This window comes from Chlorocebus sabaeus, chromosome 1, assembly GCF_047675955.1.
Source record: "Chlorocebus sabaeus isolate Y175 chromosome 1, mChlSab1.0.hap1, whole genome shotgun sequence".
Classification (NCBI taxonomy): domain Eukaryota; kingdom Metazoa; phylum Chordata; class Mammalia; order Primates; family Cercopithecidae; genus Chlorocebus; species Chlorocebus sabaeus.
The window spans coordinates 20,703,832-21,280,547 of NC_132904.1; the positions used below are offsets into that span (position 1 = coordinate 20,703,832).

The following is a 576,716-nucleotide window of genomic DNA, read 5'->3' on the forward strand; positions in this document are numbered from 1 at the left end:
ACACCAAGGCCAAATCCTTGGCTGGCGTCTCAGAGTTCCAGGGACCAGGTGACACCACGTCTGCTCTACAAGCACACACGGTTTAGAAAGAAAAAAAACCCCACAAACTTTCAACACTGTTGCCTTTTTCCTTCTCCACTTCTGGGTCTTTGAGATGCTATTTCTCCTGCCTGGGAGGTGCCCAGCACCCCTGCACCACCAATTATATACATCCCAAACTGAGATGCATATGGTCTTCAGTTTTAAAGGCCCAGCTCAAATTCCATGAGCCCAGGAGTAAGAATAACGACATCCAATATGTGCTTCATGTCAGGGTTTACAAAGTGCTTTCTTCCCCTGCTTTATTTTCTTGCATATGTCCATTCAACAAATCCACAGTGGCTGGGTGCAGTGGCTCACGCCTGTAATCCTAGCACTTTGGGAGGCCAAGGTGGGCGGATTACCTGAGGTGAAGAGTTCAAGACCAGCCTGGCCAAGGTGGCAAAACTCCATCTCTACTAAAAATACAAAAATTAGCCAGGCGTGGTGGCGCACACCTGCTACTTGGGAGGCTGAGGCAGGAGAATCACTTGAACTCGGGAGGTGGAGGTTGCAATGAGCTGAGATCGCACCATTGCCCTCCAGCCTGGGTGACAAGAGCAAAACTCCATCTCAAACAACAAACAAACAAAAAAATAAATCCACAGCAAGTCCCCAGTCTTCCCTGTGTTCTAGGCCCTGGCGTGGTGGAGCTCATCCCCTGGGGAGATGTTCAAGACCCACAGGGTCCAAAGCAGCAGCATTTCCATTTCACAGATCAACAGCTGGAGGCAGGGGAGTCAGAAAAATTTCTGTCTTCCTGACTCCCTCCCTGATCCCAGCTAATTTATCTAGTCCTTTATCCTGTGACAATAAGAAAGATTGAACTGGGAAGAAAAAGAGAGCCGCTGCGGAGGTGCCCAGCTCTATGGGACTCTGAGGGTGCCAGGTGAGTGTCCAGAGAGGGTCTTCGGGCAGCTTGCTGTGAGTGTGTGATCTAAGTCTCTCCACCAGCTCAAGAGCTCTTTAGCAGAGACCAACATTACTGCTTAAGATTTGGTGGCATCAACTCAGAGTTTCTTTGCCAGTTTCCTTTTAGATATATCCCAACCCTCCCTCCCAGCCTCTCATGGGAAGGACTTGACATCCTGGTTGCTCCCTGGAGGTGGCAGCCCTGACCTATCATTGCAACCTGTGGAAGCCCAGCCTGAGCTCAGCACATTTAGGAACTCTAAAACATGAATGTAAAAAGTAAATGAGCATCCTCTGCCTCCATACAAAAGCATCCTGGGCTGCCTCTGTCAGATGGAGGGCTCCTGGAGTCTCCTCCTAGGGTCTACAAGGCCTCAGGGCTGGCTGTGAATTTGCATGGGAAAGAGGACGTTTGCTATCGTGCTCCCATTGTAAAGGGAGCACAGAGCTCTGCCCTAGGGTAAACCTCCCCTCTCAGATGGTCCTGTCCCTCCCGGGAACTGCAGGGGGAAGGGCCTTCCAGTTTCTGTAACACCCATCAGTGGGCTTAGCCCATGTAGAAAGGACTGACCTCTTCCACCACCGGAAGGCATAAAAGGAAACTGAGGCCCAGAGAAGGAATGCCACTTAACATGCACGGCCTCTCTCTCTGAGCCAAGCACTTCTTTATGATGTTTAATCTGAACAACGTCCCTCAAAGGTGGGCTTTATCGTCACCCTCTGTTTCACACGTATGCTGACTTGCCCAAGGCCCTCCAGGTAAGAGATGGCAGAGCCAGGGCGCAAATCTGAGTTGGCCCTCCCAATTCCTACACCACGTCACTTCCCCTGAAATGGGAATGCTAACCCCTATCATTCCTATCCTGCCATGGGCTCACCAGGAAGATTCAACTAAGACGGTACAGGAAGCCTTTTAACTTGGGCCTGGCATGAGAGCGTTCCGTAAGGAGCCCTTCCTTCAAAGGGAGGCAGCATCAAGGAGTCCTCCTTAGTTTCAAATCAATGTCCAGATCCTTACGACCACTGAGTGCTTTGCTTTTCAAAAGTTTGAGTGAGATGCAACATACATAAAGTCTACACGTCTTAAGTATGCGGTGCAATGAATTTTCATGTATGAATACCTTATATATGTACTGTTTAGATTAAGAAATAGAACATTTTCTGCACCCCAGAAGGTTCTGTTCTGCTTCTTCCAATCAATCCTCTCCCAAAAGCAACCACCAACTGAGAAGCTTTTAAAATATATATAATTATATACATTCATTCCCATTTTTCAGCTTAAAAAACTGAGGCTCTCTGGAACTGATGACTATGAAGGTACCAGTTGCTGCTGTAACAGGAGGTCCTGGGACTTGTTGCCAGTCGGTGGGTGTTGCACAGGGAGCCACCCAGACTCTTCTGCCTGGGTGAACATGCTCCAGACACCTCCTTTGGGTCAGGGCAGTGACCAGTGTGGACAGAACCCAACCCTTGGCCCACACAGGCTATCCTCTGAGCTCCCTCCTGAGGCCACAGTCCCCGGCAGTGGTTTGAGGCAGGGCTACTCTGCCCGGACGACCTTAGCCACACGCAGCTCCCCGATCCCTGGCTCTGAAGGGTCTCACCTTCCCTGTTTCCCATCAGCCCTTCAGCGTCCATGAAATATTAGGAAAATAGGCTGAGTATTAGGTAATGACTGTCCAATTTATTCTGACAGCAAGAACCAGAGGGAGGAAATTGACATTGGTGATTTTACTTAGGACCTGACAACTTTAATTAATCTTCACTCCTTTTCCAGGGAGCGGGGGGCCTCTGACAGCTGTGCAGAGCTCAGGTGGAGGCCTCGCGTGTGCTGGCCGCTCCTCAGCTGTGTGGACCAGGCAGGCAAGCGTGATCACATCCGGGGTCCTCTGGCACCTCTCTGGAGGGTGCACCATCATTTCCCCTGTTCTGGGAAGAAGCAGTCGAGGTTCCGTGAGGGTAAGTGAGTTTGCCAAGGCCACTGTTAAATGGCAGAACTGGAATTCAAGGCCAGTTTTATCTGTGTCCTCAGCTGACCATTCCACCACGTGGCCCTAGGGAAGTGCCCTGGCTTGCTCTGACAGTCCCACTAGATACAATCTAGTCCCATGCCTTGGTTTGTTCATCCCTGCTCTGACAAACAGAATCCTGGGGATCCCACGGCAGGTGACACAAAGTCAGCCACACTGTCAAGCCCCCTGCTGCCTGGACAAGCAGGTAGCCCCGTCTCTAACTCCAGGAGGCTGGCCAGAAGCCCCTGTGCACCTGCATAATTAGGAACGTCCTCCAGGGTGTGTGACTCATCCTCCAGCTATGTGGGGTGCATACAGGGAGGGTGAGGGGCAGAACCCTCCTGCCAGGTCCACGCTAATTTCAGGTGCTCTCCAAAGCCTCTTATAATTCCCAGGCTTGGGACAGATCCAGGGGACGACAAACTAATTGGATGCATGCTGCACATGTCCCCTTCCTGTTGGGCCCCTTCACTGGTCTTATGAGCCTCAGTGTCCCCCCATGAAATGTGGACATTTGCATCCACCACATAAGGATGTCTTATGACTCTAATGACAAGGAGGATGCTTCATCCTGTGCACTCCATATATGCATGATCAGCTCTACTAACAAAACGCAGACTTCCTTCCTTCCTTCCTTCCTTCCTTCCTTCCTTCCTCCCTCCCTCCTTCCCGCCCTCCTTTTCTCCCTCCCTCCCTCCCCTTCCTACCTTCCTTCTTCCCTCCCTCACTCCCTCCCCTCCCTCCCTCCATCCTCTTCCTTCCTTCCTTTCTTCCTTTCTTCCTTCCTTCCTTCCTCCCTCCCTCCCTTCTTTTCTTTCTTTCTCTTTCTTCTGTCTTTCTCTCTTCTCTCTTTCTTTCTTTCTCTTTCTCGCTCTCTCTTTCTTCCTTCTCCCTCCCTCCCTTCTTTTCTTTTCTTTGCTTTTTCTTTCTCTCTTTCTCTCTTTCTTTCCTTCTTTTTCCCTTCCCTTTCCTTCCCTTCTCCTTCCTTCCTTCCTTCCTTTTTTTTTTTTTTGAGACAGGCTATTACTGTGTCACCCAGGCTGCAGTGCAGTGGTGTGATCACAGCTCACTGCAGCCTTGACCTCCCGGGCTCAAGCAATCCTCCCACATCAGTGTCTTGAGTGGCTGGGACTACAGGTGCACTCCACCATGCCTGGCTAATTTTTTTTTTTTTTCTTTTTGTAGAGACAAGGTTCCATTATGTTGCCCAGGCTGGTTTCAAACTCCTGGGCTCAAGTGATCCTGCCGCCTCAGCCTCCCTAGCCCTGGGATTACAGGCATGAGCCACCATGCCTGTAATAAACAATATTTCTATTAATAACGTTAAATAGAGAGGTTTCTCCATGGAAGGAAAATAACATAGGCTTTGGAGGCCAGTAACACTGTTTTGCATTCAAGCCATGCCCCTCACTGTCTGGGAGTTTCTTAGGCTCTAGCCTCAGTTTCCTCATCTGTAAAATGGGCTTAATAATCTCTCCCTTGCAGGATTGTTCTGATTCAATGAATTAATAAAATATACGTAACATACATGTAAAAATACATATAAATATATGTATAAAATACATGTAAAATATATGTAATATTTTTAAACAGAATAATATATTCTAATGAAATAGCATCTGTAAGGTACCTTGGAACATCGCCTCGGTCAGTAACTAGCACTACCTTTTCTCACCATTTGTTTCAAAGATGAAGAGATGGAAGTTCAGAAGTTTCAATGGGTTGTCCCAGGTCACACAGCTGGTGAACAACAGAGCCAGGATTAGAACCCAGGGCCCCAGGCTTCCCTGCCTCAGGTGAGGAAGATGCTAGAGGACTGGAGGCAACTAGCTGGAGGCCCTCCTCCATGGAAGTAGAAAGAAGCTGAGGCCATCACTTTTTCCTTGGGGCCTGGGCCTGCAGCCTCCTGGCTGTGACTCTGGGGTCTCTTCCCATTCCACCTCTGCTTCTCCACCTAGGCAGAGCCCCAGCATCCTGTGAAGGGGGCCAGCATCAGCCCTGGTGCCACACTACTCTGGGAAATGGCTTCACACTCAGAGACACCCTTCCCACAGAAATGTGTCAGAAAGTCAGTTTAATCCTCTCTGCTCTGCATTTCCGTAGCTGGTGGCTACCTCCTGCCTCGTGGGCTGCAGTCTGCGGCCTCCCAGTGGCTCGGAAGGCGGAGCACCATTCCAGGATTTTCCATGGGCTCATTTCCAGCAATCAGAGGCCTCACTTCCCCGCCTCCCTGCCTCCCACGGCTGCCTCTGAGGCACCCGTGGCACAGGGGAAGTGACGGGGAGCCTCCACTGTCCTCGGCTTTCACATGGGCCTATGGGAGCAGCCAGTCAGAATCCGTTGGGAATGGATTGGGAACCGTGACTGTGCCTCGCTCCTGAGTCCCACACCATCCACACCATCGTCTCCTTCAACTGCAGCTGCTCCCTAATGGAATCCTGCTGCTTAAGACGCCCTCTACAGCTAATATCGCCAGGTGTTAAGGACTACCAGCACACAACAGAGACTTTCTTCCAAATACAATCGGACACATTGGCAGAGCAAAGCTTCAGAGAGTCAGCCACCACCCAGAAGATACACGGGAAGCTTTTTCATTCTTTAATACCTCAAGAGCAATGCTCCAAAGTCAAGTCGTGCTGGGCAGACACCAGTGAGATCTCAGGGCTTTTACACAAGGTAAATGTCCCAAGAGTACCCAGAGAGGGAAAGAAGCAGAAATAATAGCAACATTTGCCATTTATCGAGTGCTTACTCTGTTCAGCTCTTGATATTCGTCACCTTGTTTAATCAGCTCCACAACAATTTGACAGATGAGGAAACTGAACTTTGGCTGCTCAAGCCCAGTGGATGTTACTCCCATAGCACACCCTGTTTCTGGAGTTCCATTTACAAGAAATTCAATATGGGTGGAGACCGCTGCAGTTGTACAATTAAATGGTAGTGTTAGGATTTATTTATTATGTATTTATTTTATTTTATTATTTTATATATTTTTAAATTATACTTTAAATTCTGGGATACATATGCAGAATGTGCAGATTTGTTACATAGGTATACACGTGCCATGGTTGTTTGCTGCACCCATCAACCCGTAATCTACATTAGATATTTCTCCTTATGCTATCCTTCCCCCAGCCCTCCACCCCCTGACAGGCCACAGTGTGTGATATTCACCTCCCTGTGTCCATGTGTTCTCATTGTTCAACTCCCACTTATGAGTGAGCACATGTAGTGTTTGGTTTTCTCATCTTGTGTTAGTTTGCTGAGAATGATGGTTTCCAGCTTCATCCATGTTCCTACAAAGGACATGAACTCATCCTTTTTTATGGCTGCATAGTATTCCATAGTGTATATGTGCCACATTTTCTTTATCCAGCCTATTTTTGATGGGCATTTGTGTTGGTTCCAAGTCTTTGTTATTGTGAACAGTGCTGCAATAAACATACATGTGCATGTGTCTTTATAGTAGAATGACTTATAATCCTTTAGGTACATACCCAGTAATGCTGGGTCAAATAGTATTTCTAGTTCTAGATCCTTGAGGAATTGCCACACTCTCTTCCACAATTGTTGAACTAATTTACACTCCCACTAACAATGTAAAAGCATACCTGTTTCTCCACATCCTCTGCAGCATCTGCTGTTTCCTGACTTTTTAATGATCGATATTCTGACTGTTGTCGATATGCTGCCTGTTCCTTCCTCTGGAAGCTTCGTCCCAGAGGGACACCCACCAGATGCCAGCTGGAGCTCTCCCGTATGAGGTGTCTGTTGACCCCTGCTGGGAGATGTCTCCCAGTTAGGAGGCACAGGGGTCAGGGACCCACTTAGGAGGCAGTCTGTCCCTTAGCAGAGCTTGAGCACTGTGGTAGGAGATCTACTACTCTCTTCAGAGTCAGCAGGCAGGCACATTTAAGTCTGCTGAATCTCTATTTTATTTTATTTTTGAGACAGAGTCTTACTCTGTCACCCAGGCTGGAGTGCAGTGTTGCAGTCTCAGCTCACTGAAGCCTCCGCTGCCCAGATTCAAGCAATTCTCATGCCTCAGCCTCCGAAGTAGCTGGGATCACAGGTGCACACCACCATGCCCAGCCAATTTTTGTGTTTTCAGTTGAGATGGGATTTTACCACATTCATCAGGCTAGTCTTGAACTCCTGGCCTCAAGTGATCCGCCTGCCGCAGCCTCCCAAAGTGCTGGGATTACAGGCATGAGCCACTATGCCGGGCCATAGTGTTAGGATTTAAACTCAGATGCCAAGCTCAGACCCAGAAACTAACCACCCTCCCCTGCTACCAGGCAGTTGGTCCACTGTGAAGTGGAAACCACTTCTTGCTGCGGGCTAGGAGCTATTTTCAAGTCCTTATTATGTGGTTCCCACTTCTCCTACCCACACCCAGAGCAGGGAACATTAACAATGGCAGGAAGGAAACCATCTCCATTCAGGAGGTGGGGAGACCCTGCTGGATTCTGATGGCTGCTGGACATTAGCAACCTGGCCACAGTCACTTCTCCTGAAATGTTCGATTGTTTTCAGAAATGGCAAGGTCTTGGCAGCTGAGCACACAGAGGAGGTGGGGCCAGGTGTCTTGCAATTCCAGGGCCAGAATCTCCTCATTGACTCCTTCTCCAGTAGGGGCAGAGGTGGACTGTCTGGGGAGAAGCCCTTAGCGAAGGAGCTGCAGTGTGTCATGAAACCTTCTAGCAATGGGGAGTGATTAGCATCTTCATTTTGAAGAGACCAGTGCTCAGAGAGGTCTTGTTTGTTGCTTAAAAATCACAGTAATTAAATGGGAGAGTTGGGACTTGTACTGGACTGCATTTGACTAAAATTGATGGTCTTTCCAAGTACTCACAGGACCTTCCAAGGGGCAGGGGATGAAACTGGGGTCTCCTGCTACCATGGCCGTTCTCAAGGTCATCCCTTGTACAGGAAAACACCCCTGGATAATGAGGCACCCCATGAGATGTGAAATCTTCAGAGAGAGAGAGTACCTTGATAGCACTATTTGTAATAATATTAAAATAACAGCATTGGTACCCATCATTTATTGAGTGCTCACCATGTACTAGGCACTATTCTAAGCACTTTACACTTATGAACTAATGTACTCCTCAAACAGCCTTATGAGCAAGGTGCTATTATTATCCCCATGTTAGAGATGAAGCAATGGAGGTTCGGAGAGTTTAAGCAACTTGCCCAAGGTCACGAGTGGAATTTAAGGAAGAATTAGGCAATTTGTATATTTATTTTCTCAATCATCTTGATGAGGGCTTTCTCTGGACTCTGTTTCCAAAGCCGTTATTTCACTCATGCATTCATTTCCCCAACATTCATGGGAGGCTACTATGTGACACCGGGGTTTAACAGGGGACCAAGAGGTAACCCAGGCTTCAAGGGCAGTTCTGGTGCTGGTGGCAGACCATGAGTTGTCCCCTCTTCTCCGTTTCTCCCTTTTCCTCTAGGGATACAGTTGTAACTAGACACATGACTACATTGTTCCCAGTCTCCTTTCAACTAAACCAGACCACACGACAAAGTTCTGGCCAACAGGACGCAAGCAAAGGTGAAAAGTTCCCTTCTGAGTCTTCCCTTTCAAAGGGCTGGGACTGTGTGTCCCCACTCTCTGCCTTCCCTCCACCACTGTATCTGGGAGGTGGCTAGAATCAGAACAGCCACCACAGGGCCACTACTGGGAGTCACGTGTTGAGGATGCCAAAACTGTCTCACCAGCCCTGGACTGTTAACATGAGAGAGTAATGAAGTGCCAGGTTATTTAAGCCACTGTATCTGGGGGTCTCTTTGTTACAGCAACTAGACTGTACTCTCAGTATGCCACCACTGAGAGGAGAACAAGAACCCTGGCTCACAAAATATGTAAGAAAGAAGAGGCCAGGTGAGGTGGTTCACACCTGTAATCCCATCACATTTGGAGGCCGAGGTGAGTGGATCGCTTGAGATTAGAAGTTCGAGACCAGCCTGGCCAACATGGTAAAACCCCATCTCTCCCAAAAAATACAAAAATTAGGCAGGCACGGTGGTACACACTTGTAGTCCCAGCTACTGGAGAGGCTGAGGCTGGAGAATTCATTAAACCCGGGAAGTAGAGGTTGCAGTGAGCTGAGATCATGCCACTGTACTCCAGCCTGGGTAACAGAGTGAGACCATCTCAAAATAAAAAAGAAGACAGGAGTATACAAATTCAGGTTTACAGTCTTGACCTTCAGATGTCCCTAGCAGAAGTATGAAGGGGAGTACACTGGCAGTCAACACAAAGAAGAAGATACTGGCCTGGTGCAGTGGCTCACGCCTGTAATCCCAGCACTTTGGGAGGCTGAGGCCGGTGGATCACGAGGTCAGGAGATTGAGAGCATCCAGGCCAACATGGTGAAACCCTGTCTCTATTAAAAATACAAAAAATTAGCCAGGCATGGTGGTGCACGCCTGTAGTCCCAGCTACTCAGGAAGCTGAGGCAGGGGAATCACTTGAACCTGGGAGGCGGAGATTGCAGTGAGCCGAGATCGTGCCACTGCACTCCAGCCTGAAGATAGAGCGACACTCTGTCTCAAAAAAGTAAAAATTAAAAAAAAGAATACTCTGAAAGAACAGATATACATACATACTGAGCACTTGTTTTGTGCCGGGCACTGCACAAAACATCGTACACATTGCTTCCCATTTAATCTCAGCAGCCCCATGAATGGGCACCATGATTATCCCACCTGACAGATGACGAGGAGCTGGTCCTCATCGTGGCTTTACCCCTACCTCCAGGAGATGTTGTGGATCTGGCTGCTGTCCAGCAGTACAAATAGCCACCTGCCTTTAGAACACCTGTTTACTTGGGCAGGATCCATCTGTCCTTTCATAAAGAACTCTGTAGGATCATTCACAACCAATGACTTGAACAAGAGAAACCAACCTCTGTGCTTATTGACTCACTCATTCGTTCGCCAATTATTCCCAAGTGCATACTTTGTTTCCGCTACTGTATTAGGCATTGAGAATTTAATGGTGACGGCAAACAGATGTGGTCCTTGCCTTCTGAAACTCATAGTCTAATGGAAGAGACAGAAGTTAATGAACTAATCGCACACACACACATGTAGAATGACTCTTGTGATAACTGCTTCAAAAAACAGAAATTTAATGTCAGGGGGAGAATAAAGAAAACATTTGGCTTAGTTCCAGACGTCTTTGCTGGGGAAGCAAAGACCTCGCTGAGAACTGAAGAAGGATGGGTGTCATTTAGGCCCTAAAAAGAAGGAGTGATGGAGCGCAACAGCTCAGCATATGCACAAGCAGTGAGACTGTGTTGGGGAGTAGTGGAACGTATGCCAGAATGGAAAGACCTGGATGGGTAGAGGGAGGTGAGTGTGTTCAGGAAGCAGCTGGAGAGGTGGGAGAGGCCAGGCCATGCAGGGACTCCCAAGCCATACAATGATTGCAGGTCTTATCATTAGGGCAACAAGGAGTCTCTGAGTGGTTTAAACACAGTGGGTGGTATGATCCAATTTGTGTTTCCAGAATAACCTTCTGGCATCCAGGCAGTGAATGAATCTAGGATACAAGACTACATAAAGGGAGGCCCTTGCAGAAAGGGAATTGTCAGTAGCTGCTGCCTTCCTGAACACAGAGCTCAAGAACATCTGAGAAATCAGGGAAAGTAGACAGTGGGGAGCAAGATTAGAACCTAGGTCTCCTGTATCCAGTCCAGGGCTTTCTCCTCTCTTCTGGGTGAATAATGATCCATACAAAATGACCCTTGCAACAGAACAGAATTTCGTCACCATTCCCACTTTACCTGTGGCTAATCCCCACACTCTGTAGCCAAGGAGGTATTCAAGTAGGAGATGGAGAAAATGCAAAGAGGTGACAGAATTTGGTAGAATGTTATGATCCCTTTGCTGGGCTGAAACCAAGTTGAATTTTTCCCCTTGTTTTCCAAATTAATTCAACATTCCAAATAAATCTGGGGAGATTTAATTGCGGGACCTTCATGTGGATTGAAACTCATAAATTGCAATTTGCTGAGTTGCAGGAAGGCAGAGAATTGCATCCCATCTCCTCCCACTTGGCACCACCCTGAAGGGTCTGGAAGGAGAGAAAATTCTTGGGGCTGCTCCCAAGTGAGTTTTGGGCTTCATGCATCAAACTCAGTAAAGACTAGAGGGAGGATAAACAGAATATGAAAGCGGAGAAAATGGCCAGAGGTAGCCACAGCTAATGTCATGGGGGAGAAAGCAAAACCCCAAGATGACAGAATTGAGGTGTAAAGGAGTCTTTGGGCTCAAGGAGCTAAGAATAGCGGGAGGACCACCCCCAACATGCTTCATTGGTGAGCTCTCTGAGAATGGAGCTTGGAAAAGAGGAATATTCTTGGAAAACATTGAAAAAAAAAAGACTTTGTATAAGGATCTGAGGAGTTTTTATCTATGGAGGTGAACCCATTGTTGCCAAGAAGGTGTGAACAGAGTGTTCAAATAACCATTTGAAGATATTGGTCCCTATAGCTTCCATATTGCTATAGTTATAAGTTGTCTTTACTAGACACATCTGTGCAAGTTGGCTTGGGGGTGATATATGGCACAGATCCTACATTAATGCATCACTTCTTCAGGAGACACCTCGGGAATAACTGGGAGTTTCATTGTTGTATCTATTTCTGAATCTAGAATAATATGGAAGAATCTTCATTCAGAGACAGGAGGGGTTTGTAAAACTTTGGGGTTGCTAGTGCGCTGAACACACCATTTGGAGAATGGATGAGAAAGTCTTCCCCGGTGTGATCGGTATAAACAGTCCCACTGAGTGCATGGGGCAGAAGGGTGCTAGACAAGAACTTACACACCCTCTAAGTCACTCCTTAGTTCTCCTGATTTCTTCCCATACCCAGGTGTTATGAACTGAATTATGTTCTCCCAAAATTCTTATGTTGAAGCCCTCATCTCCAATGTGACTGCATTTGGAAATAGGATATTTAGAGAGGTCATCAGGATTAAATGAGGCCATAAGGGTGAATTCCTACTACAACAGAACAAGTGTCCTTACAAGAAGAGGATGGGTGCACACATGCAGAGAAAAAGCCACATGAGGACACAGAGAGAAGGTAGCCATCTGCAAGCCTGGGAGAAAGGTCTCAAAGGAAACCAACCCTGCTAATACCTTGATCTTGGACTACCAGCCTCCAGAAGTGTGGGAAAATAAATGTCTTGTAATTTAAGCCACCCAGTCTACAGTGTTTTGTTATGTCAGCTCAGACTAATGTATAGAGGTTGACTCTTCAAGTGTGAACCTCTCCTATTCCTATAGAGAGTAACAGCCTTTGCTCATTCTCAAATACTTAGACTGACTCTAGGCTTTCCACAGTATTTCTCTCTCCAAGCAAGCAGTCAAGGAAGACCAAAATCCCTAAGTCAGTCCAGTGAATTGAAAATGGTGTTTCCGAACAGAGGTAATATCCCAAATGTTCATAATGAGTCTGCATGAAAAATTGTCTTGGGGAGATTTTTTTTTTTGTAGCTTTAAACAAACCATTGTTTAAAAATTTGCAGTAATTATCGATAGACGTTTAAACTATTGTATAAAAGTTTGAGGATTAATAGGATATTGCCATAGTCTCAAAGTATCTCCCCATAATTACTTACCAATTACAAAAGGAATAACAGTAACTTTACATTGGAGAAACCTGGCAGACATCCCCTTACTCAAGAGAATAAAATTAACATCCTCAATGATGGTACACACAGGCACTGGGTGCCTCCTGATATGGTGTATTAAGGATACCCCAGCAGTTTGCTGATACTACTGTCAAACATAAATAACCCAAAACAGTACAGGAAGAAACATCAGGCACACCTAAATTGAGGGACATTCTACAAATAAGTGGTCAACTCCAGAAGAAAAGCAAAGGCGAAGAAACTGTTAGAAGAAGCCAAAGAGACGTTACAACGAAATGTAATGAGTGAGCCTTGTCAGGGAATGATGTCTGCAACTTACTCTTGAACGGTCTGGAAAACTAATAACCATACATGTATAGAGAGACCGAGAGAGTGAATCAGCAAATGTCAACAAGGTGTGAAACTGTGTGGAGGGCAGATGGGAGTTCTTTGTTCTAGTCTTACAATGATTCTATAACTTTGAAATTATTTCGAAATGAAAGGTTTTAGAAAAGCCCTGCACTCCACAGTATTCCTTATACAATGATCCATGAACACCTTGAATTTTCTTGGGAAGTACTCAATGTCAACATGCTTCCTTTTGACAGATAATGACAAGTGTGTAACTCTTTGCTTTCCAATTTTGCTTTGACTTTTAAGAAGCCATTCTATGATACAAAGATGTATCATCAACCTGGACAAATCACTTCACCACTCTAAATATCAGTTTTCGTCATTTGGTAAGTGGGTAAAATAAAGATCCCTCCTGCAGAAAGTGGTTATAAAATATAAAGTGCCCAGCACAGTAGATGGTGTATAGTAAGAACCCCATTTTATTTTTTATTTTTATTTCTTTCTGAGACAGGGTCTCACTGCATTGCCCAGGCTGGAGTGCAGTGGCATGATCGCAGCTCACTGCAACCTCAGCCTCCTGAGCTCAAGTGATCCTCCCACCTCAGCTTTCCCAGTAGCTGGGACTACAGGCATGTGCCACCATGCCCCACTAATTTTTTGTATTTTTAGTAAAGATGAGGTTCCGCCATGTTGTCCAGTTGGCCTCCAACTCTTGAGCTCAAGCAATCCACCTGCCTCGGCCTCCCAAAGTGCTGGGATTACAGGTGTGAGCCACCGTGCCTGCCAGCACCCCGTTTTAGTTGTCTTCTTTTATTCTTGTTGTTATTATTGTTGTTGTTATTCTATTACCTATTACTCATTCAACCCTCTTCACTAAAATGACCTTGGGACAGACTCACCTGAAATCAGGAAAACTTAGAAACTTGCAGGGGAGGAGTTTTTTTCATATGTAAATTATCAACACATCAAACATTCTGAATTTTCCCCATAGCACATTCCAAGTGCCTTCAAAACACAGTCCCTGGTACTATGCGAATAGTAGGAACAGCAATGGCTTTAGAGCCAGAAAGAGGTTCAAATTCCAGCCCTGCCAACTCACTCACTTTGTAGCTGTTTAATTCAGGAAGGTCTGGGTTATGTCGCAATAACAAACCTCCCCAAGACTCAGGAGCTGAAAAAAGGTCCAACTCCTGCTCATGCTACATGTTCATTGCAAGCTGGTGGGGAAGGCTCTGCTCCAGGATACCCTCCTTCCAGAATCAAGGCTGATGGAGTCTCCTACCATTGGAAATGCCTGGGCAGTAGAAGGGGATGAGATATTCACATGTTATTGACTAAAGCAGTACCTGGTCATAGTTCATCCCCAAGGAAGTACAATCACACCCTTTGCTATGAAGTTAAAACAAAAATATTTGGTGAACCACACTAATGACTAACACAATCCCTTTGCACCAGTCTTTATCCTCTCTAAGAATCAGTTTCCTCTCTGTAGAAGGAGGAGGAATAATACTTTATATTTCAACACAGCCGTAATGATTTAATGAGATAAACTGGAAGAAGCACCAAGTAATCTGGGTCAGAAACGTAATAACTGCTCACTATAGTAAATTATACTCTTTGTCCTCAACCTTTGGGTATCCCAAAGAAGCAACACCAGCCTCCTAGTGGAACTAGACAGATAGACAGGTACGTAGAAGACTGATCTTTCGTAGATAGCCAGTAATTACTTTTTAGGAAAAGTCAAAAAGACTATGATAAGAAACAGAGACAATTTGTCTCAGAGATAGGGGGTAAAGACTCTTCAAGTTTTGGGTTTTTGTTTTGGTTTGTTTTGTTTCTGTAGATCCCACTGGGTTTCCGGACCTATTGTTGCAAGGCTGCAAAATGTTTACTTATTTGGTACCTAATGTGTGCCAAGCTCTATGCAAAACACTGCATGGATCAGACCCCCTGAGAGCTATGGGGTTTTGGGAAAGGAAGTTAGACATGTAAATAAACTCCAGCAAAACATCTGACCAAGGAATGGCGGCTGCTGCGCTAAGTGGGAGCTGAAGTAGGAAGCTTGCACCAGTCTCTGGGGTAGGCCTTGAACACCTGGTTGGGAGGTGGGAGTAATAGGATTACAAACCCATCACCTGCGGTGCCAGATCTGGCATCCCCTTGCCACTGGCCAGGTGTCATAGAGCCAAAAGTCTCAGTGTCAGCTGCAATGGCTTTGACCTTCAGTTGAAGTCAGCCAGAGGCGGGATTCTGGGTGTGCTTGCAAGGACACCGGGGAAGTGCCATCTTGGGGTCCAAATTTAGCTTGGGATCCACACCCTGCAAAGCTAACATTGCCAGCTATACACAGCACCTCCCTGTAGGCTGGAGGACGACTTTAATTTTTCTTGATTTTCTCGATTGTCCAATTTTTCTCCAGTTCATATGGCATGACTATTAATAACTTTTTGAAGTTTTTTATAAAACACCTCTGTATGTCATGGATTCTTTTATATCAGTGTTTCACAAACTTCCAGCATCTCTATACCACATTTGGAACTTTTATTGAGAATTATTATTTAATTAGTATTTGCTTTAAGATTTCATCCCCTGCTAACTCTCTGATTTTTTAAAAACTCAAATACCTCTTTAGTTTCATGTTATGCAATAAGGTCTATAAAATGACTTTAGGTCATAGGTTCACTGTGCTCATTATATTTTTTATACTACCCATTAAAGCAAGTACATAAGGATTAAAATTTTAAAAATCAACCCCCCCGACGATAAGAGTACCGAGCCACTGTTGTGGCCATGTGTAAGAAACAGGCTGCTCTGGGAGAAACCAGCAGCTGGAGGTCTATAAAAAGCAGGTGTGAGGGCCAGGCGCAATGGCTCACACCTGTAATCCCAGCACTTTGGGAGGCCGAGGCGGACGGATCACCTGAGGTCAGTAGTTCAAGACCAGCCTGACCAACATGGAGAAACTCCGTCTCTACTAAAAATACAAAATTAGCTGGGCGTGGTGGCGCATGCCTGTAATCCCAGCTACTTGGGAGGCTGAGGCAGGAGAATCACTTGAACTTGGGAGGCAGAGGTTGTGGTGAGCCGAGATCATGACATTGCACTCCAGCCTGGGCAACAAGAGTGAAACTCCGTCTCAAAAAACAAAAACAAAAACAAAAAAAAACAAAAAGACATCAGTTTTGCAACCTTGGGAAAATTGTGGAATCTCTCTGGATTTGGTTTCCTCATCTGCAAAGTGATTAAACAGAGTCCACACCTTTTAAGGTTGCGTGACAATACACATAAAGCACCTATCACACAGCCTAGTTCCTGTTATATGTCTCTCGCTTATTCGTTCCATAAACAGCAGTTGAGCCCTATGCTCATTGCTATGGAGGATTTACAAGTGAATAAGACATAATCAACCCCATGCTAGTAGTTTGCAACCCAGTGTTTCTGTACAAACCTACCTAAAACACAGGGCAGGAAAGTTTTACGTGTCTCATGAGCAGTCCAGACAAAATGCAATGAGAATTTGAAGGAGGGAAAAGCAACTCCCAGCTGGGAGATCAGGGGAGGCTTCCTGGAGGAGGCACCATTTCAGCTGAGCAGTGAAAGACAGGCAGGGTCTGAGTGTGCAGAGCTCTGGCGAGGCACAGCATTCCAGGAAGAAAGAAAAGCTTCACCAGAAGCACAGAGGTAGGGAAAGGCAGAGCGCCCTCGTCCTCTGGACCTCCGTCCCAACTGGAAACAGAAAGCTTTCTTCTCTGCCATCGCCATACTGGGGAAGGGCTTCCACTAGGTTTCCCAGTCTGTGCCATCGACATTCTTGTTGATCTGTAAACTACCAGTGGGTCCATTCCTGCTTCCCATTGTCACTCTACCCCCATTGACTTGTCATTTTTCTCTTTCCATCATTCTTGACCCCCTGGGGGTCTTGAGTGCAGCAATCAAACGGGAGGTGACAGGGAAATTTAGGCTGGAAAAGGAGGGTTGAAGGAAACGTAGTCCCCGTATTTCCATACCTGTCTTGGGGAGCAGAGATTAGACTCTTGTGTGAGGCCATTGGAGGGCAGAAGGAGGAAGAGTGAGGTGGGATTAGGAAGAGGCAGAGCTGCCTCACGGTGCTCTATGCTGTCCCCTAGGGAAGGGTCCTCTCCAGGGCAAGGTGAAAAGAGCATTTGGGCTCCAAGTTTTTTAAGAACTTAGTGCACTGGAAAGGTATTGGGACAGCTGAATACTGGGAGTCTTTTTACCTCAAAGATTTTATTTGGTATAAAAAAGAAATCACCAAAAAAGCAACAGAAAATCTACCGCTGCTACTGGTTTTCCCATTAGTCCTCGGCTAAATCGGCTCGGATGTCTTTTCTTGAACCTTCGTTGGCTGTTTTCAGTAAATCAAAGCCAGAAAGCCCTTCCAAGACCACTTTCTCCAAGTTCCTGCAGGTCCAGGGAACAGTTTGGTTATTTCTGTCCACAGGCCCCAGCATGGAGTCAGACACCTGGTGAACAGTAAGTCCACATCCAAAAGCTGAACCATAGTCTACAGGCAAGCAGGACCCAGCCAGGGGCAGTGACCTGCCATTGTTAAACAGACAGAGAGCTCAGCCTGAGGATGAAGCCCAGGCTCCAGCCCCCGACCACTGCCCTATCCCCAGCCTTGTGTTCTGCTCTCTTCCAGGCAACAACCCATCCACAGATTTCACATGTGTGAAATCTGCAAAGAATAAACGTGAAGCTCAGAAAGGGAACAAGGCCTTATTGGAGACAGACTCTCTTTCTGGGTTCAAGCGAAAGCTGCCCAAAGCCAGGCTGGACAGACAGAGGGGGCAGCCATCGTGTCTCCAGTAGGAAACTTATATGGGTCCCAAGCATCAGATGGGAGGCAGAAGAAAGAAGCCTCAAACAAAGAACACATATCCGATGCCACACACACGTGTTCTGAGGAGACAAAATTTTTGCTATTTCATTAGCCAGGCTGGGAACTGAGAACGAAATTTTCAGTCACTGCGTCTTCTGGGGGTCACAATGTCTCTCTTTTCTTTTTTGATCTAAAAAAGAAAAAAAAAAAGAAAGAAAGGAAAAAAGGAGGGGAGAGGAGAAGGGGAGGAAAAGAGGAGTAAGCCCCCTCACCATAATTGAATTACTGAGCTGCCCTCTGGGGCTGAGTCTGGAATCCAAGAGGCCTTTGTGTAACAGCGAGAGGAACCGGGACAGAGGCAGGGATTTCAAAAGGGAAGAGGAAGAGCCAGGGCAGTCAGGAAGTGAATAGGGATGGAAAGGGATGAGGAAGGGAAGGGGGAGCTGCAGAGATTGAAAGCTGGAGACCCGTCTTGCTCCAGGCCCTGCCCTGACCGAGGATGGCTGCCCTCTCCCCAGAGCCCCATGTGGATGGGAGTGCGAGGCAGGCTGCACAAACAGAAAGGTCTCAGCAGGGGCCAAGCGGGCAAGGATGGAAGGAATTCACATGGCTCCCCAGCACCTACTGTGTTCCAGGCTCCGAGCTAGGATCTGGGATCACAATGGAGGGATCATTTATCCATGGGGTGTTAGTGGTGACAAACAGCATGTGCTGAGTGCTTGCTTTATGCCAGGCACTGGCTGGGTCTTTCAGGTGCATTGTCTCGGTGGATTCTCACTGAGACAGGTACCACGATATCCCCCTCTTTACAAATGAGGACATCCAGGATGTTAGGTGATTTGTCTAAAGTCACAGTGAGTGAGTGGCAGAACCAGGACTCACATGCAGATCACTCTATCATGGCCAGGATCTTTACCACCACTCTCACTCTGTCTTTTTTAAAGACAGTATTCCTCTGTTGCCCAGGCTGGAGTGCAGTAGAGCGATCATAACTCACTGCAGCCTCAAACTCCTGGGCTGTAGGCATCCTCCTGCCTCAGCCTCCTGAAGTGCTGGGATTACAGGCGTAAGCCATCATTCCTGGCCTTAACCACTACTCTCTTCACCAACTTATTTCACTTTTAAAACAGTCTTGCCAAGTAGGGATGGTTCCCGGGTGGGGAAATTGAAGCAAAGACAGATTCAATAATTTGCCAATGTTCTCACAGAGTGTAATGAGCTGAGCTGGGATTTGAACCTGTGTGTCTGGTTCTAGAGCCCAAGAACCCTCCATCTCATCTGCTGGGGTGGGGTGGAGTATCTGCCCCATAGCCCATGTCCTGACCACGTGAGTGTCCCTATCTGGCTCCTGCTCAGCCAGACAGCGAGCAGTTCAAAGAGAGTGAGCCAAAGCTACCTGTTGGCAGGAGAAGGAGTTAAATGGGGCCCTGGGGTGCATCATAGGGTGTCATTGCTGACTTGAATGCCCTTAAATTCTCACCCACCCACCAAGCCCCACCCACCAAGCCAGCACCTTGGTGTCCAGGTGGGGTTGAGGTCTGTATTTTTCTTTAACTTTTTAATATAATTTACCATTTTTATCATGTTTAGTGTATGGTTCAATGGTAATATATTTTCATATTTTTCCCTTCATGTCCTCTGACCCCAAGGCCTATATTGTTAGAACAAAAAGGTAGAAATGTGTCTTACAAAGAAGAACTCTTGTCACTATTATGTTCTCTGAAAATAACAACTTTTAAGCTTTCTTACATCATGCTAACAGAATCGGACGGCCTGGGGCAGGGTTTCTCAACCTCCGCTCTGCTGACATTTTGGGCTGGATGTTGCTTTGTTGTGGGCGCCTTCTTGGGCATTCCAGGATGTTCAGTCGCCTCTCTTGCCCTCTACCTACTAGATGCCAGTAGTACTGTGCCCTTCTCTTCCATCCCAGATATGAAAATCAAAAATGTCTCCAGCCATGGCCAAATGTGCCCAGGATAGGTAAGGAAAGGGCAGATTGTCCTGGCTTGAGAATCACTGGCCTAGAGGATGAAACCCAAACTCTGGCCGCTGTTCTCTCTCCTGCCTCCTCTCCCGGCAACTCACTCAACATGCCCTAAGTTCCAACCAAACCAAATACTTTCTGTGCCCAAACACACCTTGCTCTGGGGTGCCTCAGGGCCTTTGCACATGCTGTACACACACCTGGAATGCCCTTTCAACTCCTATGCATCTGTAAAGACCCAAGTCTGATTTGCCTGCTCCTGTGAAGCCCTCCCAGCCTTCACTTTATCCACGCTCCAAACCCCATACTGGGTTGTGATCCCTTCCACTATCATCCTGTAACACCTAGAACATTCCCCCAGTGCAGTACTTTTCCAAATTTGTCTCTCTATGTCAGTCTTGATCCCTGGGCTCCAGCCCCCTGAGGGCAGGGAGTAAGAATTCCACGTACCTGATATGTAGTAGGTGCCCAACAAATGTTTGTTGAATGAATACACGTATTATGTTCCTTTCAAACAACCTTACCTAGTAACAAAAGCAGACACCTACCTGGTGAACAAGACAGACTCTACCCTTCCCATCATAGAGTTCAGAATCTAGTGCAGGCAGCCGTTATACAATTGATGAACTGACTGATTAACTCACAGCACAGTCGATGAACTGACTGACTGCAGGTATTTCTGATGAAGGCTATGACCATATCTTAGAAGACATGGTGGCTGTGTCTAACAGAGAGGCCCTAAAGTACTTGAGGGTGGTCAGAGATGCCCTCTCCAAGAAAGTTACATTTAAGAAGAAGACTAAAAGGTGAGTAGATATCGACCAGATGGAGAGAAGGAAGGGTGTCCCAGGCAGACGGAACTGAACACACAAAGGCCATGAGGTAAGAACGAGCAAGACCGAGCGATGAACCGGAAGTCTGGCATGGCAGAAGCATGGTGAGTGGGGCGGGGGAGGGGTGGGTGACCTTGCTGGAAAGGCATTTGGACATGATTCTAGTGCAGGCAGGAAAGCCACGAGGAGCTGCTGCACGTTCTGTTTCTGTTTCCCCAGCTGCTAGATGTGCTGTTGGCGGGTTCTCCCAGCAGCTGCATCCCCATTTCCCCAGGCAGGGACTCCCCTGAACTCTCCCCACTCCACCCCCACACACAGAGCTGATCCTCTAAGATTTGGCCTGCCTTGGGAAAAGGGAGGATTTGTAAAGGCATGAGGACACTGAGCAGGTGAGAGAGTAGGGGTGGGTGTTCAGTCAGCACAGGACTTGCTTCTTGCTTAAACTTTGCCTGAAGTGACCACGATGGTGCTGGTCACTCAGGGTCTGGAAGGTGGACAGAGGATGCCATGCCCGCGGGGACCAGGGGATTCAGAGCCCAGTGGCCCAAGCAAATAGGAGGGGAAGGACGGGCCTGAGAGACAGGCAGGGCCACCGTCCTCACTCAGAGATAGGGAAACAATTGATATGACCAGTGTGGAGCTGACATCCTGTCAGGTGCTGAGACTTTCCCTGTGTTGTGTCATGAATGACAAGATTTATAGTCCCCATTGTGTGGATGAGGAAACAGATCAGAGAAGGTAAGTATTTTGCCCAAGATCATACAGTTGAAAGTGGCAGGCATGGGAAATGAACTCAGGCTAGTGAGAGTTCACAGCCTGCCTGTGCCTCCTGGTGTGAAACTGAGTCTCAGAGAAGGAGAGGGACACACCCGAGGTTCCAAGGACATGCCCAACCAAAAATTGCAGTGATTGACGTTTACTGAGTATCCACTACGTACCTCTGTGTCTTATCTTTTGCTGTTCACAACACCTCAGTGAAACACACATCCTACCAACATGCCCCTTTTTCAGATGAGAAAACTGAGATTAGAAAACTAGGAAGCAGAGCCTGGCATAATGGTTCACACCTGTAATCCCAACACTTTGGGAAGCTAAGGCAGAAAGGTCACTTGAGCCCAGGAATTCAAGGCCAACCTGGGCAACATAGCAAGATCCAGTCTCTACAAACAAAAAACTAGAAATTAGCCAAGTGTGGTGGTATGTGCCTACAGCCCCAGCTACTTAGGAGATTGAGGCAGGAAGATCCAGGAGGTCAAGGCTACAGTGAGCCTCAATCACACCACTGCACTCCAGCCTGGGCAACAGAGCAAGACCTTGTCTCACAAAAGAAGAAAAAAGAAAGAGAGAAAGCTAGGGACCAGGCACAGTGGCTCATGCCTGTAATCCTAGCACTTTGGGAGGCCAAGATGGGTGAATCGCTTGAGCCCAGGAGTTTGAGACCAGTCTGGGCAACATGGTGAAATCCTGTCTCTACAAAAGGGACAAAAAAATTAGCTGGGTGTGGTGACACACACCTGTGGCCCCAGATACTCAGGAGGCTGAGGCAGGAGGATCACCTGAGCCTGAGGAGGCCAAGGCTGCAGTAAACCAAGATCATGTTACCACACTCCAGCATGGGCAACTGTCTCAAAAAAGAAAAGACGGAGGGGAGAGAGAAAGCTAGTAAACAGCAGAGCCAGGATTTGAACCCAAACAAACTGACTCCAAACCTGTGATCTCCACCATTACATACCAAACTCCCTTCAGGGAGAGCTGGGACTAAACCCTCCTCCTCCCTTTTTGACATCCAAGATCAATTCACAAAGACAGCAAAGCCTGTCCTCTCATGATAAGAGTGGAGACTTAGAGACAACCTAGAGAGGCGAGACACTTCCTGAAATTCATACTGCAGCGTCAGTGACTACTCTGGGATCCTTTTCTCAGAAGATGTTTCTCAGGGTATTGTGGGCAGGGGAGGAGGGAAGCATGGCTATGCCTGCAGAAGAATTTGTGGAAAAAACAAAACTAAGTTGGTTAGAAGCAGGTCTCGGTCATCTGGAAGGCAGGTCCATGGGGTGGCAGCAATACAGGTGCCCTCCTGAGAATCCCAGTGGCACTTTTGGAAGATGGTGCCCCATCTCATCCATCCTTCCATTCAGCTCCTACTACATCTGAGCACTGGGAATACAGCAGTGAGCAGAACACTAATATTCTAGTGGGAAAAACAGATTAAAAGTAAACACTTGGGGAAGAAGTGCTAGAGAATGCAATAAACCAGGGACCGGGTAGGAGCTGACAGGTCCCCTCAACCAGTGAGTGGCAGTCCATTTAGGCTTGTGGTGCCTCTCTGATGTCTCAGGCTCTGTGCCAATCATGGGGACACACAGACAAGCCCTACTTGTCCCTGCCTTCACGGAGCTCCCAGTTGCTCACAATCCAGCGAGGAGACAAATGTGTATCTATTACAAGCCCAGCTCAGCTCCCTGTAGAAACAAACAAAATGGCCTCAGATGTGTCATTAAAGCTCCCTGCCGGTGGCTATTTTAAGTCCCCATAATCACTCGAAGTGACTAACACTAATTAAAGTTTTATGAGAAATGAGAAAATTCCTCCGTAGCCCCTCCACAGTGGCTCCAAACCACCTCAGAGTCACTTTATTGACTCCCCTAGTCTGGAAGCAAGCATGTCTGGCATGGTGGGGGTTTATTTTTCCACTGGGTTGCAGCCCCATGCTGGCTGCACTCTAATAGCCAGGCCGCTGGCTTCGTTGTCACACATGAGCCCCTCCCTGGGAGCCAGCTGCTCAGGCCATTCCCCAAGCTAGAAGGGCTGTGACCTTCTCAGCTCTGAGGGATGAGGGGCACCTGGCTCTCTAGGCAGGCGCATCTATGTGCGCTTGTCATGTACACACACTGGATCATCCAAGTGATGCCACTAGCTCCCCTCCACACACCCATCCATATCTCTGCCTCCTTTCCTTCCCCAATCCCTCACACATCCGTGTCTCATGCACAAGCTCACTGATCTCCCCTCAAGATGGATTTGAGCGCCCACTGTGTCCTTTACAAAACGCTGAGGATACAGCGAGGAATCAGGCCCAGGCCAGCCATAGGGCCTTAGACCCAATCATGATGTTACAAGGTAAAACAACTTTACTGGTAAAGAAATGCATGAGTAATGCATGCATTTAATTGACACCAGGCGTGGGTAGTTTGTAGAGTGCTTTCACGTCTCATCTCCTACTTCGTCACCAGAAAAGCTCTCTAAGGGAGAGGAGGGAGTAATTTAGTTCAATGAAGAAATCACAGAAGACTCTGGGGAGGAGGTGGTTTGAGCTGAGGATACAAGATGTGGAACTGTTTCACTGGCAAATGGTGATGGTTGACATTTATTAAGCACTTATCACGAGCCAGGTATGGTGCTAAGCACTGTAATGCATCCTTTCATTTCCTTCTTGTAATGATCCTAAGAGCAACATGAGATCCCTCTCCCCATTTTAGAGAAGGGAAAACTGAGGCAAGGAGCGTTTAAGTAGCTTGCCTGAAGTCACACCGCTGTAAGCAGGAAACCAGGAGTGCAGCACTCTTAACTTGGACACTGTACTGCCTCCGCTGGAGTAAGGGAAAGGGCTCACAAGGACAAATCCTTTGAGTTTCTTCCCACCCAGCTTTGCGTTCAATGATGTCATGTTAGTAGACTGAAATTGGCCCACACCACAGAAACTGCCATATGCTACAACTCAGGGATTCTTTAGTTTTTATTATTTCTGGATTACCAGTTTACCAGCACACAAGTTGCAGAGAAAACAGAGTTGAAAGAAGGCCTGGGGGCCTGAGAACCCATGGTCATAAACTGGAACACTGAGTTCTGGGAAGAATGCAGTGGAAGGTGAAACTGAAGACACCATGGGACAAGGCAAAGAAGCTTGACTTTTTCCCAAAGGCACTGGAGAGTCATAGACAGTTGTTGAGCAGGGGAGGGATATGATCAGATTTGTTTTTCACAAGGGCCATTCTGAGGATGGATAGAGGGGGAAAGCTGTTGAGAGAAAAGTCTGATTAGAAGGCATATCTAAAGAGCAGCTTCTACCTTTTGTAAGGCATTGGGGATTCTGTAAGAAGTCCAACTCCTCTCCCAGAGTGAAAAGGTTGTCAACTCATGAGAAAAACCCATGGCATCACATCAAATTCAGAAGGTTCTTAGGCATCTATCTCCCCATGGCCATTGGAAGCAGGTTCCTGCCTTTCCAATTCTAGTTGTTCCTGGAAAGACTGCGCCTCAGGTGGAGCATCCCAAGCCCATCCTCATAGCATCACCATCACAGTGGCTGCCAACCCTTTCTTCATGCTTACCCCTCTATCCATGCAGCCTGATAGATCACAGGAACCAGGGTCTGCAGGGCAGTGCCCACCCCTCATCCATCCTCATAACCCCTAGCACACAGTAATGACTCCAAGGATGGATGGATGAATGGATGGATGGATGGATGGATGGATGGATGGACAGACAAATGGATGGATGGATGCAAGAAGGAAGAAAGAAATGAGCAAGTGGATTGGCTTCCTGTCCCTATGAAATCCCTAGGAAGGGCAGGAAGGATAGTAAGGAAGGATGGTAAGTGGTCATGGAGGAACCTCAGAAGCTTGGCAGAGCCAAGTTGATTAATATCTGGGGGACTCGTGGAGAAAAACATTAGAGAAGAGAGACTCTGATGAACACAGCCTTCCAGGGGACCATAAGGAGCAGGTTTATAAGCCTGTGTCTCATTGTGTCAGCTCATAATCCCACTTAGTTTCTTCTCTGTCTTGAAGTTGGCATAACCCGTGGAGAGGAATGCCCTTGTCATACTGTGGGGACATGCGGCCTCCTTTTCTGGCAGGCAAGTGGGTTGGCCCCAGGATGTGCTTGGCATGGCCTGGTTAACCACTGGGTTGACCTTTCCTGTGTCTCCGTGTCAGAGCTGTCTACCCTCCCTCATGCGCCTCTCCCTCAACGCACACAAAGCGTAAAAAGATGAGGTCTTCCTGGGCTCTTCGACTAGGACAGCAAACCATCCGGACATCCCAGAACTTAGTAAATTCCTCAGCAGCTTTTCTGGGACTCAGCTTCTCAGCTGTGAAATTGACGGGATGATAGATTCCCCCTCCTCTCTCTTAGAGGATTTCACCACCCTCTTCCCCACGGCGCCCAGCTTATAAACATTCTAGTCCTCGCAACACAGCAACAAGGGCAATAAGTCAATAATAGAAACTAACACAGGCTTGCCCTGCTCTCAGGCTCAGGCAGTTTCCCTAAACCACTTGGTAAGGGCTGTGGTGATAAGCAGACTTTGACCTTGAGGCTTCCTTGTTCACCACCCCCCAGATGGGGAATCCAATAGAGGTCACAGCCTGCACTGATGGAGCACTTTCTATGTGCCAGGCACCATGCTTTACAAATCTGTCTCATAGAAACACTCCTTCTTTCCTTGACTTTGAAGACCTGATTTTTTTTCTTGTTGAGTCTTGGCTTAAATAGCCCCTTCTCAGAGATGCCCTGGCCACTCTTTTTCCAGCCACAGTGCCTCTTGCTTTTCTGCAGATGCACCAAGCACACTTCTGCCTTGGGGTTCCTCGCTCTGGAATGCTTGCCCCAGAGACCCATAGAGCTCTAATCAGCTGCTATTTTACCGAAGGCCTCCCAGGCTGCCTGTATAATGCAGCAACCTTGTTCTTGAAACCCTTATCTTGTGTTATTTTCTTCATTGCACTTCTCACTACTTGACATTTTTTATACACTTATTTTTTCATATTAGTTCATGTGTCTCTTGCTCCAAGCTCCAAGGACACATGGACTTTGTCCCCTTTTTCATTTTGTTCACAGTATTTGTATGCCTGTACTTAGCCTGTGCCTGGCTCATCCGAAGCTTAGTAAATGGGCACTGAATGAATCAATAAATGAATGAGCAGACTCAGGAACAAGCAACCACACAAGACGAGGCTGGTGGATGATGCAGGAAAATGCTAAGAGGAGGGGCTGTGCCACTGTGCAGAGCCAGAGGGCAGGGCTACAGAAGCAGGTGGGACCCAGAGAAAGAGCATGCTGCAGAATTGCAGCCTGCACGTCAGAATCTGCCCGATCCTTCTAGGCCTTCCTCCTCCCCTGCTTGGCTGTTGCCTGATGATATGGTTTATATCCGTGTCCCCACCCAAATCTCATGTCAAATTGTTATCCCCAGGGTTGGAGGTGGGGCCTGGTGGGACCTGACTGGATCAGGGGTGGTTTCTCATGAATAGTTTTGCACCATCCCCTCTTGGTACTATCCTTGTGATAGCGAGTTCTCATGAGATCTCATTGTTTAAAAGTGTGTGGCACCTCTCCCCACTCTCTCAGTACTGCCCCTACCATGTAAGACACCGGCTCCTCCTTGGCCTCCCACTATGAGTAAAAGCTCCCTGAGGCCTCCCCAGAAGCAGATGCTGCCATGCTTCCTGCACAGCCTGCAGAATCATGAGCCAATGAAACCTCTTTTCTCACAAATTACCCAGTCTCAGGTATTTCTTTATATATTTCTATATATATATATATGCAAGAACAGACTAATACACCTGATGAGCAGCTCCTTGTTGAGAAGGTTTGGGGGGAACTTAAAAAGCCAGAGATGCAGGAAAACCACTGGGACATCCAGTTATGAGGAATGTCCAGGCTTCAGGGCTCCCCACTCAGGCCTAGACATTTGTCATCATTCTCTTAGTCCCAACCAGTCTCTAGAACTACAAGAGAAGGTCTCCCAGCAGGAGCAGAAAATGCCAGCCAGTCAGTGATTTGCAAACTGGGCTCAGTATCAAGGAATTCAACCAGAGAGCTGTAGTTCCTTATTCACATGGTCATTCTCAACCCAGAGCACCAAAATGCTGAGTGGCATGCCAGTTGGACCGTTGACATGCATGAGTGCTGTATTAGTCAGCACTCTTCAGCTCTTCAAAGATGCAGGTGTTCCCCTCACAAATCTATTTCACAAGGCATTGGTCAACACTATATATTCTGGACCCTCCCAGCTGGGATGAGCAGGTCTAAAGTGACTAATCCACTCCACCATTCCCATCTCCCCAAGCCTTTGGATCCCCTCCTCTACCTTAAGCCAAGCCAGATCAGGCATTTCCAGCTCACTCACAGTGGGCTGTCTTTTAATCCATAGTTCAGCTAACCAAGCAAATAGACTATTAGAGCTTTTTTGAACTTCCCAAGCTGCAACATTAAATGCAGAGTCCCTACCTAGTGGGCCTGAATCAATAAATTCAGCCTGATCCAACTCTATGTTCCTTCCATCATTATCCCATACCGTTAATATCCACTCCCATGGATGTTCTCCAGATTGCTGTTTATATAAATTAGAGAACACAAACAGTTCTTTCTGAGTGTAGTACACTTCCTCATGGGTCACACTCTCAATCTCACCTCTAGGGGCCCGCCAGGACTTTAGTCTAGTTACAGGTCTAGAAGCAAACAGAGGTGTTGGGGGTGGCTTCTGAGGAGAATCAACATTATCTTGCCTGGCAACTGCCTCAGGGGAGGCCATCACTGTTGCCTCGGGCAATGCAGGGTTTACCTTCTCAGACAAAAGTAAAAAGGCTGATGAGAGCACGGGTCAGGGAGGGGATGTTGCCACTACTGGGAATGGGGAAGCTGTTCTTTCTGGAAAAAATGTATTCATCAGAGTTTACAAACTCAGTGTCCCCAGCTTCATCAGGTTCCTCCCACCTGTCCCCATTCCAAGTTGCAGGGTCCCATTCTTTTCCAATCAATGCCCTCACTTTAATGGTAGACATCTGGTGAGGCTGTGCATACATCTTCCCTTGCAGCTCAGCCACTTGCATGATAAGAGCTTGAGTCTGTTTTTTCACAATTTCAGCTCTTTCTCTACAGGAGATAAGACTCTCAGGGCAATCTTAGCAACCTGAGGAGCAGGTGCTCAAACCAACACACACACACACACACACACACACACACACAAACTATCTCCCAGTTTCTGCGGCTCAGTAGTCTGAGCACGGTCTAGCTAAATCCTCTGCTTGGACTTCAATCCAGAAGTTGCTGGAGCTGTAGTCTCATCCGAAGCTCAGCTGAGGAAAGATCCATTCCAAACTCACTGAGGTTATCAGCAGAATTTATCTTCTTATGGCTGTAGGACAGATGTCTCCATTTCTTGCAAGCTGACAGCTGTCTCAGCTGCTGTCAGCTTCTAGAGGCCACCCCAGTTCTTTGCCATATGCATCCCCACCACAACAACATGGCACTTTATTTCTTCAAAGCCTACAAGGGAGTCTCCTTCTCTAATCTGCTATGATGGAGTCTCTTATAATGAAACATAATCATTGAAGTGACATCGCCTTTCCTTTGCAACATCTTATTGGTTGGAAGAAAGTCACATCACAGGTGTTTCCCTCACTGAAGGGGAAGGAATTTTAAAAGGGCATGGCTCATGGGTGGCGGGCAGGGGTCACTTTGGGAATGTGTGCCACAGGATCTTTCCTCAGATGCTTCTTGGTGGAGTTTTGGCTAAGGGTAAAAGGGTGGCTTTGATGAACTTCAAGGCACGTGTGATGGTTAATACTGAGGGTCAATTTGATTGGATTGAAGGATACATAGTATTAATCCTGGGTGTATCTGTGTAGGTGTTGTCAAAAGAGATTAACATTTGAGTCAATAGGCTGGGGAAGGCAGACTCACCCTTAATCTGATGGGCACAATCTAATCAGTTTCCAGCAAACTTAAAGGAGGCAGAAAAACATGAAAAGGAGAGATGGCCTAGCATCCCAGTCTACATCTTTCTCCCATGCTGGATGCTTCCTGTCCTTGAACATCAGACTTCAGTTTGGGGACTCAAACTGGCTCTCCTTGCTCCTCAGGTTGCAGACAGCCTATTGTGGGATCATGTAAGTTAATACTTAATAATACTTAATAAACTCTTCTTTATATGTATATATACACACACACATATATACTCATATAGTGTAAGTTAATAATAAAGTCCCTATAATGTAAGTTAATACTTAATAAACTCCCATATATATGTATATATACACATATATGTATATAAGTTTATTGAGTATTATATATATATTTTATATATATAAGTATTATATATAATATATATACACATGTATATGGAAGTTTATTAAGTATTATATATATACATATGGGAGTTTATTATGTATTAACTGTGTGTGTGTATATATGTGTGTGTGTGTATATATGTATATATATGTCCTATTAGTTCTGTCCCTCTAAGAGAACCCTGACAAATACAGATTTGGGTACCAGGAGTGGTTCTAGAGGAACAGAATATTAAGGATGGAGTTCTTTCGTTGGTTTTGGGGTTTCTGGAATCAGCTGCTTAATATGATCAGACCCAAAAATGCTAACGACTCTAACACTATGGAGAACACTGCTTGTCCTTGGAGTGAACTGCTTAGAGAGTTATTTGAAATAAATGCATTTGACACTCCTGATTCACCGCTCATGAGAGACAAGGAGTTTAGTGACTCTATACATAATATCTTTGACCATATGTGGAGAACCAAGGAACATAATGAAGCTGGTTGGTTGCTCCTAGGTTCAGTGGACAAAGTGATGAAAGAAAATGATGAGCCCAGGGATTCTGTCTCCCAGCTTCAGAAGCAGACACCCTTTTACCCTTAGCCAAAACTCCACCAAGAAGCATCTGAGGAAAGATCCTGTGGCACACATTCCCAAAGTGACCCCTGCCCGCCACCCATGAGCCATGCCCTTTTAAAATTCCTTCCCCTTCAGTGAGGGAAACACCTGTGACGTGACTTTCTTCCAACCAATAAGATGTTGCAAAGGAAAGGCGATGTCACTTCAATGATTATGTTTCATTGTAAGAGACTCCATCATAGCAGATTAGAGAAGGAGACTCCCTTGTAGGCTTTGAAGAAATAAAGTGCCATGTTGTTGTGGTGGGGATGCATATGGCAAAGAACTGGGGTGGCCTCTAGAAGCTGACAGCAGCTGAGACAGCTGTCAGCTTGCAAGAAATGGAGACATCTGTCCTACATAAGAAGATAAATTCTGCTGATAACCTCAGTGAGTTTGGAATGGATCTTTCCTCAGCCGAGCTTCGGATGAGACTACAGCTCCAGCAACTTCTGGATTGAAGTCCAAGCAGAGGATTTAGCTAGACCGTGCTCAGACTACTGAGCCACAGAAACTGGGAGATAGTTTTGTGTGTGTGTTTGTGTGTTGGTTTGAGCCACTATGTTTGTGGCAACTTGTTCTACAGCAATAGAAAACCAAGGCAATCCTACTTTAAAAGATCTCTAAGAAAGGTAACCCCACCCAGTATCTTTTCATCCCCATACCTTCATAATATTCCACTCTGTACACAATTCTGCCAGTATTCATTTCTACTGTGAAGCAAGATACCACTGGATTTTTATCTATAACTATCCATGAAAATAAAAAATTCAGGTTTTACACTGAAGCAACTTTAGTTTAAGAAAATAGGTATTGATTGAAGTTACGCAAGTACAGAACCTAAAAAATATACACATACAGTGATTCTGGATCTGTAGGGGATTGGTTCCAGATCCCTGCAGATGCCAAAATCCAGAGATGTTCATGCCCTTTACATAAAATGGCATAGTATTTGCATCTACCTTAGGCACATCCTCCTGTCTATTTTAAATCATCTCTAGATTACTTTTAATACCTAATACAATGTAAATGCTATGTAAATAGTTGTTACACTGTATTGTTTTTTATTGGTACTATTTTTATTGTATTTTTCTTGCCTTTTTCCCCTAATATTTTCCATCCACTGTTAGTTGAATCTGCAGATGCAGAACCTGTGGATACAGAGGGCCAACCGTATGCATGTACCCCTACGTATAACTTACATATACACACATAATTCACATAAGCATTTTAAGTGTTGGGGAAAAAAGATAGTTCTTGAAATAATGAACACTTGAAGAAAGGTTTCTACGTGACTGTTGCATACACGTTTCTCTTAAACCTCTCTGTGCCTTACTTTATTCATTGCTAAAATGGCATCATCTTTCTTTGCTAAAATGGTCTGGGAGGGCTATTGTAAGAATTAAATAAGATAATAAATGTAGACAGACACTTAGTGACATTCTTTAAGTGTTGGCTTTATTATTATCTTTTGTAACATGGACTGGGCTGGACTCTGAAACTGTCCCGGTCACCGAGATTGGGATAACCGATATCCCATTCTGCCCCAAGAAGACATACACTGGGGCCCTTATCTAGCCTGTGGCGATCAGTCTGTGGTTCCTAGGCTTGGATTTGGTTGACTGTAGATTCAAGCCTCTGGCCAAGTCCCTTTTCCAGGCATCAGAAGTGCTGGGAAGGGTTCAAAATGCCCGTTTCTGTCCCATGACCCACCGGGAGCAAGAAGATACCTGTCCTTAGAATGCCGGAAACTATCAATGAGCCTGGAAACAATCAGAAGACTTTGATTGTAAATAATTAAAATCCAGTTTGAATTCATTTAAGCAAAATTCAGGAAGTCCAAAGCAGTTCTCAGTAATGAGGCGTCAGGAATTCAAATGTGTTCATTCTCCCCCTGCCCCGCCTATCTCTCTTCATCCTTTGGTCTGCTCTACTCTGCATTGACCTCCTTTTCTCCTACTGAAGACAAGCTCCCTCCACTCAGCAGGAGAAAGGAAAGGGCCACAGCCACAGAGAATCCCAAGCTTATATTAGCTCAGCCCTTCGACTTGAGAAGACGTAGAGCATCTCTTTTGAGCATCCTTATGTAAAATCCCAGAGAGGACTTTAATAGGCCCTGCTTCCACCATATGGTTACTCTTTGGACCAACCCTTGTAGACATGATTGGCTGTGTCTTTATGAGGCAAACACCCTTTGTTATCTACCAAGTATCCATTTCTGCTCTTCTTTACCCATCTCCTATTTTGAAGGCTGAAAAAGTCAGAAACTCAACTTTCCCAGCTTTGCTTATAGTTGAGGGTAGCCAGACGGCTCCATTCTGGTCAGTGAGCTGTAAGGGAAAGCATGCTGGTACACTCTGGGAAAGTCTTTCTCTGGTAAGAACCAGGTTAGCAAGAAAAAAGATGCTTCCATCCCTGCTTTTGAACATATTCATGATGCAAAAGCCACTGCAGCCCTCTTGCCACCATAAGCCAACAAACCTAAAGACAAAAATCCAACACAATAATACCAGTAGAATAATAAAAATCTGAGTCTTTGGTGATATTATTCAGCTGTTTCACCAAATTTCAGAGATTTCTGCTTCCAGATTTTGTTCTTATGGGAGATAATTACATGTCTTTATTGTTTAAGTTAGCTGTGCATTCCATTACTCAGAAGTGAAAGCGTTCTAACAGAGACATAACATCATATGTGAGCCATGGTACAAGGACAGGGGAAGGCTCTGGGATGGATATCTCTGCCAGAATCACATGGAATAAATAGGGTGATGTCCTTCAGGGGAAAGGGAAAGCATGTCACCAGTGAAAGGGAAAATAAAGAGATTATAGGCCAACAAATCAATAGCTGTCCCACTCCTGACACCAGTTCTCAACCTCCAAGGCAACACCTGACTATTTCACCTTCTCTTTCCCAAAGAAGCTTCTTGGGGTACAGGTGACCTACAGTAGAAGAGGGTAGCTGGAAAGAAGGGCACAGCTTCATTCTCAGAATATAGTATAGAAAGAAGACAGCATCCCTCCAGCTGGCACCTTTTCCCTTACCTCCAACCCATAAGGACCACTGTGACCACAGCTGGGGACTTCCCTGTTGGAAGCACCTGCAGTATCCACCATGATCACCTGAACAACAATGACTGGAAAAGTGGGAGGCCTGGGATTCAAGTCTTGGCTTTGCTGTTTCCTAGCTGTGATCCTGGGCAAGTCAGGAGGGTTCAATTTTTCCGTCTATAAAATGGGGCCACCCCCATTAAATGACAGGTTAAGTAATAGTAAATAAGTAGGTTAAATAATAGGACCTACCCCATAGGGTCATTTTGAGGATTAAATTGAATCTTTATAAAGCACTAGATAGGTCTGGCCACTAATCAATGCTCTGTAAAGGACAGCTGCTCTTATTATTCATTTGCAAGAGTTTGTCTGGTTCTGACCATCAATGATCTTGAGATTTTAAGTGGAGACCTGACTGAGCTCCATGGCCATCTTGGGGCTCCCCTTTATAAAGGAGCAGAAGGGCTCTCTCTACCATCTTGAACTGAGGGTCCCAACTTATGTAGCTGGGTGATGCTTTCGTCCATGATGTATTTTTCCACCTGCGAGAGTCACTCTGCTTAATAGCTCCCATCCAGCCATCCAGCCTTCCTCTATGATTGAACTTGAGAGAGTGTGTGTTTGCTTAACACCCACAATGTTCCAGCTCCCATAGAACACAGAAAGAGCATGAGGACTTCCCTGGGAGATCTTGCTCATTCCTGAAACTGAGCTGGACAATCACAATTTTGGTTTTACCAAAAGAACCACAGGTTTCTCTCTCTCCATCCAGCCAACACCTTTGGAGGCCTCACATTTATAAACGGACTTCCAGGCCCTGCTCCAGGGCAGCTGGGTTTAGCTTCTTGGCTACTCTCTTTGGGCAGTCAGAGCTGCAGTTACAGAACATAGCCCAATCCCAGAGAGAGGTTCCCTGGGCAGCCTCCACTCCTTTCCTCTTTTTCTCCATCCCTCTGGCTCTTCCTCTCCTTTCCTCTCTTATTCTGCCTCTGCCTGTCCCTCATCTCTCTCTCTCTCCTTTTCTCTAAGTTGATTGATCACTGTCTCTCACTGTCTCAGTGTCTCTTTGCTTGCCTTTCTCTGGCTACTTTTGTCTCTTGGCCTGATTTTCTGTTGTTTCATTTCTCTCTGTCTGTCTCTCTCTCTGACTCTGTTTTCCTTTCTACCTCCTTGACTACTTCACTACCTCTCTGTATGGCTACCTATATCCATCCTTCTCTTTCTATCTCTCCAGGGCTCTCTCATATGTCTCTGTCTCCCTCCTTTACTCTCTCCCAAGCCTGGGTCCACAGTGTCCGGCTTGCACATGAGCTCTATCTTCCTTTGGGAGGCTGCACTCCACTGCCTTTGCAGGCACACTCTTCCCCATAGCCACGTTCAACTGATGATGAGTAAGGACTATAACTCACCCTCAAGCGGCTGTGCTATCATCCTCTGTTCTCACCTGCAGTGGAGAGGCACCTCCTGAAGAACTCACTTCAATGTGTTTTCCTTGAAGCCCAAGGGCTGTGCTACCACACAATGATGCTGAGTCCATCTACCAGGTCCTCTCTGCCATAATTAGAGAAAACCTACATCAAGGTTCATGTGCCTCGCACCAAAAACTAGATACAATGAGTTCAACCTTTCCATTTTACAGATGAGGAAACAGAATTCAGAGAGGTGGCCCGTCATGACCCAGGTCACACAGTGAAGTGGTGTCAGCCGTGTGACTTAGAGAAGTGACGGTCTCGTAGAACCTCTATTTCCTCATCTGTAAAAAGGGAATTGCTATTGAGAAGATGAAGTGAAACATGCCCTTGCCCAGCACAGACCGTGGTGCAGAGAAAGCACTCGGTAAGTATGAGCTATCATTATCATTGTGATTATGATTTTACATATGTTAGGGATAGTGGAGCAAAAAAGATTCTGGTCCTTTCCAAGGCAGGCTTTTTGCAGACCAGAGCCCCCTTCTTCACCTGATGTGGCAGAGAACTTTCCAGTGAGTCCTCATCACCACCCTCTGCTTTCAACTCACACCCCCAGACACCTCAGATCTCCCCCACCCTGTCCCCGTGTGTCTGCTGCCTCTCATGGACCAGAGGCCAGTTCAAAGGGTTTCCCCATCCTTCCCACCATGGGCACAATAGTCCACTCCCCCTGGACCCTGAGCCAACAGAAGAAAGCACAGGCAGGAGATCAAACATGGGCTGAATGGAAGACAGAGGAGACAGAGAATGGGGGGCGAGATGGGGCAGCAAAAATAATGACTTCCATCCAAGGCTCTTCCCAAAAACCCACAGCTCTTTGAAGCCGGCTTTCCTTTTATAAAATGCACAATCATTTATTAATGACCCAAGTGGATGCTTTCTGGGCAGGACAATACCCAACTCCCTCGTGGGCTCTGTGGGACCTCGTGCATGGGAAAGCATCCAGTGGCCAGCGGATGTCTCCAACACGCCAAGTGCCTATGGGCACCATAAAGGGGTTTGGGAGCGGAGGCATGTCCACATGAAGACCCATGGGTACCCTGAGTATTTGGGGCTGCTACTGTCCTCTCAGGCCAAGGCTGGGGCCAGCAGGGTCTGTGCTGCTGCAGTCCAGCCAATTCGTTTATTTAACAAATATTTCTTGAGCACCTACTATGTGCCAGGCTGTGCATGGGTCTAAAGGGCAAATCAGGCACGATTTCTGTCCTTGTGAAGCTCGCAGTCAGAATAGAAAAGATCCTTTATCAGAGGGCAAGAACCAAGGCTTTGATGGTATGAAGTCCCAAGTTCTAGACATTTATCTTACACTTTGCAGTCCCCCAGGAAGCTCCACAACTTTTCCCAGCCACCTCACTGTGACTGCACTCTTCTTCACTTACCTCCTTTGAGCTGCAGTTCAAAATCAAGGTCACCAGGTTACTTGTTGTGACTAAGGCAGACCTTTGGCCACATTCCCTTTGCCCACTCCTTCCCACCCCCAACTAAAGAAGTGGTTAAATCACTGCCTCTCTGCCATCTCTTCAGCCGGCTGATCTGGAGAAATGACTCCTTCACATGGTCAAAGAATGTCGTTTTGGAAAAGAAATAACTTCATGAGTTCTAAACCCGGAAGGGAGTTTTGAACTAGCACTCATTCAACATAACAAATCAGAAGACAGAAGCCCAAAATTACACAGATCCCAACTGCGGAAACTTTTCTGGTGTCATGGAGGTGCTCAGCACCAAGGGCACAGACACAGTGTCACGTGGAATGCCTGCCTCCCTCCAACGTCTGCCTATGCTGTGGGGAAGGGATAGGTGTGAGGAAGTGGCAGGTGCCATCGGGTGGGGAGCTCGACAGTCACGCTTGCTCAGTTCGAACGAAGACCCAGGGCATGAGGATTGTTTATGCCCATTTATAGATGAGAAAATGGGTATTCAGAGAACTCAGGTATCTTGACAAGATCTCACAGCTGATTAATGGCAGACCTGGGATATAGCTGTGCAGGGCCCAGAGCTCTGGAGGGAGGAGGATGAGAAAGGCCTGGCTATCTCTTCCTGAGAATGTGGGCAGGTCCCTGGACCTCTCTCGGTATCCATTTCTTCATCTATAAAATAAGGGCATTAAGCAATCTGGGGTCTATGGAAAGACTCCAGGGGTTTGGGGTCCCTCCAAATCACAGCAAAAGCTCTGAGTGTGTGTTGGTAAGAGTGAGTTTCTGGAAAAAATGACTAAACATTTATCAGATTCTCCTAAAAGTGCCTGCCCAAGAGAGGTTAAAAGCATGGAACTGATGGTCTCCATGTGCCCCTCCCACTCTGGTGTTCCATGATCCTGAGCCCAAGGGTCTTTTCATTCATTCATTTACTCATTCACTCAAACATTTATCAACCCGCTACTTTGTATCAGGCCCATAGGGGCCCTTCTAGTTCCCAAATTCCCAGGATGCACCTAGGAATAGAAGAACAGGAAGGTGAGGCCCTGTAGGTTTCTTCTGGTGAGGGACTTCCCCATCATGAGGCCCACACTAAGTCCCATGTCAATCACTTCTTCCAGGGCCTTCTCCTAAAGATATGTCTCTTCAGGGAAAGCCTCTCGTCAGCCCCCTGCTGCTCTGCCCCCTCGTTCCTGCTCCTGCAATGCGCTTTCTGCAGGAGAGCCACAGGGCAGAGAGAAAGGAGTTGGTGTCTGTCCCTGACCTGCCTGATCACAAGCTGTCTTTGGAAATAATTAGTAATAGGCCGGAGATCCCTGTTCCCATGAGGAACCCATCCCAGGGTGGGCTAGAACTGGGAGACGGGGGAAGGGGACTGTGGGGACAAAACAAAGAGATGAAATAAAAAGGCAGAGGATGGAGCAATGAGGCCCCAGAATGCCCTGACCAAGCCCTTGATGTCCTAGGGGAGGGTTGGGACTACAAGCTGTGGTCAAGGGACAGATGCCAGCCTGGTTCAGCCAGCTCCGGTGAGAGCCAGCAGCTGCCAGCTAACTTTCCATGACATCAGAGCCCAGCCTGGGCCAAGCCTGCAGGACAGGGAGATAGCTTGGCACCCCCACCTTCCCCAGTCGAGTGGGGACCCCTGTGCTATGGTGGGATGGTCCAGGGGCCCTGTCCTCGTGGAAAGTTGCCAGGAGCACAAAGAGCAGCCACTGACTGCCCCCCAAGTGGGGCAAACAAGCCAAACCTCCAGTGACGGAAGGAGGGCGTGGTAAAGGATGCTACATTCATCCATCCAGTGGAGCACTGTGAGACGAGGCCATTTACAGTGATGTACACAAGCCCTTTTTAGAGAAGCTATGTTCCAGTGCTAAGTAAAAGAAGAGCAGAGCCAAGGGGTAGACATGTGTGATCGCATTTGAGACACATTTGCCTACAATAAATACTCAGTTTGCGTGTGAATTGTATTTTTTAAAATCCTCAAGGAAACTGACAAGGCCCTGCCTTCACTGCTGGGTCAGCCGTCCAGCCCCACCTCGCACTGCTGGTCTCCTTACTCAGCTCCATCCAGCCCCCAAGGCTGGCTGTCGGCACCTTGAACATACCCAAACCTCGTTCTCGCCCAGTCGCCCTTCTTCTGTGCTGAACTGCAGCTTTCTCAGAATGCCCTGTTCTTTTTGTTCATAACAAAACACAGCTCATGATTATAAATTCATTAGCATAGTATTTGGACAGTGTTTGCCTCACCCCTACCCTCACGCCAAAAGTCTGTAAGCTCTTCAGGGGCGGTAACATGCTTGTTTTGTTCACCTTTACATACCCAGTTCCTCAACCACCGCTTGGCACACAGTAAGTACTCTATAAGTGTTTGTTGAATGATTTAATGAGTTGGGTATTGCCGTAACTGACATTTATTCAGTGCTGAACGCTTTACATGCATAAACTCATGACATCCTCAAGATCATTCTAAGAGGCGGGCACTACTCATGGGCTAGTGCTCCATTTTACAGATTGGAAAACATTTACAGACTGGAAAACAGAGGAGTTAAACTCACATTAGGTCAGGCAGCTAGCAAGAGGCAGACTCAGGACATGAACTCACAGTAGTCAGGCTATAAAGCCCATATTCTTAACCTCTGTATTCTCCAACCTCTCCTAAATGAACAAGGGAAGAGGAAAAATCGGAAGGAAATACTGTGGCATGGAACCAGTAGAATCTGGGTGATGGGAGGAGGCTTACTGATTATATCGATTTCTTTAGCTTTTCCAGTTTTTTCTACCATGCACGTGTAGAAAATTAACAATCAGAGAAAACAGTACAATGGTAAGTATTTTTTGTAAAAGGTCAGCACACAGCCCTGATGGAGCCCCACAAATTCTCCCAGAAACCCCACCAGTCCCCCAGTCATGAGAAGCCAGTGGCCAAACTCACCCCATCAGCAGGGCTGCCCAAGAGACAACTCATTATCAGCGATGTTCCCACTGGAAAGGAGGGATCTGTGGACCACCTGCAGGGCATACAGGCTACCCTCTGATTATCCCACTCCTCATGTTTCTCAAACGGAGAGAGAGGAGGTAGGCAAGGAGACAACTGCTCTTCCGGCTCACCTCCTGTCTCTCACTAGCTCCTCCTCCAGCCTTGTCTCATGACTTTGTGGCCTCCCAGACTTGGGACAAACAGCGCAGTCCACCCCAAAGAGCTTGCACATGATTCCATTTTGCTTTATGCATCCCAAATGGTGTGCATTTCGCTGGCAGGGTTTGCAGCAAATTATTGCTGGTGAAAACAGGAGGCTGGAGTTTTGGAAACCAGATGAAGCTTTTACTTTTACTGGCTGTGGGGTCAGGGTGATTCCCAATAAGAAGCATCCTATACAGACTGGCCCCAGCAACTCATTCATTCATTTAACAGACATGTGTTGAACATTTACTGGGTCCCAAGAATCGTGCCCAGCTTGGAAATGGGGATGGGCAAGAGTGATGTGGTCACAGCCCTCACGGAGCTGACACTGTGGCCAGAGGGAAAAGACAAGGCGCTAGACAGAATTTGGGGAGAGGGTGGTGGAGGAAGTCTTCCCTGGGATCCAAGAGCAGAAGGAGATGGCTGAGTGGGGAACTGCAAGGGAGCAGTATGCCCTCTGGCAGACAGCTTTGTCCAAGGTCCCGAGGGAGAAAAGACACCGGTGTACTCAAAGGACAGGGAGAAATGAAGCCCACTTGGACCTTTCCATTGACAAGCATTCAGAAGTCTGACCATACCGAATAGGGGATAGGGGAGAGGACATAGACTCTCTCGTTCTACCAGTAGACTTGTAAATTGGTAGAATTGCTCTAAAAGAGTTTGGCATTATCTCCTAAAGTTGAACCTTTAAACCTATGACCTAGAATATTCAAATCCTGGATATATCCCAAAGACAAGCCCTTGAAACAGTAGGACAGAGCCCATGGATGAGTGGTTTTATAGCAGCATTGGTCATGAGAGCAGAAACCCACAAACAACTGAAATGCTCATCAATGGATGAATCCACATGGTAAATTAAGAGTAGGATATTACATAGTTGTCAAACTAAGTGAACCACAACGACACGCGGCAATGTGGATGTTCTTAACAATATAATAGTAAGTGAAAAACTTAAGTTCCCAAAGATTGCACTGGAGTATTCTAATCATGTTTTATAAAGATTGAAACTACGTAGGGCTAATTCTGTGATAACAAAACTGTGTGAACAGGGGCATGGCCCACAGTTTCTCAGCTGGGAAATGGAGATAATTGTTCCAGCTCTGCCTTGCTGTGAAGTAACCAACACATTAGATTTTCCTTAAAAGAGCTGCATTCGCCCAGTCCATGGGATGAGCCAGTGTTCTCTCTGCTCCTGCAAAACATCGGGTGACATGGGTGGCACACTGGAGGTGAACAGCTGTGACTAACTCGCCCGTGAACTTCTGCCCCATTGTTGAGTTACAGCCTTACCAGGAGGCACTGGGATGGTTACCACACCTGTTTATATCCATTATACTTTGTAATTGTGAACTTGAACTCGGTATTAAGAAGATCGGAAATGCAAGGATGAAATGAAAGAAAGTTAATGTTTCCATGAATGCTCAATTGAATGTTTTGGAAAGACTTTAAAACAAGGATGGGGGTAGGGTTGCTAAAAACCCAGGATCCTGCCCTCAGATTCCTTTTAAGTGTCTGTAAATTCTCCTTGCACTTTAAAGAAATGGAAACACTGCACCATGGGAATGCTTTATGCAAGAAAGATGAAGAGGACGCCAATAAACAAGCCTGAATGCCAAGAAAAGCTCTTGCCCCACATCCACGTGGGCACCCCTTTATGTTTTTAGTTAAGATAAAATGTGTATGCTTTTAGGATTCCCCCCTTTGACCAGCTGCTTTGGTTTCCTAAGAGATTCTAGACAGATGGTATTGGGTGAGGCTTCTTTCTAGAAAGACTCCTATATACTAAGCCCCTTCTGTGTGTCAGACAATAGCTCTTTTATATTCGGTGTTTACAATTCTTCCACTTAGTTACTATTCATCCCATTTTGTAGATGAAGGAATCGAGGCTTAGAATTTATGGCGAACGTCCTGATGTGGATGACGGTGGTGGTGACATGTTGTCTCTATATCCCCAAGTATAATGGACAGAGCTCAGCCCTAGGGAACAAGACACCTGTATTATAGTTCTTACTGTGCTCCTCAATTGCTGTGTGACCTTAGGCAGCTTACTTCCTGTCTCTGGCCTTGGTTGTTTTCTGTGAAAATGGAGGGTTTGTACTTGCATCTATATACTGCTCTGTAACAAGTTACCCCAGAACATATCAGCTTGAGACAGCCACACTTATCTCACAGATTCTGTGGATCAGGAATCTGGTCATGGCTTAGATGAGTTTTCACAGGCTGTGGTCAAGGTGCCATCTAAGGCTGCGGCCATCTCAGGGCTTGACTGCAGATAGCTCTACGTCCCAGGTGGCTATATACAGGATTCAGTTTCCTCCCTGGTTGGTCTGTTGGGAATACCACACCCTTGGTCTGGCTGGTCTATTTGCCAGAGACCACACTATAGACATGGACTTTTCCACAGGGCAGCTTCCAATATGACAGCTGGCTTCCTTACCACAAGCAGAGGAGAGAGAACAAGAGAGCACCTGAAAGACAGAAGTCCCAGTCTTTGGTAACCTCATCTTGGAAGTGACATCCCATCACTTGTGCCTATTCCATTCATTAGAAGTTAAGTCACTAGGCCAAGTTCATACTCAAGGAGAGAGATTTACATGTGGGTGTGAATATCAGGAGTGGAGATGGCTGGGAGCCATTGTAGGAACTGCCCACCACAGTACTTGATCTCTAAGGTACCTCCCAAAATCTTGGATTCTTTGAAAGTCCCCAAAAGATCTGGTGAGACTGACTGAGGGTTCATGGACAGATCTGGAAGGAAATGAGGGGAGATGTGCATCCCAGGAATGCCTCTTCTCTGACTCTGTCCTCTTCTGGGAGCCCCTTGCCTCTCTGCTGCTTCCCCCACCCCCAGCCCTCACCATCGTTCCTGTCTCTCTGTACTGGAGGACACCATAGTAGATGGGGATGGGGAGGCGGCTGCTGCTGTCCTGTAAGTGTCAGAAAAGAGAAAGTCTCTTTAGGGAATTATTCTGCAGGAGGAAAGAAAAAAAAAAAAACACAAGACAGTTCAATCAAAGGTCAAAGATGAGAAAGCAAAAAAAGAAGAAGAAAGAAGCCACCTAAAAACTTGGCAGCAAAGATGGCCCAGTCAAGACACTGCAGAGGGCCGGGCGCCTTGGCTCATGTCTGTAATCACAGCACTTTGGGAGGCCTAGGCAGGCAGATCACCTGAGGTCAGGAGGCAGGCAGATCACCTGAGGTCAGGAGTTCCAGACCAGCCTGGCCAACATGGCGAAACCACGTCTCTACTAAAAATACAAAATTTAGCCGGGTGTGGGGGCATGTGCCTGTAATCCCAGCTACTCAGGAGGCTGAGGCAGGAGAATCCCTTGAACCCGGGAGGCAGAGGTTGCAGTGAGCCAAGATCACACCATTGCACTCCAGCCTGGGCGACAGAATAAGACTCTGCCAAAAAAAAAAAAAAAAAAGAGAGAATGCAGAGAAAGGCAGGCCCCCAAAAGCAATCCCTTAGTAGCTCAGTCACCCATCACCTGTGGCCCCTTCGTTCTAGCCCCATGCAGTGCACACCCACTACAACCTGCAGAGGGATGGCTAATTCATGGGGGACAGATGGGGCCTCAGGAACTGGCTGGCTGCTACTTTCTCTGAGTGACTCTCAGCTCTTCTGGGAGCCATGTCGATATGCCCATTTAAAGGAAAGAGCAAGTTGAGGTCTGACACTATTAAGGTAAACTTGCAGATATTCACTGGCCTGGACCAGTGAAAATGTTCTGCAGCAAGCAAGGATGTATATATGTTTCAATGTCTTTTTGTAAGGGAGAAAATGAGTCAAAATCCATTGAAAGTTAATATTTCTATTTATTTATAAGGCCTGCAATTCACCAAAAGTTTTAAGGTGACTGTTTTCTGGGAAGTCCTTGGTTCTGGTAAGGCAGAGTAGTGAGTACCAGAACTTGAACCTTGTAAGTACTAAGCGAGACCCACCCAATCTTGCCTGCACCCCCGATCCCTCCACTACTTCCGGCCCTGCTGTGTCACTAGCACATTTCAGAGCTACCCAGCTGGCCTGGGCCAATCACAGCACTCCCAGCATAAGTCCAGACTGGTGGAAGTAACCCGTGCAGGGCAGTTCTGGGCCCTTTTTCGCTGTATGGCTTGGTCAAGTGGGATCAACAACATTCCTGGGAAATCCCACATTGCACCAAGAAGGCACACACAAGGTAATGAGGGCCTGAAGAAGGCTTGGCTATGTGCATCCTTAGGGCCCAGGTTCAGGTTCAGCCCTTTAAACTTGGCCTAAAACTGTTTCCCAATCTATCCACTAATGTAAGGGTGTTCATAAGAGTGACGGGAGCACGACAGCTCCTGAGCGCCAGAACTTTGCCTGTCTTCTTCACCCTTGTATCCTGGCACATAGCAGGCTCTAATAAATGTTTGTTGAATGACTGAAATAAGGGTTTCATAGTCCAGAAAGTTTGGGAAATGTGACAAAGCAAGATAAACAAGTTCCTTGGCTGGCCGCGGTGGCTCATGCCTGTAATCCCAGCACTTTGGGAGGCCGAGGCAGGTGGATCACTTGAGGTCAGGAGTTCGAGACCAGCCTGACCAATATGGAGAAACCTTGTCTCTACTAAAAAAAAAAAAAAAAAAAAAAAATTAGCCAGGTGTGGTGGCACATGCCTGTAATCCCAGCTACTTGGGAGGCTGAGGCAGGAGAATCGCTTGAATCCAGGAGGCAGAGGTTATGGTGAGCTGAGATCACGTCATTGCACTCCAGCCTGGGCAACAAGAGTGAAACTCCGTCTCAAAAAAAAAAAAGAAAAAAAAAAAAAATACAGGTTTCTTTTGTTCAGGCCTTCTGAGAACCTTGACTATGCCAATGTGTACTCTGACACTCCAAGAGGAGAGCAGGGCATTCGGGGTTTTCCAGATTCATTGGACTATGGACTCCTTTCTATAGAGAATCTTGTAGAATGTGGGTCTAGAGTCATGATTGTCAAACCTATCCATGTTTCCCTTTTTATCTTCATCTGAGTCCCTCTTGAGAGAAAGAAAGAAGCAAGCCACATGGATCAATTGCTTCAGTTTCTCCCCAAGTGATCTCCAAGATTTTGACCATTCTCTTTGGGCTTACATTCTATCAAGTTAGTAATCTCAGAGGAAAGAGGACTGGATCAATCCTGCAAAAGTCCCAGCCAAAGCTCTTATTGGCCCAGCTTGAATCACATGACCATTCCTGAGCCAATCACCTGACTACAGACTGTCATGTTCTGATTGGGCAAGCCTGATCACATGCCCTGTCTTGAAACCCAGACAAAGTCTGGTCCATCTGAACTTCAAGGGTCAATGGAGCCCTAAAGAAAAATCTCAATTCTGTTACTGGAAAGAAAGCAGGGGACAGAAGTCATACAAGGGACAGAAGTCATGCATGACAGCAAACAAGGAAGATACCTAAACTTCTATATTGGGTGCTGGCTATACAACTTAGGTCCAGTTGGCCTGGGTTAAAGTTCTGGGGTGACAACGAAAGTCTCCCAGCCCTAATCCTCCCTCCTCCCCCAAAGAAGGACCATGTATGGAGAATGAGGATGACAATTAGGCTTCATCTGGAGGAAAGATGAAGGAAGAATGAAAGTGACACATCACCTCATTTAACGCTCATGTCAGCCATGAGAATTGAGTACTGCTATTCCCATTTTACAGATGAGGAAGCTGAAGTTAAGAGAGATGAAGTCACTTGCTCAAGATGACAAAACTAGCAAGGAGCATAAAAGGACGGGTGGCATGTGTGTTTTGCAGCAAGTAAGTTTTCTTTTAGAGACTGCACCATGGGATCTGCAGCTTCTGAAACCCAAAGCCCTTACTGAACTGTCCCAAGAGCTACGCCAGGCAGAAGCGAGGCAGGTTAAGAGAGGCTGGACATGAGCCAAAGGACTGCCCTGGATTTCGAGAGACCCCAATTGACTCCACAGTGTCACTGCAATGGTTTGTAACTCAAGCAGCCACCAGCAGAACAAAGAAGTGGGACCTCTGCCTCTTTCTCATCAAGAAATCCTTCCTTGCACTGCATGGGATGCAGTGCAACAGAGACAAGAAGGACCTGGGACTCTTCAGGGCACATGACCAAGGATAGGCAGGACAGGGGAGGTGAGTGCTGACCATGCAGATGGCCCTGGGTTCGAGTCCCAACTCTGCACTTACAGCGTGGCCTCCAGAATCTTCCTCAGCATCTCCATTCCTCAGTTTCCTCATTTCTAAGATGAGAAGAATAATAGTACGTATTTCACAGAGTCCTTGAAGGATTAAGTATAATCCTGAAAGTAATGTGCTTCATACATTAAAAAAATAACTTTTTTTATTTGGAGAGATGGTGTCTCGCTCTGTCTCCCAGGCTGGAGTACAGTGGCACAATCCAAGCTCACAAGTGCCTCAAATTCCTGGGCTTAAAAGATCCAACTATAGACATGTGCCACCACACCCAGCTACTTTTTAATTTAATTTAATTTAATTTTTTTAAAGAGAGAGACAGAGTCTTGCTCTGTTGTCCAGACTGGTCTCAAAGTCCTGGGCTCAAGTCACCCTCCTGCCTCGGCCTCCCAAAGCTCTGGGATTACAGGCATGACCCAGGACACCTGGTTCATATTTTCATTTTCCCCCTGAAACACCTGAAAATAAATGGAGCATCTTTCAGAAAGTCTAGAACCTTCCATGGTCCTCTGCCAGGAAAACTGCTTTGGGACAGCTTCCTCAGTGGGTCTCATGACCCAAAAGCCTCCTGCCCTGTGGGCCAGGTGGGCAGAAAGGATGGACCCTCCCGATTCTGTGGCTTCACATATGAATTCCCAGAGGTTTACAATCAGGCCCTTGTCATGGGCCTTGCCTCAGTGTCCTGCTAGTCAATATTGGCCAAGAAGGTAAGGAGGGAAGGGGTCAGCAGGGATGCCCAGCCCCACAAGGGCTCTCCCCACACTGCTTGCTTTCTGCCCCTGTCCTGCCCCAGTTCCCCCAGGCAGTGAGAGGGCAGCTAGCCTGGAAAGCTGAGTCAGGGCACACCCTGTTTCAGTGGCTGGCTCTGCAGAGATGTTCTGGGGAGACACCCTCTGTTACTTTTTAGCAGCTCAGAGCAGAGCCTTCCTGCAGGGCTCTGCTTTCCTGCCGCTCAACCTAACACCCAGGAAGCTTCTGGCAAAGCTGGGTGGGTGGGTGCAGAAAAGGGTCCCTGAGGTGTCACCACAGCCCCCCACTGGGGCCAGGTACCACAGAAAGACAGCAGATCCTCCTCCTGCTCTTTCTGCAGAGGAGGGAGCCCAGTTCCTCCCTGATGCTCCTGGCCAGCTTGCCTGCGTGTGGTAAACGCTTGAGCAACTTGGCAAGGCAGTCCCAGCCAGTGAGGTTCCCATGGTGGGACAGAGGAACCCCTGCCAAGAAGTGTGTTTCACAGCAACAAGCTCAAGAGCAGGAGGTCGGTTGGGGAGGGGCCAGTCCAATCCAGGGAGCGCTTCCACTCTGGGTTGTGAGCCCCCTGCACAGAGGGGAGAGGGCTTCCAGCCAGTCAAGGCCCAGTGGTCCCGCTGCTGGATGGGATTTCAAAGCAGAGACGCAGGAGGGGCATGTGAGGGTGGGGACCATGCCTTCCATCAGGATTGCCTCATTAGTGGTTTTGCATTGTTGGAAGTCTCTTCATTGGAGGCCAGGATTGCAGCAATATGGGGCTTTAATCCAGGGCGGGCATGGGGACTTGCGGCCAGGAGCCCCAGGAGATCAATCAATGTCGCCAAAGCTCACTGTCCTTGCAGGCTTCGGTTTCCCCTCAAGCACCCTAAAGAAGGTCTCCTGTGTCCCTGTCATGTTCCAAGAGGCTCGCTGCCTGTCTCTCTCTGCTATCTAAGCCCTCCAGTCTGGCATTTTGTTATGGCAGCCTGTGCCAACTCAGATATCTGCCAAAAGAGCTTCAGTGGTGCTGGCTAATTCACCCTCAACTCTCCCCCTCACATTCTTGGCCCCAGCTCTGCCAGATATTAATATATACACTTTAGTCAAACATAGCAGTGCCACAGCCCAGGTGTGGTGGATGCTTCTAAAATGACTCTCCACCAGGGGCCGTGGCTCACACCTGTAATCCCAGCACTTTGGGAGACCTAGGTCAGCGGATTGCCTGAGCTCAGGAGTTCAAGACCAGCCTGGGCAATGTGACAAAACCCCATCTCTACCAAAAAACAACAAAATTAGCCAGGCATGATGGTGTGTGCCTGTAGTCCCAGCTACTAGGGAGCCTGAGGTATGAAAATCCCTTGAATTTGGGAGGCAGAGGCTGCAGCGAGCTGAGATCGCACCACTGCACTCCAACTTGGGTGACAGAGCAAGACCCTGTCTCCACAAAATAATAGAATAGAATAGAATAGAATAGAAAAATAATAAAACAAATAAAATAAAATAGGTCTCTACCAGAGCTGTGGCTCACGCCTGTAATCCCAACATTTTTGGAGGTCAAGGTGGGAGGACTGCTTGAGGCCAGGAGTTGGAGACAAGCCTGAGCAACATAGAAAGACCTCCATCTCTCCAAAAAATTTTGAAAATTGGTGTCAATTGGAGGTTCCAAGATGGCCAAATAGGAACAGCTCCAGTCTACAGCTCCCAGTGTGAGCGACACAGAAGACAGGTGATGTCTACATTTCCAACTGAGGTACCGGGTCATCTCACTGGGGCTTGTCAGACAGTGGGTGCAGCCCACAGAGTGTGAGTCGAAGCAGGATGGGGCATCACCTCACCTGGGAAGTGCAAGGGGTTGGGGATTCCCTTTCCTAGTCAAGGGAAGCTGTGACAGACAGTACCTGGACAATTGGGACACTCCCACCCTAATACTGCATTTTTCCAATGGTCTTAGAAAATGGCACACCAGGAGATTATATCCCATGCCTGGCTTGGAGGGTCCCACACCCACAGAGCCTCGCTCACTGCCAGCACAGCAGTCTGAGATCGAACTGCAAGGCAGCAGCGAGGCTGGGGGAGGGGCGTCTGCCATTGCTGAGGCTTGAGTAGGCAAACAAAGTGGCCAGGAAGCTCGAACTGAGTGGAGCCCACCACAGCTCAAGGAGGCCTGCCTGCCTTCCTCTGTAGACTCCACCTCTGGGGACAGGACATAGCTGAACAAAAGGCAACAGAAACTTCTGCAGACTTAAACATCCCTGTCTGACAGCTTTGAAGAGAATAGTGGTTCTCCCAGCACAGAGTTTGAGATCTGAGAACAGACAGACTGCCTCCTCAAGTTGGTCCCTTGTAGGGCTACCCCCGAGTAGCCTAACTGGGAGACACCTCCCTGTAGGGGCTGACTGACACCTCATACAACCGGGTGCCCCTCTGAGACGAAGCTTCCAGAGGAAGGATCAGACAGCAACATTTGCCATTCTGCAATATTTGCTGTTCTGCAGCCACTGCTGGTAATACCCAGGCAAACAGGGTCTGGAGTGGACTTCCAGCAAACACCAACAGACCTGCAGCTGAGGATCCTGACTGTTAGAAGGAAAACTAACAAACAGAAAGGACATCCACACCAAAACCCCATCTATACATCACCATCATCAAAGACCAAAAGTAGATAAAACCACAAAGATGGGGAGAAATCAGAGCAGAAAAGCTGAAAATTCTGAAAATCAGAGTGCCTCTTCTCCTTCAAAGAAATGCAGCTCCTCGCCAGCAGCAGAACAAAGCTGGATGGAGAATGACTTTGACAAGTTGAGAGAAGAAGGCTTCAGAGGAACAGTAATAACAAACTTCTCCGAGCTAAAGGAGGATGTTCGAACCCATCGCAAAGAAGCTAAAAATCTTGAAAAAAGATTAGACAAATGGCTAACTAGAATAAGCAGCACAGAGGAGATGACCTAATGGAGCTGAAAATCATGGCACAAGAACTACGTGACACATGCACAAGCTTCAGTAGCCAATTTGATCAACTGGAAGGAAGGGTATCAGTGATAGAAGATCAAATGAATGAAATAAAGCAAGAAGAGAAGTTTAGAGAAAAAAGGGTAAAAAGAAATGAACAAAGCCTCCGAGAAATATGGGACTACGTGAAAAGACCAAATCTACGTCTGATTGGTATACCTGAAAGTGACGGGGAGAATGGAACCTAGTTGGAAAACACTCTTCAGGATATTATCCAGGAGAACTTCCCCAACCTAGCAAGGTAGGCCAACATTCAATTTCAGGAGATACAGAGAATGCCACAAAGATATTCCTCGAGAAGAGCAACTCCAAGACACATAATTGTCAGATTCACCAAAGTTGAAATGAAGGAAAAAATGTTAAGGGCAGCCAGAGAGAAAGGTCGGGTTACCCACAATGGGAAGCCCATCAGACTAACAGTGGATCTCTCAGCAGAAACTCTACAAGCCAGAAGAGAGTGGCGGCCAATATTCAACATACTTAAAGAAAAGAATTTTGAATCCAGAATTTCATATCCAACCAAACTAAGCTTCATAAGTGAAGGAGAAATAAAATCTTTTACAGACAAGCAAATGCTAAGAGATTTTTTCACCACCAGGCCTGCCTTACAAGAGCTCCTGAAGAAAGTACTAAACATGGAAAGGAACAACCAGTACCAGCCACTGCAAAAACATACCAAATTGTAAAGACCATCAACACTAGGAAGAAACTGCATCAACTAATGAGCAAAATAACCAGTTAACATCATAATGACATGATCAAATTCACATGTAACAATATTAATCTTAAATGTAAATGGGCTAAATTCTCTAATTAAAAGACACAGGCTGGCAAATTGGATAAAGGGTCAAGATCCATCAGTGTACTGTATTCAGGAGACCCATCTCACATGTAGAGACACACGTAGGCTCAAAATAAAAGGATGGAGGAAGATCTACCAAGCAAATGGAAAACAAAAAGAAGCAGAGTTTGCAATCCTAGTCTCTTATAAAACAGACTTTAAACCATCAAAGATCAGAAGAGACAAAGAAGGCCATTACGTAATGGTAAAGGGATCAATTCAACAAGAAGAGCTAACGATTCTAAATATATATGCACCCAATACAGGAGCACCCAGATTCATAAAGTAAGTCCTTAGAGACCTGCAAAGAGACCTAGACTCCCACACAATAATAATAGAAGACTTTAACACCCCACTGTCAACATTCGACAGATCAACGACACAGAAAGTTAACAAGGATATCCAGGAATTGAACTTAGCTCTGCATCAAGCAGACCTAATATATATCTACAGAATTCTCCACCCCACATCAACAGAATATACATTCTTCTCAGCACCACATTGTACTTACTCCAAAATTGACCACATAGTTGGAATTAAAGCACTCCTCAGCAAATGCAAAAGAACAGAAATTATAACAAACTCTCTCTCAGACCACAGGGCAATCAAACTAGAACTCAGGATTAAGAAACTCACTCAAAACCGTTCAACTATATGGAAACTGAACAATCTGCTCCTGAATGATTACTGGGTACATAACGAAAAGAAGGCAGAAATAAAGATGTTCTTTGAAACCAATGAGAACAAAGACACAACATACCAGAATCTCTGGGACACATTTAAAGCAGTGTGTAGAGGGAAATTTATAGCACTAAATGCCCACAAGAGAAAGCAGGAAAGATCTAAAATTGACACCCTAGCATCACAATTAAAAGAACTAGCGAAGAAACAGCAAACACATTCAAAAGCTAGCAGAAGGCAAGAAATAACTAAGATCAGAGCAGAACTGAAGGAGATAGAAACACAAAAAACCCTTCAAAAAATCAATGAATACAGGAGCTGGTTTTTTGAAAAGATCAACAAAATTGATAGACCACTAGCAAGACTAATAAAGAAGAAAAGAGAGAAGAATCAAATAGATGCAATAAAAAATGATAAAGGGATATCACCACCGATCCCACAGAAATGCAAACTACCATCAGAGAATACTATAAACACCTCTATGCAAATAAACTAGAAAATCTAGAAGAAATGGATAAATTCCTTGTGACATACACCCTCCCAAGACTAAACCAGGAAGGAGTTGAATCCCTGAATAGACCAATAACAGGCTCTGAAATTGAGGCAATAATTAATAGCCTACCAACCAAAAAAGTCCAGGACCAGACATACTCACAGCCGAATTCTACCAAAGGTACAAAGAGGAGCTAGTACCATTCCTTCTGAAACTATTTCAATCAATAGAAAAAGAGGGAATCCTCCCTAACTCATTTTATGAGGCCAGCATCATCCTGATACCAAAGCCTGGCAGAGACACAACAACAAAAAAAAGAGAATTTTAGACCAATATCCCTGATGAGCATCGATGCAAAAATCCTCAATACAATACTGGCAAACCAAATCCAGCAGCACATCAAAAAGGTTACCCACCACGATCAAGTTGGGGCCATCCCTGGGATGCAAGGCTGATTCAACATATGCAAATCAATAAACATAATCCATCATATAAACAGAACCAAAGACAAAAACCACATGATTATCTCAATAGATGCAGAAAAGGCCTTTGACAAAATTCAACAGCCCTTCGTGCTAAAAACTCTCAATAAACTAGGTATTGATGGAAAGTATCTCAAAATAATAAGAGCTATTTATGACAAACCCACAGTCAATATCATACTGAATGGTCAAAAACCAGAAGCATTCTCTTTGAAAACTGGCATAAGACAGGAATGCCCTCTCTCACCACTCCTATTGAACATAGTGTTGGAAGTTCTGGCCAGGGCAATCAGGCAGGAGAAAGAAACAACGGGTATTCAATAGGAAAAGAGAAAGTCAAATTGTCCCTGTTTGCAGATGACATGATTGTATATTTAGAAAACCCCATCACCTCAGCCCAAAATCTCCTTAGGCTGATAAACAACTTCAGCAAAATCTCAGGATACAAAATCAATGTGCAAAAATCACAAGCATTCCTATACACCAATAATAGACAAATAGAGAGCCAAATCATGAGTCAACTCCCATTCACAATTGCTTCGAAGAGAATAAAATATCTTGGAATCCATCTTACAAAGAATGTGAAGGACCTCTTCAAGAACTGCAAACCACTGCTCAACAAAATAACAGAGGACACAAACAAATGGAAGAACATTCCATGCTCACGGATAGGAAGAATCAATATTGTGAAAATGGCCATACTGCCCAATGCAATTTATAAATTCAATGCCATCCCCATCAAGCTACCAATGAGTTTCTTCAAAAAATTGGAAAAAACTACTTTAAAGTTCATATGGAACCAAGAAAGAGCCTGCATTGCCGAGACAATCCTAATCCAAAAGAACAAATCTGGAAGCGTCATGCTACCTGACTTCAAACTATACTATAAGGCTACAGTAACCAAACCAGCATGGTACTCTTACCAAAACAGAGATATAGACCAATGGAACAGAACAGAGCCCTCCGAAATGATACCACACATCTACAACAATCTGATCTTTGACAAACCTGACAAAAACAAGAAATGGGGAAAGGATTCCCTATTTAATAAATGGTGCTGGGAAAACTGGCTAGCCATACATAGAAAGCTGAAACTGGATCCATTCCTTACACCTCATACAAAAATTAATTTAAGATGGATTAAAGACTTAAATGTTAGACCTAAAACCATAAAAACCCTAGAAGAAAACCTAGGCAATACCATTAAGGACATGGGCATGGGCAAAGACTTCATGACTAAAACACCAAAAACAATGGCAACGAAAGCCAAAATTGACAAATGGGATCTAATTAAACTAAAGAGCTTCTGCACAGCAAAAGAAACTACCATCAGAGTGAACAGGCAACCTACAGAATGGGAGAAAATTTTTACAATCTTCCCATCTGACAAAGGGCTAATATCTACAAATAACTTAAATTTACAAGAAAAAAATCAACCCCATCAAAAAGTGGGTGAAAGATATAAACAGACACTTCTCAAAAGAAGACATTTATACAGCCAACAGACACATGAAAAAATGCTCATCATCACTAGCCATCAGAGAAATGCAAATCAAAACCACAATGATACCATCTCACACCAGTTAGAATGGCGATCATTAAAAAGTCAGAAAACAACTGGGGCTGGAGAGGATGTGGAGAAATAGCAACACTTTTACACTGTTGGTGGGACTGTAAACTAGTTCAACCAGTAGAAGAAGTGTTCCACACTGTGGAAGACAGTGTGGTGATTCCTCAAGGGTCTAGAACTAGAAATACTATTTGACCAACCCATCCCATTACTGGGTATATACCCAAAAGAATATAAATCATGCTGCTATAGAGACACGTGCACACGTATGTTTATTGCGGCACTATTCACAATAGCAAAGACTTGGAACCAACCCAAATGTCCATCAATGATAGACTGGATTAAGAAAATGTGGCACATATACATCATGGAATACTATGCAGCCATAAAAAAGGATGAGTTCATGTCCTTTTTAGGGACATGGATGAAGCTGGAAATCATCATTCTGAGCAAACTATCGCAAGGACAGAAAACCAAACACCACATGTTCTCACTCATAGGTGGGAATTGAACAATAAGATCACTTGGACACAGGGTGGAGAAAATCACACACTGGGGCCTCTCATGGGGTGGGGGGAGGGAGGAAGGATAGCATTAGGAGATATACCTAATGTAAATGACAAGTTAACGGGTGCAGCACACCAACATGGCACATGTATACATATGTAACAAACCTGCACGTTGTGCACATGTACCCTAGAACTTAAAGTATAATAAAAAAAAATTAAAAATTAGCTGGGCATGGTGGTGGGTGCTTGTAGTCCCAGCTACTCAGGATGCTAAGGTGGGAGGATTGCTTGAACCCAGGAGTTCAAGGCTATGGTGAGCCATAATTGCACCACTGTACTGCAGCCTGGGTGACAGAGTGAGACCCTGTCTCAAAACATAAAATATAAATAAATAAATAGAATGCCTCTCAGTGATCACTGCCTCCTGATGCTCATGCCCTTGTGAAATCCCCTCCCTTTGAGTGTGGGCTTGACCTGGTGACTCCCTTCTAACCACTTCTAAGCAGCAAAGTGATGGGATGAAGCTACACATGTGACCTTCTGAGATGGGACTACAGAAAACTGTGACTTCTGTCCTGCTCACACTCTTGCTCTCTCACCTCTAGCTCTGATGCAGCAAACTGTTGTGCTGTAAGCCACTCTGTGGATGGGTCTACATGGCAAGGAACCAGCTGAACCAACAGCTTGGGAGGAAGTAAGACTTTCGGTCCAACAGCCTGGGAGGAACCAAATTCTGCAAATGTCTAACTGAGTGAGTTTGGAAACAGATTCACCCGTGGTTGAACCTTAAAATGACTTTGGCTCTGGCTGACACCTTAATGGTCAAATGACCCAGCAAAACCATGTCAATTCCTGATCCACAGAAACTGTGAGATCATAAATGTTGCTGATTTGCCACTAATTTTGAAATAATTTGTTAAGCACCTGTAGCTAACTGATACACCAGGTTTTGCACCTGCTGTCCTCTCTGCCCAGGACACTTCACTGTTTAGCCAGGCTTCTCCTCAACAGTATGGCTTAATCTCCACTGACCATCCAAATGGTCTTAACTCTCACTTCTTCAGCCCCCTAGACCAGAATATCTGTTTTTTTCCTAAGTGCTTACCCCACCTGACTGTAACAATTCATCCTTTAGACTGCAGACTCCATGATGACAGTGGTTATATGTATGTCTTGTCCATTGCTGTCTCTCCAGGGTTTTTGCACACTGCCAACATATAGTAGAGACTCAGTAAAGATGAGGTATACAAATGAGTGGGTAGAGTTGATGAAAGAGATGCTGCTTCAAGTGGGAGTTGGTAAGGGGGCCTCCTCTTGCCCACTGCACCTCCTGAACCCCCCACATGGCCCCAGGTGCCCTCTCCTGGGCCAACTTTTATCTAAGATTTGCCCAGCCCCTTTAGATGATGATAAAGCCACAAACAAGACTGACAAGCTCCCTGCCCGCTTGGTGCCCAGCAGGGAGGCAGACAAGAGCAGAATAAAGAGAACTTCCACTTGGATACATGAGTTCATCTCCACTCTTTCCTAAAATTCCCTTCAAAAGACAACAGCAATGACGAAGGAGAAGGGGAGGATGCCAGGGGATGGGGTCAAAGAACTCTTGAAAGATGGAAAGTGAAAGAGAACTGACTGCAGACGGGAAAAGTTGAAACCCAACGGCCAGAGAGGGGAGTGCCCAAAAGAAAGAAGCCAATCTGAGCCACAAAATTCAGGAAAAGCTGGGAGTTTAATGCACTAGTGATGCCTAGAGGTGGGGGTGACATTCAGGAAAAACTGCAGCGGACAGACCCTGAATTTGGGAAGCAAGCAGAAAAGTGAAATGGAAGGAACTTCTACTCCCCTCTCCCCACATGAATCGCAGAACCCAGGAAGCCCGACTTTTATCCCCAACCCCGTCTCCAACCAGGTAAAAGAGGTAAAAGATTGCGGATCCACCTCTGTAGAAATCCTCATCCCAAAGAAAGAGACGGAGAGATATGGAGTTGGGGAACTCCTAACTAAAGGTCTGGGTCCATCTCCAATAATCCCACACAAACTGCCTACTTTCACAGACTTCTAGCCAGCTTTACAGAGCATTCCTCCAATGCAAACAGCCAAGGATCACCAAGGATCCAAGGAATCCTCTGACATGAAAAGCAGAAAACAGGGGTGCAGGGAAGAAGAGATTGGGGAAACACAGATAAATTCAGGAAGCAAAAGAAAAAGTCAAAGAAAATTATAATTTATATCCGTGTAACATATGGGAAGATACTTCATCCACGAAACTACAGGCAGTTATAAAAAGGAACAGATTTAGAAATAGCTCTTCAAAATTAAATGTAAGAGCTAAAATAAAATATTCAATAGAAGACAGAGAGAAGGAAATAACTCAGAAAAAAAGACCAAAAAAAAAAAAGATAAAGAAAAAAATAAGAGAAAAAAATTTAAAGTAGTGAATTCAACCAAGAATTTCAGTAACTAACTCGTATTAATTCTAGAAAAAAAAGAGTAGAGAAATGGAGTGGATGGGGAGCATTTAATATTGAAGAAATAATACAAGAAAGTTTCTCCAAACTGAAGGCTGTGGATTATTAGGCTGAGATGTTTTTTAGGAGCCATTATTTGCCCAGAAAATGGATGAAAACCAAAATCATCAGGGATATCATCAGGAAATTTCAAAAATCCGCAGGATAAAGAGATCCTAAAGACTTTTAGAAAGAAAACACTAAATCATATGCCAATAATCAGAATAGTATCAAACTTCTCAGCAGAAACACAAATCTCTAGAAAACAACAGAGGAATGGCCTAAAAATTCTGAAGAAATGTGACTTCCAGCCTCAGATTAAATATCCGGCCAAACTGTCAATCAAACACAAAGGTGGAATGATGACATTTTTTGGCACGCAAATTTTTTTTAAAACTATCTCTGAGACACCCTTTCTCAAGAAGCTACTGAAGGATGTGCTCTATAAAAATGAGGGTGTAAGCCAGGGGATGGCAAACTATAACCTGCTGGCCAAATGCACCCCATCACTTGTTTTTGTAAATAAAATATTATTGGAATGCAGCCATGCTCAGTCATTTGTGCTTGACTGCTCTCACACAACAATGGCAGAGTCTAATTGTGAGACTATGTGGCCAGCAAACTGGAGAATACTTACTATTTGACCCCTTGCAACAATGTGTGCTAATCCAAGAGCAGTGTAAACCAAGAAAATGGGATCTAGGATCCAACAAGATGGAAATTTCAAGAACTACAGCTGTGCCCCCGAATCAAACAACCCTCATTGGAATATGACATGGTGGAGTTCCCAGAGCTTTGTCTCCAAGAAATTAAAACGTGGCATTTTTGGCCTGACTCGTGTGCTAGTTCATATTAAAAGGCATTTTAAAGTGTTGTCAGAGAGTTTAGGGAAGAATTAATGATGGGCACATGAAAAGCTAAGAAAATGAACACAAGAAGCCTTTGTAGGGACATGGATGCAGCTGGAAACCATCATTCTTAGCAAACTATCACAAGAACAGAAAACCAAACACTGCATGTTCTCACTCATAGGTGGGAACTGAACAATGAGATCACTTGGACTCGGGAAGGGGAACATCACACACCGGGGCCTATCATGGGGAGGGGGGAGGGGGGAGGGATTGCATTGGGAGTTATACCTAATGTAAATGACGAGTTGGTGGGTGCAGCACACCAACATGGCACAAGTATACATATGTAACAAACCTGCACGTTATGCACATGTACCCTACAACTTAAAGTATAATAATAATAAATAAATTAAAAAAAAAAAAGCAATTTGATAATTGCTAAATCACTGCAAGAAAAAAACACAAAAATTATGCAAGAAAGAAAACATTTCCATTATTTCACATGGCTTTTCCTCAAACAGTATTTTCATAGTCATGATTATAAAGAGCTGAATAATGACTTTTGTTAAAAATTGCGATAAATTATTCAGAGAGTATGGAGGGTGACTATGGTCCTGTGTGTGTACACACATGCGTGTATGTGTGTGTAAAAGTTAAACCTTCAGTAGAACAACTGTGGGTGATGTATAAAATAGAGATGTCAAGAACTTCTAATGTAAGAAATGTTTAGAAATCTAGAGGCAACCCAGCACTTTGGGAGGCCAAGGTGGGCAGATCATGAGGTCAAAAGATCGAAACCATCCTGGCCAACATGGTGAAACCCCAACTCTATTAAAAATACAAAAATTAGCTGGGCGTAGTGGCACATGCCTGTATTCCCAGCTACTTGGGAGGCTGAGGCAGGAGAATCGCTTGAACCTGGGAGGCGGAGGTTGTGGTGAGCCAAGATCGTGCTACTGCACTCCAGCCTGGCAACAGAGTGAGACTCTGTCTCCAAAAAAAAAAAAAAAAAAATCTAGAGGCAAATATTAATAGCCAAATAGAACTAAAAATGCTTGCCAAAATAGCAGCCAAAAGAACTAAAAATGCTTGCTTTTGAAAAGCAAATAGAAGGCAGGCAGGAGGCTGCTATTTTCTGATATAAGCGTTATTATATTATTTCACTTTTAAAGCCAAATACATATATTACTTTAATAAAATAGACATTACATCTCAAAACAGTAAATAAATAATTTCCTGTTTTCAAACACCATAAAGAGAAGAAAGCAATGTTACAGCTGTTTCTCGGATGGGGTGGCCACTGAAGGCCTTTTTGAGGAGGAGATCTTTAAACTTAGCCCTACATGAAAAAGCCTTGTAAGGTTCTAGGGAAAAAGTGTTCCAGACAGCGGGCACAGCAGGGGCAAAGGCTTGGAGGTGAGACCAAGTTTGGTATGTTTAAGAGACAGAAAGGCCAGTGTGGGCTGTGTGGGGAGAGATCAAGGACAGGGTGCAAGTTAAACCTGGAGAGAAGCAGGGAGACCGTATGGGGTGATGTTGAGTGGTCCAGGATGGAGATGGAGGCCAGAGGGGCCACCCTAGCTGGACAGGCCACCTGGGAAACTCAGGCTTATAGACACCTGTGAAAATCTCTGGGGCTAGAAGAGATCTGAGCAATCAAGAAGACCTTGCTTTCAAGAGTCCCTGTAGGAAGTGAAAAGAAGAAATTCAGGCAACCTACCTAAGTGCCAGAGTGATGTGCCAACAGCCCCTAATGAAGATTTCATACATCACTTTCTCCTGCAAGCCTACCCCACTTTCAAAGCGACTTCCCACCTACTCTCAATACCTCATTTCATTCACTCACCTTAGAAACACAACTCCATTGCTAATTGTCAAACCTGACCAGGGGCCCCTAGTAGCTTATTTCCCGGTGCCCACAGGCTCAGCCTCCTCCATCCAGCTCTACTTCTTGATCTCTTGACCCTCCCTTGATTTTACTAATTCTCTGTCTAGAACTTTTTCCTTCTTCTGCCTCTTTGGTGGACCAGACACTCAGATCCCAGTTGCCTCTTGCTGCAACTCCAACTTGCTCCCTCCAGGGGCTCAGATCCTGGTTTCCTTTACTTTATATGCCCTTCTGCCAAAATCCCCTACCCAACACCTGAGCACCCAGCCCTGTTTGAGATCTGCACACCACTCCCTCAGGAGAGCATATCAGCCACTTTGACAGAGAGAAGTGGGTAGAAAGCATAGGCAGGGTGCTGGGTATTAATTCTGCTCCCTTACTCCCTGGCTGGGGGACCCAGCCTCCTTGTAGATCTCTCTCCTTCCTCCACATATTTAAAGGTATACCATGACCCTGCAGGGCCTATTCCAGAGGGCAAGCTGGTGCAGCTCCTAGCACAATGTGGATCAACATGTTGTCCTGAATGAATGAATCAGAAAGCTTTGCTTTCCTCCTGCAATTAGAGATGGGCTACTACATCAATTTTATACGATGGTGTAAATGACTGATATGTTGAAGACTTTTCTTGGGTTGTGTGTATTATCCTTCAAGGTCTAGCTCTGGGCCTGCTTCCTCTAAGAATTCTCCCTTATCCACCAGCCCCATGGAAATTCCTCCTTTCTCTGAATTCAGATATCCTGAGTGAGACAATGTCTATAATACTCTTTACAAATTAATTTATTCATGAATACACATACCCCAAAAAATGACAATAAAAGGTAAAATGGAATCAGCCTCTTTTTCTCAATGGAACAAACACTCTTCAAAGGTAGGGACCAGGTCTTTTGCTCTATAATACCGTCTAGTTAAAATCAAGAAACTTAGGCTCAAAGCACAGCTTTGCCGCTTGCTAACTGTGTGACCTCAAGCAAGCTGTTTATCCTCTCTGTGCCTCAGTTTCCTCACTGAGGGAGGGCAGAAGCACTGTTAACTTCATGGGCTCTTCTTAGGAATGACTACTTAACTACTTTGTAAACTGTGAAATACTGAACAGATGTTAATTTGCTAATTGTGATTAAGCTGAGATTCTGGCTGTTGATCATTTTAAATCTTTAAATCAAGAGTCTCCAGCCACCTTACGGCTGAGATTTTGCCATGAAGCCTGCCCTGGCCTCCCACTCACTCACACCACCCAAGGAGGGTGGCCCAGAAGGAAGGAAGAGTTGGGGAAACTGAGGCCCCCAGAGACTACACTGATGTTGACCAGGGGGCAGAGCTGGGAGTGGTACCCAGACATCCCACTCTGCCCAGGCGGTTGCCTAGCAGGCTCCTCTGATGTGGCTTGGAGTATTGTTCAGTCTTGGTTTTTGTTGTTTGCTGTTTTGTATTTTTGCTGCTGTCATTCTTTTTCTAATCCCAATAAGAGAGGCAAAAGGAGGCCAGAGCAGTAGGAAGGCATGATTTAGACTGTTTGGGAAACTCTGAAACTCCACCCACCCCACCCCATAGCTGCCAGATCACTCGGACTTCTCCATGATGAAGACAAGGTTGAAGTAAGGGACAGATTTTGGCCGAAAGCCTCATGCAGAGTAGCCAGTCTTCTTGCCCACCCAGGAGAGCCCAGCCTGGATGCCGACTGCCTCATGGGATTCTCCAGTTATCAATGTATATGGAAAGCACCGGTACTGGCTTCTAGTCTAACATTTTTCAAAATGGCTTCTTCAATAGACAATTCTGCTGGATATTAATACATGTTATAGGGAGAGAACTTCCCAGAGTCAGATGCTTTTGAGAAATATTTTGTCAAGTACATTCTTGCTAAAGGCAGGACTTCTCAGAGCCTTAAGTTTGCTCATTAATACTGTTCAAGAAAGGGTGATGTGGTGTTACTGAGCCAACATTTTATTTTAGTTTTGCTAATATTATTTGTGAGGGTGAGGATCATCCAGTAGCATTACTGTCTTAGGCGGCTCAGGGTTGCCAAGTGATACGGTTTGGATCTGTGTCTCCATCCAGATCTCATGTTCAATTGTAATCTCCAGTGTTGGAGGTGGGACCTGATGGGAGGTGATTGCGATTGGATCCTGAGGGTCAATCCTTCTATGGATAGCGTTATCTCGTCATAGAATTATCTATGTGCTCTGGCGCCAGTCTCATCACAGAATTATGACAAGATCTGATAGTTCTAAAGTGTGTAGCATCTTCTCTCTCTCTCTCGGTCCTGCTCCTGCCACATAAGATGGCTGCTCCCGCTTTGCCCTCCGCCAAGAGTAAAATCTCCCTGAGGCCTCCCCAGAAGCAGATGCTTCCGTGCTTCCTATACAGTCTGCAGAACCGTGAGCCAATTAAACGTCTTTTCTTTATAAATTACCCAATCTCAGATATTTTTCTTTTCTTTTCTTTTCTTTTCTTTTCTTTTCTTTTTTTTTTTTTTTTTGGAGACGGAGTCTCGCTCTGTCGCCCAGGCTGGAGTGCAGTGGCCGGATCTCAGCTCACTGCAAGCTCCGCCTCCCGGGTTCCCGCCATTCTCCTGCCCCAGCCTCCAGAGTAGCTGGGACTACAGGCGCCCGCCACTACGCTCAGCTAATTTTTTTTTTAATATTTTTAGTAAAGACGGGGTTTCACTCTGTTAACCAGGATGGTCTCAATTTCCTGACCTCGTGATCCGCCTGCCTCGGCCTCCCACAGTGTTGGGATTACAGGCGTGAGCCACCGCGCCTGGTCTATATTTTTCTATAGTAGTACAAGGACAGACTAATACACCAAGAATACATTGCCTTTAAAATTGCCCTTAGGAACCTGCATCCAATGGGTAGAAGGAACATAGGAAGGAAAGGAAGAAGGGAGAGAGAAAGAGAAGCTGAGTTTTCTTCTGTCTGGTTCAAAACTCCTTCCAATCCAGCATTTGGAACACTTGGCATTAAATCTTTGACTTCATTTGCCCTTCGGTTCCCCAGCATTCCCTATTCCTCTTAAGGAGGAGAGGCTTATGCAATCTCATAGCACAAAGGGTGTAAGCAGTGGCCTAAAGCCAGGCCCTTTGTGGGTGGGCTTCCTGGCACCCACTGAGTTCCTGGAGTGCCCCTGATGGCCATTGTTGGCCTTTACAGCCAATGACCTTGTGTTCAGGGCATCATTTAACATTCTCCTTAAATCAGCCCACAGTTTATTAACATATTTATATTTCTTTATCTCTTTGGACTTTGCACTAAGCAATAATATCTACCAAATTGCAGGTTTGGTGAATGAGTTATTTTCTCCCAAGACCCATTTAAATAGAGGCACCACAATTTTCCTACATTCACCTGTGTGCCACCCAAAATCATCTACCAAATCGCTGGTGATTCATCCCCAACACTCCCATCAGCACTGGTCTGGACCAGACCCGGCATTCTGGAGACACCAGTCAAATAGAAGTGGACCTTCCAGTTCTTTCCACGAGGTCTGCTTCTGCATGGGCACTCGCACCAAATAACTACTCATTTGACTCCAGAACTCTGGGGTGGCCGGTCAACCTTAACTGAAGCTTCCTCCAGGGGACTTGGTGGAGGGGATAACATTGTACAACACATAGCCAAGAGTATTTTAAAATCCTCCTCCTCCGCCTCTGCCTCCCACTAGTCCCACATCCTAGCAGGTGTCAAATCTCTTCCCCAAGTTCATTCCCACACCACCCTCAAATAAGCCTTAGCTTTTAAAATCAGAGTTTCTGAAATCTCTCAACCACACAGCTGCCCCGGAAAGCTTCACAGCTTCCCTGGGCAGCGCATTTCTACCCAGTTATCCATTCGCCCACCTCTGTCAGCCCCCCACATGCTGGGGAGCCCACAGAGAGGGTACCCTGCTTGGAAGGTAAGAGAAGGAGGAAAGACATCAAAACTCTTCCTTTTAATTTTCAAATCCTTGTCCTGCAAGAGACAGAGACCCAGAGGAGGTCCAGGGATGGCCCCCAGGTCGCCTGTGAATTGATGGTACAACTGGGAGTGGAGCTCTGGTGGCCACACTCCAAGTCCAGGACCTTTCCTGCCCCCTCCATTTTCCCTGGTGGGGACAGTGAGCCCCATCCCAGGCGTCACAGTGGAGGAGAGCCTGGCTTTCCTCTCCAGGAAATGAAATGACCTCTTTTCTTTCCCCCACCCTAGTCTCTTCCTGAGCCCTGCTCTAAGCCCCCCACCATAAGAAACAGGATTTACAAGCCAGCTGCTGTAATCCCTTTAAAATGAGGTTTGGGGACTATAGGGACTCGCTGGGCGTTTCATTTTTTCAAAACAATATTCTTGGCTCAAAAGCTAAGATTTCACCATTCTCAGGGGAAGTCAAGACAAAGGCTGGCCAGGGAGGCCCAGGGGCCCAGAGTCTCCCTCAGGGGGAGAAGACACCCCCTGAGTGTCCTGCAGAGCTCCTGGGGCCGTCTTTGCAAGAATAGGTGTTACTGCTCAGCATCGGTCCAGACATCTCTTTCTTGAGCCTGCGACCTCATTGCATAAATATCACCCCTCCTAAAAAAAAGTTAGTTATTTCTTCCACTCTCAAGAAGGAAGTTTCAAATACAAAGACCCCCAGGAAAAGCAATACACTTGCTGAAATTAATTCGAAGGTGTTAATAACTGGTAAGTCATCCTCTCCTGAGAGCCAGGCTTGATAGGGGCAAGGGAAGCGTGAGACTCAAAAATGATGGAAGTCTGCATAACAGAGATGGGGAGACCTGCTGGGGTGGGGGTACATCAGAGGAGGGAGGGTCAGGATCCCCCAGGGAAATACTGTGTAGTGCTCCCTCTCCAGGGTAGGGAGGGCCTGGAGCAATGCTTCAACTGAGCAGAGCTCTGGCCAGGCCATCCCACTGGACGTTATTTGAAGGAGCCACATCAGGGTGACCAACTCATCCCAGTTTGATCAGGACTTTTCCCTTAGTCCCAAGCAAACAGGGATGGGTGTTCACCCTAAGCCACATCCATCTCTATGCTGGCCTTACCCTCCTGTCCCCAGTGGCTTGATGAGGCCTCCTGGCTCACCCACATGCACTGCAAAGCTGGTTCAGCAGGCTTGGAGTAAGCCTCAGGGGTCTGTGTTTCTATCAAACACTCCCTCCCTCCACACCCCTCCACCACAAATGGACACATGGGGATTCTTATAACCAGGCACCTGCAGAATCACTGATTTAGACTGGGCACGGTGGCTTATGCATGTAATCCCAGCACTTTGGGAGGCTGAGGCAGGAGGATCACCTGAGTCCAGGAGTTTGAGACCAGGCTGGGCAATATGGCAAGACCCTGTCTTAAAACAAAAAACAAAAAATAAAAAACAAAATCAATTTAAGGGCGCCTCAAGGAAAATGTTGAATAAACCCTGTCATTTACTGATCACAGGCCGGGTGCTGGGTTGAGTGTTATAAGTCTCTGTGCAACCCTGTGAGGCAGGTGCAGTTATCTCTATTTTATAGAGGGTAAAACCGAGGCTCAGAGAGGTTAAGTGACCTGCCCAAGTTCACACAGCTAGGAAGTAGTGTTCGATCCCAGGTCTTTCTCATTCTGGAGCCCATGTTCTCAACTTTCGGAATATAAAGGAAAGCAGGAATCGGCAAACATTTTCTGTAAAAGGCCAGAGCGTAAAGAGATTCGGCTTTGTAATTCCTCGGATCTCAGTGGCAACTACTCCACTCTACAGCAGGAAAGCAGCCATAGGCAATATATAATTGAGTGGACCTGGCTGCGCTCCAGTAAAGCTTTATTTACAGGAATGGACAATGGGTGGGAGCTGCTGGCCCCTGGAGTAAAGCACACTCACATGCTTGTTCACACGCTATTATCTCCGCCTATACCACCAAGACCAAGATCAAGGACACAGATAACTCTAGGTTGTCTGGCAGACCTGCCCAACATGCCCACAGCTGCTGGCTCCCATCCCTCACCCTCTCTAGCCCCTGTCCACAGCACTGAAGATGCCCCTCTCCCTTTACATTGCACGGGTATGTGGGTATGTGGGTCTCTACAGTGCTCAGACCCAGCCCCTGGGGCAGACCACAGATCTGCCTGTCTTTCTGCTGGGTCCCCTTCACCAGAAGAGCCAGGCTGTCCTCAGGCCACAGATAGGTCTCTCAGCCTCCTGGGAGTAACCCCACGCTCTGTCCCCAGCACATCCCAAACCCGGAGGGCCCAAATTCTGGGACAAGTCAACCCAAAGAGGCAGAAAGAAACCCAAGAAAACAGTAAACCCCTCCAAAGCCTTAGTCACTGCCTGTGTAGCAGGACAAGCCGCAGACAAGACTCCTCAGACACCGAGTTATAGAAGGAAGGGATTTATTCGGCTGGGAACATCGGCAAGATTCCTGTCTCAAGTGCCAAGCTCCCCGAGTGGGCAATTCCTGTCCCTTTTAAGAGCTCACAACTCTAAGGGGGTGCGTGTGAGAGGGTCGTGACTAATTGAGCCAGCAGGGGGTACGTGACTGGGGGCTTCATGCATTGGTAATTAGATTGGAACAAAACAAGATAAGGATTTTCACAGTGCATTTCTATACGATGTCTGTAATCTATAGATAACAGAACCGATTAGATCAGGGGTCGATCTTTAACTACCAGACCCAGGGTGTGGCGCCAGCCTGTCTGCCTGCCTGTGGATTTCATTTCTGCCTTTTAGTTTTTACTTCTTCTTTCTTTGGAGGCAGAAATTGGGCATAAGACAATATGAGGGACGGTCTCCTCCCTTACCTGCAGGAGAGTCTGTGGCGGCTTGCTGGGTCATCACCATCTCAGAGGTAGAAGGCTGAGCTGCGGAACCTGGCTGCCTCCCTGATCTGTGCCCTGGGTGGCACCTGCTGGGGGCTGATGGCCAAGAAGCTGCAGCATAGCCCGTGTGCTTTGGGAAGCCTGGAGCCTTTCACCATCACAGTCACTTGAAACCAAGCACCAGGTAGGGGGTGGTTGGGTCCGGGGAGCACCAATGAGCCTGCTTTGTTTGGGGCTTATGCCTCCCTCCCAGAGGGCAGAGCAGGCATGGGAGCTGGCAGCCAGGGCACTCGGCCTTCAGGTGCTGAATCTCACACTGGGGAGGACCACAGCTCCCCCCACCTTGTATCAACAGAGCACCCTGTAACCTGCCCATTGGCACTAATGCCAACCCAGTTCTGCTGTTTTCCAGACCCCGTCAGCACAGGAGCCAGACGGAAACGCCTGTCCCACCCGCCAGCCTCCCTCCGTCACGCCTCTCCTCACCCTTTTGAAGAACCCTTGCCAAAAGGGCACAGAGCGGACATGGTGTGGGCAGAGGTTGGGAGTTGAAGTGGCCAGTACCGCTGGGCCCCAGCGGGTAGACTCCAACCTGTTTGTGTGGGAGTGAAGTGTGTGTGTCCTGCCCATCTGTGTGTACAAGTGTGTGTGAGCACATGTGCCTGTGCGTGGGGTGTATACACCAGCACATTGTGTGTGGACATCAGCTGGGCGTGTCAACTGCCTTCTGTCTGTGTGAGGACGTGTGTCACATACAGGGTAGATGGGGGTGATGCCCAGCATCTGTGTGTTGTGGGCTGCATGTGGGGAAAGGTGCCCAGCATCTGTGTGTTGTGAGGTACACATGGGGAGGGGTGCATGGCGCATTGTGCACATGTCCCTGTGTGTGTCTGGATACAGAGGGACACATGGTTGTCCCTGTGTGCGTCTGGGTACGCAGGGACACCTGGCTGTGCTTGTGTGCGTCTGGGTACGCAGGGACACCTGGCTGTGCTTGTGTGTGTCTGGGTGTGCGGGGACACCTCACTGTGCCCGTGTGTGTCTGGATATGAGGAACACCCATCAGTACCTGTGTGTGTCTGGGTGTGTAGGGACACCTCACTGTGCCTGTGTGTGTCTGGGTATTCAGGGACACCTCACTGTGCCTGTGTGTGTCTGGGTGTGTAGGGACACCTCACTGTGCCTGTGTGTGTCTGGGTATGAGGAACACCCACCTGTGCCTGTGTGTGTCTGGATGTGTAGGGACACCTCGCTGTGCCTGTGTGTGTCTGGGTGTGTAGGGACACTTCACTGTGCCTGTGTGTGTCTGGGTGTGTAGGGACACTTCACTGTGCCTGTGTGTGTCTGGGTATGAGGAACACCCACCTGTGCCTGTGTGTGTCTGTGTCTGTGTGATGTCCACCCCTGTGTTCGCCCTGTCGAGGGAAAGTTTGAGCAAGTGGAAGCTATGGCTTTAAAATGATCGGATTCTGACTCATGACCCATGAGTCCGTCATAACCTGAGGACTTCCCGACTCATTTGTAAAGACCACAGGGGATACCCATTCAACCACTGGGAGAAAAGGGACAGCAGGATCCCACTATCCTGCTAGGAGGAAAAGGAGTCCCACCTTAATGAGTACTCACTCCATGTCAGGCACAGTGACGAATAAGCAGCACACAAATTCACAGGTCGTCCAGCACTTGAGAACCTCATTTCGTCTGCCAAATGCCCTGTAAGGAGAGTGATGGTATCAGGGCTTCAATCCATGGCCTCTCTGAATCTACTTCCTTTAAAATATGACTTTGCGGTGACTCCCATGCAGAGATGGCATGTCTTTCACCTCCCCTTGAATCTGGGCTTGGCTGTGACTCTAGGTTTGGCCAATAGAATGTAGCAGAAGTGATGTAGTGTCCATTTGAAGCCTAGACCTCCAGTGGCCTTGTAGCTCCCACTTGCTGCCTTGAACCTCACTACCCCATGAAGGAGCCCAGACCAGCCTGCTGGAGAAAGAGCCCTTACTGTGCCTGTATAGTGTGCCTGGGGGAATGAACAGCACCTTGTATGTCTGTGCCTGCAGCCCCAGCTGAGGCCCAGCAGACCAGCTCATTGTCCGCTGACCACCATATTTGTGAGAGGTCCCCGCCCAGATCAGCTGAGCTCCTACCCAACCCACAGTTGACTACAGATACCCGCAGCTGAGACAGAACCACAGGCTGAAGTGTAGACTCATGCCTAAAAATAACTGCTTATCTTTCTCAGCCGCTGAGTTGTGGGTGGGTTGTTACATCAGCAACAGCTTACTGATAAAGGCCAGTGCCATTATTCTCCCCATTTTACAGATGAGGAAATTGAGAATAAGTAAAAACTTCTCCAAGATCCTACGGCTTATGTGTAAACAGAAGTGGGATTCAAACCCACATAGTCTGGTTCCAGGGTTCAGGAATATCTTCGTCAGCTTGGGCTGCCAGAATAAAATACCACAGACTTGGTGACTTAAAGAACAGGCATTTATTCTCACAGTTCTGGAGGCCAGAAGTCTAAGATTGAGGTCCCATCAGGGTTGATTCCCAGTGAGGCCTCTCTTCCTGGCTTGTGGACAGCTGCCTTCTTGCTGTGCCCTCATATGACCTTTCCTTGGTGCATGCAAGAAGAAAGAGAGAGTTCACTGGTGTCTCTTCTTCTTATAAGGACACCAATACTGTTGGATTAGAGCCCCATCCACAAAACTTTATTTAACCTGAAGGCCTCATCTCCAATTATTGGAGGCTAAGACTTCAACATATGAATTGGGGAGATAGAGCAAAATTTAGTCTATAAAAATGAGTTAACTTCCATGCCAAGCCACCTTTACAGCCATAGCAGGGGTTTCAAGTAGCAATGACTGCCTCCATTTGAGTCTCAGGCTTAGAAAATTGATCTCTGGGCCCGTGTGGCTGTAAGGAAGGAGCACAGCGAGGTTGGCCCCCAGCCCTGTGCACTCCCAGTGGCCATGCCAGCCACCTGGGCAGAACTTCCTTTCCCCTTTCTTATCAGCTGTCTCTCAGCTTCTATTTCTCCACGTGCAGCAAAGTTCTTGAGGACGAGGGCTGCAACCTCTTCATCTTTGTAGTCTCTGTGCTTGATAGGCCTGGCCCAGAGTAGAGGAAGGGGGATGGAGGGAGGTTAAGCTTTAACCCCAGAGCCTGGGCTCTTCCTTAGGGTTTGTTCTACACTGTCTCCCAGAGTTTCCCAGAAGAGTTAGGCCCCAGTTGCCCACGATGGTAACCTATTCAATAATTTCACCATCCCTGTCTCATTTCCCCTGCTCCCATACTAGGTTTCCCGAGATCGACTCCCAGATAAAGGACTTACACTAGACTCCTCCTCTCTGGATCTGATCCTGGGGAAACCCATACTGCAATGGAACTCCTCCGACCTCTCTGGAAATAACACCTTTTCTCTCCTGATGGCCTGGCAGGAGCTGGTCCAGACCCTGATCTCCAGGCTGTTTCAGCAGAATCCCAGGGAAGGGGGCCACAGGCACAGCATCTGGAAGCCTCCAGAGAAATTTACTTCTGCTCATCCACTTGGCCAAGACTGTAGACCCACAGGCTAGGGACAGCTTCATCTTGAGCCTGGGTTGTTCCTGAGGTTGGGCCATCCCCCAAGTGGTCACGCTGGTGGCCAGAGCATGGCCAGGGACAAGCAGGACCCAGCTGATGGGGCCAGAGGTCTTGCTTCCTAAGATTTTGCTTTGCGTGTCGAGCCACACTTTCAGAGGATCATAAACAAGACCACATCCAGGGGAGCACCTCTCTTGACTCACTGGCTTCTGCTAGACTACAGAGCCCACAGTTTCTCTCCTTGAGGGCAAAAGGAGAGTCCCAAGGCTTACTTGCTCTTCTCTCCCCTTGGGCTCCCCCAGGGCCTCTCCAACCATCACCCAACAAACAAGGACCTTCTTACTGACAGGAAAACCCTCCAGGTCAGCAAACTGCTCAAATGTGCTGACCCCGGTCCCCCTAAGGCCCACTAAGTCTGCGACTGGGGACATCTCCTCCTTGCAGTGGCTGGATTTCCCAGCCCTGCCAGACACAGCTCTTGGGTTTCTCGTAACTCAATTTCTCAGCCCATGTCCCTTTTTAACATCATAAATTTTAAAATGCTCTTTTATTACAAAGAGTGGGGGAGGGAAGGAATAAGAGGAGGAAAAAAAACCGAGCAACTATAAACAAAACATAAAAGATGTTTAATGGATGGCATAATGAGGCCACGAGGAAACAGCCTGGCATTGATTTTCCCTGACATTTCACCTATTAAATTATGAGCTTCGTAAGGAAGAGCTGGATTTTTTTCTTCTTCTTCAGTCAATTAAGATCCTTTAATAAAGAACAAAGCAGCTATTGTCTGGGCCCCACGTGGGCCCAAGTTCCTTGACAGCCAAATAGTGGTGCTTGATCCTGGAGGTACAAGATACCTCCTGATTTAGGGGACCTGATGGTGAGATCCAGGCCAAGACCTAACCCCATAAGTCCCTCCTTAGGGGTCTGATGGGCTGCCTGGCCCTGTCCCTAAAGTCAGGGCTGCGGCCCAGGAACGATGGGGGAATCCCTGGGATGGGGCTGCCATGAAAACAGAAAGATCTAGAGTGACTTAACTGTTTTTGGGGAAATTTCGACTGGTCAGCCAAAGTGTGGGGTCTTAAACGTAATCCATAAGTTCTGGTACTGACCCCATTAGGTAGGCAGGAAGATCTCCATTTAACAGATGAGGACATTGAGGTACTGAGAGGTGAAGTCACTTGCTTGGGGCCACTCACTGGCAAAGTCAAGATTCTCGCCAGGTTCTGGTTTCCAAAGCCTGACTTCTTCCATCACACTCACTGCCTCCATCATCAGGGTCCCAGGCAACAGGGAGCTGGGCAGTGTGAGTGGCTCTCTGGGGGCAGAGCTAGGATGGAAGAGGCAGCCACGGCCTCCCTGTCCCAACAACTGTCCCTTCCGGTAGGGCCTGAACCCACCCCTTTCCATACCCAAGGCCCCCTTCTCTCGCTCTCTCATTTCCCTTATAAATCTTGTTCTTAGCTCCTTCACTACCAGAGAGGTGTTAATAGTTATTAACCACTTAAAGTCAAACCCATTTCAGAGGTATTTATATCTTGAAAAGGATGAAACTCTAAAAGTGAGGGTATAGAGCCATGATAAGGCGTTTCCAGCATATTGGTAAAGTTGAAAAAAGAAAACCACCACCATAGATCTCCTATATAGGTCAGTCCAGGAGTGTGAGCCAAGAACGGTTGAAGATCCCAAAGAGAGCAGCCTAAATTACATCTCCTGAACTGTTCTGGTCCATGTACCTCTTGGCATGACTTAGACATGTGACTGAGCATTGGGACAGGGCAGTGCTGCCCAGGCTCAAGACCTCTGAGAGATCTGCTTACCCCATCCCTAATAAATCACCTTAACGGTGGGTATCTTGTACCTCCAGGCTTCCCCACCCTTCAAGCACCACTATTTGCCTGTCAAGGAACTTGGGCCCATATAGCACCCAGAAAATAGCAGTTTTGTTCTTCATTAAAGAATCTTAATTGTCTAAAGAATTGCCCGGTGGGCCAGGACCGTTCAAACGTTTCACCCACCCAAAGACGGTACCCTCCTACATATAATCCAAGAACCAAAGTTTTGCCACTTCTCCATTACAAGGACCTCACTTGGAATGATGGCATCCAGAAAGATAAGAGCTTCTAGGCATTTGGTGCCTGCTACATGTCAACCTCAGAGTCAGGCATTCTACTATGCTGTTGCTGTTTATTCTCAACTTACACATGAGAAAATTGAGCCATGAAGAGGTAGAATAACTGGCCCAAAGTCACAGGGGAAGAGCTAGGATTCATTCTAGTCCTGTATGGTTCCAGAGCCCACACTATTACCCCCAGAGCATATGACCTCATCTCTCCAAGGGTAGTGAGAGCTCAGATGTTCACTTCTTCGGATGCCATGGGGGCTTAGCCAACTCTGCCCCTTGCCACAAGGGACTGGTTGGGATGATGTGAATCCCTGTTGTGGGCACCTGCTATTTCAACAGCCCCCCTTCTTTTCCCCTTGTGGTGATAGCACTCCAATTTTCAGTCCAGGTGAAGTAAGCAGAACAGATAATCATTCTTCAGAACAGATAATCATTCCCGTGGTGTGGGCACATGACCCAGGCCTGGCCAGTCAGAAGACTTCACCTTCTGGAACACAATGATTGGTTCAGGAAAGGGCATATGACCCAATTTGGGCGAATGAAAGTCTGGCCTGAAAAAGGCATGCTCTTCCCGTTGGGTTTGCTAAGCTGATAGGAAGGAGACCTTGGTGCTACTGGTGGCCACTGTTGTACTATTTGGGAAGGAAGCAAAGCAGAAAAATGCAGAGCCAAGAGACAGAGAGATAAATTCCTGGTGGTATAATTAGAGCCTCTGGATCCAACTTGCCTGAAGTGAGTTTACTGCTTTTTGCTACATAAACTCCTAAAACATAAATTCCTTTACTTTCTTCCTTTATTTTGTCCTTTCCTGATTTGGGTTAAGTTTATGTCACTTGCAACTAAAGAGTCCTGAGTAATACATGCGTTCAGTGGGTCACTCAGGTTGCCCATCTTGTCTGTGGTCAGCCAGTCCATGAAGTGCTCCAGGGGTATGTCCCTCACCACGACCCTTTTACTTCCAAACAAGCTCTCCTGAAATGGCCCAGCCCGCAGCTTTCCATCCAGGAAGCAGTGATTTAGGACACAGGCAGCTACTCAGAGACCACAGAACAAGGTACTAAGTATTTCCCATCTCAGCCCTCAAGCGACTGACTGCCAGTGTCTCAGCTCCCAATCTACCCTTTCCATTACACCAGGTTGGATCAAGGACTGTTTCCTCTTTGCCTCCGCAGATTCTTGCATAAGGTTTGGCATTTAATCCTTGCTCAGTAAACATCAATTCAGCGAACTAAAGTGCCGAGTGAGAAAACTGCTGACATCTGTGGCGGGGACTGCCAGAGTCTCTTAAAATCCATTCTCTCTCTCTTCTATAATATTAGAACTGTTGATTTTTAGCTAAGTAGCCACCCAAAAAGAGAGACTACATTTCCCAGCCTCCTTTGCACCTGGCTTTGGCTATGTGACTATAATGTGGCCAATAGGAGGTGAGTAGAGATGATTTAGGTACATCACTCAGGCCATGCCTTTAATGAAAAGGAGCACACACACCCCCTCTACTTCCCTCTTCCCACTAGCTGGAATGTGGACATGGTGGTGAGCCCCTCTAAACCACGTGAATGAGGCCAGCTCCCAAGCAGGTGGAGCAACAAGATGGAAGGGGTCTGGTGCCCCTCAGATCTCCCACTGCAGTCCTGGTTTCTTGTATCCCAACTCTTCTGCTGGAGTTACTAGTGACAAAATCTACACCATCACTAATATATCCCACAAGTGTGTGTTCCTGGAGAGAAAAAAAAGGAGAGGATGTTCTGGGAGGGAACAGGGTGCACTCCTCCAAGGAGCATCTTAACTCCTGTCATTGTTTCGTTCTTATGATGGGTAAGGGACTTTCATCTACCATGTCTCCCTATAAGGGGGGAAGGTCAAGTTGGATTAGCCCCATTTTTCCAGGTGGGGAAACTGAAGCTCAGAGAGGTGGAGCTGCAGCTAGGAAGGGGCAGAGCTGGGGCTCTCACTTCAGGCCTATGTTCTCACCACACCCCAAGCTGAGCTGGGCTGGAAGGAAGCGCTGATGTGAGCTGAGGGAGACTACTGGCCTGCCTTCTACAAATCCTTCAAAGCTTCAGGTCTACAGAGAGAAGAGCTTTGGGCTGGCCAGGGCCCATCCCAGGAGGCAAGGCCTGTGGTTCAGACAGCTAGATCATCTTTCTTCCAAAGCACCAAAGCCCCTTAACTCTGGGGACCCTCTTCCTGTTCATCTCTGCAGGAAGGAAAGAGATGAGTGCATCTCAGAGGTGAGGGAGGCTGAGGTCTGGGCACAGGACTCCAGTTGATTTTAGAAGTCAGAGACTCAGTAAGGATGGAGATTAATCTTTGAGCTATCATCTAATCTTCCCCAAGACCTTTCCTCTCCAACACAACTATAATTCCTGTTCTGGTCACCTGGCCTATCCCAAGCCTAGTAGGTCCAGAAAGTGCAGGGACACTAAACCCTGTGGTCTTCAGGGCCCTAAGGTGCTGAGGCCATGGCTCTTCTCCCCTTTGGTACCCACTCACCTTTCTTCTCGAGGTCTCCTGCTGTTGAACATCCTCAAAGAAACATCTGACCAAAGAAACAAGTTTCCAGTATGTCCTTTGGCCTATAACAGCCCTGAAAAAGTCTCCTGGAACACCAGCGTCGGGCTAGTCCTTAAACATATTTTTAGAAGAGCAAGCTAACCTCTGAGGAGCTTGGGAGGTTTGGAGGGGGCCAGGAGACTGGTAGGCACCTTTTGGATCGGGGTCATCAGCCTGAACCAGTTGGACCCCCTATGCTCCTTCCCCTGACCTGGTGTTGCCAGATAAAGTACCAGAAGTTTGAATTACAGCTGAATAATAAGTAAGTTTTTACTATAAGCATGTCCCACATATTGTGTGAGACATAGTTATCCAGTACTGAAAAATTATTATCTGAAATTCAAATTTAACTGGGCATCCTGTATTTTTATTTGCTAAATCTCACAACCCTACCCTGACCCCCATAGGTAACAGTCAAGTCTGAGAGGCCCCGCACAGACTATCTCCTGCCAACACCACTCCAGAGGCCAGGGAATATCCCTGCCCTCTGTCCCTGGGGCAGCCCTCCATGGGCAAAGCTCCTGGAGCTCATCTCCCTTCCCCCTTTGTCTCTCCATGCAAGGATTATCAATAATTCACTCAGTCCCGGGACCTGGGTACTTATCATTCCCCTTGTGTTAGTCTGTTTTCGTGCTGCTATTAGAAATACCCAAGACTGAGTAATATATAAAGAAAGGAGGTTTAATTGACTCACAGCTCCACATGGCTGGGGAGGCCTCCGGAAACTTACAGTCATGGCAGAAGGCACCTCTTCACAGGGAAGCAGGAGAGAGAATGAGTGCTGAGCGAAGGGGGAAGCCCCTTACAAAACCATGAGATCTTGTGAGAACTCACTAAGTATTACGAGAACAGCCTGGGGAGACCGCCCCCATGATGTAATCACCTCCCACTGGGTCCCTCCCCGAACATGTGGGAATTACAATTCAGATTACAACTCAATTAGATTTGGGTGGGGACACAGAGCCAGGCCATATCACCCCTTTTATAGATGAGAAAATTGAGGGCCTACAAAGTTAACTAAGTTGCCCCAATTACGAAGTAAAAGGCAGAGTCAGAATCCTCTCAGTGACACTAAGCCCAGATCTGCCCATTACATCACGGCTGCCTGAGATCACAGCTAAGACCTTGGCCACACGCCACCTAACCCCATCATAATCATCATAGACACTTCAGCCCCAACAAGAGGCTCCCAGTGTCCTCTGCAGGCCTGTGACATGATGGGAGGCACACTGGACCATGGGTAACGACACTGGGCTGAATCAGACTTTGCCTCTTAGCACTAGGGTGATGCTGAACCAGTCACTTCCTAATGTGGGCAGCTGTGGTTCGTCTGCAGGATCCATGTCTATTAAGGCATCCACCACTCCATCCCACAGCTCCTAGGGAACAATCTCAGTGCCCTGCTTGTCCCCTGATGGCAGAGGTAGGCACACAATCCATGCCTACAAATTGTGGAACCCCACCCCACCCCCATCCACAGTAAATGGACTACGAACTGGAGATGCAACCCAGGCAGGGAAAGTCAGTGTACCTTCATGGCATTTGCTATATGAATGCTGGAAGAGATACAGTGTCTCCTCCGTAAGATCCCAAGATGGCAGCACCACGTATATCTTAGGCTTCTTTCCCACTGTGGAGAAAGAAAGCTTGCCTGAAAGAAAGTCACACAGAGAAAAGCAGAGTCAGAGGTAGAGAGAGACAAAGACACAGAACCCCTGGATCCAGCCATGCCTGAAGCCATTGACACTTGGAATTCTCAATTACAGGATCCAATATATTTTCCCTTTTGCTTAAGCCAGTTTTCATTAGGTTTTTGACACTTGCAACCAAGAGGGAATACCTCCCCTTTCTCAGGCAAAAAAGGTGTCTGGACTCTGGTATGGCCCAAGTTCTCTCCTTCCTAGCAGCTGCCACCTCCCCATCCCCTGCAGAAGAATCTCGAATGATTGACAGCCTACTGCCTCCAGTCCTCCAGGCTCCCTTCCAGCTCAGACCTCAGACTACAGAGCTCTTCAGAGTCCCAGCCTCCCAGATTTCTAGACTCCTTCCCAAGCACCTCCTGGCCATGGCGATGATGGGGCAAGGTAAACAGGGCAATGGCTGTGTGGGCTTCCGTCAAGCCCAGGCCTTAGAAAATCTAAACCAGGGGCAAGATGTTTCTCCAACTGCTTTAAGGGACATTTTCTTTTAAATCGACTTGTGAAATCTTCATTTTCCAAATACCAGCATGTCATTTCATTTTTCACTTCTCCAAATGTGAATATTGTCAAAAGATGGGCTTTTTAGCTCATTGTTTTAGTTCAGCTGCTTCTTTTCCCCAGCGTGGAGTTATTCTGAAAGCCTGGTATGGAGGTAGATTGGGAGATGGGGGATGAAGGCGAAGAAGAGAGGTGCTCCAGGAAGAAAGGGGGAGCAGGCCACAGGCCCACTTGACACAGCCATCAGAGCCTAGCCACATGGAAACGCTTTCATCAGCTAGAACTCAGCTCTTGCCTTGGCAGACACAGTGGTTGCCCACCTGGCAGCCTTTTCCCCTCCTCCTTCCTGGCAGGGCCCCATTGTATTGGGGGGAATATCTACCTTCTCTCTCCTACAACTCAAAGGATGGTCCCATTGCCAGCTCCAAGGGTGTTTCCCTTACTAAGCCAACCACCATGGGTCCCATTCCCCTGTCTGAGACTGGTTTAGACACGGGTCTGTGATATAATTCTGACCAAGAAGATTGAAGAGAAAGCTGCTGGGTCTCTCAGGAAGAGTTTCTTCATTGGTTTACAAAAGGATTTACAGGGAAGAGAGCCCCCTCCCATTCACTGGCCAGCGTCATTTCTGCCTAAGGTGCCTGGAATTGCTCTGGCCACTTGGCCACCATGAGGGGGACTCATCTGCAGGAGAACCTGACCCTCAGAGCATGCACAACTCACATAGTCCACTGCAAGCACCACCCTACCCCAGGGCCTTTGCACCTGCAGATTCCTCTGCCAAGAACACTTTCCCTCGGCTCTCTCCTGGCTCAGCCCTTCACTTCATTAAGGTCTCTGCTCAAATATCAGCTCTTCAGATAGACGTCTCTGACTTCTCTCCCCTCTGCCATTCTATTCTCTTGCTTTGTTATTCATAGCGTTTAATTGACATTATGTTACATATTTAAATTACATACATATGCATCGTGTATAATATACACATTCACTGTGTCTATATAATATATAATAAGCACTTATATATGAGTACATATTAAACAGGCTGAGTATCACCTATCTGAAATAGTTGAGACCAGAGGTGTTTCAGATTTCAGGGTTTTGGAATATTCACTTTACATAATGAGATATCTGAAGGATGGGACCGAAGTCTAAAGACAAAATTCATTTATGATTTATGTGCACCTCATGTACACAGCCTGAATGTAATTTCATTTTTCCTTTGGGGACCCAGAATAAACCATGTTCTGCACCTGCATTTTCACTGTGACCCATCAAGGGAGGCTGTGTGTAAAATTGACCATTTGTGGCATCATGTTGGTACTCAAAAAGTTTCAGAATTTGAAGCATTTTGGATTTTCATATTAGGCATTCTCGACCTATATATCATGTATATACGTAATACATCATGTATATATACACAGTGTATGTGTGTGCATCTGTTTATCATCTTTCACACAATAATGTAAGCGCCACCAGGGCAAGGACTTGTTTTATTCCCACTGTAACCCCAGGGCCTAAGAGCATGCTTGGTACAGAGAAAGGTGCCCAGCAATATCTGACGGAAGGGAGGCAGAAAGGCAGGAGGCCTATGTACTTGAGGACACCATGGAGCCCCTAAATTAGGCAGTCCTCAGGACTTCTTGTTTCTGGCGATAATACATATTCCTTATTAAATAAGTTTAAACAGGTCAGTGTGGGGTTTTTGGTCTCTGGTTACCGAAAGCTCCCTATTTTGTATACCTGTGCCATTCCCTGTGTCTTGGATGCCCTTTCCTGACAAGTCTCCCTGCTGTTCCCCTCCCCATCCAAGCTTGGCTGCAATTCCACTCCCTCTCCAGGGTGCTTGAGAACCAAGGTTTTGCATCAGCAAAATCAGGGTCAAATCCCAGTTCTGCCCCTCGCCAGGTGACAGGGACCTCTGGCAAGTTCCTTAGTTCCTCTGAGCTTTAGTCCCCTAGACTGTAAGATGGGAATTGCAGTGAAAGTGTTCACCTTGTGAGACGCATTCAGCAAGATAATAGAAGGGTTTCCGAGTCAGGAGGATTTGGGTAACAGGCCCGGCTTGGTCACTTTCAGACAATCTGTCTGCGTCCAAGCTCCTCCCCTGTCATATGAAGACAACAATTGGTGCTGACTTAAATGAATTAATGAGATGACGTGTATGAATTGCTCAGCACAGTGCTGAATAAGATATTACATGTGTGGTCCTGATGCAGTGGCTCATGCCTGTAATCCCAACACTCTTGGAGGCTGAAGCAGGCAGATCACTTGAGCCCAGGAGTTTGGGACCAGCCTGGGCAATATAGGGTAACCTCCATCTCTACAAAAAAATTTTAAAAATGAGCCAGGCATGGTGGCATGCACCTGTAGCCCCAGCTACCAGAGAGCTGAGGTGGGAGGATTACCTGAGCCTGGGAATTTGAGGCTACGCGCCACTGCACTCCCTCCTGGGCAACAGAGAAACTCTGTCTCAAAAAAAAAAAAGAATTAGGTGTGTGTAAGTACACCCACAAACATTCCCTTTCAAGAATGCAGAGGTCTCAAGACCCAGTCTCTGACCTCAAGAGGCCACAGTGGATAGGGCTAAAGAGACAGGGAGGACCCAGTTTCTGTGGGACAGGCAAAGGTGTTTGGGTGTGCTCGAACGGGTTGACTTCTGACCCTCCACAGGCAGATTCAGCCTCTTCCACCCCTGGAAGCAGTTTGCACTGGGCCAGCATCTTACCTAGGTGGGAGGCCCACAAGCCCCGTGGCACTGACCTTGTGAATTTCAGTCCTAGGTCAGTTCCCTCCACTGCTCACCGGAAGCAGCAGAGGCCACTCACTCGGTTTTTAACTGAAGGCATTAGGCTTGCTAATCGCCTGTAATCACCTTGTTTGAATTAGCATGGCAAGTGCTTCCGACTAAACGGTCTGTTATTCCAAATAACCCTCGTTGGTTTTAATTACATACCCTGGAATGCGTGGCCTCCCAGCTCTCTGCTTTATTAGGGAGGGGTCCTGTAAACTGCAGGATGAGGAGTGATTCCTGACCTCCCCTCTACAGACCCCATAATCAAGAGAAGCAGGAGAAGGTCTTTTGCCCGTCCAGACCCTCCCTTAGGTCTATTTTTAAATGGAACACAGGATGGAAGAGATGACCCCAGTGCCCCTCCGCTGCTCCCATTCTTGGGTTCCATCTGCTTCCAGCAACCAACAGAGCTGTGGCCCAGAGACGGGCAGAAAGCCCCCAGTCCCTTTCTGTTTGGCTTTGGAATATGCCATCCCATTCTTCTGATCCAGACTGGATTTCCTGATTCTGTTTGGCTTATCTGGTTATTATTTTTAACATCACCCCAATTTACAGTTGAAGAAACAGACGTAGAGAAGTTGTGGCTAGCTCCAGGACATGCCAGAGAGTAGAGCTTCTTGAACTCAATGTGCACACCAAGCCTGGGGATCCTGGCAAAATGCAGATTTAGATTCACTGGGACTGGGGTGGAGCCTGGGAGTCCTCATTTCTAACCAGCTGCCAGGTCTGAGGACTGACCACACTTTGAGTAACAGGTTGCTGTGGCACTGACTGCAGGAAAGGAGGCTAACGTGATTACCTCTCCTGGCCAGGCACCATGCTAGGCTCTTTACAATTCTTATTCCCATTTCATACCTGGACAACACCACACACCGTCCTGGAAGGAGGAATATTTATCCCCACTCCCTTACCTGAGAGGTGCAGTGAGAGGTTTTCAGACTCAGCCAGTGACAGGGGAAGGTCAGGAGCTCATGGCTCACCCAGCAACCCCTGAGGTTGGGAGTGTGGGTATGGGTGGGCTAGGGGACAAAGGAGAAAGAACTAATCCCCATTTCCTAAGAGACGCAGGCAGCTGGCAGCAGACCTGAACCCAGAATCCAGAGCTTTCCTGGCCTCCTGACCCTATGTCCTGTGCCCCGTCGACACTGTCTGAATTCTTGGCCGAGGTCCCTGTTTTATCCAGGGCTCAGCCCTGAAGAAGCAGATATGGGAGGAAGAAAGCATTTATTTATTCAACAGATATGTCTTCAGCCCAGGCCCTGGCACATAGGAGGCCTTCAGTGAATGCTTGTTGATTAAAGAAAGGAGTAAGGAAGCTCCTCTTACGTCCAGCATCCGTGGAAGATGCTAGAAATGCAATGGTGAGCGGAGCAGACATTGTGTCTACCCCTGTGGGGTCTATAGTCTGGGAAAAGTTGAGCAGAGTACAGGGGCTTGAACTGAGGGCAGACTCTGTCCAGGCTCTGGGCCCTTGCCTTATAGGCCTTATCCCATTAAATCCTCATAACCACCACGTAAAGTGGATGTTGGTCCTTATAATGAAAAATACTGAGAGTCAGAGATGGTGAGTCACTTGCTCAAGATCACACAGGTGCTGGTTAAATGACAGAGCCAGAGTTTGCAGCTGGGTTCCGAATCCACAGCCTACCCCTCAATGCAGCCATCAGAACCAGGCTGGGGATGGGGGAAAGGATTCCAAAGTCTTCCTGGTGGAGCCGCCACAAAGGAATGGTTTTATTTAATGGCATGGGAGTGGGAAGCAGGAGGCGTTTTCCGTGTCCCCACCCTGACACCACGGTGAACCTTGAACTGCTAAATTGAGTGAGATGGGGCAGGGCAAAAGGTGAAGGGAGCCTGCTTGCAGCCCACGGGGCTGGGGAAATGAGCTAATTAGGACCTTTCAGCGGTGCCGGCCCACAGCTGGGCAGCCCAGCTGGTTCTGGGTGGACAGAGTCCTCCCTGGCCCTGAGTTCAGAGGGTCAGCCCTGCCTTAGAAGCAGGATGGTCTCATCCCTGCCTGTGCGCTCCCCTAAGCCCTCAGGTGCCGCAGCCAGGAAAAGGAGCCAGACCCCTACACCCCTGTGGAGACACAGCTCATTGTCATCCCTTTCTCAAGAGATGAGTGGTTACCTTGGGGATGGTGGCTTCCAGACAGTGTCTGGCAGGGAGGCTTATGCCTTCCAACTCCCTGGTTTTATTTTGGCCTTGACCTTGTGGTGTCTACGAATTCACTGGCCTGGACTGTGAGTGCCAGGACTCAGGAATGAGTAACCCCAGTTCACCACTGACTCCCCAGTACTCAGCACCCAGCACCCAGTGTGGGGCCTACTACCATACTGATACTTCATAAATATTTTTTGAATGAATTAAGAAAGAAATCAGCTGTGTAAATTACAAAGGTGTATACTGGCCTTTCCTGGCCAGTGCAGGAAATCTGGGCTTGATTTGATTTTGCTTTGACAGGATTCATTCAAGTCACACTTGCTGATCACCAATTCTATACTGGGCACTGGGAATCCAGAGCTTCAGTGAGCTCCCAGGGAGATGAGTCCAATGAGCAAGATTCATAATTATTTCTAGATATCTAAGTCTATGATATAGCCTGTGCTCACGATTATTTTTAAATATCTAAGCCTGTAATAGTAAAAAAAAAAAAAAAATGTTTCTTAGAGGAGGTGGCATTGGAGCACATCCTAAAAGAAGGAGTGAGGGTGACTGGGTGGGGAAGAGGGGTTGGCCTCCAAATGCCAAGTCATCTGCAGGAGAGAGAACACAGGATTCTGTACATTGCAGTCACGAGAAGCCATCCCTGCATGGCTCAAACATTCATAAATTGAGCATAAAATCCCAACAGAGGCCATTGGGCCTCTGTTGCTAGTCCTAGATACAGGGCTCTCAGGGAGGCAAGGAGAGCTCTAATTTAATTCAGAAGAGGGAGCCAGGGAAAATGGAAGCTAATGCTTCTTGAGTGCCTAGGTAGGCCCTGGATAAGTAGTGGAAGTGAAAACAGACAAGACCTTGGCTCTCTGAGAGTTTCTAATGGGGAAGAATGAAGTCAACCACTCACACAAGACACAATAGACATCAACAGGGTGGGAACTGTGAAGACAAGACACCAACTCTATCACAGTGGAGTGGATCCAATCGGCAAAGTGGGTGTAAAGGGCAGGAAAGATTTGTAGATAGCTGATGTCTAAGCTTTTCACATTTACTTCCTTGTCAAGCACTCAGCATAGTGCCTAGCCTAGTAAAGCTCAATGAATGTTAGCAAATACAGTATTACTATGAATTCACTTCATCTAAAACACCACACCGCAAGGAAGGTATCAGGAGGATCCCCATTTTACAGATGAGCAAACTAAAGACCAGAGGTGCAAAGTCACTTGCCCAGGGTTTCACTGTGGCTGTGGGAAGAAGCTGGGATTTGAACCCAGGCAGGTCTGGCCAGCTCTTCACAACCCACACTGCCTCCTGTTTCCCTGAACCTAATTTGGGAAGATAGAGGTGGGGGTCTTCAGTCTCCCTTATGGAAAACTGAATCCATTTATCAACAAATCCCTCAATTCTTTACACAAAGTAATGCATGAGAAAGCATCCGGCACAGGCCAAGCTCATGGTGCCCAACAAATTCCACTGTCAAAACTCTCAGGACCACAGCGGCCTTAAAGAGAAAGTGACTCAATAAAGATTTATCTGGTCATCTCTTGAAACACTTTTTGTTTTTCTAAGCGAGCTTCTATTAAAGAGACAGGAACACAGGCTAAAGTCAAAAAATGTATTCATAGTCATTTTAATCATTACTGCTATTGTGTGCAAACCTTGTGTAAGTATCTATGTGATAAAGACCTGGGGACACAGACACGGAGAAGAGTCAGGTTCTCATGGAAGTCACACCCTCGGCTAAGGAGACAAAACAGAAACGTCTGGATGGCTGGAAAGTTAAGTAATAATATCAAGCAAGAAGGGACAATGTGATCAAAAGACATCACTCCCTTAATTGTAAAGGGACTGATTCAGGCTGGAGAATTTGAGGTTGTAGCCATCACGGTGGGGCAGAGGGTAGAGAAAGGTTTCCCATGGAAGGAGGAACACTGCTAGGTCTTGAAACATGGGGAAAATCTGATTAGACAGGGACGGGGGCTGGGTTGAAGCAACCATCCTGTTGGTTTCTATCATTCTTGAAATAAATATCTTTGGCATGTAGAGCAGCCCACATCGGCTCTCTGAAGAGCAAGACAGTGTTTTATTAGGGAAAAAATAATCCAATTTGGGATCAGTGGACAGAAGAGAAGAGAAGGGTAGGAAGAGAACACACTTTGCTATCCCCAGTGAAGGCTGAAAATGCTTGCCCACGCAGAAAATGACATGTCCGGACACTGGAGAAAGTGGCCCCACCAGCAGGAAGCATGAGTGGCCCCTTGCCTGACCATGGGAAGATTTTTCCATTTTCCTAATGTTCTCCAGGAGGCCTGGTCTTACAGAGAAAAAAATGCCAAAACCGGCCAAGAAAATAGAAAGTAGGAGTTTTCTGCTTAGAACAGCTCAAAAAACCTATAAATGGAGGAGTGGTGCGGCTCCTCGTGGGACATGTTGATCACACTCTGTCCTGTAGGAATGGCTCAGAGTGTGGCTCTGATCATGGCGGGAGCCTCCTGCCCTCTGTGGCCCACTCCATCCCCCAACCCCCAGGTCCAGGTCACCAGGTCCCCCACTTCAAGGTCATTAGCTCAAGCTCTTGTCTCAACCTCCCGCATCAGGTGAGAAGCTAGCCAGGTTGAAAGAGCTCTGCCTGGCGGGCTCCCCTGCCACTCTGAGACCGACCGCGGACGTGGGACAGGGAGCTGAGAGCTGGCTGTCTGCCCTGCCTGTCCCATCTCTGTAGCAATCAGCCCCAACAAGGCAGCGAGCCGGCCGACAGGGCGGCATTGAAGTCAAACTCTCGCATATCAGTTTTGATTTCCACTGGAATCGCCTCCCTCGGCTGGATTTCAAAAGACAGCGTTACTAATGAGAAACACACAAGTTCTTGAAATGAAGTTAACGTCTTTTAAAAAAGAAGGAGGGGGTGCTTTTCTTTGCTTTGGCTCTGTTGATATATATTAGAACCACATTGTCCAAGGGCAAAAAAAAAAAAAAAAAAAAAAACACACACAGACGTTGTGCTTCTGAACAGAAGTACGGGAGTCCTTGTACTTTGGAAGATGCAAAGAGGCTGGTGTCTTGGCCTGTCATATCTCTCAACTTGGAGAGAATTTTTGTTTGTGTTTTTGTTTTTTTAGGGTGCTGGGAATTTGCAACTTCAATTTAAAACAGGAAAAAGGAGAGGAGGATACAGAGTATCTAAAGTGGGCAAAAAGGAATGCCAATGAACAATTAGGATTTTTTTTTAAGAGCTTGTTTGTTTTGGAGAGAAGTGGGACATGGAGACTCAAGGACAGGCTTAGGTTTATAGTCTGCTCCATCTCCATCCCCTTCCATTTCCCAGCTCTATGTGCCTGATCAAGTCGCTTCGCCCTACGTGACTCTGTCGCCTCTGTTTTTCTGTGGAGGAAACCACGAAATATCTCCCTGCTATAGGGCCGCTGGGAGGACTGGAGGTTCCCATGAAGATGTGCCCAGTGTGCGTGACACTCAGTCCCTGCTCAGAAAATGGCACTTGGATTGGGGCATCCTTGCCATCTGGGAGCTGTTAGATCCAGAGAGCTGTTTAGGGCCTGGTTCTTTCAGGACACTTCTGTCTGGTGTTCCCTGAAGCCCACTGGGGATGTGATCGCTCCTATGAGAACGTTCTCATTTCAGAGCTGACAGAGGAAGAAAGGAGAGGGGCGCTTCATGCTCAGTTCCATCATAACCAGAACTGGACAAGATTTGAGAGAGAGAGGGATCTCTTGCCTCTTGAGAAGCCTGAAGCAGGGAGGCTATCCCTGAATATTCCAGAGGTGGTTCCTCCCAGGGCCTCTGCATGTGCTGACCCCTCCCCGTCCATCCACTAACTGCCGCATCTTCAGGTTTCCTCCAGAAAGGACCATGGACCACTGGAACGCTCTCCAGGTCTTGCTTGGGCAGTGCCTGTTCTCTCCAGGCTTTGGTTTACCCATCTGTGCCAAAAGGGGATGGTATAAGGTCACTCCCAAAGCTTCCTTTCAGAGCTGCTGATTCACCAGTCTGTGAAGGGCTGAGACTCCCTCTGGCCTGGGAAAGGCTTTCAAATGCCCAAGATGGGGATTTGCCGAGGCTGGGCATCCCTATTCAAGGCCCTGCAGCCTTTAGCATCTTCAGCAACTCTCCAAACTCCTAGAAGCACTGATGTAGACAGGAGTTAGGTGACTTGGTCCCCATCCTGGTGGGGATGAAAGATGCACTTGCCTGCATAGCCAACCATCGCTTCACTCCTGAGGAAAACCAAGCTTCCCGAGGGATGATGTATGTTCCACGTGTCCCAAAACACACGGCAGGCGCCCCTTTCCCCTTTGGAGGGATGAAAGTCAATCATGATGGAATTTGGCTTAGGAGAAGAAACAGGGGTCCCAGCATGATCAGGGCCTGTTCTTGGATCCACGTGGCTTTGATCATTCCCTTAGCTTCCCTGCGGCCTTAGTTCTAAGAAAGAAGACCTTTGCCTTTTGCAAAAGCATCCTGAGGACAAATCACCATTGCGCTTCATCTCTGTCCTCTGCCTCTCCATGCTCCAGGGCTCTCTCGAGAGGTATCTGGGCCTTTTGGGGTTTTCCTGGCATCTAGAAGGAAGTAGGGAGGGACATCAAAAATTACATAGGATTTCTTCCCCTAAGAGCAGAAATCTGGTTTCAACCCTGATTCTTTCTCAGTCAAGTAGCTTCAAGCCTTAACCTTTCTGAGTCTCAGTTTCCCCAGCTGTGAAGTGGGGATGCCTACCTGACAGGGCTGTGGTGGGGACAGGCTCTGTGTTTGGCTTTCTCTGATTGGAAGGGGCCCTTATTCTGATGCCTGTCAGATACTGCGCACTCTTTGCAAGTCTAGAAATTGTCTGGTGGCAAAGTCAGGAGGCGCGTGAGGAGTTGGCCCAGAAACCCATCCGAGCCTTCCCACCTTGGCAGTTCCTCCATTTCAGAAGCTAGGCGCAGCATGTGCCATCTCTGAGTCAAGCTGGAATCCTCCAGCAGGCCCCCCTGTGTCCCCCTGTGCAGCCTGGAGGAAGCAGGAGGGAGGGGGCGAGATCTCTGCAAAGCACGGACAGGGCAGCCCAGCCCGTCAGGAGTTTCTGGCCCCAGGACCTCACAGTTGCCCCATCCCAGGTGTCTCTTCAGAGCTGGGGAGTTTCTGGGGTTCAGCAGTCCCAAAGAGAGTGAAGTCAGCTGGGGCCGCACAAAGCGCCTTCTCAGCAGTGGCCCCAAGCCTGGGCCCCTCTGCATCTGGGTGACTTGTTTTCAGTCAAAGCCAGACCCTGACCCAGCAAGCCCCGAACCCTTTCAGTCACCTTGAACGAGGAATGTTTTTTTCATTAACATCCTACTCCTCTGCTCCCCTTCTCAGCCCCCCAAAGAGGCCCCCAAGCTTGAGCTTCCTCTCCCTGTCTCTGCAACCTCGTAGTATCCCCAGGCAGCTGGAAGGCGAAGGCAGTGATCTCAGCCGACAGCCATGTGCGCAGCCCCCACCGCCCACCCCGACCCCTCAGCTAGCAAGCTGTTTTCCTTCCCTTTGCCCACGGTGGAAACAGCTCCGCGCCCAGGACTTCTCTCCTGTGAGGCCTCTGGGAGCTTCCACCCCAGAGACAAGCCCCTACTCAAAAAACCACTAACCAATAACCACTCTTTTATTTACCGTATGTGCTCTTGGACACTGTCTCATTTAATCATCCTTGTCCCTATTTGACAGATGAGAAAACTGAGGGGTCTTGTTCGGACTCTTCTCCCTGAATGCAGCCCTTTCCCAGGGGAGGCGGGGCTGGCAGTGTGCTTTCTGAGCACGCCCGTGGCTACTCCTACGGGGTCCAGGTGCCTTCGCTGCGCTGCACGCAGGCTCCTCTCCCCAGCTCTTCCGAAGCTGTGCTGATCCAGCACTTCACCCGCCTCTGCTCACCACCTCTGTCTTCCCCATTCTTTCCTTTAAAAACGCTGACTGTAGTTGACAAGAGAAACTTTACTCTAGAGGAAACTGACAGGCCTGTGGCCTAAGGAGTAGCACAATTTACATTAAAAAGAAAAAAGAAAGCTGGAGATACTTTGGCTTTGGAGTCATATACACCTTGGTTCAAATTCCAGCTCTACCACTCACCGGCTGTGCAACCCTCAATAAGTCACCCCTCTGAATGCTGATTTCCTCTTCTGTGAAGCAGGAATATTAGAAAAAGTATCTACGTCCAAGATTTGGGGGAGAGTTAACGGAGAGTCATAAATGCTCAGGATTGTCAGCTATGATGATGAAGGAGAAGGAAAAGGATAGAGAAGAGGAGGAGGAATTTTTTAAGGCTCTTGATACTTGTTGCAATTTGCAATCAACTACACTAAGTCACCCCAAATTGCCTTCCCACCAATAGGAATGAGAGAAGTAGCAAGGCATGGTGGCTAGAGCTGCACCATCCATACAGTAGCCCCTACCCACACAGAGCTATTTACATTACAATTAAATACAATTGTAAATTCAGTTTCTCAGTTGCACTAGCCACATCTCAGGTGCTCACCAGTCACATGCGGCTGGTGGCTCCACTGTTGGACAGCACCGCTAAGCCCTAAAGCTCCGGACAAGAGCCTGGGCCCAGAGACAGGCTGCCTGCATTCAGATCTTGGCTTTGCCACTTTCTGGCCATGTGACTCTGGGCAAGTTAGTTTCCATCCGTCCCAGTTTCTCCATCTGCAAAATGGGGATAATAGTATGAATACATTCCTCCTAGAGTCGTTATAAAGATTAAATGAACTAATATTTGTAAAGCACTCAGACAGCACTTGGCATATCATAAGAACTATTAAATAAATGAAAACGGCTCATCAATTATGAAAGTTGGCATTCTGTGTCCCTGTGTATAAATGTCAGGAAAGGTCCCCCCTCCCCACACCACACCTCAGTACCTATCATATTCCAGATTCCACACCAAGTGAGTCACCAAGTGTAATAGCTTTAATTTTAATGCTTGCACATCTTTTAAATGAAAAATTGACTCAAGGAAAAGAACAGAGAAACGTATCAGAATCCAGAGACCTGAAAAATACAGCACCTGAACATTAGATCTTACCCGGAGTTTCCTGGTGGCTAAGGTAAAAAAAGGAAAACAAAGCAGATGGCTTTATTCTTGTCTGATGATCAAATGAGCTCCTCTGCTTTCTCTTACCCACAATCTGATCAAAAAAGGAAATCTTGAGATATAGGTACATTGATGTAGATTTTTTTAGTCTATGATTAGCCCTGTATTCAGGCAAATTCCTAAGTTTCTAAACTCCAAAACACTTGTTGCAAATTGCAATCAACTACACGAAGTTGCCCCAAATTGCCTTCTCACCATTAGGAATGGAGAGAAAAGTAGCCGAGCATGGTGATTAGAGCTACACCACCCAAGAAAGTAGCCAGTCCTGGGCCTAGCCACTCCCTGCAGGCTCTCTTTAACTGAAAGATGCAAATCTCACTGGCATGAGGTTCTGTGCCCCCATATCCTCTGCCCTAAAGGGTGTTGGTCTGTTCTAATGCCTCAAAGTGTCCCAGTCACTTCTGAAGTATTTCCACCTAACCCCGACCCTAACCTCCCAAGCAACTCTCACCCTTTATTTTTTTAAGACATAGTCTCGCTCTATCGCTCAGAGTTGGAGTGCAATGGTGTGATCTCCACTCACTGCAACCTCCATCTCCCAGGTTCAAGCAATTCTTTTGCCTCAGCCTCCTGAGTAGCTGGGACTACAGGCACATGCCAGCATGCCTGGCTAATTTTTTTTTTTTTAAAGTAGAGACAGGAGTTTCACCATGTTGGCCAGCCTAGTTTCGAACTCCCGACCTCAGGTGATCCGGCCACCTTGCCCTCCCAAAGTGGTAGGATTACAGGAATGAGCCACCACACCCGGCCCCAAGCCTCTCTTTGATGAAAGAAGTGCTGTGTACCTCAGCCACATCATAACCAGGCGCACATCTGTCCCTAGCACAAAAATCACCATAGAGGCTCATAGAATTTCTTTGTCTTGGGATCCCACAGTATGGCCCACTTCGTAGCCAGAAAAAAAGGGTTGCCGATGCTCCAGTGTCTTACCTCAGCACAGAGCAAGTCAGTTGTTGGGCCAGTGGCAGAAGGCAGGAATGCTCAGGGCAGCGTCTCTGAGGTCCAGAGATAGGAGCCAACCCTGGGCCTTGCTCATTCTTAGTCTGCCTTCTGCCTGGGAATGGGCGTCAGGCTGAGGGCAAGGTGGGGGAACAGAGCCTTGGTAGACACAGGATGTGGCTGCTAAGGAGATTAGCCTCCAGCTAATGCCATCCCACTCGGCTCCACGGGGACGTCTGCCAGTCTGCCCGTCTCACCAAAACAGCGTCTTCTCCCCGATGGTCCACCCTCCCCAGGCTGGCAGCCCTAATGGGCTGGGAACAAGAATGGCATCTGGGTGCATGTGACATGGCAAAGTCAGGGTTGAAGAGACCCTGAGGGAGGGGCTGGGCACAGGAGCAGCCAAGATGCCATTATAACACAGGAGGCGTGCAGAGCACCCTGCCCTGGCCAGACATCCGCACTGGCCAGTGAGCTTCCCTCCTGGCCCCAGCTTTCCTCCCTGGGGCCCATCCCAATCGCTACAGCTGATCTCTGCTGTTACTTAGAGCCAGCAGGGGGAGGCACTATCCAAGAGACAGGCCCATTTGAAAAGGGAACTCTTGAAGTTCAAAGACCCTTCAAGGCCCAAAGCAAGGAAATAATAATGATGGCCAAGGTAGTTGATTTGGTTCAATGACCCTATTATAAGGCTGAATTGTATCTCCCCTAGTCCCCCTCCCACGACTCACATGTTTAAGTCCTGATACCCATTTCACAGAATGTGACTGTATGTGGCGATAGGTCTTTAAAGAGGTAATTAAGGGAAAGAGAGGTTATATGGGTGGGACCTAAACCAATGTGACCGCTGTCCTTCCAAGGAGAGATTGGGAGCCAGAGAAGGCCACACGATGACACAATGAGAAGGTGGCATCTACAAGGGGAGAGGTCTCAGAAGAAACCAACCCTGCTGACACCCTGAGCTCAGATGTCCAGGCTCCCGAAATGTGAGAAGATAAATCTGTGTCATTTCAGCCCACAGTCTGGGGGACTTTGCTGTGGCAACCCAATTAGTAATCTGGGCCCTGATTAGTCTCCCAATAAATTGAACAACACACCCCAAACAAGGCTACCAAGTAAATCTCATCACTCATGTAGAAGAGAAAGAGAATGAGTGAGTGCCGAAGGCCTACTCTGTGCCAGGCACATGTATGTTACCTTGCTAGCCGTGTGCGGTGGTTCTTGCCTGTAATCCCAGCACTTTGGGATGCCGAGGCAGGCAGATGGCTTGAGCCCAGGAGTTTGAGACCAGCCTAGGCAATGTAGAGAGACCTCATCTCTACCAAAAAAAAAAAAAAAAAAAAAGAAAATTAGTTGGGAATGGTAGTATATGCCTGTAGTCCCAGCTACCCAGGAGGCTGAGGTGGGGGGATCACCTGAACCCAAGGAGGTTGAAGCTGCAGTGAGCTGAGATCATGCCACTGCACTCCAGCCTGAGTGACAGAGTGAGACCCTGTCTTTAAAATAAATAAATAACCTCACTGAATCCTCCCAGCGCTACCAGGAACAGCATGGGTCACACTGTTCAACTGAGCTAACCGAGAGCCTCTCAGAAGATGAGCTCCTCCAAGCTGTGTTTGAACTCAGGTGTCAGATTTTAAAGCCTGGACCCATTTCACCAGTTACACAGGTTCAGGGCTTGCTTAGCCAGAAGATCACAAATAGAGACTGCGTGGCCACCAAGCCACAGGGTGGCGGAGGGGATTCCGGGGCATCTATCCACAGACATCCATGAGCTCTGAGCACCATGCCTGAGGCAGCCACCCACTGTCTCCCAGAAAACGGCCCAGGGTGTTCCGTTTCTTGCAAAGGAGAGAGGCCCTGAGAAGAAAGAAAAAAAAAGGAGAGGATATCATACAAAAGGGATTAAAGATGAGGACACGGGGATGGGTCCAAGAACCAGAAGAGTGCTCTGTCCACAGTGAAGAATGTTCCCTAAAACTTCTCCTTCACTCCCAAAGCCTGACAGTCCCCCCACCCTACGGTGCAGACCCGCACAAAGTTCTTACTGCATAGCAGGCACCCTGCTCAATGCCTAGCAGGCCCTGGCTCATTGAATCCGCTCTTCTCCCGAACACAGAGGCAGAAGTGAGGCACTGAAAGGTAAAAATTTGCCCAGGGACCCACAATTGGTCAACAGAGAGGCAGGACTTCAGTCTGAGGTCTGAAGCTGGAGCTCCACTCTCAACCATTCCCCTGCACTTAGGAAGAGACCATTTTAGAAGTTTCCTTGTTTTCACTATCAAGAAAAAATAATGTGTGTCCCACCGCAGAAAAAGGAATACTGCAGGCTCCCAGTCATTAACGACCAAGCATGAGTAAGAATATATTCTGTTTTGTAGGGCGTATTTTGACAGGCGCAGAGTAAGAGAGAGCTGAAAGCCTAATTGAGGAGGTGAGGGCTCCCAGAGCAGAGAAACGGGCCCAGAGCTCTGAGGCTGAGCCAGTTTGCACAACAAGGTCTGAGGTCCTCAACCACACAAACGTCAATCGTCTGCAGGCCACTGGTCACTCAAGGGAGCTGGCCCCCAGCATGCTTCCGGAGTGCCCCTTCCTGCAGAGAGCACTGAGGAGACACAGCTCGTTTGCCTGATTAAAGCATGCTTCCAAAATTAATCTATGCCATAAAGCCGTGGATATCGAACAAATGCCCAGGATTTATGCAGCAAAAAAGTTTTACATAAGAGGGTGCATTGTAACGCCCACAACATGTTAAAACCGTATCTGTATGGCACATGTATGCATATATGAACATTCACTCTTAGTCACAGTATCTTATTTTTTTCTCTGGAAATACTTCTTCCTCACTTTTGGGCCAGGTGCTTTTTATTATTTATTATTGTTATTGTTTTGAGTCAGAATCTTACTCTATGGCCCAGGCTGGAGTGCGGTAGTGAGATCATTGCTCACAGCAGCCTTGAAATCCTGGGCTCAAGCAATCCTCCCACCTTAGCCTCCCAAGTAGCTGGGACTACAGGAACAGGCTACCATATCCAGCTAAGTTTTTCTATTTTGTTTCTTTGTAGGGACAGGGTCTCCCTATGTTGCCCAGGTTGATCTCCAAGTTCTGGGCTCAAGCAGTCCTCCTGCCTTAGCCTCCCAAAGTGCTGGGATTACAGGTGTGATACACCGCACCTGGCCTCAGGTGCTTTTTTAAAATCTTGGTTTCTTTGTTTGTTTTTAGACGGAGTCTCACTCTGTCACCCAGGCTGCAGTGCAGTGGTGTGATCTTGGCTCACTGTAACCTCCACCTCCCAGTTTCAAGTGATTCTCCTGCCTCCAAGTAGCTGGGACTGCAGGCACCTGCCACCACGCCCAGCTAATTTCTATATTTTTAGTGGAGATGGGGTTTTGCCATATTGGCCAGGCTGGTCTCGAACTCCTGACCTCAGGTGATGTGCCCGCCTTGCCTCCCAAAGTGATGGGATTACAGGTATTAGTCACAGCTCCTGGCCTAAATCTTGGTTTCTATTGCATACGGCGAAATCAGTACATTGTTACATACACATCTGCCTGCATAGCCAGCCCCAGATCACAATATGAAACATTTCCAATCCTCCCAAACCCCCAGGTCCCCTCCTAGTTAATTCTGCCCCCACTCCCATAACAGAGTTGACCACTATTCTGACTTTTACCACTTAGATTTACTTTTTATCAGGCTATGTGCTTCTGGTCCACTGGAGTTGATTTCATGCCTCATTCGCGAGCATGTGACTTGCTCCTGGCCAATCAGAGCACCACATCCCCCTAACCTCAGGGCCGGGTTCAAGGGGTAACATGTGACCGAATTGGGCCGAAACTGGCCTGCTGGCAGTGACAAGCACTCTTCTCCACTGTGATAGGGATAGAAAGATGAGATGGCGTCTTTACCCCTGGAGCTGTGGGAGCCCCCATGTGGAGCCAGGAAATAGAGTCAGCAGACCCGATGCCAAGGCTGAGAGATGGAGAGAAACTGAGTCCTGGGGACAGTGTTGGAGCCCTTCGATCAAGCTGCAGCCACATGAGCCTATAAAAATCTCTTTTGCTTAGGCCATTCTGCTAAAGAATGAATTGAGATAGATAGATAGATAGATAGATAGATAGATAGATAGATAGATAGATGGATGCACCAAAAAAAAAGAAAACCCAGAAAGAATAGGTATCAAGTAAACATTTAATCATAACCCACTCCCTTATTTACAACAGCTTATGGTTTCCTTTGCTTTTAACATCAGTCTTGCCATAGTCTTCGCAGCCCTACCCCCGCTGCCTCCTGCAGCCTCACTGTGAACCAGCTCCTCCTGCCACGCCTGTCTGGTCCCTTCCGCCACAGGGCCGTTACATATGCTGTCTCTTCTTTCCTGAACACTCTTCCCTCCATTTTCACATACTTAACAGATCCCAACTCCAGCTTCACTCCCTCCACAAAGCTCTCCCAGACCTCCCTGTCAAGGCCTTTTTCTCTAGTTTCATGTCTTTATATCTCTCCTTTTTAAGGTAAATGTTGTTGAATTCTTATAATTAAGTGATTTTTTATCTCTTCCCTTTTCAACTATGCACTCCATGAAGGCATACACATCTGTGTTTGCTCACTATCGCCCCCGAGTGTCTAGAACAGAACCTGGCACTCATTCGGTAGGTTTGAAAAAAAAGTACTATCAACCGTGGTTGTGGGGTTGGGGGGGGAACAATATGGAAACACTTTCACTTTCTAAGTCATGTATATTTCTGTAATGTGCCACTTTTTTCCGGAAATACCTGTTTCTTTTGTAATCAAAAAACAAATTAAAGATTTATTTTTAAAACCATGAAAAATAATGCTTTTTCTTCCCCCATGGAGATCCCTTTGGCCAGAGGTATTTGTTCCACCATCAAAATATATGAGAAATGATCCCATTTAAGTTTTGCTCCCACAAATTTTCCTAAAACCTTTGGTGCCTTTTACTGTATCTCTTCTAAGGAGCACTTCCAGACAATTGTATAAATGAACAAGTAGCCAAAGAATAAGAACAGAAAGACTCAGAAGAGAGTTAGTCTTCCGTATTGGGATTTCCCCCCTTCAATGCAATACTCCACGTTGTGATTTTTACTGTGTGCATCCAGGAAGTCATGTCTTCTGCTAGGAAAATGATTCCTGATTCACATGATGGGATTAAAGTGCCAGTGATCCCTGGAGCTTCTCTGTGAGCTCCGGGACATCCAGGTGCTCAGCCACCTGGTCACAGCTGAGAACAATGGTGTTCTGCCAAAGCCAGGCAGAGGGGGCTGGGTGTCCACTGTGTCCCAGTGTGCATGCCCAGCCCTGTGGCCCACTCCCTCTATGATCTTAGGCAGGTACCTCTGCTCTCTGGGCCTCAGTTTCCCCATCCATAAAACAGGGAGGAGGGATTTGGTCAGTTTCCAAATTTCATTTTGGCCGGAAGTCTTATTTCTCTTCAAACAAAATCAGAAGCAGACGTTCAGTATAGAAACAGATAAAGCAGAACTACTGTGTTTGAAGTGGAAATGGGGAACTGAGATGTTTTCATTTGCCATCTCTTTTACCTGCCTGACGCCCCCCCCCACAACACTTGCATGCATGTGCACACATATGTATATACACACATGCACACACACACGTGCACACATGCGGCAGCAGATATGGGGACACCTCCACGGAGGCACGAGGGAGCAGAGCGCATTCTGCAAGTTGCAGACTAGAGCATCTCTAAACCTTCTCCCAGCTCTGACATGCCATGAATTCTGTGATTTTGTTTATTTGGATAATATTTGTGCCTGATTGCTGTCTTGCCTCGAGTGTGTTTTATTTCACTCATTTCCTCAGTGGATATTTACTGGTCAGTGAAAAGGCCTAAGTGCCGGGGATTATGCTGGGGTTATCACAGCACCCCAGCTGAGCACAGCCTACCCTCATGGAGCTTTTACGGTCCTTAGGAGGAAATGAATTACCAAACCACCAGTGGCGGAGACTGTGCATGATAGTGAGAGCAAGTGCTGTAAAGAGAGACTCCGAGGTCCTGGAGAGCACATAACACCAGGGCTGGGCTGAGCCCAGGCAAGCAGGTGACATTCCAGTAGAGATCTAAGGAATGAGGAGGGGAAGAGGAAGGGTAGAACATCCAGAGAAAAGAAACAGCATGTGCCAAGGACCTGAGTCCAGAGCTTAGCATATCTGGGAGCAGAAAGAGGGCAAGGTGGTGGATCCCAGTGTACAAAACAATAGGGAAGCTGAAGAGTGGGGGGTTAAGGAGGCTGAAAGGGAAACCCTTGAAAGAAGTGTGAGCCTGGGATTGACATACATTCAGCAGCATTTATTGAACTCTTACTGTGTACAGTCACTGTTCTGGACCCTGGGGATAAAACAGTTTAAAAAAGGCTAGGTATGGCGGCTCATGCCTATAATCCCAGCACTTTGGAAGGCCGAGGTGCATGCATCACCTGAGGTCAGGAGTTTGAGACCAGCCTGGCCAACATGGTGAAACCCCGTCTCTACTAAAAATACAAAAATTAGCCAGGTGTGGTGGCGTGCTTCTGTAGTTCCAGCTACTTGGGAAGCTGAGGCAGGAGGATCTTGAACCCAGGAGGTGGAGGCTGCAGTGAGCCAAGATCATGCCACCGCACTCCAGCCTGGACGACAGAGCGAGACTCCATCTCAAAAAAAAGACAAAAACTTCTGCCCTCGTGGAGTTTACATTTTAATGGTAGAGGGAGAGACACAATAAACAAAATAAAAACAGATGAGTTGTCAGAGGCAGAGGCAGGCACATCCAGGCTTTCCCAGAGTCTGAAGCAATCTCATATAATGGCGGGGTAAGGAACTCTCTAAGATTAAAAAAGAATAAAAAATTGTAAATATCAGTTTAGGTACAGAGCCTTGGAAGGTACCAGTGAGGCGTCCTGAAGCTTAGGAATCATTAGCTTGCTGGAGACTCCACCTCTGGTCAGAAGGTGAGCAATGAGATGAAGAAAAATCAAGCACTGGTGGCAGGCAGCCTTGGGAGAATTGGCGGAGGAGGAGCAAATTGAAATGGGGTAGACAGACGAGGCTTCTTCATTGAGAAGTTGACCTCAGGAAAACCTAGAGGAGGTGAGGGAGCCACATAGATATTTGGGAGAAAAGCATTCCAGGCAGAGATGTTGAGCTGGAAGCCGCCTGGAGGAGGCCAGAATGGTGAGGGAGAGAGGGGAGGAGACAGCCCAAGAGGTGGCCTGGGCCAGTGGGATCAGCTAACATTCTTGCTTGCAAGGTCGCCCTGACTTCCGTAAGGATCCCAGGGCAGCAGAAGTGGAAGCCCAGAGACCAGGTATCAGCCAGGCTTATTTCAGGGAGGGATGCTGATCCCGAAACCCTGCAGAGGCCACAGAAACAGAGAGATAAGGCAGCTTTCCAGAGCTACTAGAGGGTGCATTCGGGGGTACTTCTCAGCAGAGCTAAGGGGTGGCTGGCACAAAATAGGAAAGAGGGAAATGGGAGAAAAAATCTCAGTGCATGCAAGTCTCCTGCATCATTTTACTCTCACCCAAAGGAAAACAAATTGCCAAAGGAAATAAAAATGCTTCTGGACAAGTTAAGTGGTGGTCTTCTGTGTGCAAACGTGACTCTCCTCAAAGGCTGTTTGTCATCCTCAAAGATGGCAGGGCCTTGGGGGAACAGCCACACAGAGGCCATCTGTGCTCCCAATTCAGTGAACCCGCAGGCCTGTAAAGCCTCCATGGGGATGGCACAGAGGAGGGAAGGCAGATCCTTTCTGAAGAGAGCAAAGTAACCCCGAGGCTGGTGATGCCAGGAACACTGGGGCATTGACCGACTTGGGGCCTGGATTTCTTCTCTGCCAGGGAAGGAGGAACGCAAGGGATGGATAGGAGGGGGCCTGTGGCTGTCATCCCGAGGCTCGTGGTTTGGGTGGCAGAACAGACCTAGGGATTGAGCAGAGCCATGGCAAGTGAAGCAGCAGTTTTAGGCAGGCGCCTCTGACACAGCCCCAGGCGGTTCTGCTCCCAACAGTTCACCTTTCATGGCCAGTTGCACCTTCTGAACAGTTCGTGACAGCCAGCCTGGTGAAGCAGCCAGCCATTGGTGTCTTCCAAGGCTGGGACGGGTTCCTGGCTGGGAAGTTCTTCACCCTCCCTGTTCCAGATGGGGAACAGCTCCCAAGAGATTCAATGTCACTGAACAAGTTAGAGGCGGAGGGCTGAGGGGTCTTGGGGACACCACGTGCCCTTCTTTTCAATCAGCGCACCATATTTGGAAGCAGAATCAATGGTGTACCACGGGCCAGAGACCTGGCTTTGTGTTCCAGCTCTGCCACTCCATGCTCTGTGAACTGGGCATGTTACTTAACCTTCTGAGCCTCAGCTTCCTCATCTGTAAAGTGGGCATTGTGCTAACACTGCCACCACCCAGGGCAGCTGTGAGGGTTAACTAAGTGCCTAGAAAAGACAAGAGCTCAGTTTATGGTCAAATAAAATAACAGTATTATTTGCAGACTAAATTTCAAGGATCCTAGGCTGCCACTCAACAGGGACAATGGCACTGAGGGTTTGAAACCATAGCTGGAAATCTGAGACATATGGGCAGTCCAAAGGGCCTCGAGCTCCAACACGCTGATCCAAAAATTAAAAACCCAAAGACTGTGGGAATTCTTTGTGGCTGGAGAAGTCAGGCTCCTCCAGCCCTGGGAAGATGGAAATGAATCCAGTCAGTTTAGAGCAAGACGGCGACCAGCCTTGGCAGGCCCAGGAACAACCCTGGGAGGTGACCAAAGGCTGGTGATCGTTGCAGGAAAAGTGCTGTGTCCAGAGAGAAAAGCTTCTTCCAGAGCAAGGTATGGCAGTTCAGGACTCCAACTGAGACCTCCAATGGGGCAAAAGAGACTGGACACTAAAACTGACATGAATAACCAGGGGGCCAATCCCATGTGGCATTCGAGAAGATTTCCTTGAATGGGAACTGGGGCCAAGCATTGTGCGAACTTGGGAAGAACATGATTAATGAGGCATAGGCCTGTCTTTGTAGAGCTCAGGAAAACTAATATATTCTGACCTCCTCTGTGAGTTTCCACAAATGCTCTCCCCTCTCATCCTCAGAACGGCCTTAGGAAGAGGCAAGAGGAAGCCGGAGCTCAGAGAAGTTAAGGAACTGCTGAAATCACCCAGCAGGTGCGAGGTGGGTGCAGGTCCCAAGCAGAGACCTGGCTGCTCACTCCACCCCAGTGTCTGGAGCCATCCATCTTCCAGCCCTGGCTGACTCACCCTGCTCTCCCCCAAAATCACCTCCCTGGCTGTCCATGAAAATTACATCCAGGCATGCTCTGTGATAAGCAATTTGAGAGCAGAGCAAATTCCCCATCTCTAGCCTCGTGCCCCTGGCTTGGATGCTTGCCCAAGGGCTTGGCCCAGGACCAGCCCCACCCAGAGGTGCACACCCGGGTGCCTCTCACTCAGACCCCCCGGGGCCGAGCAGAGGCCTAGCTCAGAGCCACCCAGCCGCCACTGCCATCAAGCACACAAATCAAACCCAGCCATGACCCCAAACCACAATGATTTTCTGAACCTTGAAATGAACACAACCCTTCCCGATTTACGGAACCTCAAACCCAGTCAGAGGCTCACACCTCCTGAAGGCAAAGCCAGCCAACAAACAAAAACATCCAGATGGATCCAAGCATTTGCTCCCAGAACAGTGTCAGGCCAAACCTAACGCCCCCAAACTTCTAGTCATGGTTTCGAGCCTTTGAATATGAAAAGGAGAGCAAGCCCTGAGGGGTCTGACCGAATGGGGACAGGGGATGGGGATAGAGGGAGGGAAGCACTGATGTGTAAAGGTGCCAGGTACTTGCAGCTACAAGGACAGCTCCAGGAATCCTGTGACAGAAATCCCCCAGGTGGAAACAGGTAAAGGTGGTTCCTCCCCCAAGGAGGCTGCCAGTTACCACTGGAGCCCCTGGGAGGGAAGAAAGACAGCAGAGGAGGGGGCTGCAACTGAGGATCTTCCTGGCCAGGCATGGAGTCACCTTCCCCAGAAGCTCAGTGCGCAGGGCAGGGTGGGGCAGCACAGGACAGGGTCCGGGCCACCATCTTGCAACCCCTGTTCCATGTCTTCCCATACAGCAAAGTGTTCTCCCCTGGGAGTGGAGGTAGAGGCGCAGGGGCTGGGAGCTTGGTCCCAGGTAGCATGGAGGCCCCAGCCTCAAGGACTCCTGGCACATCTGGTCTAACTTTGACACCAGGTGAAATAGACATCTGGGAACCAGAAGAAATTATGGACTCAGGAAACGGGGAGGATGGCCAGTTGGTACTACCAGCGCCCCTGCCATCTTGTGATGGTGAATTTAAACCAAGACCACTCAGCTTGGTGGGGTGTGTGTTTTCCAGCCATGTTCAGCCATGCAGAGGCAGGTGCAGAGAGTGGACAAGAGACCGGAGCAGGGAGGCCAGCAATTGAAGAAAGTGGAGATTGGCCCTCGCATCTCAAAGTCCAGGAGGCGGGGAGATGAGGCCTGGGGCACACAGAAGTTGCCAGGTGCATTAGTCACCAAGCCTTTCCCAAAAATGAAGTGCCTGCCTGATTCAGCCAGCACCCTGGGTTCGTGGCTAAAAGCTGTGGGCACCTCTGACCTGGGCAGGGTGTCTTCCCAGGGCTGGCCTCTCCCACAGGGGACCAGGCAGCTTCCCTGCTGGGACCTGGTGGGAGGCTGGAGCTGGGTGAGAGGAACAGGCACTAAGGCTCATTGGGTGATGGAGTGGGAGTAGGGGCAAAACCCACTTTACAGGCTCCCACGGTGGCAAGAGGGTAAAGTGTGGGAGGTGGAGAGGTGATTAAATCCACAAGGTTCCAGAAATGGATGGAGTTGGCAGTCTCTACAACCAAATACTATGCCAACGACAGTTACTTCAGTCCAGGATCAGCCCTCTCCCTGGAACAATGAGCCATTCTCTTGCTGAGAAAACCTTCCAGAAATTTCCTGACATGAAGTAGGTGGTGTAGGGCAAGCCATGGGGCTCCAGAGAGGGCTAAGTGTAAGTCCTTGCTTTTCTCCTGGGTGACTTTGGCATGTCATTGAAACCCTCAGTTCCTCAGTGAAGTGGGAAGAGTCACACGTATACTCTGTAGCCCCGGTGCAAGGACTATGTGAGATAGCAAGGATAAGATGCCAGGCATGCAGTAGACGCCCGAAGTAGTTCAGGTCATGCTGGACACTTGGTTGCCCCCACATTGCCTAGAGGTGCTTGGCATCCTGAAATGCTCAACCCCTCCCCACACCACCAATGAGCACAGTCGGCCTCTGCTGGTGCAGGCTCCAAGCCCTGAAGCCCTCAGCCTTGCCCAGTGCCCACGTTGGCGGTAAGAGGACGTTCACCCAGTCACCAGCTTATGCCTGCTGAGCTCCTCCATGGAAAAACTTGGATGGGCTGGAAAATCCCAACTACAGTTACGTTTTCAAACCTTCTCGCAATCCAAATGTCAACACCAATCGAAACAATATGTTTATTTTCAGACCTCCTGCCAGACTGGGTTAATTTCTACAGGCTCAAAGCCCATTTTGGAACTGTAATGTCTCAATTTTACAGATGAGAGGAGGGAGAGGAAAAAAAATGCCAAACCCTTCTTTGCCTTCTTGATTTGGGAAGCTGAGGGGGAAGGATAGCACCAGAGCAGGTTTTGTGGCTGGCCTTGTGACCCAGGAGGCCCTATCACCCAGAAATAGCATCTGGGGTCCCCATCTCTTCCGCAACCCTCCTCTGCAAGCGCAGCTCTTCTCTTCCCTTCACCTCACAGCCTCCTTCTACTTAGCTCTTACAGGTCACCAATTTCTCTGCCTGATGGGGGTCTCCAGGGGCAACAGGTGGGGAGGTGGGCATTCGGCCAGGGTTGGGAAGACGAAAGCCAAGTAAAGGGATGAAATTCCTCTGTGGCCCCAGGGTTCACGTGGGACCCAGATGGGCTAGGACCTGGCTGTGTGGCTTATAATAAGGAGTACGATGTCTTGAGTCCAGACACTGGGCCCCGCTGCCAGAGGACCCAGTTCTGCCTCAGACAACCTGGCATACGCTAGGCATTCAGTGAGTGCTTTGCACCATCTGCAATCCTCACAGCAGCTTGGTAAGGTGGGCATTGCTATGATACCCATTTTCCTGATGAGGAAACTGAGGCTTGCCCAAGATCCCCAGCATGCATGTGGCAGAGTCCAAGTTGGAGGCTGGTTTACCCAAGGATCTTGTCCTTTCCAGCCCTGGGCACCCCAGCAGTAGAAAAGTGGAAAGGGAGGTATCTCTAGGGAAACTTTCCTTGAGTTGACCTTCAAGATCTGCCTACTCAAAGCTGAAGGGGCAGCTAGTTACCCCCAGATGAGAGCAGAAGGAGCAGGACAGACTGGACTCTGAGATTCATCGAGTACTGCCTGGCATATTCCCCTCTACTTATTATCCAACCCAATCTGGCTAAAAAGCAAATTCAACCTAACCTCCCCTCAGCCAAAATCAAATTATATGACTATTGTGAGAAACATGTGAAGTCATATATATGGAAGGGCTGTGAAAACTCCTAAGCTCCTTCCCAACTGCAAGCCCCAAGGTACCAGAGCTCCTATCCATCCTTCAAGGTGCAACTATAATGCCACCTCCTCTGAGAAGCCTTCCCTGCTTTCCCTGTGTTTTCACCACTGGGAAACACTTCCTTTTCTCTACCTGATGTCCTACAAGAGGTTTATATGTCAGGAGGTCCAGTAAAGAGCTTCGCACACAGGAGGTGCCCAGATAAATCTGTATTGAAGGAAGGAATTGAGAATGAAGATAACATTAGCACCTCCTGGTTGCCTCATTTTATAAATGAAGAAATTGAAGCTTAGAAAGACGAATTGGCCTGCCCCAGTCCCATGGTAGAACCTGCTTCGTAGCCCAGGTCTATCTGACTTCAGATAATCATCAGGAATCAGGAGCAGTCAGCTGTGCCCACTCGGGACCCTCATCCAGGACCCCTGCTGCCCCGGCTGCTGCAGGAAGCAGACTGAGCTTTAAGAAAAGCCGGCCAGGAAGCTGGAGAGCCAGGGCTGGCCTGCCACCTCTCATCTCTAAGCACACCCAGAGCGGACCGCCTGACAGCTCCAAAGGACCCAGGACATGGAACGTGGGGGTCTCAGGACAGACACATAAGTGGATTTGCTTCAAACAGGTCTCACTCTTATCCCCTGATGGGGAGATCAGTCCCAGCCAGGCAGGCCCTCCAGGTCTGGGCAGGTAGAGGAAGTAGGGGTCTCTTTCCCACTACAGCCTCAACAAACAACAGCGAAAGTCATGTCCTGGCCAGGTGTGGTGGCTCATGCCCGTAACCCCAGCACTTTGGGAGGCTGAGGCGGGCACATCACTTGAGGTCAAGAATTCAAGACCAGCCTGGCCAGCAGGGTGAAACCCCATCTCTACTAAGAATACAAAAACTAGCTGGGTGTGGTGGCACACACACCTGTAGTCCCAGCTACTCAAGAGGCTGAGGCACAAGAATTGCTTGAACCTGGGAGGCAGAGATTGCAGTGAGCCGAGATCGCGCCACTGCACTCCAGCCTGGGTGACAGAGCGAGACTCTATCTCACACACACACACACAGAAAGCTTAAAAAAAAAAAAAAAAAAGGTCGTGTCCTGAGCAAAGTATGTAAGACAGTCCTGGGAAGTGTATCCTAGTGTTGGTCATCAGTCCTTGGGCCCAAGGGGAGTCCTGGAGCCACTGGGGAAGTCAGATGCAGACCAGCATTTGGTGCCACAGCAGAGTGGCAGGTCCCAGGGAGCCCACAGGAGATGGTCCAGGCACACGCCACAAGGGGAGCCCTGGGCCTCCAGCTGGGATGTTAGCCCTCTTAGAACACATTCATCTGAGAAGACCTGGGTCCATGTATTCCCCTATCCATTCATTTATCTATACTCACTTCTCCTTCATTAGTTTTAGAATTATAAAAAGAATGAGCAAAAGGAGACAAGAAGAAAATAAAAAATCCACCCCAGATCCCACTTTTTAGAGATAATCCCTGTTACTACTTTGATACACATGATTCTGGATTATCTTCTATAAGTATTTTTTTGTTTGTTTTAAAAGTGGAATCAAGACCAAGCATGATGGCTCATGCCTACAATCCCAGTACTTTGGGAGGCCAAGGCAGGTGGATCACTTGAGCTCAGGAGTTCGAGACCAGCATGGGCAACATAAGGAGACCCTATCTCTGAAAAAATTAACAGAGTTAGCCAGGCATGATGAAATGCACCTGTGGTCCCAGCTACTTGGGAGGCTGAGGTGGGAGGATCACATGAGCCCAGGACGTCGAAGCTGCAGTGAGCCAACATGATCACACCACTACACTCCAGCCTGGGCAACAGAGCAAGACACCAACTCAACAAATAAATAAATAAATAAACAAATAAATAAATAAATAAGCAAGCAAACAAACACAAATAGGATCATATTCTTTGAAATTGTTTTGTAACCTACTCTTTTCACTTTACAGTGTGAAATTATTGTGCGCCAACACACACTTACCTAAGCTCATAAAATCGCTGGAAGAATATGCAAGAAATTATTGATGCAGTTGCTCTTGAAAGGAAGACTGCAGGTCTAATGTGGGAGAAAAACCTACTTCTCATTTCACATATTTTTATTTAAAAAACACTTCTAGGCCGGGCACGGTGGCTCACGCCTGTAATCCCAGCACTTTGGGAGGCGGAGGCAGGCGGATCACGAGGTCAGGAGATCGAGACCATTACGGCTAACATGGTGAAACCCCGTATCTACTGAAAAATACAAAAAATTAGCCGGGCGTGGTGGCGCGCGCCTGTAGTCCCAGCTACTCAGGAGGCTGAGGCAGGAGAATGGCATGAACCCGGGAGGCGGAGCTTGCAGTGAGCTGAGATTGTGCGACTGCACTCCAGTCTGGGCGACAGAGTGAGACTCCGTCTCAAAAACAAACAAACAAACAAACAAAAACACTTCTAGAGTGCTTATTATGTGCCAGGCCCTATTGTTCTAAGCATTCTACAAATATTAACTCATTTCATTTACTTTAGAAGTACTTCTGTAGAGTTTTACTTTCTTACCAGGTGTATGTGTTACTTTTATAATTAAAAATGAGTTTAAATTCACACATGGAGGAGCCAGGCCCAGTGGCTCACGCCTGTAATCCCAGCACTTTGGGAGGCTGAGGCACGCGGATCACTTAAGGTCAGGAGTTCGAGACCAGCCTGGCCAACATGGCAAAACCCCTTCTCTACTAAAAACACAAAAATTAGCCAAACATGGTGGTGCATGTCTATAATTTCAGCTACTTGGGAGGCTAAGGCAAGAGAATTGCTTGAACCCAGGAGGCGGAGGTTGCAGTGAGCTGCGATCGCACCACTGCACTCCAGCCTGGGTGACAAAGCAAGACTCCATCTTTAAATAAATAAATAAATAAATAAATAAATAAATAAATAAATAAATTCACACATGGAGGGAAAGTCTCTCCATGTCAAATAATATCTGTTTACGTGTCACTTTTACTAGCCGCCTGGAGTTTTCCATTGTTCAGCATCCTGGTCCAGGCCTATTTAAAGGACCGGTCCAGGATGTATGAGGGCGGACTCCTCCGCTCCCTTGAAAAGGGGCAGAAGTAGAGAGACATGACACCTCCACATGCCGGCAGCCATGTCTGTGCCTGTTTTATAGGTGGAAACTCTTCTCTGTCCTAGAACCAAACCAGGTCACAGACAAAAAGTCAGACAAGCCACGTCAACTTGTTGAACCTCATGCCAAAATGACCCAAATCCTAATTTCAAAAAACCGAAAATATCAACAGAACCAAAGCAATTTCCCTAAAACCCCTAGTGCGCCTGCTCAAAGCAGGACTGGTCCTCCGTACTTTTGTAAGCAGTTCCATTAGACCACCCCTCAAATCTTTGTCTGAGACGGCCTGTTCCAGTATCTTGAGGCCCTGCATTTTAATCAGCACAAGGGCTTTCTGGAGCATCATTCACAGAGGTGGGGTTCAAGGTTCAGAATCCGAAAAGCTTGGGTTCTTGGTGGCCTTGAACAGAGTATAAACTGAGTTTATAGTCTGAGTCCCAGAGTCCCACTTCCCAGGGCTGCTGTGGGGTTAAGCAGCCCTAAGAAGCAGGTTCAGAAAGCTGTGGCCACGGAGTGGACTCCAGTGTTTTGGTGAAGTCCCAGGTCATTGGGAGGGTAAGTCACAGACCCTCTAAAGTAGCTGAAGGTCTCAGACAAGAGCATTCCCAAAGCCTTGTCTCCCAGGCCTCTTCCAAGCCGTTCAGAAGCCTGGACTCAGAGCCTGGCTGTTACTGCATTGTTCCAGGCCCTGACGGTCATAACGGTGGGGGTCAGTAGTGATGTCCCCACTGCTCACTCCTCTGAGGCCACACCTGCCTCTAGATGCCCATTCCAGATTCCAGGCTCAGCCTAGCTGGCAGCAGTACAAGGGTCACTGCCCCACTGGGAAAGAGGGCCCAAGGGAAGAAAAACAGAGCCTGAGCCTTGGCCTGGAGGGTATTCATGACAGCCCCCCACTCCTATCACACACCCACGCATTCCCCCATCCATGTGTAGAGGGCTGCCTCCTGCCACTGAATTTAACCGCTGGCTGCTGCCTCCAGGCTCAGCGCTGTGGCCGCCTGCAAATAGCGGCTTCTGAGCCAACAGTTGCACCATCCCTCTTCCCCAACCAGGAGAAGAAGGTCAGGAAGAGGGGCTGAGGCCGTGTGCAATGGCTCTTGCCTATAATCCCAGCGCTTTGGGAGGCCAAGGCAGAAGAATTACTCAGGAGTTTGAGACCAGCCTGGACAACATGGCAAAACCTGGTCTTTACAAAAAAATACAAAAACTAGCTGGGCATGGTGGTGTGTGCCTGTGATCACAGCTACTCGGGAGGCTGAGGCAGGAGGACCACTTGAGCCCGGGAGGTCAAGTCTGCAGTGAGCTGTGATTGTGCCACTGCACTCCATCCTGGACAACAGAACGAGACCCTGTCTCAAAAAAAAGAGGGATGGGGCTGAAAATCTGAGCTTTTGTGCCCCCGAACCCCACCAAGGGAAAGCAACCCAGACCTTCCAAGAAGGAACAGAGGCTCCAAGGGAGAAGAGTTCCCAAAATGTGCCCAGGAACCCACACAGGAGACCCCAGCACCCCAACACCAAGCTCACAGAGCAGCCCAGGACTTTCAGTCTCCTGGAGCCTCCCAAACCACAGACTAAGGCGGGCTGTGAGCAGCATCTTCTAAAAAGGTGTTTATTTTTAGCAGGCTTCACGCATATCGTAATCCAGGCCCAGCTATCTGCTTGCAAGGAACAAAATCGTGCCACAAAATAAACCAGCACCGTAGCCTCTCCTCACTCCTCGGGACTAACCTCTTCTGGCATTGCTGAAAATTAGACATCAAAATGTGAGCTGACCCCAGGTCAGATCTGTCTCCCCAGCCTAACTGTGAGAGAGGAGTCAGGCCCGGGGCCCTCCTGTCTCAGGCACCAGGCCCCGTCTCCTGGAACTGTTGTGATAGCTCAGCAAAGGGTTTTTACCTGAAACATGGTCCCGTCCTCAGGAAAGACTTTGATCACTGGCAACGCCCAATGAAAACCCTCTTTATACACCCAGGAGATTTCATGTCCCCATCAGCTGACAGAGACAGGCTCTCCAAGGAAGGTTCCGGAACTCAGATGCTCCCACAGAGCCCCAATTGGCAAATGAGCTCACAGTTCCAAAGCAAAGCGTCCTGCAGTAACACCGTCATGGCCCCCACCCCCTTCCATCCAAGCTCAGCCTGCAAATACTTTGCATTCTTCCAAATTAGAATGGCCAGTCCCTATTTCACCCAAAATGCAACTGCAGACTAAAATCCCCCCAGTCAAAAGAAGGCATCCATCCCCACCCCCGGCCTCTGGGAAGCCGGGGCTGAGCTCTCCGCTAGCTTTGTTTGGCCTCTCTTGCACCAGCTTCAGTTAGCTGGGGGTGCTTGTGTTGGCACGTAAGTGTTCACGATAAGTATCCGGAAAAACGAATGTTACCTGAACATTGCTTACCAACGTGTCATTTACAGTTGTTGATTTCTGGGCTAGACAAACACAAAGAATGTCGCTTTGGCCTTGCCATTCATCTTCACAGCAGACGTGAATTGTGTTGCTGAACCTGAACGCAAAAAAGTACTTTTCTCTCGAGCCGGGGCTCAGGTCTACTCTAAAATGCATACACAATTCATAATGATGCATTTGATTAATGGTGAATGAGCATGGAATTCTGAGAGCCAACGCATGTGACGGCCACATTAGCACCAGATGAAACTGTCATGTGGGGAGATGTGACAGAAAAACCAAGAGCAAGTGACTGTATTCGTGGAACCCTGGCCACATGGGAGACGAAAACCAATTTTTCTATAATTTCTTTTTTTTTTTTTTCCTTGCAAGGGAGGAAGGCAGAAGAATAATCCACAGATGAAGATAAAGGGGGAAAAATGAATCCGATTTTGCCTTTCAAAACAGAAATATGATATTCCACTGTAAACGATCAATTTCTTTTTCTCTCCTATCCACAGCTCAACTTACAAATCCAAAGCCATCATACTGGGAAAATGGTCTTTTGTGGCTCTCTGATAAGCTCAGCTGTTACTGATGGTCAGGAAAACCATTTAAAAAAGGACGGCGTTCTTAAAACCAGTCGGGCAATTCAAATAGTGCTGGAAATGGAGGCACGGTGACCATGGAGCGACGAGCAGCTCCCTGACCTGTGGCTGTCAGGCCCAGGGCTGGCAGCACCACAGCCAGAGGGTCGGTGTCTGTTTTAAACGCCTGCACTTTGCTGGGTGTGGAATGTCTCGAACCTCAACCCCTGCAAGTCTTATTGAAAACATTATCTTTTCCATCAATAATACCTCGAAGTTCTTTATTAGCAAACTCCCTGGCAAAAGCTGACATATTTACAGCACGCAGTAAACTTTACGTATCTGAGACAATATTAAAGGAGAGCAGCAGAAAGCCCCCACTCAGTGACCACAACAAATCATTCCATCTTAAAATGATCAAGTAGGGGGCTAATTGTCCTGAAGAGAGGGGCTCCTGACAGCTCCCATCCCGTCCACCGGCCAGAAGGAGCATTAACAACGATGAGAAAAGTATGTTTCAGGATTGGAAACATAAGAATACATATTTAAGAAAAAAAAAAGAAAAAGAAAAGAAAATCCAACTGATACCACCGTAGGCCGAAGGAGAAACCTGATCTTGAGACGGAATGGTTAACATTTGGGGTTGTTTGGAGAGAATTGCTCCAAGCTGTTTTTGTTCAGAACATATAGATTTAAGGTAAGAAGCACTGTGTAGCCTGTACAGGTCACAACCACTTTCGAAGCAAGTTCCTCATTACTTTTCAACTGACTAAGGTAGGGATGAATTTTGTTTTTCCTCTAACTGGGTAGCTCCGTGGATTTTCGCTTGGAAACACACTAGAAAAATCTTTACTTGCCTTGTTCTTTTTATCACTCTGCCAGCGTTTTCTCCTTTCGGATTACATCTTTCTGGAAGCTCCTTTCTCTCACTTCCCTCTTGCCTTCAGGCCAATAAAGTGCTGACCCAGAGCCCCAAGTCTCTCCTAACCCATTGCTCTCCTAAAGAAAGAACTTAGGGTTTGTGGGAATCCCCCTGTTGTCCTCTTCATGGAAAGGACAATTTTATACACATATATTATATACCTATTGAAATCTGCAGGTTCCCAGTGGCGAGCACTTAAGACGTGAGGGACCCCAGTCTCCAAAACTTCTAGCCACTGACAAAATTGCTTGTTTGGATAAAAGTGGAAATAGCTGCCTACGTATCTGGGAGGAATTGTATCCATTATCTTATGGGAAGTATTTGATTTTTAGTAATTATTTGGCAAATCCAAAGAGGGAATTGGGTATCCATTTGAAACTTCTGTTTTCTATCCATTTTGTTGAATGGGTTTCTCTTCCCCTTAAACTCCACATTAAACTGTTTCCCTCAAGGGAAAAAGAAAAAGAAGAAGGAAAAAAACAGTATTTTCAACTCTAAAAAGCATAAATACTTCTTTAGAAGAAAATATCAAAAGTATCTCAGGGGAAAATGAAAATAAATGTGTTATAGAAGGACAGTTTTAAACACGTTTGGGGGCTCTGCATTTGAACAGAAAGACTTTGGAAACTTGTATTAATAACCAGCTTCCCTGGGTCTGTTCATTTGCAGGGATCGGTTCCTCCAGTCAGCGTTTTCAAATCCTTCTTCAAAATATCTGTATTTGTTTCCAGCTTCACAAATGGATTGCCACGTGCCTTCACCATTTACCAAAAGTAAAAAAGAAAGAAAAATTTAAAAGGAGAATGGGGTGTATTTAAACCAGAAATTTTACTTTTAGGTGAAAACTTTGAGGAAAGGAATCTATATTAAGAGTTCTGTTTTTAAAGGCAGTGGTCAGGGCAGATTAAAACAGGAATTGGTGACAATAAAATGTCATCAGATTCTTATACTTTTGCCCTATAGAACATCATCAAAGTCGCCCCATATGTTAACATGCTTTTTATATATCTTTTGTATGTGGCATCAATTTAATTTTTATCAGAAATGACAGTCCCAATCTCCAAATATTTGTGTCAGGGGCAGGAAAGGGATACACACCCCAAAAATACCCTCAAAATTATATACTGATGTCAACACCACTCTTTAGAGTTGTTATGTTTTTGTGGTTTTTCTTTTGTAAAAACATCTTTTCCACAGGCTTTTTGTCCATACCGTATCTGAATGATTTTTTTTTCTCAAAGTAATGGGGACCACAGTTTTTGGCTACACCATCAGCAATATCGTTTAATTTATTCTTTCTACCTCGGTGAAGCCATGCGCTTTCTTTCTCGGTTGATCTGTGCTGGAAATGAATTCCACAATTTGCAGTCCCAGGCATCCTTACCCCATAACAATACAAGATGTGGAAAATGTGCTTAAGATTGAAAATCACATTTTGGAAATCCAAGCGTTTCTCCTTCTAGACTTTCGTTAAGCCGCTTATTGTACAAATCCAGGTATTGCTTAACTATCTCTAGGGGTAGAAAAAAAAATAACAATAATAATGATAAAATAAAATAAAGCATGATGTACTATTTATTATATTTCATTAGATAAACCTCAAAAAAGTAAACATTGTCTTCCCGCGATTCACCCACTGCCTGTTTCAGATTTTAATGCAATGGTATGTTTTTTCAGGATCTTGAATATGTATGTTTCAAAACTTAAATATCTTTATTTAAACCATACAGCCTCAATCTCCAAAACCCCGGATTTTTAATATTTTGGCGACTGAAATCTGGCATGTTTAAAGGTTTGCCTCTCTGCAGAAGTCTCTTGTTATCCAAAGTAGAAAAAACAAACTAGGGACAGATTACGAACTGCCCAACGCTGGCTGCCAGCACAGCGAAAACACTGCCTCCGACCCCCTTAACGCCCTGCCCTGGGGATAACTACTTTCTTAATAATAAATAGGGAAGATGTAAAATGTTTTCTTTAAATTAAAAATCGAAACGAATTGTTTTAATGAATATCTCTGGTTATGAGGGTAAAGCCTGCCTTCGTGTGTACACTTTCTGAAGAAAAATTTCCTGTGTGGTTTTCCCTGTGAGATCAAAAGGAACTAATTAACTTTTCTATAAGGTAAACAAAACTTTAACTTGAAATATCCCCATGAAGTATGTGGGAAGTGAGCTTTTGTGTGAGTGAAAGCGGGAGGGAGAGGGAGAGGGAGGAAGGGAGAAAAGGGAGGAGGGAGTTGGGTTTAATTTTATATTCAAAATCGTCTCATGCTCAGAAGGTATTGGAAACTCCTTACCAAGCGTCAGCCTTCTTTTTCCTTCCCCATTACCAAAATGATATTTAAATCAAAGGCTGAAATGTTGCCAAGTTCAAATCCCTCTAAGATTAATAGGGCATTGTTCTGTTCATAGTAAATGCGTTCTTCTTAGAGCCCCTTTAAGAAGAACTGGGTGTGTGAAGGACCATTCGGGAAAGAGTGTGGGAAAGGGAAAAATCTGGAAAAGCGGCCCTGGATGGGGGGGTGGAAGGGAGAGAGAATCTTCCAGAGGATGGACAACCACTGCCCCACCTCCAGCCAGAAGGAATTGGGGTCAGGGAACCAGGCCCCCAGCTGGAGCCCCATTTCTCCAGGACCTGGCTCATTTTCTCAGGTTTCTGGGACAAAGGAATGAGGAACAGGAGGAACAGTTCTGAGGAGTCCCTGAAGGTCTTTGGGGTCATGCCCCTCTGGGTGCTGACCCCAAGCTGTGTGGTGAGACTGTGGGGAGCTCTTGCCTGCCCCTCCCAGGAGGAGCAGCTGCAACCGGGAGCTGGTCCCCCTCCCGGGACAGTGAGTCCTTGGCCTGTTTCGGGTGAGCTGCCTGGGTCCAGGGGGCCCCTGGCTGGGCCTCTCTGCCCTTGCCAGGGTAGAGACAGGCAGCCAGCCCAAAGGACAGAGGCTGGAGGAAGCAGAGTGTGTGTGCGGGAGAAGAAGGCTCCGCTGCAGGGCCCGGCAAGGCAGACACTGGGCCGATAGCTCCCCTGGGTCTGGTATTTCCAGAGCAGAGGCATAGGTGGCACACACCACTCAGACACACTGCTCCCCGCACCTCCGTCACCCCGGAAAGGCTGCCCTGTTAAAGATGGCAATTGTTGCTCTACCAGCTGACATTTATTTCATGCTTCCCAAGCCAGGCTCTGCACTCAGTGCTTCATAGGCTTTGTCTAAAGCATCACCGCAACTATATTAGGGACTGCAACTACCAACAGAAGAGGAAACTGAGGCAGAGAGGGCCAACGTATCTTGCCCAGGGATACCCAGCTACTTACACGCAAGGTCGCTAAGCTACTAAGAAGCAGGATAGCTGCATAGAGCCCTGGTCACTAAGCTAGGATGGGGGGACCAGGGAGACACATCAGTGGGAACTCCCTGGGGGCAGCCCCGCCCCACCGCAGGGGCACAGGCTCAGTCCACCTATACGTTCTGAGCTATTCTGAGCTGTGTGTCAATTATGTTATTAGTGATGAGAGACCTACCTTAAGCTTGTTAATTCATGTATCTAGCACGTAAGTTTGCAAATAATTTGCTTTCATACCAACTGAAGCAAAATATTTCAAGCCAACTGAAGTCACCCCTACAAACCATCCCTCTCACTCACAACGGCATCCAGGGAGCTCTCTTTGAGACGACAAGGAAGAGTGGGTGCCTGTGGTTGGGTGGCAGGGGTCAGGGGGCGCACATCGCCCGAAGCCCCTGTTGTCTCTGATGTGGCCCTTACAAGCGTTCAGAACACACGCCATCCTTCCTAAATGGCGTGCCGACAGTAGGGGAGTGGGAGATACATTTTTGAATGCCCCCAACTTATCCTTTTTGCTTTGGAGAAGAACTAAATTCTTACAGAAAAAATAAATAAAATAAAATAAAAAGGAGAGAGGAAACAATAACTATTACACCAGTTTCAGTAGCAAGACCTACAGCAATTTTTCCTAAGGTCACAGATAAGAGTTGAGTCACACCAGCATTGCCTCATCCTGGCTGTGTAACCTTGAGCAGATTGCTTTACCGCTGTGAACTTCGGTTTCCTCGTCTGTTAAGCAGAGATAATTCCAGCTATCTAAAACGGGATAAAGTGTGTCCAGGGCCTAGTGATCAGTCTTCATAGAGGCTTAAAGAAAAATTGTTCCGATGAGAACACATGGACACAGGGAGAGGAACAACACATACTGGGGCCTGTTGGGGAGGGTTGGGGCGGAGAGCATTAGGAAAAATAGGTAATGCATGCTGGGCTTAATACCTAGGTGATGGGTTGATAGGTGCAGCAAACCACCATGGCGCACGTTTGCCTATGTAACAAACCTGCACATCCTACACATGGACTCCAAAATTTAAAAAATAATATTAAAAAAAAAAGAAAAAGTGTTCCCTTTCCTTTTCATCCCCGACCCTTAACAGCCCTTCCATACGTAAAATCAATTGCTGTGTTTAGGTTTTCATTCTTTTAAAAATGTGTGGTTATGATCAGGGGTGTCTTTCTTTGTCACAGCCAAATCCCACTCATTTTTAGTTTACCAACCACAGCTGACTCTTGCTGATTTCGGACCCTCCTTCTCCCTGGAGACCCCACTTTGGTTCTGGTGCCTTAGCGGGAGGATTCTCCATTTCCCAGGGCAAAAATCCTGTTGCTCTGAGCCCCTGCAGTCCCGACGCCCAGAGCTCTGTACTCAGGCCCCTAAGTCATTAGCATCAAACACTGGCTGACTTAGCAACAATTTAGCAGCAAACACTGGCTGAGTGCCTACTGTGTGCGGTTACTGCACTGATTGATGGGAATCCAGGTGTGGAACTGAGAGACGGGGTAGACTCTGGAGCTCATGTTCTGGTGGGCACATGGGGTGTAAGGCGATGGGAGCTGCTTTATTTCTTCAGTAGTGAGTCTGCTCTGAATGGGGGTGTGCACACACAAACCCCACTCCACCGCCCGGCTAACCTTGGACAAGTCCTTTCACCTGTCTAAGCCTCTGTATTCCAATAGTCTATTAAAAGCGTCCTAAGGGGCAGGCTCTGTGCTGGGTTCCGGGGCTAGAATGGCCAACAGACCCAACAGCCCCCATTTGGAGTCTAGCATGAAAGTCAGGGAATGTATACATTACTTTAGTTGTCAGGGGAAGAATAAAGTCCAGCCCCTCCAGGGTGCCCTGACTGCTTTAGTTAGCCCGGCCTGGCCCCATCCTGACTAGAAGAGCCATGAAGGAGGTGGTGGGAACAGAAGGAATAGTGGGAGGCCTCAAGGCATTCGGTCTACCTGTCCAGGAGGTGCTTAGGTGCTTCTGAGTGTGGGAAGCAGGGACAGGTGGCAGAGGAGCCCAGATGCTGCTCTTCGTGAGAGCCATTTCATTTGATGTCCCTACAAAGATGGAGACAGTGACGGTCTGGGTACAACTGACCCGAAGAGATGGTAGCCCCAAGCCTCACCTGATTCCCATGGTAAAGGCCTGAGGCCAGCCAGGCGTGGTGGCTCACGCCTGTAATCCCAGTACTTTGGGAGGCCGAGGCAAGTGGATTGATTGAGCTCATGAGTTCAAGACCAGCCTGGGCAACTCTACAAAACCCCAACTCTACAAAAAATACAAAAATTAGTAACCGGGTATGGTGGTGCATGCCTGGAGTCCCAGCTACTTGGGAGGCTGAGGTGAGAGGATGGCTTGAGCCTGGGAGGCCAAGGTTGCAGTGAGCACTCTAGCCTGGGTGACAGAGCGAGATCTTGTCTCAAAAAAGAAAAGAAAAAAAGAAGAGAAAGTCCCAAAGCCTTCCTCCTGTGCCCCCAAATCTGCCCCATGCTGCCTCATCTCTCATTTGGGAGCTGTGCTAATTTCCAAGCCTTGGCCCACTTCCCAACAAGGACATGTGGAGCATACTGTTTTCCAACAGCAATGCTCACATCCCTACCTCTAGACTTTGGTTGGCTTCTGGTGTAATCAGCTACGTGCATATATTATTTATGGACAAACTCATAATCCTCTGTATCTGTACACACACGTGTACACACACATGCCCCAGATGGAGTGAACGCTGAATAAATATTTTCTGGATGGAACTGCTGAAGAGATATATATATATGCATCTCTTGTGAATATATCAGGATCCAATGTGCACGCGGAGACACATATGGTTTTATATACAAGGTTAGAGATCAGTTTATATGAGTGTATACAGATATATAACTTTATTCCCAGTTGGCATCAGGCAGTCAGCTGGCATCTGGTATAAACTAACTGTTCATTCAGTTGGTACAAGCATGTAATCTGTGCACAGAGTGAAATATGTGACTGGGATTTTCTTCCTTTTCGTGAAAGTGCTGAATACAAAACTTGTGATACTTTTAATAAAGTATCACATAGATTACATAATTATGATCAACTTTTAACCTAACCACAGACTTAGAATTTCCAAAATCAACCATCAAAGAATAATAGGGGAGCTGTCAGTCTCTCCGTAAGCAACAGTGAGCCCATCTCTGAAGAATGACTATAGTTAAACAGTGGAGTCAAATTCCACTGCCATTTACTGAACCGCTTCATGTTTGTATACATCGTTTCATTTAATCCTCACAATACCCTATGAACCAGGTTTTATCATCCTCCCTGTAAGACAACAAACCGAGGCTTGGAGAGGCTAGCAACCTACCAAGGCAAACCAGCACATAGGGAAGGGAGACTGTTTACCCATTGCCCAGGTCTGCCATAGCAACGCACTCAACTGGGTGGTTTGAAACAACAGAACTTGTTCTCCCACAGTTCTGGAGGCCGGGAGTCCAAATCAAGGCATCAACTTTCTCTCTCCAAAGACTCGAGGGGAAGAATCCTTCTCTGCTCCTTCTAGCTTCTGGTGTTTGCCAGCAGTCCTTGACATGCCTCAGCTTGTTGGTCTACCACCCCAGACTCTCATCTCCCCTGCATGTCTGTGTCCACATTCTCCCCTTCTTTTAAGGAGGCCAGTCATTGGATTACAGCCCACTCTAATCCAGCAGGACCTCGTCTTAACGAGTTACATCTGCAGCAAAGACTCTATTTCCAAATAAGGCCACCTTCGAAAGTTCCAGGTAGACATGAGTTTGGGGGAACACTATTCAACCCCGTACAGCTGGGAGCTGAACTCACATAATAATATAATATAATCCCACACTCCTAGGCTTCCCAGTGGGTCCTGGGCCCAAGTCCTCCGTTTCAAGGTCAGGGGCAGCAGCGGTGCCCTCTACCTGTCCCTCCCTCTAGGTCAGGGTTATGCACAGTCATGAGGAGCACAAGCCACAGGCTCTTTCCTTGGAGCTGTGTTGCAGCTGCACAGGGAAATATTTACATGCACCAAAGCTCTGGTAGCGCGGCAGAGAGGAGGCATAGGACCCTTGGTGGTAGCTGACCTGGAGGCATCCTTTGAGACTTCTGCCACTGCACCAGCCTCAGCCTGTGGTCCCTGCAGTTCCCCTGAAGCCAGCTCCCTCTTCACACACACCTGCTCCCCTCTCCCCAGGGCCACACCAGAAAGCTGCAGGGAAGGCCTCACAGGTCTAGGAGCTGGAGTCACAGCTGGGGCTTCACCTGATGCCCCAAGTGGGCTTGGGCTCACCTAGGGAAAGCTTGCAGCTCTGGCTACTGTCGCCGCCTAGGGAAAGCTGAGGGGGGAAAGCCAGGTGGGCCTCTTCCCCTGGGTAGCCCACAAAGGACTTTCCTGGGGGTCCCCCACAGGGCCACACAGCCCTTGGCCCCTGGAGGTGCCTGTTCCACTCCTGTTGCTCTAATTGCCCACGGTCTCGTCGAATTTGTTATCAGTGTCACTACCCCAGCAATGAAGGGTGGGTGTCCAGAGCTGACAGCTGGTGCCTGCCTCCTGAGCCTGGTACTTACTAGCTTGGGTGACTTTGACTTCTCTTAGCCTCAGTTTCCTCTTTTGTTAAATGGGCACAACAACAGTACCGGCCTTATGCGGTGGTGAGAATTTGGCAGGTTTCTGCACGTATAATGCCTGGCACCTAACGGGTGCGTGGTAACATCGCTCACATGTGAGCCTTCATCGTCATCGCCATCACCATCCTACAACTGCGGTTATTACGGTGAACTGAACTGCAGCCTGCCTGGGGAATGAGACGCACATTCTGGTTCACAGAGTTACCGTGGTTGCCGTATGTGGAATTGTTTTTGCGGAATTAGATTTTTAAAGTTAGGATACAATTAAGCCACTAACCCTCCACACCACAGGCTCCCAGTTCTGGCCCTTAGGAACTGTGTGACTTAGGCCTCCGTTTTCTCATCTGTACAGTGGTCCCTCCCTTTCTTCCCAGATTGTAGCCAGGAAGAAAGGAGAAGGTAGCTATTATCACCATCTGCCCGGGAGTCTCAACCATGTCTGATCACTCAGCTGGGCCTTCGTTTCTGCGTCGGTGAGATGGGTGATGTAATTTGAGGCACTGAGCATCTGTGTGCCTGGCACAATAAATGGTGTCAGATATTGCTGGGTTTTTAAATGATTTATTTAACTTTTAATTTCAGTTCAGGGGTACATGTCCAGGTTTGTTATACAGGTAAACTTATGTCATGGGTGTTTGTTGTACAGATATGTGGCCACCCAGGTATTAAGCCTAGTGCCCATTGGTTATTTTGATATTACTGTTCAGGATCAGTTTACCTGTGGAGGTAAATGCACAGAAGCTCCAGGTAATGGCCTCTGGAGAGGGGAATATTGGCTAACTGAGTTAAGAGGTGACTTAACTCTAACCCTGCCCCTCCCCTAAAGCCCCTCTGCCTTCTAGTTGGTGTCTATAACAGGGGGTCCCACGCAGAGTGCCAAACGGGGAGTCTCTGGCTGGGGCCAGGCACTGCCAAGAGCACGGGCTTGATCTCTGCAAGCCCAGGAGAGTGAGAGGAGGACGCAAAAGCACACCCCTAAGGAGTAAGTGCTCATAAATTCATTGGCAAGTAATTTATGGCGGCCAAGTATAACACCTAATGCCTGCCAGTGTGAGAGGTTAATAGGGAAGGTTAAGGAGCACCAGCCGGCTGATTTATGGGCCTGGCCAGGCTTTCATCCTGGCCAAGACTCTGGCTCTGGGCCTGGGAGAGAGGAGGGGAAGGGGCCAGGCCAGGGTGAAGGGGCAGAGAGGGAAAGTGGGGGAGAAGGAGGGTCCAGAGGAGACATGCAATAAGAGAGTGGGGAGGGAACGGTGTAGAAAAAAAGACAGGAGGGAGCAAGGGAGGCAATAGCAGTAACATCCTCCACACCCCTGCGAGGAGGCGGTGATGGGAATCGTCTGCTCGGAGGCCCAGGGGCTTGTCTTGTCTGTGACCCTCACAGGGTCAGAAGGGTTTGCATCCATCAGCATCACCAGAAAAATGAAATTGAACAAGTACATTCAGTGATGTGAACTGGGGCACGACTTATGTTTGCAAAGAGTGAGACGAGTGACCAAGAATTTCCTCATCAACATAGGATTATGATCTGGGGCCAGGACCATACAGGAGACAGAAGGCATTGAGTCTAGCCTCCTGGCGGCAGCATTACTGCCGAGTGCCCTCATCTGTAGGTGGCGATGGATGCCTGCCTCCAGGCGTGGTTTCGTGCATTCAGTGAGATTCCATGGGTGAGGACGCTGGCCACGGTGTCTGGCCTGGAGAGGATGAGATGCAAGAGAGTTGGGTCTGACGTTACTGCTACTGCCTTCCTTGCTCCTTCCTATCTCTTTTTTTCTATGCCATTCTCTCCCCCACTCTCTTATTGCACTTTTCTGGACACCAAGGGCAGGCTTTTAAAACTGACATCAAAAAGAGCAACTAGCAGCTGGCATAGCGTTCAGTCACTCCCTGGCTCTGGAGGAGCCGTCACAGTGTGTCTGGACACACATCCAGGCTGGACATTTGGGCTGACACCCAGACTGGCCTCCTAAAAGAGTTAAACTGACTTTGTCAAAACCAGAAAGTTTAAATACAAGGAATGTTGTGAGGATGTTTTAGATGATCTTACAAGTATATATTCACACATATATTCACACATAACTGGCCACCCCATTGTCCTGAACACCAGACCCAGAATTCCCTGAGATCCCAGGGCAGGATCATAGGGATGATGGTTACAGCAAGAAACCCAGGCCCCCACACACCCAGCACTTTGGTATTGACGCAGCACTTTCCCACCCACTAGCCCACCCTGTCCTCCTGGCTTCCCAAGGGGCGGTGTCACTATGAGGAAGCTGGGCTCAGAGGGGCCAAGCGACTTGCCCAAGGTCACACAGCCAGTGGGTGTGTGCAGAGCCAGAAGGCGACAGCAGTTTCTTGGCCGCAGGCTCAGGGCTTTCCCCACGTGCATTGCTGTATTTTCCCAGAGGTCCTCAGCAACACACATTCCAGGGAGCTGGGGAGAGAGGCAGGGACAGCCCCACTGGACACATTTCCAGGGTGCTCCCACCCTCACCCCAAGAACTAGCCAAGAACTAGCACCCCCGGCCTGGCTCCTTCCCACTCTGTTCTCTGTGTCTCTCCCTCACCACTTTGCATTTTCTGCCCCTGGGTGTGTCACCCCACATCCTGTTCTGCCCATACAAACACCTATTCCCCAAAAGTGGAGGTCGGGGGAGTTTTCCCTGATTCACACCTCCTGGATCCTCTCTGAGATCATCGCACTCACCTCCTGAGGGAGGAGCCATGTTCACAGTCTTGGGCTGGGTTGTGGGTATTCACACACACACACACACACACACACACACACACAGACACACACGTCTTAGAGGATCTCTCCCAGCTTGCCAATCCCTGGCTCTCAAGGCAATCACACCCTGTGTTCAGTCTGAGCCCTCATCTCTTCCTTCTGCCCACCAGGCTTCCAGGCTGCCATGCCGCTTTGTGGGGAAGAAAACTGGATGTGGCATCCCAAGTCCTGGCCCAGTTTCTGCTTTACCACTTCCTGGCCATGTGAGTGAAGAGCGGTCCCTTAGACACCCTGGAAAGTCAGACCTGCATGAGCTTTCCAGCCAGATCTGGACTTGAATGCCAGTTCTGCTACGTTTTTGCTGTGTGACTTTAGGCAAGTGCTCAACCTCTCTGAGCTTTGATTTCTTCATTATTAAATGGTATATATGACAATGACCTGACTGGTTGCTGTAAAAATTAAAGAAAATAAGATATTGTAGGATCATGAATACAAATATTCGGGAGACATTTCTTCAAACACAAGAAGGGCAGCAAGTTTTCATTGTTGAAGGGGCCTTCTGTTTCCAACAAGATATTTAGCACAAGGGAAGTCAGATGAGTGAGATGAGGTAGTTGTGGAACAGAAGAACATCATAGATTTTACTCAAATGTTCAGGGTTAGAGTCCCAGCTCTGCCCTTCCTGTGTGCCTTTCGTCAAGGCTCCTGGCCTCTTCTCAGCCTCAGTAGCCTTTTCTGCAAGATGGGGATGATCGTAGTACCCTCTTATAAGACAACTCTGAAGATTTCCATTCATTCAGGCAAACAATTTCATATTCACTGAACTTTTGTTCTGTGCTAAGCTCTTCTCCAGGCTCTGGAGACAGAGCAGAGCAAACACATGATTCCTCACATTGTGGGAACAGATGAGTAAACAAATAAATAAACCAGGTAACTACAGCTGGTGCTGAATGCTCTGAAGGATTAAAGCAAGGTGGGGAGGGAGCTCGCTTGGATTGGGTGGCCCAGAAGAGGGAATCTACGGAACAAGCCCAGAATTGGGTCTGGCTCCTAATGGGTACTACGTAAATGCTACTGACTGCTGATTAATTATTACTAAGGGTCAGACACGCAGCTTGATCTGCAAGGGCTTCTGGGAGTGAGCAGGAGTTTGCCTGATGGCACAGGTCTTGCTGCCCTCAGCTTGAGAAGAGAGAGCTGTCTGAGCGATGGCGCCGCCTGGTAAAGGCCTGGCTTGCTTCAGCCACCATGCTGTTTCTGGATGTTCCCGCGCCTCCTCCTCCTCCAGCCTCCATCGGGCTTTCATTTCCTCAGGCGGAGGCTGAGCGCCAGCCCCTGCTGCCAGCCTGGACTGAACATCAGAGGCCAGAACCATTTGCCGCGGGTTTCACGGGGTGTAAAGTGCTCAGCACCCATTAAAGCTAGAGGGGCAGCAGGGTGGGGGCTGAGATCCTGCCTAAAAGGTTCAGAAACACTTCTTTAGAAAGAGCCAAGATCAGCCCTGATCCCTGGCTTTGCCCTGGAACTGTTTATCTCAGCTTTAAAATGCCATGGGCCAGGCTGAGAGCTTGTAAAAGGGGAAAATGCATATTGTCCTCACAGAGGAGGAGTGAGGTGGTCTCCCTGAGAGCTCCCCAGTACAGGCAATATAGCTTTCTGCCAGTCCATCCACTTAGAGCAGCTATTAGGCACCATCTGTGTGTAGACCCTAAGAGGCACTGCAGCATCAGATAGGGTATCTGCTTGTTGGATACTTGGGGAAAGAAGGATAAGGAAAAACAATTTGACGTGCCTACTGTGTGCCAGGCTTTCTCATCATCTCCTTCAATCCTCATAACAATGCATCAAGGCAACCATTATCATCCTCATTTATCCAATAAAAGAAAACAGAAGCCCAGAGAGGTTAAGTAACTCACCTGAGGAGCACAGCTAATAAGTGCAGAGGGAGAATTTGAACCCTTGATGGAAGAACAGTTCTCATCCACAGAGAAAGTGAAGGAAGGGCAAGGAGTGGAGGTAAGGGGAGGAAGGACACCCCTGCCCAGCCAGCTGACTATGTCCTGGGATCAAAGAGTGGCAGGTGTACAGCCAGGTACTCTCCTATCCTGGAATGTGACAGTGGAGTGCTAACCTGAGCCAAGCATTTCCCATGACCTTTCTCAAATAACCCCTCCCCCGACCCAATTACTGAAGTCCCCAGTGTACCAATGAGAACACTGAGGCCCTGTGCCAATAAGCGGCAGAGCCCAAATCATTCTGATTCCGGTGTCTGACCCACTCACTACCCATGTGACTCACAACCATTGTGTTAAGTGTCACCCTCCATGTCTGAGGCACTTGGCCGTTTACAAGCTAATCATATTTTTTCCATTCATCATCTCCACTTATGATTTGAGCAAGCCTTGGGCAAAGAAGAGGGCATCACCCAGAGCTCAGGCTCTCCTCAGTGGCCCCATGAAAAGGCAAGCAGGAAGGACTGGGAGTTGGTAAGAAGGAGGGGTTGATGGTGGGAGGACACTGGGGAAGCTCCACAGCCAAGGGACAGGAAGTTTAGCCGTAAGCAGCCATGAGGCTTTGAGACCCTCAGCCTCAACCTTCCAGAAAGCAACCCTCACATCTTTGGCAGTTTGGAGCCGCTTTCCACCATTCCTTTGACCTGGTGCCAAAGAACGGACTACATGACCTGAACAACCTCTCCTCTGGCCTGTGTGCTTGGTATAAGAAATCTGGAATACAGCACCTGTGAATGAGATGAGGCTTGTGAACTGATTTCCATCTGATTTTAAACCATTCAGATCCTGTTTTAAAGGGGAAAATAATGAACCATTCCCACAATAGCTGCCTTCATGGCAGTAACTCAGATATAATGAAAGGGAATTCTTCAACCAGTTCTGCTTAATTCATTTGTTCCTTCCTTCCTTCATTCATTCTACATTCCTTGCCCTGATTCTGTTCCAGCCAATGTCTACATCACAGGTGATAGGTGGAGAGAATGAACACTGTTTAGGGGAGGGGCATATCACTCCAGTAGAGAAGATTAAGAGGAAACTTCCAGAAGATGAGGCTTGAGCTATGCCTCCAAAGCTGCTGGGGAGAAAGGAGAAGGGCATTTTAGGCAGAACATTCCAGAAACCCTCTGGGGACCCATCTTGGCAGGACCCAGCTGGGGCCTAACCCCAGCTACTTCCTAGAGCTGAGGCCACTAGCCCTTCCTGATAAGGTGTCATGATTTCCTTCCTTCCTTTCCAAGTGTTGGCTCCCCAATTTGTAGGGACTTTATTAAAAACACACAGTTAATGGTTAGGAAAGAGGAGGCATTTTTGCTTCTCTCTGCCCACCCCTCCCCACCCTGAGCCCCTACTCTGGCTGGAATGTAGCCATCAAAATAAACATTAAATGCAAAATGCCAGAGCTGAGTTATTACTTGTGAGGGTGCTGGGAGAAAAATTTATAGCAACATTACAGTGTTTTGTTAAAAATCTCTTAATGCACCAAAATGGGAAGGTGTGTGTGTTTTTTATTAAAATGTTACACTCTATAAATTCGATCTGCAGGAAGGACACAGGTGGCGACCCAGGGACTCAGCTGAGGAAGCTGTCATTTCTATCTTTGGAGCCCGTCCTCATCCTTGGCTCTTTAGCCTCTCCCCAGCCCCAATCCCTCTCCTCCTCCACACCATCTCCCCTTCTTTGAGAAAAAGCTTACTCCTCCCTTACCACCAGGGGAGGAGAAGCCACGAAAGGGTGTGACGATCTTTGTGCAACTTCCCGATACCCTCGGGGTCTGGCAAAAAGTTGCAATTTTCTTAAAAAGCCTCTCTGAGCAACAGAGTCCCCCACAGCGCCCTTATGAAGTTTGTCTGACGTGGGGTGAAATTTCCTGTTGGTCCATTTTCACAAATTTAGATTCTGGCTGATGCTGCATTTTCCAAGGGCTTCTTTATAAAAAGGCAACCAGTGTCTGTCCCTAGCCTTCTGCTCTGGAATGTCCTTCCTCAAAACGGTAGATGATATCACTGGAGCAGACTGGCGGTTTTCTTTTCTCCTTTTAACTATATGTAGGTGTGTCCTCCCTTAAATGAAGAGAACTATAGGAATTTGCATTTACAGAACGAGGTTCGTTGTTTTTCTCTCCATCTTTCAAATAGTAATATCAAAGGATTCCTTAGAGACATTAAAACAGAGACTCCTAGATTGGACAGGGGCTTGAAGACCCCCTAAATTGTACGTGAAATTGGGAGTATGCAACTGTAATGGGTTGAATGGTAGTCCCTAAAAGATATGCCCAAGTCCCAACCCCCACTACCTTAGAATGTGAAGAGACCTTATTTGGGAAAAGGGTATTTGCAGCTTAAATAAATTAAGGCTGTCAAAATGAGATCATTCCAGATTATACAGGTGAACCCTATATCCAATGACAAGTATTTATCAGAGACTGAAGAGAAGGAGACACAGAGAAGAAGGCCTTGGGAAGACGGAAGCCAGGATTGGAGTAATGAAGCCACAAGGAAAGCCTGGGGACCCGGAAGCCGGGAGAAGGAAGGGAAGATTCTTTCTTAGAGCCTTTGGAGGAACATGACCCTGCAGGAACTTCGATCTTCCACTTCCTGCTTCCAGAGCTGGGAGGGAAGAAATTTTGGTCCACCACGTTTGCCTCAATTTGTTAAGAAAGCTCTCAGAAACTAATACAGCATCTATCTGCATCTTTCCAGAGAGAAGGTCCTCAACTTTCATCAGATCATTAAAGAAACGTCTCCCCTAGAAAGCTGAAGAGGCATGGATGTAAAATGTTTGTGTGAATGGTGTGTATTTGTAGAGTCACTGCTCCCGCAGGATGAAAACTGTACCTGTAATTTGGGAGGCAGGATCAGCAAACACCCTCAACCCGGGCCTGGAGATGGAGGTGTCTGTCCCATAATCCTTCTCACTCCCTTCCCTACTCTCGCACACTGGTTCTGTAGGTTCTGGGTAAGCATCCGACTCCACCTCCCCAGTTCCCAAGTCTTCTGACATCAACTTTGCAGCTGAGAACTTTCCCTGAGATCATCTGGGAAGCAGCTCTTTCTAAAAGCATTGAAAAGCCCTGGTGTCCACCTTGTCTACCTGCAGAGCATCTCAGCTACAAGGGCAAGCAATCCTTAAAGAAGGAAAATAGGTCCTTTGGTGGTGGTGCAAATGTTTTGGAACCTCTCTAGACCGATGGTTGTTGCACCACACTGAGAATATGCCAAACGCCACAGAATTGTTCACTTTAAAAGGTTAATTTTATGTTATGTGAATTCACCTTTAAAAAATGGGGAGTGGAGGGGAGGGAAATCAGCATCGATTGCTTCCCTAGGTGCAATAATTAGCAAAGCTCATTTTGCACCCCACTCCTCTTCTCTAAGAAATTGAAACCGTGCTAGTTAACTTGACAAGAGAAAGGGCAAGAGCAGTGATTTAAACAGGCACATCCTGAAAGGGCTGGATTGGCCACACTTGGGAGCGGAGGGACCATCAGAAGGCAGGTCATGTGGCCCCGGGCCCGAATGGAAGAGGATCTGGGGAAATCTCTCCACTACTTAATTTGAATTCGACTAGACAGGTCAGGGTGGCTTCTAGAATTGCATCTTCCTCCAAGCTCTCCAAAACCTGCAACTATCCCAAGTGAGAATAAGAACTGAAGGAAGCACCTACCCACGTGATCTCTGATCCTCACAACTTTCCTAGGAGATAGAAATAATCACGTCCATTTCACAGGTGAAGAAACGGAGGCACAGAGAGAAGTGACTTGCCCAGGATGGCACAACCACAGATCACGGATTAGCAACCAGCTCTGCCTGGCTTTACTAGAGCCCGCGCACGCGTTTTCTACCACCCTTTGAAAAACCTGACCGGGACCTGTAAACGAATTCAATTTAGAGAAAGCAGCGAGGAGTTTCCGCGCTCCTGAGCATGGCAGAGCACCTGAGGGAAATTGCGGTTTGAGAGAGAGGAAGCTCGGGGTCCAGGCCCCGAAGCGCGTCACTGCGCAGACACAGCCAGGACCCAGGACCAGGCTCTCCAGCCAAAGCTCGTTCCACAGTCAACCCCTGAGGACAGGTATTTTCCTGGGTGTTTCCGGCGGCCGGCTCCTCCCCGGGGCGCGGCCCAGCCTCCTTCAGGCCCCAAGACCCTGAGTGAGGGCCGAGAGACAGCGCGTTGCGAGGGTTGGCTGAGATGCGCGGGAAGGTGGGGGGTTGGGGTGCGGGGTGGGAGACCAGCGGCGCTCAAGAAGTTCCACGAAGACGCCACCTCCGACGGACCTCCTGAGACTGCCTCCTCCGGGCCTCGCCTCTTTGCCCCAGGAGTGGCCCGAGCGGGACACGAGGCTTTGGGTGTTTCTTTTTATCCCATCAGCTGCCTTTGTGGTTTTGCAAGTCGGTTCGCTCCGGTCTTAGTCGACCTGGGAGCGCGCGCCGCCCTCTGTTTCCCCAAGGGCTGGGGGTGGAGAAACAAAGCCGCTGCGCTGCGCTTCCGCCCGTAGATCGGCAATCAAGGCCCTTGGACTCAGCTCTGGACCGAGGGGTCGATGCCAGGAGAGGTGTCAGTTCGCCCGCAGCTGCGCGCTCTGGGCCTGCTCTGGGTGTGCGGGGGAGGGGGGAGTACGGAGAGGCCAGCTGTGCGCCCACAGGTCCTGGGGAAGGAAGGACCTCAGGCGGGGTGGGAGAGAGGGTCGAGGTCGGGCCACTAGAGTCCTCAGATACTGCCGGCCGGATCGGGGGAGTTGCACAGGCTGGACCGCAGCTAATGAGTAGCAGGAGGCAATCGAAATATAATCACCACCACCACTTACTAAGCACCTACTGTGTGTCGCGCACTGTGCCGAGCAGCGCCGTGTTTGTCCCCCTCCTGTCTCTTTCTGTGGCTAAGGTTACCCTAGTACTTCTCCGGTGCATTCCCCTCGGCTCTGCCCTCCCCAATGTCTGCCTCGCTCTCTCAGCCCCCGTCCTCTCAGCCCCCCTCCCTGCCAGTCACAAGCCTAGGGATTATGCGATCAGAATGTGCGCTCCGGCTGCCTCCTATGACAGGTGTTAGGGCAGGGACCCCTCCCTCCCGAGGCAGGCGGCAGGAGGGCAGGGTCGGGGAGGTTGCAGACAGGGGGTGCTAAGGCCACATGCCGCCCCCGTCTGTGAGGCCCCAGCGCACTGTGGCCGCCGGCATAAAGACAGCAGGCCTGGGAGCCGGGAGCCCTGAGCTGGAGGGTCAACCTGACCTCTTGCTGGCCCAGTGACTTCGAGAAAGGGGCAATGCCTGTCTGGGCTCCCCTTTCCCTAACAGTAAAACAGGGACATAGACCCTTCTCCACAAGGTAGTAGCAAACTCACAAAGTGAATCAAGGAAGGTGAAGAAGGTGCTACTTAAAGTGCCAGGTGGGGCAGAGCCAGGAGCTGGAGGGCAGCGGAGACCCTACCCCTAAAACCTTCTCCCACTCAACACACACCCTCCACCTCCCTGCACACCAACTGACAGGAAGGGCAGGACCATGGGAGCTATGGATTCCTTTGGCTTTTTCACTCCTGGTGCTTTGAAAGGACCCTGACCCAGGGCAGAGCTGTGGGTAGAAGAGGTGGGTGAATATAACCCATTTTCCCAGCTGTTGAAGGTCAGAAACCCCAAATCATCACTTCAGGGGCTTTCAGCCTGGGCTAGGGTGTCTAAAACAGCAGTCTCCAATATGGAGAGGGTGGGAAAATCTGAAGTCAGCATAATCTCATTTAATCCATGCAGCCATCCTATGAAGCAGATACTGTGCTATTATTATCTCCATTTCACAGAAGGAGAAACTGAGTTCCGTGAAGGCAGTCACTTAGCAGGCATTACACAGCCAGTAAGCAGCACAGCTGGGATTCAAAGTTGGGCTCCTCACCACTAATGCAGCTGCTGTCAGAGCATTTTGCTGCCTCCTTCCTTCCCGCTTTTACCACCCCACAAGCCTCCCGCTGTCACAGAGGCCTCCCTCCAGCTCTATCCTGGAGAGAATCCAGAAGCCCCCTCCCAATCCAGAGACCATACTGAGGGCGGAGGGAGGGTTGGAATTGGAGTCAACACAGCTGCCACTGACTGCCCACCAACTCTTGGGGTGGGGGGACGGGGCAGGTGGACAGACAAATGAAACCTCAGAGAAGAAGGACCCTTGGAGGCACAGAGCCATGGTTGTGGGGAGGAGACAAGGAATTGTGGGCCACGCTCCCTCCTGTGAGTGAAGCCATGGCACAAGGTTGAACAATGGGCTCTGGCCACTGGAGGAGAGGAGGAGTGGGGAAAGGAGGGAAGGAGGTGTGGACGCAGAGCCAAGCTCAAGTATCAGCCAGAGAGAATCAGGAAGCCAGCCCTCTCCCATCCCCATGGAAGCCTGCCCATTTGACTCTCTCCAGCTTCAACTTGGTTTTCTAAACGGTGGGATGAAAGGACCATCCCTTCCTTACCAGACAGAGGTGCCACCCACCCCAGAAGAGCCCCCTTCCCCAAACCCACAGGCTGTCAGTTGGGCAGTCCCAGGCTGGGCGTGTAGACCTTTGCATTGCAGAATGAAAGGCAGGAGGGGGGAGTGAGGTCCAGGTCTGAGGGAACCAAGAGAACTCTGAGGAGAGGCATGCTTTGTCCCAAGGGCCAGCTCTGCCCAGGACAGCGGAGCTTAACCTTCGGGGGGCCAGAAACTCCTTGGAGATTCTACTGAAAGGGTCGAGCCCTCCCCCACTCTCCAGAGCCAGGCACTAGCAGACACAGTTTGAAGGGTCTTCAGATCCCCCTGGCCATCACACTCCTTTGCCTCCACCTCCCCAGCTGAGAAATGGGTAAAACATTCCTACTGGCTTCCCTGGAACTAAGACTGAACAAAGGCAGATCCACTCCTCCTGCCAAGCACCTCAAGTAACTGAGGCCTCGTGTCTGCCCTGGAGGTGCCTGAGGACCCTGGGTGACCCTGGATAGGCGTTGCCTTTGGCCCCTCTCTTCCACCACCAATCTTTTGCAGCCACATTTTGAAACCTTAGAGGACCAAGTTCCAGGAGAGAAGGGATGGGGAGAAGACAAGTAGGCACACGGGGCTTCCCTGCAAACACCTGGCTTGGGGTTTGGCTAATGACATGTGGGAATTATGTGTAGACTTAAAATATCTGTGCTCTCTTCGGCTGTAACCCATCTGCAAAGGGTGGATGGGCTCAGATCCCAGAGGCCAACTTCCGGTTCCAACAACTTCCTCTCGGTTCAATGAGAATTCAGGTGGCCACCGGGCAGGGTGGAGAGCTCGTCTCCAGGGCTTTAGAGCCAGGTTTTCCGCGTGTCCCCGGAGCTCCCCTCCCCGCCCTGTGCTCTTGGCCTTGCCTTGCCAGAGAGGGCAGGGCACTAGGCTCCATCGCGCACCTGAACCCCAGCCCCGCGCGGAAAAGCGTGTGGCCGGCTCCCCAAGAGCAGGGATGCAGATCCTGGAAGCGAATATAGGGAGCAAATGTGTGCGTCTCCCCCAGGCGGGCACGGGCGGCGGGGTTGGTCAGTTTGTAAAACCCCCAGTCCGCTCCTGCTTTGAGCTGCATAGACGCGGGGGACCAAACAGCGTGTGTGTGGCTGGAACGCCTCGTTTATCCCGCACCTCGGGGATCCGCGCTGTTCCCAGATAAATGAAGGTGTGCCCTTGAATGCGGGCTTCCTTTACGATCCCCTCACTCCCCTGCCCCATTCAACACAATATGCGGGGCAGGAGAGAGACAGCTGCGAAGGCCTCTCCCAGTGCCTCGTTCCCCAGCGTCCGCTAGCCCGAGTTCCGGAAATGGCTAAGCCCCTAAACTCGGGGCGCAAGTTCCAGCGTGAAGGGGGCGAGGAGGAAGGGCGGGCGACGCTGCGGCGCTGCTGGGGCCCTGCTGAACCCGCACAGATCCGGTCCGCGCCTGCTCCCCCGAGGTCCGCCCGCAGTCTCAAAGCCCCTAAGCGACTCCCGCCTAGAGAGCACTCCTCGGGGGCAGTGCCTCCCTCCCTGCCTCTATGCGACTGGAGGCTTGGGTTGGCACGGCGGCATCCGCATTCCGGGAAGACTGGGGCAGGGGCTGCGGCGGCTGGGGGCCGGTGGCCAGCGGCGATGCTGACCTCCTCCCGGGGGAGGACGTGGTGAGTCACGTGGTCTTCCGGGGCTGGCAAGCGCGCCGAGGACCCGCGCCGACTCGCTGCTCTCGTGCCCGCCCCGACGGCTCTGGAGAAGTGGCAGCTTTTCTGCGAGCCCTGGAGGTCCAAAGGGGTTAGGAACCTTTCGGTCTGTCGGTCCCCCGTCGTGTTTGGCTCAACGGATTTCTGATAACGCGTGCAATGGTTAAGATCTTAGGTTCTGACATTGGATCGCCTGAGTTCGAATCCCAAGTCCTCGGCTTTGCTGTGTGGCCCCGAGCTATTACTTCACTTCTCTGTGTTTCGATTTTGTAACCATTATAGAATGAGAATAATAGTTACACCATAAGGCTATTGTTAGGATTGCAAAGATGTCAGTGTGCAAGAGCTGACTTGTAACAGTTGCCCATAGGCTGTGGCTATTAGGTTGTTATTTCTAGAGTGTGAGATATGTGCACAGGGGTCTCCAGTATGGGAGGGTTCCCACGCAAGACTTAGAAGCTTCTGGGCTTCATATCTTGATTCTTCCCATCTTTTCTGCCGGTATCCAAAGTGTTCTTTCAACCACCCTAAATTTCAGAGCAGTTATTGTAGCCTTCTGCCATTTGCAGAGCTGGCAACTTCCAGCCAAGTGCTGCACAGGACTCAGGACTCGCTGATGTGGGCATAGTCCCCATTTGACTCACATAGAAGTTAAGGCTTGGGTCAGTCAGACAAGGTTACATAGAAGGTAAGTGCCTGCCAGGCTGTGAAGCGGGGGTGCCTCTCCTCTCAGCTCCACAGTGCTCAGCCAGGGTAAGGGTGCAGTAGATAATTGGGGAGTAGAGGGCAGCTCAGACTGAAGGTGGTGGCTCTGCTGGGTGCGGTGACTCACATCTGTAATCCCAGCACTTTGGGAGGCCAAGATGGGCGGATCACGAGGTCAGGAGATCAAGACCACCCTGGCTAACACAGTGAAACCCCGTGTCTACTAAAAATACAAAAAATTAACCGGGCATGGTGGCACACACCTGTAGTCCTAGCTACTTGGGAGGCTAAGGCAGGAGAATCACTTGAACCTGGGAGGTGGAGGTTGCAGTGAGCCAAGATGGTGCCACTGCACTCCAAGCTGGGTGACAGAATGAGATTCCGTCGAGAGAGAGAGAGAGAGAGAGAGAGAGAGAGAGAGAGAGAGAGAGAGAGAGAAAGAAAGAAAGAAAGAAGGAAGGAAGGAAGGAAGGAAGGAAGGAAGGAAGGAAGGAAGGAAGGAAGGAAGGAAAGAAAGAAAGAAAGAAAGAAAGAAAGAAAGAAAGAAAGAAAGAAAGAAAGAAAGAAAGAAAGAAAGAAAGAAAGGGAGGGAGGGAGGAAGGAAAGAAAAGAGAGAGAAGGAAGGTAAGAAGGAAGAAGGAAAAGAGAGAGAAGGAAGGAAGGAAGGAAGGAAAAGAGAGAGAGAAGGAAGAAAGGGTGGAAGGAAGGAAGGAGAGAGAGGGAGGGAAGGAAGGAAAAAAGAAAGAGAAAGGAAAGAAGAGAAAGAAAGAAAAAGAAAGAAAGAAAGAAAAGAAAGAAAGAAAGAAAGAAAGAAAGAAAGAAAGAAAGAAAGAAAGAAAAGAAAGAAAGAAAAGAAAGAAAAGAAAGAAAAGAAAGAAAGAAAGAAAGAAAGAAAGAAAGAAAGAAAGAAAGACTGCTGTGCTGTCTCCCCACTGGGCACCCTCTAACCAACTCAATCCCCCATCCTTGGGCTCTGCCGGAGCCACGGGGACTGGACAGCTACCCTCCAGCCAGGGGCAGTCCTCTGGGCTATTCATTGAATCATCCATTCAACATATTTTCTGAGCAGCGCTATGTGCCAAGTACTGCACTCAGCACTGGGGAGACAGTGGCCAGGGACTTCCATTCTAGGAATAACACAGACAACAAACCAAGTACGTTAACAAGTGTGGGAGATAATGTCAGATCACGGTAGATGCTATGGAGGAAAAGGAAGATGTGACAAGGGTAGCCAGGGTGGTGAAGGAAGGCTTCAGCGAGGAGGTGACACCCAGCACTAGGTTTGAGGAAGAAAGGCTTTTCTTTGCCATGTCCCCACACCCTTCCCAAGTGTGGAGCCTGGAGCCTGAGGCCACAGAATGGGGAAGCTGCTTCCTGGAGGGCTGACTGGGAGAGAAGCAGAAGGGAGGCAGAAAGGGGCAGCCAGCGGTGCATTTGCCAGGGGTGGGGGTGCAGGACTTGAAGCAGTTATCATAGCCTTCCACCATTTGCAGAGCTGGCAACTTCCAGCCAAGTGGTACACATGACTCGCTGAGGTGGGTGTAGTCGCCTGGGTCTCCCAGTACACGCAGAAGTAACCGGGCATGCAGAAACTGCCTGGTGTGCGAAGGAATCAGGCAGCAAGCCAGGGAAAGCCTCAGCTGCGGGAGAAATAACCCACCTGGAGAGCAGCGGTCAGGTCCAGACTCAAGCTCCAGCACTCTCCCTGTGGCCAGAAAGCTGGAAGGATGCCCTACATCCTTGCTCAAGAACCAGGTGGGAGTGGCTCCACTTTCAAGTATGGAAGGACCAATAAAGGAACACATGATTGAACACGAACAGAAATAACTAGCTCCTCTTATTAGCACGGTCCCTGGAATGTTTTGGAAGGGACCTAGGAGAGGGAATCAGTGGAGGTTTGCATGAGGGCTTCAGGTCACACACTCAAACGACTTGACCAGAACGTTGTCCCCAAGGTACTTTCTCACTCGTTGGCATGCGCTCATTCTTCCTGGATCCATCTATAAGATAAAATGCGGAGGACTAAAGGCCCTTGTTCCAAGGACACAGGGTCTCAGGTGAGACAGGAGAGATTCTGGCTTAGGGCATGAAATCCTTGGGTTTAAATATCCAGGTGGTCAGGGAAAGGTTGAATAGCGAGGCAGTAATTAAACAGGTACTACAAGCTCAGAGTAGTTAGGTGGTAAGAGGTGAGGTGATGTTCAAAAAATGCTTCATGAAACAGCAAAGTTTTGCATTGGGTGCACCTGGTTCAGAGGTTCTAGGAATAGCGTATAATTGCAATTGTTCCTGTCCTCGGGTTGTCATCCCCACCCCAACCCTCTCCACCACAGTTTGCCTCTCATAGTCCTTCCCTTATATTTTAGGCAGGAATGGGGGTGGAGAAAGTATGGGGGTATTGCCACCACCTTCTGGGTGCCTTCAGGCAGCTGCTGGGCACAGGAGACTGGAGTAGGTTGCTGACTTGGAACTCCTTGACAAAAAAAGGCATCTCTAAGCCCCTGGGAACCATAGGACACTTTCATTCATTCACTCAACAAGCATTTTATGAGTGCCAAGCCCTACAGTGAACAAGACAGACCTGGTCCCTGCTGTGAGAAAACTCACTGCTCTCAAGGCACAGGCGCAGTAAGGGCCAGCACACTGTTAATTCCGCTACTTGATTCTTGAAGAGGGGGTGGGTGGGTAACCAGCTGTCCTTGACTAAGGGAAACCAAAGAAAGAGTCTCAGAACTTGGTGCTGCACTGAGCAGTTGGAATAAATTGAGGGGATAGAGTCCTACAGCCCCAGGTTTAATCTTTTTTTTTTTTTTTTTGAGATGGAGTCTCGCCCTGTCACCCAGGCTGTAGTGCAGTGGCCCGATCTCCGCTCACTGCAAGCTCCACCTCCCGTGTTCACACCATTCTCCTGCCTCAGCCTCCCCAGTAGATGGGACTACAGGCGCCCGCCACCACATCTGGCTTATTTTTAGTAGAGACGGGGTTGCACCATGTTAGCCAGGATGGTCTCGATTTCCTGACCTCATGATCCACCCTCCTTGGCCTCCCAAAGTGCTGGGATTACAGGCATGAGCCACCGCGCCGGGCCCGGGTTTAATCTTTTATTCCACAAATATTTGTGGGGTGCCAGGCGCGTAGGAGGCTGCCCTGAGGCAACTAGTGGGGATGAGATACACACATAGCCAGGCAACCAGACAACCACGAGACCTGGGACAGAGATGAGGCAAACGGAAGCATCAACTTAAACTAGAAGAGATGGGAAGATTTCCTAGAGGAAGATGCACTAGGCTGAACTCTGAATCATTAGCCAGACAAAAGTGCAGGAGTGAGGTTAGGGAATTCCAGGTAGAGGAAACCACCTATGCTACAGTGCACAGGCTAGAGAACTTGGCAGGTTCTAGAAACTTGAAGAAACTGCTGGACAGGAGTATTTAGGATGATGGCAGGAGCACTCGGCTTTTTGCTATCTAACTTTGGAAAATTATTTTGGTTGAGTCTCAGTCTACCCATTTGCAAAATGGGTATGATAAACTTTGTATTGCAGATCATTGGCACAACAGGAGCTCAATAAGTAAAGGACTCTCAAGTGGCTTAGGTCTGCCGGCCAGTGAGGCACGGTTCCCATTGGGCATGGAGTGGGGGGCGGCTGGAGCCTGCGCGCTCCTGGCTTGGTTTGCGGAATATCTTTATTAACGAGCACTTCAAGGTAAGCCGGCGATGGAAACCAGATGTGGGATCGCGCGGTCGGCAGGATAGCGGAGCAAGGACCAGAGATACTAAGGGGGTAGGGTGGGGGTAAGAATTAGCCCAGATGAAGTTGGGAGCAGAAGCGCGACCCCCCAGATATTTTTTTTTTCTTTGGGAGACCTTAGATGCAGAAAGTTGACATCTGACCCACATTTCTGGGTTCAGGGTGCTCAGGCCCTCTTTAATTTTACCTTGCACTTTTACCTCTCACCCCACTCCCAGACTCCCTCGAGGTAAGTTCTCCCTTCACGATTTTCTCAGCGATTTAAGGAGGGCTGCTCTCGCTGGTCTCCTTCAACTTGAAGCATTCACAGCCGGGGACCAGTTTCCTCTCTGCGTCTTCGCTGTCCGCACGGCCTTCCAGATCAGTGAAGGGACTAGCCTGAGCAGAGGTTCCAGGGCGCGGCGGCTGTTTCCCAGCTGTGTGACCTCGGCCAGGTGGCCGCCCCTCTCTTAGCCTCCGTTAACTCCTCAAAAAATTGGGGGCCCCAATCTCTAGCAAGGTTGTCATGAAGCGAAATCGAGGGGCTCCACGCGCAAAGTTCTTTTCTCTTGTTGTGGCTGTACCAGGGGCCTTGAGGCTCGCGTTGGTGGGAAAACCACAACCTATCAAAACCAAGCAGTTCGTTTTACAGTCGGGGGCAGTGAGGCCAGAAAGAGAAGAGACAGCCTCACCCCCTCCCCCACCCCTGACCCCAAGGAGTGAACAGGTGACAGCGCGACTATCGGGCAAGGTCAGGGGGTCTCCAGACTCTGTACCTGTACCTTGCCTGGCAGGAAATCCCCCCGCCTGGGCGCAGACGTGAGGCGTGCGCTGTGCGGCCTCTGGAAGGGAGCGCAGAGGGCAGCGCTCTAAAGCTTCTGAAGTCCGGCCCAGCCCAGGGCTTCCCCAGGGCTTGAACGAGCACAGATCCCGCTGCCTCCCAGCCCAGCGCCCTTGCAGCGGAAGGAAATAGTTAACACTACGTGCCAGTGACCGTGCACTGGACGACGAAGGCTTGTGTGTGTGTTAATCTCCCGGAGGAACGGGAATGGGGAGGAAGGTTGGAAACCTAGGAAAAGGTGCCAGCGGGAAGGCCCGTAGCGGCGCCCGTGAGCTCGCGCGCAGGAGTCCAAAGGACTCGCTTGCATCCGCAGGCCCCTGGTCCCCCTGGCTTCGACTGTCAAAACCTGTTAGGTTTATTTTGGGGGGCTTTTTTTAAACCTGTCATTAAAATTTGCATTTCCCTTTGCCCTAGGACAAAGCTCCTACACTCCGTCAATTCGCAGCCTAGCCTCGGGAGCTCTGGGGATCTTGGCACCTCCCCAGCCCCGCCTAGAATCGGAAAGCCCTCGGGCACCTCCGGGTTGAATCCCCGCTAGCGAGTTAGTAGCATCTCCTTAAGAGTAGAGAGGAGGGGGCAGGGACCAGTGGAAGGAGAGAGAAGGAGGGGACGAGAGAGGGGGAAAGGAAGAAGCAAGTCAGGGAAAAAAATTACTTTTTTTTTTTTTTCCGCTGCAAAACCTTAAGAGGGTTTGGGAGAGCTGGTCAACTTTCCGAAACATCTGAATCTTTTTACTGCCCTCCGTTCTTTCCCTCGGCTAGCTGTGGGGAGGGAGGAAAAAGAGAGAGGGAGAGAGAGAGGAAGAGAGAAGGGGGGAGGGAGGGGAAGAGAGAGAGGAGGGAGAGAGAGGAGAGAGAGAGAAAGAAGAAGGGAGAGAGAGAGGCAGGCGTGGAGGGGAGGAGGGAGAGCGAGCAGGCCGGGCGCGGAGTGCACAGCCACAGCCTCCTCGCCTACCCAAACTCCCAGCCAAGGCGCGTGGTGGCGTCCTCGCGCCCTCGCTCGCGCCCCCGCCCGCCGCCCGCGCAAGCCAGGCATGAATGCTGAGACTTGCGTCTCTTACTGCGAGTCGCCGGCTGCTGCCATGGACGCCTACTACAGCCCGGTGTCGCAGAGTCGGGAGGGCTCGTCGCCTTTTAGGGCATTTCCCGGAGGCGACAAGTTCGGCACAACTTTCCTGTCGGCCGCCGCCAAAGTACAGGGATTCGGGGACGCCAAGAACCGGGCCCGTTACAGCGCTGGGCAGCAGGACCTAGCGACACCCCTGGAGAGTGGCGCCGGGGCGCGGGGCTCCTTTAACAAGTTCCAGCCCCAGCCGTCGACCCCGCAGCCCCAGCCGCCGCCGCAGCCCCAACAGCAGCAACCGCAGCCCCAACCGCCCGCGCAACCGCATCTTTACTTGCAGCGAGGCGCCTGCAAGACGCCCCCGGACGGCAGCCTCAAACTCCAGGAAGGCAGCAGTGGCCACAACGCGGCCTTGCAGATTCCCTGCTACGGTGAGTGCACGTGCGGGTCACCTGGGGCTGGGGACCACGGTGTGCTTGGCTTCCGCATCCCTTGAAACTGGTGGCTTGCGGGAGGTATGAGTTGGCGGGCTGGGGGTGGGCTGGGGGCAGCCGCGGGTGACTCCGGTCAGTAAACGGGATCGATCGCCGCGAGGAAGCCAAGGGATCTGTTCTGTCTCCTTCATGTCCGCCGGCCTAGGCACGGAACGTTTCGGCTGTTAAACTCGACCTGGAGTTTGTTTTTCCCGGTCCCTTCAGCATTTCTCCAAACTGCTCTCTTTGCGCTGCCTGCTGGGCGGGATTTGAAGCGGATGCTTCTTACCGGCCCTGGGTGTGCGGCGAAAAGGAGTCTCCGCGCGGCGCAAAGAAGTCTCCGCGCAGCGCTCTGGCGCGGGGTCGCGGGGCTGCGGGACTGCGGGACTGCGGGACTGCGGGACTGCAGAGGCCTCGCTCCTCGCGGGCTGGGAGGCTCCTTGGGCAGCGCCGCCGCAGGTGAGAGCGTCGCAGGTGTGGAGCCCGGCAGGAAGCCCGGAGCGTGGTTGGCCGAAAGCTCATGGGAAATCCAGGAGCACTGGCGCGACACAGTGCGGAGTCAGAGACCGTGGGGTCCCAGGAGAAACTGGGGTCTGGCCAGACCCGAGTCCTGGGACCCTGAGCGCTACTGGCCGTGGGGATGCGGGCAGGCCAGTTCCCCGGGAGCTTCTCCCTCGGCGTTTCTTGGAGGCAGCAGGCCTCAGAACAATGGTTTAGGACGGAGTAGCAGGGGAGACAGGAAGTCCCGAGTCCCGGGTGGCCCATGGCTGTAGCAAAAGACAAGGGTCTGGGTCCTGATTTGAGCCCACGGGGAACCCGAGGGAGCTGGCCTAAATGACCTCCAAGCCCCCTTGAACGCAGCCACAGGAGGCAGGCCTGGGCCCCCAGAGCACGGCCACCATTGCCGGTGACAGAGACACTCAAGGACAGTCTCTAGCCAGAGCCGGTGTCTAGCCAGAGCAGCTCGGTAGCCCAGGCCTTCTCTTCTTCCACAGAATCGGGTTTCCTGAACCCCAACGCGGAAGGGGGAGCAACGACGCAGAAAGAAAAACCTTCTCTGGGCCGGGAGCCCTGAGCACACACTCTCCCCGGAGGCCTTGGCCTTCAGGCCGGCCCTGGTGAGATGAGTTGGGGGCAGGGAATTTGCCCTGATCCAGGCTGATGGAGAGGCACTAGGCCTGGGGACAGAGGCTGGGACACGGCAGAGGCCTTGGTGGCTGGAATAACCTTGAGAAAACAGCCGATGGCAGATGTTTTCTCCTATTCAGGTTCCTTCTTTCACAGGCGCAGAACTAGTTGGTAGATGGCTGCTGACAAACAGTCATACCCTTGTCTACAGATGCGCGCGCGCACACACACAGGGCATCTTCTTCAGGAGCCGATGTGGTCATACCCCAAGAACACATGCCCATGTGGCCTTGAATGAGCCACATACTCCCAAACCCAAAGGACAGAACTGAGAGATTTAGAAAGCTTCAGTGGCCCTTCCCCACTTCCTCCACCTTCCTCTTCACCTCCATTTGGAATGAGATCAGGCATTCAGACCACAGACCCCCAAAGCTCCACACACAGACACCCACAGCTCCACACACAGACACCCACAGCTCCACACACAGACCCCCAAAGCTCCACACGCAGACACCCACAGCTCCACACACAGACACCCACAGCTCCACACACAGACACCCACAGCTCCACACACAGACACCCACAGCTCCACACACACACACAACTCCACACGCACACACAGCTCCACAGGCAGACACACACAACTCCACACATACACACAGCTCCACACATGTATACACACAGCTTCACACACGTACACACACAGCTTCACACACGGACACACACAACTCCACATGCAGACACACACGCCTCTCATGCAAGTGCTCCTTCACCATGCTAGGCTGGCAGAGAATCTCAGCCCTGTCCATACCGGCCGGCCTTCCCAGCCCAGGGACGCAGGCCCCAGCTCATCCTTGTCATGCAGGACTATTAGGTGAGAGCAGGTTGCAGACTGGGGGACCCATGGAGGTTCATCCTGCATAGCCAGGGGGCTCATGTTTTCTCTCCACTGCATTGACATGTCATATTTTAACGAAAATTACCAGTGAGACCTCTGAAGAGGCTGAGATACTAGGCAAGAAGAGAGCCTAAGGAGCTCCCCACCTCTTGGTTAAATGCCTTCAAGTCCAGAGGGACGGCAGAGAGGGCTGGCCTCCCCTGAGCCTTCTCTCTGTGCCCTGCTGGGCCCCCACAGCCAGCCTGGCCCTTCCTTTACTTGCACTAGCCTTGGGAGCTGAGGGAAAGAGCCAGCCACTTGACCCAGTACTGCCCCTAACCCGTGGCAGTGTGACCTGACAGCAAACACCTTCCCAAACCCTGGTTTCCTCATCTGCATCCTGGGGTGATAACAGAAAGGCCTTACTGGGTCATAAATGTGCCTCTGCAGAGAGAGCAAGAGGCAAGAGCCAAGAGCTCACCCCCCCATCCCCCCAACCCCCCGCCCACATTTCCATCCCTGTCTATCTCCCTGCTGCTGGGAACTTGAGAGCACCCAATTCTGAGGATAGGGCAAGCCCCTGCCACTGCTCTGGTCATAAACTGCAGACTGAGTCCAAAGGCAGCCTCTAACCACCCGCAGGACCCCACTCCATGCTGCCTAAGATGGAGGCACTGCTCGGGGCAAAGCCACAAACAATAAACAGCAAGTCACTGTTTGTTTTTTTCCCTCTCTCAGCAGCTGAGTCTCCCCTACCAGGAGATGTCTGGTCCTTCTAGGAAAGGGATTAGGCGCGTTAGGTCTAAGATGGAGAAACTGAGGCTCCAAAAGGTGAGGCTCTGCCCTTTACAGAGGTAGCCAGGAGGAGGGCCTCTGGAGTGGGATCTCTACCCTGTCAGCAAGCAGGGAAACTGAGGCATGCACTCACAATTCTCTCCCACAATTGTGAGAGCGTATATACTCAAAAGGGGAGAGATGGAGTTCAAGGAAAAATCCTTAGACATTCCCAGGAGCATGGGGAAAGTCGGAGGTAGGAGCTGCCTTGGTACCAGTACTGGGGCTGGCTAATTCCCGTCTTCAGGCAGGCAGCTGAGACCTGGCAACCATTCCCAGCCCTGGGGGTTGGGACAAAAGCTGGTCGTTCACATGTGTAACTACACCTAACAAAACGATAAAGCTCGGAGGCCTCCCTCTGGGCCTCAGCTTCGGGGCCCACTCCTGGCAGAGTCAAACTACCCCTTGTCAAAGAAGGTGCCCCGGGCAGCTGCTCCAGGGCCAAGCCGAGGGAATGCGGGGCGGAGAAGCCGCCTCTAGTCTCTGCTGGCCGGATCTGGTCTGGGTTGCGGAAAGAGTTGGTGAGAGAAACCCTTCGGGGCTGCAGGCGTCCCTACCCCAACTTGGGCCTTCCTTTCCCCAAATGTGTAAAAGAAGGATGATTAAGGCGGCTCCGCCGTGTCCTTTGGGTGCGGAGACCGCGGTTTTACGAAAGAGCCCCCACCCAGCCCTCTTCTGCTGCAACCCAAGACCTCACCAGTCTACCCCCAGACTCTGGGTCCCCTCTTTGGCCTCCTGATTTCCTTGCCCGAGCCCAGGGTGGGCCGCCTGGGCCCCAGGAGACATGTCAGGTTGGAGACCCGACGTTTCTCAGCGACGAAAGAGCCTCCTTGTACTCAGGGCAGGGACTGCAGCGCCTCGCCCCCAAATTCCGGATCCGACCCCCGGAGCCGCAGCCGGCGCGTGCCGGTCCTAGTCTAACGGTCCCGAGACGCGGGGCCGCTGCGGGAAGCTGCCCCGTTTCCCCCTTCCCTTTCGCTTTCGATTCGTTGCAGACAGGTTTCTGTTGAAAGTAGATTGCTGCCTCTCCATCCACCCACCCTCAAAAAGCAGCGCTCTCAGCGCCAAGGTCTGGGGAGGCGCGGGCCAGGCTGAAGCCCCTGGGGTGCCGCCTAGGGGTCCAGTCCCGATTTTTTGAATTAGACGCAGTGGTTAAATACCAGCGGGTATTTATTTCCTCTGCACAGACACAATCCATGCACCACGAAATGTGTAAATTCTGCCAGGGTCGTATTTGAATGTAGTTCGAGAACTGGGGTGTGTTTTGTATAGGAGAGACGACCCGAAGAAGGCAGAAACGAAAACCCGACAGAAGCAGCAACAGCCAGTGGTGACTGTGGGGTGATCGCGGGAAAACTCGAGCCTGGGACTGAAGCCTGCTCGAGAAGGGGCGACTGTTGTTTAATTCTGGAGGGAGGGATGGTGAAGGAAGATGCTTTTAATTTGTTACTTTGTTAATTTCCATAGCCGGCAGCCTGCTTCACCAGTCTGGTCCAAACACATACGTTCTTAAATAGAAAAACAGAGGGCCTGGATTAAAACTCAATATTTTAAGTCAATCGACTTGCACAATCTTGCACAATCTTTTCTTTATTATACTTTACGTACAATGAAGTGCTTAGCTCTGAGGAGGAAAGTTGGAAGAATTGTTATGTATGTGTACACTGTTAGGACGACCATCTGGGTAAAGAAACAGACCATTTAAGTGTTTCGTTAAACCTTGTAAAACGTTAAAGCAAAAACATTTTTTGTAAGTTGTTTTAAGAAAATTTCAGAAGATACTTCGGAGCACCGGGGACCCCAGTTTGTTCCTGACAGCAGTGTTTCTTGAGTAGGGTGACACTTTCGCCCGGACATTTGCAGTCCCGATTCTAATGCGAAGTTCCAAGCGGCTGCGCCAGGAACCTCGCCGCGAAAACTGGGCTAAGCCGGAGTCACCAAGCCCTGAACCGCACGCACTGCGATGCCGCCCGCATAGGAAAACAGATTAAAACGCCCTACAGAAAATCTCGGCGAAGTCCCGGAGGCCCCCGAGGACTCTGGTTTCTAAGATCAGCTGGGCGCACTTTCTCCGGGACGTCCCTTCTTCTCCGTCTCAGCCCCTTCCTACCCGCAGCCACGCGCAGCTTTGTTTTGGTGGCAACCTGAAATAAGAAATGGAAATATATTGGCCTTTGCTGCTGCCAGGGATGAGAGGTGGTTGACGTCTGGCGCGTTTGTCCGGGCTTCGGGCTTCTCTGCAGACCCCTAGACTGGGATGCCAGAGGTCAGGAGAGGAGGGGGATAGTTGCCCGGAGTTCCCGCGGCTCCGAGGCCTTGGGATGACTCATGGAGGGTGCGCTGCCTCGGTGCGCCTCTGGCCCGGAGGGTAGGCGAGGTGGGTGGTATGGGAGTGTATGCTGGAGAGAAAAGAGAACGCTTGACCAGAGAGAACTTCCTGCCCCCGGAGCCTCAGTGTCCTTAGCCCCCCAAACCCCTGCTCAGGAAGCCGAAGGACCTAGGCCCAGGCAACGGTTTGGGGTGGGGCGGTAAGAGCACTGTCCTGTACCCAGACGTCCCCTGCCAGGCGCCACCTGGCCATGTGCGCCCGCAGCGCAGGGTTCTCCAGCCGTCGGCACACATCCTCACCGAGGTGACAGTCATCGGATTGGGAAACCAGCACTGCGAGGACCCGGCTATGTGATGATACAGTCCGGGGGATTTCGAGTGGAAGCCGACCGTCCTACGGTGCCACTAGACAAGTGAGAAGCAGCTCTTCCAAACAGGGCCCTTTGCTGGAAGGAGGAGGCACCTCTCTCCAGCCTGTGAGCCCTCCCAGCTGCAGCCGGGGTCTTCTCTAACATCAGTTACCCGCGGCCTCCAGGGAGCTGCCTCCAGAGGTGCAGCCCGGCACACCTCTCCTCTGCAGATGTATAAACCAGCGACACCCCCATCTCCATTCAAGATGCTCCTTTTTCACCCAGTACAGGGGTGCGGAATAAACCTGGGGCAACAACTTGCGTGCTGCCTGGAAGCAGGTCCTTCAGAAAGGATGACAAAAATTTAGTGATGCGGCAGAAGCTTCCACTGTGTCCAGGAAGGGACAGCGGCCTCCCACCAGTTGCACCGGCCCTGGGCAGGCCCTCACCCCCAGCACATTTTGTCACCTTAGCTACGGCCAGCCAGCTTCTCCACCTGACCCCAACCCGCACCAGCCAGCGCCAAGGAGAGGGAGGAATGGAAGGGTGTTGTGGCTCAGCAGTGAGGAAGAGCCACGCAGAGGCAAGGCTCCGAGGAGCCAAGGCTGGGGTGTGTAGGGTGGCACGCTGGGCTGCGGGCCGGTTCAGATTTGAACTCCAGAGGCAGTTGGAAGTGTCACCCTGGTGCTTGGCGGCTCCTAGGGTGCTCTTTTGGCAAGGAGGGGGTCACTGGGAGATACCGGCAAGGTAAGAGGCGCCATCGACTGCCAAGTACCTGTCTTTCCGGGTGAAGGCACCACTTGTACTGAGGACCCCTTGGTCATGGCTGCTGAGCACTGGCGCGGGTGCACATTGGGGGCAGAGAGGGAGCCAGTGCTCGCTTCGTCGGATTCGTAAAGCGGATTCTTTAAGAGTGGATTTTCATTCTGAACTGGAGGTCCCCGAGCATGGACGTTGGCCCTACGCACCTCCTAGAGGGACAGGACCTGGTGACCCAGGTCAGAGCACAACAACTGGCTCTCCAGGGCTCTGAAGGGCACAACCGAGGCTGGGAAGCTGTGGGAGGTTTGGACCATGACACTGATGTCTAGCGTGGCACACGTGGGGACCGGGGCCCACAGTCCGGGTGTAGATCACCCCAGCCTCCACCTTTGCATTCTCTACTCCTGCATGGCCTTAGAGAAGTCCATTCTGCTCTGGGTTCTGAATTTTAGTTGCACGAAATGCAGGAGTGTTGACAATTTCCAAAGACCCTCTCAGAGTTTCTGTGCTGGTAGCAGTCTGGACCCACCTTCACCCCCTTTGTCTTCCCTCCTCACCCCCACACGCATTTTTGTCCGGGAGAAATTGGGGTAAGGTAGGTGGGAGAGGCTTCCCTGGAGGCTGACACAGGTCCCGAGTGGGGAGCCATCCCAGGACACAAAGCCAGCTGGAGGTCCCGCAGGGCTGTGGTGGAGTGCAGGTTCTGGGCTCAGGACTGAGATGTAAATAGGGAGGGAGTAAGCAACTGTCTTTGTGTCCACACGTGACCAGGCTCAAGCTAAGGCCCTGGGCTCATGGTCCCTGTGTCCACTCATCTTCCCTAGCCCAGTAATTATGGAGCAGCTTCCCTGGACGGACCTTCTCCCGGGAGATAGAACATGCCAAGCCCCTGCCTCCTGGGTTACAGCTTATGTCCTTCCAAGTGTGTTGTACAGTTGGGCTTAGCAAATGTTCGCTGGCTGGAAGAATGAATGAAGAACTGGTGTCTCCTGCAGTGTTGCGCCTGCATGGTTAAGGGCACCCAGGAGCACCTTTGGCTGTGTGAGGGCCGGCTTAGGTATTTGTGTGAGTGTGTGCATGGCATGAATGTGAGCCGCGTGTGCCGTGCCCATTCTCTCTGGGTCCACATCCTGCTGTCTGAGTGTTTCAGGGCGAGGCCGAGGGTTTGTGTGTAGTCCAGTGAAAGGCATGCCTGTCCTCCGGTACTTGTGTCTATGTACCCCAGTGTGTGAGCCTCAGGTGTGCAAGGGTGAGTACCCATGTGCATGGCTCTGGAGCTTCTCTGAGTCTGTGGGTGGCGTGGCCTCTGCCTCTAGAGGTGCCCCTAGGGAGACAGTGACTAAGTGCCCTTGTATCATGGCCTGTGGCCTTCCTGCCCCTGGTCATGGCTCCCAGGAGCAGCTGACTCAGTGAGTGGCAGGCAGAATCTCCCTGTGGCAAGTCCCTGGGTGGGGTCCAACCACCCCCAGCGACATCCTAAGGCCCTCGAACATGGTCCATCCAACCCACCTACACTGCGGCAAGGCCTTCTGACACGCCACTAACTCTGGAATGTGCCCTCTGTCCCATGTGGCTCACTGCGGAAGAGACGCGACCTTGGCACTGTCTTTACGCACACTGCTGACCCCATTTAGCACATGAGCAAACTGAGGCCCAAGGGGAAATGGACCCCCACAGCCAGGTTAGTAGGAGGGCGGGAACTCACTGAGTTCTCCTCCTTCCACTACGATGGGTGGAAAGGCAGAAAGTATTGGGGAATCAGATCCACTCACCTGCTCTCTTGTTGGTTGCGGCTCCTGCAGTAAGTCCAGTAAGTTGCACTCTCTCTGTGCATCAAATAGGGCAGATGCTTGCAGTTCTGCCTCAGTCAGAAGTAAAGCAAACCCCACCATGAGCTCCTGGGCATTAGAGGACAGCAGGAGAGCACTCATGGAATCCCTGGTGGGACTGCAGGGACCTGACTCTAATGCAGCCATACCAGGCTGGGACTCCTGCTCTCTGCCCAGCTCCCCAAGCTGAGTTTTCTTTTCCTAAGTTCGTGAAAACCACAAGCCAGGGTCAGCTGAGGCCAGATGACCAACTCCTCCCACTGTGCAGGACCGTCCACCAGGCTCTGAGGGCCTTTGGTTACATCCAGGAACCTGGTACCTCCCCTGACTCTGCGGCACACACACACAATGGGTCATGGTGACATGGTGGGGGGCCCACCCAAGGTTGGAAGAGATGGCAGTCATCGCCTGGCCCACATGTCTTATTTTGCAGACAAGGGGACTGAGAGGCCTGATTCCATTTACGCATGGCTCACCAAACTTTGCCTGTCGCTATGCCAGGCCTTGTAGGGGATTCCAGGAAGCTCTGGATGCAGCCTCTGCCTTCAGGTCCAGAGGAAGAGACAGACAAGTGACCTTGAAATTCCAGTTCAGTGGGATGGGTGCTGAGATGGGGAAAGCCCTGACTCAGGCTCTGAGGAGGTCAGCCTGGCTTGCCCTGGGGTGTGCAGGCGCCACCAGGGTTTGGGAGCTTACTGGAAGCCACTTAAGGGGAGGGTTCAGGAAAGTTGAGGGAAGCTGGGATTTGTCCAGGCCAATGAGTCTTCTCTAGTGGCTGGAAATCCTGAGGCTTCTTCTCTCTTGACTTTCTGCTTTTCTGTCTCCGTGCTTTCTCTGTAGATCAATAGGTCTTGGTTTTTCTATGGAAACAGCCGTGTATAACAGCCCCCTTACCTCTCTAGTGCCGCTCCATTTCTCCATGTGTTGAATGGCACTTTGGCCCTGTCCCACCTGTGAGGGGAGTGTGAGGAGGATGTGATGATGGAGAGAGGTAATGCGCCTGCTCCGTACATCCTGCACCGCCAGGTTCTCCGCCCCACCCCTCACACTATACCCTTTGAGGGTGCTAGGATATTGCAAATGATAGTGGTGGGGTTCTGATCAGGTTTCAGAGTAGGGATGTAGAGTTTGGGGTCCTCCTGGATGTGTCAGCCTTCCCAATGTCTCTACGTGGCTACAAGGATTTATTCACACCTGGTTCACATCCCAGCATGGAGCTGGGACAACCCCAGCTCCATGGCCTCTGACTTCAAGGAGGGAGCTCGCTTTCAAATGGGGAAGACAAACATGCAGATAACTCTTCTGCACGGCTCCCCTATTGTGGCCTCAACCTCCCCATCTCTGAACCTTCTTCATGGGACTTGGTGGTTTCAGAGGCCTTGGGGTTCTGTGATACTCACCAAGAGAGACGGATGGGCCCTCCAGAATCCTCCAGATGCCTCAGGACCCCACACTCTTCCCCATTCATTGTGCTAGGAAAGGGGGAAAGCTGGTCCAGTCTGCCAAAGGGTAAGAGTCTGGGATACCAGGCCCGGCTCCTGGTCTGAGTCTTCCCATCTGCAGGACACAGACAATAATGGGTTTTGAGGCAAAGAAGACTTAGAGTTGGCTGCTGCCGCAGAACCACATGACAGCCCAGAACAACTGAGCGTCCCTTCCCGTGCGCCAGGCAGTACGCCAGTGCTGCTTATGTATCATTTCACTTAACTGCCATCACAATCCTATGAGATTGGTACTATTATCATCCCCATTTCATGGATGAAAACTGAGGTTCGTGAAGATGAGTAACTCATCCACAGTGAGACAGCCAGGAAGGAAGAGTCAAGTCTTGCTGGCCGAGGGCTCCAAGAAACCTGAAAGGCATCCTGTTCTAGAATGAACCTGATTAGACTTGAGATCACCCTAATTCTGTCCCAGATGATGTGGAGATGAAAGACAGGGTCTTACAAACATCGCCCCCAGGGCCGGGCACGGTGGCTTAAGCCTGTAATCCCAGCACTTTGGGAGGCCGAGACGGGCGGATCACGAGGTCAGGAGATCGAGACCATCCTGGCCAACACAGTGAAACCCCGTCTCTACTAAAAATACAAAACATCAGCTGGGCATGGTGGCGGACGCCTGTAGTCCCAGCTACTCGGGAGGCTGAGGCAGGAGAATGGCGTGAACCCAGAAGGCGGAGCTCACAGTGAGCTGAGATCGCGCCACTGCACTCCAGCCTGGGCGACAGAGCAAGAGTCCATCTCAAAATAAATAAAGAAAGAAAAGAAAAGAAAACCCTTAACCCCCAAAGCGTTCTTCTCAGCTTCACATCCAGGGATGCAGAAGACAAGTGGTGTCAAGAGTAAGTTTCAGCACCTGCCAGGTTGAAGTTCTACACGGACTCTGTGACCTTGGGCACAGCTTCCTCACCCGTACCAGGTGAAAACAGGGTCCCAGGCATGGCATAGGGCCTCATAGCTGGTATGAGGAATGACTGCATGAGTTTCCAGAGGTTTCAGGAATGTGACAGAACCTCTGATTTAGGTAGGGTGGAGCTGAGAAGCATCTGTGGGAACAGTGGGGAAATAACACCTGCCCTCTAGGAAACATGAGAGACCGCAGGAGACTTTGTCTGTCTTGTTTCAAACTTTCCCCAGAACCTGGAGCTTGTCTATATAGTAGATGCTCAATAAATGTCTGTTGCTGAGTGAATGAATGAATGGATCTTATGGGAGGGGAACATGCTAGGAACTCTATAAATCTTTCCACTCTCTCTTCGTTCATCCTTCCTTTGAATTGAGGCCTGGGGTGAGAGCCTGCTTTGTCGTTCTCTTGCATTCTGGTAGAAAATGATTGATTTTTTATTTTCTTTTGCAGGGTTTCCTGTGGGGTGTAGGAGCAGGGAGGCTCTGGGTAGCTCTGTTTAGCACAAGCCTTGGTCCTCTCCGACTCTAGCAGTTGGAGGAGCACCCCTTTTCCTCACTGCTCCTGTTTTGGGTCTCACCCCACAGGTCACAGGCCTGCAGTCTGATGGCCACATCCCCCGGGGTTGGCTCTAGTCAAGTGGTTTTCTCCCTTCATCCCCAAATCTCCTCCTCAGGTCTCCCCCATTCCCTACGGTGAGTTCTGTGTCCTTCCCACTGGCACCCCCATTCCTGCCACCTGCCCAGCAGCCTGCCTGAGAGCTGCTAAAGCTCCTCCCTTAGTCCCCCATTCACTCATCCTCCATCCTGGGATTCTGAGACTCACCTGCAAGGGATGCAGCCCTCTGTTCTGGCCAGGAAGCCATCTGACCTCACCTGGGTTCCCAGCAGGGCATCCGGCTCCAAGGCCTGGGCTCTTCCCAGCACACCCGTGATTCCTTCCATACGCCCCAACCCAGCATTTGCAGTCTGAGGGCACTTGAACATCCATGATCCCCTGAGTCTCACCAAAGGCCTATGTGGAGGAATTGAATCTCCATTTTACAGATGGAAGTCAAAGCTCAAAGAGGTAGAACAGCTCAGAAGGAACGCACGGAGGAGTGTGCGCCTGGAAAAAGCTCCTCCTCGCGTCCAACAGATCCTTCAGCCTGGCACTTCTGTGTCAGGCAGGGACCAGAGTGTTTGGCAGTGAAGGAACTGGCTCCTAACCTCAGAGAGCCCATAGCCTGGTTAGAATGTGCTCCATGCCATGGGAATCCTCAGGAAAGGTGAATGGACTGGGGCTTCCTGAGCATGGACATTTGAAGTGGACCTTGAAGGTTGAATAGGAGCTCACCAGCTGAAGGAGCTGAAAGAGGCCCTCTAGACTCAGGAAACAGCATGAACTAAGCCTTTGGGTAAGGGAAGAACAGGAAGCGAGTGTGTGGAGTGCAGGGGCATGATGGATGCCGGTGAGGTGGGCTGAGGAATGGCAGGGGCACAGCCGAAGACAACCTTTTATTTTATTTTATATTTTATTTTTTGAGACAGAGTCTCACTCGGTCCCCCAGGCTGGAGTGCCATGGTGCAATCTCAGCTCACTGCAACCTCTGCTTCCCAGGCTTAAGTGATTCTCCTGCCTCAGCCTCCCAAGTAGCTGGGATTACAGGCACCCACCACCACGCCCGGCTACTTTTTGTGTTTTTGGTAGAGATGGGGTTTTGCCATGTTGGCCAGGCTGGTCTTGAACTCCTGACCTCAGGTGATTCACCCGCCTCAGCCTCCCAAAGTGCTGGGATTACCGGTGTGAGCCATCGCGCCCGGCCGTAGGTACCTCTTATAAGTGGAATCATACAATTTCTCCTTTGGTGTCTGGCCATTTGTGTATCTTCTTTGAAGTGTATTCAAGTACTTTGCCTATTGTTGAATGGGGTTGTTTGTTTCCTTGTTCTTGAGTCATAGGAATTCTGGATATTAATTCCTTTTCAGATATATGATTTGCAAATATTTATTCTCGTTCTATGGGTTGTCCTTTCACTCCCTGGATACTGTCCTTTGATGCACAAAAGTTTTACATTTTGATGAAGAAGCACAATTTTTCAACTTCTTTTGTTGTTTGTGCTTTTGGTGTCATATCCAAGAAATCATCAATAACTCCAGTGTCATGAAGATTTTCCCCTAAGTCTTCTAAGAGCTTTGTAGTTTAGCTCTTAGGTTTAGGTCTTTGATGCACTTTAATTTTGAATATGACATAACATAAGGCTCCAATGTCATTCTTCCTCATGGGGATATCCACTTTTCCCAGCACCATTTGTAGAAAAGATGGCCCTTTTCTCACCGACTAGTCTCAGGACCTTTGTTGAAAATCAGTGGAGCATATATTTGAGAGTTTACGTCTGGTCTCTATTCTGTTGCATTTGTCTGTCTGTCTGGCCCCTGAATGACCTTCTGATGTGAAGTCCAGGATCGCAGAATGTACAAGGACCCTCGTAGGCCATCCGTTCATCTCCTTGCCTGCAGGCCAGTGACTGATAGGTCACAGAAATTGAGCTCAGGGACAAATTTGTTTTCCAGGACCTAGAGCTGGTGAGAAGGGGTGGAGGGCAGAGCCACAGGCGAGGACTCTGGAGCCACAGTTTCGGCCCTGGCTAGGCCCCTGGCTATTTGGGGGCCCCTCTGCCCCTTCAGTTGACCATCCCATGAGGACGTGTGGCCTTTGGGGAAATTCTCATGTGCTCTGAGGGTCTATACACCCACCTCCTGAGATGCTCAAATCTGGGACCACTTCCTTTATTAAGATAATTCCAGAATGCTTCCAGTGGAGCTGGGAGGAGCTCCAAGAGGGAAGCAGCCAGTGGCTCCACGCTGCTGGCCCTATGCATATTTTGAAGAATTTCTGTTTGATTCCCAAAAGAGGCACTCACAACTCCCCGTCCCCCACCCCAGGCCATCCAGTGAGCGGCACAACCAGGGGCTGGGGCTCCAGGGACTGGACAGCAGGCTCCAAGGGGAGCACAGCTGCAAAGAAGCAGCTGTCCCCTGCTCCCCCTCCTGGGAACTTCCCCGGCCTAGGTGACTAAACAGAGGCCTGCTTGAGCCTGGTCTTCCAGCCATGTGCCCTAAGGCATAATTTCTAGAGTTCTTGGAAAATCATAGAAACTATGTTCATTCCACAATTGGGCTACACAGGCTGCCTGATGCTTCAGATGCCTTTGGTTTGGAGAAGCCAGTAGAGCTCAGGACCTGGAAACAGATTTCAGCCCAAACAGTTGAGTGACCTCGGGCAAATTAGTTGCCCTCTTTGCCTCAGTTTCTTTACCTGTCAAGTGGGGATAAGAATCATGTCTACCCGTTAGTGATAGGGTGAGGCTTAAATAAGGTAAAACGGGTAAGAATCGAGCCGGGTGTGGTTGCTCACGCCTGTAATCCCAGCATTTTGGGAGGCTGAGGCAGGTGGATCACCTGAATTCAGGAGTTTGAGACCAGCCTGGCCAACATAGTGAAACTCTGTCTCTACTAAAAATACAAAAAATTAGCTGGGCGTGGTGGTGGGCGCCTGTAATCCCATCTACTAGGGAGGCTGAGGCAGGAGAATCACTTGAACCTGGGAGGCGGAGGTTGCAGTGAACCGAGATCACGCCATTGCACTCTAGCCTGGGCAACAAGAGCGAAACTCTGTCTCTAAATAAATAAATAAATAAATAGGTAAGGATCTTAGAACAGTTCCTGGAGCATGGTAAGTGCTCAGTCAATGTTAGCTGTTATGATTGGTAAGATTTTGCTGGAAGCTTGACTCTGTCAGATTGGCCAGAAACGTTGATAGGCAATTAAAGTTGACTGGGATGCATAGAGTTGGACAATGAACAAATTATTACCAAATCCACGATTACTGTGTGGTTGACATTGTCTTTTAAAACATGGATGAGTGATGGGAGGTGTGGGGGCCGCCATCTCTACCTAATGCAGTGGCAGGAGGCTTCAAGGAGGGACAAAGGCCACCCAGGCCCCTCGGGCCCCTCCTCCCCATAGGCTGCTGCACCTCGTACCCATGCGTCGTGAGCTGGGGAATAACTCTCTCGCTGCTGAATGTGTTTTCTGTGTTTATTGGACCCAGAGCTTCAGTCTGTCCCCAGGGCAGTGGTTGTGTTGTGTTCCTCTCTGATCAGCACAGGGCTGGGCACAGAGAATCGGGCTCAGGGAATGTTAGGCAGCCTCTGCACCCTCCCTGGGCCCCAGCTTGCCCACCTGCAATTAAGAAAGCACCCGGTGGGCATTGCCCTGGGCCGGACCTGGACTGAGACTTTTCACGGAAACCCATTGGGCGATACTAGTATCCTCAGTTTGCAGGTGAGGAAGGTGAGGTGTCCCGCTGTGGACTGAACCCAGATTTCCTGAAGCCAAAGAGCCTTTTTCCTCTTCACTCCCTTGCCTGGACGCCCTCATGCCTATGTGCCCATCAGACTCAACCAGCATGTGAGAGCTCTGTGAACTGTGGAGGGGCGCACTGGGAGGGGTTTTCGGCACACCACATGCTGTACGTGTACCACACCGTCTTCACTCATCTACCGAAATGATGACCACGTCCCCCGACCCCCCAGACCCCACTCCCTCCTTCCTCCAGAGCCATCCTGAGAACAAGGCCAGCCCAGCCCAGGACCCGCACGTGATGTGTGGGAGCAGCTCCTGTGGGTGAAGAAGGAGGAGACAAACCCTTCTAAACAGAACGAGCAATAGCCTCTCACTTGCCCAGCTTTGGCAAGGCCAGGGACAGGCCAGTTTGGAAACATCGCTCGTGCCATGTGGCAGGTGGACAGTGAGGGCCAGGCCTCCTCAGGGAACACATGTGCCCAACCCCTGCTGTACTAACACGTCCCCCAGGATTTAGCCCCATGAGAGAATATTCCACAGAGCCCAGTTTTGTGCTACACAAAGTGTATTCTCAGGAGATCTATCCTGTTGCAGGGGATCCATCCTCCCGAGAAGTAGTAACAGGTCGAAAAGAGATGTATTTGTCTCACGTTCACTGTGGATTAAGGTTTTCTTGGCAGAAGGGACACACCATGTATTTTATTTTATTTTTTTTCTTTTTTTAAGATGGGCTTTTGCCATGTTGGCCAGGTTGGTCTCGAACTCCTGACCTCAGGTGATCCACCCACCTCAGCCTCCCATAGTGCTGGGATTACAAGTGTGAGCCACTGTACCCGGCCACACCATGGATTTTAAAGCAGAGACTTATTTGAATTTTTTGTTTTGTTCAGATGAGCAGAAATCAATGAAAAAACCATTTCCTTCCTTCCTTCCTTCCTTCCTTCCTTCCTTCCTTCCTTCCTTCCTTCCTTCCTTCCTTCCTTCCTTCCTTCCTTCCTTCCTTCCCTCCTTCCTTCCTTCCCTCCCTCCCTCCCTCCCTCAGACAGGGAGTCACTATCACCCAGGATGGAATGCAATGGCTAAATCATGGCCCACTGCAGCCACAATCTCCTGGGCTCAAGCCGTTCTCCTGCCTCAGCCTCCTGAGTAACTGGGACTACAGGCTTGTGCCAGTGCGCCCAGCTAATTTTTACTTTTTTTTGTAGAGATGGGGGTCTTACTTTGTTGCCCAGGCAGGTCTCAAACTCCTGAGCTCAAGCAGTCTGCCCATCTTGGCTTCCCAAAATGCTGGGATTACAGGCACGAGCTACCCTGCAGGGCCAAAAGAACCATTTTTAACTAACATGTTAATTGTGAATGCTGAAACATTGATTATTTATATTTTATCCTTATTATATGTGATAGGCAAAATCCTTGGAACCCATCTACTCCATATCCCAGCCATTTATACAAAAACACCAACCAAAACTTAGATATAATTATCCTTTAGATATTTTGAATTGTTAACTATTTTATAGTTGTAAATGTGGGATTTTTTAAAAAGCAAATATTGAAAAATCTTTTCCATTCTTATCAGCTTTAAGGAAGTTGATGACTTTCTTAAAATACAAACTAGGACTGGGCGTGGTGGCTCATGCCTGTATTCCAGCACTTTGGGAGGCTGAGGTGGAAGAATTGCTTGAATCCAGTAGTCTGAGACCAGCCTGGGCAACATAGTGACACCTCGTCTCTACAAAAAACAAAACAAAACAAAATTAAATTAGCTGGGTGTGGTGTTGTGTGCCCTTAGTACCAGCTACTCAGGAGGCTGAGGAGGGAGGATTGCTTGAGCCCAGGAGGTTGAGGCTGCAGTGAGCTGTGATTATACCACTGTGCGCCAGCCTAGGCAACAGGAAAAAAAAAAAAAAAAAAAGCAATCCTATAATTAATTGAGCCATTACTTTCCCCTTCTCATCCATGGGGAGAAATGCCTTGTTGCTTTTTCAGTTTGTAAGTGATTCTCTAAATTAGAATGAGTACATTTGGGCCAGGTGAGGTGGCTCACACCTGTAATCCCAGCACTTTGGGAGACAGAGGTGGGTGGATCTCGAGGTCAGGAGTTCAAGACTAGCCTGGCCAAGATGGTGAAACCCTGTCTCTACTAAAAGTACAAAAATTAGCCAGGTGCAGTGGCAGGTGCCTGTAACCCCAGCTACTCGGGAGGCTGAGGCAGGAGAATGGCTTGAACCTGGGGGGCAGAGGTTACAGTAAACCGAGATGGCATCAATGCACTCCAGCCTGGGTGACAGAGCGAGACTCCATCTCAATAAATAAATACATAAATAAAAATAAAAGAATGAGCATATTTGAGAAAGAAAAGATTTGATGTTGGCGAAAGCAGCACATTCTTTCTGGGATCATATGCTGCTTCTGCAGGCTAAGAAATTCAACTGTTTGGCCAGGCGCAGTGACTCATGCCTGTAATCCTAGCACTCGGGAGGCTGAGGCAGGCAGATTGCCTGAGCTCAGGAGTTCGAGACCAGCCTGGGCAACAACGGTGAAACCCTGTCTCTACTAAAATACAAAAAATTAGCCGGGCATGGCTGCGTGTGCCTGTAGTCTCAGCTACTCGGGAGGCTGAGGCAGGAGAATCGCTTGAACCCAGAAGTACAGTGAGCCGAGATCACACCACTGCACTTCAGCCTGGGCAGCAGAGCAAGACTCCATCTCCAAAAAAGAAAGAAAGAAAGAAATTCAGTTGTTTAAGATGAGTTCAATTCAGCACATGCTTGTTGGGTTCCAAACACCGACACCAGGCAGGGCAAGGGATAACGAACGCTGCCTCGTAACACGCCTCCCCTGCCCTTGGCGAGGGCACAGTCTAAAGGCAGAGGCTGCCACGATTCCACTCTTTAAAAGTTTTTTAAGTATAACCAGATAAATGTACATTTAACATTTGATTTTTACAGCAGTTGCCGATGTTTCACCCCATTTATAGTCTCTGTTATATGTATGTGAAATGGGCCCTTCATTGAAAGGGACCCTGGGAGCTACTTTTGACAGAGGTTTATGGTTCATAAATGTCATTCTGGGAGCTGCCACTCAGGAAACCTGAACTGGAGAGGATGCACCTGGGGAAGGAAGCAAGTGGGGATGACACAGTTGCAGGCTGAGTGACATTGCCCTGGCTGTCAGCTGCCACGGCCAAATTCATCCCCAGATCATAACTGTATTCATATATCGTGGCGGCATCCCATTGATAGAGTGGGTGCCGTGTGTGGGGCAGGGGATATGCCGTCTTGCACTCTACTTCAGTCAGACCTCAGTCATTCTGGGCTGTGAATGTTCTCAGCCTCATCTTACAGATGAGGAAACTGAGGCACACAAAGGTCAAGTCACTTTTCCAAGGATACCCTTCTGTGGCAGAACCACAGGGTGACTTGGGAGCCTCCTTAATAATCTCCTTTAGTCTCTGCCCCCATTTCTTTCATGGGGGAAACTGGCATTCCCTAGTCATATGTGACACGTTAGCTAAACACAGCTTTAACAGACCTCTCCAACCACATCGCTGCCCCAAAACTCCTCCTCTACAGAGACCTGGATTCGCCCCAAGGCTGGGCTAGGTGCCCCTGCCCTGGTCACCACCCTGCACTGTAATCATGGCCTCTGTCACCAAGGCAAGCCATTTGAAGGGAGGGACTGTGTTTTACTGGGCTCTGTATTTTCACCACCCGGACTGTGCCCAGCGCATAGCTGATGCTCCAGGAATGCTGTTGAATGAATGAATGTAGCAAATAAGTGGCAGAACCAAGGGCCAAGCCAAGGCCTGTCCTACCCCAAAGACTTCTCATTCATTTTATTTCGCCTCGTGCAGGATCTGAGCCTCTCCGTTTCGCCTGCCTCCGGACGAAAGCGATATTACAGTGTCTTGGTGAAGGTGGTGGAGCTGCAGGATTCTTTCTGCTACAGAAGGGAAACAGAGGCTTGGGGGAATTAAGTGAGAGATGTCTCGGGACACGCCCAGGGCCACATGATTTAGGGTTGTTGAGAGGGACAATGGGCAGACAGACCACAGGGCTGGACGTGGGAGGTGCAGGGTTCCAGTCCTGGCCCTTCCATTATCAGGCAGTATGACCTTGCTCTGGGCCTCCGCATCTTGGCTGTGAAGGGAGGGTCTGGTCCCGTGGGGTCTCCGAGCCCTGGAGATGTATTGCTGGGATAGGGGAGAGCATAGGAGACTCTGCTTCTCTGGCAGTGGGTCCTGCAGGGGACAGGGTCTCATCCAGCCACCCACGCCATGGGATGGAGCTTGGGGATGGGACAAAGAGCTGGGAAACTTCTAACCTCCTTGAGGAGAGAAGCTGACAGGGGCACTTAGAGCCCGGACTAAAGCCAGAACACCTGTCCCACCCCAGAAGGCATCAGAAAGTGATCTCCAAGCATTAGATCACACGTGGGCTTCTCACGGAGACCCTGAAGCTTGGTTTATCCCAGTCCTTTGAGATAGAAATGACCCTGGTAGCTCAGCGGTGCCCCCTTAGGACAAGATGAAGCCTGCCTGACCCCTCCAGGAGTCCTCCATGTTAGAAAGATGACTCGTCACCACCTTGAGAGGCAGTGGGCTTGGCATGGGACCATCCGGTCTGCCCCTCTTAGCTACGTGATCTGGAGCAAGTCATTCATCTTCACTGGACCTCAGTTTTCTCATCTGTGAAATGGAGATACCAACACTGACCTCATGGGATAGAGGGTCAGAGGAGACAGTGGGTGGGTCGCAACACGAATACAAGGCATTACATTATTGCTGTCATGGTTGTCATCGGCGCTGGTTGGAGAGCTCCTGTCTAAGGCTTCTCCCTTGGTAATTTGGGATTTGCCCTATTTGGGGTGGGGGGATGGTATCTTGGTATCTTGTTTTACCATAAAATGCAACATGCCTTGCTGAGTCCTTCTTGGCTGGCAAGACCCAATTCAAGAGCCACTCCATCACGGAAGCCTTCTCCGACCTTTTCAATGGAAACCGACTGCTCCTTTCTGTGGGCCCTGCCATGTCTGGGAAACTAGACTCTTGCCCTGCAGACCCTGGAACACTTGACCATGCTTGTCCCTCGTCCATCTCTTCCCCTAGGCCATGATTCCTAAGGGAAGCTCTGACGAGGTGCCCAATGAATGAATCAGTGAAGCAAGACACGGTGGGGGAGAGAACAGGAAAGACAAATTCCAGAGACAAGCTGGGGGGTGGAGAGGACCCAGGCCTTGGCAGAGGGGCCATGGGGGCTGAGGGCTGGACAGAGGTCCTAAGGATAGTTCTTTCTTTCCACCATTTTTTTTTTTTTTTAATACAAGGAAACTTTACTCATTTGGACTAACTGTAGGACAGTTGAAATTACAGTAGACTCCAAAATTAAAGTACTTTTTAAACTTTTAAGTTCCAACAGTAGCTTGACCTTGGCCTCCTACAGCTCTCAGAAGAGCTGCTCAAAGGAGCCCTGTGTTCTCATTGGGTCACAATGGCTTCCATGGAAGTGAGGGCTTCAAGAGGGCTGGCGAGCAAGGTGTGCTCCCAGAGTTGGCATTTGTCTTGGGATTTTTATTGCAACATAAAAGGCCCCTTGTAGAACTGTGAACGGTGGTGGTGATGAGGGGAAGGCGGGGAGGTGGCTAGGTAAACTTGTCCAGGTCCTGTTCAAATGATTACAAATGCCAGCTTCACAAGAGGAGTTCCTAGGGAAGGTGCCTTCTTTCCATTAGTCCACATACCTTTGCTTTTAAAAAACTTTCTATTTTGATATAATATTACACTTAGAGAAAAGTTACAAATGGACTACAAAGAATTCCCAGATGCCTTTTATGCTGACTCCCCAAATGGTGATGTTTTGCCATATTTGCATTGTCATTTTCGGTCTCTCTGGGTCTGTCTTAGGGTCTCTCTCTGTGTATATGCTCTGTTTATGTATGGATGGATGTACATGCATACCATATACAGCTGAATCATTTAACAGTAAGTTGCAGGCTGGGCACAGTGGCTCATGCCTGTAATTCCAGCACTTTGGGAGGCTGAGGCAGGTGGATCACCTGAGGTCAGGAGTTCGAGACCAGCCTGGCCAACATAGTAAAACCCCGACTCTACTAAAAATACAAAAATTAGCCAGGCGTGGTGGTGTGCACCTGTAATCCCAACTACTCGGGAGGCTGAAACAGGATAATCACTTCAACCCGGGACGGGGAGTTTGCAGTTAGCCAAGATTGTGCCACTGCACTCCAGCCTGGGCAACACAGCAAGTCTTCATCTCAAAAAAAAAAAAAAAAAAAAAAAAAGAAAGAAAGAAAGAAAGAAAAGAATAAGTTGCAGACATATGCCTCTTTGCCTCTAAGTACTTCAGTGTGTGTAGGCCCTGAAACAAGGCACTGGTCCACATCTGAGGTCCCAGATGGTCAATGAAGTTGATCTTCAGCAGGGCAGTTTGATCAGAGGCAGCCCTGAAGGTGGTTGCGAGGGGGCCAATCTCTCAAGGCAGCTGAGAGCAGCCATTCTCCTGTGACTTCTCCATCTTCCTGCCTTCCTCCTTGACCCTGTCTCCTGTTTGCCTGTCCCAGTCCCACCCACAGCATCCATCCCAGGAGGGCCCAGCGGGCATGCCCCAGGCCTGGAGTCCAAGTTTCAGCTCTGCCTCTTACCAGTTTTCTTTTTCTTTTCTTTTTTTTTTTTTGAGACAGGTCTCCCTCTGTCACCCAGGCTAGATGGAACTCTGGGCTCAAGTGACCCTCCCACCTTGGCCTCCCAACATTTTGGGATTACAGGGATGATCTACCACCCCTGGACCTTCCTAACAGTTATTAATTCTCAGCAAGGCATTTACCCCTCTGGCCTCAGTTTCTGGGGCTGCAAAATGGAAACCTGATGGTTGTAAAGAGGCTGGAACTCTACTGATGGCATAATAGATGCCCTAGTACTTTGTAAAGTACAAAGCCCAGTTCCTGGTTTTGTTTTTTGGGGTTTTGTGTATGTGTGTGTGTGTGTGTGTGCGCGCGCCCAGCATTAATCCCTTTTCCTTCCTGGACTCTGGGAAGCCCACTCCATCTCTGGACTAAGAGAAAGACAGTCCCCCCCCGTCCCCCACAACCCCTGCCATTGAGGGAAGAACCGAGAGAGCTTCTGTGTGAGGGTGGAGCAATGGAGGAGGGGGCTGCAGACCCTGCCTTGGCAGATGCCTGCCTCAGGAAGAACCCACAGGGAAGCTGGTAACAAATCTGCCAGCCACATGGAGAGCCACTGGGCCAAACTACAGGGGTGTCCTGGGGAGCTTTTGCAAGGCAAAGGCTTTTGCAAGTTAGTCAGTTTCCCGAGCACCCACTGGGCGCCATCCTCCCTGGAGGGCCAAGGAATCCCCGTGGGTCTCCAAAGGGAGGCCACTTAGGGAATGGAAAAGAGCCCAGGTCTCAGCCTGTCTGTCACTCAGTCGCTGGTGATACTCGCGGGTCCCTCCTCTCGGCGCCTCACTTTGCCCATCTATCCAATGAGGATGCCGGGGCCCACCGTGTGGGAATTCGGAGGGGACTGGAATGGGCAGGAATGTGAAAATACCCAGAACTAGGGAGGGAAGACCACTGCAAGGAAGGCCAGCAACTGGCCCCATCCATCTCTTTGTCCCTTGTAGTGCTGGGACGGTGGCAGACGCATAGTAGGGATGAATTACTGCTTGAGTGGCAAATCCTCCCAGCTAGGACCTGGGTCTTCAAACAAACTTCTAGAAACCTCATCAGGCAGTGGGGCCCCAGGATCACCACCTTCCGTCCAGTGACTTTATTGGAACTGCAGTGCCTCCTGGTGGCCAGAATACGCAACTGCAGTCTTGATCTTGGCCTGCTGGGAGTTGGGCCCCGGAACCTGAATGCTTAGCCTTCTGGGTAAGCAGCCAGGGCCGGGGACTCCTCTTCAGTCTTGGCTTCCCGCGGGGCTGTGCCCCTCTATTTTCTCATACTCCTCCCTGGCAGGAATTCATGCAATGTTGTTGAACTGAGGAAACAGAAGCCAAGAGGTTTGTCCAGGGTCAGGGAGCTGCCAGGGTCACCTTTGGTCCTTCCTGCCCTGCACTGTGACTGGTTTCCTTGACCCCCCTCATCCTGCAAGGTCCCTTCGTCCAACTCCATGCAGCAGCCTCCTGACACAAGCAGTGTGTGTAGTGGACCAAGGCCCTCCTGCGTCTGGAGCCCAGCTGCGGGGCCTGGGGCCCTTTCCTGCAGACACACTGGCCACCCTGCAGAGCTGCCCCAGCCATACCAGAGGCAGAGGGAGCCCAGAGGAGCCTCCCCCAACCCAGGCACACACGGGCATTTGCATTAATTGCAGCGGTGTGTCCTGAGCCCTTACTCACACCAGGCGGAGGCCCCAGCTGCAGATCCCAGCAGTACATCTGGAAGGCCCACTCTGATCAGCTCACAGTCTAGGGAGGGAGAAGGCCCATGAGCTGGTGCTGTAAAGCGGGGGATTCAGTGTTTAAGAGGCAAGGGTGGTCAGGGAGGAAGAAAGGTGACCCTTGGCTGAGCCTCAAAAGCCTAGGAGAGGGATTCACAGCAGAAGAAATACAAAAAATAAAAGGTTCCATAGTTTAAAAAAAAAAAGAAAAAAAAAAAAAAGGAAAGGCAAGATCTCACTTTCATCCATCATGCTGGCAAAGACTTTAAAATGACCAAAATGACACTCTAATGACCATTATTGGCTGTGAAGTGGGAGGGGACACTGTGGCAGCTGAGGACATTACATGTTTCTGGAAGACAGCTTGGCCATGTTTCCCAGAGCCCCTCAGATGTGTGGAAAATTGAACCCCGTATTTCTAGGTCTTGGAGCTTCTTCTAAGGGAATCGCCATGCATGTATCGAAAGATTTAAATCAGAGACCTGCTATGATTTCAAACAAGTAGAAACCTGTGAGCCCAACAGAAGAGGATGGATTAAATAAAACAGCCATTGTTTTCACTAAGGCAGATCACCTGAGGTCAAGAGTTCAAGACCAGCCTGACCAACATGGCAAAACCCCGTCTCTACTAAAAGTACAAAAATTAGCCAGGTGTGGTGGCTGGCGCCTGTAATCCCAGCTACTCGGGAGGCTGAGGCAGGAGAATAGCTTGAACCCAGGAGGTGGAGGTTGCACTGAGCCAAGATGGCAGCACTGCACCCCAACCTGGGAGACAAAAGTGAGACTCTATCTGGAAAAAAAAAAAAGTTTACAAAGTAATGTGTTCTCTGTGTGTGTGTGTGTGTGTGTGTGTGTGTGTGTGTGTGTGAGATTTTCTTTTGGTCTGTCTTGATTTTTTAAAAATCTTCCATACAGAACATAGATTACTATTTGTAAGGGGAAAGAAAAGTCACAAAAGTTACAGAGAAAGCTATCTGGGTGAAAGTAGTAGTTAGCCACAGACAGGAGAGGCAGAGAGACGTGGTAGGTAGAAGGAAGGGTGCCCGCAGGAGTGCGGAAGCCTGAAGTCGCTCGTGCAGTGCGCTCGCTGCAAAGTGGAAGCAGGTCTATGAGCCTCAAGCTAGATGGAAGGCTGGGGTGTAAGTCCATGAGTCAGGTGGGACCAGCCCTGCCTTCGGGACCCTGAATGCCACATAAGCCTGATGTACAGGGTTGGCAGATTTAGCAAAAAGCAAGCAAGCAAACAACAAAACCAGGTTGCTCAGTCAAATCTGCATTTGAAATAATAATTTGTAGGATAAGTATTTCTTGTGCCATATTTGGGATATACTTATATTGTTTAAAGTATTAACAGTTTAGCTAAAATTCTAGTTTAACCGAGTCTCCTGTATTATTTCTGGCCATTCTAAGGAGGGATCTGGAAGCCAGTGAAAGGCTACAGAGAAGGCCATGTATGTTTTAGACACTCTCTGGTTGTATTTGAGGGTGGTGAGCCTGAAGGTGGAGAAACCCCTCAGGAGGTCGGGACTGAGCGTCACCCTGAGCGTCACCGGGATCCATCATGGTCCAGAGGTCTGAGTTGCAGGGGCCCAGTTTGTGACGACGGTGGCCAATCCCCACGGCGAGAAAAGGGCCTTTCTCGGAAGCTTCCCTAACCTTCCTCCAGCCCATTCCAAGTGGTGCTTGTCTCTTGCTTCCCATAATCCCACAGCACAGAGCCCAGCCTGCTTTCAGAGCATGCACCGTCCCGGATTCTAATCACTGCTTTCAGGTAACGTTTCAACCTGTTCCCGGGAGAACAAATAGAAAATTAATTCGGACCAGCCCCTCACCCCGACTAAATAAATAAATAAATAAATAAATAAATAAGTAAAAAGAAACAAAATTAACCCATAAATCCATATTGCCACTTCTGGAAACTCGTAGTGTTTTCTGAGGACAAATGCTCCACTCCCTTCCTCTTTTTTGGTCAAAATGAGATTTATTTGATATAAATTGAACATCTTTGCATGTGTTAAAACGCTATGCTTTCTTAGCGTCAATTTCATTCATTTGTTCATCAAATGTTTACTGAGTATCTACTGCACGCCAGCTATGCTACTAGGTGTCACATAGCAGGGTAAACAAAGCACACATGCTCAGATATATTCCCTGCTCCATGGGAGGGAGAGAGAGAGACAATAAACAAAGGGAAAACAGAAGAACAAATAAATACATAATATTGGCGCGGTGGTCCATGCCTGTAATCCCAGCACTTTGGGAGGCCGAGACGGGTGGATCATTTGAGGCCAGGAGTTCAAGACCAGCCTGGGCAACATGAGGAAACCCCATCTCTACTAAAAATACAAAAATTAGCGGGGTGTAGTGGCCCATGCCTGTAGTCCCAGCTACTCAGGAGACTGAGGCCTGAGAATCACTTGAACCTAGGAAATGAGGTTGCAGTGAGCTGAGATCGAACCACTGCACTCCAGCTTTGGTGGCAAAGCGGGACTCTGTCTCAAAAAAAAAGAAATAGCCTACAGAATAAAGACTATCGGGAAGGATCTTCCGTTTATGGAAATAACATCCTTTATTTAACCAATCCCCTATTGATGAATATTTTGATTACTGTCAGTTTTCCTGCATATTAAACAATGACATGATGAACTTTCTCTCTAGTGAATTCTTACCATTATAATTTAGAACAATTTTTTTTTGAGACGGAGTTTCATTCTTGTTGCCCAGGCTAAAGTGCAGTGGCACGATCTCAGCTCAGTGCAACCTGCGCCTCCCATGTTCAAGCAATTCTCCTGCTTTACCCTCCCAAGTAGCTGAGATTATTGGCAGCTGCCACCATGCCCAGTGAATTTTTGTATTTTTAGTAGAGACAGGGTTTCACCATGTTGGCCAGGCTGGTCTCAAACTCCTGACCTCAGGTGATCCGCCACCCGCCTCTGCCTCTGAAAGTGCTAGGATTACAGGCGCAAGCCACTGTGCCCAGCTGTAAAACATTTTTTGGTGTACACTTTTATGAGTTTTAACACACTCATGTATAGATTCATGTATTCACTGCCACAGTCATGATACAGAATAGTTCCATCACAGCAGTGCAAGCCCTTTGTGGACAAACCTTCTCCTTCCTGTTGTGCCTGGCAACCAGCGATCTGTTGCCTAGAGTCCCCGTAGTTTTGCCTTTCCCAGAATTCATGTGCTAGCTGAGTGAAGTTGCCCTTTATGTAAATTTGAGACTGGCTTCATTTACAGACCCTAAGGCCACCCTTGAGATTCATCCATGTTATTGTTTGTCAACAGTTCTTTCTTTTCACTGTGGAGCTGATCCGTGGCCAACCACAGCTTGCATTTCCATTCCCCTGTCAAAAGACACTTGGGGTGTTTCCATTTCGGGGTGATTCTGAATAGAGCTGCTGCAGACATTTGCCTATGGGTTTGGGTTCCTCTCCTCTTAAAATAAGTCATTATTTCTGTAGGGTAAATACCTAGGAGTGGGATTGCTGGGTCATGAGGTCAGTGTTAGTTTAACTAGATAAGACACCGCCCAAGTGTTTCCACCGTGACAGATGGGAGTTCCGGGTGCTCCACACATCGCCGTAATTTGGCATCATCAGGTCTTCTTATTCCCACATAGGCACATAGTGGTATCTCATTGTGCTTTTAATTTGCATTTCCATAGCGGGTAATGAGGTTGAGCATCTTTCATGCTTATCTTCTCCCTGCATATCATCTTGGGTGAAGTGTCTGCTAGAATATTTTGCCCACTTTTTGTTAAATATTACTATTAACTACACTCCACACTTCATTCAGATTTCACTGGCTTCCCCCTATGTCCTTTTACTGTTCCAGCATTCCACCCGGAACACATTGATGACACTTACTCCTCCTGCCTCCTTGGCCTCCTCTAGTCTGGGGCAGTTTCTCAGACTTTCCTTATGTCGAGAGCATTTCAGGTCTTGGGTTGGTGGCTGTGGGTGAGCAGGATGGCCTGTGCCACTGGCTAGCCTGAGGACTGCCATTTCCACCCCACCCTCTGCTGAAGACTGGCAGCCCCTTGAGGGCCGGGACACTGTTTGTCTCTGCAAACAGCTGTGCCCTGTGCATATGTGCTGAAATCTAAGCCCAGTCACTACTACCCCTTTGGCATTATTTATTGGGACTGGAGCTAAATTAGGGACATCCAAGTTGAGCTCTGGACAGACCCCAGTGGCGGATGAGGTGGGGTGGGGACGTGATCAATGGCTAACCTTTAACCTCCGCCCTCACCCCCACAGGCCTGTTTGGACAGCAGTGGGTTTAGTCAGTGCCCTTTCAATAGCATGAAAGGGCCTCATGCTGGCCTGTTTTTTTTAAGGAGATTACATCGTTGTGTGCACTCCGTCACAGGGTGTGTGGGGCCAGCTCACCCGAGCACAGAGTGAGTGGCATGTCCCCCACAAAGCAGATGTTTGGAGGAAAAATAGATGTAATCAAAACCATGGAGGATAAAATGACTGAGACCCCGTATGCCATATGCATGGGCCTGTGCACAGCTCCACGCAGGTCCACACCACCCATGTCCACCCCCACCCATGCGGATCTGCACCCACACACAACCACCCACATCCCACTCGTGTGCCTGCACTTGACCACACAAGCATGCGCACTCCACAAACCTATCTACAAGCAAATACACATATGCTCCCCATATCCACTCACAACTGCAGACTTGTGCTACATGCCCCCGGGTTGACATCTGTGCACACAGATGCTGCCAGCACCCTCTCCCTAAAATGACTCTAGAAGGTCATTCTTTAAATCACGGCCAAAAAAAAAAAAAAAAAAGAAAAAAGAAAAAAGAAAAATCAGTCACCTTTGGAAATCTCTCAAGGGTTTTCCTGTTTTAAAAAGGTGAAACAGGCCAGAGTGATGCCATTGGGTTGAACCAGGACAGGTGGGTAGAGGTTAAGGGAATGAAGCAAGGCTTTCCACTTCATTCATTTCTCCAGCTGAAATCCAAAGCCAGGGGTTCCCAGTGCTAGAATAGGCAGCTTCCAGAGGTATGGGGGTCCTCCCAGGGGGAGTTCCAGTAGAGGTTGAAAGGCTCAGTGGCTCCTGATTGAGAATATAACCTTGAACTGAATGCTTCCTGCTTCATCAAAAGCAGTCTATGGCAATAATGCTGACCCAGGATTGTTTGAAGAGCATTGGATACCATGATGGCCACACTGCATGCACAACACCCCCCATGGGGCAGGCGTTGCTCTTGGTGATGTAGGTTCACTACTTGATTGATGGCTCTGAGTAGTCAGGGTTTACTTCCAGATCAAGACTGGGAAGCTGCAGATTGGGACTACATTGTCTTGGACCCCATAGTCTCAGCCCTGGGACAAACCCATCACAGGAGGGGTGTCAGCATAGAGCCTTTCCAAGTCCACAAGGAGCTGCTCCAGGGAGGCTGTGAGAAGTCCAACCCCTGGCGGGTGGCCTGGGCCCAGGCCGGGCGCTGTTGCTGCTCAACCTCATGCCAGCACAAGGTGCCCCAAGGCTCTGAAGAAGGCTTGCCCAGCATTTCAGGCAAACTGAGAGCCCCCTGGTGGTCTTCCTACCCCAGTGTGGCTGCAGGGTGGGTGTGGAGCCAGTTCCTGGCAGATCCTGGACTGGGTTTCCATACCTTGGTTTCACTTCTGGAGCCACCCCCATGAAGCCCGTCTCTGCTTCTCCTTCTGTCCCCTGCTCGCTGCATGGAGACATCACTCAAGGTCTGTCTGGGTCTTTCTTCTCCCCTCTCTCCCTCAGTGACCTGCTGTTTGTGCAGTCAGCCTTGAATGGTGGCATTTGTCATTGCATGCCCCTTTTCAATGTATCCCACCCAACTTTCTCCCCAGTGGGTAGGAGGATGAGGCGGTTGGTTCATTTACTCAACAGACATTTTCTGCACATGCTCTGTAGAACATCGGCTCACCAAAGGTGCACACAGATACCTGGACAGAGTGAGAGCTCAGTGATGTTTGTTTGTTAGAAATTGTTCATTTATTCCTCAGCAACCTCTTACTGCATCTCTGCCACCTGACCTATCCTATGCTGAGCCTCAGGCTGAGAAGGGACAAACGGCAGGAAGCCCCAGCCCTTGGGGAACTGACATTCTATAGGAGGAACTGGACATTCAGGACTGGATGAGATACGAGTCACCTAACACAGGCATTCAGTAGAGAGGGTGAGCAGAGGACAGAAAACAGTCACAATCTGGGAGGGCTTCCTGGAGGAGCTGGTGCTTCACTGGATCTTGGAGGTCAGTTGGAAGGAGGGACATTCCAGGCAGGGGCCCGAGATGGGGACTTGGAGGACCAAGGTCTGTGGTTTCCTTTGGTCAGGAACAATTAGCCTGAGCTGTGGGACCTCTGTTTTCAGCATCCATCTTGTTGAGGAGGGCATCTCGCAGGGAGTCCGATCTGACCAGCACCCAGGCCTTCGGTCACCACCCTGACTCTCCAGCTAGCCCGGGGTCATCTCCCTGGAGAACAATCTGCTGGCTTTGCTCAGGGTCCGGCCCCACTCCCTGCCGCCCTCTGTTTCACACTGGCCGGAGAAACTCAGGGCTACCTGAGGAACAGCAGTGGGAACTGCAGAAGGAAGGGAGACTCAGAGGGGTGGCAGTATACTCCCAATGTCCACAGGGACAGGGCTGTCATGGGGAAGGGCGCTGGGAGGTTAGAACTGGAACCAATGAGCCAGACCTACAGGAGACAGACATGGGCTGGGTCTAAGGACGAATGGTCCAGCTGTCCGGGGGGCAGTGAGCTCCCTGCTACGCTAGACTGGAACCAGCGCCGGGTGGGGATGCTACAGGGTGGCGAGAAGTGGACATAGAGGCCTGAGCTTGGGGTCTTAAGACTGAGACTCTGAGAGGGCTGTGCTTGTCATTCTGACCAGTTGAGTGGAGCCGCAGAACTTCGGGGAATTTTTCTTTGTTGTCTAAATGAGGAATCCGGCCTCAGAATTTAAAGCAAGCTGACTCGAGACAGGTTAGAAGGCTTGCTGCCTTCTTCCTTGAGGAACCAGGAGCAGCACTTCCCTGAATTCCTTCCATCTCCAACACAGGCACACCCTCCCCCTCTCCTCCCCTCGCCAGGTCCTCAGGGACAGTCCCGGCTGCTGGTGAGCAAGGGAGGAAGGACCCTCAGCCACCCCGCTGTCCCTATTTGTAGGTGAGACTCCAGAGGTGAAATAGGTCATCTGAAGTCCCGGGCAGTGCAGGAGCCGAGGCCAGGGCTTCCAACTCTTGGGCTGGTGGTCTTCGCACACCCTGTACCACCTGTATCTCTCTGCCTGCTCACTTGGTCTCAGTGGGCAGCTGGAGGTTGACAAAACTGGACCCTTACTTGTCACCACGAAGACTGGACCTTCCACCACTTCCCCTGAGAGGCCAAGAGCTGTCTCAGTGCTGAGAGGCTGCCCCCAGGCCACATCCTCACTCCCTCATCCTCAGGGGCTGGTCTTGCTCCCCACAAGATGGGCAGAGCAGGACACCTTGGTCATGTGAGGCCCCTGGGTTCCTTCTGCCCCTACCTCTCTCCCTGGGAATAGGGCCTAAGACCCCAGGGGAGGGAGTAGAGGGCAGGCCAGGAGCTGAGAGGCTGTGCTCTGTCCGGAATTGGGGCATGTTCCCTTCTCTCTCTGGCCTCAGTTTCTCCCCAGTTAAAACTAGGAGTTCAGGCTGGTCCGTACCAACTCTAGGTTCCTGTAACATGGAGCTCCCATTGCTGTGCAGGCTGGTCCCCATCCCCAGCAAGGGTCCGTGGGGCTGTGAGATGGGGCCTGGGGACCGGGGCTCAGGGCTCAGTGCTCACCTCCCTCAGCCCCTCATCTGGCTTCCAGGACGTTGCAAAACAGGGATGGTTATTTTTGGTGAGGCTGGGTGGGGTTTCTTTAAGAAAAAAAAAACACAAAACCTAAAACATAAAATGTATTTGTCTGCCAGGAAGATAAATATCTTTGCTGAAAGCTCTTGGCCCAGCTGCCAGCTGTAGTTTGCAGAATACTGTCACTGAGGCTGTGGCTGTCTGCGTGTGCCTGGGCTCACACAGTGTCATGCATGACGCCGCTGGGCCGGTCGTGCACCCCCATGGCGTCTGCACTGCCAGTGGCCCTCAGGAGCAGCCTCCTGAAGCTGCTTCCAGGCCTGCTCTGGGCACTCACCTCTATGCCCTTTCCTTGATGCCTTGGAGAGGGAGGTGAGAACGCCACAGGCCAAACGTTCCTCTCAGCTTCCCCAGTGTGCACAGAAAGCCAGGGATGAGACTGAGTCTGAAGCCTCAGCCCTCAGGATCTGGATGGAGTCAGAAGACCTGGACCACAGGCATCATTCTGATGCTTAATGCCCATCCCCTGGACCTATTTCCAGAAGAAGAAACCGAGGGTCAGCGTGGTTGGTGCTCACGTCTACCACACGTGCTTGTTGTGATGATCAAAACTTGTGCATGCGAAAGGTCGTGTCAAATGCTCCCTACACATCTTATGAAGTGTGTTCATTCTTTCACTCAAGAAGTTCCTTTTCCCCAAGTTCCAGACAAGGAATGCGGCTCTCGAGTTGCTCACACCCACATCTGCAGACATCCAGTTGGCTGCCCTTCCCTAGGCATCTGTGCACGCCCTGCACATGCGCCCAAGGGCCTGCATGCTTGGAGGACTTCTCCAGGGTCAGAGTCCTCTAATGTTCTCCGGGTCTGTGGGTTTGCAAGTCCGGACTAGAAAGGTGAATATCAATAATGGCAAAACTACCTAGCTAGCACTCTAGCCTCTTTATTTCCCACAGCTACCCTATGAGGAAGATCCTATAAGGATCTTCATCCCCATTTTATACAGGGGGAAACTGAGGCACACAGAGGGTAAGTAAGCTCTCCTGAGCACAGAACTGAGGAGTCACAGCCATAGGATTCATAGCAAGGCTAAAGAGTCCATGCCCTAAACGAGGGTCCTTAGCCTGCAGGCTGTGGACCAGTACCGGGCCATGGCCTGTTAGTAACTGGGCCGCACACAGGAGGTGAGCAGCAGGTGAGTGAGCATTACTGCAAATTCTGGCACCTTTCAGGTCACTGGTGCCATTAGATTATCACAGGAGCATGAATCCTACTGTGAACCATGCATGCGAGGGATCTAGGTTGCATGTTCCTTACAAGAATCTGATGCCTGATGATTTGAGGTGAAACAGTTTCATCCCCAAGCCATTCCCCACCACCACCCCCTCCATCCATGGAAAAAATTATCTTCCACAAAACCAGTTCCTGGTGCCAAAAAGGTAGGGACTGCTGTCTAAACCCTCTGCCAGGAGGTGAGTGTGTCTGCCCAGGAAGCTCACCAGGGTGTGTGGTGGTAAAGTGGTTTCCCGCCTCACTCTCCCACCCCAGCCTCCACCTCTTCTTCCTTGACCTGTATGGGTTGATTGGTCCTTGCAGTCCTGAGCTCCTAGGAATGTGCCAGGGGGATTCCATCTGCCAGACACAGTGGCTGGGAGCCGTGCTCATGTACACCCACCCAGGCCCGGGGTCAGCGTGCTGGGGATGAAGGTGCCTGGGCAGCCTCAGTAAGCAATGTGCAGGCACTGCTTGTAACAGGAGATGTGGCCCATGCCTCAATCCCATGCACCCCCAAGGAAGAAAGACCCTTCTCTTGAACAATAGGTGAGACCAGTGTGCAGGGTTGAGGGGCGGGCAAGGAGGTGTTGACCCCTCAGCACTGGACTCTTGGGGCAGAGTCTCCAGCTCCTGCTGAACTCCTGGTGGGACTAGGCCAGGAAAGGAGGGGCACTCCTGTCTGCCTCAGTGCTGGGTCCTCCTCACCCCAAGCCCTACTGGGCCAGACATGGCTGCTGAATGAGTTTCCCTTCCACCCAGGGAGGCCATGGCACTAGGGTCAGAATGATCGGGACCCAGAAAAGTCCTGATGAAGGGAATCCCTCTAGAGAGAAGAGCTCAGGGTCAGTGAGGTGGGGACTAAAGGTCGCAGAAGTCAGATTGACTGACTTGGGTTCACATAACATTGGTGCTGAAAGGGACCTAGTCTAAGATGATGGCAAAGAGGCTCAGAGAGGGGAAGAGATTTGCCCAAGGTCACACAGCATGTTAATGGCAAGCCAGAATTAGAAGCCAAGTCTCCTGACCTTGTATCCAATGAGCTTTAGGAGGAAAAAGCCAGGGGGTGGCTACCCAAGTGCCCCTTCACCGATGTCCCCCTTCTTTTGCTTCGTTCAGCCATTGGTTTCTGACTTTGTTTCCTCCCCCCTCAGCTAAAGAAAGCTCCCTGGGTGAGCCAGAGTTACCCCCCGACTCTGACACTGTGGGGATGGACAGCAGCTACCTGAGTGTCAAGGAGGCTGGGGTGAAGGGGCCCCAGGACCGGGCCAGCTCAGACCTCCCCAGCCCACTGGAGAAGGCCGACTCGGAGAGCAACAAGGGCAAGAAGCGGCGGAACCGGACCACCTTCACCAGCTACCAGCTGGAGGAGCTGGAGAAGGTCTTCCAGAAGACCCACTACCCAGACGTGTATGCACGAGAACAGCTGGCCATGAGGACAGACCTCACCGAGGCCCGCGTGCAGGTCAGTGAGGGCCACCTGGGAGTGAGGCTGGTAAAGCAGAGCCTGCCCCTGGGCTCTTGGCTGCAGCTGGGGTCTCCTGACTGCCCACCAACCACACCATGGCTTTCCTTACCTCAGTTCATCGTGAGCCTGAGAGTAGGGGCTCCTAGCCTGCCCCTCATGCCCCTGTCCCAACTAGAGCAACTCTGCTTTTATCCTCTTTAATATTGGGCTTCTGTACTGTGGGAGGGGGCAAAGGAAGGAGGGCCCCCAGAAGAGGGGCAGGAAGGCTGCTGCTGGCTGTTTCTGGGCTTTACACTGTGTGAGAGTCCTGGCTTTTTCACAGAGAAGGGTTACTGGTCCCTGCTCTGGAAGGCCTATATCTTAGACAGGAAACAGGACAAACATGAAGATAATGTCTACAGCATCACAATGGGCAGAAACAGAGAACAGTTTAGCTCTTCCTCCTGCCTAGATGGCTGCCTCCCCCTCCATTTTTCAGGTCCCAACTCATACCTCCTCTGACAAGTCTTCCTGACCACCATGGCTAAAGCAGCAGCCCCCCTACTACCAGTCAACAACCAAAACACCCACCCAGTACAATACAGTGGAACCCAACACACTCAACCCAATTCACTGCAACCCAACGGAACACAACCCAATAGAACTCAACTCAACACACCACAGTGAAACTCAACCCAACACAATACAACCCAATAGAACTCAACTCAACCCAGCACAACACAATGGAACTCAACACACTCAACCCAACTCAACCCATTCCAACACAACACAGCCCAATATAACACACTCCAGTGGAACTCAACCTAACACAATGGAACCTGACACACTCAACCCAACTCAGTGCAATCCAATAGAACTCAACCCAGCCCAACCCAACACAACCCGATAGAACTCAACTCAACCCGACACAACACAATGGAACTCAACATACTAAACCTAACACAACCCATTCCAACACAACCCAATATAACACATTCCAATGGAACTCAACCTAACACAACACAACACAATAGAGCCTGACACACTCAACCCAACCCAACATAACACAACCAAACCAGATCACTTTTTGCTACACTGTCCTATTTTATCTTCTGAAAACTTTTTTAAATTTTTTTTTTTTTTTTTCTTTTCAGAGACAGGGTCTCATTCTGTCACCCACGCTGGAGTGCAATAAGACAATTATAGCTCACTGCAGCCTCAAACTCCTAGGCTAAAGTGATCCTCCTACCTCAGCCTCCCAAAGTACTAGAATTATAGGCATAAGTCACCACGCCTGGGCCCATTTTATCTTCTGGGTATTTTAGTTCATTTTTTTAAAGAGACTGGGTCTCTCTCTGTCACCCAGCGTGGAGTGCAGTGGTGTGATCATGGCTCGCTGTAGCCTTAACTTCATGGGCTCAAGGGATCCTCCCACCTCAGCTTCCTGAGTAGCTGGGACCACAGGCATACACCACCATGCCTGGGATAAGTTTTTTTTATTTTTTGTAGAGATGGGGTCTTGCTAGGTTGCCCACGTTGGTCTCAAACTCCTGGCCTCAAGTAATCCCTCACCTCAGCCTCCCATAGTGCTGGGATTATAGGTATGAGACACTGTGCCCAACTCCTATTTTGTCTTCTTTCTAGGATTTTTGACTGGCTTAAGTTATTTTACTTGTTTGTCCCCTTCCACTAAACTGTGATTTCCTTGAGATCAAGCACTGATTGTTCATCACTGTATTCCCACCAATTAGAGAAAGCCAAATGCAGAGCATCAAGGCTAAAAAATAAGTATCCATGGATCAATCAACCCCTGTTCAGAGAGCTGTGTCTCCCCCACCAGCATGAATTCACAGCAAAGAAAGGATCAGAAAGAAAAGACCCATGAGTAGCCAAAATACAGGTGACAAAATTCACACACTCAAGTTTAAGTTTCAATTTAACACAAAATAAATGTCATAATCAGTCTGCTTTTCCAACCCAAAGCATGTTGGAAATAGCAAATAAAGTGTTGCCATATAGCAGTTTTTCCCTCTCCAGTGGGCCAGAAAAATTAACAGCTTTAGAACAAAGAGGAATTTTTTTTTTTTTTTTAATCAGCAAAGCGCCATACAGCTCAGTGGGCTGGGCCCTTCCATGTAAGGAGAGAGATGCCCCAACCCTGCCATCCTCAGCAGGCCCCAGGGACTCTTGCATTAATTCACGAAATCATCTTCAGCAGCCTTGTTCTAAGGCGTCAGTAAAAGGTTCATCCGTTACAACCATGTTCTGTTTAAGAAGGCAGAGGCATCTCTAAGAGAGTCTACAAACTTTTTTTCCAAAATGGCTAATGTGGAAAAGGACTGGTGGTGATCAGTAAATATGTAGCTGTTCAGAAACTGCAGCTACCAGAAGTGATGCTGAAGAGTTGTATGGTTGAGTTGCTGTAAGTTCCCTGAGGGCAGGTTGCCTTTTTTTTTTTTTTTTTTTTGAGACAGGGTCTCACTGTGTCACTCAGGTTGGAGTGCAGTGGTGTGATCTTGGCTCACTGCAGCCTCCGCCTCCTGGGTTCCAGTGATTCTCATGCCTCAGCCTCCGTAGTAGCTGTGACTACAGGCATATGCCACCACACCCAGTTAATTTTTTGTATTTTTTGGTAGAGATGGAGGTTTCGCCATATTGGTCAAGCTGGTCTTGAACTCACGACCTCAAGTGATCCACCCGCTTTGGTCTTCCAAAGTGTGCTGGGATTACAGGCGTGAGCCACCATGCCCGGCCCAGGTTGCCTTTTTTTTTTTTTGACAGAGTCTTTTTCTGTCACCCAGGCTGGAATGCAGTGGTGCAATCTTGGCTCACTGCAACCTCTGCCTCCCGGGTTCAAGCGATTATCCTGCCTCAGCCTCCCGAGTAGCCAGGATTACAGGTGCACACACCACACCCGGCTAATTTTTGTATGTTTAGTAGAGATGGGGTTTCACCATATTGGCCAGGCTGGTCTTGAACTCCTGACCTCAGGCCCAACTCAGCCTCCCAAAGTGCTGGGATTACAGGCATGAGCCACTGCACCTGGCAAGGCTGCCATTTTATCCCCCTCCAGTGCCTAATGAATGTTTGAGGAAGGACAACAGGGCAGCTTGGATTTCCTGTGAATCCGGAAGCCCTCACACACCCAGATCTCATTTGAATTTGGACCAGCCACTCACATGACCTTACGTGCCTGAGTTTTGACAGGAATCCTAGCATCTAGCCTGATCTCCAGCAAATGGACTGGGGAGGACCCACCGGTATAGGTAGAGAAAGGGGCATGGCTGGTTATTGGACAGCCCGGTAGGTGCTGTGTTGGTGTAGGATAAACCAGTTCATTTTCTGTGCAGTATGTGTGTATATTTGTGTTTGCATATGTGGGTTGCATGTGTGCTTCCTACCAACATATGGGAGTGCCCGGGAGTAGAATTCACTAAGTTCTGAAAGAAGAATGACACTTCGAGTACAAAACATGAAAACAAAGGCACACAGAGCATTTTTCAGTTACCATCATACAACTAAAACAGTGTTCTCTGCAGACACACATGCACACACACATGCACGCATGCACACACACTTATGCCTACTTCCAAAATGGAGTTGAGATAGCTTACAATGAAAGATTTATTTATTCAATCTAAAAACAAGAACAATGGCATGAAATGCGGAGGTAATGTGGTTAAAAAAAATTTAGGCTAAGGTTCATGGTTGCCTGCCTTTGAGCACAAACTTCAACTTGGAGCTTCCTGGCAGCCAAGGCAGAAAGGGAAACTCTGATGTACTGCATATCTTATCATCCAGTAGGAGGACCATAGAATTATAGAACAGTAGTGCTGGAAATGATCGCCCCATCTTCCCATCTGATAGACGAGGAAGAAGAGGCCCATAGGTGGGAAGTCATAACCTGAAGTTAACAGCAGCCACTCAGTAGCGGCGCCGTGACTGAAATCCAGGACTCCTGAGTCCCAGCCTAGTGCTTCTTTGACTTTAGTTTGCTGTACAAGGACACACGCCAGATGGTTCAGAGGCTTTTCTTTGTATAAAGGCAGCAGGGTGGGTGGGATCTTCATGTGCGTCAGACTTGAAGGGTTGAGCCCTGAGCCTGGCAGTGCCTTACCCCCCTGGGGGGGTAAGGGGGTGGTGATGGAACCCCCTTCCTGCCTCTGCTGTTTGTTCAGGGCCCATACTCAGCTGGTGGCAAGCCAGGTGCCTGGAGTAGAGTGGTGGTAGGGACAGGGACGGGGCATTGGGGGCCCCAAGATGGACTTTTCCTGGGAAGAAGCCTGGGGTTTGGCCCTGCTCCAGGGGGCTGCAGGGGCCTCTCTCTGCTGTCTGGGATTCCAGTCTCTGCAGCTGGTGTCTGAAGACAATAAGACAGAGGCCTCCCCGCCCTGGGCCACCCCGCCCTGGCCCCAGATGGGCTGCGGTTAGCAAGGCCTCCGCCAAGACAGTTGGTTCCTTGCACAGCCCGGTCCTTGGGAGAGGCCTGTGCTGAGTAGGCCCAGGCCGGGGTGGTCCTGAGGTGTGACATTCAGACTGGGAGAACAGTGGGGACCTCATGGTTGGCCATCCTCCTGGGGCTGCACAGTGGAGACAGGCCTGCGGTGCAGAGCTTGGAGGCACAGGAGCAGGCCTGGGGGTTGGTGTGGCATCTGGAAGGGAGCTCTCCGAGCCCCTAGGGTCAGAAATGGAAGGACACTCCAAGCCTCAGGACCTGCAGACGTGAGCATAGAAGGGGTCGTGGGGATACCCTTGCTGCCTCCAATTTACTGGGGAGGATATTGAGGACCGGCCAGGCTCACCTAGCTCATGTCTGGATCTGGGCAGAAGAGCCAGAGCTGGGTGCACAGGGTAAGGCCCCAGGACAAAGGAACAGGAGAAGGAGGGAGGAGGTGGGCAGCCCTGCTCCCAGCAGCCACTCACCCGCCTCTCACCATTTCCATCTTCAGCCCTCAAATAAATCCCTCAGCCTGACCTCCTTCCACTCCTGTTCCAAAGACGGCGCTAGCTCTGCCGGCCTCTCCCCCGCCTGGTCATCTGTCTTCCCCAGATAACCCGCATCTCCTCCTCCCTCACACTCAGCTCCAGCGAGCCCGCGCCCCACATTCCACTCCCCCACACGGCTCCTCCCTCCACTCTAGACCCCTTTGCCAGGCGCTGGCCACCTCCTTCCCTCTTCGGGGTCCCTCCCCGCCCATCCCTGGATCTTCTGTTCCAGAGCCTGCAGGGACATCTTCCACTTCCACAGTCCCACCATGGGGACCTGGAACCCACAGAGACACAAGGGGAACCCCAACAGTTACAGTGACAAAAAGAAAAAGAGAAGCCATCTCTCTGCGTGCCTCCAGTGGCTTCTCCCCTCCCCCCAGCTCCCCCCACAGAAAACCCTGGGAGGCTGAGGAAGGAGCGGAAAGACGGAGCTAAGCCTGCAGGAAATTAAACATGAAATGAAAACAAGCTCCTCTGATTCATTCTCTCATCCTGGCCCCAGTCTCCCATCCCAGGCCACTGATAAAGAGGGATCCCATTTCAGCAGCGCAGAGAGAAGACCCCATCTGCCCTTGGCTCCCAGTGGGCGGCCAGGGCCTGGACCCTAGGAATCCCTGGAGGAAAAGGGGTCCTGGGAGGCCAGGGCAGGGGCTGAGACCCCAAGCTTGGGAGAGGGTCCGTTTCTAGGGAAGAGACTTGTCCTCCCCCAGTCAATGTGTGCACACACACGCACATGCGTGCAGCCACACTAGTGGGTACACTCATGCACACACATGCTTAGGATTAGGAAGGGGAAAGTGAGTTGGTATAGGAGTGGAGAAACACACTAATGCGCACCCCTGCACCCCTGCTCACCCCCACCCTCCTCACAGTAACATGAGATACATTCCCATCTTCTTTGACTTCTCTTTCCTCTAGCAAAAGACAGTGAGAAAGGTCAGGAGCTGTAAAGAAACAAATGGGAAGTACTCTAAACATTTTTGGACTGCATTTCCCATCTATTTCCCCAGCTGCGGCTATGAGGCACCATTCGCCACACAGAAACTGAGGCCGCTGGCAATGCCAGTGCTTCTATGAGCCCGTCTGTTGGCCAGCTACACTGGATGCCCGAAGAGGCCAGGCAGCGTCTGTGGGGAGCATGTCCACACCTCCTCCCCTCCTTGTAGTGGTTCCTAGGAAGCTCAAAGGCTCTGAGGCAGAGGAATTTTGAGAGCTGACTCCTATGTTTAGTTCAGCAGCTGCATTGATCGTGATGGATGGAGAAGTGTTTCCACCTGGAGAGCAGGGACTGGCCCTCAGGAAAGTTGGCTTTCTTGATGCCTGGGCCTGGAAGAGCCTGGCAAGGCTGCTTGTGGCTCTACAGCTGAGGCTGTTGTCATGGCTCTGTTCTCCCGGTCTGCAGCGTGCTGTCTGAGGTGTGCTCACTTGCATCTGAGTCTGCAAAGCCAGCAGGCAGGTGCACATCGAGATGGCAGAAGCCTCCCTCTGAGGAGCACCACAGTCCATTTCTGAATCAGCCTAAAGCCATTCCCGGCCTGGAAGCTGATCCCTCCTCATTCTCCCTCTCTCACCCACCCCGTCCCCATCGCCTCTTCTCCAGATCCTAAGTCATGGGCCAGGGGTAGGGCAGCTCTTGCTCCTGAGCCTTGGGAAAGTTCTCAGCCTTCCAGAAATGCTTGTGCAAAGGAAAAGGACCCAACACTCCCCATCACCAAAGACCCCAGTGCTCACAGCTGTCTCAGAGACCTCCCCTCCCCTCCCAATCAGGCCAACACCCCGTCCACCCATGCTCAGTGACAGGTGGGCCTCCGCTTCCTCTCAGCATCAGGCCACTCTTCTACACAAGATGCTGAAGCGACTGCTTCTACGGACAACACCAAGGGCAAACCACTTTACTTGGCATTCAAGGCCCCCTGCGATCTGCCTCTGTCTCTCTCTTTCCCACTACTTCCTTCAAATTGACCTCTTTAGGCTTTTGGAGCATGCCTCGCTGTTTCTAAACCCAGGCCTTGGCTTTCCTCCTTCCAGTCAACCATTCAAGGCCCAGCTCCTGTCCCTCCTCCAGGAAGTCTTCCCTGACTGCCTCTGTTGCCCAGCAGAGCCCCCGTTCTCCCACAGGGTCTCATTCCCTTTAACACAGGGGAGTTTTGAGCTGGGAGACTGTTTCCAACAAGAAGGTTGCAGACAGGATGCAGGGAGGAAGGCATTCTGAATCTGGACCAATAGGCCTTAGACAGCCATGAACCTTTTGGAACACTGTGGCAAAACTGTGTGTGACGGTCTAGGAGAACATATCTGGAGGAGCGTTTGTAGCTTTTATCAGCTTCTCCACAGGAGTTTGTGACCCACAGTGGGTTAGATGACTGCTAAGATGACCAGTGACTGATTTCATAGGTGGTGACACTTGACTGCTCTAGATTCTGAAGCTTAGGAAAATAAAGTTCTGGCTCAGGATCACGCCCATGGCTAGTGGGGGTAAGATACCTTCCCAGCTCAGAGTGGATGATTCTAGATTGTCAGCTTTTGAGGACAAAGACCAAGGTTGATATTTATGTGTGGCCCCACTGCTTCCCAAACACACTGCAACTGATGGGGGGCTCAAGGGAACAGTTTGCACTGCCTGAAAGTGAGGCCTCCAGGCTGGCATCTCACCCTGGTGACATCGGCTTCATCTTGTAGGTCTGGTTCCAGAACCGAAGGGCCAAGTGGAGGAAGCGGGAGCGTTTTGGGCAGATGCAGCAGGTTCGAACCCACTTCTCCACTGCATATGAGCTACCCCTCCTCACCCGAGCTGAGAACTACGCCCAGGTAAGTCCCGCCCTAAGCTGCCGCCACCGATCCCCAGCCCCTGGTGCTCTGAGAATGAGCCCCTTGGAGGAGAGCCCAGGTCCCCCGAGATGACTTATGGCTGCAGGCTGCCCTTCCGTCTCATTCCAGGGGTGTGCCTGTTTATACCAGAATGTGGGAGGCCCAGGGTTACTCTATCCAACTAATCATTGAACCAGGCTTGGCTGAACTGTAGGGAAGGGAAGGTTAGGGCAGTGAGAACGGCTCTTTCCTCCACTAGCTTTGGCCACTTTTGCTGTGGGCATCGGAACCAAGGCAGGCAGAAGGCCACCAGGCCCTCGGATACTGCTCGGAGGGTCTCTTCCAAAAGCGAGCTCTGAACTCTCCAGGACTCGTGGCCAAGTTGGAATGAGCTTGGGATTCCGAGTCCGGGGACTTAGGCTGTCTTTCCAGCTCCAGGTCTTTCTCACTTCAGGCAAGTCTCAAGTCTCTGAGCCTCCGTTTCTTCATATGTACCTTGGACATGGTAAAAGCATCTGCTCAGCTCCGTTGTCAGGCAGTTGTAAGGTCTAAATTCAATCGTGCAAAAGTATTTTGTGAATTTACAGTTTCAGAAAGCTTGTGTGCCTGCGCACAGCTTCTGGGGCCATGTCCTCCCCTCCCCCCACAGCATTTTCCCTGGGTGTCTGTCAGCCAGTCCCCTGTTCCAGTGTGAGATGCAAGGGACGAGCAGTGTTGAGTCACATCAGGCACTTGGGAGGCCTGGAGAGATGTGTTTTTGGCCAAGTCCAAGTCCACTCCTGACCCCCCTCAGCCTGCCCAGCAGAGGTGGCTGCTCCCTCCCTGCTCAGGCCTCATTCTGGCATGACCTCCGCCTCAGCTCCAAGCCCAGGCCTGCCCAGCAGCCAGCCAGTAGCACGGGCGCCCCTGCCTCCTTTACTTCTCCCTGACCAGGTTCTGTGCTAGCAAATGGTCTCTGGGCTCTCCACCCAGACCAGCCCTCCATTCACTCTCCTACAACCCAGGATTCATGGGGCAGGGGGGCAGGGGGGCAGGGCACATGCCTGCAGGTGAGGCTGAGGAATATGGGATGTCTCACACAGGCGCCATCGGCATCAGCTCGCACTGTGTTCTTCCATTCTCTTTCTCCCCTCTCCCTCCCTAAACTCAGCTTCCCTCTGTCCTCCCAGGATGGAACTCTAGCTCGCTCCTTGGCTTTGAGCTCTGCCGCCTGAGCGCACAGCTGGAGGGAGAAACCAACACAGGGCCCTGTTCACCCCCTCCTACCCCCACCTCACCTACAGCACCACACAGTGCGTGCCCAGACCTCTTCTGAGACGGGGTGATGGAGGCCAACTGGTCCCCCTTCCCCTGCACCGCGGAGAGAAATGCGGTTCCCTCTGGGACTGGGGCTGAGCTCCTTCTCCCTGCTTTAAAATGCCTCCTTTGAGTGTGCTCCAGACACATGCAGGAGGGCAGGCCAGCAGCAGCCCACATGAGGTTACCAGGAACCCTGTGTGCATAAGCTGAGAGGTTCCCGGATCTCCCCCACACCCTAATTCTACCTCCTTATACGTGCCTAGAGGGCAGAGGAGGATGGGAGCCCCAGGTGAACGTTGGGGAGGGAAGGGAAGCCCAGTGGCACCGATGGAAGATACGACGGCCAGCTCACCCCTGCTCATGCCCTCGCCCCCTCCTCGCATGAGGAGGTCCGGCCTCGGCTCTGGCTGTCCACTCCTGAGGCAGCCCCTTCCATCCTGAGTTAGTTCCGAAGCCTCCTAGTTCAGGCCCTGGAACCTCAGCCACTACCTGTGGTTTCTGAGAGGTTTAGGCCCCTGCCGCCCACCTTACCCAACCCCTCCACCTTCCCTTCTACTGGTGGGGGTGCAAGGGAATCTGTGATGCCAAAGTTCTCCGAGTGGAGGTCCACTCACCTTGCTCAGGTGCCTGTGGATGTGAGGGCCCTGGGGAGGAGCTGGAGGTGAATGAGATACAGCTGCCATCCGCAGATGGAGGCCAAGTCTACAGCTGAGTCTAAAATTAGGAAGCCAGCTGGGGGTCGCTGGGGTGTCACCCTTCCACTGGACCCTTGATGGAGCCTGAGGTCACTCCTTAGAACTGAGTTTCCCTCTGCTGCTAGCCTGGCCCTGGGAACAGAGGTGCCAAGGTGTAAAAGCCACCCCCACAGGGGTATCTGGATGTCCATGAAGGCTAAATGCTCAAGAGGGGCTTCATGGGAAGGATGGACAGTGACCGGACAGGTGCTCTAGGGGAAGGGGCGAGCCCCTTCCAGACCACGCCTGCCCACCAGCCGGTGACATCTCTCCCTTCCTCTCACAGATTCAGAACCCGTCCTGGCTTGGCAACAATGGGGCTGCCTCACCAGTGCCGGCCTGCGTGGTCCCCTGCGACCCGGTGCCTGCCTGCATGTCCCCTCATGCCCACCCCCCTGGCTCTGGGGCCAGCAGCGTCACCGACTTCCTGAGTGTGTCTGGGGCTGGCAGTCACGTGGGCCAGACGCACATGGGCAGCCTGTTTGGAGCAGCCAGCCTCAGCCCAGGCCTCAATGGCTACGAGCTCAATGGCGAGCCGGACCGCAAGACCTCAAGCATCGCGGCCCTCCGCATGAAGGCCAAGGAGCACAGTGCGGCCATCTCCTGGGCCACATGACAGGGCACCCCTGCCCCGTCCCCACCTCGGGACACCATGGGCCACGCCCATGTTTTCCAGGCCCCCAGCCTCCCACTCGACTTTCCTCTTAGGAACCTGGCCTGGGCCAGGGGCCTGACCCTCAGCACTTTCAGCCGCCCCAAGTCTGAGGCCCCGTGGACTGCTGGGAGGGAGGGGGCAGCAGGCCCCTGGCCCCGTCCTGGCACTGAGGCCCTGACCCCTGCTCCCAGCCACAGGCAGTGGAGAAAGCCAAGCGGCCACGTTTTTCGGCTTCGCATCCATGATAAGCTGAAGGCGCTTTCTCCCTCCTGCCACCTCCTCTGCCCTGCCTAGTTGACCATGAGTCAAAGTTAGATTTCCATACAGACCCAGCAGCCTCACCAGCCCAGTCTTGTGCATCCTGCCCCCTCCTAGTGGGGTCCCCTGGTCACCAGGCTTGTGGCTGTGTGTCTGAAGCACAGGCTGCCCTGCAGAACCGGCCTCCTACCCTCCCATCTTTCTCTCCCTGAAAGCACATGGAATCCGACCAGCTGGGGCCAAGGCAACGGCCTCCACCTTCCCCCGAACAGCGACGAGTCTGACAGAGCCTGGCTGACTGCATCCTGGCTGTGCCCTGGGCTGGATACACCTGGAGGGAGTGGGCAGAGGACGACAGGAACTGGAGCCGAGGACCCCTGCTGCCATCTAGCAATGCCAGTCCCCAGGGGAGACATGGGCCAGCCCCTCACTGGACACTATAGGGGAGGAGCCAGACCTGAGGGAGGCTGAGAACACGGATGCCACAAGGGCTCCCACGGTGCTAGAAGAAGGAAAGGTCCTGGGAGAGGGGGAGGCATCCGGGTGGGGCAGGAGCCCGGGCAGTCCTTCCGCTCTCCCGCCTGCCTGGCATCCGGTACAGAGGGGAGGTCTAGGCAGCTTTGTTCTCCATCCGGAGCCCAGGCAGGGTCCCTCAGGAGGATGCTGAGGGGCTCGTCCCTTCCCCACCATACCCTAGCCCCTCCCTGGGGCTACTCGGCAGTGTCCCGGCGTGGAAGGACTCACAACTCGGAACACATAAGCTAGGGCTTGGGGTTCCGGCAGCAGAGGGTCAAGAGCCACGTGCAGGCTTTGCTAGAGGACATGTGGCCGTGCTCGGCCTCCAGGCTCTGCCATGGCCTCAGACTGACTGTTCTCCCTGCCATATCTGTCACAGTGTCATCACTGCCCAGAGCCTTCCACGGCAGACGGGGGCTCTTTGTCCCTCCAGGCACTGGGGAGGGTGCTGCTCTTCTCCACACAGCTTTCCACACTCCGTCCTTACACTTCTTCCACAGGGACCGGGACTCTGCCCTCTCTCCAGCCTGTGGAAGGGCTCCTGGCCTGGGGTCCTCGGCGTGGCTTTGCTATTGCAGGCAGGGGTGGCAGGATACCCTCCTGAAACCAGGCTTCCCGCTCCAGGAAGCGGAGCTCCGTGCCTGCCTGCCTGACCCCTGCGGCTTGGGTCTGGCCCTGAGCCCCAGCCCTCACCTCAGCTGGGAGTACACAGTAACCAGTCCAGAGGCAGGCCTGTCAGACCCAGAGGGGTCCCTCCAGCAGGCAGCCCCCTGCATTGAAGCGCTTACCTTTTCTACCTTCTCCCTTGATTCCTGTCATGGAGTAGGGCTCAGGGTCGCCGACACAGAAAGGCCTGCTGGGTTGGGCTGAGGGTAAACTTGGTGTTGTTGAATGAGGGTCTCTGGGGTTGGGAGTGACAGTCTCCTGCCTGCCTGGTGTTCTCATCTGCTCTAGAAACCGGGCTGAGGAAGGGTCTGGCTGTGGCCTCCCTTAATAAGAGTCAGACCTCTTTGTGGATCGTAGCTCTAAAATTGAGCTTGTAGAGGTGAAAGGGTCTTGGACATTGAATTAAATGTTCTTGGAGGCTTGGCTTTAAGTGTTTCAAATATTTGAGGATCTTGGAGTGACTTTTGGGAAGTTTTTTCTAGTTCCGAGGTTTGCTGAAATGAGCTAGACTCCCCCAAAATCTAGCCAGGGAAAGGAAGAACTTAAGGCTGGGAACAGTTCCCCCATTTCTCCCCCATTTCTTTCTGAAATGTTCATGGCTGAAGAAGGATGGGGGAGGAAGGAACTTTCAGCCCGAGTCTTTCTCACCCATGAGAGAATCAGGACAAAGAGGAGGAGAGTCAGGTAGCTCCAGAGTGGGCCAGGAGGGAGAGCGAGGGAATCAGGACAAAGAGGAGGACAGACAGGTAGCTCCAGAGCAGGCAGGGAGGGAGAGCAAGAGCTTTAAGGGGGCTTTTCCGGAGGGGCCCCCGGCACTCATTTCCTCCATGGGTCCGCTCTGTGGCTAGGCTAGACCCAAGTCAGGCAAATTTCAACCCAAAAGCTTGAGAAGAAAAGGCGTCTATTAGAAGGCCCTGTGGCTATGGCTGCCTGTCCCAACACACCCAGGGAGTGGCTAGGATTAAACACGCCAATGTGAAACGTTCCTGTTCATCTCGTCAAAGGCAGCCACATACCCCAGGCGTGTCCTCCACGGCTTGGCCCAGCCCCTGGGGTCCACCTAACCACACTAAGTATGATAGGACCACTGAGTTGGTAGGAAGCTTAGAAACCCTCTGGTTAGTCCAGTCCCTTCACAACAGAGAAGACCCTGGCCCGGAGTGGGAAGTGACTGCCCTGACCTGCATTTGCCCTGAGACTAAGCTGAGAGAGGAGCCTGGGATGTGCCACCCAGGGTGTGAGGGCCCCGGCGTCGGTGGCACCGGGAGTGGCCGGTGCTGCATGGAGCTCCCTGGTGCCTCATGAGCATTCACTCAGCAGCTCAGTTCTGCAGAAGAGAACCTTGGGGCCCAGTCCCTTCCCAGACAGGTGGCTAGGCCCGGCATTCTGCACTGCAGAGCAGGGGGCCACTGCTGTGTCAGCTCCTAGGATGACTGCGCAAGTCAGGGCAGCTGCCCAAGGCCGTCTGGAGCTAGAGCTCATGAAGGCAGGTGGAGAGAAGCAGCTATCTGCCACGTGGTTCACTGCTATGCAAATAAGCTAAGAGAGGTGAGGATTTCCTTTGGATATCTGCCTAAGATCTCAACAGAAATGGCAACCTAAAAATGAAGTCGTGGGTAGCCAGCAGATGGACGGGCAGCCTCCCCACATTGACAGCCTCCAGTCCCTGCTGGGCACAGGTCTCAGCATGGCAAGGCTCGACACTAAGCTGCTGCTACTGCCCTCCAGATGCCAGCACTACTCCTGGGGCATGGGAGTGAGGGCTCTGGGGGGCACACAGAGAGGCTTGTCTCCAAGGCTGAAATAGCACTTGGAGGACATGGGCTTTTAGAACTTTCCTTGAATTCTTTTAACTATACTTGATTCTCAGCGCTCAGTACTGTGCCTCCAGCTTCGGGAAGCACTGTGGCCAGGTTAGCTCAAAGACACTGCGATGGGGTGGGTGCAGCAAGTATGAGGTGGGTTCCCAGCACACACGGCTGTGATCACACTGGACCCAGCTCCGTGTCCCATCTCCCATCATTTCGGCTGGGCAGACAAGAGGGACGTTTCCATGAAACGTACGCTTCTATGTACCCTGCTTATGCAGTCATTCCCTCCCTGGGCTAGACAGTGGGGGGCCATCTTTGAGAACCCGAAAGACACGTGGGTGTTCCTGGTCTGTTTCATGGCCCTGACTGTCAGGTGCAAAGGCAAACAGACCTAGCTGGGGGAGGATGGTTGGTAAATGGGCCCCCAGGATAATACTCTGTGACTATCCAGTTAAAAAATAAGAAGGTGACAAAGACCCATCAACCCCACTTCACTTCTTTCAGGATGCTGTAGGGAGGAAAGGTGCTTCCATGACCTCACCTCAGCCTCTCCTTTCTTCCCTCTTCACTCACACACATAGAGCTAGGCCTTTATACTACTGATTTTGAAGGACAGTTTTCAATGTCTAATCATCTGTTTGGGTGTGCAGTGGTTGAAAAAAGAGAGCTGAGTGCTAGAAGGAACATGAACCTCAACCGATACTTATTGTTCTCATTGTAAGATATTTTAACCCTGTATAAATGCAACTTTTCCTTTAGCTTAATGGCCTGGGGTGGAATATTAAAAATATATATTAAAAATACAGTAAAAATCCAGAAAAATGTAAAAAAAAAAAAAAAAAAAAGAGGTCGGTTCCATAAAGTTTTACTGCCTATACCACCATGTAACTACATTATAGCAAAATATTAAAAGAAACGTTCTTGCCTTTTAAAGTAAGTTATTGCACTTACATCTTTTTTGGGAGAGGAGGAACACGGATGGGAAGGAGACGGTAGGGGCCCAGGCACGGGGCAAAATGGAGTGCAGAGGCAGCTGGGCGCTCCCAGAACACCCTTTGCTGGCCCAGCCCAAACTGTTTGGTTGTTGTTATTTGCAATAAACTCCTTCTCCTTCCTCCTCTCAACTGGAATCTGTCTGTTTTGTTCCTGACTTGTGACAGATGAAATGTGATCAGAGGGGCCTCTGAAATCTCACGTTAATTGAAGTCGGCAAAAAATACTAACAGTGCCCTTTTGAACTGCTGACACAGTACAGAAGGGATTACCAGGGCTAGATGAACAACAGGTGGCCGGCTGATGCTCCTGCACAAAGAAGGGGTGCGTGGCCGGCGAAGGTCTGGGACATACCCAGCCCCCTTGTCCCAGAGGACCTGTCTGCACTGCAGGGAAGCTAGAAGGGGGCAGGGGGGTACCAGAGCCCACTTCTCAGGCAGCCCAAAGGGTCGCAGCAGCAGCTCTCTGCCTCCCCTGCATCTGGGGTGTGCTTGGCACAGACTGTGCAGTGAGGTCTTCACAACCAGCACTGCCAGCCCCTCGGTGCCACTGAGTACCGTTCTGTTCCCAGGGGTTGTTCTGAAAGCAGGAGAGGGCCAGAGCGTGGAGGTCCAGGCTACTTGGCACCAGGAGCACAGGGCGGGGGACCTCCAGGAGAGGCGGGTCCCAGTTCTGGCTCTGCTACTGAGTGGCCAGGGGAACTGTCCTTCCGGGAGGTATGGCCAGACAACTTTTAAAGCAAACCTCTGAAGACAAACTATGAACCAGAAGGAACCCAGATTCTACCGTGGAATAGGTGTTTCCTTGCTTTCCAGCACAAAGGTGACTCAGGAAGAGGCAGTCAGCCTCCAGGGGATCACTGTGTGGAGAGGGAGTCATTTCTGTGGACCAAACCAGCTGACTCTCAGTTCTCACATCTGAAGGATAGAAATAAGCCCTGTCCCTGCTTAGCTTACCAATGTGTGGGGAAGATTAAATAGACAATGTCCACGCATGGGCTTTGTAAGCCGACGTGGCATAGTGACATAAGGGACAATGATTACTCCCAGAGAATGACATCTCCCTCCAGCTCCCAGCGGTGAGTCTGATAAAACAACAACAACAAGCTCCTTTTCATCCTCTCTTTCCAACTATTTGAACATTATTCTCTTGGAACCACATCTCAGATTTCATACCTGTGCCAGTGCATTCACATTCAGTTAGAGAACCAACTGGGTTTTAGGTTGACCTGGACTGGGACCTTGTTTTTTTAGAAAATGACACCTGTCCTATATTAGGGCTCAGGGTCATGGCAGCACTTGGACGCTCCACACCAAATCACTGCCAAGTCACAGGGCAGGAATTGAAGCAGAGAGGGAGAAAAGCCATGTGCAAACCACATGTGAAGCCACGGGGTACTGTCTCTACCTCACGCCCCTGCTTCTTCCTGTGGGAGCTGAGCACTCCCCAAATCCCGCAGAGTCCAGATGAGCGCCGCTGCTGCAGAGGAAGACTGGCCTGATGGGTGACTTAGGCATCACGGGGGACGCAGGTTGCCCACCCCTGGGACCTGTGCCTCAGTGGTCTCTGGGGAGGACAAGGACAAGGTCAGGGCCAGCAGGGCCTCCTCTGGCTGTGGACTATGGCTCAGCCCTTCACTGTCTGACCACCCAGCACAGGTCATTGTTCCCCAAGCCATCTAGGCCCTTTCACCTGGCCACACCACTGGACTTGCTATCTCTTCTTAGAATGCCTCTATCTTCTCCCTAGATCCCCTCCAATGCACCAGCCGCTCTGCAGTGTCTCCTCCAAATGATAGCACCCTCTGTGAAGCTCTTTCTTAAGCCCATGCCCTCACCTCAACTTCCACCCCTAGGTCAACATCTGCCCTCTGTGCCTCTACAAAACTGTGTCATAATACCATGACGGCACATAATACGTATAAGTGATCCATTTATCCACCTGACTTCCTCACATCCCTGAAAGGCTCTTCAAAGAGAAGACAGGCTGCGTTCACATCTGAATGCCTGAGAGAATAAGAACGTCAGGTAACTGAGTGAATGAATGGGAAGGTGAGAATAATGAGATGCTCTGTTTTGATTAAGGGTGGGAGGACGGAGGTCAGAGGACACTCAGGGATTCGTTTTAGAGACAGCTGGAAGCCGACTCAGCCCACTAGAGATCTTCCGGGAGTGTCAGAGCCTCTGCTTGACCATGAACCCCATCCACCCCACTCCTCCGGGGTTCACGTGCATTCATGATGAGCTGTGGCCACGGCAGTAAACCTGGCCTCTTTATTTAGTGTTGCCGGGGTTGGGCCAGCACCGGGTCAGCACCGGGTCAGCACCAGGCCAGCTCCCCAAAATGGTGCAAGAGGTCCTGTGTCCAACAGTGTGCATCTGGATAAGATGCACTTGTCCCTGGGCTCCAGCATCCCCGGATAATCCTCATGCCCTTAAGCCCTCTACTCTCAACTCCAGCTTCAGCGGCCGGCTGAAGACAGCTCCGTTCCTGCCTTGGTGCCAACCCCAGCAAAAACCACTCTTGCCTTCAGCTCATCACCAATCCCATTGTCCCAGGTCTTGCTGCAGGCAACAGAGCCAACCTCAGGGCTCCACAAGCCGGCTGGGCCATGTGACAGCAGAATCCTCAGTCTGGCGAGCAGGGTGTGGAGTGGTGGTGGTACCTCTCCTTCCACAGGTCTAGACTTGCATGCTCAGCAGCTAAGGAACAATAGGCTCTCCACAAATAGCCAGTTCCCCAAAATGGACTGACTGCAAACTGTCTATGTGCACAAGTGAGAAGATGCAAGTTAGTGCCAGAAGACAATGGGGTGTGAGAGTTGAAATTTTCCCAGGAATTCTGTGTGATTCCAAACAGATTTTTTTTTTTTTTTGTAAGCTCAACACAGACCAACAGGCTTGAGGAAGGGCAAACCTCCACAGGGAGCTTCAGTTTATGAGCATGTGTACACCATGTGTTAAGGTGTTGCCTTAACTAGTTGGGAGAAAACCCACTGTAGGGCCTGCATGAGATCTGCCTGGAACCCCAGTCAGGATGTGGTTCTTAGATGTGCAGAGGACACAGTGTTCTTGCCCTGCCTCCTGGGATTTCTCCTTTGGTTGCATCACAAGCCCCCTCTCCATCCCTTCTCTGTCCTCTACCCACAGTGTACCTCTGTAATTTCCAGGCTCTTCGGGAAAGGAAGGGGCTCCCTGTGGCTATGATAGTAGGGCCAAGCTACATCATGGGAAAGAATGAAAATAAATGAGTGTGCATGTGTGTGTGTGTGTTGAGAGGACAGGGGAAGGGGATAAAAGCCTAAGGAAGGATGACACACAAGGCAAACCATAGCTCTTCTGCAAGATAGGTATGGACAGAAAGCACTGTCCAGATGAAAGCATGGGAGAGCACTGGCCAGGAACCCACATGGTGAAGCGAGAGACAGGAGACATGAGTTTAAGAACTGACTTTGCAACTTGCCTCTGTTACCTTTGGCAAGCCACAAAAATGCTTTCATGTTCAATTTTTTCATCTGTAAAATGGGGATAACCAACTGTTTCCTGCTTATCTCATCAGGGGGTTACAAAGTCCAAAAGTTAAAATATTTGAAAACAGTGGAGAGTTGTACAGTGGGGGAATCATGCACACTGGAGGCTGGGAAGGCCAAAGGGGTTGACTTCCATCCAAGTGGCTAAGGGCAGGGCGCCAAACATCAGATAACTGCTTCACAAAAGTGACATCATACTATGGAGCACTGGGAACGTCCGATATTATGTCTATCAGGTATCAGATTGGCGGGGGTGGGGAGGCAGTGAGGGACCTGGGGGAGAGTAGTGTATTCATCTGCTTGGGCTGCCATAACAAAATACCACACAGTGGGTGGCTAACAGACATTTATTTTCTCCTAGTTCTGGAGGCCAGAAGTCCGTGATCAAGGTGCTGGCAAATCTGGTGTCTGGCCTCTTTCTGGCTTATGTTAATAGAAGACCACCTTCTCTCTGTGTCCTCACATAGCCCTTCCTCTGTGCACACACGGAGACAGGTCTGGTGCCCCTTCCTCTTTTAAGAACACCAGTCTTATTGAGTAGGGTTCCACACTTATGACCTCACTTAACCTTTATTACCTCTTTAAAGGCACTACCTGCAAATGCAGTTGCATTGGGGGTTAGGGCTTCAGTATACGAAGGGAGGGCACACAACAAGCAGCGTGGCTGGTACGTGTTATCGGGGTGAGGGGAAGGCACAGAAATGGACAGGGGGCTCCTTTTTCCATCCCCATATCCAAAAGGGTCTCAGCATTGCCAGCAGCCATTCTGGTTCAGCGCCCTTTCACTTTCTACCCAGGCTACTGTTAAGTGGCTACATCTCATTCCCGGTCTCTCCCTGGTCCACTCCATCAACAATAGGGATGCCAAAACCCAGCTCTGATCCATTCTTTATCAGCACATTAACCTGAAAACCTTCACACAGCCTACAGACTGGAGTTCCGGCTCTTTCATGTAGCCCTCAAATCCTGTTCAGCCTTGTTGTTTCTAATTCCCCAGTCTGGGCTCTGTGCTCCTGAAAACCTAGGACATCCTTTATATTTTCCCATCTTCTTGTTTCCTTTCACTTCCCTCAGGTCGAATGCCTGTCCCAACGTGCCTCTTTATTTGTTAAGGATTTTGCAATTATGTTCAGGAGGGTTATTGGTCAACACACCCCTGTCCACCTAATGCCCATCTTCATGCATTAACTCTTCACAGCCCCTTCAAGTGGTACCTCCTTGACCAAGTCGATAGTAATCCTACTCTCCTTCCATAGTGGAGAATGTGTGCAAATTGCCCTTTGTCATTCACTGCCTTATACAGCAGATAGGACTACACTGATTAATCTCTTGTGTTTATCAATTCAATGAGTTCCTTGAAGGCGGAAATGATGTCTCCTTTGCCTGTTTATCTGAAGAACCTGGCATGGCATCCCTCACATGGCCAGCATTTAATAAATGTCAGCCGCCTAGTTGGCAAATCTGCATTCCATACCAAGAACGCACCAGACTGAGGCAATGGGACTGGAGGCATCCTAGATCCTGAGGCCCTAAGCAAATCCCAGGTTAAGGAAGGGAAGATATACCAGTCCAGGATAAACCAAGGAACTGAAAAAGATGATACTTTTTAACCATCAGCTTTTTTTTTTTTTTAAATGAACACTTCATACATATCGTATGTACTCTTGTGTCTGGCTTTTTTTTTTTGCTCACCTATTTTGGAAACTCATCTATGTTGTGTCACTCAGTAGTTCAGTATTTGTATTGCTGAGTTGTATTTCATTGTATGAATATACCAGAATTTGTCTATCCATTCATCTGCTCTTGAACATTTGACTTATTTCCAGCTTTTGGCTATTCTGAATAAAGTTGGCTATGAATATTTGTGTGCAAGTTTTTGTGTGGATATGTTTTTTTTTTTTTTTTGAGATGGAGTCTCGCTCTGTTGCCCAGGCTGGAGTGCAGTGGCACGATCTCCACTCACTGCAAGCTCTGACCCCCAGGTTCATGTCATTCTCCTGCCTCAGCCTCCCGAGTAGCTGGGACTACAGGTGCCCGCCACCACGCCCGGCTAATTTTTTTGTATTTTTAGTAGAGATGGGGTTTCATCGTGTTTGCCAGGATGGTCGCGATCTCCTGACCTCATGATCCGCCCGCCTTGGCCCCGAAAAGTGCTGGGATTACAGGCATGAGCCATCTGTTTTTTTAAAAACAATTCCGGTGAGGAATTTTGTCAAATGCTTTTTCTATATCTAGTGAGACAATCACACAAATATTCTCTTTTACTCTATTGTGAATTACGTTGATTTTCCAACATTCGACCAACTTTGAATTCTTTAATCTTGTATCAATCTGCCAATCTTTTGTTAAGGATTTTGCATTTGAAGGCTATTGGTCTGCAGTTTTCTTCTTGTAAGGTTTTTATCTGGCTTTGGTATCAGCGTAGTAATGGCCACTTAAAATTAATTGAAACATACTTCCTCCCCTTCTATTTTCTGAAAAGGGTTTGAATAGATTGGTATTATTTCTTCCTTAATTGTTTGATAGAATTAGCCAGTAAAACTATGTGGACCTAGGTATTTCTTTGCAAAACATTTTAAATTACAGATTTCTTTAACAGATACAAGGGTATTCAGATTTTCTATTTCTTCTTCCAGCAGTTTTGTCAATTTGTGTCTTTCATGGATTGTGCTCATTTCATTAAGTTACAGAAATTATTGTTATAAAGTTCATATTTCTTCGTCTGTTTGGGCTGCTACAGCAAAATATCTTAGACTGGTAATTTATAAACAATAGAAACTTATTGCTCACAGTTCTGGAGGCTAGAAAATCCAAGATCTAGGTTTTGGCAGATTTGGTGTCTGGGTAGGGCCCATTCCGTATAGATGGCACCTTCTAAGTGTCCTCACATAGTAGAAGGCACAAATGTGCTCTCTCTCAGGTCTCTTTTATAATGACGCTAATCACATTCATGAGAGCTCTGCTCATGAGCTAATTACCTGCCAGATGCTGCACCTGCCAACACCAGTGCACTGGGGATTAAGTTTCAACACATACATTTGGAGGGGAGTGGGGTTGGGTGCGGGGAGGCACACAAAAATTCAGATCATAGCAATGTATTATCCTTCTAATATGTTTAGAATCTGTTCCAGTGTTCCCCTCTGATTCTTGATACTGTTAATTTGTATCTTAGTTCTTTTTTTTCCCTTTAGCAGTCTTGAGCAGTTATTAATCTTCTTCAAATAACCAGTTCTTGATTTTTTCCATTGTTTTCATTTTCTACTCCATTGATTTCTGTTCTTATCTTTATTCTTTCTACTTACTTTGAGTTTATTTTGCTCTTTTTCCTAGTTTCTTAATGCAGACTTTTCTTTTTCTCTAATTTAAACTTCAAGCTATAAATCTCTAAGTACCCTACACATTTTGATACACTATTTTCATTTTTACTCAAAATATTTTCTAATTTCCTTTGTGTCTTTATTAATCCACACATTATTTAGAAATGTTATTTAATTCCCAACTACTGGGGATAGTCTCAGATATCTGTTATTGATTTAGAATTTAACTTCACTGTGGTCAGATAACTTTTTAATGTTTTCAATTACTCTAAAATTACTGAGACTTATTTTTGTGTAACGCATTTGAGGTAAATGTTGCATGTGCACTTAAGAAGAATGTGTATTCAGCTACAGCAGATGAAGTGTTCTGTAACTGTCAATTAAGCCAAGGTTGTTGACAGTGTTATTCAGGTCATCTACATTTTTCTATCAACTTGTTATATCAGTTACTAAGAGAGGAGCGTTGAAACATCTATATATAATTGTGGGTTTTCTATTTCTCTTTCAGTGTTAGTTTTTGCTTTATATATTTTGAGGCATTGTTATTTAATGCACACACATTTTAGGATTATCTTGTTCTGTCTTCTTGATGACGGGGCCTCTTTATGAAATGTTCCTCTTGCTCCCTGATGATACAATCACTCTCACTTTCTCATGACTATTATTTGTATAGTATATCTTTTCTAGCCTTTTACTTTTTAAACTTAACTTTTATAGGGGTTTTCCTTGTAGACAGCATGTAATTGCACTTGCTGCTTAATTCAGCCTGATAATCTCCACCCTTTAATTATAGTGTTTAGATCATTTACATTTAATGTAATTGGTGACATGTTTGGGTTTAACCCTATCTTGCTCTTTGTTTCCATTTGTCCCTTTTGTCCTTTACTTTTCTTTTCCTGCTTTTTGATTGAGTATACTTTTGATATTCCATCTCTAGTATTGCCTTATTAGCCTTGCCTCTTTTAAAAGTGATTTTTAGTGGTTGCTCTAGAGTTTACAGCATGCACTTTTAATTTATCACAGGTATCTTACAGACACCTTCCTGGTTTTCTTCCTAATTCACTGGCAACTACTTCGTCTCCTTTGCTGGTTCTTCCTTTTATTCTCTACCTGTAAATGTTAGAGTGGGCCTAGTACTTGGGCCCCTATCCTTGTCACCTCTCTAACTACACTAATTCTCTGGGTAATCTTATTGAGTCCTAGGGTTTTAAATCCCATCTTTATTTGCAGTCATAACTTTTCCTCTGAGCTCTAGATAACTAACTGTTTAAATGACACTATACCTTAGATGTCCAATAGACATCTTAAACTTAACATGTTCAAAGTAGAGCTCTTGATTTTTCTCTCTCAACATTTCCTTGCCTTCACCCTGCTCAGTCTGACATATTTCAGCTCATGGTATCATACAGTTACTCAGGATAAAAACCTTGGAGTTACCTGTAAATCTTCTTTTGTTTTCATCTCTTATATTCAATTCATCAGTACATCCAATAAACTCTACTTCCAATATAACTTCTCACCACCTCTGCTGCTACCATCCTAGTTTAGGTCACCATTTCTTACTTGGGGTCCCTAAAATAGTGTCCTAGCTGAATTCCTTTCTTCTACTCTTGCTCCTTACAGCCTATTGTCCACTCAGTAGCAGGGATAACCTTTTTAAAAATGCCATTCAGATATGTCACTCTCTTGCTTAAAACTATCCAGTGTCTTTCCATCCTTACTCATAGTAAGACTCTAGAATCCTTTTGGCCCATATGATCCTAACACAATTTGGCACTGGTCTTCCTTTCTGGCATCATCATCTATCATGCTCTCCATACTCAATACGCTTCAGATATTATTCTTACTGTTCTTAAAATAAGCTGAGCTTGTTCCTGCCTGAGGGCCTTTATACCAGCTCTTCCCTCTGCCTGGTGTGCTCATGGTTCACTCCTCAACATTTAAATTTGTGCTTAAATATCACCTCTGATCAACCTACCTAAAATGTCTCCAAGTCATTATCCACATGTAATACTCTGCTTTATTTTCTTCACAGCATTTATTGACATTTGAAATTATATTCAGTTATTTGTTTTGGTTATCTTCCTCATTAGAATGTAAGCTTGATGAAAGTAGGTACATTGTTTCGTTCCGTGCCATATCCTCACACCAAAAACAGTATCTGGCACACAATAACTGCTCAATAAGTATTTGTTGACTGAAGGAAACCATCACATTAGGTTTTTTACTTTTTAAGGGAAAATAATCTTTTTAAGACAATAGACTTAAAAACATGAGTGAAATTTTACTTTCTCTTGGTCCTTTCTCTGAAAGTAAAGTAAATTTTGGTGTCAGATGCAATTCTCTTCAGTAATAGCCTTCAGGTTCAGATTGTGGGCATGAAAGGATTTCTTTACTGAGTGATTTAACCAAAGTAATCTGTACTGAGAAGTAGATAATAGTCACAGCCCAAGGTGAGAAACAATGTTGTGTCCTGCTCATAGTCTCACAGGATACTTTTGGTGTGTTGTTAAGGCCTAAAGGAACCAAAAATCATTCCTTAGGAAGTTCTCCCTCCAAATATTTCCTAAACCCCAGACTTCCACACAGCATATAATACACTGCAGTGGACTTCCAAATGTTTCTTTTCTATCCCAACCTCGTCCAAAGTCATCTTCTCCACTGAGATGGTACAGATGACATGAGAGTTGAAAGAGCATCAATCTCTTATTAAAGAATATTCATCATTATGACTTCCAAAGAAGGGCCAGGGTACAACTGGCAACTGAAAGGTGCTATGAGACAGAGAGAAAAAAAAATACTTGAATCCTCCATGCTTTGGACAAGACGGAGTTAATGGAACCCTCATTTGGCCAGGTTGTAAGATATCAAACCAACTGGTGACAAAAAGGCTGTTAGGAAAAAAATTATTGGAACTATATCCGGAAAACAGAACAAGGTATTTTGGTGCAGCGTAGACAGAAGACAGGAGATCAAGGTGAGCCCCCAAGGATCTACTAGAGAAAGACTATTGGAAATCCTATAGGAGCTGCTGCCACCAATGTACAATTTTCGTTAATTACCTCAATTGTGGCTGTTATCCCCTTAATGAGAAACATAACTTTACTTCTAAGCAGGCAGTGATGCTGGCAGAAAGTTGAAACCTGAAAATCAGCAGATACGGGGTTGCATACAGCCCTTTCTATTGAAATTAAGCCACACAGAAAACACAGGGAGAGGACTCCAAATAGCTTCAGACAGCAGCCAGCCATGCAGGGTCCTCACCAGGCACCGGATGGACGCTCTCCGGACTCCTCAAAAGAGGCCCAAATCACAAGTGCTCATTTCAATAACGTAAGAAAATAAACATGGGGTTTATTTACAGCACAGGAAAGGGACTGGGGCAAAAGAACTGCTCATTTGGTAATCCACCCTGACGGGGCCAGATAGGATCCAGACCCCCAGGCTCTCTGGTAACAGGGTAAGCAGAAATAGGGGCCGGAAGAGGGCTGGCTGGCAGCATCACCAGGTACAATCTGGTAAACGATCCGGTTAATAAAAGGGGAAGAGATCTGATACATCGTTCCATCTCACCAACTCAGGCATAAGTGCTCTTGCTATCTCCAGTTTCTGGCTGAGGAAACTAAGGCATGGTCAAGGGAAGAGACTGTGAGAAAAGGACATTTTAAAGCTTCTTGCATCCTCCATACATTGGAGAAGATGGGGTTAATGGAATCCTCATTTATAGCTGGGACTAAAACATACATGCTTAGAGTCCTGGGCCACTGATGGACTCATACCATCTTACCAAGCTCAAGAACTCCCACTAGAACTGGAGCTCAAGAACAGGGTAGGGACACTGTCTTAGTCAGCTCTAATTCCTGTATCTCCTGGACCTACCACACTGCCTGGCAAAGACTACATTTTCTTTTTCTTTTTCTTTTTTTTTGAGATGGAGTCTTGCTCTGTTGCCCAAGCTGGAGTGCAGTGGTGCGATCTTGGTTCACTGTAAGCTCTGCCTCCCAGGTTCACGCCATTCTCCTGCCTCAGCCTCCCGAGTAGCTGGGACTACAGGCGCTTGCCACTATGCCCGGCTAATTTTTTGTAAATTATAGTAGAGACGGGGTTTCACAGTGTTAGCCAGGAGGGTCTCAATCTCCTGACCTCATGATCCGCCCACCTCGGGATTACAGGCGTGAGCCACCATGCCTGGCCAAAGACTACATTTTCGTGAGAAAATGAATAGTAGGAATAACAGAATGACTGAATAAATGTTCTCTTCCCTCAACTGGATTAGTAACTAGTTGGTTGTTCTTCAGCTGTGCTCACCAGAAAACCAAATGTTCCTTGAGTTGATGCTTGGGTATAGTACCAATGGTATGTTTGCAGCTATAAGTAAAAGTCCAAATAAATATATTTTAAAGGGAAGGTTCTATATGGTGGCAAGGCCTGACTGGTGGCTTTGGTCTAAGACATATGGATCCCTGCTTTGTCAGCCGCTCCCACCCCACCTGCAGTTCCTGAGAGGTTGTAGACAAGATGGGGCTTTGCTGAGGAAGCCTCTAGCAGACATAGCTGCCTGGTAACTCTTCAGAACTACCTTGTCTTCTGTCTGATAGTTCTGTGCCTTTCAGGGAGAGTGGGAAGAGATGCAGCCAGTGGTCCAACCAATGGAGAGCAGAAGAAAGGAAAAAGCGCTATCCTGGGCCAGGCATGGTGGTTCACACCTGTAATCCCAACACTTTGGGATGCTGAGGCAGGAGAATCGCTTGAGCCCAGGAGTTAGAGACCAGCCTAAGCAACATAGTGAGGTCCTGTCTCTACAAAAAAAATAAGCCAGGTATGGTGGTGCATGCTTTTAGTTTCAGATACTTGGAAGGCTGAGATGGGACAATTGTTTGAGCCCAGGAGTTTGAGGCTGCAGCAAGCCACGATCACAGCTCTGCACTCCAGCCGATGGGACAGAGTGAGACTCTGTTTTTTAAAAAAAAAAGCTCTACCCTAAAATGGTTGCAAATGTGAAGAAACAAAATGCCAGATACAGATGCTGGTGACTCAACTATTTCTTGAAAAGGAAAGAGGCCTGGAAACTTAGGAGAGGGGGCCAAACTTTCTCTGATTATCTTCCCACTGTTGCCAGCAGTGGTGAGCCAGAAATTGAAAGAATGACACGAGGTTGCCTGTACAGACCCACACACCCTCCCAGGAAATGTGAGGAAGCTGGGGATCCCTAACAGTCCACTGAATGGAGGTTGGAAGAGAGGCTGTGGCTTGAGCTTACAATGCCCTCACCCAGTTTTCAAATGAACTCACAGTTCCCACCCTAAAATGAGGGGGAAACATTACAATTTAGAGCGGGTCTTGCCTGCCTGACTTTCCTCTGCCAAGATAAGCTCAAAAAGGCCTGTTCACAGACGATGCATGGCTGGCACAAAGGGACCAAATGCTGCCCTTGATTCTACTCAGAAGCAGAAAGTGGGTGAATACCAAACACACACCGAGGACAGGAGCTCCAGGGCTTGGACAGAGCTCAGGGGTGAGGTGAGTAGGGGCAGGCCCCACAGGTTTCATATGCCTCCAGGCCCTGCAGTGGAAAGCTCAAGTTGCTTTCAAAGTCTCTCTGGATGGAAGCTGCTGCCAATATGGTTAACACTCCTGCCAGAACTGCTCCTCAGGAAGCGGCTGGAAGAGGTATGGGGCCAGTTTAGCATTCTCTACTCTGCCTCTCCGTGCCAGGGCTGCTTGGGGAACAGCCCATTGTGGCTTCTCTTGCTGCAGTGGAAGAGTACCTGAGCCAAGAGAAATGGAAAAAGCAGCATACCCCCAAAGGAGCTACAAAGCAAAGGAAACACAGCAGGCTCAGGATGGGTGGCTGATGGGAAGTCTCCAATACCCAAAGCCTTTACCCTATCAGCTGGGTCCTCACAGGCTCTAACTGCAGAGCTACGAAGAGCCTTCCCAGAACCCAACCACTTCCCAAACCCAGTCTCTGCTTCATCTACTTTCTGATTACTATCTTGGCTGAAAACCATCAAAGGTTCTTGGATTTTAACCCCAAATCAACATCAGAACCTGTGGCTAGAAACGTGCTGTCTTTCAGTGATAAAAATGCTCTGGTTTCCTCCTGGCATGGTGCCTGTCAGAGGCTATCATCCTAGAAGGAAGCTGGGATCACAGGGTTATTAGCTACACCTGCGGCCAATGAGTGCCAAGAGAGAGTTTGTCTCTTCCAGCTCCCAGTCTGCGTCAGCACAGACCAGCATGATGGTCACTTTTTTCCAAAGGCAGCAGAGAAACCAGCACTTAAAAACCATGAGTTCAAAGCCCAGCTGGAAGTAGATGGGGCTGTGGCAGAGAAACCAGGGTGGTCAGAACTTTGAACTCGATGACACTGAGTAAAGAAAGGATACAGCAGTTGAGCATGGGGGTTCACGCCTGTAATCCCAGCACTTCGGGAGGCCAAGGTGTGTGGAGCACCTGAGGTCAGGAGTTTGAGACCAGCCTGGCCAACACGGTGAAACCCTGCCTCTACTAAAAACACAAACAGATTAGCCGTACGTGGTGGCAGGCGCCTGTAGTCCCAGCTACTTGGGAGGCTGAGGCAGGAGAATCGTTTGAACCTGGGAGGTGGAGGATGCAGTGAGCCGGAATCATGCTATCGCACTCCAGCCTGGGAGACAAGAGCAAGACTCTGTCTCAAAAAAAAAAAAAAAAAAAAAAAAAAAAAACAGCAGAGCATCACTGGCAGGAAAGAACACAAGATTCTGACAACTAAAGTTGCTGTTTTCCTCTTTAATTCTTCCAGAAAAAGAGGTTTATACCTAAATGTGTGAGGGTTGGTAAAATACATGAGACAAACATTTTAACAACTATGTAATGTTAATCAGCAAAATAAAAAAGTATTTCCAGCCCTGGCATTCCAAGCAGGCCCAGCCCAGTTAGGTCCCTGGGGGCAAAGCCAGTGGCTCCGTGTGCACTTGGGCCAGGGCCAGTTCAAGTTCGTCTTCTCTATAGGCCAGTAAGATGTGATTTCTTTAAAAAGATTTCTTAATCTAAAACCAGCTGTTGTCTGCTGTAGGCCAGAACATGACATTTTAATTAGCATGATTGTTCCGCTTCTGAAACCAGGCTCTATGGCATCCCAAGGGCAGACGATCCTGACCTAAGCTTATGGGTAAGGTTTGCTGGTTAGCAGCTCAGAAATACACTGACAAGGAAGTGGAGTCCCTAGCCCACTCTGAATCCATGAATCGCCATCACCTGCTATATCCCTGGCCTGAATTTCTACGGTGACTATACCCCCTGTCTGTTCAGAGGGGATCCTCACCTTTGAGGTTGTTTCAGGTGCCTGGGGTAGAATGCTCCTTCTTTAACATAAACTGTTCTATGCTATGTTGCAAGATCTAACACCCAGTATTCCTGGGAGTAATGAGGTACTTTAAATGGAGTTGTAATTCCTTTAAAGTCCAATGACTCCTATGACGATGACAAAGTCACACAGCTCTCTAGGGCTCACAATGAACTCAGGTGAAAAAGTTCCTCTTCCAAAATCAAAGGACTATTAAGATTTTAGAAAAGAAAAATTTAAAAATGTACCCTTTGGGAGAGAAGCTGCATTAGAAACCAGTCACTAAGGTAGTGTATTCAGTGATGAGCAAAAGGGCAGAAATATCTGAAGAAGCCAGGGCAATATGACACATACACAATGCCAGCAGAGTCCACAGCTTTCAGCTGAGATTTCAATGTAAGGCCCTCCCCTATACCTGCCCTACATCTTGGAAAACTAGAAAATCCCTAGAAAGGTTAGAGGTCCTCACTGTGCTTGTCAGCCTCTGGTACCTGGGTGACAACAGAAATCTTTTCCTTGCTTTCTATCATATCGTCCCCAATATTGTGAATATGAGACCAAAATGCTTTCCTATGTCTCCTACTGACCTGTACATATTACCGAAATCAAAAGTATTTGTTAAGTACCTGTGTTTGCTGTTGCCAGACACTGAAAAAAATCACAGCTTCAGTTTCTGCATTTACAAAATGAACAAACTGGATGAGATGACTGTTTGCCCCCTTTGGCAATAATAGTCCAGGATTCAATCACTCATTCAAACGAAAGAAGACAAAACTCTTATGATTTCCACTTCCAACTTTGCTACTTCTGAAATTTTCTTTGACCTCTCAAAGTCTGGGGAACACATCTGAAGTGACTCTTGATGAAACTACAGCATAATAACTGTCCACCTTCATGTCACTCAACAGAACAATGGATGGTGTATGAGTGACGTCGACTGGCGTAACAACTAGGTTTCTGTAATCATATCCATATTCTAAGCAAATTGTTATGTATTTTGTGTTTTGGGGACATATGTTATGGCTAAAGACCAAACTGTGGCTAATCTTAATATTAGAGCCAGATAAATCTGTTTCGAATCCATAACATTTAACATTTGCCTGGGTAGATTTGTTCATCAACTGGGCTTAAAGAGGTATAATTCACACATGTGCAGTATTAGTAAATGCTGAAATTTAATGATTTAAATATACCAGCAACTGTTGCAAAGCAGTTGTATAGCAGCATTTAACGTTAGCCAGAACCTCCCTGGCTAATGTTAAGTTTATTGAGAGAAATTTTGGAATCCCCTTCGGATGGGGGTCACAATTCCCACAACTTTTACAGGTACCAGCTAGCGCGACTCCTTATATGGCTAGTACAGACCCTCTGCTTTTCTCTGACAATACCTGTAAAACATTGACTGGATCTAATCAGGAAGCAAACAGATTGCTCTGGAGGTTTCTGAGTCATCTGCTCTTAAAATGGTTACCCTTTGGGACCTTCTGATGCTGGATGCACAGGGCACCAGACATTCCTCCTGGCGTGTGCTCCCAGACACGGGCAGAAGACTGTTGTCGGGCCAAAGATGGAGATAAATATACCAAGAGAGAAAGGTGGTTCCTTGGACTATCAGGAATTGGTGTTGAAGACACAGTAGAAAAAGGAATAAAAAATAATTTTAATCATATCAAAAAGTCAAACCAAAGAGGAATAGTTCATAGAACTGACAGGGTCCTGACTCAGCGGCTGGTGCTCTTCCTGTGCACAAGCCCAGCACTCCAGGTCCCAAGGCATTTATCAAATCCCACCAAGATGTTTGGGTTTTGCACCAAATTCTGGGTTTGGCTGTTCCTTGAAAGAACTCACTGATGTAAATGACTAAAAGTGAGGTCTGGGTACCCCTTACATGATTCCCCAGACCTAAAATGGGCTGACAGGCTTCTCTTCTCCAGCAGTCTTACTGTCCGTGAAGTTTCCTTCCAGATTGTTACACGGAACTGAAAACAAAGGGAACCTCAGCTGGATTTAACTCTGGAGCATGCCACAAAGGCTTCCACTTGGCATTTTTGAAAAGAACCCATCAGAGATCATAAGAAATACAAGAACAGAGGTTGCATAGCTCGAGGTGCTTGGATATTCATTCTAGGTTCTTGTTCTTGAGAGGGTTAGGTGGGTACATGCCAAGATCCAAGTAGGTCAACCTTCCACCCTTAACCCACTTCTCTGACATCGGAGTGCTGGGAGGCCTTGTTCTCTCCCTCTGTCCCGGTCTCACATTCAGACCTCCACCAATGGCACGTTTCATAAGCTGCCAATGTTGGGGAAGCTCTTCAGTTTCTCAGGAAAGTCGTCTTTGTACAGGACAGGGTCAGCTCGGTGTTCCACCACCTTGAGAGGCATGGTCCCGAAGACTGAAGCAAACTTGTTGATGCACTCTGACCTGTGGGGTTTGGGGAGGAGGTGGGGAGGAGGGGTTTGAGCAGAATGAGAAGGATGGGGGCAGGGAGAAAAGATAATATGTTCAAGAGGCTGAGAGATAACAGCAAAATACATAATGTTCAATATCAACAAAAAAAGCTCAAGTAGCCACAGTCTGCTCCCAGGTTCTTAAAAAGGTTGACAGGTGTGGAAAAAAGAGGTGAACTGGGGGTACTTGGACTATTAGTTCGGTGGGAGAACATGAACAGGAGATGGTGCTTGGCGGCCACGGGCCTGCAAAGGTCAGAATATCTTTTCCCCTCCCCCTCAAATTCCAGTCATTCCTCCAGCTCAGTGTGAGAGGGCCTCAAACCAAGGTGGATTAGCTGCCAACAGTTCTTAACCCCATCTCTGCCAGCGAAGAGAAGGCAAAGGATGGAAAGAAAAAAAAAAACTACTTGCATCTGAGCTTCAGTTTACTGAAGTTTAAAAGGAGAGGAGAGCTCTTGCTCACAAAGTGATGAAAGGCAAAAAAAAAAAAAAAAAAAAAAAAAAGTGACAGGTCCAAATTTCAAACAATAAATACTTCCTTCATTCAACCAACATTGACGGAGGGCTTGTAAGTGGCAATCTCTGGGTATGATGTCAATCTGCACAATCTTCTGTGAAAGTTGAAGTTCACATAGGGCAGCCTTCATAATTCTCATCATTTTTGTCACTTCCATGTCAGAACTGTTAGCAACAACTGCTTCACTGCCAGTGCAGTACAGTGCAGCACCACCGGAGGAGGGGAGAGGCCGTCTCCCTATCTCCACCTCACCCCCAAAGCCAGTCTTCTCAGAGGTGAGCAGGTCAGGCATGTGTTCGGGAATGGCTCTGGTCAGTCAGGCCAACTGAGTGTGACAGCTGGGTAATGAGGATGCTTCAGCACTAGGTCGCGGGAAAACAAGCCTGGAAAAGCTGCTTTTGAAGTCAAGGGGACCTCAAGGATGGATTTCAGAAAGGTCAACACTCTCGCCTCAGTCGGGCCCAGGATATCTGAGAGCGCTACAAAAAGAACAGACTCTAACTGGAGGCAGAACTTTCACCAAGCAGGAGCTGAATGTCAAGACACAGACCAGAGAGGTCTCTTCTGTCCTCAGAGATACTGCAAGCATTGTTTCAAATTCTTTTAACCAACAAGTTTTTGTTCAAGTGCTTTGAGCTTTAGCAAGAAAGCTGTTAATTAAGAAGACTGCTATTATCAATTCTTCTCTCTTGGTCATTATGATTCTAAAAAAATTTGTTATTATTTCCTTTTGAGCCTTTAACTCATAACATTATCATGCCCACCAATACCACAAAGCAACAACTACAATTTACTGTATGTTCCAAGCTGTGTTAAAATTACTTTCTACTCATTAATAATGCACTTAATCCTCACAACAACCCTATGGGGTAGGACTATTATTCCCATTTTATAATGGAAGACTGAGATACAGAGAGGATAAATAACATGTTCAAAGGTCAAATAACTAGAAAAGGCTAGAGTCAAAGCAGGCATTCTGGCTTCTAAGGCTAAAGTCTTAATTAGATGATACAAATGTACTTACTAACACAATTCTAGGGTCCAATGAGGGGGACTGGAAATTAACAACTGCTGAGCACCTATTTATTATGTGCCAGATAATCTACATACATATCTCATGGATTCCTTAAAGTAATCCTCCCCCATACTCATCACCTGCCTTGCCCAACTATTGGGTTTATAGTAGCCTCATGTTATGGGTTAAGAAATTAAGGTTCAGAGAGGTTAAGCAACTTGCCCAAGGACCCAGGGGTAGAACGACCCGGGGGTAGAACGTGGTGGAACTGGGTTTTAAACTCATGTTTGAGCTGGCAATAGAGCCTGCTCTTTGGATCACACTCTACCATTACACACCAGTGACTGAGTTTCCCTCCTGCTGGAAGTCTTTTGAGACTCAGGAGGTGGTATTCCTAGTTCCAAATTGAAGGGAGACTGGGAAAAGACAGATGAACTTTAACAAAGTGAGGTGGACCAAGCATGGGACAACAGCTTCCCTCTCTTCAGATTATGGGGTCAAAGCAATGGCAGATAAAATCAAATCTCTCCAAGGTTTACTTTTGACTGTTGTTCTGCCTGTAACATGTCCAGATTCTTCTCATTTCTAGTTATGCATACAGACTCTGGCCAGCAAAGCCCAGCTGTGCCCAGCGTAGGTACTAGCAAGTATGTATTAAAGAAGAATCCTGGTTCTTGGCAGAGGATAGTGGTTCCATGGCCCTGTAGAGAGTATTGAGGACAATGTCTCCTCTGTAACTAGATCTGCCAACAGGAATGGGTCACAGGCAAGAAGCCACTGGGGCTCAGGCCAGCTTGATTTGTTGACAGCTGCCCCTGGCTAACCCAGGTCTAGTGAGTACTTCTTTCTCCTTCACACAGACTCACAATGGAGAAGCGGCAGGCCTCCACTGAACGGTCAAGGTCCTTAACTCTCCTGCCAGGTAATAACAGTGCTTCCTACTTTCTTTTCACACAGGGGGTCTGGGTTGGAGAGCAGGTTAGGGGAGACAGGATTTTGGCTGTTTGCTGGTGGCCCACATGAGCTGTTGTCAGGGGTCCAGCTACCATGTCAGTAACCATTCTCCTGTGTTGGTTTTCCAATCAAGTACAAACACACCAAGAACTGCCACTGACTATCTCTGAAGTGATGAAGGTGTCTGGGGAAGAAAGAACTAATGGTTTTCTATATTCCTTTCAAACACATACCATTACTTAAAGTAACCAGGAGTCTTTAGGACTAACGCTGGGGAAACTGGGAAGGAAACTAACATTCCCAGGCCCTGTGCTGCAGGCTTTCATGTATCACTACTTTATTTATCCCCACACATAACAGCTTGGGTACAAAGATGCTCAATAAATATTTGTTGAACCTATAAATGGACATTGTAATTTGACAGATATTAATATCCCTATGTTAGGAGATGAACAGATTGAAGTTCGGATAAGGTAAAGTCAATTTCCTTAGGTCAGACAGCTAATAAGTGTGGCAAACTCATCATCTGAATAAAGATTAGCTTAATTCAAAATACTATGTTCTTTTTCTTAAATCAATACTGTCTGCCTGTCATACTGCCCTAACCTTGGTGAAGACGCTTGTCAAAATGAAGAGCGACTCATGCTTCTGACTCTTAAAGAACTAACAGCGGATCCTGGAAACAGAAGCTGGGCAGTAATGGAAGCTACTCTCCTACACAACTGAGATTTCTGATCCCAGACCCCCAAATATAGGAATAAATGAGCTACTGAACCACAAAACCCAACACAAGGTCACACACACTTGTACAGTGGCTAACTGCTTTCATTGTTTTGCATAAAATGTGTATTCTGCAAAGATTATTATTAAAAATAAAACAGCTGGGCATGGTGGCTCATACTTATAATCCCAGCTACTCATGTGGCTGAGGCAGGAGGCCTGTTTGAGGCCAGGAGACCAGCCAAAGATGGGGGAGGGAAAAGGAAGGAAGGATGGATTCTACAGTTGTAACATCATCTCTTTATCTACCCAAGATGGCTTAACTCACGTCTCCTTTCCTCCCTATCTAAATGCCTTATTTAATAATTCAGTGACTCAATTTTTAATATAAATAGTTTTGTTCCCAGTTGCTAATTTATTTCCAGATTTGTTTCCTTCTATTCTCTGTTAAATTTCTCAAAAGAGTAGTTTACATTCACTAACTCTACTTCCTCACCATCGACTCATACTCTAAAACCTTTTGGCTTCATACTCTATGACATTATTACTATTTTTTACAGATGGGGATTTTGCTATGTTGCCCAGGCAGGAGTGCAGTGGCTATTCACACAGGTGCAATTGTGGAGTGGTACTGCCTTGAACTCCTAAACTCAAGGGATCCCCCGTCTCAGCGTCCCGAGTAGCTGGGACTACAGGTGCCCACCACCACACCTGGCTATTATTTTTGTAAGATACCAACAACCATGGAATTCAAAGACCTTCTCCAGCCTGCCTGTTCCTTGCTCCTTCCATGCTTCTGAGCACTGTATGTCCTGTTTCTCTCCTGGCCTTTCCAGTGGTTGCCTCTCTGTTTTCAGTTACTCTTTGTGTCTCCTAAATGTCAGAATTTCCCAAGATTCTGCCTTTGCTTTTCTTTAGTCAACTGCTGTCTCTGGACAGACGACTGCCAAATACAGTTAGCCATCCATATCCAAGGGTTCTGTGTTTGTAGATTCAACCAACCTTGGATGAAAGATATCTGGAAAAAAACTGTATCTATACTAAACATGGACGGACTTTTTTTTCATGTCATTTTCCCCTAAACAATGCCATGTAACAACTATTTACATAGCGTTTATGTTGTATTAGGGATTGTAAGTAATCTAGAGATGATTTAAACTATAAAGAAGGATATGCAAAGGTTATATGCAAATCCTAGGCCTTTATATAAGGGACTTGCGCATGCATGAAGTTTGGTATCCTCTAGTGGTCCTGGGACAAACCTCCTATGGATACTGAGGTATGACTGGGCTCAACTCTTTTTTTAAACTTCTTTCTGAAATTCTAGTTCCACATATCTATATCTTGATATACATATATAAAAGTACATACAGAGACTGATTTGAGTAATAATAAAACTCCGGTCTTCCAAAAAAAAAATTTAAAAAAAGCCTAGGCAGGGTGGCTCATGCCTGTAATCCCAGCACTTTGGGAGGCCGAAGTGGGCAGATCACAAGGTCAGGAGATTAAGACCATCCTGGCCAACATGGTGAAACCTCATCTCTACTAAAATACAAAAAACTATTGTCGAGAGTCTCTGCTTCTGGCCCAGGGTTTTACTGGTTAGGATCCTAGTGATTTTTGAGGGATCACTTCAAGTGTCACCTCTTTTAGAAAGTTATTCTTAATAATGAACCTAGCAAAAAGTTACTTCTCTTTCACCTGATCAATTATAGCCCTTTGAGCCTCTCTCAGGGCACTCATCACAAATAGCATTGTTACATATACATGTAACACTGTTAAGGTCCTTGATGCTGTTAAAGTCCAACAGTTCGCTCCAATCATTCCATCAGCATCTCCTCCTAGCTACATATCCTACATATCATAACATATCCTATCGTGCCTATAATCTCAGCACTTTGGGAGCCCTAGGCAAGAGGATACCTTGAGGCCAGGAGTTCAAGACTAGGCTGAGTAACATGGTGAGACCCTGTCCCCACAAAAAATTTAAGAACTAGTTAGCATGGTGGTACTAGGATGCACCTGTAGTCCCAGCTACTCAGGTGGCTCAGATGAGAGGATCACTTGAGCCTAGGAGTTTAAGGTTGCAGTGAGCCATGATTGTATCACTGCACAACAGAGCAAGATCCTTTCTCTTAAAACAAAAAACAAAAAAAACTTCCAAAGAGGAAGCCTCCGTATCCCCCTTAGTTACTCCAGTGTTTAATAACAATTATATCTAAATTAAATCCCCCTACTGCACTTTTTTTTTTTTTAGATGGAGTTTCATTCTTGTTGCCCAGGCTGGAGTGTGACGGCACGATCTCAGCTCACTGAAACCTCCACCTCCCGGGTTCAAGTAATTCTCCTGTCTCAGCCTCCCAAATAGCTGGGATTACAGGCACACGCCAACACGCTCAGCTAATTTTGTATTTTTTTTTTTTTTTTTTTTTTTTTAGTAGAGACAGGGTTTCACCATGTTGGTCAGGCTGGTCTTGAACTCCTGAGCTCAGATGATCCACTGGCCTTGGCAACCCAAAGTGCTGGGATTACAGGCGTGAGCCATCACACCCGGCTCTCGCTGCATTTTAAACCTCTTTACATCTGTTAAGATCTCAGTAGTGCTAGAGGAGTTGTTTAGCCTCAGCATGAACTTCAAGGCTATCATCAGGTCAACGTTTCTCCCATTTTCTTGGACCATGTATCCCCACCATTTTAACTCAGCCCAACGAATGACTACTTAGTTCACTGTTACGAATTTTCCCCAAACTGTTATTTAGGTTTAAATAACAATTTCATGCACTCCAATAGAAGTCCAATTGGGGTCTCTTCCAAAGGAGCTCTGACAGTGTATGTCACTACCCTTAACTGTGAAATACTTATGATACCAGTGACAGTATATTATTTCACATCAACAGCTGGTGAAGGTCATGTCATTTGGATAATGTTTATATACGAAAAAGATAAAGAGATTATTTAGAGAGTAAAACAGAGTAAAACATTACAGAATCCAGGCCAACTGAAACAACTTTCTGCACACACACGCAAAAATTCTCTAGGCTTGAAGAATTTTCATATAGCTGACAGATTTCAGAAATGAATTCTGCAAGCAGAGGCATATGAGATCTGTGAAATCTGAACTAGATATTTCATTCTAAAAGGCTACTATGTCGTTATCTGAGTGCATTTTGTCCCCTGACAAGCGCTACTGGGATGTCAGAGTTTGCTGTCTTGTATAAAGAACTGTCTTCTGAAAGTATTAGGTTTGATTCAGGCACTTCAAAGCTTGGGGACTTTTAGAGTGCAGGTGAGAACTACTAGGTCTAGTACAGTCTTAACGGAAGGCATACATCTCCCGCGCCTTTAATACTTACCTACAAGGCCTAGGATTACATTCCACACAAAGGTGTGCTTGTTGAGTGACTGACTTGAATCGAAATAAAGAGAGTGTTTTAGAGTTGTCTTGCCCCTCTGTCTGTAACGTGAGGGCTTTGCTTTCGATCCTGTTCTTGGCAGGCATTTCCACAGTGTCAGCAAAGGTAATTTGTCTCTGGTGGGTTTGGTTTAATTCTTCTAATCAAGCTTTTACTATAATGTGGAGCTATTACCCTGAAAAATAATCCAGTATTTCCTTGGAATTAACTGGCTTCCACTCAAATGACTGTAGATGGTTAACTGCTTAGTCCACATGGAGAATTTGGCTTCTGGAGCTTAAGGCCAGCTATATTTTTAAGACCCTTCCAGCCATTACAAATTGAGTGAGTAGCATTCCGAATTAATTCTTTGGGTGACCTGGGCTTGAACTAACCCAATTCCCACAGTGCACATGGAGGTGACTATGGCTACCAGCTGCTGTCCTTATATCTCCAACAAAGTCCCATAAACAGGCCTAAGGCAGGAAATAGAGATCAGAGGCTAAGGCGCACTTTTGGTTGGAGGCTCACTTACCTCTCCACCATGTGTGTTTGGTCTAGCGAAAGCCCATCTATGGCTGTGCACTCAGGACACTTGAATTTCTTTCGTGGGGTTACCTGCCAGAGGAGGATAAAAACATACCTGGCTGTCAGTGTCAAGGACAATAAAATCATGCTTGTGACACCACACTGCATTCTTTTGTGTTGTAAGCTGAGATGTTGCATGCGCGTGCACACACACACAGACACACACCTCGCCATTCCTCCATTCAACTCTGTCTGGCTCAGCCAACAGCAGAACTCACAAGGGCCCAATAAAAAAGGCTTGGAGGGCTTTTGCCTTCTGTAACTGGAAAGAAGTGGTGATGACAAGCTCCTTAATTCCTGTTTAATGACTGTTTTCTCACTGCCAAGGTCCTTGTATAAACACCATTTGTTCTTGTAGCCATAAGGGCGATGAAATACAGCTTCCCATAACTTTCACCGTAACCTTAGTTCCAACAGGCGCTCTTTCTCCTCTTTCCAGCTAATGGCAAATGCTATGAGCAGCACCATGCTCTTGAAGATGCCAAGCTATTCTGCAATTCCCTTGAGTCAAGAAAAAAATTGAATGGTCCCTCATACCCTGACTCCCCACTACCCTCTCAAACCTTAACTAGTGATCTTCCTAGCAAACTCAGGGGAAGCTGCTATCCCAACCTAGTGAAGATAAATAAACAGTGAAGAGATGGAAGGGAAAGAAAGCTAGATAAGTCAGTCCAGGCTAAGAAGCATAGAGACACTGGGCATTAATGTTCAGAGTCAGCAGCCACAGCTGAAAACATGTTGAAGCATGTTAAAAAGCAAATTTGGGGCCAGGCACAGTGCTCACACCTGTAATCTTAGCACTTTGGGAAGCCGAGGTGGGTGGACTGCCTGAGGTCAGGAGTTCAAGATCAGCCTAGCCAACATGGTGAAATGCCGTCTCTACTAAAATACAAAAAAAAAATAAAAAATAGCTGAATCTGGCTGAGTATGCCTGTAGAACCAGTTACTCGGGAAGCTGAGGCAGCAGAATTGCTTGAACACAGGAGGCGGAGGTTGCAGTGAGCCGAGACTGTGCCACTGCACTCTAGCCTGGTGACAGAGAGAGATTCAGTCTCAAAAAAAAGAAAGAAAAAAGAAAAAAAAAAAAAAAGCAAATTTGGGGATGGGAGGGGTCCCTTTAAAATAACTCTCACAATTTGCATTATTTTTTTTGTGTGGTCAGCTGTTCACTGAGTTATTTAGAGAGCTGGGGGACAGGGTGTGGACTGGGGCAAGTTTGGTGAGCACGGACAGTGATGTTTCCTCCTTCCCTCCTCACTTCGGTTTAATCTGGCTTCTCTCATCAGTTAATAGCATGAGGAATCAGTGGATAATGCCACACCATGCTTCCAGCATAAGCTCACCTAGGAATTGGCTTTCTAGGCAGATTGTTAGGGAACCTGGCATTGCCCATTTTCACACAAGAAATTCTAATCTAGAAGGAAAAAAGACCAAGATAATTCTACTCATATAAAGAAGGGTACCTTCTGTACCTACCTAGGGATCTTACTTGAGCAATGTCTAAATTTCAGGAATAAACAGGCATCTTTTACAGATACAAAGGCCTCTCATAGGATCTTTGTGTATTCTCAGCTTTTAATATGTTATGGGAAATGTACTTTTAAAAACTGGTAATTGATATTTAAAAACAATTAATTTAATTGTGTTTAGGACAACTACAGTTACATAACTGGATGAGGTGTACTATTTTCTCAACATCTAATAAAAACAAAACCAGCTACCTTAAGAAAAATTTAAACTACATCCTTTAACTAAAAGAACTAGATCCCATATCAGCTTTGAGAATATAATTAAGTTTTTGATTTACAGATTGATCATCATAGCCTTTGTCTCTGATACTGAAGGTTAAAAATTGCAACTAAAGAAACTGTATTAAAAAAAAAAAAGTTTAAATTGTCAAAGCCTAGCTTCAGTTTCCCAATGTGACCGCATCAATCATAGAAGCTTAAACTAAAATGGAGCTTAAAGTTTATCTAGTCCTATACTTAATTTATAGTTACAAGAACTTCTTAGGCTCAGATAATAGATATTTGCCCAAGGTCTCAAAACAAGTGAGTGACAGAGCCTCCTACCTTGATAACTGCTTTTCCCGTGACGTTGGCCACTAGGAAGTTCATGGCAATATCTTCACAGTTCATATGAGCATCTACCCAGTTCTTGATATCCCCAGGCATTTTGTAGGTATACAGGTAATTAAAATACTGTCAAGTGAGACAGAAAGAAGAAATATTCAAAAATAGCAGTTCCCTTTGGCTGATAAATAAGGGGCAGCATAGCCAAGTCATGGGGACAAGCTTTCTCTCATAAGATTAATCACAAGGCTGTATTATTAGGAAAGGTACAAGGAGGTATTAGAATGCTTTTGGTCAAGTGACCAAGCATGTTCTATATGGTCATTCTTCTACCAAAGTGTGTGCTTTTTAAAGCAGAAGAAAAATGAGTCAATTCTAAAACTACCATGTACATGAAATAGTATAGAAATGCGTCAAAAAAAATAAAGCATACATAGTCTACTACCATAAATCTCGTTCATTATAAACCTTAGTTTTTGTTTTTTTGTTTGCTTGCTGCAAAATACAAAAACCCATTTCTGGATCTAGAGACCTGAAAAATATGAGGGCAGTAGTGCTGAGCTAACAACAAACAATCGATATGAATGTAGCTAAATTAAATTAACTGTGTTGAGCTGAATAGACCTTTCTCCTGACATCAGTTCTTTGCTGACAACAGACAAATTATTATTGTTTAATTAAACCATACACTCCCAGGGAGCATTCTACCACTGAACTGAATATTCTAAAATCAAATGCAAATTCCCCAATCTCTCCCTAATAAAAAAAGAGTCAAAAAGACGAAGTGATGATTCCCAGAAGAGAGGAAATACAAAAGGCTAATAAATACACAAAAGGAATTGCAATCTTACTAGTAATCAAATCAAAGTTAAGACAATAAAAATCACTTTTACTTATAAAAATACTAACTTCTTTTCTATTAAACATTTCATGCAAGAAAAGGCATGGTAAAACAGTTTTATATTTTGCTGGTGGGAGTGTAAATTCACACAAACAATACTGAAACCAACAGACACATACACACATATATGTACATACACAACATATATATGTTTAAAATATTCACAACATATATATGTATATGTTGTATATGTGTATATATACGTGTATGTACATACATCTTAAAAAACCCAAAATATTCATTCTCTTTAATATAATAATTCTATTTCTAGGACTCTATCATAATGGTCATGAGTACAAACAGTTATGAAAATGGACATCAATCACTAACATTAGATATTAAGCATTATCTAAAATAGCAAAAATTTAGAAAGAAATATCCAAGATAGCAAAATAGTTATACATGACTTCTAAAGCATTAAGATAATGGTATCTTAATTATGCTAAGAAGTAACTGTTTATGAAGATATGTCAATGACATGAGAAAAGGCTCACAATACAATACATGAAAAAAGCAAGCTAATGAGAATATTTACAACTGTCTGTGTATACATACAAGTAAATAAATAAACAGCAAGCTAGAAATAGCACCTGAAAGATAAAATGCTTATCTCTAAGTGACAGGATTATAAGTAACTTTTCTTCATTCTATTTTACGTATTTTCCTATTTTCTACCATGAGCGTGTATTACTTGTATAATTAAAAGATAGCTTTATTTGTAAAATACTGTCACATAATATGGCTTTTGTAAGCCCTCTCTGCAGGTATGGAAAATTAAATTGGGTCAGATAAAATGTGTATCATTCTCTCAGTTTTGTCGACTTGCCCCAGGACTGTGCCCCCTTACCTTGTGATAAAAAGCTGCCCCGGTGAGCACCATGGACACTTCATTCGTCCACTCAGACTCGTACTTCCACTTATTCATCTCATGGTCCCAGAGATGCAGACGACCCGGGTAACCCACCAACCGGTCAGGAAATTCTCGCCAGACCTAAGGACAGACAAATAATAACAATCAAGTCTCAATTCAGACAGCAACCATTCAGTGCTGAGTTATCCAAACAGGTATCAACAGACTTGCTAGGTTTAAACCGTTATAACCTAAGAAGGTAAGAAGGTCATAATGGGATTCTGGAGATGTTCCATCAGACAGGTGCTAGTTATTCTGCCAATACTCAAAGACAGATGCTGATTCTGACTTCCTCCCAATCTTCTTGTATGTGCTTGGGAATTTCAAGTAATGTGGGGGTAATAGCTTACTGAGTTGGGCCAAGGTAGGCAATCTCTTAACATGATTAATGAAATAGGTTCCATTCTTAATGAATTCACAAAATGAAGGATAAATGGAACCTTGCAACTCAACTGCCCTGATTTGTATTAAATTGGTGATTATGAAAACTTATAATAAAGTCTCCATTTCTTAAAAAAAAAAAAAAAAAAGCATCTATTTCTCTTGAGCGTACACCCATTCTTATGACCTATTGGAAGCCTAAAGGATAGAAGGGCTGCCTCATTCTGTAATCTGTAACACAATAAAAACAAATATTTGATTTCCATATCTGGAAAGGTCCTTACATAGAGTTTTGTTGGATTAAGCAGAATTGGGTATACTGGGGATGAGGAATTTCCAATACCTTCTCCCATGTATTTCTGTATAATTTAGTTTAACCTTGAAAAGATCCATACCATGAATGAGTATGATAATTTGCTGGTTGGTCTTCGTGCCTCTTACCAGTCTCTGTTGCTAGCTCCTCAACCATCACCAGACTTCTAAATAATGGAGTTCCTGAGAATTCAGTCCTAGGCCCTATTCTCTTCTTCAAACTCTCTTTAAGTAATCTCATCTAGTTTCAATCACTTTAAATATCATCAATAATCTGGTGACCTCTAAATTTATGTTTAGCCCTGAATGTTTCCAAGATAGCCAACCATTTAGTTAATATCTCCACCTGAATAAACAAACCTAACACGTCCAAAACATAACTCTTGATTCCATATCCCCAGACCAGTCATTCTCTCAATCTTCTCCATCTCAATAAATCAGCCAGCCAGTTGCTCAAACCCAAAAGCTAAGACTCAGTCTTTAATCCTTCCTTTCCTCATGTTCAATCCATTAGCAAGTCCTGCTAGATCTTCTTCTATCTCTTACCACCTCTAGTGCCATTCCCTCTAGCCCAAACCACCACGGTCCATCACCAAGATTACTGTGCTAGCTTTCTAATTTGTCTCCTTCCCGCCATTCTTGCCCTTCCAAAGCATCATTTGCACAGCATCCCTAAAAGGACCATTCCTAAAAGAATATTAGGGTATTCTGCACAGGGTAATTCAACTAGTGCATTCTATCCTATTTTATATCTATTTTAATAGAGTTATTTTCATCATCAATTTCCCTAAATATATATAAAAGTCATATGATCATATGCCAGAGCAACTAGAGGCTTCCCCAACACACAAGTGTTGCCGAGTCCAGAAAGGACACTTCATGCCACTCCCTAGGGCAGAGCCAGTGTGTTTGGGCCCTATGCCCTTTTAAGTTTCCTATGGTTGCTGTTAACAAAGAACCACAAACTGGGGGGTTTAGATCAGAAACTAGTCTTAAGTTCTAGAGGTTAGAAATCTGAAAGCAAGGTGTTATTAGGGCCATGCTCCCACTGAAACATGTCGGGAAATGTTTCCTTGCCTCTTCCTAGCTTCTGGCGGCTGGCTATCAATCTCTGGCATTACTTGGCTTATAGATGCCTCACTCCAACCCTCCATCTTCACAAGGCCATCTTCCCTCTGTGCAAGCCTATCTCTATGTCTAAATTTTCCTTTTCGATAAGGATATCAGTCTGTGAATTAGGGGTCACCCTGACAACATTTTAACTTGATTAACCTCTGAAAATACCCCATTTCCAAATAAATAATACCCCATTTCCAAATAAAGTCACATTTTGAGGTACTGAAGATCAGGACTTCAACAATTCAACCCATAGTATCGCTCCCAAAACATTCAAAGAAAGGTCCCGCCCTCAAAACAAAACAAAATGGCTTCCCACTGCACTGAGAATAATATTCGAACTCCTTCACATGTCACAGAGGGCCTGCCTACTCTTCACCTCTTCTCTCACCATATCCCCTCACTCTCCAGTGGCCCTTCTGTTCTTCAGCCACCACTAGACCTCAAGCCCTCTGCACTTGCTATTTCTTCTGGCTGGAGTGTTCTTCCAGCTCTTCCAAAGGCTTGGGTCCTTCTCATCTGTCAGGTCCCTGTTTAAATGTCAACTACTTTGAGAGGGCTTCTCGAACCTTCCTTGCTGAGGCAAACAGCACCCCCAACCAGCCACTCATCACCACACCCCCCCAACCCCATCCTTTTCTTTACCAAACTTTCACTTGCACCATTATCTTGGTTATTTATTGTTTACTATGTATTTTCCTCTTGCAGAATTTAAACTCAAAGAGGACAGAGACTGTTTTATACACTGTGGTATCCCAAGCACAAAGAACAGTGTCTGGCACTCTAGAACATTCCACACGCAGTTGTCTAACGCACGATTGGGCAGAATCTCAGCGAGTAAAAAGCCAAGAATGAAAGGAATCAAAAATCCTCCTCTTTTCTTCAGAGAAAATATATACCAGAGCCAGTACACTCCTTAATTCAGGAAGGAAGCCTGCAGCAGTACTGACCAGCAGTTACCATTAATTATAACGTGATATCCATTGTGTGTGAAGACCACAGTCCTATTTCCCCACTAAAGCACATGTTGTGATTTCTTTTTCCACAAGCGGGTAGAAGGGGCATTTTTAGTGAGGCACTGCATTGTCTTGTCCAGTCCTCACTGTGACCATCTCCGTGCTTTTATGGAATGTCTGACCTAGGTCTTGGGCATGGTCTGGGATCATGAAAAGAGCTTTCATTTGTGTGAAACCAGCTCACCTAAAAGGGCTCTCAAACCCACAACCTTGGCTTCATTAACACCATGTTGTAACCAACAGAGCTAATCGACCACAGGCATCGTCATAATAGCTGCAGACAAATGAATCCATGTCAAACATTTTCTCAGATATGTAATGCTGCTGCTGTGTTCTCTCTACTCTGGGGTTTGTATTTCAGCAGATTAAAATAATATGATACTATTACAGTTTTATAGAGCCCAGAGCAGCAACACAGTATGTGAGCCATAACTTCTGTTTGTTTTGCGGGCCTGGGCAGATGCCATGAAATGCGCTGCCAGCTTCCTTTTCTCAGCACCAAGCACCTGCCTGTTCAAGTCACGCCAATGCCATGATCACTGATTCATGGGGTTAAAGAGATTTCCGAAGGGCTCCAAGCACACATAACTAAACACCAGGGATGCCAAAGTGAAAGAAAAGGAGTAAGGCGTGGGGAGGGGGCATCCAATTCAGTTGGCACTTCTGCTGAAGATGGAAGTTGCTTTTCTCCCCCTGTTTACTTTGAGTCAACACAGCTCTCTACTTCATGCTAAGAAAAGCTCAAATTGCTTTCCCTAGGGATTCTTCTTTACAAGCCCCTCTTTTGCGGCCATAATAATAACATTATTATTATTGGCTCAGTTGTCGAGTCCAATGCTGTTAAGATTTCGGTCCTCTTACTGTTGGCTGAAGTCACTTATCAGACTTCTCTCAGGGACTTAATTTGGTGACAACGGGTCAGATGTTAAATTCCGCTGCTCTAAAAGGCATCGGAGGTGTCCTGAATTTCCGGTTGCTTTGGAGCCTTTATAGTGAGCGCTGTTCCTCATGCGGGGCCTCTCAGCCCTTGACTGATTCCAAGCAGCTGGATACAATCAAGATACCATCCTTGTCACTTCATCTATAACTCTGCAGCTGACTACAGGATCAAAACGGAGTGAAACAGAATGGGATGGGCCCTCTCTAATTGAGCCCTAGTGTAGTACGCAGTCGATTATGTATACAGTAAAGCATTTTCCCAGCCAGACGAGCAAGAGCTCAAACTCTACCCTGTCTCTTCATGGCTACCCACCCCTACTCTAATTCAACTTTTTTCTTTTTACCTTGGGGAAATGCTCTGGGTCAGTCTTTTGTCATTACTACCAAATGCCTTTATATATTGTGGTGTGGGCATTTGAAACTTCACAGAATATCCCTGGAGTTCCAGAAACAGTGCTTCCACAGTTATATTCAAATCACAAAGTCAATATTAAATTGTCTGTACCGTTGAATTCCTCCATATATAAAGCGCCCTCATCTATTTTAAATTGCACACATTTTGGGGGACAGAAGCCTATCTCTGTTATAATAAACTCTATGTCTAAGTTAGGGACTTACCAATAATTTGGATAGTCCTTCCATTTGTGGCTATCCCACACTACTAGTCAAATGGGGATTGTAACGATGTAAAAACATCCTCTAACTGTTTCTTTCCATTCTAATTTTTATAATCTTGGTCCTCAACACCTCTTACCTGATTATGGAAATGTTCTGCTCTCTGGATTCTCAGCTATGCCTACTCGGCCATTTTCCAAGTTCTTCTTTCTTGATCCTCCTGAGGTCTTTTGTCGTGTCCCGTTACTATAGATAGGATTAAACAAATATCTTCTACCTTTGTGTAAATGCCCACAGGAGGCAGCCTAGACTGAGTCTCACACCCTCTAGAAAGTGGACCAGACGCACGTGGTTAAAGCAGATCCAGGAGGCTCTGCCACTGGTGCATTGTGCAACTGACCTATTCAAGGTATCTTGCTTCCATTTTGCATCTATAAAATAAGGGGTTGGATTAAGTGACTTCTAATGTCCTTTAACAGCTAAAATCTTTTATCTTCCTCCTCACTGACCTGTTCCTAGGGAACTAACCCAATTGTGATCTGTTTCAAGTTGTAAGTTTCTAAACAGCATGGGCTGCATTATCTAACTTTGTTTAAAATGCCATGCACATATAAGTACCCAATAAATGGTCCTAAAAAGAGGATAATGCACTACCTTCTAAGCCAGCTTAGAGAGTGCATTTTAAACTCAGGGTGCGTGCTAACCGCAGTCAGATTCAGGAAACAGACTGGGGGGAGAAGGGGGAAGGTGTAACAACAGGTGGTGCCCATCTGGGATGTTCAATTATGAAATCACGGGTCAGCACTAGGAGAAAAGCCACTCTCTGAAGTGGCTTCTACAGTCATCACACTGTCAAAGGCACAGTTCCACAGGGATATTGCTACTGGGTGAGCAATGTATCAGGACTCATGAACCAAGAGACAGACTAAGCAGTAGTGAGGGAAATGGAGTGGGGGTGCAGTCTATGGATCCAAGGCACATCAAACTGGGCAATGGCTTCATTTTCTTCCTTGCACACACTGCCTGAGTTTGGTCAATCCTTAACCATCAAAGTGCAACACAGCTCTAAGAACCAGCACAAACCTTGCTGTCACATGCCTAGGTCAGCCAAGACAGAGCACAAGGAATCCAATATGCAAAAGCATCTTTGAATTAGTGGCCCTTCTTCCCTTCAGGCTTCATCTTGCATGCTGCCCAGATGGGAAGGGGGCAGCTGGCTGGCTTCCAATTCTGAGCTGGTTTCCACAGAGAAGCCAGTTATAGGATTCACTCTCAGCCCTCTGGGAACAAAGCTCACCTTTTATTTTTGGAATTTCCTGCAATGAAGTGGAATGGAGGGACTGATTGGCTTCATTTTCAGCTTATGCTTTTAACTACATTGGTAGTTGGCAGTTTTTATCAAGGAGGTGCTTTGAAAAAAGCCAAAGAGCCTTCATTCACTCCTGGGCCACAATTCAATGCCGATACTAGCCATCTAGAGCCAGGGAGCCCAGGAGTTGTCACATAGAGTTCCCTAATGCTGACTAGTTTTGACAAACACATGGACAAACTGCATTATGGATTAAGATTTACCTGCGAGATCACTTTAGTCTGCCTGAGAGACCTTCCCAACCCCAGGCAGGAGTTCGCTTAAAATAAGCCAAGCAGGAAAACCAATCATATGGGCAGGCTTCTGGGGTTTGGGCAGCATTCCCATTTGCTTCAGTCTGGGTAGAGGTTGGTACCTTGGTGCTGGGGCACATGGTCTTTATTCTTTGCAAGTTATCTTTTAAGGTCGGGGCCATGAAGATGGCAAAGAGACAGACTGGGGTTGGTCATAGTTGATAGAAAAATTTGTGCCATTAAATCTTTCAATAATTACCCCTCCTAGGAAGATACTGCCAAAGAAAGTGTCTTTAAACATGTACCTCATGTTTGTATCTGTACCAGCTCACTGGACAGCACAACCATGAGCCTTCTGTGGATAATAATAAGACTCACACTTTGGGAGTTGGAGCTGATGACCACTGTCCAAGCCATCTCAGAGATCTGCAACCTCAGAGATCATGTAGAAGGCAGAGGGCACTTGGTCCAGTTCCCTCATTGCACAGATGAGAACACTGAGACCTGGAGAGACGTGGTTCTCCCAAGGTTACAGTGCTGGGTCAAATCTAAATTGGTCCAAACTCCCAGTCCAATCCTCTATTCATGAAGTCATCTGACTTGCTACTATGCTAATTCTAAAAAGCACCTTATTGTCCCCAAGCTCAGTCCCTCACCTGAAAACAAAAAAGTCAGATTATGGTGTCAAAAACGACATTCAGGGTCAATGTTCTTCAGCTCTGTGGTGCCAGTGGCAGATACGAAGAGGGTCACAGGTGCCTGCTGAATGACCAGGTTCAGAACAGAACCAGGTAGGGAGAGGAGGTAGGGAACATGACAAAACCTTTGGCTCCCATCAGTCCTCATTTCTAAAAACTACTGGCTCTTTGTGAATGTGGTTTTCATTTAGCAAAGAAAGCCATATGCTCACACCACTAAAAGAAAGAACTCCCGTCAGCTGTGCAGCAAACTAGTGAGACTCCACATCTGACATCTGAGGGCCTACTGGAACCTCGTAATCTGTGAGGCTCCAGAGCAGAGAAGGAAACGCAAGCAAAAAGCAGCTAAATGAAAGATTAACCCCAACTACTATTTTTCATGAGGCAATGAATCTCTTGGGAGATAATAAGAAGGGAAGGAAAGATGTGAGTTCGAGGGGATGAGAGGAGGAGGAAGACATGGGTCAGGATCAGGTCGTGGGTTTTCTAATTTTGTGCTCCCTAAGACCCAGTAAAGATGAAATCACTTTTATTTCCATAACCTCAGCTCCAGTGTGGGTCATACTATTTCTAAGTCTAATCTCAGGAGATTGCTTAATGAAGTTAAAAGGAGAATAGTCATCATAAGCCAAATGATGATTCTCTTTAAATCCTGCACAACCAGTGGAAACAGAGACTTCAGTTTCTTATAAATAACCATTATCGAGCCTTCAAAACTTCCAGCTGATTTTGGTGAGGCTTAATTTAAATGACCAGGGATCAAATATATTAGCTCTGTCCACCAAGGAGGAAATAAACTCTCCTTACTTCAAGTAGCCGCCCTGGTGACTTCCATCACTTGCACTCAGGGACACTACAACGTAACTGGCCAATCCCCTTTGTTTTCTTATTACTGTGCAAAGGTAGGAAATGACAGTGACCACAAACTCAGTAATCCTGGCTGGCTTCAAAGCATAAATCTGCTTCCCAAATCATTATTTAACGCATTAATTCATCCTAGTGCCCTATATGTGTGCTTAAATCCCATAATCTCTTGGTGGAGAATCATGCAGCAGAGGGACTTTTCCAGATTACTTATTTATTTATATCTCATCTATTCCAAAAAATGATTTGGGGTCACTTAAAATAAAAGGCAAAACTAAAGTCCAAAGTATCATAACAGATGACATCCTCAACATTATTAAATATATATATATAAACACATATATCTAATATAAATACACATATATCTAATAAATATAGATAGATAGATATAGATAGATAGATATATCTCCAGATATACTCCATCTAGCTTTAAAATCTTAATTCTGATATTAAGTTCTAGAAAGGCAATCCAACAGCAAGCTAAAGTCATACAAGCTTAGGGATAGAGAGATTTGAGTGTTCTTATTTTATTAATTCATTATGCATCTGACTCACAGATACTAAGCTCCCAATATTTTTTAAATTAAACATTTCAGTTTGAGATAATTATAGATTCACATACAGTTGTAAGAAAGAATGCAGACAGCCTGTATACGCTTTACCCAGTTTCCCCCAACATCCTGCAAAACTGTAGTATGACATCACAACATGATATTGACATTGAAAGAATCAAGGCACCAAGCATTTCCACAGCCACAAGGGTCCCTCCTGTTGAACTTTTAAGACACAACTGTCTCCCTCCCTATCCCTCACTCCTGGCAAGTACCCATCTGGCCTCTATTTCTATAATTTTGTCATTTCGAGGAGGTTATATAAATAGAATCATACAGTACGTAATCTTTTTGGATTGGCTTTTTTCACTCGGCATAACTCCCTGGAGAATCATCCAAGCTGTTGTGTGTATCAGTAGTTTGCTCCTTTTCATTGCTGAATAGTATTCCATGGTGTGCACCTGCCATAGTCTGCTTAACCATTTATCCACTGAAGGATGCCTGAGCTGATTTCAGGTTTTGGCAATTACAAATAAAGCTGCTACAAACATTCACATATAGGTTTTCATGTGAGCATAAATTATCATTCCTCTGGGATAAATGCCCAAATGTGTAATTGCTGAGTCCTATGGTAGTCGCATGCTTAATTTTATAAGAAACTACCAAACTATTTTTCAGAGTGGCTGTACCATTTTACATTTCCAAAAACAATGTGTGAGCAATTCAGTTTTTCTGTATTCTCACTGGCATTTGCTGTTTGTATTTTTTTTTTGTTAACTTTAGCCATTCTTATAGGTGTGTGATGGTATCTCATTGCAGTTTTATTTTGCATTTCCATAATGGTTAATGATGCTGAACATCTTAGTTCCCACCTGTATATCCTCTTCAGTGCAAAGTCTGTTCATGGCCTTTGCCCATTTTCTAACTGGATTATTTGGTTTTTACTGTTGAGTTTTGAGAGTTTTAAAAAACATATTCTAGATGTTTAGCCCTTTGTTGGCTATGTGGTTTGCAAATACTATCTCCCAGTCTATAGCTTGTCTTTTTGTCCTCTTCACAAGGTCTTGACAGAGCAAAAGTTTTACATTTTGATTAGGTCTAATTGGTCAATTTTTTTTTTTTTTAAATGGATCATGCTTTTGGTGTCAGATCTAAGAACTCTTTGCCTAGCACTAGAGTCTGAAGACTTTCTCCTTTTTTTCCTAAAAGTTTTATGGTTTCATGTTTTACATTTAAATCTGATTCACTTTCAGTTAATTTTTGCATAAAGTGTGAGGTCCAGGCCAAGGTTAAATTTTTGCCCATGGATGTCCAATCTTTCAGCACCATTTGTTGAAAAAGTCAGCAAGGAAAAGACTAGGACTTTTCCACTGAATATGGAATATGGAATCATTATACTTTGAACAACTCCTCACAATTCTACTGACAGGAAGTATACATAAATTCAATGTCCAAATACATCTAATTCAATAAATATTTACTGAGCATCTACTATGTGTCAAGCATTTAGGTATATAGTGGTAAACAAGGCAGATACAATTCTTGCATGAATGGACCACACTGGAGAAGAGGCTTTCAATCAAGCCCAGATCTCTGCTGTGGATGTATTTAGTGGCCCTGGTTGTGAGAAGTCAGTTTCTTCCTTCCCTCTCCAAGCACAGTGTCAACATGTGGTCATGACCTCCACCCAACCCCTCAAATCTTCAGCCCAAAGGCTGATTGGAAACCTAGAAATATTACTAGTAATGGTTGCCAACTCTTGATCTAAACCAGCCAACAGACAGTAGCAAATATATTTCAATCATGATTAATGTCAACCCTAAGCACCAATTTTCATGCACCAAGAAATAAATACGATCTGAGAGATGAGCTGTAAATATCACACTGATTAGTTCACCTTGCTTTCTAGAGACTTGTTTCACAGTTGTGACATTTCTAAGGTCTGGGACTACTCTGATCCTTCAAGTTTTCTTTCTCTTTATTCTCCCCAAATATAGAATCACTATGTCTAATGCAATAGCAATCACCAACCACTGCCTGAAACTCACGATTTTGCAGGCAGTTGTACAATTTTGCAATGAATGGGTGCAGCTTCATATTCAGGAGAAATGATAGAGCTTTCCTCTGAATGCTACATACACTGCCCTCTTGAGTGAACTGGGGAGTTCAGGCCTGGGGCTGCTCTGGCTTCCCCTGGCCCTGGGCCCAGTTCTGCCCACACATCTCCTTGGAGTATCTCTATCACAATTAAGACAGATAAGCAGCCCATGAAGACAAATTCCCCACATCCCCAAACCATAAGCCAAATTCTGAAGCTCTGAATTCCTGAAGCAGCCAAAGCTCCCCAGTAATCAATCCCAATGAGACAGCAGGCAGCTTTTGGAACAATAACCCTCAAACATATGGATCCTTTCAGGGTTGGAATATCATTGCAGATATCTCCTTTTGAACAGGGGGAGGGAAAGTACATATTCTTTAAACCATCAAATGTACCAACACCTCTTTAAAATAACGATCCCATATTATGAGCACTGGTTTTGAGGCAGAGATACAAAACCAGGAGGCCTCCATGGTGCTGCAGACAGGAAAGATCCTGGGGTGAGGTGAGGGTGCGGAACACAAAGCGCTGGCTATGGAAAGGTCTGCAGGGCTCTTTCCTCACTAGGGCTGCTTGGTACAAAACGGAAAACATACTAAAACCAATGGAATGGACTTATCTGGAATGGGGGTCTTCGAGGAGGAGAGACCCTCAGACAGGCAGATGTGCCAGCAGGTAGTATGTGCCCTTCTCTGTGGGGCAGGGAGGCTGCTAGTCCTACATTGGATGTTTCATTAATGGCTATATAAACAAATTCTGAACTTGCTGTTTTAATTTGCTCAGTGGGGAAGAAAAAAGTGCCCCTCTCTTGTAATTCCCAACTAGGTGCTTTTTTTCAATGATCAGATGTTATTTCAATGTTCAGCAAACATATTTGATTTCCTTCCCTTAACATTTGTTTGACTTGTTCTCCAACGGGGACTGGGTGCTTTGGAAAAGCTCCGAGAGGTCAGGCTTTACTGCGGCTTCCCTCAGCACCTCCCTGGGCTTCTGGCCCACTACTTGGGATCTTCTTTCAGCAGCACTTGCTGTAGCCGTGGCACACATGAACTATTTTCCCTCCAGGTCCCTGTGAGTCTTGGGGGTGTAAATCAATGCAAGCTGGAGATAGGACAGACCTAACCGATTATTTAGTTCTCCTACAGTCTGAAAAACAGGGAGCCTGAAGCAATGTGAAAAATACTCCAGGGAGATGATCCTCTAAGAAAGAATGACTCACCTCTGACCATAGTTTTCCATTTGTCTCTTTTGGGAAGCTCTAACTGTACCTGACAGATGGGAACATTCACAGAAATGAGCTGTTTGTGGCCTATTCTCTTCTAAAGACAATAGTCTCTATAATGGCAACCCTTCAGGTACTTCCAAAAAGTGAAAAATGGAGGTAACAGACAGGGATATGTTCTTTTCGACACTGTACTGACATTATGGCCAGGCTAAGGAAAGGTACTCGGGGGAACTGTTGCTTACTCAGATATATATACAAGGCTCAAAGAGAGCTCACACCCATCAACTTAAAGAACAGGGCTAAAAAAATTACAGTTCTCTAAAAGCTCAACTTTGGCAAAGTGGTCCTAGCTACACTGTAAAGCTTTAGTGTCAGACCTAACACAAAAGCTGATCCAGTGCAGCTCTGGCAAGGTTTGACCTTGTGCTCGCCAAAAACAGGCCTGGCTCAGTGTGAATTCCAGTGCCAGCAGCACACCAGCAGCCATGCAAGCTAACTCCCAGACTGGATCCACAGTGCACTCTGGGTACAGGCCACCATCCAGATACAAGAAAGAAAGACTTTAATTCCTTAACCTTCCCAGTCATCACTAGGTCAGACTTAGGTTCAACGATCTGAGTCACACAAGAGGTCAAGGAATGAAAATCTGAGGTGCTGGTTCCCACCGAAAGCTGAAATACTTTCAGTAAGTATATTTATTGGAAGTGGATGCACTGCAGGTATGTACTTTGTTTTATGGTTCCTCTGTTAGGGATGGCCCCTTTTTATCAGCCTCAGCTATGTAAGTAAGAACCGAGTTTCTCTGTGCCCAAGATGAACTCAAAGGGTGAGCCTTTCCTAGAGCCCACCCATGGCAAGATGAGATAGGAGGTTCCATGTGCTGTAAAGAAAAACCCTTCTGCAGAGACCCTCCTGGATTCCCAACAGACCGAGGCACATTTTCACATTTAGGATTCTGGGGTATAAATCTAGGCAGGTAAGCAGTTAATTTCTTATCAGAAGGATCATAAGCACAAGCCTGTGAGAAGCATGTCCAAGACTTGCTTTGCATTTTAATTTTTATTTATTTGTTGTTTTGAGACAGCGTCTCACTTTGTTGCCCAGGCTGGAGTGCAGTGGCGCGATCCTAGACTCAAGTAATTCTCTCACCTCAGCCTCCTGAGTAGCTGGGACTACAGGTGAGTGCCACCACACTTGGTTAATTTTTTTTTTTTTTTAAATTTTTAATAGAGATGAGGTCTCACTATGTTGTTCATGCTGGTCTTGAACTCCTGGCCTCAAACCATCCTCTCACCTTGGGTTCCTAAGGTGTAGGAATTACAGGAATGGATCACTGCACCCAGTCATCTACTAATTTTTAAAGAAGTTATGAAGTCTAATTCTAGGATATATCATTTCTATTTTTCAGTTGTAGTGAGAAGAGAAAAAGTGGGATCATTTATTAAGAATTGCAGATTCTAGGCCAGGTGCGGTGGCTCACATCTGTAGTCTCAGCACTTTGGGAGGCCGAGGTGGGCGGGTCACCTGAGGTCAGGAGTTTGAGACCAGCCTGGCCAACATGGTGAAACCCCATCTCTAGTAAAAATACAAAAAATTAGCCGGGTGTGGTGGCAGGTGCCTGTAATCCCAGCTACTCGGGAGGCTGGGGCAAGAGAATCGCTTGAACCCGGGAGGCGGAGGTTGCAGTGAGCCAAGACTGTGCCACTGCATTCCAGCCTGGACAACAGAGTGGAAAAAAAAAAAAAAAGGAATTGCAGATTCTATAATCTCTTCTACTCTCCTTGGATACACATATAGAGAGCCATACGTTTTACTAATTCTGTTTAAAACATAAATGTTATACAGCATCTCAGCTCTGGAATTCTCCAATTAGCGAAGCCCCCTCATCACTAATTAAATCTGAGCTATGGAGTAAGCTGGTCTTTTCTTTCTCCTTGGTTCTTCAATCCATTCAAACACTAAGTCTATAGATTTTCCACTAGCACAATCTCCAGTCTCTGCAACCTCTAAGTCATCCTGTGATTTGACGGCTTTTACCATATACTTGTCTACAAACCTACAACACCTCTTTTCTGCCTGTCACTTTAAACTTTTCAGTTGACCTCTTAGCCTGTGCCTCCGCTGGCCCTCTATTAACCTAAGCAGCCTAGCTTCCACTGCTCACCAAAACAAAATTCCCACTCTGCCTCATCGATATGCTGATGGCTTCCCTGTGCTACCAACACACCAAGCCCATTCTCCTTTGGTGTCTTTCTACTCGGTGCTTCCTGTAGCAAGAAACCCCACTCAAAGATGGTTTTATGTTCTCATGAAAAAACTGGGGCATTCCACGCTATTTTGTGGTCTTCCATGGTTCTTTGAGAGTATTTACTTGTTATTACCTTGGGAAGTTGTGAACAAAGTAATACAAATAAATTCTCACAATGTATTAACACCCAGGAGGTATTACCAACGCTACCACCTATAGGATACCCAGGTTGTAAAAGGGAGAGCATCAGTATTTTGTGTGCCTAACGACACACAGTTGCTCTTGGTGAATTCCTATTCTCACATGAACAGGAATTCATTCACTGACTTTATAATGGATATTCTTAGCCAAGAGCATTTCACATCTCTCAGGTGAAAATGTTCAACACTTAAGTGTTACTAGTAATTTTTATGGTTGGAAATGAGGATCAAAGAATGAAAGGAAAAATAAATTCACAGATTCATACATTCAGCCAAGTCTCCATGGCTCATTCTCTGCCACATGTTTTAAGCTGTCTCTCTCAAAGGTGGAGGAGGGGCGGAGGAATAAGTTGCTTTTTATTTCCCAGCTCTCAGATCTGAAATAAAAGCAGACAGCCTTGGAAAAAAAAAAATCAAACATTCAAGTAACACTATACGCTGCTACTGTTCCCCTAGGAGTCCCTCGCAAATGAGTATCAAGAACTCAATAGATACTTTCCTAGTAAAATACATAAACAGATAAATAAATTATCCCAGGCTGAAAAGAATTTCCACATCTGGTAGCTCACTAGAGCTTGTCAAACAAGTCAGAGACACGCAGGGCCAGAGAGCGCTCCTGATTTCAGGGCTGGAGAGAGAATGGAACATTTCCCAAAGCCCTTTGCCTTCCAACAGGAAATACGACCCATATAAACACACAAATAACCCCTCTGTTGTCTTCCAATTAAATAAATAATGATACCCGGTATTCGGTCCAAATGTCTGTGTGCTCAAGTCACAGACGCTGGAAGAAAACAGGCTTTCCTACACGGTCTAGCCTTTCATTCCCAAGAACTTGCTATGGTGTGCCTTTAAGGGTTATATTCAATGTACATTTAACACCCCAAAGAAGTAACTTAACCCCTGTGCCCTTCAGTTTTCTCAGCAATAAAGCCTGAAGTGACAGGATGATCCTAAGATCTTCACATTCTGACACTGTGTTTCTTTTAAACAGAGCTTTCTGACTAGGGTGCTATGAATGGGTAATGAGCATGTAAAGATCTAATCCTCACCCATCAGCAGTGAGGCCTCGGGTGGTTCACATCTAGTGTGCCACAGCCTCGTCTGTGTATCCCAATATGGCGTATTGGCATCATCTATTTGTGCAATGACTTGACAAAGGATGGAGAAAGGACTATTGTGGCTCTAATAACTTTCTCCTGGAGAGTGATTCTAGAGTTCACTATCAATTTGCAAGCTAATATCCAGGTAGATCTCCCCTCATCATTTATCTTACATCTCTTCCCTCTTACACTAGGCCCAAGTTTCTCTCATAGCTCTTGGAAGTGTGCAATCTGTGAACTGGCCTTTAATTACTGCTTTATGTTCCTTTAGCAAGACCTGGAGCCAGTTGCTTTAAAATGGTCTCTGTAAATCAATTCTTCCAACTCTTTAACATAAGCACTGCCTTAGGATGCCTTCGCACTTGTGAAAAACATTCTGGAAGTCTAGGACTTGAATCTACATGTTATTCCTCAAGACAGGCATCGTTAGAATCCTGAACGAAGTAAGATCTGGTTCACCATATTTGGCTCTGTCTCCTCCATTAAAATAACTTCTTGATTTCTTTCTTCAATTTCAATATGCTGTTGGCTATCACCTGCAAATACACCCTTATCTTAACACACACAGTCTCTCTGTGTTCCACAAGAAAGTGAAGGAATCTGACATTTTTTATGCATTGAAGTTTGGTACTTTTCCACACAGAATCACACCTTACAGATCTGGCTGTACTTCTGATGGCTTAGAATCATTACACCCAAAGGGATCTCAGGAAATCACTTGGTCTATTCTTCTGTGTCCAAGCAGAACTAGGAAAACCACTCTAAATGCTGGGGGATTGCGGGCTTCCTTTTCTTAAAAATTCCCAAATGGGAGACTGCTGTCTCTCCAGGCCTCTTAAAATTTCTTTGGGGCAACAGCTAAAAAGGTCTGCTGCATGATTTCTCTTTGATTCTCTTATAGTAAATACTGTATTTAAACCATTTTTAATTTTAAGTAGGATAATGAATTTAACTATTACAGAAATGATAAAGGCTACAGAAAAAAGAAGAAATAGAGATGCTTATTTCAGAGAACAAGCAAGGGCAAGGGGATATTTCGATTATGCTAAAGGTGCTGAGGTAGCTAGACTTACCTAACTGGCCTAGTAAGAACATTAAATCCACAGAGGCAGATGTGCCCTCTTTTTAATCACACATCGAACATTTACCAAAACAGACCTTTCATGGGGCCACACAGTCTCAACAAATTCCAAAATAATAAAATCGTAGGGTATATTTTCTGACCACAGTAGAATCAAGCCGAAAATCCGTAAGAAAACTATTAACTTAAACATTTGACAAAAATAAGCTATGTACTTTTATATAACTATGGGTCAAAGAAGATAATACAATGGAAATCAGAAAATATTTTGAGCTTAAAGACAATAGAAATATGACACATCTAAATTTGGAAATGCACCTAAGGCAGCAATTGAAGAGTAATTTACAGCTTTATATGCATATATTAGAAAAACAAATATTGAACTCAATGAGCTGATCTATCAAGTCAAAAGGCTAGAAAACAACAGCAACGTAAATTCATCAAAGAAGAGAAAAAAAGTAATCAAGAAAGGAGTAGTAATTAAATACAAAAAAAAGCACAAGAGAAAAATCAACAAAAATTAAAAGTTGAGGCCAGGTGGAGTGGCTCATGCCTGTAACCCCAGTGCTTTGGGAGGCTGAGGCAGGAGGATTGCTTGAAACCAGGAGTTCAAGACCAGGCCACAACAACATAGCCAGACCCCGTCTACCAAAAAAAAAAAAAAAAAAAAAATTAGTATAGTGGGACAATTCTGTAGTCCTAGCAACTGGGGAGACTGAGGCGGGAGAATCACTTGCGCCTAGGAGTTTGAAGTTACAGTTAGCTACAATTGCACCACTGCACACCAGCCTGGGTGATGAAGTGAGACCCTCTGTCTTTAAAAAAAAAAAAAATCAATTCTTTGAAAAGATTATAGATAAATCTGCAACAAGATTCATCAAGAAAGAGATAAAACAAAAATTGCCAGTATCAAGAATGAAAAAGAGTATATCATTCCAAATCTTACAGGCTTTAAACAATAAGAGAATATTATGAGTGACTTTATACCAGTACATTTTGTAATTTAGAAAAAATGAACAATTCCTTGGAAAATACGATTTATCAAAACCAATACAAGAAGAAAATCTGAATAGTATTAGAGACATTAAAGAAATTGAGTCTGTAGTAAACATGCAAGGGTGCTGGTTGGGAAGGAAGGGAACATGGAATGGATAGAAGAAAGTTACAAATATTAACTATGGTCTGGAGATCAAGCAACAGAAGCAAAGAATGTGGTACCTATGTATATTTTCTCCTTTCCTTATGTATATATACTTGGATATATAAACCAGTTTATTTTTCTTCTTTTCTAATTACTATTTGAAATAAGAAGTATTGTTACAATTTATTCAGGTTATACAATTTATGCTATTTATTCTTTGCGTGTTTATAGTTGGTTCAGCTTCTTGAGTCTGTACATTTATGTCTCTTGCTAATTTGGGACGTTTTTAGCCATTATTTCTTCAAATGTTTCTTCAGTCCCACAATCTTTCTCTTCTGAAATTCTAATGACACAATATTATATCTTTTGTGATTGTCCCACAAGTCCCTGAAGCTCTGTTCATTTTTTGCCAATCTATTTCTTCTCTGTTGTTTACACTGGAGAATTCCTATTGATTTATCTTCAAGTTCTCCAGTTTTTTCTCGTTATCTCCATTCTCCTACTGAGCCCATCCAGTGAGTTTTCAATTTTAGGTATTGTAATCAGTTTTGAAATTTCCATTTAGTTCTTCTTTATATCTTCTTTTTACTGAAATTTTGTTTTCCATTTGTTTTAACAGTACTCATAATTGCTTATTAGAGCCTTTTTTTGTGATAACCTTTTAAAAATCTTTATCAGATAATTCCAACATCTGTGTCGTCTTGTTGGCATCTGTTAATTATCTTTTCTCATTGAAGTTGCAATTTTCCTGGTTCCTGGTATGATGAGTAATTTTGGAACACTCTGATTATTGCTATAAGATGCTGGATCTGTAAATTTTCTCTGTTGGTGTTTCACTAATTTAGCATTTACCTTGCTTCCTTCCTTCTACTTGCTTTGAGTTTAATTTACTCTTCTTTTTCTAGGTTCTTAAAATGGAATGAACTTTTGGTCACTGTTTTAGACTTCACTTCTTTTTATAAGCATTTAATGCTATAATTTTCCCATAAGCACTGCTTTAGCTGCATCCCACAAATTTTTTTCCAGTTTTGAAAGAGTTTACTTACAATAAAAACTATCAATTTTAAAGATATAATTCATTGAGTGTTGACAAGTGTATACAATTATTATAACCACCACCATATCATAATATAAAACATTTCCATCACCTGAAAAGCTTCTTGCTTTTTTGTGGTCGATCCCATCCCCTAGCCCTGGCAATTTAGTTTTTTCTACTCTAGAATTTCATATACATAGAGTCATACAGTCAGTAGCCTCCAACCTCTGACTTTGTTCACTTAGCATAACACTTCTGAGATTTATCCATGTTGCTGCATGTATCCATTTCTTTCTTTTTATTGCTGTGTAGTACTCCCCTGTATAGATATTCCACATTCTGTTTATCCATTACCAGCTGATGTTTCTTGTTTAGGGATCTTATAAGGATAAGTCTTTATGTAGACATATGTCTGCACATATTTATTTCTTTTGGAAGCTGGGTCATATAAAAAATGTTTTATATGCCAAACTGTTTTCTAAATTGGTTGTACCAGTTCACATTTTTCACCAGTAATGTATGAGTTCAAGTTGCTCCACAGCCTCATCAATACTCAGTATTGTCATTCTTTTTAATTTTACTTATAGCCATTCTAGTGGAGATACAGTGGTAAATTCACTGTGCTTTTATTTTAAAATTGCTGTAATGACTATGATGTTGAGGACTTTTTTGTGTGTTATCTTATATCTCTATATCATCCTTTATTTACTTATTTATTTATTTATATTTTTATTTTATTTTTTTGTTTGAGATGGAGTCTCATACTGTCATCCAGGCTGGAGTGCAATGGTGCGATCTTGGCTCATGGCAACCTCTGCCTCTCAGATTCATGTGATTCTCCTGCCTCAGCCTCCTGAGTAGCTGGTATTACAGGCTCGCACCACCACACCCAGCTAATTTTTTGTATTTTAAGTGGAGATGGGGTTTCATCACATTGGCCAGACTGGTCTCAAACTCCTGACCTCATGATTCACCTGCCTCAGCCTCCCAAAATGCTGGGATTGCAGGTGTGAGCCACCGTGCCCAGCCTATATCATCTTTTAAAAAATGCTTCAAGCAGTAATTTTTGCTCAACCCACCCTTTCCCCCTCTGCTTAATCCTATTCAGCTTTTTTAAAAAAGTTATTCTTATTGACAAGTAATAATTGTATATATTTATGGGGTACAATGTGATAGCTCCATACACATACACATTGTAGATAAGCAAATCAGACTAATCCATCACCTTGTATATTTATTTCTTTGTGGTGGAAAAATTTAAAATCCATTCTTTTAGCAATATTGAAATATAATATATATCATTACTAACTATAGTCACCTTACTGTGAATAGATCATCAGAACTATTCCTCCTCTCTAACTGAAACTTTATAACTTTTGACCAATATTTCCCCTTTACCCGCCTTTTTCTCCAACGTCTGGTAACCACCATTCTACTCTCTATTTCAGTGAGGTCGGACTTTTAGATTCTACATTTAGTGAGATAATACAATATTTGTCTTTTTGTGCCTGCCCTCTAGATAGCATAATGTCCTCTAGATTCATTCATGTTGTCACAAATGATAAACTTTCATTCTTTTTTCAAGCTGAATAGTATTCCATTGTGCATATGTATCACATTTTCTTTATCCACTCATCTGTTTATGGATACTTAGGTTGATTCCATATCTTCGCTATTGTGAACAACGCTGCAATGAATATGAGAGTGCAGATATCTCTTCAATATACTGATTTCAATTCCTTTGGATGTATACCCAGAAGTGGGGTTGCTGGATCATATGGTAGTTCTATTTTTAGTTTTTTAAGGAACATCTATACTGTTTTCCAAAACAGTTGTATCAATTTACATTCCCACCAAGTGTACATGTGTGGTCCATTTCTAAACTCTTTATTCTGTTTCATTGTCCTATATATCTAAATTTATCCCAATACTATCATGTCTTGATTACTGTAGCTTTATAGCAAGTTTGAAAATAGGGAGTGTAAGTCCTGCAACTTTGTTATTTTTTTTTTAATTGCTTTGACTTTTTCGGGTCTGATGCATTTCCATTTAAATTTTAGCTTGTCAATTTCAATAACAAAAAGCCTTCTGGGATTTTGATTGGATTTCTTTGGATCTATACAATTTGGGGAGAATTTACATGGTAATAATACTGAGTCTTTGGATCCACAAGCATGCTATATCTTTCCAATTATGAAGTTGTTCTTCAATTTCTCTTGACAACATTTGTTAGGTTTCACTAAACATATCTGGCACACATTTTGTTGAATTTTTCAAGTATTTCAGTTTTTATGCTACTGCTAGAGTATAAGTAACTTTTCTTTTAGCTTTTTGGAAATATAGCTGATATACAATAAGTAGTTATTTAAAGTATATAATTTGACATGTTTTGGCATCTGTATACACCAGTAAAACCATTACCTCAATTAAAATAATGAACATATCCACTTCCCCTAAAAGTTTTTTGTACCCCTCTGTTATTCGTCCCTCCTGCCCTTTACAGGCTGACCCTTCCCACTTACCTTCCAGGCAACCACTGATCTTTCTATCTCTAGGGTTAGTTTGCACTTTCTAGAATTTCATATATATGGAATCATAAAGTATGTTCTCTTTTTCATCCTGCTTCATTAACTTAGCATAATTATTTTGAAAAATGTCCATGCTGTTGCATGTATCAATAGTTACTTCTTACTTATTACTGAGCCATATTCTACTCTATGGGTGTATCACAATGTTTATCTAGTCAACTGTTGATAGACATTGTTTTATTTTCTCCAGTTTTTGCCTATTACAAATAAAAGCTGCTTTCAACGTTAGCGTACAAGTATTTGTACAGACATATGTTGTCATTTCTCTAGGGTAAATACCCATGGGAAGAATGGCTGGTCATAAGGTAGATGTATGTTTAACATTTTAAACTCCAAACTGTTTTCCAAAATGGATGTAACCAGATTATGGATCATGGTAAAGTGGAAGGGCATACAGGCCAGAATAATCTTTTCTATATCTTTCATATGTGTGTTGGTAAGGGAGATTTATTCACTAATCAAATGTTACTGAATTAACTACTGAATGCAATCAACTGGGTTAGGCACAGAGGACACAGCAATGAATAAGAGAGCCATGGTTCCTGCCGTTTGCTGCTTACATTCTAGAAGGAAAAACAGACACTATAACAACATAGTTCACAATTATTTGCTCACAAAGACATACAGAGTGCTCTGAACCCAACCTGACTGGGGACTCTCTGAAAGCTTCTTTGAGATAGCAACAGCCGAGCTGAGTGTTGAAGGATGAGTAGAGATTAACAAGACAGATATAATCCCAAGGGACTGTGATAACACCACAAAATAGTAGTTCTGGGATCCAATATAACTCCCCTAGGATGTAAATATTTACTTATTTATTCCCTTAATCAGTCAAGCCTGCTCCCAATTCCTGCATGAAAATCAATCCTAGGCTTCAGCATAAAAAGCAGGATTTAGGAGCATCATGATCTTTTGTCTCTTGATTCAACACTAAACTGAGTCCCTTCTTCAAGATAGAAATGTCCCTTCTGAATAATGAAAACAACAATCTCTTTCATGAATCATAGTAGAATCATGAATGGAATAATGAAAATAGCAGTAGTCATAATGATAACAGCAGCAGCAGCTAACATGGCATCTGTAAAGTGTACAGTCTACTGTCCATCACACAGGAGGTGTACTTACTGCCCTTTGGTGATTACATTCCAAAAGGAAAAAAAGACACTAAACAACATAGTTCACCATTATTTGCTCACAAAGAGGTACAGAGTGCTCTGAATCCAACTTAGACTGGGGAATCTCACTTTCCATGTGGGAGGCACTATGTAATTTCATCCAATGCAAATAATAACCTCATGAAGTAGATACTGTCATTACCATTTTATATAAGAATGAACTATGTTCCAGAGAGATTAAATAACCTGTTCATCATCATAAATCGGTCAGTGATAGAGCAGGAATTTAGGCACAGAGGCCCTAAAGCACCAATGGTAGGGGTACCTAAAAAATGTATTTGTTTGCCTTAGAGTCAGAATAATTTTGTGACAGGCAAATGATATGCTGATGACTGTAAGTACTACTTCTGAGGACCACTGATCTCAGGCAAATGTCACTCACAGTAAAATCCTCAGGGAAGACAGCACAGTGTCAGAAAAATTTGGATTTAAATCCCAATTCTTCCACTTATTAGCTGTGTGACTATAGGCAAGTTATCTAACCTTACTTAGTCTCAGTACAGAATGAGAAAAACATACCTGCTTTGCAGGCCTGGGCCAAGATGTATGGATAAATAATGTATGGAAACACTCAGGACGTTGACAGGAACATAGTAAGTTGTATATACAAGGTTGTTATCAAAGTTGTTCCTTCCATAGCGTCTGGAGATTCTGACTAACAGAGATAAGAAAGCTTCCTGGTTTCACTCTTCTAATAATTACTTCTTTAGAGGTAATATGGAATCAAACACAAGTAATCAGAGGAAAGAGGTAAAGATTCGAGTTCAGTCCCTTTAAGTGCTGCAAAACTTCCTCTCATTAACATATTCTTAGTTGCCTGAAACAAACTCAGGGTTGAAAGAAATCAAAGGAATACATTTAGCCCACCCTTCTTTTAGTAGTCTTCCTTTAGACCAACTGAAAATACTAAAGAGACAGCACTCTGTCCATCTTGGCCATGCTGTTTTGAACATTCCTTTTTTCCACCTCTCTTTTGCCACAAAAATAAACAGATGAGTAGCATTTGAAGCCATTATATGCAATGAAGAGAGAAATCACTAGCAAAAAAAAAAAAAAATTAGTCTTTTTTCCATGACTTGATTAGAAAAACAAGTAGGCAATTTGTTTTTAAAATGGGAATAATAGTATATGAAATATCATCCAACACCCTAGACACTATGCTGTAAAAGTCATCTCCTACGAATAAAAATAAATCCAAAAAGATGAATGTATGTTTTATTAGCTACTCTCATGCCTTTCATTGGTCAGTAACTACATCACCCAGGGCATTACATATCAATCTATTTCATAACAATTTCTTTTACACTCAAATGAAGCTACATTTTTAAAAAAACCTGGGAAAACTTGAGCTTTTAATTTTTGGTGGTGGTGATAGTGTCGGGGGGAGTGGATTCCTTTTCCTTTCCCTTAAAATCCACCTTCGATTTAAGTGTTTAAAAATACATTTCTATAATAAATACATGTACTAAATATAGCTTCATTAAAAAAATGTATGATTTAAGAACCCCAAATTCAACAAATTCTCAGTTAACTAAAGAAAATGGTTACCTCACTCCCCTTTCCCCTGAGCCAGCTATAGCGAAATGACTTGAGCACTCTGCGTGCTTCAGTCTGATACCACCTCTACCCCCAGCCGCAGGCCTCCGCCTGTCGTCATCATGCATCTCACGTACACCCTGACAGGGCCCATCAATTCCTATTGCTTTTCACCAGGCCTCGACTCTGGCACTTTCCCCTGGGGAGACCTTTACTGGTCTCCATACTTAACCCTTGAACCCAGCCTAATCCATCAGCCTCATTGAATAAACGGTGATAGGGAATGTTTCTCCCTAAAGACAGGCAGCCAGCCTCTCCACTTAAAACTCAGAAAGAAAGCCATCAACAGGGTCTGCTTTGTTTGTCAGCGTCGCCAGCTTCTTCACTTATTGATGTTTTTATTGTTGCAGTGCCCAGCTGCTTGAGTCAAGGGAAGTGGTATTCAAGGAGACATCAATTAAGTGCTTGTTAAATGCTATAGATGCTCTTTTGAAATTGTCCCCTGGGACTCTCCTTGGGAGTTCCCAAAACCAGTGGAGGGCACAGTTGCCATTTTGGAATAGGGTTTCTCCAGTGCTTCACAGAACAGCTTCATAACCCACACTCTTATGCACACCTTTTGGACTCTACTGGCAGATTTTAGGAATTCTGACTTTTAAGAAGGAAATATAATACTCTTTTTTAGAAAAGACAAGCAGTCATATAAACTAATATTAAACATATAAACATACTGTGTAAAACCTCCTTACCTCATAACCAAATTGCAGCTCGTCAGAGGTCAGCATAATGATATCATCATCAATGGCCAGAACAGCTTCCGTCTCGATTTCATCATAAGGGAAGAAACGGTTACTTAACTTGTTTTCAGCAGTCCTCACAACTTTTAATGGAACCCGGATTTTGGGCCAGAGAGAATCTGGAAAACGGGAAAAGGTATTTACTATTCTCTTAATTTTGTGAGGAGATAAAGTAGGAAAAGCATGACATCACAAATGAGATAGAAGAATCAACTTCTATCCATGGCTCTCATCAAATCCAAAGGTACAACTGTGCCAGGGGAGATTCTCACAGATGCATCTTTATTATGATAAAAACTATATATACTGTACATACACACACACATACAACACATATACACACATACAATATACATACATATTTATCCTCTCTAAATCCTTGTAACATTACTAATTCTCAACACTGTCCTAACTAGAATGAACAAATTGGCTTCAACTCACAATTGAGAGGCAGAGAAGCCAAATGACTCGACCAAGGTCACAATGACAGGAAGAAAAATAAAGTCTGCATTACCTCATTCTCAGGATCAAGACTTTAATATCAGAACTCTACCCACCTGTGGTAAATACTCTGTAAAATACTTCCAGGTAAGTCTATCCTAGCTGAAAACTTGCCTGCAGCTGTTCTAGGAAATACAGTGTATGTGCTGAAGATGTCTGCCCCGACGCGCCCGCCTCCGTCATGCAATCAAACAGCTTTCAGTGCCCCTAAAATCCACCCCTCATCAAAGTATGTTTCATTGAATGAGTGTAGCTTCCTTAACTCAGCACTGTATCCCCTCCCCCTGACGCACTAGGTTTGGTTTCTCATCATGACCAATTTACAAAGTAAATATCAAATTTCTAGGTCCAATTATGTGGGATTTTCTAGTATACTAAAGAAGCACCAACCCATGACTTGCCTTATATTTTTTTCCCATTCTACTCTATGAAATGACTGGAGTAATTGAACCACAGGTTCTTTGTTTTAAAACGTTGCATTTAGCAGAGCATGAAATTCAAACTTCTTTGGTACAGTACCCATGTCCATAGATCTTAGAGGGCAGTTTGTTACACATTTATCAAACGAGAATAGGAAGGCTAGGTATCATACTGCTTTCAAAAAGTCCATCATGTCATTGTAGAAAAATCTCATTTTTGTGGGTCTTGAAGTCCCAAAGCTCTCATGGCCACTCCAAAGTCACCATAATAAAGGAGAAGTATGATAGAGGGAAAGTCAGTAGGGAAAAGCTGTCTTAACTTACTGCATATAAAATATTTTACTTCTGCATAGTTGTAATATAACTGGTTGTAGAACACACTGTTGCGGCACTCCCAGGGTGTCGGAAGGGGCCTGTGCAAGTGAGAGGCCTTGTAGTCAAGGAAGAGATTCATGGTCTTAAACCTGTGGCACAGAGCCTAAAACAGAGTGATCAGCTCCAAAAAGTGTGTTTGGGAAAGGGCTGAATCCATGACCAAAGAAATAACCCTAAGGGCCACTACCTTTTCATCAATATCAACAGTTAATTATAGTTAATTCTTGGCACATAATCTATAAATATCTTTGGAATAATGTATGAACACATGACTGAAAGACTGGAGGCCTGAATTCTGCATTATCTATGGGATGTTAAGCAAGTCCATTCTTCTCAGGACAAGAATAAGCAGAGGGAAAGGGAGAAGTGGACTTTGTTAAGCAACTAATATATGCCAGATGCTTTACAGATGCACTGTCATTCAATCCTCCTGACAACCTTATGAGGCAGGAATTATTTACAAAGTAGTATTTTCATGGCTCAGAGAGGTTAATTAACTCGCCCAGTGATACACAGAAAATAATAAGGCTAGTATTTTAACTTAAGTCTGTTTAGCATTAAAAGACCAAAAAGGACCTGCAGCTTCAGAATCCCATGTTTCTCTGGATCTGGAACAAAACTAGTAAGGTTCAATCATTTTCTCCAGCAATCATTCTTATTCTTGCTCGATCCCTACTTCCTATATCAGATAAATAAAATCCCTGTCATACAACTACAGTTTCCAAATCCTTATAAAACATGAATACATTGTAACAGTGGTCCTCAACCTTTTTGGCACCAGGGACCAGTTCTGAGGAAGAAAATTTTTCCATGAATGGGGGGGAAGGTGGGGCAGGGATGGTTTTAGGATGAAACTACTCCACCTCAGATCATTTGGCATTAGATTCTCATAAGGGGCGCACAACCTAGATCCCTGCACGAGCAGTTCACAATAGGGTTCTCGCTCTAGTGAGAATCTGATGCTGCCGCTGATCCTACAGGAAGCAGAGTTCAGGCGGTACCCAACGCTTCTCCTGCTGTGCAGCTCAGTTCCTAATAGGCCACAGATGCTACGGGTTCATGGCCCGGGTTTGGGGACCCCTGTACCGTAACATCTGAAATGAAGGAGGTTATAGCCCTACCTACCAGACCAGTGGTTTTCAAAACTTTTGGTCTCAGAATCCCTTTATGCTCTTAAAAATTACTGAAAATCTCAGAGATTTTGTTTATATAGGATACACACACACGCATGCATGCACACGCGCACAAACACACACATAAACACACTACTTACTATATTAGTAATTAAAACTGAGGAAATTTTAAAACATGAAATACATGAAAATATAAAAGCACACATTCCATTAGGTGTGGGAAATGATGTCACTCATGACATGTAGATTCTGGAGAACTCTACTGTACATTTGTGAGAGAATAAAAGAAGTGAAAAGATAAATAATGACTAAGTGTGATTACGAAAATAATTTCCATGTCCTGGATCTCCTGAAAGGATCTCAGGGATGTTCAGGGTACCCGGATTACACTCAGAAATCAGAGTTAGACTCTGTTCAGATTTGGGTGCCACAACGTTAAGAGAAGTACCAACAAGCCCAGAAAATAGTTTAGAAGAAATAACAAAGACAGTGCAGGCATCTGTATCCAGGCTTTCTACAGAATGCTTAAAGAAATGAAGTGTGCCACTTATCACTTTATTGCCTCTCAGTTTCAACTGTAGTTATCATTGCCCTGTTAGTGACAGCCGAACTGGACCCTGCAATCATCTCTCCTTTGCCAGCTGGCATGGCGTCACACTGTGTCAGCACAGGGCACTGAAGGGCCAGTGCAGCGCGTGGGGGTGGCTTTCGTCCTGGTTCTGGCATGCCTTTTATACTTCTTGCTCCAGTAGTGCCTGGCCAGCAGGCAGGCAGGCAGGCAGGCAGGCAGGGGCACTTGTCTCTAGCAAGTGTAAGTAGCACCTCTTCCCTGGGGCGGCTTCCCAGCAGGTTCTAGCACACCTCAACAGGCTTCCCAGTGAATTGAACAGCACCCCTCCAGGCAGCTTCCCAGCAAGTTCTGTGGATGCCCACCAGCAACTCAGCCAAAATTCTCCCTATAGGTAGCTCCAGGTGAGCTCCACTAAAGCCCTAGCCAGTTTCCCAGCAAGTTCACAGATTCCTGTTGAATTCTATGTGTAGATGAGGGCATGATTGGGTTTCCTGCTTGTCAACTTTGGCCTGTGGCACTTCCGTAAACTTTATTAATTCAGTGGGTATGATTAGTAAGGTGTGAATCTCAGATCTAGCTGGGGAAGGGGCTCTCCCAAGTTTATTTTCTATAATCTTTAGAGTTCTCTTTACCCTTTAGTAGGTGAATCCTGTTACTAGTTAATAATTCTTCAGATTAAATTTTTCCTGTTCAAATTACCATGCGGTTTCTGTCTCCTAAACGAACCTTGACTAATATTCTTGGGATATCAGAAAGAGTATCGAATGAAAAGGGAATTGTTCTCTCCGGCCTCTAGAGTTAGAAGCACGACAAATGGAAGGGTAGAAGTTACAGGGAAACTGATTCAGACTTAAAATAGATAAGAACTTCCTGATGGTATAAACTGTTCTAAGATGTGTTGCGTTCAGCAGCACAATGTGCCCTTTTACTTCAAATGCACTCACTTAGGTCAGATTTCTACTTGATATCAGGTGGAAACTAAACAAGATGCCTCTATGGCCTTAGGATTCCACGAGGCAGCAAACATCACAGAAAGAACAGTCTTTGGAAACAGCTTCAGATCCCAGGTCTACCACTTACTTGTCATGTGACCTTGAACAAGTCAAACACCCTGAGACTGCTTCTTCAACTACGAAGAAGGAATAACGACGCCACCATCTTGACATGATTGACTGTGAGGATGAATGGGAAAGTATTCAGCAACACAGTGCCCAGCACACCGGCGGTAGTCAGTAAATGTCAGCCATGCTGTCTCTGGAAAGTCTGCGTCTACCTAAAGAACCAGGGCATTTTTTTGAACCCTAGGTAGCAGTGTCAAAGTGGTACATTTGAGATCTGGTACAATCCAGTGGTATACCCCTGGCTCAGGCCTTCCATATCCACTTTGAGAGAAGCAAGATCCCTGCCATGAATCCTCTAAACTCTCACACGCTAATAAAGCAAAAGAACATGGAACTTTGGTCATGTTAATTCCACAAGGCAACAAACAGCTCCTCTTTCCACTATGTAGAGAAACTAGGCTAGCTACTTTGATTAAGGATGAACGTACCTCTACACTGGATGGAATCTGGACTTACAATTGGGGAATGTGTACAGCATATTCAACCCATAGACAGCTTTCCACACTGTTCATCTATATATGTCCAAAGAATTACCTGAGACCATGTCCACAAAGAACTAACTTGCCTCTGTGAAGTCTTTGAAGGGGAGCTTTTAGAGAGCAATGAAGACCCAGGAGGATGATATGGGGTGCAGGTAGAAATATATACTGAATCATGGCTTTTTAAGATATATGGTTACTTTTCCCTGTTGCAAGTTAGGTCTGAGTAGCTAAAAGTCGTCTTTGGCAAAAGGCGTCTCCATTTTACTGATCAGCTATCTGTGGACCATCATTACCACCAGACAGGACTCTAAATAGAATTCTCAGTTTCATGTTTTCCCTTTGTCAAATTAAATGGCCTCCATGAAAGAGAAGTAGCATTCCCACAGGCTTCTGACAGCATCCCTTTCATGGAGGCCAGAAATGAGAGGGCAGCAATCAAAGAATAAGCATTAAAATTATATCCTGCCTTTAGATAATCCTGATATGGAATTTTGATTCTGGAAAGGTAACCTTTAAAAAAATCAGGACTGGAGCAGTAGAAGGAGAAGGGAGCATGAGGTAGGAAAGAAAAATATATGTGAAAAAGAAAAGAGGTTTTTTCCTTCCCATTAGTCTTTTCAAAAAAATAGATTTACTCTTCTGTCTCTCTGAGTCCCTGACAAGGATCTAGTTCTTATATATGATCCCAAATCAAAGAACTGACAACACATGATTTTCCTACAACTAAACGGTAATCTAAATAGACATAGGGGGGCTTAGTGCAAAGGGCGTGAGCTTTAGATCTAGAAAGATCTGTGTTGATTTCTGACAAATTACTAATCTGAGTTTCATTTTTCTTATTTTTGTAAAATGGGGATAATAATAGCTTCTTTGCAGGCTTGTCCTAAGGTCTAGAGATAATAAGCATATAGCACAGTTCCTATTCCTAGGATTTAAAAAGTATATAATATGGTTACATCATTATCATCTTCACAAATGGATTCTTGTGAAGTCCCATGAACTTCACTTCTCTACTGATAACATGAAGAGGTCTAGACAAAGCATATGGGGTGACCCCTAGAATGCAGACAGAAACTGTGTCATAGCTATAAATCTTCAGGTCTAACTTCTATTGCTTAGCCTAAATGAGGTCTTTTTTCCTTACTCCTTTAAATTCTAAATGAAACAGCATGCCGTTGTATCTTATGTCTCATCCTGTGAACCTATAACAGACAAAATAGAAATGTCACCTTCCATTCATACAAAGTAGCCTGAAAAATATGATTTTTCAAATGCATTGCAGAATTTATGAAAAACAAACAGCTGAGCCAGGTGACCTGATAACTTCACAGTATGAGCTTTAGTCCAGCTCAAAGGAGAAAAAGAACTCCTTGTGTTATGGATTTCTTTTTTTAAGTATATTGATTAACGGTTTTCTCCATGTTGGATGCCAAGAGAAATGTGAGCAAAGACATTTTTCTCCAACTTGGCAAAGGTACTACAAAATGGTCAGGTTAACTGAAGATGACCCCAAGTCCATCCTGCCAATCACTATCATAAATACAACCACAGATTCACAAAATAAATTATCAGATTATCTCCATACGAACCTTAAGCCTACTTCAGAATTGCCTGAGTTGCTGGTGTACAGCTGGTCTCATGAACCAACTCCCCACAGTCCTAGAACTTGGCTCACAAGGAAGGCGGTTGCTGCTTTTACTCCCCTGTTCACCATCCTGGGTTGCTGACATGCTCAGCCAACCCCACCCTGCCTGCTAAGGACTATGCAAATCACAATCTGCAGCTGGGGGGCTCCTGATATTAATGCAAATTTAAAACTAAAGTCAGTTAAAAGAAGAAAGGCAGTAGCCTGCCTTTTCTTCTGACAAAGCTCAAAATCAATGTGATGAAAGCTCACTGGAAATTTCAATTGCCTAGTCTAAGTATTTACTTAAACTTAAAACCCAGAAATTTGGACTTAAGTGTAACCAAAAGAAAAAAGTATTTAGTTGGGTTGGAGAATGAAAAAAAAAAAAGTAGGAAGGCGGGTAGATTTCTGCCTACACAAATCCTCCCAGCAGCAGACATGGTAACCACAGTATTTATTTTAGTAAATGTAGAGAAAGCGAAAAACATCACTTTTGCCTCTAATATTTCAAAGACTTGGACTTGCTTTTTTTATATATATATATATATATATAATATATATGTTACTAATGCTGTATGTGAAAAATCAGATGCCTTTGCTGGCATGCGGACCAGAGCTGACAGCCTCATTTACCAACTGAACAAACACCCCACAGAAGATTAAACATGGTTCATGTTCTCCCCAAACAACCACATAGCCAGAGCCAGAGCCCTGACCTAAAAACCGCTGTTAGAAAAAAGCCAGTCCAGTCACTACACGTGTCAAAATTAGGGCCTCATCAGTTAAGGGCTCTTTTTCCTCCCTAGAGTCAAAGTCTTTTAAAAATAAAGTCCTGGTCATAAAATTAACCACTACATTTTAGCAGGGTCTTACCAAAAATTAAAACTGCACACCCAACTCCAAAATCTGGGCTCCTGCCACACTGCCTTTAGTTGTGCCAGTGTAGAGGCTTAGATCAAGAAGGGAAAAAAAGTTATCCTTTCTCACAGTTTGCAACGATACCTTCCCAAAAGAAGTGACACAAATTCACAAGAAATAACTCACCTTATGCCTAAGTGGCTCACCAGGAGTTATAAGGAGAAGCCTCTTTTGCATTTAGCACTATAATTTGCAACTCTGCCTTTCAGGCAGGACTGCAGGAGCAGGCTGAGAGTCTCTCTGAAAGCTGGTGGCCTTTGCATGCAGGAGCAAATACAGGCCTGTGACTACCATAAGACACAATAGGCCACTCCAGACCCAGTGACAGGCCCCAGACTTCCTTCTACAAACATAACTCATCCTTTATAAATGAAGGGACTAATTAGCAATGCAATACCATCCAATTCACTTCACTCTGGAGAAAGGCAATTGGTATGAATAAATCCAAGTCAACAATTTCCTTCTTCACATAGTTCCTTATAATTGTCTCTCTTTTCCTTCCTTTCTGTATTCTCACCCTCCCTTCTTAAATGATGCCCACATCTTCCTTTTTCTTTTACCCCTTTCCTTCTCCCTCATTAAGTACCAAACAAAACAAAAATCCAGAAAACTGACCATGCTATAGTGTTGAGAAAGAGAAAACAAATCTTGGCATAGAAAATTAATTTTTAAAAATCAGGGAATAATATAAGACCTTCATTTAAAATAGCTGTTTTATTTACTCAAACTGTGGCTCCCTAAATCTAAAAAGAAAGCATATGATTCTCTCAGAGAATAAACATCTCATGAAGTGAAGGAAAATCTAAAGAATTTTCTCAAGGCAAATTCTGATTTGCCTAATAGAGCCAGAAATATGGTCTTCTTCCAGCCTGGACTATAGATCTACTACTGGCCATTTTCAGGGTTGACTCTCCCGACTTCAGTATATCCATAAAAGAGACTAGCCATAAAAAGTGTAGATACTGCTGTCAGGCAATAAACTAGACCTTATCGGTGACAGTGGTGCACATTACTAACTTCAAACTCATTCATTCCTTGCTCTAATCCATCAGAAACTTCCTGGCTTTAATAGGCTATAAATGGCAGGAGCTTTGAAGTCCCTGGGATTAGGATCAGTAATACACAGACTGAATGAGAAACTAAATGCAGGTGGAACATACTCTGTGCGTCCCGAATTAAAAACAAATCCAATGAATCAAATAGTCCTCAACCCTAGCTGCCAGCCAGCAGATTACAGGGGTGGCCAAGGCAAGGAACAAAGTGATTAAGGGAGAACCAATGGGAACTTCTAGTGATTGCTCTCTTTAAGGACCTGACTTGAAGTCTGGACAGGGTATGCTTTGCTGCTGACTTTTCCAATCAGACGTGAGGCCATCCTTTCTTATTTTATTATTATTATTTTTTTTTTGGAGGAAAGCACAGCATCAGAGCAGAGATAAGAAATGCCTTTTAAACTGAGTTTTCATGTAAACAAATCAGCTGAGATGGCTGAGGGAAGCTGAGATCTGTTTTCCCAAGGCTGATAGCCTTTGATCCTATTGATTCCTAAGCCCTCAAACACTTGTGGCTACAGAGTATGCCAGGGCTTGGAGTTAAATGGGCCACCCTAGAACAAGAATGAGAGGACTGAGAAAAATGAAGGCATGCTGTCTCAGAAATGGCATTGCTATTGACAAAGCAGGAAAATTTATTTAAAACAAAGGATGTGAATAATTTGGCCATCCAAAATCAATCCAGCTGAGAGATGTACTAAGGCTTCTTACCTTCTGGGGGGTTTTTATTCTGATTATTCCAGACGACAAGCAGTTTGGATAGACTGGGCACCTTGGACACTTCAGTGATGACCCGGAAGAGGCTCTCTACTCGGTCATAGGTGAGGACTATGGCGGTGAACCCTTGAGACTGTGGTGGGATCAGCGGGAGGAAGAGTGGATTGCTCACACTGCCCCACTTCTACAAGAGGACAGATTAACACAGGTCAGAAAAGCAGCTGTAACAATATGGCTCACCCAATATCGTCAGCAAACCCAAACATGGCAGGCTTGGCGGCTTTTACCAGGACCGATCCCAGAGCTAAGCAACTGCTCAAAGTCTTCCCCTCCTCAAAATTTGCATGGACTAATTAAGTTTGGCCCTGATATCACTGAAAAAGGGGCTGAGAATTTTTGCAGCTGAGAAAAGAACTCTAGTTAAACACGACAGATTAAAGCATGCGTTTATCTCCACTCTCTCCCCAAACCCAATAAAAAGGCAGTTGATGAATATAAAAGAATATAAATCTACAAGGACAAAGAGATGGGAGAAGAGACAACAGCTGATGGGCCTATTACGATATTTCTGAAAGACGGAAAGGGCTAGAGAAGGGGTAGCAGAGCAGGAGTGAGAGTGGAGACCTGGGCACCTACCAGGAGGGGAGGCAGCAATGGCAAGCAAGCCAACCTGGGAATTCACAGGGCTCAGGAATGAAACTCACCAGATACCTCGTGAGGTAAGAGGAGCGGTAAGGTTGAAAACAGGAAGACTGTTAAAAATCTGTGTAAGGAGCAGTTAGAGGCCCAGATTCACAAACCCTCCCTTGATCCTACTCAGCCAGAAAACGACTCGTCCCTTATCCCAGCTAGAGAAGGGAGGTTTCCTCTCTGAGGAAACTGAAGCTCTAGACAGGGAAATACAGGCACAGAGGAGAGGAAAATACAGGCTAAAAATCTACATTCTGAATGATGGGCCCTACAGCCTTCTTTCCCCTTCAGTTCCCAAAGCGTTGGCAGCCATGTGGCTAGCTCGGCACCCCAACACCTTACAGTGAAGTCCTCCAGGCAATAAGCTGGCCTTCACACAGAGAACTTCCGAACAGCTTTTCAGTGCTTCTGTCTCAATCATGAGCAGATTCTAGAATCACAGACATTTCAAGAGCATCTTCAGCATGAATGACAGAAACCAAATGAATAAAGAAGAAAAGGAACTTAGAAGTAACAGGAACAATAGAAGTAGCAGAAGGAAATTAAAACAGCATCAACAACAAATTGTATCCACTGGGAGATAAGATTCTTCATCCATGAAACAAGAATAAATTCCTATTTTTATTTTAAAAGCTCTATCAAAGAACAGAAACAACTCTTTGACATTAAAAATATAATAGTTTAAAAATTTTTTTAAGGGCAGGATTGCTACTTGGTTGGTCCTGCCAGTCGGGGGAAAAAAGGTCAGGATTGCAAGATAAAGATGACAAAATATTCCAGACTGGTGAACAAAAAGGCAGAGATGAAAAATAACGACAGAAAAAATGAGAAAATCTACGAGGTCCAACATCCATTTAATAGGAGATTCCAGAAAAGAAAACACAGACTATGGGAGAAATAAATCTATCAAAGAAATTAAAGAAGTTCTCAGTACGTAAGATATGAGAGGTATGAATTTTCAGATTGCAAACGATTAACAGAAGTAGCACAGTGAATTTTTTAAAAAGACAAAAATAAAAAAAAAACCACTGCCATATTACAGTGCATATTTCTGAACACAGAGAATAAAGAGAAAATGCTCACAATGTGTGAAAATAGGTGAGGAACATATGACTTCAATGTACAATTCTCAAAACTTATCTGTTAAGTGTGAAATGTTTTTAAAACAAAGTTTAAAAAGTAATGAAAGAAATTCAATCTCTTTGCTATCATTAAAATATTAAGTACTTTTAATACAGCAATGTAAGCAAAACTATTTTTGTACTGATAATTAAGATTATTTAAATGTTCTTATATTTTTTACCAGCTTTATTAGGATATGATTCATATACCATACAATCTACCCACTTAAAGTATATAAAGGTTTTGGTATATTACATTGTTCACTTTTTAAAACTGTAGTAAAATAGATACAATATTAAATTTGCCATTTTAACCATTGTTAAATGTATAATTCAGTGGCATTAATTACACTCATATTCCTATGTTATCATGCAAAAAGCCCAGGACTGAATTCCATCTTTGCCAGAAGGTGGCTGAGTATGAAATGTCCTATCTGCTATTACGCCTGCTACATACTTCCCTAGCCTTTTATACCCTGGGATTGCCAAGGTCCCCTATCAATCTCATCCATATCACTGATGGACACCCATCACCACCTTTGTGACAATGGCTGTCTGCCAGATGTAAGAGTGTGGGATGAGAAATGCACACAAACACACGGAATGAATACACATGGGATGGAAACTCAAAGAAGCTGAATGCGATTCGTGGGGTCCTAATGTAATCAGGATATTAAAGCCAAAGTGTCCACAACATGCTATAATTAGATTTCACAACCAAGACACAATAGGAAAGGCCATCTTTTCTTTTTCTTTTTTTTTCTTTGAGACAGAGTTTCACCCTCGTTGCCTAGGCTGGAGTGCAATGGCACAATCTTGGCTCACCTCAACCTCCATCTCCCGGGTTCAAGAGATTCTCCAGTCTCAGCCTCCCAAGTAGCTGGGATTACAGGCATGCGCCACCACACTCGGCTAATTTTGTATTTTTAGTAGAGACGGGGTTTCTCCATGTTGGTCAGGCTGGTCTCGAACTCCCGACCTCAGGTGATCCACCCGCCTCAACCTCCCACAGTGCTGGAATTACAGGTGTGAGCCACCACGCCCGGCCAGGAAAGGCCATCTTTTCAATGTTGACCTTCTGTTTCCATGACGTCACCCTTTAATATTAAACTATAGTCTTGGGAAGGTGCCTGGATTTTCGTATTTGACCTTAGCAACTCATTGTATTTCTAGAAACCTTTTTGAGTTTTCTACCCCAAATTTTATTCTTTATCTCTTCCTCACCTTTATGGAAACTGAAGTCAGAAAGTAGCCCTATATTTAAGTCATAATTAATCCCCAGGGACGGTTCATGTTCTGTGTGTCATCACTATCTCCAACCCAGTCACCTAACCCTCTTGACACAATACTCACTAATGCCTGCTTGAAAAACATCATTTTAAGTGGAAAAGAAACAAAAAGATTCTTTTAAAAAAGTGTATAAAATGATTTAATGTGTGATATTGAAACAGTCAAGATTTACTGAGTATTTACTAAGTGCAAAGTACTGTGCTTTACATGTATTACGTCATTAGATATTCACAACAACCCCCAGGATAGATATGGTTATTGTTCTCACTTTACAGATGAGGAAACTGCAGAACTAGAAATAGCAAATGATATTCAAGGCTATATAACCTGTAAGTGATGGAAGTGAGATACAACTCAAGCAATCTGATTCCAGAACACCAGACGGTAATGGTTCACAGCCCTTCCCTATGCCCTCCTACATACATACCCAGACCGGGTATGCATCACCATTTTATAGACTTTGGAAAATGCAAGTGTGGGGAACTCCAGAGTTTGCTGCTTCTAGCTCTTTTCTCAGACAAAAATCCTAAAAGTTCTTGATCCTTGTTAATAAAATCTGGGCCAATAAGCAAGAACCCACCCCAAACACTATGATTTCAGAAAGTCTATGGAATAAAAACACACCAAATATATAACACTGACACAAAGTGTGCACATAAATTTAAAAAGGTAAATACACCACTAAAACAGAAGGAAAAACTATTAAAACTGTAACAGAATGAGGTCTGTTCTTTGGGAGAAGGGGGGAGAACGCCAACACACTTAAATGTCTTTATGACATTAAGAGGAGAGGAAAATTCCCTAAGAGATGCAAAGCTTAGACTCACAAAACGAGTGCCTTGGCATTTAAACTAAGGCACCCCTGAAAGGCATCGCAGCTCTGATTTCAAGGAGCTGCCAGGGACATGGAGCCAGAGTCGCTGGCAAGACAACAGATCGGGTCTCATCCCACAGGCCAGTTCCACTTGGGAAGTGAATTGGTAGGAGAGGAGGGAGAACAGGAAGGAATGGCTGGCTGGGAAGTGGACAGTAACTTTTCTTGATGTTCAGTTTTTCCATACTTGCATCCCAAACAGGGCTTGACTACTGGAGAAGCAGGGAAGGCAGCATGGGGGGTATGGACAGCATGGAAAGGAGCATAAGGAGGACTGGATCTTGCCGATACCTTCCCTTAAAATCCAGAAGTGGAGATGAACACAGGAGGCAGTATGTAAGCTTCTAAGCATGCATTTACTCAAATACAGGCTCAATTATTTACTGTAGAACACACCACCAGAGTTAATGCAAATGGCTTCAAAATTGAGTTAGCATGTTTGAAGTCAGTTTTGGAATCACAAGTCCTTAATCGGAATCCAGGTTCTTTCACTTGCCAGCTGCATAGCCTGGGCAAAGTACTTAACTTCTCTTGTACCTCAGTTTCTCTATCTATAAAAATCATCATACAACTACTACCATCTTTCTAGGTAGTATTACTTGGCCTAAATGAGGTAATATATGTAAGGTACTGTCATGTAGAAGCATTCAATAAATGATAGCCAACGGTTGATCTTGTGTGAGTTGTAATTTATTCGGGCTTTACTTTGTGTGTGTCTCAAAAGGGGGTAGGAGGCAGCCTAAGCAGTCTTGAGATCTCTTGCAGCACAATAATTTTGAACGAATTGCAGTACAAGAATCCCAAATGAAATCCTTCTTTCTCCCTCTCTTTATCTTATTATGTTTCAAGGTCCTGGTTTAAGCGGATTCTCTACCGCTACTTCTTCCTGTCCAAATACACTGTTTTTAATATCCATGATTTTCTCTTTTCCTTTCTATTCATCATGTTTTGGCTAGCCTGAAAACTCCATGAAGGCAGGAGCCAGAACACCTACTATTTAGAACAATGCCTAATTTTTCAATCAAAACTTGTTTTTTAAAGAAGTGAGTAAGTTAAAGCCAAATGACTCAGGCCTGTTTTATCTGTCTCCCTTATGTATAGATATGAATAGCTGATGTACATTCAAATGACTAAAATTATGAGTTTTGAAATGACTCCCAACCTAGTTAACTTGTTTTATACATACTTACCAAGAATCTTACTGTGCTGTGTTCTGAAGAAGTGTAGGATTTTATAGGGATATTTAACAGAGGGCTTTAATCTGGGCCTTGCCATGTACTAGTCTTGTGACATGTACAGTTCTTTGAGTATCAGTTTCCTCATCTGTAAAACAGGGATCATGATAGTAACTACCTCCTAGGGTAATGATTAAACGAGATTATGTACATAAACATTTAGCAGAGGGCTCAACACAGGACCCTATGAATTAGAGTTTAAAGCAAACAAAATATTTCCACTCTTCTCAATTTGTATTCCTGCCTACTGAAACACTGGTATTGGTGATTCAGCAATCATTCCCACTAGTATTATTTCTGGTACTCATTCATTCAGCCAACATTTCCTGAACATACACTATAAGCCTGGAATAGTGTTAAAGCTGCAAAGATGAACACTTTCCTTCCTCTCAAAACACACATAACCTAGTGGGGAAGACAGCACGGTAAAAACACAAATTACAATGTAAACTAACAAGCAGTAAACAAAGAATGAAAGGTACTCCATAGGTGGAAACGTGGAGATCTACACAATCACCTCTCCCTACCTGGAGATGAGGAGGTCTGAGCAGTGCCTTTAAGAAGCAGCAGGAGAGGGCTGGCCAAAGAAGCCTAGGGGCAAGCTGGGCAGCATGTGCAAAGATTTGCCGACAAGACAGTAAACCACCCAACAGGGCACCTCACAGCTTGCTGGGAGGAGAAAGGTCAGACAGCAGAAATGAGAGGAACTCAGGTAATGGCAGGTTAGAGCTTTATCGTGAAAAGCCTTAAATAACAAGTTTTTTTTTAAAGTTACACAGCTAGTCTTTTTGTTTCTTTTGAAACTTTCTTTTCCTGATCATTGTTTTAGTGACAAATTGACATGGCTACCATTGTGCTCTATTTCAAAGAGTCATAAATAGGAAATGCTGATCTGCAACTAAGCTTCTGTGTCAATTGCTTTTCCCTTCCTCAAGCATAATCCTATTTGCCTTCGGAGCTCAGTGACAGTGTGGAGAAAGGCAGCTTTAATTGGGGTGTATACCTTCACACAGACACTCCACCCCACTAGGGTAAGGTCAGCAAACTAATCTCCAGAGAAAAAAAGCTTACTGGGGAGGAACATTTCAAAAACGGCATTTAGTCACCTCTGAAATACCTTTAAGAACTGACCCCCTGCTGGCTGACCAAAGAGAGTGTCTACAGTCTGGGACCTCTTGACCCCACTTTCTGCAGGAAATCAAGCAAATTTAAACCTCCATAATTTACTCAAGACTGGTTTCTGCCAGGGAAAAGGCAAACAATGCTGGCAATTAACTCTGCTACCTGATTAAATCTCCATGATGGTAAGACAGGGCATAAAACCAGGCATCCAGCAACAGAGAGCTGGGGAAGAGGCAAAGCCCATCTATCGCAGCTATGCCTTCAAAACCTTGGCTATCAATGCAATTTTCAAATGCACTCGATGAACCTGTTCACTCAAAGGTAGGAGGAGATACCAAAAGAATAAGTGTGTATTATTCTGACAACGTGCTGGCCTTTGGCCAAAATGCCTTGCTCACCTCTTGCCCATCCTCCCACTGTTTACTTCTCACTCGTCCAACGAATATTCACTATAGAAGTGCCAATAAGAAATCTCACATTGTTAAACTGCAATTGCATAAAAGTAATCCCTAACAGCCACGAGAACTGTCAGGTCACAATGCCAGCTGTAGAAAAGTTCTTTTATTCTGGAAAGCCCTGGTGTAAGAACTAGTAGTGTGCAGACACTAGTGAGAGGGATGTGTGGGCTCAGGTTTCAGGATGCCTTGAGGGAAAGGCCTTGGGAGACTAAGCTTAAAGTCAACTACCAGTTCAAAGGGGTTTCCCCTTCAGGAAAGAGATTCAAACTCAAGCAACTAGTGGTGCCTTTGGCAATCCCAAACAAAGGAAGTTGCCTGGGCCCTTCCTGCAATCCTGATTTGCTTTCTTGTAGTTGAAAGGTCATGGTAGCTATATACGAGCCTAACCACAACCATTCTAGGGTTACCATACGGAAAGCAGAGAAAGGTGGTAAACAGTAGCCTTTGCTAGCCATTCTGAAATGTTCTTGCTGATGCTACTCAGATTGTGAAATCAAGAGCAAGGAAAACCACATTTCATTACCAGCTAAAAGATTCTTTCAGCCTAAACCAAACCAAACTGTAGCACTGAAGAAATCAAGCTGCAATACAGGATGATCCAAATTTTAATTACTATTCCTTATCATATCAGATATTTTTTGTCACTATGTATAACTTCATGTGAAAATAAGAGAATTCAGCAGATATTTGAGTCAACCTATATCTGATTTAAATGAACATATTTTGCCTAGACAGAAAAATGAGAAGACAGAGAAGAAAGTAAAAAAAGAGGACAGGCCTGTTATACAGAAGCTTTTGAGCCCCTAGTAATAAGAAAGAAGCCTTACCTATTCTTACCTTGATAGAAAGGGCAGTTTTCTTAGTTGTTTTGAAGTTATCAACCCTTACCTCAATGTGGTTTCAATTATGAATTACCAGACTAAAAGGGGAAAAAAGCTTTGATTTATTCTTTTTTGCTCCAATTATGCATGATGTGTTTCCACTGAAGACTTTGAAAAGTATTTCATCATGCCCCTCATCCAGAAGTGGTCAAAGGGCAAAACCAAAAGGAGTTAACCCCTTCATTTCTCCTTTAGGTTCAAAGAGACTCCCTATCAATGAATATAGGAAGAGGCCTTTGAAGCAGGGCAATGAAAGAGTTAAGCATTAGCATCATATTACTAACGTGCATAAGGGTGGTGTCCCTTGTCCAAAATGGTGAGATGATATTTATGTTAATGGTTACTGGGAGGTTTGAAAGGGGCAATCAGTAATGTGGTCCACGTTGCCTTAACCATTAAACCTCTACAGCCCCAAATACCCACAGCACAGCACTCTATCAGCCAGGCACATGCTGACTTGCAAAACTAGAGAATTACTGAGACCTAACAATGTCTTCAAGTAGCATCTCTTAGCTCAAGAGAGAAAAGTTTTGGGGACAAGTCTGAAGCTTACCTGATGCATTGTGTCTTCTTCATTTCACTCTCAAATAATAACTGATATGGTTTGGATTTGTGTTCCTATTCAAATCTCACATTGAATTGTAATCCCCAATGTTGGAGTAGAGGCCTGGTGGGATGTAAATGAATGATGGGGGTGGGTTTCCCCCTTGCTGTTCTCAAGACAGTGAGTGAATTCTCCCAAGATCTGGTTGTTTAAAAGTGTGTAGTACCTCTCCCTTCTCTATTCCTCCTGCTTCAGCTATGTAAGACTTGCCAACTTCCCTTTTGCCTTCCACCATGATTGTAAGTTTCCTGTGGCTTCCCCAGAAGCAGAAGCCTGCACAGCCTGCAGAACCAAGAGCCAATTAAACCTCTTTTCTTTCCAAATTATCCAGTCTCAGGTACTTCTCTACAGTGATGTGAGAACAGACTAATACAATAACTGACTGTTCTGAAAAACAAGAATAACACTGAAGGCCAAATCTCACTGACCAAACATTAAACAGACACGTGAAAAATGGAGAAAAGCAAAGGCTAGAAATTCTCTTAAGGCTTCAACTAAATAAGATAGTTAATTATTAACTTAAAGCTCCTGAAACCTATTTACAGCAATTTGCTCATAAGTGAGTTTTCTAAATGGTGGCATCACATTTGGGGGCACTGAACTAACAAGTACCATGACTGATATCTGAAGAAACTGAGCCAGAGACTAACTCAGGGTCACAAGAGCAGGCCAAATATGTCTACAGATATTCTCTTTTTCCTACAGCTGCTTTTAAGATCTTCGCTTTTTCTTTGGTTTACTGCAGTCTCATTACGATTACCAGGCTGTAAATGTACTTCTACTTATCCTGCTTGTGGTCTGTTAGTCTTCCTGGATCTGTGGCCTGTGTCATTCAACAACTGTGGAAAATTCTCAGCTCTGATCCTTTCAGTAGGGCTTCTTTCCATTCCCCACCTCTTCTTCTGGAATTCAGCTTAGCGTATGTTGGACCTTCTCTCTCTGTTCTCTGTATTACTTCACTTATTCCTTCATATTTTCCATCTCTTTGTCTCTTTGGACTGCATTCTGAACAATTTCATTGACTCTAATAATCTAATCTAATAATTGCAAGCCCTTGCATGTCTGTTTCTGGTAGTTCTCACAATATTGTCTATAGTTTTATGGTTGTGAGCTGCTAATTGTCCTCAGACACTTAATTTGTAAGAATTATTTGAGACCTGGACTCAAAATACAGTCCTTATGACAGGGTTTGTGTCTGCTTCTGCTGGTTCCTATCAATACAAAGCCACTTTCAACTAAATTCCCTTCTTAAGGCTTATTTGGATGATAACTGCAGTAAGAATCCATCTGGGGGTGGCTTGTGATTGTAGTTCTCAATCACAAGGGTCAATACAGATAGGTTTACTCCTTCCTTACTCTTTCACTGAAGACATAATCTTTTAGATCCCTAGCTTCATCCAGGAAGTCCTTGTGAGAGTTGGATGGGCCACAGGATTTAAATCCTAATCTGTGTCCCTTACTTCACAGAGTTACCAGGTCAAAGCTCCAGATCATCAAGGTCTACAAAAGTCTCCATTGCAAAAGCTGACTTTGGCTCCCATTCACCTCCCAGGATACTGAGTTTCACTTTGATTTGGGGATTAGCAAATACCTTACTTTCTTGCCAGCTCAGTAATAGGTTAAATTGCTTTGTAATACTTCAATATTTTAGTTTTTCACTTAAGAAGGTCACTTAGCATATCTAACCTATCAGAAAGCCAGGGACAGAAGTCTTTTTTATATTTACACTGCCACTGTACTTATGTGTCATTGTGTTCCCTGTTTAGCTTGGGGGCCAAATTTGGGTGCAAGATGAAAACAATTATATGAAAAGAAAGCAATATAATAGGTGGAATGATGGGCAGGGAATCTCTGCATTAGATGAATCAACATACTTCTTTGGACCTCCATTTCCTCATTTAAAAAAAGAGGTGATCAGTGGATGGGTCTTGAAATAAATATGTCTCACTTCCTTCATCTGTAAGAATAGTGCTAAAGGAATGCCACTCTTGGTTGTAAGGAATAAACAAGAGAAAAAATATAATAAGACCTATCTGGGCACAAAAAATACCCTCCTGTATTTTTAATTTTCCTCTCCAGAGTCCAGCCAATTCTAAAATTTATGTTTCCATGTGATAAAACATTATACTATCAATCTTATAATCAACACTTCACTTCTCATAGCCCCACACCACTTACAAAATGCTTCCATGTATATCATTAATTTCTTAAAGTAGTTCTCTCAAATAAGTATTCTCATTTTACAGATAAGAATAATGAAATTCAAAGAGATAAGAAACTTGCTGGGGTGGGAGGATTGCTCGAGGCCAGGAGTTCAAGATCAGCCTGGGCAACATAGCAAGACCCTGTCACTATCAAAAAAAAATTACCTGTATATAGTGGTACAAGCCTATGGTCCTAGCTACTCAGGAGGCGAAGCAGGAGGACTGGTGGAGCCAAGGAGTTTGGGGCTGCAGTGAGCTATGATCATGCCATTGCACTCTACAAAAATAAGATTTTTTAAAAGTAGCTCGGCATGTGGTGCACACCTATAATCCCAGCTACTCAGGAGGCCGAGGTGGGAGGATCACTTGAGCCCAGGAGGTCAAGGCTGTAGTGAGCTATGATTGTGCCACTGCAGAAGGGAGGGAGGGAGGAGGGAAGGAGGGAAGAAGGGAAGGAGGGAAGGAGGGAAGGAGGGAAGGAGGGAAGGAAGGAAGGAAATTTTGTACAAGGTCAAGCTAATAAATGGTTTTGAACTCAGGTTTGATTCCAAATGTCCTTTGCAATGGTCTTAATTACAATCAGACATAATCAGATAATCATATAATCAGATAATAATCAGTTGCTAATTGTTACACTATTCTTCTGAAGCTATCATTATCCCTAATCTCCATCCTACAGATGGGCAAACTGTTGCAAAGAGAGATTTGGTAAGTAACCTCAAGTCACTCAGATCATCCCCCAAAAAAAGGGATTGAAACGTGCAGTTCACGAATTTCTGGGCTACAGTTAGTTTACTGGAAGGCTCACAGGTTAAACCCATCTGAATGCCTCTTGAAAATTCCTGTTATTATCTGAGTTTTAGCTACTTCAATTTTTTCTTTATATAGCACTGAAATTCACATTTGGCTAAATGCCCACCCTTCTTCCATAAAGCCAAACTACTGTCAAGGAGAGCAAGAGAGGTTGCCACTGATTGCTTTTCAGGTAGTAGAGGAAAAAGTTGACATTTCATCCTCCTCTTGCTTGGAAAGAAAGCCAATCATTTATAAGAACCCTCATCTGGCTGCAGCTTCCATCAGTGGGATGGAGAGAAACCATTTAAATGGTTCAACATAAGCCATATTAAAAGAATTTGGAATGAGGGAAGAGAGGGCTCCATATGCTGATACTTTTAATAATTCATGAGTTATAGCAGTCTGCAAGTAATAAATTTCACTAAATATATCTATAGTATGATTGCTTAAGATACTGGCAAAGATAACACACTATTGATTTTACTGGTTTATAACTTGATATGTTAAAAATAACAGTTCAGCTGTTTCACAGTACAAAAGATTTAGATTATTTAGAACAAGGTCTTCAGTCATCATCCTTGGACCTGCTACTTCATAAGTATACTGAAAATACTTAAATGCTTCAGTGAAAAAACTAGTGACTTATTTGATTCAAACAAAGAAAGCCAATCTATAAACCAAAGACAAAGTGTCCAACAATGTTCATGATGGCTTATACTACTATGTCTTATGAGAGGTAAGACAAATTTACAGCTTCATCTGATTCTCCCACACTTGAAATACTCTGGCAGTTTGAAAGAGTAGCTCATTCTCTGGTCTGGGCATAAAAATGCTTGTTGGTAGCCCATGACCATATCAGAGAGGTCATCTATGGTATAGGGGAAGACTTCATTGGCTTGGTAAATAAGAACTCTGGGGAGTGATTAAATTACAGCTTATGGCATCCAAGCTCAAAACACCAACACAGTTATAACCAAGAAAACCAAAGTTTCTGTATAGTTTGAGCCGTTAGGAGCCTAACACCAAAATGAAAGTTGATACAGAGTGGAAAGAAGAGCCTCCACAATAAAGTGATTTCTTAAATATTAATTTCTCTGGAATTCCAATAAAGCATATGTTTTGTCTACCGTGTTCCATCTCTGCTTCTTCCTGAAAAAAAGGCATGAACCCACAAGGGCAAAAAAAAAATCTTTTATTGGAAACAAGAATGGACCAAAGTTCAACAAATTTTTGGAAGGTAAAACAGATGAAGCCTTCCTTTTTCAAAATCCTCTTGCTATAAAATGTAGAAATGTAGTATAAAATAAAACAAAAATTATTTTAAATATACAGCTGAAGTCACTGGAAACGATAAGAAAATGAAAGCTGAATGCCCAGGAGCTAGTTGGCACTGTGGCACCACGGAGGGCCAAGCTTGTTGCAGGGGTTGGCAATGTAGTTGGTTTTAATGCTCATGCTGGAAGAGGAGACTTAGTTTTGGGCACAGGAAGTTAGGAAGTTGGAACTGAGACTTGTACATTAAACCAGATCCCTTGAAGGCCTATACAATCAGTGAAAGAGTGGGCTAGAAAAAGTCTCTCACTAGTACACAGAAGCAACAAAAGTCACTTTTGTTTCTCAACCTGAGATTGGGGTGGTGATGTGGGTGAGGAGGAATCTTCCTGGGGAACTTTTTCTTTCAATTTATGTTTGCTTATTGTTTTGTAACATTTTGTTTTGAACATCAAGCACTGTACCAAAATAGGAGCCATTCATCTTAAGACAACTGTATTTACCATAACGAAGAGTACTACACTAGTGTTTACAAGTAGTTGCTGACAACTTAAAAAACTTATTAGTGGCATTGCTGTCTAATAATCAAATGCTTCATCACAGGCTGAATGTAATTATTAAATGAGAAAAGTTCCTCCTCCCTTTCTTACCTTCCAACCAACCAACCAAACAAACAAAAAAATTAGTTTTCACCTGGAAAGAGCACTTACTTTAAGAAAAAATGTAATTTTTAGCTAGTTTTATTAAACCTAGAATGCTTTAAAACATGGGAAAACAAGGCTTCCCAGAGTAAATATGATGATACATGAAAAAACAAAATTCCCTGGAACAGCATGTTTTCACCAACTTGCAAAAAGAGAGTTTACTGCTTTGTAACCAAGTCAGCTTTCCTTCCCTTGGGAGCTTTTAACAGAGGCTAGGGCTCATGCAGGTTTGGGGTTTTAAATGAATTATCTGAGTGGTACAGAAATCTCCAGTGAGACATTAATGTTGAAGAAGCAAAATAAACAAAAACAAATAAATTCTCTGGAAAATACCTCCTTATCCCAGGATGGAAGAATTTCCACAGAAAACCTCACATGTGAGATGAACTCACATTCCAAAATTATAAAACATCTAAGGAAACAATGCAACAAGAGCAGTGGACAGTAGACAAATGACAAGATCAGACCTTACAGAAATTCAGAAAATTGGATGCAGAATATAAAGTAAGTGTCTCAAATGATTAAAGATATAAAAGAAGGAATTAAAAATGTAAGAAAAAAAGATGCTATGAAAAAGGCCAGGCAGACAGATTTGAAAAATAATCAAATAGAACTTCTACAAATAACCACTGAAATTTAAATCACAATGGATGGGTAAAAAACACATTAGTCAAAGATGAAGAAAACAGGAAAATAGATGTGAAAAAGTTATCTAGCATGCAGCACGGAGACAGAAAAATGTGGAAAACCCAATGAAGGAAACAAAACAAAGCTGAGAGACATAAGGTAAGGACAGAATAAAAGGTCTAACAAAGATTTAATAGGATTCTAGAATGAAAGATTAGTGAGAACTGCAGATGTGTAATATTCAAAGAGAAAATGAAAACTTTCCAAAAACGGATTAAAGAAGAACCTTTAAACTCAACAATCTTCAGGTTTAAAAAGAAAAATCACCCTCAAAAAAACTAGTAATTTATTTGAGAAGATAGAGAATAAGGACTGGAAAATCACCATTTGGCAACCACTATAACAACTGATTCAGGCAAGAATCACCAATGGATGCTAAAACTCTAGTGGGTGAAAGTTTGAGGAGTAACAGGATATTCACATAGTCTCAAAGTAGTTCCCCACAAGACACATAATAAAAGGAAAAGTAGTAACTTGACATGACATTGGAGAAACTCCCAGAAACCTGTGATCCAAGTTATCATCACCAGTAACAGGACAAATTGACATCATGTGTTCTCCAACATGATACACTGAGAACACATTACTTTTATGATACTCCTGTCAAAATGCATAATTTGAATCTCATCATGCAGAAGCATCAGACAAACCCAAATCAAAGGATGTCTTACAAAATAACTGACATGTGCTCTTCAAAAATGTCAATTTCAGGTAAGAAAAAGAAAGACTGAGAAATTGTTCTAGACTGTAAAAGGAGGCTAAAGTGACATGAATGCAATGCATGGTCTTGGATTTTCTTTTGTTCTGATGGACATTATTGAGATAACTGCTGAAATCGAAATAAGATCTATAGATTAAATAACAATATTGCACCAATGTTTATGTCCTGATGATTTCCATCGCTGTATTGTGATTCTGTATAAGAAGTATTTAGAGATAATGGTGCATCATATCTGCAACTTCCAAAAAAATCGGGAAAAAATACACACACACGTACCCAGAGAAAAAGGAATAAAGCAACTATGATAAAATATAAACAGCTGAAGAATCTGGGTGATGGGTATACAGAAACATTTGAGAAATCTGGGTAAAGAATGTACTATTTTTAGAAATTTAATTCTGAAATATGTCAAAGTAAAAAGTTAAAATTAAAAAAAAATAGAGTTTTTAGATCAATTTAAATAAACAAAATGTAGGTAGGTGGACAATAACCTACACGGCAAAGAAAAAAAAAAAGCTAAACCTTCCAAGGATAAAACTCAGAAACTGGAGATACTTGATATCCTGGAAGAAGGGGCTCTGAAAACAGAAATAAGGAACAGTTGGTCTCAAGATCCCTTTAACTCAGCACTCACAGGCCAACCATCTCCCTGTTACCCCCACCCCTCAACCTTGGCAGGAGAAGGGAGGTTTATTCTGGGAAAAAAAAAAAAAATGATTGAGGGAGATTCCGGACTCAGAGATCCCAGGCACAGAAAGCAGGGTGAGGCACCATACTAAATATAACAGATTAAATAATAATCTGTAAGATGAAGGATGAGAACCCAACTCCTTCCTCTATTCAGCTCCCAAAATACCTGCAGCCCAGATTGATTATTCATCTTTTCCCAACCACAAAAACAGAAAGATGATTCTCTAATCAATGAACCAGTCCAAGACAAATAACCCATGCATGCCAACACTTAGGCAGTCAGGTCCCTATCCTCTTAACCTAAGTTAAGCCCATTGCTTGACAAGCCTTATGCATGTATATAGAGCTTCCAATCAGCTTTCAGTGCCTCACTCTCAAATAAGAGCAGACTGCCAATAATATCAGATATTTGAAGAAAGCATCCAATATGAAAAATAACAAATAAAAACTGAAAAAGGAATTCAAAGAAACCAAACAATAAAAGGAGCTGAAGAAAACTAAAAACTAAAAACCACAAACAATATCTTCAGAGAGAAAATACTCCACCTTTAAAACAAAATTAGGAAGCTATAAGATTAACTAGAAGTTAAGGAAAAAACTCTCAGATTTTAAAAGTAAACAAAATATTAAAAATCAAAAGAATGGTCAGAATACAAAACTGAGAAAATACCCAAAAAATCAGAAGAAGACAAACAGATGGTAAGATACGAAAAACAGGGATCAGTCTAGCACGTTCGTCGTCTGTGTAACAGACGTCCCATAAAGAAAGAAAAGAGAAAACAGAAAAATAAAATAATCAAAGAAATAAAATACAAAAATTTCTCACAACTGAAGCACATGGATTTCCAGTTTAAAAGGGTCCAAATCAGTATCCAGCTAGCAGAAAACACCCACATCAGGGCGTATCATCATAAGATTTTAGAACACAGAATTTGCCAGGAAGGAAAAAAAGGTCACACAAAAGGACCAGGAATTAGAATGACATCTCACTTTTTGAGATTAAAATGAAAAGTTTAGAAGATAATGGAGCAATTCTTTCAAAATTCATAAGAAAACCCACCTCAATCAGAATTCTCCACTAGCCCAATTATTAATCACATGTGTAACAGAATAAATAACTTTTTTTTTTTTTTTTTGAGACGGAGTCTCACTCTGACGCCCAGGCTAGAGTGCAATGGCACGATCTCCGCTCACTGCAACCTCCGCCTCCTGGTTTCAAGTAATTCTCCTGCCTCAGCCTCCCAAGTAACTGGGATTACAGGCACACACCATCATGCCCAGCTAATTTTTGTATTTTTGTAGAGATGGGGTTTTGCCATGTTGGCCAGGCTGGTCTTGAACACCTGACCTCAGGTGATCCGCCCACCTTGGCCTCCCAAAATGCTGGGATTACAGGCGTGAGCCACCACGCCCAGCCAGAATAAATAACTTTAGGACATGTAAGGTGACAGAAATGTATCTCCCTTCCTCCATTTCTTAAGAAGCTTTTGGAAAAAAATACACCAAAACAGAGAAAGATGTTACAATATGGAAATAAAAAATCTGACAGAGCAGAGACAAAAAGGGAATTCTCAGTGTCACAGTGAACTGAGCATCAGGATGATGGCTGCCCAGGAGACCTGGAGAGCAATCACTGCCAACTGGAACTGAAGAGAGGGGCTACAGGAGAGATGACTCCAGAAAGAAAGAAAAATCCTGGACTTCACTTGTGCTTGAACATTTTATTATTTTGTTTGGGAATCCAGCAAAATTAAATTAGTGATAGGAACATGGAAAACCGAGGGAAAAAAAAAAACCCCAGGCATTTATTAGCTCTCTGGAAAATAGAAAGCTATACAAGAAAGGAAACAAAATCCTTGTTTACAACTTTGTTCAGTTGAAAACAACATTTATACGGCTCTAATAATGCATATAATAAATACCACTTTAATGAAAAATGATGACAAAGTCATAATGGTAAGATGGAACAGGAGGAGTGTATAAGGGAAGTAGAAACAACAGGAGAAAAAGTGTTAACTTGAAGTAAAAAGAAGTTCCTGAGTAAGAAATTTAAAAACAGCATTAATGGGGAAATAGGAAGAAAGTATCAGAGAAAAGTTAAAGAGTTAAAAGCAGTTACCCCTTGAAAACAGGCCCTAATTTTCATTCTATGGTTTCTTTTACTTGAATTTTTAAGTCACACATATGTGTTAAGCCGCACTATTTTCTAAAACACAAAACTAAGAAATATAGCTGAGGGGAAAAAAAAAAAAAAAAAGGAGAGAGCCAAAAGTCAAGAATCAGCCTCTGGTTGAAGCAATGTGTAAAGTTTTCTAATCTGCAGCTGTAATGACCCATTTATTAGAAAATTACACTCAAAAAAAAAAAAAGAAAAAAATTACACTCAAATATTAATCAATTGGGAGATACATAAAAACAAAGACTATTAGAAATGGAAACAAAATTCATTATGATGAGGTTATAATACTTAACTACCACATTTCCCTGGTAACTTCTATTGTTGAATCATTTAAGCAGATCTCAAGGGAGAATTACAATGGCCCCTGAAAAAAGGGGAAAGGGAATTTGATGTGCTAATCTAAGTGATAGTTGGTACATGAAGGATTACTTTGCCAAAACATTCAGTATGTTCTTAATTAATCTGCTGCCAGATCAAGCTCCCACGGACTCTGAAAAACTATTCTACTCACTGCCCTCCCACAAGCTGTGTGATGTAAGGAAGCAGTCAGGTTTTGATTCATGAAAGCTAGAGCCATAAAAGTGAACTCTAAGTAAGCAACGAAGGCAGGACTGCATCCAAGGAAACAATGTGTGTACATTCATTCATCCAGCACCACCACTAGGGCTGCCATGCAGATGTGTGTTACACAGGCACATTCATTTCTCTCTGCTATAAAAGCTCTAGCATGCTCTTCTGATTGACAAGATCATCTTAGTCATATCCCCGAGTCTGTCTTTTCATGTTCTTTATCTATATTCCCCATCTGGATCGGGCTTGTGATTTTCATTTTCTTTACCATTTTCCATCTGACCATCAGAATTGGCCAAGTTCTTTGCTCGGGGCCCCAGATCAAGCTCTCTGTATCTTTCTGCATCTCTCCATCTGCAGACCCAGCTCAGCTTTCCTTATTCCCTGGCTGCTGACATTCTGAGACTTTCTAGCTCGCTTCCAAAGAAGTAAAAGGTACTACTCAAGGAAGGTCTGGAATTTAGGGTAGCATACTGGATCACTCATGCAAATATGATCCTATAAATGTGATACCTATAAAAACAATAGACTTCAAAAAGCTTAAACGTACCTTAAATTTAAGCTAAAATTTCTAAATTCCATACTTTTTTTTAAAAATCATATCTAGGCAGTAGGAGGAAGACGGAGAGAATAAGCCAAGAAGGCCTCCTGTGGGGCAGGGTAGGCTTTCAAATTCCAGAGAAACATTCCACAACTTACAGGGTGCTGAGTTGAGTTACACAGACTGTTAACCTGGTATCTTTTCAACTTAGAGTTCTGCTTCATACATCTGAGCTAGCGCTTCTTCAGCTTGCAGAGTGATTTATTGCTTGTTAGTGTTTATAGCTGAGTGATATTTTCAGCTGCTTGTACAACCACAACCTTTGTGAGTGAGGGCCACCGTCTGGACATCTAAGTATAGGCAGCCCTGAGTTTTTCATGTAGCTGAGACAGATTCAGCCTAAACCCAGCCTCTGGATGCCTCTAATCCAAGCCCTGCAGGGTTAAGAGGAGGAAATGGATGAGAAAGGAAGAGCCTTCTCCAGGGAGTGAGTTAGGACACACACAGTGAATGAAATGCCACATCGAAATATGGTCCCTGGACCAGCAGCATCAACACCCAAGACTTGGGAACTTGCTAGAAATGCGAATTCTAGGTTCCTAAACCAGACCTACCCAATGTGAATCTCAGGGCGGGGTGGCAGCACTCTGTATTCTGATGCATATGAAAGATTGGGAACCACTGCCTCATGGCACACTCTACCACATTTTGCCCACAGTTGTGATTTCTGATCCCCCTGGGTGATTCTTGCCAATCAAGTGCTCTTATGCAATACTCTCATCTAGCTGATCCCTTGCCCTTTCTATCTTCAAAAATTAGAATTAGACTGAGGCTTAGAGGAGGTCCAGGGAAGTATCTAATCCTCATCTGAGACTTTGATTGCAGCGAAGTTGCCACTCTGGCTAGATTTCATAGAAAAAGCTCTTGTTATTCAACCTCATTCTTATTCTGGGTATAATAATTCATTTTAAGATGCTTCCCCATTTTTCTCATCAATTTTTATCAATGGCTATAAGAACCCCTACTCTCTTCTCTTTCTGTTTTAAATCTGGTAAGGTAAATGCAGAAAGGAAAAAAATCTGGGGTATCTTTATTAGTGTTACCTATGATAGCAAACTTGAAAAAAAAACTGCCTATCAAAAATGTAAATAAAATTATAACATTGATAAGATGGAGTATAATCTTTCAAATCACATCATAGAAAAATAACATGGGAAAACACTCCACTCTACATCATTTTCAGACTATATTACATTTAGTTTTTAAAAAGTTGTCACTGAGAGGATATAGCTTTGGTGACACATGAATTCATAGTTTAAAGCTCATTTGTCTCAGTCTCTGTCCTCCTGCATATGTTCACATCTGGCAGAGAAGCAGAAGTAAAATGAGGTGGGTGTCCAAGCAGAACCCTAGCTGTAGAGGCTAGCCTCAGATGTGAGGATGAAGGTCTGCCAAGAGGCAAGACCAGAAATGGCACCAAAGTTAGAAGTAATATAGGGTATTTAGGGAGATGATAAAGCTTTGCTGATATTTGCAAAAAGGAGAGAAAAATAAAAGCATGAAGGGACAGAAAAGGCATAAAAATATAGGCAGTCTTAACATGAACAGTTAAGAAAATTAATATAAAAACATGCATGCTTCCCCTCATAAAGAACCTTAACTTGGTGATAAATTCTTTTCAAAAAGAATTCCTTAAAAAACAAAGGGTCAATTTCTCTAATTTAGGTAGGTCTATTACTTTAACATTATGTCCAGGTTTTACTGTGTCAAACTTTTTCAGGTTCTGAGGGTGTGGTGCAACGTGGATAATGTCATCACCCTAGTTTTACAGATAAGAGTGACAAAGCATCTAGTGACATGAATACTCTGAAAGGCCACCTCTCGCTATCATAATCATTGACACACATAGGCCCCCCTCTTTTTTTTACATTAAACTAAGGCAGCTGCATCTAGCCAAAATATGATTCTGAACTCTCATATCTCCTTCTCCAGTCTGAGCAAGCTCTGTGCATGGCTGGAGACCCTAAGAGTGTATCTCTGAAAACCCCAGACCACCCTTTGATTTACTGACCAAGATCCACGCCTACTCCCACCTCGGAGTGTCAGACATCATAAATTTGATGGAATCTAGAGAAGAGACTCCCCTGCAGGTTGGGCTCATAGTAATCTCATCTAGAGTAGGTTAAATATTTCTAAGGGAAGGGGAGAAGTTAACTATAAATAAACCATCGCTATTCAGGCCTCCCATCAGTTGTTTTCACTGAAGATGCAGAAATGTATAACCTACTGCTTTAAATCAGGGCTCTCGTCACCTGAGCTAGAAATGTGATAAATACCAAAGTATCCTAAAAAGGATTATTTAAGAAGAGTTAAAAATATATAGAGAATATATTTCCCAGTTATATACCTTGATTTATGCTTTTTATGCTTATTTCTCAAATTGTTAAGAGTTTAGCACTTTGACCATTCTGTCCTGAATTAAAACATATCTATTTCAAAACTGCAAAATTTCATATTCTATTTTTCCTAGCCTATCTATATTCTTATAAAAAAGAACTAAAGTCCAACTCTTTATTTTTATTAAACATCTCTTAGAGCTTTAGATAAAAGTATAGGATAAAGTCCCACTATTTCTGCACTTTCTGTCCGGGTCATGACCAGACAGAATTCTCTATGAATTCTCCTGCACTGGTATGAATTCTCCTGCAGAGGAACAGATGAAATATTTTTCATCTCAAGCTTGTACCATTTGCTTGCAACAGCAGTAACGTTTTAGCCTAGAGGAGGCTCAAGCGCTCCCCTATAATTCCATGGCAATTCAAGATAACCTGCAAGGTAGAAGACCTGGGTTCTCAGTGGTTCACACAACTTGCCATTACATGATCTTAGATAAGTCATTGGGTTACTGTCATTACAACCACTTAACAGATGAGAAACAATCTACCACTTACTCTACCTTCCCAGCAGGATGTGTCTTAGATGGCTCAAGTCCTAGGATGCCAATCTTCCTCCCTCCTTCCTTTTTTCCCTCTCTCCATCCCTCTTTCTTTCCTTTATATATCAAGATCTTCCTGTCTGAATTAAGTTGTCCTAGGTATTATGAGAAACACCAAGGTCAGAAATGACCTTAAGGTGCTTAAAACTTTACAGGAAATTCCACTTCTACACATGGTAAGTGATGGAAAAGAAACACAGATACCATGCTCTAAGAGTTACTTCCTACTGAAGGGGTTGGGAAGACCTCCTGGAGAAAGGAGTTTACCAGCCAGCCACTGAAGCCTATATAAATCTGCAGATGATGGGGGAAGAAAGGTGTGCCAAGGAAAAGGCTAGCAGCCACAAAGGCACAGAGAAGGAAAAACGGGCACACAGAGGAAGGATTGAGTTGTGCTGCCAGAAATCTAGAACTCTCTGAAACAGAACAGGAAAAAAAAAAAAGAAAGAAAGAAAGAAAGAAAAGAAAAAAAGAAAGAAAGGTAGATTGTGGAGGGCCCTGCCCTTAGACTGAGTTTGGACGCCAATACCATCCTCACCCATGACTCCTCATGCAACCAAATTCCCTATCTGGATAAACTATACAGTATACCTCAGTCTTCTGAACTTCTCCCTCACTTACAGTTAGAATAGTCCATTTTTCCAGACACCACTCAAATATGTCCTCTATTAATTTTCATCTGGATTTCTCAAACAGTCTGCTGCCTCCAGTCTGGTCCCACTGCCATGCATCATCCATCCTCCACACTAAGATGAGACTGACCCAAAATGCAATCTTACCACATTAGCCCCTTGTTTAAAAGGCTTCAGGGATTATTTGTTTCTCACAGATAACACTCCAATGCCTTATGTAAGATACATGGTGTTTTGTGATCTGGACCCTCTCCAGACTTCATCCTCTGCCTCTTCTTCCCAAGCCTCCTTCACTGTTGCCACACTGAACTCTCTGACGTTCCTTAAACTACCAAGTTCCCCTGTCCCTCTGTATCTTTGAATTTGTTGTTCCTTCTGGATGGAGTCTAACTTTCTTCCTTTCTACTGACTAGATAATACCTACCGTTTTCTTTTAACATTCAAATCACCATTTAACATTGTTCTGGAAGTACTAGCCAATGCAATTAGATAAAATAAAAAATAAAGGTTTCAAATACTGGAAAAATGAAGCAAAATTAGCATTTGTAGATACAATTGTATATCTAAAAAATATAAGAGAATCAACTAAAAAATGTAAACAACTATAGAATTCAGTAACAGAATAGTTGCAAAATTAATATACAAAAGTCAAAATGTGTCTGTATACAAATGGTAACCAGTTGAGAACTATAAGGTCAGAAAGTATTCTTTCATTAGAGCATAAGAAAAAATTTTAAATCTAAGAAATACTTACCAAGACTTGTAAAGGAGATATATAGACATACAAATACACACACACACACACACACACACACAATATATATCATACAAATTCTACCAGAAAGACAAATCTTTCTTCTAGATAGAAAGATCCATTGTAATGTAAGTTTCCCAAAGGCAAGGCTCCTCCTCTGCCTTGTTCATTCAAAGTACCAGCACCCTGCCTGGAACAAGGCAGCCATTCAGTAAATAACTACTGAACAAATAAATGTCTAAAACAATCTAAAAGTACAATGTGATAACAATAAAAATACAAATACAATTATCTGAGAAAACGCAACAAAGATATCAATCTTTGCTTTGAAAAATACACATGAAGACCATTTCTCAATTATGAGATGAGCAAAAATTCAAGTACCCAGCATTACTGAAGGCATGGAGAACTAGAACACCCAAATGTTATTTGTGAAACTATACATTAATATAGTCTTTTGAAAGAGAAATTTGTTAATATCTATCAACATTTAAAATGTGTATTTTCTGTTTTTGAGACGGAGTCTCGCTCTGTCGCCCAGGCTGGAGTGCAGTGGCGCGATCTCAGCTCGCTGCAAGCTCCGCCTCCCGGGTTCACGCCATTCTCCTGCCTCAGCCTCCCAAGTAGCTGGGACTACAGGCGCCCTCCGCCACACCCGGCTAATTTTTTGCATTTTTAGTAGAGACGGGGTTTCACCGTGTTAGCCAGGATGGTCTCCATCTCCTGACCGCGTGATCCGCCCGCCTTGGCCTCCCAAAGTGCTGGGATTACAGGCGTGAGCCACCACGCCCGGCCAACGTGTATTTTCTTTAAGCAGTTTTTTAGCTGGAATTAATTCTGTAGATATATTCACATATTTATGTGTAAACATATGAAAGTATGCCCTTGTATTACTGTTAGAAAGAAGGAAAAAAAAAAAAAGAAGAAAGCAGTGTAAATACCTATCAATAATAGATCTATTACATACGATATACCCAAACAATTGAATACTAATACAGCCATCCTAAAAAACTGAAGTAGACCTATATAGAATAAAACAAAAATAAGTCTACAATCTAGCACTGAAATAAAAAAACGCATAAAAATAAGTATAGTATAATCCCATATATGTTTTAAAACTGCAAAATTATGCTTATATATGAATGGTAACATTCTGAGATGTTGCCTTTGGTAATGGAGTCAAGGAGGAGATAGAAGGAAACTTCACCTCAAGCAAAGCATAAAGATGCTTGCTGTTGTTTTTACCATATGCACATACTGACTTCCTCTCGGGCACTCCCTCTTCAGGAAGTGTCCCAGCAAGAAGAGATGCCTGTCTGTCCCCTGTGCACCCACAGCACTCAGTACACCACTCCTCTACAGGACCTCTATGTTCACGGCATTACTTGCTAGCTTCCCAAATTAGTGGAGAGCTTCTTTGAGGGCAGGAACTGTTTTCTTTTTTCTGTATTCTCAGCGCCTAAATACCTAAAACCCAGTAACCATTTCAAAAAGGCTGGATGAAAGTAGGAAGAAGGGAAGCAGGAAAGGAAAGAGAAAAGGATGGTCCTATATGAAGATTAACCAGGTGGCCATATACAGCACTATTTAGAAAAGGTAGAATCGGAGCCTGGCGCAATGGCTCATGCCTGTAATCTCAGCACTTCAGGAGGCCAAGGCGGGTGGATCACCTGAAGTCAGGAGTTCGAGACCAGCCTGTCCAACCCTGTCTCTATTGAAAATAAAAAATCAGCTGGGTGTGGTGGCGGGCACCTGTAATCCCAGCTACTAGGGAGGCTGAGACAGGCGAATCACTTGAACCCAGGAGGCAGAGGTTACAGTGAGCTGAGATCGCGCCACTGCACTTAAGCCTGGGCAACAAGAGTAAAACTCAGTCTCAAAAAAAAAAAAAAAAAAGAAAGAAAGAAAAGGTAGAATCAACGATAGCAATAATGTCCATCAATGATAGACTGGATTAAGAAAATGTGGCACATATACACCATGGAATACTATGTAGCCATAAAAAAAGATGAGTTCATGTCCTTTGTAGGGACATGGATGAAGCTGGAAACCATCATTCTGAGCAAATTATCGCAAGAACAGAAAACCAAACACTGCATGTTTTCACTCATAGGTCAGAGTTGAACAATGAGAATACCTCGACACAGGATGGGGAACACCACACACCGGGGTCTGCTGTGGGGAGCGGGGAGTGGGGAAGGATAGCATTAGGAGATATACCTAATGTAAATGACGAGTTAACGGGTGCAGCACACTAACATGGCACATGTATACATATGTAACAAACCTGCATGTTGTGTACATGTACCCTAGAACTTAAAGTATAATAATAATTTTTTTAAAAAAAACAGAAAATAAAAGGTAGAATCGGGAGACAAGGAGGGCTGGTCAGAAAGAGAGAGACGATTAGAACGAAGAATGGAAAAGAGTCTAGTTCTCTTACAGGAATGCCTTGAGGTCTGTGAGCTGGACAGCCAGGTCCACTTCAGAGCAGCTAGGAAGTAGTAATTTCCAGCTCCAGAACTTCAGGCATTTTCAGTGAGAAAGAAGGTGTGTCTAGAAGCCACTGCCACAGTCTCTACAATGACACATGTGCCTTATGATTCCTTCACACAAGGAAGAAAGCCCAAGAACAGCTTCTGACCGCTCCATCTCTTTGCTGGAAATAGCTAGAGGCCTCTGCCACAATTGTGAGCAAATGACTATAGCAATCCATAGTGCCTCTAGGTCACTTCTGCTTATTATTTTCCTCACAGTGTGTTGGAAATATTGATTGAAGTAATACACGTCAAGCACTTAGCACAGTCCCTGGCAGAGAGTAAGCACTCAAAATACAAGCTATTATTATTAAGTTGCTTACAGAACTTTTTCAAAAGCTCTAAGCATTACAATTGCAAAAGTCACCAGGATGTCTTTGATTTCCAACAAGACCCATGCCTCCTTACTTATCTCTGCAAAAAAATAAACAGACGGTCTTTCTAAGCACATTTAAAACACACTGGAAGAAGCTGCTGCTTCCATATTTTTCACTTTTGTCAGTGTTTCAAAATTACGCTGCCCTTTTCAGCCCCCAAGTATCAAAAGCACACTCTCATCTTAGAAAGCTATAATTTAAATAACCTTTACAATTGTAGTACATTTTCCTTCCACCCACCCTGACAGCTGGACCATGCCTCACGTGGCTAGCACTGGAATTCACTTACCACAGCAGGAGGGTCATTCCATTCTTCATAGGAGATGGCAGCATATGGATAGATCCGGTCATTGATAATCTGCAGGGTGGCCAGGGCAATGGCTTTAATTGACTGGAAGTACGCTTCCCAGAACCACCGGGCCTATAAAGAAAACAATGCTGTTTTAAGTGAGCAAGCAAGTGAGACAGAGTGGGAAAACTAGATGCTCTATCACAGTCAACTCTGGGTTTAGCTAATTCCTTTATTCCCAAAGTTGTAGGGGTGGGGGTACCTAGGGCAAATGCTCCCTGCTGTTCAAGCCAGCTACCATCAGAAGTTTGCATTTATCAAATGCAGTCAAAATAAAATGTTAGCAAGTGAAATGCACATTGGATTCAATTAAGATAGAAGATAAATTATGTAATGATGAGACTATTCATGTGTTATAGCAGAGTGTATAATATTTTGTCTTATATAACATACACACAGTAAAGTGCACAAATCTTGTGTACAGCTCAATGGATTTATACATATGTACATACTCTTATATTTAGTATCCAGATAAAGATATAGAACATTCCAGCATTCCAAAAGATTCCCTCATGCTATTTCCCAGTCAGTATCTCACCCCTCTAAGAGTAACCATTATGCTGATTACGATTGTGGTGTCTGCTCTTGAATTTCATATTAATGGAATCAAACAGTATTTACTCTTTTGTGTCTGACTTGTTTTGCTCAACACTTGCAATATCTAAGTCAGGTTATGGTATCAAGGTTATGCTGGCCTTATAAAATGAGGTGGAAACTATTCTGTCTTTTTCTGTTCTTTGAGAACTTTTATGCAAGGTTGGCATTATTTCTTCCCTGAAAGGTTTTAGAGGAATTCCTCACAGAAGCCATCTGGGCAAGGGGGTGTGTGTGTGAACATTTTAAATTATGGATTAATTTTCTTTCATAGCCATAGGATTATGCATGTTTTTCTGTGTGTATGTCAGTTTCATAAGTAGTGCTTTTCAAGGGATATGTTCATTCCATCTAAATTGTTAAATTTATTGAAATAAAGCTGTGCATTCACATCCATTTAACACCTGTAGAATCTATTGTAATACATCTCTTTTCATTCCTGATACTGTTGTGTTTTCTCTTTGTACTTGATCAGTCTTAGTAGAGCTTTATCAATTTTGTTAATCTTTTTGTAAAAATCGACTTTTGATTTTGTTGATTTTCCACATCATACTTTTTTAAATTTTGCTAGTTTTTGTTCTTATTATTTCCTTCTATTTTGGAGGAATTTAATTAATCTTGCTTTTCACTTCCTAAAATTAAAGTTTAGATTATTGATTTCAACCTTTCTTCATTTCTAATATATGCATTTAAAGTTATAAATTTCCTGCTATGTCCTATTTAAGTGCTCCCTGCACATTTTACATATCATTTTCATTACCATTTAGACAAAAAAGTTCTAATTTCCTTTGAATATTGTTTAATTTCTAAATATTTTTATTTTTTCTATTTATCTTTCTGTTACTGATTTCTACTTTGATTGCACTTTGACTCTGCTGTGGTCAGAGAACACATGTGATTTCAATACTTTACAATTTATTCAAACTTGATTTATGGCCCAGCATTGTTTATTTTTATAAATAATGTATGTACACTTAAAAATACATATATTCTGCAATTGATGGGTATAATTTTGTTTAAATATTCTATATCCTTATTGATTTTTGTCTGCCTGCATGTGTGGCTATGGATTGTGTAGGGTGTGCATGTATATTTATATACACATATATGTTAAGTATTTCAAGTTTATAAATACATATTTCAAATTTTTACCCTCAAAGCTTGTCCCAAGCTTATCTGTTGCAAAAAGCATATACAGGTTGAGCATCCTAAATCCAAAAAACTCAAATCTAAAATGCTCCAAAATCCAAAACTTTTTGAGTGCTGACGTGATGCTCCCTAAAATCTAAAGAGAATCTGAAATCTGAAATACTTCTGCTCCCAAGCATTTTGGATAAGGGACAATCAATCTGTTACTGGGTTTTAATATATTATCTCATCCAAAAATATTTGGCTCCTAATTACAAATATAGTCAATTTATATTTAATTTACATTACTGATATGGCTGAGTTTAAATGTATGATCATTCTATTTGTTTCCTATTTATTATTATCTCTTGTTACTTTAGTTTTTTCTCACCTTTAGAATTGATAAGAAAAATTTTATTATTATTCCACATTTTTCTTCTTCATTAGGTTGCTAGTTATTTAGTCTTTTGTTATTGAGTAGCTTTCCTAGCAACTACAGTAAGCATCATTGCTTTATGATATTACATCTCAAACTAACAATTTTATAACTTATCAGCTCTCTCCTATCTGCTGTGCTATTATTGTCAAATATTTTTCATCTACACATTTTAAATCCCACAAGACGTTTTTTATTTATTTATTTTTATTATTTATTTATTTATTTATTTATTTTTGAGACAGAGTCTTGCTCTGTCACCCAGGCTGGAGTACAGTGGCGCAATCTCGACTCACTGCAACCTCTGCCTCCCAGGTTCAAGCGATTCTCCCACCTCGGCCTCCTGAGTAGCTGGGATTACAGGCATGCACCACCACACCTGGCTAATTTTTGTATTTTTAGTAGAGCTGGGGTTTCACCGTGTTGGTCAGACTGGTCTCAAACTCCTGATCTCGTGATCCACCCGCCTTGGCCTCCCAAAGTGCTGGGATTACAAGCAAGAGCCACTGTGCCTGGGGACATCATTATTTTTTAAAGTAAATTTTCACCATATATTTACCCTTTCTTTTCTTGATACATATCTGAGCTTCCATCACACATCATCTTCCTGCTAATTGAAGAATTTATTTTATTTATTTCATTGCAGAATTAGTGGATGACTCTCTTTTTATTTGTTTGAAAGCTTCTTTTTACCCAAACAATTTTTGAAGGATACTTTTGATAGGTAGAGAATTCTAGGTTAGCAATTATTTTCTTTCAGAACATTCAAGGTATACTTCTATTGTATTCTGGTTTCATCCAATTTTTCATTGATAAACCAGCTGTCAATCTTACTAGTGCACCTTTGAAGACAATATGTTTTTTATTTCTGACTGCAGTTAAGCTTTCTCTGTCTTTGGCTTACAGTAATTCAAATATGACATGCCTAGATGTGGCCCTTTGTATTTATTCCACTGAGGACTGTAGTGTTTCTTCAATTTGTGGTTTGATGCTTTCCACTGAAACTCTCAGCCAATATTTCTTTTTTTTTGGAGACAGAGTCTCACTCTGTCACCCAGGCTGGAGTGCAGTGGCGCGATCTCAGCTCACTGACTGTAACCTCTGCCTCCTGGGTTCATGCCATTCTCCTGCCTCACCCTCCCTAGTAGCTGGGACTACAGGCACCTGCCACCACATCCGGCTAATTTTTTGTATTTTGAGTAGAGATGGGGTTTCACCGATATTTCTTAAATATTACTTCTGTTGCACTCTCCTCTTCTGAGACTCCAAATGTACATATATGTGAAATATATTTCACAATGTTTTCAATATATCTCATGTATCTCTTATTCTCTTTTCAGTATGTTTTCTCTCTGTGCTTCAATCTGGGTGTTTTCTACTAACTTTTCTTCTGGTTCAATAATCTTCTATCCCTTTTTCCTTGGTGTTTAAACTGCTATTAAATAATGTATTAAATTCTTAATTTCACTCCTATATTTTTTCAGTTCCAGAATTTCCATTTGATCTTGTCAAAAGTAGATTTCATGTCTTTGTTGAAAGTATCCTTCTTTTTTTCTACTTTCTTAAACATAGTTCTTGACTAACAAAGTCCAATATCTGAATCACCTGTGGATATCTTTCTACTGTTGTTTTTCTCTTCATTTTGGTCATTTGGTCTCAATTTTAGCATGCTTCTTAATTTTTTATTGGATGGCAGACATTCTGTTTAAAACCTGTAGAGGTTCTGGATGATTTAGATTATCTTCCTCCTAAGAATGTAATGTATTGTTCTGGCAGGTGTAATAGTACAGTCAGGCCACTTTAATCCTGTCAGAGGTCAGTTTTAAGTTGTGTCAGGGCTAGCTTATTTCAGCCTTCCCTTACACTTAAAGTGTGGTCCTTCTGAGGCCTCCAATGAAAGCCTGGGGTATCTGTATTTGCCAGGGCCCCTCTACCTTGGCAGGCCTTGAATACCAACCTCTCACCAGCACTGTATATGGCTGCTGAAATAACTGCATTGCTCACAACATTCCCAACTGCTGCTTTTTACGAGGATTCTTGGAGCCTTGCTCTGATCATGTGTACCTTAGGAGTTGGCAAATACCCCAAGGGAAGATTACAAGCACATTTTTCACTTTCTTCCTTGTGGTTTTCTTTCTCCTGGGATTTTGTGTTTCAGATCCCAAATACTTTAATAGCCCCTAACTCCAACCTCTAAGCCCTGTAGGACTGCTGCTTTCTGCTGGGACCCCACACTCTTGGATACAGAATTGGCAAGTACCCTCAGGGAAAATGCCAGAGTGACTATGTAGCTCAATTCCAAGTGCTTTCTTCCTCTCAGGAATGGTATTCCCTCAAATACTATGTTAGTTGCTCTACAATGCCTGTAAACAGTTGTTTTAAATAAACTTTTATAATTTTTTCTTCTTTTGGCAGGAGGGTTGCTCCAGTATCAGCTACTCTTTCCTGGTCCGATATAGTCTTAGGAAAGAAGGAAGTTCCTTATCCGAGCAGAGGTTAAACTCAGTTCCTAACAAAAGCAGAATGCTACTCTATATGATCTCTCCAGCTTCATTCAGATCTATGATTCCACTCAAAACCAGAGGCTATTAGGATTTATGCAAGGGAGTGAACATGTGAACATTTGACATGGGGAAACTGTAAGGATAACCCAAAAGGGTAAAGGAAAAAGATACTTTCTAGTCTAGATGTGCTTACTTTGCTTCTGTTTCCTGGGCGAGTGTTCTATCCATTAGTTAAAAGCCTAGGGTAACTTGAGTTATGTAACTACTATCATCTCCACTGACTAATAAGAAGAAAGCAAAGCATGCACAATGAGAATGTCTCCTACTCAAAGAAAAGCTGAAATACAGATTTAGCTTTCAAGGGTATCTGACTTTCTCAAGTTGTCCGATAGTTGGTCATCTGGGCACACAGCTGGCTGTCTCCCTGCTACTGCTTCTTAGATATGCCCGATTCGCTACAATCTCAATCCTGCTTAAATTCATGTTACTGCTTTCTCTCCTAGCATCCAGCCAAAATATTTACATTTTATGAGACCTGAAAGAACCCATTTTCCCTATGAAAACCTTTACCGATCACTGCTATTACCACCAATCTCCCCTTGCTATGAAATCCCTTAGCCCTTACAGCTTTTGCCATACACGTTAGTTGTTATATACTGTTCTATAATTGTTTTTCTGTTGTTTCAGAGGATCAATTTTTTCTCTCCAGCTAGACTGTGAGGTCCTTGGAAATAGATATTGGAATTTTAAAAATCAGCATCCTTGCAAATGTTAGTGTTCTACCTGCTGCAGAGCACTTTTATATTCATGATTTCATCTGCTCTTCACAACCAGTTTGTCACTTATTTGGGACAGTTTCATTTTATAAGTGAGGAAACTAAGATACAAAGATATTAAGGAGCAGAATCACCATTCAAATCCATGATTCCTAACTCTAAATTCAGATCTTTTTCTACCCCGTTCTAGAGCATTAAGAGTACCAGCACACAGCAAGTTTTAGAAAATGGTCCTTTTTCAAGAAACTGAAAGGTGTAAAAATTTACAAAGCATCAGGCCAAACATAAACACACATATATCCTGAATATTTATCTCCTCTTCTACCCAAATGGGTCTATCATCATATGTTCTTTTAAGTCATATTCAAATTAAACCACATTCCAACTTAAGCATTCCAAAGCTTTATGCTCACATATAATCACAGTGGAGACAGCAGCTTTTGGGATTTATAGAAAACGATGATTGGTAAGAAATCCACCCAGGACACCAGCCAAAGGCACAAATGCACAACTGAACTTCTAATTTAAGATGTTTCAAATCATCTCACCCTGTCCACCAAATTGCAATTCACTCAGAAAGGAAGCAAGTTTTGCCAATAATCATAGCTCAAGTGTCTCAGCCTGGGGATAAGTGAACTTCTCAGGCTCAATTGCTTCTGCAGGACCTCTGTAATACCTTGAAATGTTCAGAAGGTATTATAATTTATAGTCCCTCCAGGACTCAGTATAGCCTGCTTATCCACAGAGAGGAAGGAGTTTTCAACTATGTTGGCAATGTACGAAAGCACCACTATTCTCATCCAGAGAGCAAATGCAAATAAGTGCTTATTATGGCTTTTTCTCCCCTAAAACATGGTCCACATTTATATCTGTCTTAAAAGTGTGAATGACGGATTCTTCAGCAGCTATGCAAATTCCCCAGTCACTCTAAACTGTGGAAGGTACACAGCTGAAGAGTTAAGTTACAGGTGAATAAATAGGTCATACCAATATAACCTTGAACAAAGCATTTAAACTTTCTTGGTTAATCAGATTCCACTGTGATTCTGTTTATAAAACATGCAGATTTCGCAGCATGAGAACTACATAATTCCTATGATACTTTCAAATATGAGAATTATAAAGCTCCTCTAGGGCAGGGACTGGGGCAGCTTAAAACTATCATGGGCAAAATGGAACTCCAAATTGAAATTGCTATTTCAGTTGATACATCAGTTAAATGTGATTCATTTCTTAATTTTCAGTAATGCGAAGGCAATAGGATTAGCAGTAATTGTTGAAGGGAAGCCAGTGTGGCATAGGGGAAAGAACAACAGTTATAGAGCATCTTGAACAATTTTAAGTTACTTAACCTCTGTTTTTTGAATCTGTAAGATGGAGATCACACCCCCTATCCCATGAACATTCAATGAGATGAGGTTTATGAAGTACTAGTGCTAGTGCAGAACAGGCAGTTGGGAAATGTTAGCTCTCTCTCCAACACTTACATCTGTCCTGTCCCCTCAGGGTCTTTGTCACTTACATTAGAATATATTCAACAGGGCCGGGCACAGTGGCTCATGCCTGTAATCCCAACATTTTGGGAGGCCAAGGTGGGTGGATCATGAGGTCAGGAGTTTGAGACCAGCCTGGCCAAGATGGTGAAACCCCGCCTCTACTAAAAAATACAAAAATTAGCTGGGTGCGGTGGCAGGAGCCTGTAATCCCAGCTACTCGGGAGGCTGAGGTATGAGAATCACTTGAACCTGGGAGGCGAGGTTTGCAGTGAGCCGAGATTGCGCCACTGCACTCTAGCCTGGGTGACAAAGCAAGACTCTGTCTCAAAAAAAAAAAAAAGAATATATTCAACGTTGGCAGCACTGTTTTGGGGTGAGAATGGGTGAAGGGGAAGAGGAAAGAGAATAGGATCTCAGTGTTACAACTCCATTCATCTCAGTTCCTGAAGACAGTGAAGAAATCCAACCCCCAGAGAATAGAGTTGGAAATAGTAAAAATACATCAAGTGGGTGTATGATAGCATTTCATATCGAAAAGTACAGCAATCAATAACATGCCCCTTCTAAATCAATTATGAGATTTCTGAGAAAGAAGACAGTCCTTTTCCAGAAACTCCATGAGTGTGAATATGTCTGGTTTTGCTCACCACCAAACCCCTAGCACCTAACACAGTGCCTGTTAAAGGGCAGGCAGTTAAACATTGTTGAAAGAACAAATCCATCTGATAACAGTCCCCCATAGGCACAAGGTAGGACAGGCACTACTGGCATCCTACAAAACTTTTCCAAATCATCAAGGTGTCAATCCATGAGGCTTAAGGGGAAAACAATCATTTAATAATGGCATCACATCTTGCATACCAAATTTTAAAAAGTGAAAGATTAGGGGAGTGGATCTGAGAGAAAAGGAGGAAAATCTGTTCCTGGTTGTAACAGCAAGGCAGAAACAGGACTAGGAACGTCCTTTATGTTACGCTTGTATAGACTACGAGAGAGATAAACAACTTTTAAAACTGTGTCATGTAAGTTTGCTACCTCAAAGTGGTCAGGAGGTCTGTCCAGTAGCACAAAGATTATATAAAAACCCTACCTAGCCCAAGAGTATCTGCATCCAATGATGGCTGGCTCTAATGAACCAGTCAACTTTGGATTACCCTTTTAATCAGAACCTCCTGAATGTGACGTAGGTCAATAGGCTTAATTTTGGTATATTAAAGGATTTTTCCAATGGAACCCACAAAACAGAACCAGCCAGCTATGCTTCTGTCCCAATTTCCAAGTGCTAATGCCATCCAAACATCTGGCAATGACATCTAACTACAGACTGGTACTTGCTTAAATACTGCTCCATTTCCCCTCTCCCCACTCACTGGTTGGTCATAACATAAAGGATCTGCTTCTGCTTAGGATGGAGAAAGTCAAAAGAGAACATGGAATCTACCATAACAATGAGGAAAAGCCTACAAACATCATAACTTTCCTTAGGCCCATAAGAGAGCTGTGTTCCTAAGGCAGTCAAGGAAACTACATTTCAAAGACGGCAAGCCTCTCCAAGGAGAGATGGGGCACACAAATTATTTCAGCTTTGGAAGAGCACAGGAGGAGGAGGTGGACTTCATAAAAGCAGCCACAGAAAACAGTTACAATTTTAACAAATTCTCAAAACTGAGCATGGGCCATCAGGACAGTTTAGAAGCTCTAGACACAAGGGAATCCACATTCACTCGCAAGTTCTCTTCTGCTGGATGTTTCTGTGGAAGATTTGGATAAAACTCTGCCCACTTATTGTAGTTTTTGTCATCCAAAACAAAAGTCTCAAGGGTTGGAGGACAGAAGGAAACCTTACCATGCCCAGGATCCACTATTTCTAGAAGTAGGAATCCTTCCAGCCCCCAGTAAACCACTACTACTAGAAAGGGCGAAGCAAAAGCCCTCTGCTCCCAAAGGAGGGCAAAAAACTCCCCCAACTCCACCAGAAGCCATGCAAAAAGTCTACTGCTGTGGGAGGAACAGGATACCCTCCCACCACTAATCACAGGCAAAGGTATACTGCCTCGCCAGGAGGTGTAGAAGCAAAAGCCATCTGCCCCAGAAAGACAAGCAGGAACACTGGCTCAGGTCAGGACCCTGCACTGACACAAGGCAGAGGTTCACTACCACTCAGGGAAGGGCAGGAAACTCTCCAGTCCAAGACCCTCTTAAGCTGCCACCAGAGGAAAGAACAGGAACACTGAGAAAGATTCACTCCCCAGGCTCCAGGAAAAGGGCCTAAGACCAAGGCTGGATTAGGGGAAGGGAAAATCCCACTGCCCCCACCATGAGCCTAGCACCAAGTACAAGCACCAGCAGTCTGTACCAAGGGAGGAAGAGGAGTGAGAAGAAAGGGGGCAGGTTGGGTTTACTGAGAGCAGAGGGCCAGGCAGGAACTCTGAGAAGCACTCCAGGAGGCTGGGCCTCACACTAAGTGTAAGGTAGCGGCCACCATGTCCCGGGAGCACTGGAAGTCTGTGGCACGCTGATGGTCACTCCAGCCACGAATCAGCTGAAACCCACCCCTAATTACTGAGTAGACTGAGTCAGCCTCCCACACTAAGGGCCTGACAGAAGAAAAGGTGGGCTCAACTTCTGAGCATGATATTTAAGTTGGTCTCTTCTGTTTTTCTATACAGAATGCCCATCTTTCAATCAAAGTTTTCCAGAAACAAAAAATAAGAGAAAAGAGACCATTGACATAAAACAAAGCTGTCAACAGAACCTAACTCAAAGATGATCAAGATGATGGAACTATTAGACAAGCACTTTAACTGTAATTAAAATAAAGCTGTCAACAGAACCTAACTCAAAGATGACCAAGATGATGGAACTATTAGACAAGGACTTTAACTGTAATTAATATGTTAAAGGATCTAGTGAAAAAGGTGGACAGCTCACAGAACATATGGGAATTTTTAGTAGAAAGATGGATAATATAAAAAACAGTCAAATAAAAATGCTAGAAGTGAAAAAACAGTATTATAAATGAAGAATTCCTTTAACAGGCTTAGCACACTAGACAGAGTCAAGACAAGAGAGAGCTTGAAGACAGAACAATAGAAATTATCCAAACCGAAACACAAAGAGAAAAAAGAGTGGGCGGGGGGGGAATCCAAAACAGAGTACTCTAGAACTGTAGGGACAATATCAAACACTCTAACATACCTGTAACTATAGTCTCAGAAGAGGAGAGAGAGTGAAGTAGAGAACAAGGCAGTAGATGTCTTTAAAGGAAAAAGAGCTAAGAATTTTCCAAACTTAATGAGAAAACAACAAAACACAGACCCCAAAACCTCAGAGAACCAAGACAGATTAAATAAAGCATTCACTTGCTCCCTTCCGAAGTTTAAGAAACAGCTGCATTTTTAAAAAGGCAAATCTTCTCCCTCTTAGCAAATGAGGAGATTCAAGAGATCTGAGTTACAGGAAACTTTCTCTTAACACACTAACATTAACAGAACCATTTATTTCAGGTAGAGGGCTGGAAAATATTTCCATGCATCATGGATTTATCTTTCAAAGCTGTGTCTGAAGATAAGCCTGAAAACTTCCAAAAGGATTCTAAGCCTTTCCAAATACATGTGCCAAAGGCTAATTATTCCTTTTCATTTGTTTGCTTTAACAAAATAGAAGCAAAGAACATTCCCAACTTTCCAAAGCCCTGTGTCCAACAGGCTCTTTGGTGCTCACTGGTCCTTTTGACAGCACAAGAGCAGGGAGTCTGATGTCCTTCCTGGACTACCTCATAACAGTCTGAAGGTCCCAGAGATAGGCTCTAATAATCTCCATCTGACAGCTCAAAAAGCTCAATAATAAGGCCAAATTATAACCCAAGCATCCTTATTTTTAGTTTAGAATTACTGTAAGCAATATTTTTTTGTTTATTCTTTTACGTACTCCATTTTCATAAATATAAGAGTTACCTGACAACTAACTTAAAATTAGAGGGGAAAAAAATCAGCAAAACCCCTGAAAGGCACTTCTTGTGGACTGGAGGTTTTTGTAGACATTTACTATGCCCATGTTACCAGTTTCTCTAGAAGAGCAGAGGAAGTTCACAAACATGTGATATCCCTTCAACTTTGGGATTCAACAAACAGCAATTAATAGAACTTACTTTCTGTAACATAAAAAGGGATTTTGAAGCAAAAAGGTTAATATACCTGGGATTTATCCACATACAAATTGTTTTCTTTATTTAAAATATTTATTTTGTTAATTTAGTTGAATGTAAAACATCTTGCCACATAAAACATGAGACTGCGTTTTTCCCTTCCTTATTCATGAAGCTGTTTTATTTGCCTTCTCCACGTGCAACTCCTGGAAACACGTTTCTATTAATCCAGTATATTTTCCCAGCCCCACCATCTTCACCTCTCAGTTACATAAATTCAGTAATTTAGGAACCCACCCATATGGCACTCGCTGAAAATTTATAGAAAGCCACACCCAGTGGTTCACCTAACAGCAGCAGAATTCATTTTATAAGTTTTTGGTAGGTTTAAGTATTTTTCTTTTTTTTTTTGCCATGTAAAGTGGTAATTGCTTTCTGTTTTTCTTTTCTTTTCTTTTCTTTTTTTTTTTTTGAGATGGGGTCTCACTCTGTCTCCCAGGCTGGAGTGCAGTGGCGCAATCTTGGCTCACTGCAACCTCGGCCTACTGGGTTCAAGCGATTCTCCTACCTCAGCCTTCCGAGTAGCTGGGATTACAGGCAACTGCCACCATGCCTGGCTAATTTTTATATTTTTAGTAGAGATGGGGTTTCGCTGTGTTGGCCAGGCTGGTCTCGAACACCTGACCTCAGGTGATCCACCTGCCTCGGCCTCCCAAAGTGCTGGGATTACAGGCATGAGCCACCATGCCCAGCTGGTGATTGCTTTTTCTAACTTTTTATTTTGAAATACTTTTAGACTTAGTGAACAGTTACAATAGTAGCCAGAGAGTTCTCAAATATCTGGAATGCCCCTCATCCAGCTTCTCCTAATGTTAACATCTTACATCACCATGGTACCATTATCAAAACCAAGAGGTTAACATCGGTACAATTCTATTAACCAAACGACATACTTTTTTTTCTTCTCCAGATTCCCAGTTTTCTCCGGAAGTCCCTTTTTCTGTTCCAGGATCTAATCCAGGACACCATACTGCATTTACTCATCATGTCAGCTCAGTCTCCTCTAATCAGTGACAGTTTCTCAGTCTTTCCTTGTCTTACATGACACTGACACAGTTGAACAGTACTGGTCAGGACTTTCATAGAATGTCCCTCAATTTGGGTTTATCTAATGTTTTCTACTTACTAGATTGAGGTTATAGATTTTGGAGAATACTACAGAGATGATGTACCCTTTTCTTCACATTCCATCAGGAGACACATGCTACCAATATGACTTATTACAAGTAACGCTAACCTTGCTCACATAGTTAAGGTGAGGTCTGCCAGGTTTCCCCACTGTTAAATTACTACTGTTCCCATGCCATAATGTATGCTCCCTAGAAGCAAGTCACTATGTTCAGTCTATACTGAAAGGGAAAGTAATGAAGCTTCACCTCCTGGAGGAAGAAATATCAAAGATTTAGCATACTATTTTTAATGTACTTTGAAAGGATTAAAAACTGTGAAATTGTATTCACTGAATATTACATTTTTTTTTTTTTTTTAAGAGCCTGGGTCTTGTTCCATTGCCCAGACTGAAGCATAGTAGCTATTCACAGGCACAATCATTGCACACCACAGCTTCAAACTCCCAGGCTCAGGTAAACCTCCTGCCTTGGCCTCCTGAGCAGCTGTGGCTAGAGGTACGTGCCATTGATCCTGGCTTACAATTTTTTAACATACATAAAGTATGGCATTTGGTCAAAATCTTTAAACTTATGGGGATTTGTGGCTAGAGAAAAATATTTAAATGTTTTCTTTCCTCAGTAATAAGTTCACAGCAATAAAAATCTGACATTTGTCTTAAATGTTAAGTTGAAGCCTGATAATATATCTCACCTATTTAAGAGAAAAGTGTATAGCCATTTTTTATTTTTAAAATCTACTTCAGATATTTCTGAAATTCCAACTGCTTCTAGTTCCATTTTAATTTTATTCTGATGTATACACCAAATTACCATACAAAAATAAAGTAAGCATCCAACTTAATGTGGAAAATGAAACAAATCCAAAGAAAACAGAAAAAAGAAACAAATGTGAAAATAAATCCAAGTACTTTCCATAGATTGGCTATGAAGGAAACCCTAAAGAATCAGCTAAAAACCTATCGGAACTAATAAGCAAGTTCAGTAAATTAGCCAGCTATAAAATAACTTGTTAAGTAAATAACTAAAACAAATACCCAGACCCTTATATCCCAGCAATAGCCCATGAGAGTTTCCACACACATAATCAATAGCAGAGCTCTTCCCATTATCCCAGCTTCTCACAGTCCAGATTACTCTTTGTCCAAAATCCATTACCTCCTTCATCTTTACTCCAAGACACTCAGTATCCTTCAAAATCTGTTGCACTCAACATATCTAAACTTCTCGCCCACTATTTTCACCATGCTTCTGCTAGTCTAGGCAAGTCACTTCCTCCACTGGCCCACAAACACATGATCATTACTTTGTTCATGGTATTCCCTTCTTCCGGAATGCCATCTTCATACTCTTCTGTCTACTAAAATCCTGTCTGGGGGTTTCTGGTTTCCAGTCTGGCACTGAATAAGCTTAGCAGTCACCATTCTGTCCTAACACAAGTAAAAGACTGAAATGAAAAAATCAACAGCTTTTCTCCAATCTGTCAAGCAAATGAAGTCACATAGCAAACAGCTGCCTTGAAAACTGAAGAGACAGACAGGTGAATAGAGAGAATCACAACTTACTGGAGCAGAAACTTCTCCAGGAACCAGTGCCAGGGTAGGAAAACCTTAACTGTAATCGACAAATTGGTGGAGGCTCAGTGTGGACAAGTCTGAGAGTTTAAAAACTCCAGGGAAACCCAGTCAGGGAGGGAGATGGGGACGTCCCCACACTTCGAGAGTTTTACCTCCAGAAGTTGTTCAACCAGGTTCTCACAGAGAATACTACAGAACAACCCCTTGGCACTTCTAGAAAGGGGAAGGAAAAGTAACCATTCTGAAATACACCAGAGCATTCTGTTCTTAACAAGGTTTGCCCTCAGGAGAAACTATTTAACAAGAGCCTAACCTGTTAGGGTTTTATCAGAGCCTATCCTATCTGAGGGAAAGGAAATACCCAACTCCAGCTGGCTCTAACCTTCCACAGAAAAGTGGGGAAATACCCAACTCTAGTCCCCTGTAGCCATCCTGTCCCACTTACGTAAGGTTGGGGAAAAACTGAGAAGCATTTGTGAAGTTCACAGTCCAGGCTTCCCCAACACAATACCACCATACCATTAAAGGCCTATTTCCCAGAGTTCCTTTCGCCCAGTACCTCATGTCCAGACTTCAACAAAAAATTACAAGGCATACTGAAAAGCAAAAACACAGTTTGAAGATACTGAGTAAGCATGAGAACGAGAATGAGATATGGCAGAGATGTTGAAATTACCAGACCAGAAATTTAAAACAATTATGATTAATATGCTAAAGGTTCTAACGGAAAAAGCAGACAACATGTAAGAGCAGATGAATAATGTAAGCAGAGAGATGAAAATTCTAAGAAAGAATAAAAAAGAAATGATAGAGATCAAACACACTGTAATGAAAATGAAGGTGGGCTCATTACTAAACTGGATACAACTGAGGAAAGAATCTCTGAACTTGAGGATATTATAACAGTAACTTCAAAACCTGAAAAGCACAGAAAAAATAAAAAGACTGAAGAAAACAAAACAGGATCTCCAACAACTGTAGAACAACTACAAAAGGTATAAATTACATGTAATGAAAATACCAGAAGAGAAGAAACAGAGAAAGGAACAGAAGCAATATGTGAAGCAATAATGACTGAGGATTTTACCAAATTAATATCAAGATACCAAACTACAGATCCAGGAAGCTCAGAAAATAAACAGAATACATGAAAACAAACAAACAACAACAACAACAATGAAAAACAAAAGGAAAAAACCATAAAAACATTAAAAAAAGAAAACCCCAAAAAAACAAAAACCACACCTAACATATCATATTCAAACTTCAGAAAATCAAGCATAAAGAAAAAAAAATCTCTATAGATGCCAGGTGTACGGGAAAACATCTTACCTACAGAGGAACAAGGATAAGAATTTCATCTGACTTCTCCTAAAAACCATGCAATAGAAGAAAGTGGAGTGAAATATTTAAAGTGTTGAGAGAAAAAAATCACACACTTAAGAATTCTGGACCCTGTAAAATTATCCCCCAAAGTGAAGGAGAAATAAAGATTTTCTTGGAAAAAGAACTGAGGAAATTTGTCAGTAGCCTTGCCTTGCAAGAAATGTTAAATGTTCTTCAGAGAGAAGGAAAATGATATAGGTCAGGAACTCAGATCTACATAAGGAAAGAAAGAGCATCAGAGAAAAAGCAAAGGTCAAATAAAATGTTTTTTTAAATTCTTACTATTTCAGAAGGGGTGTTTCTCCGAGCAGCAGGTCTCAATAGCAGGGTTAAAATATTCATAAACCATGCTATAAACCGATAGGCTGTCATACAGGCTTTGTCATCCCATTTACAGAACAAATAACAGTTTGTTCCAGATGTTCACAGCAACAATGTATCTGATTATATATGCTTGCCTGTGTGAATACATATATACATATATAAAAGGTTTTGTAAGCTTGTGTATAAGTAAAATGAACGACAGCAGTGATATTACAAGGGAAAGGAAAGAAGAATTAGGAATATTTCATTATTATAACGTACTTGTACTACCAGGAAGCTGTACAGTGTTACTTGAAACTAGACTTGGATTAGCTGTAAGTGTATAGTGCAAATTCTAGGGCAACAACTAAAAAAAAAGTTTTAAAAAAAGTAAAACAGATATGTTAAGAAAGAGGACAAAATTGAATCATATAAAATGCTCAATCAAAACTACAAAAATGGGCTGGGCACGGTGGTTCACGCCTGTAATCCCAGCACTTTGGGAGGCCAAGGCAGGCAGATCACGAGGTCAGGAGATAGAGGCCATCCTGGCTAACTCAGGGAAACCCTGTCTCTACTAAAAAATACAAAAAATTAGTCGGGCGTGGTGGCAGGTGCCTGTAGTCCCAGCTACTTGGGAGGCTGAGGCAGGAGAATGGCACGAACCCAGGAGGCATAGCTTGCAGTGAGCTGAGATCGCGCCACTGCACTCCAGCCTGCACAATAGAGCAAGACTGTCTAAAAAAAAAAAAAAAAAAAAAAAAAAAATACAAAAATGCCAGACATGGTGCACACTTGTAGTCCTAGCTACCTGGGAGGCTAAGGCAGAAGACTGGTAGAACTTGGGAGTTGAAAACCAGCCTGGCCAACATAGCAAGACACCATTTCTTAAAAACCACACACACAAAAGACAGAGAAAGAATAGCAGAACATGAAAACAGAAACAAAAGAAAAGGGCAACAAAAAGAAAACAGTAACAAATATGGTAGATATTAACTCAACTATAATAGTACTAACTTTGAATGTCAATGGTCTAAATGGATCCATTAAAAGACAGACATTTCAGCATGGATCAAAAAATAAGACCCAATTATATGCTGTCTATAAGAAGCACATTTTAAATATAAACGCACACACAGATTAAAAGTGAATGGATGGAGAAGGATATACCATGTTAACACTAATCAAAAGAGAGAAGTAGCTCTATTGATTTCAGACAAAGCAGATTTCACAGCAAAGAAAGTTATCAGGGATAAAAAAGAGGCGATATATATGATAAAGAAGTAAATTCTCCAAGAAGACGTAACAATCTTTGACATGTATGCATGTGCCTATGTCAAACAAAAATCTTCAAAATATGTGAGGCAAAAACTAACAGAACTGCAAGAAGAAATACACACTTGAGATATTGAAGTTTTGGTTCCAGACCACCATAGTAAGGTGAATGTAGAAATAAAGCAAGCCATACTTTTTTATGTGTTTCCCAGTGCATATAAGAGTTATGTTTATACTATAGTATGAACAGCATTACATCTAAAAAGACAATGAGCATACCTTAATTTAAAATACTTCCTTGTTAAGAAATGCTAATGATCATCTGAGCCTTCAGTGAGTCATAATCTTTTTGCTGGTGGAGGAACTTGCCTCAACATTGACAGATGCTGACTGATAAGGGTGGTGTTGCTGAAGGATGGGATGACTGTGGCAATTTCTGAAAATAAGATGACAATGAAGTTTTCTGCATCAACTGACTCTTCCTTTCATGAAAGATTTCTCTGTAGCATGGGATGCTGTTTGACAGCACTTTGCCCAGAGTAGAACTTCTTTTGAAATTTGAGGCAATCTTCTCAAACCCTGACACTGCTTTATCAACTACGTCTACATAATATTCTTATCATTTCATTGTTGTCATTTCAACAATGTTCAGAGCATCTTTATCTGGAGTAGATGCCATCTCAAGAGACCACTTTCTTGGCTCATGCATAAGAAGCAACTCCTCATCCATTCAAGTTTGATCATGAGATTGCAGCAATTCAGTCACATCTTCAGGCTCCACTTCTAATGATAGTTCTCTTGCTATTTCACCACATCTGCAGTCTGGAACCCCTCTAAGTCATTCATGAGTGTTGGGATCAACTTATTCCAAACTCCTGTTAATATTGATATTTTGACCTCTACCCATGAATCACAAATGTTCTTAATGGCGTCTAGAATGGTAAGTCCTTGCCAGGTGGTTTTTAATTTACTTTGCCTAGATCCATCAGAGGAATTACTAAATATCCTGGCTATAGCCTTACAAAATGTATTTCTTAAATAAGATGACTTGAAAGTCAAAATTACTCCTTGATGTATGGGCTGCAGAACAGATATTGTGTTAGCAGGTATGAAAACATTTATTTCCTTGTACGTCTTCATCAAGCTCTTGTGTGGCCAGGTGCATTGTCAATGAGCAGTAGTATTTTGAAAGAAATCTTTTTCTGAGCAGTAGATCTCAACAGTGAGCTTAAAATACTCAGTGAATCACGCTGTAAACAGATGTGCTGTCATCCAGGCTTTGTTGTTCCATTTAGAGAACACAGGCAGAGTAGATTTAGCATAATTCTTAAAGACCCTAGGATCTTCAGAATGGTAAATGGGCACTGCCTTCAACTTAAACTCACCAGGTGCATTAGCTCCTAACAAGAGGGCACCCTGTCCTTTGAAGCATCGACTTCTCCTCTCTAGCTACGAAAGTCCTAGATGGAATCTTCTTTCAATAGAAAACTTTCATCTACATTAAAAATCCATTTAATGTAGCCACCATCATCCATGATCTTATCTAGAGCTTCTGCATAATTTGCTGCAGGTTCTGCCTCAGCACTTGCTGCTTCACCTTGTATTTTTATATTATGAAGACAGCTTCTTTCCTTAAACTTCAAGAACCAAACCCTGTTAGCTTCACATTTTTCTTCTGCAGCTTCCTCACCTCGCTTAGCCTTCGCAGAATTGAAGAGTTAGGATCTTGCTCTGGATTAGGCTGTGGCTTAAGGGAAACATATGGCTGGTTTAATCTTCTATCCAGACTACTAAAATGTTCTCCTTATCAGCAATCAGGTTATTTAACTTTCTCACCATTCATGTCTTCATTGCAATCATGCTTTTAATTTCCTTTGCATTCACAACTTGACTTACTGGTGCAAGAGGCCTAGCTTTCAGCCTGTTTCAGCTTTCAATATGTCTTCCTCATTAAGCTTAATCATTTCTAGTTTTTGACTTAAAGTGCGAGACATGCAACTCTTTCTTTCACGTCAACACTTGAGTCATTGTGGGGTTATTAATTGGCCTAAATTCAATATTGTTGTGTCTCAAGGAATAGGAAGGCCCAAGGAAAGAGAGAGATGAGGAACGGCTGGTTCAGTTCTGGAGCAGTCAGAACACACACAACATTTCTCTATTAAGTTCACCATCTTATACGGGCATGGTTCGTGGTGCCCAAAACAATTATAATACTAACATCAAAGATCACTGATCACAGAGCACTATAACAGATATAACAATAATGAAAAGTTTGAAATATTGTAAGAATTACCAAAATTCTTGACACAGAGACATGAAGTGAGCAGCGCATGTTGTTGGGAAAATGGCACCAATAGACTTGCTTGATACAGGCGACAGGCCTTTAATTTGTAAAAACACAATAAAGCTAAGCACAATAAAACAAAATATGCCTGTAGATGAATCCACTATTATAGATAAGACTTCAATATTTCTCTACATCAGAAATGGACAGATCCAGCAAGCAGGAAATCAGTAAGGACATAGTTGAACTCAACAACACCATCAATCAACTGGATATGGTGGACGTCTATAGGCTACTTCACCCAAAACAGCAAAATAAATATTATTCTGAAGTTTACATGGAACATTTACCAAAATAAACCACACTGTAGGCCATAGAACACACCTTAACAAATTTGAAAGAACAGAAATTATACAATGCCTGCCCTCAGATAACAGTGGAATTAAACGAGAAATAATAACTAACAATAGCTAGAAAATCCCAACAAACGTGCACAGTAAAGTTCTCCAGATGGCTTTAGACAGACCAAGTTTTCCCCCTTTTTCACTTGTGGTTCTAAAGAATAACTGTAGAATGTGCTGGGAATGTAATATCTTGAGATAAAAGGGAACTCATCAGAACAGCCTAGGCTGTTCCAGCCTCTCCTAGAAACAAGATGTGTCTGTTCAACATTTTAGCCCAGTATGTCATGTCACCCCTGGCGTATAAAACCCAGGGCAGGCTGCTTTCTAGGGTCCCTCAGCTGCAATGCAAGTGAGACACATGCAGCCAAGATTCCATCCACCCTGGGTGGTTTTCCTCAGCCTCAGGGGACAAGCTCACAATGAATCCCTAGGCTTCTGTTGTCCCTTGCTGCCTATCTGTAAGAAATAAACCCGCTTCATGAAACATGTGAATAAGTGTTCTGTCTCACCTGACTCAGAAGTAGCCCAAGGTGTAGTGGGCTGAAGTAGCAACCAGGGCACAGTGAAACTGCTTCGCAACTTGGAGATTAAACAACACAATTCTAACAAATGGATCAAAGAAGAAATCACAAGAGAAATACTTTAAAATGTTAAACTAAATAAAAATAAAAACATTACTTATTGAAGTTTATGGGATGCAGCAAGAACAGTGCTTACAGGAATATTTATAGCATGAAATGCATATATTAGAAAAGAAGAAAGATCTAAAATGAATCACCTAAGCTTCACCCTTAGGAAACTAGAAAATGAAGAGCTAATTAAAGAAATTATAAAAATTAGAGCAGAAATTAATGAAACTAAAAACAGGAAATCAATAGCAAAAATCAATGAAACCAAAAGCTGGTTCCTCGAAAAGATCAATAAAATCAATAAGCCTCTAGGCCAGACTAACTGGCTAGAGAAAAAAGAAAAGAGAGACAAAAAAAGAAGAAAAAGAGAGAGAGAACACAAATTATTAACATCAGAAATAAAAGACAGGACATCACTATAGATCCTATGGACACTGCAAGAATAGTAAATATTATGATATATCTGGATAGACCAATTTGTTGAAAGACATAATCTGCCAAAACTCACACAAGAACAAACAGACAATGTGAATGGGCCTATATGTAGTTAAAACATTGAATCAATACTTAGTGACCTTTGAAAACAGAAAGTACCATGCCAGATGGGTATGCTGGTTCATTCTACCAAACATTTAAGGAGGAAATCATACCTATTCTCCATAATCTTTTTCAGAAGATAGAGGCAGGGGAAATACTTCCTCATTCTATGAGGCCAGCATTACCTTAATATGAAAACCAAACACTGACATTAAAAGAAAAACAAAAAAGTGAAACAAGATGGATGAACAGAACCCTTCAGTGATCATCCCTGCTGCAGGAACATCAAATTGAATGACTATCCACACAAGAAAGCACTATCGTAAGAATCAAACATCAGGTAAGCAATCACAGTACGTGGTTTTAACATCATATTAAGGAAAGAGGCACTGAAGAAGGTAGAAAAGATAGTCTTGAATTGCCAACATCAACCCCTCCCCCATCCTCTGGCAGCACAGCTTGGTACAGAGAGAATCTGGGTGCTTGGGGGAGAGTGCAGTGATTGTGGGACTTTGCATTAGAATTCTGGGCTGCCCTGTCACCGTGGAAATCAACAAGGGGCAGAATTCAGTCAGTGTCCATGGAGGGAGCATTTAGACCAGCCCTAGCTAGAGGAGTATCATCCATCCCAGTGGTCGGAACCTGAGTTCTGGTTAATGGCTAAAGTGCTCTGGGGTAGGCAGTCTAGGCCTCAAGGATGGCAATTCCTGGGCAAGTCTGGGCTCAGAGCCAGTGGACTTGGGGTATATGTGGCCTATATATATACACCAGCTGGGACAGTAAAGTGGGTGCTTGTGTCACTGCCCCCCAACCTCAGGCAGTGCAGCTCACAGCTCCAGGAAAGGTTTTTCCCTTCCACTTTAGGAGAGGAGAGGGAACAATAAAGAGGACTTCATCTTGCAACTTGGATACCAGCTCAACCACAGCACAACAGGGAGGCAGGCAGAGTCCTGAACCCCTCATTCCAGGCTCTAGCTCTAGACCCACACTGGGCCAGAAGGAAACTCGCTTCCTTGAAGAGAAGGGCCCAGTGCTGGTAGGATTCAGTCTGATGCCTTAAGAGCACTGGGCCCTGAATAAGCATCAGTGGTACATAGGCAGTTTTCACTGTGGCCCCTGGGTAAGACTCAGGGCTGTGCTGGCTTCAGGTATGACCCAGCACATTCACAGCTGTGGTGGCCACTGGGAGAGACTCCTTCTGCTCAGGGAAAGGGAAAAGGGAACTTTGTTTTGCAGTTTGGGGACCAGCTTGGCCATAGCAGGGTAGAGTATTCTTGGTACTCAGGGTAGAGTAGTGGACTCTTGGGATCCCTCATCCCAGGCCCTGGTTCCTGGATGGCATTTCTGGACTCACCCTGGGCCAGAGGGGAGACTGCTGCCCTGAAGGGAGAGACCCAGGCCTGAGAGCATTCACCACAAGCTGACTGAAGAGCCCTTGGGCCTTGACTGAACATCAGCCAGTAGCCAGGCTGCACTTGCCATGGGCCTGGGGCAGTGGTGGCCATGGAGAGAGACTTCTTCTACATGTGGAAAGGAGAGGGAAAAGTGGGAAGGACTTGCAGCTTGGATGCCAGCTCAGCCACAGCAGAATAGAGAACCAAGTAGATTCCTAAGGTTCCCAACTGAAGGCCCTTGCTCCCAGATGGCATTTCTGGTCATGACTTGGGCAGGGATGAGGCCTGCTGTCCTGCAGAGGACATAAGCCAGAACAGATTTGCCACTTGCTGACTGAAGAGCCCTTGGAGCCTGAGTGAACATCAGGAGCAGCCAGGCAGTGGTCACTGCAGGCCCTGGGAAAGATCCAGTGCTATGCTCACTTTGGATCTGATCCAGCACAGTCCAAGCAGCGGTGACCACAGGAGTGCTTGTGTCACCCCCTCCCCCAGCTCCAGGCAGCTCATCACAGAGAGAGAGACTCCATTTGTTAGGGAGAAGGTAAGACAAGAGAACAAGAGTCTTTGCCTGGTACCCAGAGAATTCTTCCAGACCTAATCCATGACCACCAAGGCTGTACCTTCATGAGTCCATAAGACTGGCAGTACTGGGCTTGGAGTGCCGCCCCCAATGCAGATATGGCTGCAGTGACCAAGATTTAGATCACAACATTCAATTTCCTTTGAATACTTAGAAAGCCTTCCTAAGAAGGATGGGTACAAACAAGCCCAGACTACAGAGACTACAATAAATACCTAACTCTTCAATGCCTAGACATTGACAAACATCCACAAGCATCAAAAACATTCAGGAAAACATGAACTAGCCAAATGAACTAAGATAAGTCATCAGTGATCAATCCTGGAGTGACATGTGACCTTTCAGACAGATAATTCAAATTAGCTCTTTTGAGGAAGCTCAAGGAAATTCAAGACAACACAGAGAAGGAATTCAGAATCCTAACAGATAAATGTAACAAAGGAGATTGAAATAATTTTTAAAAATCAAGCAGAAATTCTAGAGTTAAAAAATTCAATTGACAAACTGAAGAATACATCAATCTCTCAACAGCAGAATTTATCAAGCAATAGAATTAGTGAGCTTGAAAACATAGAGGAGACAAAAGAAAACGGAATAAGAATGAAGCATGCCTACAAGATCTATAAAACAGCTTCAAAAGGGCGAATCTAAGAGTTATTGGCCTTAAAGAAGAGGTGGAGAGATCAAGGTAGAAAGTTTATTCAAAGGGATAATAATAGAAAACTTTCCAAACCTACAGCAAGATATCAATATTCAAGTATTAGCAGGTTATAGAACAACAAGCAGATTGAACCCCAAAGAAGACTATCTCAAGGCATTTAATAATCAAACTTCTGAAGGTCAAGAAAAAAGGAAGGGTCCTAAAAGCAGCAAGAGAAAAGAAACAAATAACTTATAAAGGAGCTCCAATACATCTGGCAGCAGACTTTTCAGTGGAAACCTTACAGGCCAGAAGAAAGTGACATGACTTTCTTATCCTTAATAAGAAGTCCTTAATAATAAGTCCTTAACTTATCAATAATAACACGGAATATTTGAAGTGCTAAAGGAAAAAAGCTTTTACTCTGGAATAATATATCTGGCAAAAATGTTCTTCAAACATAAAGGAGGAATACTTTCCCAGACAAACAAAGGCTGAGGGATTTCATCAACACTAGACCTGTCCTATAAGAAATGCTAAAGAGTTCTTCAATCTGAAAGAAAAGGATGTTAACAAGCAACAAGAAATCATCTGAAGGTACAAAACTCACCGGTAACAGTAAGTCCACAGACACACACAGAATATTATAACACTGTAATTATGATGTATAAACTATTCATATCTTAGGTAGAAAGATTCAAAGATGAACTTAACAAAAATAGCTACAACAACTTTTCAAGACATAGGCAGTATCATAAAATATAAATAAAAACAAAATGTTAAAAGGTGGGGAGGAGTGAAGTTAAAGTGTAGAGTTTTCATTAGTTTTCTCTTTGCTTGTTAGCTTGTTTTTGCAATTAGTGTTAAGTTGTCATCAGTTTAAAATAATGGATTACAAAATGTTATTTGTAAGCCTCATGGTAACCTTAAATTAAAAAAAAAAAAAAAATCCTGCAACAGATACACAAAAAATAGAAAACAAGAAATTAAAACATACTACCAGAGAAAAACACCTTCACAAAAAGGAAGACAGGACAGAAGCAAGAAAAAATAAAAAGATCACAAAGCAACCAGGAAACAAATAACAAAATGGCAGGAATAAGTCCTTAACTTATCAATAATAACACAGAATGAAGAAGAAGGAAACTAGGTACCTATCTCTCACCATGTACAAAAATCAAATCAAAATGGATTAAAGACTAAGATCTCAAACCATGAAACTATTCAAAGAAAACACTAGGGAAACTGTCCAGGACATTGGTCCAGGCAAAGATTTCTTGAGTAAAATCCCCAAAGCACAGGCAATCAATTGGGCAAATGGCATCTCAGAGTTAAAAAGCTTCTGCACAGCAAAGGAAACAATCAACAAAGTGAAGAGACAACAAACAGAATGGGGGGAACTATCTGCAAACTATCTATCTGACAAGGGATTAATAACCAGAATATATAAGGAACTCTAACAACTCAATAAGAAAAAAAAATCTGATTTAAAAATGGGCAAAATTAAGCCATGTTGTTACATGACAGGAAAGGGTGCTCAACATCATTGATCATTAGAGAAATGGAAATCAAAAATATAATGAGATATCATCTCCTCCTAGTTAAAATGGCTTTCAACCAAAAGACAGGCAATAATGAATGCTGGTGAGGATGTAGAGAAAATGGAACCCTCATACTGTGTTGGTGGGAATGTAAACAGGCACAGCATCTGTGGAGAACAGTATGGAGGTTCCTCAAAAAACTAAAAATAGAACTAAACTTTGATCCAGCAATCCCAATACTAGGTATATACCAAAAGAAAGGAAATCAGTATATCGAAGAGATATCTATAATCCGTTGTTTATAACAGCACTATTCACAACAGCCAAGATTTGGAAGCAACCTAAGTGCCCAACAACAAATGAATGAAGAAAGAAAATGTGGTATATACACACAATGGAGTACTATCCAGTCATAAAAAGAATGAGATCCTGCCATTTGCAACATGGATGGAACTGGAGGTCATTATGTTAAGTGAAATAACCCAGGTATGGAAAGACAAACTTGGCATGTTCTCACTCATTTGTAGGAGCTAAACATTAAAACAACGGAATTCATAGAGATAGAGGGTAGAATGATGATCACCAGAGGCTGGGAAGGGTGGGGAGTGGCTAAGTAGGGGGTGTTAATGGGTACAAAAATATAGTTAGATAGAATAAATACGATAGAGTATTTGACAGTGCAACAGAATGACTATAGTCAACAATAATTTATTGTACATCTCAAAATGACTAAAAGACTATAACTGGAATGTTTGTAACACAAAGAAATGATCAATGCTTGAGGCAATAGATATCCCATTTTCCCTAATGTGATAATTATACATTGTATGCCTGTATCAAAATTATCTCATGTACCCCATAAATATATATACCTACTATGTACCCATAAAAATTTTTAATAAAAAAAAAAACCCAGAAAACTATAGACCAATATCTCTCATGAAAATAGAAGCAAAAAATTCTAAAAAAAAAAAAAAAAACAGTACTCAAATCCAACAATGTGTAAAAAGAATTAAACATCATGATCGAGTGAGATTTATCCCAGGTATGCAAGGCTGGTTCAGCATTCAAAGATCAATTAATGTAATCCACCACATCAACAAGCTAAATAGCAAAATTCTATCAGCACACCAATAGATACAGAAAAAGCATTTGACAAAATCTAATACTTACTCATGATAAAAACTCTCAGCAAACTAAAAATAGAAGGAAATTTCCTCTACTTGATAAAGAATATCTACCAAAAACCCTACTGCTTATATCACACTTAATGATGAAAAAGTCAAAGCTTTTCCACTCAGACCAGCAACAAGGAAGTGATGTTCCCTCTCATACTCCTTTTCAACACCATACTGAAAGGGCTAGCTAATGCAGTAAGTCAAGAAAAAAAATTAAAGGTATACAAATTGGGAAAAAAGAAATAAAGCTGTCTTTGTTCACAGATAACATGATTGTCTATATGGAGAATCCAACCAAAAAACTGGAACTAATAAGCAATTACAGCAAGATGGCAGGATATAAGTCTAATATATAAAAATCAATCCTTTTCATACATACTAGCAATGAATAAGTGGAATTTGAAATTTAAAACACATTACCATTTACATTAGCACTGAAAACAATGAAATACTTAAGTATACATCTAACAAAATATGTATAAGATCTATAAGAGTGAAAGTATAAAACTCTGATGAAAGATATCAAAGAACTAAATAAATGGAGAGATATTCTATATTCCTAGCTGGGAGGACTTAATATTGTCAAGATGTCAGTTCTTCCCAACTTGAATTATAGATTCAACAAAATTTCAATCAAAATCCCAGCAAGTTACTTTGTGACTGTCAACAAACTGATTCTAAAGTTGTATGGAGAGGTAAAGATGCAGAATAGGCAACTCAATATTTAAGAACAAAGTCAGAAGACTGAGACTATCAGACTCCAAAACTTACAATAAAGCTACAGTCATCAAGACAGTGTGATATTGGTGAAAGAATAGACCAATAGATAAACGGAACAGAATAGACAGCCCAGAAATAGACCTACATAAATATACCCAAATGATCTTTGACAAAGGAGCAAAAACAATACATATGAGGAAAAGACAGTCTTTCAGCAAACGGCGCTGAAACAACTGGACATCTACATGCAAAAAAATCTAGACGAATTTTACACTCTTCAAAAAAAATTAACTCACAATGGATCACTGACCTAAATATAAAACGTAAAATTATAAAACTCCGGCCGGGTGCGGTGGCTCACGCCTATAATCTCAGCAATTTGGGAAGCTGAGGTGGGCAGATCACCTGAGGTCAGGAGTTCAAGACCAGCCTGGCCAACAGGATGAAAACTCATCTCTACTAAAAATACAAAGAATAGCCAGGCATGGTGGTGTGCGCCTGTAGTCCCAGCTACTCAGGAGGCTGAGGCAAGAGAATTGCTTGAACCCGGGAGGAGGAGGCTGCATTGAGCCAAGCTCACGCCACTGCACTCCAGCCTGGGTGACAGAGGGAAACTCTGTCTCAAAACAAAACAAAACAAAACAAAGAACAACAACAACAACAAAAATCTATAAAACTCCTAGATGATAACTTAGGAGAAAACCTAGATGATAACTTAGGAGAAAACCTAGATGGCCTTGGGTATGGCAATGACTTTTTGTTACAATGCCAAAGGTATAATCCAGGACATAAATAATAGATAAGCTAGACTTCATTAATATTAAACACTTCTGATGTACAACAAACAATGTCAAGGGAATGAGAAGATAAGCCACAGACTGGGAGAAAACATTTGCAAAAAACACATCTAATAAAGGACTGCTATCCAAAATAAGCAAAATACTCATAAACTCTACAATAAGAAAGTAAACAGATTACAAAATGGCAAAAGGCCTGAACAGACACCTTACCAAAGAACATATATAGATGGCAAGTAAGCATATGAAAAGATGTTCAATATCACATATCATTAAGGAATTATAAATTAAAACAACAATAAGATACAAATACATATCTATATTAGAATGGCCAAAATCCAAAGCACTGAGAACACCAAATGTTGGTGAAGATGTAGGGCAACAGGAACTCTCATTCATTCCGGGTGGGAAAGCAAAGTGGTACAGCCACTTTGAAAGATAGTTTTGCAGGTTCCTACAAAACCAGACATATTCTTACCATGCAAGCCAGCAATTGTGCTCCCTGATAGTTACCCAAATGCATGGAAAACTTACATCTACTCGAAAACCTGCACACAGATGTTTACAGCAGCTTTATTCATATACAAAACGTGGAAGGAATCAAGATGCCCTTCAGTAGGTGAATAGATAAACCATGGTACATCCAGACAATGGAATATTATTTAGCACTGAAAAGAAATGAGCTACTAAGCCATGAAGACATATGGAGGAAACTTAAATGCATATTACTAAGTAAAAGAAGCCAAACTGAAAGGGCTACATACTATATGATTTCGACTATACGACTTCAAAAAAAGGCAAAACCACAGAGACAGCAAAAAGATCAATGGTTTCCGAGAGTTGGGAGAAGGGAGCAATTAATAGGCAGAGCACAGAGGATTTTTAGGGCAATGAAACTATTCTGTATATTACAATGGTAGATACATGTTTGTCCTAACCCATACAATGTAAAATATCAAGAGTGAACCCTAATGTAAATTACGGACTTCATGTGATAATGACGTGCCAATGTAGGTTCATGAACTGTAAGAAATGTACACTATGGTGTTCAACGTAAATAGTGGGGTATGTCGGACAACTATGAGGATGGGGGGTATATGGGAATTGTTTGTAGTTTCTGCTCAATTTTACTGTGAACCTAAAACTGCTCTTAAAAATCTAAAGTTTATTAACTTAAAAAATCCTATCTGTACTTTAATGTTCATCTCTTCCTTGAAACTAGCCTTAATTCTTTTCTAATTCATCTGACAATTTTTTTTAAAAAAATTTATTTATTATTATTAAACTTCAAGTTGTAGGGTACATGTGCACAACGTGCAGGTTTGCTACATATGTATACTTGTGCCATGTTGGTGTGCTGCACCCATCAACTCGTCATTTACATCAGGTATAACTCCCAATGCAATCCCTCCCCCCTCCCCCCTCCCCATGATAGGCCCCGGTGTGTGATGTTCCCCTTCCCAAGTCCAAGTGATCTCATTGTTCAGTTCCCGCCTATGAGTGAGAACATGCGGTGTTTGGTTTTCTGTTCTTGTGATAGTTTGCTGAGAATGATGGTTTCCAGCTGCATCCATGTCCCTACAAAGGACACAAACTCATCCTTTTTTATGGCTGCATAGTATTCCATGGTGTATATGTGCCACATTTTCTTAATCCAATCTGTCACTGATGGACATTTGGGTTGATTCCAAGTCTTTGCTATTGTGAATAGTGCTGCAATAAACATACGTGTGCATGTGTCTTTATAGCAGCATAATTTATAATCCTTTGGGTATATACCCAGTAATGGGATGGCTGGGTCATATGGTACATCTAGTTCTAGATCCTTGAGGAATCGCCCTACTGTTTTCCATAATGGTTGAACTAGTTTACACTCCCACCAACAGTGTAAAAGTGTTCCTATTTCTCCACATCCTCTCCAGCACCTGTTGTTTCCTGACTTTTGAATGATCGCCATTCTAACTGGTGTGAGATGGTATCTCATTGTGGTTTTGATTTGCATTTCTCTGATGGCCAGTGATGATGAGCATTTTTTCATGTGTCTGTTGGCTGTATGAATGTCTTCTTTTGAGAAATGTCTGTTCATATCCTTTGCCCACTTTTTGATGGGGTTGTTTGTTTTTTTCTTGTAAATTTGTTTGAGTTCTTTGTAGGTTCTGGATATTAGCCCTTTCATCTGACAATTTTTCACAACCATCAGCATCTATTCTCTGCCCCATTGTAATTCTGTGGGGGAAAAGCTTATCTTCACAGACAGACCAAAAACTCTCTGACGGTTGGCACACAATGTTAAGCAAAATTTACTAGTCCTCACCTATGGACAAGGACTCAAGGAACCAGCCCATAAATACTACAGCTGTTGTATAATAGGTCTGTGGATTCTTCCAGGTTCTTTACACTAGTATACTGAATTTCCTCTAGAGTAAGGCCCAGGTGTCCCCCAAAATTAGAAATGGATTAAGGAGACAGAACTCCACCCTTAACATCACAATTTTCTCAGCAACAGCAAGGCAAGACTACACTTGGCTTGACCAGTAGAGACTCTATTTTAAGCTGTGTTGTTCCAGAGGAACAGCTGAGAACCATTTTAAATGTAGCCACTGCCCAGTGCAAGATCTAGTGTATCACACCTTAGTGAACACATATTTGCTTTCTTCCCAGGATCTCCTATACAGCCCAATAATTCTTGCTAGGAATTAATCTCTCCTAGGATTTAATCTCAATTTTCTTTTTACCTTATCCCACATTTCCATCCTTCTAAAAATATGTAAGAATGTAGAATCCACAGCGGGTTATTATTGTGGTTTTGTCTTTTTAAAAATAGTCTCTACCCAGTTGGCCCATAAGTAGTGAAAGGGAAAAAAAGTTGTAATATTAACAAACACCATTATGAAACTCTGTGCCACACTAAATGGACATTATTTCTCTCTCGCGCGCCCTTCTCAGGATTTTGACAACTTGCTCATGACCCTACCTCTTGGTTAGCTTCAAAGATCTTGCTCATTTAAATCTAACTTTCTCCACTCCTAGCATTTTTGTTAACCATCTCTTAACCTCCTCCAGTTTAATCCCACTTCCCTGGTGCTGAGTAAAAAAAAAAAAAAGGCTCTACACAGTCTTCCAGGCCATGTTTCCCTAGCATGTTCCAAAGAATTTCTGAAGAACTCTCAACATCAGCATCAGCCCCATCCACACATAAAAAGTTGAATATACAACAATTTCCTCTTTGTGTAGTTTAATTTTGGGGAGTTCTAGATCTATTATTACATCCAAAACTATGAGTCACTCAAAGGTTAGAAAAACAAGAAAATACATGGACCAGCACTCAAATCCTATTTTCAAACAGAGCGGCCTGGTAAATTCCCAGAGGCCCATATGTAAGCACATGTCGTCCATTTTGAAGCATATTACTTCCTTTCATCTCCAGTCTCAGTACTTATATTTATGGGGGGTAATTAAAGAATTAACATGCAGTTAGTTCCACCAGAGAAAATGGTTAAAGCATATATTCATTAATGACAAAAATGTAGGGAAGAGGTCTAAATGATGAAATCCAGGACAATACTTTCTGATATCAAAATAGTGTACTCATGTAAGTTCACAAGAGTTTTTAGACAAGGTTTTATTTTCAAGGTCCAATACGTATTTACAAGCTTATACAGCATTGGATTACATGGTTGATTCCTATAAAGAGTTTAAAAACCAGATTATCATCAGAGAAAGGATACAGAAAAAGAACTAGAACATGGGACAAAGAGAGGCAAATGAAAAATGGGGATTCCAAACTCGAATTGTTTTTAAGACAGAGTCTTGCTCTGTCGCCCAGGCTGAAGTACAGTGGCGTGATCACAGATCACTACAGCCTCCATCTCCCAGGTTCAAGCAATCTTCCCACCTCAGCCTCTTGAGTAGCTGAGACTACAGGCATGTATCACCACACCCAGCTAAGTTTTTTTATTTTCTGTAGAGATGGGGCCTTACTATGCTGTCCAGGCTGATCTTGAGCTCCTGAGCTCAAGTGATCCTGTTGCCTCAGCCTCCCAAAGTGCCAGGATTATAGGCCCGAGCCACTGTACCCAATCCGAAACTCTTTCCTTTCTCTAAGTCATGCCATAGACTTTGGAATAAGACAACTAAACTTGCAATTAGAAGGAACACATTACAAAAAGGCAGGACAAGCAACCTAGAAACCATCTTCAACACACGAATTTCCCAAAAAACATATTTACCTCAGTGTAAAAGACAAATACCCCTGGAGAAAGGGTGAAAAGTGAACTTAATGCTCACAGTTCATTCTGCTTCCAACATCTGTGATCTCAGATAATGACGATGCTCACCACCATCAACATCAGCATCATCTAACACTTGTTCCTGCCAGAGGAATGCAGGTTCCAAGCAGGCAGAGATTTGTGTCTGTTTTGTTAACTGTGGCATCTGTAGCACTCAGAACTGTACCTGAACAAAGCAGGTGCTCAATAAATATCTGTGATTAAATGAGGCACTGACTACATATTGGCACTATTTTAAGTATTTTACCTGTATGACTTTATTTAATCCTCACAACCCAATTATCCCTATTTTATGATGAGAAAATTGAGCCACTGACAGGTTCATGGGGGTTTACTGGTCCTGCTTTTCTCTAGACTTCCTGATTTACCTTGGGTAACACTGGAGCATGTGCCGGGCTATGGCCCTGCACAGATTCCTAAAGGAATCAATCAGTGACTTCAAGACTCCTAATGCTCCATAAAGTTCAACTTTTCCAGAAGTCTCCCTTTCTCAGTCACAGTCCTATGTGCTCTTGGCTAATTTAAGAGAGGCATTTAACCTCTGACCCAACACAGTGGCAAGGACTGTTATATGCCCATCTTGAGTGATGTTGGAAGACCCTTCTGAGAATAACAATAACCAAGAATTTTCCTCAACAACGTTTAGGGAGTAGTTGTCTAGGTAACATAATACCCACGTTCACCCGTGATCTCTTTCTACCTTGATTTCTTGTATTGTAACACAGTTGGGAGTTAGTCCTTACTAGAGAATATAAAAACAAACAGATGATGAAATGGAGACATTTAAAGCTAAGTAACTTGTCCAAAGTCATGCCCTAAGAATCTTGAAAAGGACAGGAGGGAAACAGATGCACATGGCTGCCGGCCATCCCACTACCTCTCATGCCACTATTAGTACTCCAACGTGCCTTGCTCTAAGCGTGATGCTCAGCTCACAATTCCCTTGAGAGTTACTTCCTGGAAGACAGGGAGGATCCCACAGCACCTAAAAATAGCAGCTTGCTGCTGGATAAAAGCAACTAACACTTCATTAAAGATAAACCTCCTCTCTCAGGTCCAAAAATATAAAATGTTAAATGTCCCAATTATGTCAACAAATTTGCTACCAAAAAAAAAAAAAAAAAAAAAAAAACAGACAATGCAGAGTACAAGGGGGAAAATGCTCAGTTAAAAAACAAAACAAAACAAAAACAGATATCTTCCTGCCCAGGCCTAGCCCATTAACAATTAATGCATATAATATGGCTTGCTATTAAAGAAGTGTGGTATTAGTAAACTCTGCTTTACTAGTGGATCAATGGATCAATAGGGAAAAACATCAGAAGAAATTATTTACATGTTTTACAGAAGATAAACTCAGAAGCCTCTGTGTCTCCTTAATCTTCTAAACACTTTGTGCCCTGCCTAGTAGTCAAGGAGAATCCAATGCTCTGAAAAATACAAATGAGGTAGGGAAGGCCATGACTTTATCTGGGCCAAGTAGACTACGATTCCATAACTTTAAAAAACGTTTTTAAAAAATTGCTGAAAAGATTTCTTCTTTGAAATTTACTACTACATTAACACTCCATCAACCTGGCTGATCCAGAGAGCGAGGGTGTACATATATGTGCTGGGGTGGGTTGATCTAGCTGATGCATCTAGGTGAGGCAACAAAAGGCAGGCATGCAATGTTACAAGAATAAATAAATAATCTCTCTTTAGGGATAGAGATATGTTATTTTCATAAATCTATTTCCTCTGCCACCCTTCTGTCCTCCCCATCCCCCAAATCAGCCATCTTGAGTGATATAAGCATAAGAATGAAGAATTGCTTTTATTATAAGAAGTTTTCTGTACTATTAAATCTTTTTAAAATTCTCAAGCATTTGTTAAAGGACCGAAGCTCTCAATCTAATGTAGAATCCTGAACCTTCAACCTTCCCTTTCTGGAATTAAAACATGAACTGTGATATGCAAAATTTCAATGAAGAAAAAAGTCTTCTCCAAGAATCTTTCCATTGATACCACAAAACAAAACAAAACTGAGCATTTATTAGGTTTAATAAACTATTTTAAGAATCTAACTTACCCTCTGGTGATTAGGGAGCCATGAGTATAAGTCCCACCTTGTAGATGAGGTATCCAGGGCAGAGTCGCCTCACACAATCTGAGTTGAGCCCAACAGGCCGGTTCTCAGTGTTTCAACTTGCAACGGAATGAGGTGGTAGTGAAAGCACTCCTCTTCACTGGCTCCTACCCTCTGTCTGGCCTAACACTATGGCCACCGCTTATACTTGATAAGGTGTTGAGAATGGAGTTAGGAGAAAACACCTCAGAGATGCACTCCAGTCAGAAGCAAAACCCTTTCTCAATTGAGCCACTAAATGACAACTACTGACTTTGGCTCTTATACTTTATACAGACCTAGCCAGGGCTGAGCTGAACTGCCTACCCCAAATTCACATGTTGACCCTCACCCCCAGCACCTCAAAATGTAACTGTATTTAGAGAAAGGGCCTTTTCAAAGAGGTGATTAAGTGAAAATGAGGCTGTTAGGGTGGGCCCTGATCCAATCTGGTGTTCTTAAAGAAGAGGAATTTGGACACACAGAGTGACACCAGAGGTGCATGAATACAGAGGGATGACACGTGAAGAGGCAGCAAGAGGGCAGCCATCCATGAGCCAAGCAGACAAGCCTCAGAGGAAACCCTCCCTGCCAACTCCTTGATCTTGGGCTTCCAGCCTCCAGAACTGTGAGAAATAGATTTCTGTTGTTTAAGCCATCCCATCTGTGGTATTTTGTTACAGCAGCTCTAGCAAACTAATATAGACACTAATGGACATCACATACCTCTTCCTTCAAAAATGTTGGCCACTTGAGAACAAGAACCATAGCTTGTATAGCTCTGAATTGTGTACAGTCTATTACCCAAAGTAGGCATTTTACAAATATTTTAGATGATTATAATAGTTCAAGAGTATTCTAAACAAGGACAAAAGAGAGAGCTTTATAAACGAAGTTCATACTTTTTAGTCACATGCCAAAATTCTTCCCAATCTTGAGTCTGTCACTTAAGTTTTATAACCACAGGCCATCTACTCAGCCTCTAAAGTTCCTCCTTTATAAAAATGACAATAATAGCTACCTCATCAAGTTTTCATGAGGAAGCTCCCAGTACAGTACCAGACACAGTAGTTAACACAAATGTTAACTTGGCCCCTCCCTTTGCAAACTGCGAACGTGAGCTCATGATCCTACTCATGAAAATACCCATGACCATAGAACAAGACAATGGTAGAAACAGGCCTAACTCTTCTGATAACACTTCTAAAAACTTAAACTTTGCTCTAAAGCAGAAAGAGACCTTTGTCCTTTCTGCTAAAGGTAGTATTATAATATCATCAATAATATTCTATTTGAATTGTAGAAAAGCAAAGACTTCAATGGATATTATTTGCTCCTTTTCTATGCTAAAGGCATCATGAGTAGAAGAGGCATTTTCTACTCAATGTTTTTAGAATGAGATGTTTGATTTCTTGCCAAAGAAGCTATACTGAAGTCATCTAATATCAACAGCTCCCTGGATTTGCCTCTAAATACCAGAAGTTTTCACTTTTGCTCCTCAGGCAAGAACCCAAGCAGATGTGGGAGGACAATCCATGCTATTTCTATGTCTTCTGGCAAGATCTAGTTTTTTCTGAAGATGGAATGGAATCAAGAAGGCAAAGAAAACTACAGCCAGGTTCTCTCACAACTAGGACTTCTGTGATCCGAACGCTTTAGGACTGAACACACAGCCTCATGACACTTCTACTACACCATCTTCACCACTATATTCCCAGACACCAAAGATGCTTGTGATTTGCACGCTTTTGCCCTATTAAAAAAAAACAAACAAACTTTCGAAATAAATGCTACTTGGGGAACATTAGAAGAACAAGGGGTGAAAGAGCTTGACAGTAAGAGAGGACTTCATGAATACTCTGAGGGAATGCTCCCATGTTATGACCTCCTGTCCTCCGGGAAACAAGAAGGGGTCAAGAAGGGAAAAGGGGAAGCCTGAGTCATGTTTCTTGGCGTGTGACAGACAGCTCCTGAAATAGAAAGCCCTAGGTTTCAAGTCTCAGGGGTATCACCTTCAAATATGTCAATGTTCTAAGGGTGGATCGGTTTTCCCAACTGCTGAAACCCTGCTGTGAGGTGAGGTCCCCAGCAAAACACAAGCCTCTGACTGGGAGCCTTTGAGGTGGCAGGAGCCATGAGGAGTTCAAAGACAAGGCCGACCAGTGGCTTGCACCTCCAAGAGCCACTGGGGTGAAAGGTTACTAAAGCAGGAGCCACTGACCAATAAAACTGTGTTTGGTCAAGCCTTCTCAGCAAAGAGACTAGAGATTCATTTCTGCTGGGCCCAGTTTTCTGAGTCACCCACGCCTGTGAATCCCACTGTTCCCTAGGCCAGATCAGGGAGTTCATTTGGTGATTAGCAGCTAACCAATTCTCTCTCTCCTGGCTGGTTCCATGAAGAGCTGAAAGGTGGATTGGAAACCTTTAATCAAGATGTGTCATCAAAAATAAATAAATAAGAGTACAACTTGGGTCAACTAGCTATAAAGGAATCTGCCTGGGCTGAGATTTCCCATGTTTGCCATGCTAAAACCAGGAGAAAGAAAGCATAAGTTTGTTTGATTAGAGAAAGCAAATCTAAAACAAGCCTCACTCCAACAGGCACACTTGAAAGACCTGTCCCTTTTCATTAAAACACACACACAAACACAACACATGAAGGGAGTAAGAGGGGAGAAATCAAAAGCTCACCGTATCCTCAATGCTGCTATCATGACAGCCATGTTAGCAGGACGTTCTCTACTCTATTTTCTTTCCCACATAGCAACGATTCTGGAGAACACCAAGGAGACACTCTCTGGCAGGTTTTCCTTTTGGTCATGAATACTAACTCGGCAGTCAGGTGGCACAGCAGCCCTTTCCACTGTTATGACTACACATTCCCAGAAAAATGACATTGAGAATCGTGTAGGTCCAATACCATGTATCACTGCTGCACCTGACCAGAGGCACGTGAGTCCTCTATCAACTGCTTGCTGGTAGAAAGCCCCATCTTCTGATTAAGGGTTATAGAGATAAGCTCTGCTGGTGATTCTGAGGGAAGACCCCTGTGTATGTTCTCCAAATTGGGACTCTTGAAAAGAGGGAGCTACACTTGCTATGTCAGTGGCTCTCACTTTTTCTCCTTGCCCCTCCTCACGTGAAGAATGACAAACACCTATGAGAAGGAGTAACTGTGGTTATGGCAGGGACTCTCCAGAGAGATTCATGTCCCAAGCCCCCAGCCCAGAAAGCCTACAAAAATGGGAGTAGGTGTGCTATGTGAAGTTTAAAAATTGCCCCGGGGAATTGTATCCCTCGCTCATCTCACAGTTAAAAGTTGCTACAGGAGATTAGATAGTTGAACTCCTTCTCTTCCATAGTCTCTAATCTAGAAGTATTCCCAAGGCCAGGTGTGATGGCTCATGCCTGTAACCCCAGCACTCTGGGAGGCCATGGCAGGAGGATCACCTTAAGTCAGGAGCTAAAGACCAGCCTGGTCAACATAGTGAAACCCCACCTCTACTAAAAATACAAAAATTAGCCAGGTGTGGTGGTGCACACCTGTAATCCCAGCTACTCGCAAGGCTGAGGCAGAGAATTGCTTGAACCTGGGAGGCAGAGGTTGCAGTGAGCCAAGATCACGCCACTTCACTCCAGCCTAGGCGACAAAGTAAGACTCTATTTCAAAAAATTAAAGTAAATAAATAAATAAGAGTATTTCCAAAGATTATACTTACTGATATATCATATGTGAAGTCATTTACCGCTTGCTAGGCAAAGAGATTCGGGGGCAATCATGATTTGGAGTTATTCTAAGCTGAAGGGAGCAGGACTGGGTCTAATACTCCCTATGCGCTGCTTCACGGTCATGAGCATGTTACTCAGACCCTTCAGTGTCTCACTGGCCTCTAGGCCTCCTCATTCCCACCAAATGCCAAAACACCACACTGCTGCCCTCAACCATAGTCTGCAGCTTAAAACCAAAGGAAAAACTCAAAGGTCTTTCTAAAATATAAATAATACATATATAAGATCATTAAATCCTGATCAAATAAACCTGAAACTTAAAAAAAAAAACACTTCAGTATAGATAGACTTCAAACATTTGGAAAGAAACCACTTGTTCCTCTTCATAAGAAAGTATTGGAATCTGAAAGAACAAGCAAACTGCTTTCCTACTATTAAAGTTCTTATCAAAATGGGCAGTAAGTACCCACTTAAATATAACAAATTAGCCTTTAAGTTACCAGTAGAAAAATAACTATATTGCCAGAAATGGCTTACATGGAGCTACTTTTGTACTCTGAGTGAAGATAATGAAATAAATACATGTGACTGTTGTCTAGACATTCCCAAGAACAGTAGCACAGAATTATAAGATGAATTGTGCTATTATAAAACTATAAATTATGCCATGCCAAAAATAATTAGGCAACTCCAAATTCTCTCAGCCTCTGCGATGCTTAAGGAGACACCATACACATAAGTATATAAGTTATTTTAATATTTATAAATAGAGACAGAAATCCTATGTTTCTGTTGTTGCCAATATTTGTAGCATGTTAGCCATCAACATACTAAATTCGGGCAAATAAACAAAATGACTTGTTTTATTAATCAGTTTAACCCTTACTTGAAGGTTTGAAAACACTGAGTTCTCTGCCAAACATACTGACACTTGATAATTTACAAGTTATTGTATGGTAAACCTAGGTATTTGTCTAAGTAGGTATAGCATGAATTCACAAACCTGCACTGCACTTCCTGTAATGATCATTATTTTTCAGAAATATTTGTCAAATAGTCCCACCCTGTGGGAAACCAGCCCCAAGGAATCAGAGAATTCTTATATAGGCTGCAAATTCACATTTAACACTTTTATTAGACAGGTTATTTCCTAACGCAATATCCCATATTGGGGATTCATGACAAGGAATTAAACCAATGGTTAACTTTAGAGACAATTCTCCAACAAATGCCCAAAGAGCAAAGTATGACCATTTCACCCACCACCTTCAAAAGGCTATGTAATGAAGATTGTTCATGATCATAAATTTACTGACAACTTCCAACATACTTAAAAAGTATTTAGTTTGTTAAAAGTATATTATAAGCAATAACACCTAGTTCACTGTCCTAAATTAAATTTAACTAATTAGACGTTATCAACTTAGTCATCAGAAAAGTATGGAAAAGTTATTCTACCACTTTGGAGTTTGGGGGATTTTGTTTTGTTTTGCTGCTCATTTGGTTTTTGTACAATTACAGTTGGTCCCTTGTATTTGTGGTTCTGTATCTGTGGTTCCACATCCATGCATTTAATCAATCACGGATCAAAAACATTCAGAAAAAAAACTGTGCCTGTACTGAACATATATAAAATTTTCTTCCTTTCACTTATTCCCTAAACAATACAGTATAATAACTATCTGCATAGCATTTACATTGTATTAGAAAGTATAATTAATCTAGGGGTAAAGTATAAGGGAGGATGTACATAGGTCGTATGCAAATACTATGCCATTTTGTAGCGGAGACTTGAGCATTCTTGAATGCTGGTATCTGCAGGAGGTCCTGGAACCAATCCCCCACAGATACTGAGGGATGACTGTACTCTTCCCCACAGGAGCTACACGAGTAATATCATGAATCAGTATATTTTATTATTTGTTCAATGAAAATCCAAGATCAACAGTTATATATGTTTGATTAACTTACTGTAAAAATTCTTGCTTTTGCCTCAACCTCAAGTTAAATGACTATTTTAAATTGAACGCACTTGCAAAACTGCTCATGTCCACTTGAAAAAGGAAAAACAACATGTTTGTGCCAACAAGCTGTACAGAGTAGTTAGAAATATATATGCCCATTGGATTTTGCTTATCACTACTGACCTCTTCCTAAAAGCTTTACTTAGAAGAAGAGCAGGAAGATATAAAGTATATTCTGAGGGCTTATTCTACCCATCCATCCCCCTTTGGAAGTCAAAGTTGGAAGGTTTAAAGGAGAAGGAGAGTAAGGATGCTCTTTTTAAAATGCCTGGAAAAACATTCTGGGCAGGAGATGCCAAAGATTTTGAAGCTCCCATCAAACCACTGGCCTTGATCCAGGTAATGGTTTTTCCTTCCCCTCAGCTGTCTGCTGCAGTTTTCCAGCAAAGAAAGAAAGAAAAGTAGTAGGATAGAGGGAGGAGCAGCCTCTAGTCCACTTCTCTGTAACGGAGAGGGTACAAAGGGCCAACCATCGCAGGCTGACATTTATGGAGGGCCTGGTGTTTCCATGATACTCTCCGGGAGGATTATTGAGGGTTAACAGTCTGGTCTAAAAGGGTCAGCAAAGCAGACTGATGAAAGTCCCTTTCAATTTGATGACAGTGATGCTGTGGAGGCAGAGACAGCAGGCTGGAGCTGGCAAAGACATGCGAGCAGAGGTCCAGCCAGTCAGACTGCCTTTAGGAAAAAAAATTCATTGCAAACCTGGCCACCCTAACCCTTCAAGTTGCCCAACTCACTTGCTGAAGCATGAAAGCACAAACTGCCAGTGGAATGGCATGTCTAAGCTTGGGATAAAAATAAAAGCCCTTGGAAAACCCTCTTTTGCCTAACCCTTCCTGCCCTGCCCCTACCAATGGCCAACGGCGAGGTTCCGGACCTGCAAAGGTTAATTATCTTACTAGTCTTTCACCCCTGCATCACTGACCCACCACCCAATCCCTTCTGCCTGGCACTTTTGTTCAATTTTAATATCAGAAGTTTCACACGCCTGCCTGAGCTCCTGGACTCGGCAGAGAGGCCCATATAGCTGTCAGCAAACTGATAAGGACTTTAAAATGACTCCACAGGGCCTCTTTATAAAGAAGAGCCAAAGAAGCCCATAAAGAAAAGGGCAGGGGCCACGGAAACCAGCCGCTCACACTGTTTTAACGTGGCATTAAAATGAGCTGCAGATTTATGGCAGTGCTTTAGCCCCTGGCCCAAATCATGCGGGGGATGAAGTTCGTCTCCCCTCTCCAGCGGGATTTCCAATATGGGATGGAGCTGGCTAGAAAGAAATGGGGGAAGGGAGGCAGAGGCAGCAAAACGGGGAGAAGAGGAAAAGTGAAGAGGCAGAGAGCACCATGAAAATCAGATATCAGAACTCATTCTCCTTTCGGCAGGATGTGAACAGCTATTTCTAAAAGGTATGTAACCAGTCCTCCTAAATTCACATAAAAATGTCCTTTATTTTTAGCTTATACTCAGTAGACTGCAGCTCCTCAGCTGTTTACCACTCAAACATCTATTCTGACTTTAACTTTCCTCTACAAGTTTTTTAATTAAAAAATGGATAAACTTATGATCAGACAAAGAAAAGAACAGAAGGGGGAAAAGGCTCAGTACCATTTTTTTTTTTTCCATTGGAAAGGGGAAAGAAAGCAATAATATTTTATCCAAATGTGCCACTGAATTTAAAAAAAAAAAAAGATCAGCTAAAGAGTCACTGATTTTTATCTCCCTACATGTCATTCTGATCCTCACATATACACACACACAAAAAAAAAAAAAAAAAAAAAAAGAGAGAGAAGTGAACCTCTTCCATGCCAAGATGTAAAATGTACACCAGAAACCACAGGAATAAATTCCCTTTCAAGTTTCCAAGCCCAGAAGCAAATGCATAATACATCCGTAGTTGTAACTTACTGTGGTTCTTTAAGACCACTCTGCATTCCTTGGAGGCTCCTTCTAATACTCAAACGCTGACTGCCAGCATAGAGCAGGGGGCCAGAATCTACATGCTCTGAGTGATCTCATTTAATCAATACAACTACTCCATGTTATTATCAGCTCCAGGTTATAGATAAAAAAAACAGAAGCTACAAAACTGGTACACACCCGGCAGGGCAGGATTCAAATTCAGGTCTCTCCAACTCACAGGCCCACAGGGCTTTCCAGTACCAACATTCTTCAAACTTTCTGGACTGGGACCCACAGTAAGAAACACACAAATACATTTTCTGCAACAACTCACTACTGGAACAAAAGTTACAGGAAATATTTACCCTTACTTTGTATAAAGCTCTCTAATAGTTTCCTATGATATTTCATTAAAAAAAAAATGCCAGTCGTGAACCACTGAATTGATTTCATGATCTCCTAATGAATCATTACCTTCAGTTTGGAAAATACTACAGTACACCATGAAAAAAAAAAAAAAAAATCACCAGACTGGGAGTCAGGAGACCTAGGTTCCAGCTGCAGACTGGGCCTAACAATTCGTTCTCAAGATTACTCCAACTCTAGGGCTTACTTGTCATTTGTAAAACACAAGGAATGGGTTGAATAATTTCTAAGCTCCCTTCCAGCTTTTTGATTTCTTTCCTAAATCTCTTCAATTATATTCACTGCTTTCCCCTTGCCTCACAAATCTTTTCATTACTTTCCGCTTGTTAGTTACCATCCTTACCTTCAGTTCTCAACCAAGTTCTTTGTTGCTGGTATTCAAAGCTCTCCCCTGCCTCCCACGCCTGGGCCACCAGATGCTCCTCTTACCTACTAGTCTTTCCACAGAACCTCCTGGTGGAAGTCAGTGCCCTGATGCTCGCCCTCCCTATCTGAGGTTACCCAGTTGTGAAGATTCCTTTCACCTTCTGATCCACTCTGATCTTGAGGTCATTCCTGGCTCTCCTTAGCAAAACTGAGTACATAGCACTCCTGGCCTTATAATTTATGTATTACTGAAAGTTCTCTTTCCAGCAACCTGAGGGCTTTTCTTAAAGACAAGATCTGTGCTCACCCTTTAAAAAGTCTCCCTCAATATGCCAATACAATACTAGGAACAAAGCAAGCAAGTCCTTAATCCACATTTATTTAACTGATTTGCATTATGAAATTAAGGACCCTAATTCTCCTAAATTTAAAGAATGCTTAGGTGAGCTACTCTTAGAAAAGTCACCAAACCAATTAAAACTGGTATCACAATTAGATGAGTGACTATTCTACACAGTCTAAGTTCCACATACTACTCAACTGTATTTGCCTAAAGACAAGACAGACCAAGGCTACCAGGGAAAGTAGCTTTATGGTCTCTCCATCTAGACTGTGAGAATTTAGATTTGCATTATGAAATTAGGGACCCCAATTCTCCTAAATGTAAAGAATGCTTTGGTAAGCTGCTCTTGGAAAAGTCGCCAAACCAATTAAAACTGGTATCACAGTAAGACGAGCGACCTATACAGACTAAGATCCACATACTACTCAATTGTATTTGCCCACAGACAAGACAGACCGAGGCTGCCAGGGAAAGTAACTTTATGGTCTCTCCATCTGGACTGTGAGGATTTAGATCTCAGAAGCTATACAAAACAACTGCAAATCAGTCCAAACCTTAAAGACAGGAAAATTTATTTACAGGCCCTAGTGCATTGTAAATCTGAGACCGTTCTATTAAAATGCTTTTCTTGGCTTACCATCAGATACTTGGTAAAAGTCTTTTTCCAACAAGGTTCTTAATACCAAAGTTGAAAAAAATAGTTAAACACATAAAAATCATCTTCCTTAAGCATTCCAATTAAATGAGGCCTTATTTTATGCTGCTTTAAAACAACACATATTGACCACTTTCCTTCACAATAGGGATATACATACATAGGAAAACTCAAACAGAATATAGAGTGCTACTGAAAAAAAAAAAACTGAAATTTAAAATATCCCACAAAATGATTACACCCGTCACCAAGGCTCTCCCACTGGCCAAAGAGCATCCCTTTGTATCAGAACCATGGTTGTCTATTTCACAGGAAGAACTCCAGGGATCAGGTCAATGTGCTCTGTTTAAGGGAAGCAGCCAGTAACTGTTTAAGGGCAAGTACAAAAGCAGAGACTGCAAAACACAGCTTGAAGTGGCATGTCAGAGGGGAGAAGGAGGGGCAGGGAATATTTGGCATTTTTTAAAAAGCCCCAAGAGTCCAGTTTATGTATATTTTTAAAAATCCTCAATTTCACAGTGGGGGTGCAGGGTGGATAAGAATGGTAGACATTATAATATTGATACTGGAAATTAGAGTGAAACCTTTTCCACATTCCTCATAATATATTTCCAGGGATGTGTCCAGTCCTAAATGTCTCAAGCAACCACTTTTTCAAGGAAGACTATTCAATAAGCACTTAGCTAGAATTGTTGGGAAGCTCATCCTGATTTTTACCCTCAATCCAGGCCACACAGCTCTGTGGTTTGAATGAAGTTGTAGGCAGCAGAACAGAGTGTGCTGCTTGTCTGTCCCTCACATGTTGTGTGGTCTTGGGAGGATTACTTTACGTCTCTTTATCCTCAGTTTCTTCACAGAAAAAAAATTGAGATTACTATTCTAATGGCCTAGCTTACCACTCTGTTGAGTCTGCTTTGTAAACTGGTGTACGCTGCGGGTGGGAAATGAGAGAGAAATGGACACAGACAGCTATATAACTGTCATGGACATAACAGACCGGCCAGCGGCACAGGGAACCCTCAGATAATACATCAGTCTGGGTTGCTAAGGTTTCTAGACATCTGAGGGTTTACACCTTTAAGCAAATAACACTTTTTAAAAATAAAACAAACATTTTAAACAGAAAACTTTATAAAATATATTATACAAGATCCAATATCTTAAAAACATATATGCTAAATGAAATTAAACTTAGCTTAAAGATTCAGGGGCATCACCATGAATAGTAATTTCTATATTTCCTCAATTTTAAGATGCCCCATTAATAATAATACTTTTGTGGGAAGAAACAGAAACTACGTTTGATGTTCAAATTGATGATAAGACTTATTTGGATGTCAGAAATTCAAAATATGGAAAATAAAGATGTACTTCTCTAAATTGAGGAATTCTGCCATCTTATAATGATATATCCAGGATATAGTGAAACCTGAAAAGCTGGCTGTCCTTACATTCAACATGCTGAAAATTCTTTATTATTAAAAATAGCTTTTCCACCCAGTGCAGTGGCTCATGCCTGCAATCCCAGCACTTTGGGAGGCCAAGGAGGGCTGATTGCTTGAGGCCAGGAGATCGAGACCAGCCTGGCTAACATGGCAAAACCCCATCTCTACTAAAAATACAAAAATTACCTGGTGTGGTGGCGCGTGCCTGTAATCCCAGCTTCTTGGGAGGCTGAGGCACGAGAATCACTTGAAACCAGGAGGCAGAGGTTGCAGTGAGCTGAGATCGCGCCACTGCACCCCAGCCTGGGTGACACAACGAGCCTCTGTCTCAAAAAAAAAAAAAGCGTTTCCATCTTCTTTATTCATACCAGATTGGCAGATAACCCATCTCAGATACTTTCACTGTTAGTAGCCTTTCTTCACTTTATAAGTGTGGCTTCCAAACTACTATGGCTATGGAAACCAAATAATTAAATACGTTGAAATTGTATGCAAGTAGGATAAAATAAGAGACCCTTCATGGGGCGCTCCTACAAAGTACATGAACTTTGGTATATGCACACACATTTACTGTTCTGTGGCCTCTTCTACTCTCTTGTTGATCACTACTAGGCCCAACTATAGTCTAAAGGTTTTATTTTCTTAAATAAAAGTGTTTTGTCTTTTTCCTAATCAGCCCACTACATCTTCAAGTACTTCTCTGCAGCACCAATATGTGGTATGCTTAATAGAAAAATATGAAGGCACATTGAGATGGATCAGTGTAGTAGACTGAAAAGAAACTGGTATTTTAATGTACCCCAAGTGTTAAAGGCTAGAGAGAAAAGAAGATGCTGAATGTTCCTGCCACCTCAAAGGCTTCTAGTCAATTGAGTACAAAGAAGAGTTCAAAGGCAAGGCAGGCTCCTGACTTCCACCTCCTAGTGTGGCTGAGGTTAGAGGTCACTGCTGGTGGAGCCACTGACCAATAAAAGAATGTTTGGAAATTCTACTCAACAGATAAACTGGGGATCCATTTACACCTTCCTCCCTATCCACACAAACATTTCTAACGATACAGTCTAGTGTCTATCCAGCCTTCCGAGCCCCCAGATTGTGTACTTTTTCTTTGTGATTCAGGGGAGACTGGGGATATGAATGTTCCATTTGATTACAGAAAAATATTTAGCTGCATACTTCTGCCTGCCTTCCAACATAAGAAAGATGGCTGATGGAACTCTCATCTCAAGGCCTACCTCAAATTCTACATTTCTAATAAATTCATCCTGACAGCTTTAGCCCCAACTTTCTCTCTTCCATTTCAGACCCTGAATGTACATAGAAAAATTGGCATCCTCTTCTCAACTTTCTTTATGCTTATACCCATATATCCCCAACACAACTATTAGTCCTTTGTGAATGTGGATCATGGATTTTTTTTATCTCCTATAATCTCTCCCCGCTCCCCGCAAAAAATAATAGGGATTCAATAAATTGACTAGTTAATCATTAGCTCACAGGACAATAAAAGACCAACTGAGAAGTCAGCTTTATACTGTTACAACTACTATCTTCTACTGACTTAAGGAACTGTATTTTAACTTCCCCACAAAAAGCCCTATAAGCCCCCAGTAGTCTGTCCAATGCCACGTACGGCAGCACTGCTCACTGGTCACCTTCAGGAATAGATACCAGAGACACAGGTTGTACTTTTTTTCAAAAGTCTTAGTCTAACTATAGCTGTTACTTACATTAGGCTCTAACCTTGTAGTTAACTTTTTGGCTGCTACTATCACATCTAAGGTCAAGAGGGGAGTTTAATTTCTTTTCTTTGTCAGGCAGAATGACTTTCTCCCTTGGTACACACAAATTCCCATCACAACAAGGACTTCCACCACTGTAGACATCGGTCAGATCATAGCCTTTCTGATTCTAAACTCTAAGCTGCAAAATGTTGCTCCAATACCTTCCTCACCGAGATCCTACCCCACATTTCTGGGGCCAGATCAGAAAGTTTGGCTCTATTGCATCTAGGGAGAGTAAAATCCTGTGCTAAGCACTATTTCTTCCTCATCTGAAAGAAACGGTCTCTAGAGAGCAGCTATCAGGAAGATGTCAGTGTGAAACACCAGAGTGGCTCATGGCATTTAGGATTTCTTGGAAAGATTTAAATACTCAGAGGGAAAATGAGTTAATTAAAAGTGGATGGAGCCCTCTGCTGGCTACAACTGTTCAATGCAGCTCCGTAAAGCTAGTTCAGAGTTTCTAGGCAAGCAAATCGGATCCTCTGTTCCTCACCCTGAGTTCATTCTGACACAGCATCTAGGGGCTCCAAGATATCACCTACTGATACAATAGGCTTTCCCCTAAAAGTTGATGCCTGTCTTGCAAAAAGACCCACCTCTGACCTCCCTAAAGAGAATTCACTAAGGTATAAGAACTTTTCAGAATCAGGTGTTTTACCATTTTTTAAATTACGCCTGCCAAGGTCAGGTTAAATCAATGGAAGGTAAAAACAGAAAGCAAAATGACAAGAATGTTTTGGAAACAGTGTATTTTGTTACAGAACCAAAGAACTCTAATTTTAGAGAGATGAGACATTAACTATCTATAAAGAACCAGCAGTTCTCAATCAAAGCAATTTTGACTGCCCGCCATCCTCAACCCCAAAGGGAACAAGTGGCAAGCAATATCTAGAGACATTGTTTGGTGATCACAACTTGAGTGGCAGGGGGTGCTATTGGAATCTAGTAGTAGTTGAAGAAACCTAGTCATCCTTCATACCTAACTGGAAATTACTTTAACCAGATAATCTCGTATCTAATTGAGATCAGCCCTCCCTAGAAATGTGGGGTTGGGAGAAGAAAAGAGGTCATTTTGGGAACATGAATTACTCAGAGAAAGAGGAGTGGGACTAGTGAGGCGCCGCAGTGGAGAGCCTTAGACAGTCCGAAAGCAGCACAGGGAAAGAATCTGTCAGAAAGCAGAGAGTTAGAAAGGGAGCTGGGAAAGTGCCAAGACCACCTTTCTTTTCAAGCTAGCGTCGTGGACTGTTCACCACCAGAGGAGGCAAGTGGCCCTTCTGACTAGAGCTGTTCAAGGGGAGAAGAGATGACCACTAAATTATTAATGTTGTCAAGGAGAGTAATATTCTTGGTAGGGACAAGCATTTCATAGAGTTTTTTAACAGCCACATGGAATATGAGAGATTATTTAGCCAACCCCTTCATTTCATAAATGAGGAAATGGAAGCCTAGGGAGTTTGGGGACTTATCATGGTCATGCAATTCAAAGGGACAGAGCCAGGGATCAACCCAAGTCTTCTGACTCTAAGTATGTCTCTTTGGACCCAAATAACCCAAAAGTACACTGTTTTAAATGACCGGCATTCATTCCATCTCAACGGCTCTATGATTCCAAGCCAATGCTGAACATGACGAAGCTTATCTCAGACCTGCAGTTCCCATACCACCCTCCTACGGGCAACAGTACTCCATGAGCTGGCAGTAGACGCCGCTCCAAAAACCAAATGATTCTCTTTCCCAGCTTCAGGGTGGAGGGGTAGAGAAGAAACTGAATAAAATTTGTGCATTTTAACCTCCCCAGTTTTTTCTTAACCTTTCTAGACTAGATTCTAGTATAAAATAGTCTCTGCTTTAGCATATAATTCTCTATTTAGTTTTATTAATAAATCAAAATTCCATAAAAAGTAACATAAAGTGGGCCAGGTGTGGTGGCTCACGCCTGTAATCCCAGCACTTTGGGAAGCTGAGGCGAGCAGATCACTTGGGGTCAGGAGTTCGACCAGCCTGGTCAACACGGTGAAATTCTGTCTCTACTAAAAGTACAAAAATTAGCTGGGCATGGTGGTATGTGCCCGTAGTCCCAGCTACTCAGGAGGCTGAGGCAGGAGAATCACTAGAACCCTGGCGGCAGAGGTTGCAGTGAGCCAAGATCATGCCACTGCACTCCAGCCTGGACTACAGAGTGAGACCTCTTGGGGTAAGGAAAAGGTAATACAAAGCACACAAATATTATGACTCCTCAAGGAGCATTTCCTTCTACACAAGTTTTAGGAACCACAGATTTAGATAAAAAATCTAGAGATCTCTGGACTGATTTTCTGATTCACTGAAACTTAGATGAAATCAGTGGTTAAATAACAACTGGGAAACCCAGAAACTTAAAACGAACATGAGGATGTTATAAAGAAACTGCAGGGAAGCTAAAACTAACCTGTGATTTGTGTTCTAACCAGAATGCCAAAATGTTGTACAGATGAGGTCACTGAGGCCCAGAGAAGGCAGATCCTTACCTAAGGGTACAGAGTTTGTAACCCACAGAGCTGAAACCAAAGCCAGGCAATCTGAGGTAAGAACCTACAGACTCAGTCTGTGTCTAATAAGAAGTTCACTGTCATAATAAAGAGGGTGGACTGAACACATCCACTGACCCCTCTCTCTCCTAAAACCCTAAAATGACAACAGGAATTTTCTAAAGTAAGGTATGCATACCCTAAGATAAAGAAAATGAAAGACAAGATAACAGCATCAGAATGTGGAAGCTGAAAAGTAGAGGAAGAACTGGTAACTGATGCTATAGACTCAAGACAGCGGCCTCCTAAATCAGCTAAGAAAAACTTGAGTCACACTGCAGAGCCCCAAGTCAGGGGAAGAGTAGGGTTCAAGCAGGAGGACAGACTGAAACTTTAAGAAACAGTCAGAACCTCAGATCCCCTCCCCACATAGCCAGGCAGATGCGCTGCCCGCATCCAGACAGAAGCCTGTGGCCCATTCCTGGGACAAGGCCAAATGCAGGCTCTCTGCCTGAGGGTGGGGGCGCCGAACTAACAGCAGGGGGTTGCATGGGGCAGCTACGCACTTACTGCTGAGAATCTGCCAAGCCTCTTTTCCGGCTCTTCTCCCACACAGGTGATTTTGACAAAGATTAAATCTTTTTAAAAGTCCATTAAAAATTTCTGGGCCGGGCACAGTGGCTCAAGCCTGTAATGCCAGCACTTTGGGAGGCCGAGATGGGTGGATCACGAGGTCAGGAGATTGAGACCATCCTGGCTAACACGGTGAAACCGTCTCTACTAAAAAATACAAAAAAAAACAAAACAAAAAACTAGCCGGGCGAGGTGGCGGGCACCTGTAGTCCCAGCTACTTGGGAGACTGAGGCAGGAGAATGGCGTAAACCCGGGAGGCGGAGCTTGCAGTGATCTGAGATCTGGCCACTGCACTCCAGCTTGGGCAACAGAGTGAGACTCTGTCTCAAAGAAAATAAAAAATAAAAAATAAAAAATAAATTTCTGGGACAGTCTTCTTAACTTTTTCACCTTGCTTGATATTTAAAGCCAATTAAATGTCCTTCAGAAGAAAGAAAGGGAAGCAGGATTCAGGGAGACACCAAGTGGAATATGAGACAATCAGAGAGCAGCCCAGGGAATGGGGCGTCAGAAGGCAGAAGAGAAATTTGGAAAGAGAGGCAGGAAAATGGCAAATGTTCCAGAAGAGAGGGGAGGATTCCCTAATTACAAAGATTGACTGAACTGGGAACCTGGCTAGTTTGTGCAGCAATAGTATCATGGTCAATAGCTACACAGAAGTATTACCCTGAAATGGTCTAGCTTCCATGGCGGTCTTAGTCATATGACTATCACCTGCTGTGACTACAAACCCTCCAAAGAGCTTCAGCTTTGCATCTGCTATGGTAAGACCCTAAAATTGCAGTAGGCTTACCTCGGCAGAGTTCTCTGAGAGTTATTATTTCAAACCTTATTTGACGCAGCTTGCCTAACACTAATTTCCTATCGTTTAAGTTCGGTTAGTTGATCTAGTGGAGGAATTAAACCCCACTCAGGCATTCAGCTCCTGTCCCTCTGTGTCCAAACAGTCAAGGCCACCATGTCAGTACCACCCATGTCACATCCCCAAGAGGGCTGCTTGGACTTGGCCTCTTACCTGTCTCTGCATTTCTTCAATCTGTCTTTGGGGGATGCTCTGCAAAATACTGTACATGTCTGACATCTTTTCTTCTGGTACAACCACAGATGCTCTGGAGACAACAGCAAAACAGTTTACATACACACAGCCCTTCACAGAAAGCATTTCTACACACAGTCTTGTTTCATCCTCACAAGCAGAAACAACACCCCAAACCTCCTTCAGCCCCACATCCCTTCCGGTAAGTATTCTCTCTTTCCCCTCCCTTCCTCACTGGCTGAACTTCTCAAAGGAGTTCTCTTACACTTTCATTTTTTAACCTCCCACTCCCTACTCCATTAATCTTTCATCCTGCCTCCACTCCACTAGTGTGCTCTAGCCACACTGGTATTCTTTCAGTCACTTGAACACACCATGCTCTGCCCTACCATAGGGCCTTTGCATGTGAAATCCCACCCACCTAGTACACTACTCTTTATTCCCTTTCTAAATTAACAAACACTTTTCTCCTTTAGCTATCTATGCAAATCTATTCATTTATCTGGTGTATATTTATGGAAGCCCTATTATGTGCTAACCCAACAGTGAATTAATCAGACAAGGAAGGCGAGAGAGTAAGCAGGCCAGGAGAATGCCTGGGGAACGGCATTCCAGGCAAAAAGTCTAATAAGCAAACAGCCCTGAAGAAGCACCATGGTAGCCAAGTTCCAGGAACAGCAAGGAGGCTATTGTGGCTGGAGCAGAGTAAATAAGGTAGAGAATAATACCAGGAAAGAAGAAATGGGACAGATAGAGTCACAGCAAAGAGTATTGTAGACCACTGAAAGACTTGTGCTTTTTTTCTGAGATGGGAAGTCATGAGAAGGTTTTGGGTAAAAGCATGATATAACCTAATCATGTTCTAACAGGATCATTCCATCTAAAGTGTTAGAATAAACTACAGGAAAGCAAGAACAGGAGCAGAGAGAACAGCTGGGGAGCACTGCAAAAGCCAGGCAACAGATGCAGATGAGGGAAGACCTGATGATGGGGATGACAGGGTACAGCCCACAGCATTTGCTAACAGATGAGATGTGGTGGGTAAGAGAAAGAGAGGACTCCACAATCACTTTTCCTTCATTACATTTAGCAGAGTTTGTAATCACATTTGTATAAATTAAAGATTAAACTCTAACCCTCACTTCTGCAAACTCGGCCACTCCATTAGGACAGAAAGTGTGCCAGGCTCCACTCACCAGCGTATCCTCAGCACCTGGTATATTACTGCCTTGCACACAGTGAGCACTTGATAAACATTTGTTAAGTAAGTAAATGATTTCCACTATACAGATGGGAGAACTGAGACTCAAAGAAGATTAAGTCATTTGCTCCGATCAAAAAGTCAGCCAGTAAGAGAGCTGGTTATCTCAACCTAGGCCTTCTGACTTTCAATCCATAATTAGCACTACCCAAGCAGATCTAGATTCTCATAGAAATATCCTTTCAGACTCAGCTTAGAGCTACCGCCTCTGTGAAGCCCTCACCAATGCCACGGCCAATGACGGTGTGTGTCTCCCCCTCCTCCTGGCATCCCATCCAGTCACAGCTGTCTCATCACAGGATTTGGTAACTGCTGATTTACTCCTCTGTCTTCTACCACTATACCATGAGTGTCCCCGAGAAAAGGTTTGGCCTTGATTGTCTTTGTCTCCCTATACTTAAGACAGTACTTAGTAAATAAAAGGTACTTAACGAATGCTTTCATTGAGAGATAAATGCTGGAAGTGGCTCATCGCTTCTCTAAGACATGAAGAATAACTACTTGCTCTCCTCTTTCAAGCTGAGTTAGGCTCTCTCCTCTCTTTTAGGTTTCCATGGTCGCCTATGTATACACCTGCTCTGACATTTACCACAAAACATTATCACCAGTTTATCTTCTCTCACTAGATTCTAGTCTCCTTGGAAACAGAGACTCTATGTTACTCACAAGAGGCTTTCCAATCAATGTGAGATGAATGAATGAATGAATGAATGAATGAATGAATGAACTAGAGCTATTCAAGTTGTTCAAATACTGTGGTGATCAGATTTGGACAGAAATATCAAAAAAGTTGGGAGAGGAAAAAACCAGTAAACATTTGAGGCAAGAAAAAGACTGAGAGATAGATATGAATGGAATTAATTTTCAACAACCTTCGACCTGCAAAATCTTGGGAAAATGAAGCATGAGAATAGAGGGCTATTCTGTTCATTGTAATATAAATGGCGAATACCCAGTAGAATGGAACTGGGTCCATCTGTACACTGGGAATGTCCCTAAGCTTTCACCTACATGGAGGCCCTCCACCACCAGCTACAACATTATGCAAAATCGATAGAGACTGTAGACCAGTGGTTCTCAACTCTGACTACAAACCAGAATTACCTGGGAGCTTTAACAATCAGAGCACCCAAGAATTAGGCAAGGCTTTTTTTTTTTTTTAAAAGTTCGCCGGTGAGTCTACTCTGCAGTCAGAGTTGAACACTGGTCTAGGCTAGCAGTTGGTAACCATTTTCTGAAAAGCAACACTCCCCAACCTTTTCGGCTCCAGGGACCGGTTTTGTGGAAGACATTTTTTCCATGGACTGGGTTTGGCAGGGAATCGTTTGGGGATGAAACGGTTCCATGCCGATCATCAGGCATTAGTTGAATTATCATAAGGAGAGCACAACCTAGATCCCTTGTATGCACAGTTCACAGCACAGTCCACACTCCTGTGGTAATTTAATGCCACCACTGATCTGACAGGAAGCAAAGCTTAGGTGGTAATGCTCAGTGGCCCGCTGGTTACCTCCTGCTGTGCAGCCTGGCTCCAAACAGGCCACAGTCCGGAATTTGGGGACCCCTGTGATAAAAGGCCAGATAGTGATATTTTAAGCCCTGCATGTCATCCAATTTCTGTTGCAATTACTCAACTCCGCCAATGTGACACAACAGCAGCCAGACTATACATAAAGGAAGGGACATGGCTGTGTTTCAATAAAACTTGACTTACGAAAACAGCCAGCCTGCAAACTGGCCTCAGTTTGTGAACTGCTCTAGGCCAATGTAACTCTCTTGACGGAAAATAGAGAAAAACTATCTGTAGTAGTTCTTGAACCAGGGTATACATTACAATGACCTGAGGGGATTTTATTTATAATACACGCAGAACCACTAGTGTAGAGTTTACCAGAAGGTACTACCCACCTCTTCCAGTCAAGAACTTCAGAGAAAGGCAAAATATAGGAGTCTGCAATGACAACTGGGACACAGCCAGCTTGTAACACATCGCTCAACATTGCCTGGCCCAGCCGAGCTCCACGAAGGACCACACAGAAAGTAGCCTCCTGCAGGAACACAAAGAGGTAGGAGATTACAAACTAGTTTTGCTGATCCACTAACTTTGATCCCTATAGACCACAAAGTTTCTACAAGGGTTGACGCCAAGCAATACTGAGGCATCTTGACACAAAAATGCCAAAAGACAACAGCTCACACCTGTAAAACTTGAAAAGTTTAAATAGCTGCAATGTTTTGTATTAATATTTCTACTTTTCAGTATTGCTTCAATGCCACCACTGTTGGCCTTCTGAAAATGTTCAAAGTCAATGTCAAAGTCTTCCTCTAGACAGTTAACAATGTGACTTTCTGCAAATGGGTCTCTTTAGGCCCTAGTGTACTATGTAAACACACCACAGCACACTATCTGACATCTCTTACAGTACTTACCTCAGCCTACCTTATAATGGAATTATTTTGTCTGGGAATTTCAGGCTCTCTAGAAGACCCCCTATAGGGAAGGTATCAAATCTCTTTTCATCTTTCTACCCCCCATAGCATCTAACAGTGTGCTTTTTATATAGAAGATATTCATTTCATGAATTCAATGCCTCTGAAAAGATGTTAAGACTGATATGTTCTATAAAAAAAAAAATCTAATGAAAAATGTCTTCCTCATTCACTCCCTCAAACCCCTTCAATGTGGGGAATACTTGGGAAAAGGAGAGATGTACCACAAAAAAAACAGTTGCAATAGGTAAACCAAAATACAGAGACCCTAACTATCTAACATTCTGTTTCTCCCAGTTTTTGCCTCTTAAGGAGGGGAAAAGATTAAAAAACAAAACAAAACAAAAACAACAACAATTTTAAAAACACTAATCTTTAAAGCTGGAGAAAAGGAAAGTTCAGTAAAAGAAATAAAGGAATTCGATATTCCAAACACCTCTGGGGATAAATGAGAAAAGCAGCAAGAGGAGAGGAAGAGAAGTCATCATGGTGCCCGGAGGTGCAGGTGGAAAGCTCCCCTGACCTCGAGAGTCAGCATCCAGATGTGGACACATGTGCTGATAACCATTCTTCCTGTCTAGACAAAGGTTACTATAAATACTCCTGCCCTCATCACCACTGTTACCAGCCAGACATTCCAGAGGGAGTGCAGCACTTTTTGAATGTATTTTTACAATCCCGGTATGGGCAACTCTCTGGAGATTAAAAAAAAAAAAAAAAATCACACCAGCTCCTTTATGTTTCTTCTTTAACTAACCTGTGTCCATTTTAAATATTTAAGTAAACAAAGCTCAATTTCTCATTTCCTAGCCCCCATACCATTGGAATGTCAAATATCCTACATATAAAACATCCCCAAATGGACCACTTTCCCTATGGTTATAGAAGTACAGCCATTCCCATTATGTAAATAAAGGACATGCTACTGACAGGACATGCTAAAGGTGGCAAGAACACCAAATACCAAAACGATAAAAACAACCCCCAAACCCCTTCACTCCGGGGAAAGTTCACTGTGGTTCTGTAGGCCAGTATGGTCAAGGGATGCAAGTTGCCACCTCAAAGAAGAAAATTTCTCCGGACTGCCTTATGAATACAGGGGTAAAAGCAAGATACATTTGCCTGATTTGTCCATGTGGCTTCTCTGTGAATCTATGAGATTTGTGTTTTTGAAGTATAATGAATATCTGAAAGGAGTATGAACTCTTATAGGCCAAGCAGCTTTGCACAAACACAAGACACCAGACATCCAAGTACCTGAGGGTCTACGTGTCCAGTAAAGAGCAATGCTACGTTTTCTTCCCCTTGGGTAATTCTAGTTGCATGTGGAAAACAACTCAGGATTGTTGGGCTCAATTTTAACCCATGGAAGCAACTTCTACCGAGCCTTGTGAGAGGTAATGAATGACACTCACCTGTAGCACCTGTGGGTAATCGAAGACCTGGTGCTTGTGGCAGCGCTTACGGACAGAAAGGACACCCTCTGAGAGGTTGGTGCATTTATCAAGTACTAACACTGACTCTCCGTGTTTGACCTGGAGGGCTTCTAGGTCTTCTCTGTACTCGGGATGGAGACCCACCTGAGACGACATGAGGAAGTATCGCCGTGGACTACAAGGGAAAAAACAGGTGATTGGAAAATTGCAGCTGGTATGTTAGTCAAGGTAAGACAAACTTTGATATTAAACTTACGGCACTAAGTGTTTCCTTTCCAGTCTTGACATCCACTGATTTTTTTAAAAAATTATCTTCTGTAGTATTAGTAAATATTTAACATATTATATATTGTGAGAAGGTAAGATATGATTCATTCACACACTGAAATATTATGCAATCATAACAAATCTTATTTGGGAACAGTTCTTGATATTGTGAGGAAATGCTTATAATATGTTAAGCTGACAGCACATGCTATAAATATGTGTGTGTATATGTAGAAAGAGAGAAACTAACTGATTATTTGGAAGGCACATCAAAGTGTTGTCTTAGTTACATCTGAGTCCCCGATCTAAAAGGCACTGGAAGCTGGCTGCATTCTTCAAATGGGGGAAGAGGGAAGCTCGATGGGAAGCACTGGCATGCAACTGAAGGACTCTGGAAAGGGCTCCTCCTGGCTGTCGAACAGCATCCCTGTGCAATGGAGAGGCTCTAGGGAAAGTCCCCATCATCAAGGCCACATAAATGGGAGGGAGACCGAATTGGTAGTTGAAAACAAGAAGTAGAAAAAACGATCTTCATTAAAGCCTGGAATCTCCAGTCTTAACATCTGGATGGCAAAGATGTGTAAAAGAAAACAGAGAAAGAAAGATCTCCAAGGGTCTAGTGCCATGCAGATCTTCACAAGAGACAGAAATGGGAACACAAAGTTAGTAAGCCTGAAGTCAAGGGGACGATTTTGGGGAGACCAGATGGGAAGTAATTCCCTCCTGGAAGACAAGACTCCCACAAGACAGACAGAGTGCAGAACATAAAAGCTATACGGGTTGAGCATATCAAGTCTGTAAACCTGAAATCCAAAATGCTCCAAAATCCAAAACTTTCTGGATGCCAACATGACGCTCAAAAGAAACACTCATTGAAACAGTTTAGATTTCTGGATTTGGAATGCTCAACCAAGAGTATAATGCGAATGCTCCAAAATCTGAAAAAATCAGGAATCCAAAACACTTCCGGTCCCGAGCATTTTGAATAAGGGATACTCAATCTGTTTAGGCCAAGGGACCACAAGGAATCAGTGTCAAAGAGAAAAATCACAGAAAGCATGTTCCAGGAAGAAATGAAACACTCATCAGGCCTAGAAGCAACACACAGTGAAATCCAGCTCAAACTGGTACAGCCCAGGGAAAATACTAGGACTACATATCTCTCACAGGCAATGCCACCACGCAACCTAGAGTTTGTGAACCCATCCTTTTTTTTTTTTTTTTTTTTTAATTGTTTTTGGCTTTGAAAAGAGAATGGTAATTGTTACTTTCGCTTAGTTACTCAGACTTGTTTGGAAGTTCTAGCTGGGGAGCATCTCACTCAATAATTATACCCTAACTGAGAAGGTCATCTTCTTTTACAGAGGATTAAGCTTCAGGTCCAAATCACATAAAGCAATGAGTGAAGGTGAACACCCGCCTACCCAGCCAGACTAGTCAAATAAACCCAGAGAAAAGAGCAACCTACACCACAGTCAGACCGCTTTTACATCCTCAGAATCAAATCTTTTTTTGGCTTAACTAAGAGCAAAAGGCACTTCCCATATCACAATTAAGGAAAAAAGGAACCAGCAGACTCCCTAGAACTTCACTGTCTAATAGCGACTAGCCACCTGAGGCCATTTAAATTAAACTAGTTAAAAGTAAATAAAATTAAAAGTTCAGTTTGTCAGTCACACTAGGCCCACTGCCAGTGCTCAACAGCCATATGTGGCTGGGGGCTGCCTGACAGCACAAATGTAGACCATGTACTTACTGCAGAAACTTCTACTTAATGGAGCTGTTCCACGAAGTAGGCAAGAGTCAGAGGCCAGGGTGAGGGTAAGTGGAGATAAGAAAGATATATAGCAGCAACCCAGCAGGGAGATGGTTTGGATCAGCTGTACAGACTGGTTCCTTTTTCCTGGCCCATTTCCTCCTAAATTACAATTTATTGAGCAATATGTTGAATATTTATAGCCAAAAGTATTCTTTGTAGACATTGAAACAGGTTTTTGAGTTCTACTCCCAGCCCTGAGCCTCAGTAATTTTTCTTTTGTAAAAGTATTAATTTTCAGAAGATGACTTAGTGATGGCGAGATCACATATAGGGAGCACATGCAGTTCATCTCAAAGTAAACACCATTTTTGCTCAAATTATTTCTATAATCAAACTTACCTGTTTAAACTAGAGGACAATTTATAGTCATACCCACAAGACAAGCAGGGAAACTTCCTCAATAATTAAAGCTATTCAAAAATGAAACTGTCTTGTGAGTTGGTGATTTTTCAGTATAAACCAGAAACTTTTTCAGGAAAAAGTTACTGAAAACTCATGCTTCAAGTTAAGAGCTAAATGGTCTTTAAAGGTCTTTTGAAACCATAAGACCCTGGTTCTTTGAAGGATCTCATGGATGTTTCTGAAGCCTTTCTCTTTAAGTAGAACTGATAGCACAAAACTAGTGTTCTACCCTCTCCAGAAAAAGAATAAACAGGTGGGCATCCAAGAGGGGTGAAGAGGATGTCCAGGCAGAAGGGCATAGAGTGTTGGAGTCCCAGAGGACATTTCTGCATGGTCGGGTGGGGAAGAAGGAGCATGTGGAATGTTCAAGTCCTAGTGGGGTGGGAGCTTCTGCTTAAGAGAAGAGTAGTAAGGTAGCCTGGCACAGGATGTCAGAGCCCCAGAAGGGAAAAGAAGGCTTCTGAACTGGGGTAAGGGTTATGGGGATGCTGGAGACCAAGTGAGGTTAGGAGGGCATCTGGGCAGCTCAGAACAAAGTGTTAGAGCCCGGGCAGGCTGAGAAGGGTGCCCAAATTGTGGGGAGAATGGTGGTAATGGTAGCACCACTCCAGCGCTAGAACCCAAGAAGTGTGAGGAAGGCATCTATGCCGGGAGGGTGCAGAACAGTACAACATGGGGCGTCAGAGTCTGAGCAGGGATGAGGAGGGGTAGGGAAGGCCTCTGTGCAGCGTGGGGGCAGGGAGGCAACAGAAGTTTGATTAATATAAGAGGGTTGATCAAATAAGTAAAGACATTGAGGATAATGGGAGCCAGATTTCTAGGAGTCAGAGAAGGGAGTTACAAATATGGAAAGAGAGAAAACCAGAATGCCCCTGCAGTGTTGGATGGAACTGGAGATACTGAGATGAATGCATGGTTTTCAATACAATAGATAGACATCTGTCTGTACAGACAGAGAAATAAATACAGATGTTGATGTGTGGTGCTCAAAGAAACTCTGAAGAAAGACTCTGGGTTGGCTTTCACTGATAAGAAATAGAGTTCTATTTTAGACATTAGTTACCAGGATCACTGAATCCCCGCACTACTGCTACTCCATTTTCAACATAAATGTGTAGATGTGAACGAGTCTAAAAATGTGTCCCCTGCTTGCATGCTGGCTGTCCCTGACAGGGCAGATGGTTGAAGGAGTATGCTCATTTTAGTTTTTTTTTTTTTTTTTTTTGAGACGGAGTCTCGCTCTGTTACCAAGGCTGGAGTGCAGTGGCCAGATCTCAGCTCACTGCAAGCTCCGCCTCCCGGGTTTACGCCATTCTCGTACCTCAGCCTCCCAAGTAGCTGGGACTACAGGCGTCCGCCACCTCGCCTGGCTAGTTTTTTGTGTTTTTTAGTAGAGACGGGGTTTCACCGTGTTAGCCAGGATGGTCTCGATCTCCTGACCTTGTGATCCGCCCGTCTCGGCCTCCCAAAGTGCTGGGATTACAGGCTTGAGCCACCGCGCCCGGCCGCTCATTTTAGTTTTAAGCCAACTACATTTTAAGGTGGATTTGTTTTTCTTTTAAAGGCTAAAATGACTATCTATGGCTTTCATGTCTCCTAGCAGCACTGATATCTAAGTTTAAGCAAAACCATGCTGAGAACTTGAAGTCTCCCTCAATAGTAACAGTTGTAAACTCCCAATTTCGTTCCTTTTAGAAGGAAAATGACAAGAATTCCAGCTGAGGCCAAAACAGCTGTGAGAAGCAGCTATCATTAGCAACAATCATCCGCTTTCCATTGAACAAATACTGACAGAGATTTAAAACAAAAACAAAAATAAAAGCAAAGCTCTTGCTATTCTGTATAGCCTGCAAGAGATGTGGGAATTCCCTTAAACAGCAACTCTCACAAGGACCAACAAACCCAAAACACTGCCATGAGGTGGCCCACCCTGCCTTCTCCCAAGTCCCTGGCAGGACGATGAGTCTGAACTTGTCTTCACTTTTTTATTTTTTTTTGTCTGGGTTTTCGGGGGTAGGGAGGGGTGGTGGTGGGAGATGTTCTTATATAAAAGTTAACACCACAAGAGCATGGCCAGACTGCAAGCTGGCACCGAAATGGACAGCACCGGCCCAAGCCAATTTGCAGAAATCGGCCAGCAGAGGGAGGTTCATGCTCGGTGCAGACTGACCTTTCGGTGCTACCCTGAAGATAAAATGGACACTCCTATCGGGTTATTGAACCACAGAACTTTAGAAACTAACTAACACCTTTTCAAAGGATCCAGTTAAAGATATTAATTCCGGCTGAGTTACACATAAAAATTAGAGACACTAAATTACTAGGAAAATACCACCAATATATAATCTCTGAAACTAATTATATATTGATGTATCTAAATCTCTGAAACTAATTATCTGAAAATGAGTTTTACTGTTTGGAGTGGTTTTTCCCCTTTGTTTTATTTTCACTAAAGCTTTTATTTTCAGTTTTCTTCCCTGGATTAAATCTGAAAGGGATCAAGAGTCCTAAACCAATATAAGAGAGCTAGATTATATGAGAGGGATTAAACAATAAAGAGAGAGTTTGGTTCAAGTGGTCTCAAGAAAAGGGCACTTAAGACAGAGGCCCACAGGCAGCTGAGCAGTCCTAGCAGACCAGTCCTCACATGTTACTCTCTGCCTCACCCAGGGTTTCTCAACCCCAGCGCTGCTGACATTTGCACTCAGTACTTCTTGTTGTTGGGGGCTACCCTGTCCTGTGCAGAGAAGAATTAACACAGCAGGCCTGAGTGTTCTCCTTAGAAAGGTTTGCTTATAAGTTTGGTTTTTGGCTGTCATCTTGAAACTTGGATTTGGAGAGGGTTCCCATCATCCCTGGAAATGATAAGAGTGGCTCCCTGTGTTCAAACTGCACACACGTGTGGTTTATGCTGAACACATGCTTTCCTTCGGGGAGTCCGGAAGTTTGGCACGTGCCAGGCAGAGACAGTCTATGCAATCAGCTCCTAAGAAAGGCCCTGGGTGCTAAGTCTCTGACGAGCTCCCTTGGTTGACAGCATTTCACAAGTGTTGTCACAGCTTGCTGCTGAGGGAACTGAGCACATCCTGTGCACTCCACTGGAAGAGGGTGCTTGGAGGCTTGTGCCTGGTTTCCCCCAGATTCACCCCATGCGCCTTCTAACTCTCTGACTGTGCTGTGCATCCTTTTGCTGTAATAAGTCACAGACATTAGTTCAATTACATGCTGAGTCATGGAGCCCTCCTGGCAAATCATAGTAACTGGAAGTGGTCTTCAGGACCCTCTGACATACATCCCCACAGTCATGGCAGTCAAAAATGTATATACATATATACATATAGCCAAACGTCCCCTGGGGAACAAAATCATTCCCTTTCTCCTGAGGACAGCCAGCAGTCTAGCCCAATATTTGGTCCAAACAGGCCTTCAATAAAGGTTTGACTTGAAGTGAACTGAACTCAACTGAATTAAGTAGTTTCCAGAACAACTTTAGGAGGAAAAGAACTGAATAAAAGCTTTTTAAATCACACAACAGATTTAAGTAAATGCTCACAGAAGCAGCAAACAGAGAAGTAACTCTTTTCTCTACTTACAGTTATTTCTATCTCATGCTACATAAATATGCCAAATTAAGATCCTAGGCACATAACAGAAACTTGTACCGCCCCAGAGGGTACCAGCTGGGCTAATGTAGACCATCCTTTCTGAGTTTATGAAAATCTAACCTCGAAATAGGGCACTGAATTATATCAGTTTCTTCTGTCCATGAATTCACTGTAAGAATTATTTGTGTATTTCCATTTTGATGATAATCCAAAAACTTAGTATGGGAATAGTTTTGCTCGTATTTAATGATGAATACTACTAAAAAATATTCAACTTCCAAGTTTGTATTTAGTGGGCTAATGAGATGAGAGAAACGCTTAAAACCTAAATCATAAAGCAGTAGAGTAAAACACAGATAGAATCTAGGCTGTGGGTATACGTGATGTTCACTATAAAATTTTTTAAACTTTGCTATCTGTTTGGACATTTTCATAATAAAACATTGGGAAAAATTATGAATCATGCATCCGCACCATATGAAGATAAATGATGTCACAATATGCTATCTAAAGGGAAGCTTCTAATGGTTCAAACAGAAAACATGGTTAAAAAAAAAAAGTACATTGTCACCCAACATACAACAGTATAGACACATCAAACCCAGCAAACCCATAATTAACTCCATATTCACCTAAAAGATGCAATCCCATTTCAAAGAAACAGCATCAGCTATCATATTAAATTATGTTAATCTGAATGTATTAGTTTTGTAGATGTGCTTATATTTAATTTGTAAATTTGTTTCAGTTTTGTAGTTGTATAAGCACAGACAGTTTAGACTTTTTTATTTATATTTACTTATAACAAAAATAGTTAATTAAAATGCAAGGGACCTTGAATAGTCAGAAAAACTCTGAAAAAGAAGAACACAGCCTGGGCAATATCACAAGACCCTGTCTCTACAAAAGATTAGCCAGGCGTGGTGGCATGTGCCTATAGTCCTAGCTACTTGGGAGGCTGAAGCAGGAGGATCTCCTGAGCCTAGGGGTTCAAGGCTGCAGTGAGTTATGATTCCACCAATTCAATCCAGCAATCCAGAGTGACAGAGCGAGACTTTGTCTCTTAAAAAAAGAAAAAGGAAGAACAAAGTTGGAGAACTTACATTTATTTCAGAACTTAATACAAAGCTATGGTAACCAAGACAATGTGGTACTGGCATAACAGACATATAGACCAACAGATTCGAATTGAGAATCCAAAAATAAACCCATATATCTATGAACTGCAAGCAACCAAGGGTACCAAGACCACTCAATGGAAGAAGACTCGTTTTTTCAACAAGGGGTGTTTAGACAACTAGACATACACAAGCAAAAGAATGAAGTTGGACCCCCACCTTATACCACATACAAAAATTAACCAAAATGAACCAAAAATCTAAATGTTAAGAGCTAAAACTGTAAAATTCTTAGAAGAAAAGTAAGGGTAAATCTTCATGGCCTTGGATTACGCAATGGTTTCTTTAAAATGACACCAAAACTGCAAGTAACCAAAGGAAAAATAGATATGACTTCATCAAAATGAGGAACTTTTGTGCATCAAAGGACACTATCAAGAAAGTGAGGCCAAGCGCAGTGGCTCACATGTATAATCCCAGTACTTTGGGAGGCCAAGGCAGGTGGATCACCTGAGGTCAGGAGTTTCAGACCAGCCTGACCAACATGGAGAAACCCCGTCTCCACTAAAAACACAAAATTAGCCAGGCATGGTGGCACATGCCTCTAATCCCAGCTACTTGGGAGCCTGAGGCAGGAGAATCACTTGAACCTGGGAGGTGGAGGTTTTGGTGAGCCGAGATCGCGCCATTGCACTCCAGCCTGGGCAACAAGAGCAATACTCCGTCTCAAAAAAAAAGAAAAAAAAAGAAAGTGAAAAGCAATCTATAGAATGGGAGAAAGCATTTGCAAATCATGTATCTGATGAAGGTCTAACATCTGTTATAGACAAAGAATTGTTATAGCTCTACAATAAAAAGACAATTCAATTTTAAAATGGACAAATGATCTGAATAGACATTTCTCCAAAGAAGTTATATAAATGGCTGATAAGCACATGAAAAGATACTCAAAATTATTAGTCAGTGGGGAAATGCAAACCAAAACCACAATGAAGATACGACTTCACATTCACTAGGATGGCTAGAATAAAAAACACAGGCAATAACAAGGGTTAGTGAGGACAGGGGAAAATCGAAACTCTTATACTTGGCTGGTGGGAATGTGAAATGGTGCAGCCACTTTGGAAAAGAGTTTGGCAGCTCCTCAAAAAGTTAAACACAGAGCTACCGTAGGACCCAGCAGTTCTGCTCCTAGGTCAAGAGAACTGAAACCAGCTTTACACAAGAACTTGTATACAAATGTTCATAGCAGCATTATTCCTAAGAGCTAACAGGTGGAAATAATCCAAATTTCCATCAACTGATGAAGAGATGAACCAAATGTGGTATATTCATATGATGAAATATTCAGCCAAAAAACAAAGGAAGTACTGATTCCGTGCTATGACATGAATAAGCCTTGGAAACATTACGCTAAGTGAAAGAAGACAGGTACAAAAGACCATTTATTGTATAATTATATTTATAGGAAATGTCCCGAATAGGCAAACCCATAGAGACAAAAAGCAGATTAAGGATTCTTGCTGGGGACAGAGGTTAAGGACTGACTGTTATTGGATATTAAGTTTATGGAGTGATGAAAATGTTCTAGAATTAGGTAGTAGGCCTGATGATAGTTGCACAATTTTGTAAATATACTAAAAACCATGAGATTGTACACATTAAAACAGTAAATTTTATGGTATATAAATTAATCTCAATTTTAAAAATAAAATAAGTCAACTCTGAGAGTCCATGAAAGGAGAAAAATCCAGGAAGATATCCCAAGCAACAAGTTCATGAACCACTCAGTCTTGCTCTGCACTTGCCTAAGGGTAGAAACAAAAATGTCTCAAGCTCACCTGGGCTTTACACATCGTCCACATAACAAAATTTGCTAAGTGAATGGCTAATGTAAGTTTCAGAATTTGGTCCCGAGCCACATGGCAGAACATAAATAGGAGAGAGATGTCTTCTCCTGAGAAAAGTTATCTTACTTCTCAGAGTCCACAAAGGTTTCTAAGGGGACATTTGAGATACTTAAAGAATGGTTCCAATGTTCTCCAAGCAAACTATTTCCATGACACCCATTTCTCAAACCAAATATGACATTTTTAGTGTCACAATTTATATATTGGTCACCTCTGCTTCTGAGCACTTCCACACAAGTAAAGGATGCTTTTATTACGTTTGTTTAAAGCTTATTGAGATTCTCACCAGGAAACAGCACAATTTTTACATAGACTACAGGAAAAAAAGGTTACATCCATGCTCCACATCCATGTTGTCAGCCCTTTTCATTTACTCCCTCACATACTAAAATATGAGCCAAGAAATGCCACACACTGAAGATATGGTAATTTAAAAAAACAGCTGGATGCAGTGGCATGGGCCTACAGTTCCTGCTACTTATGAGGCTGAGGCAGGAGGGTCACTTGTGCCCAAGAGTTTGAATCTAGCCTGGGCAACAGAGCAAGACTCCGTCACTTAAAAAAGCAAAAAAAAAAAAAAAAAAAAGCAAAAACAAAAAACTAACCTCAGCTTCACTGCCTGTACAAAATCCAAAATCCAAACAAGACAGGCTTTGAGCAAGACATCACGATGGGCATCATGTGTGTCACTCTGGGAGACGTGCAGGCTGCTATGTGAGCAAAAAGCACAGGAGCCAGTGCAGGGGCCAAGAAGGTACCCCCTCCACCCCACCCCAGAAGGTGGTTTCAAGCTGAAACCTAAGGCACAAGCAGGATTTTAGATTGATGAAGATGAGGAAAAAGGTCTGCAGACAGTGGAGAGTGTGTCTACCGCCCAGAAAACTGAGAGACAGCACGGCGTGTTCTAGGAACTGAAAGAAGTAAAAAGTTCTCAGACACAAAGCTAAAGATGGAGATAGCGGTCAGATGACAGAGAGCCTTGAAAGATGTTTTAAGGACTGTGGGCTAAGGACCAACGTGAATCTTATCCTAAGGGCAATGTGAAGCCAAGGATCAGACTTGAGGGTAGCAAGACCAGAGGCAGGGAAACCACATAGGAAGCCATTTCAGCAACTCAGGGGAGAGATGACAGTTCCCTGGTCTAGGGTAGAGGAGGAGGAGTCGGGGAGCAGATAGACCTAGGAAGTATTTAGGATGTAGAATCAATAGGACTTCCTACGTTGATATAGGAAACGAAGGAGAGAAAGGAGTTAAGGATACCACATGGATTCCTGCTTTAGAAAACTTGGTACACAGCACTGTGAATTTACAGAGACAGAGAAAACTGCAGGATGAATGAGACTGGTGTGGAGGTGGGAAAGATGGGTGCCTCAGGGACCCTGCCCTGGAACTGATGTTTTGGTTGCTTTGATGCCTACCACACTAAACCTCATCAACATCTCACACATTCAGTAAAGGCAAACCTGGCTGGGATGAATGTACCTTACCCTGGTCCTTTCTCTGGAAGATCCACCGCAGCTGACAGTGGACTATAGACAGGAATGCTGACATCGTAGCCTTGCCGGTAAGTCCACGTAGAAAAGCCGCCGCCAGCTAACAGGGCCCTGAGAGCAAAGGATTTTGTTAAATGACGAGAAAGAAGGACTTTATTCTGATACACCCTGTGGAGAGGAACAGGAATTACTGAGTCTTTATTATCAAAACCAGCTAATGTTTACGGAGTCATTTTCCTGTAAAGACACTGTGTTAAATGCCTTATACACGCATCTCGGGGCCATCAGCTGCATTCTATTCTTGAATCACCAGCCTTCCCCAGGGTCCTAAATAACCTTTCCTTACTTCCCAGTTTTTAAAACACATCATAGCCCAGAGGACGCCTTATGGAGAGCCTCTCTGCTACCTTCCTCAGATCCCATTCACCTCTCCCTAGTCATACTTTATAATTAAACACATTTACAATAACAGGAATAATAACAGTTCTGCATGGGAAGACTGGTTGGGGCAGTCATTTACCAACCACTGACTGGAATCTCAGAAGACAATGGGCCTGGAAAGCAGTGGTGGCCAGAAAGTATCACATCTCATATCACTTACACCCCAGCCTCTCTCCAATCCCTGCCCCAAGCAGTTCTTTCCACCATCATCCCAGAGCTACGTGTCAATCATGTAGCCTCCACCAGCTCTCACTGTCCATTCCAGCTACTTAGTCTTATTAACCCAATTCCCTATACAGGAAGCAGAACCTAAAATTAAACCCTCAGTCCTTCTCTTGCAGTTTGCTTGTATTAGCCTTTACTCTCCTTAATTAGAAAACAGTGACCACATTGTTTTAACTGGATCCAGCAAGTAATACAATGACACTTCATCAGAGAAAGGAAGCAGGTGTTTATCACACCAACTTTTACTGTTATTCTCTCCCAGGACCCCAAACCCATCAAAATCACTTTCTAAGGCAGAACTCTGCCAATTGCACACACCACAAAGTCTGAGCCAAGATGTCTGAACTGAGAAACCACATTTTTTGCAATATTGATTGCTACCAATCCCCTCCCTGCCCTGATGACAACCTACATTCCCTTCTAACATGACCAGTTTAGGTTCAAAGATTTTGAAACCACCCCTGGAAATCCCACTCTGTTTGTTTAAGCTTTATGAAACCAAGAACTGGTGAATGAGGTAACGTGCAGGCTAAAAACTTCTCCAGCTGCTGATCTACTCTGTAAAATGTAATGACTATCCTTGGTACCAACATACGGTCTTATTTTTCCTGATTAGCATGCAGCACTGAATCCGTCCAACATGAATTTGGGCAGGTTCCATGACCATGATGGCAAGCAGACTCTGTGGGCCCCACGGCCTATGTGCCGACAAGCAGACAGTCCATGTCTATGGATGCAATATTCAGGCACCCGGCAGTCCAGGTAAGCCAGGGTCGTGGGTGATTAGGCTATTACACTCACAGCCCCAGAGAAGTGGGTGTGCATGTGGAGAGAAAGGAAGCAGGTGTTTATCACATCAACCTTTACTGTTATTCTGTCCCTGGGACCCCAAACTTGTTCTTCTGTTCCAGGGGGTTAAGGTGAATGTTCAGCACTGGCAGTAGGAAAGTAGCAATCGGAAGCCTGCCTTACACTGAAGATCATCCACATGCAATCTGTTTGTCATCTCAAAAAGAGCCACGACTGCAACTAGTCAAACTGGCCTCCTGCCAGCCCTGCTACTGACAAGACTTTAACTTTAAAGCACTGTATCTTCTTCTGCCAAGGTCTCCATTACATTATAATGGAGAAAATATTGTAAGCATCCCTTGCTTTACAGAACACATGTTTTACATTGACTGAAAAGTGAATTTCTGAACAGCACATTCTGTTTTCCCATTATGTATCCCAAAATCAGAGATCAGTTCCAAAGTTGCAAGAGGCTGAATAGAAAACCTGCAGCTAAAGAAGTATTAATATGATGCTCTGGCTCAGGTCAGGCCAAGTATTATATCACTGGAGGTCTCGCCAGCATTTTTAGCACTTTGCAGGGCTGCCTGATTCTGGGACATCTCCTCTGACACTGAGCCTTCCTCCCCATCGCCTCGTATCCTCCACCTTCCCTAACCCAGTGTTGGGCATGTTTTCTCCCAGCTCTCCTGCTATGTAAGTATTCACTGAGGCTGCAAGTTTATCCTTCGCTTTCCTTTAAACTATGCATGGAATCAGGCCTGCAAATTCCTCAAATATAAAGCTTCAGGTTTTGCACAAAACAAAACCCAAAAAGCAGACCGGTTCTACTGGTCATCCTTCTTTGTTCACTGAGTCAAACAAACGGTAAAACAATATTTATGAGACAGGTAAACATGAGCAAAGGCTAGATATTTACTGACTATTTGCTGATATGGAAAAATTACTGTTAATTTTCCTAGGTATGATAATAGTATTATAGTTAGTTACATTTTTTGAAAAGGCTGTATTATGCAGAGATTCACACAAAAATATTTACAGATGTAATGATCTAATGTCTGGGATTTGTTTCTAGATAATCTAGCGGAGGTGGAGGTGGATGAGAGTAAGGATGAAACGAGACGGGCCTCAAGCTAATGATTATGGAAGCTGGACAGAGGATATGTGGGGTTTACTGTACTAGTCTCGCTTCTTTATATAGGTGTGAAATTTTCCATGACAAGTTTAAGTAAATAAATATACACCCACACAAAAGTAGAAATGTGTGAGAGATATTTGCCAAGAAAGGATAATAGAAATTCAAGGTAGTAACAGTATTACAGAACATATCTGAGAAAACTAACATCAGTTTAGTCGTTAAGGATGTATAAGCCATTAAATATGCTCCCACTTAAGTTAAAATAAAATGGGTTTGTACGTGTGCTTGTGTCTATATCCATAGAACAAAGACTAGAAAAATATATCATATTTAACAATAAGTATCTTTCAATAAGGGAGTGAAAACAGAGGAGGGAATCAAAGCAGGTTTTTACATTTTACTCTTTATACACTCGTATGCTATTCATATTCAACCCTTGTACAAAGTATATATGTATCATGTGTATGGATTGTTTTAAACTGCAAGAGAAATAAAAACATTTAAGCATCATTAAAAAAAAAAAACCATATTCACTGAGCAGAAGACATTTCCCTTCAGTGCAGGTCCTTGTATTGTATTTCCTTGAGTAAAATAATTTTTAAGTAATCACACCTATGACTTTGAACTTTAGGGGATCTTACAGCTGTCTAATCTCGCCCATCTGTTTTCTAATTTCCAAACAATCTGACATGTAGCTCCCGTGAAACCATTCTGCATTCACGGTTCTTACCTCCTTTGAATCCAGGAGCAAGGATGAAGGATAAAAAAAATTAACAAACAAATCTACTATTCCTTACCCCAACAAGACGGCCACCTAAGTTTCAAAATGAAATTTCCCACATGCAAAGATAAAGAAGGACTAGATGGTGATTCATTACCTGCTATCGGATTGGCTATAATCACTTACAAAAATATACACACAGGAAAAACTATTTAACCTTCCTGATCCTAACACCTAAACTCTAGCATGTACTCACACTTTCTCCTGTCTACTTGACACCTTCCTGCAGAGAAATGCAACTGCATTTAACATGTGCACTTCATAAAAATAAAATCCAACTCCCATACAGATGCATATACCAAAATGTCAGCAAAAAGTGAAATGCCCCAAACAGAAAGAAACCCTTCTGCAAAGAAATCCAGAAAAGGAGATGGAGACTCTGCACTCCTAACAGCTCTTTTCCTTCCCTTCTCTGTTCTCCAAAGTATTTCACTTCCCCAGAACAACCAAATCCATAAAACAGTAGCCCACTCAGGAACAGGCACACCTGCTCTGGGGCTGAGAGCCAAATCCGCAACTGCCCTGTGTTCAGCCACTTCCTACAGCATTTGTGCACCCGGACTGCCCTCTATCGTCCAAAATGGTCTCTACACCTAAGCTGAGGGGTGGTCCTGGGGTGTCTGTCTCTTCTAGTTATAATTGTATTTCCAGACAGAAACTCAAAACTGACTTTAGATAATCACTTAAAGCAAAGAAGGTTTAGATTTAATCTTCTGGGGAAAAGGAATACTAAGTGTCGATTTTCGTAATTGATAATGTTAGCCTCTAACAAGTTGAGAACTAACCTCAGGCTGTTCTCGGGCTAATAGCTCAGGCCGTTGCCTTTTCAGTAACAATGATTTTTAAGAGTTAAACACCAACTGTAATAAGACTGTTGATAAACGAGTTTAGGTGAACTCTTAACAATCCTATACCTTGAGTATTGCCCCTATATAAAGGTCCCATACCTTTATATAGGGGCCCCAACTTTCTACTTTCCTCAAACCCTTGAACTAAGCGCTAAGGGAGGTCCCTTAAGAAGTGCCTCATACCAGAGCTTTCCAAGAAAGTTCACACCCAAATGTTTCAGTCAGTGGATGAAAGGGCAGATAAATACAGCAAAGGTACTCAAAGTCACTCTCATGCAGTCATGGCCACCCCACACCACATCTGCCTATTTGGAAGGTTATTCTAGAAAGAAGGAAAGGCAAGAGGGGCCAGTAATGAAGGCAGGGAGGGAGGGAGGGAGGGACAGACAGAAAGAACCCTGCTGACTGAAACAACAGAAGGTAAATGAGAATCAGCATGCCCCCATTGCCCTCTACATGACAGGCTTTGGGTATCACTTTGACATATCCACGCTGCCTTCTCTCAGTAAACGGTGCGTGTACTTGTGACAGACGCTCCCGAATTCAGAGAGAGCTAGCACAAGCCTGGCACACTTCCGGGGGCTGGATGTGTTACACTCAGAAGTGCACAACCCAGAGTGGGAAAACCGTTTTAGAGGCTATGCCAGGACATAGGCCCTAACTGGTTTTCCATAAAAGATTTAAGCACTTTTAAATCTTCAGGAGGAAAATACTTAGGACAATTTTCTAGTTTAATAAACAATTCTGATTACAAAATATGCAGTAGATTTAGGAATATAATTTCACATGAACAAAAGGATCCAGCATTTCTTAATCCTCAGAAACCCGTCATAAGGACAGCCCCAAATATGCCTCCTACCTGTCTCTGGGGACATCCAGGGCTGTGTTATAATCTGGGGGACCTCCAGGCAACATGTTGAACAACAGGTGATTTGTACCACGATCCCACCTGTCAAGAAATGTAAAACGTAGGAGAATTCATGTGTCCACTAGGAAGAGACAAGAGTCAGTTACGGGATAACAAATACCAAGGATCCCCAAGCCCAAATAGGGCCGCTTTTCAGGTATGCAAAGCAAACTCCTGGGAATCCCAACAGCACATCAGATACAAGTCGGGCTCCATGACAGAAAAAATGGACGGACGTGTCCTTCAAGCTTGTCCCATACAGAACTGCTGCTAATAATGAAAAGTTGAAAACTATCCAAATGTTCACCATTAGTTAAAGAAACATAAATACATTAGAGAAGCCTGGCTAAATATACGGTAGAACATCTGCAAATGGAATACTATGCAACCCTTAAGGTTATATAGTAAAAGAACATAAAATTATGTCATAATTTGGAAATATATTCATGATATATAAGGGGAAAAGCAAAAGAGCATGTACTGTGTGACCCCATTTGGGACAAAACGTCTATATACACACGTGTATGTATATTTTTAGTAACATCAAAATATTAATAATGTTTATCTCTTAAGAGGCAGGATTTTGGAATGAATCTTAGATTCTTCTTTTTGCTTACCTGTATTTTCAGACTTCTTACAGTGAATGTGTATTATGTAAGTGCTAAGAGGAGGTGGGAGCACGTTTAGATTTAAAAGGAAGCATATAGGAAGAAGAGCCACCCTTAGTTTAGAAACTCTAAGAGGCTGGGAACCCACAGCAGTAGTGCCGGAGACGGCAGACTACTCTTCACGGGCACACAGGCAGACGCTGCCACACAGGCCTCGTGCTGCAAGTCAGTGCCTCCAACACACCCCGTCCTGCAAGAAGCCAGCATCGGGAGGCCGACTCCAGAGCAGAAGCATTCCCATCCTTCCCTTCCCTTTAGTTCCCTGAGGGCCACTCAAGTATCTCTTGGGCGCTGGGCTGTACCAGTGTGAGATACCTAGAGAGCTGGGCCAATGCTTGCGCTGTCTCCTTGATGCGGAGCGTGTTCTGGTTAAGCACATCGATGGAGGGAACAAACAGGCAGGCCCGGTTGATGTCATCAGTGTAGTAGTCACTGTCTGAGATGGCTGTAAGCAGTTCATTATACTCCCGGGAGATGGTGTTGCTGACAGGGATGCCAAAGTCATCCACGTACTTTTTCAGAGCATAGATATACACCTTGATTTTGTTCTTTGGGTTGAAGCCACAGCGGTAGACATCAAAACATGTGTGCATTCTGCAACTGAGATCCCCGCGCTCTGGGATGGGACTGTCGGCTGGCAGCCTGACCACCGGCACATCACGGACGCTACGCTTCTCTACATTCCAGTCATTTGAGGACTCGATAGAATGGGGCCAGAACTGAAACATGCCAGTGGCAATGAGGCCCAGGAGGACAATGGAGAAGAGGGTGATATAGTAGATTCGGTGCTTGGTCTTCATTCTTGGGATGAGGGCAGGACCCCGGATATTATACTTGACCGACGCACACATAATGACACAGACAGCCTCTTTCTCACACTCCTGGTCACCAGGGAGAGAAATAAGAAAAATCAAGTGTTTAGGATGGCAAATGACACTTGAAAAGACTACTCAACTTTTTTTTTTCTTTTTTTTTTTTTTGAGAAAGGGTCTCACTCTGTCACTCAGGCTGGAGTGCAGTGGTGCAATCTCAGCTCACTGCAACCTCCACCCCCTTAGGCTCAAGCGATCCTCCCACCTTAGCCTCCCAAGTAACTGCGACCACCACGCCCAGATAATTTTTTGTATTTTTAGTAGAGAAGGAGTCTTGCCATGTTGCCCAGGCTGGTCTTGAACTCCTGAGCTCAAGCTATCAGCCTGCCTCGGCCTCCCAAAATGCTAGGATTACAGGCATAAGCCACCGCGCCCAGCCTCGACTTTTAATGTACCCATTTCTTTCCCTAAAGTGGTGTGGTGAAATAACGAAAAGGGATTTTGAACACTTCTTATAAACATGGCCATCAGAGAAACGCAAATCAAAACCACAATGAGATACCATCTCACACCAGTTAGAATGGCAATCATTAAAAAGTCAGGAAACAACAGGTGCTGGAGAGGATGTGGAGAAATAGGAACACTTTTACACTGTTGGTAGGATTGTAAACTAGTTCAACCATTATGGAAAACAGTATGGCGATTCCTCAAGGATCTAGAACTAGAAGTACCATATGACCCAGCCATCCCATTACTGGGTATATACCCAAAGGATTATAAATCATGCTGCTATAAAGACACATGCACATGTATGTTCTTTGCGGCACTATTCACAATAGCAAAGACTTGGAATCAACCCGAATGTCCATCAGTGACAGACTGGATTAAGAAAATGTGGCACATATATACCATGGAATACTATGCAGCCATAAAAAAGGATGAGTTTGTGTCCTTTGTAGGGACATGGATGCAGCTGGAAACCATCATTCTCAGCAAACTATCTCAAGAACAGAGAACCAAACACCACATGTTCTCACTCATAGGTGGGAACTGAACAATGAGATCACTTGGACTCGGGAAGGGGAACATCACACACCAGGGCCTATTATGGGGAGGGGGGAGGGGGAAGGGATTGCATTGGGAGTTATACCTGATGTAAAGGACGAGTTGATGGGTGCTGACGAGTTGATGGGTGCAGCACACCAACATGGCACAAGTATACAAACCAGCACGTTATGCACATGTACCCTAGAACTTAAAGTATAATAATAATAATAATAAAACATTTAGAAATATATATCTAGATATATGAATATACGTCGTATATAATTTATTTAATATTTAATACTGCATATATTTAACACAAATATTAATTCATAATATAAAATATTATTATACCCTATCAATACACATTCGCCTAAAGTAGAAGTTGGCAAATGTGGGACTCTGGGAATGAGGGCTCGGACCAAGGCAGAAAAATCAAAAGTGGAATAGCAAAAGACAGTTATTTTATTTCAAAATACTTGCTTAATGTAAAATAATGATTTAACTGGACAAACTGATGCTTCATTATTCCAAAATCTGTTTTTAGCCTGGTGCAGTGGCTCATGCCTATAATCCCAGCACCTTGAGAGGCCGAGGTGGGTGGATCACCTGAGGTCCGGAGTTCGAGACCAGCCTGACCAACATGGCAAAACCCGTCTCTACTAAAAATACAAAAATTAGCCAGGCATAGTGGCGTGCACCTGTAATCCCAGCTACTTGGGAGGCTGAGGCAGGAAAATTGCTTGAATCCAGGAGGTGGAGGTTGTGGTGAGCTGAGATCATGCCACTGCACTCCAGGCCAGGTGACAGAGTGACACTCTGTATCCAAAAAAAAAAAAAAAAAAAAAATCTGTTTTCATTCACTTATTCATTCAAACTATTATTGAGCACTCACGATGCACTGTGAAGAAAACAAAGATGAAAGTAAAGACCCCACTCTAATGAGGGAGAGAACACAAAACTATAACGAAAGGCAGAATGTAAAAACACTACTAGGAAAGTATCAATAAAGTACAAAAGGGTATCAATAAGAAAAAAAATTAATCTTTCATGTTTAAATAAAACATATAGTGATGACTTATAATGAAGGTGACAGTTGCATTTAGATGAATGAAAGAAATGAAGAAAGGAATGGGGCAGGAGAGACAAAGGGAGGGAGGAAGAGGAAGAGAAAGAGAGAAGGGAGAAAGAGAGGAAAAGGGCCAATGTGGCAGATTAATTTACAAAGATGAACACCAACAATTCTTTCCATCTCTGAATTTGCGTGGCACTTCTCCAAACAAAATGTAGAATCCACGTCCCTTCCCCATGAATCTAGGCTAGCTTTATGATTTGCTTTGACCAAGAAAATGTGGCTGAAGTGATGTTCTGGGATTTCTGAGCACAGGACTTGAGAGGCCCTATAGCATCTGCCTTTGCACTCTCCGAATCCAGCTGCCATGCTCTAAGGAAGCTGAGCTCCCAGTGAAAGGCAACCTACCCCAGCGGACACGGAGATCTCAGTCAAAACCATTAGGGAAGAGATGAGCCATCCCCACCAAGCTCTGCACAGATTCCGTAATCATGAGCAAACAAATGATTGTTGTCGTTTTAAGCCTCTAAATTTTTGGGTGGTTTCTTACACAGCAATAGATAAATAAAACAGCCAATAAGCATTATTGACTGAGATGTAAAGAAAATTTTTAGTCCTCAGCTAAAAACATAGAGTTCCCATGTAGACCACATTTTAAGATCCTTACCAAACAAACTTCTCCTCTGTGATTCCCAGATACTGTTTGCGGAGGGCAGAGCCTTGAGTGTGGCTACGTCATCTGCCACAGACTTACCATGTTACTCAACAAACTATTTTGACATTCTGCAAGTCAAAATCCCAATCCACAAAAAAGCCGGGCACAGTGGCTCATGCTTATAATCCCAGCACTTTGGGAGGCCAAGGCAGACGGATCACCTGAGATCAGGAGTTCAAGACCCGCCTAGCCAACCTGGTGAAACTCCGTCTCTACCAAAAACACAAAAATTAGCCAGGCATGATGGCGGGTGCCTGTAATCCCAGCTACTTGGGAGGTTGAGGCAAGAGAGTCACTTAAACCTGGGAGGCGGAGGTTGCAGTGAGCCGAGATCGTGCCACTATACTACAGCCTGGGCAACACAACAAGCCTCTGTCTCAAAAAATATAACATAACATAACATAACATAACATAACATAACATAACATAACAAAATGGTATCATTCTACTCACGGATCTTCTAAGAAACCTATTAATATAATGGGAAGTAACTGAAAAGCTCACAGACCATCTTAGAGTTCATCAACCATTTTTACTTGGGATAAATGGAGCTATCCCCATCACTGCCCACGTGGTAAACTGCTTCCTGCCTAACTAGCTGAGTATTACCAAGCCTTGAATGTCACAATCACTGTCAGTTTTCTGGGTAAAATATGCTAAACGGTCATGAATGATTTCAAGTCATATCTCCCTGAGACCAGAAACTGGAACGTAACAAGGAATTTGCTTGTCACTGACTAACATATGAAAATTCATACATTTTGAGCTTAAAACATGATCATCTTTGGAGTATATACATCAGTCACTCAATATAGTCTAATCGTTTTATGACAGAAATGTGGGCATGACAGCAATTTCACTTTTGCTATCATTCTAACAGCAGAACATTCCTGCCTGCTCCCATCCCCTACCAGCTCCAGGCCCACCCTACAGTATGGCTTGCTTGCCATTCTGCATATCCTTCCTGGAGTCTGCAGACAGGAAGTTTTGGGACAAATGCATGCAAGGAGCTGCCCTCCACTGGCCTATGTTAAAACTTCCCAAGAATCTCTCAAGGTCTATGTGTATACTTGAATCTGTGGTTCCCCAACACCTGAAGGGTAAGAAGCACAAGAGTTTGTTAAAACAGATTCCTTGGCCCCACCACTGGAGGCTGTTATCAGTAAGTCTAAAATAGGGCCACAGAACAGGTCATGTAAAAGCAAGCTCCTCACGTATTTTGTACCATCTGGTTTGAAACCTTTATTAATATTACACAAACTACCCTTTAATAGTGTTTTTCAAAACTTTTTTTAAACTAAAATTGACAGTAAGAAATACAAGTTATATTGTGGCCCAATATAGACAAATATATATATGTGTGTCTATAGACATTTTAAATAAAGTGTCACAAAACAATATTTAAGCTATGTACTATGAGTACACAGTGTTAGCCACAGAACATGCAATGAACCCTCCATTTTTCTACTCTGTTATTCTATTGCTTTTTAAAAAATTCTGGCCATAACCTACTAGGTCAATTATACCACTCAATAATGGGTTCTTCATAGTTTGAAAAAATAGTTTCCATATATAACAAAATTAAGGTTAAGGGAACAAACACTGTATTCACACATGAGCTTTACAAATCTTTATGAGTTGCAGATTAACTATAAAAAAGACATACCACAACAAAATAAAACCAAAGATAACAGAAGAAAATAATAAATAAAAGCACAGCAATTCATTTAAAAACAAAATAGAAATAGTCAACAAGGCTAAAAGTTGTTTTTTTGTTTTTGTGTTTTGCTTTTCTTGAGACACAGTCTCGCTCTGTCGCCCAGGCTGGAGTGCAGTAGTGTGATCTCAGCTCACTGCCAGCTCTGCCTCCCGGGTTCACACCATTCTCCTGCCACAAGCTCCCGAGTAGCTGGGACTACAGGCACCCACCACCTCGCCCGGCTAATTTTTTTGTATTTTTTAGTAGAGACGGGGTTTCATCGTGTTAGCCAGGATGGTATCGATCTCCTGACCTCGTGATCCGCCTGCCTCAGCCTCCCAAAGTGTAAAAGTTGCTTTTTTAAAAACAGACTAATAAAATTCTGGTAAGATTAATCAAGAGTTCAAGGAAAAAGGTGCAAATAAATACCTGAAAAGGGGAACATAACTCTAACTGCTGCATATATTTAAAAGATATGATATCAATGAACTTATGCCACTATATTTGAAAACTCAGATAACATGGAAAAATTATTTTAAAATATACTTACCAAAAGCATCTCAAGGACAAACAGCAACTCTGAGTAGTTCTATAACATTAAAGAAACTGAACCAAAAGTTTAAAAGTCTCCCTATAAAGAAAATTCCAGGCCCAGAAAATTTTCCAAGTTCTACCAAATATTCAAGAAATAATAATTCCAATTTCCCACAAATTATTCCAGAGTTCAGGAAAAAAAGAGGAAACACTCCAAAGCTCATTTTAGGAGGCCAGCACATGCATTATACCAAAACCCTAGAACAGTGGTTCTTCAAGTATGCTTCAGGCACCCCAGGCCCTTTCAAACAGTTTATACTGGTTTAATACTGACAGTTGCTTTACTCACTTCCATTTTCCAAAGGTTACATGATACATGACACTGCAACAGACTGAATGCAGAAGCAGATATGATAATCCAACTGTGTTTTGTTAAGTTTTTCCAAAAGTGATAAAATATACCAATTCACAGACTCAAGATGCTCAACTCAGAGCAGAATATATATGTAAAGAAAATGCTGACGGGCGTGGTGGCTCACGCCTGTAATCCCAGCACTTTGGGAGGCCAGGCCGAGGCAGGCGGATCATGAGGCCAGGAGATCGAGACCATCCTGGCTAACATGGTGAAACCCCGTCTCTACTAAAAATACAAAAAATTAGCCGGGCGTGGTGGCGGGCACCTGTAGTCCCAGCTACTCCGGAGGCTGAGGCAGGAGAATGGCGTGAACCCGGGAGGCGGAGCTTGCAGTGAGCTGAGATTGCATCACTGCACTCCAGCCTGGGAGCCAGGGGACTCCGTCTCAAACAAAAAAAAAAAAAAAAAAAAAAAAAAAGGAAAATGCTGCTTAGATGTATCAAAGCCAAATCGCGAAAAAGAAACTTAAAGAAGAATATTAAAAGCAGCCAAAGGGGAGAAAAATCTATTCAAGGTAGATCTTAAAATTAAATGTAAAAGGAAAAACTATAAAATATTTATACCACAATAGAGAATATCGACATCTGGCAGAGAATGATTTCCAAAACAAAATGCAAAAAGCACAAACCATTAAGAATTTTCCATCAAAAACACAATAAGGAAGTAAAAAGACAAGCTGCAAGCAAGAAGAATATATTTCCAGCACATATAACCAACAGGGACTTGCAACCAGAATAAACAACTGTACGAAGCAACAAGAAAAAAACAAACAAAAAGAAAACAAAACAAAACAAAAAAACAGAAAACATACTTAAACAGGAATTTCACAGACAAGGCAAAAAGGGAACATAAACATATAAAAAGATGTTTAGTCTCATTAATGGTCACGGAAAATAAAACCACAATGAAATGTATACCCAACAGCACAGGCAAATTAAGAGTCAGACACCACCAAGTATTGTTGGAGGAGATATGGAACCACAGGAACTGACTCCAGAGTCCCAAGTGGTCTTAGCAGAAGGAAGAGGGAGCTGATACCCACTATGTTAGTCTTACGTATCACATTTTGCTTGCTACCTGTCATAGTTTGAGTCCCCTCACACCTCCAACCCCATGAAAAAAAAAAAAAAGAGAGAGCAACAAAGACAGGGGTGCAAATAGTCTACTTACTTGGGAGGTGATCTCAGAAAGCCACGGCGAGGGAGCAAGGAGACAGGCAACAGGGCAAAGCCAATAAAGAGTGTGTTCTTAGGCTTAGGCTGGTTACTGCAGTGGGCAACAGGGGCTCCTAAGACTACCAGGCGCCCTCTGAAGACTCATTTAGACTACAGCTGGTCCTAAGCAGGATGGGAGGCTAGAGCATCTATCTGCAACACCTATCTGCTATTGGTTGAGGGTTGCCTGGTACTGTTATCAGTCCGGACCCTGTATTCAACAGCCCTATAAAGGTCTAAATATTATACTTTCTTTGCTGTATGGCTATTCTGATAAAGATCTGCAGTTCCCTTGAGGAAGGATGGGAGAATGTCTGCCTATACGTGCAGGAATGTTGCAAGATCTTTCCCAAAAGAGATCCAGCCTCCCCTTCAATTCATGGGATGTGGATCTAAGAAGTGGCTCATATCTGAAAATGAGGTGACAGACAGTGATTGTTCCATTGTAGCAGCTGACATCAGTCTTCTACTTGCCAGCTGTTAATATTTTTTTAACTGATTATACAAGTCAAGCAGCACCATGGGTAGCTGCCCATCTTAGAAACATCATGCTCTATTCGCATCAGAATGGGTCAAGAATCCCCAGTTGTGAGTCCAGCCTTGCTGCCCATTCTGGGCACTATGTCTACCTTGTCTCTGATGGTTAACTACTACCATCTGGCCTCCACTATCTCAGAATCCTATCATCCTCATTGATACTTGGGAACCCAGTTCCATAGTAATATCTCCTAAGGTCAATCTTGTCCTACAGAGGACAGCAAACACTGAGCTTCTCAAAGATGCAGGTCCCCTCACTGGGCATTCCATATTAGCAGAGTGAAAGGAATAGGCCCTCCCAGGAACACAGGCAGGAGGTGCAGGTGATTCCTTCCTCAATACTCTGCCAAGATAGTTCTGATGCCTCCACGTCATTTATTGCAGTCCAAAATGTCTTGACCTTAGCACTAAGACATTTTAGGCCACATAACTCTTTTTTGTGGGGAGCTATTCTGTACACTGGAGGTGGTTGAATAGCATCCCCACTCAGTAGAAGCCAGAAGCAACCCCCAGCTGTAACAACCAAAAATATATCCAGACATTGCCAAGTATCCCTTGGGGAGGCAAAATCAGCCCTGGTTGCAAACCACTGGTATGGGCCATTGTTGTGTCCAAGCTTCGAGAAGCCCGCCCAGTCGCATACCAGGACTGGCTCCAGCTGTCCTTGCTGGGTCACCAAATCCTGAATCATGAAAGAATGCTCACCTGTCAACAGGCTCTCTCCTCTCCAGCTTTATAGTCCACCAATACCCCCACCTTTGGTCCAATACCCTTAAGATTCTCCCTGCCATTCATTGTGTTTGCCGTTTCTGCTGGTCCATATTAGCCAGGTCCTGCAACTCCTGGAGAAACTGCTTTCCTGCTCAGGCAATGCTGAGATCTGAGGGGGGGAGGAGGGAGATCTTGAGGAGGACAAGGATCATATGGTGAGGCATCTGCCTCAAGTGAGAGCTCTGCACAGTGTCCAGGCAAGAACAGACTGCTGTCCTCTGCATCAGAGAGGTGCATACCTCTACTGGTCCAAGGGATCTAAGAAAATCTGGGAATTCAAAGTTCTCTGTGCCTCTACCCAAATATCTCCATCCATGTCTCAGGGTCTCACATCTTGCTACCATTGCCCTGATTTAGCAGAGGCAACCTGTCAAGGCTGTGCATTCAGCTTCCTTTGCAGTTCTGCCACAAATATAATCAAATTCTGGGCCTGACCTTCAAAAGAGCCAGCCCTCCAGCTGCAGGAGATGTGGCCAGAGAGCCTTCTGTCTCTCACAGTGTACCCTGAGTTCATGTCTGGCTGACCTGGGCGTGGCATTCTCTTACCCCAAGGCTTCTAAGGAAGATAACAAGAGTCAGTCAACTGCACTATCCTTATCATCACCATTGTCCATACACTGCTCAAGTGCTAGAGCTACCATACTAGCCAATGCTTTTCCTTTCACCTGAGTCTCATCCCAACCCACTGCTGGTGACAGTCTTACTACAACTGTGATGTTAGAGAGTACCAGGGGTTACCAACGCCTAAATTAATACTAGTAAAGGGGTCCTTGTTGCCAACTGAGGTTGAGTGATTCCAGTTTAACAATACTATCTCACACTGCTTTCTAGAGCTACTTCTAGTACCAACAGTCTTGGTTTGTGCTCTGCCAAACTAAGAGAAAACAACTTGGGTGCAAGTGTCTTGCAAAAGATGAATCCAGAAAGCCAGATTGAGGAAGTAAGGAGAGGAGTCAGAAGGGTGCACACCTGAGCTGGTTACCAGACTGAGCTAGGCCACAGTGCCCAGTCCTTCTATGATCCCTCTGGAGAAGCATGGAGAACACACCTCAGAGCTGTCCCTTTGGAGGATGGAAAGCCACATCATTCACCCACCAAAGCCCACCCCACATTGGCTGAGGGACGCCCCCAGACACGTAAACTCCTCCACGTTTGTGAAGTGTGTCGACACAAGCTAAGCGAACTCCCACACATCTGTTTCAAACTCCAAGGAATAAAAGCTGGGAGATACGGCAAGCACTTGAGGTGGAATAAACAATAAAAGAAATGAAAGGGAAAGGATGAGAAAAGAAAGGGGAAAAGCCCCTTACTAGGAAGTGCTTTACAGAGATAGGATCTTCCCTGCGAGCACCCACATCACCTTTTATACACTTCATTCTAGCACCTGCCACATTTTATGAATTGGTTAAGTATTTGCAAGTCTGTCTCCTCTACTGGTTGTGATTTTTCCTGTAATCAGTTGTTCATCTCTGCTCAGTATTCCTAGCATCTAATACCAAATCTAGAACATATACTTAAGCCAGGTGCAGTGGCTCACACCTGTAATCCCAGCACTTTGGGAGGCTGAGGCGGAAGGATCACCTGAGTCCAGTAGTTTGAGACCAGCCTGGGCAACATAGCGAGAGCCTGTCTCTACTAAAAAATACAAAAATTAGCCAGGTGCACGACTATACTCCCAGCTACTTGGGAGGCTGAGGTGGGAGGGTTTCTTGAACCCAGGAGGTTGAGGCTGCAGTGAGCTATGACTGCGTCACTTCACTACAGCCTGGAGTGCATATTTAATATAAACATAAATATTTGTTGAATGAACAAATGTCTCTATCCTTCCCAGTTCCATAGGTGCACATGGTTTAGAATCCAAGTTTTGAGTTACTATATGTGATGGCCTCTTACTATTATCTTTCCTAAATAGGAAGGAATTTCCAAAAGAGGAGGGGGATTAACTAGATATTTCCACAGACTCTGAATTTTCTGTACCCACCCCTGAACACCCTCCTCTCCAACCATCCATCATACGCAAACACATCCAAAGAGAACCATTACTCTCCCTACTCCTGCCTTTTATTTTTTTTTTTTCTTTTTCTTTGAGACAGAGTCTTTCTCTGCTGCCCAGGCTGGAGTACGGTGGTGCCACCTCGGCTCACTGCAACCTCCACCTCCTGGGTTCAAGCGATTCTTGTGCCTCAGCCTCCCAAGTCACTGGGATTACAGGCGCCCACCACGCCCAGCTAATTTTTTGTATTTTGTGGTAGAGGCGGGGTTTCGCCAAGTTGGCCAGGCTGGTCTTGAACTCCTGACCTCAGGTAATCCGCCCACCTCAGCCTCCCAAAGTGCTGGGATTACAGACTTGAGCCACTGCGCCCAGCCTGCACCCCTGCCTTTATAAACCTGTACTACATTGGACCCCTTTTGTAAAACTGCTGGGCTAGACTGAAGTGACAGTGCTCCTGACTCAGGACACTCCAACCTCATCCCTGTAACACACAGAAGCCATCCTCCCAGAACAGTTTTCACATGCCAAAGCACAGAGAGATGGAATATCTCCAAACCATGATCCAAGGAAACAAGTCATGATCTGTCTGTCCAATGAGACAGCTCCCTACCACCACGAGGTTAAAAGCCCAGGAAGATGACAGACTGAAACGAATCATCTACTAATGAAGGTTTATTCCATATAATACCATAACCTGGATCAAAACAAGAATTTCAGCCCTACAAACTTTATCGCCTTGAAACACATCAAACCTGCCCCTCTGCAAAACACTGGATTCTTCTGGCTAGCTGTCAAGCACTGAGTCATTGGAAAAGTCTTTTAATTCCAATCTATGGTGAGGATGAGATGCATTTTCTGTTCCTGGAATTATTTATTCCTAAAATTTGCCTGAATAACCTTTCCTTGGTGCTTCAGGTTATATCCAATCCACTTAGTCCAATGTTTTGAGTCACAGTCTCTTGTCGTCTTAACCTTTTTATTTTTATTTTCTTTCTTTCTTTATTTTTTTGAGATGGAGTCTTGCTCTGTCACCCAGGCTGGAGTGCAGTGGCACAATCTCAGCTCACTAAAACCTCAGCCTCCTGGGTTCAAGCAATCCTCCCGCCTCAGCCTCCTGAGTAGCTGGGATTACAAGCGTGTGCCACTATACCCGGCTAAATTTTTTGTATTTTTAGTAGAGACGGGGTTTCATCATGTTGGTCAGGCTGGTCTTGAACTCGTGACCTCAAGTGATCCACCCACTTTGGCCTCCCAAAATGTTGGGATTACAGGCATGAGCCACTGCGCCTGGCCTCTTCTTAAACTTTTTAGAAAGGCCCTTACAGCTGAACTCCCGGGGCCACTGCTACACCGGATCTTAACCCAACCGTTCCAAAAAACAGAGGAACCAAATATAAGCAAAACCAAAAAAAGCCACAGTTCATTGCCTTACTTGATAGGATTCTTTACAATTAAAGTTATTTTATGGCTAAATGCCCCTAAAAATTATTCTCAATTAAAAACAATACCCTTTTAATTATGGGATTATACTATGACAATGTGTGTCATTACATAATTAATATCTAAATCTTACTAAGCACTTACTACATGCCAGGGTCTGTTTTAAGCACTTTATAGTGTTAACTTATTTAATCTTCACAATAGTACTATAAGCCAAGCTACTATTATTACCCTCATTTTACAGATGGGGATAGTACAGCAAAAAGTTTAAGCACCTGGCCCAATATTACACAACTGGAAATGCCAAAGCGAGGATTCAAAGCATGGCAGTCTGGCCCCAAAACTGATTATCCATTCATAACCTCACATGCAACCAGGAAGTCGGGGGAAGTGAATGATGGAAACCCAATCATCTATTTTATTAAGGTGAATAGCCTTTGAGTTCCGAAAGTTACAAACTAAGTCCAGTTAAAGTACGTAGAGCACTTACCTGACTTACAAGAAGAATTTAAGACTTACAAGAAGAATTTAAATGGACATATTTCAAGACCACGTCCTCACACAAGTAAGTCAAGAACCCTTGTAGATTAGCACTGCCCAATTAGTAACGCCAAGCAATTATTTGATTCTCCAAATCGTGTGTTTAGATCTGGTTCCCTCCGAATGTAACAAAGCCCCAAACACCCCTGGGCTTCAAGTTGAAACCCAGAGCCAGTGTGCTTCTGGCCACCTAGTCCCCAGACTAACATGCCCCTGGCCCCAGCCCAACACCCCCCGGGCCACCTAGTCCCTGGCCTAACATGCCACCAGCAATCTAGATCGCAGCCTAACGTGCCCCTGCCCCGTCCTGACAGGCCCCCGGCCACCCAGTCCCCTGCCTAACACGCCCCCAGCCACCTAGTGCCTGGCCCAACATGACCCCGACCACCCAGTCCCCAGCCTAACATGCCCCCGGCCACCTAGTTCCCGGCCACTCAGTCCCCGGCCTAAAACGCCCCCGGCCACCCAGTCTCCGGCCTAACACGCCCCTGGCCCCTTCCCCACCTCGTCCCACGGCTCCTGGCACCGCAGAGGATGCCGCAGGCCACCGCCGGGCCCTGAGGCGCAGGACATCCCCGTGGGAGTAATCAGATCCCTGTGGCTGGCGGGAAGGTGGCAGCAGGAAGGGAGGGTTCACGGCGGAGGGCGGAGAGCGGAGGGCGGGTCCCCGGAGGAAAGAAAGGAGCGGACTGGGGGCGAAGGTTGTCTAGGAGGACAGGTGGGTACCAAGATGCAGCAAGCACGGCCGACGCCGGGGGAGTAGGAGAAGCAGGAGTGGAAATCGGAGCGCTCCAAAAGCGGGCAGTCATTGTCACGGCCCCAGCGGGGCTGGGGGTGGCCTCTTGCAGCCCACGGGCCTCCACGCGACCGCGCTCCCTCGGCCCTTGTCCCTACCCAGCCGCGGCCCCGAGAGGCCCGAGCCCTAGCCTCAGCGCCAGCCCGGCCGCCGCCCCGGAGCGCCGCGCTTACCTCGGCCACGGCTGCCTCCCGCTCGGCCCCGCGCTCGGTCACCGGCTCATGCCGCAGGGCACGGGCCACCTCCGCCCGGGTCGGATCGCGCCGATTCGCCAGCCACCACCTCCAGGGCCGAGTCTGGGCGAGCCAGCAGCGAGCTCGGGGCGGGTGACCGGGCTCCGGGGCGTCTGACACCGAGCGCACTGCGCATGCGGGAGCGGCCAGGCCGCGCCTCCTGGTGGACAGGAGGAGTCAGGGCACCGCTGCAGTGTTTTCCCAGTCAGGCTCCGCAGTGAAATGCTCAGATACCCTCATTCATAATTAAAGAATCCTTAAACCCGAACGAGACACCACGCGTCGCTTATAAAACTAACAAATATGTAGTCGTTTTATTATAATCAGTTCTGGTGAGGGTACAACACTCCTGGAGGGCAATTTGGGACTATCCATCAAATGGAAAATTCTGGTACACTTCGGTCCAAGAAGCTCTCTGTGGATACCTATGGATATTCTCAACAATGTTTGCCAAAAATTTCCACGACAGCATTCTTTCTAATCATAGCGAAATGCTAGACACAATCGAAATAAATTATGGAATTTGATTAGTGATTTGAATGTGAGAGGGTGCAATATATATGGGTAAGGAAATATCTCCAAGATATTAGTTAATATGAAAGCGTAGTCCAAAACAGCGGGCAAGTACGATCACTTTTAGGTAAACTACGCATATGCAAAAACAAAAGGGAGAAATATGTAAAGAAGGTGCTTATATTCAGGCACATATATAACTTCTTTCTGGAAGGAATGCAAGAAGAAATGAAGAGCTTCAGATGGAGTAGTTGTCGTGGCAGAAATGGAAGCATTTATGGCCAGGCAAGGTGGCTCACACCTGTAATCCCAGCATTTTGGGAGGTCTAAGCGAGAGGATCGCTTTAGCCCAAGAGTTTGAGACCAGCCTGGGCAGCATAGCAAGACCCCGTCTCTACAAAAAATACAGAGTTAGCCAGGCATGGTAGCACCCGCTTGCAGTCCCAACTACTCAGGAGGGAGAGGCAGGAGGATTGCTTGAGCCCAGGAGGTCAAGGCTGCAGTGGGCCGTGGTCATGCCACTGCACTCCAGCCAGGGTGTTAGAGCAAGACCCTGTCAAAAAAAAAAAAAAAAAAAAAAAAAACCCGCATTTTTTTGTATCTTTCTATGTTATTGACATGATTTAGTGCTATACATGCACAGTAAAACCGCTGTCATAAAGCAGTAAGTGGAGTCTAAAAAATTAAATGAAAATTCCGAGTGATGTTATTGAGAGGTTAATGAAATGACCCCTGGGCCTGTGATGCTGGTTTGATAGAGTTGTGGGTCTAGTTGCAGGATCCAAATCCCTTCTGGTCCTAGATGTACTCTGGCGCCATCTGGTGGAAGTTGTCACTGATAGCTTCAATATTCACAGTGATTATTCTGAGACTAGATACCTACAGAGGCTTCTGGCAGCAACCATGATTCCAGAGATATTTTTGTGATTAATGCCTGATTGTCACAGGTCTAGGGAGACTGGGATGAGGGCATTCTGGGAATGGGACATTCATGTTCTGCTTCCCCACATCTAAGGGGGCATTGCTCTGCTTTCCAAATCAAATCCCACCCCTGCAAATGATACAAAATGTAGCACACATACACCCCATTTGAGAACTGGATGGGTGGAGAGCAGTGATGATCACCAGTGGAACTGTATCCAAATTTCTCTTATCCCAGGGAATATTGTTTTCACTTTTTAAAATAAGTCAACAATAGCCATCTGGTCTGGAAGACTGTGACCTCTTTTTTTCTTCTCCATGTTTATCTGTATTTTAAAACATGTATATTTTAAATTAATCCTTTGTTCTTTTATAAAATGAGAATTTGCCATGTTAAAGAATTGTGTGAGGCATAGCCTTTGAGAAAGGCTGCCTATCTTATTCACTTTTTATAACCTTAAATTTGCCTAATGCCTGGCATATAGTAATTGCTCAATAAATATTTGTTGAATGGAGAAAGATGCCTAGGCACTGGGAGTAGCTACCTAGAAATAAGACAATAAGATTACTCAGAGGAGAAGGTAAAAAGTGGCATAGGAGAATATAAACAAAATGCTACAGAATTAAAAAAAGAAAGAGGTCACATCCAGTTGGAAAGATCTAGGAAGATTTCAATCAACAGTTGGTATCTTTGTTTATCCTGGAGGATACTTATGATTTTGACAAGCAGAAAGGTGAAACGGGCATTCCAGGCAGAGAAAAAAAGTCATGAGCATGTGTTAAAGAAGGAAAAGCAGTTAGGCAGAGTGGCTCACACCTGCAATCCCAGCACTTTGGGAGGCCGAGGCAAGAGGATTGCTTGAGACCACAAGTTCAAGACCAGCCTAGACAACAAAGTGAGACCCCCATCTCTGCAAAAAAAAAAAAAAAAAGTAATAAAAAAAAATAAAGAAGGAAAAGCAATCAGAAAGAACAAGTGTTTTTCAATCCAGTGTGGTTTACACAGTGTGGCTACATTCCTAGGCATGGAACCATGCAAGTAAGGGAGGTGGGAAAATATAGAAGCCGTGAAATTAGAACCTACATGTTGCAAAAGTATCCAAGGATGACTTCAGGGAGGAGTGGGAAATAAATTATAAGCCAAGACCTGAAGTTTCTGAGAAGGCAGAAAAGTGTCTTAGTAGTTGGTGGTTGAAGAAGGAGAGGCTGTAGAAAGATACTGCATTACTGAATTTGAAGGTACAGGGCAAAGCAATGATTACACAAATACCCCCTTACCCAGTGAGTCAGGAAATATGAAAGTCAGGGTTAGAAAGGGAATGGCTTTCATGGAAAATAGTGTCATCAGGGGAAAGTGAATTTCCAATTAGGAGAAATAGCTGGTGTAGGGTTGAATCCCATACTTAGCACTTCCTCTAAATACAGTTGATTCTTGAACAACACAGGTTTAAACTTTGCAGATCCACTTCTGTGTAGATTTTTTTTTCAGTAAAAGTTACACCAAGTGTGCCTGCTTCTCCAGCTTCTCTTTCCACCTCTGCTACCTATTCTACCTCTGCCACTCCTAAAACAGTGAGACCAACACCCCTTCCTTCTCCTCCTTGTCCTACTACTCACCATGAAGATGAGGGGGATGAAGATCGTTATGATGATTTATTTCCACTTAATGAATAGTAAATATATTTTTCTTCCTCTTGATTTTCTTAATAACATTTTCTTTTCTCTTGCTTACTCTATTGTAAGAATACAGTATTTTATATATATATATAACATATAAAATACGTTTAATAGACTATTTACATTATCAGTAAGGCTTCCAGTCAACAGAACGCTATTCGTAGTTAAGTTTTGGGGGAGTCAAAAGTTAAATATAATTTTTCAACTGCTTAGGGGATTGGCACCCCAACCCCCACATGATTCCAGAGTCTGCTGTAACAGAGGAATACAAGACTGGAAAAGGCATATTCTCTAAAGAAAAGGGCTCCATAATACAATTGATCTGTGGGATCTTAGGGTGGCTTAGCTTAAAACAGCACTGGCAGGCAGCATGGTAGACTAGAAAACACCTAACCAGGTGAAATGTAAGGAATACGTTCTCAAGTGAATAGCTGAGCTCATGCCCAAAAAAAAGGAAGGAAAATCTCCACAGTCAAAAATGAAGGTGAAATAACAAAAATGATATTGAAGCTATAACTATTAGGCATACAAGGTAGGGAGCTGATGCAAAGAAACCCATAAAGCTATGATCTTAAAGAATTACACCCAAAAGGGAATACTGGAAAACTTTGCTCAACATCCACCGAAGAAACTTACCTGTTTTGTCCAGGGAGTGGAAAAAGAAAAAGTCTCATTGATTGATGACCTCTAACATTCATGTCTTAGTCATTTCGGGCTGCTATAACAAAAATGCCACAGACTGGGTGGCTTAAACAACAGGAATTTATTTCTCCCAGCTCTAGAAGTGGGGAAGTCCAAGATCAAGGTGCTGGCCAATTTGGTTCCTGGTGAGGGCTCTTTTCCTGGTTTGCAGAGGGTTACCTTTTTGCTGTATTCTCATATGGTGGAGAAAAAGGCCTTTCTGTATCTCTTATTTTCAGGGCACTAATCCCATTCGTGAGGATTCCACCCTCAAGACCTAATTACATCCCAAAGGCCCCACCTCCAAATATCATCACATCAGGTGGACTTCAATATATGAATGAGGTGTGGGAGGGGATGAACATTCAGTTCATAACCATCAAGCTTTATGACCATCTGGGGTTTGAATTTATACTACCAGCATGGTCTAGGAAGCTCCAAGCCAAGATAGTAACATACAGTATTCCCAGGTTGGTAGCACCCAAAGACACGCAACAGAAGGAAACATAAATCCCCTCTGGAGGCCCACGTCTCCAACACAAGCTGCCTAGGATTCTGACAAATAAAACCCTGACAAATGTAAACTCACATTTCAGAACCACAAAGCATATGAGAAAACAAACCACCATGAACAAGAGTCAGCAGAAATCACAAACAGCAGAAATTTAACCCCCAATAACAATATATAACTGAATTATGATATATAAATATAAAACAAGTATGTTTATAGCACTCAAAGACTTAAAGTGAAATATAAAACATTACAAAGAAATAAGATGTTATATTTTTAAAAGACCAAGGAGACTGAAAATGTACTAAATATAAACATCGAAATTGAAAACTCAATGCATAAATAGTAGGTTAGAAACAACAACAGATCTGAAAGGCAGGAAACAAAGGAATTAAATATAGGAAAGAGAAGTTAAGAGAGGGTGAGGATAGATGAAGAAAATGGCACATATCTAAAAGGAGGGAATAGAGAAAATGAGGTGAAGGTAAAATCCAAGGATATCATAGCTATGAATTTTCCAAAATTGAGCAGAGATGATCACCTGCAATGAACTAACAATGAGATTAACAGCAGACTTCTCCACAACAAAAACCTACAGCCATAAAATCATGGTAAAAATGCTGAGAGGACAATAGTTAATGATGCATAATTGTATACCCAGTAAAAGCATCTTTGAAGAATAACAGGGAAGCGAAGATATCTTAGACAAACACAAATAGAAAGAGATTACCATCAATAGATCCTTCCTAAAGGAACTTCTTAAGAATGTATTTCAGGAAGAAAAAAATTAAAACCAAAAGGAAGTACTGCAATGAAGTAGGGCTAGGAAACAATGAAATTGATAAACCTGTGGGTAAATCAAAACAAATACTGACTGTGTGAAACTAGAAAAATAATTTAGAAACTTAAAAACTAGGGCTGGGCATGGTGGCTCATGCTTATGTAATCCCAGCAATTTGGGCGGCAGAGGCAGGTGGATCTCCTGAGGTCAGGAGTTTGAGACCAGCCTGGCCAACATGGTGAAACCCTGTCTCTACTAAAAATACAAAAATAAGCCGGGCATGGTGGCGCACACCTGTAATCCCAGCTACTCAGGAGGCTGAGGCAGGAAAATAGCTTGAACCCGGGAGGCGGAAGTTGCAGTGAGACAAGATCGCACCATTGTACTCCAGCCTGGGTGACAGGGCAAGACTCCATTTCCAAAAAAAAAAAAAAAACTAGGTGTAACTAATATACCAGTCAACAATATCACATGAAATGAAAGTAAAGGAGTAAGAGCTCAATGTTCTGAGGTCATTTCATGTTCAGGTAGAGGATAAAGAATATAAAATTTAGACTTCGTTAACTATGAATGTTGATAATTTAAAGGTATCTGACAAAGGACTCATTTCCAGGATATATAAAGAACAGCTACACTTCAATTAGAAAAAGACAATTTTTTAAATGAGCAAAATTCTTAAACAAACACCACATAAAAGAATACACATAAAAGGGCAATACACATATGAAAACCTGCTTAATATCATTAGCAGCAGAAAATGCAAACCGCATGGAATAGAGATATCTCCACTGAGGATCTGCAAATGGCCAACAAGCATATGAAAAGATGCTAAACATCACTAACTATCAGAGAAATGCAAATCGAAACCACAATGAGATATTGTCTCATATCTATTAGGATAGCTATCGAAAAAAATATAAGGCCAGTGAGATGGCTCATGCCTGTAATCCCAGCACTTTGGGAGGCTGAGGTGGGCAAATCACTTGAGGTCAACAGTTCAAGACTAGCCTAGCCAACATGGTGAAACCTCATCTCTACTAAAATACAAAAATTAGCCAGGTATGGTGGTGCATGCCTGTAATCCCAGCTACTTGGGAGGCTGAGGCAGGAGAATCTCTTGAGCCTGGGATGCAGAGGTTGCAGTGAGCCGAGACAATGCCACTGCACTCCAGCCTGGGCAACAGAGCAAGACCCCATCTTAAAACAACAACAACAAAAACATAAGCAAGTGCTAGTGAGAACATGGAGAAATTGGAATCCTTGTGCACTGTCGGTAGGACTGTAAAATAGTGCAACTGCTATGGAAAACAGTATGATGGTTCCTAAAAAAATTAAGAATGGAATGACCATATGACCCAACAATTCCAATTCTGGGTATATACCCAAAAGCATTTAAAGCAGGGTCTTCAAGAGATAGTTGCACACCCATGTTCATAGCAGTATATGAGTTAAAGAAAGAGGAAAGAAACATGAAAAGTGGCTCAATAGTCAAAGAGGTTTATTTTGGAGAATAAACCTGAGAGGGGCTTCTGGATGATTTCAGTCAGGAGCGTGTTCTCTCACAGTCTAAGATTATTTAAGGGTTCAGGAAGAGACACCTTATCACAGGTTTGGAATGTTTCTGTGTAAGGGAGAAGTTTATGGTGGGGTTGGAATGTCTCTGGCCAGAGGGGAGGTGATCTTGGAGCTGACATCTCTCCTGATGGAGAAGAGGTTATCTCGGGGCTGACATGTCTCTAGTCAAGGAGGGGTTTGGAATGTTTCTGGTCAGAAATGTAACTTGTGGTTTATGGTCACGCTTACCTTAGCCATTAGACTGATGCCCTTCGGATTTGGGCAGTTTTGGATCAATGTGAACTTTAAAATGACAGTGCTTGTCCAAGATGGCGATGCTCCTGCTCTGTCAGCAGCACTATTCACAATAGCCAACAGGAGATAGCAACATAATGAACATGGATAGGTGAACGATAAATAAGGCGTAGACACATAATGGAATATTATTCAGCCTTAACAAGAAAAGATAGCCTATCAAATGCTATGACATGAATAAGCCATAAGGACATTATGCGAAGTGAAATAAGTCATTCACAAAAGGACCAATATTGTGTGACTCCACTTACAGGAAGTATCTAAAGTAGTCATATTCATAGAAACAAAAGGTAGAATAGTGGTTACCAAGAGCTGAGAGGAAGAGAGCAGGAAGAGTGGTTTAACTGGTATAGAGATTCAGTTTTGCAGGACGAAAAACTCCTGGAGATCTGTTTAACCATACTGGGAATGTACTTAACATTACTGAAGTATACACTTAAAATTGGTTAAAATGATAAATGTTACATGGGTTTTTTTTACCAGAAGAGAAAATGCAAACTACAAAGAGATGCTTCTTTTTCTTTTTTTCAGACAGAGTCTCGCTACGTCACCCAGGCTGGAGTGCAGTGGCGCAATCCCGGTTCACTACAACCTCCGCCTCCTGGGTTCAAGTGATTCTCTTGCCTCAGCCTCCTGAGTACCTGGGATTACAGGTGCCTGCCACCACACCCAGATAATTTTTGTATTTTTAATAGAGACAGGGTTTCACCATGTTCGCCAGGCTGGTCTTGAGCTCCTGACCTCAGGTGACCCACCCACCTCGGCCTCCCAAAGTGCTGGGATTACAGGCATGAGCCACCATGCCCAGCCTACAATGAGATACCGCTACATACCTTTTTTACCTGATAATACCTAAAAGTTGGCAAGGATGAGAAGCTAATAGAATTTTTATACACTTCTATACATCAGTAGAATCATATTAGGAAACAGGCAGTATTTACTAAAGCCGAGCTTACCCCATCATCTAGCAGGTACATACCGAAAGGAAATGTGTATACATGTGTTCCAAAAAGTCATATTCAATAATGTTCACAGCAGCATTATTCCTGATAGTGAAAAGATATACACCATGGAAATTCTACTTAAAAATATAACCAGGACAGCAATATTTGCCTTGTGATGAAGTCAGGATTAAATGAGAGTGCAAACGCAAAGCTCACGTAGTCATTTACAGTAAGGAAGACCCCCTCTCCCTACCACATACACTGAAAACTAGTAACAATGCTGAGTTAAAAACACAATGTTCAGGCCGGGCATGGTGGCTCACGCCTGTAATCCCAGCACTTTGGTAAGCCAAGGCAGGAAGATCATCTAAGGTCAGTTCATGACCAGCCTGGCCAACATGGTGAAACCCCATCTCTACCAAACACACACACACACACACACACATACACACACAAAATTAGCCGGTTGTGGTGGTGGGCGCCTGTAGTCCCAACTACTTGGGAGGCTGAGGCTGGAGACTCACTTGAACCCAGGAGATGGAGGTTGCAGTAAGCCAGGATTGCACCATTGCACTCCAGCCTGAACAGCAAGAGCAAAACTCCATCTCAAAAAAAGAAAAAAAGAAAACACACACACACACACAATTTTCACAAGCACATGCATTAGCTGGAACAAAAAGGAATGATCAGGCATGGGACTGAGTGACAACTATGATACATCTTGAGGCATTTGCGAAAACAATGATCTTGAGCTTCTATTTTCCCAATCTCCTAGAGGCTGACCAAAGATGAGAAATCTAATAGGAAACTCTTCTCCAATAAAGCCAGGACTCCAAAAAGCGAACTCCACAGAATGAGACTAAACCAGAATCACATCTTTTCCTCCCTCTTCAAAAGACTGCAAGGAAAGCTGTCTCAAAGCTTGGTGTTAAAGGAGGGAAGTTAACCTGAGAAGCTGTAACCAAAAGCTGGCTCTTGCCAGACTAGATTTCCAGACCAAATTCACAGCAGCTGATGGCAAAAAAAAAAAAAAAAAAAAGCTAAACATTTAGTTTGAAGACTGGCATTGCCTCTAGTTGCCTGGTAGAAATAAACACAAAAACTCTCTTGAGGAATCTGTCTTCATCTAAGACTTGAAACAATTCCAACAAATAAATTTCCCCCAAAAACGAACAGCTCACCAAAAAAAATCACTAAACCCACAAAGAATCAAGGCATCAGATAGCATAGCAGAAACAAACCAGCAAAGATTTCAGACACTGGAATACTAGAAATACATACATACATACATACATACATACATACATACATACATAGAAAGATGCATAGAGATATATAAAAGTAATTGGCCAGGTATGGTGGGTCCTGCCTGTAATCCCAACACTTTGGGAGGCTGAGGCAGGCGGACCACTTGAGGCCAGGAGTTCAAGATCAACCTGGCCAACATGGCAAAACCCCATCTCTACTAAAAATGCCAAAAATTAGCCAGGCATAGTGGTGCACACCTGTAATCCTATCTACATTGGAGGCTGAGGCAGGAGAATCACTTGAACCTGGGAGGCAGAGGTTGCATTGAGCTGAGATCATGCCACTGCACTCCAGCATTCCAGCCTGGGAAACAGAGTGAGACTCTGTCTCAAAAAATAAACTTATTATTATTATCATTATGCTTATTGAAATTAATAAACAAGCTTGAGGTATAAAGAATAACTTTTAGAACTTCTACTAATAAAAATATATTTGCTTAAATTTAAAACTCAAATAGATTAAAGTAGATTAGACTCAGCTAAAGAAAGAATTATTAAATGGAAAAATAGACCAAAACAAATTACCCTGAATGTAGCACAGAAAGATGAGAAAGAAAATATGAAAAAGAGATTAGAAGACATGAAGACAGAGCAAGTTGATCTATATCATACATTTAATAGGAATTCCAGAGGGAGAGAAGAGGGAGAATGAAGCAGAAGAAATATTTGATGAGAACTTTCCAGAGCTGCTGAAAGAATCCACAGATGCAAGAATCCCAATACCCAAAATAAGATCAGTAAAAAAAAACCCATCAAGATATATAATAATAACACTGTATAACATCAATGATGAGAGTAAGTTTCAAAGGCATTGAGACAGAGGAAACAGATCACCTTTGAAGAAGCCACAGACTGATAGCTGACTACTTGACAGGAACAATGCAAGTCAGAAAATAACTATTAACCTGGAATCCTATACTCAGTGAAATTCTTTCAACAATAGAGCAAGCCAGGAGTGGTGGCTCATGCCTGTAATCCCAGCACTTTGGGAGGCCAACGCAGGCGGATCACCTGAGGTCGGGAGTTCGAGACCAGCCTGGCCAACATGGTGAAAACCTGTCTCTACTAAAATTACAAATTAGCTAGGCATGGTGGCGTGTGTCTGTAATTCCAGCTACTTGGGAGGCTGAGGCATGAGAATCACTCGAACATGCGAGGCAGAGGTTGCAGTGAACAAAGATCACACCATTGCACTGTAGCCTGGGCAACAGAGTGAGACTGTGTCTCAAATGAAATGAAATAAAACAAAATAGAGCAAAATACAGACGAGCAAAAACTGAGAGTTTATCATCAGCAGACCCTCACCAAAGGACACTGAAGTGCTATACTCCAGGCAAAAGAAAAGTGATCTCAAAAAGAAGTCTGAGGCCTGGCACGGTGGCTCACGCCTGTAATTCCAACACTTAGGAGACCAAGGTGGATGGATCACCTGAAGTCAGGAGTTCGAGACCAGCCTGGCCAACATGGCAAAATCTCATCTCTACTAAAAATACAATTATCAGCCGGGCATGGTGGCAGGTACCTGTAATCCCAACTACTCAGAAGGTGGAGGCAGGAGAATTGCTTGAACCTGGGAGGTGGAGGTTGCAGTGAGCCGAGATTATGCCACTGCACTCCAGCCTGGGCAAAAAAGTGAGACTCCGTCTCAAAAAAAAAAAAAAAAAGAAAGAAGGAAAGCATCGGCTTCCAATCAGGAGTGTCAGCACATGGGAAGGCTCCTCAGCACACAGCTTTATGGTCAGATCTAGAAGCTCATTTAGCCTCTGAATTAAGGCACCCCTGAAAATGGGGTAGGTGGCCCTCATCTGCTCCTTACAGTAGAAAAGCCAGCCTTGGTTAGCCTGGCCTCATAGCAGCCTCAGTTCAGGGTTGCAGCACCAAATCTTCCAACGACCAACACTAGGTCACTCTGCTTTGGGGACATCAATGAAGGCAGCTCTTTCAAAGAGAGAGGGAGAAGGAGTTTCCTGGAGATTGAGGGACCACTTCAACTCCCATAAACATGCCTCTCCTGACTTCCACCATAGAGTCCTGTTCACCTCGTCCCAAGCAGAAGACGGTCCCAGGATCCCGGTGTGCTGTGAGCCTAACTGTCCTAAACATGGGGAGAACAATCTGAACCAACAACATTCATTCCATTCTCCTCGGAGTTTGGAAGTTATCACTTTTTTTTATTTTTCTGCACACTCTCCTGTATGTGCTGTTCCTTTGACTTGTTTCCATGGCGACAAAGAAAGAGGAATGATGATGATATCAGAAAGAAGGTACAGGTTGTTTGTTTTCTTTTCACATCCTCAGGAGGGCCGAGGCTCTGGTTAGAAGCAGTCACGACTCCTCCATTCTAAATAACTCACAATGGAGACATCTGGACTCTCCTAGTTTTGTTTAATAGGAGAGAGGGAGGGCCCAGGCTGAACCATAGCTTAAGGAGTTTCTCACGGCTACAGCAAAAGGCAAGAAACAGTTCTTTGGGCGCAAAGCCAAGTTAGATACCTTCCTGGCAAATGGCACATCCACAGTCGGTCTTCTGCAGCCCTGGAACGCCCCAGGTCCACAGTGGCTGCTGGGCCCTCTGGCCACGAAGCAATGACCAGCTCACCTGCGTTGGTCACTTGGCTCCTGGCTCTGAGAGGGAGCGGGGTCTTCAGCCACTTGGGATTTGCCTGCAAGCACCTGCCGGACCCTCTGCATCCCTGGGAAGGGGAAGTGAGGGGCCAGTTGGCACTGATGGCCAGGTGGGTGGGGACAAACAAGCAGAGGCCAGAGTGAAGGCTGCAGTTAGGACTGGGTTGGGAAGGCAGGCTGCTCACCCAGGCAAAGCCGGTGGGCCTGGTCTGAGAAGACAAAGCGAAACCAACCAGGCTCTTTACACTCGAAGGCCTTGCCAAAGGACAGCAGCACCTTGTTGTCCAAAAAGCGGCGCCAGAGCAGCATTTCCTCCTCAAAGGTGCCCTTGGGCAGGTACTGAGAGGGTGGAAGGGGCTCAGGACACAGCTGAGACCCCTCACAACTGCCCCTCACCTGCTGAAGGGAGGCCTGAAACTCCCTCCCAGCCCGCACCTCCACCGGCATTACCTTTCTCAAGTCAACCCAGATGAAGAAGCCTGCCCCACGACTCAAGAAGGGGATCCCCAACGCCCTGAGCTCTTCCGAGACGTAGGTGTGGGCAGCCTTGAGCCGGGCATGGTTTTCCGGCAGGTACACCTGGTTGATCCAGTCTGTTTGGGTGAAAGAGAGGCCAGAAGATCAATCTCCCATCAACCCTCTACTTGGTCCCGCTAGTCTAAATGCTGTAAAGAAAAAGGCCACAAGCTGCCAGGATGCTGTTGAGTCCCTCCTCTAGCTGGCTGCTGTGGTGGGGAGGATTATGAAGGGGAGGTCAAGATGGGATGGAAATTCAGTGTTCAATGTAAAGCACCTTAAACCTAGATACTCAGCCCTGACAGCTCCAGGTCCCACACTCCCTCAGGAGTCCAGAGCACAAAGTCACCCAGGATAAAGAATCAAACCCAAAGTTTATCTAGTTCTAAAGTTCCAGAGTGATCCTTTGAGTGAACCTTGGTCCCACCGACCAAGGTTCAGATCCCAGTGTGGCCAATGACAAGGGTGGGTCCTTGGGCAACTTCACCTCTCTGACCCTCATTGTTTGTACTTTTTGTTGTTGCCATACAGTTCTAAGAATTCTAATATACATATATGTTTATGTAACCACCACCATAGTCAGGATGCTGAACAGTTCCACCATCCTAAAGAACACCCTGATGCTGTTTATAGTCACACTGGCCCCTTCCCTGCAAGCACAGATCTGTTCTCCATCACTACAGTTTTGCCTTTTCCAGAATGTCATCGAATTGGAATTATATAGCATGTAATCTTTTAAGGCTAGCTGCTTTCACTCAGCACGATTCCTTTGAAACTATCTCATGTTGCTATGGATTTTATTGCAGAGTAGTGTTCCATTGAGTGGATGGACCATGGTTTTCGCATCCACACATCTGTGGAAGGACATTTGGGTTGTTTCCAGTTATGGGTGATTATGAATAAAGCACCAGTTATGGGTGATGATGAATAAAGCAGAGGTTTTTGTGTGACCATCAAGGTCAATATCTAGGAGGAGGATTGCTGAATCACTTGGCAAGTGTATGTTTACCTTTATAAGAAACTGCTGAATTTTTTTCCAAAGTGGCTGAACTACTTACACTCCTACCAGCAATGTGTGAGATTTCCAGCTGCTCCTTATCTTTGTCAATACTTGATGTTGTCACTATTTTAAAAATTTTAGCTACTATAGTGAGTGGGGTAGTATCTGGTCCTCATTTTCCTCATCTGTAAAATAATAAGGAAAATATAGGAATTCTTGCTTCCTAGGATTCTAAAGAGAATGAGATGATACAGCAGGTGCATTTGCCAGGCGCAGTAAATGGTGGCATTGACAGGTAACCTTTGCTATTTAAACTCACTATTTGAATCCAGGAATAGAACAGATTCACAGGAAGAGACATACTTCCATTACAACGATTTTTCCTTACAAGCTTCTGCTCTGTTTGTGTTGTTGTTGTTGTTAAAGACATGGTCTTACTCTCTCACCCAAGCGGGAGTGCAGTGGCATGACGAAGGCTCACTGTAGCCTCAACCTCACAGGCTCAAGTGATCCTTCCACCTCAGCCTCCCAAAGTGCTGAAATTACAGGCATGAGCCACCATGCTCGACCCTGCTCTGTTTTTTAAGTGCTCTCAGCTAATCATAATGAGTTCACATTAATCAAGTGCCTATTATATGCCAGGCACTATTCTAATTGAATTACAAATCACACTAACCTGTTACAGGACAGGTACCATTATGATCCCTGCTTTACAGATGAGGAAACTGAGGCTCATACAGATAAAGAGGTGAAGCAAAGTGCCGCATGGCCAGGAAGTGACCAAATAGGGTATGGACCCAGTCTGGGTCCAGAGCTGGTACTCTCTAACCCAACCCTAAATTCTTCTCATACGAGAAGCATCTATGATTCCTGGCTGTTCCCAGGATGCCTCCAACCCTCCTCCCATTTTCAGGTCACCAGGCCCAGGCAGTCACCACGGTCCCGCAGCAGCTGTGCCATCTGGTACTGGACCAAGCCACTGAGGCCGTGGTAGCGGCAGAGGGAAGCCACGGCAGTGGCCACATCCTGGTTTTCTGTGTACAGTGTGCCAAAGCGGAGCCCAGACATCCCGAAATCCTGCAGGAAGAAGCACCCTAGGTGGTGGCCAGCCCTCCATGGAGGAAGCTGCTTCCACCCACCTCCCTGCCCTCCCACCCTCCTGACACCCCCAGGGCCAGCCAGGAACTCACCTTGCTGGTTGCCCACATCACGTGGGTCCTCTGGGGGTCAGGCAGCCTGCAGAGAGCACGGCATGGGAACAGAGGCAACACAGAACTATGGGAACCCACACGTGTTTGGTTGAACAAATGAAGAGATGGGTGGTAGAATCTAGTTTTGGTTCCGGGACAAGCCCTGGTTTCATCTCTTTGAACCACCCATTCCCATGCATCCTTTAGAGCAGGGGTCAGCAAATGACTGCCTGTGGGCCAAACCTAGACTGCTGCCTGTTTTTTGTAAATAAAGTTTTATCGGAACTCATTCATTTACACAGTGTCTGTGGCAAAGTTGACTGAGAGAGCATATGGCCTGGAAAGCCTAAAATATTTACCATCTGGCCTTTGCAGGAAAAGTTTGCTGGCCCCTGATCTAGAGCCTAGCTCAAATGTCACTCATCAAAGAGACTTTCCCTAACCACTCCCCGTGGGACAAGGCCAATCAGGTACCCTAAACAGATCCTCTCACAGCTCCCTGGACTCTCCCTTTCAGCATTCATCATGGCCATAATCCAATGGCTGGATGTGCATTTAGCTGCTAAAATGTTTTTTTCTGGCTAGAAATTAAAGTTCCACACAGGAAGGGCCTATGTCTTTCCTGTTCACTGTTGTATCTCCAGCACTTAGCACAGCGCCTGCCATGAAATCGATGCTCAATAATTTTTTTTGTTAATGACTAACCAAGGATCATGGACAATCACTTTTTGTCTGTGCCTCACTTTCCTAATCCAAAAAATAGATGGGATTCACAATCCATGCTCCATTCACTCCTCAAGGCTTTGTGAAGATGAGTAGAGAAGGCTAATGGAAAGGACTTGGCAGGGCTGAAGGTTCTGGACAAACAGCAGGAACTGTTAGAATTCCTGAAGGTCAGATTCACAGACGGCACACATGATCTGATCCCCACTTTCTTTTTTTTTCCCATAGAAACAGAGTCTCTCTTTGTTGCCCAGGATGGTCTCAAACTCCTGGGCTCATGCAATCCTCCCACCTTGGCCTCCCAAAGTGCTGGGATTACAGGCATGGGCCAGTGTGCCTTGAGGATGATCTGCTCCAAGTGTTCCCAAAGGTATTCTGGCCACAAATGCTTTGCTTACAGTAAACCTAATGAAAATCCCCAAAATGTAAATATCCAGAGGTGTCTGGCACATGCAAGGGGCTCCAGAGGTGCTGAGTGAATGAATGAGTGAGTAAATGAATGAATGAAAGAATAAAACTGGAGCAACTCTGGAGGTAAAGGAAACAGCAAAGAGGTCAATTTCCCATCCATTCAGCCCTAACTTAAGGAATCCTGAGGCTTCTTGTTGGAGTTCTCAGAAATTCCACAGAATAACTTGAAAATCACTAATTTAGCCCAACCCTCCCTGCTTCTCATTAGGAGATCTGAGGACCAGTGGGATCAGCTGGGTGGAAATGGAATTGCTCTGGGCAGGTCATGACCCCTGGGCTGAGCTAGAAAGTGGTCGGGGCTCCTGGGATAACAGGGGCTGAGGGAATTAGCTGAGTCGGGGAGCCTCACCTTTCCAGGCTTAGGACACTGCGGTACCCAACTGACTCCTCAAACACGGACAGCATGTAGACCTCATCCACAATCACATGCAGCTTGTGCCTGGGGTGAGGCAGGGGGTGGGGAGGAGAGACTTAGTGTGTAGGGCAAATGCGTCCCGCAGGGTGGGGAGGCAACACATGAGAAAACCAGAGGGGCCGGGGTCTAGCCCCAGGTTACCAAACTTGTTTTTCCCAGAACACCTTTCTTTGACCTATTTTTCCAACAGAAAGCCATACATATAGAGCAGGTGACAGAGGAGCTTTTGAAGCACTGTAGGGGAGAAAGGGAGCCCTCGGGCACCTCCATGCAGGGGCAGGGGCATGCACAAGAGCTCAAGACAGAGAGACCCAGGTTCAAGTCTGGCTCCACCCCTCACTTGACCACTCGAAGGCTCAGTGAGCTGGGTGTGATAACAGCATCAGTACCTGACAGGTTTGTTGTGAGGATTGTATGAGGCACATAAAGTGCTTAGCATGGTGCCTGGCCCCTAGAGTGTGCGATAATTGATAGCTATGGTTATAAAGAGCCAAAGAGAAAGAGGAATGGCATCCCACAAATCCCTGCTTCCCCACTCTACTGCCAAGGAAGGGCCAAAGCAAGTAGCAGCCCACAGTGGGGTGAAGAGAGTAGAAAAACCTGCACCAAACCCACATTGGAACCCCAGGCTGCCCAGACACTGTGTCGGGGCCAGTGTGGGGTACCTCACCTCTTGGCAAATACCAGGTACTCCTGCAGCTCTTCCGGGGAGTAGATGTCACCCAGAGGGTTCTGGGGGTTGATGAGGATGAGGCCTTTTACCTTCACACCCTGAAACCATCCATTAGGGTAGGTGACCCTCAGCTCTTCCCCAAGGCCAGAGCCACACAGTCAAAGGGGGCTGGTCACTGGAAGGCTCCCAGGGAGATTTGAGGGGGACATGTTCATAACACAACATGAAGCAAACAAGCGGGACACAGAATTACATCTGCAGAATCAGATAAAGGCAGAGGCCAAGGACCAGAGAGAAATGTGTCCACAGGCCAGTAGGTTACCTTTGCTGGTAGAATTTTGGGTGGGCCTTTTGCAGTTTCAAAATTCCTACAGTGAGCGTGTATAGCTTTCATGACCGAAGTACAAAAATTAAGTCGATTTTTGAAAAGTAGGTGGGAAAGGAATCACTGGAATACTGGTCTCTGCTCTTCTTTGGGAGTCCTCAGGTCCCCTCAAAGTGAGCAAGATTGCCCCCTCAAATGACCAGGGAGACTCGTTAAACCACAGACTCCTACATGCCACACTTGACCCACTGAACCAGAATCAGATGGATCAGCGATGGGGGTATCCTTAGTGACGTTCCCTGGTTGATTCTCTGTGAACTGAGGTCTAAGAGTCTGTTTTGAAAGGGAAGACCCTCCCTGGGCAGGGTTCCGCCTGACTCCCAGAATAATTCTGTGCCACCACCCTACCTGTCTGTCCTCATCACTGGGTACCAACCCTACTCCTGGGAGGAGATCAGCCACAAGAAGAGGGGTCCAGGCCCTGCTCAGACCCACCCACTCCCAGCCTCGGGTTTGATTTGATCCCCAGACCTCAGAGTGAGCTTCTCGCAGGGCCATCTCCAGCTTCTCCACTGTGAGCTGGAAGGGGCGTGTGTCTAGCCCAGTGACCTGGAAAAAGACCCATCAGAGCCACCAGCCACATTCAGTGACCACTGCCCCCAAAACACACATGAACTCTCAGGCCTCTCCCCCCCTGTAAACCCCAGCCTCTCAGAGGAGTCTCTGGAAAAGCAGGTGGGCCCCCCACTTACTGCCTTCCACCCCCACCCCATCACTTCAGGGACCCCTCATCACTCTCGGGTGCTATGCTTAGGTCTGCCCTGCTCTGTTCCCACCTCGCTGTTTCTGGGTCTGGCTCTTGGCTTCTACCTCATCCCCAGGGATCTCAGAGACTGGAACTTTGGAGCCACTGGGGATCCCAGGCACAGGCAGCCATGTGGCAACACAAGGCTCCATTCCCTACTCATCACAACCCCAGAGCCTTCAGCATGGACCACCCTCAAATTCAGACTCAGGAAACTCCTGACCACAGGCACGCCCCAGTTCTACCTGGGAAGCCAAGACTCTTACCTCACTGTCCAAGTAGACATAGGCCAGTCGGACGTTGCCGTAGAGACACACGTGCTGTGTGATGGCGCCATAGTAAGGGGTGGGGATCAGGAAAGCCTCTGGGGGCAGGAGTGGGTGACGGCCTGTCACTTTCTGGCCAGAACACCCCAGACCCTCTGTCCACTGTCCCCACTCCCTCTCCAAGCCTTTAACTTCCTTGGGGACCATTTGGGGCATGCTTGCACTCTCAACTCCCAAAACACTTTGGAAAGCTTGGATCCACTGAGATCAGCCCCTGATATGGTTTGGCTGTGTCCCCACCCAAATCTTATCTTGAATTATAGCTCCCATAATTTCCATGTGTCATGGGAGGGACCTGGAGGGAAGTAATTGAATCATGGGGGCAGGTCTTTCCTGTGCTGTTCTGGTGATAGGGAAGTAAGTCCCACAAGATCTGATGGTTTTATAGAGGGGAGTTCCCCTACACAACCTCTCTTGCCTGCCACCATGTAAGATGTGACTTTGCTCCTCATTCGCCTTCCACCATGATTGCGAGGCCTCCCCAGCCATGTGGAACTGTGAATCCATTAAACCTCTTTCCTTTATAAATTACCCAGTCTTGGGTATGTCTTGATTAGCAGCATGAGAACAGACTAATACAGCCCCCTTTCTAATTATTAACAGCTAACATTTGCTAAGCACTTAATGATGTGATGGGAAATGCACTGAACATTTGTTTCTATTTTATCTCATTTGCTCCTGACAGTTAGTCTCCAAAGTAGGTACTATTTATTATATCCTAACTTTATAGATGGGGAAACTGAAGCTTAGAAAGTTCCTGTTCTTGATTGTTCTGGAATGGGCAGAAAATTGCCTATCATATCCTTACAATGAATCTCTCTTTGATGGTTCAAATCCTGGTTACTACCTCTCTTTGTGTGACTTTGACAAGTTAACCTCCTGTGCCTTAGTCTCCTCATCTGTAAAATGGAGATCATCATAGAACCAACCTCACTGAAGTATTGTGAGGATTAAATGAAATACTCTGCATAAAGCCTTAGGCCAGACCCTGGAACACAGTACGGGGTCAATAAATGTTACTAATAATCTCATTATTAATTAAGCTACCGTGAATGGGTCTCTTTTCCTTGCAACCAGTAACCCCTGACCATAACTGATTCTTAAAACAATCTGCTCTTGCGGCAGGCATTGCTGGCTGGCTGCCCACTCAACAGTCATTCCAATTTCCTTCCGTGCTAAGACAGCACCAGTTTTTTCAGGCATGACCAACAACGTGTCTAAGGAAGGTTGGCCTTCCCCTAGCCCTGGGGGACAAACCACATCTGGTTTTAGGCAACCCTGGTTTTCTTAGTCCCCTTTGCCAGGGACCATTTTGGAGATAGGTTTATGAGTCAATTCTGGTCAGGATGACAGAAGGTGGCCTCTTCTGGGAAATAGCATCCCTATCCCCATCACCTCATAAAAAAGAGACAGGCACGGCACGACCACATCCCTTTCTTCCTGCTCTAAGATGCCCTGACACACTGTCACGTGAGGATGTGACAGCCCCCTTATGAGCATGAAGCAGCCAAGGTCATGGCAAAGAGAAAGCCCAGGACCCTAACATCACACTAACCTCCCCTGGAACTGCTGACCCCCAGGTGCTTTGTCAAGCCACTTATTCACGCCCCCTGCAATCTAGTATATTCTAGTGTGCCTGAAAGCATACTATTGCAGCCCTTGAGGCCAGGCAACGGGGGGCCCTGCAGGCACAATGTGGCTCTCAGTGCAGGGCAGGCCACACAGATCACTTACCCCCAGCCTCACACAGCACCGTGGCCAGAGCAGAGAAGAGCGAGGCACCACCATTCAGGACAACCACCTAAGGGTGACATATCCAAGGGATGAAGATGAACCAGTTCCAGGAGTGGGCAGGGACCCGCAGCCTCCCAGGACGGCACAGAGGGAGCATCAGGCCCTGCCTTGGTGCCACCTGGGGCTCTGTCACAACAAAGCCACTAGACTAACAGCCAAGCTCATCCGTGTGGACCTTGCTCCAGATCATCTGAGCCAGGAAGAGGGGGCTGGTCACTAAGAGGGTCTTGCCTGAGGGTGTGGAGGCAGAAGGCCCACAGAACAACATGGGGTGGAAATTATACCCAAACTCTAAACATCGAGGAGGGAGAAGGTATTCCTAATTCTACTTTGAAACAAATCAAAACTACGTGAAGGGCAGATCTCAACCCCAACTTACCCTCAGGCCAGCCAAGAGGTGGGGAATGGAAGCCAGGCTTAGTGGCTCACACCTGTAATCCCAGTACTTTGGGAGGCTAAGGCGGGCAGATTACTTGAGGTCAGTAGTTTGAGAGTAGTCTGACCAACATAGTAAAACCCCGTCTCTACTAAAAATACAAAAATTAGCCAGGCATGGTGGTGCACACCTGTAATCCCAGCTACTCGGGAGGCTGAGGCAGAAGAACCACTAAAACACAAGAGGCAGAGGTTGCAGTGAGCCAAGATTGCACCACTACATTCCAGTCTGGGAGACGGAACAAGAGTCTGTCTGGAAAAAGAAGGAAAGAAGAAGAAGGAGGAGGAGGAGGAGGAGGAGGAGGAGGAGGAAGAGGGAGGGAGGGAGGGAGGGAGGGAGGGAGGAAGGAAGGAAGGAAGGAAGGAGGGAAGGAAGGAAGAGGGGAAGGAAGGAAGGAAAAAGATGGAGAGGGGAGGCAAGAGAACAGGAAGGAGCAGTGGAGGGGGCTACTCACATTCTCTGGTCTGAGTGGTGCTGGGCTCTTGCAGTAGAAAGACAGGAACTTGGCCACTTCCTCCCGGAGGCTGAAGATAAGACAAACAGGCAGTGCTTGCCAGATGGTCCCCAACCCACGGTGCATCCCGAAGCTCCTCTGGTGAATCCTCAGGCAGCTGCCATCACTCTTCCCTAATTTCCCACGATGGGGGTGTGGGTGCATCTGTCTCCACTCCTCAGCACCCACTTTCTCCTCCCCACTACCCACATGCATTGCAGTGGACACCCCACCGCACCTAATCAGGAGATTTCAGGGATTATCAAAAGTAACACTCTGTATGGAGATCTAGCTAATTATACGAATAAACATTATTACTACAACAATAACTATTAGCACCATTATTGTTGCTCATATATTTTAAGCATTTACCTTATACAAATGTTATTTAGAAGACTTTTACTTACTCTCCATAATAATCCTATGATGTGGCTACTACTATCATTATTATTATTATTATTCCCATTGTACAGTCAAAGAAACAAAAACTGAGATTTAAAGGAATTAAGTCACTTGCTGGTAAGAGGCACCGTCCACACTCAAGCCCAGTGATCTGACTCCAGGGCCCACCATCCTAATGACTACATTAGAAGAACACATGCTTTGCAATCAGTCTTGGGATCAGGTCCTGCTCAGCTGCTGAGCACTTAGAACAGTGTCCCCAAGCAAGTGTTCAATAAGCACAAGCTACTATTAGTGTTACTTACCACCTCCCTTTTTAGTATTAGGAAAAGGCCCCAGCCAGCTCCCACAACAGCAATTATGGTTTCTCTAAAGCTACCAACAAAGCAGGGACAAAGACTCCTCACCTGAAGGCCCTCCCATGCTAAAGAGCCAGGTTCCCAGAAATCAGACTAGAGACCCCTGTGCTGAGGTGGGACTGGTAGGAGACCCCAGGTCACCAGGTCTCCAGAACTAGGCCCTCAGCCTACTGCAGGCTTTCTCAGCCTCCCACTACTGATGTTCGGGGCCGGGTCATTCTTCGTGGTGGCGGCTGTCCTGTGCATTGTAGGAACTTTAGCAGCAACCCTGACCTCTACACACCAAATGCCAGGAGCACCTGACTTCCCAGTTACAACAACCAAAAATGTCTCCAGACATTGCCGCACATCCCCAGGGGGCCAAACTCACCCTATGGCAACTACTTACAACAGATGTCCCCTCCAGTCAGCGTACTGCAGCAGGGACGGCTCCACTCTCTGCATGTCGCTCTGACTCAGCTGGGGACAGACAGGGAAGAGCGGGGCTGAGGGCAGGCACTGCTGCCTGCATCCACAGCACACGGCAGGTAAAGCTGAATGCTTGTTCTGCTCATCAGAGAAACCGTGAGAGGCGCAGACACTGACAGCTTTCTCATACCCATGTTCCAGGTGAGGAAACTGAGGTCCAAAAAAATGAGGTCACTCAGCCAAGGTCACAGAGCTGGCAAGTGGCAGAGCTGAGACAAAAACCCCAAATTTTTGACTCCTAGTCTGGCACTCTTTATACAACACTGCCACCTAAAAAATTGGAGGGGTGGGTTTGCAGAAGCAGTAACGGGAGACCACACTGATCAGCATCTCCATGGGGCGACAGAAGACACTGAGAGCTAGAACCTCAGTCTTGGCTCCAACTTCTACAGGGACTTAGGCCACTGTCTTCCTGTAAGCTCAGCTTGACCTCACACTTTGGAAAACGTAGCAGTCTCTAGACCACCCACTCCATGACCAGGTGCTAGGTTAGAAACTCCTACTATTGTAGGCACTTTGTCAAAGAAGGCCCAATGCAGGGGCCTTGCGCACTGGGGCCAAAAGGAAGAAAAGGAATCAGCCACTTCTACATAACTGGGTCCAGCCTTCACCCTTTCTCCCTTCCTCCCTTAGAGCCACAATGTCCAATATGGTAGCCACTGGCCACATGTGGCAAATGAGCATTTGAAATGTGGTTCAATTGAATTAAGACACACTGAATTTTGAAAAGTTGGTAGGAAAAAAGTATGTAAAATATATCATTAATAATTTTTATACTGATGACATGCTGAAATGGTCATATTTTGAATATATTGGGCTAAATAAAATATATTATTAAAATTAATTTTTACCTGGCATCTCTTTATTTTTTTAATAGAAAATTTAAACTGCTATATGTGGCTCACCTTTTATTTCAGTGCTTAGCTGCCTGAGAAGGAGGAGCTGGCTTTAGGTAAAACAGGTCTTTAAAATCTATTCCCTGGCCGGGCACAGTGGCTCACACCTGTAATCCCAGCACTTTGGGAGGCTGAGGCAGGCAAAACACGAAGTCAGGAGTTCGAGACCAGCCTGGCCAAAATGATGAAACCCTGTCTCTACTAAAAATACAAAAATTAGCCGAGCGTGGTGGTGTGTGCCTGTAATCCCAGCTACTTAGGAGGCTGTGGCAAAATTGCTTGAATCCGGGAGGAGGGGGTTGTAGTGAGCTGAGATCATGCCACTACACTCCTGCCTGGGCAATAGAGCGAGACTCCATCTCAAATAAATTAATTAATTAAATATATTCCCTATAAGCCCTTCCCCTTGGGGTTGAGATTTCTCACCTTTGGAAATATGCTCCTTTGGGTTAAGCATTGCTGTCTCTACAAACCCAAACTCTGCCACTGCCACCTTGGGAGACACATTTATTAGACATTGTCAGTGGTTGCTAAGATGGCTCACCCCAACTCAAGAAATCGGATTATAAAATTTCAGAAATGTTTCAAGCTGTGTTAAAACAGTCACTTTAAAAAAGCAAATTAATATAAACGGACAATGAAATAAATTATCTTACAAACAAAGGTGTTAAGCACTCAAACCTCATCGCTTCCTGATTTGCTAGTACCTTTTACTATCTATGCTTTTGAGGTCAGTTCTGTCTACGTGTCTGTATGGTGAAAATATTACCTAAGTGTGCCCATGCACCTCTCTTCCAACTCTGCCTGCAGTAATATCACAAGAGAAGGTTGAAATTGGCCATGGTGGGAGTATTTACACTATGGAAATTGGCAAAGCTACACATCAGGGGTTTATTTTTGTCCCCCTGAAGAGCTAATTGCTAAATATCTACATCACAAAGCATTGAGTGTTTCCCTCTGAGATCAGGGGACCCAACACAGCAGGAGGGACTGAGTGAAATAAGAGTCTGCAGAGATGAAGAAATAGGACTAGAGGGGGAAAGTAACTCACTTAAGAACACGCAGAAAACTGTCCCAAGGTAGGCCTGGAACCTGGGTCTCCTGATTCCCAGGCCAGGGCCACTGAGCCAAGCAGTAGGCTCCTGTTGGGAAAGCATCCCAGGGAAGACAGCTCCTCGGAGCTGGTGATGCCCCCCAGAGGTGCCCTAGGACTTACCCGCCAGGACAGCAGGTCAAAGCAGAGTTTGTTCTCACTGACACCCAAGTTGATGATGCCCTGGAGATGAGAGGTACAGAGGCAGGGTTAGCATGGCAGGGGGGTGCCAGTGAAAGGCTCCAGGAGCCCATGGAGGCAGCAAAGCAAAATGGGAGCTCTCTACAACCCCACCCTTTCAACCACCCCTCCTTGGTGTGCCTTCTGACCAGCTGCCTGATCCCATCTTCCCATTTCTAAAGCTCTGTCCAAATGCCATGTCCTCCAGGAAGTCCCCCCTATAATGCCACCTGGAAGGGATCTTTTCTTCTGCATCCCACAGCTCTTGATCTGTCCCCTTTAGAGCACTGGCCAGTTTCCACCCCAGGTCACAGGGATTGACATACACACCATATCTCCTGTACTGAGGGTAAGCTCCCTGAAGGACAGATGTGTGCTGAAGACACCGCCGTTTCTCTCGAGGGGCTTAGTGGGACTCAATACACATTTACAGAATGAAAGAAGAGAGAGGGTATATTGGCAGTCTGGCAGGAACAGAAGCAAAGGTGGGTGTAGATCAAGAAGAGGTTCCTTTGCCAGTGCAAATACTCCCCCAGGAGACCCTGCAACATTACACAATACCTTGATCCCCACTCCATAGGCATTTATTGTCATAGGAGAGGCTGACAGGCATAACCCGAGCTCTCCCTTACAGAGTCCCCAGGGAGACTCAGTGCAGCCTCACAGCTAACTGCTGACCCCTGAGTTACTGCAGGGGAAGTGAAGGAAGGAAGATGAAAAAGTAAAACCTGAATGAGCTCAGACTATGACAAAATGAAAGGCAGTGCTCCTTCATGCCCTGGGAAGCAAGCTGGGAAGCTCCTCCACACAGAGCCAATCTATTCACACATCCTGGCAGCTCTAACTTCAAAACACACGCACAGTCCAACCATGTCTCGCCCTCCACTGCTGGGACCCTGGTATGAGCCACCATCATTTCTCGTCTATATTATTACAACAGCTTCCCTCCTCTCTCTGTGCATTCTCTTACCTGCCAAGTCAAATCTCCATACAGCAGTCCAAGTCATCTTTCCAAACCCCAAATCAGACCACACTGCTCCTCCTTTGAATACCTCTTATTCCACTTTGTCCAAAATCAGAAGGCTCACCAGGTCCTCTGGGGCCCTACAGGATCTATGACCTCCACCACCCTATCACCTTTCTGACCCCATCACCTGCCCATCTTGGTTTTGGCTTTATTCCAGCTCCAGTGGCCCCTCTGCTGTCCCTTGAACTCGTCAAGCATGGCCCAAGCCTGGAGCCTTTGCACTGGCTCTTCCCTCTACTGGGAATGCTCTTCCCTAGATAACTGCATGGCTCACTCCCTGTGGCAGGCAGTCTCTAAGGTCCCAGCCTCCTGGCATTCACACCCCTTGAGTGTGGGCTGGGCCTAGCAATGTGCTTCTAATGAACAGAATAGGCAGATGGGGTGGGATGTCACTTCTGAAGTTAGGTTATAAAGAGTCTAAGGCTGCCATCTTGGGTACCCATGACCTCTCATTCTCTCTTGAATCACTTGCCCTGAGAGAATCCAGTTACCATGTCATGAGGCAATTCTGTGAAGAAGCCCACATGGAGAAGAACTGAAGCCTGCCAATAAGCATGAGAGTGTCATTGGAAGTAGAGCCTCCCACCCAATCCCCTGGCCCCAAGTCAACCTTTCAGATGAGACCACAGCCCCAGCTTTGTGGCACCTTCACAAAAGATCTTGTGGCTGGGCACAGTGGCTTGGCCGGGCGCAGTGGCTCATGCCTGTAATCCCAGCACTTTGGGAGGTTGAGGCACGCGGATCACCTGAGGTCAGGAGTTCGTGACCAGCCTGGCCAACACGGCAAAACCCCATCTTTACTAAAAATACAAAAATTAGCCGGGCACAGTGGCACACGCCTGTAATCCCAGCTACTCGGGAGGCTGAGGCAGAATCACTTGAACCCGGGAGACAGAGGTTGTGGTGAACTGAGATCGTGCCACTGCACTCCAGCCTGGGTGACACAGCAACACTCCGTCACAAAAAAAAAAAAAAAAAAGAAGAAGAAGATCTTGAGCCTGAGGCATCCACCAGGATTCCTGAACCCCAGAAATGATGCATTGTTGTTTTAACTTGCTAGATTTGAGGTCATTTGTTATGCAACAATAGGTAACTAATACAATCCCTCACTTTTTCCAGGTTTCTGCTCAAATGTTCACCTTATTAAAATAGCCTTCTGTGACCTCCTTCTACTTAAGAGCAACATCCCCAGCACACCCATCATTCTCTGTCTTCTTTACCCTGGTTTATGTTTCTCTATAGTATTTACCACCATATAGTATATGTATTTTTTCTGTCCATTCACTGTCTGTCTCCCTAACTAGAATATGAGCTCTATGAGGATAAGAACTTTGTTTCTGTTCACATCTATATGGTAGATGCTCAACAAACAAGGATTATTAAAGGGTTACTGTAACAGCTTTCGGACTTCTGAAGGCATTATGAGAATAGCTTCTATTGGGGACAGAAATAATAGCTGCTATCATTTATTGAGTAGCACTGTGCTAAAAACTTCATATACTTGCTCTCATTTAATCTTGACTCTTCTACACAGCAGGTATTATTATCCCATTTTATTTTATTTTTGTTTGTTTGCTGTTATTTTGAGACAGGGTCTCACTCCATTGCCCAGGCTAGAATGCAGTGGCGTGATCTTGGCTCACCATAGCGTTGACCTCCAGGTTCAAGCAATCCTTCTACCTCAGCCTCCCCAGTAGCTGGGACCACAGGTGCACACCACCACACCCTGCTAATTTTTTTATTTTTACTTTTTTGTGGTGATGGGGTCTTGCTATGTGGCCCAGGCTGCTCTCAAACTCCTGGCCTCAAGTGTTCCCTCTGCCTCAGCCTCCCAAAGTGCTGGGATTACAGGCGTGAACCACCATGCCTGGTGTCATTACTTCATTTTAGAGATAATTTAAGATTCAAGGAAGTGAAGTAACTAGCTCAGCAATAAACAACCTATAAGTAAAACAGTTGCGACCTGAACCTTAGTTCTGCCCTAGCTCTAAAGTTGGACAGTTGACAGGTCATGGGTCAGAATCCATAGAAGAACATCGTGTGGCTCTTGAATTCCTTCCTCACAAATCAAGGTCCCCTGTATTCCAAATGGACCATTTCCTGATCCAGGCAGTACACTGGAGCCTCTCTAAGCAACATCAGAAACCCTCTTGGAGGTCAGAGGACCATAACTCCAACCTCACAAGAGCAGGCTGGATGCTGCCTTATTGGTCAAGGTAGGGTATCCCACCCTGCAGTTCCCTCTCGGGTGCCAGTGGGAGGGGAGCTTCACTCACACTGGGGTTCTTGTTCTCATCATACTCATCCATGTGGTAGGTCCTGTAGCCCTCCTCAGCGGAATCCCAGAACCATTTAATCATTCTTCCTCTAGAGGACAGGTAGGAGGTATCAGGGGAGAACATGGCAGAATCACCCACTCCAGGGAGCTCTGGCAGCTTCTGGTCCAGTTTTCTGGAGCATTCTCCTTCCAGATCATCCCCATGGCTACTGCCCAGGTCCTGCATGCAGGTGGGACCCAGACAGGTGGTGGGAGCACTGAAGTCCTTTTGAGGAAGTGTGAACATCTGCAAAAAGACAAAATTCACAGGCCTGCTCAAGGGATTTCCACAGCACCAAGCATCAGAAAGGAGTTGGAGTCATGGGAGTTCCCTTTCTCTTATTCCCTTCCTTTAGGTTTATGCAAAAACCTCCCTTCCTTTAGGTTTATGCACTCATCACTTCCTGTGTCCCTTAGTTGTAACCATATGTGCAATGACTTCAACAAGAAAAATCTGTTAAGGACCTAGTATGTGCCAGGGACTGCACTTGCCATATTTATATGACTTTAATGTATTGCTGCTTTAGCGTGTTCTACTTCTGCATAAGTTTTTCACTCTGCAGCCTAAAGGGTCATCAACATTCTTCTTCCATCCTTGCTCACCTCAATTACCAAATGCCAGGTTAAAATTTCTTGAGTTAAAGCAGAGCATCCCCTAGGAGTCCTGGGGGTCTTGTGGTGTAAAGGGTAGGATGAGATCATGCGGTAGTCTGAGGCGGATAGTGGGTGGGAACCGAGGGGAGGGAGGAATGGGGGTCTCCATAAGTGCAGGCACCCCAGGCAGAGCTCCAGTGACTGCCTCTTCAGTCCTGAAGAAAAGAGATGTGGACCCCAAGGAGAGGGTGGTCTACTCCTGCCCGCGGGCGTGAACTCCTTCACTTCTCTAAGCCAGTTTAGTTTCCTCATCTGCACAGTGGATATAACAGTAATCACCTCGGTTTGGCCGTGAAGATACAAATACATGGGTTAGTGACAATAAAGTACTTAGAACAAATCCTGGCTGATGACAAAAGTTCAATAAAATATGAATCATTAGAGCATAAGTAACTCCTTGCCAATTTTCCAGTCCTGATGCACAACACAAGCTCTGATACACCGGGTGCACCAGAAACTCAGGGGGTACCCGCAGTTAAATTTTCCTCTGCAAAGTCTTCTCAAGGGGACTCTAAATTGGCTGGGCTCCCCCGAGTGCGCTCACCTCCGCCTCTCCCGACAGCCCAGGTCCGAGGAAGTGCGGCACCGTGGGCGGAAGCCGGGGTGGGAGCAAAGCCTGGGATCTGGGAGCGGCGGGGTTCGAGCCTCCAGGCGTCCAGCGGGACGGCGGTGAATCCACAGCCAGACACACCCGCTCCCGATTAGGCAGGCCTTGGAATCCCGCAAGTGGGGCGGCTACCGTGCACGAAGAACCGAAACGGCCTTCTACAGGGCGGAGGATGTCTCGCGAGAGACGGCTCCAGGTTTCCAGGCGAAGGAAGTGTGATCGGTGCCAAGGGATTCGAGATGGAAGGGCAGAGGCTTTTGCAAAGTGCACACACGGAGGTCTGAACGGCTTCCTCCTCTGCAAAGTAGGGGATCCCACCTACTTGGCGGAGCTGGAGGAGCTGGCACTCTGCAGGCGCGCATCACGTGTCGGTTTCCTCCGCCGGTAAACGCCCTCCGTCCGGCTTGTTATGCGCGGGTAAGGACAGCGCCGCCCTGCGTTCCGACTAGGAAACTGAGGGCCGTCCGCCCCGGGGCGGGCTTCCTGGCCTGCTCAGGGCGCAGTTTGTTCCCTGGCCGCTCAGGCCGGGTGCCGTCTCGGCTGGGCCTACGCTTCAAGGGTCGCACACGAGGTCGGACCGCAGGACCGGGAAAAGTAAAAGGGGCCCCTTTCAGCAAGGAAGGGGCGGAACGCTGGTTCTTACCTCCACTCTGGGTGGCCTGCGCATGCGGGGCCGCCGCCGGGCCGGGTGGGGTCAGTCACCTCCCTCTGCCACCTGGCCTTGGTTCTCCAGTTTTCAAAGGACGTTAGAGCCACAGAAATTTCTTGGCCAAAGTATGCTTGGCTGCGGCCCACAACAAAGGGCTTTTTAGATTCGGGTGTGAGCATCCTTGTGGCCTTTCATCGCAGCTTGTCATTTCTGCCCCTTTTATTTGTAGGGGATTTTCTTTAGCCCTCATAGGTTCTTAGCTGGGGGAGACTCCTGTTACAAAAGACAAATTAACAAGAGAAAAACAAACACAAATTTACTGACATGTATATTTCATAATACGAAGGGAATGAGACGCTCTGGAAGAGGTGACTTTGAATTCCATTTTTTATAGCCTCTTCAACAAAGAACACTAATTTTTTTAAGTTACAAGACAAAGAAATAGGACTTTGAGTCTCTCCAGGAGGCAACTTGTGAGAAGGCAAAAAAAAAAAAAAAAAAACCAAAGGCCAGTTAGTCAAGCTTGTTAATGTAAATTCCTCTGATACCATCTCCAGGCCATAGGGGTCTAAAGTAGTCTTTGTTCTCCCAGGTAGACAGAGGGACAGGATACCTTTTGTCTTTGTAAACCTATGTCCTACTTTTAGGCAAAAAGGGCCAGGTCCTGAATCTGCTGCTTCTTGTCTTTAGCACAATCCTTCATGTTTTGGGGAGGCATGTCCTGGTCTCCCACATGTGGTTGCAACATTTGTTGAACTCTGGCTAGGCGTGGTGGCCCACACCTGTAATCCCAACACTTTGAGAGGACTAGGTGGGACCATCCCTTGAACCAAGGAGTTTGAAACCAGCGTAGGCAACATAGGGAGACCATGTCTCTACCAAAAAAAGGTTTTTGTGTTTTGGTTTTTTCGGAGTCTTGCTCTGTCGTCCAGGCTGGAGTGCAGTGGCAGGATCCCTGCTCACTGCAACCCTCACCTCCCGGGTTCAAACAATTCTTCTGCCTCAGACTCTGGAGTAGCTGGGACTACAGTCGTGCACCACCACACCCGGCTAATTTTTGTATTTTTAGTAGAGTCGGAGTTTCACTATATTGGCCAGGCTGGTCTTGAACTCCTGACCTTGTGATTCACCCGCCTCGGCCTCCCAAAGTGCTGGGATTGCAGGCGTGAGCCACCACTCTCAGCCAAAAGGTTTTTGTAAATTAGCCGGATGTGATGACATGTGTCTGTGGTTTCAGGTACTTGGGAGGCTGAGGTGCAAGGATCACTTGGGCTCAGAAGATAAGAGGCTGCAGTGAATATGATTGTGCCACTGCACTCCCACCTGGGTATTTGCAAAACTCTGTCTAAAACAAACAAAAAATTACATATATACATATAATTTTAAAAGTATTTTTCAAACTTTGCCCTAAGATCTACATATTCTGGCAATGGGTACAATGGGCACCCAGTCCCAGGTAGAGCTGCAATCTCTGAGGTGCCTTGAATGGGAAAGTCGTCTTTCCCCATGGAAAGATATAAGCAGAATCTCTCAATACAGGTATGGCTGGGAAGGCATGGCTGTCTTCTGGCCATTCCACTTCTTGTCTTCATTTTTACCTTGCCACTAGCTAACACTGTGACCTCGAGCAACTCTCATGAGTTTTTTGGCCCTGAATGTTTTCTTCTGTAAGATAAGGAAGTCATCATTTCCCTCTATTTAAATCTTAACTCTATGTAATTCACATCTCAGTGAACGCCTGTTATGTGCCAGGTCTCTGTACAAAGTGCGAGGATACGGTGATGAGCAAGACAAACCAAAGCCTGCATGACTGATTGGGAAGGCCGACTTACAATGTGGGGACTATTTAAAAAATACTATTTACTGGGTACCATGGAAGCATACAGCAGGGGGATTTAACCCCACCAAACAACAAACACAAGCATTTGTCCTACGTAGAAGACATACACACACATTACGTTAAATGTGAATTGACTAAAGATCAATTAAAAGATCATCAGACTGGATAAAACAGCAAGAATCAAGCATATGTTGTGTGCAGGAGACACACTTTAAATACAAAACCAAATGGTCAAAGGTAAAAATGGGAAAAAAAAATCAAGCAAATAATAATCATAAAAAAAGCTGATGTGTTCATATTGGTATCTGACATAGTAGGCTTCAAGACAAAAATGATTAACAAAAATAAAATGGGGCATTTTATAATAAAATGATTAATTCATCAGGATGACAATCTTAAAAGTTTATGCTCCTAATAACAAAGCTTCGAAATACATGAAGCAGAAACTGACAGAACGAAAAAGAGAAAAGACAAGTTCATAATTATAGTTTGAAATTTTTATACCACTCTCTCAGTGATAGAATAAATGGATCAAAAGACACTAAAGATCAGAAGTTTTGGACATTATACAAAAATTTAATCTAATTGACATTTATAGAACACCATCCCCAATGCCACAGAATATACTTCTTTTCAAATGCAAATGAAACATTAAGATAGACCACATGCTATAAACAAATCTGGCCATAAACTGTCTTAATAAGTTGCAAAGGATTGAAACCGTAGAGTACATTCTCTAGTCACAATGAAATTAAAGTAGAAATCATTAACAAAGAAAGCTGAACAATCCCCAAATATTTGGAAACTAAGTTACATATGCTAAGCAAACCATTGATTTAAAAAAAGATATCACAAGGGAAATTAGAAAATATTTTGAATGATTAAAAACTAGCAGATCAAAGTTTATGGAATGTAGCTAAAATAATGCTAAGTAAGAAATGAATAGCTTGTAATGCATATATTTGAAACTGACTTAAAACAAATGATCTAAGCTTCCACATTAAGAAGCTAGAAAAAAAAGAGCAAATTAAATCCAGAGTAAGTAGAAAGAAATAAAGAACAGAAATGAAAGAGAAACAATAGAGAAAAATCAATGAAACCGAAAGTTGGTTCTTTGAAAAGTTCAATACAATTGATAAACAGATTGACTGATCCAAAAAACTCATTTTGTTGCAGAATTCTGCTCCTTAGTTCAGCTAAAACCAGGTTCTTGTCACACCACCAGGAAGGATTAGGAACACGGACACATTGAAGGGTGAGGGGAACGGAATTTACTGGGCGAAAAGGAAAAAAGAAAAATACTCTCAGCAGAGTGAGAGGGGTTCCTGCTAACGGGCCCCCAACTCACAGATTGAATCCCCAGGCCACCACACAGGAATTGCAGAGGCCAGGCTCCTCCCCTCTGAGCATGGCGGCAACTTCCCTTGGCTCCATCTTGTTCTCCCAGTGCACAGATGGGTTGGAGATTCTCCAGAGACCCTCCCCGTTATCTCCCTCCTGCATGTATCAATTTCATTATCAGGAAAGGAAAAGCAGATAAAACTAAAGGTCCTATATATATATATTAAAAAGGATAACAGAATATTTATAACCAATTTTATGTCAATAATTAAACTTAGATGAAATAGACAAACTTTATTGAAAGGCACAAATAACCAAATCCAATACAAGGAATAGAAAACTTGAACTGTCACAGAAATTGAATTTATAAGTAAAAGCCGTCCCACAAAAAACAAAAACAAAACAAAACAAAACTCCAGGCCCTTATGGTTTTAAAGCTGAATTCAACCAAACATTTAAAAACTGAAGAAGTTTTTGGACACAAACTTCTAGAAAATTGAGGAAAGCACAGTTTCGCAAACATCTATGAAACCAGTATTAATCATGATATTGAAACTAACAATTCATTACAAAAAAAAAATATATATATATATAGAATGATGTCTCTCTTGAATGTAAAATTCTTAAAATAGCAAACCAAAGTCAGTGGTATGTAAAAGGACAATGCATCATGACCGAACAGGGTTTATTGCAGCAATATGAAGTTGCTTTAACATTAAGAAATCATTGTAATTTACCATATTGATAAGAGAAAAATCATATCTCTATAGATGCAGATTGAAAACATCTAACAACATTGAACCCTCATACATGGTAAAACCTCTAGCAAACTAGTAATAGAAGGAAACTTTGTTGGATAAGGGGCAGAATGAAAATACAGTAACATACTCAAGAGCAGAAGATTGCACTCGATGCTGCTAAGACTGAGAACAAGGCAAGCTGTCCTCTCAACCACTTTTATTCAATATTATACTAGAGCTTTTTTTAAAAAGAACAATATCAGTCAGGAGCGGTGGCTCAGCTTGTAATCCCAGCACCTTGGGAGGCCGATGCAGGTGGATCACTTGAGGTCAGGAGTTTGAGACCAGCCCAGCCAACATGGTAAAACCCTATCTATACTAAAGATATAAAAATTAGCTGGGCGAGATGGCGCATGCCTGTAGTCCCAGCTGCTCAGGAGGCAGAGGCAGGAGAATCGCTGAACCAGTGGCAGAGGTTGCAGTGAGCTGAGATTGCACCACTGCACTCCAACCTGTGCGACAGAGTGAGACTCTGTCCCAACAACAACAACACAAGCAAACTGACAATGAAGGTAAACACATTTGGATTCGGAGCAAGTACGGCCACAAATCCAAGTGACTAAAGTCACCAGTTGGTACTGTGAGCTCTTTCTTCATCCATAAAATGGTAGTAGTCCCTTCTCTGCCCACGTCACAGCATCAGTGCTCTGATGTGCAAGGGCTTTGCAGAGAAACTGATGGGTGGTGTGATTTGAACAGCTGAAAACACTAGAAATGGAAATGGACAACCCCAGATACTAGGGACTGAATGTGTCCCCCCAACATTCATATGTGAAATCCTAACCCCAAGGTGATAGTAGTAGAAGGTGCGCCCTTTGAAAGGTGATTAGGTCATGAAGGCGGAGGGAGACCTCTCACCCCTCTGCCACATGAGGTGATACTGGGAAGATGGGACCCTCACCAGATGCCAAATCTGCCAGGGCCTTGAACTTGGCCTTTCCAGCCTTCAGAACTGTGAGAAAGATTTGTTTCTAAGCTATCCACTTTGTGATATTTTCACATCAAAAAGGGACTAAGACACCAAGTTTATCAGACTTTTATTTGTTTGTTTGTTTGAGACAGGGTCTTACTCTATCACCAGGCTGGAGTGCAGTGGCACGATCATGGTCCACTGCAGGCTTGAACTCGTGGACTTAAGTGAGCCCCCCAGCTCAGCCTCCTGAATAGCTTGGACTAGAGGCACACATCACCACACCCAGCTAATTTTATTTTTTGTAGAGACAGGGTCTCGGTTGCCCAGGCTGGTCTCGAACACTTGGCCTCAAGCTATTCTCTGGCCTCAGCCTCCCAAAGTGCTGGGATTACAGGCTTGAGCCACCGTACCCAACAAGAGACTTTAAAAGCCTTTTGGGAAGGTAAAAGTAGAGCAAACTCTAGTATTTGGAAGCAGGAATACCTGCAATTACACTCCCACCTGCCTCTTAGTAGGTCATGTGGAAGTAGATGTGATTTCATAAGAATCTTATAGAACATTGTGTGTCCAACACCTGGAAAATGGCCCATCAGTTAAGGATGACTTCTTTCTTTTTCTTGCCTGCTGTAGACAGTATTCTTTACATGGAACCTGCCTTAGAATTTAAAAATTAAAGAGGACAGAAAATCATCTAACTTCCAAAGATGATTATGAAGAATATAAGCAAGAAAATAAGATGAGCCTAGAATTTAAAAGTATAGAATTTATTAGGTACTGAATATAAAAATAAACCATCTAAATAGGGGCCCAGAGAACTTCCTTTATTTCTCTAGGTGTCTCTAGGTCTTTCTACCCCAACCCCAATAAAAACATGTTGCATATATAATGGATAGCAAAGACTAAAAAGATGGAAAGCTTCCAAAGACAGCAGACACTCAGCTTAAGGAGGGTGATGACCGGGTCAGATGAGATCTTCCTGGAGGAGCCCACCATTTTCTCCATCACAACACTGACAAAAAGATACCCTGGCCTTCTGGACCAGAGGCTGACATGAGTGGGTCCCTGAGCAAGTGACGGGCTGGAACTGCTGGTTGGGAGGCAGACGGCCTACTCCCTCATTGCATCCTCCAACTGCTTCACTATCAAAGCCTCCTTCTGCTCCTGCAGCACGTCACAGAACCGACGCATGGCTAGAGGGTCCAAATGGGGACAGAGAGAAATAGTGATTTAGTGGGTTTGCAGGTGGGTCCTAGACAGATCCAGGTCATGGTCAACCATAAAAGCCTCTCATTCAGGGATCCTGAACTTCACCCCTCCCATCTTTGGGATGGGTTTCCAAGTCTACATGTTACATCCCTGATTTCTTTTTGAATATCATTGTTATGTCAGCCTGCGAGACATCTCAATATCTCATATCAAAGCCTGTACTCTGGGGCTTATGGCCTTGGCCTCATTAGGATTTCTATTTGCCTCTAGTGTCTCTGCACTCAGCCTATCTTCTGTGCTAGCTCAAAAGAATTCTGCAACAAAACCCTTCATGAAAATGAACGATTCACTGCTATATTCCCAGCAGGTAGAACAGCATCTGGCATGTAGTGGAATGCAATAAATAAATGTTCACACGAATGTCCTATTCTCTATAACCTCAGAGAAGAATCTAAACTCTCTAGTATGGCATACAGGGACTTCCATGGTCACCTGCCTATCCATCTCACTAGCCTGGCAGCCCCACAAGGGCAGAGTACTACTTTTTTTGTTTTTGTTTGTTTGTTTGTTTGTGTTTTTTTTTGAAATGGAGTCTCACTCTGTCGCCCAGGCTGGAGTGCAGTGGTGCAATCTCAGCTTACTGCAACCTCTACCTCCCACGTTCAAGCAATTCTCCTGCCTCAGCACCCCCGAGTAGCTGGGACTACAGGCGCACACCACCATGCCTGGCTAATTTTTTGTATTTTTAGTAGAGATGGGGTTTCACCATGCTGGCCAGGCTGGTCTCGAACTCCTGACCTCATGATTTGCCTGCCTCGGCCTCCCAAAGTGCTGGGATTACAGGCATAAGACACTGTGCCCGGCCTCAGAATAGTACTCTTTAGCTTGTTGTCCCAATGCCTCACTCAATGGCAGTCACAGAACAGATACCCCAAATGGGTAATGAATGGATAGGTGCTTGCGGTACATATCAGTTCTTGTTTGCAAAAGCACTTAACTAAAGATAGACATGGAAACAGTGAATAAAGGGCTAGATCTATAGGATGTTTAAGGATGGGGAGAAGATTGAGATATTAAGTTGATGGGGCATCTTTAAAGGATTGGGAGGTCAGCTCCACTCACCCAATTTTAGCCGGGGGAGCTCATCTGCAAAGATGAGGCAGAACCAGCCTGGCTCCTTACACATGTAGGCTTTGCCACGGGATAACAACAGCTTGTTGTCCAGGAAGCGGCAATAGAGGAGCCGTTCTTCTTCAAATGTACAGGGATCCAGGTACTAGGGAGGGCACAGGAACAGAGCTGAGCCCAAGACCCAGCGGGCAGGTCTGCCCAAGAACACCTATCCTGATTCCCAGAACACACCTTTTTCAAGTTGATCCAGACATAGAGGCCAGAGCTGCTGTTGTGAAAGGGGATCTCCAATGCCTTCAGCTTGGCAGTGATGTACTTGTGAGCTTCCTGGAGCCGGTAGCAATTGGTGGGTAGGTACACTTTGTCAATCCATTCTGGATGGGTAGAGGAAAAACATTGTCATAGATACTACTACAGAAATCTACCGAGAGTTCCTTCCCAAATGCTCCCTTCCTGGGCTTCATGCAAGTTTGTTGTTTTTGTTTTGTTTGTTTAAAAACAAAAACAAACAAACAAAAAAACCAGAGTCGCCCTCTGTCACCCAGGCTAGAATGCAATGGCACAATCTCGGCACACTGCAATCTCCACCTCCTTGGCTCAAGCGATTCTCATGTCTCAGCCTCCCAAGTAACTGAGACTACAGGCGTATGCCACCACACCCAGCTAATTTTTGTATTTTTAGTAGAGATGGCGTTTCACCATGTTGGCCAGGCTGGTCTCAAACTCCTGGCCTCAAGTGATCCATCTACCTTGGCCTTCCAAAGTGCTGGGATTTTAGGTGTTAACCACTGCACCCCGCAAGCTATTTAAGACTAACTCTAGCATATTTGAGCTAATGGTGTCCACACCCAATACACCCACCTCTTATCTAAGACTCTGGTAAAGACACTGGGCTTCTCAAAGGTCTAGTAGGAAAGTTCTCTGAGTTCACAGCCCTGAGGCAAGGAGTCAATCCCCTAATAGGGGTTGATGCTGCTGTTGTTAACTGGGCAAGCAGCAGGGACTCACAGCTCCTACCACCCGAATTTGAGTCTCATACAATGGAGTTGAAGGAATATATGTGTGCCCGGGGATGCTCTTGGCCAATCGCCCTCAGCATTCATAGAACAGAACCACTTGGGGAACTATTAGAAGCCCTGATGCTCAGACTATATATCTGATATAGCTCAGGCTATATCAGGATCTTTGAAGATGGAACACACATGTCAGTATTTAAGCTCCCTGGGAAACTCCCATGTCCATCCAAGATTGAGGGCCAGCGTTCAAGGGGCTGGGATCTGGTTTCTGCCAAGTATCAAAGGTCTTGATATCTATGGAAGCATTCTGCTGGATTTCTCCTGTCTACCTCTCTCCCGTCCCAGACCTGAAAGCAAATTGTTTTCTAAACCAGCAAATATAATGATATTCGTTTGTTTCATTATATCCCAGCTATGAATTAAAACTTCCAGCTTCGTATCTGTTCTATTACAGGGAAGTAAAGAAAGTGAGTCGCTAAGCCTGGGCCATGGCTTTAAAGGGGAAAGTCCCTTCTGAGACCAGCATTCACTTGAGATCCAAATGAGGGGACGATGAATCCAGGTGCCACAGGCCTAGCCACACCAACTTGCCCAAATGGCAGCTCTCCTTTGGTCACCTCGGAAGATGAGATTATGTTGTATTAGAAGAGTCAGTGTGTTTGTTTTGTTTCTGGTTTTATAATCTTTGTCTAAAGCAAACCGTTTTGGGGACGGAAAATCTATATTCACATAAAGATTAATTTCTGAAGTTCCTACCTTTACAACTTAGAGTAGGATTAGCCATCCCACCTCTAGGCAGAACACAAGCTACCAGACATCCAGAAATTAAGCTCATCCTGTGGTTTTTTGTTTTTGTTTTCTGAGACAGAGTTTCACTTTCTACCGAGACTGGAGTGCAATGGCGCAATCTCAGCTCACTGCGACCTCTGCCTCCTGCATTCAAGAGAATCTCCTGCCTCAGCCCCCAAAGTAGCTGGGATTACAGGCGTGCGCCACCCCGCCTGGCTAATTTTGCATTTTTAGTAGAGACCGGGTTTTACCTTGTTGGCCAGGCTGGTCTCAAACTCCCGACCTCAAGTGATCTGCCCACCTCGGCCTCCCAAAGTGCTGGGATTACACACGTGAGCCACCACACCTGGCCTTGTCCTGTGTTTTAAAACAGCACCTCCATCTTCTGTCTATACCCTGCTGTGTTATCTGCCCTATCTTGCCCTCCTTCAAACTTCACGTCTTACGACAGTTAAATCTGAGACAGCACATAGGGTCTCAGTATATTAAGGGCACATCAGAGACCCAAGCAAATCCAAGAATTCCCCATGGCCATGACATCCAGCCAACATGCTGGCCTGTGCTAGAGCTCAGTACCTGTGTTCTGGAGCAGTTGACATAGCTTGTGCTGTGCGATGCCAGAGATACTGTGGAGGTAGCCAAAGGCACTCACAGCAGAGACCACCTCCTTGTTGTGGGTATACAGAGCACCAAAGCGGAAGCCAGAGATGCCAAAATCCTAGAGGAAGAAAAGTAGGAACAGGAACAAATGTTTTGTCTGCCTTCTATTCCTGGTTCCTCCTCCTTCCCTAGCCAAGGAGAGAAAGCAATGGCTCACCTTACTGGTACCCCAGATCACATGGGTCCTGTTGCGATCAGGCAAACTGAAGAAGAAATAGAAAAAAATAATTAAGGCTACAGAGAAATAGTTGATGAATATTTGGGGTATACGAGGGGAAAGTGGACTTGAGGTTCTTCCTAGACAGCAGGGCCTATAGGGCCCAACGTTCAAGAAACAGTTGTCCCAGTTAAGCCAGGAAGTCAACACAAGGTATCCCTGAAGACCTAGAGGGAACAGAACCGAAATGCCCACTGAATGAAGTCTAGGGCCTTCAGCCTGACATGTGGCTCTCCTACAGCTTGGCCAAAGCTACCTTCCTGGCAGTTGGCTCTTCAGATGTGGGTCACCATCATTTCTAGAACATGCCTGAATATTTCTTACTGCTCCATCTTTGGTGAAGCTGTTCCTTCTGCCAGGCATTTCCTTCCCTTGCTTTGAATGCTGCAATCCCATCTCTAGGGCCAGATACTACCCTTCAGAAGGTTCTGCCTCCTTTTTCTTTCCCTGTGCTCTACTTATCAAGAAGCTCCTACCCTGGCATTTTATGAGGCTTTATTTTGACCTTTGACGGTAGAGACTTTCTACCTTGACCTCAACTTATTGTATACAAAATGGCGTATAAACTAGAAGACATTTAGGGGGAAAGATGATGCTTTGATTGTATTCACAGCCCCTGTGAGCAGTTAACTGGCTATGTGCTAGGAACTGAGTTAAGTTCATGTCACAGAAACTCACCCTGCAAAACAAGAACCTTGTGGTTCTCGTTCCCAACTCCAGCTGAGACCAACTCACCTTTTCATGCTCAGAACACTGTGGAATGTGACGGATTCATCAAACACAGACAGCATATAAATCTCATCTATGATCACATGTAGGTTATACCTGTAGATTAGATGAAAGAAGAATAAGGTCTAGCTTATCTCTAGCCTTTTTTCTTAGCATGCTTTTTACAAGCATCTTTGTAATCTTAAGTCACGTCTTTTATAGTGTTCTCTGGACACAGATCATGTACTCCTACTGCCCCAGCAGCCCATTTGACCCTCCAAGGGGCATAGTAAGGTAGATGGGGTGGTACACCAGAAGGGACCCTTGGACCTAGCTTGGGGGTAATGAGAAGGAATAGGAACCAGAAGATACATTGAGAACATCTTGTCTAACCTTAGCTAACCATTCAACCATCAAGCAGAGACTATGGGAAGAGGTTGGGTAGCCCAGATAATTTTTAACTGGTAGAGTCAGGAGCTCCTAACTGCTTATGTGCCTCATTCATTCTCCCAACAATTGTCACTACTGTCATCTCCATTTCAGATGAAGAAACTAAGGCGGGCTGGGCCCCGTGGCTCATGGCTGTAATCCCAGCACTTTGGGAGGCCAAGGCGGGTGGATCATGAGGTCAGGAGTTCAAGACCAGCCTGGACAACATGGTGAAACCCTGTCTCTACTAAAAATACAAAACTTAGCTGGGTGTGTTGGTGCATGCCTGCAATTGTAGTGACTCAGGAGGCTGAGGCAGGAGAATTGCTTGAACCTGGGAGGTGGAGGTTGCAGTGAGCTGAGATCCCGCCACAGCACTCTAGCCTGGGTGACAGAGCATGACTCTGTCTCAAAAAAAAAAGAAAAAGAAAAAGAAAAAAAAAGAAACTAAGGCTCTTAGCTGTAAAGTCAATTAGCAGGTGCTATAGCTGGGAGGTGAACCCATTCTATCCAATTCTTGCCTACCCTCTCTAGCATTTTCCTCCTGACCCCATGCTGCACCATTCATTGTTCTGGGTTAGTCATGAAGTTTGACTAAGTCTGTTTCTTATGGAAAATGGAAGGTTATCTGCCTTAAGTAATAGGACTATTTCAGGACTCCAGAGAAAACTAAGGTTAACTTGCTCTTTTTTTTTTTTTTTTTTTTTTTTTTTTTTTTTGAGACGGAGTCTTGCTCTGTAGCCCAGGCTGGACTGCAGTGGCCGGATCTCAGCTCACTGCAAGCTCTGCCTCCCGGGTTTACACCATTCTCCTGCCTCAGCCTCCCGAGTAGCTGGGACTACAGGCGCCCGCCACCTCGCCCGGCTAGTTTTTTGTATTTTTAGTAGAGACGGGGTTTCACCGTGTTAGCCAGGATGGTCTCGATCTCCTGACCTCGTGATCCGCCCGTCTCGGCCTCCCAAAGTGCTGGGATTACAGGCTTGAGCCACCGCGCCCGGCCTAACTTGCTCTTAGAAAGGAACGTGAAGCTCTGTAGGAACACGTCTTCATCCCACAAGGTCTGAGAGTGTCTTCCTCGGCACTCTAGCCCAAGTGGCTTCTGAAATGGATGCTGGGAGAAAGTACTTAAGCTTAAGCAGAAAAGTAACAAATTATATATTTTTAAGTGACATATTTGTCAGAAAACAAAACTATATTTTGACTGTTATATAAATGTCAATACATAGGCTGAGGCTAGAAAGGAAATGGCAAAAAGTTTGAAGTGGTAAGTATGTGATTGCATTTTCCTTCATTTTAATTTCAGTTAGTTTTATATAACTCTGCAAAGTATGGTATATAGTGAGAATATTTAGGGTAAATTACTTTTTGAGACAAAGTCTTACTCTGTTGCCTAGGCTGGAGCACGATCTCGCCTCACTGCAACCTCCTCCTCCCCGGCTCAAGCAATTCTCATGTCTCAGCCTCCCAAGTAGCTGGGACTGTAGGTGCCCACCACCATGCCTGGCTAATTTTGTATTTTTAGTGGAGACAAGGTTTCCCCCTGTTGGCCAGGCTGTTCTCGAACTCCTGACCTCAAGTGATCCACTGCCTCGGCGTCCCAAAGTGCTGGGATTACAGGCATGTGCCACCAGATCTGGCTCTTGACTACTTGACTGTAAGTGACGGGAATCCTTTCAAGGAACATTACCTAGTCTCAAGGGGTGGAACTCATACCTCTTGGCAAATTCCAGGTATTTCATTAGCGAGTCTGGGGAGTAGATGTCACCCACAGGATTCTGAGGGTTGATTAGCACAAGGCCTCGGACCTTCTTCCCCTAAGAAAAACCCAAATATAACTGAGTGAATACAAGTCCTTTGCATCTACCCTAAATTCAAACAAGGATCTTTTACAGGTCAGGCACCCTAAAAGGCCTAGGTAGGGTCTTGAAGCAGCAACTACTCTACTGCCCAAAGAGGGGGAACAGGAAGGAAGTCTGGGGCTGCTATAACATCCCCATAGGACTCAGGGATCTAGAGGGACACACCCCTGGATCATTCACTGTCTCTTCCAACTAAGGACAGCCCACCAGGTCTTGGTGAACAAGCAGCACCAGAGTTTCAATACTCAAACCGCTTTCAGGACCAGCAGTGGCCATCCTAAAAATATGGTTCCCTCTTTACCTCAAACCTAGCTTCAAGCAGGGCTTCCTCTAACTTGTCCACAGTGAGCTGGAAAGGTTGGGTGTTTGTAACAGTGACCTGGAAGAGAAACATTATGTGAGAAGTGTCTCTTAAAGTCTAAGCCTTGATTCCTCATTCCCATAAGCCCCAGATTATCCTCTGCCTTCATACCAGAGTGCCAGTCCACGTGCCTTCTCCACCCCTACCCAACCACTTAGATGGGTAGAAAGCAAGCCCCTCTACCCCTTTAAGTGTCCCAAAACAGTCCATTGTCTAGGTGTATGGAGCAGGGAAGGGGCCCCAATCAGACCTCACTCTCCAGGTAGACAGGAATCAACTCAACCTTTGCATACAGGCGGGAGCTAAAGGCAAAGCCACCATAGAAGGGAGCAGGGACCAGGAAGGCCTCTGGAAATAGAGAGACAGAGCCATCATTTCAAAGTCTCCCAATCAGAGCCTGTTGCCAGGCTTCCCAAAATAGCAAAGCTGTTGACCAAAAAAAAAAAAAAGTCAGTTTCACGATCCTTTCTACCTGGGGATTAATGTTCTTAGGTTCAGGTGCTATGAAAGTTATCCATTATTATAGACATCACTGGGGGAAACAAAACTCTAGTTTCTTCTTTGCAGGTATACTAGAGAAGAAGAGGGAAGAATATCACTGAATAACTCAGAATCCAGGGCACAAGTTAAGCAAGGCTCACTAGCATATGGAGCAATGGCTATAAGGAAAGTCTCAACTGATCCAGGCCAAATATCAGAGGTCAAGGTCCATGTGCAAGGAGGGCTCCTTGTTTGGACCTGGGGATCTCACTTTCTTTTCTTCCCATCCATTTGGCCTTACTGATAAGTTAAGAGAAGCTCCTTTGCATGAAAGGGACTATCTTAACCACTTCTTTTGATGCATCCAGAGCTCTTTAACATTGGAGCCTCTTGCTTAAGCATTGTTACAGGGGAGGTTGAGAACAGTCCACTCAACCTTGTTTGGTCCAGGACTAATTAACCTTTTTCTGAAGAGATAAGAAATCTATATTGTCTGAGCCCGTTGTCATGGCTTTCTGTTTTGCAGCTGAGCCCAAAAGCCCAGCCATGAACATAGTAGGTAGGCCCCCATCGTCATTCCTAGGGCATACCTCCTTGAGGTTCATCATGTCTCTCTCTTCCATTAAATGGCGAATCCAAACCCCTTGCTCCCACAGAAATAGGAAGATAACCTAGTCAGTGTGGGAAAAGGCCCACCACTGTGGGGAAAAGGCCTTGAGTCAGGATGCTCTTCTTCCTCAAAATCCAGTGCCTGTGTGTTCCTACCCATGTTGCTAGTATTTCATTGAGAGGGAAAGCAGAGCCCACTGACTTACCGCCTGGATCACACAGAACCATGGCCAGGGCAGAGAAGACAGAGCAGCAGCCATTTAGAACAACCACCTGAAGACAACACATGAGAGGCAGAAGTCAAAACCAATACCTATGTGAGAAGGGGTAGCCATGCTTTCTCCATCCTCCTGGGCAGAACAGGCACAGGGAACCTCCTCAGCTGGGACACATTGGCCTTCACACTGCCCTGGCCCCTGAGAGTCTCCACTGGTTCTCCTTGTGCCCCCTAGAAAGGGCAGAGCATCCTCCAAGAATATAGCCCTCCACCAGGGTGGCAGCAAGGCTGGGAAACTGACTCACGTTTTCTGGATCAAGTTGGGTAGATGCCCTGCAGTAGTAGGTCAGGAACCGGGCCACTTCTTCCCGCAGGCTGTAAACAGACCCAGAGAGACCTTGTGGTTCTCGAGCCCCTTTCCTCGCTCATGGTCTGGATGGTCATTGTCCAGCCTAATAGGGACCTTTGCTACCCAGTCCAACCTCATATCACAGGGCTACTGACTGAGACCATCAACTCCCCAAGTCACACAGACAATAAGTGAGAGTTGGCACAAGAACTCGGGCCTTTTGAATTATTCCTACTATACCATGAATAACCCTTCCTACTATACCAGGCTGCCTCCTGATGAAGTTTTGCTCTAGGCATTTTCTAGACGTTATTACCCAAAGAGACAGGGAGGTAACCAACCAGGAATTTGGTGCCTTGAATCCTCCTTCTGGATAAGGACAGCTGCCTGTGGGACCAAGAGACCCTAAATCTGAAAGTCACTTACAACGGCTGCCCTCTCCAATCAGGGTACTGCAGCAAGGCATCCTCAATGCAGTTCATGTCCCTTTCTTGCAACTGTTGACAAATAGAACATGAAAACAGGTAGGCCAGAGAAGTCCAAGAGGCCTCATCCTACTCCTAGTTCATACAAGAGTGTTTGCCCTCCACATACATGACCTCCTAGAAAGGGTATGGGTATACACACTGAGTGCTCCTTAATGAATGGAGGCTACCATCTTGTCATAAATTACACAAGTAGATACCTCACTGGGAAGTATTTGACCCAGAGGTTCCCATAGCAACCTTCCCACCATATACCTAATCAGAGAATACCTCTGGACAGTCAGCAAGGCCAGGAGGTTAAATGTGCTATTCTAGAAGCTATTTCTTCACTCTTCCTCCCAGCTCCTATGTCTCACCCCTGTATCTACCACAGCTGAGGAGCATGCTAGGGGGAGGGGGCGGGTCCCAACATAGCCCAGAACATCCTTACTCTTTCAGTCATCAGATCCATGCAGAGCTTGTTCTCACTGGTGCCAAGGTTAATGAAGCCCTGGAGATGGAAGGAATCCAAGATCAGGCCAGTCCTCTTGCTCCACCCTATATAGATCCCTTGAAACACACTAAGAAATGTTCATCTCAGATTAGCTCAAATGGAGATCTCACTGCCCACGAGGCAATTCAATCCAAATTTGACAACTTTACACGTTAGGAAAGCTTTCTATGAACCCAAAATAGTACAGCTTGCAAATTTCCCCCTTAGAGCCACATAAATAAGTTATGTCCTATCGACCAGTCATTGAGTTCTTATCATGTGCCAGACACTAGACCAAGTGTTTCACGTGAGTTGTCTCAATTCCTGAGAAGAAGGTTCTATATACTCCAATTTAAAGAGTGAAGTTTAGAAAAGTTGAATAACTTACTAGCCATGTGACCTTGGGTGATAGGCAGAACTCTACCTACCTGACTCCTGACCCTGGACCCTTAATCCCCAAGGCCCCACCTGGCACCTACCTCTGCTACTTCTCCTTACACATTAGGGCCTTCTAAGTTATTATGGAAGACTAGAAAGAACAGAAGGGGAAGGTATAGCTAATGCTGCCCTCCACCCTCTGGTTGGAGAGCTGCTGCTAAGGACCCCCTTTGCTGGAAGCCTTTCATCAGTTCCCCATCGCCCTTAGGGTAACATGCCTTTTTATTTTTTATTTTTTTAATTTTTTTTTTTTGAGCTAGGGTCCTACTCTGTCCACTCTGTCACCCAGGCTGGAGTGCAGTGGCATGATCTCAGCTCACTGCAACCTCCACCCACCGGGGTCAAGTGATCCTCCCACCTCAGCTTCCCAGATAGTTGGGACTATAGGTGTGTGCCACCACGCCTAGCTAGTTTTTGTATTTTTTGTAGAGATGAGGTTTCACCATGTTGCCCAGGCTCGTCTCGAATTCCTGGACTTGAGCAATCCACCAACCTTGGCCTCCCAAAGTGCTGGGATTACAGGCATGAGCCACCATGCCCGGCCCCTTAGGGTAACATCTTAACATCTCCCATCCACCTCTGTTCACACCTACTGCCACAGCACCAGTGGTCCCTACTCTGGCCACTGGATCTCCTTTCCCAATCACTCCTAGCCCTTCATATCTTGACAGTTTTACCTGTGCTGTTCCTCCTGCCTGGAGGGTCATGGCCATGACCATCACCACATGGCTAGCAGATTCAGCCTTTAAGACATCTTCCCAGACCACCTGAAGTGGGCATCCCTTTCGTGCTCTTGGGAAGATTTTTTTTTTTTTTTTTTTTTTTGAGACGGAGTCTTGCTGTGTCGCCCAGGCTGGAGTGCAGTGGCCGGATCTCAGCTCACTGCAAGCTCCGCCTCCCAGGTTTACACCATTCTCCTGCCTCAGCCTCCCGAGTAGCTGGGACTACAGGCGCCCGCCACCTCGCCCAGCTAATTTTTTGTATTTTTTTTAAGGAGAGACGGGGTTTCACTGTGTTAGCCAGGATGGTCTCGATCTCCTGACCTCGTGATCCACCCGTCTCGGCCTCCCAAAGTGCTAGGATTATAGGCTTGAGCCACCGCGCCCAGCCTTGGGAAGATTATTAATGTCTGTGCCCCAGTTGCTGACTCCATTCATCACTATACTAAGTTCTATAATGGCAGGCTCATTTGCCCCTGTGACCACAGGGGCCAACTCCTAATAATTAAGAGCTGGGATTTAGGGAGAGGGAAAGATTTGGGGGTGGAGGGAGTTTTCCAACTTTCTGGGGCATTATCACTTTATTTCTGCAATTACTCCCTTATCTGCAAGATGACAAGAGTGCCCATTTCATAAGGCTATAAAGAATGAGAGCACATACAGCACTTGGCCCAGGACTCAGTAAATCCAAGTGACTGGAGCCCATGAGGATGCTGCCCATCCCCCACCCCAAATTCTCACCAAGGTGTTCTTGTCCTTATGATATTTATCTTTTTGGTAGGCATTGTAGTCCTGGAAGCTTGACTGATAGAAGACAGAGATGTCAATCCCACGGTTGGATAGGTCACGGCTGACAAAGGCAGCTTCACAGTCACTCAGTTGGGGAACTGGATCAGGCTGCCCAGACAGTTGGGCCCTCTGCCCATATCTGACATCACCCCTAGAGTCCTCAGAAGGAAGAGGCACTTGGAGCTCCAGGTCACTTGTAGCCTCAGACTGTAGGAGGTTGATCATCCGGCATATTAAGCAACTCAGAAGGGCTTCTTTCTCACGGATGGCCTGTGTGTGCCTCCTTTCCTCCAGTGACAGCCCCTGTCTGCTCGTCAGCTGCACGAAGTGCTCCCTCATGGCCTGCCGCAAGTGCAGTGTTATCTCCAGCAGCTGGGGATAGATGCTGTGGCCTCTGGGGACCTGGTCTCTCCTCTGGCCGGAGGGCACAGGAAGGGTGTCTGACCAATGACTCATACTCCAGGTATCTTTACTGGCCTCTGCAGGCTGCCTGGCACCTACGGAGAAAGAGACCATTGACACTGGAGCAAAGGAGGATCTCCTGGACCCTCAGTTCCAGGAATGGATGGAGACAGAACAGATCTCAAACTGGTTCTTCTTACTTCCATACCTTGGTTATATGACCAGATTGGTTCATGAAGAGTTACCTACTCATTAGGGCAATGAGTACGTGGCCCCCAGCCTAGAGACTGAGTGTTCTACTTCAGTGGCATTCAATAGAATGTGTTCTGAGGAAGAGCAGGGGGATATGAACAATGAGGCTCTGGATTCTCCACCCTGTTCTTCAACCTGAGCAGTTCCTGCTTTGTTTGGTTAAATAGGAAAAAAGGGTTTCTACTGCTCAAAAACAATCACCATCACTACCCACTGAGTAAAACATTCTGCTAGAATAAACTAGTGCCTGAGGGCCAAATCTGGCCTGTCACTTATTTTTGTAGATAGTTTTATTGAAACACAGCCCTATTCATTTATTTATGTCTTGATTATGGCTGCTTTTGTATTACAATGGCAGAGTTTAATAGTCATGACAGAGACCACGTGACAGAGACCATATGATCCACGGAGCCTAAAATATTAACTGTCTGGCCCTTTACAGAAAAGGTTTGCTGTTCAAGAACATCAGCCCTGCTTTTTGCCTGTTGTTCTCCAGGTTGGCCATACCAGATACTCAAAGACTCTAGATTCCTCAGTTCCTCTATCCTCACTTGGCTTCCTGCAAATGCCTTCTACCTACTCACTGTGACAGCTGCCTTAGGCTTCCATCACTTGTAACTATGGGCTAGGTACATGGCTCTCAAACTTTGAAGTCCATTACCAAGTCCTTCAGTAATCACTTGGAGGGCATGGTAGGAAACAGATGGTGAGATCTCACCCCTGAATTTTGAGTCAGTGTGTCTGGGGTGAGACCTGCGAATCCTCATTTCTAGCAAGTTCCTGGGACTATACTTAGCAAATTTTCCTTTTTTCTTTTTTTTTTTTTTTGGAGGGATTGGGTCTTGCTCTGTCACTCAGACTGAAGTGCAGTGGCATGATTATGGCTTACTGCAACATACTTCCAATGATTAGGATTAGCCTTACTTCTGAAAACAAGTTAAATACTGAACAAGACCAAAAAATACCTCCTTAAAGCCTCAAAGAATCAGTAAATCAGATAGCAAGATCCCAGGAGGTAGGAAGGCTTGAGGCCAACAGCTGCCGCTACTTCTTTAAAACAATCCTCATATCCCAAGATACCAAGACCCTTTTTTCTAAAAATCTGCATCTATGCCCATTCTACCAAATGCTACAATTCCAAGTTTTTGCCCCTAAGTAATACCCACTACACACACAAAAACAAAAAAAAACCTCATTGCTTCTTTTATAAATTTATGGCACCAGTACTTCAAAGTACCAAACACTCTGTCCAACTTCTTCAAACCATGTTCAGTTTGCCTGTGATGTTCCCACTGCAACCTATACCTCCCCTTAATGACATTTAATATTGTTGCTTGTTCAGTGTCTGCCCAGGTCAGCAGACACTCTTAGCACAGTACCTTGGCACATAGGCAACTACATTCTTAGCACAGTACCTTGGCACATAGGCAACTAACATAGTTAATGAGTAGAAGAGGCATAAACACAAGGATGTTGCCAAGTCAGGGCGGCGATGAGCCATAAATGAAGACTTTGGCCATGGAAGGTGAAGCAATAGACAGAGAAAGCCACAGAACAAAGCTGTGTCAAGTCTTGACTTAGGATCCCAACCTTTCATCAGTGATGCAAAAACTTTATTCAGTGTTAGGAACATACTGATGCGAAAGAAACTGAATATGAGTGTTTATGCCAGATAAACCCTCTCTTCCACAAGCAAGAACTTTGCTCTGGCCCAAATTCCCTGTCCTAGAAGAGATTCATTTTAATGGGGCTCTCAACTCTGTAGGTAAGTCACACTATCTTTCCAAATACTTGATTATCATAAAGCATTTCAAGGGCCAGGTGAGATTCCTTTGGTTTTGCCTTCCAAAAGGTAGTGCCTGTCATCCCTGTTGGTCCTGCGGAATGCTAGTGGAAACAGCCAAGATGGGGTGGTAACCTCCCTCCAATGAACAAAAAGCTACTGTCACCGAGCATCTTCTTCGTTCTCCCAGGAGTGGGAGAGTATCTTTGTATCTTTGTCCTGCGTCACCATAACAACAAAGTCAAAGATGGGACAGCTCTTTGGACAGCTCTGTAACATCAGCCAGCTCAGCCCATGGTCCCAGAATTTTAGTTATTCCAGTTCATTTAAATTAGGGGCTCTTAGACTTCTTGCCATGGAAGTCCTTGCTGTTAACAAAGTCCCACTAGTCTGCCCCACATACCAAGCACTCAGCCAGGGACTCCAGGCACATAGGAAATGGGGACCAGAATGGGACAGGGAAGCTGAAGGCCAGTGTGGCCTAGTAGGCAAATGGAGGAGGAAACTTGTTTAAAGTAGTTAGAATGAGAACCTCCCAGGGCAGATTTACATAGCAGAACTTGGGGGCCAAGGCAGTTAACTGAAAGTAACGCATTTTCCTGGTAAAAAATTTTTTTTGTTTTGTTTTGTTTTGGCGGTGTGGTGGGGGGTTGTTCGTTTTTGAGACAGAATCTCTCTCGCCCAGGCTGGAGTACATTGGTGCAATCATGGCTCACTGCAACCTCTGACTCCTGGGCTCCAGCGTTCCTCCCACCTCAGCCTCCTGAGTAGCTAGGACTACAGATGCATTCCACTACACCCAGCCAATTTTTGTGTATCTTTTGTAGAGATGGGGTTTCATCATGTGCCCAGGTTGGTCTCAAATTCCTGGGCTCAAGTGATCCTCCCGCCTCAGCCTCCCTAAGTGCTAGGATTGTAGCCACAAGCCACCATGCCTGGCCCCAAGATGTGTTCACTGATAACAAAGTGAGTATGCAGCAAGGCCAGGAGTAAACCTAGAAGCTGGACTTCTGCCAAGACTCATCTTTCTGTGGGAAAATTCTATTGTAAATGATACCATTCCACAAAGGCAACAATGCCCCTATACCTCAGCTCTGAGTTGTCTGGTACCGGCGGTATCCCAATCCTCTCCTCAAGTCTTCTTGGCTATACCATTGGTTTCAATATTCCTCAGCCTCCCACCATCTACCTTTCAATTCACTCAGGGGCCTTCTATAGCAGCTAGAACCAGTATCCCAGGATCAGCCTGGTGGATGCTAGCAGCCTTTTGACAAGAGCTAAAAGACAGATCTTGAACAGCAGAAGTTGGGAAGGGGAAGTGAATGTGGGAAATGAAGTGAGAACAGGCTGGCAGTTCACTTTTGATACCAGCACATGGCTATACCATTTACACAAGGATACTTCTAGTATCACTTTTTCTAGTGCCCTACAAGCCCTTATAACTCTGCCTTGGTCTTCCAGCCTTCCTTCTTCTTGCCATACACCAGCCTCCTCTGGTGTCTCAGTACTCTCACCTAATTCAGATTCTTCCCTCTGGGTATGGCAAGTATGATAGGGATTACAGAATCGTCTTCATGTGCATGTAGGGGGAAGCAAGGTATTTGGGGATATAGATCCCTAGATACAGGGTCCAAAATTGAAAGCTCAGGTAGAAGTACCCTTGACAGGCCTAGGCTCTGTTCTATAATTGCTGCTCACTAATTGTAGGATGTTGGAAAAATTACTTCCCCTGTCTGGGCATCAGTTTCTCCGTATGTAAGATGAGAAGAATATGATGAAACTGAAGCCCAGTGAAGATAAGTACCTTCTAGGGTCTCACATTAGAGCCAGGATTTAAATGCAAGCTTCCCATTTCAGCCCTAGGAAGCAGAGTGAACTAGTAGAAAACCAGTCCTTGCATGAATTCCAGCCTAGCTTCATGTCACATAATACCCAAAAAGTCTCAAGTTCTGAGATTGGGTTAAATCATGCTCTATTTTGGTGACTCAAAATTCCTGGTAGAAGTGAGCAAATACTCTGGAAGCTGCTACCATAGAGTACGTTGCCCAAAGAATTTTTAAAATATTGTATCCAGCATATAGAAAATCAGGTACATGAATAAACAACATGACTTAAAACCACCAGCACAGACAAGAGAAAGACCAACTGGTCTCCAGCTATTGGGAGTAGATAAAATAATTGCTTTTCTGTTGAAGGAGATAAAATCCAAGTTTAAAAATTGAAAGAAAATTAAGATTTATTAAAATAACAGATTTGAAAGAAAACAGGAGATCCCCAGAGGTTAAAATATAAGGACCAAAAAATTAAAACCTCTAAAGATAAAATTACTAACCTGGAAGGAGAGGCTGAAGAAACTTTCTGGAATGAGGCATGAAGACAAGAGAAAGAAAGAGAATATGAAAAAATCTAATACACACACATATATGTATTTATTTGGAGTCCCAAAAGAAGAGAAAATGGGGCAAAAACCATTTGAATAAGATGTATCTTCAGTGCTAGATAGTTAGACATCAAAGCATGGATTCAAGAAGCCCAAATGCTAACTAGGATAAGGAAATCTACACTTATGTTGAAACTACAAAAAACAAGACAAAGATAACATCTCAAAAGGAGTCCAGGAAAAAAAAAAAAATGTACCTTTCAAGGAACAACAGATCAAAAGCTAACTTCATCAGCAGTAGAAACCTGAAGACAGTGGGATGTCATTTTCAATGTACTGAAAGAAAATAAGTCCACTTAGAATCTTGTGACCATCACAGGATCCATATTTCCATAGGCAGTACCAATTCCTCAGAACAGTGGTTGCCAGGGGAGACATGTAAGAAACTGACTGCACTGGGGCCCAAGGAACTTTTCTAGGGAAATGGAGGTGATCTCTATTTGATGGAGTGGTAGGTAGATGGTGATAGCCATTTGTCCAAGCTCAAATGGTACACTTATGAATCTTATTAGACTTAAACATATTTAAAATGTAGCTATAACAAACTAAGTCTCTGCTAGAATATAGTCCAATACGTTTATTTTTGAGACAGGGTCTTGCTCTGTCACTGAGACTGGAGTGCAATGGTGCAATCACAGCTCACTGCAGCTTCAACTTCCCAGACTCAAGCAATCCTCCCACCTCAGCCTCCCAAGTAGCTGGTATCACAGACACACACCACCATGCCCAGCTAACTTTGTTGGATTTTTTGTAGAGACCAGGTCTCACCTTGTTGCCCAGGCTAGTTTCAATCTCCTGGGCTCAAGTGATTTGCCCACCTCAGTCTCCCAAAGTGCTAGGATAACAGGTGTGAGCCACTGCACCCAGTCAACAACTTTATTTTAAATGCTAGCCTTTCCAGTGGAAAGACCAGGATGGGGTTGGGTCCAAGATTTACACAGGATATTTGCATAATTATTTTATAGTAGAAAAAAGTGAACTAGTTCCAAAAAAGACAAGCTAATCAAATAAAGAGAGAGAGAGAGAGAAAAAAAAAAAAAAAGGAAGGCTAGGCATAGCGGCTCACACTTGTAATCCAAACATTTGGGAGGCTGAGGCAAGAGAATGCCTTGAGGCCAGGAGTTGGAGACCAGCCTCATCAACATAGTGAGACCTCATCTCTACCAAAAATAAAAATAAAAAATAAAAATAACAGGAGAAAGCACGTACAGAGAAATAAGGACTAAAGACTATTTTGAATAGTTCTATGGCTACACTTCAATCTGGATGAAGTGGACAATTTAGTATAAAAACTGAATTTATTAGTCCTAATCCCAGAAGAGAAAAAATCTAAACAAATCAGTTCCCATAGAAGTTAGAAAAGAGTTAACTCCCTAAGCAAGTATCTGGCCCAGACTGTCTCACAGGTGAATTCTATCATATATTTAAAGGAGTATATTACTCCAATGCTATTTAGATTATTTTAGAGAAGAAAAACCCCACATTTTCTAGTCAAATAAATAGTGATAAAGATTTGATGAAGTTTAATGAAGAACTACAGATGAATTTCACCTATGAGTATATTATCAATATCTTAAAAACTGAATAGCATTCAGCAAACGGTATCCAACGGCACCATAAAATAACCTTATGACCAAGTGGGGTTATACGCAAATGTAAGACTAGTTTAATACTATTATTTATATCAACTTTTCATTAATAGATCCTAGGGAGTTTTAAAAAATCAATTATATCTATAGATGCTAAAAAGACACCTGACAAAATTCAGCACCCATTCTTTATTTGGACAACGTATTAAAATGAATGATACCTATTTAACATGAAACATCTCTCAGCTAAAAAGCCAGCCTCCTACACAACTGGGAAACAATGGAAGGATTCTCATAAACAAGGTAAGGCCTACCTATTGTCTCTGCTAAATATCTAACATTGTACCAGCAGTTTCAGCCAAGAATATTAGCCAAGGTAAGAAATTTGACTCAGAAAAGGGAATTTGAACTATCACTATCTACAGACTACTACTATACATCTGGAAAACACAAGAGAATTAATGGAAGATCTACAAGAGTTTAACATAGTTGTAGAATAGGGGCCCATCTCATGTTTTTATAAAGTTGTATTGGAACACAGCTATGCCTATGTTGCATATACACGTAGGTCAGACTTTGGTAGTAAACATTAGACTAGCATTTTCAACCTATCCTAGAGGTTCAGACATAAGGACCAAAAATGGAAAACCTCAACAAAAGGGTTTATCAGGCAATTAGATATAGCTAAAAAGAAAATTAGTAACCTGGAAGAAAAGGCTGTGTCACTTAGCTAATGAGTGAACCTAATGACCACCTAGCAGCCCCATTCAAGTAGTTTCATTTTCACTTAACCCTAACAACTGCTGTGAGGTAAGAATTATCCCCAACATTCAGATGACACAGTTAAGGATATAATTCATTAAAGTCCATTGAATTTAGCAAGGTCCCCAGATATGACCTAAATGATTATGAATGATGTAAACTATTCGTGGGGGACATCGAATTCTCTGAACCACAATACTACCAAAGACAGCTAAAATATTATTTGAGCACTGCCTCAAGTCAGGCCCTGATCTAGATTCCTTGTGTATGTTATGTTATTTAATTCTCGAAACAGTTCTATTAGGAGGGTACCATCATTAGACTCACTTTACAGGTGAGAAAACAGAGGCTCAGTGAATCACACAAGATGGCATAAGTAGGACATCGAAAGGGGAGCTTCAAAAGTTGGTGAACCTCAGGCCCCATTGCCCTTATAAACATCCCTCCTTAAGACCTCCCCTGGAAGAGTGCACATACTCTCAAAGCTTGGCATTCACTTTTGGGGATCTATGAGCCACCTAAGTCCATCAGGGACCCCACCTCACTGGAGGCCCAGGAGCCCCAGGCATCACTGGGTCCAAAGCACCTCTCTCACTCTACATCCCACAGCTCACACTACCTTGCCACCAGCACTTACCTCTGTATCTCTTTTCACTCATCCTTCCTCCGGCCTAAAACCTGACTGAGCAAACTATCCTTTACTGTCAGTGCTCAGGGACTTGCTCTGCTATGCTGCTCCTCACTGAATGTGGTTACCACTGTGGCCTGCACGTTCTGCTTTTAGGCACAAGGTGGTTTTAGAGGTAATAATAAGATCCACCTTTTTACATCCAGGGCAATCTTCCCCAGGAGCTCCCTATTACCTAAAGTGGGCTTTCTTTGCCCCATTACAGAGAAAAGGCTTTGCAACGCCCACCCAGGGAGAACCACTCATTGAAGCCTTGGTTCTCAAATTTTGGAGGATATTGGCATCACCTGGAGAACTAATGAAGCACTACAGAACCAGGCTTTTTGAAGTAGGCTAGGCCTGGGCCTATGTACTTGATCAAGACCACCAGGTGATTCTAATACTTACCAACTACTAAGAACTACTAGAGCAAGGGACTTCCAATTAAAACACAAATGAGCTACTAACGTTTCCCCATATCTGGGGAGGTCATGATTTGAGAACAAGCTGAAGTGGGTTAACCCAGGGCAGAAAAGACAACTTGGTAAGAAAGTTCAGGAAGGAGACCCAGGAGGGCTGGATCCCCATCTGCCCAAGCCCCCCTGCCTGTGTGGCCTTGGCAAACCCACCTAGCCTTTCTGGTTTTCAGTTTCTCCTTGTTAAAGATGGGGGTAGGCCGGGCGTGGTGGTTCACGCCTGTAATCCCAGCACTTAGGGAGGCCGAGGCGGGCGGATCACGAGGTCAGGAGATCAAGACCATTCTGGCTAACACAGTGAAACCCCGTCTCTACTAAAAATACAAAAAAATTAGCCAGGCGTGATGGTGGGCGCCTGTAGTCCCAGCTTCTAGGGAGGCTGAGACAGGAGAATGGTGTGAACCCAGGAGACGGAGCTTGCAGTGAGCCGAGATCACACCACTGCACTCCAGCAAGGGTAACAGAGCGAGATTCTGTCTCAAAAAAAAAAAAAAAAGGGGGGGGGGAGGGGTAATGAAACCTACCTCCCTGAGGGTGGTGTGAGGACTAGAAGGGAGCAGATATGCTAAAGCAATAGGGCAGGTGGAACTGCCCATGACTGTGTGCTGTGGGTTTGCCAGGCTTGCCCTCGGCAGCTAGCTGCTGTGCTGCTTTCTCTGGGGGTCTACACAGATGCAAGGCCCAAAGCAGCCTGTGGCCCCAGAATACTCTGCCTTGTGCCTCTTTGCAAACTTTAATGAGTGCTTGTTTAACATATAGATGCCTGGGCTCTACGTCAGTAGGATTCCAATTCAGTAGGTATATAACTGAACCCAGGAATCTGCATTTTATTTATTAATTTTTAATTTTTTATTTCCATAGGTTTTTGGGAAAGAGGCTGTGTTTGGTTACATGAGTAAGTTCTTTAATGGTGATTTGTGAGATTTAGGTGTACCCATCACCCAAGCAGTATACAGTGAACCCAATTTATAGTCTTTTGTCTCTCACCCCCTTCCCATCCTTTCCCCCTGAGTCCTCAAAGTCCTTTGTGTCGTGTTTATGCCTTTGCATCCTCATAGCTTAGCTCCCACTTATAAGTGAGAACATACAATGTTTGGTTTTCCATTCCTGAGTTACTTCCTTAAAATAAGTCTCCAATCCCATCCAGTTTGCTATGATTGCCATTAATTCAATCCTCTTTTATGGCTGAGGAGTAGGAATCTGCATTTTAAAACAAGCATGACAGGTGATTCTGGAAGACTCTTGGAAGGGCAGTGCCATAGTAGATTCCACACCAAAAGGAAGCATTAACTGTGGGCAGGCACCTTACCCAGAGGGCAGGACCTCACATATCCCCCATCCTGGCCTGCACTGGGAGCCCATCTCCTCTGTCATTTGTTTATTCAGTCCCCATTCATTAAAAACAAAACTAAAAACAATCCACTGAGCACCTATTAGATACAAGTGTCGCCTTAGACCCTGGGAGCATCAAAATGAAGAAAAAAATCCCCTGACTTGAAGGAGCCCCAGAATAAACCTTCCAATGGAAAAGTCCGATCACCTATTTCCTTTGCTCAAGATCCTTCGATGGTTCCCTTTCACCTTACAGACTGCAAATTCAAATACCTTCAGGGACACAGTGGTGACACATGCACAATGCTGACTTAAGGAAAAGCGAGAGGTTGGGGAGGACATGGGCTAATGGCAGCCTGCCTACTCCTCCAATGCACATTCAAAATTTTTTAAAAAGTAAGGCCAGCCGAGCGAAGTCATTTTGCCGGTTGATTTCAGCCCTGTAACTATCATTTGCAAGCTCTTCAGTGTGGCAAATAGAACTTTGGAATAATCAATCACATCTAGCTCCCTACTCTCATCCTTTGCACTCCTCTCCCCCTCACGCTACCCTCTGACTCTACCCTTTAACAACCCAAATCATTTAGCCTCGTTAACTCTCCCAGCACACCAGGATTTCTGGTTCCCCTGGTCCTTTGCACATGCTGCTCCTCCACTGGAAAGCCCTGTCAGAGCCTTGCCCACTCTGTGGATTCCTCCTCATACTTCAAGTCTGAGCTCTCTTATCACTTCCTCCAAGGAGCCTTCCTCCCTAACTCCTTAGGCAGATAAACGGACCCATCCATGCCTATGTTCCCACATACTTTGTTCATGCCCTCTGTATAAAACACAATAGGTAGGCAGTGCTTTAGAGCCTTGGCTCTAGCGTGAATCCAGCGTCTGGGCTACTCTGTCCTCAGATACCTGCTTGGTTCACTCCCTCATCTCCTTCAAGGCTTTGCTCAAAGCTCACCTTCTCCCAGAGTTCTGCTATGACCACCTATTTAATTCTACAACCCGCTCCTCATGCTCACCACACTGCAGTTCCCCCTCCTCCACCATAGCACTTTTCCCCTCCAAGCATACTATATAATTTACTCATTTATTACATGCAGCATTTATTTTCAGTCCCCTTCTCTAGAAGGTGAACTCCATGAGGGCAGAGGTCTTCAATTGTTTTGTTTACTGATGTTTCTCAAATGCAAAGAAGGGTGCTTGGCCCATGGAAGAGCTCAATAATGTCTGTGAATGAATAAATGAATGACTAAGTGGATGGATGGATAGATGGATGGATGGATGGATGGATGGATGGATGGATGGATGGATGAATACCATAACGCAATTTTTTAAGGTGTGGGCCCCCTCTGGTCTGTACGCTTTTCATGTTCTACCATAGTTCCAAGGCACACAGGGTATTTTTAGTTAATGTTTGTTGAATATTCATTTCTAACGAATCTTTCAGTGACTAAAGACAAGAATGAAGAAATCAATCAGTCGCAGGCACCTGGTGAATGTTGACAGTACAGTGAAGATTTACCCAGTGGAAAACTCATTTTCCACAACCTTCTGGCTTTTCCACAACTTGACATGCCCGGGGGGCCTCTCTGCTGTGGGCACCCTGACTACAGCAGCTGTAACATGGATTTGCCAAGAGGGGTCGCTAAACCCTTATTTTCTTGCCCAGTGCAGAAAACTCAGGCCAGCCAGCACTGCAGACTCAGAGAAGCAGTGGGTGAGAGCAGTCCAGAAGAGGCCAGGCGAGCAGCAGCCAGGGCCCCATCCGCGCGTGCGTGACCTCGGGAGTGCTGGGAGTCAACAGAGACAGCCGACTGCTGCGCTCCAGCCTCCAGTTGCCGCTAGCAGCCAAATGCATCTCTTTTCTGACTCACTGCAACCGCTGGTGGGTCTTGGAATGTCTTAGTATTTTTGTTTTACAGACAGGACTCAGGGCTCAGAGAGGTTGGGTACCACGGTCACTGTCACAACGAGAATCTAGTGATAGGATTAGAATCCAGAATTGGCAAATACGGCTGTTCCTGCTACCACCCCTTTGGCATCTCTGCTCCAAAAGCAAACAAATTCCAAGTGCAGCATCTGGCTTGGCCTAATTTAGAAGGTCTGTAGGTTCCAAGGTTGGGGAAGGGTGGAGGTAGGCAGTGGGAGATGGGGAAAGGAGAATTTCTCTTCCGGGGACACTGACGCAGCCGCCCTCAGCTCTCCCCATCCCTCCAGATTGTATAACCTTTGCTCCCTTGACTTCAGTTCCCTGGGCTTCTAAGTGGTCACTGGCCACATAGAAACTCACTTTGGAGACAGCAGCCTGGAGGGCACATAGGTGCGGGCCAGTGGGAAGAGACCACAAAAGGTCCCCGACCCATCAATGAAACTGTGGTCCAGAGAGAGGTACAGGAACCTACCTGGCAAGACGCTGGCCCGTCCATGCCAGAACCTGGGAATCTTTTATTTTTTATTTATTTATTTATTATTATTATTTTTTGAGATGGTGTCTTGCTCTGTTACCCAGGCTGGAGTGCAATGGTGTCATCTCGACTCACTGCAGCCTCTGCCCCCGGGGTTCAAGCGATTCTCCTGCCTCAGCCTCCCAAGTAGCTGGTATTACATGTGAGCACCACCACACATGGGTAATTTTTGTATTTTTTGTAGAGACAGGGTTTTGCCATATTGGCCAGACTGGTCTCAAACTCCTGGCTTCAAGTGATCCACCCCCCTTGGCCTCCCAAAGTGCTGGGATTGCGGGTGTGCACCACTGCACCCGGCCTAGAACCTGGGAATCTGTAATACTGTGCCCTGGATTCCAAATAACAGGCCTCCCAAGAATTCAATGAGGAAAGTGTCCTTGGCACTGTTTTATAGGTAACAAAACTGAGGCCCAGCGAGGTTCCTCAATCTTGTCCAAGTTCATGCTACTTGCTTGGGCCTGACTGCAGGCCTGTCTGAAACCAGGCCCAGGGTGTTCTCTTTACAGATTCCTGGGCCATAGTGACAGGACCCTAACAATTCCATTAGGTCTGGCCTGGTCTCTAGGTTGCATGAGGTGACCTGGAGTGGAGATCCTGGGGAGGAGGAAGGCCACCATGTCGGGGTCCTAATGGCTCTTGCCTACTTTCCTCCAGCAGGGGTCAAAGGCCAGTTACCCAGTTGGTTGCTACCTGGTTGCCCTCTGGGGAACAGTCTGGCTCAAACCACTTACACTGCAGGGCCCGTTCTTCAAAGGGCACTGAAGGCCTCCCCTTCTCCAGAAAATTTCCCTGACTTCTCCAGCCCCCTCAGAACTTCAACCATTCTTTTCTTTCTTTCCTTTCTTTCCCTCCCTTCCCTTTCCTTCCCTTTCCTTCCTTCCTTCCTTTCTCTCTTTCTCTTTTTCCTTCTTTCTTTTTGACACATAGTCTCACTCTATGGTCCAGGCTGGAGTGTAATAGCATGATCTTGGCTCACTGCAACCTCTACCTTCCAGGTTTAAGCAATTCTCCTGCCTCAGCCACTACAGGCATGGGACTACAGGCATATACCACCATGCCTGGCTAATTTTTGTATTTTTAGTAGAGACAGGGTTTCACCATGTTTCACCACATTGACCAGGCTGGTCTTGAACTCCTGGCCTCAAGTGATCAGCCTGCCAAAGTGCTGGGATTACAGGCATGAGCCACCGTGCCCTGCCCCTTCAGCTATTCTTTATGGTTCTAATGCCTCCCAGGTATTCTCTGGCCTTAGCACTCAGACCCAAGCAGACTGTGAAGACGTTGAAGAGAGGGACTAATGCTTTACTCTGCTGCTTTCTCCCTTAAGCCCGTGGTGGCTGAGCATACAGTAGATGCCAAGTAGCTGCTTTTTGTTTATTTGTTTACTGTTTGCATGGGAAAACAGATCCAAAAAACAGCTCTCTGCTTTCCAGGGAATTTTTAACCACAGTTGAAAATGACATCTGTGTCCTGTTGGACAACAGAGAGGAGGGAATTAGCATTATTCATTCACTCAACAAATATTTAATGAGCAACTGCCATGTGCTAGACACCGCTGTAGGTGCTGGCAAGAGAGAAGGCAATAAGCCAGACACAACCCTCTTGCAGTTTACCTAAAGCAGGTGACAGAAAATGAGCAACATATGTAAATAAGCATAATATAATTGGGTAAGCGCTGTGAAGAAAACTCAAGTTGGGTAGAGGATTGAGAGCAAGAGGGGGTGCTATTTAGGTAGGATAGTTGGGCAAAGACCCACAGGAAGCAAAGGAGCAACCCACATGGATCTGTAGGGGAAGGAAGAATGTTCCAGGCAGAGGGAGCGCCAAGTGCAAAGGCCCTGGGATGAGAGAGTGTATTTGCTGTAGTTGAGGAATGGATCTGCAAGGTTTCGTAAACCTGGATAGCCACTTTGGCTTTTACGATGAGCATGATGGGAAGACAATACAGGTGCTCTAGAGCTACTGTATGAGTTACTCACTGCCTTATGGAGCTGGCTGGAGGCCCCCAAACTACTCAGGATGCCTGGAACTCTGTGAGGTTCATTCCCTGACTGAAAACTCACTTGTTCTCATTGCTACAATGAAGCATCTGACATGGTTTGGGTATGTCCCCACCCAAATCTCATCTTGAATTGTAGCTCCCACAATTTCCACATGTCATAGGAGGGACCCAGTGGGAGGTAACTGAATCATGGGGATGGGTGTTTCCCGTGCTGTTCTCGTGATAGTGAATAAGTCTCATGAGATCTGATGGTTTTTTAAAGGGGAGTTTCCCTGCACAAGCTCTCTCTCTTGCCTGCCACCATGTAAGACATACTTTTCGCCTGCCACCATGTAAGACATACTTTTCGCCTTCCATCATGATTGCGAGGCCTCCTCAGCTATGTGGAACTGTGAGTCCATTAAAACTCTTTTTCTTTATAAATTGCCCAGGTTGGGGTATGTCTTTATCAGCAGCATGAAAACGGACTTAATACAGCATCCTTGTTCCTCAAAGGCTAAGGTCTTCCTCTGGGTTTCCTGGCGCCCCAGAGCAATATGCTCAACCAGGGACCATGTCAAAATCACTGGGAAGCTTTTTTCCTAAAACAAATGCCAAGTCCTACCTGTGCCTCACTGACCCAGTCTCTGGGGGTGAGCTATGGGATACACATTGCTCATGAAGACCCACAGTCCCAGAGGGGGTGTGGGTGGGCCCCCACCCTAAATTGTATCTGCATGTACATGTGGTGTAAGAGGGATGATGATGACCAGAGCTTTCATCAGACGTCCCCAAAGATGGAGAATCATATTCCAGGCAAACCAAATGGGGCTGCCACTGAAATGTCTGCACAATGATAGCCCAAGCCCAGGTGGGCTTGACCCCTCTCCCTCCAGTTCCTTTCCGTCCCACCCACTGCCCCTACCCCCATCCCATCTGCCAATGTCTTCTTTCTCAGGCTCCTGCATCTCATTACTTCGCTTAGATGTATTTTGATGGCAGCGTCTCCCTTCCTTTCAGCACTTAGGATGCCGCCAGCATCCAGTACCTCTTCAAATATGAATAAGCTGTTTTCTTTGCCAGAGCTGCAGCTCAGTGAAGTCAGTCTTTTCTGGGCCCTTTCTGTTTACTCTCCCCGCAAACAAGGTCTTCCTGCTTCAGCTGTCAAAGAGGAGTTTGTTCCAGCGACCCATTTCTCCCCCTGCCCAGGACTTGGTATCCTGCTTGGGACACAAAGAAAAGGGTCTTGTTTCATTTTCCATTGACACTATCTACTACTGTCACCCACATTTCAAATCCGAGGGGCCCCCTTCAAGAACTCTGGTGCTGTGGGGGAGACCAAATGACCTCAGCCCTGGGCATGCGGGGGGTGAGGAGGCCGGAGACAGCAGTGGTGGCCGTGTCAATGGCCTGGTTCCCTGGCTGGGAAGGGGTTGCTATCTGGCTTTGGCAGGCACTGAATTCATCTGCTCATTTTCTGGGCCTGTTTGCCAGGATTCCCTAAGAAGTTCCTTTCTCTTCAGGAGGTATGGTATGGTGTGCTGTGGTCTGATACAGAGTTTTTGTCAAGAGCCCAGGGTTCAAGTCACAAGTTCAAGTCCCAGCTCAGCCACTTACAGACGACGTGGCCAGGCAAACCACGTGGCCACAGGTGAGTTATTAAGCATCTCTGGGCTTCAGTTTCTCCTCTGTGAAGGAAGGTCAGGGAGGAGGGCTCAAGAGGTTATGTGAAATAACAAATATAAATTTGAGCCTCTCCCTTCCAAATTCCATCCTGTCATCCACCAAACCCGACTGTTCCTCCACCTGACCATTTAAACTTTCATTCTTCCATTACTAACTTTTGTTGAGCCTTACTCCACTGTGCACACACCAGTCTTCTGAGACTGAGGCTGATAACAAGAAACATTTTAGAGGGAGCTCCTGCCGACTCCTCCCACTGTCGCCAGGGAGGCTTGAGCTCTGTAGAGAAGTCTCCACCCGCATCTCCCGTGGGGGAGCCTCTCAGAGATGATGAGCTGAGTTTCTATGGGACTTTTCCTCCCAGTCGTACCACATTTGTGAGTTCCTTCCCACTGGGAAAATTCTTGGCAGGAGGGATTTTCCTTGATTCTGAAAGGCCCCTTCTGACCTACTGGGCTTCTGTTGACCTAGGTCTCCCTCAAACCTGGACCTGCAGAGCTGGATTCCACCACCTCCTTTCTTCCTAGGAATTCTTGAGCGGGTATCCCCCCATATCCCCGCTCCACGTATCCCCCCGCTCCCCACTCCAGTCCACTCTGCTATGTTTTCGCAGAGCTAGGAGTGCTTATTTAATGCCTCGAGCCTTCCAGAGAGCAATTTCATCATGCCCCAGACCCAGGTTACTGGGCACATTGAGGCACCCCAGACACCGTGCTGAGCACTTGGCAATGTTATTTCATCCCCCTCCGCGCACCCTGCAGCTGCCTGGAACATTGCTGACCCACGGTGAATAACGCCTTCTGGTATTCATGCCCTTGCACACAGACTCTGGGTTTGGCCATGTGACTTGCTCAGTCAGTGGGACACGAACAAGAGCCACGCAAGCAGCACTTGACAAGTGCAGTGGGTGGTCCAGAAGCCAGCGCCATGCTGCAGAGAAGCTCAGACTGCAGTGATGAGAGGCCATGTGGAGAGAGACCCTGGAGGGTGAGGCATCTTGCACATCCCAGCCCCAGCAAAGCACCCCTTAGATCGCAGCCACATAAGTAACCTTGGCAATGCCATGTGAAGCAGAAAGACCCCTAACTGAGTCCCATTCACCAACAGAATTGTGAGAAATGTACATTTTCGTAGTCTTAAGTCACTAAGTATGAGGACAGTTTGTCACACAGCAATAGAAAATGGAAATAAAACTCCCAGACCCAGATGCTACGATACTCAGTCCCATTTCGCCGATGCTGACTCTGAGGTTCAGAGAGCTTGAGGGAATTTCCCAAGGTTGCCCCAGGGAGTAAGTGAATGTGGTGGCCATGAAACACGCACCTTGGATCTCCTGCTGGGGGGAGCTTAATTGACTGACAGCCCCCACCAGGTGGTGTCCACCTGCATCCACCACTATCCACACTGAGGCCGTGCCTCCTCCAGGGCTGCCCCCAGCTATTAAATGAGCACAGCCAAGGTACTAGCACAAGCCTATTCCTAGGGGATGCGAATTCCTCCATCAGTCTACTTTGGCTCAAGGACTCCCCATCAGTCTGACTGAACCTTTCTTAGAAGTGTGTGGCAGTGCAAGACTCTTCCTACCTCAATCCCCATCCTTCTCTCTTCTCTCCCTGGGTCACATAGTCTGAAGACCCTCCCACCTCCTCCTGCTCCCTCTCTGTCATCCATCGCAGGTGTTTCCTCCAATAAATATATTGCATTTCTAATCCCGTCCAGTGGGAAAGCTAAGATTCAAGCTCATGGAGCTTCTGTCTTGATACTTTCCTTTGTTTTCCTGCAGACACTTTTCCTCCCAGGAAACATGGGCATCTTCAAAAATCAGTACCATCCAGATCTCAGAAGTTCTAAGGCCACAGGAAAGGAAAACTTCAAAGACAGAAAAACAAGGTGCAGGAACCTCAGCAGACACCCCTGGGGGAGCCGGACTGACACCTGGGTCTTCAGGAACTGATGCAATCCAGGAGCCTCCATGGGAGGGACGGCAGGGGGCGAGATGATGTGCGAATGTTTCTTCTCTGTCCTGAGCTCTTTGCACACATTAACTCATGGAATCCTCCCAAATATTCACAAGCCAAGTAGTACCATTCCCATTTTATGGAGGACATGAGTCTCAAAGAGGTGAAGCAGCCTGCCTTCAGTCACACAGCGAACACATGGCGGGGCTGAGACTTAAACCTCAATGGAAGGAAACAACAGCCAGGTGCCTTCCAAATCCTGGGTGTAAATCCCTGCCCTTTGTGTGTTCCTGGGAGGCCTTGGGCATGTTGCTTAACCTCTCTGAGTTTCAGTTTCCCCATGCATAAAACTAGGACCCTCCTTGTCTCTTCCTCCTAAGAGCCTTGTGAGCATAGAGAATGAGTCTTGTGTGATCATGTGTTAGATGTGTTAGTCATATTCATTTTGACCCTGACTCCCACCCCAGCCTCCAGACCAGCCAGTTTTCCATTACACTGAGTTGTTTCCATCCTATTGACACAAACAAGATAAGAATTTTTTTTTAACCCAAACTCCAGGCTGATCACAAATTACACAAGAGTTGATGTCCATGTCTGATTCATAATCTGGTGTTGCCTTCGTTTCTATATATATATATAAAAAAAATACATCAACAACGAAAACCCTGATAAATTAGCAAGGGGCACACAAAAATTGAAGGCTCCAAGCCAGGATCCAAAAAAATTCCCCTGGATTCTTTCCCCATGAGGGGAGGTTTTCCACAGGGACGCAGTCCTGTGCCTTGGCTCAGGGACTCGTGCTGTTTTCTCCTTGAAAAAGCTCCTGGGCTAAAAATAGCCAAGCAGCAGGCGGCCCCTTCTGGGGCTTGGAGAATAGGCGGGGAGGGATGGAAGGGAGGAGGCCTTGGCTTCTGGACGCCTGTGTCCATGAGAAACAGGAGGGAGAGTGGGGCTCTACAATCTGGGATTTTAGGGCAAGGTTGGGAGAAGGGGCTTTGTAGTGAAGGGGAGAAATGGGTCAAGACTCCTCAAATTCGTTGAGCAGGAGAATCCTGAGGAATCACTACTAGTGTTCTCAGATTTACCAGGGAGAGAGAAAAGGACCCAGGGAGAGAGGGGTAGACTTTGATAGACCACGAAGAGAGAGGCAGGTCACCACTGTCACCAAACAAGGAAAACCACGGGGACCCCCTTTATACCAAAAAAAAAAAAAAAAAAAAAAAAAAAAGCGACCAAAGAAACAAACAGAAAATAAAATAAAATAAAATAAAATAAAAACAGAGCCCAGGGGACCCTGGTTTGACTGTTTGAAATGAACCCAGGCCAATGGAGTCACTTCCAAGAAGCCCATGTTCTACAAAAGTTATCCCCTTGCCCTTTCAGTCCTACCCCAGGGACCCCAGCTTAGATTCCACTCTTCTTTATCCTAAGTGAGCCAACCCAGATGAAACTTCTCTTCTGGAGGGCCACCTCACCAAGCCACCAGGCAAGGATGGAAGCAGAATCAGGGGCTCTAGGGAACTTGGGGTTATGGACTCTTTGAAATGAGAAGGTATCTTCCAGATTATTCACACTCCCTTGTGTAGGCCTCAACATGCAGATGGGGCATCTGAAGTCCAGAAAGGGTGAACAGCTTGTTCAAGTCACCCAGCAAGTATGCCAACTCCCAATCCAGCAGCACCTCACTGCATGAGCTGCCAGTGATTCATTCTGACCAGGACTTCATTCATTCAGCAATAATGACTGAGCACCCATCCTGGCTAACACAGTGAAACCCCGTCTCTACTGAAAAAAACACAAAAAAATTAGCTGGATGTGGTGGCGGGCACCTGTAGTCCTAGCTACTCGGGAGGTCGAGGCAGGAGAATGGCGTGAAGCCGGGAGGTGGAGCTTGCAGTGAGCAGAGATCACGCCACTGCACTCCAGCCTGGGTGACAGAGTGAGACTCTGTCTCAAAAAAAAAAAAAAAAAAAAAAAAAGAGAAAAAAGAAAAAGAAAAAGAATGACTGACCACCTATTCTGCACCAGGCACTGTTGCAGGTGCATAGGTATCCAACAGTATACAGAGAAAGCCTCTCTGATAAGGTAGCATTTGAGCAATGGTGACCTGAAGGCAGCAAAGGATGAGCCATAAGAATATCCAGCAGAACAGTCTAGTCAGGGGCAACAGTAAGGGCAAAGGCCCTGAGGCTTCTCATGTTTAAGGAACAGCAAGAAGCTGGATGGCTGGAGGGGAGTACTTGGAGATGAGGTGAGAGACAGAACAGGAGGGACCTGCAGGCCTCTGGAAGGATCTTGGCTTTCTGCTAGACAGGCCAGAAGCCTCTGCAGGGTTTTGAAGAAACTACATCTGATTTGGCATATAAGAGTCTCTCTGATTACAGTGTGGAAAATATGCTGTTGCAGAGGGACAATGGCGGGGCCAGATAGGAGGACATCGTAATAGCCCCAGGGCAAGGTGGTGACAGTGTGCTTGGCATGATCACTGCTAGGGAGTGAGAAGTGGTTGGATTCTGGGTGGAGTCAAGCCTACAGGATCACCACACCCCAGCCCGGCCTGAACACACCTGTTGTAAAGGACTCATCCATTCCAAACTTATTCCAAACTTACTGTTTAAGCCAACTCATTTTTCTACTACTTTATGGCTTACAAAAAATTCCTCCTGTATTATTCCACATGACCCTCATCACAAGCCTATGACATTTGTGAAGAAGGCATTATTACCCTTATTACTCTTATTTTACAGACAAGGAAACTAAGGCACAGACAAGACTGAGGAAACAAGGCTAAGTCCCTTGGGCAAGGCTGCTCAGTCACGCAATCCAGGATTTGGGTGCAGAAGCTTTGTCTCCTGACCCCTGGGTAAGGGCTCCCTGTGCCTGCCACACTGCTCAATGAAGGTGACTCAAGAATGACCAGAGGATGCTGGCAGACCCATGGAGCAGCTGTAATCGATTTGGTTTATGGCTGAGCTGTTCCAACACAGCAGCTGCTAGTCATATGTAGCTGTTTAAATTCAAAATGTAAAAATTAATTCTTTAATCATATTAGCCACATTTCAAGTGCTAAATGTGGCTGGTGGCCACCATACGGCACAGCACATATAGTAAAACATTTCCATTATCAGAGAAGATTCTACTGGACAGTCCTGGTACAAATAACCTTTCCTGCCCACTCCAACTCTAACTCCCAATGTCAGAATTGAGGGCTTGTGGGTAGAATGTGGTGCCATGCCAACTTTCACTACTCTCAACTTTTGCCCTGACAACATACCACCTGTACCATATCTTACTTATCTTAATAATTGATTTTAGATTGACTCAATTTTTTTTAAGAGACTGGGTCTCACTCTGTCACCTAAGCAGGAGTACAGTGGCATGACCATAGCTTACTGCAGCCTCAAAATCCTAGGCTCAAGCAATCTTCCCTTTAGCCTCCCAAGTAGCTAAGACTATAGGTGCCTGCTACCATGCCCAGATAATTTTTTTAAAAAGACTTGTAGAGATAGAGTTTCACTCTGTTGTCCAGGCTAGACTCACAATTAGGACAAGGCATATATATAATAGATATTTAAGCTTAAAGAGTGAGTCGATCTAGGCTGGGTGTGGCGGCTCATGCCTGTAATCCCAGCACTTTGGGAGGTCAAAGCAGGAGGATTACAGTTGACTTTTCATCAGAAACTATGGAAAACAGAAGGCATGGGGATGACATATTCAAAGTGCTGAAAGAAAAAGACTTTGAACATGAATTCTATATCCAGCAAAACTATCTTTCAGAAATGAAGAAGAAATTAAAACATTCCTAGATTTTTTTGTAACTGAGAGAATTTATCACTAGCAGACCAATCCTATAGGAAATACTAAGGAGTCATTTAGGCTGTATGAACTAACCAGGAACTCAAATCCACATGAATAAATATAGTGTATAAGTAATTACATAGGAAAATATGAAAAACAGTTCAAAGATATGTTTTTGTTTATAACTCTTTATTTTACTATCTGATTTAAAAGATAATGGTATAATTCAATAATTACAAAACTGTTACGGTCTTATCATGCATAAGGATGTAAGTTGTATGCCAAAAATAGTAGAAAGGAGAGGGACAGCAGTGAACAAAGTTATATTAAAATAAAGTTTTTGTATAGTATACTATTGAAATTAGGTTGATATTACTCCAAACTAGATTGTTTTAAGTTAAGGTATTGTAATTCCCAGGGCAACCACTAAGAAAGTAACTTTAAAAAAAAAGTGAAAGAAACAAGAAGCAAGTTAAAATCATATATTTTAAAATATCGGTGTAATACAAATAAGGCAGCAGTGATAGAATACAGAGAGAAAAAGACATAGGACATTTAGAAAACAAATAGCAAAATGGCAAGTGTAAATCCTACCTAAATGGTAATTACAATAATGTAAACAGATTAAACACTCCAAGCAAAAGTATAAGACATATCACCCAATTACATGATGTTAATAAGAAATACACTTTAGAATCAAACACATAAATAGATTGAAAGTAAAAGAACAGAACATTTACTATCCAAATGTGCCTAAAAGAGAGCTGGAGTTGCTGCATGAAGACAAAATAGACTTTAAGACAAAGTCATCATTGGAGACAAAGAAGGGCATTTTTAAATAACAAAAGAATAAATAGATCATAAAAACATAACAATTCTATGCATATATGCACCCAACAAACAGCTGCAAAATACATGAAGCAAAAAATAACAGAAATGAAGGGAGAAATAGACAATTCAATAATAACGGAAACTTTAATACCTCGCTTTCACTAATTAATATAACCAGGCAGATCATCAGCAATGGAATAGAACATTTGAACAACATATAAACCAACTAGATCTAATGAACATTTATAGAACTCTCTACCCAACAACAGCAGAATACACATTCTTCTCAAGTGCACATGGAACATTCTCCAGGATAGACCATATGTCAGGCCATAAAACAAGTCTCAATACATTTAAAGGTATTTTTTTCTGATCACAATGGAATGAAATGGGAAGTCAATGTATTAGGGTTCTCCAGATAAACAGAATCAATAGGATGTACACACACACACACACACACACACACACACAGAGAGAGAGAGAGAGAGAGAGAGAGAGGTAAAGATAGAGATAGAGAGAGAGAGACATATATATAGGAGAAAATTTATTATGAGGAGCTGGCTTATGCAATTATGGAGGCTGAGAAGTCTCATAATCTGCCATCTGCAAGCTGGAGACCCAGGAAAGCTGGGGGTATATTTCCAGATTGAGTCCAAAGGCCTGGAAACCAATGGAGCCAGTGATATATATCCCAGTCCAAGAGCAGGAGAAACTGATGTCCCAGCTCAAGCAGACAGGCAGGAAGCAAAAAAGTGAATCCCTCCTTCCCCTGCTTTTTGTTCTACTCAGACCATCAATAGACTGGATGATGCCTACCTACACTAGGAAGCACAATCTACTTTACTGAGTCCACTGATTCAAATGCTAATCTCATCCAGAGACACCTTCACAGACACACTCAGAAATAATGTATAATCTGTACACCCATTGCTCCAGTCAAATTGGCACATAGAGTTAACCATCATAATAACAACAGAAAATTCAGGAAATCCACACATATGGAAATTAAACAACACAATCTTAAATAACCACTGGATTAAAGAATAAATTACAGGGGAAAGTAGAAATGATCTGACATTAATAAAAGTGAAAACACAACATACCAAACTTATGAGAGGTTACTAATAGTACTTAGAGGAAAATTTATAGCTACAAACATTTATATTTTTAAAAAAGAAAGATCTCAAATAAATAACCTAACTTTCCACCTTCAGAAATTAGAAAATTGAAACCAAACTTAATCCAAAACAAGCCAGAGGAAGGAAATGACAAATTACTGGAGCAGAAATAGAGAATAGAAAAAGAAAACAGAGAAAATCAACAAAACTAAAAGTTAGTTCTTTGAAAAGAAAATGAAATTGACAAACCTTTAGCTAGATTGACCAAGAAAAAAGAAAGAAAAAATTTGAATTACAAAAATCAGAAATGAAAGAGGGGACATGAATACCAATCATACAGAAATAAAAAGGATCATAAGGGAATACCAGAAACCACATATGCTAAAAAATTAGATAACTTAAATGGAAAAATTTCTAGAAAGACACAAACTACTCAAATTAAATTAAGAAGAAATAGAAAATCTAGGTCGTGTGTGGTGGCTTACACCTATAATCCCAACACTTTGGGAGGCTGAGGCAGGTGGATAGCTTGAGCCCAGGAGTTCAAGACAAGCCTAGGCAACATGGCAAAACTCTGCCTCTACTAAAAGTATAAAAAAGTAGCCGGGCATGGTGGTGTGCCCCTGTAGTCCCAGCTACTTGGGAGGCTGAGGTGGGAGGATCACCTGAGCCCAGAAAGTCTGCAGTGAGCTGCATTGAGCCATGATGGTGCCACTGCACCCCAGCCTGGGCAATAGGAGTAAGACTCTGTCTCAAAGAAAAAAAAAAAAAAAAAAAAGAGGAAGAAGAATGAGGAGGAGGAGGAGAAAGAGGAGAAGGAGAAGAAGAAACAGAAAATCTGAATGGACCTATAATAAATAAAGAGATTGAATTAGCAACCAAAAAACTGCCCACTAAGAAAAGCCTAGGCCCAAAAGTCTTCACTGATGAATTCTACTAAACATTTAAAGAAGAATCAACACAAACTCTTCCAAAAACAGAAAAGGAGGGAACACTTTTCAATGATTTCATGAGGCCTGAATTACCCTGATATCAAAGCCAGACAAAGAGATCACAAGAAAGGAAAACTACAGATCAATACCTCATATAAATATAGACACAAAAATCCTCAACAAAATACTTGCAAACTCAATGAAGCAACAAATAAAAAGGATAAAACACCACAACCAAGTGGGATTTATTCCAGGAGTGCAAGATTGTGTTAATATCCAAAAATCAATCAATGTAAGCCAGAGCAATCAGACAAGAAAAGGAAATAAAGTGTACTCAAATGAGTAAAGAGGAAATCAAACCTCTCTGTTCACCAATAATATGATTGTATGCCTAGAAAACCCTAAAGACTCATCCAAAAAGATCCTAGATCTGATAAATGAATTCAGTAAAGTTTCAAGATGCAAAATCAATGTGCACAAATCAGCAGCACTGCTATATACCAACAGTAACGAAGCAGAGAATCAAATCAAGAACTCAACCAATTTTACATAGCTGCAAAAAATAATAATAATAATAAAATATGTATGAATATACGTAACCAAGGAGGTGAAAGACCACTACAAGGAAAGCTACAAAACACTGCTGAAAGAAATCATAGATGACACAAACAAATGGAAACACATTCCATGATCACGGATGGGTAGAATCAATATTGTGAAAATGACCACACTGCCAAAAGCAATCTACAAATTCAATGCAATTCCCATCAAAATACCACAATCATTTTTCACAGAACTAGAAAAAGCAACCCTAAACTTCACGTGAAACCAAAAAAGAGCCCTCACAGCTACAAAACTAAGCAAAAATAATAAATCTGAAGGCATCACATTACCTGACTTCAAACTATACTATAAGGCTATAGTCACCAACACAGCATGCTACTGGTATAAAAATAAGCACATAGACCAATGGAACAGAAGGAAGAACCAAAAAATAAAGCCAAATACTTACAGCCAATTATCTTCAACAAAGCAAACAAAAACACACGGTGCGGAAAGGACACCCTATTCAACAAATGGTCCTGGGATCACTGGCAAACCACATGTAGAAAAATGAAACTGGATCCTCATCTGCCACTTTATAAAAAAATCAACTCAAGATGAATCAAAGACTTAAATCTAAGACCTGAAACCATAAACATTCTAGAAGGTAACACTGGAAAAACTATTCTAGACATTGGCTTAGGCAAAGAGTTCATGACCAAGAACCCAAAAGCAAATGTAACAAAAACAAAGATAAATAGATGAGACTTAATTAAGCTAAAAAGCTTCTGCACAGCAAAAGAAATAATCAACAGAGTAAATAGAAATCCACAGAGTGGGAGAAAATTTTTGCAAACTATACATCCAACAAAGAACTAATATCCAGAAGCTACAAGGAACTTAAAAAAATCAGCAAGAAAAAAAAAAAAAACAAATAATCCCATCAAAAAGTGGGTAAAGGACATGAATAGACAATTCTCAAAAGAAGATATACAAATGGCCAACAAACATATGAAAAATGCTCAACATCACTAATTATCAGGGAAATGCAAATCAAAACCATGATGCAATACCACCTAACTCCTGCAAGAATGACCATAAATAAAAAATCAAAATATAATAGATGTTAGTGTGAATGTGGTGAAAAGGGAACACTATTACACTGCTGGTGGGAATGTAAGCTAGTACAACCACTAGGAAAACAGTATGGAGAGTCCTTAAAGAACTAAAAATAGAGCTACCATTTGATCCATCAATCCCACTACTGGAGGAAAAGAAGTCATTATGTGAAAAAGACATTTGCACACACATGTTTATAGCAGCACAATTCACAATTGCAAAATACAGAACCAGCCTAAATGCCCATCAACCAACAACTAGTGAAAGAAAATGTGATATATATACACACACCATGGAATACTACTCAGCCATTAAAAGGAATGAAATAATGGCATTTGCAGCAACCTGGATGGAGTTGGAAACCATTATTCTAAGTGAAGTAACTTAGGAATGAGAAACCAAACATTATATGTTCTCATTTATAAGTGGGAGCTAAGCTATGAGGACTTGAAGGCATAAGAATGATAACAATGGACTTTGGGAACTTGGGGGAAAGGGTGGGAGGGGGTGAGGAATAAAAGACCACGCCTGGGTACAGTGTACACTGCTTCGGTGATAGGTGCACCAAAATGTCAGAAATCACCACTAAAGAACTTATTCATGTAACTAGATATCACCTGTTCCCCCAAAAACTATTGAAATAAAGAAAGAAAAAAATCAATCAATGTAATATACCATATTAATAGGATAAAGGACAAAAACCATGTGATTGCCTTCATAGGCATGGGAAAAGCATTTGACAGAATGCAACATTCTTTCGTGATAAAAACACACAAAGAAACTAGGAATAGCTTTCTTCAATCTAATAAAGGACATCTATGAAAAATCCACGGTCATCATTCTTAATGGTGAAAGACTTAAAATTCTCCTTGCAATATCAAGAACAATAGAAGGATGTCTGCTCTCACCATTTCTATTCAACATTATACTGGATAGTCTAGTCAAGACAAGTAAGAAAAAGAAATAAAAGGCATCCAGGCTGTGGGAAACAAAAGGAGTAAAACAATCTCAATTTGTAGATGATATGATCTTATATATAGAAAAGCCTAAGGAAGCTACAAATACACAAACTATAAGAGCTAATAAACATGCAACAAGTTGCAGGATACAAGATCAAAATTTACTACAAAGCAACAGTAATCAAGACCATATGGTACTAGAATAAGGGTAGAAATATAGATCAATGGAATAAAATTGAAAGTCCAGCTGTAAACCTTTACATTTATGGTCAACTGATTTTCAACAAGGGTTCCAAGATAATTCAGTGGGGGCAAAACTAGTTTTTTTCCAACAAATAATGCTGAGACAACTGGATATCCACATGCAAAAGGATGGAATTAGACCCCTACCTTATACCATGTGCAAAAATTAACTCCAAATGGATCAGAGGTCTAAATGCAAGAGTTAAACCTATAAAGCTCTTAGAGAAAAACATAGAAGTAGATTTTCGTGAGCTTGGGGTAGGTAATGGTTTCTTAGATATGGCACTGAAAGTACAACTTATGAAAAAAATATTTAAATTGAACTTCATCAACACTAGAAACTTCTGTGCTTCAAGGGACACTATCAAGAAAGTAAAAAGGCAACTCTCAGAAGGGACAAAAGATTTGCAAATCATATCTCTGATAAAGGTCTAGTATTTAGAACACATAAAGAAATCTTACAGTTCAATAATAAAATGACAAATAACTTAATTTTTAAATGGGCAAATGATTTGAATATTTTTTTTCCCAAATAACGTACACAAGTGTGCCAATAAGCCCATGAAAAATGTTCTCAAAAACCACAATTAGATACTACTTTATACTCATTAGGATGGCTAGAATAAAAATGACAGACAGTAACAAGTGTTGGCAAGGATGTGGAAAAATCAGAATCTTCATACACTGCTGGTTGGATTGTAAAATGATGCAGCCACTTTGGAAAACAGGCAGTTCTAAAAAGTTAAACACACAGTTACTATATGACCCAACAATTCCACTCCTAGGTATATACCCAAGAGAATATAAAACATGTGTGCAGGCAAAAACTTGTACCCATATGTTCATAACAATATTATTCATAATAGCCCCAACATGGAAACAACTTAGTCCATCAACTGATGGATGGTTAAACAAAGTATGATATATCCATACAATGGAAAATGAGTACTGATTCATGCATTAACGTGGATGAACCTTGAAAACATACATTAAGTGAGAAAAACCAGTCACAAAAGACCACACATTGTATTACTTCATTCATATGATATGCCTAGAAGAGTCAAATTCATAGAAATAGAAAACGAATTAGTGGTTGCCAAGGGCTGGAAACACAGATGGGAAGGGAGAATTAATGGGTATCAGATTTCTTTTTTGGAGTGATGAGAATGTTTTGGAATTAGATAATTGCATAACTTTGTGAATATACCTTAAAACACTGAATTGTATATTTTAAAGGGTGAATTTTTATTTTTGTTTTATTTCCCTTTATTTTTTTAAAAATGGGGTCTCACTATGTTGTCTAGGCTGGTCTCAAACTCCTGGCCTCAAGTGATTCTCCTGCCTTGGCCTCCCAATGTGCTGGGATTACAGGCATGAAAAAAGTGAATTTTATATATGAATTATATCTCAGTAAAGCAACTTTATTTTAAAACTGAGTAATTATTATTATTATCATCCTGGTCCCAAGTCTAGAAACCCATCTAGAATGGACTCTAAAAGGTCAAGGGTGCTGGTGCCCTCTACCAGGCACAAGGCGGAGATCCCTCAATCTCTGGCTGCCCAAGTGAAGGCAAAAGGAAGTTGAGCCTGGGCTGTGTCCAAGTCTGCAGGAGAAACTTTTGCCCTGACTGAGCACCAACTATATCGCCTGTAGACTCAGGGGTCAGGAGGGTAAGCCTGAGTGGGGCTGGGGCGAGTTGGGGGTCCTGCTATCAGTTCTGTGTCTGCACAGCTGGTGAGAGCAGGCAGAGGGCAAGACTGACTGGCATAGACCTCCCTGCTGTGAGTTCACATCTCAGTCTGGCTGAGCCGTCTGCCTGGGGTCGTGATGCTCCCTGGGAAGCTCAACCTCTCTCAGATATCTGCATCTTTGGTCTCCTTAAGTAGTGCCCAGGTGGCCAAGGGGTCTATCCACTGTGAAGTTCCTTGCCCCACTGGGGCTGGGGGACAGACAGAGGCCCACATGCAGGGAGTGGCCTAAGGCCCCTGATGGGTGAGGGAAAGAACTCCAGTCCCCTGGGTCCCTGGCTCCAGTGTACTTCACAAAGCATTTTTCCTAAAACAGTTCTCCCAGGAGACGCTACTGGTGTCCTGGGAGCCATCCAAATTTATGATTTATGGAAAAATCATTACTGCTTGGCAATGGCTCATCTCCAGCCCAATGACAAGCTGCTTACTTCCACCCCTCTGTCCCCAGTGCCCAGTAGCTTCCAGGAACCAATCCACCCAGCCTTTCTCTCTCTCCCAGGGTCAGTCATCATAACAAGGATCGATGATCAAGCCCAGGATTACACGGTTACTTTACATACATGATCCACCTGCAACCCTGTATGGCAGGAACTCTTATGACGCCCACTTTCAAGGAGTAAACCGAGGCATAGAGAGGTTATGTCAGTTGCCCAGAATCCCAGAAAGCACTGGAGGAAACATCTGAACCTGATGTCTTTGGCTGCACTCCTCTCATGAACACTTGAGCCATTCAGGAAATGAAGAGATAATTGCCCCCAAGCCTGGGAGAACAGTAACCCCCACAGGCCAGGTGGGCAAATGGGCCACCCAGGGGCTACTCTTGCCTGTTCCTGAAGCCCTGGCAGACATCATTCATCTATGCCAGCACTTTTTTCAGGGTTTTAGCATAAGGTCATGTAGATTGTATACAGGGAGTATAGTCACACAGATCACAATGTGAATTCTGCCCCTGGAGTTGTGCAGTGCACAACCTACACAGCTGTATGTGTGAGCCCTGACTTTTCACCAGGCCTTGCGTGGAACACCCTGCTCCCTTCTTCTAACCTAGTGAACTCTGCTCATCTTGCAAGACCTGGCTCAAATTCTCCCTCTTCCTGGAAGCCATCCTGAACCAGCCCAGGCCACCTTGCTGTCCCTTACTCTGGACCCCCATAGACAAATCCTTTCCATTGCGTATTGAGTGGCTGCTTCCATATGTGTGCCTATGTGTATCTGAATGTCCTTGATGAGCTTCAGGAGGGCAGAGGCTGGTTTAGAAGTGACTTGTTTCTCCCACCTCACTTGACAGGGCTCTATAAATACTTGCTCATTGGCAGATCTTCAGATTATGAAAGATGAGGCAAAAACTCCAGAAATGAATCAGAGATTTTCAGGGCCGGAGGGGTCTCTATAAGAGATCCATTTTGTAAGTGGAGAAACTGAGGCTGTGAGTGGGAAGTGGTTTGCCCAAAATCCCAAGGTCAGTGGGCGCTCTGACACCATGTCCAGTGCTCTTTCTGTTGACTACTGCGGGCCTGGGTACTCGGCTGCCTCTCCCAAAGAAACGCCAAAGTAGCTTTGCCTATGGAGTCCACATACTTGTCTACCTGACTTCTTGGAAAGTCCCCTATCATGAAGTCCTGTATTTGGGGTGTTGGAAAGGGCTTTCAAGGCTTGGTCCAACCACTCTTCAATTCCTGAGGACCACCCACCCTTGCCCAGAGCTGGCCCCCACACCTGAACAGATACTATCTTTTTCTGGTTCTATTAAACCACCTATTTTTGAGTGATCAAGCTACAGGGGCCTGGTTTCCCCAAAAAAACCACAGGTCAGAGCAGTTCAGGGAGGATTTAGGACCCTTTCCAATCCTGTCGTAGTCTAGCTGAGCATCTCTAGAGTATCTGCTCACCCTTTCCCCCTCCCCCAGCTCAGCTAGGACAGAGGCAGCTGCTTCCCAAGGGATCTCCGTTGCTGGATTCCAACCATCTCCCAGGCCTGCCCACTGTGACTAAGCCAGCCAGCAATACTGCAGCAGCCACCACCCGACAACCTGGGGTTTTTCCACTCCAGAAATGCTGCAGGATCTGTGTCCTTGACTGGCCCACCAGAGTAGCAGTTGGCTAAAATTAAGCCACCTGTACTAAAGTCTCATTTTCCTGGGGGCTTCAGGTCTGGCTTTATCAAGGCACAGAAAAGAAAGCCCCTATCAATGCTTGGAGGTCTTCATTGGTTGGAAGAAGTGTTTGGGTATGCTAGGGCCACATAGGAGAAAAAAATAGCAGGCTAGTGTAAGAGTCCCCTTTTCAACCCAAAGAAGAATATTTTTATTGGAGGGAGAATTGGAGCTTCTGCAATATGATAATAAATGACTAAAGGAAACAAAGAAATTAATATAATTTGTTACTACATGCCAGGCATTTTCATTTCTTATGTTTTGCTTATTCCTCACAACTAAATTAGAAATTAGTGTGATTGTCCCATTTTACAGATATGAAAACTGAGGCTCAGAAAGCGTAAATACTTGTCCAAGGTCAGAAGACTAGGATTTGAATGCAGATCTATCTGATGACACAGCTCAGGCTCTTTCTAGTGCACCATCCTACTGGAAATTAGCTCCAACGTTCAAAACAAACCTAGCCGCATTCTCATTGCAGAAGTATTTTTGCATGAGCTGGGATGAGGATGGGCTTTAGGGTAGAAGCGAAAGACCACTAGTCTGGCTCTTAGGAGGCTTTGGGTGTGGGTTCTGCTCCCCACTCAAGGAGTAAAGCTGCTTCTTGTCTTGGGCCTGCACCTTGTGTGCCTCTTTAGTGAAGCAGGAAGGACTCAGAGGTCTATAAGATGCCTACACGATGCTAGGCTCCTATTTATTCTCTCTGGTAGACGGTCCTGTCTCCCACTGGAGGAGAGTGGGTGGGAGGCAATGTAATGTCAGAGGCAAGAGCAGAGGCTTTGAAGCCAGACCGATCTGAGTGTAAGTCCTGTAAGGATTTGAGCAATGTGCTTAACCCTCCCAGCCTCAGTTTCCCATCCTTAAAATGGGGCTAATGTTATTAGTATATTTAGTGTCTGCTGTATTGCAACCTCAGTGTGACCAGCAGAATATGGTGGAAGTGGTGGTATGTCCCTTCTGAGATTAGGTGATGAAAGATGAAAGGCAATGGCACCTGTCTCTCTCTCTCTCTCTGTCTCTCTCTCTCTCTCTCTCTCTGTCACTCTCTCTCTCTCTCTGTCTCTCTCTCTGTCTCTCTGTCTCTCCCTCTCTGTCTCTCCAGCTCTCTCTGCCAGCTCATTGCTCTGGGGGAAGCCAGCTGCGATGTCATGATGACCCTCAGGCAGCCTATGGCCTACATGGCAGGGACTGAGGTCTCTGGCTGACAGCCGATGAGGCGTCGCCACCTGCTAAGGGCCACAGAGTGAGCCTGGAAGCCCAATCCAGTTTTCAGATGACAGCAGCCCCTGCCTGCAGCTGGACCTCAAGGGGCCTCCTGTGAAGCCCTGAGCCAGGATCAGCAGCTCAGCCACTCTTGAAACCCTGGCCTTCAGAAACTGTGAGGCAGTAAGTGAAGTAAGCAGCATGCGGTGTGGGGATACATGTTTCACGGTGGTACGTAACTGGCACCTGCCCCCAACCCCGCCGCTGTCAGCACTCCTGGGGGCCCAACAAAAAGAGCTCTTATCTGTTGTTTCCCCTTCAGGAAGGTGCTGTGCTGCTTTGGGCCTCAGTTTCCTCAGCATCACGATTGGTGACAATGAGGCCTTCTTCTCAAGTTTGAGATGAAGACAAACAGAAATGAGTTCAGAGTCCAGGTGATTTCTGGGGCAGGAGGGCGCCTCTGTAGGCCGTGAAAACCCATCCGTCTGTTACCAACCCTGAAGCCTCTGTCCGCAGAGCCCCAAATGCTACTTTTTACTTTTTCCTTTTCCCTTTTACATTCAAGTCTTGCTGCAATCAAGGGGGACCAAGCAGTCCTGTTTTTTGTTTTTGTTTTTGAGCTAAACTAGGTTTGCAGGGTGGTGGTGGTGGTGGTGGTGGGTGTAGAATCAGTGTATGCTCACAAAATAAAACTAAAACAGCTCAAAAACCTATGAAATATACAATAAATATATTTTCATACCCTTCACTCCAAACTCTGTCTTACTCACAGAGAAAACCACTATTAAGACTTGCTTGGCCAGGCATGGTGGCTCATGCCTGTAATCCCAGCACTTTGGGAGGCCAAGGCGGGTGGATCACCTGAGGTCAGGGGTTCGAGACCAGCCTAGTCAACATGGCAAGCCCCTCAACCTCTGTCTCTACTAAAAGTACAAAAATTAGTCAGGCATGGTGGTGGACACCTGTAATCTAAGCTACTTGGGAGGCTGAGGCAGGAGAATCGCTTGAACCCAGCAGGCGGACGTTACAGTGAGCTGAGATCACACCACTGCACTCCAGCTCCAACCTGGCGACAGAGCAAGACCCTATCTCCAAAAAAAAAAAAGAATTGCTTATGTTCTTTCACATACATAAGTTTCCTATGCATAGATAAGCAGATCCATTTATTTATACCTATTTGTAGCCCAAAAGTATGATAATATACACACTGCTTTGTACTTTGCTTTTTCAGTGTATCTTGGACTTCTTTCCTTATTTGCATATATAGACCTACCTCATTCTCTTTCCTTCAATCATGTAACCATTATTTATGGAGCACCTGCTATGCACTAGATCCTGTTCATATACCACAGATTTAATGAGTATTTACCATGCTCCCAGTACTGGGCTAGCCCAGGGCTTCTCACCCTTGGCACTATTTATATTTAGGACCAGATTATTCTGTGTTGTTGAGAGGAGGTGAACCCAGTACAGGACACCAAGAAGGAAAGTTGTTGAGGTGGGAAGAAAACCAAGGGACTGTAATAGGGAAAGAGCCACGTTATAGCTTTCATAACATTTCACCGTACGGAGGGACCACACAATGTATTAGGCCATTTCCTTATTATTAGACTTTAATTGTTCTGACTTTTTTGCTAGCATAAAAAACACTGCAATGAACATCTTTATATGTCCATCTCTGCACACAACTTCAAGTGTATCCATGAGATAGATTCCTGGAAGATAATTTGGCACTATCAAGGGTTTACGTCTTTAAATGTTTGACAGATATTGCTAAATTGCCCTGCAAAAAGTTAATCAAAGCTGGGTACAGTGGCTCACACCTGTAATCCCAGCACTTTGGGAGGCAGCGGCAGGTGGATCACCTGAGGTCAGGAGTTTGAAACCAGCCTGGCCAACATGGTGAAACCCTGTCTCTACTAAAAATACAAAAATTTGCTGGGCATGGTGGCATGCACCTGTAATCCCAGCTACTCAGGAGGCTGAGGCAGGAGAATTGCTTGAACCAGGGAGGTGGAGGTTGCAGTGAGCCGAGATCGTGCCATTGCACTCCACCCTGGGCAACAAGAGCAAAACTCTTGTCTCAAAAAAAAAAAAAAAAAAAAAGTTAATCAAATTTATATTCCCAAGAAGAGTATATAAGAGAGGCTGTTTCTCCACACCTAGCCAGCATCAGGTCTTTTTGGAAGACTGAGCACAAAGTGGGTATAAATGGGAACCCGTGTTGAAAGCCAAACTCTAGCTTTCAACACTGACCACAGCAGACCACTTCCCAGGCCATCGCCTCCTTGAAGGAGTCCAGAGGATCATCCAGGAGAGGATGCAGGCAGGACGGAGATAAAAAGGGCTAGAAGCGAAGCTCTTCTCTTTCCTCCTACATACCTCCTAGCATCAGCACATTAGTAATGATTCCTTCACATATGTATTCAGTACACAAATACTTAGCAGTATTGGAGCAAGTATTCATTGCACAAATACTTCAAATAAGGCTCTAGGTTGGGTATATTTGTATTCTGATAGGTAATTCAACAGAATCCTCTCTTCCTCTTTTTCCTCTCACCAGAGAATGTTCTTTTAACTTCTCAACCATACACATACATGTACACACACACATATACACACACGCCCCCACACATACTCACACACACACCCAGGGTTTCTCAGGGTCTCCACCACCCATATGTGAGCTCTGAACAGACCAATATGTTCTTTCAAATGGACAGTCTTGAAACACTTCGGCATTTGTTTGGTTGGGGAGGAGAAAAACTGACTGCATATGTGCAAAAATTACTGATCTAAGGTTTATAACACCTTTATTCATTTATTCATTCACTGAACAAATATTTATTGAGCACCTCTCATGATCAGGAGAGGAAGACAGAGTAAGTAGAGAATAGATCTAACTTATGTGGATATGTTTACAAAGCATTGGCCAAAATATGTTTCAGACTCCTTCTTCCATGCTTTGTGCTAAGTGCAGGGGACAGAATGATGAGCAAAAACAGACGCAGTCCCTCCACTCAAGGACATTATAATGAAATGGGGAAGGCAACCATTACTTTACAAGCTCACTAATAAATCCATAGCTAGGACCACGATGAGTGGTGGGGAGAAGTGCTGGAGCCAGCCGTGGGAGATTGTGGCCTCACTGGCTGGGGTTGGAAGGTGGAGGTCAGAGTGGATGTATTGGTTGAGCAGATGTGCAGGTGGGAAGTGAAGGTAGCATGGGCTGAACAGGTAGCAGGGAAGATGGGAGACATAGACAGATCTGAGACATACTCAGGAACTAAACTCCCAGTGGGGCTAGGAGAGAGAGATGTACACTCTTGGGTTTCTGGCTCATGGTGAGATCCTTTCCAAAGGCTGGAAATATTGGAAGCGCCCCAGGTTACAGGCTCTAAATGCAACGCAATATTTTAACTTATTTGGACTTTTATGTCCCAGCTTTTCCATCACGCAATTGGCCTAACTTGAGTCACCCTCCCTGACTAAGGATAGGGGTGACTTACAAGCAGATGTTTACAAGTTCTTGCTAAAATAGAGTACAAACTCCTCAATCCTAGCTCTCATGTCAGCGAGACTTGACTCAGTTTATCCACACTTGTTGCTCCCGCTTCCATTTCTCAATTTTCTTTGCCATTTTCCAGACCAGACAACTTCTCAGGAGGCCCAGGAAAGGGTTTTGAGTTTGGAGAAAAAAATAAATCAGTTGCTCCTAGCTACCAGCACCAAACCATGTACAATTCCATTTCAGAGTTTTGACTACCTGAGATTGGAGACTTCAGGGCACTGCCAGTAGGAAAAGATGAACACAGCAAAAGCACTCAGCAGAGAGAGCTCAAGAGGGGAGATTTTTTTCTTCCACGTTATCCACTTGGGCATGAGAGGGGTCAATTCAAGTTTTGTCAGTCATATGAGTCCCCTCTGAAAAACCTGCATTAACTTGGACCATACGCCCACTTTATTTCAGGGATATTTGTCCCTGTATCTCCAGCACCCAGAGTAATGCCTGTACATAGTAAGTGTTCAGTAAATACTTGTTGCCTAAATGAATGAGATGACTTTCTTTTTTTTTTTTTTTTTGAGACGGAGTTTCGCTCTTGTCGCTCAGGCTGGAGTGCAATGGTATGATCTCGGCTCACCACAACCTCCACCTCCCAGGTTCAAGTGATTCTCCTACCTCAGCCTCCCAAGTAGCCGGGTTTTACAGGCATACGCCACCATGCCCGGCTAATTTGGTATTTTTAGTAGAGACGGGGTTTCTCCATGTTGGTCAGGCTGGTCTCAAACTCCCGACCTCAGGTGTTCCCCCCCCACCTCAGCCTCCCAAAGTCCTGGGATTACAGGCATGAGCCACTGCACCTGGCTGAGAGATGACATTTTAATCTCTCATTTAGATGTCCGTCCTCTTAGTCCAGTTCTTCCGTCACCAAACAGTTGTTTCAAGCAGGCATCTCTGGTCTCACATTTAGCATCATTAATACGAGAGAAGACTTTATCCCCAGGAGAAGCAGAGTGAGGAGAGGGCTGGGGCTCGGGATGGCAACTTGTCCATTCAGAGTAACAGGGAAACCTTTTCTGTGGGCAGCCAGAGTCCTTTGATTCCAAGATGCACAATTTGTTCTCATTTTATTTTATCTTATTTTATTTATTTACTTATTTGAGACAGGATCTTGCTCTGTCACCCAGGCTAGAGTGCAGTGGTGCGATCACGGCTCACTGCGGCTTCAACCTCCTGGGCTCAAGTGATCCTCCTGCCTCAACCTCCCAAGTAGCTGAGACCACAGGTGCACACCACCATGCCCAACAAATTTTTTATTTTTAGTAGAGACAGGGTCTCACTACGTTGCCCAGGCTGGTCTCAAACTCCTGGGTTCAAGCCATCCTCCTACCTTGACCTCTCAAAGTGTTGAGATCATGGGCATGAGCCACCGTGCCTGGCCCTGAGCACTTTTTATATGCAGCTTTTTCTTCTCCCTAGTATTGTTTCAGACTCTGTGCTCTCTGGCATTCCTCTTCCAACTCTGCTAATCCTTCTACAAATCCTAGGCTAGGCCCAAGGGACTGACCTGACAACAGTAGAACCTCCTGTGTGGGTGGAGAAGGGGAGAAACTGAGCCACAACAAATCCTTTTTAGCAGCTAGGAGAAGCAAAGGCCTAGGAACCCTGATACCGCAATCGCTCCTATCCTATTCAATAATGGTAGCTTGCATTTATAGAGCACTAAGCATTGTATTACATTTTGATTGTTTGTTTTGAGACAGGGTCTCCCACTATCATCCAGGCTGGAATGCAGTGCCATGATCACAGCTCACTACAGCCTTGACCTCCCAGAATCAAGTGATCCTCCCACCTCAGCCTCCTGGGTAGCTGGGACCACAGATACACACCACCATGCCTGGCTAATTTTTTGTATTTTCAGTAGAGACAGGGTCTCGCCATGTTGCCCAGTCTGGTCTCAAACTCCTGGCCTCAGGTGATCTGCACACCTTGGCCTCCCAAAGTGCTGGGATTACAGGCGCTGACATTTGCTAATGATACAACCTTGGACCTCAGTTTTCTCATCTGTAAACAGGGTTTAATATGAGCACCTCTTTCTGAGGGTTGTCAGGAAGATGACATTAGCTGATGCAGGTGATGTGCTCAGGCAGCGCCTGGCCCTTGGTAGGTGCCCTGGTAGGTAATGTCACCAGGTGTCTCAGATTGTTTGAAGTGGCAAACCTATGAGACAGGTGTTACCATCGCTGCCGCGATGAGGAAACTGAGACCCAAAGAGGCAAAATAATTTGCCCAGGTTGACACAGTTCATATATAGAAAGACTATGCTTTGCAGTCATACAGCCGGTCCCAAGCCATCTTCTTAACCACCTTGCTCACTGTCTCTATCAATCCCCTTTTACAGATTAGGAAAATGAGATTTGGATGAGTCCTGTTTACAATGACAGAAGAAGGACGGCCCCTGTGGGGCAGACCAGGTCTCCTGACATTGCTGTTTGCCCTGAGAGCCCTGGGAGGTCCCGGAGAGATGAACTACCCAGTGAGCAGCCCACAGCTGGTATGTCACCTCTCTTCGCTTTCTGCGATTTGGTTGCATCCCAGGGAAAAATGGTCACATTTTCACAGTGGTCAAGGCTTCCCCCGGCCCCTGCATCACCACCACCACCACCAAAAGCATCTGCTCGTCCCTGGGGAAAAAGGCAGCCTCAGAGGGTGAAATCATCCTGGGGAATGAAAATTACTTCTGAGATGCCTTTTGGGCACTAAAGTATTGGCATGTCCAGGTTGATGGGGATAATGACACAGAAGCCTGGAAATTGAACTGGAGAATCAGCTGCTACATCCTCACACCAGGCTAGACCAGTGCCCTGTGCACACTAGAAGAGATGGACCCTGTCTAATGCAAGAAGCCTTTTCGGGCACTCAGATGCCTGAGCCACCTTGAGGGAGAACTGCGCCCTGTGTGCTGTTTCTAGGAGTCGAGACAGATCTCGCTGCACCATCCAAACCACCCCCAACACTGTCTTATAACCAAAGGGATAAAGATGAGCATGTGCAGAGCTCCTACTGCGTGCTAGCCCTGAACTTGGTCATTTCATCCTTCCATTTTCTCATGTAATCTACACCACAAACCAGCAAGGGCACACATAATCATCCTTATTTTCCAGAGGAGGAGCCTCCCTGAGGCTCTCCGGGGCTCAGAGAGATTGAGTGCCCCGCCCAAGGTCACACACATAGAGCTTTCGAGGCAGAGAAAGGGTTCAAATGCTGCCTTTCCTGCTATACTTAGGTGCCTTTGCTTGGACTGACCCAAGGTCTTGTCTCTCTCATAGAGATGAGACAACAGGGACGTGGTTTGAGGAGCCAGCATCATCCTGGGACAGAGAAGACGACTTAGGTGGTTCATCACTGCACAGTGGCCTAGAGGTCTGTTTCTATGGGGGCTCTTGGAGTTCCCCAGCTTTTGCACAGATGCTGTCCAGAAGCAATGGCTTCGGATTCCACATCCAAGTGGGGCCTCTGAACAATCTCGGGCCTTGGGATCTCTTTCTCGCCCAGGCTCTGGAATGTCTGGCTGGGAAGGGCGCCCGAAGCCGGGGGCGCTTCTGTCTCAAACTGATTTCAAATAAAATTCAGTCCCCAGAGAGTCATCCATCTGGGAGAGAAGGAGCCTGTGACATTCCCGGGGCCTCCCTGGGCAGATCTGGCAAAAACCAGAGCAGGCCTGAGGCAGTCTACCCTGCAGCTCCCCGGCCCTAGGGCCTGCCAGGTGGCACAGACTCTGGCCTTGTATGGGCAAAATTGTCCTGCTAAGCCTGACTTTGGAGTCAGCTTTATCTCTATTTTTGGCCCCCGGGGTAGTGTTGGTCTCTCCTCTGAGCTCTCATTGGCTCAAACATCAGCTAGGCCTACCAGGATCCTTGAAGCTCCTCTAGGGGCAAGGGCTGGTGGGGAGAGGTTAGCTTGAAAGTCCAGCCTCGGGGAGGAGAACATCGCTAAAAATAATAACAACAACATCAACAACTAGCTATTACTTCCTGCCAGGCATCATGCTGAGAGCTTTCCACAGATTGTCCCTTTAAGATCTTAAAGAGGGCTGGGTGTGGTGGCTTACGCCTATATTCCCAGCACTTTGAGAGGCCGAGGCAGGCAGATCACTTGAGGTCAGGAGTTTGAGACCAGCTGGGCCAACATGATGAAACCCCGTCTCTACTAAAAATACAAAAATTAGCCAGGTGTGATGGTGCGTGCCTGTAATCCCAGCTACTCGGGAAGCTGAGGCAGGAGAATCATTTGAACCCAGGAGATGGAGGATGCAGTAAGCCAAGATTGCACCACTACACTCCAGCCTGGGTGACAGAGCAAGACTCTGCCTCAAAACAAAAATAAAAACAAAAACAAAACTCAAAGAGGTGAGTAGCATCATTATTCCCCCTTAAGCATCTTCTAGAAATTGGGTACCTTACCCAAAGTCACACAGTCGGCAAGGAGCTGCAAAGCCATGCACACTGGCTCTCAGCCACTCAGATGAGCTGCATTCAGCTGGTACCCAGAGCTGGAAGGGACCTCAGTCTACATCCAAGCCAGCTCCCACATCCCACAAGGAAGCCTGAACTACCTGGGTCCCACTTTGGTGGCAGGTCCAGGTCCCGATCGCCCAGACTCCAAGGCCAGAGCTTTGCCCTCCCACTGAGCCCCCTGCCCCTAAGGGTCTAGCCATGCCCTGGCTGCCAGAGGAGGGTTCACACAGTCACCCCTCCTGGGACTGGCCCAGTTCTTTCAGACTGGTCCAGTTCTGGGATCCAGGAGAGGTAGTCTATACAGAGAAAGGCGGAAACCCTGGCGCTCACTGGGGCGGCATGCTGGTGGGAGCCTTGAGCCTAGGCCACAGAAAAGATGGGGTGGGGAACACACCCTGCAAACTTGGGCCCTCCCCTGCACTTTGGTCTTTGGGTAGATTCCTTGCATTGCGGATCTTTGGAGTTTAGACCTGGGTCCAAATCCAGCTTCTGCCACTTAGCAGCTATTTGACCCTGGAGACAAAATCCTCGATGTCTCTAAGCCTTGGTTTCTTTATCTGTAAAGTGAGGATAACAGGTCCCCCATCTCCTCTAGTTGTTGAGAGAGTTCGATGTAGTGTGATAGTGTAATTACCTGTCCAGCTTTACCTGGGGGTGGAGGGTGGGGGAGGAGGTTCTGGAGATGTGAAACTTTCAGTAGTAAAAACTGGGAATGTCCGGGGAAGCCAGAATGTGTTGGTCTTCCTGTGAGAGCTAATATGCAAAGCACGGAGCACAGTGCCTGGCAGAAAACACATCCAATGCCCCAACCCGCTGTGCATTCAAACTTCACCGCCCACTCCTCAGCCGCACTGCCTCCTTCAGCCCTGCCTGGCTGTAAGAGATTTGCCACCCAGAGCCCCTGAGTCCAGGAGCAGAACAAAGCTAGTGCTGCCCTCAGTGCTCCCCTCACCAGAGTGGAACCCCTTTGTCCTCAGAACCCTCCCCTCCCCCGCCCCAGGCAGGCTGTGTGCCAGCAGCAATTACAGAATCACATATTCACAGAAGCCTGCACGTGCAGCCCACCATCAGCAGTAATTAGGCAGCTAAAGGGGTTTGAAAGCCCATCAGCCAATCCGGGGAGGGGGTGCTGAATGGGACAATCAGCCTCGCCAGGCAGGGGGCTGGGGGCAGGGAAAGAGTGGGACTCTTGTTGGGGGGGGGGGTGGAGGGACAGCCATTGAAACAGTTCCCCTCACCCCCTCTACAGCTGTCGTGTACAATGGCAGGGTGGGGGTGCGCTTGCTGGGACTCGAAAAGCACAGGGCAGACTGGAACGAGGGAGAAAGAGTGGGTGGGCCGGGCGGGGTGTTTTGAAGACAAGGCCAACCTCACCACCAGTGGGCCTCCAAAAAACATACCTCCTACAAGTGTCCCAATGGCCTTGGTTAGGGGTGTCCTGGCTTTCCAGGCAGGTATCCTCTCCCTGCTAGGAAGCTGCATCCCCTCGATGGGAAAGAACTCCTAAAGCAGTGCTTCCCCAGCTGTAAAGTGCTAGCAAATCACCAGGTTCTTGCTAAAATGTACATTCTGGTTCCGCGGGTCCAGGGAGGGGCCTAGAATTCTGCATTGCCAACCAGCTCCCAGACGCTGTGGGTGCTGCTGGTCTTGGACTGCATTTTCAGGAGCAAGGTTCAGTACATCTCTGAGGATAGTGCAGGCAGACAGGAGGGAAAGACTCTGGGGTCATTTGCCTGCTACGTGACCTTGGGCAACCCCCCTCGATTCCCAGAGCCTCATTTTCCCAATGGCCATCCTACCTGCCTCGTGGGGCTGGGCTGAGAATGAAAGGAGAAAACAGCTGGGGACATGACGTACCCTTGAGAGTCGCAGACAGGCTTTTTGGGGGAGGGGACCAGACCTCAACTCAGCTCAGCTTGGCCTTGGAAGCCCTGGGTGCAGGTAGGGAGCAACTGGAGCTCAAATTTTGGAACAGGCTGGTGAGACTCCTTTTCTCACCTCTTGCTCTTGGGGGTCCCTGGGTAGTTTCTTGGTCCCCCAGGGCAGTATGCGGGGGTGAGCAAACACCAAGAACTCGACCCAGAAAACCTACTCTGTGTCCCTTCCCAGACTCATGCTCGTGACTGCCCTTCTGAGTCAGCCTCTCTCTACCCCAAGCCTCTGGGCACGTGGTTCTAGATGCCCGGGACACATGCCCCCCCTTCACCTCACTCACTCCTGGGAGCCCCCTGGCCTCAGTGTCCACCTTCCACCTGCAGGCTCAGCCCCTCCCCTGCCCTCAAGACCGACGGAACTAGAGGATGCAGGTTGCTAGGCAGTCAGCATCCCAGATATCTCATTCTGGGTATCTGGGTACCCCTTACCTCAGCATAGTGGTCTGGCTCTGCTCTACCTGCTGCAGCCGCTACCCCAGGAATGCTCACCTCCAAGGCCTGGGGGAACAGCTCCCTGCTACTGGCTGCTGCCAGAGGTTGAGGGCCTGGTGAGGTTCTTCCAAGTGAGGTACCCCTTATCCCTGGGTTACAGGGGCCCCTGGCAGAACCCAGACCCACAGCCCCTGGGCAGCAGTCAAGTCAGGCTCCTGCACTGCCTCTCCAGGCTGGAAACCTGCGGAGCATGCAAAAAGTCAGAGGGGAATGGACAGTTACTGTCCAGTGGGGATAGAATTTTGGTTGTATAGGATGAAAAGAGTTTTGGAGATGAATAATGGCAACAGTTGCCCAATGTAATGAATGCATTTTTTTTTTTTTTTTTTTGAGACAGAGTCTCACTCTGTTGCCCAGGCTGGAGTGTAGTAGCGTGATCTCAGCTCAGTGCAACCTCCACCTCCTGGGTTCAAGTGATTCTCCTGCCTCAGCCTCCCGATTACAGCATGCACCACCACACCCAGCTAATTTTTGTGCTTTTAGTAGAGATGGAGTTTCACCATGTTGGCCAGGCTTGTCTTGAACTCCTGGCCTCAAGTGACCCACCCACCTAAGCCTTCCAAAGGGCTGGGATTACAGGTATGAGCCGCCACGACCGGCCTATGAATGCATTTAATGCCACTAAACTGTACACTTAAAAATAGTTAAGATCGTAAACTTTGTTATGCGTATTTGGCCACAATAAAAATGTATTCAGAGAGAAGAATCTGGCAGTGGCTGAAAACACAGCATGTCCTCTCTCTGAGGTGACTTCCGTGACCTGCTCTGGCTTATACTTGGAACATTGAGTTATCATTTTTAATCACAATTTTTCTCCTCCTTCTTTTTAAAAACCAGCTTCTCCTAATGCAATTACTTCTCTGCAAAATATAATAATATTTTACATCTGTAAATGTTGATTATGAAATATTTCAGATGAACCAAACGGTCTTTACTTACGTCCCCTCACCACGCTGAAGCAATGACACATCACGAATGCAGCCGCAGCCTCCTTGTGACCCTGCGAGGTGGCATCTTCTCCCTCCCTACTCCCAGAAAGGCACCTCACCGTGCCCCATCCAGACCCCTCCAGCCCTGGGCAAGGCCACGCAGCCATTCCCGTCAATAGAGCAGCTTCCCTACCCGGTGCCTTGTCAAGGGCTTTTGCTTATTGTCTCATTTAACCTCCACAACAAAAATCACTCCTAGCTAGGGTAACTATCCCCATTTTACTGGTAAGGATTCTGAGGCTCAGAGAGGTTAAATAGCTCCCCTCGGATCACACAGCATTCAGACCCGCAGAAGGCGGATTCACAAACTGCCCTTTTCCAGATGCCAACTAGGGCCTCAAAGTGCCCCTCCCACCCTAGTAAGCGGGTGTCCCCCTGACTACAGCCTCCAGGGTCACTGGAGGTTCCCAAAGCCAAGTCTCTTGGGGAAGTGAGTGGTGAAACCCTGAGTCGGTCGCCAGGGATGACTTTGGCCCTCCTGTGTCAGGAAGATTTAAAAACAGAAGCCAGAGGAAAGCGGTGTTCCCAGCATAACCTTTCCCTAGAAACTGCGTGGGGGGCTTCTTCCAGAAACTTCTTCCAAAGAGTGGGTCATTCCTGAGGGTCCAGATTCACTCTACCTGGGTGCAGGTAGGCCAGCTCGGGTTGGGGCGAGGTGGCGTCTGAAGGGGAGAATCCTTCAAGGCCAGGCCCACAGCTCAGGGCAGCGTGAGGAGGAACGCTGTCAAACCCACGCCTTCTCCTGTCCTCACCAGAATGGCCCTTTCCGGTGGTCTGGGGCCAGGTAACACAGGAGGAAGGAGGACCTGTGTCACCTTGGCTCAGGAGCAGGGACAAAGGAGCAAGGGCAAACACTTCCCCACTTCCTTGTCTACAGATGAAAAAAAGTCCAACAAAACCAGGGCTGTAATTCCAAATCTATTTTCCTCTCCCTGGTGGGCTGACACCAAGACCCCCTCCCTGAGCCATTAATACTAGGAATGAGCCATGCTGGCTCTGAGAGGACCTGTCACCAGGGTGCAGCAGGGTGGGGACAGTGAGGACATGCAGAGAGAAGCCCTCAGAGCCTTCCAGCCCCTTCAAGCACTTTGGGGAGGAAGAAGGAGCCTATCGGGGAGCCCCAATCTCTACACACACACACAAACACACACACACACACTTCCCTTTACCTCCACTTCCCCCCTGCCCCCACCCCATCCATGAACCCCAGGCAAAGGCTGGCCTCCTTTTCTGTAATTCCTCCTGTCCACCCACGTTTAGATTTATAACAGCTCAGAAGGCGAGTGGGCAGGATCTCGTATTTTGCTTGCACAAGGCAGGAACGCATGAATGAATCTCCATTTAACAGATGGACATGCCGAGGCCAGACTCTGCCCCCGACAAGCCAGTGGCAGAGGAGGCACCTGACTCCCCATCTTCTCTATACACAGTCTCACCCCGGAATCTTAGAACGTTTCCCAATTTCAATAATTGGAATACTTCTCCCCTCATTTTTTTTCAAAGCTTGGATGCCTGTTGCTGTCGTCTGCTAACAAAAGACTGAACAGAAATGGCTAGAAAAGACTGATGGAAACACTTGGAAACCCACCCCCCAGAGCTCGGCAGCTTGCGTTGCTCCTGAATGCAAGCAGTACTCTTGGTTGCAGTTTCATTTTGCGTACAAATAACGAGTATTGTTCACCTCATTTTCCACTGGTAAAAATTGTTCCCGGTTTCCACCTTGCTTGGTATTAAGTCTGTTTATGTTTCTGTCTTCCCCACAAGACTGCAGGCTTCCAGAGATGAGGGACTTTATTTTATGCATCTTTGTGACCCCCCATAGTTAGGACAGGGCCCGGCACAAAACAGGGGCATAGTAAATGATTGGATAATAATAATAATGTCTATCATTTCTTGAGGAGGCAGATTAATGTAAAAGTTATGAGGATGAGCTCTAGAATCACATCACCTGGATTTGAATCCCAGCTCAATTTTCTTATCAGTGCCTCAGCCTCCTAATCTGTGAAATGGACTTATAGCATAGCTGTCTCTCAGTACCTGGGGGATTGGCTCCAGGATTCCCTGTGGATACCAAAATCCATTGATGCTCACATCCTTGATATAAAATGGCATAGTATTTGTATATACACTATGCACATACTCCCATATACTTTTATTTATTTATTTATTTTACAATTTTGTTTCTTTTTTTTGAGACAGAGTTTCACTCGGTCACCCAGGCTGGAGTGCAGTGGCATGAGCTCAGCTCACTGCCACACTGCAACAGGCTTTTTTTTTTTTTTTCCAAATAGAGACAGGGGGCCAGGTGTGGTGGCTCATGCCTGTAATCCCAGCATTTTGGAGGCCGAGGCGGGGGATTACCTGAGGTCAAGAGATTGAAACCAGCCTGGCCAACGTGGCGAAACCTTGTCTCTACTAAAAATACAAAAACTAGCTGAGCGTGGTGGTGCACGCCTGTAATCCCGCTACTCGAGAGGCTGAGGCAGGAGAATCACTAGCATCCAGGAGGCAGAGGTTGTGGTGAGCTGAGATCGTGCCACTGCACTCCAGCCTGGGCAACAGAGCAAGACTCCATCTCAAAAAAAAAAGAAAAAAAGAAAAGAAAAAAGAAAAGAAAAAGAAAAATAGAGACAGGGTTTCACCATTTTGGTCAGGCTGGTCTCGAACTCCTGGGCTCAAGTGATCCGCCCCTCCCCTTGGCCTCCCAAAGTGAGGGGATTACAGCCATGATCCACCGTGCCTGGCCCCTTCCATATACTTTAAATCATCTCTAGGTTATTTATAACACCTAATACAACGTAAATGCTATGTAAATAATTATAATGCTGTATTAGTTTTTTATTTGTATTTTTTCATTGCTGTATTGTTATTCTTTATTATTTATTTTTTCTGAATATTTTTGATCTGTGGATGTGGAACCCACAGATACTGAGAGCCGACTATACCTACTTCACAGGGTCAGGAAGAGGATTGAAAGACCGTAGCTGCCAACCCTACCTTGGCCTCTGATTATGCCATCCCCTGGTATTCAATAATCCTCTCCCCTTGAGTGTGGGCCGGACATAGTAGCTGGCTTCTAATCAACAGAATACAGCAAAGAAGGCATATCACTTCTGCAGTTAGGTTACTCAGTAGCAGACTCACCCTTGCTAGCTTTGCTGGAGTGTCATGGTGGAGAAGCCCGTATGACAAGGAGCTGAGGGCCACCTGCAGCCAACAGTCTGCAAGAAACTGAGATCCCAGTCCAAAAACCCTCAGGAACTAAATTCTGCCAACACCAGAGTGAGCTGATACTGCCCTAGTCCAGCCTTCAGATGAAACCCCAGCCCCAGTTGACACTTTGGCTGCAGCTTTTTGAGAGATCCTGAAGTAGAGGACCTGGATAAGCTATGCCCATATTCCTGACCCAGAGGTTGAGAGGTGTGTCATTTTAAGCCTGGAAGTTTGTGATAATTCGTTACACAGTAATAAACAACTAATATAAGGCCTTATACATGTGATATGCCTAGAACAGGGCTTGGCGTGCTGTAAAGGTTCGGTAAATGTTGGTTTTCATTATTGAACATGTACTATGGGCCAGGATTGTGTCTTAAGCACTTAACATTCAATATCTCATTTCATCCTCACAACTGTTAGCCTCATTGGAAAGATGAGGAAACTGAGGCACAGAGAGAGCCACTTAGCATATATGCAGAGGTTTCACAGCTAATGGTAAAGCCAGGATTTAAATTCAGGTCTGTATGACTCAAAGGCCATGAGTAACCTGAACAACATAGTGAGATCGCATCTCTGTAAAAACATAAAAAATTAGCCTGGTGTGGTGGTGCATGCCTGTAGTTTCAGCTACCGGGGAGGCTGAGGTGGGAGGATCACCCAAGCCTGGGGGTTTGAGGCTGCAGTGAGCCGTGATCACATCACTACACTCTAGGCTGAGCAACAGAGAGAGACACTGTCTCAAAACAACAACAACAACAACAACAACAAAAAACTGCCATGTGACAATGAATGAATAAATAATGAATGAATCTATGAAGAAGTGAATGAATGAATAAGTGAGAGGGCAAACTGGGTCAATAAACATTCATTTAGTAAAGAAAATTTTTAACTCTCACTTTGCCAGACCCACTGAACCCAGAGATGCCAGGGATCTGGTTGGTGCCTGGCCCTGCAGCCTGCTAAGCCAGTGGCCACCAGAACCCAAGGGACCAGGGCCCCTCAAGGCTCAGACCTCAGTGCTGCGCCCACTGTGGAGAATGCCTAATCCAGGGCTTTCCTGATGGAACCAGCCAGAAAGGCTCTAGTTTTTTCATGAAATGAAGGCATGGGAGGAGAGACAAAAAAATCAACCAACACACACTGAAAAGAAAGGGGCTGAAGAAAGATCTGGGGCTCAGGAAAGAATCTAAGCCCCGTCAGCTGAATTTTACCCACACACTCGCCCTCCAGGAGTTCAGGAAGCATTTCCAAGTAATAGTGCTGCACTGAAGGGCACCAGCATTCTTGTAGTCCTTACTCTGTGACTGTCCTGGCCGAACGCTTTATACACCTTGTCTCGTTCAATCATCTCCACAACAATAGTGAAGTCTATTGTCACCCCCTTTTCACCAATGGGAATTTGAGACCAAACTGGTTAAGAAACTGGCCCAAAGATACCCAGAAAGTGGCAGAGCTGGGATTTGAACCAAGGTCTACCTAACTCCAAAATACCATGCTTTTAAACCACCATACTACACTGGTGGTGACTGGATGTCTGAGACAGACACCGCTGGGTGGCTAAGTCAGCACCTGTTTCCTACCTCCTCTCCCTTGTCTATTTCCCCCATAGAAGTTGGAGGAAGGGGACGTTCTCTTCCCATAGGAGAAGGCCAGGAGGACTGCAGAGCTGCTGTCACTAGCACTGTTGAGTTCCCTAACCTAGATCTTTGGCTGCTTAATTCTAGACTCTAATATGGGGTAAAAAAAAAAAAAAAAAAAAAAAAAAGCCACACTTGTTTTTGTCACTGTTGGTTGGGGTTTACATTACATGTAGCCAAAAACTTTCCTGACGATGCACTGGCAAAAGGAAACCTGTATCTCTAGGTGTTTAACACAGGTTTCTTGGCTGGTGAAGCTGAAACATAGACATCTACGTTTGATCCCTCCCAAATCTCACTGAAACAATAGTCAAGGGATGTTCTTTGAGGCATAAAACTACAAGAATGGGGAGAGTAGGAGAGGAGAGAACAGCACGGAAATCTCGCAACTGGAAAGCTGCCAAACAGGTTGCAGCTGACTTAGCAGACCCCAGAAAGCTGAATCCTCAGCCAGCACATGGGAAATCTAAGAATTAACCTGATTTACATGCAGAAGCCCCAGAGGATCGGGAGGCAGGAGGAAGCCGGAAGAATCCTCTCTGGAAGTGACAGCCCAAGACAAACTGACATCGGGGATTTTCAAGAAACAGTCCAGCCAGAGCATTTCACAGTGAAGCAGCAAGACAGGGCCCTCTGTTTAGCATAAAATACCTGCTACATGCTGGTCCCCGCCCCCGAGATTCCAATTTAATTGGTCTGGGGAATCCCCTGGACATTGGGGTTTTTTATAATTTCCCCGCATGAGTATAATGTGAAATCAAGGTTGAGAACCTGGCCAGAAGCAGTGGCTCACACCTGTAATCCCAACACTTTGGGAGACCGAGGTGGGCAGATCACCTGAACTCGGGAGTTTGAGACCAGCCTGGCCAACATGGCAAAACCCGTCTCTACTAAAAATACAGAAATTCCAGGCATGGTGGTGGGTGCCTGTAATCCCAGATACTCAGGAGGTTGAGGCACAAGAAACGTTTGAACCCAGGAGGTGGAGTTTGCAGTGAGTCGAGAGTACACCAGTGCTCTTTAGCCTGGGTGACAGAGCGAGACTATGTCTCAAAAAAAAAAAAGGTTAAGAAGTTGAGAACCTTGAGGAACATGAGTCTCCCCACCAAGGCCCCTCAAAGCTGCCACAGCTGAGTCTCCAAGGAAGAGACTTCTGGAAACATCTAGAATGAGGTTCCAAGCTTTATCTCCAGTCCAAACTTTCCTCTAGGAGACAGAATCTGCAGCCCCACTGGAGGCCTTAAAAGCACCTCAGATTCTGATGCACACTTGTGCCTTTACCTTCAAACCTGGTCCTGCCACCCCCATCTCAGGCATGGGCACTGTCACCTACTTAGCAGAAGCCATCGTCCCAGGGTTCATCCTTGACATGACCTATAAACTCCATCTTCTAAGTATCTCCCACATCTGTCCACTTTCCTCCATCTCCATCTGCCCCATCCTCACTAAGCCGCCATCAGCTGTTAACAGAGCATGGCAATCTCCCCACAACAGGTCTCCCCACAACCACTGACACCCCTCTGATCCATGTTCCATACCCCGTCAGTAAAGCCGTCTCAAGACATCAGTTGAACCATATTATTCTCCAGTTTAGAACCATCTATGGTATTTTCATTTGCTGGGATTGCTCAAACAAAGTACTACCAACTGGAGGTGTTTAAACAACAGAAATGCATCCTCCCACAGTTCTAGTGGCTGGAAATCTGAGATCCAGGTGTCAGCAGAGTTGGTCCCTTCTGAGGGCTGGGGGACTATCCCAGGCCTTTTCCCTGGCTTCTGGGAGCCTCAAGCCTTCCTTGGCTTGTAAACAGCGTTCTTCCTGTGCCACCACACATGTTCTTCCCTCTGTGTCTGCCTCTGTGACAAATTTCCCCCTTTTTATAAGGACACAGGTCATATTGGATTACGGCCCACTCTAATGGCTTTTTCTTAAGTTGGTCATCTGCAAAGATCTTTTTCAAATTAAGGTGGCATTCACAGATTCTGGGGTTAGGGGAGGACTTCAATATCTTTCAGAGGGATCTGGTTAACTCATAACACATGGCTTCCCATTCTCTTGCCAAGTCTTCCCACAGTCATTAGGCACTGTGTGGTCTGGCCAGGCCACTTCTGCTTATTCTGCCTCTTGCTCTCTGGGGTCTGCACTCGCTGGCCTCCTTCCTCTAAAACGCTCTGGGGTCCTTCCAGCTCACCTACCACTGTCTGCTTGGGTACAGAACTCTCTCCTTCCTATCTCCTCGTGTACCAACTCTTATTTGCCCTCCCCGTCTATGCCCTAGCCTTTTTGCCCTCAAGCCCAGCTCAGGCCAGGTTCCCTAGAACATACTCTCTCTGTCCTCAACCCCTTGGTAGAACATATACATTGCAATGAACTATTTGCACTCACTTTGCCTTCTCCACTAGAAAGCCAATTCCATAAGGACAGGCACTAAGTCAATCCTGTTGACGGCTGCCTTCCTAGGCCTCGTGTGTGTCCTCCATGTGCATTGACTGCCAACTGCTCAGTGAAAACATCAGTCACTGAAGATGTCCTCCTTCAACATGCAGGCAGAGCAGCCTCCTTAATGGCTGTTGAGTCACAGTCTTGGATTGGGATCTGAACATCACAACTCGAGAGCTATGTGTCTACTTGCAGGTCACGCAACCTTCCTGTGCACAGAGTCCTCATGAGGCCTCAAAACAGCCCTAGTGACACCTTCCCCCTCCCCTGAAATACCCAGCACTGCGCCCAGCATGCAGTAGGCTCTTAGAAGTTAGTTCTCCCCATCCTAGAAAGAGTGCTCTATCAGGAGTCAGGACCCTGGTTGGAACACGCCATTCACCTGGCGTAAGCCTCTCTCCCCATCTGGGAAAATATTCCACCCTATAGAGTATAAAGGTTGGTCTAAATCAGTGGTCTCAACCCTGATGAATGCACAGTCCCCTTCTTATAATAAATATTTAGCCTGAGCATAGTGACTCACGCCTGTAATCCCAGCACTTTGCGAGGCCAAGGCAGGTGATCCCTTGAGCTCAGGAGTTTAAGACCAGCCTGGGCAACATGGTGAAACTTCATCTCTACAAACACAAAAAAATTAGCCAGGCATGGTGGCTGGTGCAGTGTAGTCCCAGCTACTCAGGAGATAGAGGTGGGAGGATTGCTTGAGCCTGGGAGGTTGAGGCTGCAGTTGGCTGTGATTGTGCCACTGCACTTCAGCCTGAACAACACAGTGAGACCCTGTCTCAAAATAATAATAATAACACATATTTAGTAATACCCCTTTTACCTCCCAAAATGAAATTCTTAGAAACGAGAAACTACTCACCCACTAAATCAAAATGCACAACACACACACACACACACATACACACACAATGCTCTAACTACAATATAAAGAACAAATAAAGGAAAAATAATTTAAACTAAAGTCATGAACATTCCAACCCTATTGAATAATGGTATGGCCACACTGACACCCTGCTGAAGCAGTCAGAGGCGGGCTTGCATTTGCAGAATCTCCATGAACATCACAGCTGTACATGCAGACTGCATAGACTGTTAGACTGGCAACTTGGATATCGCCAGTAGCACTACCAGTGAGGACTATATTTCCTGAGATGGTGAAACTCCCGGTAAAGTTCCAGACTAAACCAAAGAGACTGATCTATGCAGTAGTTGTAATCCAAGAAAGTTAAGTAAACACAAGAAATGCAAAAAGTCCTGTGTCTTTAAATGTAAAACAGAATTATATTCTAGGCTTGGATGTTTAAAAACAAATCTTCTCCATACAACAGTGGTTTTCCAAGTGTGTTTCCCACAGTATCAGAATCGTCTGGGAGCTGTCAGAAAGGCACATCCTTTGGCCCGCTGCAAACCTGATGCATCAGGAACTCTGGGATGGAGTCCAGTTGAGAAGCACCACTCTACAGGAATATGCAGCGGGGCACAGGTTTTGCAAGATACAGGATACTTTTTCTTGCATGTCCCAGAATCTGTAGCATCCTTGGCCTCTGCCCACTAAATGCCCATTCATCGCCCAACCGCTGCAGCAATCCAAAATGCCCCCACTGAGTTCCAAACATCCCCACTGAGGACCACTGGACCAGTGGGTCAGTAGGGATCCTTCCTACTCAAATTTCCTGAGATTCTCAGCCTGGGTGTGGGGTGCGCAGAGAAGGGGGCAGGCAGCTGAGGAGCCATCCAGGATGCTCATTGTTCTGGCTGAGTGATGCTGCCCATCCCGGCAAGGGGCAGCCAGGGCGCTGGTTTCAGCTTCCGATGGCTGGAAGTGTTGGGGAAAAGGCTTTCAAAGAGCCCTTTCAAACTGCAGCTGAGAGCACTTGGCCATGGAAGCAGGCACACTCACCGCTCCCTAGATGGTGCTGGGGCCTTGGATATTTCTTCCCTAACCAGCTGTGACCATCCCAGAGGCCAGGATGTTACTCAGGACACAGCTCGGCCCACTTCTGGAGAAGGAAGAGGAGCCACAGCCTGCCGAAGTCTGAATCCTGTGGCTACAAAAGCCTGTCCCAGAACCCCGAGAGAGCTCTCAGGTCCCTGAGAAGACTGCTTGACCTAGTGCCCCAACCCCAGGGGATGCACAGAGCTACCCCTGCCCCGGCCCTGACCAATGGCCAGCCCTTCTATCTGTCTACCTAATAGACCAGGAGGCGCCATACCCCATGAATTGCTCAGGTTGTTTCAGCCCAGCGTGGGCTGGGGAGTAGGGACAGCCAGATCAGCAGCCCAACCCCCTGTACCGAGGTCTGAGGGTCTGCCCTGCAGTCTCCAAACACACAGGAGCTGGAAAACTGTGATTCCACTCTAGCCAATGGTACGTGAACAGAAGCAACACGTGCCATTTCAGAGCCAAAGCTTTCAAGAGCAGCTGTGCCTCCTCCACGTTCTCACTTTCACTTTCTGCCAGCTGGATGTGGATGACAACAGGACCTGACGAAGGGTGCAGCCACACGATGGAGAGAGCTAGGATCCCCAAATTACTATGAGGAGGAAAACCACATGCAGACCAGGAGGCTTCATCACAGACTCAGATGAGGGAGAAATAAACTTCCACTGTGTTTGAACCATTATACATTTTGTGGTCTATTCATTACTGCGCCTATGCTAATGAATACCTTCCAGGACACTAGAATGTAGTGACACTCAGGTCATATCTGCTGCAGCTGGTAGTGGGGATGGCACTTGCCAATGCCCTTCTCTTCCAGCAGCGCATGAATCTCTAATATGGATCATACCTTTCACTTGGGTAAACTAAATAGGTCATTAGAGGTATCTCTAATCAAATGCCAATGAGTGTCCACAGTATGCCAAGCCAGCGCTAGGCTCTGGGACACAAAGATAAATGAAACCCATTCCTGCCCAGTGGCTGAGGGAACAGATCTGTGGCCATACGGTAATAATATACCATGGGAAGGTATGTACTGGAAGCGTGGACACCTGGCAGGAAAAGCCCAGATCTAAGAGGGATTTGTCCTGTCTGAGAGGCTGGAAAGGCTATCCTGCAAGGCATGTAGATGCAGCTGCCTTGAAAAGATGGGGAGGGCTGGGTGCGGTGGCTCACCCCTGTAATCCCAGCACTTCAGGAGAGGCGGGGATCACTTGAGCTCAGGAGTTTAAGACCAGTCTGGGCAACATGCTAAACCTGGTCTCAACAAGAAAACACAAAAATTAGTCAGGTATGGTGGCATGAACCTGTAGTTCCAACTACTCAGGAGGCTGAGGTGGGAGGATCCCTCGAGCCCAGGAGGTCAAGGCTGCGGTGAGCCATGATCGAGCCTCTGCACTCCAGCCTGGGTAACAGAGTGAGACTCTGTCTCAAAAAAAAAAAGAAAGAAAGAAAAGAAAAGAAAAGAAAAGATGGGGAGGGAGGGGATTGTTAAGAAAAGAAAGTGAGAGGGCTTAAGTTCCAAGATGGGAGAACTGTGTGTGCAAAGGTAAGTGATTTGAAGGGACCAAACTGTCTGAGGAGCAATGAGACACTTGGGTGGCCTGATTACCAGGGAGTCACTACATCCTGCGCTGGTGGGGTTTGGGGGAGGTGTATATATTTTTTTGAGACAGAGTCTCGCTCTTTTACCCAAGCTAAAGTGCGGTGGCATGATCTCGCCTCACTGCAGCCTTTGCCTCCTGGGTTCAAGAAATTCTCCTGCCTCAGCCTCCCGAGTAGCTGGGACTACCGGCACCAACCACCAGGCCCGGCTAATGTTTGTATTTTTAGCAGAGATGGGGTTTCGCCATGTTGGCCAGGCTGGTCTTGAACTCCTGACCTCAAGTGATCCTCCCACCTCGGCCTCCCAAAGTGCTGGGATTACAGGTGTGGGCCACCGCGCCCTGCCAGGGAGTATATATTGGATCCAGATCATGGACAGCTTGAATGCTACGTCTGAGCCCAGCATGAACCATGGAAACTTATGAGGAATTGAATGACACCATCCTCACTGTCCTCATTCTAGACCCACCACCTGGGAAATATTTCACACACTTTGTGTGTGCAGCTGTGTGCCTATGAGGCAGGTTTCTGTGATCTCATTTTGCAGATGACAAAATGGAGGCTGCAGGAGATTAGGAAGTTGCCCAAGGCCACCCAGTAGCAGGAATGGCATTTAAATCCACTGGAATACAAGCTTCAGACTGTAGAGGGCACTGCCATATCCCAGCGCTCAGAACAGGGCCTGGCATGTAGTAAGCCCTCAGTAAATATTTGTTGAGTGAATGAATGAATCTCTCTGATTCCAAAACCCTGTGACACTAATCAGACTTTTTATTTTTCTTTTTTTGAGACAGAGTCTCACTCTGTTGCCCAGGCTAGACTGCAGTGGCATGATCTGGGCTCACTGCAGCCTCTGCCACCAGGGTTCAAGTGATTCTCCTGCCTCAGCCTCCCAAGTAGCTGGGATTACAGGCACCTGTCACCATACCGGGCTAATTTTTGCATTTTTAGTAGAGGCGGGGTCTTACCCTGCTGGCCAGGCTGGTCTCGAACTCTTGACCTCAAGTGATCCACCCACCAAGGCACCCAGCCTAATCAGACTTTTTATTTAGAAAGACACCCCTGGCTTTAGTGGGGTGGAAGAAAGGGATGACGAGACCAGTGAGAAGGGTTCCACAGTGCACCAGGAGCGGCTAAAGGACAGAAGTTTAGGAGCAGAAGCAATGCCAAAGAATTGGAGTGGGTGGAATTTGTTGACCAATTCGACAACAAGACCTAGCATTAATTGAGCAGTTGCTATGTGCCAGAGCTATGGTCTAAATGCATCTCCCCAATTTCATATGTTGAAACTTAATCACCAATGTGATAGTATTAAGAGGAGGGGCTTTTAAGGGGTATTAAGGCATGAGGGCTCCACTTCGTGAATGGGATTAGAGCCCTCAGAAGGGGCTGAAGAGACCAGAACTCTTCCCTTCTACCTCACAAGGAAGCGGTAAGAAGGCACCATCTATGACCCACAGAAAACAGGCCCTTACCAGATACTAAATCTGTTTGTATCTTGATGTTGGACTTCCCAGCCTCCAGAACAATGAGACATAAATCACTATGATTTATAAATTACCCAGTCTAAGGTATTTTGTTGCAGCAGCAGAACGGACTAAGACAGCCAGGCACCGTCCTAAGCACTCTGTCTGTGTTAACTGTTATCTCTTCTCCACAAACCAATGAAGTAGGCACCTGCTCTCCTGATCTCCACTTTATAGGAAGTAAATTAAGGCACAGAGAGGTGAGAGTTTACAGATCTGGTAAGTGATAGAGGTGGGACTCAAAGCCAGGCATGCTGGGGTCAGGGCTCTGGGCAGGGAGGAGTAAGGGAGAGGGAGGAATCACGGGTGGCTGCTAAGTTTCTGGCATGGGGACTGACAGCGTGTGGGGCCACCACTTCCCCTGCTGACCTGGAACTCAGACAAGGCAGGCTACAAGCCAGGGGCTGCCTGACCTCTTGGCAGGGCCGCCAGCGTTCTGGGTGGCCGTTTCTCTCTGCAGGACCCTCAGGAGGCTCTGGAGGAAGCTGTGTGGGGAGTGTGGAAGACTCCACCCCCCACCCCTGCAGTAAGCTGGAGATGCTGGCAGCCACCAACAGCAAGGCTCTGCAGCAAAGGGACCTGGGTGCGGTGGGACAGCTCACTGGTTCCTCCATAGTGCAGACAAGTGAAAAGTCCCCTACCCCAAATCCCCTGTGAAAGCCTGATCTCCACCCCTGCTGGGTGGGGGCCATGGTGCCTGGGCTAGGAACCAGGATACGGGGATTTACGGGGTCCAGACCACAAGGAAGGGAAGGGCTGGGAGTAAGGGGTAGAGGAAGGCCAAGGTCAGGCTCTCTGAGCCCGTCCTGTAAGCAGAGACCCGCAGTCACCACATGGCCCCAGGCAGGAAAGGAAACAGGAGGCTTCTCAAAATAGACCAGGAGCGTGCAGCTCTGCTGCATTTCCCAGCTCCCACCATCTGGCCAAGCCTAGGCAGGAAGGCAGGCGGGGGAGGGGAGAGCCATGGAGGGCTCCGACTGTCTGCAGCCCACCTCTCACCCAGACCTTCCCCTGTGCCTCTTCTGTTGACTCTATGGCATCATTGGAAGGCCAGATCATCGTCATCTCACAGGTGAGAAAACTGAGGCTCAGAGAGGTAAAGTGACTGGTCCAAGGCCACACAGCTGGTGAGCAGCAGAGCTGAACCCAGCACTGAGCCTCCCCACACAGCAGCTTGAGGCCTGGCCACAAGGCCTGCAGCCTGCACATGCCCTAAACGCCACTGTTAGTCACCTGCCTTTTGGCTGAATCTGACCTTAGACCAGCTCCCCGTGAAGAAAACCAAATTTGTGATTCACCCGTTAGAAACCAGGGAGGATCAATCTTTGGCACTGTCACACCTGCCTTTTGGCTGTGGGTGAGGACCACAGCAGTAGGAAGTCTGGCGAGAAGGGTGTGGTGGCATGTACCTATAGTCCCAGCTCCTCTAGAGGGTGAGGAGAGAGGATTGCTTGAGCTCAGGAGTTCAGGAGTTCAACTCCAGCCTGGGCAACATACTGAGACCCTGTCTCCAAAAAAAAAAAAAAAAGAGAGAGAGAGAGAGAATAGGCAGACAGAAATGGTCTCCTGGGATTAGAGGAATTTAAGAGCAATCAGCCTGTTTTACAGCCTCCTGCCCTGCAGCCTGTTTCCTCCTAAACCATGTGTGGAACCGAGTCGCCTGCTTGCTTAAGTAGGTGACAGACCCTGACAGACCCCAGCAACTTAGTGATAAATCTGAGTGAACTTATTCCCATGCTGAAGTCTCTGCCCTGGGAGGAGCTGTAGCCTTATTACTCTAACACTCGGCCTATGTGCTGGCAAAATGACTCACTGCGTCTACGCCACCGGCACCCCCTTCTACATGCGATGATGCAACCTCTCCCCTCTCCATCGCTCCGTAAAAGGCTCCTGTCACCTTCCCTCTAGAAGACACCGTTTTGGAGAATGTTCCCAGGGTGCTCCTTACTTGCGCCAAGTAACAAAATGCCTATTGATCAAAACCTGAGTTCTTATGAAGAGTTATTTGTTACTGACCAGGCAAACGAACCCCAGGGTTTTGGAGGTAACACAGAGGGTAAGGGAGAGTGGTGTGGGCACTCCAGATAGGCCCTGCCAGGGTTCCCCCTATGGGGGGAACAGAGATCCCTAATAGCTAACAGGGAGTGAATTGTTCACACCTTAGTATGAATTAGTTTTATAAACTACTGTCTCTAAAAGCAGAGACTTTCCAGTGAGAGGATCAAGTCCTCAGGAGAAAGGGTCCACCGCATGGAAGACCCTTGCCTGAGGCTTGGGCATCAGGGACATTCATCCTTCCTGTGGGGGTGGGAAAAAGCGGCTCTAACCCCTGGGACGGAAACCATTTTCCATGCAGATTCTTTCAGGGTCTGTCGTTTTTGGCCCAGGAAAATTCCCTGCAGGGGACGGGGGAAGAAGCATCGTCTGAAATGCCTGAAAGGAAAAATCTTCTCTGCCTGCCAAACGCACATCATTGTTCCCACCATATCCCAGCCTCAGACCAGCTTCTGTCGGGATTCCACCCTGCCTTGGCCTTGACCCCCCCGAGCGCTGGATTATACTGGGAAGAGATTCGGGCTGTGTTGGGAAGTCCGCCAGGTCTCCGGCTCTGCAACGCCTCCTCCTCCTTTCACGGGGTAGAACAGTCACTGGACCCAGCCTGGATGACCACTGTGGCTCAGAGGGAGGCAGAGCCAGCCAGGGAGTGGGGGATGTGCTGTAGGGGAGGCTTGGGGGGCTGGTGATCCAGATTCTACTTCCTGTCCCGCTTCTCTCCATTCCCAGACAGCAGCTGCAGCTGGACACTGACCACAGGCCAGAGGGAAACCTAGCGCCACCTCCTTGCTAGAAGCAGTGAACGGAGCTTCCCTAGGCTCTGAGTCAGGCACCCTGCAGCCCCTTCCTCCGCCACACCTTCCCACCCGAGCCACGAAGCAGCCCTTTCTGAAAGGAGGAGTCTAGAAATTCGTCCATCTGGTCCAGCCCACTCCCACTTTCCAAAGGAACAAACGGAGGCCCAGAAGGAGGCGGAGACCTGCCCGAAGCTACCAGAGTGGGTTGGTGGCAGGGGCCACCACCTGGACCCAGGTCTTCTGACTTCAGGTTCTCAGAAAGTTCCGTGGGTATCTGTTGAATAAATGGATGGATGGAAGGATGGACAAAGGGATGAAAATCCTGATGTGCGTGTCCCTACAACAGTGACAGGGGAGTCAAGAATCCATTGCACTTGCTCTTCTTGAAGAAGACTCGGGGGTGGGGGGCAGGTCACTGGAGAGAACAGCCAGGGTCCCAGGCCTCGCTGTGCCACATCATGCCAGTACTTGGAGTGGGGGCACCACTAGAACTTACTTTCCAGAGTCCTGGAATCACGCTGTCTCTGGTTTTTTCTAAGGAGCTCTTGCTTTCACCTCTTCTGGGATGGAGGTGGTGAGGGAGCACTTGCCATCGTCTCATCAACAAAAGTTTATTGGGGTGTCTCATATACTGAATCTAGAATTTGCACTGCAAACCCTGCAGACAAGCTCCCTGCACTTATCGGGGAGACAAACAGCCAATGAGCAAATGAAGGATTATCCCAATTGACAAACTTATGTGATGGAGGCAAACGTTGAGATGCATTTGGTGGAGAGAAGGGCTGGGTCTTCATTGCCTCTCTGAGGAAGCGACATTTAGGCTGATCCCAGAAAATAAGAAGGAAACCAGCCCACTAAAGTTCCAGGGAAATGGTTTTTCCAGGCAGAGGAGACAGCAGGTGCAAGGGCCCTGGGGTGAGCAAGAGCTCAGCATTGTCATCAAAGAAGGGCCACAGTGGGTGGCCAGAGCACCCTAAGGGGGCAGAGGGAGGCCCCGGGAGAGGTCTGTGAGGCTGGCCAGGGCCAGGTAACCCAGGGTTTCATGACCACAGTGTAAAGCCTGGGTCTTACTCTGAGAGCTGTGCCAAGCCAGGAAAGGGTTGTAAACAAGAGGGTTGCTGGGATCCAGTTTCATGTTTGAAGATCATATTTTGCTTTTAAAAAAGAGTGGGTGGGGGGTGGGGGTGGGGTGGGAGAAAAAGGCAGCAGGGAGACCAGCTAGGAGGTGCTGGCAATGGTCGTGATGAGAGATGATGTCACCTGAAGGGTGGCAGTGTCTGTGAAAGACTTGTACCCTTTAGAGAGAGCTTTACGTGGTGGAAATGATGGAGCTTGTTGAAGGAACTGATGGCTGTGAGAGAAGGGGAAGAGGAAAGACTCCCACGTCTCTGGCTTTCCGACCCCCATAAATGCTATTTAATAAGACTGGGGAGGTGACACGGAGTGCGCGGCTTTGGATGAGTTCAGTTTGAGATGCTTTTATTTTTATTTATTTATTTATTTATTATATTTTTTGAGACAGAGTCTCACTCTGTTGCCCAGGCTGGAGTTCAGTGGGATTACAGGCGTACTCCCCACAATGCCCGGCTAATTTTTGTATTTTTAGTAGAGATGAGGTTTTGTCATGTTGGCCAGGCTGGTCTCGAACTCTTGACCTCAGGTGGTCCGCCCGCCCAAAGTACAGGCATAAGCCACCGCGCCCAGCCTGAGATGCCTTTAGACATCCAAGGGGAAATGTTAGGAAGGTGATTGGATATTAATAATGGTGACAATGATTATGATAATCATCTACTATTTGTATTTCTCTTTTCCTGTTTGCCATGTGCCTTCTCACCAGACCGTGCCTCTCAATGGCAGAGACTGAGCCGGATTTTGCTCATAACCCTGTTCTCAGCATTTAGCCCAGTGCTGTGCTGGGGCCAGGTGGGCGGGGCAGAGAGGAGGAGACAGGATAATTATTTGTCAGATAAACAATTGAATGGGCAGAAGCCACTGTGCAGACTAAGAAGGAAGAACAGCTCCTCCTGCAACAGCAACAGATCCTGCCTAAGAAAATGGTCCAGGCTGGGTTTCTGGGAACATCAGCCCGTGGCCTCGGCTCTCCCTTCTCTCTCTTTGGTCTCCTCTCCCTGCCTGCCTGCCAGCGTCCTGCCAGGAAACACAGCCCCCAGGTATCAATGATTAACTAACACCACCTCTCACACTGGAGGTGCACTTTTCTTCTCAAAACACTTTGCCTTCCAATATCTTGAATGGTCCTTGAAAGCACACTGGGAGGGGGCAGAGGCAGCGCCCAATGCTCAGGACAGGAAAAGAGGCTCTGAGAAAGGGAGAAAGCACTCTGGGTACTGGTGCAGCCAGGAGGGAACCCGGGTCTCCTGCCACCCTGCCTCTCCTGGATTTGCTAAGTGCCCCTTTTAGCCCTGCAGTTCTCTGAGTCTCCCTCCAACACGAAGGTCCCTGGGATCCAGCTCTGAACTCTACCCAGGAGGATCTAAAGGCTGTGATATGAAGATCCCCTTCCCCAACCCTTCCTGGCATACTTCCCCTGCCCAGGGCCACTCCTCTGGGGGCCTCGAAGAGCTCCTGGCCATTTCCCAGCAGCCTCTGCTCCGTCCAGCAGACACACACCACCTGCTATCTGCATCTATAGACCCTTAGAGCAATTTCCCTTCTGTTGGGCAAGGCTGTGACAGGAAAGGGACAGGACCTGACCCCTGTTTGGGAAACCAATTGTGCAACATTGTCCTGCGAGGGGAAGCATGTGGCCGACGGGAAAGGCAGCCCGAAGAAGCCAGGGCTTTCTTTGAAATGAACATCTTGGCAAGACCCACAGAGAAATGTCCTTTTGGACGCCACGAACTCTGGGTCACCGCTAATTTATTCTGAGTCTGGTTGCGGTGTCTGGTCCCAGCATTCCTGGATTCAGAGCCTGGCTAGGTCATTGTCAAGCATATGTGGAGTTGCAGGACGGAGGATAACCTGCACTCCCATCTTCTGTTTGTACCCAGAGGAGGTCCGAGCCCACAGTCCATTCATCTGGGTCTCCTCTCCCTAGGCCAGCAAATAACACGTTCTCAGCAGCAGGTAAAAGTTATTTTGAAACAAATCTAAGTAAAGCAGATAATGGCACAGAAAGGCGAGGGAGAGATTTTAATGGGTAGCTATACAAAGCATTTTTTTTCTTATAACATAAGGTGATTCTGATGATAACGAAATCATTGCATCATTGCTTGGAATGAGTGCGCAATAATGGCCACGTGTAGTGGACACCTACCACATGCCAGAGACAAGGCTGGGAATTTTATATACATTATGTCTCATCTCACAGCATCTTTGCAAGGCAGTTTTTTTTTTTTTTTTTTTTTCCGTTTATACAGAGTCTTGTTCTGTCGCCCAGGCTGGAGTGAAGTGGCGTGATCTTGGCTCACTGCAACCTCTGCCTCCCACGTTCAAGTGATTCTCCTGCCTCAGCCGCCCAAGTAGTTGGGACTTACAGGTATGCACCACCATGCCCGGCTAATTTTTGTATTTTCAGTAGAGAGGGGGTTTCACCATGTTGGCCAGGCTAGTCTCAAACTCCTGACCTCAAGTGATCTGCCCGCCTCGGCCTCCCAAAATCCTGAGATTAAAGACGAGAGCCACAGCGCCCGATCTGGCAGATTTCTTATCAGTTTCACAGATGATGGAATTGGGGCCCCAAGGAGGTCACATAACCTCCATGACCACGCCTCCGCCCCCCCACTCCACTCCCACCCAAGCCACAGGTAGTGGTCTGAGGAGCTGGAATCCAAACCAGGTCTGCTGGATTCTCCCCTGCCCTTCACCAGGTCCCTCACGATTCTGTTGGTGGGAGACAATATTTAACAAGTGACTCACAAAGTGCCTCGGGTGTAATACCTCATCTGTTCAGTGCTTTCCTTAGAAAGCTTCTCATGATCTCAATGCAATCATTCTCCAGTTCCGGTCTCCCCTTACAGCACCGAGCACCCATTTCGTTCCTGCCCTTGCCCTTCGGGTATACTCGTGGCTGATTCCCTTCCTTAGAAAGTGCATTCATGAAGACCAGAACCACATCCCCTGCATCAGGCACATAGTAGGTGCTCAGTAAATATTTCCGGATGAATACATAAATGAATGCAGCATAATTCTTTTTCCTTAAGAATATTCTCGGCTGGGCGCGGTGGCTCAAGCCTGTAATCCCAGCACTTTGGGAGGCCGAGATGGGCGGATCACGAGGTCAGGAGATCGAGACCATCCTGGCTAACACGGTGAAACCCCGTCTCTACTAAAAATACAAAAAACTAGCTGGGCACAGTGGCGGGCGCCTGTAGTCCCAGCTACTCGGGAGGCTGAGGCAGGAGAATGGCGTGAACCCGGGAGGCGGAGCTTGCAGTGAGCTGAGATCTGGCCACTGCACTCCAGCCTGGGCGACAGAGCGAGACTCTGTCTCAAAAAAAAAAAAAGAATATTCTCTAATTCAAACTTGGTCTCCTGTTTTTCTCTAATTAATTCCAAGTAATTGAGTGTTTCCTGGAGCACCTTTATTCTAAAACCCTTTTACCTGTGCTCTTATCCTATTTGCTCTCTCAAGTTCTTTGAGAGCTTGTTGGGGAGAGAGACACAATCACCTCCAACGGAGGATGGGCCAAAATAGGGCACGCAAGGCTGTGGGTGGGTTCTGCAATGCTCACTCAGATCCCCTCAAGGCTGAGGGACTTCTTCCCCAACCCTTAGGGGTGCCCCAGGCAGAGAGGGCTCCTCCTCCCCCATCTTGGTCCCCTTCCTAGGCACCTGCACCCAAGGCTGACTGACTAGAGGCTGGAGGCCTACCCTTGCAACAGCGATTCGAGGCCACCCCAGCCTCAGAGTGACCTGGGCAGAGGCTGGCTGTACGGCAGCCCACCGCTCTTCTGACCACTCCTGTCTCCTCCTCTCTTCTCCCACCGTGTGAATCCCAAGAGCACTCCCTAATTCTGGCTCTGCACACAATTCTCCTCCTCAGACTCCCTTCTGGAGATCTGAACCTCCACAGGAGGAATGATTTCCAGATCCTTCAGCAATTCTATGGCTGAGTTGGAACCAGAGCCCTGGACCCCTGAATCCCAGGCTCCTGTTAGAGGGTCCAGCTCCTGTGAGCCAGCTCCAGGTCAGAGTGCCAGGGACTCGGCCATGTGCTCAGCAGACACATCTGCACCCACCTCCCCATGCGGGCACTCTGATCACACACATCACTAAAGAAAGCAGGTAAAGTGGGGACATGCTATGTGAGAAAAGGTTAGAAACAGGGAGTGATCGAGAGGGCCTTGCCACTTTGGGAGGCCGAGGCGGGCTGATCACCTGAGGTCAGGAGTTCAAGATAAGCCTGGCCAACATGGTGAAACCTGTCTCTACTAAAAATACAAAAATTATCTGGGCATGGTGGTGTGTGCCTGTAATCCCAGCTACTCGAGAGGCTGAGGCACGAGAATCGCTTGAACCTGGGAGGTGGAGGTTGCAGTGAGCCAAGATCGCGCTACTGCACTCCAGCCTGGGTGACAGAGTCAGACTCTGTCTCAAAAAAAAAAGAGGGTCTTGGGGTGGGAGAGGCAGGACCGAGAGGTGGTTCTGGGACCGCCTCTGAGGGAGTTAAAGGGCAGGATGAGTCAGCTGAGCTGCAGCCACCTTCCACAGCTCCCAGGTTGCAGTTAACCTGGGTGAGGCTTGGGCTCTGTCACCCGAGAACCCACCAACAGCTCCCCCTCTGCTCCAGGGAGTTTTGTCACCAAAGTTTACCAAAGCTTTCTCAGCAAACGGACGCTAGCCACTCAACTCCTTCAAAGTCACAAACAGACCAAGACTCAAGATGAGACCCTCTGAGCTTTCAGCTCCTTTGTGGGGAGAATGTTTTGAAGGGAGGGGGAAGAGAAGTCTGTGATGTTGCCCTGGGCGGGGAGAGGGGAGCAGAGCACAGGAACACCAGCTCATCTCCCTGGAAACCGAAGCTGGCTTGGGGTGTGCGCACCACGGCCACACCCTTTCCGGCTGGGTATTCCGCCAAGACAGCCCAGAGGAGGCTCCTGAGCAAAGGGTCCCCAGAGCTTCGCTTCCCAGGTGGCCTCCTGGGTCTCCCAAGGCAAACTTCCCAGAGGAAGAGCAAAGAAAGACAAATTCCTTTCCACCCAACACCCATGGACTGCCAGCTGGGAGGAAGAAGGAGTGGCCATAATTAGGATGGACATATGTAGTGCTGCATTAGGAGAAAAGTGTTTTTCTTTAACATATTGACATGATCAAAAATATCCCCCACCCTTTTTTTAAAGATAAACTTGACTGGGGGAGTAAATCCTGTCTGTATCCCTCCCATATCCATATATCCCGACTTAAGCCTCCTGTTGCAAGCGTCGTGTCTCTCTGCCCGGAGCCTTCTCTGACTGCTAGGAAAGCCCCAGTGTCCAGGGAAGTCAGAAGTGCCAGGGAGTTGTGCCCTCTAGCAGCTGACCTCAACCATGTTACCAGGACTTGCTGGAAGAATGCCCCTGTGGGCTGCCCCTCATGTGGGCCACATGGAGGCAGGAGCTACCCAAGCCCCCAGAGGTCCCCAGGCAGATCACATCCCAAATAAACTGCATTCAAATCCTTTCGGGTTTACTACCTAAAACATCATCTATGATGTTCTTTGAGGGAGGTCCTGCAGTGACGCCTGTGCTCAAATCCTGGCTTCCCCCTCTACTATCCAGGTGACTTATGCTTCTGAGCCTCATTTTCTTTGCCTGTTAAATGATGATGATAATAATAGCACTTACCTCATAGTTGGAGGTAAGGATTGAATGAGATAATTCATGTAAAGCAATTTTCACAGCACCTGGTACTTGGTACACACTGAAAAGCTATTAGCTATAACTAATAGATGGCCGTAAAACAGAATCGGATGACAAACCACAAATCGGGGGACAATATTTACAGCAAATGACAAGCAAAGGATTGTTATTCCTAAATACAGAGAACTCTTGGAAATTTATTAAGAAAAAGACAAAACTACCTTGTAGTATAGCAGCAAAGACCGTGAATAGGTAATTCACAGAAGAATGAGTGAAATTACCTATTTCAGTGAAAGCACCCAATAAACATATTAAAGGATGTTTAAGCCAACTTCACTAATGAAGAAATGCTTAGATAACCACAATAATTCGATTATGTAAACATTGTTCAATTGGCCATGGTTTTTAAAGACTGATAAGATCCTGTGATAATAAGAGCGCAGCGCAAATAGACAGCTGATGATGAAAACATAAATTGCTCCAATGTTTTTACAGAACGATGTGGCAGTGCTCATTCAAATTCACAGATCACTTACAAGAACATCTCCTACAGAAATCCCACAGCTTTTGGGTTTAGGTGCAAAAATATTCATCACAATATTGTGCTAAGAAAATTCACAACAACACAAATGATGTTCGATAGGGGATTAAATAAATAAACTATGGTATATTCAAACAACAGAATTCTATGCAGCTATCAAAAGGAATGAGAGACTTACATGTATGCCAAGAAAGGAAGGCTGAGATTTATTATAAAGAAGAAAAAGAAGTTGCACAATTCTAAAAACAGCAAGATTCTATTCCTGATTAAGTGATACTTTTTATATATTCTTGTAAATTTTTGGAATTGCATAGACAAATCTGGAAATAACATATATCAGGGGGTGGTGGTGATTTCTGAGGCTTAGAATTACAGAAAATTTTTACTTCTAAGTTACACATCTCTGTAGTTTGAAATGTTGCCACTGTCTTTTTTTTTTTTTTTTTTTTTTTTTTGAGACAGAGTCTTGCTTTGTCACCCAGGCCAGAGTGTAGCCTCTGCCTCCTGGGTTCAAGTGATTCTCCTGCCTCAGCCTCCTGAGTAGCTGGGACTACAGGCTTGCACCACCACACCCAGCTAATTTCTGTATTTTCAACAGAGACAGAGTTTCCCCATGTTGGCCAGACTGGTCTCGAACTCCTGACCTTAGGTGATCCACCTGCCTCGGCCTTGAAAAGTGCTGGGATTACAGCTGTGGTCCCAGCTACTCAGGAGGCTGAGACAGGAGAATCACTTGAATCCAGGAGGTGGAGGTTGCAGTGAACTGAGATTGCACCATTGCACTCCAGCTTGGGCGACAAAGCAAGACTCCGTCTCAAAAAAAAAAAAAAAAAATTTAGCTAGTCATGATGGCATGTGTCTGTAGTACCAGTTATTCAAGAATGCGAGAGAGGACTGCTTGAGCCTAACAGTTCAAGGCTTCAGTGAGCTATGATCACACCACTGCACTGAAAAGAAAAAAAAACAGCAAAATATTTGCAGGAGAGGTACATTGGTGATTTTTTTTTTTTTCATTTTGGTAGTTATCATACGTTCTACAATGTTTCTATGTTATGTTCTAATGTTCTAATTATAAAATAGGTATTTGTTAATCAATGAACAAGTATCTCTTTTCTAATTAGAAACGAAGCATGTGAATTTTACAGAGATGACATCAAGTTGTGGTGGTCTCAGCTTGCCATGACAGAGGCTTACCATTCAGGGCATAAAATGAGAATGTTCTGAAAAATGTCCACTTTACATTAATATGTAGATCAAACAAAGGACACCTCAGGTGGTCTAAAGTCTCTATGAGTGGCTTCTTTTTCTTGTAGTAAAAGGCCAGGACTGCCACAAATAACTGGGGCCTCATCTCCCAGGCTCCATGCAAATGCCACTACGGCTCATTAAGCTTTTATCTGAATTCACTATTCTTTATTTATTTTCTTTTTTGAGACAGGGTATTGCTGCATCGCCCAGGCCGGAATGCAGTGGTGTGATCACAGCTCACTGTAGCCTTGACCTCCTGGCTCAAGCAGTCCTTCTGTCTCAGCCTCCCAAGTAGCTGGGACCACAGGCACGTGCCACCACCACTAGTTAATTTTTTTAATTATTTATCTTGCTGTGTTACCCAGGCTGTGGATTCGGTTTTGATGAAGTAGAAACCAGAAATAACTTGACTTTGGCCAGGCATAAAAATCCTTCCAGAACCATTTATGAAGGGACCTCCCTGGCCACTTACCCAGATATAAGGGAAAACAATTGGAATCATTCCTTATCTAGGAATAACAACAACAATAATTAGTGCCACAAGTCTTTCCCAACAAAAGCCCAGTCACAGTCCCTCCCCCTCAGCATTGAGGTTGAGCCAGGTAATTAAAAAATGAAAACCCCTTACCCGACCAGTTGACGCTGGAGAATGTGAAGAACACAGAACTGGGAGAGGAGCAGCTCTCCCTTTTATTGGTGAAAAACCCCACCTTCTCAGGTGAATCAGGAAATTTTATTTCACTGGGGTTTTGAAGCATTAAGCAGATGAGGTGTTCCCTCAATCCCAGTGAGCCTTGTCTCAAGCAGGGAGGGAAAAACACATTTTCCCACCTCAAAGGGACGGGAAGACGGGAGAAACAGTTCGTCCCTGCCCAAGAGGGAACGAAGCCTACCTTAGGTGTGTGCAGATGGGACCTTGACAGTGGGTAAGCCAGGGAGGGAGCCTTCTGGGCCCTTTGATGCCTGCGCCTTGCCAGGACCACAGAAGAATCTCTGAATTCTATTCCTGATTACATGATACTTTTTATATATCCTTGTAAATTTACACATAGCAATCTCTGTGAAATTGCAGTATGTTAGGGTTTTTGCCTTTTAATTACTTTTCAGGAGTGTCTTACAAAAACATTACACAAAATGGCAGCCCAAAGCCTTGATCAGCTTGAGCAACAGCTTCCTAGAGGCCAGGCGCAGTGGCTCATGCCTGTAATCTCAGCACTTTGGGAGGCCAAGGCAGGCGGATCACTTGAGGTCAGGAGTTTGAGACCAGCCTGGCCAACATGACAAAACCCCCGTTTCCACTAAAAATACAAAATTAGTTGGGCATGGTAGCAGGTGAATGTAATCCTAGTTACTCAGGAGGCTGAGGCAAGAGAATCACTTGAACCTGGGAGGCAGAGGTTGCAGTGAGCCAAGATCATACCACTGCACTCCAGCCTTGGGCAACAGAGCGAGACTCCACCTCAAAAAAAAAAAAAAAAAGGGCTTCCTAGAGACAGGAGGAGGAAGGACTCTTCCCAACTGGTAACACTTGTGCCACTTGTTGGTTGTCCATTAAGTAGGAAGTATATCCTACATGATGCACAAGCACGATGTCCCATCTTACAGATGAGGAAACTGAGGCTTAGAGAGATGATTAACTTTCTTCCCATCCAGCAACACTTGTGCCAGTTGTTGGTTGTCCATTAAGTAGGAAGTGTATCCTACATGATATACAAGCATGATGTCCCATCGTACAGATGAGGAAACTGAGGCTCAGAGAGATGATTAACTTGCTCAAGGTCACACAGCTGGTAGGTGGTGAGGTCACGATTCAAACCCAGGTCAGGGTGACCCCACCACCAGAATAGATTATTAGAATTTAATAATCTACTATTAGATTCAGAGGAAGAGATGTCTCCAGGCAACCCAGGTGGGATCTTTAGGCAGGATGCCTGGTACATTCGTTTCCTATTGCCGTTATAACAAATTACCACAAATTTAATGGCTCAAAATGACATAAATTTATTATTTTAGCGTTCAGAAGGAGGTCAGAAGGCTGAAATGGGTCTCACTAGGCTAAAAACAAGGTGTCAGCTGAGTTGCATTTCCTTCTGGAGGCTCTAGGAAGAAAATCTGTTTCCTTATCCTTTCTGGCTTCTAAAGCTGCCTGCATTCCTTGGCTTATGGCCCCTCTCACCATTTTTAAAGCCAGCAATGGGTGATTGAGTCTTTCTCACCATGCTATATCTTTGGTTCTCACTCTTCAACCCTCTCATCCTCATTTAAAGACCCTTGTGACTACATTGGACACTCAGATAATCCCAGATAATCTCCTTAATTTAAGGTCACTGGACTGGCAAACTTAATTCCATCTACAGCCTAATCCCCCTTTCTATGTAGCGTAACATATTATTCACAGGTTCCAGGGATTAGGACGTAGTGGGGAGCCATTATTCTACCTACCACACTCAGAGAGGCAGCAAGTTCATGGGGCCACCAAAGCCCAGGGTCTGGTTTCTACCTTTGCATGAGGATGGAGAAACTGACTCACTCTGGCTAAAATGTCCAACAGCCTGAATAACAGGCTAGGAATGCCTGAACACAGTGGGAGGACTGGCCTTTCAAGAGGCCATTTCCATTCAAGGCACCTCTGTCCTGGTCCTGATAGGATCAGAAGGATCTGGCCCACGGATTATTTACCCAGTCTTATTTATGTTTATTCTTATAAAAGTAATACCTACTCACTCATGCAAGATACTCAAACAGTACAGAGGTGCGTTCCTATGACACACTATAATGTGTTCACCCGAACTTGTTTTCTGCTCTCACTGGGCACACACTAGCCCTCTGTTCCCAGCCTTCCTTGTAGTGTGGTGTGTCCACGTGACATGTTCTGGCCAATGGAGATGAGCAGGAATGAAGGGCACCCCTTCCAGGCCTGGGCCCAGGAAAACATCTACAGATGACCCTCCCTGCGACTTCCCCTTCCACAGAAAACGGAGACTCTAGCATGGAAAATGGCAGAGCTTCAGGATGAAACTGGAACTCTGGATTGCTGCTTGAAGAAGAAAGGCACACCAGTCAGGACACCCATTTTTGACTTTATGAGCCAGAAATAAAGTTGTATTGTGCATACCAGGGAGCTCTGTCTGTTATACCAGCTCTCATTACCTTAACAAATGCTTAGACTTTGAAGTTTTGTTAACTCTTTCAGGATTTAAATATACATTCTAATATAAAAATAAGGGATATATAAGTAGAAAGCATCTACGTAGAAGACCAACACTGGTACATTGTGAGAGGGAATGACATGAGGATGTGAGTATTGGGAGATGGAGATTATCAGGGGATATTGTGGAGCTGGATACCAGTCTGCCCTCTGTCCTTTGTGATTTGTATCCCTCTCTCATAGAAGATACACTCACTTCCTCCCAAGGTTCCCAAAGTCTCATCCCATTACAGCATCAGCTTTAAGTTCAGAATCTCATCATCTAAATCAAGTTCAGGTATAGATGAGGCTTCTAGGGTGTAGTTCTTTAAGTATAGCTGCTTGAATACAGTTTTCTCAATCTGTAGACTGATAAACTACAGAGAAAAATTATCTTGCCCCCTATACACACCACATTCAATGATGCGACAGGCATAGAATAACAACTATAGACAGTCCTATTCAAAAAAGGTAAAATGAGAGGCACAAAGGAGTCACTGCATAGCAATTAATTAATTAATTAAGATCCAGACTGGGCAAATGTTGTAGGTTCCTTGATTAAGACTTGGTCTTACTCCTGTCAAGAAGTGATTCTCCATGGCCCTTGGCTGCACCTTCTAGTTCCACCCTCTGAGTCATCCTTTCCTTTTTATGGCAGGCAGCACATGTTTGCAGATCAGTAGCTTTGTATAAATTTCAGAGCCCAAATGCTTCTTTTTATTTGGTGCATTCTCTGTCCTTTTCAGATCAAGGTAGTGGTGTTTTTGCTGATATAACCAACTTAAAAGCTGTCTGGGTCTCTTGTGAATCTTATTAGGGTTTACACTATTACACAAAGTCAAACACACAAATCTGAGATAAACCCTTCTCTGCCTTGGGCTTCTGGTGAGACACAACACCCTTGAGCTTCTTAGTAGCTGTATCATTTGATTGAGTAAATCTGTCAGGCACCTTAAAATATTAGAGGACATTCTGTCTGCTTGAATAGTATTCTAAGGCTCCTCCTTAAATGCTTCTGAGATATTAACAAAAGATCTGAAAGTCATATCCTATACTTCATTTTTAGCCTTTTTTTTTTTTAGTCAGTACCTTGATTTGATCTTTGCTCAAATGTATTTCTTACTTTTAGTGTTGTTTGCATCTGGACAGGCTTAGAATTATCAAATGTATCAAGTCCCTGCTTCTTTATGTTTAACAGTGTTGATAAACTTCCTGCCTCTACGTAATATGGATTTTCTCTCCTCCAATTTTGGGTAGGATTCTCCTCATTTTTTTTTTTTTTTTTTTTTAGCCCTCCCTGGCAGCCTCCACAAAAGGTACAATGCTTCTATAAACAGTTTCTTCAGAACATTTAGATTGTCACTAACACTATCCTGAAAGTCCTTCCAGCTTTTGCCCACCCCCCAATTCCAGCCATTCCTACATTTTTAGGTAGTTTTTATGATAACACCCCACTCCTAGTACCAAAATCTCCGTTTTTCCTCTATTGCTGCATAGCGAATTACACCAAACTTAGTGTCTTAAAACAATAAACATGTATTATCTCTTGGTCTCTGTATTACAGGAATTTGGGGGCTGCTCTTTTGGGAGATTCTGACTCAGAGTCTCACATGAGATTGTAATCAAGATGTTGGCCACGGCTGTAGTCAACTAAAGGCTTGCCTGGAGTGGGAGGATCTGCATCCAAGGTTACTCATGTGGCTGTCGGCCATAGGTTTTTGTTTCTACCATGTGGATCTCTCCGTAGAGCTGCTCATTACATACTAGCTGGCTGTATTCTACTGGTCACACAGATCAACACTTGCACACTGTGAAAACAGACTATATAAAGAGTCTGTTTCTTCACTGCGGTGCTCCCAGCACTGAGAACAATGTTCCAGCATGCAGGGATCCTTAGGGCCATCTTGAAGGCTGCTGTTGGGGATTGAATGGTGCCACTGCTCCTCTATCTCCCTGCAGAAGGTATATCCACCTACAACCCGTGAATGTGAACTCATTTGGAAAAGGGGTCTTTGAAAACATAATTAAGTTAAAGATCTCAAGATTAGATCATCCTGGATTATCCAGGTGGGCCCTAAATCCAATGACAAATGCCTTAAGAGAAGACACAGACAAAGAAGACCAGTGCAGATAAAGGTAGAGATAAACAGTGATACGCGTACAGGCCAAGCAATGCCAAGGATTGCTAGCAGCCCCCAGAAACTAGGAAAGAGGTGCGGAGTGAATTTTCCCTCAAAGCCTCCAAAAGGAACCAATCCTGCCAACGTGGTGAATTACAGCAGTCATAGTCCATGAATATGGCTGGCTACCACAAGAAATCAGCCTGTCAATGTGATTCTCACTCTAAATTCAAAGGTATATATCTTGAGGTCTCCTCCTAACTTTCTTTGCCTGTGGAATCTCATGACAGCCATTTCACAAATATTTATTAAACACCTGCCATTTGCCAAGCATCATTGTTCTCAGTGCTGGGAGCACCACAGTGAAGAAAAGAGACAAGATCTCTGCCTTCGCTCTCTATCACAGGCCAGTGACATTCACTAGAAAGGAGCTTTCATCCTGGTGATGATCAGTTCAATACCTTAGTGTGTTGGCTCTTCCAAATTCCTCATGTTATAATGATCTTATATATCCACTGGAGGAAGATTAAGATGAAAAGTCCTAGAGTTGGGGGTTGCATTTAATAAATGAAAAATACAGAATTCTGTAACATTGCCTATTTCAGGATAAACGGGAGGAGTGAATTATCCATAAGCCTTTCTACCTCCAAATCATCATTCTTTAAGTGGAGGTTTAAGAATAGTTCACCCAATACCCACTGAAACCATCTCATGCTCTTCCACCTTTTCCATTTCATTAGATGGTTCTCTTTCTTTCTTGGCCTGGAAGGTCCCTTGTATATGAATGCAATCAAATTGCCATACCCTAGCCCACCACAAGGGTTGAGAGCAGACCAAGATGGGGATGGTATTTGATCAAGCAGTATGACCTTGCAAACTATTATTACAAATACTAAGGTTTCTTTTCCAGGATATATATATATATATATATCTCAAAACCAAAGAACAGAGCATCTGCATTTAAAAAACACATGATGTATTTGCATATGGAATCCATAAATGGAACACTCACACTAAAACTACCACTCAAAATCATTTTGTGCACAGAACATATTACACAACAATTACTTATTTGCCTAAAATAGTGTTGGATTATTTCACAAAACCTGTATGCACACCTGTTTATTTGGCACTAGATGTGTTTCATTCCAAGTCATGTTATGTAGTCTTTCCTCTAAAACATTGTTTCTCAAACTCCAGTGCACATCAGCATCACTTTGGATGGATAAATGCTTACCAAAGACATAAGTTCATCATAGAAGTTGTGTTTTTGCATTATTGAGGCAGGGTCCAAGAATCTGCACTTAACTAGCTTTCTCCGTGATTTTTTCTTTTAAAATTTTTTTTCTAAAAAAAAAGAGAGATGGAGTCTCACTATCTTGCCCAAGCTGGTTTCAAACTCGTGGGCTCAAGTGATCCTCCTGTCTCAGCCTCCCAAAGTGCTAGGATTACAGGTGTGAGGCCTCAAACCCAGCCTCTCTCAGTGACTCTAATACACAGAAACTTGCTCCTGGTGCCCCCTCCCTAACCCTGGGTCATTGCTTGGGTTATAAGTGATCTGTTTTAATTGACATTCACCCTCTTCTTGGCCTTATTGATAAACATAATACAGAAGCTCCTTTCCTGACAGCCGTAAATCACCTGTCCCTTAAAGCACATCTCCTAATCTGCTGGGGTTAGCCCTGAACCATACTATTACAGGCAGGTCCAGCCTTCCCTGGGAGGTATGAGTGTCTTCACAGAAAGGTCTCCTCTAGTCACCCACAGGACTGGGCAGCCAAGCGTAGCTGTCATTTTTAGATGAGTTCTGAGGCCACTCCTGGTATCAGCATGAATCACCAACAACACGTCCATCACATAAATTTTAAGACCAGTATTAGGAATCCAAATACCTCAATTTTCTGAGAACTAATTACCCTTCGAGTCCCCTTTCATGAGTTTCCAGAAGCCCAGAGCTGTTTCTATGGGGCCGGGAATAAAAACTAAGTGAGGGGCAATGGGGGATATGAGTATGCCAAGGTGGTGTGAACACTGGTCTAGGTTCTAGCTCTGCCCCTTGTCTGGTGTGGGATTTTGGAAACAGACCCTTTCCTTCTCTGAACCATCAATGGCACCTTCATTCTTTATATCTGGGGACACTCTCTTACAGGACTCTTGGGAAAAGTCAATGTAGGAATGGAGGAGAAAGGGAAAGTCTGTAGTTACTCATGCAGTCGACAAGTATTTACTGAGTGACCACTGTATGTCAGGTGACCCAGGAGATGTAAGGATGACAAAAGTAGACATGCTGTTTTCTCGGAGCTCAGAGTCTATCAGGGTAGAGAGACAAAAAATGACTAATAAAATAAATAACTATAAAATTGTACCAGTTGTACGTGCTAAGAGAAGGTCAATGGTGAAAGTCAAGGACCAGTGGTCAGGAGCTAACTGTCAGGGAGCACTGGTGAGGTCTGTGACCCTGAGCTATTGGCAGAGTGAGGGAGGGTAAAGGCAGCAGAATTGGTGGAAAGCAGCACAGGAGTTGGAAGGGCCTCACTAGCAGAGGACAGCTTTGGTCAGTGAGATGATGTCCAGGGAGCTGAGTGGGGAGGACAATTCAGGGGACAGGACCTTCACACCTTGTACTCCATCATCTGTGTGACACCCTCAGGGTAGCACCTCCTATGTTTTTCCAGCCTCGATCTATCAAAATCCTTCCTATTTTATACTCAATAGTTTATCTGTCCCTCTCACATGACATAGTCAGAAGCAATATGGCACAGTGGTCAGAATGCAGGCTCTGGAGCAGACAGACTTGGTTTCAAATCCTCGTTCCATTGCTTATTGCCTGAGGGACCTTGGGCAAGATACTTCCTCCCTCTCAGCCTCAGTTTCCTCTTCTGTGAAATAAGGAAATAATGTTACTTACCTCATAGGATCAGTGTGATGAATAAATACATGCCAAAGTTTTAGAACAGCACCTGGCACATAGTAACTGGAGAACAAATATTAGCTACTAATGTTACTGGTTTTCTTTTCTTTTCCTTTTTTTTTTTTTTTTTGAGACAGAGTCTTGCTCTGTCACCCAGCCAGGAATGCCTCAGCCTCCTGAGTAGCTGGGACTACAGGCATGTACCACCATGCCCAGCTAATTTTTGTATTTTTAGTAGAGATGAGGTTTCACCATGTTGGCTAGGCTGGTCTCAAACTCCTGACCTCAAGTGATCTGCCCACCTCGGCCTCCCAAAGTTTTTTACAGACGTGAGCCACTGTGCCCAGCCATGTTACTGGTTTTCTAAGAACTTAATATGTTATAGCTAATCTACTTCCTACAGAAAATCTATGGAAGTTACCATTATCATTGCAGTTTTCTATAGAAGGGTCCATTCATTCTTTAAGAATATGTTAGGTATTGTGCTAGCAACTAGGATTGGCAGTGACCAAAATAAACACAGGCCCTGCCCTTAGATGCAGAAAAGGTGCTTAAAGTGCTACTGGGCTCCCACTGACCAAGTCCAGGACAACTTAAGTCTCAATATAAATCATGACAGTAACAATTATAAGGTGTTACATAAAACAGGAAGTCATGCGTCCATACCAACATAAATACATGAATGCACAAATAAATAAATGGGGAGGAGGAAAATTCTTCAGTATGTTGGAATGCCGACTAAAACATGCAGAGAAAATGATGGTTTTTTTTTTTTTTTAAATCACAGATTGGCAAATATCTTAGTAACAACTGATTCAGGAAGAATTGTTGTTGGTTGCTAAAACTATAAGGTAGAAGTTTGAGGAGGAATGAGACGTATGTTCTCAGAATATTTATTACAGGCCAGGCGTGGTGGCCCACGTCTGTAATCCCAGCATTTTGGGAGGCCAAGGTGGACAGATCACTTGAGCCCGGGAGTTTGAGACCAGCCTGAGCACCATGGCGAAACCCTGTCTCTCCAAAAATAAAAAATTAGCCAGGAGTGGTGGCATGCACCTGTAGTCCCAGCTACTTGGTTGGCTGAGGTGGGAGGATCATGACAGCCCAGGAGGTCGAGGCTGCAGGGAGCTGTGATCACACTACTGCACTCCAGCCTGAGAGACAGAGCAAGACTCTGTTTCCAAAAAAAAAAAAAAATCCTTACTACAATGAGGATCACTCAAGCAATCCTCCCACCTCATTTTTAAATTTTTTTTGTAGAGATGAGATCTCACTATGTTGCCCAGGATGGTCCCGAACTCCTGGGCCCAAGCAATTCTCCCATGTCAGTCTCCCAGGTGCTGGGATTACAGGCTTGAGCTACCAAGCCTGGCCCTAAATCTGAAATCATTTAAAAATTAAAAGCTACCAAAAAAAAAAGAAAATCAAGAACAACTCCAACCCTCCCCCTATACTTGTTTGAGAGGGCCAGGGATAAGGTGTGTGTAGGGGAGAGAGATCTGATGGAGAACTGGAAAGTCACTCGGGGTGTTGTGCGTCTCTGCAGACAGTTGCTTCTGGCTGGCTGAGGACGGGTGCTGACAGTGAGAAACATTATTTCTGGCCCGTTTCCAGTGAGGGAGGAAATAACAAGAGGAAACAGAGAAAGCTCTGTCAGGCTGAGCGGCAGGGCCCTGGGGACCAGCACCAGGGAAGTGGGAAGCTGGGGTGTGGGCAGGAGGTGAGATCCTGGCAGGCTCTCCGAAGTCAGCAGGGCTTGCTGGGCTGAGCCCTGGGAACCCGGGAGTCACTGACCCAGGATTCTCTCCCACCACAGGGAGAAAGGAAGGAGGGGAGAAGAGACTGGGAAGAAGAGAAGGGGAGAAGCTAGCAATGTAGTTAGTTTCTACTAACTTACTCACTGCCAAGCACTGTTCCGCGTGATTTGCATATACTACCTCACTAATCTTCGTAAAAAATGTTTGAGATCACCTCTGTTATTATTCCCATTTTGGAGATGAGGAAACAGTGGCTTCAAAAGTTAAGGCAGAGATTCTATTTGGGGCAGTATAATGGAAGAGATATGCTAACTGACCTCCCATGCTGAAAACAACTTTAAAAGCTGTTTTAAATTAGAAAATTGTTTAAATTTTTTCTTTATTATTATTTGAGACGGGGCAGGGTCTCACTCTGCCACCCAGGCTGGAGTGCAGTGGCGTAATCACAGCTCACTGCAGCCTTGACCTCCTGCGTTCAAGTGATCCTCTTGCCTCAGCTTCCCGAGTAGCTGGGACTATAGGCACCTGCCACCACGCTGCGCCAATTTTTGTTTTTGTTTTTGTTTTTGTTTTTTTGGTAGAGATGGGATTTTGCCATGTTGCCTAGGCTGGTCTCGAACTCCTGACCTCGAGGGATCTGCCCGCCTCGGTATCCCAAAGTGCTGAGATTACAGGCGTGAGCCACTGTGCCCAGTCTCAAATAAGAAAAATTTTTAAATTACTTAATAATCTGGCAAGAAAGTATGGAACACTCAGAAGCCAAAAAGTAAGTGAAAGTAGAAATCTAAGGGGAGTAGGCAGGGCAGGAAGGGTCTTTGACCTGGAGGGCATTTGCCAAATCATGTGCGCCCAAGCTCTGTTTCTCATAGGCTGATAGAGATGCGAGACACAGGAGTCATTTCCCAGAGCCCACCCAAGATAGGCGACCCCATCCTACTGCCTGTACAAAGCTGAAGCTCCAGCGGTCTCCATTGTCAGGTTAGGGAAAAACTAGGAGTGAATCTCACCTCTCGCCATTCCCACAAGAATCTACGAAGAAATCTCAGCACTAAGTTGAGGGTAAAAGCATTTTCCCTGAGAATTCATAATCCCAGATGGGCTGTCAGTGGTTTCGAAGCCTGAATTCACAATCCCTGATTACATTAAAACATTTCAAGCTGAAGTTTTAGATGACAGTATCCCTCCAGAGATTTTGGCATGAAAATAAAAGCAAGGGGCAGCACATTCCTTCTTCTTTTCCTGGATGTTCAAAAAGCAAAAAGGTAAGCAGAAAAATAATGCAAACTCCATTATATAAACCACAAACTCAACAACACACAAAGACGGGCAAAAGCAAAGGTTTCACACAAAAGCCACGAAGGGGAAGTGCACGGAGATTGCTTGTGGGGTGCGGGGGGTGCAGGGCTGTGTGGGTGTGGCGTCGTGGGTAGGGGACTGCTAAGTGGCTGATGTCAAAACACCTCTAGCAAAAATACTTTCACCCTGCAGGGTCTCACCCTAAAGCAGAGTTCCTTAACCTTGGTACTACTGACATTTGGGGCTAGATAATTCTTTGTTGTGGGGACTGTCCTATGCATTGTAGCGTGTCTGGCAGCATCCCCAGGTTCTACTTACCAGATGCCAGCAGCATCAACCCCCACCCCAAAGTATGACAACCAAAAACGTCTCCAGACATTGCCAAATATCCTCAGAGGGGCAAAATCGCCCCTGGTTGAGAACCACTGCTCTAAAATAATAATCAACCGAGATCCCCTGTGTATAACACAAGCTACAGATTTGAGGAGCACGGGGTAGAGATGGAGAAGCCTCTTTGTGATTGGCTGGAGTGGGTGAGGCAACATATGTGTAGAAAAAATAGCATGATAGCCCAGTGGCAGCAGATCTCAGAAAGTGCTGGCAAAATTCCATTCCCTGAAAGAAACTTCTACCAATAGCTGGGCATGAAAATCCAACTTATTCAATGGCATATAATTTTAAAAATTGAGTCAGTACAGAATCAATACAAATATACTAAAAAGGCAAATTGTGGTAAAGGTCAGTAAAGCCCGGTAGACAGAGAACGCTGGTGAGAAAAAAAAATGTTACCATGGAATAGATGAAAAACCTGACCAAACAGTGTTCTATGGATTAATAAATCTTCACAAAACAATTACCTCTGTGAAGGAAAGCCGCAAAGTGGATATAAAACAAATCAGCAAAGAAATGGGAGAGAAAGACTATGGGGAGATGAAATGAGAACTGGAAGAACTGAGGCCGGGCGTGGTGGCTCACGCCTGTAATCCAAGCTCTTTGGGAGGCTGAGGCAGGTGGATCACCTGAGGTCAGAAGTTCGACACCAGCCCTGCCAACATGGTGAAACCCTGTCTCTACTAAAAATACAAAAAATTAGCCGGGCATGGTGGCAGGTGCCTGTAATCCCAGCTACTCAGGAGGCAGAGGCAAGAGAATAGCTTAAACCTGGGAGGGAGGTAGAGGTTGCAGTGAGCCAAGATCGGGCCATTGCACTCCAGCCTGAACGACAAGAGTGAAACTCCATCTCAAAAAAAAAAAAAAAAAAAAAAAAGAACTGGAAGAACTGAGGGATGAAGTACAAGAACAAACAAAACAATTTCAGAAATGAAAATGCACTTGGAAGGAGAACTTAGCACTGTAATGGAAATGGAGGATAGGAATAAAAAAGTGAATATGAGATAGAATGAAGAAAGTGGATTTGTTACCTAGAGAGAAAATGATAAATATGGAAGAAAAGGCAAAATAGAGACAACATATACATAATTGGAATCTCTAAAGAAGAAAAACAAAATAATAAAATTCAATAAATTTTTAGAAACAGAAGGTAACTTTCTTGAAACCAAAGATGTGATTCCAACTAAAAGGTAATAGATGTGCCAGGGAAAGTTGTTCTAGGACAGTCAAATCCAAGACTCCTAATAAAATTATCAGAGGAGTGGCCAGGCCAAAACAGAAAAAAAAAACAATCAAGTCACTCACAAAAGGACTAGTCCCAGCAATATTCAATACCAAACAGTGGCACAAAACTCACAGGATATTTAAGCCATTTATATATATTCTTTGGATAAATGTCAGTCAAGTCCTTTGCACATTTTTTTAATTGGGTTGTTTGTCTTTTTGTTGTTGAGTTGTAAGAGTTCTTTATATATTCTAAATACTTTATATATTCTAAATACGAGACTCTTACCAGATATATGATTTGCAAATATTTTCTCCCATTTTGTGGGTTTTTTTTTTTCACTATCTTTATAATGCTCTTCTACACATGAAAGCTTTTAATTTTTTTTTTTTTTTTTTTTAAGATGGAGTCTCGCTCTGTCGCCCAGGCTGGAGTGCAGTGGCGTGATCTCAGCTCACTGCAAGCTCCGCCTCCCGGGTTTACGCCATTCTCCTGCCTCAGCCTCCCGAGTAGCTGGGACTACAGGCGCCCACCACCTCGCCCGGCTAGTTTTTGTATTTTTTTTTTTTTTAGTAGAGACGGGGTTTCAACGTGTTAGCCAGGATGGTCTCGATCTCCTGACCTCGTGATCCGCCCGTCTCAGCCTCCCAAAGTGCTGGGATTACAGGCTTGAGCCACTGCGCCCGGCCTTTTTTTTTTTTTTTTTTTTTTTTTTTTTAGAAGACAGAGTCTCACTGTGTTGGCCAGGCTGGAGTGCAGTGGCACGATCTCATCTAACTGCAACCTCTGCTTCCCAGGTTTAAGTGATTCTCCCACTTCAGCCTTCCAAGTAGCGGGGATTATAGGTGTGCACCACCATGCCCAGCTAATTTTTGTATTTTTAGTAGATACAGGGTTTTACCACATTGGCCACGCTGGTCTCGAACTCCTGACCTCAGGTGATCTGCCGCCTTGGCCGCCCAAAGTACTGGGATTACAGGCATGAGCCACTGTGCCCAACCAAAAGCTTTTAATTTTGATGAAGTCTAATTTATCTATTTATCTATTTTTTCTTTAGTTGCTTGAGCATTTGTTGTTATATCTAAGAAACCATTGACAAATCCAAGGACATGAAGACTTACCCTTATGTCTTCTTGCAGGAGTTTTATAGCTTTAGCTCTTATATTTAGACCTTTGAACCATTTTGAATTAATTTTTGTTTATGGTGTGAGGCAAGGCCCACACCATATACAAAAATGCCCATATCCATATACAAAAAAATGCATGTGGATACACAGCTACCACAGCATCATTTGTTGAAGAAACCATTTTTTACCCATTAAATGGTCTTGATACCCTCATCAGAAAAACAATTGACTTTAGATGTATGGGTTTATTTATGAACTCTCAATTCTGTTCATGATCTACATGTTTATCCTAGTACCACATTGTTTTGATTACTGTAGCTTTGTAGTAGATTCTGAAATTGGGAAGTGTGTCTTCCAATTTTATTATTTTTCAAGATTGTTTTATCTATTCAGGGTGCCTTGCAATTCTACATGAATTACAGGATCACTTTTTTCACTTCTGCAAAAAAAGTTTTAGAAAGGCCATTGGTATTTTTATAGGGATTACATTGAATCTTTAGATCAATTTGAGGAGTATTGTATCTTAAAAATATTAAATCTCCCAATCCATGAACATGGGATACATTTCCATTTACTCAGGTGTTCTTTATTTCCTTTCAGTAATGTTTTGTAGTTTTCAGTGTACAAGTCTTACACCACCTTGGTTAAATTTATTCCAAAGTATTTTTTTTTTGATGCTATTATAAATGGAATTGTTTGCTTAATTTCCCTTTCAGATTGTTCATTGTTATTATATAGAAATTCAACTGCTTTTTGTATGTTGATATTATACCTTGCAAAATTTCTGAATTTGTTTATTATTAATAGCTCTAAGAGTTTTTGTTGTTGTTGTTTCTTTAGGATTTTCTACATATAGGATCATGTCCTCTGTGAACAGAGATAGTTTTACTTCTACCTTTCCAATTTGGATGCTTTCAATTTCTTTTTCTTGCCTAATTGCTCTAGCTAGAACTTCCAGTACAACGTTAAATATCAATGGCAAAAGCAGGCATCCTTGTCTTGTTCCTGATCTTAGAGGGAATGTTTCAGCCATTCACTGAGTTTGATGTTACCTATGGGATTTCATAAATGTCCTTTACCTAGTTGAGGAAGTTTCCTTTTATTCTTAGTTTCCTGAGTGTTTTTCTGATGAAAAAGTGTTAGGTTTTGTCAAATGTTTTCTCTGCATCAATTGAGAAGCTCCTCTGGTGTTTTTTTTTTTTCCTTTGTTGTCTTAATGTGGTGTATTACCTTGGTTGATTTTCTTGTACTGAATCACCCTTGCATCCTGGAATAAATCCCATCAGTCATGGTGTATAATCCTTTTAATATGCTTTGGGACTTGTTTGCTAGTATTTTGTTGGGGATTTTTGTATCTAGATTCATAGGGATATTGTTCTGTAGTCTTTTGGTGTCTTTGGCTTTGATCACGTTAATGCTGGCCTCATAGAATGAGTCAGAAAGTGTTGCCCTTTTTCTATTTTTTGAATGATTTTGAGGGGTACTGATGTTAAATCTTCTTTAAATGTTTGGTAAAAATCATCAGTGATTTCAGAAATCTATCAGTGAAGCCATCTGGCCTAGACGTTTCTTTTTTTTTTTTTTTTTTTTTTTTTTGAGACAGAGTCTCACTCTGTTGCCCAGGCTGGAGTGCAGTGGTGCAATCTCAGCTCACTGCCACCTCTGCCTCCCAGGTTCAAGCGATTCTCCTGCCTCACCCTCCTGGGTAGCTGGGACTACAGGCACCTACCACCACACCCGGCCAATTTTTTGTATTTTTAGTAGAGACAGGGTTTCACCGTGTTAGCCAGGATGGTCTTGATCTCGTGACCTCATGATCTGCCCACCTCAGCTCCCAAAGTGCTGGGATTACAGGCGTAAGCCACCATGCCTGGCCACAGCCCTAGATTTTTCTTTCATGGGAAGTTTTATATTACTGATTCAGCCTCTTTACTTATTATAGATCTATAATTAATTGTTTTTTAAACATATTTTCAGATTAAATCTCAAAATAAAATCCAACTCTATACTGTGTGTAGGAGACACACCTAATACAAACTCAAGAGGCTGGAGACAAAAGGATGAGCAATGGCATACCAGGCAAATAAAAAAATAAATGTCATGATTTGATTATCCAACAAGATACAATTCTGACCAAAAAGCATTAAGCACATTGGCAAGGAGTAATGTAATATATCATAGTGTCACTCAAATTAAATGCAGGTATAGCTATTATAAATATCTACGCAACAGATAACCTAGTTGTCACATTCACCAGGCATTAATTATAGCAATGCAGGGAAAATAAAAGCATACATATGGTAAGAGACTTGAATTCACCTCGCACGGGGGGACCGCAGGAACAGTAAAGCAAGAATAATATGTAGTTAGGGGGAGGCGGTTCTGCTGTAGCACAGGAAACATGCACCACAGTACCTGAGAGAAAACACGACTTCATCTTTCTCTCCTGTAACAATTCAGAACAGCAGACAGCTTTGCTTCATTCGGTAGTTCAGAGACCCAAGTTTTAACATCCCCTGGGGCCATGTTAACATCTGCTCTGTAGAAGCCAAGTTACCACCACATCCAAGCTGCTCCTGAGAGAAGGGAGAAGAGATTGTGAGTTGGCATGCCCGTAATCTTGGGCCTGGATCCAGAGTGACAAATATTACTTGCACTGACATGTAACTGGACAAAGCTTGTCACTGGGTAAACCCAAAGGCAAGGAGTTGGGTGGGCTGTCAATAGTCTAGCTTCATGCCTTGAAAAAGGGAGAGAAGAGGCCGGGCGCGGTGGCTAAAGCCTGTAATCCCAGCACTTTGGGAGGCTGAGGCGGGCAGAACATGAGGTCAGGAGATCGAGACCATCCTGGCTAACATGGTGAAACCTCGTCTCTACTAAAAATACAAAAAATTAGCCGGGCGTGGTGGCGGGCGCCTGTAGTCCCAGCTACTCGGGAGGCTGAGGCAGGAGAATGGTGTGAACCCAGGAGGCGGAGCTTGCAGCGAGCTGAGATTGTGCCACTGCACTCCAGCCTGGACGACAGAGAGCAATTCTGTCTCAAAAAAAAAAAAAGAAAAGAAAAGAAAAGAAAAGAAAAGAAAAGAAAAGAAAAAGGGAAAGAACAGATTTTAGGGGACTACTAATCTCTGCCATAGCCCATCCCTCCAGCCACTACACAGCTAGGTGTGCTTATTTCACTATGACTAGAACACACTGAACCCTTCTCCATGGGGCACAAACCGACATCCATCCAGTTACTGTGCCCTGTGTATCTGATGCATAGACCTCTCCACAGGCTCAGAGGTGCTCAAGCTAAAAGACAATTCATTGTCCCACCCATCTGCCTCCATAGTCAATGGAGGAACATGAAAAAGAAAGCCACAATAGACACCCCTGATCAGAAGAGAGAGCACAGGCAATACAGAGTGGTCTCTGGGCAAAACCGGAGCAGCCAGAACATCTCCCCCTGCCAGGATAATTCTCCCTTGTCTATTATCCTCATCTGAAGTGGGTGTCAGAAAATGCATCTTCCTTGAGGGCTATCTGGAGAGCCTAAACAGTTACAGGCTTTTATGGTTTCTCTGGAAAAAAACAATTCCCAGAAAGATTTATTAGCTTTCAAGTCTATTTGCTTCCAGTCATTTCATGAGCTAGGATGCTATTTTCTTACATATTTCTCAAGTCTGCTTCATTTCTTTGCTTCCTGGTTTAGCCACGCCTTTTTTCCTTGCATTAACGACAGCTATTTTGAGAAATGTTGAATAATAGGTATAAGAGAGAAGCAATGCCCTTAGTCTAATCCTTGCCTTGGGGTGGGATCCCTTGGACAGATATTTTGCTTAATGGGATAGTGTTTGAGAAAGACTTGGAGCCACAGCTGTCTGTTCTGCTGTTTGGCTTACAGAAGGAGTTGGCTTTTTCATTCTCCAGAAGCCCCGACTGCTCTAGACACTTACTGTTCCCTTTCATCTCTGTGTGAAATCCGGCCAGTCCTTACGAACCTCATCCCTTTTCTTTGCATACCTTCCTAAAAGGAACAAGGAACAGCCAATACTCACTAACCTTTTAGCTCTTCCCAACTCCTCTTTTACTTACAGCCTTGGAAGGTACAAGATCTCCCTTTCTGGCTATTGCAGGAGAGAATTTCACCTATTATTTGGCCAAGAGTCTGTAGATTTCCAGCCTATAATACCTGTCTTCCTGCTGCCTGATGGCTAGGTTTCCATTAGGGCAGCACCTTACTCTTAGTACCAATTTTTATATTTGTTAGGGCAAAGATTGTTGACTCTGAGAGAATGACAGAGAGGGAGGGAGAGAGGGAGGGGAAGAGATTCTACAGGTAGAAGGTGTCCCCGTGCTGGGCATCTCGAACACAGAATTGGACAAAATGCACAAAGTGAGAAGGGATGAAAGGATTTATTGAAAAAGAAAGTGCACTCCACAGTGTGGGAGCAGCCCCGAGCATAGGGGCTCAAAGGCCCTGTTACAGAGTTCTAGTGAGTTTAAATACTCTCTACCCGGGGTACGCCCTATGTACATGAAGAGGACGAAGTAACGTTACAAAGTCATTTACTCAGTGTATGCCCTATGGAGAGGATATTTCCTGTTATAGCTGAAGTGTGGATCGGCCTTATGTTCTCTACCTCCAGAGCCTATTTTCCTGCATCAGAAAGGGGAGAGGGGAGAGGAAACAAAACAACATGACCAAAGGAAGAATTTCTTCTTTTTCATGTGGTAGAAAGAGGTAAGCATTCTAGGCAGGTGGGTCCCATCTAAATATTCAGTCCACCTCTGTAGGCTGTGTCCCCATTAGCATGGTAGCAAGTGAACCACCACCCTATCCGGGTTGCTGCTGGTAGGAAGAAGGTAGGAAATGCAGAAGAGGCATCTTTACAGTCATAGACCTAGGTCTAGAAATAGCACACATATTTTTACTCATATGCCGTTGGAGAAAACTGAGTCTCATGGACCCACCAATCGATAAGAAGGGTTGGTAAATATAATCGAATCTTGTCCCCAGGAAAAATAGGAGAACAGATTGCAGTGACTATCTATTAGTCTGTATCACAGATGCAGAGGCTATTAATACTTAATAATATAATTTATTGGGCAGACTTGACACAGGAAAAGAGTAAGCACACCATATCTTCATGTGGCCATGAAATTTTCACAGGGTCACAAAGAATAATCTCAACAATGTCCCAAAAAGATAAAAAGTACTACAGAAAACATCTGGCCACAATGAAATTAAAGAAAAATAAATTTAAAAATGAGGTCAGAAGCCAGGCGCGGTGGCTCATGCCTGTAATCCCAGCGCTTTGGGAGGCCAAGGCGGGTGGATCACCTGAAGTCAGGAGTTCGAGACCGGCCTGCCCAACATGGCAAAACCCCATCTCTACTAAAAATACAAAAAAAATCGCCAGGCGTGGTGGCACGTGCCTGTAATCCCAGCTACTCGGGAGGCTGAGGCAGGAGAATCACTTGAACCCAGGAGGCAGAGGTTGCAGTGAGCCAAGATCGTGCATTTGCATTCCAGCCTGCATGACAAGAGTGAACCTCCATCTCAAGGAGAAAAAAAAAAAAAACTAGGTCAGAATAGAAATATATTTCTCCACTTGGAAAAATTACAACTAGTATTTAAACAACTTTTGGGTCAAAGAGGAAAGACAAACTTCAGTATTGCTTTAAAGCAGTAAAAAAAACAGGCCAGGCGTGGTAGCTCATGCCTGTAAGCCCAGCACTTTGGGAGGCCAAGGTGGGCAGATCACTTGAGGTCAGGAGTTCGAGACCAATCTGGCCAACATGGTGAAACTCCATCTCTGCTAAAAATGCAAAAATTAGCCAGGCATGGTAGTGTATGCCTGTAATTCCAGCTACTCGGGAGACTGAGGCAGGAGAATCACTTGAAACCGGGAGGCAGAGGTTGTAGTGAGCTGAGATAATACCACTGCACTTCAGTCTGGGTGACAGAGTGAGACTCTGTCTCCTAAAAAAAAAAAAAAAAAAAAAAAGGCAGTAAAAATCAAATATAGTGAAAGAAGTACTTGGAGGAAAAGTCATAGCCTTAAATATCTATATAAATAAATTCAAGAGAAAAGGAATGGCCCAAAACAAGTTCAGTGGGCTCAGCTACTTTCTATGGGGTTTGCATTCCATGGTAGACTAGAGGCAGCTAATTGATAAACCTCAGAACACATACAACAGACAATAAGATGGGTGTTATGGGACATGGGGCTAGGGATAGCAGTCTCCTGGGTGCCGGCCTCTCCTGGAATGTCTCACACATCCTGGGCAATGGTGGAAGGGGGTAGGACTGTACGAATGCCCCTAGAAGGCCAGAGGGGAGGTCAGAGGTTACCTACAAACCAGCCAGCTGGTCCCAAAGAGCTCCTGGTGGGGGCAGGAGCAGGGCAGTGGGGCAGTGGCACACTGATGGGGGTCGCAAGCCTCCTGTGGAATGGGGCTCAGGCTTTTATTTTGAGTCTGGCATGAATTATTCACACAGTCCAGCCCAGAGTTTCTGGGACTCTCCCCAAGTCTGGGAAGAGGAATGGGGTGGGGGTGCTGGGGTCTAAGAGAAGGTTCTGCCTCTGTTTCCCCCTTCATGCATGCATGCCTGGTCTCTACAAACCCTGCCTGCCTTCATCTCACTGAGGGCCAGGATTCTAGGATAGGTTTACCAGAACTTAAAGCTGGGAGGCCCCTCAGGGAAGGAGACGGGAAATTGTTTGTTGAAAGCAACACAGCAAGGGCAGAGCAGAGCCAGGGCTAGGGTCCGGCATGGCCCAGTCCCAGCCCAGGACTCTTCCTGTGTATCTTGCATCACTCCCCATGCCCCTCTGCTGACAGAGAACATCCTCCTGGGTGGACGTAGATTGAGGGAAATGGCTTTGCATCAGTTAGGCTAATTCCAACTGCTATAATCAAGAGACCCAGCAGGAATGCACTGGTTTGGAAGGAAGGCAGAAGTTAATTTCTCTCACAGCTAGCAGTCCCTCTTGAGGCCACATTCCACATCCACAGGCAGCTCAACGTCATGAGGATCTCTAGGCGTTTCGTCCTGCTTGGTCAACGTCAGGCCATGGATATGCCCCTGTTCTGTCTTTTGGCAAGAACAAGCACATGGGAGCGACATGCTCACAGTCTGCAAGCCTAGGCCAGTGTGGTGTGCATCGCCCGCTCACCCATTCCACTGGGGAGAACCCAGGCCCATGCTGCGGTTTGACTGTATCTTTTCCAAAATTCACATTGAAGTGTAACGCCCACTGTGGTGTTATGAAGAGGGGAGGCCTTTGGGAATTGATTAAGCCGTGAGGACTCTACCTTCGTGGATGGATTAGTGCCTTATAAAAGGGCTGGAGGGAACTAGCTTGGGCCCCTTCCTGCCCTTCTACCTTCCGCCATGTGAGGGCACAGTGTTCATCCCCTCCAAAGGATGGAGCAACAAGGCGCCATCTTGGAAGCAGAAAACAGACCTCACCAGATACTTGAGAAACAAAAATAAAATTCTAAGCCCCCAGCTGACCCCCTGTTGGCCAAGGGCACCTCCAAGAAAGCTTGGAAACTGAGTTCATGGCCATGACAGGATGGGAGGTTGAAAACTGCCTTACACTTTCTTCCCTAAGGGCTACACAGAAACCAACTTTTTCAAAAGACTCCACACTGATGATGTCAATCACCAGCTTATCCTCCCAGGTACAGAACAAAGACAAGATGAGATTGTAAACCAAAAATAAAATTGTAAGTCCTCCGATAGACTGAATGTGTAACTGCCCAAGGGGTTCACCTTGCCAGCTGCCTAGACAGAGCCAATTTATCAAGACAGGGGAACTGCAATAGAGAAAGAGTAATGCATGCAGAGCCAGCTGTGCAGGAGACTGGAGTTTTATCATTACTCAAATTGGTCTCCCTGAAAACTTGGGGATCAGAGTCTTTAAGGAGAATGTGGTGGGTAGGGGGCCAGTGAATTAGGAGTGCTGAGTGGTTGGTTCTGGGATGAAGTCATAGGGAGTCGAAGCTATTTTCTTCTGCTGAGTCAGTTCCTGGGTGGGGGCCATATAACTGGTTGGCAGGTCCAGGTGGGAACATTTGGTTGTGAGAAATGAAATACCTGAAAAGACATCTCAAAAGGCCCATCTTAGGTTCACAATAGTGATGTTACCTTCAAGAATAATTGGGGAAGTTGCAAATCTTATGACCTCCTGAATAATTGCTCGTAAAATTTAGAATTCCAGCCCCTCTCATCTTGACTTGGTGGCTGGTAGCCTTTCATTTGTTTATAAGAACAATTTAGCCTTTTGGGAAGGGCTATTATATAAACTATACACTAAATTCTTTTCCAAAGCTAGTTTGGCCTATGCCCAGGAATGAACAAGGACAGTTGAGAGGTTAGAAGCAAGATGGGGTCAGTTAGGTTTGATATCTTTTACTGCCATAATTTTCTCAGTTATGATTTTTGCAAAGGCAGTTTCAATTGGACCCCACTCTTGACCAAGGGGATTCCAAAGAAACCTGAAAAACTAGTTCAGTCCATGAGGGGAAGTTGTGTGGCGGGGCGTGGTCAGACATGCCTTGCTACACCCCCTCCCTTTGGGGCTTAGGCACAACTGACCAGCATTAACATGAAAACAGAGATCACAAGACTGACAAAACACTCTTTGTAGCAATAAGATATCAAATTCCAACCTGACTCTGGTATAGAATCACATGACAGAGAGCAGGGCCTGCAGGAAATCAAAGTATTTTATTCCAAAATATAGTTCTTCGTCATATTTTGAAATGGCCCTGCAAAGCTGTCTGATGTTGGGGAAATTTGCATTCTATAGAGAACCTCCTTCCCTTCCTAGGTCTTTTCCAGAGAGTCTGACACCTTTTAAGGTCTGCTAACAGGCATTTACCATCTATTCCCTCTGAAGCCTACTACCTGGAGGATTCATCTACATCATAAACACCTTGGCTTCCACAACCCCTGCTATCTTAAGCATTTCTTTATGTTGACTTCAGACTCTTTAGGCAAAGCTTAACTCTTTTAACCAATGACTAATCAAGAAATATTTGAATCCACCTGTGACCTGGAACCCTGCCCGCTTCTCCCATCCCACCCCACTTTGAGATATCTTGACTTTCTGGACTGAACTAATGGATACTTTCCATGCATTGATTTATGTTTTTGCTTGTAACTTCTGTCTCCCTAAAATGTATAAAGCCAAGCTGTAACCCAGCCACCTTCGAGACATGTTCTCAGGACTTCTTGAAGTAAACCTCTAAATTCATCAAGACCTATCTCAGATACTTTTTGGTTTACAAAATGGATTGTTCCTTCACCCTCCCTGAGATGTTCTGCTGCCACTATCCCATTTTTCTTCAAACCTTCACCTTATGTTATGTAAAATATAGATTCACTGGACACTAACTCAAGTCTCACATGTAGGAAACCATTCACCTCACTGCTGCACCCCACTCCTCTTTTCAGAAAAATGTATAAATACTAAACCTCCTGGGAACCTCTTTGGAAAAAAAAACAGCCACAGATGCATCTGTGACTCGCATTTTTCCTGGGCATGCCCTCAAGCTGGCTCAATAAACTTCAATTGATTGAAACACCTGTCTCAGTCACTCATTTTGGTTGTGAAACCACCTTTACAAAAATGGTAGGCCGAGTGCAGTGGCTCACGCCTGTAATGCCCAACAGGCCGAGGTGGGCAGATCATGAGGTCAGGAGGTTAAGACCAGCCTGGCTAACACAGTGAAGCCCTATCTCTACTAAAAATACAAAAAATTAGCCGGGTGTGGTGGCACATGTCTGTAGTCCCACCCACTAGGGAAGCTGAGGCAGAAGAATCACTTGAACCTGGGAGGCGGAGGTTGCAGTGAGCTGAGATCATGCCATTGCACTCCAGCCTGGGCGACAGAGCGAGACTCCATCTCAAAAAAAAAAAAAAAACCAAAAAATTGTAGCAGTGAGAAAATTATGACGGAAAGAGATCTGATCTAATCAACCCCCTCCTGCCTTCGTTAATCAGGTTTAGCCTAAAGCTGCCTCCTTACATATTTGAGTTCAGCCTAAAGGTTTTTCTGTACGTTGTGAACTATAACAAGTAGAGGTATAAACCAACTGTAGCCCACACCTGTGCAAATCACTGAGTTTTGGTCAAACGTAGCCAACTGTTCATAGCCAACCGTTTGAACCATGTTCAAATAAGGCAAACGCCGAGTTGTAACCAGTCCAGTTGTTTCTGTACCTCACTTCCAACTTCTGTACCTCATTTCTTTTTTTTTTTTTTTTCGTCTATAAATCTTCTTTCATCACATGGCTGCGCTGGAGTCTCTCTGAATCTTCTATGATTCTGGAGGCTGCCTGATCAATTCACAAATCATTCATTGCTCAATTAAACTCCTTGAAATTTAATTCGGCTGAAGTTTTTCTTTTAACACCTTTAACCTCCAGACTGCCCTTAGTCATTCCTGAGCTTAGACCAAGCTAACTTTGGGAGACATTTATTTCATAGTTTAGATGACAATAGCCCTTTCCCCAAATGAAATTGCCTTTCTAAAGCTAATGAAAGCCCACCAGGTTAGGAGGAAGAGGAGCTTGAATTGTGCTAAGGTGTAGACACAAAAAATTGTCAGCCATGATTCCAGAGGTAGCAAGATTTGCAACTTCCCCAATCACTCCTGCAGATAACGTCACTATTGTAAAACCTAAGATTGGCCTTTTGAGATGTCTTTTCAAGTTTTTGCATTTCTGATGACCAGTAGCTCCACTTGACTCACCTTCACCCAGACCCACTGAACCCCACCCACCAGTCCTGTGGACCCAGCCAGAAGTAGACTCTGTGGCCCACCCAACTATCCTTAGAAACCCCTAGCCTCCAGATTTTCAGGGAGCATTGGTTTGAGTAATAAGTTCATCTTCCACATGGTGTGGCCAGCCTCGTATCAATTAAACTCTATCATGCTGTGATCCCTGAATTGGTTTCGTCTGTGCAGTGGGCAGGAAGAATCCACTGGGTGATAACAGTTGTCACACCCATCCTGTAGCCACCTTGACTTTAGACTTCCCAGACTCCAGAATGGTAAGAAATACATTTCTGCTCTTTATAAATTACCAGTCTAAGGTATTTAGTTATAACAGCACAAATGAACTAAGACAGCCCATGACCACACTCATTGCAAAGGAAGGAGGCTGAGAGGTTTAGTCTAGCCTTGTGCCAAGGGAGGTGCAGAAAATTGACTTCTGTGGACCATTAGCAGTCTTCACTGCCACCTGACTCGCTACCAGCTATCTATGTTGATACAGGAGATAGAAAGAAATTATTTAGGCAGATAGTAAGAGCAACAGAGTCCTCAGCAGAATTTCCCTTTTAACAAAAGCAGCCACACAAATCATTTCTTTCCTAACAAAGAGCAGTCTGAAAAATCGACCTGCAGATAAGCAAGCTGGAAGCTTGCACAGGTGAATGCCCGCAGCTGGAGGCTCCATCTTTCCTTTTCTTTGTCACCACATGTACAGTAAAGATACAGGGCTGGGCACGGTGGCTCACACCTGTAATTCCAGCACTTTGGGAGGCCAAGGCAGGCGGATCACCTGAGATAGAGAGTTCGAGACCAGTCTGACCAACATGGGGAAACCCTGTCTCTACTAAAAAGTACAAAATTAGCTGGGTGTAGTGGCGCATGCCTGTAATCCTAGCTACTCGGAAGGCTGAGGCAGGAGAATGACTTGAACCTGAAAGATGGAGGTTGCAGTGAGCCGAGATAGCGCCATTGCACTCCAGCCTGGGCAACAAGAGCAAAACTCCATCTCAAAAAAAAATAACAAAAAACAAAGAAAGAAAAGAAACAGGCAACATGGCACCAGCCATCTAGAGAACCCATCTGCATAATAAAAAATTAGGGTAAGGGAGGCCAGATTTTCTCATTCCATGCAAATGGCACTCCTGGTCCGACCAATCTTTTGTGCCCCATGTAAATCAGACACTGCCTCCTAAAGCTCATGTATAAAACCCCCTCCATTTTGCTGCAGACCAGAAAACCTGCTCGGGACCCCCTCTCTGCAGGAGAAAGCTCTTCTCTTTCTTTCACCTATTAAACCTCCGCTCTTAACCTCATTCTTTGTGTGTCTGCGTCCTTGATTTCCTCTGTGTGAGACAACAAACCTCGGGTATCACTCCAGACAACAAGGCTGCTTCAGTGTGATACTTCATCCCATAACAAAACACACTTGCTCATCTCCAAGGACATCAACCCCTAATCCCATCTAGTTACAATTCCAGGTCAAAGCACAGTATATCAGAGAGTGAAAGTCCTCTCCACAGCCACATGTGGCTCCTCATGGTCGTATGACATAGAAACTGCAAGACAAGTCACCTGTTACCACTACCCCTTACCCAGTCACCTTGCACACCCCAATATAGCCGTGGACATGTTACCGGAAAGGGGTCCCAATCCAGACCCCAAGAGAGGGTTCTTGGATCTCTCACAAGAAAGAATTCAGGACGAGCCCATAGTGTAAAGTGAGAGCAAGTTTATTAAGAAAGTAAAGGAGTAAGGAATGGCTGCCACACCATAGGCAGAGCAACCCATGGTTTGTATGGTTATTCTTTGATTATATGCTAAACAAGGGGTGAATTAGTCATCAATTTTCTGGGAAAGGAGTGGGCAATTCCCAGAGCTGAGGGCTTCTCCCCTTTTAAACCATATAGGTGAATTTCCTGACATTGACATGGCATTTGTAAACTGTCATGGCGCTGAGGGGAGTGACTTTTAGCATGCTAATGCATTATAATTAGCATATAATGAACAGTGAGGACACCCAGCGGTCACTTTCATCACCATCTTGGTTTTGGTGGGTTTTGGCTGGCTTCTTTATCTCATCCTTTTTTTTTAAAATTTATTTTTGAGTCAGAGTCTCGCTCTGTCGCTCAGGCTGGAGTGCAATGGTGTGATCTCGGCTCACCGCAACCTCCACCTCCTGGGTTCAAGCAATCCTCCTGCCTCAGCCTCCCAAGTAGCTGGGATTACAGGCACCCACCATCACACCTGGCCAATTTTTGTGTTTTTAGTAGAGATGGGGTTTCACCATGCTGGTCTCTTTGGCCAGGCTGGTCTCGAACTCCTGACCTCGTGATCCATCCACCTTGGCCTCCCAAAGTGCTGGGATTACAGGTGTGAGCCACCACACCCAGCCTTCCTCATCCTTTTATCAGCAAGGTCTGTGTGACCTGCACTTGTGCCAGCCTCCTATCACATCCTATAACAAAGAATGCCTGACCTCCTGGGAATGCAGCCCAGTAGGTCTCAGCCTTATTTTACCCAGCCCCTGTTCAAGATGGAGTCGCTCTGGTTCAAACGCCTCTGACAGGCAGGGATAGGAAAACCACGGTAAAGATGTCCATCTGGAAAAGTAAACAATGGAAACACTCAGCAGTCACTGTGCATAGCAACAGGCAGATCCTCCTGGCAGCAATGGTGAGGACCTCGCTCTGGCAGAGGAAGCTCCTCAGTTGGCAAATATGGTCAACTCAGTTCTGGGAGATCCTCCTTTTCCCATCATCCTGTGTGGCCACATCTGCAGCAAAGTGAGTATTAAAAGCTCTGGCCTCTTATCCTAAGTGAGCTTGTAGCAGGACAAGCCACAGACAAAACCCTTCAGACACTGAGTTGTGGAAGGAAATGGCTTTATTCAGCTGGGAGCTTCGGCAAGACTCGTGTCTCCAATAAAAGAGCTCTCCGTGTGAGCAATTCCTGTCTCTTTTAAGGGCTCACAACTCTAAGGGGGTCCATGTGAGAGGGTCGTGATCGATTGAGCAAGCAGCGGGTACATGACTGGGGGCTGCAGGCACTGGTAATCAGAACGGAACAGAACAGAACAGGGAGTTTCACAGTGCTTTTCCATACAATGGAATCTATAGATAACATAACCGGTTAGGTCAGGGGTCGATCTTTAACCAGACCCAGGGCACAGTGCTGAGCTGTCTGCCTGTGGATTTCATTTCTGCCTTTTAGTTTTTACTTCTTCTTTCTTTGGAGGCAGAAATTAGGCATAAGACAATATGAGGGGTGGTCTTCTCCCTCAAGCTGACACAGGAACAGAAAACCAAATACTGCACGTTCTCACTTATAAGTGAAAACTAAACATTGAGTACACATGAACACAAAGAAAGGAACAACAGACACAGGGACCTACTTGAGGGTGGGGGGTGGGAGGAGAGTAAGGATGAAAAAAGCTACCCATCAGGTACTATGCTGATTATCTGAGTGAATAAATAATCTGTACACCAAACCCCCAAGACACGCAATTTACCCATGTAACAAACCTGCACATGTATCCCCAAGCTAAAATAAAAGTTGGAAAGAAAAAAAAAAGATACCTATATAAGATAAATATGTACAATCTACATACAACGGACTTTTTTTTTTTTTTTTTGAAGCAGACTCTTACTTTGTTGCCCAGGCTGGAGTGCAGTGGCGCAATCTCAGCTCACTATAACCTCCACCTCCAGGATTCAAGTGATTCTCCTGCCTCAGTCTCCCGAGTAGCTGGGATTACAGGCATGCACCAACTTGCCTGGCTAATTTTTGTATTTTTAGTGGAGACAGGGTTTCACCATGTTGGCCAGGCTGGTCTCGAACTCCTGACCTCAAGTGATCCACCCGACTTGGCCTCCCAGGGTGGGATTACAGGCGGAAGCCACTGCATCCAGCCCTACAATATAATTTAATAGCAACTCCTGTTACAGCTTCTACATTACATACTACATATTACATATTTTTTAAAAAAAGATCTGATCTCTTTGGGGGTTGCTTTGGGGGGTCAAACAATCATAATCATTCATTGTTATTCCTAGTTTTCTTGGCAATAAGATTCCCTCAAATACTTAAAAGGCTTCTGGTCTTTGTGCTTCCAGACAGTTCCAGGTGCCAAGAACCACATCCAAAGATGTCTTCTCCCTAGAGGTCTGGAGCCTGCTTTATTACTTTGTTTCCTGCTCTGGCCCAGCCGGCCCATTTTAACTCCCAGCTACCTTGGGGCTGTTCTAAAACAATAGATTGGAGTGGGAAGATAACACCCTTCATCTAGCCTGGCTCAGGGGCTGGAGCTTTCACTGGGCTTCTTGGGTGGCCTTGGAGAAAGGCTAAGAAACAACAGAACTCCCACTCTGTGGGTTATAAAGGCAGGTGGCTTTTGCCTCTGTAAGGCCCCAGGTTTCTAATTTCTCTCTATGACTTTATATCTCTCCTGACTTTCTTGGAATAATTTGCTAAAAGCCACAAAGAGCAGCCAATGCATATTAATATTCTAGCTCTTTCCAACCACTTTTCTTAGTGCTATGGGCTTGGTTGACTCATGATTGGTTTTCCACAGTGTCATGAAAATATTTTTTCCAGATGCTTTTCCCAGGGATAACAAGGGTCTTCAACTTTCCAACCTGCATATGTGTACCCTTCCTGCATGCAGGAAAATCACTAAGTCAATGCCTTATGCTTTAGGGTTTTTGTCAAGACAGCACCACACTACCAGGATTGTACTAATTTCTGCTTATTTGTGAATAATTTAGCAGGAAATCCTGCTAAAGACATCCAACAAGCATTCAGTGGCTCAAAGAAGAAAGAAGTGTGCGCCCTCAGCTGTGATAGTCCACAGTGATCATTCCCGACTCACGGGCTATTCGGCTCCACAGGGTCGTTCAGGGACCTGGGATCCTTGCATCTTGTTTCTCTGGCATCCCCTAGGTCACTGGGCTTGTGGGCTTGATCACCCCGCTGGGTTGTAGGCACATCCCTCTGCCCCCTTGTGGGAAGGAGAAAGAGAGTATGGGTGGGGAGGGGCTGGTACACCCACTATCTTAAGACCACACGAGAGAATCTGGGATGTATACACTGGCTGTGTGCCCTGGAGGAAGGGAAAAATCAATGTTGGTGAAAAATTAGCACTCTCTACCAAGGGGCTGGGAGCTGAATGGCCAGATGGCCTTTATGAGTCAATATGGCCTTTAGCATTGACCGAAAGGATGAGAGTCTATGTGGGAGCCCTTCACCCACTTGCCCTTGTGAACCCAAAATATCTGAGACAAGTCTCAATCAATTTAGAAAGTTTCCTTTGCCAAGGTGAAGGACATGACCGTGACACAGCCTCAGGAGGTTCTGACAACATGTGGCCAAGATGGTCAGGGCACAGGTTGGTTTTATACATTTTAGGGAGACATGAGACATCAATCAATATATGCAAGATGTACATTGTTTCCATCCAGAAAGGGGAAACAACTTGAAGTCATAGGTAGATAAGAGACAAAGGTTGCATTCTTTTGAGTCCTTGATCAGCCTTTCACTGAATACACAATGTAGTCTGGCTCAGTGAATCTGCATTTTTACATAAACAATAAGGCAGAGGAAACAATTAGATATGCATTTGTCTCAGGTGAGCAGAGGAATGACTTTCAATGTAAACTATCAGCTCACATTGCCAGGGTGAAATTCAACAGAATTGTTTTAGGGTAAAGATCTCGAGGCCCTTCCTTGAGGGCAAATTGTGAGGGAGGTAAGTATGTTTTTATTGTTGTTGTTGTTTTTTGAGATGGAGTCTTGCCTTGTCACCCAGGCTGGAGTGCAGTCAAACAGAAGGAGCTGGGAAGACTGGGAGGGCCTGCAGGCCACTATGCAAGTCTGGCCCTGAGTGATGAAGAGAGGCAGAGAGAGTGGTTGTCCATCAACCATGCTGCAGGCTCAAACAGCTTCAGCAGAGCCATTAGGGAATATCTGAACCAATGACCACAACAAAGACATCTCATATCTCCCAAGCACAGTTCTGCCTCAGTATTCCAGCTCTGCATATGTTGGTAGGGAGCAACCCCTAGGGGGGTTCAGCCTCAGTCAAAGAAGGCAGTAGATTCAAATCCAGAGCACCTGCTGGTCAGTTACACTCCCTGTAGCAGGAGAGCTGCCAAGCTCAGTCTCATGGCTGTGCCACAGGGGGTTACAGTGGGAAGTAACTCATACCTGTAATCTCATCACTTTGGGAGGCTGAGGTGGGAGGGTTGCCTGAGCCCAGGAGTTCAAGACCAGCCTGGGCCATATAGGGAGACCCGTCTCTACAAAAAATTCAAAACATAGTCGAGTGTGGTGGTGCATGCCTATAGTCCTAGCTACTCAGGAGACTGAGGTGGGAGGATCACTTGAGCCTGGGAAGCAGAGGTTGCAGTGAGTCAAGATTGCTCCACTGTGCTCCAGCCTGGGTGACAGAGGGAGAGCCTGTCTCAAAAAGGAGAAAAGGAAAGAAAAGAAGAGAAAGGAAAGGAAAGGAAGAGAAAGAGAGAAAGAGAGAGAGAGAGAGAGAGAAAGAAAGAAAGGAAAGAAAGAAAGAAAGAAAGAAAGAAAGAAAGAAAGAAAGAAAGAAAGAAAGAAAGAAAGAAAGAAAGAAAGAAAAGGAAGGAAGAAAGGAAGGAGGGAAAGAAGGAAGGAAGGAAGGAAGGAAGGAAGGAAGGAAGGAAGGAAGGAAGGAAGGAAGGAAGGAAAGGAGGGAGAAAGGGTTGCAACCCAGCTCACCTCTGACTATCTGTGTAGCATTGGTCAAGAAAATTAACCTGTCCAAGCCTCAGTTTTCTCACCTGTAAAATGCCTGCGAGACTTTATCAGGATGAAAGTAGAGTGTCGATCGAGGTGCTCACTGAATGGTGGTCTTTATCCCCTCTGCTATTTTTCCAGCGGCCAAAGGGCCTAAGGCCTACCCCAAATGTGCTTCAGGAGGGGGAGCTCAAGTCCATAGCTGACCTCAATTCCCTGGGATCATGGGCAGCCCTTGCCTTTCGAGCCCTGCCACACAGTGGACTGCAAAAGCCAAGCTGGCTTTTAAATCAGCAAAAGGAACTCTCTGCTAAACATCTCCTCCAGGGCCAGAGAGAAATGTTTAGCTGGCTGTTAGCCAGAGCTGGGACGGCCACTTGTTACCTCTGCCTGGTCTGGGCTCTAACCTGTTTGAAAACTCATCACCCAGGCTAGGACTGCAGGCTGAAGCCCAGGCAGGGAGGGGAAGGACGCAGGCGTCTCCTTGGACAGGCCTATAAATCCAGCCAGCTGGGCAGTCATCCACCCACCTAGACTCAGGCCTGCTCCACAGCTCCTTCAGATGCCCGGGCTCCTGTCTTCTGTCTCCTCTGAGCCCCATTATCCAGGAACACTTCTTCCTATTCCCCTTCCCTACTTCCTATCCCCAGGGGTGTCTCTCTCTCTCTCTCTCTCTCCCACCCCCCCCCCCATCTCAGTGTCTCTCCATCACCCAGGGGGGCCTTTATCCTTCTGTCTCTCAACATCCAACATCCTCTGGCTCCTAATCCTATTCCCCTGCATCTCTTTCTCTTTCCATTGCCTTCTCTCTGTCACTGAGTTTTCCTGACTCCCTGAGGGGAGGGACCTCCTTCCTCTCCACCTCTCTGACTCTTGCTCTCTCTTGCTCCTTCATTGTATGTCTCGCCCCCGCTTCCCTCCTCTTCTAATATTTGGCCCAGCCCAGTCGGCCCCAGCCCGCCTCTCCTTGGAGCTGTGTGCCACCTTGGAATGCCTGTGAGCACAGGGAAGAGCTGAGCCCCCACGGTCCCACAGGGGTCTGGTAGGAGCTCTGATATGGTTTGGATGTTTGTCCCCTCCAAATCTCGTGTTGAAATGTGACCCCCGGTGTGGGAGGCGGGGCCTGGTCGGAAGTGTTTGGGTTGTAAGGGCAGATCCCTCATGAATGGCTTGGTGCCCTCCCCATGGCGATGTGTGAGTTCTCGTTCTGTTGGTTCACGGGAGAGCTGGTTGCCTAAAAGACCGTGGCCTCCCTCTTGCTCCCTCTCTTGCCACGTGACATGCCTGTTCCCCCTCCACCTTCTACCATGAGTGGAAGCTTCTGGAGGCCTCACCAGAAGAACATGCTGGTGCCATGCTTGTACAACCTGCAGAATTGTGAGCCAAATAAATCTCTTTCCTTTACAAATTACCTAGCCTCAGGTATTCCCTTATAGCAACCCAGAACGGACTAACACAAGCTCCCTACCCTCCAGTCTGCCCTCCGTCCTCTGTGCAGGGCAGAGATGTTCAGAACCAGAGAGCATCCCCCGTGTAGCCCAGGGACCACGGCTTTCCAGGCCCAGCCTGATCCCTCTAATACTATAGCATCCCAGACTCCCTCCCTCTGCCTCTCTGGGACATGGCTTCTATCAGACTTCTTTCCACATCAGCCCTTAGAACTGCCTGTTTCTGGGAAAACTAAGAAACTAGGACAAATAAGACATCACATTTATACTAGTGGGACATTCACTTAACCAAATAAGGAGTCTCTATTCAATAGAATTTATGAAAAACTGTGATGTGGATCGATGCATACTGATATTAAATGCAAATCCAATTAATTAAAAAAGCAGGCTGAAAAATAGCCTGTAGAATATAAACTCATTTTGTAAAAGAAAATAAACATGCATATATAGGCATCACCTCCAAAATGTTAACTTATTTATCTCTGGGTGGTGGGAGTATGACTGACTTGTTTTGTATTATAATAAACAAATATTTCTAGGTCAATAAAAAATTACAAGAATAACTTAAAAAACAAACCAGGGCCAGACATGGTGGCTCACGCCTGTAATCTCAGCACTTTGGGAGGCCGTGGAGGGAGGGTCACTTGAGGTCAGGAGTTCGAGATTAGCCTGGCCAACATGGTGAAACCTGTCTCTACCAAAAATACAAAAATAGCCGGGTGTGGTGGCACATGCCTGTGACCTCAGCTCCTCAGGAGGCTGAGGCAGGAGAATCGCTTGAATCTGGGAGGCGGAGGTTGCAGTGAGCCAAGATCATGTCTCTGCACTCCAGCCTGGGTGACAGAGACTCCATCTCAAAACAGACAACAACAGAAAACAACAACAACAACAACAACAAAAACAGAAGTAGGCAAGATAGGAATGGATCTTCCTCACCACCTCTTTATTCATTTCAACCGAAACATTTCAGAAGCACCTACTCAATGCTGGGCCTGCCCACAACTGAGCAGGGAATATGGTCCCTGCAATAACCTCTGTTGTTGGCTGGGGTGACCCAAGGAGACCCTTCAGGTAGGGGCTGAAGGCAGCAGGAGGTTCTTTTTGTTTGTTGTTTCTGTTTATTGAGGCAGGGTCTCAGTCCGTTGCCCACACCGGAGTGCAGTGGCACAATCACTGCTCACTGCAGCCTCCACCTCCCTGGGCTCAGGTGATCCTCTCCCCTCAGCCTCCTGAATAGCTAGGACCACAGCTGTGCACCACCACGCCCAGCTAATTTTTTGTATTTTTGTGTTTTTGTATTTTTTTTTTTTTTTTTTTTTGGTAGAGAGAGGATTTCACCACGTTGCCCAGCTGGTTTTGAACTCCTGGACTCAAGCGATTTGGGAGGCCTGGGACACGTAGGCCTCCCAAAGTACTGGGATTACAGGCGTGAACCACTGCCGGGCTGAGAAGGAGGTTCTTCCGCGGGAGAAGGCTACGCAGAGGGGAGGATCTCAGGCCTGAAGGGTCTAGAAGCCCACTGGAGGTCTTCCAGACAGTTGGGGCATCTAGCTCCTGAAGAGTAGACACAGGAGCTGCTGCCCAAGAAGTAAGACAGAGAGAGGGGCAGAGGATGTGGGGTCCGCCCCTCTGCCCTCAGGGAGTTTCTTTGGAGAGAGAAGAGAGTGAGGCTGAGCTCAGAGGAAGTTCCTCCCACCACCCCGCGGAGCTCAGACTAGTCCAGTGGTGGCAGCTGCCCTGGCAGGAATCAAGCATCGACCCACAGTGGCCTCACATCTCTGAGGCCTTTGCAGGTGGAAGTCTCCTGCCATGATACCCCACCACAATGGAACCCGTCGTTGGGGACTGCCGCAGCGTGTTCTCAGGGGCTGGGACACGGGCCAAATAACACAGCCACCAAGGCCATGGCCTGTGCTCTCTCTAAGCCGAGGGAAGAACACCCTCTGGGGCCCTGTGGTTCTATTTTTGTTTCTTTGTTTCATTTCCTCTGTTGTCCTCTTCTCCAGAGGCCAGCGCTGCAGCTGAGAGAATGGGTATCTCCTAGAGATTCCTGCCTCCCACGCACCAGCCCCACCACCAGAGGGCGCCCGAGCACAGAGACTCTGCAACCGGAGCGGGAGCCCTAAACCTGTCAGGGTGGGTAAGCCCTGGAGTAACCCTGGAGGGAGGGCCCTGGAGGGGGCCCCAGGGTGGGGACCTGCCCGGCTCAACCAAATATGGTTTGTTACCTTGGTGGCCATCTGCAGCCAGGTGGCCCTGCCACACTGCTAACCCAGAGGATTTAGGAGGTAGACAGGGATTTGGGAAGTGGCTGAAGAGCACTGGAAAGACAAACTCCTGCAGTGCAAGGAGTCCTGGACCGGGAGTCCGGAGGAATGGGGGCGCTCCTTTCCCTGTGACCCTAGGTTTGTTTTCTCATCTATAAACAAAGGCAGGGGCGGGGAGAAGGGAAAGACCCCATGGTACCCAGGTGCCCTTCAGGCTCTAACCAAAGACATGCCCCACCCTCCTGGAAGAACCCTGCGGGGCACAGAGGAGGGCTGGAGACATAGCGGCAGCGGTTTCCCCCGCAGCGCAGGAGCGCCTGGCACTGCGCTGAGTCAACTGCGGTCAGGGGGTCACCTGCCCGCGACAGCGAGCGCGCACCCACACTCTCGACCAACCCAGGCTGGCCCCCAGCCCACTCTCGGGTCCCAAAGCCCAAATATCTCACATTGCTGGCTCCGGCATCTCCCCACCCGCCGCCAGGAATGGACGCAGAGGGATATGCGTCTTCTGCGGCGGGTACGGGGCGAGGACCCTGACCCCAGCTCGGGGAAGTCAACCGCGGGGAGGAGACAGCTCTCCATCCTCAGCTCCGCCTCCGCCCCGCCTGCGGCTTCACTCCAGCCCGGATGCCAGCGATGGGGAATAGACCAGGGAGGCAGGAGCGCTCTGGACCGGGGATGGATACACTTGGGGAGGCAGGCAACCGACCCGCGCACCAGTGGCGCAACCTCGTTCCGGTGACCGAAGCTTGTGGAGGTAGCTCCACTCCCGGCTCCCTGGTCCGGCATCCCCCTGCCACCTCCTCCCCCAACTCCCCAAGTCTTGGGAGCCTGGGCCCCGAAGGTTCAAAAAGTCAAGAGCCTGAAAAAAATGCACTGTGCAAATATATTGACTTTATTTGTCTCCTTTCAGGAGCCTCACAGACATATCCAGGTAAAAAGATCGTTAAATAAACGCCTTCAGTCATCTCAATGCAAAAATAAATATCAATCCTCCAGACGCAGCAGCAGCAGCAGCTGCGCTGCGCCCCAAGTCCCAACGGCCACGCCTAACAATTATAAAAGTGTTCAGCGAGAGTGTTGGCGTGAGTGTGAACGGGTGTGCGCTGGGGGTCACGGTGGAGCGGTGTGCAAAATCGGAGTTGCAAACCATCGGACAAGGGCATGGAGCGGCGACCCGGGCGGCCCTGGCGACTCGCGGCCAACTCAGCGCGGGCGCGCCTCCCCGCACACACTCACAGCAGAGTTCGCACTGGGAAGAGTTAAAAAATAAACATTTACAAGGACAAGGAAAGCGGTCCCGCTCCCGGCGTCCCCGGGCCAGGGCGAGCGCGGCGAGGGGCGCACCGATCCGTTCGCAGCGGGGCGGGAGCCCGAGCGCGCGAGGGGCGGCGGTCCCGGGTCCTTGCGGCTCCCCCGGGGGCAGGGCGCGGGCTCTCTCGGGGTTCGCACGTCGGTCCCCGCGCGGATCGCGGACGCGCGCGTTCCCCCCTCGGGCGGCGCCCCTCACAGGGCCGAGTCGGAGTCGCTGGAGTCCAGGCTGTTCCTCAGTTTGCAGCTGCTGAGCTGCTCCCGCTGCAGCGACAGGCTCTGCGTGCTGCGGCGCAGGCACTCCAGGCTCTGCAGGAACGACTTCTTGGCCTTCTCCTCCTCCATGGGGGACACCCCCTCCTCCTCCACCTCCTGGATCTCGTCGAAGGTCACCGGCTGCGTCTTGAAGCGAGACTGGCGCGGCCGCCGCAGCCGGCCCCGGCCCTTGGACAGCTTGGCGGGCCGCACGGGCTGCGGGAACTCGTCGGCCAGGCACACGAAGTGCGGCATCACCGCCTGGTAACTGGAGCAGATGCCCATCAGCTCGCCGGGCTTGGCGGCCATGGCGCCTCCGGCGTCTGCGGGGCCGGGCGGCGGGGCGCCGGGGTTCTCCGGAGGCGGCCGCTGCGCCGGGGCCCCCCGGGAGGCAGCAGCCGGGGGCTCGCCGGGCGGGGGATCCAAATCTGCTGCGGGGTGGCGGCGGCCCTCGCGGGCCCGGGCCGGCGCTCCTCGGGAGGGCGGGCGGGCGGACCCGTCGGGGGGCGCGGGGCTCGGGGGGCGCTGTTCCGCCGCGCTCCGAGGCGCTCGCCGCCGCTGCTGTAGCTGTCTGCCCCGCGGCGGCCGGGCTCCCGCTTATATAGCCCGCGGCTACCCACACGGCTGTGAGCTCGGATGACAGCGAATGCCATTTAAAGCGTGCGCGCCCCGCGCCCTTCCGCCTGACGTCGCCCCGCCACTCTCGGAAAGTAACTGCCCCTTCCCCGGCGCCGCCCGCCCCCAGCCAACCGGCTCCGGAAGGCAGGCCCAGCCCGCGGGGGTTCCGGGAGAAGCCGCAGCCCCAGAGCACGCGGCGGGCCCGAGCTGAGCCTGGGCAGGGACCCTCAATCGCCGAGACAGGGCGGGCGCTGTCCCTTCTGGGATCCCCAAGTCTGCACCAACTGGGTTGGCCGCGGGGGCGCAGGTCACCCTCCCCCGCCCCCTGATCCCAGATGCACACACTCGAGGCGCTGGTTATTCCGCCGCCGGTTCTGCGCGGGGCGCGAGGCAGCTCCCAGCTCTCTGCAGCCTGCCGAGCCTGAGCGCCCGGCTCCCCAGAGCTGAGCTCGGAGGTACGGGCGGGCTCCCCCTCTGGATCCTTGCCAGCCCCCTTCGCAGGCGCGCGCGCGCCCACACACACACACACACACACACACACACACGAATGCAAACACACCTCCATTATTCCATTCCGGTTCTTCCCTTCCCTAGATGTCTTCCTTATGTTTGTCTCCTCACTCTCAAACCCAAAGTCCCTCGGGCACCCCGATTCATGCTCTGAAGAGTGACAACTGGATATGGCACTAACAACAACAACAACAACAATAATAGCCACCACCATCTGGAGAGCTTTACTCCAAGCCAACCATGCGCTCTGTTTTATATATATTCTCCTGTTTAATCTTCACAGCAGCAGCCCTATGAGGTAATTGGTATGCTCTCATTTTTACATATGGGAAAACACAGGCACAGAGGGGATAAGTAAATGGTCCACTAGTATCTGATGGAAACAGATGGGCTGGGCTCCAGAGTCCAAGCTCTGACAGTCCCCTGCTGAGGGTGAGTACCCTGAGCTCAATCTCACCAGTGCCCCCACGGTCTCTAAGAGCAGGTCCACAGGGCAGCCCCTGCCCTACGTCCTGGGACCCCCAAGAGGAAACTGTGAGCCTGGCCATGGCCACGTGGGCTTGAGATGCGGGGCACTGACAGGCACCCAGCAGGCCTTAAAGGGCCACCCGAAAAGGAGGGGGTCAGTGGGATTTGGCCTCTGTCTTTTCCGTACCCACTCAACAAAGATGTACTGAGAAGTTACTTTACTGCTCAGGAAAGGCAGGGAAGCGAACAAGAAAGGTACAGTCCCTGCCCTCATGCAAGTTACATTCTAGTGGGAGTGGGGTGTTGTGGGGAGAGACAGATGATACACACATGAACAAGAACATGTTTTGTGGTGAAATAAAGTAGGGCGATGAGCTAGGGATGCAGGTGGTGAGATGCTTAGAGCACCGGGCCAGGAAAGGCTGCTCAGAGCCGGATATTTAAGCTGCCACCCGAAGGGCAATAATAACATGCTAAGTGCTTAGTACGGCCATGCTTTGCTCACTTTTTATACATGAACACAATGTGTTCACTATTTTATTTAATCCTCCCAACCACCCTGGGTAACAAATACCATACATTTCTTATTGCCATTTACAGGTAGAAAAATCAAGGCACAGAGAAGCTAAGAAAACTTGCCCCAAGGTCCCACAGCAGGAAGTAGCAAGAGCTGAGACTCAAACCCCAGCAGCGTGGCTCCTGAGCCCTCACTCTTACCGGCCACACTGCAGCGTCTGCCCTGGGATGGACAAAGATGGAACCAGCCATGTGAAAAGGTGGGAAGACAGTATCTGAGCAGAGGGAGTCTTAGTGCAAAGATGCTGAGGCAAGAATTCACTTGGTGTATTCGAGGAACAAACAGCAAGGAGGCTTGTTGGCTAAAGCAGAGTGAGAGAGGTGGATGGGAAGGGGGGACAGTCACTTGAGGCCTTAGTGGCAGGTTACAAAGATAGAATTTCGGCCGGGCGTGGTGGCTCTCGCCTGTAATCCCAGCACTTTGGGAGGCTGAGGCGGGCGGATCACGAGGTCAGGAGATCAAGACCATCCTGGCTAACACAGTGAAACCCCGTCTCTACTAAAAATTTAAAAAATAAATAAATAAATAGCTAGGCGTGGTGGCTGGTGCCTGTAATCTCTGCTACCCAGGCTGAAGCACGAGAATTGCTTGAACCTGGGAGGCAGAGATTGCAGTGAACCAAGATTTTGACACTGCCTTCCAGCCTGGGTGACAGAGTGAAACCCTGTCTCCAAAAATAAACAATGAAAAATAAGTTAACTTCTATGTATTTGCTTGAGCAAGTGTGTGATGGTGGTACCACTGATACACAGGTGAATGTGTTGGGGAAGAGAAGGGTTGGCGGGGGGCACTGAGGAATCTGCTGGCTGTTTATCAAAACCCACCATGCACCTGAATGATGCCTGAAATGCTCACATCAGAACTACATTACGTGAGAAAAAAAGCAATTTCTGTAACCTTAAAACCACTGTACTTTGTAGCTCCTTATAGAAATTTGCACCAGGAGTGGGAAAGTGCCACGTATAAAACCCCTCCAATATATGGCATTGGCTTAGCCAATAGGTGGTGAGCAAGATGGAAACAGATATTAGATGATGAGAAGCCAGTGAATCTTGTTATGCTAGGACAAAACATTTATTGCAAATGTCACCTGTGATCATGTGGAAGACAGCCTACATGCCTATTGAGCCTATAATTCTAGAAAAATGGTTGGAAAGAGCTGAAGCCATTTGCATGTGTTGGCTGCTTGATGCTGCTTTTAGCAAAATATTACAAGAAAGAGATTGGCCAGTTTGCAAGAAGAAATAGACAGAAATACAGAGAATTCAGAAAACTGGTGACCTTGGGGTTGAAAAAGCCAACTGGTTTTGTCCAAAGAGCAGTAAGTCAAACTATCATGGCTCAGAGCCTCTCTCAAAGCCTGTCTCTTAGACCAAACTTTAAACCAAATAAAGAAATCACCCCTGTGGCAAAGTATTATATTAAGGGTACTACCTTGTCATCTAAGTCTGTTCTTTAGGGTGTCCTTAGGATAACCTTCATTTTATTATTTATTTATTTATTTATTTATTTATTTATTTATTTATTTTGAGATTTAGTCTTGCTCTGTTTTCCAGGCTGGAGTTCCAGGCTGGAGTGCAGTGGTGCAATCTCGGTTCACTGCAACCTCTGCCTCCCGGGTTCAAGCAATTCTTCCACCTCAACCTCCCGAGTAGCTGGGATTACAGGTGTACACCACCACGCCCAGCTAATTTTTATATTTTTGTAGAGATGGGATTTCACCCTGTTGGCCAGGCTGGTCTCAAACTCCTGGCCTCAAGTGATCCACCTGCCTCAGCCTCCCAAAGTGCTGGGATTACAGGCGTGAGACACTGTACCCAGCCACTTTCATTTTAAATGAATGGGAAAAAGAAGGGTATGGAAGGTAGACTTCATAACTCTGTCAAGAAAGGAGCTTTGGATGTGGTCACGGCTCAAGGAACTGACTAAAGATAAAGCCTACTTACTAAGTTTTTGAAGGAATTGTTATCACCAACAAAATTGCAAGGCTGGACTGCAAAGGCCCATGATTGCTCAAGCCTGAATCAGCTAAGGAGGGTAGACTCTCAACACCCTGTCAGTGGTTGTGGAGAATGACAAGCAAGCAATGTTGAAGGGCAAAGTCAAGGTCAGAGAGACACAGAATAAGGGGTCACCCCCAGAGGACCTCCTCTGCTGCCAGGGCAGGCAAGTCCTTGCTGTTCTCGAGGACAGGCTGTGACAGAGACAGCTAGCCGCCCAGCTCTCCTTGCAGCTAGGAGGCCATGTGTCTAAACTCTCATCTGTGGAATGTGAGAAGTATGCTCAACTTCTGCCTCGCTTGATTAAGAAGAAATTCCTGCCCTAGACTTCTGTGTTTTTCCCCTCACACTGGCTGGAAGAGCAATAACCAGAGAGATTCTGGAACTGTCACGTTAAAGATAGCAGCACAGTCATTAGTGTGAGTCCCTAAATGACCACGTGGAGCTGAGCCATCCGCCAACCTGAAGCACTTCCCCTGTAACGATTACAGGAGTGAACAATCAATTGAATCTTTTTAAACTACTCTAACTTGGGGTCTCTATTATATGGACTTAGCATTGTTCTAAGAGACCCTTCGACGTCCAGGTGGAGATGTCGAGCAGGCCACTGAAGCTAGGGGAGAGGTGAGGGGTGGAGGTGGCCATTTTGGAGGGGGCTGGGTGGAGGCCCACATTCCAGAGGAGGGCCGGGACAGTCCAGCACTGGAAAGAGGATGAAGTCAGCCAAGGACTCAGAGAAGCAGTGTTCAACAGAGTAGGAGGAAAACAGGAAGACATGTCAGAATCCAAGAGAAGGATGTTTCTAGGAGCAGGGAGACTGCTCAAAGGGAGTCTAGAGATGCGTGCTAGTCTGGCTTCCCCAGAACTTACTGTATGAGCTTGGACAAGTCACTTGACTGTCTGCCCTGCAGAGTTCTCAGCTCAGATGTTACTACTTCCTTGAAGAAGCCTTGCCTGGCCACCCTACTGAGGGCTGCCCCTCAGTTTCTCTGTCCCCCTTTCCTTCATGGCATGTTTGTCATTATCTAAAGAGTCTTCCTACTTGTCTGTTGACACTGTACTGTCCGCCTTCCCCACTAGGTGGTCAGTGTTGGCCACTGCCTTTCCAGCACCCAGCACAGAGCTGGCACGCAGAGGTCCCTGTGGCATGGACTGCTACCACGTGTTCCCTGCTCCCACGGCTCCCAACAGGCCAGCCAAGGTGCTACACTGTCTCCAACACACACAGCTCCTCTGGACCCCAAACTCTGAGGCCAGGGACTAGGGTACCCTAAGTCAACTTCCTCCACTCCCCTGGATGGGAGGTTCCCCATCCTGGTTCAGGGCAGTGAAAATAAGAAAAAGGGTGTGTCCTTCATAGCAGAGGTCCTAAATTAGCAATAAGCTCATCCCCTCCTGGGTCTTGGGCCCTGCCCACTGGGGGTCTCTTAGAAGAGGGCAGGAGGGGAGGGTGGGGAGATTGAACCTCCCATGGAGGACCGAGCTCCCATACTGCCTAGATCCCCGGGTCCTGCCACCCACCCTTCCCAGCCATGACTCCTCCACCTCAGGATGTCCCTAGGGCCAGGACCACTCCTCCCCGCCGTGGCCTTTTTATGCTTTCTCTGCCCTTCCTTGCCCAAGGAGCCAGCGAAAGGCCACCGTCAGGTAAGGAGAACAGAGACCTAGATTCTAACCTAAACGCTGCCATGGACTCATTCATTCTGTGACCTTGGTGGCTCTTCCGCAACTGGAAAGCAGAAGCAATGCCCCTGGGTGCCAGTGTGTAGGAAAGCGCCTAGCACAGTACCCAGCATGTCGTAAGCATAAAATAAAAGTTCCTTTTGCTTTTATGATCTCATCCTAAAACCTACCCAGCCCCCAACTTGGTTGAGAAGATACCAGGGAAAGGTTCCAAGAAATTCCTGCTTCAGAGGGCATCTGGGGGTTTTGGTGGCTTATACCTTCCTGCCTGACTCACAATTTAAAAGAGGAAGCCAGCCCGAGCAATGCTGTGCTCTCATCATGTCTCCAAGGGTGGAGCTCCACACAGCAGCAGGGAACCGGGTTGGGGTGGTGTTACTGCTGATGCCCAAAGGTGGCCTCAGGGGCCTTGGCAGATATCAACACCTCTTTCAACATTTTTCCCTCCTCCAAAGGCCTGAGAGCCAAGATGCAAAGGGTGGGCAGGCCTGGGAGGATTAGGGGGTCCTGCTTCCTCTTGCCCTCTGGGCCTTCCTGGGACTTGCTGAGTTTGCAGGAGCTCAGAGCTGTGGGAGGGATCAGCGTGGGCTTTTCCAGGCTACATGGCCTCACCCAGCCACCCCGGGACAGGGGTCGGCCCTTAAAAGGGATGCAGGACAGTCCCTCTTCTCAGCAGGTGTGTAGCTCTGGGGCTACAGAGGAAGGACACAGAAATGTCATTTGTTGCTGGGCATGGTGGTGCATGTCTGTAGTCCCAGCTACTCAGGAGTCTGAGGCTAGAGGATCACTTGAGCCCGGGAGTTTCAGGCCAGCCTGAGCAACATAGTAACATAGTGAGACCACAGCTCTAAAAAAAATGAAAAATAAAAATAAAAGTCATCTGTTGAACACTCACTCTGTGTCTGGCCTTGTGCCAGCTTGCACATACCACCTCAATGAAGTCATCCTCACTGTGTCCTTCCAGAGGGACCCTAGCATCGCCCCATTTTACAGCTGAGGACTCAGGTGGCGGCGGGGGGGCTGACCAGGGTTACACTAAGTGCTGAGCACTGAAGCCAGCGTTCAAGGCCAGGCCTGCCTGACTCTGAAATTGGTGCTCACTGCTTGCGCCACCCCATCCTGCAGTCTCTCTGGTGCAATGAGAACAGCACTGGCCTGGAAGCCAGAAGTCTGGCTGCAGGTTGGTTGTTTGGGTCGATCTACACTTTGGGTGTGTTTGGCTCAGCCACCGCTTGTACGTGTGTGTGTGTGCACGCCCGTGTACACACTCTGTGGCCTTGAACCATTGTTTCCGATCTCTGAGCCACAGTTCCCCCATCTGGGAAGCAAGGAGGCCAGACTCTGATTCACTGGGGGTCCCTCTTGCTCTAACGTCCTAGAATCCTCTGGAGGATGAGGGCACCCATTCGCAGGAGTAGATGCCTCCCCTTCAGCCAGAGCAGCCTGCACTGAGGCTGCAGGAGAAGGCTGGCTTCCATGGAGGGGTGTCCTGGGGAAGCAGATGGGGTGGGGAGATGGAAGCAGAGAGGGGAGGGGCTTGTGCACCACCTCCCCCATCGTCCCTACCCACACTTTGGCTTTTGGGCAGAACTGGAATCTTAAAAAAAGCAACCACCAGTTCTTCAGCCATTAGCAGGGCTTTGTTTCCAAGGGAGCCTATGGTAACCTGGGCCTGAGTCACAGGGGAGCAGGGATGCAGTGTGTCCTGGGATGCACATCAAGGCTGGAAGAACCAGGCTGGGGCAGTTCTGTTCGCAGGTCCTCCTCTGCTTTTCCCTGGGGGGTGGGCAGGAAGGTCAGGCCCCTTCCCACGGCTGCTCTGTTGCCCTAGCTCAGACCCAGCGCCAGCTAGAAGCACTGGGCAACTGGCCACCCCCGCCTCACCCAAAACTCTCCCCAGAGTGGGTCTCAGAGTTCCAAGCACTGAATGAGGTGATGATTATTCCAGATGGTACTGTTTGGGTCGATCTACACTTTGGGTGTGTTTGGCCCAGCCACTGCTCGTACGTGTGTGTGTGCGTGTGTGTGTGTGGAATGCAAATGTCAATGTGGCATAAGGGGTGGGGACGGGATAGCAACACACACAATGTCTCTAGCAGGTGAGAGACTGAGTCTTTTCTGGGTGGTCCTGCCCCTGTGCCCAGCCCTCACCTCCCACTGGTGCCCACTCCACCCCCAGGGGGGCCTCCACACAAAGTCTGTGACTTCAGCATTTAACCAACTGCTTCAGCCTTACTCAGAATTAGCACTTCGTCTGGTACGATTGGGAGCATAAAAGTGTTTTGATAATTTTGCTGGAGGGTTGCCATGACAATCCCAGGCAAGCTCCAAGAAGGGGTGTAGAGAGAGGAGAGGGAGAGAGAGAGAGACAGGGAGGAAGAGAGTCCAAGACACACAGAGAGGGAGAGAGGGAGGGAGGGAGAGGGTCCAGGGAGACCCCCCGTGATAGCCCCCACATCGGTCCATCAGTTTCCAATGCCCTGCCCCAGTGGCCCCATTCATGCTGGAATGAGCTCACTGTGTAATCTGAGCCTCACTGTAACACTGCAATGGGATACCAGCTGCAGCAGCTGCCATGGCAGGGCTGGTCCCACCAGAGGAGGCACCCTGGCACCCCTGACTCCCAGGATGAGTCCCAGGGAACACTAGGCTGGAGTCAGGGGCTTGGAGATTCTTGGGGACTCTGAGGGAGTCAGAACCCAGGGAGACCTCCCAAGAATCAAGCTCAGCCTGTGGATCTGGGGTGCTGATGTGAGTAACGAGAGCTCACTTCCCTGCCAAGGGTCTGCTTTCCAGCACAGCTTCACCCACCCAGGGGCTGTGGCTCAGCCCCTCCCACATGCTTTCTTGCAGGCCTGAGTGTTCCTCTTCTGGGACCACCGGTCTGAGAATCTTTACACGGCTGAGAATAAAATCCTTCACAATCTTTGGCCCTTAAGCTTTGCAAAGTAGTTTCACCCCCTGTGACTTCAGCAAAACAGGAATATCTTTGCTGTCTTTTGAGATGAAGACAGAGAAGACCAGAGAGGGGAGGGAACAAGACCAAGGTCATACAGCCAGTGGCAAGGCAGGGCGGAGTCAGGATGGGATACCCCATCCTGGACTTTACCTTGAGCCTGGCTGCCTCCTGGGAGGGCAGGTTCTCTGGACTAGGTCCATCTGGCATTGCTCCCTCATAAGTGGACAGGGACACAGAGGTCCAGGGACATCTGCCAGCTAGTAAGCATAGAGACTGGGCTTGCAGCCTTGCATTCTGAGAAGTTTCGCTGCTCCTACTGAACCATGAGCCAGTACCACGATTCCATAAAGCAAGCCTGAGCGACTCACTTTATGCTCCAAGGTTAAAGTACAAGTCTCTCCCTTGGAAGCAGAGTCTTCTGGCTACCGGAAAAACAAGAGAAGAGGGCAGCTGGAGCCAGAAACGCAGAGGCCAGAGGGTCAGAGGTTTTCCCAGGTAGTACCAAGTCCCAGCTACACAGCACAACCCTCCAAAGGGCCTCCAGCCTCTGCTATTAAAGCTGTGTGACCCAGGGCAAGTCACTTTGGCTCTCAGAGGCCCAGGCTCTGCAGCTATCAGGAGCTGAGGTGACAAAGGGGGTGGCTATTGAGTCAGGAGCCCTGGAAGGAACCACTTCCAAGTTCTGGGAAGCAGCTTCCCTGGCATGGCAGTCCCTGGTAATGGAGGCGCTTACATCCCTTGTCTGTCTCCCAGCTTGGTTCAAATCCACCTTTCAATGATTTGCCACTGTGGGTGGCACCAAAAAAAAGTGCTGTGGGCGCTGAGGACACCTGCAAAGATGACTTTCACGAAGTCTTGCTAAGAGGTAACAGCGTGAGGGCATGCAAACAGCATCTCACGACTGCCTGCTCCGATACTTTGGTTCTGGTGTTTGCTAGAAAGTTCTTCTCAGCTGGGTGCCATGACTCACACCTGTAATCCCAGCACTTTGCAAGGCCAAGGCAGGCAGATCGCTTGAGATCAGGAGTTCAAGACCTGCCTGGGCAACATGGCAAAACCCTGTCTCTACTAAAAATACAAAACATTGGCCAGGCATGTTTGTGCGCATCTGTGGTCCCAGCTGCTCAAGGGCCTTACGTAGGAGGGTCGCTTGAACTCAGAGGCAGAGGTTGCCATGAGCCGAGACTGTGCCACTGCACTCCAGCCTGGGTGATAGAATGAGACCCTGTCTAAAAAAAAAAAAAAAAAAAAAAAAGGTCTTCTCATGACCCTGGGATTTGGAAGTCTCGTCTGTGCCCCATCCTCCTCCCTGGGTGGCAGTCCATGGGGATCTCACCAGACATTTTTGAAAACATACTGAGATAAGGCCGGGCGCGGTGGCTCAAGCCTGTAATCCCAGCACTTTGGGAGGCCGAGACGGGCGGATCATGAGGTCAGGAGATCGAGACCATCCTGGCTAACACGGTGAAACCCCGTCTCTACTAAAAAGTACAAAAAACTAGCCGGGCGAGGTGGCGGGCGCCTGTAGTCCCAGCTACTCCGGAGGCTGAGGCAGGAGAATGGCGTAAACCCGGGAGGAGGAGCTTGCGGTGAGCAGAGATCCGGCCACTGCACTCCAGCCTGGGTGACAGAGCCAGACTCCGTCTCAAAAAAAAAAAAAAAAAAAAAAAAAAAGAAAACATACTGAGATAAAACAAGGCCACACAGGAGGACACACCACCATCCTTATGGGCCCACTTTTGGGGGCCCAGAGCCCGTTTTCCCTAAGCCCTGCCTGTGCTCCTCCTCAGACAGCCTCAGGCAGCCCTGTGAACACCAGAGTGCTGCTGCACCCGGCTCTGCAGTTTTAGGACAGGTTTGGGGCTGGGTGGAATTACTCCCGGTGCACCCAGTTTGAGACAGCCTCTCCCTGATGTTGTCCCCCTGTGGAAGGCATCTTCCCCTTCTTTATTCAAGATGGCAACAGCTGCCATTTCTCCAGCCATTCCCTTAAAGGGATGTTCAGGGGACGAGATTTAAGGGCACGAATTTTTCCTGAGCATCTAACTCTTGCCAGGCACCAACAAAAAGCACTTTGTGCCTATCGTCCCACCCTTAAATTTATCTTCCCAGAGCAGTATGACTATCTCCAAGCTTTTTTCAAAGAAAGAGACTCAGAGATGTCAGGGAACTTTCCCAAGGCCACACAGCCAGGCAGAAGTGGAGCTGGGATGCAAACCCAGGTCCATCTGCTGCCAAAGCTCATTTCACCCATCAGCACTTCCCACAGTGGTGACTCCTGGACCTGCCCAGGGAGAGGTTCAGTGGGCAGAAGGAGAAGGTGAAGAGGGAGCTGGCTGGGCCTGGGAAGGGTCTAGAATTCTAACCGGCAGCCAGACTCCAAATCCCAACCATTTTTCCAGGGAATAGACTGATGCAGTAGAGTCTTGCGATGGGGCATGGAGGGGAGTGTGGATGACACATGAACCCACTCTGTGATGATGGCAGAAGGCATGAAGGCCCCTCCCCACTCACAACACCCCAGCAGGTGGCTTCGAAGGCCTCATGCTGCTCAGGCAGGGGCGTGGGGGATGCACCTCCAGCAACTGGGCTCATGACCATGCCTTCAGTGCAGAGTCTGAGATTGGAAACCACTGTTACAAGAGTACAAAGAAGAAAACCACAAAGACTTGGCTGATGGGGTCGTGAGGCTACAGGAAATGGAACAAAACTGCAGCCTGCCAGAGCAGGAAGGAACCTTCTAGATGAGCTGGGTCAGTGTTTTCAGACCACAGAGTGTGGCTCATTAATGGGCTGTACAATCTGTTTAGGGGGCCATGGTCAGCATTTTTAAATGATATACAATGGAACACAAAACATCAGAGTAAACATATGCCATACAGTATTGTTTCATGAAGCTTTAGTTTTAGTGTGTGTGTCTGTGTCTGTGTGTGTGTGTGTGTGTAAAAACTTTCTTTCTTTTTTAGCATGGGTTGTGGTCAAAGGAGCTAAAAACAATTTTTAAGTTGGTTTGTAATAGTCCATTTTGCATTGCTATAAAGGACTACCTGAGACTGAGTAATGTATACAGAAAAGAGGTTTGTTCGGCTCACCATTCTGCAGGCCATACAAGCACAGCACTAGCATCTGCTTGGCTTCTGGTGAGGCCTCAGGAAGCTTTTATTCATGGCAGAAAGTGAAGCAGGGGCAGGCATGAATCACACAGGGAGAGGGAGCAAGAGCGATACCTGGCTGTTTTAATTAACCAGCTCTAGCGTGAAATAACAGAGCAAGAACTCACTCCTTACTGCGGGGAGGGCACCAAGCCATTCATGAAGGATCCACCCCCATGATCCAAACACCTCCCACCAGGCCCACTCCAACACTGGGAATCACATTTCAACACGAGATCTGGAGGGGACAAATATTCAAACCATATCATGGCTCAACCCCTACATTTTACAGATGGGAAAACTGAGGCCAAGGGCAGGAAGAGGCTTTTCCAAGGAGCCAGAGGCAGGACAAAGATCCAGAGTGTTCTATGCCAGGACACAGGCGGCGTCTTACTGTCTTTATGGACACTGACCACCTTGCCAGCCCTTACCCCAGGCTAGAGCGGAAGAATCCAGGGTTTTGCAGGGGCTGGGGGCCAGGTGGGAATCCAGCCCTGCTTCTAGCTGTTGGGACAGCCGCTCTCGGGAGTGCCTTCCACTCAGGGCTGCTCCTTCTCTGTTGCTTTCTCTGTGTTTCCTCTTCCCATCAACAGTGAGAATGGCCCAGATTGAGGTCCCTTTCTGCCCTCCTCCCTTTCCCCAAGTCCTTGCTCTCAACACATGTACACAGATGTTGCTCCATGACTCTAAGACCTGCCCAAAGCCCACACAAGAGGCCAGGCACGGTGGCTCACACCTGTAATCCCAGCACTTTGGAAGGCCTGAAGCAGGAGGATCACTTGAGGCCAGGAGTTCAAAACCAGCCTGCACAATGTAGCAAGACCTCGTCTCTACAAAAAATTTAAAAATTAGCAGTCAGGCGTGGTGGCTTATGTCTGTAATCCTAGCACTTTGGGAGGCCAAGGTGGGTGGATCACCTGAGGTCAGGAGTTCCAGACCAGCCTGGCCAACACGGCAAAACCCCATCTCTACTAAAAATACAAAAATTAGCTGGGCGTGGTGGCAGGTGTCTGTAATCCCAGCTACTTGGGAGGATGAGGCAGGAGAATTGCTTGAACCCAGGGGCAGAGGTTACAGTGAGCCAAGATCATTCCAATTCACTGGAGTCTGGGCAAAAGAGTGAAACTCCGTCTCAAAATAAAGTAAAATAAATAAATAAATTCTAAAAATTAGCTGAGCATTATGGCGTGTGTCTATAGTCCCAGTTACTTAGGAGGCTGAGGTAGGAGGATCATTTGAGCTTAGGAGGTTAAGGCTGCAGTGAGCCACAATTGTGCCAGTGACTCCAGCCTGGGCAACAAAGGAAGACCCTGTCTCAAAACAAAAGCAAAAAACAACAAAAATCAAGGCCACGCACGCTCTTTCCTTCGCATCCACACACTATTCCATAAGAATAGCTGCCGGTACTGAGTCAGACACATTTTGTCTCTCCCAATTCTTATAACAACTCTGTTTTATAGAAGATGGAGAAACTCAGGCTAAGAATTTGCCAAAGGTCACGTAGCAGTCCGTGGAGGAGCTGGGACTAGAACCAGGTCTACTGGACCAAAATTGCCACCACAGCACCACCCTGTCTGGCTGGTTGCTGGCAGTCTTTCCTCTGAAGCATCGTGGATTGGGCTGGCAAGAGCGACAGGCAGTATGAGGGCAGGAGCTGCCTCTCCTACCTTGTGTTGCGATGAGGGGAGGAACGCTGCACTCCCAAGAGGGAAGAATACTGGAAAGGCAGCTTCCACCCTTCTCCCAGCCTCCCTAACTCTCTTTCCCGAGAGCGGAGGAATGACTTGTAAGTAGCTTGGGAGAAGGAGCTGACCTGGGGCATGGGGAATCTGGCCCTCTCCTGCCCACTCTGAGCCGCCTGCCTACAGAGAGTGCCTGCTGCCCAGCTCCTGTGTCCCCCACGGGGAAGGGATGCCTGGGAAGGGCCAGCATCCACCTTTGGGAGACACACCTGGAGGCCCACCTCCTCTGCTCCCCACTCACAGGCTCACTGAGGGAGGCAGTGATCCTCCTGGCAGTTGGCAGAGACCAGGCCTGCAGCACAGACTGTTTCCTCGGACAGGGTGCCCCGAGGCCTCAATAGGGTGAGGGCATATCAAGAAGTCTGACTATGGTCATGGAGGTAAGCCAAGGTTTTCTGGCCTTATCGGTAATAACCTTGATATGCGGACCTTGTAGCTGAGTCCTGTGTCTGTTCTTCTGTTGTTTCGGCACTCATGGGAAGAAGGAGTGTTACTGGCACTAGAAAATCCAACATCTTTTGTTTTCACCATTCCTAGAGGTGCCTCCCAGGCCACATGTGCAGCCTCTAACTTGGACTCCTACAGTCTCTCTCCCAGGTCTTCTCACCTCTGCCAAGTCAGCTCCTATGCCTGATGTGGGCCATCTTCCTCCCCAACCATCTCCCCTCCAGCTCAACACAAGCGACCAAGGGGTCCCTCCCTGCTCATCAGCCTTTCAGCTGTCACTTCACAGGATGCTCCTCCCCATTCTCCAAGTGCCTCCCCAACAGGCAGACTTCCCTGGCCACCACCTCACACTCTGCCAGCTCTAAGACTCATCATCAGGACCCCTCGTTCTACTTTCACCTTATTATTGATGTTTTTCAAGTGTGTGTCTTGTTTTTTCAACAAATGACACACAATATACCACCACCACCCACACTGGCTGAGATGTACTGAGTTCTTGCTTACTCTGTGCCAGGCACAGCACAGCTGCTTCTCTGAGGAGGGAAATGGTGTAGAAGACTAAGCATAGGGCCCAGCACACAGTCGGTGCTCAAGCAGGGCAGGAGTTCTCAGATCTGCTCAGACACCACTGGCAGGTGGATATATCGGTGTACTCTTTCTGGAAAATCATTTCCATTATGTATTCAAAGCCTTAAAATATGCATAGCCTTCCGGATCTGCGCCAGTGACCCCACTTTTAGGAATTTATTCTAAGAAACAATCAGAGATGTACTCAAAGGTTTAACTACAGGACTGCACCCAGCCACACCAGTGGAAGAGATGCGCCTCCGATTAACTGTAAAATGGAGATAAAAATAGTGCCTAGTCCATGGGCTGCTGTGAGGATTCATAAATCAGGCACTGATATACTAGAGTACTGAATGCAGTGCCCGGAACATATTCCAGCTCTTCAAAAGTGTTACCTGCTCTTTTTATTATTTGAATTGAAGTCTGAATGAGGTCAAAGCCTGAAGGGGCTACCTACCTCCCTCCCTCCATTCTCATGATTTCCAAAACCAACAAAAGGGTTACTAATGGCAAAAACAACATCAACACCAACCACCATCTAAATATCCAACACAAAGGAACCGGTTAAATAACAATACAACTGTATACAACACTATGCAGCCACTCAAAATGATGTCATAGAACAAGAATTAATGGCAGGCACCATTGTACCTAAGTAGAAAAAGGCCCCAAAACTATTAGTTCAGTAAGATGGTACGTTTTTCTTTTAAAAACACATAAATGTGTAGAAAAAATATATATACTGCAAGTTGTGAAAAGTTGGCTGGGCTCAGTGGTTCATGCCTGCAATCCCAGCACTTTGGGAGGCTGATGGGGTGGATCATTTGAGCCCAGGAGTTCCACACCAGCCTGGGCAACATGGCAAGACCATCTACGACAAATACAGAAATTAGCCAGGTGTGGTGGGGTGCACCTGTAGTCCCAGCTACTCAGGAGGCTGAGGTTGGAGGATCACCTGAGCCCGGGGAGGTTGAGGCTGCAGTGAGCCGTGATGGCACCACTGCCCTCCAACCTGGGCAACAGAGTGAGACCCTGTCTTACACACACACACACACACACACACACACACAAATGTAAAGAGTTGCCATGTCTAGCTTGTGAAGTTACACTTTCTCTTTTTATCTTTCCTTTTAATTTCTTGCAAAGAACACAAACCTCTTTTGTAGTAAGGAGAAAAAACTAATTTTGCCAAGGAAAATAGAAGCCACATGGGTTTATTTCTATCTGTAATGGAAGGGACTGTGTCTTCCTTTCATGGATTCCTCACCGCATCTGGCCCACAATCTCTGGATATAAAAGCCCTGGTCTTGAACGGAATTCCAGCCTGGTAATCTTGTTTACTCTTGCAGGCCAAGGCGTTCTGTACAGTTTGGAAGTGGCCTGCAAGAACAAGAAAACAATGCAGTCCTGTGGCAGTGCGTCTGAGCCTGGCCGGTGACCCTTGCCAGGTTAGGAAACGTCAAGAACTAACCCCAAGGGGACAAGGCGCTGGAATCCTGGAATCTGTCCAGGAATAGTGCATTAGGAAACCAATTACCTGGGGAGCATGTGGTGGGGCAGCCGAGAGTGAGCAGAGCATCACTGTGAGGCCACTTTGGCATCTGGGAGCTCTCTTCAGTTTGGCCTAAAGAACTTCCGAAGGGGGCTTAAGTGCAGCTGGATCTTAATACAATCAGCTCCACTCACACACAATTTTCATTTTGGCCATTCCCCAGAAAGCCTCTGCCCAACCCCACCCCCGCTCCCTTGCCGACTGCAACAGATGTGAGGGCACCAGGGGAGCCTGCCAAGGGGAAAGGCAGGGTCACAGGGCCATCCGTCAGCCACAGAAGGACTGCTCATTCAGCATAAGGGTTAAGGTTGGGGTTAGCAGGGCATGTGAAATAGTGCACTTAAAAATCATATTACTAAGCGGGTGACTGTCAGGCACTATATGCACGGTCTCAAGTCTCACGGACCCCCAAGAGGGGGTTGCTTCTGAGTCCATTTCACGGCGGCGGAAACTGAGGCTTGGAGGCTGACTGGTCTGAGGTGACTCAGCTAGAAAGGGCAAAGCTGGGATTCAACCCTGGGTTTACCTGACTGAAGCCTAGGCTCTTTCCACCTCTCCCCACAGGGCTCGGGCAGGCATTCCGACAGATGTGGAGGTGAGGGTAGGGGTGGGGTGTTAGAGCTGCTCCCCAGTTCTACCCTTGCAGGCACTACTGTGACTGTAAGAGGGGGCATGTACCCCCTTGCAAAGGCGAACGGGGCCAGTCTTGTCTGAAACTGTCCAGCTAATTCCCTTCATCGGTTGGTGCAGAACTCAGCTGGCAGTAGATTCAGGAGGACAACGCTACCTCAAGCTGCAGCAGGGATCCTTGCCACATATCCAGCCACCTGGCTGGTGCGGCACGGAGACGATCAATACCGCTCCTTGGAGGGCGGTCCCGATAGGCACTGTGACCTTCTGGGGCTGCTTGTTCCCCGTGTTCCCTCTTGTCACCAGTCCTCTCAGAGTGGCAGAAAGAACACTGGCCTAAGCATTTGATACAGACTAGTCTCAAGTAGTCCCCTATGGATACCGCACAGGGCTTCGGGGAGTCAAAGCGCAGTATGTGCACGGGAGTTCACCAGCTCTCCTCTCTGTGCCCCTCCTCCCAGCACAGGAGCCTGGATGAGGCACTGCTGGGCAGGCTAGGGGAGTGAGAAGCCATACATTCATGCCTCCCCTCTTGATTTTTACCTCCGGGCCAGCAGTCCTCCCTTCCCTCTCACTCCAGGTGAACGGAAGCTGAAAGTCAGAGAGAAAGCTGGGAAGAAACTGGTGGCTAGTCCCTTGACATGTTTTCAGAGGAAACATTCCAGGAAACAACCTGAAGGAGACACTTCCGTGGGGTTCCCCTCCTCTCTCTGACTTTCCTAAGTTCTGCCCGTTTGAAAGGCCCCATGGCATCCTTCCTCCAGCTATCCTACATTCTCCAGGCCTGCAGAAGCCCTCAGGGCAGATCCCACCTTCGGAGGGTTCACCCCTAGGTGGCCCCGCAGCCATCCTCCAAACGCGGACTGGTGGCGAGGCTGGTGTCCTGACCGAGCCCCCAGGCAGGCGGCTCAGACTCAGGCAGCGAGGACTCAGCTGGCCTCCCAGGGCGCGAGGGACCGGGGCGCCTTCCTGCAAGGCGGCCCTTCTGGCTCCGCGGGTTTGGCCACACATAGCCTGGAGGCTGTGGGGCTAGTGCTGGGTTCCTAGCCTCCGGCCTCCAGGTCCTTGTCCCAGCTCGCCTGCCCCTGTCCTTCCTGCGGCGAGCAGTCCCTCGCAACACAGTCACAAGGCCCTTGGGCGCCCATGTGGCCCAAAGCCTCCTCCTCTCGCTACCTGGCCCGTGGCGAGCTCCCACCGGGGCTCCCAGAAAAAGACGGGCACGGGGGCGCTCTGGCTGCAGCACTCCTACTGCCCAGGCTGTCAGCCCTGGGGCCAGGGCTGGGGGGACGGGGGGTCCCACAGGCCACAGCAGCAAGCATGGCTTGGCTAGCCACCCAGGGCTGTCTCTCTCAGCCCACCAGGGACACTGGATCCCATATCTGATAAATCCTCTGGGTACCTCAGTTTCCTCAGGTGTTGAGAGAAAACAAAAACAGCCATAGGAACTCTTTTGGGAATAAATCAGATTATGGATGTTGTGGTCCCAAAGGAGTAGTTACTCTGTAAGCTCCCTCCCCACTTTCCCCTTTCCTTCCCTTTCAGATACCAGAATTTGCATCCAGAGCAAAAAGTCAGTGGGCTCAGCCACAGCAGTGAGAGCAGTGAAGGCGCGTCCACATTCCTGGAGGCCACGAGAACAGGGACTGTCCCTGTGCTGAGAGAGCGTGACATCACTGCTCCTATGAGGGGGAGTGATGGCACAGAAATCATCCTAACAGCGTCGTACACACAGGCCTCTGCCAGCTCCAAGCAAGCTCATTTGAGAAAACAGCCTTCTTGGTAATGCTGGCCACAAAGCTACAGTCTAATTTATCCTGTTTTCCTCCACTGTGCTCTGACACTGCCTCCTCTTCCCCCTCCAGCTTAAACGCTAACCGACAGCTCAGCCCAACATGGGGCTCTATTCACAGGCTGGGGAAGGCTTTTATAAATGGAGGCACATCAGCTCTAGACCAGCTGGAAAAGGCACCATTAGTCACTCTAGTAAATAAGCACTGAAGTCATTTCCCTATTGACACCCAGGCGCAGGAATCACATCGAAGAATGGATTCCAGCAGCACCAATCTGACTAAGGTCTCACATGCGTGTTCCTTCCAAACAGAAAATGGGGGGGGGAAGAGGGCAGTTGTAGACCAGGTCCCTCTGAGGACAGCGTGCGGGTGGAATCATGTGTAAGTAAAGTTTTAAGTAAACAGAATGCATCACTATGGAAACATTCAGCTTTATCAAAGCCACCATTAAAAAAAAATAATCAAGACTTAAGATTCAACACTACAAGTGTTTATGACCAGAAAAGGCAAAGTGGGTCTTAGATATTCTACAGCCAAGTAATAGCTGCCAGAACTCAAAGAAGAAATATTCCCAGCAGGGCAGGAACCTGTCATGTGTCAGGACTTTCTCTGAAACCCTCCAACTGGAGCATTCAGTGCACTGCAGGGCCTACTTAACTCTTCCAGCGTTGCAATGACACAATTCAGGAGACGGCTCTATGGTTACTGTGTCCAGACAGGCCTGCCATGTACTACGGCTGCATCACATCAGTCACAGAGGCACAGAGTGGGTGCCACAAGGAAAGGGCAGGTTTATTAGCTGTGACTCAAACTTATCAGGAATTGTCAATGCCACCCAAGCTAGTGGGTTAACAATGGATCAATGTGGATCCTGATTTCAACACTGGGGATGCAATCTGGTGCTAAGTGTGAGTGTTCCAACCCATGTTTGGAGGCAAGTTGCCTGTCATAAAGAAGACATTTTTAGTGTGGAGCCTGATGTTTCTTTGGGCTGCTGACTGGAGTAATGGTGTTGGTAAAGTATTGTGTAAAAGCCTGATATGAGTTTGGTGTCATTCAGGGTCCCCAAGTATACTCACAGATAAGAATGAGGTGAGAAAGGGTCACAAGGGAAGACTCATCTGTCTCTAAAACTTTTGTATCTCTGAAGGTGGATATGGTCAGAAAACACTTGCCAGAAAGTCAAGGAAAGTTGGCTGAGAATTTGTCTAACACCAGAAGTTGGATTCTGCCCCCCAAAAGCAGCCTCCCCAATGAAATGGGCAACTGCTAGTCCAGTCACCGGCAGTTTCTGGCTAGAAGATGCTGATGCTGATTAAGGGAAGATGAGATGCAGACGCCTGCCCTGATGCACAGGAAAGCCAGGGAACAAACAGGTGGCTTGTGGTCAGCTGTGACTAGCTCAGCAGGAGCCAGCCCTGATGTTCAGGCTCCCAGGAGTGCTCAGCAGACCATTCTGCCTACATTCAGCATGGCAAAGGAAAACCAAACAGGCCGAGAGACTAGCCTGCAGTCTGAAATCCGGTTCTGCCACTACAAGCCCTGTTAACTTACCTAACGTCTTGGAGACTCAGTTTCCTAGGCTCTACAATGGGAACAGAATCTCTCTCTTGCACCGCTGTGGGAAAGATTAGGGATTATGTATAAAAGCTCCTAGGACAGTGCCTGCTGAAGCTCAGAAAAAGGGCAGCAAAAAACAAAACCAAACCGAAACTTAATTCATGCCACTGCTGTTATATTTGCTTCCTCAGCTTTACATGTAATGTAAGCAAAAACAGCTTCACCTCTAATTCCTAGTTCAGATCTAGCACCAGCAAAACACAGCAACAGGCTGCTGTGGTCACTGAGCACACTGCCCTTTGCCATGGTCTGGAATTCCTGTCTATGCCTACACCCTGTAGTTTTACTCTATGGCAAGTACCTGCTTGACATTTCAGAAGGGACATTATCTTAAGGGTAAAGAAAAGGGCAGTTCTGGCATGTGGTATCTGGAGTGACAGCAAGAAAAACAAAACCGAAGGTTTGCTGCTCTCAGACCAAGAAACCCAGGTAGTGGCCAACCCCATCTGCTGTATAGTAGAAATGTTTCCCTGAAAGATATGGGTGTGACAAGTGAAGAGATCAAATGCACAGCTGCCGCAAGGGGAGATCATGACCCTCCATTAGGAAAGAGGGACGCTGGAAGACTTGGAACCATCTGCCAGTTCTATCATTAGTAAGGAAGGGAAGATAAATGTCCTAGTGTCATGCATCAAACTTCTCACCAAGCTGGCTGTATCACCTGGCCAGGTATTGTTTGCATTAATAGGAGAACAGCTAAGAATTAAAAAGAGGCTTTATTTTACTCTTACGGTGATCTGAACTTCCCTCACATGAAAGCTTGGTATGGCGCTCACATTTTATAAAGCATTCCATATTTGTTAGAGAAACAAGCTAGGCTCATTTTGTTGTTTTTTGTTTGTTTTGTTTGTTTCTTAAAAGGGCAGGGGGACTACAATGCCAGGAGCCAGAGAGCTTGTCAGAGAACAGCCTGGCCAGGCATGGTGCTCCATCTGAGTGCCGAGTCAGAGCGTGCCCAGCCTTTGGCATTTTCCTATGATCGTGGGGAGCATCAATCTTACAGCCTGGAATGGAAACAGGATAAAAAGCAAGAAGGCACTGTACCTTGCCCCCACTGGCAGACAGAGAAACTGTTAACTCTCCCGCCCTATTTTCGTCCATTTAAATTCATTTCCTTTCTCTCAGGTTTTCTGTATCTTGGTTTGGAATTAATCTGGTACACAGCTCCTGAGTCAAGAGGTCAAGATGACACGTGGTTTTATGATGCAATAATGGGCAGTCACTCTGTTTTGTTTTGGGAACCTCAGTGACATCACAGACTAACCTTTGTACCTTGGGACCTTGTATGTAAGAAAACATTGAGTCAGAAGAGAGCGTTAGTCATAGGGCTACGGAAACACAAGGTGAAGAGAACTATCAGGCAATTGAGTGTATTCCCTGCAGGGCTGCTCCCACTTCTATCTGACTTGGGTCTAGATGACTCAAGTGATTCCCTAGGGGAAAATAATCTATGTGGAACAGCTGTCATGAGTAGGGTTTCTGCTGTTCTTCAGCCTCGATTTCAGCCTGCTATTTCCTGTGACATCACTCAGTGATTCCTCCCTTTAAGGGGACAGTTTTCTCTTGTATTACAGGTGACTGCTTGAAAGTGGCTAGACGAGAGCATACTGCCACCACTCTTTCTTTGGAGGCCTGTAACTGTCTGAGTGTGTCGCAGGAAGACTCGGTTACAGTGTTCCCTGGATATGTAGCTTTCCATTACAACAGTATGCAAGCCAAGATGAAACCACCTCTGTTTGGGTTTCAGCAGCTGTCTGCCTACGGAAGGCTCCAGAGTCCCTGACGCATATTTATATCTCCACTTCACTGAAGTCACAAGGAACAAACACGTGGAAATTTTCCCCAGAAGCACAAGTCCATTCATATTTCTTCAAATGAAGGTGGGGTGCGGGGGGAGGGGGAGGGTAGGAGGAAAACTGCTTACGAACAAAATCATCCATGAGCGCTGCCACATAGATTTTAATTTGCCTAAAGATGATAGCGATTTTGAGCTGTGATTCGGGATGACTGTTCCCACAGTAGACCTATTACCAACATGAGTTGCTGGCTCTCATTTAATAGGACTCCAAGCTGGGAAACAAACCCCACCATCTTCCCAACAGCCACATCATGAGATCTAGCAGCACCAGCCTCTTGAAGTCGCTTCTCAGTGGAAGGTTTGCTCCGTTTCAGTGAAGCTTCTCTCTCAAAGCTCTGATGTCACCAGGGCGCCCTTCGAGGGTCTGGATAGACTGTCCGAAAGGTTAGGTTCACTCTTGGTTCTCTAGAGTGGTATTCTTTGGGCACTCGATGCTAAATGGAAATACACATAACTCTGACATAAATACACACACACACACACATACTTTTAGTTCAAAGCGACTTAAAACTTATTCATGAGAATACAGAAGTATTTCCATCTAACCCCCTTAAATGAGCAGTAAGCTCTTTGAAGTCTTGTGGAGAAAGCTTCCTTCTTTGAAACAAATTTCCATCTCCAGCCCCACTGTGCTATGCCAGCACCTCTGAAGTGAGATATTTTCATCTTTTCTAATTGTTGCTGTTCCTCTCAGACATCTGCCATTTCCCAAATCTCATAAACATATAAATGGATGAGACCAAAGAGAGGCATGAGATTCCATTCTCATGGTAAGTGTTTTGACATTAACATGTGCACCTTAGAAATGATCTGGCCTAAAAATGGCATGGCCTAGCTGCGGAACTGTGTACTCTAATAAGATAGTCACTAGCTACCCTGAAGCTATTTAAATTTAAATTAATTAAAATTAAATTAAAAACTCAGTTCTTTATAGCATGCAAGCCACATTTTAAGAAGTCAGTCATATGTGACTAGTGGCTACTACATTAGGCAGCACAGATACTGAACACTTTCATCATCACGGAAAGTTCTACTGGACACACTAGTGTCCATCTGGATTGTCAGTAGTATCAAAACTCCTTGGAAAGAACGTCAGCTCATTCCCTCTGGCTCATTATAAAAGCAGCTTGCTTTTCACCATGTCTACTTAGAAATAGTCCTCAGAGTTGGGAAACTGCCTCCACATGAGAGTAGATTCATATTACTTGCACATCCTCACCTGCCAGTCAGCTTGTGTCGCTCCTTCCATGATTAACAAGGTCCCGTGATCCAAGGGTATCTTCACTCTTTCCACATATGTGTAGTCTCCATTCTCTTCCTAGAAAACAGCATTTGTTGCGCTAAATTTTTTGCCTGTGTAATTAAGATGCAACAGAACCTGACAGAGGTCAAAAAAAATGGAAACCTCTGCTCAGCCAGACTGTGGGAATCTATATATAGCTCTCTCACTTGCAGCTGCTTGACTGTGGGCAAGTTACCTCACCTCTCTGTACCCTGACTTACTCATTTGTAAAATGGGGAGGATGACAGTAACTGCCACCTAGGACTATGGTGAGCCTCCATTGATAGAATATGTGTAAATCACTGGAGATTGGCATGCAGTAAGTGCTAGCTATTAGTGTCATCACCATAACCCAAAATGCAGAAAAGCCCATTCTGGCCTATGAAGGAAATAAAAGTCACGTGTATAAGAATTCTTTACATCTGACTGATGCTGTGCTCTACATTTTGACATACTCAGTGTGGGGAAAACGTCCTTTTAACCAAGACTTGATGCGATGACTTCCTTCACCTTCTTACCATGGATGCTAATTTACTAATTGGCACCTACAGTCTCTATTCTTCTCATGGTTACTTTGGAGTTTTGGAGATATACTCCTGCCTCTTTTCAGAATAGCCAACAGTAGGATTTTCTCAAAGGGAGCTCTGGCTTGACCTAAATAGTGCTGTCAAACTGAGATTGGCTGTTTACATCTTTGGGGATGGATCACGACTCCTGCACATTTAGGATACAAATGCCTTGTATTTACAGAGAGAGCTCAAAAGCAATTTATGTCCAATATTCTCAGGAGTCTTCACAGCATAGGCTGCGAAGCAATCAACTGGTAGTGTGACTCCTCCACAGCTGAAAACCAGGCACATTAAACAACTTCTGTGCTCGCAGCAACAAAGAGCATGTCAAGTGCTGAGACTGGGACAGATCCGAGCTTCCAGATTTCTTCACCTCCATTCTGGGCAGAACTGATGGGTCTATTCATTCATCTGCTTCTCTTCCGATACAAGGGGTTACATTTGGGTTACTGCAGGGGTGATTTCAGTGCAAACTGTGTTTATGTTTATTATTGTATGGGTGCTTCTGAGAACTTAACTGTTTACAAAGATTTTCCCTAGGAAAATCAAAATCAAAACAATCATGAACTTGCATAAACAGTCTAAGTTCCAGGCCCCAACTTTTGGCAGTAACTTTGTCAAACATAGTCATAATTTTTATAGACAGAAGATAGAAGCAATGTTTAAAATAACTTTGGTTTCAGTGACTGATTTTAATTGCATCTGCCACCTTTTCTCTTCCAGTAATAAGTGGGCACCGAAACATTTACCTTTGACCCCTCAGACAACCAGAGGGCAGTGGGAAAGTGACCCTGCCCTCACTGCAACCCAGCTCCATCTCAGAAAAGCAAAAGGCTGTTCTCTGATTTAAAAAAAAAAAAAAAAAAAAAGCCAGACAGAGGAGACACATGTCCTACTGGAGAAAAGATATCTGGAGGGAGTGCACTGTCCATGAGATTAGAGAGTCCAAGGCTCCTTAATTTAGGCTGTACAGTCAGCTACCAGATCAAGGTTCAACACAGCTAGAAGCAGAAGAATTTCTGCTACCCTCTACATAATCAGGGAGTGCAACATGGGCTTAATTTACAAATCAAGTGCAGACACTAAGAGAGGAGAATACAATAAAGTAGAAAGGAAAGACACTTAACCACAACATGAAGGCAATTCTGAGATGAAGATCTCTTAGAACATTAAAAACACTGTTGGGGGGAAGGGAGTGCTGGATCAGTGGAAGAGAATAGGTAAACACTATAGTTCCACCTGGAAACATGAAGCAGGAATGCACCTCACAAGTGAAAGAGAATTCCGAAATGCAAGAGAGAGATATCAGCACTGATGGAAAGTGATGTTCAACTATCACATTTCACATACTGTTCCTAAGATCTGAACTTTTCAAATGAGAGAAAGCCTCAGGTTGGTTTTGAAGACATTACATTCAACAAAACCATTAGCCATACCAAAAAGCAGACAAGGGTGAGCCTTCATCTGGGAGGGAGCCACTCATCAGTCCACAAAGGAGACACCAATACACAGTGCACCCTCTGTGAGAAATGATATCATTCTTCGCTGCTTGTTTTTATTCCTTCTAAGATCTTTGACTTAGAAGATGCATTCCTAATTTGCAGAAGGAGACAGACAGGAAAGAGGGCAAGGGATCCTACTAATGCAACACAGAGCTCACAAATGCATCCTTCTCTTGAGGCTAGAGTGGCAACAGACCATACAGCCACCCTTCGACTGAAGCAAGATGCATGGAGACTTTTTCCACTGAGGAGTCAGATAAAAGGCCAGAGGAGCCCACATGGCTGTGCATAAAGGCTCCAGTTGATAAATGGATAAGCAACAGTGGAAACACAGGTCAGACTGTTTAGAGGAGCGCCTTCCTAGTCATTAAGCATGGTTAAGTTACCCAAACACATCTCTGTAGCCCTTTTGATTTACTCAGGGTTTTCTTCAAAACAAAACAAAACATACCCCCCAAAACCAGGGCTAAGGATAAAATTTTCCATCCCTCATCCTGGTTAAAAGAAGCTTTTAGGGTCACACTCAAGCTACAGGGTAGGTTTTGTTATTGATGTTCTTGGTTTTCCAAATATTTGAAACCCTACAAGTACAAGGAAAAAGCGAAAAACACATATTTTTATATTAATGCTGATCAACATTCTCATTCCTCCAACTGCAGCCAGTTCATCTGAAGGCTTAATTATGCTTTTCTAAGGCTTCCCACAACTCTTACCTCCACCTCACAAAGATATTATCCTATTCAATTTCCTTTAAGAAAATGCTATTTGGGGTGAAAAAATCAGGGTGTATTTACTGTTATGTCATTATTAACCATCCAACAGACGGGAAACCTAAACATTTTTCTTTTCATTGGAAAGGTAATTCATACTGTATGAGATTTGGATTTTTCTTATAATCATCCCTTTCTTGTCCTAAAAGAATGCCTTAGAAGTTACGAACAATCATCAATGCTTTAAAATCATCATACAGGTTTTCTTTCTAGAATATAAAAAGTAACGTAAGTTTACTAAAGTAAATGATGCACTTGTAATTACTTATTCAACCTCTGCTCTTACAAACTCCATGAGGGGAAGTTTATGTGGTCTTCCTGTTAAACATTCTCAGTGCCTATCACACATATCAATAAATATGTACTGAATGACTGAGGAAGAGTACACAGAAAATGTAGAAAATCGCCTGCAATCCTATCATCCAGAGTTTATACAACATACACACAGAAGATTCCAGATATACAATCGTATACACTCCATTTTTAATATTTTATTGAGCATTTTTCTGTATCTTTAAATATACATTTCAAAAATATGGTTATAGAATATTCCTTTGTATGAACATATCCTTCCTTTAAACTCACAAATACCTTTCGACCACCTGTATACATCAGGCATTATGCTAGTGCTAACGATGGAGCAGTAAGGAGCACATGGTTGGAGATTGATTTTCATACACCAGTTTTTTTTTTTTTTTTTTTTTAAAGAGGGAAAATAAACAAAAAGTTGCTGCAAGTAGATTTTTGGGCAAAACATTTCTGCATATATTTCTAGGATATATTCCTAAAAATGGAATTACTGGAGCCAAGTGTATGAACTTTAAGGCACTTGATTTATACTACCAAACTGCTTTCTTGAGAAAGCTGCAGCAAATCTGTAATCTCACCAGGGAAACATGACAGTATCTATCTTCTGGCTGAACATTATCAATTGACAATAATGAAAAACAATTAGGGGAGAAATGACAACTCATTCAAACTTAGAGATCTTGGATTACAAACCAAGTTGTTTTTTTTTTTTTTTTTGAGACAGAGTCTTACTCTGTCACCCAGGCTGGAGTGCGGTGGTGTGATCTCAGCTCACTGCAACCTCCACCTCCTGGGTTCAAGCGATTCTTGTGCCTCAGCCTCCCGAGTAGCTGGGATTACAGGTGCCTTTCACCATGCCTGGCTATTTTTTTTTTTGTATTTTTAGTAGAGACAGAGTTTCACCATGTTGGCCAGGCTGGCCTTGAACTCCTGGGCTCAAGTGATCCGCCCGCCTCGGCCTCCCAAAGTGCTGGGAATATAGGCTCGAGCCACTGCGCCCAGCCCAACTTCAACTTTTTTTTTTTTTTTTTTTTTACATTCTGTTTGCTGTTTGTGTTTCTTCTGCTGTGAACACTCTCTGTTCTTGTCCTTTGTCCATTGTTCTGTGGGGGTGTTAACATTGTTTTCTTATTGATCTCCAACCACAGATAGTATGACAAACAAACCACATTTGTTTGTCATACTTTTTGCAAATGCTTTTCTCATTTGCTATTTGCCTGTTAACTGTACTTATGATATTTAACACAGAATAGCTCAAAATTTTACAGTCAACTCTACTGACCTTTCTTTGGCTCGTCTTCACGATTTTTATGCTTAGAAAGTCTTTTCCCATCCTGAGGAAAGTTAAATATACAACTGCACTTCCTTTCAGTTTTTTTTTTTTGAGAGTTTACATTTTTTAGATTTAACTCTTTAATCTACACAGAGTTTGTTTTTTGGTGGTGGTTGGGTTATTTTTTTTTTTTTCATGCTTCTTTTTATAAGTTTCCAGGTACTTAAACCAAAGCATCCTGCTAGACTTTTCCACAAGATCAACCATGGCATGTGCTCAGGTGCCAGGCACATCAGGCACTCTATATCTGTTATTGCTAATGCTCACTACAACCTTGTAAGGGAGGCAAGGAAGGTGATGTTATCCATTTTATCATAAATAAAGGGGGCTGGAGGGAAAATACTTCTCTAAGGCAAAAGGCTAGCAGGAGGGCAGGCTAGCATTTGAATGTAGATCGGCCTGGCTCTAAAGCCCTATTCTTTCCACTATACCCTGCTCTCCAAAGTAAGCTCTATTCCTTCTGAGATCCTAATATTTCCTGTCTTGATTATATGGAACCCCGACTATACTGTAGGGGTCACAAACAGCAGCAAGTAGCATAAGTGAGAGGTGTGGGCTGGGTGCAGCACAGGGAGGAGAGGGAGCCATGCAGAACCAGGGGCCTGCAGAGAGGCGGTGGCTGCTCTGCCAATGAGCGGTTTCAGATCACTGTTCCCCCCAGTGCTGCCCCCTCTTCTGGGTTTTCCAGGGAAGCTGACAAGCAGGATTTTTATGTGAAACTTTCTGAGTTATAAATTTTGGCAAATAATTCAGTGTCTTTAAAAACACTGGGCAATTTAAACAAGTCTGAGGGCCAGATTCGGCTCCAGGGCTGCCCAGCTATGCTGCTGATGGGTCCATGACTGACTGCCTTCTTTGATTCCTTTGTCAGTCACCTTAGCTGACTTGTAAGCGTCTAAGACCAGTTGTCATCTGATGTGCTTCTTGCATCCCCTTTGCCATTCCATGCAGTAGTGCCTGAGAGACACTTAGGACACAGGTACTACTTCATCTTCAAGTATCATCTTCCTTTACTGAATTAAATCTAGAGGTAGAAACTGTGGGGAAATATCAAATACACGTACAATTGCTTTTAGTTAGCAACTGATTATAGCATAGGTTCCTCCAAGGTTTCAAGCAATGGGCAGAGTTTTAAATTATAGCGGATTTGTTTACTTTATTATTTTATAGTAATTTGAATAAATCTTAGGGGCCATTATCACTTAAATAATAGTATATCTAGGTCTTTCAAATTAAAATTATACCTGAGTAACTGAGGATGGAGAATGGGAGGGGGGTGAGGATGGAAAAACTACCTATCGGGTACTATACTTATTATCTGGGTGATGAAATAATCTGTATACCAACCCCCGAGACAAACAAGTTACCTATGTAACAAACTTGCACATATACCCTAACCTAAAATAAAAATTAAAAAAAAAAAATTAGACCTGAATGAAGCTGTCTGTACACATGAAGGATATCTGTGTACAATGACCAAGTTTGTCCCCTGTACTTTTTTTTTTAAAACAACTGGAGTTATTTACTGTATTTCATTTGTGTCTGTCTATCATAAAGAATTGACCAATATGTAAATATGTGATTTGAACCATGGTTGACCTATGAGTCTTGCTACAACATTTTAGAAAACATAGCCTGTTCCATGTGTTAACCAAGGCCCAGGAAAGCCGGTGGGCTTGTCCTTTGTATAGAGCTGGGAGAGGCCATCCATCTTATCTCTCAGTGGACAATATACTTTCCTGATAAGGAAGGGAAGCGCCATGGAAATACACCTCAACTGTTTTATTGCAGTAATTTTTTTTTTGTATCTGAAACTGAAACTGTATTGTTTAATATATTAAGATTTAAAAAAATAAATTTCATGATTTAAAAAAATCATCACATTCTTCATCTCACCCTCAACTCAATCAGAAAAAGTCATTTAAAGCAAAATATGCTTCCAAATTACTGATCTCGGATAACAGTGAGGCATTTGGTTTTCCACATGATTCCTCAGATGAGCGAAATAGAAAAACCTCCATCTTTGTACTAAGAAGATACTTATAAAAATAAAACACAAATGAGCAGAAAGGACAAGGTACAAGCCTGCTACCTGTTTCTCATTTTCCAGGTTCGCAGGAAGCACCTCACACAGTAACTATTATTAATTTCTGCACTGGAGGCATCAGGAAAGCCTTCACGCTAGAGGGGGCCCTTTTAAGTCAAGAAGTTGGAGAACAAGCCTCGGGGAGAACAAAGAGATAACTCAGTAGAATACAGCAACCATACAGGAACAGTGAGAGTCCACGGATCTCTCTGGGCATAGATCATGTATGGATTTGACAATCTGGCTAAGGAGTTTCCATTTTATCCTTTGTTCCAACAGAAGCAAATTAAGATTTGAGCAGTGAGCTCAACCTTTGAAGCTCTATGCTCCCTTCTTCTTCTTTTATTTTTCTGAGACGGAGTCTTGCTCTGTCACCCAGGCTGGAGTGCAGTGGTGTGATCTTGGCTCACTGCAACCTCTGCCTCCAAGGTTCAAGCGATTCTCCTGCCTCAGCCTCCTGAGTAGCTGGGATTACAGGCATGCACCACCATGCCCAGCTAATTTTCTGTATTTTTAGTAGAGATGGGGTTTCACCATGTTGGTCAGGCTGGTCTCGAACTACTGACCTCGTGATCCGCCCACCTTGGCCTCCCAAAGTGCTGGGATTACAGGCGTGAGCCACGGCGCCTGGCCACTCCCTTCTTTATTCTCTTTCTCTGAATGATAACATACAATTCCACAGTTTTACACATGGTCTTATTATTAGTTTTAATTTGATTCAACATTCAACAAATAGTTGTCTAAGTCATCTTGGGCAAGTGATTTAACACTGAGTCTCAGCCACCTCATCTGTACAATGGAAATAATAATGGCATCAACTATATAAAACTATCGGAGAATTCAATGTAAAGAGGTAGAATAGAGCCAGGCACAGTCAGCACTATACACTTGTTATTTATTATTAGCATTTTACTATTGTGGTTATTCCAAAATTCCCAAATGACATCTCCAGCCAGGCCTGTTGTCTGAACTCCAGACTTATACAATCGATTGCCTACTTTACATTTGGAGGCCTCAGGCATCTCAGATTTTGCATGTAGAAGAAGGAACTCCTCAAGCAAGGACAAAATCAATGCAGAAATCCTGGCTTCTCTTCCACCTGAGTAAACAGCAACTCCACTCACCACTGCTCAAGTCAGCTACCTGGGAGTCTGGACCCTTACCCCCACATCTAACACATTATTGGCAAGTTCTGTTGATTAATCCTCAGAAATATACCTCAAACCCATTAACTTCTCTTCATCCCCAATGCCACCTTAGTCCAAGCTAGCAGTCTCCCACTGCGATGACTACAACCACCTACTCTTTTAGTCTCCTACTCTTGCCTCTTCCCAAATTATTCTTCACATAGCAGCCATAGTGATCTTCTAAAATAAAAATTCAGAGCTCTAACCGTGAGTTGTAACTATTTATCTCTGTTCATTTGATTATAGTCTAGCTCCCGTAACCCCCATGAGGGCAGGGACTATGTTTGTCACGTTCACTGCTATATCCCCAGAGCTGGGCATAGTATAATACCTGACACATAGGAGGGGTTTAGTTAATATTTGGAGAGGGGAGGAGAGAAGACAGTGAGAGAAAGGCAGGAAAGAACTGTTCCTGGAAATAATACCTGATATCTGGGTAATGGATAGAAGAGAGGGAGCAAAGATTGGAATTAAGGACATCAGGGTGAAAAAAAAAAGTCATTTTAGTACTGTAAGTATGGGGTAAAAAGTGCCTGGGATAAAGATGGTTGCTATAAGAGAGATGGATTCTTTAGATAGTTCGAGAAAGAATTCAGATGACTTGGGACTTGATAATATATGAGAAACAAGGGAACAAGGAAGAGCTGAAAATAACTTACGGTGTTACCCTGACCAAGAGAATGGTCACGTTAACACGAACATAAATGAACTTACCAGCAAATGTGGAGTTTTTCTGAGAGAACAATATGAATCTGATTTTATCATTACAGGGTGGAAGCCACATGTGCTGTTATTAAGTGGAAATGTCTCATGAACACGTGGAAAGTGATGACTGGAACTTCAGATGAAAGTCAAAGCTGGAGATCAGAGATTCAGAAATCACCCCACCAAAGAAAGAACCGTTAAAGCTGTAAGAACTAAGGAAATCCTATTTATTTGCTTATTCAATCAGCAAATGTAGTACTAAATGCTATGAATGTAATGATAAATAAGACAGAAAGGGACCTTGACCACATGGTATTTACAATCTACTGCCAGTTCATAATCTCCTAAAATATAATGTAGAGAACAATAACAGAATCAAAGATAATTTTGAACCTCTATATTTAAGGGGTTGAATGTAAAAGAAACAGCCTTAACGGAGGCAGAAAAATAGCAATGAGAAAAGTTTGGGAATTCTAAAACAAGATAGTATTTCAGAGGAAGAAAACGCAAGTAATATATGGGCAAGTTTCACACACAGTGATGATGCATCCTGGTGACCAATATTACAAGGAAGAGAGATGGTGACTGAGGACAGGCCGGTGGACTTGATTTGAGGTTAATGGTTTGAGGATAACTTCAGCAGAGTGGTGGGATGGAGCTAAAGAGCAGGTGTGTCAAGAATGAGTTAAGCTTTGAGAAAAGGGAGACTCCAGATGCAGACAACTCATTCCTGAATCTGTGCTTCAAAAACAAGAAAAAGCCCAAGATGTCAGGATATCTGCAGGGTCAAGCAAAGTGTGTTTTCACGATGGTAAGAGACAAAAGAGATTTCTCTAGCCTGCTGGTCTAAGGATCAGAGGGTGGAGGTGCTTGATAAGGACAGTCATGGCATGTTTTGTAGACTGAAATGATATTTGAAAATGAAATGTTAGCCTGTGTTACAGCTACTTACCTGCTGAGGACCAAAATGTACATTTATTTGCCCTACTGCCCAACTTATAGCTATGCCAGTTATGTCCTCTTTTTTTCCTTATCATTTATTTTCAGCTTGTTTTCCCAAATTGTGGTGCTGCCTTGCCCTTGAGAATCCAGCTGAGGTCTAGACTATTTCGTGGCTCATCTAAGCTTGCAGCTATAGTTTGGCTGCAAAGTTGTTCCTCTAGTGCTGATACAAGAACATAGCTGGACCTTTTGTTCATAGTGGTAAAATATTTTTAAAATCTGACATAAACACAACATATTAATTACAGAAATGATGGAGAGAGAATAAAGCTGGGACCCCACAAAGTCATCTTTGCAGTTATTCTGCTGACTCAAACCACACTTTAACTGATGACATCCTAGCATCGATCAGAAATACATTACTTTAAAAACAAGCTGTTTCTGAAATAAGATCTGCTAAAGTAAGAAGCCAGCTAGAAAAACACAGATTTTAAGTCACTGAGGTTATTGGTTCAAAACAGTTTTAAACTCACTCGCCACATACAAATCTTTGAGCTTTTCTAAAACTCTTTCCTGATTTTTGGCATTTATTTGGCTTGGAAAGTTCTGGCGAGGCAAATGAGAAAGGTAAGCAGAAAGGACTGGTGCAATCAATCATCCTATACCAGGCACACCCAGTGATATTAAAAGCTCAATGACATGGGACCTCACCAATGTCTCACTAACTTAAGAACATTTGGGAGGCCTGGGAAATTGTTGGCTGTGGCAGAGGCTCTCTCAGCAGGCATCGAAAGCACAGCACTGTAGCCCAAACTACCAGGCAGACTACTGCCTTTCCTTCTGGACTGCACACATTGAGATGTCAATGAAATTGAATTAAATATCTGCTGACAGGGTTTACCGTTCAGACTTATTGTCGCAATAGTACTAGGGGTAGGGTGGGGGTGAGAAGTTACTGAATTTGGGCAAAAGCAAACCTGGTTTTACACTCACAGTTGTAGCTGTTCCAGCTACACTGAATGTGCATGTGAAATCAGAAGAGATCATGTGATGAAGATTCCATTCTTGGCAATATAATATTTCCAAAAAAATGCAACTTAAAAGAACTGCTATCTTAAAAGAGCTTCTATCTCAGGCCCTAGCACCAGAAACAAACGCCCTTCATCCTCTGAAAGCATATGAGAACACATTCCGCCATACCTCACCTCCAGCTGAGCCCAGTCACTAGCAGAAGTGCAAGCCTCTCCAGCCATCTGTTAATACCAGAACACTCATTCCCAAACTGTTCCTGGACATAATCTGATCAGACACAATTCCCCGGAACTCTTTCCCTCCTGCACCCTTCCACTGTGTCCTCTGGAATTCCCATTCAAAGATGAGCAAACTCACCTATATCTTCAATCTCAATGAGCTCTGAAGGTTCTCTCTGCTTCCTCATCCTAATTGAAACCTGGCTATCTCTGGAAGACTGCAAATTCCCTGAAACCCTCTCACATGGAAGGTGATTATGCCTCTCAACCCAGTGGCTCACAGAGCCAGGTGACAGAGTATTCTCCTTACTCCTCAATAACACTTTCAGATCATGATTCTGCAGCAGAGAATAAAAATCCCTGTTCTTCTGAGTTCATGCCATTGAATCGTCCCTTTTTCTCCTTCTCTACCTTGGTCCCAAGGTATATACAAAATCTAACAACGTCCTAATTGGCCTCCTTGTTTCTTTCTAGTCCAGGCTCCATGCAGTAGCAATAGTGACCTTTTAAAATTGCCAATCAGACCGTGTCACTCTTCTGCTTAATACACCTCACTGGCTCCCTGATGGACATAAAACAAAATCTGCTCCTTCCTGAGGCTCATGAGTCTCTGCATGCCCTGGTGCCTGCCCACTCTCCCAGTCTCACCACCTATGACACGTCTCAAGCTGGCTTGCTCTGCTCAGGGCAGGGCCTCCTTTTTCTTCCTTCCACACACTTTGCTCTTCTCTGCCCCAGTGAGGCAGCCATCCTCCATGAAAATGTGACTTGTGAAGGATGAAAAAAATCACCAGATGGCTTAGGAATAGTCCTTAAGAGTATGGCAAGGGGAGAAAAACCTCTACCACTGGGGCAAAGTTTAAAATAGTCAGGTTTGTAATGAATCACTTAGTTTTACAAGGAAACACAAGTTTGTCCTACTAAAACTAAAAGTGCTGTCACTAGTTATACAAAACTGGGAGGCTTGTTGCAAAAATCAGTTATTCCTAGTGGGAGTCAGGGCATGGATTCTAGCTTAAGACAAGGCTCCAAGGAAGCAAATGAGGACTCCAACTCCTAAAGGATCTCAAGTCTGAAGATAATTCAAGTCTTACCAGGACTACCGATCTTTATCTGCCTATACACACACACACACACACACACACACACACACACACACACTCTCTCTCTCTCTCTCTCTCTCTCTCTACTCACCCTCACACTCTCCAAACCATTACATGGTCCTATAGATGGGAGCTCAAAAACTCAATCACCATTTATGATCCACAGGCCACCTTACCCTCCCTGAGGCTTCCCTATACTCTTTCAATGAATGCCATTTCACAGACCACGGGTACCTTTGAGCTTAGTTTCACTGCTATTTCCTTTTTCAGTTTCCATATCTGAAAAGTCACCATAGCATCTACCATTTACAAAGGCTTAAAAATTCACTGATTACTACAGTAACTTTTGTAGGAAAACTTGTTATCTCCATGAAGTAGCCACCAATTATTATTCCCATTTTTTAAAAAAGGAATAAGTATAAATGAGACAGTTGAGTGCTTTTTGCCAACATCAGGGATAGAAACAGGAAATACAACCCAATTTTTTTTATTATTATTATTATACTTTAAGTTCTAGGGTACATGTGCATAACGTGCAGGTTTGTTACATATGTATACTTGTGCCATGTTGGTGTGCTGCAACCATCAACTTGTCAGCACCCATCAACTCGTCATTTACATCAGGTATAACTCCCAATGCAATCCCTCCCCCGTGCCCCCTCCCCATGATAGGCCCCGGTGTGTGATGTTCCCCTTCCCGAGTCCAAGTGATCTCATTGTTCAGTTCCCACCTATGAGTGAGAACATGTGGTGTTTGGTTTTCTGTTCTTGCAATAGTTTGCTGAGAATAATGGTTTCCAGCTGCATCCATGTCCCTACAAAGGACACAAACTCATCGTTTTTTATGGCTGCATAGTATTCCATGGTGTATATGTGCCACATTTTCTTAATCCAGTCTGTCACTGATGGACATTTGGGTTGATTCCAAGTCTTTGCTATTGTGAATAGTGCCGCAATAAACATACGTGTGCATGTGTCTTTATAGCAGCATGATTTATAATCCTTTGGGTATATACCCAGTAACGGGATGGCTGGGTCATATGGTACTTCTAGTTCTAGATCCTTGAGGAATCGCCATACTGTTTTCCATAATGACAAACCAATTTTTAAAATGTCATTAGTATGTGTTTTTAAATGATCATGGCTATCAACAATTTATTTCAAGTATTTCTTTTTATGACTTATTTATTGTATTTATTTTATTTACTATAAAAAAAATAGAGATGAGGTCTCACTATGTTACCCAGGCTAGTCTCAAACTCCTGAGCTCAAGTGATCCTCCCATCTCAGCCTTCCAAAGTGCTGGGATTGCAGGTGAGAGCCACCATGCCCAGCCTCAAGTATATCTGATAATCTCTTAGAGTAGGTGCTATAATCAACAGATGGATTAACAGGAAGGATAGATGACTGGAATAGCAGCAACGAGGCTGCTGGCTAAGCTGTGGGTTGTTTCCACTCTATGAAATCCTGCATAGTACTAGCTTATCTAATTTCCAAATTTACATTATTTAGTATCACATTATTTTGGATTCGAATATCTTCATTTTTTCTAAAGTCTTACAAAAAATAGCAGTATTTATGACTTGACTGACCTTTTTATACTCCACTCTTCCCTGTAGTGTATAAAAAACCCACAACAATTAGCAAGGGAAGCACTAGGACCTCCAATTCATTGGGTGCTCTCATAGTCTCTACCATTAGACTTGGTTTTACAACCATCTCTCCTGGCAATACAAACAGGATTCACATTCTTCACTAGGGCTAAAGACAGGAGGGGTTAGAGGGCTCAACTTGCCACAGCTCAGTCACCTTGAGGAGAATAGGAGCCCCTTGCCACAGCTCAATCACCTTGAGGAGAATAGGAGCCCCTAACATTTGCAGAATTCAGCTGATGAAGGATACAGTTTATCCAGAGGTAATTTGCTACAAAAACAAGGCTTTTGGCATCTAAACCTCCAGTGCATCACAAACTTCCTGCTATTATCTAATAACACCCCCCAGCCATCACTGTTTCCATGGTAACCGACAGAGAAATAGCAGCCTGCCAAATGGCTTTTGTAGTTCCTTTTCCAGCTTGTTTTTTTCAGTATAGAATTAAAACTAGCTGGGAAAAGAACCAGACTAATCCTTGCAAACAGGAACACAATGTAGTTTGAAAAGTACAACTGGGTTTGGGACAAGAAGTATAGAAAACCTTTAATAAAGTCAGCCTGATGGAATAAAAAAGGTCTATTGAAGTATACTTGATAAGCTTTATGACAGTCTTAAGACAATATAGCCTGACATCAGCCAGAATATAGATAAGGTGCCCTTCACTTAGTCTTTGATTTGAACTAAACAAAAAAAGGAATCGGAATGAATGTAAAAGCAAGCTTAAACAAGTCTACTATGCCCCTGAGGAATGACAGTAATATCATTAAAGGAAAGGGTAATTTACTCTAAAATCAAAATGAATGAGCAGTAGTTGGCAGACTTGGACTACAGGACAGTGGAAAAAAAAAAAAAAAAAAAAAAACCAGCACCTTGGAGTGAAATGTTTAATCCAAGGGATGATGTCTACATGAAGCTGACTGAGCTGATGCATGAATCAGAGGGCACTGGTGCTTACGAAACAAAGACCTCCTTACTGTCTCAGCACAGGGCGAAATTGTTAGGAATACAGTGTGTGGAACTGGAGCAGCTTTCAGCAGATCAGCAGTTAACGGAGATCTGCTCAAGGTGCCAGACTACAAAATAAACAGCTGCTGCAAGGGTGGAGGAGTTTGAATTTTTAAAAAATCAAGACTATTTCTCTTTGAAAGTGGCCCCAAACAAATGCTTTTCTGTCTCAAAACTGCACACTTGAACAAAGTGCAGGAAATCTCATGACTCTTCCATGTCCGCCTGAGATGAGAAACTGTGACTCAAGTCAAACAGGCATTAACTTCTCCTCCGAGGGGTCAAAGCTAATAGGAGTTTGAAAGATTCCCTCCCACAACCTCTAATAAACCCTGAATGTCTCGGTGACAGACATGAAAATTACAATCTGTAGTAGTACACCGAGATAGGTCTCTAAGAGTTACAGGAAGTCAGACTCCTACAAATCCCACACAGAAGACTAAACTAATTTGTACTTTTTAAATTATGCTTTACCTTGGGCTGTATGAATCATGAGTCATGTTCTCATCGCCTGAGTTTATAAAGAAAAGTAGACAAAAATTTGCAATAATCACTTTCTTTCAATCCTTTGGAAAAAAGGATTATTTATAAGATAAAGATGATGCACTCTAAGATATATTTCCAAGGCCGTCAACTCAAAGAAAGGGTTCTGCACTTCGAGTTTAGCTACATTTGTACAGCTCCAGGTTTTTGGAAATCTGTTAGTGAGACCTGAAGGAATCTTCAAAAGTTTAAATTTGTATCCTGTTTACACAAAAACGGAATTTACAGGTTCTGGGGAAAAAAGGTCACTTTTTACGTGTGATTATAATTTCAAACATATTAATATTCAATTTCCCAATGTTAAACAAAAGCCAGAATTGAGATGATATACAAAATTTGCATGAAATTCAATCACAGTTAAGACTAGGCCAGAAGCCAAAACTTACTACAGTCAACAACCTGAAGTACCAACATGTTTATATTTCTTCCCAAATCCCTTTCCTCAGCCAACTTTGTAAAAATCTCAGGCAAATTTTCTTACTTATTGGATCAGTATTTTAATCAAATCAGCTACCATCGTCATAGTGCAGATTCCCTTGCCACTGGCAGACAATTACATGGACGTTACCACTTCTGAGTATTTCATGGCCTGCATTCTCATTCATGTTCATCAAAATAAACTCCAAGAAGGCTGAGGAGAGGAGAAAGCTACAGCATGGGGCACGGCAGGATAAGGTTCCGTTCCAAATGGTTGCCCACAGAAACAATGTATGCGGTAGTTATGCTCTCCATCTACTTGTTACCCTATAACATAACTGATGTGTACTACCAGGAAATAGCTCTTGATCACCATGTGTCATATCTTTATGTGAGAAAATGAAGAAATTCAGCTCACTGGAGGGGAGAAGAAATGGGATATTTCTGGGCACCAGAATATTGTGAATGTGTAATATTTGGAAATTGCTTGTATATAAAATGATTTATCCAAAAAGCATACTTAGGGAATTCTTAAGCTCCAAATCTAAAAATAGGCCCAAATTTTTAAAAAGGGTGGTGGTGGTGGTGAATGTATAAGTGTAAAGAAAGAGTAACTGAATACTTAAATACAGAGCAACAAAGAAAGTAAGTGTGAAAAACTAAAAACCACTATTATACCAAAGGCTATATATACGATAGCTTATTTGCCAATCTGGCGGCTAGAAGGATGACTCTAGGAGGAAGGTGCAGTACTAGCATATACTAGATGAGCTCCAGGAGGAGAGAGATGATTTCATCTTACTCATTCACTGCTACAACCCCAGGTCCCAGTACCACTCCTGGCAGCAAGCTGAGGTTCCATACATCCAGCTTCAGAAGAGGGTCTGAACTTAAATAATGAGACATACAGTGTTTCTCTACTATTTATGTAACAGGAGTCTTACTAAGGGCAGGATGAATTTTTCACACATGTGAACTTGGTATTTAACTGAGTGGAAGCTGTGTACAGAAGTATAATCATATCTAAAATGAATATAGCAAAAGTTGGTTTATCTGATTCTCAAGTGGTATTCCTTAGCACATGAGAAGGCTGCTTGCCAATGAAACCGAAGGCTTAGGGAGCAAGTTCAGTCGAAAAAACACTGGCAACTACCAATCCCCTAACAAAGATCAAACTTTTTATGTAAACATAATGAAAGAAAACCTAATCAATGGAAATTATACCTACAAAAGGTGCTTAATGGCATATATGCAAAATTACACAATATGCTTTAAAAATACCACGCATGGAAACCCAATACACACCAGGAAAACACTCAGTCTGTTAACTGTATTCTTATGGAAGTGTATCTGACGAAGAACTGACACGAGTGCTAATAATGATGTGCTCTGGCTTAGGTCTATTCAAAACTCAGCCTGGGCCAGGTGCAGTGGCTCATGCCTGTAATCCCAGCACTCTGGGAGGCAGAGGTGGGCGAATCACCTGAGGTCAGGAGTTTGAGAACAGCCTGGCCAACATGGTGAAACCCCATCTCTACTAAACATACAAAAATTAGTTGGGGGTCCTGGCACGCGCCTGTAATCCCAGCTACTCGGGAGGCTAACGCAAGAGAATCGCTTGAACAGGGGAGGCAGAGGTTGCAGTGAGCTGAGATCGTGCCACTTGCACTGCAGCCTGGGTGACAGAGTGAGACTCCGTCTCTAAAAAACAAGCAAACAAAAAAACAGCCTGTGGCTTGGCCTTCCACACTGACTGGGTCTGGTTTAATATTATAAGCTGAATGATCAGGAATGCTGGTTAGGAAGAGACACAAATCCTGAAAATAAAATAATTTGTTCTTTTCTTGGCGTTACTATCTTTCTTAGTCCTAAGGTGCTACACTTTTGATTTTTTTAAAAATTAATAACCCTAGTATTCCTCAAATGTCACACAATCAAGGTAAGAGCTGGGGTGGAAACTGAAGTTATTATATAGTTATTCATTTTTTTGGTCACTGTTTTTCTACCTGAATGTGGACAGATCACCATCTCTGATAATCTGGTTTCAGTTTCCTCTCTCTGAAAGAGTTACAGATTCACATGTATTTCAGGAGAAGGCTAAGAAGGAACAAAGATACATGTAATGCTCCCTTACAGAAAAGTGGCCATATTACCATGAAAAACACTTAAAACAAAGGCTTCTTCAGGGACGTCTTCCTTAGCTTCCTTCCTCTTCCTTAGCCTCCCACTAGCTTGAGTCATCCTTCTAAGGCTTTCCTTCACAGCATTGATCACAATTGCAATAATTTGAGTAATTAGGAATATTTACCTACCCCAACCAGACTGTATCTCCAAGAGGACAGGGAGTTTATCATCAATGAAATGAGCCCCCAGCACCTAGCATAAGGCTGTCAATTCTTGTTGCATATGTAAATAAATGAAGGAGCACTTTGGAAGTCAAAAGTTAACCATGGGGAAGTAATCACTTGAAAATGTTTCATCAACAAAATGTGTATTCCCATGCTCAAAATCTGAAAGTAGAAGCTTTTAGGGGTTCTCCTTTTTTCACAGACTAATAAGAGTCAGGAAGAGCGTAGGAAGAAGAGAATACTCACTGGTGGTGGCTTCTTTCTCATCTCAAATATGCGTGTGGCACCAAAACTGAGTGAAGCAATAGTAGGGCACCTCCCTAGTGAGGGTTCATCATCACTGTGCCAGTCCACACTGTCCTTCTCATTGCGGTAAAGATTGCAGAGTAAGGAGTTGAAGGTGTGGCCAGTGTTCTCTTCAATGCGGTTCTTTAGTGTGCACAGCACAGGATGCCACTGCGATCCACAGACCAAGAAAAGGGCAGAGACAGTCGCATAGCACACAAAATGGCAGCCGCGTGGAAAAACAGAAAGAAAGGGCAAAATCAGCCAAGTTATAACCAGGGCATGAAATAAGCAAACCATTTGGAATACAATAAACAGAAAGCAAGAAAAGTAGTTTAATTCCCTCCCATCGTTTCTATTTTGAAGCAAGTTGATCTCTGCAATGTTATAAAAGTACTAAATTTAGTACAGCAATATCATGAGGACCAGAATCTATCTATCCATCTCATCCTTTCCATGTTAAACACATGGCCTTTGCAAAAAAGCAAATATCAGTATCTTCAGGGCAGCGACCTTGGTAAGTCATTAAGGTGGTAAGTGGAGCAGCAAAGCTGGTATGTCACTAGGTAGTCAGCAGACCCAGACTAAAGCCTGAAGACTGGAAAACCTTTCCTGCTGGGTGGCCCTCTGTTCGTTCTATTCCTGTTTTATCTTGATTGGGAGAATCGCTTTTTAAAAATGATCTTTAATATTTCCAGAGTGGCTAATTTCCTAAAAACATAACCAAAGAGTAAAAACATTCTTTTCTAGAAAATGAGAATCATGATAGGCTCTTGACAAGTGTACGAGACATCAACTACAGAAGACGAACAGGTTCCATGGACCTGCCTCCAGGGCACTGGTTTCACTGATGTAATTCATATTTGGAACTGTCTTGCCACGTATACTACAGGAAGCGATGACCCCTGACCTTAGATTGTACTTGGGAGCTACAAACAACATAGCTTATATTGGTTCTTGCTAGAATGCTGTCTTTTCTCCCAGAAATCTCGAGGACTTTACAAAGCTTCCTTTAGAACAGTGGTTCTCAAACTTTACATGAGAAATTATTGAGGAGCCCAAATAACTTTTGTTTATATGGGTTATGGCCATCAGTTTTTACCATATTTAAAATTAAAACTGAAAAAATTTTCAACTACTGGTTAATTCATTTAAAATGCAACGACAGGCCAGGCACCACGGCTCACGCCTGTAATCCCAGCACTTTGGGAGGCCGAGGCCGGTGGATCACGAGGTCAGGAGTTCAAGACCAGCCTGGCCAACATGGTGAAACCCTGTCTCTACTAAAAATACAAAAATCAGCTGGGCGTGGTAGCATGCGCCTGTAGTCCCAGCTACTCAGGAGGCTGAGGCAGAAGAATCACTTGAACCCAGGAGGCAGAGGTTGCAGTGAGCCAACATTGTGCCACTGCACTACAGCCTGGGTGACAAAGTGAGACTCTGTCTCAAAAAAAGAAAAATTAAATTAAAATTAAAAAAAATGCAATGACAAATCCATTACATGTTAACATCAACATTTTAATGAAAAATAACTATAATTTTCAATACAAATAACTGAATAATTGATGAGAAGGGTGACATCATTTTGCAAATCTTTTTAATATCTAACTTAATAGAAGAGAGCTGATTCTCATATTTGTTTCTGCATTCAATCTCTTAAAATAGGTCATTTTTATTGAAGTATATGAAGGAAATTGGTTTCACATAGGTATGTAGTTCACAGCCTTTTCAAATAACTGTAGACATTCTTCTTTGATATTATACCAAAACTCAACAAGTGCTGGTTTCTTTTTTCTTTTTTCTGAGACCACGTCAATCTTTTAATTGGTATAGAAACTACTTTTATTTCAAGAGAGCCCTTGTGCTCTGCCTTTGATTTTGTGTACAACATATACAAAATCTATGGCTATTGAGTTAAAGTAGGATCAGAGTTAAAACCACCTGTCAAGATAGTTTTGGGATGAAATGACTACATTTACCATCTGGAGAGCTATTTGCTGTCTAGAGGTGAGAGGAGTCTGTACAATGTCACCACTGGGCGGGAGGGTGGAGCTGGCTGTCCGAGGAGGGGCAGCCATCCCCTCTGCACACTAAGTGAAGGCGGTGCGGCACTATCTGGAAATCATGGAGCTGGAGTGGGACTGGCTGGAGGAGGTGGTGGCGCCCTCAACTGGGAGAAGCCACTGTGGCTGGACTCCAGGCTCGTCATGGAACCTCTGAAACCCTCGGAGCCTATCACCTTGGTGTAGTACATCACTCTACAGTTGTGCGAAGGGATGTGCAGGGACGCGAGCACATCATCCACCTGAGGCAGGCTGGCGGTGTACGCGGGCATGCTGTGGAATTTCCACTGCAGGATGTAGAGGCCCGGCCACCTGGTCACATGGGAGCCTTGCATACCTTCTCCTTCTTTACAGATCAGAGACGACTCCACCATGCCGCAGTTACGGCCTTGCTGCCAGACTGTGTCTATGAGCTGCACATTGTTCCCACCTGGAGAGGTGGGGCCCCCAGGGAGTCCTTTTAGGGTGGCTGTGGCGACCTCTTGGAGTGATAGATGTTAAAGACAATGTCCCCTTTGTACACGTCGAAATTCCAAGTGATGACTGAAGAGGCATCCACAATTTGAATGAGAATCTTGTGTGGGGCTCCTTTGAAGATGCTTGCAGACTGGTAGACAGTCTCAGTTCAGAGCTTGAGGTCTTCATTCTCCAGCTCCTCCACGGTCCAGTATAGAGATCTGGGGACCAGTCCACCCTCTGGCACTTTGCACATGCACTCTCCACTCAGGAAATCTGGAATAATCTGTCAATGTAATCCAGCAGGCCTCCAGGACCCTGGTAGTCATTTCCTGCATAAATGAGGAATTTCCTTCCAGCGTTGTCATCAATAAATGGACTAACTAGTGTCCAGAGCACAGGAAATACCGTGGGTGCCCGCAGGAAGAGAAGTCGGCCCAGTCTCTCAGGATAATTGGCCTTCACCACCTCGATGATCCACCACAGCGCTTTGACATCAGGTCTCCACAAGTGGCGCATGTTCAGCCCTTCCAAGTCCACCAAGCAGGTCCATGAGATGATATGCCAAATAAAGACCTCTGTATTCTCTTCACATCGCCTTAGCCCTTCTTCATTTATGGAGAGGATGTATCTCAGCAGGGCTTCCTCCAAAAACACTCTCACCAACCCGTTGGTGTCCATCTGCCCCAGCCTGAGCACACAGAGGGGCCGCCCACCTTTGTCGTAATGATGCCAGCCTCCTGTGTAGTAATCCTGAAGGAACCAGTGGAGGGGTCCAGGTAGCAAGAACGTAGTCTACCAGGTGCTGCTTCCTCCACGTCAAAGATTGACAAACGATCTCTTTGGTTTTTTCAATATTAAAATCCCGTGCACGTAGGAACTGAAGAATATGCTCATCTTTTGGAATTTTGCCCTTGTGGGTCTTGTGGAGCCACCGGTGAAGTCTAATGAGAAAGCTCTCCGGCAGCGGAGTCAAATTGCCCAGGTATCTCTTGATGTAGTCGGCATCTACATCGTTTGTCGTCAGGGGTGCCCACCACCGGCTCAGGTGCGCTGGGGCTGCTGAGGGTATCGCCAATCAGCCCCTTCTTGAGGGCAGCATCTGGGACGATGACGGCCATGGACGCTATTTGTTTCTTGCAGGATGACGAAGATGTCTCTGAAGAGGGCGTGATGGAAGGCGGAGCCCAACAGGGCACAAAGGTTATGCCTTCTTCTTCTAAATGGCGAAGGTAGTATTCAATGATTTCCTTTCCTTTTTAAATGTTGCTGGTATATTGTTTCATTGCAATTTTTTTCCATGGTACTTTCAAAATCAAAGAAAGATTTAATATCTAAACTTGCAGACTATTCAAAACAGGTTCAATCTTTATTTTCAGGGTGAACGGTGTAGCGACTGGAAAATGTTTCATTCTGAGCCTCAATATACAAAGTACGTTCCCAAGAATTCAGTGAGTTCTTCTGGACAAAATAAATGTAACCAAATCCTGCAATGTTCTGCAGCAGTCTTGGTGCATCTACATCCAGCTTGCAGCACCTTTCAATGACATAAATAGCCCCATCTTCACTCTTGAATTCATTCACAGTGTCACTGTCCACAAACATCAGAATCAAAGGACACGTAGGGAACCTCCTTTCACAGGCAGCCATAATAATTCAAAGGGGTATTCGTACAGCCTCACTGCTGACTGGTATTTTTGCACCATGATTGTAATACAACAGCAATCCTTTCACACCTATCTTGCCGAAGATAATCATTAAGAATGGTATTTTATGCTGAACATGGTGACAGGATATTCAAACATACAAAAACTGAATATCCTCAAGGAACCCAAAGTCTAGCTCTTGTCAGAAAGGCTGGGCCTGGGATGCGGGGTGGCAAGGTGCACTCCTACCAACGGTTCTGCGGGGCAGTCATGGTTCCGCTAACAAGCACTGACTTCTTAAAAGTTAATTGCAATATGGAATCGGAAACCATATCAAACTTTTCATATTCTTTTATATATAAAGCCACTGTCAGCCAAGGCAATAAAGTGAGAACCCTCTCTACAAAAAATAAGCCAGGCACAGTGGCATATGTTTGTGGTCCCAGGTACTTGGGAGGCTGAGGCAGGAAGATCACTTGAGCCCAGGAGTTCAAGGCTGCAGTGATCTAGGATTGAGCCACTGTGCTCGCTCCAGCCTGGGCAACACCTGAGCAAGACCTTGTGTCTCTAAAATAAATGCTTAAATAAAAAATAATAATAATAAAGCCATTGCTCCAGCCTGCACTTTGAATGAATCTTTAACCTTGCATGGTTTTCTAACATCAACCACTGGTCATCTGGAAAATATTAGTTCAGTAAGTTATATAGATCTTCTAAAAGGTGACACATTTCATTATACAACAACAAAAAATTCTCATCCGAGAGTATTACCACTGATCTCAGCAGAAAAGCCTAAATAATGGGAAGAAGTCAGGCTCAAAGTGGCTGTGATGGTTAATACTGAGAGTCAACTTGATTGAAAGATATAAAGTGTCCTGGGTGTGTCTGTAAGGGTACTGCAAAAAGAGATTAACATTTGAGTCAGGAGGCTGGGGAAGGCAGACCCACCCTTAATCTGGTGGGCACAATCTTATCAGCTGCCAGCAAATATAAAGCAGGCAGAAAAATGTGAAAAGAAGAGACTGGTCTAGCCTCCCAGCCTACATCGTTCTCCCGTGCTGGGTGCTTCCTGCCCTCAAACATCGGACTCCAAGTTCTTCAGTTTTGGGACTGGGACTGGCTCTCCTTGCTCCTCAGCTTGCAGACAGTCTACTGTGGGACCTTGTGATTGTGTAAGCTAATATGTAATAAACTCCCATATATATATGTATGTATGTATATGTATCTATCCTATTAGATCTGTCCCTCTAGAGAACCCTAAGAGTAGCAGATACCAGTTTTCCAAAATTCTAATTTTTGCTTGAAAACTCAACTTTTATCATTAGTAAAAAATCTCGTCCATTGTTTTCCTTGAAGTGACATTCACATCACTCATTTATGAGGAAATGTCTGCCAAATACTCAAGTATGAATAACCACAGTCGGTCTGCCGGTTGTATTTTAAGTAAAAACAATCCACAACAAAAGTAGCTAGTTCAGCTTACAGCTCAAACAATCACACTTCAGTTTGTAGCAGGAGTGCTTTAGGTATACTTTTAATTTCATCAAAAAGACTATACGGAAGACACATACTCAAAGACCAAGATTTAATAAAACGAATAATGTTTCACCAACAGACATTCTTAAATGAAACTGGCATTTTTAAAAGTTTACATTGGAAGGGCATGATGATGATTAACACAATGACTACTAGTACAGTTTGGTGACAATGGCTTGATTCATGCTAAGGCGCTGGCAGCTTTATCCACCATTACCATCAGTGCAAACCCAACACGGTGAAAATACCATATGGACTTAGTATTATTATGAAAATAGTTTTACTTATAGATTCCCAAAAAAGGTTTCATGAACCCTCACCAGGGATCTACGGATTATACTCTAAGAACTGCTACTTTAGGGAACTCCTTGAATGGGAATTGTATTAGTCTGTTCTCATGCTGCTAATAAAGACATACCCGAGACTGGGTAATTTACAAAGAAAAAGAGGTTCAATGGACTGACAGTTCCACATAGCTGGGGAGGCCTCACAATCAAGGCAGAAGGCAAAGGAGGAGCAAAGTCACATCTTACATGGCAGCAGGCAAGAGAGCGTGTGCAGGGAACTGCCATTTATAAAACCATCCGATCTCATGAGACTTATTCACTGCCATGAAAACAGTAAGGGAGAAACTGCCCCCATGATTCAATTATCTCCACCTGGCCCCACCCTTGACACACGGGGATTATTACAATTCAAGGTGAGATTTGCATGGGGACACAGCCAAACCATATCATGTTATGTGTTTCATAGTGAGGAAACAGATGTTCAGCAAAGGAAAGACTATTACTGTTACTATTATTAAGTATATCCCATGGTTGTCAGGTAAAACTGCCAGGGAAGCTTACATAATCACTCAGCTTTACTCTGATGTGAAAACCATGGTTAAAGATGGAATTCCTTGTTGTGGATATTACATTATAATATTATATTCTAAGCAGAGGATTTTAAAAAATAAACAGCAAAAACAACAAACAGTTGGCTAATGGGACACCTGCAGAGACTCAGGTAGCCTCTGGAAGTTGTAAGTTTCTATATCTCTTGTTCTCCTTTTTTATTGTGGTAGAAAAACACATAACATGAGATCCACCCTCATAAAACAAAAATATTAAATTAACCTTTATTCAGATAATAAATTCAAAAGTGAAATTTCAATAATAATGTCAGCAGGCTGTATTTCCTATTTACTTTACAGTTTTAAATTTATCTTCATAGAGATAAAGATCAGATGCTAGAATTACACACTTAACAAGAAAAACAAGAATGTAAAGGAGGAAGATAGGTTTTTTTCCACAATGTCACCGAGAATCTAATTAGCACTTCCCTGACTTGCTTAGGGACTGAGTACTGAGATAACATAAAGTTTGCGTTATGTTTCTAAGTAGGTATTTTTTTTTTCTGGGTTATTTTTGGTACTGAAATAGAGAGAAAGGAAGAAAAAGGGGGATAATGAACTAGAGGATTAATTTAGACTCTCCAACCAATACTCTATATACAGATGCCTCAGAACTGAATGTCTAAATTAAAATTCAGCATTATCTCACTGTTCAGTGAAGACATTTTATCCTTAAAAGACATTTTAGGAAAAGAATACAAAAAACATCAATCACAGAAGTGAAAGGACCTATTCAGTGGATTTCAAACAGCATTGTATAGAGTTCTAGGTACCTCAGAGGCACCTCTGGGTCTACAGAAGAAAGGAGAGGTCAAGTTGGTGGGACTCCCAGCCAGTCAAGGCTCTGATCTGTTTTATACACTGGGCCCATATAAGATTTAGTTTGAACAAAAACTAAAACAAGTTTAAAAACCCATGACTGAAATTGCTCCTTTTGTATGGGATATTAAGCTTCAGGTAATGACAATTTTTAAACTAAACAAGTACCCCCAACATATATATACACACATTAGTGAATCCACCTTTAAAAAAATCTGAGAGGTCGTGGTGTGGCCGATAATCACAACTATTCAAGGAAGCTGAGGCAGGAGGATCACTTGAGCCCAGGTGTTCAACACCAGCCTGGGCAACATAACATAACAAGACCTTATATCTAAATTTAAAATGAAAGTAAATAAAAATCGGAAAAAGGGCGGCTCTTTTTTGTTCAAGATAGTATACAAATGAACTAAATATATTACCAATAAAGACAAAGTTATGAGCCAGTCAAATCCGAATTAAAGAATTCTAATTTGACCACATTAATATCCAACAAGAGGGTTGTTTGAATAAGCTATGGCACACATAGATTACAGAAAACTGTACAGTGATTAAATATGATGTTGTACAAGAGTATTTGGTGATAACATGTTAATGATACACAGTTAAATGAAACGCTATATATATACACACATATACATACATATATACGTATATATGAATACATACATATATACGTATATATGTATGAATACATACATATACACATATACTGTATATGTATATATGTACATATACACACATGTGTATATACACACATACATATATACACATACATATATACGTATATATACACACACATATATGTGTGTATATATATACACACACATAAATATATTTGAATGACAGAGTCTTGCTCTGTCTCCCAGGCTGGAGCACAGTGGTGTGATCATAGCTCACTGTAACCTCAAACTCCTAGGCTCAAGCGATCCTCCTGCCTCCACCCAGATAATTTTTAAATTTTTGTAGAGAAGGCATCTCGTGATGTTGTCCAGGATGGTTATGAACTCCTGGCCTCAAGCGATCCTTCCACCTTGGCCTCCCAAAGTGTTGGGATTATAGACATGAGCCACCACACCTGGTATTATTACAGAAAAAAAGATTCTCTAGGCATATTTGTCTAAAATATCAAGATTGGAACCAAAACATCGGGCAGAATTATCAAGAATTTTAATATTCTTCATGTTTATCTGCAGTTTCTAAGTTTTCAACAAGCACATACTACTAACATTAAAAAAAAAGGATTGTCATAAATTCTTTTGAAGAGTTGTCAAAATGTTGCCAAAGTGTCGGACAACAAGAGGCTACTTTACTCAGCAGATCCTATATGCGTTGTGTTTATTCCCACTGGTTCTTAACCAGGGGCAATTTTACCCCCCAGCAGATGTTTACCAATGTCTTGAGTTGGTTTTGGTTGTCACAACTGGTGAGGGGTGCCACTGGCATCTAACAGGTGGAGGTCATGGATACTGCTAAACATCCTACAACGCAAAGCATAGACCCACAAGAAAGAATTATCCAGCCCAAAATGGTAATACTACTGAGGTTGAGAAATCCTGTTTTAAAAGATTAACTAGAATGAATGAGAAAGAACTTCCCCACAGCCCATTTAATCCTCAAATTCTCTGCTATGACTACTAACAAGAAGATAAATTAATTCTGACAGAAACAAGGAAAGCAGGCTCTGTTGGACTGGCCTAATTCCATTATCTCCATGTTTCAAAATCAACCTCAGATAAAGGGTCTTGGCACTTCCCCGGCTCACATTCTAAATGAAGCCCTCGAAACCAAAGCATGCAGCTATCTCCTTACGTGAACAGGCCATGTTCCCTCGGTCAATGCTCTCTCTCTGAACATTTTAGTAAATTGGTAGCTTGCAATTACACATTTCTAGAAGCTCTGAAATGTGTCACATTTCTGTGTATCCCAATGCCATAAGCAAAACTCCATTTTCTTCAAAGCCTCTTTCAATAAAACATAACATTATTTGCCAAAGGCAAGATTCCAGGAACTAAACAGGGAGCTATTTCTTGGACCTTAACTCTGTCCCCTGGATGAGCTTAATTTATATACTAGAATATCTTCATCTACTTTCATGGAAATTTTTTAAAAGCAAAAGCAGCAGCAGAAACAAGCCAAAGCAGTAATCAGATGGAAGTCTGAGAACTGCAGCCATAGAATAAATACAAAGTTAACAAGAAAAACACCAGATTTTTTTTTTCACAAATAGCAAAAGAGTCTGAGAAACAGAAAAAGACATATTGACCTCACTCGTCAGTCATAAGGACTCAGCCCCACAGCAAATGCATACCAGCGTGTACACAGAAGGATTACAGCCAGAAGAGCTTGGGAAAGAGGGATATTAGGAGAAGAAATAGTTCATTTTCCTGAAATCCTAGACTCTGGTTCAGTTTACTCTAGTTCTAGTTTTTTCTCATCCTCTAGCTCATCTATGGATCAAAAGCACATGAAGGATGACAACAACAAAGACTCAATGTTTCAACCCAGAGAGGTTTTTTGAACTAGGAACCAGCATGCGTCTCTGCAAGGTAATCTGTTGTTATTTTATAGCACTCAACACATAGTATATAGTCTATAAAACCATACCAATGACAATATTTTGACATACGTGAGGATTTGGTTCCATAGTGATTCTTGAATAAGTGTAAGGAAGTTCTCCATACCATGCTGTAAGTCTTGGTTGCTGATAAGTTATATCTAAGAAAGAAAATACAGGCCTTTGAAATGGTTTAATACTATTTAAGGTGTTACTACTGAATGCCAACTCTGTGCCCTGCAATATGCTATGAGAAATACAAAGGAAAAGTAAGAATAGGCTCTGACCCAAAGTTCCACCTTCACAGAAGATATGGGACTTGGCAAGTAGAATGAACAAGAGAAACCACTACGCTGGCAGACACTGCATGGGCAAAGGCTCTGAGATGAGAATGTGAGTGACTTGCTTGTATTAGTGATGACAGAAACAAGAGAGGGCAAAGAGTCACACTGGGGAACAGTGGGGCTCAGACTAGGGACGGTCTCAAAAAGTAGAATATGGAGCCTGAACTCCTGTCTGCAGAAATTTGTGGCACCAACATCCATATGAGAAACAAGACAAACTGCTCATTCATGTGTCCAACGTTGTGTAAACCTTTTTGATTCAAAGGAGGAAAAAGTGTCCTGACCCACTGTAGCATGCAATTGATTTTCGTCAGAAGGCTTTGATGTTCCAATTTATAGAAGCAGTTATCCATAGATCTACTCTTTCTCCCACTACTGGTATAACCACAACAATAAGAACAATAATAGTAATAATAATAGCAGCAGCTAATACTCACTGAAGGCTTACTACGTACCAGGCAATCTTGTGTTATCTCATTTTATTAACACAGCAACCTTATAAGGTAGACAGTATTATTAGTTTAATTTTACAGATAAGAAAACCAGGGATCAGAGAGTTACTTAACTGTAATTTGCTTAAAATTAACAACTACTTTGAATGAAAGAGCCAACAATCAAAGCCATGTCTGTCACCAAAAGCCCTGCTGCAGAAACTGCGGGAGTTGAGAGAAGGCTGTCCTGAAGGCTGAGAGGAAGCTGACTCCCATTCTGAAGCATGAGTAACAAAAATGAAGCCAGTACAGTTGGCCTTTCGTATCTGTGGGTTCCACATTCACCATGATCAAAAATACTCAAACCATGGATCAAACATACACACAAAATATATAAAAATTAAAAATAACAGTACTATGGATGAAAAATACTCAAAAAATATATAAAAATTAAAAATAACAATACCACGATAAAAACAGTATAACAACTATTTACACATCACTTACATTGTATTAGGTATTATAATGATTTAAAGGATACTAGAGGATGTGCATAGGTTATATGCACATACTATGATAGTTTTTTTTTTTTTTTTTTTTCCGAGATGGAGTCTCGCTCTATTGCCAGGCCAGAGTGCAGTGGCGCGATCTTGGCTCACTGCAACCTCCGCCTCCTGGATTCAAGCAATTCTCTTGCCTCAGCCTCCCAGAGTAGCTGGGACTACAGGTGCACACCACCATGCCCGGCTAATTTTTGTATTTTTAGTAGAGATGGGGTGTCACCATGTTGGCCAGGATGGTCTCGATCTCCTGACCTCGTGATCCACCTGCCTCGGCCTCCCAAAGTGCTGGGATTACAGGTGTGAGCCACCACGCCCAGCCACTATGATAGTTTTTATAAAAGGATTTGAGCATACATGAATCCTGGAACCAATCCCCTGTGGATACTGAGGGACAACTATATATACTTTGCCTCTTTACAGAAAATCTACATTCACTCAATGTGCCAGAAAGAAAATTCTATGCTAGAGCACAGACGCCCCCCAGTGACCACCTGTGGTATAATAGGCACTGTTGGCTTGTGGATGCCCACAGAGATTCAGGTTCCAACTCAGGTAACAAACTGCTGTGTCACTTTTACAAGCTCAGGAGAGTACAGATGCTGAAGCTAGAGGAGACTGGACTCTTCTGGTGAAAGTTAAAGAATACAAAGTCAGCAAGGAGTGTGAAAGAATGTATGCAAAATGGGATCAGAAAAAAAGAAAGCTCTGTTAGTTTCTATGAAGTAAAAAGTTGGCACCATTTGAAGCAACAGTCAGTGAACAAACACAAAAGGAGGTAAGTATATCAGCCATAGCTCAGCCAACCAAATTTCCTTTGGTTCCTTGAACTCTCACCTCTATCCTCTTGCCATGTTCTCTCTGATCTCTGGGCCTTCCACCTGCTGTTTCTCCTCCCTAGAATACTTTTCCCTGTCCTTTCTGGCTAATTCTACTTTCTTAGGATCTCAGGTTTTGAATTTCTGTTTAAGACTAGCTAAGTAGAGGCGATGGTATTAGGAAACATTCCAGAGAGGGAGAACACGCAGCACCAACTGTGACCTCTGGGATCTACTTACCCTCTCTGATGCCGGTCCTCTGTTTCCAGGGAACATCTTGACAAAGCTGTTCCAATATCCAGTCAGCTTCTTTTACGTCAACAAAGCCAGGATACAAACAGACCCTGGGTGTAGAATGAACCATTGTTAACCAAAGAACATGGAAAAGATAAGTTAGACTCTAAACGTTAGTGGAAACAGTTAATCTGGATGCAGCTTCTAATGGGTAGACGAAATCATCTTACCACAGCTCCCACAGCAAGCAGAGCCTAACATCACCCAGGTCATGAGGTGCCATATGTAAAATAAGCTCCTTTCATGTTGGGACAAATAAAAGAGGCAATGAAGGATAAATGGATGATAGGTAAGGGCTTTTATAGATCATAATTCAAACACTACTCCAGTACTGCTTAGCTGTGAAGCCCTGGGCAAGTTACTGAACCTCTCTGAACTTTGGTTTTCTCATCTGTAACCTGAGATGACATCAACCTCATAGGTTCACTGTGAAGAGTAAATAGAATAAGGCTGGGTGTAGTGGCTCATGCCTGTAATCTCAGCACTCTGGGAGGCTGAGGCGGGTGGATCACCTCAAGTCAGGAGTTCAAGACCAGCCTGACCAACATGGTGAAACCCCGTGTGGACCAAAAATACAAAATTAGCTGGGTGTGCTGGTGCACACCTGTAGTTCCAGCTACTTGGAAGGCTGAGGCAGGAGAATCGCTTGAATCTGGGGGCAGAAGTTGCAGTAAGCCAAGATCACATCATTGCACTCCAACCTGGGCTACAAGAGCAAAACTCCGTCTCAAAAAAAGAATAACTAATAAAATGCCTGGCCCTGTTTTATTTAAACAATTGGTAGTCTTCTGAGACTACACTAATTCTAGGGAAAGCTAGAGCTCATTATGACTGTATCAAAATAAACACAGCTAATGAGGGTTCTTTCTCCCACTGAATATGTGTTTACTTCAACAATGCCAATTCAGCTCAAAATAATTTTGGATATCTTTCTTAAGACATCTTCTGAAAGCCCACGGAAGAGTCTCTTAAACTGCCTTGGTAGCACTTCACTCTTTGAAGGTGCATCTGATTTTCTGAAAGAGCCAAAGCTTACCTGAAGCCATACCTAGTTAACAGTAAGATATGACCAAAATGATAAAACTGGTTGGAGTGACTTGCTTTAAAAGTTCCAAAAAGGGTTATAACCATGGCAGAGCCATTGTTCCAGCGGAAGCTCTTAAGAAATTCATTTAGGGCCAGGCGCGGTGGCTCACGCCTGTAATCCCAGCACTTTGGGAGGCCGAGGCGGGTGGATCACGAGGTCAGGAGATCGAGACCATCCTGGCTAACACAGTGAAACCCTGTCTCTACTAAAAATACAAAAAATTAGCCGGGAGTGATGGCGGGCGCCCGTAGTCCCAGCTACTTGAGAGGCTGAGGCAGGAGAATGGTGTGAACCCCTGAGGTGGAGCTTGTAGTGAGCCGAGATCGCACCACTGCATTCCAGCCTGGGGGACAGAGAGAGACTCTGTCTCAAAAAAAAACCAAAAAAAAAACAAAAAAACAACAAAAAAAAAGAAATTCATTTAGATGTGTAAGTTCTAATATATTTGTTTTAAATGTCTCATTATTTTATGACAATTAGTATACTCAAGCATTAAGGTGATTTTAATGTTTCAATGTTTTTAAATGTTTTTAAAACAATGACTAATGCCTAATATACCCTAAATAGTATATGTTTAACTACTGAAATCTACCCTAGGCCAGGTATGGTGGCTCACGCCTGTAATCCCAACACTTTGGGAGGCCAAGGTGGGCAGATCACTTGAGCCCAGGAGTTCAAGGCCAGCCTGGGCAATATGATGAAACCCCATCACTACCAAAAAAAAAATACAAAAATTAGCCAGGTGTGGTGGCACACACCTGTAGTCCCAGCTACTCAGACGCTGAAGTGGGAGGGTAGCTTGAGCCCAGGAGGCAGAGGTTGCAGTGAGCCGAGATCGTGCCACTGCACCCCAGACTGGGCAACAGAGCCAGACTTTGTTTCAAAAACAAAAAGACAACAAAAAAAGAAATTTACCCTAGTGTAGGAATATGTAATATTATATTCAATAATATATAATATGTAATATACATGAAATATAATAATAATATAACGTAGCACTCACAGCACATAAGTCCAGACTAGACCCAACTCTAATACCAAGTTACTCTGTGGCATTAAGAAAAAATATTCAGGCCAGGCACGGTGGCTCACACCTGTAATCCCAGCACATTGGGAGGCTGAGGCAGGTGGATTAGCTGAGGTCAGGAGTTGAGACCAGCCTGACCAACATGGTGAAATCCCGTCTCTACTAAAAATACAAAAAAATTAGCTGGGTTTGGTGGCACATGCCTGTAATCCCAGCTACTTGGGAGGCTGAGGCAGGAGAATCTCTTGAACCCGGGAGGCAGAGGTTGCAGTGAGCCGAGACAGCACCATTGCACTCCAGCCTGGGCTAACAAGAGCAAAACTCCGTCTTGAAAAGAAAAAAGAAAAAATATTCAATCTTCCTAGGTCTCATTTCCTCATCTAAAAAACTGGGGAAGTAATAGCTATGATATCTGACAGAAAGGTTTGGAACTATATCTGAAAATGTTTTGATGCTAGAAATATTATATAAAAAGGAGATACTATCAAATTTTTGCTCCCCAAGAATTTAAGGGGCAGAAGTTACCTATTTGCAACAAGGGAGTAGACTTTTTTTAAACTTTAAGTTTGGGGTACATGTGCAGGTTTGTTATATAGGTATGCTTGTGTCATAGGGGTTTGTTGTACAGATTATTTCATCATGCAGGTGTTAAGCGTAGTGCCCATTAGTTATTTTTTCTGTTCCTCTCCCTCCTCCCACCCTCCACCCTCCGACAAGCCCCAGTGTCTATTGTTCCCCTCTATGTGTCCCTGTGTTCTCAACATTTGGCTCCCACTTACAAGTGAGAACATGCAGTATTTGGTTTTCTGTTCCCACGTTAGTTTACTGAGGATAAAGGTCTCTAGCTCCATCCATGTTCCTGCAAAGGACATGCTTTCATTCCTTTTAACGGCTGCATAGTATTCCATAATGTATATGTACCACATTTCCTTTATCTAGGGGAGTAAACTATTTTAAGAGACTATAACTCAGTGATAATTACAGTCACTTCTTGTGAGGATTCGCTTACCTAGATACACCTGTGGGTGACAGGCTGATTTCATACACACCCTCTCTGCTAAAGAAACAAAGGAAACAGACTTGTTAGTTTGAAGCAAAACAATATGCTCTACCCAGTGAAGAGTTATCCTTCCTAACTGCCAAAGTCCTGGCTCACCAAAGTCATTTAATTATGAGAGAGGCATAATCCCCACCTTCTTCTACCACTGAGATAAAGGGCAAGATCATGGTATATCATTAATGACACTGGGAATGGAACTGTGACAGGATCAGGCCATGGAGACAAAAACTGGGATAAAATCAATTCTGATTCTACCTCTTTTATTCTACCCATAATTGAGACAGATAAGGTCCAGGAATCTATTGCCCAAAGAGGGGTCAAATAGAGCACTGCTCTGGAGAATGTGGAATAGGGGATACATTTAACAGGCAGCAAGCACATCTCAGGGCTCTGGGCTTCTGTTGCTTTCAAAAATATACATCTGATGAGGTTCCTCTTCTGATTAAAATCCTCCAATGGCACCCCAAAACTGCATTCAAGGTCCTCATAATGCAGCTCTATCTTCTGACAGCTCCCATAAACTCATCATCCTCTAGCAGCAATCAACTGCTTGGAATCTCCTGAATACACCACTATGTTTCTAACTCCATGTTTTTCAACATGCTGGAATGCCACCCCATCACCCAGCATCCCCAAACCAATCCGCCTTCAGTTATGGTCTAGTGGAAAACTCTAATTCATCACCTTTCAAAAATCCTAGCTTCAGCATCACCTCCTTTAAACTTTTCCTGACCTTTAACCCAAACAAATAATATTAACCTCTCATCCTCTGTGTTACCACTAGACCTTAGATACAGTCTATTTTTTCATGATGTACAAGATTACAATTTATCTGATTAAATGTCTCTTTCATTTACTAGACAGTGGGGTCCTGAGGTGCAAAGAATAGGTAGGTTATTGTTTCCCAGTGCCTGCACATAGCAGATGGGCAATAAAGGTTTACTGAATTTAATCAAATGTGAAAATGTATAAAGCTGTTGCAGAACTGCCAGGTGGTGAGGCCCATGAGAAAAGTGACACAAACTGGATAGGTATATCAAGACAATTGTGTCAGATCCTTCTGAGAGAGAGATACGTTATAGACAATAATGCAAAGGGCACTTTTCACATCACCTTCTGTCATGGGAGTTAGTTGTTCATGATCTGAGCTAGGCTTTTAAGTAGATGTATGAGTGCCTTTCAGTCAAAATGTAGGCATAGCTGTCACACATATTTACTACATTTTCTACATGCATTGTCTATAAAGTTTCCCAGTATACAGAGAACACAGTGTTTCAATATGATATATTTTTGGCCCACATTCAGAAATGGCTCACGGAAGACATTTCCGGCTTTTTTTTTTTTTTTTTAACCTAGCAAACTTTAGATAACCAGAATTAACAGATTCCAGGACCAAGTAGGAATGAGTTCTGTCCTTTTTCTCTGACAATTGCCAGTTTTGGGTGGGCCAAATGTCGCATCTGTAGCTTACAACATGTATCATGGTTTTGTTTATTCTCCTTACCACCAATGAAGGCACTAACACACTTGTTTTTTTTTAAACAACCAAAGGCCTGGTATGGTAGCTCATCCCTGCAATAGCAGCACTTTGGGAGGCTGAGGTGGGAGGATCATTTGAGCCCAGGAATTCAAGACCAGCCCAGGCAACATAGGGAGATCTCATCTCTACAAAAAATGTTTTTAAAAATGAGCAAGGCATGGTGGTGTGCGCCTGTGGACCTAGCTACTCGGGAGGCTGAGGTGGGAGGATCACTTGAGCCTAGAAGACGGAGGCTACAGTGAGTTTTGATTATGCCACTACACTCCAGCCTGAGTTAACAGAGTGACAGCCTGTTCCAAAAAACTAAAAAATAATAAACAACCAAAGACTATTAGAACTAGCCTGCGACTTTTTCTAATATATACAAGCCAATCTGCAAGCAGTCAAACAGCATAACAAACAGATTGATCATGGGCAAGAACATATATCTAATGCTAATTTGCTAAGATAAAAGAATAGTTTCTACTGACAATTTATCTACATCAGATGAAAATTGACAAGCATAAAAAGAGGAGTCAAAGCATCTCTCACCAACTTTGGACAAGAACATTTAGACACAGATCAATATAAGAAGAATGTTTACTATCATTTAAACTGTTCTGGAATAATTACATGGTTTTAATAAATGGACTGTAAGCTCATCTACAGCACTAGCAGCTTTCACAGCATTGCTAGTAAAATGGCAATTAATGGCTTCTCAAAGAACCATGCTTCAATGACTCAGGAAAAATCCCTCTCTGTCTTTGCCTGAGAGGTTTAGCTTACTGTCTACAGATACCAGTGAAATAGGGCCAGGAAATCTACACAAGTCAAAGTTCAACATATGGCTATCTTTGTTGCATTTTCCATACCATCAGCAAATTCAGAAAGTCTTCTCAAAAGATCAAGTTTACAGACATTTGAGATGGGAATATCCCAGACTAAAATTAAGACACTTATTGGGCCATTCTCTTCCAGATAGAAAAAACAGTAAGGAAAGATTCCAGTCTCTTCATTTCATTTCACTGTGGGCAACAATTACAGGAAGACAGCAAATTACTTACTCAATCACTCGTGGCTCGGGAGCTCTACGTACTACCTGCAAGGAAATAGGCAGATCTTACTTCTGGAATGTTCTTAATCCTCACAGATACTGACTTACCATATCTTCCCATTTCTGGTCAAAATAAAGTTAAAAGCTATCTCTTTTCCATTCCAACTTCTCACTAACCCACCAGAGATCCTTGTCTCTGCTCTTCTTAAAACTACTTCACATTTGCTAGTAGACAGTAAAAGAAGATACAATTATTAATAGAATTAATAAATTTTCCTAGCAGCCAGCAGCTCTGGAAAAATCTTGACAATAATCTTTTTTAAAATAGAAAATATGCTATAAAATAAAGAGTTTCAATAATTATTTATAGAGTTGTTACTGTGGCAAGATACCCAACTTTTTAACTTTTCCACATTATTAAAAAATAAATCTTCACTGTTTCCTACATTTTTCCTCATGGGAAAAAAGGGCTAAAAATCAGGCATTTTGCTGTAATAACTGAAATTTTAATCTAATTCCAAAGACGTTGAAGTGCAACAGCACAGAAGACAGCACAGTTGTAGAACTGCTGGAGCTCAAATAACAAATGCAAGCAGGCTCTCATTATGGTGTAACCTCCTTGCCAAAAATACGGGAATATGTGACCATAAACTAGAAGCAGACTACGAAGAATCCCCAGACATAGAAAGGAACTGAAATACTCTGCATTTCATTATTATTATAGTTCTTCTGCTCTGCTATTAGTGAATTTATTCAGTCATTATTTATTTGAGTGTCCACTGTGTGAATATCACTTTTTAAAGCAAATTTTTGTCACTATTGAAGAAAAAACCAAGAATTTACCTGCTGAGGTTCTTTGAACACAAACTCTCTGTCAGAGAGATGATGCTCTTTGTTCTTCCAGGTCTGGCCAGGCTTCTGGTAGAGATGGCTCTTAGCAGTGGTAGCTGAAGCAAGAGAGGGGACAGCCTCAAACCAGGGGAAAGTCTGTTCTCAGCACCTTCTACTGAGCAAGGGCCAACAAAGCCCACTTGGAGATGATCTCTATGACATGTAGAAACTAACTGGTAAAGTCAACAGAAGACACTGAAAGGTTTGAGGGTGTGGACTAAATATGAGGAACACTAAAGACCCACCCTTAGCTCACCATCAACAAAACAGATATTTCAGCCACATTTAAATAATTCCTTGACATCAATTGAAATGGAAGTCCATTATAAACCAAAAGGATATAAATAAAAGGAATGAGAGTTGTCCATATCCACACACACACAAAATCCCTACAGATTCTTGCCTGGCTGAGCAACGGCCTGGCTCTTAGCAGGGGCAGCCCAGGCTCCCTGAACTCGAGCTCGCCGTCTTTTTTCCTCCATGTTGACCAAAAAGGCTTCTGCTCCAAGCTTTTGGAAGATTTTGTTTCTGCTTCAAACTACTCCATGGTATCTGTTTATTAAAACAAAACAGTGGTTTTAGTTACAGTTGTGAACAATTACTCCTAAGGCATAATTAATTTCAGGCAGAAGACTCTCAACGGCAATACAGCCTCTATGTAAAATCAGTTTCTGTCATCGCAGCATTTCAATCAAGAAGCCTAAGTCATTTGGGGCTGCTGGCTTTAGCATTTACCTTTTGTAATCTTATTATAGTACTTTTGTTTCTTTCACAAGAAAGTGCATTTTAAGAAATTCTAAAATCAGGACCTATCACAAACCACATTCCTCTTAATATTCCCCAAGAGTAGAATATAAGGAAATTGTACTATTCCCATTTTCACCTACATGGACATTGAGAAATAGGTTAAGACTGTTTCCAGGCATATATTGCATTATCACCAGCTGCATCAAACTTCCCTGGAAGTTTGTTCAAAACACCTACAGTCCACCTCCAGAAAATCTGATTCAGGATGGATACAGGTATTTGTCTTTAAAACAAGCAGTGTAAGATTTGACACTATGCAGGTATGTATGTGGACCGCAAAGTTTAGTGATGTACCCAAAATCACTCAGGAAATCAACGATAGGTAGATTAACATTCAACTTTTATTAAATTCCTGTCTCCAGCTAACTGATAAATCCACCTCATAATGGCTAATAATACTAATTTGACAGTTGTACCAGTAAGTTTAGCCTACAGCAAATACAGAAGCACGTACTGCTACCAAAACAACAAGGAAATTCAAGCCACATGTTCCAAATCTGTAATCTATTTCTTTATGCTTCTACCTAAGAAAGCTTCACACCTCAAGTTCTCAAAGGTAAAAGCTCATTTTATATTAATAGCTTGCTTAGCCTATAGATTTCCAGGCCCCATCTCCCACCTCTTTTGACTCAGTAAAGCTGAGCCAGGTCCAGGGATCTGTGTGTTTAACGAGTTCCCCCAGGTGATAAGCATGTAATTAATTTCATTTAATAGGTGGGGAGACGACAGAGGCTGCCATCTGCCCAGAAGAGTTAATGACAATCAAATACCAATTCTTCAATCCCAGGAGCTCCCGTTTACATGTTCTTTCAATTGAGGCCCTAAAAGCATAACAATTACCTACAGTCCCCGCAGAGGATACAACTTGCTCACCTTCTTGCTCTGTTCACTGGGGAGCCATATGCTATTTGCCAGGGAACAATTGTCGAAAATACAGATTCCAGAGCTCCATCCCAGACCTACTCAATTTGAAGAGTCCCAGAATTTGTTACCTAACGCCACCCTCAACCCAGGCATTCTTAATGCACACAGAGCTTGAGAACCAGTGCTGTAAAGGACAAGGACTCTGGCGCCAGCCAGAACTCGCTTTGAATCCAGATCTGTCACTTTCCAGCTGCAAGGCCCATAGCAAATGACTTCACCTTTCTGAACCCCAGTTTTTCCTCAGTAAACAGGGAGTCAATTTCTGCACGGTTGAGGTGCAGACTAAGCGAGCTCCGCAGGTGGAAGAGCTTGGTCCTGGCTAAGGGTACTTCCTTTTCCTAATTTAGATTCTTCCCTTCCAGGAGGCCTAGAATGAGGCGCCGGAGGTCGCCCGGGAAGAGACTTCAGGGGTGGTCCTCACACCCCCAGCCCCGCGCACCCAGCAGTAAGTCGGAAACGCGCACTTACGGGCAGAGCCGGGCGCGCCAGTCCAAACCCGCTAGGACTTGGGACACCCCTCGCAGCCCGGTACCCACTCCGCAGTCTGTGGTCGGAACCTTAAGAGTGAAGCACCGACTCTAGCAACTCCCAATTACAGACCGCGGCGTCAGGCACTTCCTCTCGACGTTACGCAGCGCCGCCGCTACTACCGGTGCACCGTCCTCAGTCCGAGTAGTCCCAAATCCCCCGCGCCTGAAGGGCCTAATCACCGAAGGTGCTGATGAGGGGATAGAGGTTGCAGCGGACAGGGATTGAGAGTGCGGTGGAGCGGTGTGAAGGGGTCGGGGTTTGGAAAAGATGGAAGTGAAGGCGTGTCTCCTACGTGAGTTCCTCGAAACTGGAGATGTTTAAGCATCGGCATCTTTGTGGCAGAAAGAGCGACCGGGTCCCTGCGGGGCTAGATAAAGGAAGAGGAGTTTAGGGGACCTGGTTATAATGTGCTAGGCAAAAGGATTTGCATTTTATCCTAAAAGCCACGGAGAGGCTGAGATGAGACTCCTTTGTGTTCCTATTGCAGCCTGTGCACGCCTCCGAACACAGAATTTACAGCAGGGCATAGGACCACGCCTTAATTCGCCTTGGCTCTCTCCAGTGCTAAGCAAATTTTGCTTGAGTGAACAGACCTACTTTTTGGTCCAGACACCACCATTTACTAGGTGTATAATCTAGGGCAAGTACTCTGCCTCTGTTAAATGGGTATCGCTCTAGTTGGGAGGATTAAGTGAGATAATGCATTTAAAGAATATAGCACAATGCCTGGAACACAACAAAAACTCAAAAAATGAGAAAGAGCTCACCCCATTTGAGCTCATGAGAAACAGCTTTAAAGTGGTCATGTTAAACCATGTACTTTACAGTATGAAAATAGCAAAAGTAGCACTGAATTGACTGTTTTATGCAAGTCATTATCTAAGATCTGCCAAAGTATAGTCACTGTGGAAATCTTTAAAATAAGCCTGGTATGAGTGTTTACCTGCAGGAAGCTCATTATAGGTACACCTCATTAATGTACCTATATTGTTGCTACTATCAAATCCATTTTCACAGCACTCATTATTATTTGTTATACTTTGTGACACTGAAGGAAAAAATGATTTATCCTAGAGCTGAAAGAAGAGAAAATGCTAAGGCTAGATTACAGTTCTTTTCCCCCATCAACTAATTTGTCAGTGTCTGCTTCTGGCTCAGGAACTTTGGCTGTATCTTCTAAAAGATGTCATTTCTTTCTTTTCAATGATTATAGTTTTGGAACAGGAACAAAGAAGTCTGGATTGAGGAGTTCCTAAAAGTAGTGATTAACACCTCTTCAGCCTCTAAGTAGTGTATTTCTCAAAAATCAATCCATGATTTACTTGCATCTGAAATCATCGCTTTTTTTGTTTTTCCAGAATCACCTGCGTTTTTAACAAATACCCAAGTGATTCTGGTGCACAAAATTTTTGAAAACTTCTAGGACTCACGTAGAAAGACAAATTGTTCTGGTTTGAATGGGCCTGAGGAGTTTCCCAGGACACAGGACTTTAAGTGCTAAAGCCAGGACAGTCCTGGGCAAACTGAGATGGTTGGTTACCCTAGACAATGCGAGTATATAGTATTACATGTTCTTAATGGTCTTGGCATTCTCATTAGGGTCTTGATTTTCTTATTTCTATTTGTAGTGTTTGGGTTTTTATCAGGAGTTGGTGGTAGAGACCATGGGAGAAGGAATAACGGCCAAGTGTGTTGCCAGTTTTCAACCTATTGAGTCTCTATTCCAAATCCACCCTTCACTACCCTGCTTGCAATATTGGAAGATTTCTCCCTTGCCTTTTGGTTCAATGGGCAGTAAGCTTCATCAGTGGAGGGTGCTGGAGAAACTTTAGAGGAGGAAGGAGCTCTTTTTTTCTGGTTCCAGTGTGCTCCTCTCAGCTGGCTCTTTTGTGCGCAGTGGCCCACAGTGTTTGACTACTCCATGTGGGCTGAATTACAAGGTTAGTTTCTCTTGTGAAAGTTAAGGCATCAATTGGGAAGGAATGGAATCCCAAAATTTGAAATAAGCACTCTGCTTAGACCCAGATAACCAACAGTCTTGAACACCCACATCATTCTGAGTCTTCCTTGGCAGTGGAAGTAGCTTGCCCTCCCAAGTCTGAGGAGACTAGTCATTCTTTGCTTGAAGACACTGCTATGCCCTCAGTTGGGGCAGATGACTTCAAAAGGGAAGCTCATTCTCTACAAGACCCACCAGAATTTACTTCCCATTCTTCTGCCCCATTGCCACTAGACCTTAACTAGGTTCAAACCTCATTAATGTTCCAGGTAGGCTGATACACACTATGATCTAGGATAAAACAGTTTGCACGCTGAAAGAATTATACTAATTACACATACTTTGCTAATGTGTGGAATGTGTGGAAGTGGATTCTAAGTGTTTTAAACTAAAGAGGGCAGTATATATATTACTGTATCAGGCCAAATTATATGGAGGCACTTACTAGAGTGCCTTTACAGACATTGTGTTGACTCATGCAACTGGAAGTGACTTTAACAGCTTATTTGGTGGATTTCTTGAAGATTTAACCCAACAGTAGTCTATAGTTAATACTATTTAGATGCCAAGGCATGATGTAGAGGAGGGAACCCAAAGACTGAGAGGGGTAGAAATGTTGAACTGAATTTATCAAATGTGACCTTGACCCACATGCAATAGACAAAAACACAAAAACTGTATCCTAAAACAAGATCCAGAAGATACTCCTGTTTCTAAGGCATTGAGAAATACTTTAGACAAGGGAGCGCTTGCATCCTTGGAAAGCTCCGTGGTTGCTCTCCTTTGCAGGCCAGGTATGATCATGGAAGATGCCAGCATTGAGTTGTGTTCCCTGGTTTTAGTGGAGATGATGAGGCCAAGTGGCAGTACTTAATTGTTAAAGGTAGGGACATCAATCCTATACAGAAGCCAGGACATACCAGTAATCAGAATATGTTAGTCTATAAAGATCTTTGGTAGTGGCTGTGGTGTCCCTAGGAATGAAACAGATGGGCAGCCTACTAGAGAATAGTTTGATCTATCTAACAGAAAAGAAGTCTATGTCTAGTAGCCAAAAACCTTACCTGAGTGCCACACTGGATAGACATAGTCTCTCACCTAGTTTCCAGACAAGTCATATCACAAACCCAAACCTCTTGATTGACAGGGAAGCCACATCTCTTGGAGGAAGGACCCTGCACCATTGACACAAGTATATACTGTAAATTTTCCTCCAAACGTTCATCCAAGTGAATGCAGCCATTTACTCAAATGGTTACACATTGGGGAAAAGTAAGTACCCAGGTATTTTAGGGTTTATTGAGCAATGGCTCTGAACTAATTCCTGGAAACCTAGAACACCTCTGTAGCCCACGAATGAAAGTGAGGGCTCATGATGTTCTGGTGATAGATGGAATCTTAGTTCAAGTTT

The 576,716-nt window shown here is 45.4% G+C and overlaps 6 protein-coding genes, 1 long non-coding RNA gene and 1 pseudogene across 19 annotated transcripts; 1 reads left to right on the plus strand and 7 right to left on the minus strand.

Moving 5' to 3' along the window:
* Positions 1 to 135,735: 135,735 nt before the first annotated feature.
* ALX4 (ALX homeobox 4) lies at positions 135,736 to 181,002 on the plus strand. The gene is made up of 4 exons (XM_008000967.3): positions 135,736 to 136,575; positions 170,125 to 170,435; positions 178,086 to 178,214; positions 180,534 to 181,002. The coding sequence occupies exons 1-4, from the start codon at positions 136,116 to 136,118 to the stop codon at positions 180,861 to 180,863; spliced, it is 1,230 nt and encodes a 409-aa protein (XP_007999158.1). The 5' UTR covers positions 135,736 to 136,115; the 3' UTR covers positions 180,864 to 181,002.
* On the minus strand, positions 141,029 to 148,788 carry LOC119624465 (uncharacterized). Its single transcript, XR_005240626.2, has 2 exons — positions 146,126 to 148,788; positions 141,029 to 145,676 (listed from the first exon to the last, which is right to left on the minus strand). It is a non-coding gene; the product is annotated as an uncharacterized lncRNA (long non-coding RNA).
* EXT2 (exostosin glycosyltransferase 2) lies at positions 161,506 to 358,664 on the minus strand. 3 transcript variants are annotated; one of them, XM_073017126.1, is made up of 14 exons: positions 346,683 to 346,706; positions 345,036 to 345,601; positions 344,005 to 344,094; positions 338,918 to 339,034; positions 328,289 to 328,484; positions 326,292 to 326,431; positions 323,102 to 323,195; positions 272,300 to 272,431; positions 246,072 to 246,261; positions 237,114 to 237,280; positions 212,777 to 212,920; positions 211,029 to 211,157; positions 208,904 to 208,986; positions 161,506 to 161,653 (listed from the first exon to the last, which is right to left on the minus strand). In XM_073017126.1, exons 2-14 carry the CDS (start codon positions 345,569 to 345,571, stop codon positions 161,521 to 161,523), a joined length of 2,151 nt encoding a protein of 716 aa, XP_072873227.1. In that variant the 5' UTR covers positions 345,572 to 345,601; positions 346,683 to 346,706; the 3' UTR covers positions 161,506 to 161,520. The 3 variants fall into 3 exon arrangements, with proteins under 3 accessions (XP_072873227.1, XP_007999116.3, XP_007999100.3); XM_008000925.3 differs by lacking the exons at positions 161,506 to 161,653; positions 346,683 to 346,706 and adding exons at positions 200,960 to 201,741; positions 358,476 to 358,664; XM_008000909.3 differs by lacking the exons at positions 161,506 to 161,653; positions 346,683 to 346,706 and adding exons at positions 200,960 to 201,741; positions 358,011 to 358,136.
* Positions 358,665 to 362,390: 3,726 nt separating this feature from the next.
* ACCS (1-aminocyclopropane-1-carboxylate synthase homolog (inactive)) lies at positions 362,391 to 388,223 on the minus strand. Of its 8 annotated transcripts, none has more exons than XM_008001047.3 (15): positions 387,857 to 388,150; positions 386,233 to 386,520; positions 382,873 to 382,932; positions 380,681 to 380,751; positions 379,493 to 379,562; positions 378,543 to 378,609; positions 376,749 to 376,846; positions 376,209 to 376,286; positions 375,350 to 375,450; positions 374,614 to 374,703; positions 373,071 to 373,116; positions 372,816 to 372,957; positions 370,815 to 370,957; positions 370,550 to 370,703; positions 362,391 to 370,432 (listed from the first exon to the last, which is right to left on the minus strand). In XM_008001047.3, exons 2-15 carry the CDS (start codon positions 386,518 to 386,520, stop codon positions 370,335 to 370,337), a joined length of 1,506 nt encoding a protein of 501 aa, XP_007999238.1. In that variant the 5' UTR covers positions 387,857 to 388,150; the 3' UTR covers positions 362,391 to 370,334. The 8 variants fall into 8 exon arrangements, with proteins under 8 accessions (XP_007999238.1, XP_007999230.1, XP_072873238.1 ...); XM_008001039.3 differs by having other exon boundaries at positions 387,472 to 388,150; XM_073017146.1 differs by lacking the exon at positions 387,857 to 388,150 and adding an exon at positions 388,178 to 388,221 and having other exon boundaries at positions 370,232 to 370,432; positions 373,071 to 373,155; positions 386,374 to 386,520.
* A 5,591-nt stretch (positions 388,224 to 393,814) lies between these two features.
* ACCSL (1-aminocyclopropane-1-carboxylate synthase homolog (inactive) like) lies at positions 393,815 to 490,270 on the minus strand. The gene is made up of 15 exons (XM_008000993.3): positions 490,116 to 490,270; positions 405,964 to 406,508; positions 404,024 to 404,083; positions 403,535 to 403,605; positions 403,065 to 403,134; positions 402,749 to 402,815; positions 401,704 to 401,801; positions 401,394 to 401,471; positions 400,947 to 401,047; positions 398,832 to 398,921; positions 398,037 to 398,082; positions 397,796 to 397,937; positions 395,646 to 395,788; positions 395,406 to 395,559; positions 393,815 to 394,267 (listed from the first exon to the last, which is right to left on the minus strand). The coding sequence occupies exons 1-15, from the start codon at positions 490,135 to 490,137 to the stop codon at positions 394,185 to 394,187; spliced, it is 1,770 nt and encodes a 589-aa protein (XP_007999184.1). The 5' UTR covers positions 490,138 to 490,270; the 3' UTR covers positions 393,815 to 394,184.
* A 20,092-nt stretch (positions 490,271 to 510,362) lies between these two features.
* On the minus strand, positions 510,363 to 511,951 carry C1H11orf96 (chromosome 1 C11orf96 homolog). The gene is given in 3 exon segments (XM_073017154.1): positions 510,363 to 511,013; positions 511,016 to 511,123; positions 511,126 to 511,951. Coding segments are annotated over 3 exon segments (1,398 nt in total). The 5' UTR covers positions 511,868 to 511,951; the 3' UTR covers positions 510,363 to 510,465.
* A 20,824-nt stretch (positions 511,952 to 532,775) lies between these two features.
* On the minus strand, positions 532,776 to 573,341 carry ALKBH3 (alkB homolog 3, alpha-ketoglutarate dependent dioxygenase). Of its 4 annotated transcripts, none has more exons than XM_008001065.3 (10): positions 573,244 to 573,341; positions 571,448 to 571,596; positions 570,997 to 571,100; positions 570,164 to 570,198; positions 567,530 to 567,577; positions 564,353 to 564,456; positions 562,032 to 562,120; positions 551,949 to 552,158; positions 533,918 to 534,016; positions 532,776 to 533,132 (listed from the first exon to the last, which is right to left on the minus strand). In XM_008001065.3, exons 2-10 carry the CDS (start codon positions 571,524 to 571,526, stop codon positions 533,040 to 533,042), a joined length of 861 nt encoding a protein of 286 aa, XP_007999256.2. In that variant the 5' UTR covers positions 571,527 to 571,596; positions 573,244 to 573,341; the 3' UTR covers positions 532,776 to 533,039. The 4 variants fall into 4 exon arrangements, with proteins under 4 accessions (XP_007999256.2, XP_007999275.2, XP_007999266.2 ...); XM_008001084.3 differs by having other exon boundaries at positions 567,530 to 567,574; positions 573,244 to 573,338; XM_008001075.3 differs by lacking the exon at positions 573,244 to 573,341 and adding an exon at positions 572,725 to 572,834.
* LOC103237110 (SEC14-like protein 1 pseudogene) lies at positions 554,099 to 556,313 on the minus strand (annotated as a pseudogene).
* Positions 573,342 to 576,716: the final 3,375 nt, after the last annotated feature.

What these genes read in the sequence shown, in the direction of transcription:
- ALKBH3 (XM_008001065.3), bottom strand. Translation starts at nt 571,526, where the DNA reads ATGGAGGAAAAAAGACGGCGAGCTCGAGTTCAGGGAGCCTGGGCTGCC. An exon ending in TCACCCACAGGTGTATCTAG is followed by an intron (nt 564,457 to 567,529) that starts GTAAGCGAATCC and finishes TTCTACACCCAG; the next exon opens with GGTCTGTTTGTATCCTGGCT. An exon ending in GAGGACCGGCATCAGAGAGG is followed by an intron (nt 562,121 to 564,352) that starts GTAAGTAGATCC and finishes TTTCTTTCTTAG; the next exon opens with ATATAACTTATCAGCAACCA.
- ACCSL (XM_008000993.3), bottom strand. Translation starts at nt 490,137, where the DNA reads ATGAAGTCGTGTTTTCTCTCAG. An exon ending in ATAAGGACAAGAACACCTTG is followed by an intron (nt 404,084 to 405,963) that starts GTGAGAATTTGG and finishes TTCCATCTCCAG; the next exon opens with GGCTTCATTAACCTTGGCAC. An exon ending in GGTTCTGTGTGATCCAGGCG is followed by an intron (nt 401,802 to 402,748) that starts GTAAGTCAGTGG and finishes CTCTATTTCCAG; the next exon opens with AGGCCTTCCTGGTCCCTGCT.
- EXT2 (XM_008000909.3), bottom strand. Translation starts at nt 358,079, where the DNA reads ATGTCCTGCGCCTCAGGGCCCGGCGGTGGCCTGCGGCATCCTCTGCGG. An exon ending in GCCAGGAGCCGTGGGACGAG is followed by an intron (nt 345,602 to 358,010) that starts GTGGGGAAGGGG and finishes CCTGGTGACCAG; the next exon opens with GAGTGTGAGAAAGAGGCTGT. An exon ending in GGGCAGCTTTTTATCACAAG is followed by an intron (nt 211,158 to 212,776) that starts GTAAGGGGGCAC and finishes CTCACTTGACAG; the next exon opens with TATTTTAATTACCTGTATAC.
- ALX4 (XM_008000967.3), top strand. Translation starts at nt 136,116, where the DNA reads ATGAATGCTGAGACTTGCGTCTCTTACTGCGAGTCGCCGGCTGCTGCC. An exon ending in CTTGCAGATTCCCTGCTACG is followed by an intron (nt 136,576 to 170,124) that starts GTGAGTGCACGT and finishes CTCCCCCCTCAG; the next exon opens with CTAAAGAAAGCTCCCTGGGT. An exon ending in GAGCTGAGAACTACGCCCAG is followed by an intron (nt 178,215 to 180,533) that starts GTAAGTCCCGCC and finishes TTCCTCTCACAG; the next exon opens with ATTCAGAACCCGTCCTGGCT.
- ACCS (XM_073017137.1), bottom strand. Translation starts at nt 388,201, where the DNA reads ATGCGCAGGCCACCCAGAGTGGAG. An exon ending in TACCTGGTATTTGCCAAGAG is followed by an intron (nt 374,704 to 375,349) that starts GTGAGGTACCCC and finishes GCCTCACCCCAG; the next exon opens with GCACAAGCTGCATGTGATTG. An exon ending in AGTGTCCTAAGCCTGGAAAG is followed by an intron (nt 373,156 to 374,613) that starts GTGAGGCTCCCC and finishes GGGTTCCCATAG; the next exon opens with TTCTGTGTTGCCTCTGTTCC.